The sequence below is a fragment of the Anopheles ziemanni genome, chromosome 3 (assembly GCF_943734765.1).
Source record: "Anopheles ziemanni chromosome 3, idAnoZiCoDA_A2_x.2, whole genome shotgun sequence".
NCBI classification, from domain to species: Eukaryota; Metazoa; Arthropoda; class Insecta; order Diptera; family Culicidae; genus Anopheles; species Anopheles ziemanni.
This window is the reverse complement of record NC_080706.1, coordinates 95875021-96402339: the sequence shown is the minus strand read 5'-3', so window position 1 is coordinate 96402339 and position 527319 is coordinate 95875021. Positions and strand designations below refer to the sequence as shown.

General features: G+C 45.4%; 52 protein-coding genes and 5 non-coding genes across 63 annotated transcripts; 31 read left to right on the top strand and 26 right to left on the bottom strand.

Annotated features, from left to right (window-relative positions):
- The first annotated feature begins 7335 nt into the window (after positions 1 to 7335).
- LOC131288101 (uncharacterized) lies at positions 7336 to 45639 on the top strand. Its single transcript, XM_058317211.1, has 4 exons — positions 7336 to 7630; positions 7709 to 8293; positions 44998 to 45158; positions 45508 to 45639. The coding sequence occupies exons 1-4, from the start codon at positions 7336 to 7338 to the stop codon at positions 45565 to 45567; spliced, it is 1101 nt and encodes a 366-aa protein (XP_058173194.1). The 3' UTR covers positions 45568 to 45639.
- Positions 45640 to 91519: 45880 nt separating this feature from the next.
- LOC131285953 (uncharacterized) lies at positions 91520 to 92335 on the top strand. The gene has a single exon (XM_058314807.1). It carries the CDS (start codon positions 91520 to 91522, stop codon positions 92333 to 92335), a length of 816 nt encoding a protein of 271 aa, XP_058170790.1.
- A 1163-nt stretch (positions 92336 to 93498) lies between these two features.
- Positions 93499 to 94687, top strand: LOC131287622 (guanine nucleotide-binding protein subunit beta-like protein 1). The gene is made up of 2 exons (XM_058316686.1): positions 93499 to 93718; positions 93783 to 94687. Exons 1-2 carry the CDS (start codon positions 93581 to 93583, stop codon positions 94611 to 94613), a joined length of 969 nt encoding a protein of 322 aa, XP_058172669.1. The 5' UTR covers positions 93499 to 93580; the 3' UTR covers positions 94614 to 94687.
- Positions 94688 to 95073: 386 nt separating this feature from the next.
- Positions 95074 to 114313, bottom strand: LOC131285952 (sine oculis-binding protein homolog A). Its single transcript, XM_058314805.1, has 5 exons — positions 114230 to 114313; positions 98697 to 99297; positions 96789 to 97106; positions 95698 to 96722; positions 95074 to 95634 (listed from the first exon to the last, which is right to left on the bottom strand). The coding sequence occupies exons 1-5, from the start codon at positions 114311 to 114313 to the stop codon at positions 95074 to 95076; spliced, it is 2589 nt and encodes an 862-aa protein (XP_058170788.1).
- Positions 114314 to 115826: 1513 nt separating this feature from the next.
- On the top strand, positions 115827 to 116317 carry LOC131286560 (LYR motif-containing protein 2). Its single transcript, XM_058315526.1, has 2 exons — positions 115827 to 115930; positions 115999 to 116317. The coding sequence occupies exons 1-2, from the start codon at positions 115892 to 115894 to the stop codon at positions 116248 to 116250; spliced, it is 291 nt and encodes a 96-aa protein (XP_058171509.1). The 5' UTR covers positions 115827 to 115891; the 3' UTR covers positions 116251 to 116317.
- On the bottom strand, positions 116272 to 118072 carry LOC131286559 (transmembrane protein 39A-B). The gene is made up of 3 exons (XM_058315525.1): positions 117518 to 118072; positions 116661 to 117446; positions 116272 to 116585 (listed from the first exon to the last, which is right to left on the bottom strand). The coding sequence occupies exons 1-3, from the start codon at positions 117839 to 117841 to the stop codon at positions 116349 to 116351; spliced, it is 1347 nt and encodes a 448-aa protein (XP_058171508.1). The 5' UTR covers positions 117842 to 118072; the 3' UTR covers positions 116272 to 116348.
- A 150-nt stretch (positions 118073 to 118222) lies between these two features.
- Positions 118223 to 119624, top strand: LOC131288857 (E3 ubiquitin-protein ligase TM129). The gene is made up of 3 exons (XM_058318036.1): positions 118223 to 118784; positions 118856 to 118985; positions 119061 to 119624. The coding sequence occupies exons 1-3, from the start codon at positions 118327 to 118329 to the stop codon at positions 119616 to 119618; spliced, it is 1146 nt and encodes a 381-aa protein (XP_058174019.1). The 5' UTR covers positions 118223 to 118326; the 3' UTR covers positions 119619 to 119624.
- On the bottom strand, positions 118814 to 122070 carry LOC131288856 (uncharacterized). The gene has a single exon (XM_058318035.1). The coding sequence runs from the start codon at positions 121745 to 121747 to the stop codon at positions 119786 to 119788; it is 1962 nt and encodes a 653-aa protein (XP_058174018.1). The 5' UTR covers positions 121748 to 122070; the 3' UTR covers positions 118814 to 119785.
- Positions 122071 to 122605: 535 nt separating this feature from the next.
- LOC131286940 (membrane-bound transcription factor site-2 protease) lies at positions 122606 to 124507 on the top strand. Its single transcript, XM_058315951.1, has 2 exons — positions 122606 to 122716; positions 122781 to 124507. The coding sequence occupies exons 1-2, from the start codon at positions 122642 to 122644 to the stop codon at positions 124239 to 124241; spliced, it is 1536 nt and encodes a 511-aa protein (XP_058171934.1). The 5' UTR covers positions 122606 to 122641; the 3' UTR covers positions 124242 to 124507.
- A 2468-nt stretch (positions 124508 to 126975) lies between these two features.
- On the top strand, positions 126976 to 169720 carry LOC131287851 (uncharacterized). The gene is made up of 7 exons (XM_058316937.1): positions 126976 to 127137; positions 162703 to 162721; positions 166261 to 166397; positions 166677 to 166926; positions 167014 to 167270; positions 169379 to 169452; positions 169522 to 169720. Exons 1-7 carry the CDS (start codon positions 126976 to 126978, stop codon positions 169718 to 169720), a joined length of 1098 nt encoding a protein of 365 aa, XP_058172920.1.
- A 3470-nt stretch (positions 169721 to 173190) lies between these two features.
- Positions 173191 to 175743, top strand: LOC131288096 (restin homolog). The gene is made up of 2 exons (XM_058317196.1): positions 173191 to 173350; positions 173435 to 175743. Exons 1-2 carry the CDS (start codon positions 173191 to 173193, stop codon positions 175741 to 175743), a joined length of 2469 nt encoding a protein of 822 aa, XP_058173179.1.
- A 13-nt stretch (positions 175744 to 175756) lies between these two features.
- LOC131288094 (cytochrome c oxidase assembly factor 5) lies at positions 175757 to 176358 on the bottom strand. The gene is made up of 3 exons (XM_058317194.1): positions 176161 to 176358; positions 175983 to 176078; positions 175757 to 175907 (listed from the first exon to the last, which is right to left on the bottom strand). The coding sequence occupies exons 1-3, from the start codon at positions 176263 to 176265 to the stop codon at positions 175866 to 175868; spliced, it is 243 nt and encodes an 80-aa protein (XP_058173177.1). The 5' UTR covers positions 176266 to 176358; the 3' UTR covers positions 175757 to 175865.
- A 153-nt stretch (positions 176359 to 176511) lies between these two features.
- Positions 176512 to 178125, top strand: LOC131287496 (probable cysteine--tRNA ligase, mitochondrial). Its single transcript, XM_058316549.1, has one exon. It carries the CDS (start codon positions 176512 to 176514, stop codon positions 178081 to 178083), a length of 1572 nt encoding a protein of 523 aa, XP_058172532.1. The 3' UTR covers positions 178084 to 178125.
- A 37-nt stretch (positions 178126 to 178162) lies between these two features.
- LOC131290007 (proteasome-associated protein ECM29 homolog) lies at positions 178163 to 187182 on the bottom strand. Of its 2 annotated transcripts, XM_058319383.1 has the most exons (10): positions 187155 to 187182; positions 186889 to 187019; positions 186700 to 186813; positions 186507 to 186625; positions 185791 to 186438; positions 183735 to 185710; positions 183470 to 183653; positions 181137 to 183394; positions 178559 to 178675; positions 178163 to 178490 (listed from the first exon to the last, which is right to left on the bottom strand). In XM_058319383.1, the coding sequence occupies exons 1-10, from the start codon at positions 187180 to 187182 to the stop codon at positions 178285 to 178287; spliced, it is 5781 nt and encodes a 1926-aa protein (XP_058175366.1). In that variant the 3' UTR covers positions 178163 to 178284. The 2 variants fall into 2 exon arrangements, with proteins under 2 accessions (XP_058175366.1, XP_058175367.1); XM_058319384.1 differs by lacking the exons at positions 178163 to 178490; positions 178559 to 178675 and adding an exon at positions 180711 to 180978 and having other exon boundaries at positions 181047 to 183394.
- LOC131288871 (probable cysteine--tRNA ligase, mitochondrial) lies at positions 178918 to 180619 on the top strand. The gene is made up of 2 exons (XM_058318051.1): positions 178918 to 179008; positions 179067 to 180619. The coding sequence occupies exons 1-2, from the start codon at positions 178918 to 178920 to the stop codon at positions 180569 to 180571; spliced, it is 1596 nt and encodes a 531-aa protein (XP_058174034.1). The 3' UTR covers positions 180572 to 180619.
- A 1235-nt stretch (positions 187183 to 188417) lies between the features above and the next one.
- Positions 188418 to 205455, top strand: LOC131285951 (probable E3 ubiquitin-protein ligase HERC2). Its single transcript, XM_058314804.1, has 11 exons — positions 188418 to 188922; positions 189136 to 189362; positions 189444 to 194918; positions 194988 to 195139; positions 195211 to 199915; positions 199979 to 200173; positions 200305 to 200617; positions 200687 to 203669; positions 203738 to 203932; positions 204006 to 204474; positions 204549 to 205455. The coding sequence occupies exons 1-11, from the start codon at positions 188418 to 188420 to the stop codon at positions 204690 to 204692; spliced, it is 15363 nt and encodes a 5120-aa protein (XP_058170787.1). The 3' UTR covers positions 204693 to 205455.
- A 2242-nt stretch (positions 205456 to 207697) lies between these two features.
- On the top strand, positions 207698 to 210715 carry LOC131289035 (ADP-ribosylation factor-like protein 6). The gene is made up of 3 exons (XM_058318231.1): positions 207698 to 207875; positions 210231 to 210377; positions 210444 to 210715. Exons 1-3 carry the CDS (start codon positions 207698 to 207700, stop codon positions 210713 to 210715), a joined length of 597 nt encoding a protein of 198 aa, XP_058174214.1.
- On the bottom strand, positions 208667 to 209963 carry LOC131289034 (peroxiredoxin-6-like). Its single transcript, XM_058318230.1, has 5 exons — positions 209822 to 209963; positions 209603 to 209759; positions 209107 to 209324; positions 208956 to 209031; positions 208667 to 208894 (listed from the first exon to the last, which is right to left on the bottom strand). The coding sequence occupies exons 1-5, from the start codon at positions 209902 to 209904 to the stop codon at positions 208763 to 208765; spliced, it is 666 nt and encodes a 221-aa protein (XP_058174213.1). The 5' UTR covers positions 209905 to 209963; the 3' UTR covers positions 208667 to 208762.
- Positions 210716 to 211063: 348 nt separating the features above from the next.
- Positions 211064 to 211435, top strand: LOC131285950 (small integral membrane protein 20). Its single transcript, XM_058314803.1, has 3 exons — positions 211064 to 211184; positions 211253 to 211309; positions 211386 to 211435. The coding sequence occupies exons 1-3, from the start codon at positions 211064 to 211066 to the stop codon at positions 211433 to 211435; spliced, it is 228 nt and encodes a 75-aa protein (XP_058170786.1).
- Positions 211436 to 211852: 417 nt separating this feature from the next.
- LOC131289276 (trifunctional enzyme subunit beta, mitochondrial) lies at positions 211853 to 214555 on the top strand. The gene is made up of 5 exons (XM_058318493.1): positions 211853 to 211919; positions 212497 to 212662; positions 212735 to 213632; positions 213699 to 213872; positions 213942 to 214555. The coding sequence occupies exons 1-5, from the start codon at positions 211853 to 211855 to the stop codon at positions 214053 to 214055; spliced, it is 1419 nt and encodes a 472-aa protein (XP_058174476.1). The 3' UTR covers positions 214056 to 214555.
- A 42-nt stretch (positions 214556 to 214597) lies between these two features.
- Positions 214598 to 216505, bottom strand: LOC131285948 (zinc finger protein 556-like). The gene is made up of 3 exons (XM_058314802.1): positions 216468 to 216505; positions 216293 to 216401; positions 214598 to 216225 (listed from the first exon to the last, which is right to left on the bottom strand). Exons 1-3 carry the CDS (start codon positions 216503 to 216505, stop codon positions 214675 to 214677), a joined length of 1698 nt encoding a protein of 565 aa, XP_058170785.1. The 3' UTR covers positions 214598 to 214674.
- A 1697-nt stretch (positions 216506 to 218202) lies between these two features.
- Positions 218203 to 223453, top strand: LOC131287481 (cathepsin L-like). 4 transcript variants are annotated; one of them, XM_058316534.1, is made up of 4 exons: positions 218203 to 218337; positions 221988 to 222202; positions 222290 to 222417; positions 222505 to 223453. In XM_058316534.1, exons 1-4 carry the CDS (start codon positions 218245 to 218247, stop codon positions 223101 to 223103), a joined length of 1035 nt encoding a protein of 344 aa, XP_058172517.1. In that variant the 5' UTR covers positions 218203 to 218244; the 3' UTR covers positions 223104 to 223453. The 4 variants fall into 4 exon arrangements, with proteins under 4 accessions (XP_058172517.1, XP_058172516.1, XP_058172514.1 ...); XM_058316533.1 differs by having other exon boundaries at positions 221988 to 222206; positions 222324 to 222417; XM_058316531.1 differs by having other exon boundaries at positions 221988 to 222206; positions 222315 to 222417.
- Positions 223454 to 223703: 250 nt separating this feature from the next.
- Positions 223704 to 224282, bottom strand: LOC131287979 (uncharacterized). The gene is made up of 2 exons (XM_058317073.1): positions 224085 to 224282; positions 223704 to 224006 (listed from the first exon to the last, which is right to left on the bottom strand). The coding sequence occupies exons 1-2, from the start codon at positions 224199 to 224201 to the stop codon at positions 223794 to 223796; spliced, it is 330 nt and encodes a 109-aa protein (XP_058173056.1). The 5' UTR covers positions 224202 to 224282; the 3' UTR covers positions 223704 to 223793.
- Positions 224283 to 224619: 337 nt separating this feature from the next.
- LOC131286317 (inositol-3-phosphate synthase) lies at positions 224620 to 229395 on the bottom strand. Its single transcript, XM_058315254.1, has 4 exons — positions 229320 to 229395; positions 228854 to 228997; positions 226007 to 226705; positions 224620 to 225935 (listed from the first exon to the last, which is right to left on the bottom strand). The coding sequence occupies exons 2-4, from the start codon at positions 228968 to 228970 to the stop codon at positions 225063 to 225065; spliced, it is 1689 nt and encodes a 562-aa protein (XP_058171237.1). The 5' UTR covers positions 228971 to 228997; positions 229320 to 229395; the 3' UTR covers positions 224620 to 225062.
- A 689-nt stretch (positions 229396 to 230084) lies between these two features.
- LOC131285947 (H/ACA ribonucleoprotein complex non-core subunit NAF1-like) lies at positions 230085 to 232580 on the bottom strand. The gene is made up of 2 exons (XM_058314801.1): positions 231451 to 232580; positions 230085 to 231390 (listed from the first exon to the last, which is right to left on the bottom strand). The coding sequence occupies exons 1-2, from the start codon at positions 232578 to 232580 to the stop codon at positions 230274 to 230276; spliced, it is 2247 nt and encodes a 748-aa protein (XP_058170784.1). The 3' UTR covers positions 230085 to 230273.
- A 489-nt stretch (positions 232581 to 233069) lies between these two features.
- Positions 233070 to 233837, top strand: LOC131287621 (death-associated protein 1). The gene is made up of 3 exons (XM_058316684.1): positions 233070 to 233365; positions 233435 to 233523; positions 233599 to 233837. The coding sequence occupies exons 1-3, from the start codon at positions 233320 to 233322 to the stop codon at positions 233758 to 233760; spliced, it is 297 nt and encodes a 98-aa protein (XP_058172667.1). The 5' UTR covers positions 233070 to 233319; the 3' UTR covers positions 233761 to 233837.
- A 664-nt stretch (positions 233838 to 234501) lies between these two features.
- On the top strand, positions 234502 to 235909 carry LOC131286233 (probable enoyl-CoA hydratase, mitochondrial). Its single transcript, XM_058315160.1, has 2 exons — positions 234502 to 234814; positions 234951 to 235909. The coding sequence occupies exons 1-2, from the start codon at positions 234703 to 234705 to the stop codon at positions 235736 to 235738; spliced, it is 900 nt and encodes a 299-aa protein (XP_058171143.1). The 5' UTR covers positions 234502 to 234702; the 3' UTR covers positions 235739 to 235909.
- A 382-nt stretch (positions 235910 to 236291) lies between these two features.
- LOC131287571 (enoyl-[acyl-carrier-protein] reductase, mitochondrial-like) lies at positions 236292 to 237516 on the top strand. The gene is made up of 2 exons (XM_058316632.1): positions 236292 to 236529; positions 236589 to 237516. Exons 1-2 carry the CDS (start codon positions 236298 to 236300, stop codon positions 237446 to 237448), a joined length of 1092 nt encoding a protein of 363 aa, XP_058172615.1. The 5' UTR covers positions 236292 to 236297; the 3' UTR covers positions 237449 to 237516.
- Positions 237517 to 239097: 1581 nt separating this feature from the next.
- On the bottom strand, positions 239098 to 240477 carry LOC131285946 (SET and MYND domain-containing protein 4-like). The gene has a single exon (XM_058314800.1). The coding sequence runs from the start codon at positions 240475 to 240477 to the stop codon at positions 239098 to 239100; it is 1380 nt and encodes a 459-aa protein (XP_058170783.1).
- A 1455-nt stretch (positions 240478 to 241932) lies between these two features.
- Positions 241933 to 242376, top strand: LOC131285945 (enoyl-[acyl-carrier-protein] reductase, mitochondrial-like). The gene has a single exon (XM_058314799.1). It carries the CDS (start codon positions 241933 to 241935, stop codon positions 242374 to 242376), a length of 444 nt encoding a protein of 147 aa, XP_058170782.1.
- A 1649-nt stretch (positions 242377 to 244025) lies between these two features.
- Positions 244026 to 245405, bottom strand: LOC131285944 (SET and MYND domain-containing protein 4-like). The gene has a single exon (XM_058314798.1). The coding sequence runs from the start codon at positions 245403 to 245405 to the stop codon at positions 244026 to 244028; it is 1380 nt and encodes a 459-aa protein (XP_058170781.1).
- A 1380-nt stretch (positions 245406 to 246785) lies between these two features.
- On the bottom strand, positions 246786 to 248923 carry LOC131287014 (SET and MYND domain-containing protein 4). The gene is made up of 2 exons (XM_058316027.1): positions 247346 to 248923; positions 246786 to 247264 (listed from the first exon to the last, which is right to left on the bottom strand). Exons 1-2 carry the CDS (start codon positions 248797 to 248799, stop codon positions 246904 to 246906), a joined length of 1815 nt encoding a protein of 604 aa, XP_058172010.1. The 5' UTR covers positions 248800 to 248923; the 3' UTR covers positions 246786 to 246903.
- A 569-nt stretch (positions 248924 to 249492) lies between these two features.
- Positions 249493 to 251530, top strand: LOC131285943 (protein OSCP1). The gene is made up of 2 exons (XM_058314797.1): positions 249493 to 249601; positions 250548 to 251530. The coding sequence occupies exons 1-2, from the start codon at positions 249493 to 249495 to the stop codon at positions 251528 to 251530; spliced, it is 1092 nt and encodes a 363-aa protein (XP_058170780.1).
- On the bottom strand, positions 249903 to 250370 carry LOC131287821 (U6 snRNA-associated Sm-like protein LSm8). The gene is made up of 2 exons (XM_058316906.1): positions 250318 to 250370; positions 249903 to 250251 (listed from the first exon to the last, which is right to left on the bottom strand). The coding sequence occupies exon 2, from the start codon at positions 250229 to 250231 to the stop codon at positions 249944 to 249946; it is 288 nt and encodes a 95-aa protein (XP_058172889.1). The 5' UTR covers positions 250232 to 250251; positions 250318 to 250370; the 3' UTR covers positions 249903 to 249943.
- Positions 251531 to 252174: 644 nt separating the features above from the next.
- Positions 252175 to 254356, top strand: LOC131286257 (myeloid leukemia factor). Its single transcript, XM_058315189.1, has 4 exons — positions 252175 to 252294; positions 252491 to 253054; positions 253394 to 253717; positions 253969 to 254356. Exons 1-4 carry the CDS (start codon positions 252245 to 252247, stop codon positions 254054 to 254056), a joined length of 1026 nt encoding a protein of 341 aa, XP_058171172.1. The 5' UTR covers positions 252175 to 252244; the 3' UTR covers positions 254057 to 254356.
- A 787-nt stretch (positions 254357 to 255143) lies between these two features.
- Positions 255144 to 257112, bottom strand: LOC131287109 (mitochondrial uncoupling protein Bmcp). Its single transcript, XM_058316128.1, has 5 exons — positions 256703 to 257112; positions 256405 to 256552; positions 255919 to 256335; positions 255787 to 255847; positions 255144 to 255708 (listed from the first exon to the last, which is right to left on the bottom strand). Exons 1-5 carry the CDS (start codon positions 256767 to 256769, stop codon positions 255469 to 255471), a joined length of 933 nt encoding a protein of 310 aa, XP_058172111.1. The 5' UTR covers positions 256770 to 257112; the 3' UTR covers positions 255144 to 255468.
- Positions 257113 to 258404: 1292 nt separating this feature from the next.
- LOC131289728 (cAMP-dependent protein kinase catalytic subunit PRKX) lies at positions 258405 to 289642 on the bottom strand. Its single transcript, XM_058319031.1, has 7 exons — positions 289359 to 289642; positions 288822 to 289276; positions 259644 to 259812; positions 259220 to 259575; positions 258783 to 258964; positions 258624 to 258701; positions 258405 to 258539 (listed from the first exon to the last, which is right to left on the bottom strand). The coding sequence occupies exons 1-7, from the start codon at positions 289640 to 289642 to the stop codon at positions 258405 to 258407; spliced, it is 1659 nt and encodes a 552-aa protein (XP_058175014.1).
- Positions 289643 to 291624: 1982 nt separating this feature from the next.
- On the top strand, positions 291625 to 292574 carry LOC131289736 (signal peptidase complex subunit 2). The gene is made up of 2 exons (XM_058319043.1): positions 291625 to 291800; positions 291925 to 292574. Exons 1-2 carry the CDS (start codon positions 291747 to 291749, stop codon positions 292459 to 292461), a joined length of 591 nt encoding a protein of 196 aa, XP_058175026.1. The 5' UTR covers positions 291625 to 291746; the 3' UTR covers positions 292462 to 292574.
- Positions 292575 to 292724: 150 nt separating this feature from the next.
- On the bottom strand, positions 292725 to 294469 carry LOC131289727 (uncharacterized). The gene is made up of 2 exons (XM_058319030.1): positions 293084 to 294469; positions 292725 to 293019 (listed from the first exon to the last, which is right to left on the bottom strand). The coding sequence occupies exons 1-2, from the start codon at positions 294415 to 294417 to the stop codon at positions 292725 to 292727; spliced, it is 1629 nt and encodes a 542-aa protein (XP_058175013.1). The 5' UTR covers positions 294418 to 294469.
- A 2275-nt stretch (positions 294470 to 296744) lies between these two features.
- On the top strand, positions 296745 to 298056 carry LOC131289733 (uncharacterized). The gene is made up of 3 exons (XM_058319039.1): positions 296745 to 296814; positions 296926 to 297371; positions 297453 to 298056. The coding sequence occupies exons 1-3, from the start codon at positions 296745 to 296747 to the stop codon at positions 297969 to 297971; spliced, it is 1035 nt and encodes a 344-aa protein (XP_058175022.1). The 3' UTR covers positions 297972 to 298056.
- Positions 297886 to 300609, bottom strand: LOC131289738 (transmembrane protein 42). Its single transcript, XM_058319045.1, has 3 exons — positions 300438 to 300609; positions 298279 to 298428; positions 297886 to 298216 (listed from the first exon to the last, which is right to left on the bottom strand). Exons 1-3 carry the CDS (start codon positions 300555 to 300557, stop codon positions 298061 to 298063), a joined length of 426 nt encoding a protein of 141 aa, XP_058175028.1. The 5' UTR covers positions 300558 to 300609; the 3' UTR covers positions 297886 to 298060.
- Positions 298454 to 300216, bottom strand: LOC131289732 (uncharacterized). Its single transcript, XM_058319038.1, has one exon. It carries the CDS (start codon positions 300103 to 300105, stop codon positions 299035 to 299037), a length of 1071 nt encoding a protein of 356 aa, XP_058175021.1. The 5' UTR covers positions 300106 to 300216; the 3' UTR covers positions 298454 to 299034.
- A 584-nt stretch (positions 300610 to 301193) lies between the features above and the next one.
- On the top strand, positions 301194 to 335330 carry LOC131289731 (lissencephaly-1 homolog). Of its 2 annotated transcripts, none has more exons than XM_058319036.1 (7): positions 301194 to 301342; positions 320908 to 321327; positions 333484 to 333941; positions 334029 to 334342; positions 334418 to 334573; positions 334647 to 334842; positions 334911 to 335330. In XM_058319036.1, exons 2-7 carry the CDS (start codon positions 321290 to 321292, stop codon positions 334982 to 334984), a joined length of 1236 nt encoding a protein of 411 aa, XP_058175019.1. In that variant the 5' UTR covers positions 301194 to 301342; positions 320908 to 321289; the 3' UTR covers positions 334985 to 335330. The 2 variants fall into 2 exon arrangements, with proteins under 2 accessions (XP_058175019.1, XP_058175020.1); XM_058319037.1 differs by lacking the exon at positions 301194 to 301342 and adding an exon at positions 320542 to 320601.
- Positions 324672 to 327475, bottom strand: LOC131288859 (elongation of very long chain fatty acids protein AAEL008004-like). The gene is made up of 6 exons (XM_058318039.1): positions 327334 to 327475; positions 325678 to 325868; positions 325524 to 325604; positions 325284 to 325446; positions 325026 to 325162; positions 324672 to 324935 (listed from the first exon to the last, which is right to left on the bottom strand). The coding sequence occupies exons 1-6, from the start codon at positions 327473 to 327475 to the stop codon at positions 324672 to 324674; spliced, it is 978 nt and encodes a 325-aa protein (XP_058174022.1).
- Positions 335331 to 338752: 3422 nt separating the features above from the next.
- LOC131285942 (PRKR-interacting protein 1 homolog) lies at positions 338753 to 339592 on the bottom strand. Its single transcript, XM_058314796.1, has 2 exons — positions 339379 to 339592; positions 338753 to 339307 (listed from the first exon to the last, which is right to left on the bottom strand). The coding sequence occupies exons 1-2, from the start codon at positions 339493 to 339495 to the stop codon at positions 338753 to 338755; spliced, it is 672 nt and encodes a 223-aa protein (XP_058170779.1). The 5' UTR covers positions 339496 to 339592.
- Positions 339593 to 339770: 178 nt separating this feature from the next.
- LOC131289726 (clustered mitochondria protein homolog) lies at positions 339771 to 349271 on the top strand. Its single transcript, XM_058319029.1, has 6 exons — positions 339771 to 340106; positions 343490 to 347013; positions 347086 to 347211; positions 347284 to 347499; positions 347567 to 347775; positions 347850 to 349271. Exons 1-6 carry the CDS (start codon positions 339983 to 339985, stop codon positions 348097 to 348099), a joined length of 4449 nt encoding a protein of 1482 aa, XP_058175012.1. The 5' UTR covers positions 339771 to 339982; the 3' UTR covers positions 348100 to 349271.
- Positions 349272 to 350369: 1098 nt separating this feature from the next.
- On the top strand, positions 350370 to 352093 carry LOC131289729 (ubiquitin carboxyl-terminal hydrolase calypso). 2 transcript variants are annotated; one of them, XM_058319034.1, is made up of 2 exons: positions 350370 to 351321; positions 351568 to 352093. In XM_058319034.1, exons 1-2 carry the CDS (start codon positions 350487 to 350489, stop codon positions 351978 to 351980), a joined length of 1248 nt encoding a protein of 415 aa, XP_058175017.1. In that variant the 5' UTR covers positions 350370 to 350486; the 3' UTR covers positions 351981 to 352093. The 2 variants fall into 2 exon arrangements, with proteins under 2 accessions (XP_058175017.1, XP_058175016.1); XM_058319033.1 differs by having other exon boundaries at positions 350370 to 352093.
- A 434-nt stretch (positions 352094 to 352527) lies between these two features.
- Positions 352528 to 353572, top strand: LOC131289739 (alpha-ketoglutarate dehydrogenase component 4). Its single transcript, XM_058319046.1, has 2 exons — positions 352528 to 352791; positions 353012 to 353572. The coding sequence occupies exons 1-2, from the start codon at positions 352654 to 352656 to the stop codon at positions 353132 to 353134; spliced, it is 261 nt and encodes an 86-aa protein (XP_058175029.1). The 5' UTR covers positions 352528 to 352653; the 3' UTR covers positions 353135 to 353572.
- Positions 353573 to 371270: 17698 nt separating this feature from the next.
- On the bottom strand, positions 371271 to 372237 carry LOC131285941 (uncharacterized oxidoreductase TM_0325-like). Its single transcript, XM_058314794.1, has 2 exons — positions 371685 to 372237; positions 371271 to 371491 (listed from the first exon to the last, which is right to left on the bottom strand). The coding sequence occupies exons 1-2, from the start codon at positions 372235 to 372237 to the stop codon at positions 371271 to 371273; spliced, it is 774 nt and encodes a 257-aa protein (XP_058170777.1).
- Positions 372238 to 373123: 886 nt separating this feature from the next.
- On the bottom strand, positions 373124 to 374177 carry LOC131289734 (uncharacterized oxidoreductase TM_0325-like). The gene is made up of 2 exons (XM_058319041.1): positions 373625 to 374177; positions 373124 to 373373 (listed from the first exon to the last, which is right to left on the bottom strand). Exons 1-2 carry the CDS (start codon positions 374175 to 374177, stop codon positions 373153 to 373155), a joined length of 774 nt encoding a protein of 257 aa, XP_058175024.1. The 3' UTR covers positions 373124 to 373152.
- Positions 374178 to 465453: 91276 nt separating this feature from the next.
- Positions 465454 to 465526, top strand: Trnar-ucg (transfer RNA arginine (anticodon UCG)). Its single transcript has one exon. It is a non-coding gene; the product is annotated as a tRNA-Arg (tRNA).
- Positions 465527 to 477912: 12386 nt separating this feature from the next.
- On the bottom strand, positions 477913 to 477984 carry Trnap-cgg (transfer RNA proline (anticodon CGG)). The gene has a single exon. It is a non-coding gene; the product is annotated as a tRNA-Pro (tRNA).
- A 1389-nt stretch (positions 477985 to 479373) lies between these two features.
- LOC131289735 (mitotic spindle assembly checkpoint protein MAD2A) lies at positions 479374 to 480417 on the top strand. The gene is made up of 3 exons (XM_058319042.1): positions 479374 to 479560; positions 479632 to 479778; positions 479843 to 480417. The coding sequence occupies exons 1-3, from the start codon at positions 479497 to 479499 to the stop codon at positions 480271 to 480273; spliced, it is 642 nt and encodes a 213-aa protein (XP_058175025.1). The 5' UTR covers positions 479374 to 479496; the 3' UTR covers positions 480274 to 480417.
- An 841-nt stretch (positions 480418 to 481258) lies between these two features.
- Positions 481259 to 481331, bottom strand: Trnar-ccu (transfer RNA arginine (anticodon CCU)). The gene has a single exon. It is a non-coding gene; the product is annotated as a tRNA-Arg (tRNA).
- Positions 481332 to 481788: 457 nt separating this feature from the next.
- On the top strand, positions 481789 to 482491 carry LOC131289737 (zinc finger HIT domain-containing protein 3). Its single transcript, XM_058319044.1, has 3 exons — positions 481789 to 481876; positions 481943 to 482103; positions 482174 to 482491. Exons 1-3 carry the CDS (start codon positions 481806 to 481808, stop codon positions 482401 to 482403), a joined length of 462 nt encoding a protein of 153 aa, XP_058175027.1. The 5' UTR covers positions 481789 to 481805; the 3' UTR covers positions 482404 to 482491.
- Positions 482492 to 483303: 812 nt separating this feature from the next.
- On the top strand, positions 483304 to 483385 carry Trnas-cga (transfer RNA serine (anticodon CGA)). The gene has a single exon. It is a non-coding gene; the product is annotated as a tRNA-Ser (tRNA).
- Positions 483386 to 515103: 31718 nt separating this feature from the next.
- Trnas-cga (transfer RNA serine (anticodon CGA)) lies at positions 515104 to 515185 on the bottom strand. The gene has a single exon. It is a non-coding gene; the product is annotated as a tRNA-Ser (tRNA).
- Positions 515186 to 527319: the final 12134 nt, after the last annotated feature.

Below are 527319 nucleotides of genomic sequence, written 5' to 3'. Positions count from 1 at the left end.
GCGGACGGATTATGGGAAATGTGTAATTTCATTAAAAGCCCGTGTTTGCTCACGACCTGCGCCACAATGTAGACACAAGCGCGATCCGCAGGCGGAAACACACACACACGCAGCGTCGTTATCCGTTTCCAGCCCCGAACACGCGACCGATTCGGGCGTAATCTCCCGCCCCGTTTCTTTACTTTTGAATCATATTTCGGCTCGCGTAGGCCGCACTCTGGTTGGGAGGTGTGGGCCACTTTTTTACTACCCTCCGAGCCACCGTTCATCGGTTAACGCTAATTACATTGCCCGGAATGTCCAACCCTAGGCCGTGGTGTGGCCGCAAGCGACCTTTCCGGCGCGGAGTTCCGCGTAACTGGATGGCGCTGAAAGTCCACTGCAGAGCCTATCGAGTACACTCGCGACGTTGTCGTGCTGGGGACACCAACTCCAAACCAAGGATTGGAGAACACATCGCTTCCAAATCGACCTCTGGTAGTTGGCGTGGGTTGGATATCGTTGACTGGGAAGCTTTCAACAAATAGTTTGCTCTTCAAAGCCATTTATCATTTGCGGTCACCTTATTGCAAACGACATGATTAAGTGAACCACTCATCTGATTCCGATCTGATTGGTAAGTGGCTTAATAGTAAAGGTATTTAAGGCAGATATTTCATTCTTAGTGAATAATATGTCAAACAAACGAGAATAAAGCGATTATCATACAATTGTTTTGAACTACTTTCCTATTCTATCAAATATCTTATTCTCATTTATTCTTTTTGGCACTTTTTCGGAGCAAATTTAAATTGAAAATCGAAAACCAATGCGGTGAACAATATTTTTAATTAAATCTAACTTCTGTTTATCATTATTGTTATTTGAACTCTTTGATTGTTTTAGATAGTTTTACGAATAAACATTAAATACAGCTTAAGTATGATATTTGATTTGAAACTTTTGAATTTGTTCATCTGTTCTTTTAAAATTTTAGTTCTTTATATATTTTTTCCATATCTTTAGTATTCTTTCTAAATATACTGAATTTTCCAGGAGTTTACGCCACTCTTAAACCTAGGTCAACAGCAAAATTCAATAGCAAAGCGTTTTTCCACCTGCGAGCTGCAAACGCAGCAAGGCGCACATCATTTCACCATCCCTTCTAAACGCAACGTTCAATTTGCGCTAAAATTGATACCTGTAAGGTGGAAAATATAGCTCCCACACGTGACCTTGCCACGATGGCCACGCCTCGCCACACCGAGGCACTTTCATGATGGAAAAAAAACGGCGTACGAAAGGATTGAATATTCTTCCCCTGCGGAACCTGGACGAGGTGTCCTCTATGCATGTTGTCGTAGTTTGGCGGGTGGAGACCAACAAAAAAAAGGTACGTTTTCTTCAGCACCTGTGTGCGATGTCTAAAACAAAAGCGTTCGCATTGAAGTAATGCGATTCCGGGTAGCTCTCTATCCTCTGTAATCGAATTCAACACCAACAGATGTTCTAGGACTTGACAGCACCATCGAGCAAGTTTGCAAAAGCTGGGAGAATTCTTGCACAAATCGTTCCCCAAACAGCTAGTGCAGCTGGGTGTTGAAGTTGCAACAATATCTGAAGTTTCACAATGATTATTTACACAGAATCCTGCACGTGACTTGGATATCACTTAGTCTCATCTTTACTCGGAAAATCATTCTTTACGACATACTCAATACATCAAACATTTAAGTGCTGTTCCTACGAGTAGAAAGTAAACTCGCGTATAGAAAAAGGAAAACTAAAAATGAAACTATAGTTTAGTGACTACATTAAGAAACTGAAACTGCAAATGCCACAATAGTAATTGTTAGAGGTAGTCTGGATCTGTGAGTCCGAGAAACATGTTGGAAGAAAAGTAAGTAAGTAAAAAAAAGTAAGAAAAGAGTAGAAATAGGTAACAACTTTTCTGTAACAAGTAAATATTGTGAAATAAAGTGTAAAACTTTGGTTGGTCCACTAACCATAGTTGACACAACTTCCGAAGAACCGTGTGTAAGAGTAATAAAAGAAATCGCCAAAATACTGGAATGTTCTCTTGCGTTTTCGAGACTTCGGCTCAGAGTGGTGGAAAAATTGGTGTAGCAACAAAACACCACGCGTATGAATGGTTGAAGTTCGTGTGCCTGTTTGCCAATTTACTTTTCAATGAATGAGAAACATCCACACACAACTGCACACACACACACGCCCGCACACAAACCCATGTATCACACGAATCAAAACAAGCCCAAAACACAAATGTAAACCTTCGCAAGGCAAGTGGAGTTCGGAAAAAGTTGGTGTAGGCTTTCCGGTGCCGCCGGTGCTGTGAAGGAAAAGCCATAATGAAAAGCCGTTCCCTCCCCGAATGGAAACGCTCGTCGGCCACTCGTCGAATGGAAAATGGGTAGCCATTCGATTCCAAAAAAGGTACACGATGTGTCGATGTGTTCGGGCAACAATTCCTCCGAGAATTGTCGGCTTTTCGGCTGCGACGCTGCGTGCAACCAGTGTGAAAGTCAAAGCTTTTCCGGAGCGCAAAGCAGAGGGCAAAGTGTGGGAAATGTTTTTTTCCACTCATAAACACATACACACACACACACACACACACATACTAGCAGACAATAATGTTCTCGTCAATTGAGAGGAGCAGGACGAGGAGTGGAAAGGTAATAACAATACCGAGCTTTTGCTTACGTCAAACGAAGGAAACGAAGTCGAGCGATACCTCCAAAGCTTTCTTCCGTTCTTCCTCGCACCGCTCGGTTCATTCTAACCCTCCCTTCCCCTTTCCCATGGGGTTTTTTTTCACCGGTTCTATTGTCTTCCCCTAAATCGCATCAAAGACTCTCACCGACCCGCGACTGTATCACTCATATTTATTACTTGGCTGGTTTTTCCATTTTTCCTTGTTTTTCTTGCGTGAGCGAGAGGAAAGCTTCTGGCTGCCCGTGGGCAAGGAGGGGGAGGAAAATGGTGGGTTTTCAGAACGTACGTCACTTGATGACTCGCGCTGGCGGAAAACAGTCCGAAGGCTTGCGTGGGTGTCAAAATGAAGCAAGCAAGAGCAGAGAACAACATGTTCGAAAAACCCGCTCACCCTGTTAGGTGTTGATTCATGTTTTACGATAGCTGGAAGGGGCAGCTTGCAGCGAGTGAGTGGACGATTTTCCCTAACCGAGGGAACATGGGGAAAAGCTGTAAGCTCATTTCGTAAACGTTGAACCCATTTGGTGGAGTTGAGTTACTCCCTCCTGTATCGATGTGTGGCTTTCTGTGTGGTAAGTACACGCTTCTAATCCAACTCCTTCACAGCTCCCTGTTTTCCCTCCGTTCCCTTACCTGGGTTTTCTCTCTCCCATTTTCTCGCCATTTGTTCGGTCAAGGAATGAAAAAGGTTGAATGGAGCGGAATCGAGCTTCTTCTTCTTCGGTCGCGGAACTCACGGGCAACGCGCCTTAATTTCCTTCTTTTCCTTTCACCGAAGCTTTCACCCATCTCTCTACAAGTACGGTTTCATTTTCCTTAAATCACTCCATCTCCCTTCTGCCAGCATGTTATGCCTCGAATATCCCATCATCGCCGAAGAAAACAAAAACATCGGAACAATGGACAATGTAAATTGTGCAAAACAAAGGCCAACGCGTGGTATGGATGCGATAGGTGTGGAACATAGAATGGATCAACCGGAGGCCAGCATTATCCCCTCGCAGTAACAAAACAAAAACACGCCCGCCAACAGCGCCAAAGAATATTCAAATGAAAATGGTATTTTTGGCTGGCTACAGCGAATTTTCACTTCGTTGTCCGAGGTTCACTCACATGTCCGTCTTTGTCAAATTTGCTACGAAAATATTCTTGTCAATTTGCTACGAACCTTTTCATCAGGTTGCAATGTGTTTTAATTTAAGCCGCTAAGTAGCTTACCAGAAAAAGAGAAATAGAAAAATGTAACAATTACATTTCTCAATTCCAGTAAGAAGCAGCAAAATGGGGTGTGTTTTACTTAGCATGACGCAGTAATATAAACACGTTAACAGTAAATGTTTGGAACGTAGAAAATGCGTCCTTTCAAATTCATCCGTGTCTTGTAGGACGCATCATAAATTGAATAATTGAATAAGAAGCTAATTTACGGCACTATATCGAGATGATACAAATTGTTGTCCCACATGGAGGGAGGAAGCACTGTTTGCGTACGCAATATCAGTCCGCAGTTTACGTCATTCAGTTTTATCACTCCGGCCACAAAATGGCTAATGAGTTTGTGCCAAACGACACTAAACCGGAGATAGTGACCATAAATTGGTAAACGCTATTTATATGATGCGCTACGGTGCGCTCCACGGCTCCTTTTCTCCCTTTACGATATAAAAATGTCTATTTTTACTTTTACTTTGCACATCCATTCTTTCGTTCGCTTTTCCTCAAGCAATTGCAACGATTGGGATCTATTTTTAAGTGCGTAAATATTCAAACACTGTTTTGTTTGCCCCTTTGATTGAGCAACGAAGCGCGGTTTCATCTTCTTTAAATGTTAATGAAGTGTTGTTGCGGGAGACGATCCTTTAGTTTTTTCGACACAAAAACCCGGCCCCTGATGGAGGCGCCTGGTGTTTTTCTCCTCTTGCTGGTAAATATATTCTCAACTAAGAGTTGGTCATTCTTGGAGTTGGTTCTCACCTTTGTCACACGAGGAGGAGGAGGAGGAGGAGGAGGAGAGGGGGAGAAAGGGAAGGAGGAAAGCGCGGAAAAACAAACCACCGTACAAACACATCCAGCGGCAGCGGTGAGCAAACATCATCGTTGAGTGTACACGAATGAATTCGAAGGGATGGAAAATTCCATGGCATCGACGATGAAGAAGGGAGGGGAGGTGGGTATAGAGAGGAGGGTAGAGGGAGAGAGGGAGAGAGAGTAGGAGAGGGATGAAACCTGCTGGTCCGGGTCTGGGCCCGTCGGAAGACAGGAAGCCCGCTTGGTGCTGCTGAGAACAGCCGATGACGATGACGACACGACATAACGTCGCGAAAAACACGCCACACCCCAGCCCACCGTTCCACCCGCCAAGCCCACCCTCGGCGGAGCACGTGCAAAAAGAACCGTTGCCCAGCGGGCGAGACCTTCCTGAATGGACCTGTCCCTCGCGGGTTTTGCGCAGGCGCGTACCACCGAGAACATCGTATGCGCTTTTGCTTCTGCCTACGCTCGGAGTCCACTCCGGGTCTTTACCCACCCTCACCCTCACCCATTCCTGGCCGCGTGCGAGGGGGAAAAAGCTCCCGAGCCCGAACGCAACGGGCGCTCATGTTTCGTTCGTTTTTTTTCCCCTGGGGGTTCGTCGTCGGGTGAGTGTTGAAAGCCGAAAACAACGACCACGCGTTTGGTTCCCTCCGACTCGGATGGCTATACGGCCCTGGCTGTGAGTGCCTCGGTGCCCGAGCTGGAAGTCGCCGCCAATCGCGCGAGCCGCCGGACGATGAGAGCTGCTAAAAACCGAACGGAGCTACGTTCGCGTCCGTTCATTCGCGTTCCATCCCTTGACGAGGCTAGTAGCGTGTTCACGGTTCCGGCAAGCGCGCGTCATGGCCAAAGCGGCCTCCAAGGGTGGTCACACTTACCCCCTACTCCGTAGTACCGCCAGCAGCGGTGAGCGCAGAGTGGAAGCACCAGCGACGACCGCCACTCCAGCAGCAGTCCAGCAGTGAGGGAGCCACCTCTCAAGCGCAAGCCAAGGATAAACTACAAACCCGTGAAGTGTGCGAAGTGTGCTGGTTTGTTACAGTTGTTCCCGTTCGTTGTTGTTGTTATTGGGTAGGAAAAGTCCCAAAATCCCTAGCTGGTGACCCGCTTCTCCGGCTGCCAGCAGAACAGACAGACCGACAGACAGCTACAGTTCCCCCCAACAAACGGTAGTGCAGGAATTCACAAGCGATTCACAACTAACAGAGTGTCGGACTGGTGGATCGATTCCGTAAATAAAAGGAAAAAAACGAGCACACAAACACACAAATACCGCAAGGATACGCTGCCACGACTTGGCAGCTTACACATAATCTGTAATTATCTGGTCCCGTGCTCCCGTGGTTGGTGCCTGTGTTCCGTTCCTTTCCGTGACAATTCCGCGTGTGTCTGTGTGTGTACGTGTGCGTGTTGTGTGTGTGTGTGTGTCGGTCGGTGGGAGTGTGTGCGGGATGTTCGCAGCGGTGGCAGTGAACAACGGCGTGCAGTTCGTGTGCGATGTTGGGCAGAGGCTCGCAGTTGCGACATCAGACGAAATCCCATAAAAACGGAAGGTGAAAGTCCTCGCGCAGGATAGCGCCGGGCCATCGTCTCGCGGTGTGGGTACAAAACTACATTGTACGTGCTGGTGCGAAAGCCAATCGACGAAAGGTGTCCACCAGCCTGTTTGAGCTCGGGAACGGAAAGCAAACAAGTAGACAAGTGTCTTCTTCCAAGCGGAGTTGCTAAAGTTTGTTCGTAGAACCTCCCGGACCTGTGACTAGAGGAACTTGTGCTGGGAAGGGGTGTCCGTGTTGCGTGATGTACGAACCTGCCCGGGTCAGGATAGTCGTTGCCTACCGACGGCCGAGAAGCGGTGAGCGCTGAGCGTGAACGTGTTCAATTAGTTAGACAAGTTGGCGTTGCTATTTCCGGAGACCGACCGACTGACTACCGTTGTTTGACTCAGCAAAAGCGTCCGGAGTACTTGAGCGCGTGTCGAGATCCCACAAATGGGATGCATCCCATACGAACCGAGTCACCACCAGTGTAGCGTTCCTCCTTTCTTACCTAGAAACCCGCAACCCCGGCGGAAGCAGTGAAAGTTTTTGGAAAGAAAGCGTGTAGTACTTACCTTGTCGAAATTAGATCCACTCCCTAGGAACCTTCCCGCGGTGTTGACCTTCGAGCGTACCGAACGTCCGTGCAAAGTCGGAACCGCTTCATTCCTACGCCTATTCCAGGGCTCAAGGTTGAAGGCCCATCTTCGTCAATCCCGAAGGAGACGGGTCACGAACCCGGGAACTTGTAGTCTCGGCCGGAGCCGGAGAACCTGTTGAATTCGGACGGACGGACGCGACCGACAGGAGGACAGGGGACAGGGTCGGTTTGGGCTTCTGGAGTCCGGAGTTCGCCCACGCGCAGATACACGCCAGAGGTCCGCAGAAGTCCCAGAGGGAGCGTCAAAGCGATTTGCCCGACAGCGCGCGCGTGTGTGCGAGTGTAAGTCGGTGTGTGCTCGTGTGTGTGTGTGTGTGTGTAGTACGGGTTGCGTGCGTACGTTCGTTGGTGCGTGCGTGCGTGCGTGCGTGCGAGTGGCAGAGGTGAAAAATGATGCGAGAAATTCTACCGATCCTGGCGTACATGAGCGTGCTCTCGAGTACGTACTCGCTGCATATGGCACGCGATGCCTACATCAAGCCACCGCCCCCGCCGCCGCCCGCACAGCTCCTGGACGACCTGGACGACATGTCGGAGCTGCTGGCCGCCGAGAACAGCGTCGACCTGATGCGACCCGGGGCGGGCGGTGGCGTGCGCGCCATGATGGGTTCGGTCCACCAGAAGCTGGGCGCTCATCTGGCGCACGGAGGAGGAGGAGGAGGCACAGCAGGTGGCAGCAGTAGCGGTAGCAACGGCATCGGAGGCAACGCCGTCCTGACCTCCGCCGACAGCGTCCGAGAGGGGATGCTCCGTCACTCCGGAGGCGGTGGAGTCGAAGCGGCGGGCATCATCCACGGAATGACAAGCAATGAGCTGCCAGAGCTGAGTCCTCCGCCGGCGCACCTGTCGTCGGCGGGGATGCGCCACGGTCCGATCGGTCCCCTCGTCGGCCAGCCGCCCCGGGGTCTTCAGGAGCTATTCGGGGTCCAAACCAACTTCGACATCCGCGCGGCGCAGCAGCAACTCTCGCGTGAAGGTGCCCACGTCAGTGCGCCCTCGTACGGCATCGCCAGCCAATCGGCCGCCTCCGGCAGCGGCACGTCCAGTGGCGGCTCATCCAGCATGGACGACCGGGACGACGACGACAACGGGGGCGAGGTGGACGACGGCCTGAGTGGCGCCGCGGGAGACGGCAGCCAGCAGCAACAGCAGCAGCAGCAGCAGCAGCAGCGGTCGGCGACGAGCAGCAAGCGCGCGTCACCTACCGGCGCCCGCAACAAGATGATGGCCGACTCGGCGCAGGACTCCGGCGCCGGCAGCAGTCTGCCCTCGATCCCACACGGCATCGCCAACCAGCTGATGCTGCGCAGTACCCGCGGCCAGCGGCAGTACGACGTTCCACAGATCGGTAAGTACCTGATACCTGATGAGTTCTAAGCCATTCGCTTGGTATATTGGGAGGAACTCCAATGCCTCTGATTTTCAATTGTAGAGCTTCTGAAACTGTAAGTGTATAGTTCTGAACCTGTAAATATATAAATCCCAGCCTAATACCAAAGACTGTTGGTAGTCAGAATATCTGACATTAACTTTTGAGAATTTCGCTTTGAACTGTTAAAACATAGCATCAAGTTTTCATTGCTCTCGGTTTACCTTGTCTAAGTAGCTTCTGACGATGTGAGTGATCCACTTTGCGTTGCAAATCGAATTTTTTGGCACTCCTACTTGGATCCCCGGGTGGGTTTTTCCATGAGGCCATCTTCATCAAAGCAGGTAAAGTTCTTATGTGCAGAGACTGTGGGTGAAATGCCAAGTTCTTGTCGCTAAGCAAATTCTGGGGAACGCTGCCATTTGGGGACTGTGGAAATTATTTGCTAAAGGAAGAACTTTCCGGAAAAGTCTGCTGTCGGCACGATTCTTTCTATACGACGGAACGCTTTGGGGGAAGACGAACCAGTGATCACTTCAGAGCAGGGATAAGTTTCTGGTAATTCAGATAAAGACATCTGCTCTTGGTTCTGGTTCCGGAAAGCCAAATTTGAAAAGCGTGTGCAGTTACCCAACAAGTTTATGAAAAGCCCTCCCTCATTCGCCATTCCGTTTGTGCAGGAGTTGGGAATTAAATCAAATTACGTACTAAAAATGGTTACGACAATCAAATCAAAATGGATGCCATCGTTCATGGTGACCGTTTGTTGCACCGACGCTTCCTTCCGGAGGGATGTCACATCACACGGTCGTGCCACAAATCCGTGGCTAATCCCAAACTCAGGGTCCCGATCCTCGTCGACGTCGACGGATGTCGGTGGAACTGACAAAAAAGAAAGGGTACGGCAAGTCGTCTCCCTCTCGTTTACCGACGACTTCTATGATGATGGATGGATAAAGTGCCCGATGAGGAATGCCAAGCGTTTGCCGCGAATCCGACGATTTTTCTTTACGACGGGACGACGAATGTCACGTCGCAAGTGCGGAGTCGGACACAAACGAGAAAAAAGAGAACTTTGTGAAAAGCAAACATGTGGAAAACGGTTCCGTCAGCTATGTACCGATCAGCTGGAGATCATTATACATGCACACACACACACACACAGCCCCGAAGGGCGATCGTGGAAAAGGCAAAGAAAGACGTGTGCTCAACGTCAAAGGCAGCCGTGGTCGGCATCGTAAATTGGCATGCTCGTTTGTCGCCCGCACACAGTCAAATAAAAGGGAAAACCGAAAATACCCCAAAGAGCATCCGGCCCGTTCCACGACGACGGATGGCGGCGCGTGGGTGTGTGCGCGCGCGCTCGGTGGACGAGGTGATATTTTATTTCCACATTTAATGATCTGCCGGAGGCTTTCGTTTGCCAATTTTTCTCGCGCTGCGTTTCTTTTTTCTGTTTCGTCGTCGTGCTAGCGAAAATTCACCAGATCCACTCGACGTCGCGAACGTTCCCGGCCCGGTGCCTTTTTCCAACAATTTAATGCCACACTGCCTAGGGTTCGGCGCTCTTTCTTGGTCTGGATCGGGTGAATGTATGGACGGGTATTTTTGACAACATGGATAATAAAGATTCTCGGTTCGGTGCAATGAGAAGCGGTGGGGTTGTTTCGCTATTCCACGCCGTTTGCGTCGCGGATAATGTCGGGCTTACCTGTACCTGCAATAATGGTGTTCAGTTTAGCCATCCCGCAACTACGGGAGCCTCAGATCTCGGTCGGTACACGATCCAGGCTTATCGGCGACATGCCGGGAGCAATGAGACGCCGTTATGGTTTCTGCATTCCGATGAACTGGCGGGGCGTTTTTGTGTCCGCTGTACAACCGGTTGGACGTACGTGACGGGATTCATGTTCGATGGAAAATCTCCCACCGCGTAAGCCGGTGGAAAAAGCATGCTCCACCTGTGTGTTTTAGGATAAACGGTTGTGGTTGAACAAAGTTGATTGTGGTGGCGGCTTTTTCTGAGACAATGCAAGGAATACTTATTGGACTTTGCTGTCTTTCTAGTTCGTTCTTCTGTGACTGGAGTAAAGTTACTTTACATTGTCATTTTCTTAATGATAAATTATTGAAAGTCTGTCAAGCATTGATTGTAGTTGTCAATGTTGGAAAACAACGTAGAGTAAATAAATAGATGAGCAGATTTCATAAAACCTAGTTTATGCTTAGAGAAATTACTCAAGTCAAAAGACTTCGCTATCTTTCTAGTTACTTTTCCTGTGGATGGAGTGAAGTTACTTTACATTGTCGTTTTCTTCAAAATAAATTATTGAAAGTCTGTCAAGCATTGATTGAACTTGTCAATGTTGGAAAATAATTAAGAATAAAAGCATAGATGAGCAGATTTCGTACAAAAAAGTTTAAGCTTAGAGAAGCTACTCAAGTTTTCAACTAAATCGATCGATACCTTCACCATAATACCTCTGTGTTTAAGCCAAGTTAGTTTTATTGATGTGCCATTTATGATCATACATATTTGTGTATGTTTTTGCTGATATTAGTGAAAGTTCTTGGGTTGTCTATATATAATATACCGTCTTTCGGTCTCAATTCATGGGGAAAATGATTTACAAAGGTTAAGGAAATGGCAAAAGAAATGTGAATCGATATTTTGATAACAATATTTTTCTGAGTTAAACACTTAACCATTCCACGGAAATAGTTAAGCGTTCCTTTTTATTTGTGTGCTCTCTGAAGGAAACGAAAACATTAGGAGGAACCAAGCTGTGCGTCTTTACGCTCCAAATTGTCAATTTTCCCTAATGGCGTACCTGTGATGCCTTTCACATATCATTTTCCGATAATCTTCGTCACGATAGCATCGCTCACCAGGAGGGTTAGCCCGTGGAATGAGTGAGAAGGAGAGAGAGAGAGAGAACTAGATCTAGATAATTCCTACATTTCTAGGAGGAATTACTTCCCGCTGCTCGTCCCGTGGTTTAGCGCTCATCATTTTATTCCTCGTTCATTGTTTGGTGTGGTGAGCATAACCTAACCTTTGGTGCGAGTCGTCGTCGAACCTTCGAGGCAGCATCGTTTCGGCAAATTCACACACATTCCCAGCAGGAGCAGGATGATTTGCATTATTTGGCCTTGCCGAATTCACCAATTCCCGGTGCGATAGCCCTTAGCGCACGCATACCATCGCACAAAACCGGGGAGCAGCAACCGGGAGTGCCCATAAAGCGAGTGGCAGCTACGCCGGGGAAAAGCGGAAAACGCTCACCTGTTGCGCAATTTCCTTCTATCTGTCGGTGATGCTTGTCACACGGCCGAAACAAAGGAAAACATCGGGAAAACGCCTACTGGTGGGGATGGTAGCGGATGGGGGGGAGGGTGCGGAAATGCGGAACTCTCTGATGGGAATTGCTTCCTCTTTCCTTGGTCCACCTCGCCAACCCGAGGGCCATTCTCTATTGTCCAGGGTCGGCCGGTTTTCCGGGGGGTTTTCTTCCCGTGAAAAATGAGAGACGGGACTGTGCTAATGCGGGTGGGTAACAATATTCATAAAACGCCTCATCTAGCAGCAACTGTAACGGAGAGGTGGAAAAAAAAGATCGGCACGAGCGATTCTGAGAAGCCCACAGATACACACACACTAACAGATCGGCACATTTGTGGGAGGTTTTATCGAACACCTGTAAAAGCGGGCGCTTTTTTATGCTTTTTCCCCGCTACGCAAGATAAAAGCAACGTCTTGCGTTTGCATGAGATACATATCCGGCATACACTGACATGACCTGTCATTTTTTTCTCCATTCTATTATCGTTGTGTGCGTGTGATCCCGCTTCCTTCCTGTTTATGGTTCCGACGTATTCGATTTCATGGCAGGAGAAATAAAGTATCATTTGATTCCGAGTAGTTTACCGGGAAAATGATGTCTATTTCTTCTTGCGATACGAATTTTCCTCGATTCCGGAAATGGAGCATCAAACAAATTATATGCACAATGAATAGGTTTTCCGATGACGACAAATGTTTAAAGCAGTCTTTTCTCAGAAGCTGCAGAATGCCGTTATTTAAGCCATTTTCCAAATTACATCACGTGCGCGCGATAAGGCAGCGGGAAAACCCCCCACGATAATGTGCCAACGCTTCACATTCCGACACGTTAAACTTTCCCAGAGTTCGGCAAATTATTAGCTCATCCAACCAGCTTTGTCAGAAACTGTGGGGGGAAAACTTTGTGGCCTTGTCCGGAATCTCGCAAAATGTGGAGTGCATTTTCTCGGGCACTAGTTTCCCCCAACCGGGACCGAAATTAGTAAGAGTATCCGAAACTCGCGCCCAAGGAAATTCCTGCCCAGGGTCGGCTGCGCTAGCGTTCGCCCGCACATGTTGAGGGACAACTTTTCCCGGGGGGGAAAGTTTCCACCAGCGTACGGTGCGATAAAAGGTCGCACGTCAAACGCGCCGAGAGTACGACACTGTCAAGTTTTTCCATACCGCGAAAGCGAGAACCGCTGTTTTCCACTTATGCACAAGTTCGTCGAGGAAACGGGAGTTGCCACATTCGGGTAACTGTTGGAAACTGAAAGCCGTAGTAGAACTAGCCTGTGTAGAAACGCTTAAGTAACTTCATCTGGCTGAAGGAATTTATAACTTTCCCGTTTGAGATAATGAAACTGAAGGATTACCCGAAACAATGTTCATGATATCACCAATTGTCTAATCAAATTATGAGGTGGACCAAAATTAAACCGGGAGACTAATCTCTGTGGTTTTCCATAAATTTCCGTTCGGTAATAAAAATATCATGGTGTGATTTGAAAATCCTACCGTATTGTAATTTTTCTGTGTGTACAGATTATTACGATAATTGTTTTCATTAAACGTTGTCCAGCTTAAACCTGCTAGTCAGCCGGGGCTATTTCGGGAAACGCTCGACTCGACCGAATCCCTTGATTTCCATTCTCGAGCCACTAAGGGGGGAAAACTTCACCGTATTTTCCACGTGCTCGCCTTCGCGCGGTTAACATTTTAGAATGCGATCGAAAGCTGGAAACATATCAATCTTGATTAAAATATTAATTCCATAATCCTTCCCCATGGGCTTAGCAGCCAAAACCCTTGCGGCATCCACCCCGGCTTCCCGGCAGTTTCCCGAGCAGCGCCATCTGGCGAGGCCAACCCCAGGGGAGGCGGGGACTGAGATTAGCAAACGACGACCACGAAGACGACGACGACGACGGTTAATTAAGGATAATGGGGTAGATGAGTTAGGAAGCTGCTGCTGCTGTGGTGGTAGTGAGAGAGAAAAAGGTTTCCCGTTTTCCACGAGCCTAACAACGGACCCGGGGCTGGTATGAATTTATTGCAAAGACTTACCACCGATCTGCCGGGGATTTTCCACCTGGCTTTGGCTAATGTAATTGAAGATGATTGATTGAAGCCGAAGGAAAGTCGGTCGGTTCCGTGGCGATTGTTTTGCGATTTTCTGTCACAAAGATGCGCTTTCCTCGATTTTGTTTGTAATGTCTAGGCAATTATTGCTCCAAGGATACGTTACAAGAAAAAAAAACAAGAGGCCAAAACATTCAAGTTTCTTTCAACTCCGCAGACAGAAGGTAAACAATAAAGCCTACCAGTCTCTACCTCAAACCCTTGCTCCAGGAACGCTTTCCCGCCTTGCTCTATCTTTTTCTTGTCATTAGGGAAAGGTTCACGAAAATTGGGTCCACACACATACACATCTGGTCCCGGTATCCTCCGCTTGATATCATATGTGGGTGGCTTCCGTCCGGTTCATTTGTTTACCCCCACGTGTGTGTGTGTGTGTGTGTGTGTGTTTGTGCCAGGCGCCGGTTGACAGGACGATAAAAATTCGGACAAGTGGCAGAGGCCTTTCCCGGACGTGGCTAGAAAACTACTGCGTGTCCCGTCCCGGGGCTTTTTCTGCTATCGGTGAAAATTTATGGCCCACGCCAACTTTCATTACATTCCACACACACACACACACACACACAGACACATTCGCACACACCAATATGGTTTGTCGCTAGAAAAGGATAACGCCGGAGAAAATACGGTATGCCGAAGCCGAATGGATATATATATATATATTGCCGGTTTCACGAAAATGCCACGCGAGAAAGTTACGTCAAATGGTTTCTGTTACAAGGGAGTCAGGCTGGAGAGAAGGAAGAAAGTGGGGAGGAGAAGGTGATAAGTGAACAGGTCACTTTTCATGATGCCAGCCCATCATGGGCATTCGAACGAGGGAAGGAAAACGGAGGATGCTGCCTAATGCCGTCGATGACTGGAAACGATGGTAATGAAAGCGATCCGAGCACAGTGAAGGGGGTAGACGGTCTGTATGTGTGTGCGTGTGTGTGTGTATGGTTAGGGAAAAGCCATCTGATCGCGTTGACAGTGAAGGTAACCTTAATCTCACGTCTTGGACTTAACTCGAGTCGTTTGAAACAATGTTCCCAAACCTGCTCGTGGACAAACGCTGTTGACCTGTTCGGCTGAGATGAACACATAAGCGTCGGATCGGATATTTCACACGTGTCCAAGTGTGTTCACTATCAACAACAACACTCGAACATGCGATCCGTAAAATGTCGACAGTAAGATAAAACGATTTTTATGGAGTGCGTTTCCAAAACGGCTTTCAATTTATTTTCCACTCAAGTTGGCTCTCATTTCTCTCTTCTCGTTTTATTGCAAAGTCGTCTGCCATAAATCATCCCTTAGAAATGACGTCCAAAAAAAAACGGCCCTATGCTTACCAACATCATGACGTGAAGTGTTCGGAGGAAAATGTTGCAATAAATATTATTGCTCGAATGAATTCGGTGTCCACCCCGCAACGACTAATGTGCAGGAGTCGAAATAAAAATGGTACTTAAAATCCGCCCACTCGAAATTATAAATCTCAGCCATATGACCCCCCCCCCCCTTCCAACCCCCCTCTCACCCACCAACTCACTTACAAGACGTTCCTTTCACCGAATGATGCACATTTTCTTAGGCCGTTATTCATCAGCTTCCGATCGGGCACTATAGGCATATGTGTGTGTGTGCCTTTGCAGGTCAAGTTTCCGCGGGGAAAGTGGGTGGCAGAACCGGCACTCCCCCGTCCATCCACGGCTGTGGGTGGCATAATGTGTCTGTGTTTGCTTTTCCGTTCGCCTCGCGAACCGGAAGCGGTCTGTCATAAAAATGACTTGCCACTGAATGGCTACACACACACACACATGCACTCGCCTACTGGAAGATGATGGGCGCAACTCGACGAAAACTGTACGAAGGGCTGGCCTCGGGCAAAGGCAGGCAGTTTGTCAACTTCAGTGCACTTTCGTCCACCCACGCCGGTAGTGGGTCGAGGGGGATGCAATTTGTCGCAAACAAGCAGCTGTGCACATGCTTTCCATCTCCGCCCACACCCGCCCCGTTCGAGCCGACCATTTTGTATAAAATACCAATAACTCCGTCTGCGCGCAATAAAATAGCGTTCGCCAATTCGCAATGTGCAATTCGTTTTAGCAACCGGTTTTAGCACTTGGTGCTCGCGACTGTTGATGCATTGATTTGCACCCCTCCCCCCGCTTGGGAAAATGCGAGAAAAACCCCCTCGGTCGCGCCGGGTAGTTTAGCGCACGTTCCCGATTTCGTCGCGTTCCAGATTTGTTCGTCGACATTGGCTTACGGTTCGCTTCCACTTCAACAATAATCTGGACGGTGCCCAGATTTTCCGCCTGCTCGCGGCCGGGAAATGTGTTGAGCTCCAGCCGTCGAAACCATGCCAACTTTAGCCTCTGCGTGTGAGTGTGTGTGTGTGCGTTTGTTATCGCAATCTGTCTGGAGCCACCCTCGCATGCGACTAGGAAGGAAAAGCGTAAAGGTACGCGGTTCGAGGGGGAACAATGGGGTGGGGGGGGGATGGAGTTCGCGAGGGTTCGCAGGGTTTCCAGTCCATTCATACGCGCTTGCCAAAAACGATCAATCGTGTGCGAGTGCGAGTCCGGGGAAAGTTTTCCAACAACGCTTCCCGAGGACTTCCGAGGCCCGGAAAAACAACTTGCCGGAGCCTGCTTGGTTAGGTGGACTGGTTTCGAGAGGCAGGTATATGCCGGGGTTTTTGCTTATTCACCCCGAGCTCGGATTTGTCGGTAGCTGTTTTTCTTCCACGGTGGAAAGCGAACGGAGGAAAACACCTTTCGGGCGAGTTTCGCGTTCGAGCTCGAGCTCAACCCACATACCACACTCGGACCTGGAGCGTGTGCATATGTATAGGAGTCACTCGACGGAAAAAAGGAAAATCCCTTTCTCCCCCCTCCTCCCTTTGCTTTTCATTGGGTCTCGCGGTTGTGTGGGGTTCGCTTTATCGTCCATTGCCCCGAGGGAAAGACATCGACATTTATCGATTGTAAGCACGAGACCTAGCACGAGTCCCAACACACACACACACACACGTAGCAGGGAAACGCGTTTCAATTTGCTTCTGCCAGCAAGTGCTCGGGATTGTGTCCGGAGGTGCACGATGCAACTCGCGGGGGCATGAACCTGCGCGAAGGTAATCCGTCGCTTGAATAAAACATGCAACGCTTTTCCTTGCCACAATGGCATTAATTTTTATCGTTGCAGATTTCCTTTCCTTCTGTACGAGCCGTTTCTATTTCCACCATGACATTTAAATATGTTGACGGCACAATTTAACAGCATTTTGTCTGTTCTGGTAAACTCTTAGGTGAGAATAGTGTTAATCGTTAGGCCTGTTTATTTTTATAAGAATTTGAAATTTGAAACTGATTTCGTTATGTCATAATTTTAATGAAACAAACGGTTTAGTTTTTATTCATAAAATCCATTTTCACATGTACATAAATACATTTGAATCTTACTTTGTAAAACATCACAAACACCCTTATTAGACGAGGACTTTATCTGTCATATTTTCCCAGAAGTTTTCTGCCATACGCGACTGACAGATACATTCCTTCCTCAAAATCGGAATCGGGCACGACCGATTTATGTGTCAAAGTGGCGATTTGTTTACTTTTTGCTCTGATGTTTGCAACAGATTTTGTTCATTACTCTAGGATGAACAATACGCTAAATTCAAACAAGAAAATGATCAAATAACTGCAAACCCCATTTTGTAGAACTTTTCGTTAGTACTCGAGCGGACTTCATTTTTATGTCAAACGACCTGTCAAAGCCTACTTTGATAGTAAAAGTTGACAGATAAAATCCTTGTCTAATAAGGGCAAAAAGCTGAGGAAAATTGTCCTCATTTTTGTCTGCCTTTGAGAGAGTTCCCGGAATTTCAATAAAAATCGCGATCCTTAACAAAATAAAGACATCCTGACATACATGGAAAAACTGACCTCAAGGTAAAATGATTTCATTATATGGTAAAAAACACTCCTTTCATTGTTATACTTTTGTCATGTAACGGTATTTTTGAGTTTCCTGCTAGAGCGTCCTATTTTTTTTATTACATTTCGATGCCAAAAGGCGTTACGCATAGTCATGGTTGGCGCGTGGTTATTGCAGCTTCTTTGTGTACCTTCCCCGGTACCGGTCAAGGCCACCATGAAAATTCGTGAAAATCGCTCACTAACGACCGGGGGAAAAAAAGAACTCACCGATTCAAAGGATCTCCTTTTCTCTTTTCATATCGACACATGCATAACATGCGGTTGGTTTGGTATTGATTGGCTCGAACCGGTATTCATCAACGGTATAATTCAGTGATTGTGCAAACGGACGGATGGATGTCGATAACTATTGGCCAACGTGATTGAACAGGAACGCCTCACTTTTTTTTTAATTACACACCGATGAATATGAACATCGGGAATATGAAGCGAATAAAAAAACGGACACTCACCGGCTTTTATCTTTTCATACCCCACGGGACGTCGGTGTGGGTTTTTGTTTTTGCGCCGTTGAGTGTAATTATTGCGAAATGCAACGATCGGTGTTGCACTTCATTTGACACTTTTATTGAAATCCGGCTTGATTGCAGAAACGCGAGGCGCAAAGGCTTTCCAATTTCCACTGATTTAATGACATAGTACGGGGGGGAAAAGGAAATGATGTGCTCCATCCGGTAGAGTTGATACAAACGTAGGGTGCATATGATAATTACGAAAAGTTAGCATCCTTCTTTATTGTGCTTCGGTTCTCGTCTCTGCCCCTTTCAACCGGTTGCGGTGAAAAGCGTACGGGAAGGTCAGGTTGGCAACTACTGACGTTTCGAAAAGTGACAACTACACCGGAAACTCCAACCACCAATCATTCTTTGTAAGCGAACCTGGTATTGTATATAACCTGGTATTGTATATATATGGAGTGAGCGAATGATGCTGGGTATCGCACCGGGTTTCTCGCAACACAGCTGTCAAAACGACTCAAACAAAATCCCTGGAAGAGGGAGACGGGTGCCGAAAAAGCGAAGTGTGCCAGTTCTCGATTTCACAGGAACTCCAACCAACACCCGCATCGAGCGACTCCGATGATGAAATACATATTTATAGATGAGCGCACGTGTGCACACATTTGCCCATCGCCACTTCCAGTTTCGGCAATGTTAAATATGTTACTTCATCCATTTTTATCACCTCAACCGACCCGAACGCTCGGCGTGTGTTACCTTTTTTTCAAGGATGCAGACATCCTGAGGAAACATTTATCTTGAACCGCAAACCCTTGAACACGAGTTTCAAAGTGGCTTCTCGGAACTTTGGGGTACCTCGCGTTCGGTAAGGATCGTTTATCGTAATTAAAATCATTGGAACGACTCGAGCAGTCATACTTACTCCACTTCGCAAGTTGGTTGTGGAGTAGATACTTCACAATTTAATTATAATCTGATTAGTGTACCCCGCTCTTAGCGTCTAAGATGTGGTCGACTTGAATGGGGTTAAGTATGCACAACCTTTAAATTATCTAATGAAATGTGCAGTCGAGGGCTTGCACAAAGCCATCCTTTGTTGTGTTATGTACAAAAATCTATCAGATGCTTGAAACTAGTGTTGAAAATAACAACTCTTTTTAAAGATTTTCATCAGAGCGAACAATCAGCATGATGATTCGACTCTTTAAGCCACTCTTTTGTGATTTAAAATGAGGAAAATGATTTATTAATCTTCGAGGAGACTTGAATCCCTAAACTGGGATTCGAATCCCAAAAGAATGAACGAGTGGGTAAAAGAGTTGCTAGTCGCCATAGAGATCCCAAGAGTGATTCGAATCCCAAGAGTGATTAAAAGAGTTGCTAGTCGCCATAGAGAGTCGAATCCCAAATTGGGATTCGAATCACAAAATCAAGTTGATTCGAATCCTAATTTGTTATTCTATGGTGACTGGCAGCTCTTTTACTCACTTTTGGGATTCAAATCGCTACTTGAGATTCGAATCTCTATGACGACTAGCAACACTTTTACCCACTCGTTCATTCTTTTGGGATTCGAATCCCAGTTAAGGATTCAAATAAAAATTAGTAACAAAAACTATCCTTTAGGATTTCAATCAATCATTCATTAGTAAGATTTAACTCAATCATTCATTTTCACTAATTTCGCACATCACTACTTTATTAGTGTTGTGTTTCATGAATCTTTTTGCGAGATTGAATCATATGAATCTTTCACCTAAGATTCATTCAGATGGATTCATGAATCTTTGCGGATTCGAATCTACAAAGCTTAATGAATCTTTCGAAACCATAATGAATCTTCTTGAATCTTTCATGGATCTGTCACGAATCTCCCCGATTCTTGCATAGGCGTTGGTGTGTCTTCAGGATTCACGCAAATCTCTCGACGAAATCAGAGATTCATTCCGATTCATGAATCTGAGTCAGATTTACACAACTCTATACTTTATACATCTCTATTCCAACATTATGTAAGACTCATTACTTTGTTTCATTCCTGGATTCGAATCTGTGAAACTCGAGCCCATAAAACACCGAGACATCGAGAGAAGAAGCTGCATCAATTCCTCGCGGTCACGTTGTTCCCTTGAAGCTTGTTCCGCTCGAATAGCCTGCTGCAGTCCCGGATGGCTGGACATAATTTTCCAAGGAAACACCATCCCACCCCAGGTGCCCAGGGTTGATTTTACACTTGCATCCGAACCGGTTGCGGTTTGTGCGACATACAATGTCCGGTGGTGGAACATTGTCTGCCTCCGATGGGAGGCGATCCGATTGATTGGTCGCTCACGCTTTCCACCTCCCACAGGTGGCCTCCGGTGGTTTGCGGTTTGGTGCCATCGTCCTCGTGTCCGTAACCGGACATGGTCGTTTCGGGTCGCTGAACCGGACGTTCGGTGATTGATTCGCTGTGGCCGGCTTCGGTGGCGTCCGCAACCGGTTCTCTCCTCTCGGGGGAATTGGACGACCATTGATTGTCCATCCCCTGATTCGCCGGTTACGATCTGATTATGGTGGCGATACATCCGATTGAGGACGATAGAAAGGCAGGTTGTTCAAGAGAAACGCGGAAGCAAAAACTCACGCAATTCTTGATCGTTTCGGAAGCAAGAATTCAAGAAAACATAACCCTCCACGGTCGTAAACCGTGCACAATCTCTGCTCAAACCATCTCCGGCCGAAATGAGTCTACGTCAATCGGATACCGAAAATGCGGCGCTAAATATTCAGGAACGAAGTGGGGAGGGCAGAGGAGGAAACCACTCGAACAGGGGGGGCCAAGACACAACATGTCATTCGTACCGAAAATAGTATCCACCCCAAAGCGAAGCACGGAAAAAGAAAGAAAAAAACGCTGGACCGACGACATTGCGACACACTTTCGTCATTAATCCTATATTTAGTGCGAACAGCGTCGGGTGTGTGTGTGTGTGTTTTCAGAACGCTCCACCTATTTGTTGGCCCTTTTCTTTCCTTTCCTTTTGTGGGTTCGGTGTCGAATTGCAAAAATCACGCCCGAGCTCGAGGAACTTACCCACGATAAATTTTCGTTCACCACCCCCCAGGGTGGCGGAGCGGAATTTTCCTCGGGTGGGAAATGGGTGCGCCGAAACATTTCCTTCCCATTTGTGGTCAATCGCAAATGTCTTGTGTGATATGGCCACACGACACCGAACTCCCACGACCGGTTTCGAGGTTGGCGGTGGCATAATTTCCCATTTAGATTCGGTTCGCGACGCGAAGTGAAAGAAACGGCAAAGAAAAAAGCCGAGCGGTTCTTTTGGGAGACGGGGGGGGAGGGAAACTAGCGCTCGCTCTCCAGCCGCACTCGAGCATAATCGCATCGACAACAGGCCGAGCATAAAATCTAATCTCCCGACCAGATATTAATAAGATTAAGCATTATTATTTAGCTGTATTACGGTGTGCGTGTGGAAAAGCGTGCTCCTTCGAGCGCTGGAAATAAATCGCCTTTCAAAAGTGGTACGCTCTCCGGCTAGCGGGTGGTTGGTTTTCCTTAGTACGTCGTACGCTTTTCCGTTTGCCTTTTTTTTCTTTTCTTCTATGTCCTTCCGTCGGAATCGAGCTTGCGGTTACGGTTTCCGGCTCGCGTATGATTTCCACCGGTGGTCGGCAAAATGACGCAAATCCACCGACCGGCGGAGGCCACCGAACTTGCCCTCCAGCAAGGGTGAGCTTTTCTTTTTTTCCCCCCATCCCCAAATTAAGGTGAAACACATCGGGGGTTGTCACGTTTTTTGCCACGCTCCGGCGAAAGGGGCGGGAAAATGGGGTCTCGCTTGAGATGGTCGCAGATAATTTAACAACAAATTTCCCTTATAATTTACCCCGCGCCGATTCACGCCCACGGACCAGGCCAGGGGGGTCGGCTGCAGAAAGTGCAGAAGCAGGTTTGTGCTTGTGACGTCGGCGAAACGGAGGAGCTAATTTTGGAGTTAAATGGCGTCGGCAAGGCACCGGGTAAATTCGTGTCGTTTCGTGTCAGCCTCAGTTATAATGTATTTTCTTTCTTCGTACAACGAGCGAGTTGATCGTATCAGTGAAGCAGAAAGCAGTTCCCAGCATTTAAAACGGCTCTCCGACGGAAACTTGATGATTGTTGGAAAGGGTTTTCCAATTTGAGAGGTTTCTTTGAGACGTTCGCATTAAAGCTTTATTGGAACATTGACATGGATTCCGTGGAAAGCGGCAAGAAAAACACACACTCTCCCAGCCATGAGCATCCATTTCCCAAGCAGATGCGCGCGATTCACGGCTCAATTACTCCCGAACTTTCCTCGCTTTTCGGATAAATGATAAAATAAACCTCCGCTTCTGCGGATCCTGGTGACTTTCAAAAATACGACAATACCAACGACCAATCGAGCTACCTTGCTGTAAACCTCAAGTTGCCCCCGCTTTTACACACCCCTTCTCTCGCTGGATGGAAAAACCCGACCAGTATCAAAAACTTTTCCAATCCTACGAAGCCGGTAATTTGCCAAAGTTCACCCGCCCTTTATCTGCCGGGGCTGTGCCACAATAATAGCAATATCGGCCTCGCACTACCCCCCCCCCTCCCTCCTATCCTCCCCCCCACCGGCCCACTCCATCGCCGTGGAAAATGTGCCGTTTAAATGTCGCCACACGCAATCCCGTTACCGTTTTTTCGGAAACGGGGTTTCTTATTTCGTAATTTAATATCTCCCACTACAGCTTCCCTCCACATTCCCACCCTCCCCACTTTTGACTCACCTTCCTCGGATGAACGGACGAACGAACGGATGTCACTTGTTGTACCCTTTTTTAATTTCACCGAAAGCCTGCAACGGAAAGGCAACATCGATGTGCTTTCGTAGATATTACACCTTAACGGGAAAAGTTGGCCAGCTTCGACGACGACGACGACGGCGCAAGGCAATTCATCACCACGGGGATGCAAGACGGGCTTGGGAATATCCGGTCGAAGTGGGGTATGCAATTTCCCTTAAACTACTGAGCCTCATGGAAAGGCTTTCGAAAAGTTTGTTCTACTCGCTCACAGCTTTCCTAACATAATCAAACTTTAGTTGACATAGTCTGCTTCAGAAGGATTTGAACACAACACACACACGCCTTCAAACACAAAAAGTCTGTTGTGATATGGTGCAAGTTTTCAAGGTTATTCTTTTAAGAGTAGTCAAAAAGGAAAGGAGTATGACTGCATACTAAACCCAATAATACAAGACACCAAAGTAAGGTGGTTTGTAAGTCGGAAAAACTGATACGTGTTTGTCCGAAAGGGGGAAACAAATTGCAAAAAAAGCCCCCCCGCCGTTCGGAGGCATGCATGCGGTGGCGAGGATAATGGGGTATTATCATACACTAATCGTATTAATGTGCCCTTTTCCCGAAGATGCCCATGCCCAGCGAACATACGTGCTGCATTCGCGTCGGAACCAACACCTCCAAACGTGGCGTCGTCCGGGTGGATCGTCATCCGTTTGGTTCATCCGTTTGGTTGGTGGGCGATGATATGGTCACGAACCTCGAACGCTCGGCCCTTTTTCCAGCAGCAGCACGTACACACTGGATGTCAGTCAATCCCGGTGAGGGGGCGGGGTGGAGGGGGGAGGGGAAGGGAAAATACTGGACTAGATTAGAACATTTTCACTGCGTGTATGTCAGTCAATCATGCTGGCGTGTCAGCTCGGCCTGGTCAGCGAGTGATAAATGAGCAACTTGATGAATAATTTATTACCCTGCGTGCATTTTCGCCCTACCCCTCCCCCCTTCCCCACCCACTCCCCCTCACATGAAATGATGTTTTTACTTGCGTTTCCATCCCCAGTGCGAAACAACTCTCGGTCGTCCTTCGAATGACGTTAGTTCGTTCCCAACTGTGTGTATGATATTCCCGGGCGAAACTGATACACCACGGAAACTCACCACGATGAAAATTCGACCGAAAGTAGTTCTACCTCCCCCTTCCCCTACTCCCACTTAGTTTCGACGGTGATTGTTAATGAAATTTTGCAAAAGTGTGGCTAAATAAGGGCTGGACGTAGCCACCACTAATTAGTTCATTAGCGCAGAGGGTTTATCCACAGTTTGACATTTTGTTAAAACCAAACTTCGTTTTGCAGACCGTGGAATATATGAATGGTCAACTACGATGGGTCCGTTTTCAATTATTCGTCGGAAGTAGTGATGAGTTCTCGGAACCGCACCCACCGCCCGGAACCGCTTCCGATCGGAATCGCTTAGTAAAACCTACGATTCCGTCCAGAGCCGTCCGGAGTCATCCGGAATCCTCCGACAGCTCCGGCTCCGGACGGCTCCGAGCCCGAAGTATTTTTTTTTTTTATATGATCGACCTCTAAGGCGACCTCTCTGACCCTTTGTCCCCATCCCGCATGTGCACCAATAAGGTAGAGCTAGGATGGGAGGGTTTCGGAAGGACAAAAATCTCCTTTTACGGACGTTGTGGCACGCGACGATCCCCTGAAGGGGGAAAGCGAATGTCGCCGAGAGGCTTCTAGACAACCTTTGGATCAACAGACCAAAGTTATCCTGCTCTCGACGATGGACTCAAACGGGATACAATTGACATGGTTGCCCACCAATTGAATTACTCCCGTTTACTACCCCCTAAAAACCTTCCCGAAGCACTCGCTGGAAGCTCCCAGCATTTTCCCTCCCGACTTATCTCGGAGTTGGAGGAAGGACCTGTTCAGGTTGACGCCTCACATGGTTGCGTCGTCGCGAGCGGTTCCTCTGCGCCGGTTGTGGTGGCACTAGCTGAGCATTTGCAGTAGCGAGGTCGCGTCTGGCATCCTCCAGCTCCTGCTCATTGACCGCCTCGAGCACGCGTAGCATCGCCTCGTTTCTACGCTCGAGCACTTCATGGTTTCTTCGTCGGACCGTCCTGTTCCGCAGCCGCCTCATACGTTGGAGTAGATTCCGATGTTCTCTGTTCCAGGCTACTCTTGCATTAGGCGCCATTGCATGAAGCCGGGCAGCCAGAGCCGGTCGATGTCTCGGGATGCCCCCAATCCGCCTGGGCCGACTCTGTCCCCGTCTCCCCGCCGCTTCCGCTGCGTCTCCTCTTGTCGCTGCTGCTGCTGCAGTAGCTCGTTGTTGCTGCTCGACTCGCCATTCGTGCTGTAGCACCCTGGTTATTTCCGAAGCTGCTGTTGCGACACGATTCCACGACTCGCGACTATGAAGCATATACGCTTGCAGGTTGTCCGCTGAGACGGGGATCAACCCGAACCCACACAGCAAACGGTTGCGAACCTCGTCAAACCTTGGGCATTCGAATAGCACGTGCTCTGCCGATTCGACGACCCCTGTACACCTGATGCAGTCCGGGGATTGAGCAAACCCCTTCACGAACAAAAATTCGTGAAAGAATCCGTGACCCGTGAGTACCTGGGACAGGTGAAAGTTAACCAGCCCATGACTCCGGGTTGCCCATGGCTCTATTTCGGGTAGAAGACGATGCGCCCACTTTACGAACCGGCTAGCTGACGTCTGCATGGCGATGTCATCCCACTCAAGTTGCCACCTCGAGTATGTGACAGTTCGTTGCTCCTTTCGTATATCTTTTGCCGCTCTTCCTGTTTGACTTCTGGCTTCGTAGCACCGGTGGTCCTCGTCGATCAACAAGCATATAGGTGGCATGCTTGCTACAACGCTGGCAACCTCATACCTCACACTCCGGAAACAGCTAGCGACCATCTTAGTTGACATGCGGTCCACACGGTTTAATAATCTGCGGTTACTTTGGATATTCAGCGCTGAGTACCAAGCTGGCGCCGCATACCGCATTATGGAGGAAGCAACGCTCGCCAATGTTCGCCTTCGGGTACTAGATGGGCCTCCGTGGTTTTTCAGTAGATACTGAAGAACCCTGTTCACTTTGGTGGCTTTCTCCGTGACGTGTATAATATGCGGTGTCCACAGGAGATGGTCCTCGATCTTGACTCCCAGGTATCGAATACTGCGCTGCGAACTGATGACGACGTCCCCGACACGAACAGGAATGCGCGGATGTCCACGCCGCAGGCTACTCACCATCACAATCTCGGTCTTGTCAACCGCCAGTGATAACGAGTGATCCTGTATCCACCGCTGCACCGAGGTGATAGCACGACTAGCTTCATTGGCTGCTTCCTCTGGTGTGCGACCAGCGACGGTCAGCACAAGGTCGTCGGCAAATCCCACGATGGATGATCCCGCTGGCAGCTCCACGTCCAGCACACCGTCGTACATTGCGTTCCACAGCGTCGGACCCAATATCGAGCCCTGTGGCACCCCAGCTGTGACTGCGCGCGATCTGGTCCCCGTATCAGTGGCGTAATGGAGCACTCTGTTTTCGAAGTAACTTCGGAGGATCCGCATCAAGAAGTCGGGTGTCTGCTTGTTGTGAAGAGCCTCTCCGATCACGCTCCAACTAGCCGAGTTGAATGCACCGAGCCCGAAGTATTGCACCTACCTTACGGACCCGCTTCCGAAATTGGTGGAGTCATTCGGAAGCGGTTCCGGTTTTCTGTCAAATTTACCCATCACTAGTTTTGCAAAGCGTATGTTTGCACAAACACTGCACTTTGGTTACACTCCGACATTCTGGAAGGGAAATCTCCGAGAGAAATAGTTTTCGATGCGCAAACTTCATCTAATAATAAATCCTTTGGCAAATCGCTTGTTTGAAGTCTACACATGATACGGACAGCTTGAAGAGTTCTACCCCTTTCCGGTGCAGCCAGTGCATGCAAAGTGTGCCGATGCCCAAAGTAAACAGACATCACTACCGACTCTCCTAACCGCTCCTGAAGTCCTGGCGCCATGAGCTTTCACACGCACTGAAAACATGCGACGATCCTAGCTTCCCGGCCTCAGCCTGGGTTGACAAAATGTCATAAGTAAACCGGCCAACCACGCGCCGAAGGTCGAGTGTGTGTGTGTGTGTGTGTGTGTTTGTCCTGGTACCGGATGCACGTACACTCACACTCCAGAGTGTTTGCATTCCGTTGCAGGGAAATTTTTCCTTCCGTAAAATGCGACCGGATTGCATCGAGCGAGTCCTTTAAATTGAATCTGAACCGAGTCAGCTCGTCACCCTCCTGACTGCTGGCTTCTTTTCATCGGCTTAGTGGGCTTTATTGGCTTACTCGGGATGCTGGTACCGACGCTCGTGCTCGTGAGCTGAGGTTTCACCGAAGACTGTTTCATAAAGGTCACACTCCACTCGGAAACACTGAACACTGAACACGAACACTGCTAACCCAATTCCGGGGTGGGTTTAAAATTTAATTCAAAACTAGAACGACTTATCTGTCACCCCACTCCCGTACGTTGGTGACGTTCCCCTCCCCACCAAAGCTGCAATCTCTATATGCAAACCATTCGTAAACGAACTCTTCCCTTTGCGAAACCACTTCTCGTTCGTTGAAGGATACGTGCAGGATGCACCTCGCCGGCATCCCGTGGTCCCTAAATGGCACTCTAGGAGTCTCCTCAGGGACCGTAAAACCTGCATGTTTCTCTTCTGAAGAGGTCTCTTTCCACGGGATAATGTTCAGTACTTAAGCCAGCTTTCAGTATCGCAAACATGAACAGAGGGGATTCGAATACACATTCTTCCAACGGATTGGTGCCCTATCCATACTTTACTTTTTACTAAATCACAACTGAAGCCAGAGGCGGATTAAAGTTGGTACAGCTGTATTTTGATATTGCTTAACCATTGTTAGTTTTCACCCAAAACCTTGCCAGAATATGTTTTCATGAATATTTTTTCTCATCTAATCATGTCCGTTTGACTTAAAATGCTCCCAATTTATGGTCCATTTTTTGTTACCTTTTTACATTATTTTAGTCATCGCTTTTAAAATTGATAAAAAACATTTTACATTTCAAGAACGATTTAAAAACCCCTATTGCGATTTAGCACACTTTAAAAACATCTGTGAGCAGTAATCTACATTTGCATTTATTTAAAAAAAGAAAAACATTACATTTATTGTAGAAAAGGATTAGTAAGGAGAAAAGATTAGTTTTCAATAGATCTGGTCGGTTTTGGATGTGGAGGTCATAATTAAGATGAACGAAAGGAATTTTATTAACTTGTTCAGATTGCTTAATTCAGCGTACTTATTTTCAAATAATTAAGATCAAATATCTGATTCCATAAAATAAGGAAATGTAAGTTACCTACCACATTATATTGTTGAGTTTATTAACTTCTTTTCGATTCTTTGAATTAATATTTACTATAAGATAATGTGGTGAAGTTATGGATAGTAACGAAAAGATGCGTAGAATTTACACCTATCAAAAATCATGGAGACTATATGCTGAAAATATGTATAAAGGATTGCAAGCTGTTGTAAAAACTAAGTCCAATTTTGCCCATAGGTATAGAAATATTTAGAGCAATGGAAATGTCTGGAGGGCCCCGTTTATCCCGTGGTTCTTATAGCACACTTTGGGTCTAACAGCTATTCCATCCTTACAACACACAAATTAAACATTTAGCTCTTACTACATTGTGTTAAATAATTTTGTTCGGTTAAACCCACCGTGTATCGTGTTTTACTCTACTGGCTCCGTAAATTATAAACAAATCTTGTTTGTGAAATTTCCCGGCTCCTCGAACAGAGAGAGAGAGAGAGAGAGTGCTCCATTTCACGAAGTGTTGAGTATTGTTCGAAAGGAACGCGACGGAACGCCGGTTGCGTTTTGCGCGAAATACAATAAACCTCTCGATAATGTCCAGCCCATAAATCAGTGCATTTTGTGAAGGTTTGGGCTGGGTGTGTGTGTGTGTGTGGGCCAAACCTGCACTCCTCGTGCACCACTCCCCTCGATTCCCACCGTACGCATCCTTTTTTTTTATTTTTTGGTCGTGGTCAGGAAGCTACGGTTCGGTCTGTTGGGCGCCGTTCGTTTTATCGCACCGGAGTTTCTCACGCCCGACCGCGCCCCCCCCCCCCCCCCTCCTAACCCACTACCTCCCCCCTCTATCGAAGGGGGTGTTCCGTTACTTTCGGAGCGTGCAGTTTGACCCCCGCGGACGGATTGGGGTGGGTGGGTGGAAAATTGTTTGAACTAAAAATAACTTCGACGTTCGGCGCTCGTTAAGCCAGACCGACGACGACGACCGACGACGACGCTGGTGACGGGAAACAACGTCACCGGGACACAAGTGCGCCACAGCGGGACGCCGGTCCGTTCGGGTTATTTACCGGAGTTTGCTCGAAATTGTGCCACAGCACATATATTGGTGTGGTGGGGAGAGAAAAACCCTAGTATTGATCTCAAAGACCGATTCATCGTCGATTGTTTTCCTCCCTTTTCTGTTGTGGAGGAATTGATTGCGATGAACCCGCTCGGGTTTTACTACGCTCCCACAAAGTTATTACCGAACGCGATAAAAATCGGTATCGATATGCAAAAGGCAGTCGATTGAACACTTCCCTTACTGAAACTACCTTTTTGTTACCTCTTTTCTGCTGGATTTTCCATCGATTGAATTGTCTTTGCGACGGCGATGCATCCGCTTCCACCCGCCAGAAAGTGATTATGAAACGTGAAAATGCATTTTCTTGCTTTACAACGGTTCCATTTTATCGCTCATTATAGAGTTTTTGCATAACATTTTCCACAAACCCGTTTGCGCAATCTCTCATGAGTAGATGAACAAGATAATAAAAATTCCACGCAAATGCCATCGCTAACGCCATTAACTGAGTTCATCAGAGAGGAAATAATAAGAGATGATGGCAGCTATTTATGATCCGCGCGGCACAATGGGCTATTTATGTCGCTTCGTTTCCTATTTCCCGGAAGCATTCGGTGTGTGGCAACCACTGGGGCATTATTTATGCATAACTATTGTATGAATGATATTAGTTTGGATAACAAAAAAAAAACTGAAGGTGAAAATGGAAAGGGTCATGTTTGTTTGAATTTCATTTGATCCAGTTTACGTTGATTAAAAGATTTTTTGAAAATGCATTTATGTTTCATGGCCAAGATTGCACCAAACGTCCTGTCAGGCGACGGCATCCTCGCGTGATACAATGCACGCCCTTGCACGTTCACCTCTTTGCCATTTGTTTTTCGCCCATTCCTACTCTCCACGCCGCGAACAACTAGTTCAAAATTTAATTAAAAATACATTAACAGTTTCCAAAACCGTGTTTTCACTTTCCCCCGGCCCAAGGGTTGGGAAATCGTTTCACACGCTTGCCTCCGCGTTCCGGTGTGAAATGTTTCCGTTGGCGAAACTTTCCCCTCTCTCCGCGCGGAAACTTTTAGTTTCATTCAGCAGCAAACAGAGAGTGCACTGCTGATTGCATTCGGTGCATTGCAGGGAGGGGGAGGGTGGAAAGAGAAAAAACGATCCTTCACAATTCGACACCAAAGTTGTCGATCCATTAGCCGAAGGTTGGAACGGTTTTTGGGGCGGGAGGTGTTCTCGATTTAAATGATGCACGGTCCAACACCAGACACCATGGCGTTCTCGTGGGAAAATGGGTGCATATATACCGCAATGCACACACCGAAACCCGTTCTTCTTCTCGTCGTGTCTCTACTGGTCAGCTTTTAATGTTTGTTTATCGAATTTGTCGGTAAAAGCTTTTGCAACTTAGCTTAGAAGTGCTTAGAAGGATGAACCACTATTCGGCAGAAGTATTTTGATAGGAGTAATTAAGGTAGCTGGCAGCCACTTGCAGTTTTCTAAAAAAGAGTGAATTTATTTCAGGAATGGAAAAAAAACCCGGAGCGAAAAGAAATCCTAATTAAAGCAACAATAAAAACCACTTTTAGGAAAAAACAAAGTACCCTTTAAACAACGTCGTCCACAATCTTTACGAGCCGGCTTAAACGGTGTGTCGCAACGGCAACACAACAATGGACGGGCATAAACCTTCGGCACTTTGTGCACTGGACGTCGGGCTTTTCCCTCCCTCCCATCCCTCCGGTCAAATCTTATCGTTCGGTTTTATGGTAATTTGAAAATGAGCGAAAAGCTGACCGAACAACTCCAACTCGCAAACCGCCGATTGCTCTTATCCTTTCCGTAATGTTATTTTCCACTCCCACCCCTTTCGTTGGGAAAATATGCTAAACTAGAGTAGCATGAAAGAGGGCGGGGGGGGGGAGAGGAGAAAAGGAAAAACCACCCTACCGTGTGAGCGTATGACGTAAAGCGCGGAAAAACGGCCCCGGACTTCTTAACACGTTTCGCCGGGCCACGGGACACGCGAGCTTTCGGAAAAGGTTGGAAAAGCAGTTCACGCCGCACTGGGGGGAGCGGAAAGGGAGGAAAGAGTTAACGGAAATGAAGGGTGGAGTGGAAAGAAAACTTTCCCCACGAAACACTTGTTGCCCGTGAACGTTGGGGGGTGGGAAGGGTGGCGTTGTGCCGCGAAGCAACTCTCGTGACCTTGCCGCACTCTAATTAAACTTTACCGTCAGCATTTTCCGCCCAACCGCGCTCGGGACGAAGATATATTTAGCACACGCTGCACACACATTAAGCGCCGAAGAAAAACGGTGGCGCTGGTGAAGATGTGTTCAATCTCTTCCGACCCGATCCGTCCAACCGCGACGACCCGGGGAAGGGCTTGGACTTGGGCGCTCCAAATTAATCCCATGCGGAAAATTGGCCTCCCCCCCAAGCGGAGGGTTTCACGCGAGCCAAGACATTCGGATGGAAAGCTTTCGCTCCGTTTTGTTCGGCCCTGCGAGAAAACCCCGTTCACTTTTTCTTTGTTTTCCCAAGACTTTTCCAACCCCCCTTCCCGCGGCGGGCCGGCACCGGGGGGTGCTGTAAATTTCGAAACACAGACGAACGGAATCGTTTTTCCGTTGCCTTTTGCGAAAATGTGAGACTTTTTTTGTTCGCTCTAGCACACTTGAGTGAGGAGTCTGCCTTTTGCTGACGTCAGCAGCCAAGGGTTCGCTTGGGAGGGCACGACGTGGGAAAGAACCAAACCCGAACCACGGGCTCGGCACAAACGCACACCCCCTCCTCCCCCTTTCCTTCAGCCCGCATGATTATTTATTCATTCTTGTTTCTTAAGCTCCGCCGGGTTCGGAAGAAGCGCCGGCCTGTTTTTTTGTGCTATAAAAAGGAAATCCGAATCCACAGTCATCACCCGTCGACACCAATCGACGTCGCACCCGGAGTCCTTAACCTAGAGCGTAAGTGCGAACGCGGAATGCGAGCCTCTGCCTCGCTTGGGTCGCGTTTTGTGCGGTGGATAATAAATGCAACTCACCTTTGGCGTCCAAACCCAAAAGGAACGCAGAAGGCAACGTTAAATCGTTAAGAAAAAGTAGTCAATGCCACTCGGGACGCTAGTAAGAATGATACATGTAGCACCTTCTCTCTGTGAGGGTGTAAATGTGCAAAACAAACGAAACATTTGGAGAACAGACTCGTATAGCAAATAAAAACAAACCCTCCCGGGGAAAACCATTGGATTATTGAGAATGGAAAACAGCGTCAGGATCGCTGATGATTTCCAATAACTGTGGCTACCCAATTCCCTTCTCTAACAAGCTATTTTTAACTTACAGTGTTACAACATCGATCGAAACCTATCTCCTCCTTTCATTTGAATTTTTGTTTTACATTTTGAATCCCTTTTCAATGGAACAGTGTTTCGAATTGTAATCCCTCAGGACTAATAAATGCACGCGGAACCGATAAACTATCTAAGAAAACTTATACTAAAACTAAAACAGAAAAAGTTCAAAGATTTAAAATTAGAAACTCATGTTATAAATGGTGTTAATGAAGTTTGGAACAACTTGAACTGTTTTAGCCTCTCAAGCTCGTGGTTTCCTTTTGGTTTCATGAAAACCATAAATTGTTAGTGTTGGGGTATAGTTTCTACTGGCAACATGGCCACGGTCAACTAGCGTTTAGCTTGGTTCGACTTCGAGTAGCGTTCGAGGGTTAAGACATTAAATTATGAACGAAGTGAATTTCACCGAACGGGCCTTCGTTCGAGCGGGAGAGAGAGAGAGAGTGGAAAAAGAAAACCAACATCGAGGGCAGCAAAATGGTGGTAAAAATAACCATCGACCATTTCCCACAAAAACGCCACCCTCCTCCTTTCCCCACTTATCTCCACCCGGCGGTTCGTTCTTCTTTCCTACGATTTTCCCGATAGAGAATCAAAATCGAAACCGTTCGCGTTCCAACCGGTAAACAACGCGAACGCGATGCAGGCACGACCAAAACAAGCCAATAATTTTCCCGACAACTGCGCCGCGAGCTTCGGGGGCCTGGTGTGCTACACACCAACCGGGCACACACACACAGCGAAACAGAGGGTAATGCGAATTATGGCCGCAAAGTGGCCCGAGAAATCGTTCCGTTTCGTAGTGTGTTTGTTGCTTTGAGAGCCGGAACAATCAATGCTTTCGCTTTTACAGTTTAATGCTTTATTCAGCGGGACCGGGCCGAAAATAGAATCATATACAAACGAGATCCCACCACCCTTCCGCCGACACCGCCTCCCTGGACTTCAGCAAGAATTAAAGAGGGCCGCGAGTCCTTCCGTTCGGTTTTTCCCTTTCCCTTCGGTACAAAGTGAGTTTATATCCGTTTGTGTTTAGTTTTATGTTCTCTAACTTTCAGGAAGGGAAGGGAACGTTTTTTATCATCACACACAAATACACGCGTAAAATGTTTAATTGTTTGGTGGAGTGAGCAAAGAGACAATATTTCCATTCCGAGTTTGAAACAACCAAGCTTGGAGAAGGAATTTATTCGAGACGAAAACATTCTAGAAAGGCAAAGAAAATCATCTTCATAAATTCAGGTGGGAAATCTACAAAATAGTTGTTACCTTTATGGTGTTTATTTTAAGACTTAACATGTATACGTGTCCGAAGTAATACAATTGCAGTTCAGATATATGTTTTTTCGGTTTCAAAAGCTTTTTGGTTACGTATTTCATGTTGCAAAATTCTGTTTAAATACTTTTCTTAGCAAGCAAAAGTTTATTTAGTTTAGTCCTAAGTTATGAATAAAATCCGACAGTTTTCTTCAGACTTATTATTGCAATATGGCCTTTCCTCTTCGTGTTTGTAAATGATGAAGCACCTCGTTAGAGAAAATTGTAAACGATAAAATTATTTCAACCCTTCGAACCCCACCCATCTTCTTCTTCTTTTGTAACCGAAAACGAACGAAATTCGTACAACAGAAGACAACCCGAACCTGCAAAACCCCATTACAATCTTGGGCCGGGAAAGTTCCCGGAATTTAAGCTCAATTGATTTCCTTTCGGTCGACGAGAGATTGTTGGTTTTGCCGGTTAAATGAAAATCACGCACACCGACACACACACACACAAGAAAAACCCCGGGACCTTCTTCGACGCCATCCCTCATTGAGTTTGAGAACGCCCCGAAAAAGGTAGTTCGCGCTTCGAGCGGAGATTGCAGGCACTTGCCAAAAGCGGGGTTTTGCTTCGGTTCGGAAAAAGTCAACTTTACATTGTGCAAATACTACATCGCTACCCCCCCCCCTCCTTCCTTCCCTTCCTTCTCCACTGTTTAGAGCGCAATGGGATTCCCTGGGGGGGGGAGACCGCCTATTTTAATCCCATCCCAACGCCGTGCGAGCTTAGCGTTGGGACACAAAGGGATCGACGGAAAACCGTGGAAAAAGGGACCTTTGCACAATACTTCGGGGGGGCTCCGGCGCTCGCCGGGATGAGAGGGGAAATGTCTTTGAGATTTTACGCAAATTTGACCCCGATCCAATGGGTGTTGTTAGAAAAAAAAAACGGCGACCACGATTCGGTCGATTAACTCCAAAGTTCGGCACTTGGGAACCGGCACTGTCTAGCGTTTTTCCGCCGTCCGCGTGTGGGTGTTGCATTCCGGTTGACAACCTTCTTTCTCGAAAGAAAAAAAAAACGAAGTAGAAGAACGAAAAATACTCCCCCGACGCTAGGAGTACCGCTGTGGGACTCCGAGCGACTTTTCCGACCGGGCTGGCTAATGGCCCGAAGAGAGTGGGACGTCCCTCTGTTTACCGGAGACCCGGTGGCCCGAAGTCTGCTGCCTGCCTCGGAGGAAAGTTAATGAGGCACCCGACGGTTAATGGACTCCCACTGAGCCATCGGCTAAAATGTTCCTCTGATGATGCTCCACCGCACCCTCCCGGATTTTCCTTTTCCATGAGGGCTTTCTTAAGAAAAACATCCCTTCGAACAACAGGAGCTGTTTTGTGGAAAACATCCATGCTCGGGAAAGCGCACATAACAGTTTGCGTGTAGGAAAACAAACCTAAATGCTCCACAAATTGCAAGCATTTTGCTGCAAATATGGATCGTCTTGCAAGATACGCTTCCCTTTGCGAACGCTGGATCAATATGCTCCACAAAGAATTATCCCCTAACCTCTTACTTGTCCCCCCTTGTGGGAGGGAAAAGTAGTATCAGAAATCAATTTGTCTGGATGGCAACCCTTTATGCAAATCGTTCCATTGATCCCGTTTTATCCTTCCTATAAGAGGAGTCTTGAAGCTTGGGCCCGGAAAACCGTGTCGTTCCATTTGAAAACCACCCCCCATCACTTCGATCGATCCAATAAGTGCATCCCGAAAGGTCCTTGGAGTTCGCCCTAAGCTCAGCATGGTGAAGCTTCGTTTCCTTCACGTTTCGAGTTGAGAAAAACGGAACACACCTATTCCTTGGCTGTCGGAGAGTTTCCACTTTTCCTTCGTCCAAGGGAACGAAAGTGGTCCATTCCTTCTTCAGCTGAGACACGATCGAACGACACCTGGGTTGAAACGTCCGTTTATTCTACCACTTCGGGTTGAGAGGGCGCTTTTCCGTCGAACGATATTAATTTTCATTTGCGCTGAACAAAAACGCATCACGATGCACAAGTAAAACATAAATCAAATCGCATTCCGAAACCCATCTCCAAACCCGCACACCACGGGACATCGAAATGTCCAACTGGGAAAGTGGGGAAAACTCCAACTCCGGTGGTGGTCCTCCGTGCAAAAATGTCGTTAGCTTTTGCTTCATTCCGGACGATCCATCGTTTCACGGAGTGACACTTGACCTTCGGTGTGGGATGAAAATTTATCGGCAGAACAAATATATGGACCGGGGGCACCGGATCGTTGTGGTGTACGTACCTGCCTATTTTCCTCCCGAGAGCCACGTGTCGCACGGTTTTTTTTTCCCCTAAACCGGGGGGGAAATTAGGTGGGAGAGGAGGGTGCGTGTGAGGCTGAGCATATCCAGGGCTGTTACGCCATCCTTCCATCGCGGTGCGCATCGGTGCGCCTCGAGTGGCGAATGGTGCGAGAGCATGGCAGGAAAATCGTTTCATCAAACGGAAAAATTGTTACTACGGTTCGGGTTCGGAAAAAAGGCGACAACCGACGAACCGAACGAGATCAGGGCATCCTCACGCTCTGGCGATGACGCGTGCTAGGAAGCCGTTTGCGGACGACACGAGCATCCCAAAATCCAACGACACACGCACACAAATAAACACACACACATACGCCGGTCGGAAAAGCTCCTGCATGGGGGAAATGGTGATGAAGCTCGTGACGCCGTTTGTCACGGAATTGCGTGTGGGAGGCGAAAATTGGCAAACCCCGGAATGGCTTTTGGGTGCCCCCTCCCCGGATCGGTATCGAGTTCCACTTCCGGGAAGGATTTCCCACCGAGCTTTTCTCCTCCGGTTCCGGGTGGACCGGGGTTTTCCTTTTTCTTCTTTTCTCGCCAGGTGTACGTTGCTTCACATTTTTGCTCTAGGCTGGATGTGGGAAAATTGGGCGTAGTTACCATGCGAACGGCGAAGTACGCAGACATTTTCCACCTTTCCACCGTACATGATTTACGAGCGCAAATGCATCACACAACTGCATCCTGTTGAAACGTGCTGACCAAACCGGACCGCGCGGTTGTTTGTTCGGTTGGGAAAACTTTCTCCCACAGAGGGGGGGGACACAACCAAACAGGATGCGCTCGTTGCGTTTGAAGCGCAGGAAGCGGGAAAAACAAGTCCACCACGCGATGCAGTAACAAAACTCGAACCGATAAATTCTTGCACGCAGACAAACAACAACAACAACATCGATTCATCCCACTCAAAGTAAACACATTGTTGTCTCGGGGTTTAGATGTGGAGGGTGGGGAAATATGAGTATTCTATTTTCCCACAAAAATGGTCCATAGTCGGCTGGCGTGTTTTTTGTTCTACACAAAATACACAGGAAAAACTAGTGAAAATTCACAGTCTTTACAAACTTGTCAATTGTTTGAATAAATCTTGATTAGATTACAACTGTCCTTGCGTCATGTTAAAAATCAGTAAGTGTGGTGCCTAAAACATATAACGAAGAATTTCTTCAGAGAAGCGTTGAAGTTTTTCTTACATTTTATGGTAAAAAGTTTGTTAATATTATTAAAACAAACTAACTAATCATTAAATCTTTAAAATGATTCAGAGAAGTTGTTATCTCTGGTTCAATTTTCAAACCACAACAATCAATACACTAACAAACTAAACGCGTAATTCGTCCCATTCTTCGTACGGAGACGTATTTTCATGCTTCTTCCGTAAAATAGAACAAAACGTCATACGCAACGCTATCATCTTTTGCCCGTCTTTCCTATTGTAAACTCTTCTGACGTGCTGCGCATTCGTTCGAACATGTGAAACAACAACTTTCCAATCCGCCACACTCGTGGGTGGTTGTTTTCCTCGTTCTTTGTCCACCCGTCGAACGTATTTTCGCAAACCTTTAAGCGGGTACGTTCTGGCGAGGGATGATTCATAATTGTTGATTTGCGGAAAAGATGTTAAACATTTGGAATCTATTGGAGGAATTTTCTTATCTGAATTATTTTGTTAGAAGATGAACTCAACATGTGGAAATAGAGTACAGCTCAAGCAGAGACCAACTACAAAAGTACTTTCCCAGAAAGGGTTCTTATCTTTTAGACTCCACTTTGTCATTTTTCTTTCTCTCTTCGATTACTAAACCTAGCAAATCATAGCAATCTATTGCTGCTCTGCTAGTTTTGCTACTCCAGAAAAATTCTCACGAGGTCTTTGACTTCCCAACAAAAAAAAAAATCATGTGCAAAAGTTGTGGGTGGCTTTTCCACCCAGTGGAGTTCGGTGGAGTTTTCCACAAAATGGAACAAATCTTCTCGATGCAGCCTCCCGAAACGCCCGGAAAAGCACCTGACATCGTGGCCACTACTTTACGACACATCTTTACGACGCCGGCGACGGTGCGAAAAGGTAACTAACCGATGGCGACAACGAGGCAACTAGGGGGGAAGGGGGGGGGGGGGGAGAAGTGGAGTGGAAAAAAGAAAAACTTCAAACATCTCACTTGAGGCGCCACGATGGTTCGAGTCGTTGGGACGGACCGGCTCACCTTCGTCACCTGCCGCGTCGCTTCTGGCTTCGCTGCCACAACTAATGCCAAAGAAAAACAACCTTCACTCACACACACACGCGCGTGCACACTCGTGTGATGCGTTTTCCCAAGCAAGGATGCAACGAAACGATGACGAAACGATGCAGCAATAGAATGGCATAAAAATCGCGGCAGCACACCGAACGGCAGCGACGGGTTACGTAAACATAAAAACACACTACCACAAGCACACGCACACACACACACGTAGTGGCGTTGTCGCGATGGTTGAGATTTTATGAAAATCCCGGCCCACCGCACGAAAAACCCGAAAACCCGAAAACCCATCCGCCATCCAGAATCGAACGGAATAATCGTGTGACGAGAGGGGAGGGGGAGGGAGGCAAGGAAAGAAAGAGCCAGGAATCGAATATCTTCCACCACGACGACAAACGGTGACGACAAACGACCGCGATGATGACGACAACCAAACGCCAACCGAATCCGGCGAGGAAATAGCGGAGGGAGGAAAAGCGGAAAACGCGAACCACGACGATCCCTTTCGCACAAATCCCGGATGCAATGCCAATGCGAACGATATTTGAAGGAGCTCCAACAACACATACACACAGACACGGCTATCAGAACCCGAAGAAGCAGAGATCAACTCCGACTCTTCGTCGTGGCGCCACACGGTCCAGACAAATTGGGGTGGTTGGTGTATCATTTGATTTGTTTTTTTTTTGCTTCTCGCCCTTTTTGCGCCACCCCCACCCCGCCCGAAAGTCCCACGCTGCGTTCCACCCCCTTCCTCACCCTCACACTGGGCAGTGAAAAAGTGCGGACGCTTGGCACCGATATATATTTTGCGAACCGCACACTTTGGTGCTTTGAAGTCCGCCCCCTCCCCTTGAGTTTTCCCACCCTTCCTCGCTCCCCAGTGAGGGCGAAGAGTGTGGGTGAGACACAACCAAAACGGGATCGTGAGTGCACGTTTCTGGTACGTGTTTTCTAGCGTTTCTTATTGATTCAAAATCCTATCGCCTACACAAACATCGTCGCAAAGACGATCCTTTCAAGAGGAAGGGGAGGACAGGGAAAACCAAACCAGTGTGTAGGAAAGGGAGGGGTGTAGCCGCCTGTTTTTCCTTGTATTGTTTTGAAAGAAGCAATAGAAGGGAAGTTCACATGAGAAAGTAAGCTATACGCTACGATTGGTGACTCACGATATTTCCACCGGAGTGTTCCGACGAGGGGACGAGACGTAGGAGGGGATGGGGGAACGAGGTACCACTTCCTGGATTTCGGAATTGCACGCGGAAAATTCTTCCCAGATTTATAATCCCCATCGCCCAGCTTCCTGCCATCGGAGTCCGTACTCCTACGCTCGGTGTGCTTTTCTGTCTCTATTTTCTCACGCCGTTTCACCAGCACCCCCCCCCCCCTCTCCCCACCAACCCAATGTGTGGGTAGTACGAGGCGGTATATTTAAAGAACATTCCCAGTGCAATTTTATCATCGTTGTTTGTGAGCCAAACTTTTCCGAAAGAAGCAGCAAGACCCCACGCCCGCACCCGAGTCATTCCTCTTCCCATCACCATCGGACCCTTTGGGAAAGGTCCGTTCGTTGCAAATGTTTGCTCCTTGCGTCTCGGAGATTTTTTATTCACACATAAATATTGCAAAATATCGCTGCTTCACACCCGTGAACGATAGCGTTGGACAACTGGGCGCAGTGGAGTTTCCATCACGACGGTTTAAGTTTTCGGGGTAACGGAGCTGATAAATCGAACGTTCGGAGTCCGCTCTCGGGAGTGAGAAAGAGAGAGAGATATTAAGAGCTGCCGTGCGTGGGAAAAGAATTTCAGTGACGCGTTCGAGTTTTTTTTACGGGAAAAAAAAGGTCCGTGGGAGTCTGCCGGATTCGGAACGGGTATCGTTTATCCATCCCGCTCGTTTTGTGAGAAGAAGCGATGGTACGAAAAGAACTCTTGTCCCGAATTTCCAACTCTCATCCTCCGGCAGCTGTAAGTTGAGGTAGTTCCACTTCACTCCACCGTCCTTCGTGTGCAACGCTTCGATGCAACGAGCAAACACGGCTGACATGGCAACAGGGAAGTGTGCACCCACAGAGTTATGTTTCCTGGCAACCACAAATCATAATACCATTGACATAGTTTTGATAAAAGTGCTTATTGAAGCTCAGCGTTTTTTCATCCGCCGCTAAACAATTTAGTTCGTTCAAGTGACACGATGGTTTTTCCGTCCGCAAGTTTGAGGTGAGATTATTTATCAGATTTGAGAAATCCGAAAACGGTTTGTCAAGTTGTATTTTATCAGCAGTTTTCCACACGACCAATCACCGGATTGCTTGAAACACCAGGCGCCTCCATCGGAATTTAATTTGAAGCCGGCCACCGGGCGCCTCCACCGCCAATTGAATAGATGATCCTATTTATGTATCAATGTGTATCGAAATCCAAAATCAATGTTTTTATGACGTTATGATGGAGCACAATCTCTGCCTACTCATCCCAATTAATATTACTGCCGAGCGCAAAAAGAACTCATCATAACCGAATAGATCAATCATGACTGAGTGGTTAGCAACAAATGGGAAATTTGAATCTTTCCCGACGGCCTCCAAAAGCTACGTTGGTCATTCGAGAAAGTTTCCTCGGCGAATGTTCACTTCAAACAAAGAAACCCCGCAAGTGATTTTATTGGATTTGACAAGCAAACACGCACACAAACGCATACTGGTGGCGATCGAAAAGAAATTACGCTCAGACGCATCGAATTAGATGACGTATCAGTTTCATTAGCAGCCCACGTCCTGCTGGGAAAGGCCTAAAAATACGCTCGACGTCATTCGCCCGTCGCTTGACGAACAATCGACACACCTTTCTTCGTTCTTTACCTCGCAAAACAGGGCACTTTTACTTCGGGGGGGATGCAAAAGCATACACACGCGACCCTCGTCACACAAACGGTCTGGGGCGACTTGTGTCCGGTATCAGGTTTCGGGTGACATGAACCTATGTCACAAATATGTGGTCCGATCCCGTTGATTTATGGCATTAAGCTCCTAAATCATCCAAATTATGTGACGTCATTATCCAACGCCTGCTTTTGATGGAATGTTTGCACAAAAAACCCACTTGTCTCGTATTTAACTGATCCAAGCAATCATACAAATGCACATCTTCAACCGAAGACACTAAACACTTCGGAGAAAACGCAAAAATCCCTTCTAAGGTTCTGGCGATTAATTAAACTGACGTGAGAAAATGTGTTACGCGAAAAACTCCGGTGTAAGTTAATATGGTGGTTTTATGGGAAATTTTCTCAACCACTCCTATACACACATACACACTCTAATTTCAGCACGTGGCTGATTAGCGCCAACACCACACGCTAATTAATGTATGATGCGGTTTTCCACAGAATCCCCTCGATTCCTCGAAGGTAGAATTCAACAACCCCCCGTCGAAGGGTCTATAGGGTCGACGAGTGCAGCTAAGCGAACTTTAAACGCTACACTCACTCTCGAATGTCACCCGACCTCGACCTCCCGCTTTCCAACCCGTCGCTTCATAGAAAATGATGCAATTAGTTTGCTTTCTTTGTGTTGGACACGATGTGGTGCAACGGTGCTTTTAATAGACGAAGAGAAATTACATCGGGATAAAAAAATTAAACATCTCGAATGGGGGGGAAAAAAGAGTCTTAAAGCTCACCATGCGAGCTCTCATCAAGCCCGCATGAATTTCGAAACTGTCGCAGGCGGTGTACATTTCCTGGAAGTGAAGAGGAAAAGTGCTTCTCCACGAAAAAAAAACCACGCAGTACCAGGAAAGCAGGCAGGTGACGGTTTCCCCGAAGAAACGAGTCACTTGCCAGCCAGCCCCCTATTCATTAGAATGCAGGGGAAAATCCGTGGGGCGCATCTGAAAAAAGGTGCGGTTTAATTGGTAATTGTTGCAACTTTTGTTCTTCGCTCCTTCCTTGTTCTGCTCCGGTTTGTTGCTGTCCGACATCGACTGACTTTTAATTGCCCCGGTTCCAAACGACGGTGACGCCTAGCGTCAGGCACTTTATGGCGGTAATCGTCCCCCCTGGCTTCGGGGACTGCAAATGAATTCGTTTTCTCCGAAACTATCAACGGTGCCAGCTTAATACATTTAATGGACGCTCGCCGGTCCGTCGATCGGAGTTCGTGGGAGTTCCGGAAAAACCGTGCAGAACGAAGGACGCAACGATGGCCGGCCTCGGCGAGCTGACCGATATATACACACACACGCTGGTGGGAAAAATGGCGTCCCAAATGGCCCTCAACCCAGGGGCGACGTACACCGGAGCGAACATTGCTGACATAATGGCGAAAAGTGAAATGGACTGCGAAGATGGATGCATCGTAGACGACGCCACGCTGCTCGGCGCTGCCACCCGGAACTGGGACATGCACCACACTAGTGTGTGTGAGTGTGTGTTAAGAAAATATGTGCCAAACCGGGGAGAGCAACACATGGAAAAGAGTTGTCATTGCAATCCATCGACGAGTTTCTTGTTCAGGAAGTGTTCCATTTTTTCGAGGTTCGCAACTTTTGAGCATTTAATTCCCGCCTGCTCGGCCAAACCCTCCCCCCTATCTGGGAGCCTCCTGGCTTGGAAAACCATATTGCAGACAGTCTGTTTTCCTTGGAGGGGATGGGAAGATCATGCGAAGATACTTCCACTGATGGGGGACAAAGTTTCCTCTCGAGGACGATAAATTAGAAACTATCGCCGTATCGCCCTCGCAATGTGACAACCGGGATAGTCCACTAAGACCATTGCGGCCGGCAGGGATATATGCTGTTTGTCACTGTAAATGTTTCTCACCATAAATCGCCCTTTGACCGGTCGGTTTCCCCCCACCTCCCCAGACCGTATGGGGAAGCTTTTAATCTGATTTACGACGAAGGCGGAGGTCTACGTGGAGTCGACCGATTTGATGACATCGGTCCCGATGCTGTCTCTTCGGTTCATTTAAGACGATCGGAAGCAAATTGAAAAGCACACGAACACCCGGGCAAGTAAACAACCACAACGCCAGCAACCGATACGTCCAATGGAACCGAGGGAAAATCGTAGGATCCAAAGTGAAAACTGACGCCGTAGGCCATCGATTATGCAAACACTCAAAATCAAGCCTCGCCCTGAAGGAGTGGATCATTTCAGCACAACCCAGTACCACCTACAAGGAAGCTTGGCGGTATTCATTACTTTCATATTTAAATATCAATAAAATATGCAAATAAATTTTCCACGTGCGGCGAGCCTCGGGGAAAGCGGCTGGCCTGCGGACGTCCAATCGTTTTGTGCCGATCGGCTGGATATTGCTGAATCGGAAAACTCGCCCAAGGCTTTTGGCGAAAAGTCGAATTAATATGTATAGCCATGTGTAGGCTTCACTGATGTTGATTATAGTCAAACACACCGTAAGATGAGTTGTTTCATTTTCCCTTCTTTTTAGTACGATGACAACCTCTGTCTACTGTCTGATTAGTTTTCCACCGGTTTCCAACATAAATCAAGCCACTTGCAACAGTCTCCTTGCAATTCAATCAGACGACGGGGAATATTGCTTTCTTTTTCCCAGTGTCCACCAACCACCTTTCCACACGGAAAAGTCCCTTGCTTGGTAGCAAAACTCTTGTTGTTTTTTGTGAGAATAAAAATGGAATTTTGCCAACGGAAAAATCGTCGCGTCGTGGCATAAATACTGGTTCGGTTTTTCGGTTGGCATCATTCAGCAACGACGGCCAAATGAATGAACCGTCTCGGAGAACCCTCGGCCTCACCGGCTCACCTTCTTCCGGTTCTCACCCCCAGGGCCTGGGTTCGGTGCCCCTTTCGAGGCCGCCCACAGTCGGTTTGCTTATCTTGCGCGTCTGATCGGGCACATTTAGAGGCACAATTGAATCCGAGCACCCGCCTCGGGCTCGCCCGGGTTTTGCACGGAGCGTCTTTTACGGCGTTCGAAACAATTTGCATAATAATCAACCCATTCGTGCCGAATGCTCGTGGTTGTCTTCGAAGATATTTTTTTATTGCTTCTTGCTACAATTCTGATTTGTAATACGTGTTGTCTGGTTGCATCGAGAAATCATTTAAAAAAATAAACAGATTGAGTAGCGTTGTTCAAAAATATCCTTTGAGTAAAGTTCTTAAAATAATTCTTTGAAATTAATTCTACCAAAAATATTCACTTTAATTCTGAAACATATACCAAAGCTAAACCATTTACTTCTCTCTTTCACTTCCAGAGTGTCCACCGGCCATGGATGGGATGGAGCGTTTCGCTTGTCCCACGCCGGACCGACAGGGACGGTATCGATGTATAGACGACCACGTGCTGTGCGACGGGTTTATCGACTGTCCCGAGGGTGAGGACGAGGACAGGCAAGCGTGTATGTTCTACAAGACGGTGAGTAGAGCCAGCTCAAGCCCAAATCATTAGTAGTAGTGTCTTAGAGCGTTGTTCACTATTATTGTATCGTGATCGATGGAGACGCCTGGTGGTTTACCATTAGGTACAGTTTGAGTTTGATCTCGTGTGCACCATGAATCCCTTAATCATATCGATCCATCACCTTGTATGAAAAATATGACACCGATAAGCTCTTCAAATTAGGTGTATATAAATTTTGTCAAACCATACTGAAAAGAGTAAAGCATTAAAAAAAAAGCGGTTCTTCCTCATCATATTCAATATTATTACTTGCTAACTCTTGCTCGCATCTAATCGAGAAAATATTTCTGCTTCCCTTTTACAGACAAAAGCTCATCTCGATGTCTTAGCGGACGCCTTGTTGAGATGGGCTCGCGGCCGTTAAGTTGTACAGTTCAGTCAAATGCCGGCGCAAACGGTGATGTAGTTCTAAATCTAGGGCAAAAGCAAAGACAACAACAAGTGCAAAAACAACAACACAGCGACAGGAAGAAAATCGAAATCCATCGGATCCAAGTGAAAAATTGTTACACTTTCACCACACGAACAAACAAACACCCAACATTCCACCAGAAATGAAACGAAAAAACCCGAATCGGTCGAGAAACAAAACTAGCGAAATATGACAAGTAAGTAAGCAAAAAGAGAGAGAAAGAGAGAGAGAGAGAGAATGAGAACGCGAAAAAGAGGGATAGATGAGAATTGAAAATAAAATAATAAGAGTAACAACAGCAGAGAAAACGAATAAATGCAATTCACTATTGAAAGTCCTCAGAACACAAACAATGTTGGCGAGAAATGGAAGAAGAAAGTAAGATGTAAAAATAGGCACGAGAAACTCTGTACATATAAACTGATGGAGATGGAACCATTCCGAAGGGAAAGGCAAAGTGGCTCTCAGCCGATGAAGCGACATCAGCAGCGTCGCTCTGAAGAATCGAATGGGTCAAAACTAACAAAAGAAAAAACCATAGAGAAGTCTAGCTATGTCTCTGTACACATCCATGTTTGCGTTACCAAATGCATGCATCCGTGTGTACAGGCATGCAAAGATATATATACAAACTTATATATTTACCTACTAAGCACTAGGTGTAAACAAAGAAAGGAAGCGGAAGCGCACGTGGCACATTGGAAAACCGACGGAACCGAGCGAATCTAATTCGAAATGGACTGTTGATCTGCCTGAGAATGAATCAGCTGACACCCATGCCCATTGCCACGATTCAGGGGGAAAAGCAGGCATGTAGTCAATAGGAAAGAAAGATACTTACTAGGACGAAACAAAAAGTACAGCGATGAGGCGAGAAAAGTGTTAGCTGTTGAAGAGTATACAAGGGATCTTGGACGAGGAGACTGGGAGACGGGGAAAAATGTCCAAATGCATAAGAAAAAGGTACTCTACAGCACATCGTTAATCTCTAAGATGAAAGCATTGCATTCCTCACGAAATAACATGCACCATGAACACAAGACACACGAACGAACAAGACGCTACACGAACCAACCAACCAACCCATCTGTAAGTAACCATGTGTATGAAATCAATGTGAATTGTTTATCACTCATTGTAACCAGCATGTTTTGATGCGTTGGCGATTCAGTCCTTATTTTGTCTCAGAAAACAAGTACTACACCATTTTATTTCATACCAAAATTGTTTATCACATTCCCGAGCAATATGTAAATGTGGAGCTAATAGAAATTAGCAAACAAATCTTACCAACAACTGATCTAGCGACGCAGAATGAAATTCTGTAAACAGCCGTGAGGCTGGCGGGAAGGCATGAATGCCATCGCGCAGAGACATTCCAACACACATCCCGCACACTAACATCTTCTACACTAACAAATCAACTCAACACCTAGACACGAGCATTGAGGAGGAAAACTATTCTCATGGAAATGGCAGCTATATTGTATAGATAAGTCACAGTATAAGAAAAAAAAACAAAACAAACCAAAGTCTTTAACGAAATCTCAAAAGATTGATGCAAAACAAAACATCAACAAAACTGAAATGCCCACGTGGCTTGAGGCAGCTAGCGGCTCGTGCAAGAAGCCATTTAAAGTCAACTAGAGAGCGTAGGAAATAAATAAAAACGACTGATGTTATCAACGCCTCACTTGCGACCATCCACAGCAAACAAGAAAAGAAAAATAACGGCGAGTTACGAAGACAAAACATGAATGCCTATGATGATATGTGGCAGAAAACAAAGGGGTATTATTTAGCCTAGTCGTGCTTGAAGTGTTTCGTTAAGTTACCTACCGAATAAGAAGAAAACCCCCTTTATTTGTGATACCTGTACATAGTGTGAATCAGTAATTATTTGGTCTCAACAGTCGATCGCTCGTAGCATGATGGTGCGTTCTGTTTGTCAAAGTCCCAGAAACGTGCGGTTGGATGCGAGAAAACCTATTCGCTCCTCATTTCACATTATGCTACGAGATACTCAGTGTCATTGAGCCTTGTTGATTTACAAATCATAAAGCTGTGTAAACTCGCTAGTCAGCTCATTTGATTATGCTCGAATTCCAATTGTAAATGTGAAGCATGGTGTAGAATGCAATGAGGTAGTGAGGTAAAGAAGTTTAGCGGATATACAGAAACAAAACAAATCCATCATACACACGCAAGCCCATCGTTATTAGATTTTGTTTCAGATCGTAGTGAAAAACCTTTATTTTTCCTGCACGAAAACCATTCCAAACAGCATGTACATGAGCGCTATTAACACATATACACACCCACACACACACACATACACACACGCATTTTCATCTTAACCCACAACAGATCATGTCAAAATGAGTAGAAGATGGAAGAGGAAACACAAGTGCACGATGAAAATCTTGGAAGTAATAAATAATGAATCAAATCAAACGTCAAAAGCACATAAAAGACATCAGAGATATTTTCTTACGTTTCTACAAAACTCAAACGAAAACAACAAACACGCCAATACACACAATTTGATACATCCCAGCAACAAAACCAAACCAGTACCGCGAACCATAAAAAAAAGCATAGAAATGAAACCTACGGACACAGTAACACTAACGCTAGTTTCCAAGGCAAGGCAAACGAAAATAAAAAACTCAAACACACACAACATACTTATAAATGTCTATTTGCACAATATTATCTACAAAAAAAATTAAACAAAAGCATGATAAAGAGACAGCAGAGATTAAATTCGAGGAGAAATGAAGAGAAAAAGGCCATTCAATGGCAATCCAAGAAACTTACCGCCTGAGAAGCAAATGAGGAAAGTAGGCGTGCGACAAGGCAATGACATAAAACATCTTTCTCTCTCTCTTACTAGAAGATTCAAACAAAAGGACTGAGAAGGTAGTTAACGTTTCCGAGGCAAACCCAGCCTACTGTTCTGTAAACGACAAGCGCACAAGCTAACATCGCCCCATGCCGAAGAGACAAGATTAAGCAAATGGCGGCAGTGTATCTCAACGACCAAGGCCTTGCAGCGAATACCGCGACGAAAGTTGCTAGCAATCAGCTACTAATGCGTCAGATACACCTGCAAAGGTAATAATGACACGTTCAGTATTTCGTTCTTTTTGTTTCGTTTCAAAACTTAATGAGTAAAAAGCTGCCAGAACGAAGATGAAACGTCAAATGTAACGAGTTGATATATGCAATACGAAAACAAACTACATCTGAACAAAGATGGAGTTATAAATTATTTTAAATTACCAGACAGATTTTCATTGAACAAAAGCTGACACGTTGGGTCACACAAACACACATCTCCGTGCAAGATCCAAAGTTTGAAGTTGCTTGTAATACCAAAGCATCCCCATTCATTCAGAATCACAGCTCGAACCATGTCATCCAACACCTCTCATCTGTTTGTGAGGAACTTCTTAGCTTTTCTGATTTGATTTTCCGATTTATTTGATTCTTTTCTTCCTCTTGTTTTGCAACAAATACCCCCTTTTCTACCCTTACTTTCATCCGCGCACTCGATGTACACATTTATTTCACCATCAACGCATCTTTCTTCGGTGTTCTGCAGCTCGTCTTCTTTGCTGTTATCGATGTTGTTACTGTTGGTTGCATGGTGGGTAGGAATGAATAGTTTAGCGAATTAATGAGCGACATCTCCGTCATAGTGATAGTTGTGCGAATCTATTTCAAGCAAAAAAAGGGCTCTATTCACAACTTTGCGATTAGGTTTTACTATTTTGTGATCAATTAGTCACCCTAAGATGTCCTCCAGTCAATTATCTGTTGTATCGTTGCCGACATGGATGATGTTTAATGTTTCCTCCAGTGGTCCCTTGCTTGAATCCAATTGTTTTACTCAGCTAAACGGGTAATGGTTTTATCTGAGTACAACTCAACCAGCATAAGGTATGTGCATTGTTTCTTGTCCCTCTTAAAAAGCAGTGTGAGAGAGAGAAAGATATTTTCATCGTTTGGGAGCCCATTTTTTGCCGGTCACAAGTGACTTTTGGTGTTTCAAGTTCGGGCGGCTGTACGTAGTACATATTTTAAGGAATACAATGGCCATACATGCGCTTGATTCTATTGTTTCGAGCCACGAACTAACAGCACACCCGTAGTTCATATGCTGTGTATGTGCTCCGTCGCCCAGATAAATGTTTAAAAATAAATTATAATGAAAAGACTGACTTAGTAGACCGAAGTTGAAACTAAACAAACCAAAAAAAAACTATGAGCAAACAAAGTCACACAAACAAATTGTAGCTAGCCAGTGAATACGAATTAAGCTTGGATTAAGGAGTTGGTTATTTTAGGTTTATCACATGTCAGCGTACAAAATGCCGGTCGAACAAATGCGTCGACGTCGGTTATTTCCGCACGGCCTTTGGCACAATACCGGATATTTTTTCTTTTACGCTTGAGAGCCCGCCGCCTACGTTGATTGACGTGGCGTGCAAATGGCGAATCATCAATCGAATCTCTTGCATCCCACAGCGTTTAGCAATACATTTTGATGCTTTTTATTTCGTTTAGTGTAATGGATATATTTTACTTTTCCACCGTCAGTGGAGAAGTGATCGTAAGATCATTTTCCTTCTCTGACACAAACTCTGCCGATTTAACACTCTTGGAAGAAGAAGCGAATCGTATTGTTTCAAGGCACCGAAGCTCTAACCATGATGGGACGTTAGAGCTTCATCTGAACCTTGCTAAACAAAGGAAATCAATTACTCGCGATTAAACTGCACTGGGAACGCCCAAGGACGTTGTGCGCTAGAAGATCTAGACATTTTCTCCGAAAACAGAAAGGAGAAAGTAAAGCATTGACGGACACGTTTCGCTCTCGTGGGTTTTTCACGGTGGGCTCCCAAACAATGAAACGGAGTAGGAAGCAAACATGGCAACAGAACTAGCAAATAAAACACGGGAAATATATAAATTCGCTAGAGAAGAAAAAAAAACGTTGCAGAAATGAAAACTCGATGCAAAACCGTAACAGGTGAAAACATTGCTAAAGGTGTCGTGGGAGAAGCGTCGTTACTATTTGTCATCATCGAATGGAAATATTTGTTATGTATATTGGCGTACGAAGAAGCACCGATACGGCAAAGACATGCATTGAGGTAAACCAAGCATTAGAGACAATGTCTGCGCGAGGCAACCAACAATCATCGGTTCAAAAGTAGCTCTCAAAGACGACACAAGAGGAGGTCAACATCGAAAAACTCACACGTAACGCGTAAATCCATAATACGGAACATGCATAAACACGCAATTAATTAGCAGACATCTTAAACATGAGAGGGAGTCACGTTTTCAATGTCCAACACAAAAAGATGTGCAAAGTGCAGCACAAGGAGAGGCCTAAGCGGACATGCATTGCACATTGTACACTCAAAGCTTTTACAACAGAGAGCTCCCCTTGCGAAAGGTGAAAGAAAAACAATGGCTACAATCATTTCAAAGGCCATTTCCAGTTCAGTTGTGGAGAGCGTGAGGAGCGTAGCTACGAAATCGAATGAGCCAGGGAAAGTAAAAAAACATTTGAAACGGTAGGAGTACGTGCAACAAGTGCATAAAACAGTGATGGAAAAGAAAGCCCAACTGGAAAACATAAATTAATTTAGATATAATAAATATATTAAAATAAAAATACAAAAAAAAACATTACTTTCGATGGTTTAATTATGTCTTTCGTTTTCGTTTGGTTTGCTGGGCGGGAAATAATTTCATGAGAACTGGAGAACGGGAATGTGTTGAGTTTTCCCATTCCTGGGGACGCAACCTTTTCATGCCGAGAAGGAGGGTGGGGACGATGATTATTCGAGCTGGTTTTTCCATTTGCTTTCCTTATGTTTCCGTTTCGAACAACGAACCAAGGCCAATAGTAGCAACGCATACAGTATGCACCTCTTCCTCCATGTATTCATAATGCACCGCACCGCATGCCCAAAGACAATCGCACGCATAAGCATATGTTTACTGTCACATTTTTTGCATTTTCACCACCATCTACGGTTGCACCGCATTTTCGCACTGAAACGAGCCATCTGCAGAGTATCCTTTTACGAGCAAAAGACAAAGCAAGGTATCCTTTTTTCCGAACTGAGAAGAGTACGATCGAAATGCGAGAAGACCGATACGTTGAGCAATGAGAACAGAAGTACGGGTTAGCTGTAACTTTTCCCAATTCCTAGTACCTCGATGTATTTCCCAAGCGCACACACACGCTCTTTGCTACACGCGTAGGAACGAAAACATGCAATAGTTTACACCACAACCCAATTCGAATAAAATCTCTCGAGTAGTGGGAGCGAAAGTACGGCGGGTTTAGAGGAAAAACTTTACCCGAATCCCAAAACACGATAGTGGCAAAAATGCACAAGAGTGGCACGCGGGAAGAGGAGCATGCATAACAGTGTAAACATAGCAACATAACTGGCCAGTGCACGACACAACATGCCTTCAACATCCTTTGGGGCTGGTGGTTGACAGCGTTCCGGACTTCTTAGGAAGGTAAGTCATACATACAAACACTTATAATATATAATACTTTATTGACAGCTACGGTATTCTGTTTATAAATGAGGAATATTTCACGTCCTTAGTATTGTGTGTAAGGGGCATATGTAAAGGACACCCGCCTCGAAGGAGTTCTAAGAAACACAAAAATATGCTACGACTTTTCTGTTTACTGTGTTGCTCGGAATTGTGTGTTCGTTTTTCCTTCAGCTGACGCGCAGCTCATAGCAAACTTTCTCTATTTTGGGAAGGACCTGTGTTCCCTAACGAATGCTTTTCATCCTCTACTTCTCGAATGTAATTGATATCTACAATGTTTGGGTAAAGTTTTCTTTTCGCTGATGTTTTCCCTTTTTTCCCCCATTTGTCTAAGATATCGACCATGTGCAATGCTCGAGGGACACGTGTTTCTCGTGTGAATAGTTTGTTTTATATTGTTCCTGCTTTTCCTAGCAGATTAAGGAGAGGAGGGGGAAGGTATTTTTGGCTGACTCTGTACGTACGTGCGTGCGTACGAATTTCCCCGAGCTTCGTAAGCATAAAACGAAATAGGAATGCGAAACAAATGTTTGGGGCATTTAAGGATGCAAAGAAAGCAACTTTAACTGAAAGATATGAAGAAATATTTTCCATTCGAGTCCTTGGGCCAACCCTCCAGGTCACTTGATGTATGTTTAAACCCAGCCCGTAGTGGAAAATGTACAAAAATGGTACATAATTTTACAGGAGACTTACGCCAAACTAAAGGGATCCTTTATTTTCCTAGCCCAACTCAACCTCAATCGAGGCCCTTACTGTTCTACCATGACGTCAACAGGTTTAATTGATTCAATTAGTTTTCCACCCCACACCCTCCACCACACCTTCCGCTTCCTTGCCGGGGCGGGTTAGAACATTCCTTTCGCCGTTTTCCGCCTCTACCGTCTTCCTTTTTCTTTCGTCAGATTTCGCGTCAAACAAATTGCTCCATCAAGCTCGGCTCAGGCACGTTCGGAGACCCGAAGATTCGCCCTCCCTAGGTCCTCATCAAGCACTCATCCCTCCTCCTCCCCATCCCCTCCCCCACGCTCCTTCCCGTATGATGGTGTGTGGTATTTTTACTGGCGCTTTTTGCGTTGCAAGTAATTCCGCAAACTTGGCATATTCCATCAGGCGGAGGGTCACGAAAACATTCTCTGCCCTATCTCTCACACTCACTACCCATACACCTACCGCTTATTTTTCTGATTGTGAGTTCAGCGAAAACCCAGTGGCCGGCGCAAGGAGCCGCTTGAAAGACGAAAAACTTTTACCCTGGGAAGAAAAAAGCGGGAAAGGTAAGCCAGGGAAGAAAAGCCACCCTCAAAAGGGTCCCCGGCCGTCCGGGGCGCTGGAGGCGCGGGACCACGGTTTGTGGTCTAAAAATAACTCCAACTCACCTCACATTTTCATGCCGCAAGCTGCCCCGCCCACCGTCCCTTCCCCGTGGGTGGATTTTCCCACCCCAAAAACCCCCGTCGAACGGGAGGATGGTCTCGATTCTCGTTTACCGCACGGTGGATTGCCCTTTTTTCATGTATTCATTTGAGCATTTTTAAGGAGAGTGAGAGAAATAGAGAGAAGAAGAGAGAGAAAAGGGAGAAAGAGAAATCGTAGGCCTGCAGAACGGTCGGTGGAATTGTTTGTTGATTCGGTTGCTCGGGAAAGCCCGTTCGAGATTTCACACAACCTTTTCACTGGAGCGCCGGCACTATCCTTTCCTCCCACCCACCCCCACCTACTCCTTTATGCTCGCCCCCACCTACTCCTTTATGAAGCAAAAAAGCACAAAGAGGGCAACCATTTCGATTAATCTTTAACTAAGCCCTCAGTCCGTGGCGTGTCCTTTCCCCGCGTCCGCGGGCCGGGAATTGCGCTTTTTCTTTCCGTTCCTTTTATTTTCCTTTTCCCAAAACCAAGGAGGGTAAGGTAAAGTTGTCCCTCGGTACGATTGACTCCCGGTTGAATGGCGTGTCTTGGTCGGCGTGATGGCAAAAGCGGGACCACTTCCTTCCATTCGGCAAGACCGATTCGGGTACGCAGATAATCGCGGGCCACACTGCTTTGTTATGTTAGTGCTCGTGCATATTTGAGAAGGCAAACCTCCATCCCGATGTCAAGGAGCAGGAAGAGTCGGACGGTACCGACTGTTGACTTGATAAAATATTTGAGTGTTTGCCCCTCGCATCCGCCAAAGCGGGGGTGCTAAAAATATCCCGGAGCTATTTCTGGCCCCCGGGGGCCATAAGCGATCAAACCCGCACCGTCCGTGCGCATCCATCGATCGATCATACCCTTTTTTTCTCGTCCCACTGAAGGGGGGTTTTCCGGGACATAATGAATTCGACACGCCGCCAAGCGAGCGCAACTCGATGACGAGCCACTATAAAACTAAAACACACACTCGCGCCACGACACAATTTGCGCAGTATCCGAAAAAGCTCCGGCCCGTTGCGTCAATCCGAGTGGCTACCGTTTAAAAACTGTTTAGGAGAACGGGAGGGAGGGTAGAAGGGGGCGATGCCAAAATGGCCACCGGACACGCGATGCCATGACGGAGCGCGGTTCGTCTTGCAGCGGGTGAAAATAGTGTGCCGGTCGAAGATAATCGCATTTACCCCTCGAAAGGCACGCACTCGTCAGGTTTCCACCGATCCGATTCCCGGGAACCGATCTTGATCTTGAGACGCCAGAGTCGTCAAGCACGAAATAAAAATATAGGAACCAAATCGTCTGGTTTGCCAAGAAGGTCTTCCAAAAAAAATGGTGGTATTTTACTCTTTTTGTCAGCTATCGGAAGGATAAAAATAATTCCTTTATATCGCAAGGATGATCAAATCATTTGAAAACCTTCAACAGTCCAACATCCAAAACCGATAGCCGTTTTCTCCTTCAAATGTTACATATTGATTGGGGCGAAATTTCACCTCAACCAAGGTAAATAATTAGATGATTAATATAGTGTGATTACCTTTGGCTACTTGTCATCATTGTTTACGTTTGGCTACTAAGTTTGTTTACAATTAAACGCAGCGTGATCCGGCGGATAGTGCGCTTTGAAATAGAGCTGAAAAAGACGATGTGACGAAGTAATCGACTCCGAAGGCATTAAAACTGGCCAACACTACCAAGCATATTACCCACCGGTGCGTTCGCAATTTTCATTAACACATCCGCACGTCAGCTAATGGATTAACTTTGAGTGGCGGAAAACGCACACTGCGTTGTGTGTTTTTCTTTCTTCATCTCACTTGTGGAATATCTTTTCCCGACACGTTGACCCTTCCTCCCCCCACGGTGGAGGTTAGAACATGTCTGCCGAAAATGTACTACATCATCATTGCCGTTGTTTAATACGTCCCCGGTGGCTCATTTGGCGGAGTGGGAAAAATGCCATGAACCCGCTTTCCCCCCACGCTCCGCTTGTATGTCGCTTGTTTCGTACGCACGTGGAACAACGGCCCGGAAAAAGGCAAGCCTTCCCGAGCCAGCAACACTGTCCTTCCCCCACGCCGGACGAAATGGAACAAAAGTGAAATTTTGGCAGAAATTTACGACCCTTGCGGCGCGGCTAAGACGAACAAGTTGTAAGAGAACGTGCGGCTCACGAAACAATCCGTGGGATGCTGCTCCGGAGGGCCCTCAACCATCCCTAGAAAAAGCAAGCGGGACACGTCCGACAGCAAGGTTGTTGGCGACGTTCGAAAGATATACGGTCGTGAAAACCCGATGCCCCAAAGCCAACGAGCAGCGTCTTCTTTGCTTCACGTGTTTCGAATTACTTTCCAACATTAGCTAACCTATTGTTGCGAGCCTCAAAAGAAAGTTTTCTAAACCGGGGATTTCAAGACAGATCCATCCCATCCAACAATGGCGGCTTCTTCGCTGCGAGTCAAAGCTTAATGATAAGACATGTCACAAATCGTATAATATACTCTGGTTGTATCGAACTCGGTTTATTCAATCCACTCGCACGCCGACTCCCAGCGAGCCGTGGACGAGGTGAGAATTTCAAACGGTTTCATGGATGCTCGCAGACAATTTTCTTTTCCTTCTCACCCGCCCCACCCCGCTGGTCGTTTGCACGTGCTCGGAAACTTTGCACGGCGATAAAAGCAAAACTTGCAGCAAATTTTCCAACAACCACCATACATAATGAACGCAACGGGTATATTTTTATCCCTAACGTTCGGTTGGGTGGATGAAACACACCACCGAGCTGTATGTTTCCCTTTCTGCTAGGACGCTTCCTTCTTTGTTTTCATGTTGAACGACAAAAAAGCGAGCTGGAAAATAAACGAAAGTACGAGCAAGACTCTTTGAGGTTTCAATGGACGTGAGATGAATGCAGCGCATTTGGCTGGTGAAAATTCACCAGTTTACTTATCGTTGAAGAAATTAATTATTTAGGAAAGTCGAAGTATTATTTACACACTTGGGTGGTAAGTTATGTAAGAACATTCACAAAAAAGCGAGCAACCTTGAGATTGAGACGTATTCTAGTGGTGACGCTTCAGCCGGAAAAATCCTTCAGACGCAGACGAAAAGAAACTTTTTAACCGGTTCAGGGTTAAATTTCCCTCGACGGTGGATATAAATCTTGCGGTCAAACACAACGAAAATCAAACACGGTGCTCGAAAGTCGCATCCATCCATTGTGAGATCTCTATAAGTGCAAGGCGTCAAGTTGATCGGATTTCCCGTTCGCCGGTGTGGTGATATTTTCCAGCAACAAACTCAAGCGAGAATCTTTCCTCTTATCGCACCGGAGATGATGGCGAGAAGAGAGTTGGGCCCTCAAGGAAAATCCCCGTAGGACGAAGCGATCAAAGACAGTCTAATCTTCCTTCCACGAAAGAAGGATGGAAAAGCTTCAGACAAGGGAAAGAGAATGACAAACGATGGGGGGCGGTGCGCGGATGCCGGGAGTCGGAAAGTCTGCTCATTCGTATCGCACCCACACATTCACACACACGTGAGACGGAGACGTACCGGAAATGAGGATCTGAAAATCACAATGAATAACACAAACGTCTCCATTCGCAGGCTTTTCCTTTTCCCGGCAGCGAGTTTTCCACCGGTGCCGCGTGCACATGGCCTTGGGTTGACTCGGTGGAAAGCTCGAAACACTCACTGCCAATGCCAGGATGGTTTTCCCTCCCCCAACTCCGCTCGTTTTCCCTCCTCCCGCTCCCCTTAAACCCAAGGACGGAGCGAGTAATTTTCGCGAGTCAGACGAACGGTCGCGAAAAAAGGTGGACAAACTAGCCAGGATCCAGCTGCCCCTGCAAGGCAGAGTTACCACACAGCTACAGACACACGCACACAGACACGAGATGAGAGAACTGTGTGTGCTTTTCAGGGGGAAAGGGCCCGGGTATCCTTCTCCTGTTCGGCTTTTTCACTGCTCGTGCTTTCGCAGTTTATACTCGTTCACCGGGTTCACCTTCCCCCCTTTCCCATCCCTCAAGCAGCATGAAATAATTTACATGACGTCATATTGACGTCATAGCACAACAAACTCCGCAAAGATCGGGACGGTGGCGCTGGTACTGATATAAATTTATGGCCGTAATGGGCTGTCTCCGCTCCGCATTTCCTCTCTCAACACTCTGCGTTTCGTTTCTCGCTCGCTCTCACACTCATTTCCACGCGTTCGTTCCTTTTCCCTCCGAAAAGGATTGCGTGGAAAACTTTCCGCTGTCGCTCGCTGTTTTCCCACTCGCTCGCACTCGGTCGCATATTGTTGACCGGTTTTTACGGTTACCGCTCAGCGTAGGCTTCTCGAGTCTGGGGCCGCGCAAATACAAAAAAAGAAAACCAACCCCGGGCCAGGTGAAGCTGAAGGAAAAGCGAACCCGAAAGCGATAAAAACATGCCGGATACACACCGGGCCAGGTTGGCGTACAAGAAGGAAAGAGCGCGACTTTATCGTTTCCGAATTCGTGCAACACTAAATAATGTGTTTCCACGCTTATCAACAGATAAATTGTTCATTCAATCAAAATTAATGGGTTTCTCGCACATTTTCACGCGAGCGTTCGAGAATTTAGAGCTGTAAATAGTTGCGAGTGGGTATGCTTTTGACCCGAAACAAAGAACCAATGTTCCTTTGCACCTGGGATGCATGAGAAAAACATGTTAGTAAAATAATTGTAAGCAGCTAAGGTTAACAGTAGATGCCTAAAATAGACATGCAAAGTGCTCAAACCCTCCATGCGAATTTCATGCCTTCCAAAGTGACAACTCGATGACATTTTAGATCGAAAAGGGAAGGACGCGCATTTGAGGGAAGCTTTTCCGCTTCGGGCCCACGGAGAATATATAACTTTACACTCAACTCGAAGGAAACAACACATCCTTTACCGCAACAGGGAAATGGAACCAACCATGGAGGGACGGGTTTCATTCATCGCAATCGGGAAACTCTTGTGAATGTAAAAAGGGGGGAAAACCTCCCACAACCCTTTCTTGAGCTCGCAGAACCCCCCAATCATGGATACGAGGGTTTGTCTGAAATACAAATATATGTGTGTCTGTATGTGCGTCGAACGATTGTGGTAGGAACACATTCCTCCGGTGTCGAGGATATCGTTTTTCCTCGTTTCGTGCACGATCGATGAAACCACTCGCTTCCCCAACGCCCCTCTTTTCGACGTTTCGCGACGTTTCGCGTTCGTTTCGGCAGCGACGACACCGCCGGGATTTGTTTGCTTTCATTTTTGTCGCCTCCCACACTCTTGTTGATGTTAATGTGGATGTCATTTGATTTTATGAACATTGTTTTGCCCTTCTGCCCCCTGCCCCGCTCCGAGCCGATCCACTTCGTTACCGCAAATGTGTTTTCTTTGGTGAATCGCTCACTTACGGACGCGTAACATCCCTCCGAACGTAAGGACCAAATTTGTCCTACTTCCATCCAAGAGGAAAGTGCACCGTTTTCTTATTTGACGTAAGGAAAACAACACGCAAACAAATCTACAAATCTAGTTTAGCTTTCCTTTCTCAGTTTGCTAACATACAAAACTATCTCTCTTAAAGGCACTTTTGAAGAGACATTTCAAAGCTGGTTGATAAATACATAAAAATAAACCAACAAATCATTATTTCAACGTTTGAAACATTGACAACAAAAAATGGGAAATCTCCAATCAATCCAAATGCGAATGAAAATGACTGCTACTTGATTGCGATTCCATTTGTTTTTCATCGAGCATTCGGAACGGCTTGTCTCTAGTGTATTACCATCATGCCATCACTCAACTTTCCCTCCCAACCATCGATGCTGTCGATAAATTGATGCTCTATGCAATAACCAACCCCACACTGACCCGCGCGACCGGAAGTAGGTTGCAAACTTCAAAAGCGCACCTTGAAAGGCGCAAAAACAGTTGTGGAAAACCTCCCCCCACGCCGAAATGGCGCAAAACGATGTGGTGCGTTTTTCGATTTTCCCAAGTTTTTCTCTTTCCGTGTGCATAATTTATTCATTTATCACTTCCAACGACCTGGTGTTTTAGCAGTCATGAAAGAAAGGAGATAAGGAAAGGAAGAGAAGGCGTTCGAAAGAAAGAGCGATGTGAAAAGTGGGCTTACATAACGACAGGTGTTGAGTGGAAAATTGTGCTACCGCTTGCAGGTTTTCCGATGAGCAATCTTTTCCGAACCGCCTCCATTTTTCCCACGCATCCACGGTTCGGTTGACTTCGTTCGATGGGGAGGGAAGAAAAGCAAACAGCAAAAGAGAAATTTTTCACAGTAAGAAAAGTTTTCGGCATGGCGATGAGTTCCCGTCAAGATATGTCAAAGTTATTTGTCGTATGCCTACGTTTATTTTGATATTTAACGGCAGAATAACAAATGGATCTTTTTTATTAGCTACCTTCAATTTTGTAAGGTGTAAAAACATAAACCTGAAAGATCAACGGTTGTTTCTTGTGAAAAACACCAATCATTTCCTTCAATTGAACACTAAAGTAAATTTAAAAATAAAACTAGTTAGTAGTAAAATTAAAAAAATAAATACTATTAAAGCTCAAACCCTTTACAAGGCACATTTTCAAAGCTAAAAAAGAAAGCTTGAAAGAGGAACAAAACTTCTTGGAATATGGAAACAATGATTTCCCAACGCCACCATAAACCATCCCGACATTATACACCAGACTAGCAAGCCCATTTCCATTGCCTAACCGACGGAGAACTTCATTCAATTTCAGATACATTTCACACGAATGATCGATCAATACCCACCACAATTTATCTTTACCGTACGGGTCGCATGTTGATTCAGTTTGTCCCTGAACCCGCCCTTCAAAGATTGCGCTTCCCTTTGAGCCACGTGATCGTGTTCCGGGGGGCCGCCCCGTGGATCGCGAAACTAACGAGCAATCTTTCAATCAAACGCGACTCGGGAAGATGGAGGAGCGAATCCGGTTCAATAAATTCGTTGTTCGTTGTTTCATCTTTCGCGTTCGCGTTTCCTGCGGCCCAAGGAAAGCGTTTCCCCGAAACCAAACATCAATCATTTCCTTTGATTTCATCCATTCGTGATTTCTGCCCTCCGGCCCCCTGCCAGGCGCGCAAAGACGAACAACGCCTCGCAGACATACCTCCGGCTCTAAACTCAAGCTCGACGGTTCAAGTAAATAAGAACCGCGATTCTACCGGTACCGGGCGTCTCCAGAGTCTACTGCAGAGTTTATTTTGCCGATGGCTCCAATTTACACCAGTCTCTCGAGTCTGCCTACAATACCGGTTTGCCAGCACACAGATATTTTTAGAGCCGAGCCTGCCGAAGCAGACACGACCGAAGCCGACGCCTACTACCAAGTGGCTGCAGTTCGCGAAACTTTTATTATTATTTTCGCGGCAATTTGCGAGATCGAAAAACTTTTCCCGAGCCTCAGCGCTAGCCCATAATTAATCATTACGCGGGCCTTCCCACCTTTGCGAAGCACCGAGGGCGCACTTCAAACGTGCGGCAAAATTGAAGTGAAAGCAATTTGAACGGAGGACCTCGAGTAATACGACGCTTCGACGCTTTGAACTTATTTCCACAAAGTTCCGCTAAACAGATGCACGGTAAGAATTCGCAACGAAAATGAAAATTATACCGAACGGGCAGAGAGATGATTCTTCTACAGGTAACGCGCAACCAAGATTATTAGAGTCAGGATGGGGGGAAAAAAGAAGATTGCGTCCGTGAATTATAGCGCCATCACAAATCATAAAGGTCGTTGAGTGAGGTTCGGCCGAAGACACTCGAACAAATCGACCATAAACATAATCCTTAGCGTAACAAGATTTGCGTGTCCGACCGATAACAATATCCTTCTCCCTCAGGGTCGAAAACACACACACACACACACACATTCAACACACACTTCTTCAAGTACAAGTTGAGGAAGTCAGCAACAGTGATGGGTTACATGTTGAGTCGCTTGCTGACAAACTCCGGGTCGAATAATGAAAAGGTCAACAGTTTTCCCAGGTCAGTTAGGAAAAGGGGGGAGGGGGAAAGGAGAAAGGAAAACCCGGGTTGATAGCTTTTGGCCGAACACACGGTTTTGGGGCTGACAGGCCGGCGCGCAACCTTCATCATCGGCCAAGCAGGTTACTTCCTGTCCGAGGAACCGAACGGCTTCCCACCGTCTTCCCAGACATCATACACTTCCCTGGCAGTAACTTTTCCCCTTCGAAGCAGAAGAAGCAGAAAATTGTGGGACGCGTAACGGCGAGGATGTTCTATTTCTTTCTTTATCTCTCCCCGGCAGACATCGCAAAGGGAGTGGGGCGGCTCGGGAACGCAAACATCCCCCGGCTAGACTTTGAGAAATGATGGGAGGGAAAATCATCACAACAACAGCATGTGAGGAACCCACGGCGGGGGGGTTGACAAGAGTTAAGAAGACGGACGAAAAAGACTACGAGCAACAACCCTGGGACGAAAGTGCCACCGATAAGGGAAAGCGAACAAACCTTCACTCAATTTTCTCGCCCCGCTTTCCCGAAGCCTGATGAACTCGAAAGGACACGCTTTCGGGATGGCCAAAGAAAACACAATTGGAAGAGTGGAACGGCTTCTTTTTTTCCTTCCCGCTTCAGACATCGTTTTCGATCAATAAAAATTGGTGGAAGCGGTTATGCCTTTTTCTCCCCAATATCGATCGGGAAAAAGTTGATGCCGATTTGTACCACACCACGCACACATCGATTCGTCGGACACTTGCCAAAGGACACTTTCGACGGCACGAAACCTTTCGCGTTCGGAATAAACTCATTACCGCATCGGAAGGAAAAAATAATCACCTTCGTTTTGGGAAAGTTTCCACCAGCGATCGTCTGCAATTGGCAGCGCCTTTTCTTTGGCCGCAAGTCGCAAAAGATTATTAACTTGGCGTTAACTTGTTGACAAGTTTGTCGGACAATTTCTGCCCAAAAACTATAAGTAGATAAATGTCCTCGGTGCTTCGTCAAAGTGTGGTGATTATTTTGGCAGACTTTGGCCAGTGTTTCCGATTACGAGGTAAGAATTTCCCGGGTAATCAGACAGACTCGTATAATTTCATAACCTCGCAGCGAAACGAACCAAATCAACATTATATTCCTACGAGTCGGGCGGACGCCAGGGAACGCCAGACGGACGGGGGACTTGATTACCCTTACGGCCAGGGAAAACCTGCCCCCCAATCGTTGCCCCCGTGTTTTTCTCAGCCTTGTTTGTCACATCTTAACCGGAGGTCCAAAAGGCGAATGGAAGAAGGTGACAAAGGTTGAAAGTTTTCTGACAACTCTTCTCCACCCAAGGGTAACGAATTGTTCGTGCACTCCGTGTCGAGTTTTCCGAGCACGAGGAAGGTCCTCGAGCGAGTATCAAAATGGCGAACTTCGTGTTGTGGGAGTTGAAATTGGGGTTTGGGAGAACAACAAGAGTCGTTTCCCATCAGGCATGCAGATGCGCACCGTCTTTGTTTCCCCGTGTGCCGGCTAGTAGCTTTCCATTATCTTCGTTAACTATTGACTCACAATTTCCCTACCCGAAACCCCGCGTTCGGTTCAAGTGAACTGGAAAGCTCCCGGTCGCTTCCACCAATCACCGATTATTCCGGTGATTTTACGGTCAATTACGGAGAAAGAATATTACCCACCTTCTTTGTCGGAGGGAAAACTCGCGCTCTACACGCGCCCTTCAAGAAACTGACGGTTTGACCCAGTTCCCAAGCAAGCACTCAAGGAAAATGTGGCACACATCGCAACGCTCCAAAAATAGACCTCTTAGTGGTGCCCTTTGTAGTTGTGCGATACGTCACGACTAACCCTCCACCCCGCTTCCCGACCCAAGGCCCGCAAGGGTTCGAGAGATTATTTATAAATCGATGATGATGATGGATTAGGAAGACAGCTGGAAAATACAAGCACTGTGATAAAAGACACCACCGAAAGGTAGTAAAACTTCCCGCTCGTCGCATTGAGAAAGCCTTCTGGGAAACCTTCGGAGGGAAACTCCTTTACCTTTTCGTGAGTAAAAGCCCCCTTTTCCCAAAAAAGAGAAAGAGAATGAAAGTGAGAGCGATTTTACTGCACATTCCCAAACCGAAAGCTGATGCGATTAAATTTTAATGGACAGCTCAAAGCATAAAACTAACATCGGCGCATGATGGCGGGCAGGGAGATAGTTGCGCTAGGTGTATATTTTCGGTGAGTTCCCCCCCGTTGTTGAGCTCACCGGAAACCACCGTCCTTTGCGCTCCCCTGCCCCCCCTGTGTCGTGCTTCCAATTAGTGCCGATAGTGTGGCGCTTGCACAGGAAGTGCTATACAATGGTGTTGGCAGCCGGAAAACGGTAGCGGAAACGCGCGTTCAAGCTGTTGCGCGCCCTATTCCTGCAAGTGTTCCTCCGTGTTTCCCGACCCCCAAAGGGCACGGCCATAAATGCCGAGGTGGTTAGTCTACCTTGCGCAGCAGGCGGCAAGGACGACAGGAAAGGCAGGGATCGTAGGAAGTCGTTCAATATATTTTCATTCCCCAGCATTACGCGCGCACGGAAAGCATTCTCATCCCCGGGCTTTTGTGACCGGGTCTAAAGTGGTCGATGGCACGAGAGGACATTTGTTTAATTGTTTCTAATGGCAAATAAATTATTCTACCACGAAGGATGGTGTTCTATGAGAAAATTTACTTTTGATTGTTATTTAAGTTTCGAAGAAAAGCAAACCGAATGAAACAACGTTACGTTAATGTATCTTCCACTTTTAAAAACGTTTCTAAAACAAATATTGTGTTGAACTTTCGCTTTGAAAAGATCCCAAGGAGAACCGTGCTGCACTTTCCTACCAAAGGTGTTCATGTCTACCAAAAAAACACCTTACTAAATGTATTTTTGGTCGGCTGTTTTGCCATGTACACCTGATAACCTACCGAAGGTGTATTTTTGGTAGGCTGTGGTGACATGGACATATTTTTGATAAATCAAAATAATAAAACAACAAAAAATATTTTCCTGCATAATAATTATTATTTTGGAATGAAAAGATATCCTGAACCCAGCTCATACAAACTACTGCGAATTGGCACAGTCATGTTTTCAAAAGAGTCCGTTTTTGAGGTGTACCTCAAGGGTAAACATATTTTTTTACACTTCTTTTAAGAATTCTGTTTACACCTAGGAAATCTGCTGCGAAAGAAGTGTAAAAAGAATTCTGAAAAGAAGAGCGCGCAGTTCTGAAGAGAAGTCTTTTACACCTTTACTCAAGAGAATTTTAATAACAAAATTTCTCGTTGGGATGTTTAAAACGATTTACAACGTTGTCTAAAAACACTTCAGAAAAAACACTTAGGAAAGTTACGGGACACTGTTTCCCCGGAAGTGATTTTTGTAGCGTTGCAAGAAAAACACACACTGGACAATAAACGTGTGGTATGACAAGCATGAACTAGAACGAGCGCCAACCAAAAAAGGCTGTGGGCAAATGTAAGCCATGGTGGGACGCCCACGTTGCCAATCGCTCTGTCAACATGTGAGTTGTGGCAACCCGAAAAACTTCGCCAAATGATTTGCAGTCGTTTCGGCGTGGCATGTTGCTGCGGAAAATTATTAGAGGTCGGGGGTGGATCGGTTGACAGGCTGTTCGCCGCTTGTGAACCATGAGTTTACCTCGCGTGCTGCCCACATGTGGATAAACAAATCATCGCAGGCGTTGTATTATGAAAATTACCACTGGGAAAACCTAGCCCACTTTAAACAGTTCCTCGGACAACAATTTCCAAAACAAACAAGTGCATGAATGTTGCAGCTGTGACGTTTCTGACAGTCCGATGCAGTTGGATCGAGAGTAGTTGGTGTTGAAACAAAGCGTCCCGAACATGATTCCGACACACCTTGACTCCAATACAAATATTTTTATTCCATTCGAATAAAATGTCATGAAAAATATGATGTTAACATCCCTTTCACACTCGATGAATGTTGTTGAAGATGAACTTAAAGTGTGTAACATCGCACCAAATGCTTGTCGGTAATATATTTCCACGGTGAAGAAACTAATGCGAAGGCAACGCAAATTGTCGGAAGCGTGCTCATTAAAACTTTTACCTCCCACCCCCTCTCTTTCGTCGTTAACCTCTACCGCACAATTGCCAATGAATGTCAGTAATAATTACAATATTACCAAACCACCGACAGTATGCGTCGGCGGACGCACAAAAGCGGGGGTTCTTTTCCACTGATCGGAAGTGGTGGTTCCTTTTTTCCTATCGTACACCAAGGAAAATCGTTCATTTTGGTGGGTTGGTATTGTTTCTGACTTGCTACGTGCTGTTTTTCGGGAAACGGATACCATAACCTGCAGCGAGTATTTACACCATTTTTGTGTATTCTCCAAACCGTGTATTCATGCGGTTGCGTTTTACGAGAAATTGATTGTTCGGTTAAACAATCGAACGCACCTGTTGTCGGAATGCGTGACAAACAGTTCTGGACGCTGGCTAGGGAGTTTTCATTCTATAAATTCACGTTCGGTCCACGCAATATTACTTCCGTCGGGTGGAAAAACAATGCCAGTAATCATTAATTTGAAGCACGGTTGCGTTTTCCACCATCGATTTCCCAATCGTACTGCTTGTTTTACGATCCCTATCGTGATCGTGCGCGATAGGAACTCGTGTTCGTGTTGCGATTGGGGTAACTCTCCAAAGACTCGCCGTCCCGAAGATGGACCGATGGAGTTTAAATACAATCGGAGCCCTCTGGCATGCGGGTAAACAATAATCACCCGTCCGTCAGACAATCCCTCCCATCCCGGGTTGGACGTGAAGGCACGAGGAAAATTCATCATAGCCAAAGGTCACGACACTCACCCATCCATCGTGGACGCTCGACGATGCGGCATTTATCGCACCTGTTGCTACCACACCAACACCACCAAGTGACACGGAACCTTGATGTTTTTCTTTTTCCTTAAACACAACAAACCAAGCGATTCTAATAGCACAACAAGGCAGTCGGAAAATCGTTCTGTCTCTCTGCGGAACCCTTTTGCTAGGACGAAACCAACAACGTGTCTCTAAACCTGTGTGTGTGTGTGTGTGTGTGTGTGTGTATGTGCGACTTCAGTCGTTCACCTCCTTTCTCGAACCAGTTATCCTGATGGTCCCGTTTCGTGCTGGAAAGTCGTAAAACCGAAAGGCAAACAGAAAGCCACAGGTAGGGGGCATAAAGTACAATAGCCCCCCCCCCCAGCGGCGCAGTAACCATGGTGTGCGGCCACGAAAAGACAATCACAGCCCAACGACCGAGTCTGAAGGGCGGAACGGTCGGTGGAAAAATTCGACATCCTTTCTCGAAATAGAAGACGAGTGTGGCGAGCAAGGAAAAAGGCGTTCAAGGTTATGTCTATTCATGGAAGATAGTAGCGATCCTATTTTCAAAATTTCCATCCATCAGCTCCTCCCCCCCTCACCTCCCCCTAGAAGCACCCCACTTAAGATTGACCGGTAGTGGGTGTTAATTTATTGAATCGTGCACTCGATCAGAAATCACTTGTAATTATAAGCGAATCAATCTCGTCCTCGCGATCGGACGCCAGGGCCGGTGTTTGCTGTCGATATCCTGTCACTTTTTCATTTCCGTCCCGTCCGCCCTCGCTCCCCCTTCCGGCCCCTTGGCCGAGTGACCAGGCCGGAGCACAAGGCTTCAGTGCGGGCTCGGTGCTTGAGCGATAAATCATTTCTTTTCCCAGCAAGCTTTCCACGCTCCGTCCGTCCGGCCGACGATTGATTAGGAGTTGCCTGTCCTTCCCGTTCTCGCGTACGTAGCTATGGGCCCTTCGCGGGTTATAAATGAGCAATGAAATTCAGCAAGTCAACTGTCGTCAAGTGGTCTAAAAATAGGTGACGCTTTGGGGAAGAATCGTAAATGGAAATTGTTACTTTTTACCTCCCAAATAATGGTGCCTGAAGCTTGTTTAACACATGGGTGACAGGTTTTTTTCGTAGCGCTTAAAGCAAAATAACTTTAAAGGCAAACTTCACCAAAATCAAAATGTTCCACAAATAAGACTTTGTTACAAATGTAAGAAATGATGAACCTATTAAATATTTCTAGCCAATGAAACAATGGATGGATAAACACATCAGTTGAGAGAAAAGACAGGTGTAAATAAACTTAATGCTTATGTTTTGTTTGTAAAGATGCTCCACTCAACGAGAAAGTAATTGAAAGTTGAACAATTTGGACTAATATTCTTTTATCTTTCTCTATGGCATTCGTTTCACAAATCTTTGGAAAAGATTCTTTGCGTACAAAACATTCTTCCCCAAAAATCTGATCAATCCAGCAACAAAAAAGGAAATCTAATTAGTAAATCTTCCCTCTAGTACATCTTTTCACATCCCATCGGTACACAATCGGTAGTCCAGACCATCCTTCGAGCCCTAATTTTTGCATCTGGCTATTTTTCTTTCGGGAAAAAATGGTGGAAAATTCTCTATCGTCATCCTCCTCCATACTGGACGCGCAACATCAATCACCCCCTAATGATTTATTTATTCGTACTGATTCAATGAGCTGAGACAAACCGGGTACACATGTCCTAAATAAACAATCCACCGTCGGGCCACCCTGTGCCGCCTTTCCACCTGAAACCAAAAACGAATGGAATCTTGTTGCTCGACCAAGCGTAAAAACTGCCCCGAGGAAGACCCCGAAAAAACCCGAACACCCACCGTCTTTGCCTTGAGTAACCATTCGGGGGTCCTTTCGGGGTTTTCCATCTTCCATCATCCTAGCTAGCCGAGAGTGTCAACTGAGAGATCAGGACCGTTTTGTGATTCCCCTTTCCCGGTTGATTCGATGACGGGGCGCCTTTTACGTCACTTGCACCGTGGCTAAATCAAATTGTCATATCTTCTCACTGGGACAGAGCTCGAAGAAAACCTCCTACGCGCACCTTTTCCGTTTCCTTTTCGTCTCCTTTCCACCCCACACCCACACAAACACACACCAAAAAGGGTTTCGATGTAAATGAACAAAAAAAACACTGGGCCGATGAAAATGAAACGCCATTGGAGCGAAAGACAATTTCCCAATCAAACAGAAGTGTATGTTTTCCCTCGGCCATTTTTTCTGCTCCGAAGCGTATGGTTTCCTTCGTAGTTACCATTCGGTGCGTCAACCTTTTTGCACGTGCAGGTGGTTTTATTTTGACGCTCGATCCTTTCTAGAATGCCTGTCTCCTCTATTGGATCAAGTTGTGATGCCCCAACATTCAGTTGGAAGCCCCCTAGAAATTAACCAATTGCCGAACGAAGGAAGGAGTTATTGCCCTTTTGTTGGGCGATGGAAAAATAGGAAAATCTATATTCAATATTTTTGCACCGAATTTCCAGGAAAATCCTCCAGCCCACGCAATCCACGTTCCCAGGAAAACACAAGATGAATTTCATTATTCAATCCATCCCCACACTCACCTGTTTGGTTTCTCTCATTCGACGTTCATTAAAGTTTTATTCGAAAAATACCCAACCCAATTGTAATTACCTTCTTTCGCCATTCTATCTCCTGGAATTGCTCATTTAAATTCCTGCCAACAAACTCTCCCACTGGCCAATGATATGTTCACATTCATTGTTTCATTGTTTCGGGGCGGCATAATCGCTTCAAGTGCAATGTTCATTACACGCTACGATAGCGATACAAAATGGCCACGACGCACGGTGACCAAATGAGGGGTGCGCATTTGACGGCGTAATGGATGGAAACAATTGAGTCTCGCCCACACACACATTGGGGACATGCAGCTGCCCACGGCTGAGGAGGCCTTTTCATTGCAAGTAAATTTCACCACGGTTGGATTTATGCACAGAAGGGAATTTTCCGTAGCCGTTGTCATATTAATTGAATTCAACATTACTCCTTTGATGGAACGTATAAAACAAAACCTTTTTAATTAACATTTGAAACGCTTCTCGTTTTGCGATGAGAAATTCTTTTTAAAACCCACCTTTGAAGCGTGTTCAGCTTTTTTAATCACATTGATTACTTGCCGCTTCTTTATTATGTCCTTCATTATTTCTCGTGAAAGGATTTTTGTTTCTGCTAAAAAGAATCGAGCTGCTCCCATTTCCTTTTCATCGTTAATGCAATTCAGTGAATCGGCTGCTACTGCTGCGAACAAGTTCTGCCTTCCTCTTTGATAATGGCTTGGGCCAAGAAAATTATCGAACAGTGGTGCATCCCACACCAATAACGCCAAAAACCCATCAAACGAAAGCGTCCACCGAGAGCGACCGCAAACACTTCAGACGGTGCGGTTTTTCCGCACTACGGCGAAGGGAAGAAGAAGTGAAGGTGGGTGCGAAGAGGTCATCAAACAGCCCGCTCGATTTTATGGTCACATCAATAAATCGACACCCATTTGCCGGTCTCTCGTCGGCGGATGTTAATGTCCAGTTTCCCAAGCTCTCTTGGAAACTTCCTACACAAACTTTTCGGTTATCTTTGCTTTTCCTTTCCGTTTCCGAGAGTCGTTGTGTGGCCGAAAAAAGACGGGGGCCCCTTACCGAGAGGTCATTAAAGGCTGTGAACATGTCGTTCTGGGGGTTTGTTTTTCTTTTGACTTTATTTTTTTCTCTGGCCTTCACATACGCGCCACGAACTAACCTCACGGTCCCGTTCCGTCCGAAAATCGGTTATCGTCCCCAACTTAATTTGTGTCCCCACACAAATAGCCGGCCGGCAGGACTCGGCTCGCCGTTCGAGCTGTTTGGCCCCAAAATAGTACCTCGGTTCGGTCGTAACCGGTTTGTAAAACGTTGGGATTTAATTAAATCCGTACGTACGGACACGGTGTGCCCCTTTCCGGGGCGACATACTAACGCCACATTCATCGCGTAATGATTGTTTACACAACCTTTGCCACGCTCGGAAATGTCCCCGGGAGCACGGGAGACGGGAAAAGAAACGGGAAGGAAAATTCACCCCCAAAAACCGGTTTACCATCATTAGCTGTTTGCGGGCAGCTTCAGGCCTTCGTGCGCCCCGAGTTTGGACCGAGAACTAATTTTGGACTTCTAAATGGAGACCCCCGTACACCCCGCCCGCCAAACGCCGCGTGGAAATACAGTAATTTTGTTACACCGACGCGGTTGCGTGAAAAACCTAGCCATTTCCCACGCCCCATTGCGTTCCCGTTCGGATTGTATTCCATCAAATTTGATAATTAATGGCGTTTTCACGCTGCATGCACACAATTGTCGGTGTTGTTTTCACTCATGGAAAATGTCATTCTATAAATGACACTGACCAATACTACGAAAGGATGCAAAACGCTCCGGCAAAGGCCAAACAAATGGAGTGATGTTTCATCTATCGAAAATGACATACTTTTTATACGATAAATTAACCTTTTAGTGACAATTCGTTCAGAAGTAATACTATTCTCATGGTAAAATGTTGATTTCCACCAATTTGATGATATTTAACATTTACTGAACCGCCCATTATCATTCCACGATACAATTCGTACAATACATTCCACGATGAAACCTAATCGCATAATCATGGTGGATCAATCGTGCAATTTCGCAATTAAAATTGCACACAAATTAGTTCATTTAAATTGAACACCCCCTCCCACACCCCAAAATATAAGTTTGAATAGCTTCAAAGCACAACAATGATGCAAATAAAACGAGTTGACAATTGTAAAATAATTAGTTTAAGCTCAGTGCTCTTGCACGCCCACGTTCCTTTCCGCTAGCTTTTCCCAACCCGGACTACAAGGGCCCACTAGGAAATGCAATACCACTCCATCGTGAGTTCACGGCGCGCTTCGGAATGCAAATTACAGTCAAATAATTAATCGCGGCTAATAAATGCATAAATCAACTCGCTTACGAGCTCGTTCACTGAATGCGCGATGATGAGATGGGTTTTCCACAACAGCAGAAGCAGAACAACCAATGAACAGGGGCTCGGAATTATCGTGCTCTGTCTCAGTAACCTCGGAAGTATTACGTCCTACAATTTTTTAATTAATTTTTCTCCGAAATCCTTTTCCACCCCGACCTGGATGGCATTTTTCAAATACATTAACTAGCTTAACATAATACATAAACAGGCCGGCAAATTTGTACATTCTACACGCTTTGTGACGGTGATAAAATAATGAGAAGTGTCTCCCCCACCTGGTACCACTTTTACCACGCCGGGAGTGGAAAATGGGGTGGTTGATCCCGCCCAAAAGTAACGTCGTGCGCGGTTTATTTAATTAAGGAACCTCCGGCCACAACTAATTCGCGGTATTGACTTTCGAAGCGCTGGCTGGAAACGGAACACTCTGAAAAGAGTTCACCACCCCTTTGGCAGGAGAAAGAGGGGGTAGATTAGGTGGAAAATAGAACCGTGATTCGGCTTCGGTGTAAATACTTCGGTTACGGCACTTTGTAACTGTCACCTGGATACTGCCCACCCTAACGCTTCCTTTCTCCCCTCGATGGAGAGAAAGAGAGAGTTTTCCACCGCCGGAATCATTTGGCGACCTGATTGACGTCATCGAAATTTTGCCAAGCGTTCACCGCAAAAGTTTCTGATTACACGCCACCACATTTTCCGCCATTCCGCCCCGCAACGCACAAGAGCAGCTGATCTTTGACATCCCATCGCTAATTGCGATCGTGGTGGTGGTGTCTGTGTCGGAATGGAAATGATCCGCTAGCGATTGAGGGTATCATTCGGATGCGAGCGAGCGTGCTATGGTTTTGCTTCGATTCATGATTCATTTCATGCATATGAATGCCAAGCGTTGTCAATTGTGTATTCATCAGTTCGGGTTTCGCCGGCATTGGACATCAACGTTGGAAAATCGGTAGGGGATTGTGGAAAATGGATGGCTTGATATTCCAAAACTCCCACGCTAACTGTAACCAATACAGGATGAAATCACGCTGTGTTACGAACATTACTAATGAGCAGCAGAAATTTAGAGTTGATGGAGACGCCTGGTTGCTTTCAGATGGTAAATTTACCTGTGAGTTCTAATGAAGACTGCTTGTGAAATGAATATGAAATGTTAAACAAACAATTGATAAATCTATTAATCTATCTAATAATAAAACACCAATTGTAAGCACAAATCAAACTCGATTATTATTAAAACGTTTTTTTCATTCTTTACTTTCAGATCGAAAAGCCGTTGCTAGAGCCACCTAGATCGAGTGAAAACAAAGGATAGGCACGCTTGACAACTAAATTTTACCTTTCGGAAAACCTCGAAACCATACCGAGCGAGGGCGGTGAACGAACCATAGCATTATTGTGTCAGGTGAGCACGGTCAGAGTTTAAGCGAGTAGTGAAATCCTTCCAAACATTCATCGGTGACGACATGTTTTAAAGTTCAACCCTTTTCCCTCAGAGCCAACCCAAACGATAAAGAGTTCTTACAACGTTTTGCTTCGCTTAACCTCGCGGGCATCTGGGGGGAAAATCGTTTCCACAAACTCTAGGAAAAACTCGGTTTTGTTTGCCAAAAAAGGACCTAGTTTGTATAGACTCTTACGACTGTCTTGACTATTTTTTCACTCTTCTCGTTTGATGCGGTTGAATGAGCTTTCCTTCTTTATACTTACAAAATCTTTTTTCGCATCGAATTGCCTTTCTTTATTGTTACATAGAAATGCATAAATGCCAAGCACTGGAAATCAGTAACTCAATGAAAGTTGTATTTTTTTTTTAATCGATCAGTTTTGTCTAGGTGTCTTTATAAATTTCTAAACAAATCATGGCTTGCTGCCTACTCTTTTAAGTATTTTGAGAAAAGATCTTACAGCAGTTTATCAAAACCACGGTTCCGACAAAATGTTGGAAATGGAAGCTCACTTCTGTTCTGAAAAACCTCCCCTTCACAAGACGAGTTTCACTTTCCGCAACTGACTCCCAACGCCTCCCACCTTCAGCGAATGCTTAAGGGCTTTAAAATAATTTGATCGCACAACAAGGAAAAAAAATACAAGGGTCCTCGAGGAAGGACGGATAAAAGTTGAGATTTATCTCGTCCCCAAAACAAAGCGCTATTAATTTGCGATAAGTCGCGTGGGGTGCCTGCGAACTTTGCAGCGGTTCTTTTTTTTGTTTTGTCGAAGGCATGCGAAGAGCGAGGCAGCCAATCAGATTTGGGGTTTAATTTTTCGTACGAAACGATCACCTTCCGACCCAAGCTGCGGTACCGGAAGAACGATAAAGGGTGTTTTTTTATTGTTTCGGTTCCCAGCATTCATGAAAAAGCTCCAACAAGTCCCTTTTAAACACTTTCCAGAATGGGCTGTAAACGCGCTAAACTCTCGTCTAAAGTAATTAGCTGACCGACGCCGGGGTAGATGAAGAAATATATGTCCTTCCAGTGGTTGGCGTGGTGAAAAACAATCCCCCCGCACAACCACGAACCGTTTCATTCCGTGATTCAAAAGCGAGAGGCTTCAGCTGGTTGCTCATGTGCTTCCGAATGAAACGTGCGAGTCCGCACAATTTGCAACAATGCCTCAGTTTTAGTACCTTTTCAGTAAACAGAAAAAAAAGAAACGAAACTTAAGATAATCTTGACTTCAGCACCTCAACAACAAAAGATGATTCAGTAGAAAAGAAACAAAGCAACTGCCGTACAACAACTTGAAGTTGAACAAGCGGACGGAGAAGCGAAGCCAGCGTCAGAACTTCTCCGGGTCGATGTCGTCCCGCAGCTTTGCTTATGATTGCCCTGCAACGCGTACCGGGGACCAAGAGGGGGGGGGGGGGGGGGGGCAACAAACGAAAGGGCTGAAAACGCCGAAGAAACAATACAAATGCGAGCGCGATGGTGATTCGACGCGCACTAAACCATAACGAGAAAACTTTCTACCCTCGTTGGCCATTTGCTTGGCGGAAGCCAAACAAGCTTCCCTCCCCCTCCCATCTCAACCCTCCCACAATTCTTCCTTACCGAGTGGTGTACCTGGTCGCTTTTCTTTGATGGAAAGCAGAGGTGGGATGATCTATGTCAAATAATGTTGGTGGAAGAAAAACAAAAACAAATACACCTTCCCGAAACGCACTTGCGGGAAATTCTGACTTTAACCAGCCGAACAAAATATGAGTTCACTTATGTGGGTGGAATGATTTTCGCCAACATTTCTCTGTCCCTCTCCAGTTCTCTCTTTCTCTCGTCGTCGAACTTTCTCTTTGCCTACTCTTGTTCATAATCAATTGTGAGCAAAGGGTTCTACATCAAGGTCAAGTTGAATTCCTAGGAAACTTGCAATATAATTTAAGCGGTTTTAGTTGATCATTTTCGAATTTACTCATTTCTTGGGAAAGCTATCAGAAAATGTCGCCTCCTAAATCCTTATCAAATATGATGAAACAACCCAATCTGCAAGAACAAATCACTTGTATGGATTATATCCAAATATCTGCGGGCTCACATTATTCATTCATTTTGTTATTAAAGTAAATTTCAAAAGCATTCGTAAAAGTTTATGAGTAAATATTATATTGCATTTCTATTTGATTTGATAAAAAAAAGGTCGTGTTGTAATTGGATGCTTAATCAGACATGGTATAAACAAAGAACATAGAAAATGTAAACACTGACGGTAATGTTTTCAGGGTATTATCAATTGGATGACCATAACGATATGATTTACTGTCAACGTAGAAGCTAGCAAGATTAGTTAACAAAAAAAACAAAAAACAACAAAAAAAATGATATATGTAAAACGCTAATCCTTTAACCTATGTGCATTGCAATGAAGGGGAGTTTGAAAAGAAGTCAATTGTATCGAACGCTCGTAGAAGACGCTTGCGAAAAACATTTCGCAAACAGGATTGCGACAGTTTGTTTAGCTTAATATGACTCGCATTTGCAAAAACCGACGCTACGCAAGCAACGGTTGGCAAAGGATCTTTTGGCAAAACGGATTCAGAAACAAACTGTCATGTCGGGCCGTTTTCTTTTGGCGATTTTGCGTTGGCAGTGTGTAAGAGCGATTTTGAGCTTTTGAAGGAGCTGTGGGCTTCAGCTTTCAGCTTGCATTTGGGCTCTGTGGGCGGTTTTTGCAGGGCACAGGTTTACAATTGACGTACTATACACGCACTTTGCATACGAATATGTAGCTGATATTTGACGTCTAGTGAGTAGTTTTGTCACTGAATGATGAGGAGAGTGTTTTGTAGAATATCGTGGGAGTTGTACCAGAAAGGATAACCATTTGTAGCATGTAATTTAAAGTAAGGTATATTCAAAGAACCTTGTTTGCCGATAGGGTTTTCGGCCGTTTGTCATCATTTTTTCAAGCATTCGAAAAGTTTGTAACTTGTAAACTTGTTGTAGCATGTGTTGTTTTACAAATCAATTTGTTTTTTGTCAATAAAACTGAAACCTGAAAGCTTACCGTTAGAGAACTTTTAGAAATGTGAAAGTACCTGTTCGGTCGGAGCCATACAAGATCGAGTTGGTATAGGAATGTGCATTTTGTTTGACCATCTTTGATTAAAGCCTCCACACTTCTAACCTCCTTCGTATATTTAATCTTTACCACATCCAAAGAGACAACCTTCGAGAGTCGCCGCTCAAAATGATTGTTCAAACATCGTGTCACAATTTTTTGGCGAAACGGGCCGAACGTCCTATCAAATTCGCACCGGTGACGGTAGCTTTGTCTCCCAACACCGCACGATCAGTGTTATGTGATATGTTAGTTCAATTTGCAAAACCCCCCGCCTTGCTTGACCATGCCAGGGAAGACAGCAAGGCATCCAAACATCCCATACCATCGGGAAGCACAACACAGCCTCGATGCCGTCGCTCGAACCATATCCAACATCCAGGTGGAATTTTCACCGCTTGGTTATGGTTCGACTCGAGGTGTCAGAAATTGGGAAAACATATCTGGAGCCACGAAAAATGCTGATCATGCAACCGTGGAGAAAAGCAACCAGATGGAAGCAACATGCGTTGAGGGTGATTTTGGAAAAAAAATGTCTCTCTAGAAGTGGTAAGATATTATTAAAATACTTTAAATATCTTACTTTCACTTGGTCTATAAATAAATTAGGTATTACATATGCAATTATTATTCGTAAATTTAGCAATAAAATTCTATAAATGTGAGTCCGTAAAACACAGATATAACCAAATCAATTCACTTACTACGAAAATGAAAAAACAGCAAAAACTAAGTTTTCTTGTAAATCAAACATCTACTTTTCAACTGTGAAGGTCTCTTCTAAACCGATAAACGCTTGATGAATGTTTTTCAAAGCGTTTTCCCAGTTTTACGCTAGCCCATTCATGGTTTCCCCTAACCTACAACGCTTTGAACGTACTGAAAAGGGTGGAAAAGTCCCCTATAAAGACTCTTCCCTAAGTTCCCTTAGCCAATCACTCAGAGCTGGTGTGTAATTGTTTCCTTTCTGCTACAGGCGACGCTCCGGGTCGCTGCGGCACACGAGAGCCAATCAAGTGTCGCAACGTGGGCGAGTATCGCATCCGGGAAAGGATCCACCACACACGCCTCGCTCTTTGGCAGGGAATTGGCTTCACCGAAAACCACCTGATCATGGTGTGTTCCTACCAGCCAACGGCTTACTCTCTAACTCCTACGCCAATGAAACGTTTTCTATCAATTCCGAAACCGACACTCTTCCAACACACACACACACACACACACACACACACACGATCCTTTCCCACTCCCGGCCTGGATAACTTTCATAAACTTATCGTTCATAAATGATTCATGATCTGCTTATGCAAACTGTCCACGAAGACAACTTTGCTCACACGCTGGGGAAAGCGTTGCAGGTTTTCTTCTCTGGTCCCTACCACTCTGTCCTCCCACTAGACAAGGCGTGTCTACCAAGCTGTCTATTAAACCCCCTTTACCGAGAGTCTGCTAGACCCAGTCCAACCCCCCAACTTCCTTGCTTCCTCACGCGCTCGCCCTTGACGTCGGCCATCAGACTGCACTGGCATCTTGTTGTTTCCACCTTCCCACCTCACAGCACGGTGTTCTCGAGGAAGTGAAGAGTCCCGGAACCCCCGGGTCGGTCAACCCCGGCTAGAAGCTAATCCCTGTGTTTGCCTTCGGAGAAAGACGGTTCTACCAAGAAGTGGGCTTCTCTTCTCCTCTCTCGCCAACCTGTCCCACGGACAACACAGTTCTGGTTGTTGGCGTTCTTGCATTTGAAACGAAGAGAAACTTTTCCTACTAAGCAGAAACTAACGAAACAAGAAAGCTAGGGATTACGAGTTCCATGACGAAACGTTTCTACTCCAATGTGACTTTCAATTCCAACCCACTCAAAAACCCCTTAATTGAGCGTAAACATTTTCGCAAAGTGACTGCCGGTGGAAGCAACACAAACACATGGAATTTCAAAGTGTCGGTAACCACAGCCGAAAGGTTAGTTCTACGAATCTACCCAAAACTGATGAGCTTGCTAACAATTGAAGCAACAAAGTTATTTCATATTAAAAGCTTCATTCGGGTTTTTGAAATTTGATATGTTTTCTTTTTCCAAGAATGCGTACCGAAATCTTTCACGTTCCACGCTGTTCACTGAGATACTCTGACGCGCGTCATCACCGACTCTTCCCCGACCTTGACTTTACTCCGTCAGCTTCCTTTTGGAAACACCTCCGCTGTCAGCAACAGCCATTTTCGGCTTCTCCAGCAGCCCGAAACCTAAATGGTTCCAATAGACTAATCCCACTAAGCTCTTAATTTTCTGCATGTTATCAGATATTGCTTACTTTACCTTGCCACGCGTACTACCCACACACACAAACACACAAACACACATACACAGCACCGTATCAGGTTGTCTTCGCCGCATGGTTTGCGTCCGTGCAAGTGAACAGGGATTTAATTTCTCATCCAAATAATCTCATTATCGTTATTGTTCTCGCTACCATCTAAAATGCCATTAAACATAAACACCGCCGCATTCGAGCGATCCCATTTCGGCCGTGAAAATGGTCCTCTCCTGTTTTACAACCCACATTTGCTGAAAATGTGAAAAAGAAAGAGTATCGCAGGGTTGAAAGAAAAAGAGAGAGTGAGAGAAAGAGAGAGAGAGAGAGGGAGTGGCATGTTGATATTCGAACAAGTTCCTTGAGGAAAAACCCCCGAACAGTATATGAAAGCGTTCGAAGCTGGCGGGAAAAGAAGATAAATCCTTCCCCCAGCCCACAGATAAAGGGCGATAAAAGCACCTTTCTTCATGCGAGGGAAACTTACCCCGGGGGCGGGAGGGAGGGAAGAGGTGAATGCGAAGCCCTCTCGTGTTGCTATTTTTAGATTTCATTCATCAAATTTCCACCCGAAGAGTCTTCCATCATCATGCCAAAGGGGACATTCTGACAGCACCGACTCCGGGGAGGTGATGGTGTTTTCGGTGCTACCGGCAACTTTATCCGGCAACAACACACACACACACACAGCGCCAGGTGACTAAAACAGGGCCATCGAAAGGGCCATCAAAAGGCGTAGCCTGCTCGGGTTTCGTCTCCGTATGGTGACAGAAAACCTTGGCGCAACTCGCACACATGACGAGACAGAGGGGAGAAGAAATTTGATTCCCCCCGAAGTGTGGGTTCGCATAAAGGATTGACAGTGTTCGACAGAGAGATCAAGAGCCTACCACCTGATGTGGGTGTTGATGCTTGTTTTGCTTGCATTTGGTTATATTACGACACAATATTTTCGGTTCAACCCCTTCGGTTTTTTGGGAGTTTTCTCTTAACAACTGCGACGAAATTTCGAATTTCAATCAAGCATAAGTTTCGATGCAAAGACCTACCACATCACAAAAAATAAAAGTTCTATTTTTAACTCTATCGGTAAGCCTGTATGGAAAAATGACCAAGGCAAGGCACTCTTTAGAGTCGTCTGACAAAAGGTTGTCACAACACAATTGTCCTCATTGCTCGTAGGAATGGAACGGTAAAACCCGTTACGCCGGGAAATGTTAATTCGACACAATCACCCCCTCTTCCCTTCTCACTTTGGGACCATCCCGCCGGAAGGGTTAGACTCGGGAGGCGCATTGACTCATGTCCCTCCTTCGGATGGAGGCGCCTGGTGGTTCGTGCAACTTTCATGATGGCTACGTACTTTCACAGCTACGTGCGGACCATGTTTAACGGACTTGCCTGGCCAGGCTACCGGAATAAAAAGGACCATCCTCACTTCTGAAACGACGGTTCAGATCGCTTCGAAAACGTTCCAATTATATGCTCCATAGTATTGGCTTTCCGTTTTTTTTTTCCACGCCGGGTACGGAAACGTGCAGGATAAGCTCAATGAAATGAACTTCCCAGCTGTCCGTGGCTGTATTTGGCACGATCGTTTCCCTTTCCTTTCCGAGCACAAGCCCACGCCGGCGTCCTTTCCGACGTGTGTGTGTGTGCATTGTTGGCATGTACAGTTGACTGGGAACTGCTTGCTGCATGAATGATTAAACAAAGCCTTTCTTGATTTCGCCCGGAACCTTCCAACGAATCGGCAACGACACCTCGTCGGAAAATCTCTCGCTTTTCAAGCCGAACCGTCAACTTCCCGGAAACAATGTGGAGCAACCCGGTCGTGTGCGGTCGTAAGCGTAGCAACCAGCACTCACCAGGAATGGGGAAAATGGCGCGATGACTCGACGGATATAGCGCATGGTATTCAGATGAAGGTTGACATGTTACATATCATTTCGGTTCTTAAAATAATCACAAACAATCTGAAGCTCCCGAGGATTATTTCCACAGGCTGCAACAATGACGTGGCGGGAAAAAGCTTCTCATAATTACCGTGGGGCGGTTCATAAGCCTCGTCAACTTCAACGTTTCAGTGAAGAAAGTATTAAAGTATCAACACAAAACACTTTGAGAAAGCAAAAGCAAAAAATGAACACCCTCACCTGAGTCGGATTTTCTCCCGGCCTGTTGATTGGCGATGAGTGGTTGCAAGACCACCTAAAACTTGGACCTTTGTGTTATGACCACACAAACCCCCGGCCCGCGCCAACTTTTACCTCACCAAACGTGCCTGGTTACACAATTGGGGCGATGGGGAAGAAAACCACACGGTCGGCGAAAAACTCGAGCCCGTTGCTCGACAAGACGATTGCGTCTGACAGCTTTGGTTAACTTTCAGCAGCATTTTTCCTTCCCCCTCCACTTCCTTTCCACTGCCTCCGTCGGCCCACGGGTTGGTGGAAGAAACTTTGGCCGTTGGCATTGTTTCTTAATTGCTTGCACGGTTTCGGTCAGCTCGTGTACCCTAGAAAGCGGTGCATTTCTGGAAACTCTGTCTCAAAAGTTGGCACGGCTTTTCTTCCGGTGACAACAAACGCAAAAAAATTTAACAATACTGAACAAATCAAAAGTGGCCCCGTCTGGGGTCAATTATATTTGAAACCGTTCGTCAAAGGAGGTATAAATAAAACAGAAAGAACGACATGCTTTACTGCCAGAGTCAATCTTGCGATTCCTAGAGAATGCGTAGACGCTCTTCCGTTGCGATTTTATTATCAAATCGGAAGTGCAAATCGGTGCCATCTGCCCAGCATGTCAGTAAAATCACCCAGAGGTTATAAATTCAACGACAAAAACACATGAAAAGCTACGAATGGAATCGTTTCGCTTTTTGTTCCCATATCAATAAAAAATACCATACGTGGTGGCCAAAAGTAACATGATTTACAGAAGATTACAATTATTCCGTAGGCTAAGTACGAACCATAGTAATTCGCCTAAGTATTAAAACTCCGCAAATGCAACATTCATGTTTCATGCCAGTTTTGTACTAAACAAGATTTATCAACGATTCAAAGCATTTAGAGTAGTTTATCTAAAACGCTACCAATAAACACCTTTAAACCTATTTCAATCATCGAGAAAGTTAGTTAAACATTAAACAAATGATTGTCACAGAGAGAGTTATGATACCTGAGAACAAAGAAATGGAATCACAGCTCAATTCCATTATAAAAAATGCAAACTACGTTCCACGACTGGTTTTCATATTTCATCAAGCAATTAAAAGTAGAGCATTTGTATTTTTGAGTTCTATTCTGTGAAATACATGATGTAGAAAGGGTACAGACTGCATACTAATTAACCCTCGCGGGAGGATACAGATTATCAGGTTCAACCATTATGCAAAGTGAGTCTTTTCCACCTCTGGATTATTTGCGCTTGCATTTTTCCGTTGAACTTTGTTGAGTAGAAAATAGTAGAAAAAAAGGCTCCGAAAAAGAGTTGCATCAGTCCTTCTTCTGGAGCTGAGCTTTTCTAGCTTCCAGAGTACAGAAAACGGACTACAACGACCACGACAAAAGAATAACAAATAATTGCACAACCAATTAGATAAACTCTACATTTCCGTTCGCTTGAACAATGCCCCGAGCCCGCGTAAAATGTATTTACGCGCACGAAAGAATAACTCATCTAGGATAGTTTAAGGTGCCACCAATGATGGTAACAATGGATAAATTCACATTAAAACACCCCCCACCGTGCACTATTCCGTCGTGGTCATCATTCATACGTTCGTTCTTGTATTAATGATTCCGGGAGGTCGATCGAAATGGTGACAATTTTCTTTCACCTCAACCGTGGGCTACACCGAACGTTCGTTTCGTTTGTGGTGGCAAGGTAAATAGAGGAGCAGTAGAACTTACTACGGGTAATTGGTTTCCGGGGAATGTTGATTAAATTAATTTATTTATTCTTCCCACTCGTTCGTCCTCATCGTCTGCCAACGCAAGGAAGCTTGTTTGAACTTGTTCCTACATATTGAATGACAGATAAATTGAATTCTGTGATCAAAACCTTTGAAACATATTCTAAAACCCTTCTAAACATGTGTTTATAGTTTCCGGTTAAATTAATTCCGGTATCAAAAACAAAGGTTTTATGTTAAAAATCAAGTTCAACCTTCCCGGGTGGAGTTTCAATCAAACCACCTGACAGTTTTTCCCTTTCATCTCGTCACGTGTCCCGTGTTCCGGTTCAACGCCGGAGATCGCCAATGAAGGATCAAATTTGTAAAAAGGATTAATCCCCTTCAACCCTTTTGCTCGCTTCGCAAACTTTCTCTCTCGAGCTGAGAAAAGCGAGGGGAGGGAAAAGTTTGAGCAGATTGGCTGTCGGTGGAGTGTCAGTTGATGTTTGCCAGCCATTCACTCGGAATCATCCCCGCACAGGCTGACGTTTTCCAGAACCGGAGACATTCGAATTCAATCTGGACTATTTTTTTCTCTCCCTTCGATCATTTCTTGCGATTCGAAAGGAAATGGCACACCTCGAATGCTCGATGGCCGGAAAACACAATAATCAACCAGATACCAACAGCTATCGGGACACGAACATTACATCGATAGCACTCAGGGGAATGAGATTTCTTTTAAATTTGGTTTTTCCTTCCAAAGGTAACACGTTTTCCGTTTGTTGATCTGTACCAAGAACCTATGGAAAAGCCCCAAGGCTGAATTGTTTAAAAAAAAGGAAGAAAAACAAACATTTCCGGAAGATTTTCCACCCCCAAAGCTCGCATACAATTTCATGCTAAATTTCTCCCCAAAGCTGGCGCGTTTAGAAAGGCAAATTTGTTTGAATACTGGCTGTTTACTTGTTCAAAGAGAATCTCCAATTCAACAGCGATGTTATAACATTCTATGACGTACAGTGTTGTTGTTTTTCTCGATCAAATATTTAATTTAATTAAAATCAAACAATAAGCGAGCGTGGGAAAATGGTTCATTTTAGGGAACTCTTGCCAGGAAGATGGTTCCAAGTGGTGTTTTCTTAATCTAAAAATAACCAAGACTCTATCGGGACTCGCATATAATGAAAACATAGTCTCAAAAACGATAGAAAGGAGAGAGCATAGATGTTCCACACGTAAGCACTTTAATGCGCTGCTGTCAATCATGCAAACATTTTCGTCCCACTCGTCATCAACAATCAACCGAACCGCAAACGGGTTTCCACGCAGAAAATGGCATCAGTTAGTGGTGGAAACTTTCCCAATGTCTCCACCATCTTCGGCTAGTTGAGAACGAAAGCACGAGCGGAAACTGGAACGGTTGCAAAACGCGACCAAAACCACTAACTTTGTCACCTGCTCGGAACCACGATGGCGACATGGGCATGTATCGGTGTCGTATCGGGTGACATTTCATCGTAATTTATGCTCACGCCTACATTCGCCTTTCCCCCCGGCCCCCCCGGATCGTGGCTGGAGGGAGTTTTCCACCGTTTCAGACTCGACGATGCGGGGCCAAAGTTTTCCTCATCCTTTTGTTTTCGCCTGAACTGAAAGTGGAAACTTCTCATTAGTGGAAGTGGAAATGGTTTCCGCACGTATCGAGTTTCCACACCGTCCGTTACCATTCCGAAATAGTTCCATGACAGCTGCCAACGTGTGAAAATGCCGTTCAATGACCGGCCAAGCATGACATTCAATCATTTCGAACAATCTTTTGACTTACGTCGGTTTACCGGGACGAAAATAACGACTTTGTCCGAATCTTTCACCGAACGCCGTAATAATTGCACACTTGGAGCTTTTTCCTCGAACTTCCTCTCGATTACCGAAGTTTGTACTCACTTTTGCTGAACTGTCGAAAACAAACATTTTTCCTTCCCAAAGGTATAACTTCTTCGGGTGAAATTAAACCGATCCTATCCCACGATTATCAGCACTTCCGCTCTAAACAAAGCGATTTAATTTCGCGCAGAGTTTTCACCCTCGCGTTTGGCTCAAAAAAAAGGCTGACGTGGAACTTTCTACAAACCAAAACATGGCTAACCTTTATTATTACTATTATTATTATTTTCCCGAATCCCGGTTTGCCCGGGCGTCCTTGCGCTCCTGTTGGTCAAGATGGTGTAAATGGAGTTGATTTATGACTCGACGACTTCCCATTCGCCGCGGAAGCACCTTTTTCCTGGTGTCAAAGTTTTAGCTTTCACCTGTTGCTGTTGACTCTGAGCGCCACGAAATCATCTGGAGTTATTTCCTGGATCCATGCTGAATGCGGCAACAAACGTGAGAATAACACTGTCGTATCTTTCCATTCGTGAGTCTCTTTGTTATCGCAAACAAACGTCATAAAGTCGTCTCGAGGGCGTCGCTTAACACGTTTTATCTATCGATTGCATGAAAGCAAGCTGACTTCTTGTCCAAAACATAACCAAACGGGCGACCGTTCGCCGTTGAAAAATGTTTCAACATTACGGTATCGTATTGCAGCGTCCCTTTCGCCTTGACGATACTAACGTTCCATCGAGGGAAGTATTTTTAGCCCGCACCCCAAAACGGACACCTCGGTAATTGATTTAGCTGACTTTAGATTCGTAACAAGCAACCGCAACGTGGACAATATTTCTTGCCCGTACTTTGCAACGGTCCTTCGCTTCAGGTTCATTTTTCACTTGCACAGAGGGTCTTGGTGGACAATGGCATTTCACTTTCAGCATAACGAATTTTGCCTCTTCAGGGAGACAATAATGAAATCAAAAGCAGGTAATTGATTTTTATGATCCATGCCATTTGATGAATTGCCCGATAGAGGGACACTTTTCTTACATTTAGCAAAAGGGAAATGGTTATAGAGTCATTTGATATAAATAATTCGAGGAAAGCGATGAACCAATTTGAAAGATATCGGAACACTTCCTCCTCTTTGAACCACTTAAGCCGGCACTGTTTCACCGAAATAGCCCAACGAAACCGTTTAGCTTCGTAATCCACGCAAGTTACGACACTATTGCTCCGGAAATGGGAACAAAACATCCACCAACGACGGGCGCGCGCGCTAAAAAGTAACAAGTAAACACCCACGGAATAGGAATGGGAACGACCGGCAATTGGTGGATCCAATCGGAAAAATACCAATCCAGACACTTTTACGATATGGGATATGGGGATACGAAATTTACAGATTTAATAAATTTACGACTCACGGTTACATCCGCCATCGGCGTCCGGCACAAACGAAAAAAAATCACGACCAGCACGAGAGGGGAAGAATTAGTTTCCAATCGGATAAGCTACTTAAAAGAAACGAGGCAAGAAAATCTGTTCTCCAAGTAAAACAAAAAATGTTCAACATCCTTTGACCGCCGACAGCCCAAAACAAAACACCACACCACACGGTATCACTCGTTGGTAGGAAAAATGTTCAGGAAAAAAGGGAAAACATGACAAAAACAGACCGAGCCTTCGTAAAAGGCTCATCGTAAAAATCAAACGCATTATCCAAAAGATATCCGGTAGGAAGGATTCCCTTCCCGACTAGGGAAAGGTCACTCCACGACCACCCTCCTCGTTCGGGCCTTCCCCGGATGGGCTTCGGGGACTTTTATTAGACTATTTTAGCGCCACAACCACGGGCCTGCGTGATGTTTCCGATCGTGTTTTCCCCCCGGAAACGAAGCGGCAGACACCGGGATGAAAATATTAAACCATTTTACAGCGAAATGAAATTAAACCTATCCCACCCCGGTTGCCTTCCTTGGGTTCTCGTGTACTTCCCGGGGATGGAAAATTGTCTGGAAATGGCCAGACAATGCCTGCCGGGTTTTGGATTCCAAGAGCCGGGATTTGGAACATCCCAGAGTGCGATGACCAGTGTAATTACTGATCAAACTAAAGCTGCTTCTTTGAACAACTAAAACTAGAAAATATTTACACATCATACCGTTTTGTTATGGACGCTGCGAGAGAACATTTGACGCACATTTTACCGAGAACAACATGGCGGAAAAGTATACTACCTGTTTTACAGCTCTTTCGAAGCTATATAAATATACTTCACATTAAATTCATAACGATTCCTAGGATTCGGTGAGGCGTAAATATTCTTTACCGGAAGTTATGGCAACAGAAAGCTGCTTCTCGTCTTCTGCTCAAGGACGGTTGGGGACGGTAAATTTGAAATGGCTCTCGCGGCTTTTCCGCGGGACCAGGACAAAAAAAAGTTCACCACAAATTCTCGAAAGATAGCCGAGACCAAGAGACGCGCGGATAATATTCAAGGATCATCGGATTGTCTTCGCTCAAGATTTCGCGCGCAAAAGGTGATCGTATACATAAAATTCAATTTGTTGCACCTAATTAGGATCCGAAGCCCGGGTAAGCACTTTTGAGACGTGAGGGGAGGGGCGGGGTGGGAGGTGATGGTTTGGCAAAAGGTTAGATTTGCTTTTAGGGGTAGATTAAATCACAAAATATTACAACATCCAACCGACCCGTGTCCTGCCCCCGCACAGCCCATGGATTAACCTTTCGGGAAACGGCCGGCACGACGGAGCGTCCGGAAAAGTACAAGCTCGTGGAAAGTGGTGCGACCTCTGACGTGCGCGCGAGCCCCGGGAAAACGCATCCACCCATCGGTTGGTCGTAAACCGGCGAAAAACCCCCCCTTTGAATTTTTTATAGCTCATGATAAATCGCCTGGCCCGTGTTGGGGTTTTTCCTTTGCCGCGGCCTGGGGGGGAAAACGGCTTCGCCACAGGCGCTCGCCTGCATCTCGCCCAAGGTCACGACCGGTAGCAGCATTCACCCCGATGCTCGGTTTCCCCGAGGTTATGATCGCCGGCTTTATGAGATGACATCCCGGATGAGCTTCACGTCGAGCGATAGCTGGGTTTTATCCGCCTTTATATCGGTGCCAGCTTCCGGCCGACCTGCTTCACTTCGGTCGGTAAAGTTCTGGTGCGATTTACAGATTTGCAGAAGTCCATTAGGCAGTAATCCACTTCCGGGTACGTGGCCGATTTCAGAACTACCAGAAGTAAAAGGCTCGAAGCCAACGAAAAACGTTTATTGGGAAACCAATTAGGTTTTGAATGAATTAGGCGATTCAAATAAAATACACTTGACAAGGGGAGAACCAGGACATCTCTTAACAATCTTTAAATTTCTTCTTCCTTGGGACCTCCAGATATTATAGTACACAATTCAAACAGAGTCAACAATAAACAAGGCAACTATAATATAACTACATTTCATGCTCTTTTTTTCAAATGTTTGGAAGGATTTACAGCTCGCTTGAACTCATCGTCACGTGCCTGGTTCAAGAATAAGTTGAACTTTTCGTGAAGAAACATAACGTAACATAAGAAAAACTCTCTTCATAACTACACCGCCCAAAAAGAAAATAAAAAACAAGATACCTAATGGCTATAACTGCCAATGACGCCATCAGGGGGATACAAAGTTTGTGTCCTTCCAGGTACAACCCGTTGACGTCATCGGCGTCAACAAGACAACTGGCCACCGGGTTCTCGCCGGTCGCACACCGTTTATTTATCGCCCGATCACGAAGGACCGTCCCAAACTTCCCAGTTTCGGAAGCGGGACACCGAAAACCGACGACGAACGACATGGTGGAATACAAATTCCCAGTACACACACAGACCTACTAATGTGCCGATGACTCCCACCACTGTCGAATTGGAACCATTAGAGCCCCCATAACCTGAATGCGGCACGAACACGGAGGCATGCGCATCTTCTTTACCAGACCAGAAGAACTCCGGGGAGTATTTTTCTCATCCCCGCTAGGTTACGTGTCTTTCTGTTACTTTGAGAACAGTTTCTTTTCGTGACGTCACTCGTGTGACGCCTGCAGTGAGCAGTCTATTCTGGGCGAACGAAATGAAGGCGTTCCCACCAGACCATCCTTTTTCCTTGTGTGTGGTATGGTTTTTCGAGGATCTTACAGAATTGATCTGACGATCAAGTTTAGAAAGCCGTAAAGTGAACTATGTTCTTAAAAATCGAGGAAATGCGATCAGACTATGAAGTGCATGCTATGCCTTTTTATTCAAATTCAAAATAATTACTTTTGAAACAAGGAGAAACGAAATAAACCGTTTTTGAGTAACTATCTAATTGGCCAAAAACTGCTAAGATCTATCTGTGTTTCAGTACTTCGTAAAAGATACGTTTTGATTTCTCCCACCGTACATCGCTAGTTGTCCGTGCGTCTTTTTTTTTAACTTATACCTTATTTTGTTTCTTATTACATCTACAATTTTGTATATTTTTTATGGATGTAGCTTCATAAGGCTATGTAACGGATCATTGCAAAAACAGAAACCCGAATGGTGTGTTTGTGTGTATATCAACCTCAAAATAATAATTCCATCAATCCAAATCACGAACCCATCCGGAGCTGATTTTTCACGAAGAACGCAAACAAAAATCAACGGGCAAAGAAAAGTGATAAATTTGTACTTACTTTACGATACCAACGAAGAGAAGATCAAACTGGAAATTGAAAACAAAACAAAACCACTCAGCAACGTTCGACGGAACCGAGCGAAGAAAAACGACGTGAAACAAAGCTTACTATAACGCACTTTTTCCTAAGTGTTGTGATGCACCAACAGAAAGCACCATTAACAAATGCACTTAACTATTTAGCCAGTAAGAGAACATAAAACTGATATTATGCACTTTACCAAAAAGGAAAAAAAACATTAGATGTAAGGACTGTCGACCGAAGTGGTGGCAACCGGAGAATCAAGCATGTTCCAAAGATCAGCGCGTAGGAAGGATGGTCTGAGCACACGAGGCAAGGTCCAGGTTTGGTTGCAAACGAACTAACAATGATACAGTTATTTGCCATGCGTATTTGCCAACTTTAAGATGTATTTTTATTCTTGTTATCAGAGGCGTGTCAGCTACATAGAATCGAATTAAAACCCCGGTCAAGATGATGATGAACATGGAGGGATTTAAAAAGAAACACAAAAAAAACATTACAGTATTGCAAAAAAAATTTCAAAACAGCAACAAAACACAAAACCTTGCATTCTGGCATTCATTTGTACGAGATATCCAAAGTTAGCGTTTGTTTGAAGAAAAACTTGCACTTGGCACTTCTTCGATTCAAAAGGCGTGATAAAACGATAAAAGACTCGTTGTAAATAGTCGTTAGTCGCTAAGCATACACCACATTCGGAATCAAAACTAGCACGAAAGTCACACGTATTTCCTTGAGCAAATCTATCGGAAAACGTTAGAAAACAAACCTCTGGTGGGAATAAAAAGGGTAACAGCGATATCAAACTGGGCAACCTTCAAGACAGAAAACCAAACAAATTGAAAGAGTTAAACATGAAACTGAATAGAACAACTCACTAATTACCATAATCGAATGCACCAAGCCAAAAGAGGTAGAACAAAAGGTTCATTCGTTCCGAAAAAGCCGTGAACAAGTCACGTAATGTACAGAAGCTGCTGCTTTCATGCTACTTCCCCTTTTTAACGCAACCAACGAGCTATGAAGCATTGCGCAAAGCAAATAATTTCTTCGACAAACACGAAGCGGCCTGATGTCCCTCCCACATACTTTCTGCAGAGCACAAATGAAACTAAGCTATCTTTTTAAAAGACATATAAATCGAGAACAAAACAAAATGGTAACATGACAATCGACACTGGCCAACCAAGAGCTGAGGAGTATCCGACGACGATACCTTCCATACCACAAAAAGCAAACGAACAACCAAATGCACTACATTGAAACAAAAAAATGGACCGTTGTTCGGTCACCGGAAGCATAAACACACAAACATAGCAACAGCAAACATATACATTACCCACCAATTTCATGGGTCAAAAAGTTCACAAAGATGAAATTAAAATGTATGCATAAACCCCTGCAACAGTACACTTGAGCTGAATTCCTATCCCGTGTCGTGAAACTCACACGCAACGTGAAAAGAACGGGGATAGCATTCATACCTGTGTGTTACAAATTATGAAATTAACATTTTAAAAATACCCGCAAAGCAAACATTACAAGTAACACTCGAGCTGACAAATACTCCACAATACCCACTGAAATCTCAATCTCAGATATCTTAAAAAAAGGATGTCAAAAAAAACGTACACCGGAGATAAATATTTCATATGATGTAATAGAGAAATAGTTTTGTTGTGGCAATTACTCGCACCGTTTCGTTAAGTTTTCATTTTGGGTCGAACGGGAGCTAAAAACCAACGCAACATCAACTACCAAAACAGCAACAGAAAAGTTATCTATTTTTTACTAAACTGCACACTAATTGAACATAAACTATCATCGTCTTTAATTTTAGAGAAAAAAAATTATCTGCATGATTGGATGAACAGATGTATAGAAAAAAAAGAATACACAAGTCAAACTATTAGCATACCGGCCAACAAACCGCATGCAGTAATGAGTATTTGACTCATCGGGAGGTAAAATACGTGAAACAAAATTATACAACGTATGCATGAGCAAGCAATGCGTTCGCAACGGGATAGCAAAAGAGCGCTAAGAAAAAGACTAGCGAACAGCTAGAGGAGAGAACTTATAGGAATGAAGAAAGCAACAATGAAACTAGCATACAAAACGATAAATCCGGAAAACAAAAGCTCTTATTATACTTGATATTGAAAATAAAAAAAAAAAGATTATATACATCATAAAATATATTATATATATAAACTTAAAACATATAATGTATGTGAAATAAATGCCTCAGTCAGTATGAAAAAGATTTTTTTCTGTTCTTTGATCCGAAAAACGTACAACCAATTATATACTAATTATACAAATGCGATCAATACCCATCGATTGGGCATTGTGCAAATGAAAGAAAAAAATATTTCTACCGCTTGGCAACGTCAATTATGCAATTAACGTGCAAAAACTATTCTTAAAATACATAATTTAAAATCGCTAATACCATGCTCTTCGATCCATCACTTGACGACTTTTCGTTTCATTGGTAGGAAAACCAGCGACGGTGAAAGATGTTAATTTTTGTTGATCGATTGAGAATTCATCTGAGGCGCCGTCTCGAACAGCGGGCTGCAAGTGTCCGTGAACAGTACCTGTACATTGCTCAAATTCTCAACTTTATGGGTGGTATGGCCGGTGCAGATATCTTCACGCCTAACTACACGCCAAGGACTTGGTACTTTAAGTTCGTCTTGTTTAACTTAGCGTTGGTGTTCTGTATCAACTTGTACAGCCTATACAACGTGTTTGGCAGCCTGGTGGATTTCATGTACTGTTTGGAGACCATTTTGTACGTTGGCATTTGCTGTGTTAAGCTATACACGTTCGTTTGGCACAAGGACCTTATCGTGAAGCCGCACCAGTTCATCATTACCTTCATAGACAACTTTGGTGGCAGCAAGGAGGAAGACGAGCAGATCTCGCAAACTGTCCACAACATCTACGCACTACTCATCCTATTTGCTGGCTGTTCGTGTGGTGCAGCCGGGCTGATTTTCGTGTACTCGTTGCTCTGGTCCGCACTGGTTGAATATGTGGTTCCATTTGGTTTCGTCATTCCATCGGTGTCGATAGACAACCTTCGAGGATTTTCTGTGAATTATGTCTTGCAACTGTTCGAAACTTTCCTAACCGTGAGCGGAATTGTTGGCAGCGAATGTGTCTTTTTCATGTTCTTACTGAACGCTTGTCTTCAGATGGATATGTTATGTCTGGAGTTGGATAGGCTATCTGCTCTTTGCGTCTTGAATGACCAAGGGCAGCGCACGGGCGAAATACGAAACCGCATTCGTACGATTATTGAGCACTACATTGAGCATCTAGAGTGAGTATTTCTGTGCTACATAATGTAATAATGTGCCCCTATAAATAATTACAATTCCAAATGATGATTCTAGATTCACGAAGACCATGTGCAATCTCTTTGTTTTACACTTTTTGGTTGTTTTTGGATGCATTTTCCTACAGTTGATCAGCATTGTCGTGGTAGTTGTGTCGGTGAGCATCTTCATACGATCGAGGTTTCAGTGAATATCTATCTAAGTTTAATGGTTACATTTCAGATTCCTGACTGGTATCCCGGATATTTTCTCTTCACAATGCTCACATTTCAACTGTTCTTTAGCTGTGCGTTGGGTCAACTGCTTGATTTGAAGGTAGGTTGCTATTGGGTCTGAAGGCTAACCTGAGTTAACATTCCATTCATGTGCTCGTTTCAAGTGTGATGAACTCACGGTAGCCATTTACACGGTTCCCTGGTACAATATGGAAGTGCAAGACCAAAACGCCATGCGATTGCTGCTCACGGCGTCGCAGCAGCCCATTCTCATATCGTACGGTTTCGGCCCCGTAAACATACGGACGTTCTTTGAGGTAATTTGACGCGTGAATTAAGCTTCTAGTTGTGGTAAATGGCTATATTATTCCTTTTAGATCTACCGGAAAACATACTCGATAGGAATGATGATGATCAGTGTTAATGAAGAAAACTGAAGAACAACACGGAAATTACAATGTATCTCACAAGGAGTTAAAATGCACCACGCACTATTCACATTATCTACAGCATGCTTCATTTAAATATATAACAATATTTTGCACCAAATGTATGTGTTTATTTATACCATCAACTTAATACCGCCATCCCTTTCGAAAAACGAACTCTTTTAAAATTGTACATATTAAGTACACAGCGCCATCTATGGGGTATCATCAAAAGCTCCGGAGTCATAACGACTGCTCCTGAATCCGAATAAGGTCTAGTGAAAAAAACCCCTTTTTTATATTTTATCATGAACATTGTACAAAATTTACCGTTCTTTCAAGAACTTTGCCACAAAATCTTAAACGATACCTAATCGATACTCAATTGATTTACTCCGGCAAGGAATCAAACTTCACAGTCCGCAAATCCGATTCCGATGTGCCAACACTTAACACTTAAAAATATCAAAACAATCCCGAACAGCTGTTTTTGATGTCAAAGATTACACCAGCATTTCAAGCAGCTCCGGTTAGTCAAAGAAACTACGCATAAATTAGATCGCAATTGTGTTATTTCGACGGATGCAAGCATGGCACTTCTACCTCCGGATCCAGTGATTTGTTTGAGGTCGCCGGAACAAAGCTCCTACCATTCACTTTGCTTCCGAACGCCAGAACACCTGTACGCCGGAACGCTTAAAGGCACCGTTCAGCTTTGGGACCTCCAGGTAATCAATTTTCTCTACTTTTCAATTTGTTCCCCCCTTGGTGAATAACTTAAATTCTTTTTAGACCAACCGTGTCTCGTATCAGCTGACCGTGGGTTCCAGTTCCATTCTAAACCTTGCTCACACCGAAGATGCCTTGATAACTCAGGAAAAGTGCGGCACGGTGAAGCTTTGGAATCTCACCGATGCCGGTTACGTGCTCCAACACGAACTGTCCAACGATCACGCCGGGTACTGCCGGATGGCGTGTGACGTACAAGCGAACGCTGTGATAATGCCTCGCGACAAATCGACTGTAAGTGTGCTCTGCTCTAAAACGATGACTGAAACCATACGCTTTTCCCCAACGGCCGACGAAGAACAGCCGGTCCCATTCGGTTCTGTGATGTGTGTACTGCCCGTAACACTAGATGGCCAACGATATCTGATGGCTGGCTACGAATCCGGTTTGATCGCGATGTGGGATTATCGCACTGGCCGAGTGATTGGCACCCCGACCTTATTCGCCAGCGATGGCGACTGCCTGTTTACCGTCGATTATGACCCAGTCACCAACCGAGGAATATGCGGCGGTTCCTCGAACAATCTCTCCGTCTTCTCGGTGGACCGAAAGGCACTCCAGCTGGTGCCAAAGTCAAAGATCCCCATCAAAAACGCCGGCGTCCACCGGGTGCGCATCCGGAAGGATCTAAAGGTGTTCTCCAGTGCCGGCTGGGATGGTCGACTTCGGATATTTTCCTGGAAAAGCCTTCGGCCCCTCGCCGTGCTTACCGAGCACAAAGGGGAACTGCTCGATATTGCCTACTCAGAGGGCAGGGTCACGATGTGGAAGGCTCCGGTGATGGCGGCTGCCGGGAGTGACGGACAAATTTCGCTGTGGGATTTGTACAAATGATGCCGATCGAGCCGGATGCGAACAAAACTCACCATCAATTCACCCTGGCCTCTGATCACACAAAAACGATCGTTTTTTTTTTGCACTTTATATGTTAACCGAATTGTTAAATTAAATCTGTTTTTTTATTTTATACATATATACAGCTTATACAGGCAGAGATTCGTACATGATTACTTATGAAATAATCTACACGAATAATAAAAAAAACCTATACAATGATACAGAACATACCAGAAGAAGTTGCTTCTTTAATTAGAAAACTAGTTTTATGTCTCAAATTAACAAACAATCATATTTTCAAATACATTATATTTCACGTCAGTAGGGAATTGTATTCCTATCGTTGTAACAAATGGATCAATCTATGCATAATTAGGTTAGCCTTATACATCAAGAAATACTAGACAATTACATGTAAAGATCATGTTGATCATGCATGAACAGCACCACGAACGTCTCATGTCTCCTGAGGTGTGCCCAGTCCACCTGTGGAGCCTTTTTCTACATGCTCATCCACCATTCCTTCGCTGGCCGTTTCACTCACACTCGGTTTTGCCTCTAAATGTTGTTGCCCCACGACCCTCTTCCGCTTCCGTAAAGGACGACTGCGATCAACCATTTCCTTTCGCTCGCGTTCGATATCCTCCTCATCGATGTCCATTGGCTGACGTATATTGCCTGCCAAGGAGGTCGTCTCATTACTTTCATTCCCGACGCACGTTGTTTCCTGACGAAAAATCTTAATTTTAGGTATCAGCTGCTTTGAGGACTCTCCTCCCCCCTTCACACTCGATAATCCGTTCTCTTCCTCGTTCGGATCCGATCTGACCGAGGAGAGTTTGTATGCCAAAGTTTCATCGCTGGGGCAAGGGTAGTTAATTATTTTCACACCCTGTTCGTATGCCCGTTCGATGTTTGAGCGCTCCAGCGAATCTCTTTCGTGTAGCTTGCCAGCGCTGGTTAGGGTAAAATCTAGTGGAGTGTCTAAATCGAGTTGTTCTTGCCCGCTGAGATCATCCTGAGTACTTTCATCGCCGGCGATCATGGTTGTCACAGGATCCTCCCTTTTCCCATCGCTTGCGATCTTTGATCCTCCATCTTCGGCTGGTTGGGTTGCCTCTTTAGGTTCCTTTGGAAGGGCCGCGCGCAGGAAATCTATCACAGGAATCGGTACCGGAATGGGCAAGGGCAGTGGGACGATTATTGGATACGGGACTAGAATTGTCACTGGTGGTGGTGACCCCATTCCGAGTAGGTTCGGCAGCGGTGGAGGCCGATTTGTGTGGCCCAGTGGTACACCAGGAAGAGGGCTGGGTGGTGGTCCCATCTGTGCAGATGCCTGTGGGGGTGGTGGTTGGGGCTGTGGTTGGACGAGATTTGGTGCATTTGCAAGTCCACTGTTGAAGCGCAAATGAGCTGGATTCATGTGGAAAAAGGGTGGACGCAGTAGATTGAGCGGTGGTGGTAAAAATTGTGGTGGGATGTTCAAGGGCGGTGGAGGTGGAGGCGGTGGTACCAGTGACCCTATAACGTTAGCATCCCGTCCATCGAATCCCCCCGGGGAAATGTGTTTTTTCTGTAACATTCTTAGATCCTGCACGTTGGACGATGTCACAGTGCACGGTTTTGATTGTATCGCAGCGGAACTGCTGACGGATAGATTGTTGTTCGGGATTGTGACGTTATTGTTGTTAAGATTACTACCGGAACTACTGCCTCCACCCAGGTTATTTGTTCCAGATCCACTTGTCAGTGTATAGTCCGCTTGATGTTGACTCGATAAGGATCGTTTCGAGCTGACACTTCCGCTTTGCTGTCCCGCTGATGGCCTGTGGATCGTTGAACGACGTTTCCGAGCACTCTTCGAACTGGGACGATTCAGGGCGCTCTGCAATGACTTCGACAAAAGTTTGGAAGGTGGAGCAACAGAAATAAGCGGCTTCTTTGCCGGTGTCGGTGATTGTAGCATTATCCCTGGCGATGGTTCCGGAGAGGATCGAATTGCCACCGATGGCACGGGCGAAACAGATTCCGACCGATCGGACACTGGTGACATCGAGCAGCTTTTGCAGTTTTTCATCCACAGCTCCGGAGTGATGAGACTTCCTAAAAGGCAAACAAACAAAGTAGGTGAGTCTTGTTGAATGCTCGCGAAAACTGCGATCTAGTTACCCGCCGATGAACTCTTTTCCTTCAGATGCGGATTCAGCTCCAGGTGGGCTTGCGTTTCGTTGCAGAAGATCTGCATCTTGTACTGATTGAGACACTTATCCGAGCAGAACTGCAGCTGACTGGCGCCGTCCTGGAAGTCAACGTAGCTCACGGCGTGTCGCACGTGCCGGCACCAGTCGCAAGTTTTCGCCCGCTTAAAGGACGCCCGACGTGACTGGGAGAAGCAGGCCTCGGTGCAGAAAATCATGCCCTCGGTGGTGCCCAGGATGCCAGGCTGATGCGATGGTATCACTTTTCGGCACCACTGGCACGTCTGTTCTGTGGAAGAGAAGCCCAACGTGGAATTGGAGAACAGGGAGAACATTATTTAACAATCATCGCCGACCGACAACGCTCATCAAATTATTTCAAGGAACAGTAAATTATATTATTTAACCTTTTCGCTCGAAAAAAAAAGTGATCCAGGTCGAAAGATCATTACCATTGCTTATCCCAAATGCAATACTATCCCTTTTGAATAAATGCATAAGGTTTCCCCCTGCAGCTATTCTACCAGTAATAAGTTATCGTTAAAAACATCCAATTCGCTTTCGGAAATCATTACATTTGCCAATGATTCTCAGTTTTAGCTTCATTAGTATTTTCCTGGCCGCGTGTGTGTTTTAATTAATCCAGGGAGCGAACCCTTACGGGACGAATTTCAATCATTTATCCAAGTGCACAACAAGGCAGCACCAGTTGCATCGAATCCGGCATTTGTTAATGCACGGCCATTACGCAGATTATTCTGCAAAAGTCATTATGCGGTACGGTGGGCATATTATTATCTCTAAACAACATTTTCCATCCCTCCGAAGATGGCATGATGCGTCCTGGTGAACGAATCGAGCTTCGACGGTAATTTCCAAAATCATCCTGTATCCTCCTGCATGCAGAAAGGATGTTCTAGTATCGCAATTCGGCTCCCATAGCTACGCCATGCACGTTTACCGATGGCGCTACCGATGCAGACTTTTGAATTTTGCCATGAGGTGAGTACACATTTTCCGATACTGGCGGTTCGAATTTCTGTGCGAATGTTCTTCCCGTGAACCCGCGGGCGAGATTGAATGTTTGATATCCTGCCTTGAGGCCGAATGCACCACGGGAACGATAATGATGATGGGGGAAGTTTTCCCGGTGCATTTAAAAGGTTGCAAAAAAAAACCCCCCGAACGGACCAAGCTTGACGAGGGTTCTCGCGGGAGATCATGCACGTCATCGATATTGCACAACCGAATTTTGGAAACACATGTGGAAAATGTGGAAATCTTACACCCATGAAACCGTGATGGTATTCCGCGATTTTAATGAACCCCCTCAGAGTACGCTGGACCACGTTCCATCAGCTATGTCCGTATCAATCAATAGAAAGGCGTCTTCCAGAGAAATTTTATGTATGATGCAATAAAAAATAATATAAAATAAGAAAATTAGAAACATATTCAGTATCTCCAAATAACTAAACTGTTAAAAAAAATCAGGCACGGTATAAAACCAGCATTGAATCTTTATTGAAATCAGTTTAGTTCCATAAAAAATTCACTTAAATGCACCTGCAAATCATGGCTGGATGTACTTTTGTGAAAAATGCATGCCTCGTTCACCAACAGGCATAAGGAAACGGAGAGAAAAGAATATGATAACATCGTCTCCGAAGGGCTATCAATTATATTAATTATGAAATATCAGATTGTCCCTTCGGAACCACGGAAACCCACCCCCACGCTTCCTGGCTGGCCGATGTGGAAAAATCTAATTAAGTATCCGATAGCCCTGGACGAACTCGATACGAACGGTCGGGGCGTAGAGAAAACCTTCCTCCCGGACCCGGAGTTGTGACTGATCGATGCATCTTGCGATGCTTACCTTGCTTGTCGAGCATTTTCATCAGCATCGGGCTCTTGGAGCTTTCCCTCGAGCTGTCCTTCTCGGAGGTGGAGCTTTCACCACCACCACCTCCACCACCTCCCTGTGCGCCCAGCCCAAGATGGTGCTGCTGGGGATGCGCCTGATGATGTAAGACGATACCGTTCCGTGTCGCCGTAGCGTCGTTCGGTGGGGAACCGGGTTGACCAATGGTGGCGGTAGCCGATGCTGCATCCCGGCCGGTTCTACGTTCCGTGCTGGACGAAGCTGAAGCGACCGGCGGATGGTCGGGATCGTCCTGTGTGAGGAAGTGATCACCGATGGCGCGCGAATGAAGATGAATAACTTGTTGTTGGGAGACGGCCGTTTGCGGGCAGGTTGCTTTGGATTCGATTCGTTTGGTGTTCGACACAACGACGGACGATGACGAGGAGGTGCCGGATGGTAAGGAGTTGTGGTCGTTGTCGGGCCGGAGGCGACCGGTCACCCCTTCGGAGGTTTCGATCGTCGACGAAGCCGAACCGGAGGCTACCTCAAGACGATCGACGCTGTCGTAGCCGTACCAGCCGAGGATGTCATTCATTGCCGTTTCGGCGAGCTCCTGAAAACGAAAGAAAAATCGGAAAACTCGTTACTTTTTTATCAATCACAGTTTGCTGGAGAAAAATTGTACGAATAGAATCAAGGTACGGTATCAGTCAACGCGTCCTCGTCCGAAAACTGGCGTGAACACAAACAAACGTAAGTACTGACACGACTCGGCTTGCTTCTCGATACTTCACCACTATCGCCTATCCGGTCCGGCTTTCCCGGGAGCATGCGGGAAAAACGGTGGATTTAAATTTCACCAGAGAAAAGTCTCCAATTTCTTGTGCCCGCGCGACCGAAACGGGATACCGGGAGCCGGTGGAAAAGGTGGATAAGAGGTGGGAGTAAGTTGTTGTCGGCCTGCCTAGTTTCCCGCTTTCTCTCTCTGGAGCCTCTCTGGTGCCAAAGCGTTGCCGAGCTACGCGAACCGGATCCTAGCATCCTTTCCATCGGTGGCCAGGAAAAAAAAATGGGGACCCCAGGACTCCCGATCGGCTGAGCGGCTAGAGAACACGAGTACACGGATGCATGAAATTTTAAACTGAAACACGAAACAGACACACACACATATACCTCTCAGTAGGACGAGTCGAGAGCGTTGAAATAAACGAGGGAAGCATCCAGTTTTCCCCCGGACAATAAAGGACACCTAACGACCATCAGCATAATGAACTCGCACACCCACACGGACACCGAATGCCGCAGGTTGGTTTTCCACGTGGGCCATCCGGAACCCCGGAACTCTAGCCCGGCCGGTGCCGTTCATCAAGGCTTGCAATTTGAGCTCGTTGAGGAGATATTGAAAAATTTGATACCGTACTTCTCCGGTGCAAGTGTCGCAGAAGTCTAAAAGAGCCTTTGAAGCACGGTTTTTTTGGCGGTTCACCTACACAACACTTTTAAAATTCAAGTGATCTCTCTACAGATACCCTAAAGTTAGGAATCAATAACAATCACTTACGAGATCATTTGATTGTTTTACAATCGTTCGGTGGTTCGCTTCGATCGATCACAAACCGATGATGGATGGGTTTGTTTGCACAAACCGAAGATAAGCTGATCTGAAATTTCCCTGTCGACCGTAAAACGCGCTGGGGAGTTGGGAAATGTGGGTCGTGAAAATGGGTACCAACCAGCAAAAAGTGTGATCACACGAAATAAAAACACGAATCGAACAACAGCGTGCGCCCGTCGATAGATAATACCTCTAAATTTCAGCAATTAATTCTCCACGGGTTTTAGGACGGGGAAAGATGATACCCGTCGCTGCCGAACGACCAACCATACCGTCATCCGATCTCCCCCGGGGCCCTGAACGCCGGAGAAGTCCACGGTGTTTTGATTTAATTCCGTGTTTGCGTGTTTCTCCCAGTTTGGCTTTGCATTTGCGATGATTGGACTGTCCGATGCGACAGTCCAAACCTACCGCAGGCACCTTCTGTAGCCGCCCCGGAGGCGGCCACGTGATGCTGAACCCGTCGCCCCGAGGGGATCGATGGTCCCGGGACGGCAGAAATCGCTCAGTCCGATAATCGAGTGTAAACCAATAAATTAGTATTAATAAAAACACAAGTATTAGCTAACGAAACCGGTCATTTGGTGGCGCGAACGGGGCCGCGTTCGGGAAAACTGATACTTCGGGGTATTTCATTGACGCACACACACACACATGCAAAAGGTTTATAAGAAAAAGGCTATATCGATATCGTTCGGCGGATATTTGTCTATCGCAGAAAATCAGTCCCACGCCTGGATTTATTATCGATTTATTTAATTTTTGGAGTATAATTAAGCCTACTAAGGATGCGAACAAAAATGTCTATGCCAACCTTGTTAAAGCAATACTTCTTCAAGTAACATTTAGTTAATAATAAAAATTCTACAACCCAACTTAAAAACAATTAGGTTAGAAATTAATTTAATTTTAAACCTTGTACACCAAATCTCAAACAAGTGTTTTTTCGTCTTTAACGTTGTGCTTAATTTATTTAAAATAAAGTTGAAGTTTAACATAGTTAACTAAACGACATCGAATGAGAAAAAGCAACACACTCGGTTCTCATCTGACCCAACCGGTGCGCGCCAAGAAACAAATCCTTCACCGGAGCGGTCATGTTTCAAACCGTCGTATAACAAATCCATTAAATAATTTATCACACTCAGCCGAGATCGGATCAGGCACCAGGTAGGGGGAGCTTGGGGGAGACGCTCAACTCGGCTACTCGGTAACCAAATATCTTTCCTACCCTTGCTTGCTCGATCGGCCAATCGGTGGTCGCGATATAGGATTGAATTAGTGAAAGCCTTGAAGCCGTTTCGATTTCCCAGGATCTCCGGCCGGATCGCGCGCATTCGAGCGGCCATCCATCAATTTGTCGCGAACATGGTACCCACGAGCGATGGCAAATGGCTCGACACCGGGACCGCGGAGACGGGTTTACGATCTTGTGCCCCCAGGAGTGTCACCCCGAGTGTGTCTCGGCATCTGGTTTCGCACCTACTCCGTGTGTGCCATTTCCAGTAGCGTTTCCCGGTACGCCGGTCTCGGGTTTAGGGACACCAAAACTCACCCCCCGAGCATCGATTTGATTGATCTGTATCGATCAGATGGCAATGAAGGAGTCGTATTCGCACGATGAACTACTTTCCCAACCACGGAAACACCCGTACGCACTCGGGACTTTGGGAAGCTCGCCAGCTTAACTCGACAACCCCGTTCCGCCGACCTTTAGCCCTCCTAAATATTCCGCGAACTTGCCTAGATTCTTGGACTAGACGGATTGTTATATTTTCTCAGAATGTTGCTGTTAGTTATTTAGTTCGCTTATTACACTCCGCTTTTATTCTACGTACAGAACAGACCACAGACTAGACTTGCTAGGCTAACAGACTACAGATTTAGAATATTTCTTGCTGCATCTTCATCACAGTCTACTAGATACAATGTAACTATAGACTACTAGATTGTTGAAGTTGTAATCGATAACTCAACAGTTGCAACAACCCATTTTGTTAGAAAATGTGACTATTCCATACCCTACAACCGAGCTGGTACGAAGAAAACATATACCGCGAGTTCTCCGAGGATTAATTAGCGTCCAGTGGGTGGCTTGGTCTTCCGTCCTTTAAAGACTGCCAGCGTCCTTGAACCGTAGGGTTATTAGAATATTAAGTTTCCACCGCGCGGGGACAGTGGGTGTATTTATTACTTTTTAATGTGTGTACATTCTACTCGACACTGCACTACAGTCGAGGCGAGGCGTGGGCATAGTTCTTACCAAAGTTTCGAATCTTTCACATCGGTTTAATTTGCTCACGCTTCCGTGAAGGTGTTGAAGGGTGGAAGTGTCGCTTACACAAAGTAAATGAGATTTTTTCTTACATCTCTCGCCTTGGTGCGCTGAGAGGTCGGATCGGGTTTCTTCACATGGCGTTAATCGATCGTTTAAACCGGTGACTAACAAGAGTGTTGTGAGTGATGACGAGTCCCAAAAAAAAAAACCGAAAGTCGAACCAAAACTAACCACGAGCCGGACCCGGTAGGCACACGTGACCAGGTAATAGGAGACAAGTGAAGGATCAGTTTTAAACGCAAAACATAATCCAACCCATGTTCTGTCAACACCTCAATGAGAAATTTTGAGGGACTCGTTTCAAAGAACACAATGTCGTAAAAGATAGTCCCATTAGCTGCAGATCATAAAATATTGATAACAAACTACCCTTTTTTGAACCTAACATTTGATTCTTTATAGTCACGATAAACCAGTTTCATGTATACTCTGGAACTTAACAAAATGAAAACTGTTCAAAGAAGTTCCTCAGAATACAGAATCATATAATTCTTAGACATAGACTACATAAACATTAGTGCTCGATAGTAGAATCATATAATTCTCTAGTTTCAGGGAGTTTCTGTATTTTCTTGTAATGAATCCTGAAGCCTGAAATGGTATTAACCAACGTTGTGCTGAAACAACCAACAGAAAGAAGTTCCAGCAATCACTTACGCCAAAGAGGCGACGAAAGTTGCTTCGTCCGGAAGTTGTCCGCATCGCTCGGGTTTAAGCTGCGTGTAATTTGAAGCAAAGGGGCGCCATCAACCGATAGGAATCGTGCTCATCGTGCTGGCTTCCTTTGGCAGATCTTAGATAGGCCACCCGCTTGCTCCTTGCCACTCCCCTCCTCCCCTCATATTGTCGTCAACGTGCGCAACTCTGGTAGCAGCATCAACACTGCTCGTTCACTAAACGATGCGTAATCGAAGAAGTGAAACCTAACGAAAAATGTCTGTATTTCATTAGACGCCACACTCGCTGACAAAGGCGATGGCGGCCGCCGATCCCGCACACTGCAAGCACACGGATGGGCATATGATTCAGCTTGGTGGTGGAGGGGATCGAAACGGAAGTGTTTCATGGAAACTCCGTACCCGGTCCGGTTCGGCTCTGGCCTCCAAGATGGGAGATGATGCCAGAGCGACCAAAGTGTAAATGTGATACTCATTTACCTCAGTTCGCCCGCATGCCGCAGGATTCGTCTCTCATCCGACACTGGGCCGCTGGTTTGCTGCAAATGTCAAACCGCCGGCGAGCCGGCTCAGATTGCTCCAGCAGGACGAAAGATTAACGTTGAAAATCGATAAGACACTGGGATGCACACAGCAGCAGCAACAGGAGACGGTGGAGAGTTGACAAACATTACCCCCTCACCGTCGCAAACGAAGAACCGAAGACATCGAAGTCGGCGTCTCCCGTTGCAAAAGGAACCAAAGCAGGCAGGGATAGAGAGAGAGGGAGACAGCGTGAGAGACAGTGAGCGAGAGAAATAAACAAGTATTGTAATACGATGATGACGAAAGTTAATTAATTGAATAAGAAAACGTACAGTGTCATATTGCCGCCGGATCGGATCGTTCATTGCTGGGACCACGGGAAGGGAAAAGGGAGGGAGAGACCAGCGAAGAATGACGCCGGTTGGATGAGGCAGCGTGGCAGTGATTGGCCTCGGTATGGTTCGCAATTGGCCAAACACGGGGAAAGACCACACGACACGCCACACGATCTACGATCAAGTGCCAGGATTTATTGTCACCATCACCCCCTCCGTCTCGTCCGAAATGCATCGTGGCCGCTGCCAAATCGAGCGTTCGGTGCAGATGTGCATGTCCCGGCAAGGTTTCATGAGCAGTCGATGACAGGAGGGCGCAGCCGGGGCGGCTCGCTTGCTACTTTGTAGCGCTCGCTTGGGGTTTTCTTGGCTCGGGGTCAGAGTCGCAGGAAAAACAAGCCGTCGCCACCGCCGAACGTGAAACGGAAGCCCGTGATCGTGCCCGGGTTCGGCTCATCTATCGCGTGTGCGTGACAGGTCCTGCCGATTGGTTCCAATTAGACATGGTGCAATAAAATCGTACCCCAATCAAAGGGTGAACGTCAACCAAGCTGAACGTAAATGAATCGGCGGACTTAAAATGTTGCAGTATTCCAAATTGACTAACCACCCTTAGTAAGAGCCTTACTGGCGTTAGTAGAACCCCTAGACGTTGTCAAGGCAACGCTTACAGGATTCTATGATCAGTGAACGGTTAACGGAAAAATGCGTTACGATCGTACATTAACGATGTAACGCAAATAACGCTATGACCTTTTTGGAAGCGAGGGAACATTTTTGAGAGACATTCCAATGCCTTAACGCTACTTCAAAGAAGCGACAAACTCTCGTCGGCCGCTGACCAGTGTTCTAAAATTACGGTTGATATTCAATGTTGCCACCGTTCGCCATTTTGCATCCATTACGTGTTCTTGATCACGATTGCGCAACACGTCTACCGAACGGCAAGGCAAAGATCATCGGCAGCCCGCTCCCTCAACTGGCCACCAGTATTTCATGCAAGCCCTTTCCAATCTTTTCCTCACACACACACACAACGAAGAGTGATTCGTTCGAAGGGCGGCGACCAAATTAACCCAAAAGACGTAAGAATATTTAATATGCCGTATGATCCATGTGCCGTTTGCAAGAATGTATGCTGTAGGAAAGCTGAGCATTTAATTATATCCAAACCGTGGGGCACGGCACGCCTCCCCGATGTTCCCTCCCTCGGTAGAAATAGAACGGTCTCGGGGCGGAATGGAAAAGGGCTTCGGTTTGACACCGGCGAAAAGTGCATCCCTAGGCAGATATTCCCGTTACACTGTTGCATTGGACCCCTATTTAAAGTTCGTTTGACGCACGTAAGCGATGACATATTATCCAACAATAATACACACCCTGTTTTTTTTTTTACTGCAACCTGCAAGGTACCTTGCGCACGCCTTGCGGACGCCTTGCGGACGCGGGGCAGAAGTGTTGTACTTAATGCACGTAAGTAATCGCCCCATATGCTCGATCGTGCGGTCGTTCGCCCCGCAATGCGTATCGGTATTTATTGCGCCTGTGACACAAAATATGGACCTAATTAAAACCGTCCGTTCGAGTTGCTGTCGTCGTCCGTCTCCAGGCGTGTTCATTAGCGTGCACTTCCTCCAGGGCGACGCGAATCACATTCAGGCTGATTTCTTCCCCAAAGCCAAGGGACTTCCGAGAAGATCGTTCGAAGCCGAAATGGGAATGTTGCGATTGAAAGTCATCGGAATGCTTCAAACCTCTAGGGCACAACGATAAAAAAAAAGAACTAGAAAATCCCAGCAACACACGCACACGCCGAAACCTTGAAACGGAACGATTCGTGGCGATTTCGCGGGAAATCATGGGAACTTCTGCCACACATATGACCCGGAAAGGGAAACCAGCCTGTCGCGGAGAAGAAGAAAAAAAAACAACAAACAAGCCAAGTTGGTAAGCCCGTAAAACGAACCGTACACCTCTGGCTACGTCGCCAGTGAGGGTACCATACGGCCCAAGAACCGCGAACGACGCTCACAGCCACAATGCCGAAGATGTTTCGCATTGACGGAACGGATCGAGTTTCACGCGCGATATCAAATTACGCTCCGGCTACGAAGAACCGAGGAACCAACGTTGGCGCGCGCGCGCGCGCATGATCTCAGGCCAAGCGACGACTATGGACGACTGCACGATGCAGTCCTCTTCAGCATTTGCCGTTCCTGACACCGGTCGGGAACGGGGAACAGGAATGGGAACGTCACGAGGCATGATAAACGGATGGCCTAAGTAGGTGCGAATGGAGTTCCGAGGCAGAGCCGGTAAATTAAGAGTTTTACAAACGCTACAATATCGTAACGTCAAAGATATTTGCAACTTAAGTATAATTCTGAGATAACGGCGCCTTTTTCGGCGTGATGAAATCCGTTACAAAAATAAAAAGATCCTTAGAAGAACTTAAACAAATGTTATCTTAGAGATCGACAAGCTCTCGGCCATTTTATCGGTTGGGACTTTGACGAGCCGGTTTATGAATGAATCAAAACAGCGATAGCATCGCTGATGGAAATTAGCTATTTGGAATGAGTTTATGAAAAGTATTGGACATCTTTAAAACTTCTTTAAACACACATAAGGCATCCATAAACTTCCTGTTGGATTACGGTGGTGATCGACTAAATGAACCCCTTCCATTTAATTCAAACCAAAGCCGTTATAGAAAAAAATTCTGGCGTTATCATGGGTTCCCTCCAAAACAATTTCGAACAGTTCCGCTAGTCCGCCCGGAATCAGCGGAATCCATGACTGAAACTACCCCGATCATCCATAGTCCACCCAAAAACACACATATACACAAGTTCCCATCCGTTCCCCCCGTTTACGCCTGGGTTTCCGGGGGACGCGCTCGGAGATCTTCCCTTTTGCAAACCTTCCCAGACGACGACGACGAGGACGACAACAACAACAACCACGGAGACGGCGACGATGGTGGCGGCGTTGGTTTCAAATTCGATACTCGAACGATGGTTTCGAGTTGCTTAATAATGTTTTAACGTTTGAAAATTATGTGTTATTTTAGCGTACGAATTCGCCCTCGGCTCCAATAGCATCCTCAAACTCAGCCCCCCTCCTTCTGGGCACCCTCCCACCCACGGACGGGAGAGATGGTATCATCGTTTCCCATCATTGACGTTCGGGTACGCGGTAACCGGAACCAAAAACCCCCTCGGTTCGGATCGTCTTCGGACAAGCAACGTCGGGCCTGTGAAAGGCGAGAACTTTTCGAAACTGAAACCCACCACCCAACAGGGCCAGGAACGGAAGGAGATGGACGATGATGAGCAGCGAAAGAGAGAAAGAGAGGGGCTTAAAAAAACCCGTGATAAAATCGTTGTAACCGGATCTCCCCCCCAAGACGCGAACTGGGACGGTTCCGACGCAGAAGAGGGAATGTTGTTTCTCCAAGCTTGTTGTACCGTGTTTTGCTCATTGAGCATTCCCTGATTCCTTGAGATCACCGGTTTGACGCCTTTTCCGACGACGCACTTTTCGGAAGCCGAGCGCCACCCGGCGTGTTCGAGGACAGAAGAACCGAAGAAGGAGATGGAGTGGAAGAAACGGTATCGCACATGGGAATCTCTAAATTTTTGTCTGGCAGACAACCAAAAAAACCAGAATGTATCCGTTTCCTCCCGCCAGAAATATGGAAGAGGAGTAATCCAGTAGGCGACGTCCATAGTAACGTTTCTTGATGGAGCACGCGTTACTCTAGTAGGCCGATGATGTAACGCTAATCCCATCGATTAAAGTAACCTTTGCAATACCCGGAACAATACAGTTCTTTGATGAGAACATAACTTTTATCCTTCAGCGTGTGTTTCCTTTTCGTTTCCACCTTTCAATTCACAACATCCCTGTATTTACGAGCCGGCGTGCAGCTGTACTCCATCTGCAATTTCCATATCGTTGGCAGTCCCCGCGTAAGAGCCCGGACGAATGCAAACGATCCGCGGTGTTCAGGGACATCTTATTACTTGCAGCCGGCCCCGGCCGAGTTGGATGAATGGCTTTGGTAATTTAAAACCCCGTACGTTACGTTCCCCCAGCTCGCAGCTTCGGAGTTTTTGGTTGACGTGACGGAATCGGATTTGGCCCCGCGCGTATTGACTAAGATATACGATCGAAAGCGGTGGTGCTGCGATTCGTGAAGGATCCACACCACTCCGGTTACATTTTTGGCGAATCCCAGCTTTTTCGGGATGGGTTCTTTGTTCTTGCGCGAACCGTGAATCTTCCGGAGTGGCTTCAATCAACAACGTCAGAAGGAAAGTGAACCGATTTCACCAAATCCTTCGTAGAAATATTACAATTTAAAAATGAGTCATCGGTCAGTAACGGCGTTTTGTACGAAAACCAGCTGTTACTTTTTCATTTCAGCAACATTTCAACAAGAGTTATTCTATGCAAACCCTTCAGAAAAGTCAGGAGCTTTAATGACTGTCCAGATCCATTAATCACATTCCAGTACGGCACGGTGAAGATGTTGTTGTGCTCGAAGGAATACGAGATCACGGAGCTCCGAAACCGCCCGAGCGCTGCAAAGGTAACTCTAAACCTTAAAATGTCTCATTTATCGAAACGAGCGACGGAACCACCCCAAAACCACCCGCTCCTCGGCGCTCATTATTTGATCCTGGGAAGTTCCACTTTTCCACTACTGCCGGAATGCGATACCTGCTCTCCCACCCCAACACCCAAACATCTCCCATTCTCTCCCTCCCTACCGCTTGCCGAAGGGAAAACTGAAATGGAAACCGACCCTTTTGGACGCGGAACAGCGTGTGCCTTTTTCCACACACTTCGATATTCCTGGGTGCTTCCGACAGGGTGCGTGTGTGTGTGTGTGTATGACTTGCTTGTGCATGAAATAGATCCCAGAGTGTGCGTCGTGTCTGAGCTGCATCCGAAACACACGTGCATTAGCACGAAGCCGGGCTAAATGTTGCATGCAAAAACCCGATGAAGCCCCCGGCCCGTCGAACCGCACCGTCGATGGTGTGGAAAATATGTTTTCAATTTATTCCCTCCCCCCCCCCTCCCCCATTTCCCCCCAACCCCACAGCAACACACAACAAAGGGCCCTTTTAGCTGCACGGATAGTCACAGCCCCGGTATTGGATAGAAAATCTAAACCGCCGGGTTTTCCACCGGAGCGTGTTGCGGAGAAATTCGATCGGATATGTTTGCATCGGGTGGATGATCCGGACACGTCCCACCGTACGGTATGGCCATCGTCGTCGTCGTCGTCGTCGTCATCATCATCGTCAACCGAACTAAATACCAACCCCATCTAGCCGTGCTCTAACAGGTAAGGAATCTGATCCTGTTCGCCTTTGGTTCCGGCTGCTCCGATGATCCCAGAAGAAATCTTCCAAATACTTCGTAGACAACATAGAAAGGAGCCTACCTTTGCAATAATGTTCTTCAAAACTACCATAAAATATCGATTGAAATGTAATAAATTATAGAACAATTTAAAATAAACATGATAAATAAGTACTCCATAAAAAAGCAAATAGGCGAAATCGAACCCAACCGAGAGGCCAGTTGTAATCTACCCCCCCATGGAAACCACGCCAAATTAACTCTGGCCACCGGCGTCATCAACGTCACCGTGGAACCGAACCCCCGGTACCGGTGGTCAAGACCGGGCTGGTGGTTCATGAAGTAGTGCATTTACGGCCTCGGCTCGGTGCGGAGATCAAATTATAACTGCAGCAACTTCATTTTCACTGGATCGCATTTCAATTAGCAAATCACTCACTCTCCGTCCTGTTGTCGTCGTTACCGTCGCACCGTTGGTTTGGCGCTGCTAACGTATCCTGTTTCGTGCAGTAGGGTTTACCAAGTCCAATAGCATTTTGCAGTACAGTTGCATGGGAACACAATAATCTCCCCCGATCAATATATTCTCCATTCTTTTCATGGAATGGAATGGAGCTACTTGGAGTTACTTCTTGGTTCAAATCTCTATTCGTTGTTGAATCTCTTAACTTTCATAAATCTTTATGGTTCACCAAATATTCTTGAATCTGAACTAACCATCTCCATTCCTTTTCTTGAGGGATCCTTTAAAAACATAAGCGAAACAGTTGCACTACGAATGTCGCCATGACACTGTCGTTGTCATGACGATCGTAATGGCATCAAGTTATCACTTCTCTCACCGTCATTCGCTCGCGGATAGCATAACAACCATGAATAATTATAATTTTTTAAACATATCAAATTGCCAGGGTCAGGACCCGTTTTACTGAAGAAAAAAAAACCAACTAACCTTTTCATACGTTTGTGACAAACGAGAAAAGCGCGGTGGTCTCTTCTGATTGCTTGTAATAAGTTCAATTACATGTCCAGTATTTTCTTCCCCTCTCTCTCTCTCTTTCTCTCCATCCGTCTCATATATTTTCCAGTAATAATTTTATGAAACCACATTTTTTAACGACCCATTCCTCACCACACCCTCCGTTGCCCCCCCCATCGGCACGAACACAATCGTTTTGTGTCATTCGATATTTTCCAACTTTCATCTCCATTTCAGTTGCTTTATGATTTCTTCGGTTTCTGTGGGTTTTTATGCTTGCCGCTACCCTCCTCCATCACCCCACCGCGCTCAGTGCAGGCAGAAATTAATGTAACTGGCACAACAATAATTTCACGGGGTTCTCCTTCTTTTTGCAAGCCTTTTTTTTAGCGCAAAACACGAGGATACGATTTCAGCCGGTTTCAAACTGCCTTCGGTTGGGGGGTTTTCGTTTGTTGCCACCCTGTTCGTTCCCAATTGGATTTGCATCGCATGGTTCGATGTTTTCGAGTGCTGCGCACTGCAAAATGCAATTGTGCTCAAATTCCCTTGCTCCGATTGATTGAACTTCGATGTGCGCGGTGAAATGGAGATGGTGAGAAGAGGGTGAGACACGGTTGAATTCGTTGACCCGGGCTGAAGGAATCCTAGGGAATGCTTTCGCAACGGCTGGCTTGAATTTCCATCTTATTTATCTCCTCAATTTGGGATTAAATTAAATTCAATGAGAATTATTTCTTAAATTTGCAATCTCGAATCAATCATGAAGTAAACTACTTTTACTACTGCCAAATTATCAACAAAGCAGTGCCATTGAGGTACGTATTGCTCAGGGAATCCGACACCCGGAGTAAAACCTCCAAAACCGTCACGTCACCAGCTTTACCAGGACGCCGGATCATAAATCACGGGAAACGAAAACCAACGGGCACAGCAAAATGACGGCGGAAAGATTTCACGAATATTTTCCATTAAATATTGTTCAACCATGTTTCCCATATGGCCTTTGAATATATTTTTCACGCCCAACGTGATCTCTAAAACTCAAAATCCTTCCCTTCCCACGAAATCTCCCCTTCGGGAGATCTCAACGTCGAATGAGTGAAAGTTTTAAATTTCCATCGCGATGTCATGCATGCGCGTGAGGTGAGGAAAATGTCTTTGAAATAGAAACCGATATCGAAGCGAACGGTTCGAGGAGGAGACGCCAGGGAGGGGGCCGGCGCTCACGTTCGGGTTTGCAAAACGTATATTAAATTGTGTCCCAAGGCAACTCAAAGGGTGAATTTATCCTCACCAGAAAATTGTAAAACTGTTTAAATTCGATTCCATATTTCGACAATTCAATATTTCAACAATGTAACTACAATAGTCGGTTTTCCACTATTGTTGGTCCATTTCTATCCTAGCAAATATCATTTTTCCTATTTTACAAACTCGGCGTGCTCACTGCAAGCGACATTTAAAGTCCATGCCTCGATGAGCAGGAGGCGAAAGGAGGAAAACTGTAATAGATCTCCTACATCCCCACGTCAGACATGGCTGTTTAATTTTTCCGACACTCCACCCCGATCCCCCAGGCCACGCTTTCCACGGGAGAGATTCGGAAAAACTGACAACGGCAGGTGTATGGACCGTTTGAAATCGTAGAGGACTTCACAGGTACCGTTCTGCAGCTACTCGCGACGCCACGATGTGGCATAATGTATATTAAAACCCCGGGGCGGAAGATAAACCCGATCCGTGCCACTTCCTCTCCTGGCCGTTCCACCCCGTTTTTTCCGGCACAACGGGTTTCCTCGCGATGCCATGCAGCACATTTTCGCGGTTCAGTTTTCGGCCCAACGGCCGTTTGCTTTTTTTCAGGTGGCGACTAAATATAAGTTGCGACAAACTGCATCAAATGTAGACTCGCTGGTGATAATTTTGTTTCTTGGCATTCCCGTCCTACCACTTGTTGCTCGAATGATTTGTTGCAGTCGAGCAGTTCTTGCTTTGACTCGCGACCAACTCTTATCAACATGGTTTGTGAACTTTACACACATGTTTTTACAATGCAACAACAAAAAATCATAGACGAGGGACAAATCCTATGCAGCCAGGCACCAACGGCAAACCCCGAGTGCATTCTACTTTTCAACCCCCCTCCCCATCCCCCTTTCTTTTACCCCCAACAAAGCTACAAGAGCAGCATTAAAATTGCACATTTGCGGTAGCCACACTGAAAGCTGATCTCGCTCGTTCGTCGGTCGGTCGCGACGCGAAGGCCCAGACACTGAAACGGAACGGCATTACCGAAATGTGACACTTCAAAGGACCGACCGTTCGTGGTGATCACGGGCCCCAAACGAACCGAAACAACGATCGTGCGGGGAGCATAGTATGAACATTCCTGTCCCCGCAAAGGGAGTACGAATCAGAGCACGTGAAATAAATTAGGCAACAGTTGGCCAAACGACTTACACACGAGGACAAATATTTATCATAATTTTTCTACCAACCAAGATATAGTTAGTATAGGTTGTTATAATAAAAACACTAAAATAGATTACACCTAATCATGCCAATTTATCGAGGCAAATTTACCGTAACAGTTCTTAAGGCATGAGATAAGGCTATTGAGGAAACATTCTTGGGTTCCTATTACGCTTTTTAGCTTCGGCCGGGATATATGATACCAGCAGCCATAGACCAACATTGTCCACATTGGTCATTCCCAGCACGGGTCGTGCAGAAACGGCGATGACACCCAACACTGCAGACCGTACGCGTTTGCACACTTACAGACGCTGCTGCAAACTCCAATTACCTCCGAGTTCTTCATCGGACACCGAACGACTCACGTTGCACGAGGGCCGCCGCAAGGACGCCGCCGGATCATCCGGTTCCGTGCCTGGATCTCACACGAATGTCCTGCCTCCACTCCGTGGGTCAAACATAGCAACCCGACAATTCGAATTCGGAAATTGTTTGGGGTTTACCCGGGCTTGTAACCGAATATCCTTCCGAAGAACGTTCGCTTTTCGACGTTCATCCATTTTGTCCCGGTCCCGGATAGGTTGGTATAACTCGAATTTTGCTGGCCGTAGTCAAAGGGTAACGACCAGTTTTACAAATAAAGTGCGCCGAAACAAAAACCGACGCGAACGGTTTCACTTCGAAACATTGTTGAAAAATGAATTATTGAATGAATAGGAAAAGCAGGCTTCGAACGGGGAACTTGAAACTAAGGCAAATCGTCACCAAAATGATTCTTTTTATCCGTTTTCAAATGGTGGCTGCAGTTTTCTTATGCACCATAGTATCTTCTTGTTCTACACGCGTTACTCAACAGCGTCGTTGCACGGAGGAGAAGGACGTGGGAACTAATTTTCTTTTTTTATTTTTGTTTGTTTTTCCGAGGGATCGGCCGGGAGTGCAACACCGTGAAATCGATCGCTCGATATCGATGGCCATTACGGGGCCACACCAACTCGTGCCGTGCGTAATACGATACGTCCGACAAAAGGCTGTCGGATTATTCGTGCCTGTCGTTGCACATGCACCGGGCCAGCTGTAAACGACCTGTAAACGACGATCGATTTGATTTCTGCGCAATAAAATGGGGTTTTATTTGTGCACCACACTTCAGTAAGAAACCAATGCTGGATTGAAGATTTTCAACAAAACAGTATAGTTAAACATTTAATTTACTAACCTTGATTGTTTCGTTGTCGGTGCAGAGCTCTTTCTTGACCTTTATCCGCGGCGGAGACGTGCTCGTTGAAGATGCTGTTGCCATAGTTACGAGAGCTTCCGCTGGCATTGCACAACGTTCTGGGAAAGACGGTGTCGCTCACCTCCTTTTAGAGGGTGGTCGTATTAAAACACGCACAACAGATCCGTTTTTCCGCTATAGAAGTCCGCGAATTCGTCTCCTTTGTTCCGGTGTGCGATAAGGATTTGCTTCTGGTTCATTCTCGATCCGACACTCGTTTCGACCTCAACAGTGGCGTACCGCTGTTGGTGTGCTTGACTGGCGTTAGTAGTACGAATGGGTGTCCGAAAGAGCGAAATATGATCCCTTTCACATGCCACCAAATTCCACCCATGTCATTTGATACACGCCAGCGCCAAACAGCAACCGGGACAAAATTTACGATTAGTTTCTTCCACTTCTTCTCCTCGGTTGTGTACCACTGTGGTCAAAGTAACATTGATCTACCGGAACAAGCTTTCCTTTTTCACATTGCTAATTACACACAACATTTTTCTTCACAGCATGCACATTTGTTTCCTATACAAACCAAATCCTTTCGTCAATCACCAATTTTAATGGACCTTTGATCCGGCTGTAGATGCTTTCAGTTATGTTTTCCTTTTTTATTCCTCATAAACGATTCTCCAAATAAATGTACCAGAAATAGCAACATTGTCGCTGCATAATCTGAATGGATTCGACTTCATCTTTTTTTAGATTAAATATTTTTAGCATTCTATCTCGATCGTTGGCGTTAGTTTTACTCGTATCAATCGTGCATAAACACGACCTGCGAGGCGATATGGAGTGAAAAATTGAGAAAACGTAAACAACACCAAACAGCGAACGATGCCGCACGTTTCTTCCCATAAATCCAACCGCCTGCCTCAGGTATTGTTGAGATTATTTTCATTGCGCCTACGATTTGCCTAAATCAGCACTATGCTGAGATTTTTGTTTACTCTTGATTTTCCTATGTTAATGATTGAAACTGATCTATCAACGGTTGTGGTTTCGTGATTCACGATCTCGCAATTTCTTCAGACTCCCGCCTCAAGCTATTGAGAGAAATAATTTCCAAATAGTCTAACATTTTCATTGATTGCCCAATGACGTACATTTGGTGACGATATTATTTACTTTCCACAAACTACCGTATTCTAAATTTCTTCACTTTTTATACACGCTTGCTTGACAATGTTACTTTTTTGTAGACAACAACACTATTCAAAACATGTTAGAAAATTACCGATAGCACTGTTTCATTAACCGGGGCACAACACGTGCATTTAATGCAAATTCGCGCGATTCAAAACTTGGATGAAACCGTCGTCTTCGAACACCAAAATTTGCTGCGTCCGCTCGTGCTGCTGTTTGAATTCCATCTGACGAAAGATCTTGTAAAGTCTCCGGTCCGTTCCTTGCATCCAATATGAGTCCCTTTAGCGGATCTTACTCCGGAGTGTTGTGTTCAAAACGAAGTGGATCTGATCCGAATACGTCAAGCGGGATTCAACTCCCTAACTATCCCAACACTAGTCAAAGGTAAACATAATCAAATGTGTTTACATCTGTATCCCCTCATCAACACTCTTTTTTCACGATATCATCTGTTGGACAATGTCGAAAATTCCAAAAGCAGCACTTAGCTTGAAGCAAGTAAGTTGTGTTAACAGTCACTGACACATTTGATTAATTTTTCGGTTGGTTTCTATTCCCAATCCTAGTTCATGCTGAGACAGGAGGTGCTCAAGCTATACAGGACAATATTTCGTACCATTCGACAAGTGCCCGACGAAAGCAGCCGGCATGAGCTACGGGAATGGGCAAGATCCGACTTTCGTAATAACATGAATCAAACAGACGAGCTGGCGATTAAAATGTTGCTCCAGCACGGCAATAGAAACCTTAAACAGTTGCAGACAAGTTTAGAACTTAGTGGAACGGGCTCTAGCACAAAAACAGATTCGCGAAGCTAATTGCAACACATTGTTGGTAGTAGTTTGCTTTAGATTATATTTGAATCTTTAAATATAAAACTTAGTTTCTCAAGTACTGAGTTTCGCAATACAAAACACTAGTGTGCTTTTAGCTTTGAGTGTGATATCATCTCGCTAGCGTACACCCTGCGAGCGATGAAATAATCCCGAGCAATCCGGAACAATGTGAAGAGGTTTGTCAGCAGCACGAAGCCTATTGATAGACCATTTTGCCATTCTCGGGACATGACAAGCATAGCCAACTGTACGACAATCATGAACATTTGCACTACAAACAGCACTAAGTATATGATTATGGGATTGCGGAATATTGCCTACAAAAAAGAAAAAAACATTACGTTGGGACTGGCTCCGTATAGCGATCGTGTGTTTTCAAGGGAATTACTTACGTAAAATCTATAATGGCTGTTGTTGGCCGGTATGGCTGAAGTACAACTACCAACCGCTCGGTACACTTCTCCAAGATGACGCACGTAAGTTCCGTACGGGAATATGCCCGTTTTCGACCAAGTTACTGTGGCAAAACTGGTCGCTCGGCTGTTCACTCGATTCCACTGGCCAAGGTGCAGGGCAGCGCGATGGAAAACGTCACAGTATCGCATCGGAAAGCAGTACGTTATGCACATGGTAAATCCTCCGATAAACACGCACACGAGATGCTGCGTTGTCCAAAATTTGTTGTAGTACAAATGCTTCGATGCCAACACGCACGGCACCAGTCCAGCGTAGTATGCATTCAGCAGTGACGTGAAGATGGCCTGCTTGAAGCGATTATTCAAATCCGCTTTCAAGGCTTCTATTTCCGTCCGAATAGATGCCGCATTCGAAGAGCAGCTGTGCAGCGGCATACCGTTGATACAGTTCGGCTCCGTGTCGACGATTGTGCGAAGAAATTGCTCCAAGTTGACTCCAAATATCACAAGGTACAGCACCAACGGGTAACAGAGCACCAGCAGATGAAAATAACTGGTTTTTTGGTAAATTTGTGTCCCGTAAAAAACAGAGGAAATCACCAGGAAAGTCAAAAAGGTGTACTTGGCAACCTTTTTGCTAATGCCCACGTATAGCTCGGGACAGTTGGCGTCGATGAATTTCAGTATTAAACAGTACATCAGCCGTCTACTGACCATTATGTCTATGAAAATAGCCAGATCACTGTCGATCAAATAGAAATTCTAAAAGAAGCAGTAAAAGTTGCATTGTTTAGTAAGCGTCTTCAAACATCGTGGGCCTGTGAGTAACTTACCATGGACTTTCTGTTGTAGGAATTTGGAAGCCACCAAACAGTTCGGTACAGATGCATAAACTGAGTCATGGTCGCTATGATTGTGGAGAAGAAAATGACGAATTCATGCAGCAGCTCGGAACTGTGGTCCACGTTCGGATAGGGCACATGTTTCGGAAACGGTGCGTAAAGGGAATCGGCATCGTCCTCGCCAGTACCGCCACTGCCGGTTGGTCCATTGTTTGTATCATTGTTAGTGGCACTCCCACCGTAAGACCCCTGGAGGGTATTCGATGCGGTAGTTGCAAAATTTGTCCGTTGGTACTTTCTGCTTGCGATGGTCATTGTAGAACCACTAATTTAAACTTCTATGTACCAACACTTTTGAATTGTTCTCCATCACCTCCTTTTCACGTTGCGATGATTTGTAAAAGCTGCGTTTGACAGACTTTCTCAAAAACACGAGTTGCTATGTTTATAAAAAGCCAGGAAATAGAACGTCACTGTTTTGTAAATAAGAGAAAACAAGCGATCGGCAAAATGAAAATCTAACCATTTGTTTTACACCACACGAATGTTAATTGGTAGATATTTTCTTCATCGGTTCTTTCAACGCAAGTCTTCGCTGAGCTAAAACAGTTTGTCTTTCAATCTGCTCGGTTGAGATTGAGATGTTGTCTGCGAGGAAATGTCAAACCACGTCAAAATACAAATGCGGCTCAACGCAGGAACCACAATAGCAGACGAAATAAAGGTTTTACATCCCGTCCAGTCGAAAAGGTAATCCAGTCCAGTCGAATAGGGTTTAGAAATCGTTTGAACCAAACGCCATGATAGATGTAATCTACTTTTTTGTGTTTGTGGTGCTTTGCTTTTTCACCATATTCCCAACGACGGAGATCGAATCTGTTGGGTTGACCGTCGATCAGTGGTGCTCCCGGTATGTTACCGATGGATTTGTACAGTACCATATCAAGCTTACCAGCTTCAAACTCTTGCTACACACGTCGATGCCGCTGTGCTATTTCCTCGTACTTTGGCTCCTGGCTTGGATAAACCCGGCCGAATTTGGAACGGCCGTCCAATTCACCGTCAGCGGGCAGTATTTGTGGAATATTAGCATCTCGCTCGCGATAGCACTATTTATCGTAACTAACGTAAACGTCCTATACTGGGCGATGGATGCGTGGAGCAATCATCCGATCGCTAAAAAGTTACAACGTTTTACCACCCCAATGATGCCGGACTGGCGATCAGTAGCGACCAACATCAATGACGAATACCGCAGGTAAGATTGATCTTTAATAAGTCATGATTTATTAGCTCAAAATATCGGTTTGGTTTTATACAACATTTCAGGGATACGAAAATGGTGATACGATCAAATGCTATTTCGACGCTAGTCGTTACGGAAAGTTGGATTATTAAGACTAATCTCTATGGGATAAGCGTAGCACGTCAAAACGAATCGTCACTGGTGGCGTATAAGGTATTCTTTACACTGTTTTTTCAATAAATTAAACAAAACGAGTAAGATATTTATCTTCCGTTGTCCCGTCCACAGGTCGACTTCCAGGATGTGCTAACGGACACGGTTGATGCGACACAGTTTATCAACATTGCCGTGAAACCCCCGCAAGAGCGATTACAATTCACCATACGGGTGAATGGAGACCACTTTAAGGATTTCCAGGATCATGTAAATCGTCCGATCGTGTTGTTGCCTTCGGTTCAATTCCGCAGTGTTATCGATCGATTCGTTGATGTGTTCAAGGAACAGGTGGCTCTCAACCCGATCGTCCCGAGTACAGCCATCGCTTCCATCGAGGGCGATAACTGTTTGGCTTGCCTGCAGGTAATACCAGACGTTAAAATTCAAAAACACTGCCTAGATGTTGGCGCAGATGGTTTACTGTTGCCAGATGATCAACGCTGCCAGCCGTGCCACTGTCGTCCACTCTGGTGCGTCAGCTGTCTAGCACTATGGTTTGCGTCGAGGCAGCAGAAATCGGAACGCGACACGTGGTTGAGCAAGAAAGCCACCTGCCCGATGTGTCGGGCCCGGTTTTGTGTGCTGGATGTGTGCATGATAGAGGAGAATGTTGGGCGAATTCAAGAATAAATATCTGCGACGAAATAAGTTCGGGTTCGAGAGCATTATTTTTATATTTTTTTTTTCTTTGAGATGATCGATAGCAATTACAGGAACAAGCCTTGCGCAGTCAGTCAGTTTCACCAGTGACCCGAGCATCCGACCCGAACGAGACAGGAATGTGCGTGGACGCAGGATTACGTGAGCAGCTGACCCGCCACGATTTCCACCGTCATCTTCTGCCGGAAGTACTGCATTTTCGACTGATCGAAGGTGATCGGATGTTCGCGAGAAAGAAATTCAGCAAACATACAGCTAAACACACCACAATCGCTACCGTTTTCCTGGCGAGGGCAGTCGCGAATGTTTTCCTTCGTGAACCCACTCGTGTCGAAGGGGGCTTTACGCTTATCGAGCGACTCCTCTCGCAAGTAATTTTCCAACGCGTTCAGCACGGCATTGTTCGGCGATCCCATCGAATCGTAGTAATGGATCGTTTTTTGCCGTAGATCGATGATGGACATGCACCAGTGAATGCCGTTTACGTGTACCGGAGCCACGATCATATCGTAGGCCAACAGATCCACCTTACGCGTCCAACGGCGCACCCCGGAATGGCCCGCTTGTAGAAGCCGAGGGATGAAGAAGGTGTTCATCGTGTAAAGCTTCGGAAGGCCCTGGTCGGCCTTCAGCTCGCTTCGCTCCCGCAAAAGCTCCATATAGAAATTGATCACTTCGTCGTTCAGCCAGTTTGATCCCTGGAGCGTCACGAGATCGTTGCCCCGTATCTTTAGGTTAAATTTATCCGCCACCACCTCGTTACCGCTACGCACCTTCCGGTGGATCAGATCCACCTGGGCTTGCGTGAGCGCCGGGAGTGGAACCTCTTTCGGGGCTTTGGCTGCCTCCTCGATCTCCACTTCGTCGAGTACCTCGAACTTGTAGAAGTTACAAACATAGTTGAGCATTTTGTTACGCATCTGGCCCTCCTGTTCTGAAGTGTGCTTCGAAAATCGGCTGAGCCGTTCCTTCTCCTGTTCGATCAATGACTTGCGGCTGGTAAATAGGGAACCATAGCGCTTCTGTACGTCCTGTATGATGTTGTCCCGGAATACAGGCTTCGCTTCAAACTTTTCCTTGATGCTGTTGACCATTTTCGTTGGGGATTGTTGGCTCTCTTGACCGCTTCTCTCGTCCATCGAAGTTAACTGCAGCGCATCGACCGTGGTAAACAGCTGTCCAACCTTGTTGTTTTCGGCCCCCCTGCCCTCTTCATCATCAATATCGTCATCATCCTCGTCATCGGTAAGTTCGATAGTTTCGATTGAAACTGTTTTCCGCATCGATGGTCGCTGGATGTTGCCATTCAGACTCCTCCGGTTCAGATTTCCCGAGGCCAGCGGATCGTTGTTCACCACGACAAACTTTTTCATCAGCTCTTCGTACTTTCTTCTCGCCTCACGCTGGATGTTTATCTCCCGGTCGAGTTCTGAAAGATAGTTGCTTGACGATTGGTCCGGAGTTCTGCGCGGAGTGATGCTGTACTTTGTCCGCAGCAGATTTCTGAAGTCGTTGGTCAACTCGGGGACGGTGTTCGCCACCCTGCTACCCTGGCCACCGAGGGGACGCAATGTAGGCACATCGCCGTTTTGTTGCCCCAACAAACTTTGCGTATAGCGTAGATATTCACTCTCCACACTCGAGCCGGCTGACGATGTCGTTGTTTTTATTGGGATCAGCATCGGCGGACCGTTGTTACTTCGTTTGGCCATCGGACGCGAGCTGCTCGCCTGCTGCCGGACTGGATCTGCACGGGGCAAACTGAACGATCCGGTAGTTTCGTTAATCCCGTAAGCATTGCTCAGCTGGGAGATATCGGTGAGTTCACTCAGACGCCGAACGTTACTGCCTGAAGATGTTGCCATCGCGGTCGAGCTTGCGTACGGATGTGCACCATTTTGCTTTACCCCGCTTGCCATTGACCTGTAGTGACCGGCTTCCTCCGCCGGCCCTGGAATCGAAGACAGATTCGTCATTCGAGACTTTTTCGCGTCGAAGTTGTCCAGCGGCACCACTGATTTACGCTTACGATCTTTCCCCTCACCGCCGCCGCCAGTAAGAAACTGTCTCAAGCGCGATATTATCGTCCCGGGAAACATTGTTTGCTTGCCTGCTTGAAGAACATCTATTCAGGCAACAGAGAAACGGTGCTGGTGTACTGTACTGATGTAAACTGGCTCTGACATTAGTGAGGTGCGCGCAAGATGGATCTCAATGCGAGGCCTCAGACAGACGTTCGCTGAATAAATAACGTTGACCACGTTCACAATTGGCCGAACGGCCATTTACACAATAGAATGATGTGGGGAACCGTTTCAATGATAGTCATAATAGGGAAATTTTTAATTAGCAACACTATTCTTGAAAATAGACAACGATTAACCGAGCGCACTTGTGAAGACGAAGCATCAAGCGGCGTTGTTTCCCTCCGCTTTGTCTAGTGTTGGCAGAATCCGGATTCAATCCCTAGACGGACTCTAAAGATTCAATTCCCATTTGACGGAAGCGAAATAGCGGAAAGCGATAGCGGTCCTGGGGACCATTTACAGAACCGAAATCGCCTTTGGACCAAATTAACAATTGATTGCCTGATTGTTACTTTGACAAATGATATAACAAATCGGCAAATTAGGTAAGCACGCAGGAAATGATGGATTGGGATCCGGATTCGAAGATCCGAATCTCATACTGGGTTTGAATCGAAAGATTCGATTCCCTTAAGGAGTTTGATTTTCCCATCACTAGCTTACTCACATAACTGACAGCAGGTTCAAGCAGCATGTTCGCACAGCACACTTGTCAGAATCGCCAAAATGTGCTGTGCGACTTTTTCATCAAAACAGCACAATTTGCCGACCAAAACAAAGTTCATCAACAAACCATCTCACTTACCGGCGGGTGCTGTACTACTGGTGAAAAATTACTTTTTATCTAAAAAATATGTACTAGTTTCCGCTTCGGGCCAATCAGACAGGGCAACCGCTTCCAGCAGGATGGAGCTGATTGTGATTTTGGCCATTGTGGTTGCTATTTACGTAGTGCTGCTGTTTTTCGATGGATTTTTCAAAGTAAGCATAAACTTGCATATTTCGCGCTACGGCAGTATACGAGCAATTTTTAAATTAATTTCAGAGCTGCATGCATTACCCTTATGATGCCTTCCTGAGAGGCACCGGACTGACGGTTAAATTCCTACGCCTACAGTGGCACACGACGGCTCTAAATCGATCTATCGTCAAGTGGAGCACCAAGTATCCAAAGATCCTCGAGTGCAGCTTCAACATCGGAGTCTACTGCAGCCTAGTACTGATGCCTTTTGCCGTCGTGATGATCGTCATATCTTCTTTCCACACAAACGCTCACCGCCATTCGGCACGTGTTACCGCACCCGCTGCTGGCAGTGCCGGAGCGGACGCCCATCACGACCGGCGAACGGTGGAAATTGACTTGCTAGTGCCGGGAGTCAATCTTCCACTGAATGAAATCGGCTACTACATAGCTGCCCTAGCCATAAACAGTGTTGTGCACGAGCTTGGCCATGGTTTGGCAGCGGTGCTGGAGGATGTCCAAATAAAGGGATTCGGAATACACGTGCTATTGATCATCCCGATGGCCTACACACAGCTCGACTCGGACCAGCTGAATACGCTTAAAGTGTGGAAGAAGTTACGTGTCATGTGCGCCGGCATTTGGCATAATTTGATCCTGGGACTGATCGCGTACCTGCTTTTTATTGCAACGCCCGCACTCTTTTCCGCCATTTATCGCACCAACGATGCCGTCATAGTGACGTCGATGAAGGATAATTCTCCGTTAGGAGGGACTCGCGGCTTAGAGCATGGTGATATCATCAAATCGATCAATAGCTGCGAGATCCATCACGAGGATAGCTGGTTCGGTTGTTTGCTAAAAACGATTCACTTTCCACCGGCTTATTGTGTTTCGACGGATTTCGTACACCTCAACGACGAGTCCGTACCGATGTCGCACAAGAACGATGGTTTGATCGAGTGCTGCGATAGCGATAATACCGCGTCCAGCTGCTTCGAGTATATGGTCGATGCAAACGAGGACGACGTTGCGTTACCACAGCACATGTGCCTCAACATACGAAAAACGATCGAGAACAGCTTCGGCTACTGCCAGAACAATGGCCAGTGTTCGGAGGGGCATTGCTTTAAGCCGAGCATCAACAACTACACCACTATCATGCAGATTCGGCGCGAATCGAAACCGGACGTGATCTACATTGGCCACCCAGCGGACATCACGCGCACGGTGACGGTCTCACGGTTCGTACCCAAGACGCGCCTTTTTGCACCCCGGTTTGCCGACTCAATCCAGCTGCTGCTCAAGTATGTGACCGTGTTTGCGCTCGGCCTGGCGTTCATCAATGTGATGCCGTGCTATGGCTTCGATGGGCAGCACATCGTCAACACGCTGCTCACGGACGGCACGATTCAACAGCGCATCCCCCAGAAAAGCAAACGTGACATGATTTCGCTGGTCGTCAACGTCATCGGCACGTTGTTCGTTTTTATACTGCTCATCAAAGTGTTTTGGCTATCGCTCCATCGGGTCATGTCGGTTTGAAGTGGAGCACAATGGCAACACCTACGCCATATGACATCGAATTCCATTTATGTAGGAAATTCATTTTGCTAAACTAGCTGTAGGTACCATATATTAGAATGTATGTCGATAGTTTTGTAGGCAAACAAGTTTAACAAAGTAACTTTAGTCACACACACACACACACAGTGGTATTTGCATGCTAGAAGAAAGCTAACACTGACTACAATCATTTATGAATGGAAAATAGTGTATTAAAAGTAATCCTATAATAAACGCGATCACAGATCACCATAATCGAACGGTTTATCCATTCACTTTCTATGTTTGTGAAAAGAAATCCGATCAGCTGTTGGGGAGCTCCGTTCAGAATACGATGTTTTCTGTCCCAGGGCATCGATAGACGAACCCATACAGTTTTCCCTTGCAATACATAGGCCTTCTCTCGCAGCTGATGCTCAACTGCTTCCGTTTTGATCCTAGCGCCTAGGCGCCTTTAAGGGCTCGACTATCTACCGTTTTCGTGTTTACCGCATCGTACAAACAGAAGCGTCGATCTCTCGCATGCCGACCCGAACCCTAACCATCTCTCGATTTCCGTTTTTGTTGACTACTTTTTTTTTGCCCAGACCCACTCTCCCATCGTGTGGTTCCGGTACCTAGTGCTCTCGCGTTCCTGGAAAAGGATCTTTCTGGTTTTGAAAGACAAATCGTTCATTGATACCGTAGCGTGGTGCAGCACCAGGTTTTTCCGTAATCCGTGAGCCAAAAAGGCTACTTCCAACTGGTTGCTGCAAAACCATGTTCATTCTCTCCCGCTCTTGGGGAGGACCGCTCTCGGCGCTACTATGCGCCGCAGCAGCAGCACCAGCTAACAACGTGGAAACCCCTCGTAGACGGATGGTTCGGAGCCACTACCAGTAGTAGTCGGTTGGTCGCCTTCGAGCTGGGTGGAAGTCCTGTCCCGGTAGTGTACGCTAGGTGCGCGTCTTGCGAGTGCATAATAAACAGCCGGCGCGCGCTGTGGTGGCCAGTCCCCCGCTGGTGTCGGTTGTGTGTGTTTTCCTCTTCGAACGTCTTTTCCTTTTTCCTCTTCCGCTCGCTGCGGCTCTCGAGAAACATACCGGGATTCCTCGGTTCGGCTCGGATGCGCCACGCAGTGCCCGAGCACGCGGCCCGTTTTTATTACGAGTGTGTGTGCGTGTGTGTGTGGGGGTGTAGTAGGTGTGAATGAGTGCGTCACGGTTCTGTGTGGCATTTTCACGTAGTGAATTTTCTCACGACAAAAAAACAACCCCCCACATGTAGCCGCAGCTAGCAACAAGACGTCATCGTTTCGTCCCGATAAACGAATGCCTACATCATCTCTCTTGATCCGCCTACTATAATCCGCCTACTATTGCAGGAAATATCAAATGAACCCTTAATCCACCAGCATTTCCGATTGGTGAAAAATGTAAAATTTCCCAGCAAGAGGAGTTATTACTATTGTTTTCATTCCCCCTACATTGAATGTGAAATTGTACTAAACTAAATGTAAAGTGCTTGAGCATTTTCTCCTGTTTAAAAAAATCATGTTTCCAATCAAGCTCAATCGATATCAAGTAGAATTGAATACAGTTTTCTACCATTTGCTGGAAAATTATGCCACGAGCCTCCCGAGGCTACGAAGTAAGAGGCTTAAAAGATCATGTTTGGCGCTTCGTTATCGTTGCTACAGTTTGAAGAAACAGGAACACCACACACGGGAAGGACACGCACATGAGGGAGAAGAGTGGCCGGGGATGATTGGGTGATGCTACTTACTCTCCGTCTCTTGGTTGCCAGCTAATTTTAGCGGAATAAAAGTAAAATTTCTTTGCTCGAAAAAGAAACCTCGCTATCGTTCCGTCGAACGAGAAAGGTTTTGTTCTGGCCGGTTTGTCGTGCCGTAGGAAGCGAGCGATAAAATTAAGATGGAAAGGCATTGGGTGTTGGGGGGGGAGGAGAGTGTTTTCATCGCATGGGAACCTTCGCGGTGGAAGGAGGGCTACAGTAATTGCAATTGAGACACAAACATGAGGTGGATTGTTTGCATGAGGCTCGGCTTGGGGGTTGTGCCGGAAGGGAAGGCGATGGAAAGTGTAATGAAACAACGGATGAGATAAATCCAATTGAAAAAGTGGAAAAATCCCTTTCATGAAGCGCAAACAAAGTAATCAAAATAGCAGTTGGGTTGTTTCTTCTAGTTTTCGTGCCGGGCACATTGTTTTCCTCGTTTGAACGAAAGGGCTAACCAAATTGGTGGAAAGTGAAAAAGCTAACGAGTGAAAAGCTGCCAGCGACACTCGTTTGACGATGCACGACTTCTTCTTCGTTTGCTCTCGCAGGATTCACAGCTTGGCGATGCAGAATGTGTAGTGCTTGTGACCTTGGCAACAAAGTGTTCGGGTTTGTCGTGGTTTCGCCGTCGATTCCGTGTCCGTGCCGCCGAGTGTAACGAACCGATTGGCCAGCCCTGTTGCGACCCGCTAGAACTAGAACTCAACCGACGACCGGAACGGAACGGAGGATGCGGCTAAAGATCTCTGGCGACGACTCCTAAAGCAAAAGGAACCCCTAGGATGGTCAGTGCGGATCACGCCGCGGATCTGTCAGTGACCACCAGCCGGATCCCAGCATCTCGACGACCGCTCCTACCCGTGTGCCGTCGCCCCTGCCACCGTCCATCCAACACCACCACCACCACCACTAGCAGCGCCACCGGAGCACCGAGATGAGTGACAAGCTAACCGGTGGACGGTACAACCGTATCAGTCCATCATCGGGCCGGGGGTCCATCATCGCCTACTCGCCACTGCCGAAATCCGAGCAGGACTGTCTGCAGGCTCCAGGGAACAACTGTCTCGCCATCCCGCTGTCCGCCATCCAGACTACGGCGGACCACAACAGCGTCCACCATGGGCCCCATCCGGCCAATCACCTGGGGCACGCCAACTCGTTGCCAGTGGTCGCCGGAGGAGTCGGAGGGCCGGGGGGGATGGTGGGAGGCAAGCTGCCCAATGCGGCCCACGGCATGCTGGCCCACGGTGATGGGCAGAAACATGCCGCGAATCAACACCACGGGAATGGGAACAATGGGAACAACAACGGAAACCACAACTCTAGCGGTAAGTTTTCTACTCTCCTGAGTGGGATTGATAATAGTGTGTACAGTAGTTTGCGTGTGTGTTTGTGTGTAATTTGGTGTGATGGAATGCGAATGATCCTTAGACTTTTAATTCGTCGGTTAAAGGTTTCCTTAAACCAAGAGTGTCGAATGGCATTGATGTTGTTTGAGATTGTTAGTTATGTTTATGTTTGTAGTGGTTTATAATCAAGCTTTAAGCTATATATTTTGCTGCATGATGTTGATTTAGATTAATAAGCATTTTCACATTCAAGTATGAAGCTATTTTCCTACATTTTGTTGTACAAAGTTCAGCCAGCTTTAGCTCTTTTCCTTTCACACCCTTATCAGTTCTCGGCTCATTAGTCCGTTTAGGTAATGGTATTCTTATCGAGACAACTACCGTCAATAAAACAAAATACGCCCATTTGTTTTCAGATCATTTACTGATGATGAGACAATCGTTTACCTTCCAATCGTCCTAACTTTCTGGGGTGTGTTATGAACAAAAAATAAACACTTGAATGATTTTGACGTTAGCAAGTTTCTGTTTTTCCTCTAAATCAAGATATATTAATTTAGTTTTGATATTCGGTGGGACAGAATGTTTGCCATCAGCAACCTTTGCCAGTTGCGCTAGGCTTCAGAAGTAATCTTTATGTGCCTCCTTTGATCCAGTTTTCGAACCAGTTAACCTAACGGCAATATTGGAGCAGCGTTCGTTCGTGCTTGAAAAGTGCTTGTTAAAAATATAACCCAATCTCATTAGCGACCCAATTCGAGAGCCATGGGAACGAGCTCGGTTATTTCAAGCGTTAATTACGCAAGTGATCTTACGATAACGCCAAATAGGAACGATATTTACTGCTACACTTTCGCTCGGAGGGGAAAGGATAAACACACCCGTTCGTTAACGATTCGTTCAAATGAAAACATAAATGTCATCCCTAGGAGCATTAGAACTACGGCCATGTTGTTCGCACCGTCTTAAACTCGGTAAATGTGAATTGTTCTAAGCAGCTTTCGCTTTGGCATACGTTTGATTGCCCAGTCCGATTGGCAAACAGCTGCATTGCGGTTCGGTCGCTTCGACTGGGAAAGCTGATGCAGTTCTTTTACTCTGCCTCATCCCAAAACCCAAGCCCGATTCCGATCGGGAAAGCATGAGTAACGGGCATGCGATTCGATTTGAGTCGGAGATCAAATGATTGGCCAACTGGCGCAATCATCGTTCGACATCTTTTCACTTTGCCTGTCCTGTCTGCAACTTCGTGCAATTCGTTCTATAGATTGCAATCGCAAAAGGGAAAATCGATGCGATGTTTTGTAGTCGTTATCAAAATCAATTTCCCACTCTTGTTGCCCTATTTTTTATCCTCTTAGAAAGTGTTTCCCTCCATACGTATGGGAAACCCCTAGAAATCCTGGAAAAGCGCAACTTGATCAAATGTTGAAAAGATATGCATTTCCATTTTTTTCCTTTAGCATAATTTCGTGGCTCTTTTTTCTTCCTTTCGAGAAGACGAAGATATATTGAGGAATCGAAATGAGATTTTACGCACGTCGAAATACCAAGGACGTGTAAATCATGATGCCTTGTAACGGGACGAATGGGCAATTGGTTTTGGGGGGGGGGGGCAGAACTGGCATCCACTTCATATGATAGCCCAGCATCACGTCCCGGCCGTTAAGAATGAGTGAGTTTATTATTTCACTGTAGCAACAGAAGCGTCGGCATGCGTTTCAGCATAACAGGCATGTTTTTCTTCCACATTTCTTCCCATCTCAAATTTCCCGGCAGCGTTTGGGAGTGAAGATTGTTGGCCATTGCCGTAAAATACTTTCTAAACAACATCATTCCCAAAAACATCCCTTGGATATCGATATCTCCCTCCAGGAAATTATACTTTAACCGGTTCAACCTTACGCAACCAAAGGGATGCTTTTATTCCTGTGCAGTTTTATCGCCCTTTCCTTAAACATAATGACTTTCGTCATTTACGATAGCGAAGATACCTCCGGCGAAGATGCTCTTTGGCAAAGTTGTTTGCGTGTTATAAACGGAAGCTCACATAACCCTTCCATGATCCTTAGATGAATGGATAATCTGATGCGATGGAAAAGCCTTTTTTCTCCCATTTCCATCGAAAGCGAGGAGCGCATCTTCGGGGCGATTAAACACCATTTCAATGTTTACACACACCACTAACCCCGTGAGACCATTTTCCTGGGTCGATTCCTGCTTAACGGTACTTTTCGTTGTGACGTTGTAAATATTGGCCAACGGCTAATAAATCACCACCATCGTTCCCTTCGAACGAAATGCATCGAAAAGCGTACACGATGTGTGAAGTTCCATGTTCCTACTGCGAACGTCCGGTAATTAATCATTGTCGCCTTAAAATTGGAAAACTCTCACTCCCGTTGCCCGGAAGGAAAGGAAAAAGTTGTAGGGGTTTCCTTTTCCAGATGCCTTCCGTTCCGCTTCGGTAACAAATGGAAATCATTACGAAACGAAGACAGCGACACAACAGGTTGAAGGAAACTTTTCCCTCGGTTAGTTTGCTACCAAAGCTCGACGTGAAAATAATCGCTCAACCAAAACCGAACCAACACAAACGGGACCCCGAGCTCGACTGCGGGAAAACGCACAGCACAATCCGTTTGTGGAACGGATAATTTCGGTTTTCGGATGCGATTATCGTTTCCCTTGTTGCAGCAAGGGGGCAGGCCTCAGGTCAGTTGACGCAGCGGTCGCATTGCAGTATGCTAGATAAGTGGCCAGTTCAAGGAGAAAGACATGGCAGCGTGGTGTGGTGATTTCCTTGCTATTGGAGGAGCAGGAGCACCTACGTCTGAAGCGTTGAGCGCTATTTAACAAGTTGTAGACGGGAGAAAATTAGCATTTCCGGCACAAGTTTGTCGATGGCTGTGCGGGACGGAATCTTCTCAACTTTCGATTCCTCAACTGCAACCAGGTTTTGATTGTTTCACTGATTATAATCTTCTGCTGTTTATTCTACAGAGCGTTGTTAGCCTACTTTTTACTTACTTCTTTCAAACAGTTCATTTAAGCCATTTCTTCATATTTTTTAATATTTATTACGCTCCTACAACTCTTTGTTTACCGAGGAAGCCTTATGTAAACCGTTGAAAACATTTCACCAAATAAAAACGATAAGACGCTGCAGGGGAAAGAATGTCCAGAAAATTAAACGACCAACGACCAACCCGTTGCGTTGCATCAAGGCGCAAAGTTTCTTCTGGTCCGTGCATGCGGCACATTTGGTAGCAAACTTAACTACGGTCGCCCGAAAGTTTCCTCCGGGAATGGCGATTTCCACACCGCCGGAGCGCACAGCCGGGCGCCCGGAATGGAGGTGAAAATAAACTTTTATGTAAATCGTTTATGCCATATTCTTTTCGCTTTCTTTTTTTTCTAAGTAATGCTTGTTCCAAAGCGAAGTATGAAAACATCGTCGAAAAAAATCGTGGACTATCGGTGAGGTCCCAAAATTGCGTCAATGTTGTGGATTGTTGAGTGTTGCCCCTACCGGCATCGGTTTTACCAAAAAGTGGGAGACTTTACACACGAATGTGTCATTTACACGATGATCCTCCTGCCAGAGGGCGTCACGGTCAAATAACGTAAAATTAAAGGAGAACACATTCGGTTGGACTTTTTCAGCGAGAAGAAAAAAAGAAAAACCTTGCTTTCGAGGTGGTGATGGAGGCGCCTGGTAGTTCACTTTCCGAGCAGCGAACACGTGGTCGGTTTGTAAATGTGTGCCCCCCCGACCGAGCCCGACTACATCGGCTTCTTTGCAACAGTTTTTCCCCATCGGGCCGGTCAACGCGAGCGGCCAAATTTACCTCTGACATGGAATCGTAAATTTTCCCACGGAGGTTACACTCCAAGTACAATCACAAAACGTGATCCGAACCGGGTTGGCAAACTGGTGTGAATGACCTCGGCGGTGCCCTTTGCTTTAAGTGCGTTACTTTTCAAGCGATATTGTGTGTGGTGTAGATTTTTTTTATAACATTTCCTTCTGATATTCAAATCAAGGGTTTGGCTATCGAATATTTAATTTGCCGAGAACTCGTTGGCAAATTTAATTGCGGTCTCAAACCGGGACTCATACGACGTTCTGATGAAGGTAAATTTGACTTCCAAATAAATCTTCATCCTTGCTACAAAACACGCAGTCATGTGAACATTCGTAACAAACGTAATGCAATCGTTAGCAAGCGAAGCCAGACTAACGATGATTCGAACCGATGTACACAAAAGGAGCACAAAAAAAAGGATGTTCAACAATCATGATGATGCTTTGAATGGCACAAGAAAAATCCACTCAACAAGATGGCTGGCGGTAAATGGCCGGAGAAGCGGAGATTTCTCCTCGTTTCGTCCGATATGCAAATTTTCCTATAACAGTGTTTCGTTTCTCTTCTTTTTGCACTCGGATTGCTATCACATCCTGCATCCGATGTTGATCTGATCTGATTGCGCTTCGATGAATCAAAATGAATCAAGAAAGGCCTGGGAGGCAATATAAATTGGGTTCTTAAAGAAACACGCCAAAATGGAGGGTTATAAAACGCGCTCCATAATCTATCCATCGCAAGATCGTTTGAAAAGCACCAAAAGTGGATCATTCTCTTCGCTTGAGACAACAATTTTAAACGTTGATTCGTTTGGAAAACTGAATTATCGGATTACTGTTTTGGTCCTGTTCCTGATTTCATTTTGTTTTGCGATAGTTTATCCCATTTTGATTTCCCAGCCACGGGCACGAAAACTTGTTAGATAAGATATCGAAAGTATATTCCACGAGTTTTGGTGACAGCTCTAGCTCAAGATGCCACTCGATGATTACTCTGATACGTCCTTGTTCTTCCAGTCAACTGTGCTGTCTTGAACTTCGTCAGGGTTAAACAACATCGTCCAGCGAACGTCAGGGTAACTGCAGTCTCCATCGTGCATCTTAGTGAAAGCTAAATAAACCATTCGCAAAGATTCGATCGCCTTCAACGCAATCAGAAGTTTACGGACGCTGCCTGGGGGTGAAGATACCGAAACGGTGGTTGTTAGTTTGCTCATTTTATTATGGAAATGCTGACTAACGCCGTTTCGCAGCAAACGATGCAGAACTATAATACGATCGTTTCGGATGGCGGATAGTGTAACTGGTTTGCTTTCCCTGACCCTTTTTCGACCCCCACCCCCCTCCCTCAAACTTACTTTGGAGATGAAATCGGTGAACCAAACTTTCCCAAACAAACCATCATCGATACGAGGCGTCGAGGTGTCTGGAGATGGTAAAGTTCGAACGGCGAACCAACTTTCTGGTCGTAGGTTACTTTAAATATTTTGACAAGAAACACCTACAACTGGTGGGTGAAAATGGAAAGTTGTCTACAGCGTACAAATTCAAAAGCAAACACAGTTACTCGATCCTACACCAAGGTCTGCTCCATTTTCGAGTCATATGTTTCCAATTGGCAGCTTGGTGAGAGTCACGTGTGTTGCACTGCAAGTACGATATTCAAATATTCATTGCACACTGCTCGCGTCCATTGCATTCCAATTTCAAGGAGATGCACTTGCAGATGCAATGCGTTCACAATAATGCACGCAATGGTCGGCGTTTAACGATTACTAATTAACGGAAGCGTTAGTTTTTATTTGTATAACTAACTAAACGCATTTGATTAATTTTCTCTATACATTAAATTTATTGTACAAACATTTATAATTTTCTGTATTTTGTTCCATAGAAACTCTCATTCAAAGCAATGTTTTTTTAACGAAAGGAAACTTTATGTTTTCTTGCTTTGCATTCGTATGAAATAATATTTTATTATACACTCTTTTAGTCATCGAGCAATGAAGAGGAACTGTCTTTATTATTTCTAACCGTGAAACTGCACAAAAGATAAGTATCATCTACTGTCACCCTTATCTATGCAGTTCACTTTTATCGCGTTGGTATTGTTGCTACAATCCAGTCAATATTGCCCCCAACCATGAGCCAACAGTTTTTCCCGAGCTTTTTCACCTCCTCGACGTAAGCTACCTAGATGGCATGTATAGTATTATCTCGATATCTTTACTATGCTTACATACTGCTCAATGTTGTTCTCGTTCACTTTCCCTTGCAACACGGGCACTTGTAATTCACTGGGAACACTGCGGCGGTGGGTGGTGGCACACTGTTCCTTTTTTTTCGTGCTACGTACTTTTCCACCCGCTTTTGTTTGCCAAAACAATATATGAGAAGACAATGCAGCGACTAACACCGACTCCAGCATTCCGACACCTGCTGTGCGACGCTTCATCGATGGAGGCGCCTGGTGGTGGAGAGAACCGTTTTCCCATCCCTCGCTGGCATCGGATCGGTGGAAATAAGTGAGCAATAAAGAAACGTGACGGAGGGCACGAGGAAAGCAAAACAATGTGTCATATAAAACCGTACACCGCCTGTGGATTGCATGACTGTTCGTTGCTAAGCGGGAAGCACCGGCGGTGCACGAAGCGAACTGTTATTGACTTTATTTTATGCACATTTTTTCTCACCTTCACCGGGAGTTTTCCGAACGCTAAACGATAACTTCAATAGCCTTTGGCATTGCCCGACAAAATCACATTAAAGAATGTACCTGCTTGTTACTGTTTTACTCATTGGTTATCCTGGGAAACTCATCCGTTTGCTCCAATGTCTGTGGCTCCAAAGGAACACTGAAACCACTCGATAATGTCCTTTGGCGGCTCTCTACTCCCCATTTAATAGCAGCGCGCATATTGTCTCCATTGTACGGGTAATAACAAAAACCCCATTGCTCGCCATTCAATGCAAATGTAATGAAATATTCATTTAAGACATTTTACGAGCGCTTCCATCGTGACACATCCTTTTTGGGAGTTTCTTTTTATCCCATACCTGCAGCGGTTTTCCTCCATTTTGTGACAACCCGGTGCTGGTGCTGGTAATGATAAAACGATTGACCGAAAGTCTTTCTTTGCGGGGATGTTTCGCACGCTAATGGTTGCTTCGATGCAATTCATGGAGGGAATAAAAGCAAACAGTATTAATTAATTAGCCCTGTCAGACACGCAGACACACAAAGGCTCAGTAGGCTGGTCAGGGCGGAGCAAGCGGTCGTGATTTTTAGGATCACCTAAGCAGGAAAAATCGGCCAACTCGATTCTGGCAGACGGCAGAAAAGGCAGACTTCATTAATCTTCATCCAGCGGCGTAAGATTCTCCGGTGAAGCCCAAAAATGTCCGTCGCGTAATTTGGGCTAGCCGATCGAGGGAATGCCACACCTGATAGCGGGAAATTTTTGCCCTGCCTGGTGAACCGTTTCTGGGAAATTTCAGTGAACGACAGAAGCGCGATGTAAGAGAGTAGATCGTTCGGTGGACGATGAGACGAGAATTAAAGCATAATTTATCACACCACTTCACGTCCGTGTGTCCGAAGATTCATCTTTCTGTTGGTTCATTACTGACTCGTTTTCGCAGTGGAAGTTCATAAGGGCAAGGCTATTTCTCGGATTGAGAAGAAAGAAAAGGAGGAACATACAGGCTGGCCCCGGTTTTCGTCACCAAACGGGACTTTGACAGCGACGAAAACCGAGGACAGCGGACTACAGTTCTTACGTTTATAATACCTACTCAAGACTTGACTGGCACAAAACAAACTTTGGTTGTATACATTCTTCTCGTCTGAGTTTTCAGTGGTTGATATGAAGGTGTTCTTCAAACTAACATATAACAAAGTTTGTATGTTTTATTATCAAATTAATGGCCATCAACCGTTTCATGTTCCGATTTACTTCTTTGGTTTCTATGCCGTGTAGGTTTACAATAATGCATTCAGTGCTTCAATTGGAAGATATTTTTGATTGAGCAAAGTAGTCTGAAGCAGAAAACCTGTACCACTTGTTTATGAGTCCATGTTCGGATCTTCTGTCATACAAAATGCATTGAATCACATGAGTAAAGAACAAAGCACGCTACTATAAACCAGCTTCGAACGATTTGTCAAACGACGAAAACAGAGGCTGACGAAAATCGGTGCCAGCCTGTATATTACGCTGAATAAAAAGAGATAATCATTATCTCAGTGTTCTGTAGTTCTTATATTTAGATAAATGAAACCACTTTTTTAGAACTCTAGTCTAGAACTTTCAATATATTAATAAAGTCCAACATTGAAGTATCGTTAGGAAAAATCGACGGAAGTCTCAGACACTAAGTGACAAAAGCTTATTATCATTCCCTATCGCGAAATCGTATGGCCCGTTTTATTGACTCAACGATGAACGATGGCTTTAATTATGGTTATATGCTGGCAAAGAGCTCGATGGCGTCCAAACGACGCTTTTCCCAGTCGCACTTCCTCATTACTCTTCCCTAATGCTCATTTATGTGGGCGCAATCAAAAAGAAACATCAACCACGGGAACGGCTCCGAAGGAAGGCAAATGAAAATGGAGCTCGGTAATAACCATTGCGTTGTTCGGTAGACTTTGCTTCCCTCCCCCCCGGCAGGCGCTTGGGATATCTTTCAATTAGTGTGTGCTAGCGTGTGCGTCATAAACGAGGCACTATCTCATCTCTCTCCCGATAGGCATCGCCGGGAGCCTTTTCCATCAATCAAGCGCCGGCAAAAGTCGGAAGTGAATATAGTGATCGTCTTTGCCCCTCGTAAGCATTTGCCTATGAGCGATGAATTATTTATCCTGCACCAACAGAGAGGGGTTGTTTTTTTTCGTTCAAGAAGTGAGCTTTCCTTAAATGTGTGAACAGAATGTCGTTTGCGATTTTCCCTTACTCAGAACGATGGTCTTACTAAGTCTCGTTTGACCCGAGTTGAACCGAAGCCCACATGAACCCACGAGAGGTGTCTGTTTCGTGTAGCAATTTTGTTTGTTTCACACTTTCTGCGTTGGCTTTCTTTCTCCCTTTTTCCCGGTCTCATGGGTTGGCTTGGGACTGCGTGTACCAATTAATTACACGACCATTGCGACCTTCCAAACATCGCAAGGAGGCAAACGTGAACGCGAGCGAGCAACCAAGAACCTGCTAATTCAATTTTCCATACCCACCTTCATATTTTTTCCTTTGCTCGGCTCTTCTATCTCACGATGGGGCACATTTTTCCGCTTCTCGGCTGACTTCTTGGGGCATGGAAAAGTGCTTAAAGAAGCGCCTTCCTCTTGAACAACCCACACGATGTTCGCTTTTTTCTCATCGCAAAAGGTTGAACGAACGAACGGCGAGAACCAAGCGGTTTTCCTTGCTTTTGGTCGGGGGGAAAACCTCCACCGAGTGGGAAGGGTGTACTACGGAATTTAGTAGTAATAACAATTACTTCCTCCCCACTAACGATGGGAAACCTCTACTCGAGCTCTAGTTGACCAGAGTTCAAAGTGTTTAAGCAAAAACCTACCAGGACGGTTTTCCGGGAGGGAACTGAAAAAAAAATTTATCATTTAGCGATACCGAGTAGGCCGGAAAGGGTCTTCCACTAACAAGAGCATCTTCGGTACGGTACTAGCGTCCGGAAGTATCAAGTGCACATTATCATTCCTTTCCCAAAGCGAACAAAGCTCGCGTTGTTAGGTATTCCGTCCCGTTTGGGTTCAATTACGGAAACAACTACCGGTTAACCCCTTAACGCCCTCCCCTGGGTGGCCATCCACGTTCCATGGGGTGGATGTAAGTAAGTGAGCGTTCTGTGCACTCACACACACACATCGGAACGTAGCCTTTTGGTCTTGCCGGAAGTTGAATGACACGAACCGGAGGGGCAATGCTTTGTAAGAAAACTAAGTAATGGAAACTCTGCTCCACGGAGATTGCCTGCACGTATGCAGGGCCCTTAGTTCCCCGTGAGGCAAATCGGTCAAATTGCCGAAGGAAATTGTTTTCCTCGCCCGGCATTTCCGGGCTGCGAGCGAACGTGGGTTCTTCCACGTGGGAAAACGGTAGATTATGCTGCGGCAAAAACGAGCCGATGAAGAATGGTTCGCTTGGGAATGAGTGAACGCCCGCCCGAAAGTGTTTTATTTTCCTTCATTTGGTGGTCGAAGCTTCCCATCGTGTTTGTGAACCGTCGTTTGTGGTGACTGTTTGTTTGTGAGGTTTTGTCCCTTTGAGGCATGTGTCCGGAAAATGGTAATGTACCGATGCTAAGCTGTTGGGAAGTACCACAATGTGCCGTTTGCCCTCGTGTAGGTTTGTTTTTATGTTCGACGTGATTTTGTTTAAGCTTTCCACGCAGAAAGACAAATCTTTTGCCATTTGTCTTTATTAGTCTCGGTCGTGCTTAACCCGCAGGATGTTGCTACTATTTAAACCATTGAAGTGAAATTGAATCATACCAGAAATCCCAAAAACTGGATACCAATATAACTTTCCACATTCCACTTTTGAGTTCCCGAAAACCCAAGAAACAACATGATTAAAAACATACAATGTCTCTTAGAGTTCTGTTAAAATATAATTGAAAACTTTATGTAGGCTATCGACTCCAAATTGCAGAACAGAATTTAGCGTTGTTAGAACAAATTCTAACAAAACATCCTATCCAAAAATTGTTTCCTTTTTCATCCAAAAAAGAAATTTATTCCACAACAAACGAACCGATCCTAAGCTTTTCAACTTCGTACTCTTTTATCCGTTGTTCGATTGGATTTTCCAAAAGTTAACACCACTCAATCGCTGTTGATCCGAACGGAACCGAACGGGCCAAATCAGGGTTGGAGAAAATTCTTCGCCGTTCGATAAGGAAGCTTTCAGTGCGGGATTCTCCAATACGAGCAACAAATTGGAAGCTTTATAAACTGTCATGCGGTTTGATTGATGTGTTTTCGTTTCGTGTGTTTCGTTCGAAACACAAAACAACAATGAAGTGGAAATTCTGAAGCATGCTGGTGTTTGTTTGATTGAACAAAAATATAATCCATCCGTGGTGGAAAAGAAATGTTGCACACATTTTCCTCTAGATTTGAATGAAAAATTACTCTCCATGAAATATTTTGCAACAGAAAACTTCTACCAGTCCTGAAAAAAGGACTTCATTTACTTTAACCATGCAAGTCGTTAGAACGTAATTTGAAGAAAACCGAAACTTTGCAAAACAAATGAATAAATATAAACCTTTCAGCAGAAAACTGTCTCTCAATAGCCCATTCCTTAAAGAAAAGGACCTTCACCATCGAACCCTTTTTCTGGGATACCTTTGCAAGACCGTTTTCCATCTCCAGACAAATGAGAAAATTATTTAAAACACCCCGAGTTCGGCCGAAGGTTGCGCTGCAGCAGATAAGACAGTGAGCGATCGTTTCTCCAGGGGGAAACTGTGTTTTCCACAACTTTCCAAAGGACTTTCATTCGCCTGGGGCTGATTCGAAGTCTGTCAATTTTCGTATCCAGGTTTTCCGACCCGAAAATTCAATTCATTGACAAAAGTGAACTCTTTTACACCGAGGAAAATGTGCCAATCTTTAGAACTTGCTCGATCCATCGTTTATAATCGATTTAAAATTTGATTACTTGCGTTCCTCATCGTCTCTTTAACGGTTTAAGACTTCTTTGTTAAATTTTAAAGCTCAACTGAGTGGAGAAAAGGCTCAAAATTGCCGCTATCGGCGTTCACGGTGTTCGAATGAAATCCTACGCCGATATCGTTTGATAAAGAGATTTGTTTCACATTCAACTTGCGCTGGAAAATTGCGTTCAACGAGCGGAAAATAAGAAGCTTGCGGTTCGTGTGCGTTGAATCATAACCGTGAGGTGAACTGAAAGAGGGAAACATCAAACGAACTGGTTGAATAAAGAGTGGCTTTTCTGCCCACAAGTGCGCTCTTTCTTTCTACCATTCCGGTACTAGGAATACGTTATGGTTTCTAGTTTCGTAGGGAAAAAACAAAATGAACCCACCGGGGTTGGCAAAAGAAAAACCTGCTGACCAGGCGAACAGGAAAAACGCCCAAGCGATCGGTAATGATGTTTCGTTCGGACGCATTATCGTCTGCTTTCGGGACGGATGAAGTATCCGTCGACCTTTTCCACTGCCAGACGTCCAATCTTGAGCATCATAAATTTTCCCAAATTGTTAGCACGAACCGATGAGGAAGACAAGATTTTTCCTCCAGAGGAAAGCCTCATCAAACATTTGTCATGACTAAGAACTGAAATGGATTGTGTGAGAAAAATGATTCTAATCGAACAGTTTCCTATGGCTTTGAATGGAAAATTATAATCTTCTTGGATTTGAAAACACACACAATGTGGTTAGTTTGCCACGTCTCGCATCCGATCCATTTTGCAAACGATAATCATCTTAGACTCCCAATATTGTGACACAAAGCAAAACCTTAAAATTTATACGGAAACGAAGTTTTGTAGAACGATCCCGTTTCGTGCACTCGGCGCAAACCGCTTTACTGCCATTGTTGTGCTTTCGTACATCACTATTAATCACGATAATTGCTTTCTCTGCCGCACACTTCACCCCCACTGCCACCAATGAAAGCCAGAAGAAAGACCTCACCACAGAATCGGCGTTTTGTCCCGTCCGGAGCTCAGTTCCGTTTGCTTGCCAAAATCAGACATTATTCCTTTACCCGCGGGACCCGGATTTTCGTCCGTGGGTGGCCTTTTCCGGTTGGGTTGACTCCAACTGAACCAATTTTCTAAGGCGTTATTCTTATCCTCTCTCTTTTTCCCTCACTTCCCACATACCGACATACATACACACATTTCTTTTCTTTATTATTGTGCTAACTCTGTGCTGTGCGAAAATCCGCTGGTGTTGGTCCACAGGGAAAGTTCCCGTTAATGCGCCACCCCCGGGGCTGTGTTTGTGCCTCTTTTTGGCAACAACATGACGGGGAGGTTCGCCGCCCCGCCTCGACCTTGGCTGTGGTTGGATGATGAATGTTACGGGCGCGCTTGAATTATAGACTTTAATGAAGATATTCGCCGCCAGCCCTTCCAATGTACGAACGATTATGGGTTTTCCTTTGGGGGAAGGGAAGAAAACAGGTCAGACCATGTTTCCAATTGGAAGGAAAAGTTTGTTCAAAATATTATTTCATCTAATCCAGAGTGGCTGGATTGAATCTGTTGATTCTTTCGAACGCACCTCAGGGGGGAGATGTTGTCATTGCATCATTATCGGGGAATGTATTTCCCAAGCTCGTTCCCTTCATTTTCGGCTTCGAGAGAACAAAAGATTGAAAACTTCACCGCCCATTTCCCTAATCTCAGATTTATGACGGCAAATCAAAAAGGAGTTCGCTTTTCTGGCATACATAATTCATTATGGAAATGAAATGCCTTATTCGCGGGCGTCGAGGTGACAATCTACGGCTCTACGCTTGATGGCCCTGACCTTGCGGGGTGGAATCCATTTCCCACCTTATCATGCTTGCCAAAATTAGCTTGCCATGACTCGGCGATCCACTTTGAAATCCGAAGCAACATGGTTTTTAATACAAATTTCCATTTTTTTTTTCGCTTTCGCACAAATCGCTTTTCCGCTTGGAACTGTTTCTAGTTTCCAGTCATCCGCAAATGGATAAGCGCCTCCCCCTGGGTTGAAACGTTCTCATTTCCTACGACATTCGCGCATTCGTTCACGACTGCGACTGGACATTTGCTAATTACTTCTTTTTGCACACGTCCAAATGCCATCAAGAAAAAAGGCACATTTGAAACATCTTTTAACAAAGTGGAATGCAAAAAAGGTGGAAATAAAATAAACGCCTCAAATGACACGCAAGCAAAAGGTCATAATTGGAGGCAAAATGCCTTTAGCCATGAATTCATTAGCGCACTATTTGCGTGCGTGGTGGTGAAATGAAAACACAAGCAAATAGTCGGGGGTCAGTTAAATGTGGGACAAGGAAAAACAGTTACTAGCGCCAGACCCGAGAGTAGATTAATATCACTTTTTTAGAGCTTCAACAGGGTGGTTTCTTTGAGGTTGACACGATAACATCTCCGGCAGAGATTCGTGCCAAAGCAAACGAGCTTTAAATGAGAGTTATTGCTCCGTACATCAAAAAGCAATCTCGCCCACTTGGATGCTTGGAAAGTGGATGCTTTGAGCAAAATTGAACGGCTTTATTACATAAAAGTGAAACGAAAATTTTATATCACAAATGGGTTGATTCCGGCCATGTGTTATCCAGCCCGAAATGAATCATATTCCAGCGAAGCAACTTGTACGAAGCCACCGTTCATCGTAAAAATCGTCATTTTTCCCCCATTTGAACTTGTCGCACAACGGAGGCTCGCCCTTGGGATGATGTTTTCCGAAGAGAATCCCCGTACGAATCAACTCACCCGGGCGTTGAAAAAGGGACCATGTTTAAAGTGTGTTTTACAGATTTGAAACAGAACTCACGTATATGCAACGGTGGGGTGGGAAAAAGCGGGTGGTGAAATTGGCCGGAAACCCATCCGCTCGTTCATCCATCATAAAGCCTTCACAACAACGCTCGAAGATCCACGCGCTTTCCGTCCAGACGAGCGTTCCTTGCTCGCTGATGAGATAAACATCTTCCCCTGCTTCCGTTGGTGTGTTGGTGTCATCATGGTGCGTCGGGGAAAAGCTTGACAGCATGATCCCCACAGTGGTCCCGCAGCTGTCGAAAGCCGCCCGACCACACACAACAGCTGTGCTTGAGGCTTTTCCTTTGCTTCTTTTCTTCCACGACGAGAAGGCGAAGGCACCGTCTATGCATATTTATAATCAAATTTATATACAACCCTTCCCTTCTTTTAGCCTCGCCTCCATCGCTGTTTGCTTCTTAAGGACCGTTTACACACAACAAAACCTTTTTCGTGATAAGAATAACAACTTTTTTTTAAAGATTTGAATCATAGTAAACAATCATCACGATGATTCGAATCTTTAAGTCACTCTTTTGTGATTTATTAGTCGTCGAGGCGATTTAAATCCTTTACAGGGATTCGAATCCAAAAAGAGTGAATAAATGGGTAAAAGAGTTGCTAGTCGTCATAGAGATTCGAATCCCAAGTGAAGATCCGAATACCAAGAGTGAGTAAAAGAGTTGTTAGTGACTATAGAGAGTCGAATCCCAATTTAAGATTCTCAAATTGGGATTCGAATCCAAACATGTACGTGCATTCATAGATAGTTCGTATATTAAGTGCCAGTTTGGGATTCGAATCCCAATTTGTGATTCGAATCCCAATATGGGATTTTATGGCGGCCAGCAACTCTTTTACTCACTCTTGGGATTCAAATCTCTTTGGCGAAGAGCTTGAGAATCCCAGTCAAGGATTCAAATCAAAAAGAAGTAACTAAAACTCTCCGTCAGGATTTAAATCAATCATTCAATTAGCAAGATTCAACTCACTCATTCCTTCTTACTCAGTTCGCACATCATTAATACAGAAGTGTGTAATTTGAAATACTGTTGCAAATCAGTTAAACTTCACTGTTTGTTTTCTTTTCTTAACAAAAATTTATATTTTTGTGATCACTTTTCTCAATCGATCTCGTGTAAACGATCCTTAACAGTCGTTTCCTCTATCAGTCGTTTACTAAACAACATGCCGAACAATGACAACGACGGGTCTTTTGTCGTGCCACTGTTGTGTTGATGCATTCCTATTGCTCTTTTTGTCGCCACTCTTCATTTTATCCAACGCAAAACCACACACACTCCAACCAACCGGCCCCTACTACGTTCGCCGTGCGAAAGTTCGTTCGCTTTTCCCCTCATGCTGACCACCCACTTTCGCCTACTCCCCCTAGCGGTTCCGTTCCATCTTCTCACACCTTTTGCCAGCGAGGAGTTGCCATTTTAACCGCCAAAAAAGTGTGCGTGTTTTGCGCTCGCACTACTCGCTCACACGTTTTCGCTCCGGGTCCGATGCCCTCGGCCCAGCAGCTCCGACGGTCGGGTCGGGTCGGGCGGTCGGCCGGTCGGCAGCTCGCGTCTGACGCATTGCAGATATTTAGGCTCGGCGGAGGAAGCATCACGGCCCGTGTTCCGTCCGCTGCGCTCAGATTGGGAAAACCCCGCCGCACTCGTGCTGGGCACCCGGAATCGGAAAACCACTCGAGCGGTGAATGCCAGTTATGGCCGGGCTATTTGAATCCCCCCCACCCACCCACTAACTTTCACTCGCCCCCTCGAGGCGGCCAGTTGTTCAACGAACCTTGAGCGTTAGGAAGAACTTGGGTTATCGTTTTGTCATCATCGGAAAAAAGTCTAAGAGGCAAAGGAAAACCTTCTCACATCCGGACAGAACGGACAGGATATCACTGGAACCTAATAATAATAATAATGATTGCTCGATTGGTTGACTACTTGAATGGATTTCAAATTGAATTGCCTCCGATCCTTCCCTGATCCGATCCTCTTAGTCAAAGGAAAGTGGGGGTGATTTTAAAATAAATAAAAACATGTACTAAATTAATTTGAACAACAATGGCAAAGGAATCTCTTTTAGATCTTTTTTCCCCCCGATTGATGCTAACGGTTGGATAAAAATTCATTCTATCGACTAACTGCGGCAAAACAAAAAACAACTTAACTTCTATTCGTTCTCATCGAGAGAAAAAACACAAAATAAAAACAACGTTCACCCCTTTTTTTGTTTTTATTGCCGTGGAAAAACCACTCCGAAAGTTGCACAAAACTTTGGCCTGACGTGGGCCTCGTAAAAAATGGGACGCCCAAAATGGAATTTAACATTCGCCAACCCGCCCGTTTGGAAGAGTCACACTCCGCTGCTGCTCTCTTCATCTCTTCGTTGCATCTCGTCCTGTGTCCTCCTTTAGATGACATTTTTGTTTTGTTTTTATGTTGTTTTCTACTGAATAAACTTTGCAAGCTGGGCCCCCGGAGTTGGCCATCTGGGGGTCGAGGCAATAATCCATCAGAGCCCCGGGAAGTGAAAGGCCGTTGGAGGGAATTTGTTTTGATGTGTCTTTGGGAATGTCACACCAACTTACGGGGTGGAAAACAGCACTCCGGTGCACCGTTTTTTCTTTTCATTTTAGTTTTTAGTTCGGATGATAGGCAGCTTCTGTGACAGGCTCGAATGGAAGGTGAAATTTTAACGAATTTGTTCCGAACACTATCAAACTTTTGAGTGCTCGCTGTTTCATATATACTCGGCCATAAATGGTAGACCTTATTTCGACATTGGACCAAGCGGCATTCCTCAGGGAAGTACCTTCATTCAGTACCTTTCCTCCCTCCGAATGCATTCGAATCCAAGGTAGTTCAAGTGCTAATGTTGGATCGATAAGGGTACAAAAAATATGTCATCATGATACTCGTGGCGGTATCGGAAAACTATCTACGTCGTATGCGGAAAGCGTTTCCAAAGGCCCCCCTTTGCACATTTTCCACCATTTCCCCCTCCCCCCACCTTCCCTTCCCTCCTACGCCGATGGCTTAGAACGGATTTGTCGATTCATAATCGAATAAAGTATTTATGTTCCCACGCTTCCCGGGCAGTTTCTTTCCGTTAGTGTCACGTTTTTCGTCATCCGAAGGGACCGCTTCGTACCACGCTTCGTCCCATGCGTTTTTTATGTTTGGGTGCGTTTTTTTTCTCATTTCGTTTTGCCTTCGATTTCCGAGCACACCTCGGTAAAGTGTTTTTCCTTTATCCCGGCGTCGCCCGAAGCCCATGGCGTGCCTGGCATGCGTTCGCCTCCAACCGATTTTTGGGGGGAGCCTTTTATTCGTGAGTCACTCGCTTTTCCCACGGTCCAGCAACCAGGGAAGCCATCGGAAGGACGAAAACGAAAAAAAAATGAATCACTCCGCCAGGGGGGCTCAAATTTATAGGCGTCCATAAAATATCAGTTTTAATGATTTTCGCTACCCCGCCTCACCGACTAACCGAAATGGATGGCACGGAGATGCGGGGAACGACATCTGCGACAACGTGCGGACTAAAGCTTCGTCTCCAGCGTCCCCAGGGCAAAAGTAGGCAACCCGCGAAAAGATGAGCTATATTTTCGAGTTCAAAGACACCGAAAAGGAAGGAACCACGGCCAAAAGTTACCAACGCTCGGCATACGCTTGTCCGAGAACAACGGGAAAATCGGTGTGCGTCGCACGGAGCGAATTCCTTTTCCCTTTTGTCTTCGCTTGTCCTTCTCATTTTATGGAAAATTGGAAAATAAATTATTCCTTGCGCCGATCTAGCCGAACCTGCCGCTGGTTCGGTCGAAGCAGAAAAGCTGCAACCGAGCAGCAAAAAAAAAAAGGAGACTGAAGTGGAGAGTATTAAATGAAGTGTTTACAGGCAAGTAAATTAAATCAGTTTCACCAGTTGGTCTGCTTCAATCGGGGAGTAAAAAAGGATGGCCGGGTTGGATCAAATCAGTCGACAGCATTACGATGGGGGGCTTTGAGTATCCTCTCGTGCCAAAACATGTTTTTTTCCTACGCCGCTCCATTTATCCTGTTTTGCGTGATGGAAACAAATTGTAATTTCCATTGCGACCCTGCCCGTCATCATTATGTTTTGTGTATTTGAACATAACGAGCCTCGGCGGGGGTGGGGGGTCTTACAGCAACATATTATTGGGTTACATTTACTGCCGCCAGTGACATGTCTGTGTTATATGGGTTTTTGTAACGAGAGAGGGCTGTATTTTAGTACGACTGCTATTCCGATGGAGACGCCTGGCCTCTTGTAGTACGACTGCTATTCCGATGGAGACGCCTGGTCGTTTGTAGGTTCCGAAGGGAAACCAGTTAAATATGTAATTCAATAACAATGGACAGCTTGCTGATTGTGTTAAAAGAGAAAAGGATCGAAAGACGAAAATTATGTCAACAAAATTGCAACGAGGAAACAAGTTGTTTCTAAGTCAATTATTCGATCAACAAACGTTTTAACACTTTGTTGACAGGCGCTTTCTGGGAGAAATATGATGCAGTCACCGCGGTCAAAGTATGCGTACATCGTGTTGCTCTAATCTCTGCCTACTGTGTGCGCTTGGTACGAACATGTTCGTCTTGCCGTCACAACGTAAAGCCAAGCTAGCCCGAGTATACTCGGGATCTGTCAATAAAGTGTTAATACATAATATTAAAACTGAAAGCACCATTTTCATTTTACCACCATCTCGAATTTTTCATAGGAACTCACAAATCAACTAGCTAGTTTCTCATTACGTAACATTTTGGCACAAAAGCGCCTCGTTGCGTGTCTTTCTTTAGCTGAGAAACAGGCCGAAATCGTTAGTACAAAGCAATTTGTTCCTTCAAGATCGTTTTTCCGGGTGTACCCGGCAATAAAAAGGATACAGAAATCCTGCCTTCGAAGACTACTCGGATCGCTGCACATCACCGGAAGGGAAACTCATTACATTTTTATGGTTTATTATGGTGTCCATAGTTGGTAGCTGTAAAACTACTAAATAGTATAGGAAACAACGACACTGTACGCTCGAGCCCGAGCTGCGGTACGGTGTCACGATTTGCTCACAAAGAGTAAACTCCATCCAAGTAGGCGGGAAGCAGCATGACGAAGGGCTCTAAGCCCTGTAGAGTCGGAACTAGGTTTGTTGTTCCTCTAGAGGCCATTTATTTACCCAAACCCTCCCGCCCCGAAATGCCTGTCAAGTTAGACCTTAGAACGAAACGTTTTACTGACTTGCTCTACATATTCCTCTCTCTCTGTCGTAGTTCATTCCCTTCTTCCCTACCAAGTTGGTTCCTCTAGTTGGTTGCGCCCGAACGATAATCAATCGGTTTCCGGTTTCCGTAGATGTTAGAGAGTATGCCGTTCATGTTCCTTTCCTCCGATAGATGTCGCTGTCGTAGCTGCCGCTCAATAACCTTTACGCCATAAATTAATGAATCTGTATTTCTTTCTCTTTTTTCTCCTTTTTCTATCTCGCTTTTTATACGGCCACTAACGGTTCCGGATCCGGATGCTCTACACACACGCACGTTGTGACGGCGGAAACGGACATGAAATCAATATATATTCCGTCACTCCCTCGCTTCTTCTTCTCACTTCCCATTGCTCTCTGTGCTTCACCCTCTCTATGTTTCGTCACTCCGGTGCATTAACATTTTCTCCCTCGACGGTGCATTATAAATGCCAAACTATAAACAACACGCAATAAAACTTGATGATCATGACCCTAACCCTTAATGTCACCACCGTGCATCTAAAAACTAACTGCCAATGCCGATGTGCACTTTTGCCTCGCCCCCTGCACACTCACGCCATAATGCACATGACAATGAAATTACTCCCCACACACAAACACATGGCCCCGACCGTTGGATCGCCACACGACCGTGGGTCGGCCATTTGACGAACAATTTGTTCGAAATATGTAACGTAACCTTCCGCCAAACAAAACAAAACACACAAACCCCCCCCCCCCCCCCCCCACACACACACACGCTCACCTCGGGGTGCATTCTCTGCCGCTTCTTCTATCGCATGATTATGTTGTTGGTGCCTCTCGGCGGGAAATTAAAAATAATTAGGAAAGCGTTTTATTATCGTCAGTGACATCAAGAAAACAGGTACAAAGTTGTCGTTGTCTTCTTCAAGATAGCTTCCTTTTTTTTGTTTGAAATTGAATTTTTGTTGTGACATTTTGAGCGCCCGTCTGTGTTTGCGGAAAGGAACCATTTCTAATGAGAGCCCGAGAGTTGGTCTGGCCGGGCCGCATCGGGCTGTAATGGCCCGCGAAATGTCGACCGAGAAAAGAAAATGCATGTTGCGTTCGCTCGTTTGTGACGCTCGGTTGTGTGAAGAAATGTGGTTAGTTCCGAGTGTTGGCATTTCTAATGACGTAGGTTCGTTAGTTCTCTTTGTTGGACATAGAAGCGATAGTTATTTTCTATTTTATTTTTAGCTAACCTTTAAATTGTTGAAAGTTTCTTATCCATCACGTGCTGAAATGATTTTGAGATTAAAATATTTGTAAACAAATTTCACAAGATTCATTTCAGGTCGTTAATGGGAAAGTGTTCTGCAAACTTCGTGATCACGATCAAGAATGTAATTCTATTCCGTTGGGAAATTCCATATTGACCAACCCCTCAATAGAGACCCGACCCAATGCTCATTTATCACTAGAAATCCAAACATGCCTGAGAATCTGTTGATTCGGATATGGTTTTGGCCCGGCCCAGAACCATCCATTCTCCATTCCAATTCGTTACGACGCGGGCATCTGTCCGATGCTGGCGAAACTTCGAACCCTCCAGGGAATGATTCAGCTTCCAGCGTTGAAGATGCCGTGGGTTGTCGGATCTGTCCAGCCCTCATTTGAAAGTCGAGTCGATGAATGCGAACGTGAACAGCTTCGAAGAACGCGCCCGCCGTTTTGCTGTTTCACTTTATTTTCGTTTTTCTTTTCGCAGCCTCATCGGTTTGCAAATCCGGCACTCGGTTTGGGGATGTTTTTATCCGCCCGAGAGCTTCGAGCACGGTCGGTGAATACTAATTGGCCCCGGATCTTACCTACCTCCGAGGATGGGGGATGTTCACGGAGTCGGTAAAAGCGCTCCGTAATGAGAAGCGACTGATACTGGTCGCTTCCCATCTTCGAGACCGTCAAACGATGGGTCCCTTTATCCCTTCAAGGCCGGGCGCTCTCGTCTTGGCTTGACTATCGGCACCTTCTAACGAGCTCATTTGAATGGACGCCCGGCGATTGAGGTGGCGAGGGATTAATTTGTGATCTTGACACTCTCACGAAGCACGCACGCACGGGTTGAGCAATTCGTTTTCGAGCCTTCGTGTAACGGCTGTCATATCGCACTTTGGATTTTTTACTTTACTATTTTCTACTTTCAATTCATTCCAATGCCAACGCTTCGTGACGCAAATGTTAACGACAGCTCGAGCAAAGAAATTATGTCGTAATATTGCAAGCACAAGTTTTTTTCTTCAATAGAGCTTAGAACGATGCAAACATGAGCTGGTAAGTGTAGTGAAATGGCGCGCAGCGAAACATCGCCGAACGAATTGTTGAATGCAACACAAGAATCTAGCGTCATTGCACGAAGACCTCGTGTGTGTGCTTGTAACAATCTGGCAAACATCCAATGAGAAAGTCCTTTTCCAGTTTCCAGATTCCTAACAAACCCTCGGGCTAACATGGAGAGAGAGAGAGGCTGAAAAGGATTATTCTTTCAGTTCCTTCGCTTCTTTTTTCCTCGACAAAAATCCATTCCTTCAGGGTGTGCAGCGGGATTGTGCAAGCGTTGCAATCAACATGCACGAACTGGCAACAATCTGCGCTGCAAGTGGCAGCTGCCGGCTATTCGGGGATAGGCCTCACAGGAAGTAAATCACTTTCCGCTTTTCCGCCGTCGGCCAACGTCGGCCAAATAATTAAGTCCGCAATACACATCGGCCCATTCGGGGAGCCGGTTCGCATATCCTTTCTCGCAGGTCAGCAGGCGCATGTTCTGCTTTGGCCTCACGTAGGCCACAGACCGGGGGCCTCAGCTGGAGCTCGATTACGAGACAATTTATGGTTTATTTGGGTCAAATTATATCCTCGAAACAGATGTAATTGCTTACGGATGCTCATTTGTTTTCCCGTTTCAAGCTTGGCTAACTTTAATGAATAATTTCTCACAAACAAATTCTACTCAATTTTATTGGTTTATCATCAACTCAAAATAACCCCTAACTCTAAAAGCATTTGTAAAAACAATCAAACCTGATTGCCGGGGAATTGGTTAAGTGTCCCTGAACAATAAATACGATTGTGAACATCAAAATCACACCATCCCTAGACCGACCCAAGCCGGCTTTCAATTTCCTAAGGATCAGGCTATCGTTTACCGATTCTCGAGGGAGATTAGTTGAGAATTTAATCACCCATTGCGTCTCCCTTTAAATGTTTTGCTCTCAGCAGCTTAATGTCACCGGTAAGCATGAGAACTGCCGACGCCAAAGCCTGCACGTCATTTCTATTTGGCACTAAAAAGAAAAACAAAACATGGAGCACAGCACTACACTCTAATGAAGCCATTACCTAGGGGAAATGTCACGATCTGACACAATGTGACTAATCACCACTAATACGCGAACGCCTTTGCGGTACACAATGCCACCGGGAGGAAATGCATCTGGGGTTCACAACCCACTGGATTACATTGGCGAAGAAAAATGGACGAGTTGTAAACAGCGTCCCAGGGTGCTCTGCAATCCCTGGCCACCTTCCCCGTTCTCGGTTGGAAAATTCATGTTTTATGGTAAACCTGGTGTGGTTTTTGCCCCCTCCATGGTTCGTTTGAAAACAATTTAAACCAACACCCGCCCGCTTCTCGGTCTCGGGGGGAGGGCAAGTGTTACAGGGTACCGTTTCCATCGCAAATACACACAGCACGACCAAAACACACTCCTCTTCAGATGCTCCCATCCCGCCCACCAGTCTCCCGGCACTCGTGCGTGTTTATTTATAGCGAACTGGTTTCTAATTTCGTCGCACGCCGGCTTAAGTTCCGGTGGGGGCCCCCACCCGATTCGCTATGCTCAAACCAATGACCACCTCCAACACCCCATGCCCGAAGGAAGCCCTCCGTTGCATTTCTGCTCCGAACCGAAAGGAAAAGTCTCTAACGGAAAAAGGCAAAGGGAACGGTTTATTGTTTTTCCCGGTGGAAGCGGTCCCGTTATCGCCATTTTGGCTAAAACGATCGTGCCCTTGTCTTGAGGCGCGCTGCAAAGGTTACGGCTCAAGCTGTCTGCGAGCTGTCTCAAGACAAATGGTGTCTTTTTTTGTTTTTGTTTGCCTCCCCCGATCGTTCGGGGATCCGGCCGAAGGCGATGATCTTGGATCCGAACGCCACATGTTTGCTTTCGGATGTACCCCAGGTGGGCGGCTGTATTGGTGTGTTTTCGGGCTACTACTAAAGTTTTATTTACTACACCGAGGGTCACGCACTATGGGATTTCGTGAGGGGACCTATGATTAAAATAACTTCACATTTAATTTGAAAGAATATTTTCTTTAAATTGTACAACTTTTAAACAAGAAACAATTAAACACCTCAATACTATGGAACGAGTCTAGAAGCAATTCTAATACGAAGAAAAATTTAAAAGCAGAGGAAATAGTTGAGCATTTGTCAAAGTCGAATATGAAAAGCAGACCAACATATTGAGAAAAATAAACATGAAACAAAAGCAGCAGCTAATTTGAGGTGAAAGAGCTCACATAAATATACCTTGGTAAGCCTTCTTTGATACTTTCAATGTTTCATCAAAAGTATTAAAATTACGACACAAATCGGAATGACTTCATATATTTTATTCGAAACGATATTATTTTTCAAATCAAAACGAATCTGGTTGACACAAATTGGCTTTTCGCATCGGCTTTTCACTCTTTCCGCCTAAAACCAACACAAACACAGCTACTTTACGACGAGCGTTATACACGTTTACGCCGCCGTACGCCGCTTCTCACCTGCCGTTGCCAACCGAGCGGGGAAAATTACCTTCCCTCAACGCACCGGGAAAACTCTCGCACGCCAACCAAGATCCAACCACTTGCGGCCGAACGCGAAACGGCGCGATCAGATCTCGGCCAGTCAGTCAGTCAGTTGAGATTGCGGCCGCGTTCGCGTAAGATCAACCCGCGCGTGTGGCGATCGAACGGCTTTTCCCCGTGGTGCCGGAGTGACATTTTCTTTTTTCCACCCCAAACGCGCTTCAAGTGGACAAACGAGACGACGAAGTGACGTCGTGTCGTGCCGATCGTGGCCTTTTTGTCTGCCTGTGTGATTTCACAACCCCCGTCCCTTGGTGACGTCCGTTCAATTATGTTTATGGGAATCGGATAACCTTTTGCCTGATCTGAAGTGCCGCGCTCTCCAAACGCGTGCTCGTTTGCCAACAAACGGTTACCATTCGTGTTCATCGTCGGGAAAATTGTGGCGCGATAAGTGGAGCGATCGCGGTTTCGAAGAGTGAAAAAAGTCCTTCGTTAGTCGATCCCACCGATGGTGTGGCATTTCTTTGTGCATTTTATGAGCCCGTGTCTCGCCAGTGAAAGCGAAAGATCGTGAAAAGCCGACGTTGAAAGGTGTTTGAAAAAGTGCCGTAGTTAAAAATTGATTTTCGAAGCGGCTTAAGCGGCAAGCAATAATTCATTCGTAACCAACGCAGCATTTTCCCGAGCAGGAAGTCATTCCACCCTTCTGAGAAAAAGGATCAACTTCCATCAACCGCGAAGGCTCCCGGTTTTCCCCCCTTTAGAGTAACGGCCCAAAATCGTCCAGGATGAATTTAATGTTTCGGAAAAATATGCGCGAAGGAGGTGGACGCGCCGGTGGCGGCGGGGCGAAGAGCAAAATGACCGGCCGACATCAGCGGAAAACGCGCGACAGCTACGGCGGAACCGGCTCGGACGAGTACCACTACCGGACGCACATTTTCTTCTCCCCGGCGCGCCTCCAGCAGGACAATGAAGGTTGTTATTGCCATTAAAGGGTTTTTCCGTGTAGTCGTCGTAGTAGGGTCGAACAGAACTCACTTTTCCCCCTCTCCCATTTTCCATCCTTAATAAATGATCGTCCCTACACCCTTCCAGTACCTCGGACAAAACCATCAGCGTGCGGCAATTTTAAATATTACTCATCATAAAGTTAATTGACATTCGTTCCAATTTGTGTAAGCGTGTGAATGGAAATTCCCGCAGTGCAGCCAAGGATTATTTTCGAAATTTCCAATTTTAAACTGCAACTCGAACCCCGTTTTATGGCCACCACACTCAAAAATCGCAACACGGATCATTCATTTCCCCCGCCAAACGGAATGGAAAAGGTGAAGAAAATCCGACACGACGGGCTTGTTAAGAACCGTTGAAAATCGAATCCCCGAAACATTCCGTTTCTCACCATTGACGCGATTGGTTTTGACCTCCCCGTCCCCCCTCACCCCATACCATTCTCCCCCTCCCAATCAACGATTTGATCCCCCGATACCTAACCACCACTGCCACTTGGTGTTTTTTTCTTCTCCTTTCCTCCTTTTTCATTCCAACATATATTCCCTCAATATGACTTTTAAAAATAAATGTAATTTTGTGCGCTCTCTCTGGCATTTTGTCAAAACGAAAAATCGAAACAACAAACAAAAAAAAAGATCTATATCACCAACCACCACACTCATAGAGCCGCGTAAAACTCCGCGACTTTTTTGCGCTCTCTTTCTTTTTTTTTCTCTTGCCTTCCCAATTTCCTCCTCCGTTTGTTTTCCACCTGGTACCACCCGTTTTTTTTTTTTTGATACCCTTCGTTCATCGATATTCAATTTACCTACCCTACACCGCCCTGGTCCTGTCCTCCCCGTAACCCGCCTTTGGTTATGTTTGCTCATGGATGGATCGATTTTTATCCGTAATTTGTTTCATAAATCTCTTTAATAAGTTTCGAAACTGTAACGTTATGCAAAAGGACATCATGTTATTTTAATGACGTTGTTTTTTTTTGACAAGCTGGATTGTTTTGTGGAATTTATGTTCAGTCTTTGACCATTTTTTTTTTTGTATTTTACAACCCTCTCTAAAGTATTGCATTTCACATCGAAAAAAAACACACATTTCCCATTTTTCCACCGTCATGTGAAGCATTTTCAATCAAGATCGAAACCGTACGATAAATCTTTGATCTACCGTTCGAAAAACCGACCGCTTCGAGTCGCACACACCTGCACTTCATCAACCCAAGCCGGATTGTTGTCGCATTGGAAATCCAACGAACGAACGCCTCTCGACGAAATGTAAAACATCTGTTCACAGCTGATTCCGGTTTTTCCAAGCTGTCGAACGGGATGAACTTCGACCCCCTTTCAGGGCAATATGCTTCAAAGGAAAAACGTGGTTTTCCCATTCTCCAATGGTCGTGTGTGTGTTTTTCCCCCCACACAACACCGGATTGGATTTATTATCAAACCACAACCACAAATGGATCACATTTCCTCTAGATGTCATGTTCAGGACAACCCACACACACACACTGTCCATTTCCTGAACGTTTGTATCGCCGGATGTGTTTCCGGGCGGACCCTACTCTCGTTTTCTGGGTTATATAAACAAACGACTTCGATTAGCATCATTTATTCTCTACCATTTGCTCCTTCACACAAAAAACCCGGCGTACAATGAAGAAAAACCTCAAAGGTTGCCTACTGGGATGGGGCGAAAGCAGTTCGAAATTGCAAAAAAATGGCCACCACTACATCGAAAATTCGTTCGGCTACACTGGCTTGCCACATACATACACACACATCGTTCCCTGGTGTCGGTTTCGTAAGGAGGACCGATATTTTACGTACTATTTATAATCTCTATCATTCATAAAAGTACGCCTACCTGCCGCGGTGGGAAAGAAGGAAAGCCAAATGATATTTTCCTTCGCGCCCGAAATCCCTCCGTTTTTGGGGGACGAGGATTGTGAATCAAACCACGGGTCCCAGGTTTTTTTTTGTGGCTTACAGGATGGGACGGATGTGAACAGGAAATCATTTGCAGGTCATTACCGCCAAACGACAGCCAGCCTGTTCATATGTGTGAATGTGTCCACTATCAAGTGCAAGAAGAGAAGGAAGAAATTAATCTTTCTGCGACCATGCGACGAGCTTGTACGATTGAGTGGCAAATAATCTACCAGCCGGCTTGAGGTGACTGTTGTTAATGGTTCGTTTTATTCGGTGCAATTCGTTGGACATTGACCGTTAACAAATGGAGGACCTTCGTAACTAATGTTGTGTGTTAAATTAGTTGAACTCGAATGTGAAATAGGATTCCCAACCATCCCCCGAATGAAGTGGACGTTTGAATCAATCCTTTCCCCGGTGCAAATCAATTATTTGTTGTTGGAATCAATTCATGTATTTGGTCGTCGGGTTTCTTGCAACATTAAACTCACCCTCGAGACGAACCAAACGATGCGAGCAGAGTTCAAGAAGGGTAACTTTCCCATGAAAACTCCATCACTAGCCGACATGAGTCCCTGGAGTACGAACCCTTGCGTCGTTCAACGAGCCTCGACCGACTACTCGAAGGTATCCCACCGTCGTTCCCTTCCACTCCCGGGGCGTAAATGGTGCGGGAAAACATTGTCACGTCGGGCAACTTCATCGTCACAGGGAAAACGGCGCTTTCGCGATCCTGGCGGGCATTTTCTTTCCGTACCGGCGTCTGCTGGAAGTTCGAGAAGTGTTTGAATTTATGTTCATTACCTCTGAGCTCTTCTCCGCTTCGGGCAAAGGGAAAATCCCCTTTGAGCCAGCGCCCACGGGAAGTCGTTGGTGTTGGATGAAGTTTGTCAACGCCACCAAAAAAAGCGCCGAACGAGGGAACTACCTGTGAGGGTTTACGAAAGTGAAGATGCTGGGAATTTTCCGCACCTCACGCTTACCTTCGACGGAGAGCAAAGATCTCAGCAACACTCAACCGTCACGTGCAGGCAGAGACGTCGGAAAATTAGTGCTATCGCTGCGCCGTTACGATAAAGAGTGATTTGAAAAGAAAGTACCCACCCGTACTCCACGAAGTTCTCGTAACACACCTTCTGTTCTTCGTGTTTTCTACCCCCCTTTAACGGCCTTAGCTTTTTTGTTCCATCGGCAAATAAAGCTCACCATGCCTCCATGCTTGAGTGAATATCTTTGCCTTCGGACACATTCACAGCCTCTGCTTCTGAATGGCGTGGCATGCGGCATAACGAAAAGATAACCAGAATTTCTCCCTTAAGAAACAAGCGAACCGAGTACGTACGTATTCCTTTCGAGCAAAAAACGGCAGAAAAGACACAGCGGCTTTTTGTCACGAAATATGCGACAACGGCGTGTCCTTGGCGTGGTGTAGTGCGTCTTCTCGCACCAACTCACCCCCCCACCAATCGGTGCTGTTTATGTTTTTCGCTTTCGCATCCCTAAACCCCACCAACCAGCCTGTCGCGCAGGGAAAATACTTTGTTTGTTGTTTTATTCGTGAGAATGATTATTAAATGCAAACAACTTTTCCCGCGTCCCTGGGCGACGTTTCCGGCCCTTCGGAACGGAAGGCTTTTCCTGCCGTTGGTCGCCGCCTACTTGGTTCGCGATTCGGCAAGGTTTTAACGAAACGAAAGAGGAAAAACAAAATGTTTATCATTCACACTCGGCCCCTTCAGTGCCACTATTATCATTTCGGAAGACTTCTCCAACGTGGCGTGTAAGTTTTGGCAAACGTTTTTATATGTGTCGCTTGGAACACACAAAAGCAACCACCGAAGCACCAAACAACGAAATCCCCATTTCCCATTCCCGGAAGCATGTGTGATGCCTTTGAAGAGAAATCATTTTGATAAGAGGATTATTTTAGGAAAAAAATGTTTACGAATTGTTAAAGAACTGTCTCGTGGGGAAACATTACGGTTAATGTTGAGGTGGTTTATGTTGGAGACCTATCCACCCTCGGAAAAAAAGCCAATCAAATTTCCTCCTCGCGATTGGAAGGAAATTCAACGTTTTGTGAGAAGAAAAACAAATAAAACCAGCGTGAGACAGCCTGGGTTACGTGAACCCTGTCAAAGCCGACGCACGGAAAACTGTGAAGCTGAACGTTGTTGTATCACCTGTCAATCGCCATTGCAACGTAATGGATCGGCACAGATTTGGTTTTTGTGTGTGTTGTGTCTATTTTGTGAAATACTTCGGTAGGACATCAACCACTTGCCAGGGTACGGGGGGGTGGTGTTGGGTTTCCATCGCCAATCGGACCCGAACCATTCGGTTTGGTTTTTCCTACCGTGAAATACCAGCTTGTCATCCAATCTCCAATAGACTGCGGACAGCTGTCATTTCCATTGTGATTCGCGCGTTGCGTTCGAACCGATCGTTCAATGGACGATAAACCTGTCTCCATCTGGTCGCCCGTGGGCATCTAAGCGCCGTGATGTTCTGCAAAAAAAGTAGGCCCAGAAAGGACCCACAAACCCCCGGGAATGTGCCTTCACCGGACGATCATTGTTCAGCGAAGCGTTACGCAGTAACGTAACGCCATTGAACTGTCCCGCGCACTCGTTGGAACTGAAATGGAAAGCGAAGGCGATAGTGAGCCGGAGCATAATTTCCCTTCCCACAGCGCTAATGTCCTTTTTGTCTTCGAATTTAGCTACGCCCGCGCAGTTTGCACGCTTCATTGCTTTCAGTTTTCATTTCCATCCGTTCGGGAAAAGCGAAGCACGATAAACGAACCGTGGGAGCTCGATAAGCCTCAAATTATCAGATGATATTTTTTTGTAGATTTAAACATGCTTTAAAATACATTGCTTTTAAACCAATTCCCGTCAGAAGGTGTTACTGAGATTATTGAGATTTGTTGGTTAAGCGAAAATTAAAACCATACTGTGAACTGAATCATTTGTTGTGAGAACACTTGAATACTTCAAGTGAGCTTTTGGAAAATGAATAATATATTTGGCAAATACAAGAAACGAGCAAAAAACGTTGGTTGCGAAAAGAAAGTCTTTAGAAGGAGATAATTTATTTGCTTCGTGTCAAAAATCGAAGGAGGATTTCCGCCCACTGACAAATTGTTGTTTTGATAGAACGGATAATGGGTGATGATTAACCTTTTCCCTGAGGAGTCCCACCGAGCACGCGTGCATTTCGCACCAATTTCTCACGAACGATGCTATGAAAATTATGTTACCACTCACTTCGGAACGGAGCGGAACGATATTTTTTCAAAGCCGCGCTCGTTAGGCGGTCGCTTCAATGGCCGCCGAGTCTGGATGTCAGACATTTCAGCCTAATCGCTTTACAACCCCCAAAACGCAACGGAGGCCAATGCCTCTGTGGCCGACCGTCGACAATCGGCAAACCCTGATCTTTCGCACCGCGCGATTATCATGGCGTAACAAACGATTGTCACCCATCAGCTGTCACAATAAATCTTGCCCTGACAGCAGTCCGCAAACCCTTCCGTTTTGAAACGGTGGCAAAAGGTGGAGCAGGGTGACGGAAGACCAAACCAAACTGTGATGCCGAGAAAGAGAGAGAGAGGGATAGATATCCCGTTCTTTGGATGTTGCTCGACCTCCCGGTACTTCCGGATAGCGGCAGTTCCGCTTCTTCCGCTTTCATATATCTGACCGGTTTTGACAAATCCTTTGAATGGTATCGCACAACTTGCCGAAGACCTTTTGTCATAATTTGTCAACAGGATCGGACTTTCAATCCTATTCATGACCCAAAGGATAGTCCATGTATGGCAGTTAACAAGCCAACAAATTATACCACCACCATAAATTAATACCTTTTAGAGATCAAATATTACAACTTTTGATAAGACCTTGCATCCAAACAGAAATGCTCTAGCCTACGGAAAGCTATAAATAACTGGAGCTGCATATTCCAATTTAATCTGATGGTTCGTGCGTCGAATGGAACCGACACCATCCCGAAGGGGTTCTAAAGTAAACACACCACCTGTCGTTTGAAGTACACGATGTCATGGAGTGTGTAAACACGCACGTCATCAGCTGACGAAACTCACATCCACACCGAGAGGAGATGATGTTTTCCGTTTGACACATATTTGACCACACAGCATCGAGGCGACCGTGGGGGATGGAGGGATTTGTCCGCTTTTCCAGCTGCTTCACATCCATCGCGTTTCCACCACCTAACGCGCCACCCCAAGAGATCCGAAGAGATGTGTTTCATTTTCCGTTTCTACAAATTGGTTTGGGCGCTTTCCAATAGCGAACATGATGCTTTCGGAGGATTAGAAGACCAACGGGTCGGGTTTTCCCTCATCGGCGAATGTTCAAACGGCAAAGTGTTCGGCAAGCAGTCGATTGTTTTCACCACGTCTCGTTTTGGCTCGCGCCAAACCCGATGACAGTTCGATTTTATAAATGAACTGCTCGGTGGCGTGGTGCCGGAGTGGCATGTTTAGTGGCCTTCAAGTGAGCTCAACGATGCTCGTTTAATTATCGGAACAACGTCCCACCGGGAGGAACGCCCCGGCAGGGAGGTCCTCTCGGTTTCGTGTAACTTTGCTTCAAAGAAATGCCTTGTCCTTTAGCGAGTTTGCAATCGATCGATCGCGTTATGAATGTTTCAATGACATATCTCGTTCTCACGGTCACCGTTCCGATTGGATCCAAGTAGGTGCAGGTGGTGAAACGGTTTCGTTCGTCGTACTGTTGTTTGTCGTGCATTTTACGATTTATTTTCGAAGAACAATTTTGTTTTGAACATGGACAACCGATTCGATATCAATAAAGCGGTTGCAAGGTCAAGGAAATGTTTTTCTTTTATTCGAAAAACATTTTCAAAGTTTTATCTAATAAGTAGAATGTTTTATTATCATCTTTTCAAAACTAAGGCACGTAGAAAATAATACTTTAATCACAGAGCGAATGAATAAAAACGACATACGTGTTAAAAGATTTAATGCAGAGATTTGATAGGCAACAACCACGAACGACTATCGATAAAATTCATCTTATCGTATCGGTAAAAGAATGAAACTTTTCCAACCACTAACCCCACGCAACAAGGCGAGCGGTTTGTCGGAAAAATCGAGCGTAGGAAGCGCATTCCGTAAAATCACGCCGAGGAAAAATAACCTCCCCACACAAGAATACTTTGAGTTTCTTCTACTCGAGTGAAGTTTTATTATCAAACCCGTCAAAAATTTTATGAGGTTTCCTGCCTTTTGTTTTCAGCGTATTTTTCAGTCTTTTTTCCTCTACAAATTTTCTACTTTCGCTCGAGCGAAACTCACGCGCTGCCGAAGCACGTGGCGGGCTTTCCATATTTATGGACGTTAACGATTGATTTACGACTCGCTCTCTTTCGTTTTTTTCCCCCTTTGTCGGTGACCACATGCCGGTTTCGCGCTCTTCGCTGCTAAAATGTGGTCCTTCTGGTCGTTTTCTGTTTCGCTTTCTCTTTTTCGTACTCCCGTTTCACGTGCTGACAGTAGTAAAATAAGCCCAAATTAATGACTTCATACCCTCGTTTTGTCCACGCTCGCAGTTGGACATAAAGAACGGATTTGGAAGGTGGCGTAGCATTAGCCAAACCCTGTGTAAATACGACCCTTCTAACTCGCTCAAAGAGCGTGGTTTTATCGTATAATTTTTTTCATTTCTACTCGTGGTCACAAACTGAAATCATGGACACTGTCAAAATTGTTTCGCGCTCTCAGCGAATTTGCCGTGTCGGCCACGAATGAGGTATGATTGATCAGCCCAGGGCGACTTTCGTGCCACCGGCCGGCATTCCTCATTCGGGAAGGAAAAACTTTTGTTACAAATTCGACCTGCCGCGGCGGGCGACATTTTATCCAGATCCCACAAGGGATTTGTGTTCGGATTGTTGACCACTCCTGGGATTCATTTCGCGTCACGAACACTGTTTGCTTTCAAAGTTACCTGGGAGGGTTGAACTCTTTCCCGGTTTTTTATCATACTTTTATTTAATTTTTGAATCAAACGGTCTCTTAGATGAACACATTTCAGTTTGAGAATTTTCTATTGAAGTAAATTTAAGTTTTAATGATCCTTAACCTATGTCAAAGTTTTACTTCTTATAAATACTATTGACCTACTTTAGTTCGTCGACTATAGTTCGTTCTTACATTCCAATTGAGTACTTTTTCTCTTCCATGAGCATCCATCACCTGAAAGAATAAATCCATTCCACTCCCCCTGCCCACTTTTTCTTCCTTTCTACACTCGACTAAATCCTCCTTTGCTCCTTCTTACACTTCTTAATCATACCATGCAAAATGAAGAAAGCATAAAGAAAAAGCCTGCTAACGGAAATGTTGTGTTGAAGCACGCAGGGTTTTTTTTCTGGCCGATGCAACCTTTTGTGGCATGAACTGCATAATACCATGGCACGTTTATCCCCTCTCACAAGCACCACGGTGCACCATGAGCAATAAAGTAGGGTAGATAATACGAAATGCAAATCGAACGCGAGAATTTAAAAAGAAAATCCTGCGATTCATCGTCGTTTACGTGATCGTCAGTTTTAGCCACCGTTGTTGCACTTGTTGCGTTTGTTGCGACCGGCATGCCCACGTAGTGTTTAGCCGGATCGGAAGGAGTAAGAATGCAGGAAGAATGTGTCTGCCGTTTGCTGCTATTTGCTGGATTGTCTCTACAGAGCCGCGTTTGCCGAGTCATTGCTGGAGAGGAATTCACAAAGCATCGCCTCAAGATTGTGCACGCTGGAGATGGACGCATCGGAAATGCCAATGCTTTGACAGCTTTTCAGGCATCTTCGTGGTTTTCTGTTTTTTGTGTAATGTGCTCTTACCGGCAATGGAACTATGCTCTCCACGCATCCATCCCATTTTCCCCTTCCCAATTTACCCCCATTAGGAGTTTGAATCGTTAGGATTAGATTTAAAAACAAAACGAGAAGATCACTTCAGAGACATTTTGTTGACTTACTGATAGTGCTAGGAGAGAATCACAAGCTTTCTATAGGTCTAAACGGTATAATTTTCCATCAAGCGTAAAACACCAGGCGTCTCCATTGTGTAGCATTGCGCGAATAGAACAAAGATAGACTCGATTGATTTATTTCTGATTTGTAATCAGGGAAAATCCCATTAAAAAGAAATCAAAAGTTAATCATAGCAGCAATTAATCAACGTCCAATTTGTTCCGCCCTGTATACAAATGAATTACAAATTTAAATCTTCTTAGTAAAGCGCATAATGACCTACGGCAGGATGGTTTCAATTAACAAAATGACGTAATGAAGTTCATTTTTGTGTTAAAGCTAAGACTCTGATAAAAGACTTAGATTGTTCCGTAGCACCGGAAAATGATTTAATTATTGTAATTGCCATTTCTTAGCATAGAGTTGCACCGATGCACTCGTCATGAAAGCCTCCATAAGCGTCACGCAAAACCAGATCAACTAAACGAGTTGGACGAACCGATTATGGCTAAATGCATGATTTCAAGCAGTTGAGCAGTAGCTGGCCAAACGCGTGAACAAACTAATGGAATGGGTTGCTCGTAGATTCCTAGCGCCATCACGTAGAGGTGAAATACAAAATTCCAGAGAGAGAAAGCATCAAAATGCAGCTTAAATGTATTCATCATAGCATTGGAAAAAAAAACTCAAAAAACGAGAACGAAAAAAGAAATTTCTAAAAATTCCCTCCCGCAGTGTAGTTTACGGAAATTAACGGAGCGTGAAGTGTAATTAAATGTTCCTTCTCCCAAGTACCACGGAACGAGCTAGAAGTCTTTCGCATCGGTGAAAGCCATCGGAACCATCATTAGTCGGCACAAGGTACAAAATGTACCCGTTCGCCTAATGAAGGTGTAACTTACACGAAGCCCGCACCCCGGAGGTCGGATATCCGGCGGAAAAAGGCACTTTGATATTACGTGCCTATCGCACATCCTCCCCTCACCCTCGAGGCTCATGCATCCCGCGCGTTCCATCCAAATTAGAGGACGTGAACTCCAGAACGACTCGGTTTTCCCGCGGCACGCAACACAACAGGTGCCTTCGGCTGCACTTGCGAACATGCGGAAATGGCAATCAAGAGTAATGATGTTAGTAATAGGGGCGTGGACCCGATAGGAAATCAAACCCGTTGCTGTGCCATTCACGACGAGCTGTACATACGAATTTCGGCTTTCAAGGACTTCAACTCCAACTCCTGCCCTTGTACAGATAAATCTTTATTGAGAAATAAATCTTCCCAACCGGTAGAAGCACGATCAAAGCGAGATGAAATTAAACATGTTAAGAAAATAAATACAAAAAAAAGCAATACACCACCAAAACCCCCACAACTACCGTTTATGTTCTTCCAGAGCTTCGCTGCACGCCCATTTCGGGCTTTTCCCTCCCCCCACAAACGCCACCCACCACCACGTACTCTGATATGGAAGCACCCATGCAACCGCTAGTAGACCGTAGACCCTCCGCGTCTATGATGAAATGGGGCCCGATTGCCGCTAACCGCCGGGCGGTGCCCGAGGTGCCCACTGCCAGGCAAGGTTTGAACCGATTTCAACCGATCTGCCCCCCCTTTTTTCCTCCCTCCCATCTGAGTGATAACTGCCCACCGCAACTTGCAGCGAGCAAAACCAACCACAACCACAAACATACACACATACACAACAAAGAGAAAAATGTAAAACACATGCAATCCAAGCATCACAAGTAACAAACAACACACGGCCAGAGGTTCCAGGGTTTTTGCACAAGCAAACACAAATATGCACTTCGCAATGCACACAACAGCAACACTTGCCCACTGAGGAAACAGTACTCGCACCAAACCCATTCGCAACCCGAAAGCTCGTCTGAAAATATCCAAATTCCTACCTCTCTAAGCTATTTGCCAACTGCTTTACATGAGTGGTCTATAAAACTATCGCTTTTGAGGAATGCAATAAAGCTTTAATAAATTGATGCCATATATTTGTGCAAGCTGCGTATGAAGTTCGTGAGAATTGTAAAGATATATTAACGCTTCTGTCGTTCGCCTTTACAGCTTAATTAACAAACCCATTTGTCGGAATATGTCAGGTTTAGAAGAAAACATTAAATTTCAGAGATGTTAATTGAGAAGTTTTCAGAGATGAAAAAGTATACATAACAAAGTATTTTTATATTCTTGTTTACACAATTCAAAAAGGAAATATCAGTAACCTTATTTGCGGAAGCATGTCTTAAATTATAAAACACGCCACTACTATTAGAGACTTAAACTATAGGAGAGCGTGTCCCGGTTCTGCTTAGACCAGCTTACCTACCAAATTTCTGACCCAATGTCAGCCTTTCTCGGGTGATAGATTAATGATATCCATTATCCGAAACGGGGTTGTGGCGTGATGCGTGCTGCCATGCCATCGGTCTATTGTTTTGCTACGGTCCATTTATTTACACGAGACACGGCAGAATGCCTCAAACTGAATGTACCTGTATGCAAGCGAACGTGAACCTAGAATGGATCCTTTCTTAATCCATGCCAAACTGCCATGTATAAAGAAATGTTCTGGAATTCTATCAAAATTTTATAAACCTTGAGTTGGGAAATTTAAACTCTACACAATGAAGAGAAAAACAAAGGATCACAATATAAGTGCCAGCCCAGCTTAGCTGATACGACAATCGAATCAAACGAAACAACAAATCACCCTCAAGAGTAAAAAATGGAGGCGCATGGTGTCTGGTGTTTCTTCCGATGAAAAAACGAACGCCAGGTGTGGCCGCACCGACCCTCCCGGAGCCGAACGCGAAACCGTGTGCAATAATGCAACAAACAACTATGCCGCAATCACGGTGCCTAGCTCACTAACAAGGACATTAAAAATTTAACTCTTCAGCAAACCCGCTTCGAAGCGAAACCGGTCCATTTTCTCTTTCACCCGCAATGTTGTTTGTCTGTGCTTTTTTTAAGTTTTTTTTAATTTTATTTTTCCATTTCCACTGCTGTCTCTTTTATCTGCTATCAATGTGCCCGGCACGGGCCGTAAAATGTTCGGAATCACGTTAGCTTGAACTTGAGCCACTTTTCCCATCCCCGTGTCACGTGTATTTATTTTGAGGCCATTCTCGTTTTTTCCTTTCCTGTTTTTCACGTGTTTTTTTTCCACCATTCCACACACTTCATTGTCTCCCATGGGGGGAAGGGATGTGTACGGTCCATGTACAACACGAAACCTGCCCTGAACTTTAAAGCAATTGTTACACACGCGAGTTTCGTCGCAATGAAACCGGGCGCTGGACTAGTTCCGTCGTTTGTTTGCCATTTTGGTTTGGTGTCGTTCAACAGAATCGGTCCGGATGCGCATAAGTAGATCATCAGTAGAGACTTTAAACGCTTTGTTGCTGCTACTGCTGCTGCTTTATTTTTCCCTTTTGTGGTGTTCGTTTTCCAATATTTAGGTTTCTTTGTTGCTGCAAGGCAACAAACGAGGGTTTTCTTTCAACCGGAAAACGCCATCTCGTGACCGGAACACGAGAATGGTTTTCCGAGGTCACTTCAGCTGAATAGGACAGGTGCATCGTTGGGTATCGGCTTCGACAAAAAAAAAACACATTTGGTCATGTGTCGAAACCTGCCACGAAAGATAGCGCCTACTTCGCTTACCATAAAAGGGGTTTTTAGGTCATCGAGTTTCTGAAAACTGAGCCCCCCATTAATATTTCACTTTTAGATCAAAGGCACCGGTCGACTCGTTGTATGTTTTATCTTGCCGACAGCTTTCGATTAGCAGGCGACGGAATAGTTTCTAGGGAACGGGTTTAAATAGGCCATTCGCTTCGTCGCACGATATTTCTAGGCATTGGACTCGATAGTTGACATCCTTCCGAGTTTGCCGTGCTAACACGTTTTTCAACACTATCAAGGGTGTACTCGCTTTAAAATATTCGCTTTTCCGATCGTTTTTGCACAAACTATTACCAATTGCGCTTTTGCGTATTCTACTCGAACAAGTTTCCAATGAGTTGTTTGTTTCCTTTTCCTTTTTGTTTTGAATAATTTTACACTAACGCTTTTCGTGTTTTGCTTTCCCGTTTTTGTGGGCTTTTCGTTTCACGTACACTTTTTTTGGCAAGCGCTTTTTGTTTGCGGCGCGACAAAGCTCGTATGATATAACAACATGCAGCAGGAGAATATGATAAACAAGTGTGCTTGTTTGTCTGTTTGTTTCGTTTTTGTGTTTTGTTTGTTTTTTGTTCCTTGCGTTTCTCTTCGAGTTTCGAGAAGGGTTTCATAAGAAATATCCAATCACATTCTAACATCTCATTTCTTATATTCCATTTTCTTCGTTCCATCTAACCTCTTTCGTCACACTACCACTACGCACGTACAGTAAGCTTCGGAGGACAACCGGGTACCGGAGGCTTCGTCAGCTCGCGGAGTGAACCGATCTCGCTGGCCACCTTGGACAAGGACTGCTTCATCATTCCGGTGCACAGCCTGGACCGCTTTCTGCCGGCAGGAATTCCGGTAAGTGTGCAATTTGTACATTTTGCTGCGGTGTCGTAAACACGACGAGCAGAATGTCTTAAATTTTTCACACCATTAAGCAATGTTTGTGCTTGCGGAAAATAATAATGGAAACGTGTAAATTATGACCGTTGTGGTGCATGTGTTAAATCCTCGAGGGACAATTAAACGTTTCTCTGCGCCGTGTGCGAAGTTAATTATTCCCTTTTGCAGAGCTCCACAACCTGTTTGGACTAAATACCGTTTTTCAATCTCTCTCTCGCGCTCTCTCTCTAGCAGCTTCCAACGCCAGAGACCGCCGATCCATCGCAGGTTGGACCACTGAGTGTGCTCGAGGTGTCCGATCCGAAGATCTGCATCCTGGCCCACCTGATGAGCCCGCTGGAACCGATCGATCCGCTGCTCGAGTCGCCCCTAGCTCATCCCCTAATGAAGCAGCGTGCCGTCGCGTCCGAGCTGCTAAACGAAGTCCAGCAGGGCAACAATGCCGTCGGAGGAATGCTGCTGGCCAACATGGAGCGCAGTTCCGGTGAGTCTCCTCCCAGGAGGAAACGTCGAACGAAGGCAGCTGCGTGGTAACCCATAAACCTGTTTTTTCCTTTCGCCCACATTCCAGCCGAGTTTCCCTTCATCGCGTACTATGTGATAAACACGACCCAGACCGATCCGGCCATGTTCTACACCGGCGTCCGGGGTGCCTCGCTGTCCAAGTTCGAGCCGAAGAACACGCGCTACACGGCGGCCCACACGCTCGACCTGTACAGTGAGGTGGCGTCCATCTGTCGGCCTCCGCTGGCACTCGCCCCGAACGAGATCGGCAGCGTTAAAAAGGGTCAGACGCCTTCGACCGGATACATCATTAGTGTCTACAAAGTACGTCTATCTGGCCGCAGCTGGCGAAAACCACCCACTAACCGCCAAGGTTAGGGTCAGGATTCCCACACACACACATACACATACAGAATACTTACGCCGACGCCTACGGGGCGTGAACACCCTATCTCTTAATCCTTTGTCTGGTGGAGTTGTTGGCCGCTTTCCACCTAGAGTGGTATTCGGAATTGCATTACAGACAACCAATCACGTCCGGCAATCACGTTCCGGTTCGGGTTCCCACAGCGTCCAAAGAGCTTAATGGATTCATCTTCCCTCATCCAAAACGGACACTACATCCACTTCAACTTGGGGTTTTCCATTTTTTTGTTACGGAAACTTTTTCGTCCCTTTTTATCACCGAGACTCAGATATGACTATGGAAAACGCACGTGTTAGAATGCACTCGGACCTCGGTGGTGTCCTCTAAGGAGCTAAATAAAGCTAGCCTATCCTTTTTGGCACATGTTTTGGATCGAATGGAAACCACGTAGAAGTTAATTTTGTGTGGTTGAAAAGGATTTGTTTGGAGTAAAAACTGACTCTAAACACTTAGAAAGAATTTCATAAATCAACGTCTCTTTTATAGCTCTTAATGAAGTCTCGAAAGAACTTTCAAAACCAGGAAACGTTCTTGTTTCTTATTTTTATTTCATCTCACAAATAGTCGGCATTGCCAATTTTGGAAAGAATTCAATATTATCCTCAAATTTATAAAATGCTAGCCCATGCAAAATGTTTACTTTGAACCCTGGTGTTGGCTGGTTCTGAAGCATTCAATCGTCGTGACTCGATTCGAAAGTAAAAAACTTCATTTTACTGCCAAGCTGCGATCCGTAGGGTGTATGCTGGTCTTTTACGAGTTTATTGGCTTTCTCCTCCTCCGGAAAAATGCGCTGGAAACAAATTTGCGCCACTCTTGGAAAAAGCCGAGATCCGAGTTTTAGATTGAAAAGTCATAAAAATAATAACTCTACAAGAAAGAACGCAAGCGTATCGATTAACTTGGATGGTCGATGATGATGCTGCGTGATTTAAAATTTATCACATCCCACTGTTTACAATAATAAGCAATAAAAAACTTTTTTATGGGACCAATCAATGGATCTATAAAAATTCACGAGAAAAACAAAAAAAAAGCTTATGATGCAATAAGTTCATCAATTTTCGATCACAACTAGAAACCGTATGCTCTAATCTGATCGTTAAAAAAATCCCTAAGGAATGGAACTTCATTTTCCTTTCCTTTACCTTTCTTTTTTCTGGCAGAATGGAAAGTCAATGTGTTTAACCAATATCAATAGTAAAATGAAAAAAATATAAAAGATCACTGAAATCTGAAAGAAAACCATTTCCCAAACAAATCACTGCGTGAAACCTTTTGGAAAATGGCATCTGCCTTATTTCAAAAACCAAGTGGCTCTATTATCACACCGAAAATCCGTCATACAGCGGTAAATTGTTCCTCAGAGAGTGAATTATCAACCGAGCGTAGACCAGCAACGGTACTAACCGAGTCGGCCACAAACCAAACGGCTCATTAAACCAAGAGTGTAATAAACACACGTACACTCTCCTACTGGATGCCGACTTATAACTTCATCAGTCAGGGACATGAACAGCATGAAACCCCTCTCCAAACAAGTGTATGTGAGTGTGGGAGACCACAGTTCATAAAATGTTCTTTCTCAACCATCAAACAAGTTTGTAAATCACACCAAACTACAAACTTTCCCCGTGCATGCCAGATGCAGGCGGCATTCGAGTTTTTCCTTCCGTTCCGCATTCCACGCCTGGCCTCGACCTCATCACTCACCACGTTCAATTGGGGGAGGAGGAGTTTTGCAGGGGGATGAAAAGTGAGAAAAAAATGGCTGCACAGGTTGCGCCAAATCATCATCCATCAGAGCTACCCCGACCGGCCGAAGAGTGTTCGCGAGGAAATAAACAATTCACAAGGGTGTTGAAACAAGGGTTGTGGAACGTTTTGCACGTCACACCGTTGCTTGAGGGAATTCAATTAACAGATTTAGAAAAACTTTGTCCAGTGATTATCGTTTGGTTCGTAGGCGAAAGTTAACGCTACGCTATGTTTTCGCTTCTTTCAGGTGTACGAAGGTGACGATGGAGAACGTTTCGAACGGAACTGGCTCTACTGGACCGGTGCCAGAATGATTTACAGGTAGGAATCGAATGATAGACCCGCACGTTAAACCTTACGCACTATTTCCTCCTTCCTCCACCACCACAGGTACCTCCCAAAGACGGCCGGCTTGCGGCGAATAACGCTTCACAAAAGTGTCTCCTCACGGGGCGACAAGATGTACTTACTCCTGTGCGAGTGTGCCGACCTGCTGAAGGACCTCTCGGCCGCGGCCCTTCTCATCCCGGCGTTGCGGGCCAGGTTATGCGGCTACACCGGTCTGTACCGGCCAATTCAAACCTTCTAGGGGCTCGAACCGGAAACACACTTCATTACCATTTTGCGACTCTATGCTCAATGAAAAAAAATCCATCCGGCGTGTGGCGAAACGAGATGGTGGCCACCAACACCAAAAACACAAAACACAAAAACAAACACGGTTGTGCAAACATAAGCAAACAAACGGTAAGTAGAAACCCCGACGAGGGCTCGATTTCACTTCTTCTGAGCTAAGTAACTTCAAAACCTAGAGGCCAGGTGTAGTGAACGTAGCCCGCGAACGTGTAGACCCCGCAACCGGAGAAGTTAATAAAAATATGGCTTTACTTTTCGATCCACTCCGAAGCATGATAGATAGTCGCCCCATCGGTGGCGATTTGTAGTGATTCCGATTTTGCTAATATTAAACACATTTCAAACCACCCCGCAATGTCGCTGGGGTAGAGTTGGGCACATTCGAAAAAGTGCATTGCGGGGAAGGAGCGATATGGTTAGGGATGGTAGGAACTTGTACAAATGGGTATAGAATTCAAAGCAATCGATTCGCTTTACCAAAAACCAAACACTTGCCTACTCTATGGCTTTAAATAAAGCATCTGTGAAACGATTATTTCCGACACACCACTCGAAATGGGAATACAATGGAATGTAAAGCGAGGAGTTTACTAGTACACAACAACAACAACAAAGGGACAACCTAGGTGTCCGAGCCCCGAAAATGGTCAGCAGTAGAGCAAACTTCCTCGTCGCAACATTTCAAAGCAACAAACTATAATAAAACAAACTGCCATAAAGGTAGATATCAATATCAAATAAATAACAATTCAGGTAGGGCAGGGAGAAGCAATGCCTACCTTGTTACAATAAATTACCACATCAAACTCACCAAAGCAAACCGACAAGGAATGAGATGGTTTCACAATGGTCGAAATGGAATACAATCATTGTTGATGAGTTCATATTTACAAAAACACAAAACACAGCCCCTTCAAACATACGCCCCTTTCCACGTACAATGTTGCAAACCAGTGTGATACAATTAAGTACAGACATTTGAACCGGCTTGGGTTATAGTGGAGTATCAATATACTCCACGAATAAATATTGCTTACATTTAAGAGGGATTCATTAGATACGGATAAAGGTAAACCGTGAAGAACGTGAGCGTTATTTCTCTAATCTAATTTTTACAATCCAACCCTAACTCGAAAAAAAAGTACTACGCATAAACGGTTGCTTTTTAATTTTTAAATCAATTTTACCTATACCCGCGGAACGGAATGTAACTTTCCCACTTATTTAGTGGCCAGAGAAAATATATTGGTCCAGTTGTATGCAAAAATGAGTTACTCACATGTGGTCAAATGTTGAACTGGACGAAACTACGGTCAAATAAAGTGCCACCATAAGATAGGTTTAATGGAAATGGTTTAAAACGCATGTTAGTCGGTTAAGGCGATGTCGGTGGAAAAGATTTAAAATCAAACTTCATAGATAAATACGTCTCATTTAACGGAAACAAGAAACCAATGGTATAGGAATATTATTGCATGAGCTTGTGGCTTCGGACGGAAACAAAAAAAAAACATTAAAACTTCTGCGCAAACCTATCGCAAACATTGATACAAACATTTTCAAGGAATAACATGTAAACACATTCAAATAAAACGAATCCTTGACAAATTTAACATAGAAAATGAATTGAAGCAGAATAGATAAACTTCTTGTTTTAAAAATCGATACTAGATACTATAGAAGTGGATAAACGATTAAAAGCCAGAAGCGAATGCAAGTGACAAAGTGGTACACGTTGAATATGGAAAAAACAATGCCGCTGTACAGACATCAAGCAGTTTGATGATTTTATACAACCGATTTCAATTTTCGAATTTTAGTAGTGTAGAAAATAACGTGCGAGAGCAAGCGTAGCGTCGAAAAATACCCTAGCATGGCGTATTATAGCATCTGGACCTCCACTATGAAGCTAACGCTAAAAGAAAAGATGCTCGATTTGAAAATAGTCAAATACGCTTACAAATATACCTTCTTACGCTATATTTTGGGGTCCTTGAAAAATAATACATCTGCTTGGAGATTCTTAGTGAAGAAGAAAGAATAATCGGTCATCGGTATCTTGAATTAAACTACTGAACGTTAAAAGTGATTCATTTAGATTAAGTTTGTTTTTACTGTTTTGCAATAGGTCGATCCCGATTAATGCAACATATAAGTTTATTCAATCTTCTTCACCCCCTGCTCATATATAGTGTATTAGTTATGTTCTCCATATCATCAAACTTTGAGGGCTAGTTTTTGACTAGGAACGCTGAAAAGCTGTTCGATTCGATATTGATTCACCCACAGAAAATGTACAACAGATCAACCAAACGGTAGAAAGAGGATCAAATCATCAACCCTCGTCCAGGAATGACGTTAAACAAAAACATAATAAACGCAATTGAACATAATTGAATACTTTTTACTATTCGCTTAAGCATTGAAATAAAGGCAAGAAACAAAGAAGGTAAAGAATTGGACAAAAAAGGGATAAAAGGTTGAAAGATATAAACACTCGGTCGATGATGAAAAAAACGGTGGACAAAAAATATACACACACACAAACACACACCTTAAAAACTTGCAATGCTGTGATACTGATAAATTTTAATGAACTTAATTAAATCTAAGCGCCAGCATTCGCCCTGGCCCCGCCGCGGCCGCTGCTGCTACGTTCCTACGATGCCAGGACACGGACACGGCAATGTGAGATGGGATTTTGTGTGTGAATTGTGTTAGATTTAATCGCGTGGCGATTCGGAAAAGCTTTTTTGAACTCCATTTTCTTTTTTAAAACAAATACGCACCCACCAGTAGAGAGATTTGTTTCAATCAACAGTTGTATAATGCTTTAGTTTACGTCCTTTCAAACCTATGGCCCAAAAGCACCGCGCGGCGCAATATTATTCAGCTATTTTGTTTACGGCATTTGTTTCAAACACCATTCAATATGTCAATCCATTTGCAAGACATCAGAAAAGAGACAAAAATGTTGAGGAAAACACGAAAGTCCAGCTAACGAGTGGTAAATGAGCTCCAATGAACACTGGAACAGTTGACCGAATGGAATAAAGCAGCATAAAAATTAATAAACTAATCAAAGTCGTTTATTATTTGATTGTTCGGAAATCCTTTCTATTGATCGATATCACAATTCCTGAAAAACTAAATACGATTACGAATCATAAGGGGTTCATAGTGTTCGAAACCTAACCGTCATTATTACGAAGTCGACCCTCGGATGCATATCCACAGCATCAACAAGACGACAACAAATGCACCGGTGCGGTTGCCCTTCGATGCGCGTCGCCATAGCAACGGTTCCGTTGGAAGGATGTAAACAAACCAAACAAACCCGGTGCAACGTTCGTCAAAGGACAAACAAAACGAGTCTTCGGATGCAGACAGTGGATTGTGAAATGTGTCGATTGAATTAACAAAATGCCCGATTCTTCACGTACCCTGGGTGATATCGAGGATATCGATAATGCGGAGCTGAAGACACAGCTTAAGAAATGGATCGAAGAGGAAGGTATCGAGACTAATATTCAGCTACAAATGAAGCGCAATTTAATCGAAAAAATGAGCCGCACAGCACTGGGTAAGCAAGCGAAGAACGGAGTGTTTCGGCTTCTCGGTTAGCTCCGCTTAACTTACCCCTTCCTTTTGTTGCACATTGTTGCAGGCAAGAAAATTGCACTCAAACTACAAACCCAGCAGGGCATCGTCCTTTCGCCGCTCGTGCTCGTCCTGAATACACTAGTGGCCGAGTTTCTTTACACACAAAATTGCCACTTTTCACTATCGATTTTCACCAACGAGGTTCCGTTCAAGAACACACTGCCGGACTTTACGCGGTCCCCAAAGTTTCGGCTCAATCACACCGAATTGGGCGAAATTTTCGAAGCCCTCGGCATTGAACACCACACCGGGCTGGTGGAAAAGTACGAAAAGTTCGGCACTGACCAAGGCAGCCGGTCGCTGCTGTACATCGTGTTCAAATCGATCCTAACCTCGGTCAAGGTGCAGGAGACGAAACTGCGCCAGCTAGAACGAGCGGACCGGCGAACCACGAACGCTCGAAACTTGGTGAAACAGCTGGAGGTAAAGAAGCTGCACCGCAATGTGGAGAAACTTTTGCACCGTTTAAAGACGGTCGGCAAAGCGATCACACATCTGGACGAAACCCAGCGAAAGCATCAGGAACAGAGTGTACCGATGGATGCCAACGGAAACCAGTGTAAGGAAGGACGGGACGAAACGCCATCATTGCGGATGTGTTCGGAAAATGTTTCCCGGCTTGTCGAACGGCTCGAATCGTGTACGAAGATGTTCGAGCAGCTCATCGAAGCAATTCAACAACAGCGGAATGAGGATGGACAGCCGGCAAAGGCAGCTACGAACAACGAACACGAAGGAGAAGTCGGTGAAACAAAACGCCCCCGGCGAGAAAAGAAAACTTACACGGAGTTTCTGCACGAGCTGAAAGCGACCGAACATGGCAAAAAGTATGTAGCAAAGTTGCAAAAACAAGTTTCCCAGCTACTCGATAAGGAAAAGTCACAACTAGAGGCAAGGTACGCCAAACGGGTGCAGCAACTTGAAAAAGAGTATCAGGAAAAGATGGAAAAAGCTGCTAGCAGCGTCAAGTTAACGGACACGGCTGTACTACCGGATTCGCGAAGGCAACGTTCCTTATCCCCGGAGCGGCACAAAAAAGAAATTGAGAGTCAACATTTTATGCGAAAAATTGATGAAAAACTTGACCAGCTGTACAGGCAGGAGCGCAAAGTGGATAATAAGCTGGCCACATTACGACACGATCTGCAAAAACAGGAGCAACGCCAAAGCAGTTATTTTGAGTCATTGAAGGCAGCCAAAACGAAGGAAGGTAAGCTAAACGTGCTGCACAGCGTGGAACGTGAGTTGATGGCAACGTTTGAGGACGAAACGAATGCAATCATTCAAAATGCAAAGCAAACGATCGAACAACTCGAAAGGGAGAGTGATAAGATAAACCACTCGTTCCAACGATACCTGCAAAAGCAACGAGAGGACAAGCGAAAACTCATCAATGAAAAGGTTCAAATATGGACACGATACAACGACGAAAAGCTAGAGCTTAATCAGAAGGAACTTTTGGATAGCGTTCCCGATGAAGCAAACGTTGAGCATTTCAGACCGATCTCAACGACGATTGTTCCGGACGTGACGATACCGATTAAGCTACCAGACGATGCGTCCCAGTTTGAGAATCCTTTTCGATCCTTTAATCCACTGAAATATCTTAGACGTGCTCGTCCTATGGAAAGGGCGACAATTGATGTTGCTATCGCTACTAGCACCGATATTGCACAACAAACTTCACCCGAAGATTTGCCTATATTGGAACAAAGCCGGCCAGTTCCCCCCGCAAGGACGAAAGATCAAACAGAACAACTTTCCGAGACGCTAGCAAAAGATACAAGAGATTTGCGACGGAGTATTGAGGAAAACCTACAAAAACTTGACCAAATGACCCGATCGAAATCGAACAGTTTATCGGGAAAGCATCCGGTCATGGGACTGTCGTATGAAATTGAACAACCGGCCGATATGGGTTTAAAAACTCCCGCCAAACCACTCCCAACTGTAGAACCATCATCCAACCGCAGCTTGGACGATTGTTCCAGTGCAGAGCTAGGTTTATCTGACGGTGAAATCGTTGTACCTACGGCTAACAATTACCAATTAGGTGGGGTTTTGCCGGTACCGGGCACTTCTCAAGATATATTGGATTACGCGTCACAAAATAACATCAACGAACGAACCGATGGGAAGCTGCTGAAAGTACTCCAACCACAACCAACGGGTATAACTGCCAGCTTGAGTGATCTATCCTTTAGCAGCGTGACAAGCAAACTTTCCTTCGAGAAAAGCCAAAGTCTAGATGGAGAGATGGACCGCATTTCTACCGGCGCTCGTTCAAACATTTCCGAAAATAGTTGGACATAACGTGAGCTTGGATTGGGATTAAGCTATATTTTAAGCACAAGGTTTCACACTAACATTATTATGGGTTGTTCTAACTGATCCAAAACAAAATGTAATCACCTCCTAGAATTCGTTTATAACTTTTAGTAACCTTTCCTGCCACGAAACCTCTGCCGATTATCGAGCTGTTGAGTAGAATAAGAATAAAACATTTTTTCATCAAAACTCAATCGTGAATATCGTTTGCTGTTAAAACATACCATGGATCTTTTGCACTCGAAGAACGTATTCCGCAAAACAAAGCATTCGTTAGGAACGGATCCATCGGTGCGATTGAGACACTCTCGGGGAGTTTTCTTTTCCTATAAGACGAGAGGACAATATTATAAATGTGTGACGGGATGTGAAGTTCATTTTGATGGTGACTATTCCACTTACCTTTTTGCAGCAATCACTTTGTAGTAAACACATTTTCAGGTCCGCCCGGACGCCGGCACATGCGGATTTGTCCGCAAGCTCTTCGTTTCCTTCGTAGCGCATCATTTTGAAAAAGGTGTCTGAATGTAAAGCACTGATGAAGTAAAAACTGTAGAAAGTACACCGCAACGCACAAAAATCCGGAAGAATTGTTTTGGTTCACAATTTCACAATCACTCGTTTGACAGCCAAGCCGGGCAGTGTTGCGCGGAGATGTTTATGAAATCATTTTGTTTGCCCGGCAGCATTGACAAATCAGCTGTTTATTTATTTTGTAAACTGTCTGTGCACTGTGATTTCCTCGATTCCACCATGTTTCAGCGTTCTTATACGATTCGGAAATACTGTACTCGGAAACTCGGTTTGCGGCTGTACGATGGGCGTGAGAAGGAAAAAATACCACTGCGTGTGGCGGATAATCTCAAACCCTTCCTATCGTTCTACACCTGCGGCCCAACCGTGTACGATTCCGCTCACATTGGCCACGCAAGCTGCTACGTGCGGTTGGATATTCTTCAGCGAATTATGCGACACAACTTTCGCCTGCCGCTTCTCACAGCCATGAACATTACAGACATCGATGATAAAATCATAACTCGAGCCAACGAGCGGGGTATCCCGTGGCAACAGCTAGCACGTCGGTATGAGGATGAGTTTTGGAGCGATCTCAACAGGCTAAACGTAAGGTCGCCGGACATCAAACTACGCGTTACCGAGCACATTCCAGCTATTGCTCGCTTTGTGAAGACTCTTATCGATAAAGGATTCGCTTACCATACTTCCGACGGATCAATCTACTTCGAAACTAGTAAATACGAACGCTATGGGAAATTGCAGAAAGTTATCATGGAACAAGCGAGTGCTGCTGCCAACTCCCAAGGAGGGAAACGCCATCCGTCCGATTTTGCTCTATGGAAAGCTTCAAAGCCCGGGGAACCATTCTGGGCGACAAATTTTGGCAACGGACGACCTGGTTGGCATATAGAGTGTTCGACGATGGCAAGTCACGTGTTCGGCAGCCGGTTGGATTTCCATGCCGGTGGACTAGACCTGCGCTTTCCGCATCACGAAAACGAGGAAACACAAAGCTGTTGCTATCACGACGTTCCAGATTGGGTGACTCATTGGATACATACGGGTCAACTGCATCTAGAAGGACAAACGCATAAAATGTCCAAATCCTTGAAAAACACTATCAGTGTAGCGGAGCTGCTAGAAAAGTATGAACCGGATGAATTTCGAATGCTTTGTCTACTTTCTCACTACAGAAGTGCGATAGAATTTGGTCCGGAATCCATGACGACTGCAACAAACGTTCTACGAAAATTTTCTAGTTTCTTCGGCGATAGCAAAGCCTACATCGATGGGCTGAAACCTGCGTCGTTCGATGCTAGTTCGGAAAGCTTGCTGGCAAAATTGGTCGAAACTCGAGCTACCATTGACGGTCTTTTAGAAAATGATTTCAACACTGCAAGTTCTATACTTGCCCTCGGTGACCTGGTCTCAGCCGTACAAAAATCTATCAATGGCCCCGCACATCAAAGCAACACGTTTGAGGTGTCCCCACTGATCGGAGCTTCCAACGTCGGTGCGGTTCTAGCAGTAACTGAATACATCCGGGAACAGCTACTCTCATACGGGTTGTGTTCGATTGGGAATAGCCAGCAAAACAAATCGATAGGAGACACCGTCAATATTTCTCTTGAACGTGTAGTTGACGCTGTAGTGAAAACACGCAGTGAAATCCGTCAACGAGCCATCGATACCAAAGATCAGCAACTTTTCCACATCTGCGATCAATTACGGGACTCACTGAAGCATTCGTCGATTGAAGTGAAAGATCATGGGAAAACATCTTCATGGACTTTTCTCCGTAAAGTGTGACTATAAGTCCTGATAGCTTCAAAGAAAATAAATTGAAGAATAGTGTATGCTCGCACATACCTGTTTAATGTGTTAATTATGTTTGAATGTCTTTACAGCGACATTTCCATCACACCGTTTGAAAACTAAATGATGCAATCTTTAAGTATCCACAAAGTCCAATGATCCAACCTATCTCTCGCCCTCAAAGTTCATATACGTTTACTTCAGCTTGTCCTCCAGGTCCTTTAGGCGGCACTTTACTTCAGGCGCTGTGTCCTTCTGCAGCTGGGTCAGTATTTGAGCAAACGTTTGCTGCACTAAAGCCATCTCCGTATCAACCGTTCCCCTTTCTTTAGCCTTCAATTTCTTCGCCAATATGAGCATTATGTTCAGGGCTTCCTTTTTGAGACCAGTGTGTGGAATTGCTTTAAAAGAAACAAATTAAACCATCATTAAAAGGCGATCCTTCGCGCTGTCGCTATGTCTGTCTTACCCGATAGTTCAACAATCGCCGCTAGCACGATACGACAAATTGATTCCAAAACGCCATTTTGGTCATGGTCGACTTTAGCTTTCTTTTCACGATTTCCCCCTTGTCCACTGGCATCGGCTGCTTCATCTACTTCCATCGTGTTCACGGTCATGTCTTCCTCCTTGCGAAGCAACGCCAAACGTTCCAGGAACCGGCCGAGAGCCTGCAGCAAACTCAACTGCACCTGGCGCGTGTTGGATTTCAAACACTGGACACACTTTTCAACAAACATTTTCTGATAGCGACGCTGGGTTTCGATCGAATTCTCTGGCCATGCTTTACCCAGAGTTTCACAGACCGTTTCTTTGAGCTGCACAAGAATGAGCATCTGCTTGCTGCGCTCTTCCGTGGTCACGTATTCGCCCGACGCATTGTCGTTCGAGCTACCGGCCTTATCGCTAGAGTCCTGCTGTTTGTCCAGCAAATGCCAAACCATATTGTAAACCTCCTCGAAACGATCTACCTTCAGCTCGTCGAGAATGTTACCACCATGAATGTGTGGCGGATAATCTCAAACCCTTCCTATCGTTCTACACCTGCGGCCCAACCGTGTACGATTCCGCTCACATTGGCCACGCAAGCTGCTACGTGCGGTTGGATATTCTTCAGCGAATTATGCGACACAACTTTCGCCTGCCGCTTCTCACAGCCATGAACATTACAGACATCGATGATAAAATCATAACTCGAGCCAACGAGCGGGGTATCCCGTGGCAACAGCTAGCACGTCGGTATGAGGATGAGTTTTGGAGCGATCTCAACAGGCTAAACGTAAGGTCGCCGGACATCAAACTACGCGTTACCGAGCACATTCCAGCTATTGCTCGCTTTGTGAAGACTCTTATCGATAAAGGATTCGCTTACCATACTTCCGACGGATCAATCTACTTCGAAACTAGTAAATACGAACGCTATGGGAAATTGCAGAAAGTTATCATGGAACAAGCGAGTGCTGCTGCCAACTCCCAAGGAGGGAAACGCCATCCGTCCGATTTTGCTCTATGGAAAGCTTCAAAGCCCGGGGAACCATTCTGGGCGACAAATTTTGGCAACGGACGACCTGGTTGGCATATAGAGTGTTCGACGATGGCAAGTCACGTGTTCGGCAGCCGGTTGGATTTCCATGCCGGTGGACTAGACCTGCGCTTTCCGCATCACGAAAACGAGGAAACACAAAGCTGTTGCTATCACGACGTTCCAGATTGGGTGACTCATTGGATACATACGGGTCAACTGCATCTAGAAGGACAAACGCATAAAATGTCCAAATCCTTGAAAAACACTATCAGTGTAGCGGAGCTGCTAGAAAAGTATGAACCGGATGAATTTCGAATGCTTTGTCTACTTTCTCACTACAGAAGTGCGATAGAATTTGGTCCGGAATCCATGACGACTGCAACAAACGTTCTACGAAAATTTTCTAGTTTCTTCGTCGATAGCAAAGCCTACATCGATGGGCTGAAACCTGCGTCGTTCGATGCTAGTTCGGAAAGCTTGCTGGCAAAATTGGTCGAAACTCGAGCTACCATTGACGGTCTTTTAGAAAATGATTTCAACACTGCAAGTTCTATACTTGCCCTCGGTGACCTGGTCTCAGCCGTACAAAAATCTATCAATGGCCCCGCACATCAAAGCAACACGTTTGAGGTGTCCCCACTGATCGGAGCTTCCAACGTCGGTGCGGTTCTAGCAGTAACTGAATACATCCGGGAACAGCTACTCTCATACGGGTTGTGTTCGATTGGGAATAGCCAGCAAAACAAATCGATAGGAGACACCGACAATAATTCTCTTGAACGTGTAGTTGACGCTGTAGTGAAAACACGCAGTGAAATCCGTCAACGAGCCATCGATACCAAAGATCAGCAACTTTTCCACATCTGCGATCAATTACGGGACTCACTGAAGCATTCGTCGATTGAAGTGAAAGATCATGGGAAAACATCTTCATGGACTTTTCTCCGTAAAGTGTGACTATAAGTCCTGATAGCTTCAAAGAAAATAAATTGAAGAATAGTGTATGCTCGCACATACCTGTTTAATGTGTTAATTATGTTTGAATGTCTTTACAGCGACATTTCCATCACACCGTTTGAAAACTAAATGATGCAATCTTTAAGTATCCACAAAGTCCAATGATCCAACCTATCTCTCGCCCTCAAAGTTCATATACGTTTACTTCAGCTTGTCCTCGAGGTCCTTTAGGCGGCACTTTACTTCAGGCGCTGTGTCCTTCTGCAGCTGGGTCAGTATTTGAGCAAACGTTTGCTGCACTAAAGCCATCTCCGTATCAACCGTTCCCCTTTCTTTAGCCTTCAATTTCTTCGCCAATATGAGCATTATGTTCAGGGCTTCCTTTTTGAGACCAGTGTGTGGAATTGCTTTAAAAGAAACAAATTAAACCATCATTAAAAGGCGATCCTTCGCGCTGTCGCTATGTCTGTCTTACCCGATAGTTCAACAATCGCCGCTAGCACGATACGACAAATTGATTCCAAAACGCCATTTTGGTCATGGTCGACTTTAGCTTTCTTTTCACGATTTCCCCCTTGTCCACTGGCATCGGCTGCTTCATCTACTTCCATCGTGTTCACGGTCATGTCTTCCTCCTTGCGAAGCAACGCCAAACGTTCCAGGAACCGGCCGAGAGCCTGCAGCAAACTCAACTGCACCTGGCGCGTGTTGGATTTCAAACACTGGACACACTTTTCAACAAACATTTTCTGATAGCGACGCTGGGTTTCGATCGAATTCTCTGGCCATGCTTTACCCAGAGTTTCACAGACCGTTTCTTTGAGCTGCACAAGAATGAGCATCTGCTTGCTGCGCTCTTCCGTGGTCACGTATTCGCCCGACGCATTGTCGTTCGAGCTACCGGCCTTATCGCTAGAGTCCTGCTGTTTGTCCAGCAAATGCCAAACCATATTGTAAACCTCCTCGAAACGATCTACCTTCAGCTCGTCGAGAATGTTACCAAGGGAGCGCAGGGCGTGGGTTCGATAAACGGCTTCCTCCTTGCGACATTCCTTCATTACCGCGTCCACTATTCGCTGGCCATGGTTGCTCGCCTCTTGGTTCAATTTCTTGCACAGACCTGCCAACGCCTGCAGCAACTTTTCTTTACCCAGAAAGGTCCGGCCTGTGACATTGTTGAGAATCAGATCGATCAACCGAAGGCGCACCGGTTCGTCCAATGAGGCGCTCATTTTTGACGCAAGCGTATTGGTAGCAGCCCCTGCCTGTGCCTTTAGCAACCAAGAAGGATTGTTCAGATTCGTTTCCAGGATCGTCACGATCGCATCCAAATTCATCCGCAACCCAGCATCACCGGTATTGATTTCGTGCCACAGCTCCTGCCACAGCTCAACGGTCGATTTGCTCTCCTCCGTTACCTCCTCGTGCATGGCGAAAAACACCAGCGGCAGCACGTGCCCGCTGTAGTCCTTCAGCACCTCCTGGTGCCACTTGTTGATGGCCTGTATTGTCAGCGGAACCGCTTTCGATCGGGAAACCTGCTGTTCGAAGTACAACTCTTCGAGCTTCTTGAACAGTCGCTCAATCGATTGCTCCTTGGCCGTACCGATCAAGTGGCCGATGGCTGAGGCGTAGTATTTTCGCACGGTGGCATTACGATCGGACAGGCTGGAGAAGCAAGCGCCCAGGTATTTGCTCGTCAGTGGCTGCATTTCCGCACCGAGATGAACGCAAACGAGACAGATAAAGTGTGCGCAAGCCACTTTGGTACCGAGACTGACACTCGTCTTCAGTAAATCCAGCACGGCAGGTGTCATGCGCTCCATGGTCACGTAATCAATGTGGCGAATGCACTTGGTAAGTGTTTCCATCGTGTAATGTTGCTTGGCTGCTTCCGCACGCAGTGAATCGATTGCTTCCTGCGTTCCACTGCTCGATTGTCCCGAAAGCATCGTCGAAAGGGTGGCGAGCTTCGTTGAGTCCAGCTCGCCCGTTGCCTGCAGCAAACACGGTACCAAACTGGTCAGATGGGGCAGTATAAGCGCCCCGGCCGAATCAATCAACTCCGACAGAGTGCGAATGCTGAGGCGTCGTATTTCCAAGACGGTGTTCGTGACACCTTTCTCCAAAAACAGTGGAATGATGGAGCTTGCCACGTTTAAACCGGACTTGCTGTGATCACTGGATGCGGCCACAACGCATACCTTACTCAGCACATTCGCGGTTCCTTCGGCGGCAAGACGAGTTCCCTCGTGAATGTCGTCCATCACGCGAAACAGCTGACTCCACAAGTACTGCAGCTCCGGTTCCGGAACGGGGTTCAAATCCGTATCCATCGCTTTGCTTGTATCTTCTTCCTGCGCCTCATTACCCGAGGCTTTACGCTTTAGGACCGTATCCGAACGTAGTTTCAACCCATTGCTGCGCTTGATCAAGTCCCGTACGGCAAGACAACAAGCGATTCGCGTACGCCACTCGTTGCAGGTTAGGTTTTGCGAAACATCATCCAGTATCTCCCAATAGTACTGCTCTATGGTGGCCTTCGAGTCCGACACGACCGTATCCCAGATGGTAATCATCTGGTTCTGTATCTTCGGCGTCGGATCGTACTTGTAGCGGAACAGGCGCGGCACAATCTTACCCAGGTGGGGTTCCATCTTCTGCTTGGCCGACTTCGAAATCGACTGCAGTCCAAAAGCCGCTCCGAGTTTGCTGTTCCACGTCGCGTTGTGGTTGGCGAGCTGCATGAACTGATAGATCATTTCCGGTTGGTTGAGATCCGAAGCTAGGCTGCACAATTCTTTGTAGGTTGAAAGGTTGCCTCTACAAGAAACAAAACGAATGAAAACGACGAGCGGTGACGACAATTTTCCACTTTCCTGGGAAGCCAGGCCTTACCCGGTCGGTGCCTTGCCGAGAACGCCTTCCTCGAACAACTTCGTATCGGCGGCAACTTTCTGCACCTGTCGTCGACCACCAATTAGCTGATCGATCAGTAGATTCGACATTTCCTCCTGGCTTTCATTGTCGGAGAGTGAGAAAATAATACCCATCGCTCGTGACGCTACGTCCTGAATGAGTTCTACGAAGTCGAGAAAGAGAACAACCACGAAGCAAATGTAATTGATGCGCAAGGAAAAGGAATATCTCCATGAGATCTTACCATTGTCCTCCCACAGCAGGTCGGTAAGTGCAAGTTGCAATATTTGCCGATGCTCCTGAACTGGACGACGTTGGGTGCAGTTTTTCACTATCGCCAGCAACCAGATGGCACACGCCTGCTTTAGATAGGCATGTGTTTCATTCACCTGCTTCACTAACTCGATCAGGAACCATGACAACGTATCGTCGTCCACATTGCCTACTGTTCCGTCTGCCGTTTCGCACTTGGGAAGACCCTGCAACGTGTACGCAAGCGCCTGACCCATGGCAATATGCAACGCGGGATCTTTGGTCATCTTGAGTAATCCCAGAAAGCGAGACAGCACCTTCCGGGCATAGTACTCCCGATCGCCGACGGCCAGATAACCGAGGCAGTGAGCAGCATCCTCGCGAATCTTTGCCTTCGTGTGCGCACTCTGCAGCAGCGTCATCAGCGTTTCCATCAGCAGAGCTTTTGTCATTTTGACCGGTTTGACCTTTTCGTCGCCATCCGTTTCCATCTTAGGGTCCTCCTCCGGAAGCGGTAGAACCGAGCACGATCCGACTAAGCAGAGACTTCTTATACCCGCTGATTGAAGCAATGACTGCTGTTCGTTCAACAACGAAGCCAGTAGTTCGATCAAATCCTTTAGAGTGTTCCAGCCTTCACCCGGCAACTCACGAGCATTCTTTTTCAGCAACAATTTTCTGTAGACGGCGTTCGATGCCGCCAGTATGGAACCATGACGGGTTTCAAGCGATTTCGTACCCAAAGTTTGCAGTTCCTTCACCTGTCGGTCAAACTCTTCATCGTTGCTTACGTAGGCCAGCAGAATCCCGTACACTTTCGCAATGAGGATTCGTGTCGGTTCGGAAATTTCCTTCAGCGAGGCTTCCAGCGTTAGCAGCAGATCACGGTTCTCCTCCACCAGTTCATCCGGGATCGCATTTACCAGGTCGTACAAGCATGTCAGTTCGGTGATACCCTTCCGGGCGATAACCAAACGGCGCACGAGATCGTGGTACTTCACAATCGTGTCCCGATGCCCGTCGGCCACTAGCTTCCGTAGGAAAGCGGTGAGCTTGAACGTATCCTCATCATCGACCGAGGGGTGTTTATTAACGCCCGCATTGAAAAGCATACAAATACGCAGATAATCCAGTATCTCGAGATACGTGTCGAATCCGTAGGGAAGCTTTACCTTACCGTAACCCATTCTATCGACGATGGTGGCCACCTTCCGCTCCGACTTTGTTGACACATACTCCACCATATCGCAAAACGATGGTAAGACAATGCGCTTCGGTTCATTCGTTGGTGCTAAGGGATTTTTCTTTCCCTCCTCTTCCGCTAACAACAAGCTCGTCGACTGTTGCTTTGCACAATCCTCCACCGAGAAAATGGCACCGTAATTTACGTGATCTTTCTTTGATACACCGTACAGGTACGTTGTCATCATTTCACGCAACTGTGGGCTCTCGCCGCAGATGATGAGCAAAAGATAGCGCGAGGGAACGTAGAAGTCTGGGAAACATGTGATCAGAAACACCGAAGCCACATTCTGCACGATGCTAAGCTTCGATTCCGCGTTCTCCGCGAGCAACGCCAGCAACAGATGTTGGTTGGCATTCGGGACGAATACTGGTTTCGGGGCACCCTTTTTAGAACCGCTGGCAACTTGTTGGTCAGTGGTTTCCGTATCTACCTGTGACCCCGGAGGCATTTGCTTTCGCCAATCAAACGCTTGAGCCAATGCAACCAACGCCTCACGGATGGATGAATGCAGCTCGACCGGAGCCTGTTTCAAATGATTGAAATACTGTCCAACGAGATGGAGGTCCTCGTTGACAGCAGTAGGACAAACGGTGGCAAGTTGCGCAATGGCACTGTATGCTGCATTCTGTACCTCGTTCGGTTCCTCTGATGTCGTGCCGATAAGTTTGGCCAGTCCCGTTAGCAAAACCTTTGCTATTTTATTCAACAAGTCCGTTTCTCCACTGAAAAAACGACAATGAGACATTAGTAAGACTGAACCTTAAAGCATTACATGTTTACCTTGTATTATGTATGTACGTACTTGTTAATCAGCTTATAAGCAAACTGTAATGCCAATACCTTGCACTTTTGATTGGTGTTTACTCCAAACAGCGACTCGAAGATCACCTGTATGCCGTTTGCAACGATAATCCCCTTGCCACGGCATTTCAGCAAATGCTGGAGCAACTTTTGCCGTACCCTAGCGCTGACGCCACTCGTCTTACGATCGGGCAGTTTCGATCCGTTGCCCGTAAAGAGCGTGTACAACGGTGTCGACAGCTTCGGATCGGTCCATTCTAGCGAGCTGCAGATCTTGTTTAGCTCACCAATGGCCGGCGTGGCAACGGAAAACCTTGTGTCAGCCGACGCCACCACGAGATGTGCCAAAATGTCTGGCTCGGGAAAAATACCACCGCAAAGAAACCGCACGATACCCTTCTTTAGCTGCTCCAATTCCTCAGCCTTCGGAGGTTTCGCAGTAACACGCTTGAACGAATACACGCTCATGCCGGGTGGAACGTCACTGTCCGGAAGCGTTCCGTACGGCAGCAGCAGCACATCCATCAGTATCGAAAGAAGCTGCTGCTTAGTGTGCGGTTTGTTAGACAACCCTAGCAGTTCCGCACGGCTTTCCGGATCTTCCGGTATCTTGATCTCGCCAAGCAGGGGCAATACCAACATCAGTATTCTGCAATCATACGAAGAAAGCAAAGTGTATTAAACCATGCTACACACTCGGCCTAGCTCCTCACTTACCTGTCCTGATGTGATTCCGGTTTCCCCTCTAAGCAGTTCAATAGTACCGGTGCGAATTCCGTTTGTTCCGCGATCGTTAATCGCGGGAAGCCCATCGTTATGTAGATGATTGCAAAGTTCTAAAAAAAGACATGATCATTTGTTTCAGTTCTTTTCTTAGATTTGAGATCTTTTTGATTTGAGAGCAACTTACAATGAGAAATAATGAATCAGCCTGTTGATACTGCGCCAGGAGTGGTGTCAGAGGTATCTGGATTTGATTCCTCGATTTAAGCCGCTTATTGATATGCGTTAAAATCTCCATGACCTAAGCACGGAAGAAAAAAATTTAACATTCTTTGGACTCGAGAGATGGCACTTAAAGGAGATTTTTTAACCTTACCTTCTTGCGGACATTTTCGTTCGGCGAAGTTATCTTAATCAAAACCGGAGTGAGAAACTTGTTCACGGTGGTTTGCAGCTGCTCGTCCGTATCTGCATATCCCAGTCGAAGGAGCACACGTTCCAGCAGCTCTGTAAATATTCAAAATCACAAAATTGATGCATTCGTTGTAGATGCGAAAATGCACAGTCATCAAATTCGCTCTTTAGCATAAAACGAACTATAAATCCCTGCTAATCCGGGACCGTTGCGTCAGTTCTACATACCCAATTCCTCCGTCGGATTACCAGCCATTCTTGCAGCAGTATTGTATAAACAATTCCACTAAAATATCACAATAATTATGAACTTTAAGCAGAATGTAAACAGAACGAAACGGATTCTTTTCGACTACACAGAACCGATGCAATCACAAAGATGGTCTGTCAAAGCAGATGCTAAATAACGAGCCCTGTTTATAATGCATAGTGCACACCCGGCTATTTCAAATCGATTTGAACTAAGCCTACCGTTTCCATCGCATATTTTTCTTCACTCAACTTTCTACTGGCTCAGAACATTTCAGTAGATTCTCGTCTGATTTTCTCAAGAGCTTTTACACACTTTCTTTACAATGATATTCTAGTTACATGTTTTTCATTGAATAACCGGCTTTTTTGACAACTAATCGATAAAAACCAGCAACAGGTGATCGTAATGTAAACGTAAACAAACGCTCTTTTCTGTTATTTTTTTATAGTTTACGTTTTTATATGCAGCCTGAATACTTGATTCGAGATTATCATTCTTATTGAACGCACTGGCATGTGTTGTTATGTAGTTGGTAACGCAAAAGGAGGATGATTTGAGGTAGGTTTTGTAAAATACTCTTCATATTTTCTTCAACCATGAAGACGCTTGCGTCCAAAAGCCTTTCTATGATCGTATCGCTGCAAAACGATATGTTCCCACACCATTCTTCAGAATGCTGAAAACTTCAACTCGTGGATATCCACAGCAAAGCAACACTGCTTCTGCGCTAAACTGTCTATCACAAATGTCAGACGACTGTGGAAGTTGTGAAAATTTGGTCGGAGAAAGTAAATCGTCCGACTAGTGGAAAATTTATTGTTTTCCAACAGAAAAAGGTGTGCTTTTGTAACTCAGTTCGGTCCAATCGGTTCGTCTAGCGCAGCTTCTACTCTTTTCGGAGAAGAATCCGAATAGAATGGGACCGAAGCAGGCAGAAACGTACAGCTTTCCATCCATACCCTCGCGAAGTGCATTTAATAATTGATCGGTCGGAAGGTGCGGAGTGTGGGAAAGAGTTTTTCTTTTGCATCAGGCGTGAATAAATGTTCCCGGAGGGTATGTACAGGCGTATATGCGCGCGCGTGTGTGTATAGCTCTTATGTATGCCAGCAATAGTTTTATAGCTATGCGAAGCGACTGCAGCACATAGCTTCTGCGTTTAGTGTTTATCCACGTAAACACATCCGCGTACATCACTTCCGAGTAGTGAAAACGAAACTAAAAGTTTTCAGATGGAAATGATGAACGGCTCCGCCAACGGTTCGTCGCCGCCCGCAGGCATCAGCGGTGAAGTATACTTCCGCCCGCTGCCCTATTTGGACGAGAAGTGGGTTAAGGCGGATGTGGGCAGTGCGCTGCGAAATGCGGAAGACTTGGCCAACCTCTGGAACCACCTCATCCAGGATGAAGAAATTAGCACGGAACGAGCGCATACGGCTGTGAACGCGAATGGGGATGTTGCCTATTCGCGTTCCGATGGACGATACTACTGTGGAGTGGAAAATCTAAGCTGCTCCTGCTGCAAAGGGATTTGCGGGGCAAACACGCACTGCATCTGCTCCGGTTGCCAATCGTTGGATGTTGAAGGGGAGTCACCTGGAGGAGGAGGAGGAGGAGCTGCAGGCAACGGATATGGACAATCGAGGAAAGGTCAAGCACAGAACCACACACAATCAACCGAACCGTCATCGGGCAGCGCAAGTTCGGTCCAGCTAGACTCTTGGCTTTGGAGCCCCGTCCCTGGTAAGTGCAGACAGTCCTCAAACCAACCGTCGTAAAGGTCATTGTCATGGACTTGGTGATACCGTGTGCATTCCTTGCAATGGTGCAGTACACCACTGCGCACGAACGACGGACAAACAAAGCAAGCTTCGTCGTCCGTCTTCACTTATTTCACGCTTTGTTTGGTTTATTTCTCCATGTCTACCACCGCACGCCACCCATAACCGTATGTAGGAACGGAGGAGAAAAAAGGATGCATTAAGAAGCTGATAGCCGAACAAAGGGAAATTTGTCTGCAAGCAGCCGGTAACTGCCTCTCTGCGAATCGCACGCGGCAAATACTTTACGTGTACAGACGATACTTCATCGCGCTGCAGCGCTGCACACCGGAGGAACGATCCGAGGAGAAGCAACATTCCACCGACCTGATCACTAGCGAGTGCGATGCCGGAAAGCTTAGTGTAAATACCATTTTTAAGTGGAAAATATTATCGTGGTTGAGTTCATAAAACTCAATCAATTTTGCTTTCTTCCTTTTGCAGAAAAATTCAAGCCTCGATCGGACGGTCGGTGGTTCAACGAAAGACTCGGATAAGGCCACGTTCGGTTTGGCACGTGTTGGAACACGTGCAGCGTTGAATTTTTCCTTCGCCTTTCTTCGACGTGCTTGGCGTTCGGGAGAAGATATTGAACTCTGCAGCGAGCTGCTCTCGGAGGCGCTGGAGGCATTACAAAGCCTACCGGAAGCGTCCCTTTTCGATACCTCCCACATGTCAACCCTGTGGATTGAGGTGGTTGAAAAATCGATCAAATTTCTGCGCCAGGTGGTTTTGGGCGATGTTATGGGAGGTCGCTGTCTCGTTCCCAAGGCCGATCGGCATATCGCCCTCAATTTGCTACTGGAACTGGGTGCCCAGAAAGGTACGCTCGGAGGATCACTCGAGGGTGTTTCACTGCTGCTCACCCTGCACGAAAAAGACCAACAATCGGATGACAATCGAAGTCCACCGCAAAATACGGGAGCCCCGCTAGTCCCGCTGCTGCACCGGTATGAGCAGATCGAAAGCTTCGGGTCCTTCAGTGGGTCCGACTCGTTCCACTTCGGGCCGACGGAATCTTTCCTTCGCTTTCTGACGCTGCCCGAGAATGAAACCACCTGCGTCGACCTGAAACAAGCGGCCGTCATCATCATAAGCCACCTGGATCGGCTCGCCAAGCCCCACCTGCCGGCCGGGAACTACTCCACCAAGGTGATCCCAAGCAAGTCCAACTCGCAGAAAATATTCACCCTCGGCTGGAGCGCCTGTTCGCCGGAGGTGTACGGCTTTACCGCTACCGAGGCAGCAAACAACTCCGCCGTCGATGGGTTTGCGGGCTCGGCCGGACAGTTTCCCCGCTACTCCTCTGCCACGATCGAACTCCCGGGTGGTGTGCAGGTCCGGCAGGTTGTTTGCGCCGAGCATACCGTTTATCTACTCGCCACCACGGGGCAGGTGTTCTCGGTGCCTCACCTGATGACGAACTGCACAGTGACGGAGAACAGTGCCCCCAAGCCGGTTGAAGCGCTGGACGCGTTCAACATAATTCAACTGGCGGCACACTGCGAAGGAAGGCACGTCCTAGCACTCTCCGCTAGTGGTGATGTCTTCTCGTGGGGCAATGGAGAAGGTGGTCGCCTTGGGCACGGAGATACGATCGCGAAAGAACAACCCACTCGAGTAACGGCACTCGCCGAGCGCCAGGTGACTGGAGTTTTTTGTGGTGCATCCTATAGCGCGGCCATAACCGCTAACGGCGAACTGTTCACTTGGGGCCGCGGAACATACGGACGCCTCGGACATGGCAATTCGGAAGATAAACACGTTCCCACGCAGGTGACAGCGTTAAAGTCCCACCGTGTGGTTCATGTGGCACTCGGGTGTGGAGACGCGCATTCTCTCTGCGTCACGGATACGGGGGACGTGTTCGCGTGGGGAGATGGTGACTTCGGAAAGCTCGGAAATAGTTCCTGCAACGGATCATCGATTCCGATCCAAATTGAGCTGCCCCAAGCGGCTGCCGTGAAGGTATTTTCCGGGTCTCAGTTCAGCATCGCTCTCAGTCGAGACGGAACGGTGTACAGCTGGGGAAAGGGCCACGGTGGAAGGCTCGGTCATGGGCACTCCGAACACTGTCCGTCGCCCAAGATGGTACAGGCACTCGAGGGAAAGAAGGTGGTCGATCTTGCCGTTGGACTGGCGCACTGCTTGGCCCTAACCGCTTCCGGAGAACTCTACGGTTGGGGCCGCAACGACTTCCAGCAGATCTGCCCTGGCTGTGTCTCGAGAGATCCCATCATCCTGACGCCGATATTAACGACGCCACCAACACTACGCATCGCAGGGATCGCGGCCGGTGCAGCCCAAACCATCGTCTGGTGTCACTCTTCGACGCTGGGCATCCCCACCAAGATCCCGTTCGTGGTAGATCTCAGCGAGCACACGTTCCGGCTGCTTGATCAGCTACTCTGCATGGTATGCGCATCGCAGAGCGTTTCCGGCGCAGACGCATCCCGCCATCCACCGAGCCAGGAAGCGGAATGTATTGCAGTGGCTTCGTTGAATCTGCTGCGACTCCAACTGCACGCGATGATCATGAACAACGTTCACCCTCGGCAGGTTGGGCTGGTAGAAGGGTCGCGATTGCTCGCCAGCCTGAAAACACGCATCCTCAACCTGGCCGGAGGTCCTGTGGTGCTTAAAACGATGCAAGAAGCCGCCCAATGGACGCTGCAGGTTGGCTGGAGTATAATACTTCCCACGGCATCGGAGCGGGCCCAAACGCTCACCTCACTGCTTCCGTCGGGACATGATGGCGGAGGACCCGGGGTCGCCTCATCGGCTGGACACCGTTTCATGACGGATCTGCTCGTTGGCTCGCTGATGGCCGAAGGTGGTCTTCAGACGGCGCTCAATCAGGCCATCAATCACCACCAGCATCAGCAACGGTTGCAGGACTCCGGAAGTGGGACGCATCTATCTTTGCTGCACCTTCTCAAACAACTGCTTCGCAACAATTCCAGCCTCACCCAGGCCCGGCTCGGTCAGCTGATGCTGGGACCGTACCTGAAACCGGATGAAGGTTTTTCCTCCCCTGAACCACCGTCCCCGAGTTTGGATTTGCTGCACAAGTTCCAACGGTTGCTCCTTTCGTACCTTTGCACCTCCAAAGCGGGGGACGAGCTGGGCGGTGGGGGCGCGGAAGCACTGCTGTACACCTACATTGGACAGCTGGTCGGGCCGTGCGTGACCACCCTCAACAAAGCGTACGAAACGATCATCCAAGGCAAGGACGGGGTGGCGGAAATCATCAGCAACGACATTTCCGACACGCTGCTACACGAACTGATCGTCGGGATGGTGTTGATCCAGCAGGAAAAACCACTCCTGCTGTCGAACTTCGATTGGAACCGGCACTTTATTCCGCTGCTGAACGCGCTGGACAACTTCAACCGGCTGACGCAGGAGGGTGAACTGCAGGACACGGACGATATGGGCTGGCCGGGTATTATCTGTCGCGGCACGGCCAAAGCGATGCCCGTGCAGGAGGAAGCGGTACTCATACGGCGCAGTGACATCGACAACCACATTCGCGACGGTGGCAACTGGGCCATCATCAACGGGAACGTGTACGACGTGAAGGACTACCAGCCCGAAAATCCGCTCACGCAAGAGCTGCTGCAGACGAACGCCGGTCGGGACATTTCGCTGGAGATCGGAAATCCGCAGCATCGGGCGGCGTTTGAGTTCATTACATCGTACCTGCGCGTCGGTCGGTACGCGGTCAGCGAGATGACCGAAAGTGGAGCGAACCCTCGACCAATGGTCACGCTGACACACTTTCACTCGGAGTGCGTGTTGGGCTACCTGTTGGGTTTGCGGGCAAGTATTCTGCAGGTCGGATCTCCCTTGCAACCGGCGGAACTGCAGTGTCTCAATCTGCTGAACTCACACGTCCTCAGCGGAGGCCTGCAGGTGCTGCAACCATCGAATCCGTTCGACGAAGAAAAAGGAGAAGCTCGAAGCAGTGGTTCAACGGCGGGAAGTACACCGACTGACGCCTCCTCGCACCACCGACCCATCGTCGACGGTTTGCCCTCGTTGGTAAGCTGGCCGCTAGCACTGATTTCTCAGCGCGTGGACACCCTGTTGGCGAACTTGGGTGACGGTAAAATCACCGATCCGCTCGTTTCCTCGTGGATTGCCATTTGCGAGCGCTACTGCAAGGAACATCATCTCATCTGGCATCAGGAGTTCCCGCCGGAGCACCCGGTGGTCGAACTGGAACGGCTGCTCATGGCCGTACTAATTCGCCATCAAGCCCTGGGACCACTGGCACTAGCCGTCGTGGACCGGGAGTTGAACGGGATCGGTTCGAAACCGCCCCAACCGATCGTAACCATCATCCGCACGGTGCACCAGACCAAGTGGGCGATCGTGAAAATGCGCCAGCAGCTAAACCGCAGCTACAAGGAAGTGTGCGCATCCATGATCGACAAATGTCGCTTTCTGCTGTACGAAATCCGACCGGCGATCAGTCTGGAGCAGCACGGACTGGCACGGCTACACATTTTACATCGCATGCCCCGCTTCCAGTCGCTCGTACGACGCATCATCGCTGACATGCGGGCAGCCAAACGGCAGCTACAGCTCCCGTGCGCCAAACCGGAAGACATCGTGAACGTCACCATCCAAAGTCAGTTCACGCACACCGGAAAAATTCAATCCCAAGAGAGTCTGCTGACGAGCAGCATGAAACACAACCTCCAACAGCAGCAAGGAGTTGGGGCACTATCTTCGGAAAATCTAGTCAACGAAAGTATTATCAAGGTGGGCAGCCTGGAGAGCCTCACCTCGGGGAATGTGCAAAGGGATCGACCGTGCGATCGATCCGCCTCGCCAGTGATTCTTCTCGGTAACGTTTCCGTGGTGAAGGTTGTCAGCTCTTCAAACGAAAACCTTCTCGAAAGTGGCACCATTGATGGAGGAGGAGGAGGAGTACCCATGATCCATACCAACTCGCAACTCGGCGCCGGAGATAATGCCGCCGAGCCGAACACAAAGAAGCAAATCACCTTCAACAACAACAACAACAACAATGACGACCAAAGCAAAACCCCAACAAACGAAATGATCGAGTTTGTCGAGGGTGGCGGTGGAGGAGGAGGTGGAGCAAAGACGGCCAAGACCGCGGCACATGATGGGGACGACTTCATCAACAATGTCATCGCGAACTTGAGTGAAAAGTGCCTCCTGGAATCGTACCCGGAGTTCAAGAACGGCATCAGCCAGCAGATTGTCGATTTCATCCTGCACGACCAGTGCGACGTGGAAACGCTCCGCAGGGCGATGTACTGCCAGATACAGCGCTACCAGATACGCCGCCAGGGTTTGGAAATGTTCTACGAGCTGCTCCGTACGCCGGGCCTTTTCGATGCGGTGCAGTACAGTCTGTTCAACGGGTTTCTCGGGTTACACGTCCGGCAAGCAGCAAGTGTTACGATGGATCATCTAGCGGCGGCGGCGGCTGGTGGCGCAGATGGCAGTATCCCGATGCAGCACCAACAACAACGGCAACAGCGTGGTGCCGAACATGTCCTGGACAATCTGAACATGATAACCGCCTACCAAAAGGCGGATCTACTGATCGCGCAAGCGAAGATCCTCGAGTGGACCGTCGGCGAGCTGCAGAAGTACGTGAATCAGGACAAAATCAACGGACGCCACCGTACGCACGGCGAAAAGGACAACTCGAACTTGGGCACCTACGTGTTCCTGAAGAAGCTACCGAGGGCCCGCTTTTTGCTGAGCATTTTCGGCATCCTTTCGCGAACGTACGAGGCGAATGAGCTAAGTTTGCTGATAAATTCCGGAATTCTCGGTAGTATCATGGGCTTGCTGCGTCAAACCGGTGCCGATATGCCGAGCAGTAAGAACACATCCGACACGTCCGTTATTTATGAGGATGTCGTAACAAATGTAGGTACACCTCAGATGCTCCCATAAATACCGCGTGGAAAGCTGACTATCTGAATTCTTTGTTTTTAGTTAAAATCGTCCAAAGAAGGCTTCTCGGGTCCAGAACTATCGAAGTTTATGAAAATAGGCACACGAATTGCACGCGGTGCCGATTGGAAATGGGGTGAGCAAGATGGACCGGGTGGAGAGGGACGAATCATAAGTGAAATTGGGGAGGATGGGTAAGTTCGTTACAATGGAGAGGTGGACACATTTTGTTTCGTACAATTCACAATGCATTCTCCCCTTGCAGATGGGTTCGTGTGGAATGGGATAATGGGTCCACCAATTCGTACCGTATGGGCAAAGAGGGAAAGTACGATCTCCGGCTTGCGGACAGCGCCTTGAAAGCCCTCTCGCCGGACAAAGATAGCGAGCGGGACGACTTTATCGATCACTCGCTGGCGAACGAGTCACATCCGACCAAACTGCTCCGGAATGTGTGCATCAAAACGCTACAGATGCTGTTCGCCTCGGTTGGCCTACACGCGGAACGGATGGAACAGAATGCGCTCCGTGCCGTTGCTTCCATGTTCCGCACGATGCTACAGCAGAACGAAGCCCTTCCGCGCGTGACCTCCTCCTCTGCCGCCGCCAGCTCCAACCATTACAACAGCTTTGGCCTGGAGCAGTGGACCGTGCTTGGGTTTCTTCGTGCCATCTCATCGTCACCCGCCCTCTCCCGGCAGCTTACCACTCCGAATTGGATTACGCTGGCATTCGAAATCCTCAACTCACCGATCGCGAGCAAAAAGGATGTCTACAAGAAGCTGCACTGTCTGCGGTTGCTGCAATCGACGCTCGTGAATTGGGGTCAGGAGGAGCGCCCACGCGTGGATGGCATCGTGAGTCGACTGTTCGATGTGCTGGGACGCATCTCGTTGACCTGCCCGAACGATTCGTCACTCCTGTCCGGGTCGATCGACACAAAGTCGCGCGTTCTGTATAGCGCGTCCCACAGTGGAACGGTAGCGGAGGAGATGGTCGTTCTGATACGGAAGCTGCACACACTGCCGCTGTGGAACGAGAGTATCAATTCGTTCATCCAGCAGAAGCTGTGCCTCACGGCGGACATTTTCCTCGTGAACGAACTGGACGGCATCACGGAGGGTGACAAGCGGGCCATCATAGGCACGCTTGGGACGATCGGTGGTTGCGATTCGAGGCCTCGCATCGGCCTAAATCTCACGCTCGATGGTGTACGGGGAACGATTTCGCGCATGACCAAAAAAGGCAAAGTAGTGATGAACGTACACGGTGCGGCGGAGACCAAGAAAATTCCCATCTTCAAGGTGGCCGAGTGTGCCGACGTCGGAGCGTTCAGCCTGTCGAAGGTAACGATCAGCGAGATGCTACTCAATTCCTGGTCCGTGATGTTTTACGGCGTCGGCCAGACGGTGCCCCTTAACGGTGCCGGTGGCCCCGGTGGTGCGGCAATTTGCGCAGCATTGCTTCAGGGTCAACAGATCAACTTTGCCACCCTGAAGGCAACCAAAGTGTTGTTCCGCAATCAGAGTCTTTTGCGGCGCATCCTCCGCCAGCGTTCGCCCGGCTTGGCGAAGAGCGCATCGAGGGAGAGTGTATCGTTCGAACGGGATGACACGAGTCCGGAGATGGAAGATGGAAAACCTCGCAGTGAATCGAACGCATCGGATGAGTCGCAAGCATACAGCACGGCTGCGGAGTTGCTAATACAGACGATTCTGCTGAGAGCCACCCAGCCGAGCCCACTGAAAGCGTGCTACACCTATCAGGAGATGGAACTGGCCGCGCTGAACATATCGCAAATGCTGGCCAGTCACGTCCACTGCACCGCTGTAGCGGATGGCCCGAGACACCCGCGTCCGTTGCCACTGGGACAACCGACCATGATCCACGGGGTTCCGATCTACAACAACGAAGCTTCATCGCTGGCAAGTGAACTGCCCGGAACGCCCGCCGGTACCGCTGCTGGGACGGACACCGCTGGCACGAGTCGTAGTGGACGCAGCCGGGGCTTACCAGCACCCACTCCACTCGTTTCTCAGATCATGGAAATGGGATTCACCCGTAAATCGGTCGAGTTGGCCTTCAAGAGCCTAATGCATCAGAACGAGCACGCCTGCCCCACGGCCGAGCAAATCATCCAGTGGATCCTGGAACATCCGGACGTCACAGCTGGCCTTGGTGGAGGTAAATCGGGAGGTGATCACCTAGAGCACGATCTAGTGGATCATCGCGGGCAGAGCGACACGGAGAGCGTGAGTTCGGATACGATGGAAGGTTCGTCGCAGCACGACTACCATCACCAGCAAGGCACGGCTTATAAGTCGCGGGAAGATTTCAAATCGGCTGACCAGTACGCCATGTACGTGCGGGGAATTATAGCGCCGGGGATGCTCGTACGCTGCTGTCAGGATTTCGAGGAAATTCGCAAAGGTGACATTGGCACGGTACAGAAGGTGGAACCGGAAGGACTGCACGATTTGAACGTGCGCGTCAACTGGCAGATTCACGATCGGCCGTACTGGATGTGCTTCGTGCATCTGGAGATGCTCGAACCGCCGACGGCAACGGAAGCATCCGGAGGAATTATATTGGGTTCGCAGGTACGTCTGCTGCAAAGCTACCACCATCCGTTTCCATCGTTTGCGGTGTCTCGCGAGAGCACGGGCATTGTGACCACGCTGAACGGCACCGATGTGACGGTGGAGTTCCCCGAGCAAACGCTCTGGGAAGGAAGCATTAGCGAGCTGGAGTTAATTTCGAACCCCGATGGTTACGGTACGTCGGCGGGCGGCCCAGGTGCTGGTTCCTCATCCGGTGGTGGTCCCGGTGTGTTCGACATCATCGACGATTGGTCACGCTGTATTCGCTCGCTGTCGGTGTCCTCGAACGAAGCGTCCGCCAAGTATCTGCTCGATCGTAGTGCCAACAACTACTGGCAGAGTACGAGCACGGCGGCATCGCAGGGAAAGCATTGGATTCGGTTGAAGCTGCACGAACAGGTGCTGGTGCAATCGCTAGCGATCGTCGTCGATCCGGACGATTACTCCCACATGCCCTCGCTGGTGGTGGTGCGCGTTGGATGCTCGCAGGTGACACTGAAGGACCTCTGCTGGGTTTCGATCAGCCCGACCGACGTGACCGTCCCGCTGCTCACCGACTGCAAGCAGTACTATCGGTGGATCGAGATTCGCATCAAACAGTGTCGCAACAATGGCATTCAGTGCAAGGTGCACGGGCTGTCGATTGTCGGTAAACGCAAGCAGACCGACCTGGACGCGATGCTGCAAGGGGCGGGTTTTCTCGCTTCCGAAAACGAGACGATTGCCGAACCGAGCTATTCCACCTCGTCGAATTACGTGGACGAACCGGCCTCGTTGAACGACGAGGCCTCCTCGAAGGTGCTCGTGTGGGGTTTGAACGACAAAGAGCAGCTCGGTGGGCTGAAAGGGTCGAAGGTGAAGCTACCGACGTACTCGTCGGTGTTGAGCCAGCTGAAACCGATACACATAGCGGGCGGCTCGAAGTCGCTGTTCATCGTATCGCAGGACGGAAAGCTGTACGCGTGCGGCGAAGGCACGAATGGACGGCTCGGCCTGGGGCACAACAATAACGTGCCCACACCGAAGCAAGTACCGATACTCAGCCAGTACGTGGTGAAGAAGGTGGCCGTACATTCGGGCGGCAAGCACGCGATGGCCCTTACGCTCGATGGGAAGGTATTTTCCTGGGGCGAGGGTGAAGATGGAAAGCTGGGCCACGGCAATCGGCTCACGCTCGAGAAACCGAAGCTCATCGAGACGTTGCGAACAAAGCGCATCCGCGATATCGCGTGCGGATCGAGCCACAGTGCGGCCATTACGAGCTCGGGCGAGCTGTACACCTGGGGCTTGGGAGAGTACGGACGGCTGGGACACGGGGACAACTGTACGCAGCTGAAACCGAAGCACGTGACCGCGCTGCAGGAGCATCGGGTCGTACAGGTTGCTTGCGGAAGTCGGGACGCTCAGACACTCTGCCTGACCGAGGAGGGGCTCGTGTTTTCCTGGGGTGACGGTGATTTTGGCAAACTGGGTCGCGGTGGCTCGGAAGGATGCTCCATCCCGCATCAGGTGGACCGTTTGAACGGCGTGGGAGTGATGCAGATCGAATGCGGTGCGCAGTTCAGCCTTGCGCTCACGAAATCCGGCGAAGTGTGGACCTGGGGCAAAGGGGACTACTATCGCCTCGGACACGGTACGGATCAGCACGTGCGCAAACCAACCCCTATCGGGGGTCTGCGTGGGAAGAAGGTGATTCACGTAGCCGTAGGGGCGCTGCATTGCCTCGCCGTGACGGACAGTGGGCAAGTGTACGCCTGGGGTGACAACGACCACGGCCAGCAGGGATCCGGCAATACGATCGTGAACAAAAAGCCGAGCCTCGTCCTCGGGCTAGATGGTATCTTTGTGAACCGTGTTGCCTGTGGCAGTTCCCACTCGGTGGCTTGGAGTTTACCACAGAACCAATCGGAAAAGGATAAAAAGGAACCGGTCCCGTTCGCTGTGGCCAAGGACCCACTCGGAAGCCACAGTCTAGGGATTTACGCGTCCGATACGGAGGCGACTACTTCGTCACCCCTCCCGGCGGCAAGCAGTAGCAAACAGCAGCGTCCCTCCCTGTCCGAGATTGTGCTCTCGCTGGAAACGGCCAGCGCTAGACAGGCGGCACTGTCGCACATCCTCAACGCCATGAGCATCCTCCATGCACGCGCCTGCATCATCGCCGCCCTCACGTGCCACTCGCTAGTCAACACGGCTGATAAGTTAGGGCCAGACGGCGCGAGCGTCGGCCTGCAGCCCGTCTCACCCATCTCGGAAGCGGACGAAGCGGGAGCGAAAACGGTCGCCGAGAGTACGTTGGCGCAGCAAAACGAAACCATCGCCCAGGGCGGTGGCGAAGGGCCAGCCGATATGGCCGGTTTAACGGTGGCGGTAAGGATCGATGGTTGGGAAGCAGATGTTTTTATTTTATTAAATCTTCCCGTTCTCTTTTAGACGGCCGATTTCATTGATTCCGCGGACATTCCAATAATCTCCGGCATGAACAATACCCTCGGAGCATACCGCAGCCTGACCGGCTCGCTGTCACTATCTGCATCACTATCCAGCTGCAATGCGACCCAGCGACACTCGAAAATGTCTGCTAGTGCGATGTCGGTTATGGCGGCCACCATGACCCATCACGATGAGGTAAGTTAAGGGGTGAAAATACAGTATCGGGTTAAACAACCACTTCATTGCTGGCGTCTTGGAAAGCCAGCAAATGAAAGTAGGTAAAATGATCATTACGCCATTTTGTACCCTTTTTCATCCTATTTAAGATTATGAACGAAGCGAATGCAAGCAATTTGGATGACTTTACCTCACTGCTTGGGGAACCGGAAGCGAAACATCTGATTGAGCTGCTCAAATTGAGTGTTTTCGGTCGTACCGGACCATCCAGCACGTCCGAAACGATAGCCACCACGTTGATCGCGTTGGCCAAGTCGAACACAAACATCGCGAACATGCTGATTGAAACGTGCATCACGGAGCTGGAAGATTTGTGCACGTCACGGCATTCGTTGGGAAAGCTTCCGAAGCCGGTCGTGCAGGAGACGAGCCATCCTTACATCGATGATATAATACTTGTCGGTAAGTGGTTGTCAGAGTGAGAGGTAGAAAGAAAGGGTAAGGATACAGTTAATTGTTTCTTTATTGTAGGACACGTGAAAATTCCCGGCGCCGAATCGCTTCGCATCGAGTTCGACAGTCAATGTTCGACCGAACGCCGTAACGACCCGTTAATCATCATTGACGACTCGGGTAACGTGGTAGCGACGCGCTCGGGACGCGAATACGCTCAATGGGCTCAAGAAATACGGGTTCCGGGTGACGAGATACGTTGGAAGTTTACGAGCGACAATTCGGTCAACGGGTGGGGATGGCGCTTCTACGTGCATGCCATTATGCCCGAATCGTACCTCCAGGAGCTCGGATCCGATCGTACCGTCCTATCGCAACCTTCGATTGCCCTCGTGATGGCCCTGCTCGATTCCCTACCCGTCCCAAGTGCAAACACAAGTGTACTGATCCGTCTAACATCGGCCTTGTCGCAGTGTGCACAGCTAAGTTCGCTTACCGTGGCACAAAGAATTTGGTCACTGAAAAAAATGCACCAACTGCTGTGCAATAGTGGAGCTGCCCTTTCGAAGGACGGTTCGAGGGCCACGGATGCGGCCGTAGTGGAGATATTGACCCCGCTGGTGCCGATAATTTTGCGTCAGTACGAGTACGAAGAGCCGCAGGTACGCAGTGGCATTCATCTGATGCACTCGGAGTACTTTAAAACGTTGGTTGCGTTGGCGTGTGATATGCACATGGATACGCTGCTGCTGCCACAGGCCGATCCGCACCGATGGGCTTGGTTCCGGCGGTACTGTGCAGCGGTACGCGTCGCACAGGCGCTCATCCGTCGCACGAACCTTCCTCCATCGTTCTGCTTCGAGGTGCGGAAAAAGCTGGCCGAAATCGCCTCACCAGCGGCACCGGCAACTACCGCCTCCATCGTCAGCAGCAGCAACAGCACCAGTCAAGGGGACTACATGTCGCTAATACAACACACATCCAGCCACTCGAGTTTGCTAAGCCAGCATCCGTTGGTGTTTGAGTTGAGCAGCACCGTGGGAAGCTCGAGTGGGAGCACCAGCAGTAGCAGCACCACCGGAACGACCACAATCACCGCTGGAAGCAGCGGAAGCAGCGGGCTGGCAATCGATTCTTCCGTCCCCGCAAGCGTCGTCCCTGAAGTGCTGAAGTATCTGCACGAAGATCACGGATATTTTACGCCCCAATACGACTCGCAGCTGCTGCAATGGTTCAACCGACGGCCGGAAGATTGGGCCTTTTCGTGGGGTGGTGCAAGTACCATCTTCGGCTGGGGACACAATCACCGGGGCCAGCTGGGTGGCTTGGATGGGAGTCGCATCAAGATACCGACACCCTGCGAGGCGTTGAGTTTGCTGCGACCGGTTCAGATCGCCGGTGGAGAACAGACACTGTACGCCGTCACACCGGATGGGAAGCTGTACGCCACAGGATACGGTGCCGGTGGACGGCTTGGAGTTGGGGGAACCGATTCCGTCACGACGCCAACGCTCGTTGAATCGCTTCAGCACGTCATGATCAAGAAGGTGGCGGTTAACTCAGGGGGCAAGCACTGCCTAGCGCTGTCCTCCGATGGGGAAGTGTTCTCGTGGGGCGAAGGAGAGGATGGCAAGCTGGGCCACGGCAATCGCGATAGCTACGACCGGCCCAAGCTGATCGAAGCCCTCTCCGGGATCGGTGTGATCGATATCGCGTGTGGAAGTGCCCATTCGGCTTGCATCACCTCGCAAGGGCATGTGCTGACGTGGGGCAAGGGACGCTACGGGCGACTGGGTCACGGTGATTCGGAGGATCAGCTGCAGCCCAAGTTGGTGGAAGCGTTGCTCGGCTATCGGGCGATCGATATCGCTTGCGGATCGGGTGACGCTCAGACGCTCTGCATCACCGACGACGATAACGTGTGGAGCTGGGGCGACGGAGACTATGGCAAGCTGGGTCGGGGCGGCTCCGATGGGTGCAAGGCGCCGATGAAGATCGAAAGCCTCGCCGGACTGGGTGTAACGAAGGTGGAATGTGGATCACAGTTTTCGGTGGCCCTAACGCGGTCCGGCGCCGTGTATACGTGGGGAAAAGGTGACTACCATCGGCTGGGACACGGCAACACCGACCACGTGAGGCGTCCGAAAAAGGTAGCGGCACTGCAGGGCAAGAAGATCATCTCGATCGCGACCGGGTCGCTGCACTGTGTCGCTTGCAGTGACGGTGGAGAGGTGTTCACGTGGGGCGACAACGACGAAGGGCAGCTTGGTGATGGGACGGTGAGTGCCATCCAGCGCCCTCGGTTGGTACAATCACTGCAGGGCAAGCACATCGTGAAGGTAATATGTGGATCCGCTCACACGCTCGCCCTCTCGACGTACCAGCTTAGCGAAGCGGTACGTCCACCTCCTTCGCCACCGCTCGAGTACGATCTCGTGCGTGACATCGCGCCGGAAGTGCTACACGCCCGGCTCGTCCTATTGCATCATTTCTCCGAGCTTCTTTGCCCATGCCTGGCGATGCTTCCCATCGCGGGCAGCCTTTCGCTGGCGTCGCTAAAGGATGTGCTCGTGTACTCGATCAAGGAGACCGGCTTCCGGAAGGTAATCCAGACGACAATGGTTCGCGACAAACCGCATGGCCCCGTCATCGAGCTGAACCGAATTCAGGTGAAGCGATCGCGAATGCGCTCCGGCAACGGACTCGCCGGAGTGGATGGGATGAAGAGTGTGTTCGGTCAAATGGTTCAAAAGTTGCCGCTGCTAACGCAGGAAGCGCTTTCGATGCCGCACCGCATCTGGAAGGTGAAGTTTGTCGGTGAAAGTGTGGACGACTGTGGTGGAGGTTTCAGTGAGTCGATCGCGGAAATGTGCGACGAGCTGCAGAATGGCAGTGTTCCGCTGCTGATCCAGACACCGAATGGTCGCGGGGAGGCGGGTGCGAATAGAGATTGTTTCTTGCTCGATCCGATGCTAACGTCCGTGCTGCATATGAACATGTTCCGGTTTTTGGGTGTTCTGATGGGAATTGCCGTAAGGACTGGATCACCATTGAGTCTTAAGTAAGAACACCAACATATTTACGACTGCAAAACATATCTATATTTATCATCCCCTTTTTTTCGTAAAGCCTTGCCGAACCAGTGTGGCGTCAATTATGCGGTGAAACTCTACGCCCGTCCGATTTGACAGAGGTCGACCGAGACTACATTACTGGCCTGCTGTATATTCGCGATGTAGAAAGTGACCCGAAGGTGTTCGCTTCGATTGAGCTGCCTTTCTCCACTCCTTCCGCCAAGGGTCACGAAGTTCCACTGTCCACTAAGTACGAATCTCGCAGCCCTTTGCAAAACAAACATGTTTTTAATACCACCCTTTTCTTCACCTCACCACCCCAGGTACACCAAAATAACGCCCGAAAATCGCAACGAATATGTTAAGCTAGCGCTCAACTATCGCATCCACGAGTTTGACGAGCAGGTCAAGGCGGTACGCGACGGCATGTCGAAGGTGATACCGGTACCGCTGCTATCGCTCTTTTCCGCCTCGGAGCTGCAGGCGATGGTGTGCGGTTCACCGGACATTCCACTCTGCCTGCTAAAGACGGTGGCCACGTACAAGGGTGTCGAATCGACCGCCCCGCTCGTGCAGTGGTTCTGGGAGGTGATGGAAGAGTTCACCAACCAGGAGCGCTCGCTGTTCCTTCGCTTCGTGTGGGGCCGCACGAGGCTCCCGCGTACGATCGCCGACTTTCGAGGGCGCGACTTCGTGCTCCAGGTGCTAGACAAGTACAACCCGCCCGATCACTTCCTGCCGGAGAGCTATACCTGCTTTTTCCTACTGAAGATGCCGCGTTACTCCTGCAAGGTGAGATTACCCTCGGGGAAAAGTAATCCCGTGCCCTGAACCCCGCGTGTTTTTTTTTTTCTTTCAACTTTCAGTCCGTTCTACAAGAGAAACTCAAGTATGCAATCTACTTCTGCAAAAGCATCGACACGGATGAGTACGCCCGGGTGGCGATGGGCGACCCGACGGAAGCGACCGGCAGTGAGGATAATAGTGATATCGAATCGGTGCTGTTTTAAGCCGGATGTACTATTCCAACCGGTACACCGCAACCTTATGGTAATATATATATATGAAGTACGTGCAGCGTGTCGTGAGCACACACACACACCGTGCCTCACTCATCTCCTAGGAGCTTAATTGACTGACTCTCTACATTGTTGACTGAATGATGCGCATTTTTTGAAGCGGAAAACTGTTTCTTATTTTTCCTCCCATTTTCATCATCTAATTTTCACGAAATTGCATACTATTCTATTCTCAAGTGGTGCAAAAAAGAGAATGCTTTTTGAATCTACGATCAATGGTTCCAAACTTTGCAAACACCCTACGTAACACACCCTTTCTTGCGTAAATAATAATGCGCGTGTATTAACATTCCCAAAATTATGCTTGTTTGAGGCAGATAAAATAAAAGGATCATTAAATGGAGAAAATTGAAGATCCGAGTAACCGGCGAGCATATAAATACGCTGTAGTGGGGGAAAATGGAGAGATATAATTGGTAAGAGAAAGGGTAATGCGATTGAGCGCGGTTAGATTTGTTAATGCAATTGAGAATTTATCGGAAGCCGGTAGGAGATGATAAAAAGAGTCGATGATAAAATAGGGGGAAGAGACAAGTAGGCGTACATATTTTGGTTTTGCAAATAGCAAAAAGTTGCTAAACAAATGTAGACACTTAGATGGAAGAAATAGTACTAGAGATAGCGAATATAGCTGCCAGTAAGTTCCTTTTCTACTGTGAAAGCAAAGCTCTGATTATGATTGAAGTTGCAGATTAGACGTAATTAGAGCGCAAGTTTCGCTTTGTATGCATCTGTAAGCATCTGTCCCTGTATGTTCATGTTTCATTTTTTTCATTCAGTCTAACAATTGTGTTTCATTTTTATCTTTTCTTAATTAAAGCCTATAGTGTGTTTTTTTTTCGGTGTCTTAACTCAAGTAAAAGGTTTCCTTAGTTTCTCTTATTCAATTTGATTTTATAGTATGGTTCAAACTTTCTCGTCAGTTGAGTATTGGAGCTTGCTTTCATGCAATCCGTTCCAGGTTGGTAAAGTAGAATTGTTGTTCGGGAAGGGTGTCACTCGCGAGACCATCTGAACTACAGACCCGTCCGCTCTATGTTCACTGGATAGTGTTAATGCGTAAAATAGTTATGCTCCCGTGCGCGTCTCGGCACCGTATCAGTTCTACAAGGTTGCAAGCGTAGTACACAGCACAGTAATAACATATTAACATGGGGCGCTCAGCAAACATAGGTTGCACCCAATTAAAATTAACAAGCTTAACCAAATGAAATCAATAACATTAGAAACATCAGTGCGACATCAATGAATTATTGGCAGCAAAACGATTGTTCAACTAGGCAGACACTTGCTTACTGGAAATGGAACTAGCCACGCAAAGAAAACTAGCACGTATTAGAGGAACCAACCAAAACTGCCGATGGATAAAATTGATAAAAGGTTATTGTCGAAGAAAAGGCATCTTAGCACGTATTTTTGGTGTAGGCGTTCATCAGCGGGTTGGAATTATTTATTTTATTTATTTATTACCATCCATCCCCCCCCGGTGTGTTGTAGTCATTGATGAGCGTAGCAGCACTTCCTCTTCCCATAGTATTCATTCAGATTAGAAAGTTAGGAAAGACGAGAAGATAGAAATGATCTTATCCAACTGCTTAAATATCTCTTGTGGCTGCGAAAATGCGATCTTTGTCGTCTATTTGTCCAGAGCAGCCTGTAACAAAGATGTATTATTTGGCAGTAGCGGCGGCTTGTTCGCTCTTTATGCTCTGGAAAAGAGAAACTAATATAAAACAACGTTTGCGCATCTGCCTCTAATATGGTACGTTTCTTCCCACTGCACAGCACTGTGATTGATGTTATTTTTATGTTCGTGTGTATTTGTTTTACTTTAAGACCACTTTTACTTCCGATCCTAACCTGCCGATTTATACTAAGGGAAGTAATGGGCCAGACATTGATTGGATACTAAAGCTTATACCGACAGTTGAAGGATAACAAATCCAAATAAACTAAAACGAAATCTCAGAATAAACAATCACTTCAGACATAGTCATACACATTCGCGTATTCAATGAAAAGCGTGTTCTTACACAATGGGTGGGGAAAAATGAACTGGGTTTGAAAAAATAATACAAATCAATAGCATTCCGGGGTGTTACACACGCAGCCCCCTAGCAACGGTTACCACAACAGTCGACTACTATGATGGAACGTGTGCATCCTTTTGGACAACTTTTTCGATCACGATTGCACCGACACCCTTTTTGCTGCAGCACAGTACAAAGTGTTTTTACACGTGAAAGTGGATGAAATCAGTGCAGGTTAGTTTTTGTTTATGAGTAACATAAGTTTCACTGCGGATCCTGTTCATATTTATGCTGCAGAAATTTTGGTTCAGATCTTGAGGAAGGCATCCATTATGTTCTGTGCCACGTATCCTTGAAATTTATTCTAAATCAGTGCAATGTTACGTATCGTTGGTAGCGAATTTTCATGAGGCCATGCTCAAGCACCAACTATGTCAATATGCAATTGAGGGACATACATATATTCCACTGTGAGACCTGTGTTGTTCATAAAATTTCGATCAGTCCCGTGATTTTTAACGTTTGAAAACTATATCGGTTGTCCCGTTTCTGTTGATGATGGTTGTGTGATATAAAATTCAAGGCAATGCTGACCTTTCAAACTGGCCCTTCGGTGAATCGAGCTTCAAAACGTACTGAAATAACCGTGACCGCAAACAGTTACACTGGTCTGTTCTTCTTCGGCGCCACGGGTCAACCAGATTATACTGAAAAACCTACACTTTCTCAGCGTGTTGCTCCGCCATGTGTGTGATCAATATCTACCTCTCCTGTAACCTGAGCCGGTTAATGAATAAGTGCGGGTGTCAAAAGCAGTAGTAAGTCTGAAAAACTACTGTAAATAGTACTATAACTGCGGTGGTAGACTCTCAAAGGTGCGAGTCGCTCGGAAAACCATCGATCATCATGGGGCTGTTCGACAAGCTGGCGAACATGTTGAAGATGAAAAAGGAGCAGATCAACATTCTGGTCGTGGGGTTGAATAACAGCGGAAAATCAACGATTGTGAACCACTTCAAAAACCCCAACGAACGTACCTCGATCATCGTCCCGACGGTGGGATTCAGCGTGGAGCGTTTCGAGAGTAAGTATTGAACAGATTAAAACGTTTCACCAAAACAGGGCATTAAACAATACCAGTATTATAAAAACTTACCATGATCCACAGAAAATTAAAAATAAATCTGCCCTGTTTTGGCCGAAGGAGTAGCAACAGCAAGTTTCTGTTTCAACGTATTTTTTTTCGAAAGCTAACAGTTCGACGATGGAAGAAAAAAATTCAATCTAGTCACCAAGGACGTATCGATTTTACGAATTGCTCGTACTGTAATGAAACAAACACAAATCAAAGCAAACGGTGTAAGATCTCTGCGCGGATAACGAAATGGAATGTGCTTGAAATATTCAAATATTGTCCCATCTTCATTATATAGCAGCTAGAATTGTCTACTAAGAGATAAACAAATAGGGAGAGAATTCACTATCACATGCGGCGTACAGCTAGAAAACGTGATTTGAAGTTGCAAATCAGGAGTAACACAAATAACAATTGTGTAATCATCATATTCAATCTGGCCGTGCCCTTATCGTTGAAGAATATGCTATGCAGCGGCATCTGGCTGAAATGTAAATATGAATATTCATAACACACCTACGGTACGGAATGTCTTCTCTACGTAAAGAAACAAACAACACGTGAATGCATTGCTTGTTCCATTAGGCTTCTTAAGTCGGGACAACCTTGATCATAACGTGCTTGATTGCAATAGCGGAAGTGTTGTGACGAACGATCCCCTGCCTAGACTTGCGTAACAAAAATGGATCGATAAGTAAATGTGATACTGATCATCAAAGAAGGTTTCAGTTCCGTTGCGGTTTGAGTAGCAATGCATGCAAAAACAAGTTTATTGTTGTTCGTACGAACTTGAACAAAAAAGTCAACAGTCACGCAATTAACTGTATCAAAGAAACCTACTTATAATCGGTTGTGGTGCGGACATAGACATTACCGGACGGCATTGAGACGCGTTCGATCCCATTGGGGAACAATTTGTCCGCTTCCGCCTCGCTGACACTCGGCAGAATCATCACCTTCGTTCCAGGCTAGAAGGCAAGCAAGTTGAATGTCGAATGTCGAACAGTTGATTACCTTTAAAGTACTTACCGTCCAGTTGGCCGGAGTCGCTATCACCTTTACCCGATCGGTCAATTGAAGCGAATCGATAACACGCAAAATTTCACTGCAAGCAATCGAATCAGAGGAGTCAAGCCGTTTTTTGTTCGATAACATATACATTGGGGAAGGGACTACTTACTCCACGTTACGCCCCGTCGATGTCGGGTAGTGCATTGTGAGACGAACCTTTATATCGGGACTGATGATGAACAACGCCCGCACCGTTTGCGCCAGTTCCGGGTTGTCCTTGTCCTTCTCATCGAGCATACCGAACTTGACGGCTAAGTCGCGGCTCGGATCCGCAATGATGGGATAGGGAAAGTTTCCAATAATATCCGGACAGTACGATTTAATGTCCTAAGGAGGAACAAGGTACGAAAAAACCATGAAACAAACTATTCCCCGTTCCTAACACCAGTCTTCGATTAGACTCAAAACAGCTAACCCGATATAAGACGATTAGAGAGAAAAAAGAACACTTCAGCGATCAGCTGACAAATCCTCCGATCGCCAGGATCGATGACCCTAGGACGTGGGCTTGCGGGCATCGGATTGACGGCTATAAATAGGGTCCGTTTGGGTGCCGCTCCCAAATTGTGCCAAATACAAAAGCAAAGGAATGAGGGTATACTCACATTAACCCAGTCCACATGGCACTTGAGATCATCGACAGAATGTGCCAGCACTTTCACATTACGTTTGGAGAAATGCTCCTGATGGACCGCAATCCTTCCAAGCTCGGTTGTGCACACGGGCGTAAAGTCGGCCGGATGCGAAAAAAGGACGCACCAACTATCAAAGTACAAGACATTTAAGTTTCTTGTTCTAAGCAAACACGCGTCCAATTCACTTACGAATCACCGAGCCAATTGTAAAAATCAATCGGCCCCTTGGTCGAGTCGGCCTGGAAGTTGGGAATGGTTGCACCGATACGCATCGTGTCGCGAATTTCACTTTTACTTTTTCAAACCAGATGTGTTCCGCTCGGTCTCCGCGCTAGCACTGACCTGTTTTCCGAAGTGAGATTACATTTTACTCGTCCGTATCTTGTTTCGCGTAGGGAGACGAACTGTTACGCGCAGCCGATAATAAATGCGCGCAGGAAGTTTTTATGTAGCAAGTTCGCCAGCACTATCCCGGACGGAATAGGATTATTATTAAGTATTTATAAGCAGGGTATCAGGCTACAAAACGTATTGTGGCTGAGTTTTTGCAGTCTAATTTTTAATTGACTTCTTCTCTCTTCTATTTGTACTGAAACAGTTTGTCTTTTGATTCCAGATCAGGGAGTATTTTTCACTGCATTCGACATGTCCGGTGCTACGAGATACCGCAGCCTCTGGGAACATCACTTCAAAGCATGCAAAGGAATTGTGTTTGTAATTGATTCAAGTGATCGTATGCGCTTAGGTAAGAGCAGTTGGTTGTGTCACTGGCAAGATCATATTTCTTTAATTAACGCATTGTGTTTTTCAGTGGTCGTAAAAGACGAGTTGGAAATACTTCTACAACATCCAGATATTGCGAACCGGCGGGTGCCTATTCTTTTCTTTGCTAATAAAATGGACTGCACGGAGGCGTTGTCAAGCGTGAAAATTGCGGCTGGATTGGGTTTGGAGAAAATCAAGGATAAACCCTGGCACATCAGTTCGAGCAACGCACTTACAGGCGAAGGCTTACAGGATGGCGTGCAATGGATGGTGCATCAGATCAGAGAGTGTGTAGCGAATAGTAAAGAACATAGGTAAAAAATGAAATATACATTAAATCCAGCTTTCTCCTGAATAAATACCCGACTCCGTTGAAACACATAATTTCTTTTTGATGGAGCACATCAGCATAAATCGGTCACGTGCTTGGGAACCGTTGAGCAAACAATAAATTATTTAAATTCGTTCCTTTTGCATTCGAACCTAGGATGTTCCGGACTACAGTGACTCACTGACAGTAGCTCAGGTTTAGCCGTCAAAATCAGCTGTTTATAGACAAATGTGTTTTGGTTTTTGCATAACATCTCTCAATACCAGAGCTTTGTGCACCGGCAGTTTTGTGATTGTGGTCCAAGTAAATTTGTGGATAAAACAAAGCCGAACTAAATGGCGCCAACGGTATTAAGAGGACGTAACTATGCCCTACTTATTGGTGGTATCGTAGGAATCATTGGATTGGCCTGTTATCCGATCATCGTACATCCAATGATGAATCCAGAACAATACAGTAAACATTACCAGGCGTCAATTGGACCATTCCACTCCTGCAGCTAATGATTTCCTTTCCATTTACAGAAAAAGTGCAACAAATCAATAGGGCAGGCATCAAGCAAGAAGAAATTCAGCCCGGAAGTAAGCTAACCTTTCCTCTCCAAGAGGGTACAACTAGAACTCGATTAAAACAACCGTATTTTTTGTGTTCTTATAGATATGCGAGTGTGGAGTGATCCTTTCAAACCCAGAACGGATGAAAAATGATAAATTATCGTGCAGAATACCTGTTTTGATGCCCAATCTCCAAAGGATCCTATTAGAAAAACATACAGCAACTTGGTTGATTAAACCTAAATTTTTAGCCCTTCAAAAGATAATATGTAATAGATTTAATTCGATGTTATCCGTGTTTTCTTTTATCCGAAGTTAAGCAATTTCTCGGTTACTACAAAAAAAAAAAAATTAATTATCAGTTTTTATTAAAACTTGAGAACTGGCAACACGTCGTCACCGTTTCTCTAACTGTCAAAAGTGTGATGCTGATCCCACCTTGATTGATATACGAACCTGTTGTGTCGAACAGTCGACCGTAGCCTTTCGTGTGGAACACAGTGTAATTGGTGGTTTTCATATACAATTGTTACAATTTTGTTATCTTAAATAATTCATTTACTTTTCACAATGGCGTACAACCTGGTAAAGATTGCCAAAACTACCTCTTCATATTCTGGAAACCTTGCTAAAACCGGTAAGTGCCGCCATCATTGTAATCGGTTGAACAGATACGTCCCAGTTGGACTTCGTAATCATTCAGACATGAAATTTAATTCATTTTTCCACCACAAGTTAATCTTCCCCAATTTTACAAGACCTTAACATTCTTTCAAAAATGCTTAATTACGTATTGTATGTAAAACCACTTCCCTTTGGCACTTTCCATTTAGGAAGCCTGTCCACACTTGATCCATACCTCTCCCCTTCAGTAGAAAGTACAAAGTCCAACTCATCATCAAAGTCCACACCGTGTCATCGCGGTTGGATTTTGTTTTGAAATCCGCGTCACTACCACTGAGCAAGGTAAAAGATTTGCTTTATCAGCAACCCGGACATTTCTGATGCCTTTCCGAATGCCGGGGGTGGTACTTTCCTTCTTTTGGTAGATTATTTATCTCCTTGTGTAATCACCGGCTGCATCAGTTTTATACACCAACGTGATCACTGTACTTTTTAAAAACACGTTATCAATAAGGTCCGCGAAGTTGTACCCGGAACATAAATATTATTTTTTTAATAATGTTATTTTTTACCTTTACATGCCGTTTCAGCCCTTCGTAGTATCAGCACAACGAGCACCGTCTTTGAGCCTCGCCGTTTGCCGGATAAAACAGGAAAAAATGTAGTCCTCGTAGATGGCGTTCGTACGCCGTTCCTGACATCCGGCTCGGACTACTCCAAACTGATGCCACACGAACTCGCCCGCCATTCGCTCCTGTGAGAATGATTACAATTATTTCCTTTTTCTTTGCTGAACCAATTGCACTGACTTTGTGTATCGAATTTTAGGAGCCTTTTGCGCAAGACAAAAGTCGACAAGGAAGTGATTGACTACATTGTGTACGGAACGGTCATCCAAGAGGTGAAAACGTCGAACATTGCACGCGAGGCAGCGCTTAGCGCCGGATTCAGCAATAAAACTCCGGCCCACACCGTTACGATGGCGTGCATCAGCTCGAATCAAGCCATAACTACCGGGATGGGGCTGATCGCTACCGGAACATACGATGCAATCGTGGCCGGTGGTGTCGAGTTCATGTCCGATGTACCTATTCGCCACAGCCGCAAGATGCGCTCGTTAATGCTGCGTGCGAACAAGGCGAAAACGATGGGCCAACGTCTGCAGCTGCTGTCTACGATTCGACCAGACTTCTTCGCTCCCGAGCTTCCAGCTGTGGCCGAGTTTTCATCCGGCGAGACGATGGGACATTCGGCCGACCGGCTGGCATCGGCTTTCAACGCTTCGCGCCAGGAGCAGGACGATTATGCCCTACGTTCCCACACGCTTGCCAAGGAGGCACAGGATAAAGGCTATTTCACCGATTTAGTTCCCTTCAAAGTGTCCGGCGTAGACAAGACGATCGAGAAGGACAATGGAATCCGTGTGTCGTCCAAGGAAGCTCTGGCCAAGCTTAAGCCTGCCTTCGTAAAGCCTTACGGTACCGTGACGGCTGCCAACGCGTCCTTCCTGACGGACGGCGCTTCAGCATGTCTGATCATGACCGAGGAGAAGGCCAAAGCTCTCGGTCTGCGCCCGAAGGCATACCTGCGCGACTTCTTGTACGTGTCGCAGGATCCAATTGATCAGCTGCTGCTTGGACCGGCCTATGGTATTCCGAAATTGCTGAAAAAGGCCGGCCTTACGATGAAAGACATTGACTCGTGGGAAATTCACGAAGCTTTCGCTGTAAGTTTCCATTCCAAAACAAACGTTTTCTGTGGACTAACGTAAAAAAATGTGTGAATATTCCAGGGACAAATTATTGCCAACCTCAAAGCACTCGATTCGGACTACTTCTGCAAGAACTATCTGGGACTTAACGAGAAGTTCGGCAACCCCGATATGACCAAGTGGAACAACTGGGGGGGATCGCTCTCAATTGGACATCCGTTCGCCGCCACCGGAGTTCGTTTGTGTATGCATACGGTAAGTTGCTGCATGAGTTGCATCCATCGATTACACAATGTAAAAACTAAATACCTTTTCTTGTTTTAGGCAAACCGTTTGGTGCGTGAAAATGGACAACTCGGTCTCGTGGCGGCCTGTGCTGCTGGTGGACAAGGTGTTGCTATGCTTCTGGAACGACACCCCGAAGCCAATGCAGAGTAAAACACAGCGCCTTCCGAACTAGTTTAAACAGGAGATCATTGGAGCAAGCGAAAATTGTGGTCGAGAAATTACGTTTTTTTTTCTTCTCCTGCTTTTTGTGTTTCATGTACTCTTCCCTCTGTTACATGTACATCTTGTCGATTAGAACAGATCCTAGAAAGTAAGTTAGCACACCAGAGTAAGAAAACCAACGCTTTCTTTTGTATGTACTACTATTTAGTTTTTTTTCCCATCGTGCAAATGGGCTAAAAAAGTGAATCGCGATGGTGCCGAAGAATATCCCCTTTTATAACTGGAGACTTCCATTTCATTTCAATCGAGTACACTCTCGGATAGAAGGGAGGATGAGTTAATCTATGATTTTCCATTTTATGTTTTACTACGGCTAGCTCAATATAGCGAGCAACGGGCATCACTAGGATGTAGTATATATTATACTTACTTTCTATATATTTTTGTTTTCCGTTAGCTTTAAAATTAATCCATCATGATGTTAAGTTGAGGTCCAAATATATACCAATTTTGATACACGAACAAAAGAGTACTAATTTCAAGGTACAATATATTACGGGTATAATTTTCTTATAGAAAATTGCTCTAACAGGAATGCCATAGTGTTCTAAACTAACATAGGATGATTACTATTCATTGCGGGGTGATTATTTCGGTGATTTTCCTCCAAGGTGTTATTTAAATGGTGCGAAGAGGAATGTGAAGAGTCTTGAGCTTGATAGGAGGAACTCCTCCCGAACGACAATTCACCACCTCTGTTCGATTCCACTGTTTGCATCGTCACTGTATTTTCCGGTACCGTATGTGTGTAGCTCTCACTGCTTTGCCCTTCGTTCGGTCGCGTATCACCAAATGGAACTTGTTTCCGTCTACAATGCTTTTTACTATGCACGTGCAGATTGCTTGGTTGCGCAAACCCTTTGCCGCAGTTCTTGCAAACGTATGGCTTTTGACCGGTGTGCGTATTAATGTGAATTTTCAGCTGAAAGGCTAACGCAAAATTAGTTTGACAATAAGGACATTGAAACCTTTTCTCCGGTTGTGGAGAAGGGCCGGACTTTTCACCATTATCCTTCAGAGTGCTACGATACAGCCCCTCGACCCCGGCTTGTTGGTTGCTATGCAGCTTCATATGCACACTAAGATTGCTTGGATGGGCGAAGGATTTGTTGCAAACTGTACAAAGGTATGGTTTCTCGCCGGTGTGCGTATTCGTATGTAATTTCAAGTTTATGGCCGCTTTAAATCGTGCACTGCAATATTGGCAGCGGAAGCGGTACTCTGCTCGATCCTCATTCGGACAGCCACCCTCGCGCGGCGGTCGACCACGACTCCGTTTGACGCCTGTTTGCACGAAAGGAGCTTGTATTCGAGAATCAGTTGGACTAGCCAACACTTGATTCAGCTGCGTAGAAGGCGCACAATCTGCCTGTGCCCGGCTAGCATCCATGTGGTGAGTGTTATGACTCATCGGTGGCATGTGTTGCAGCTGGTCGCTTCCCAAAGGATACGTTTGTTGGTCAATCTGCTCAACCTTCACCTTAAACCACTCTTGTTCTTCTTGGTTTTCACTTGAACTTCCCGATGTATCTTGATCCATTTGCGAGACGTTGCCGGTGGCGACTGGTACATTATTCCATCTGTTTTCTGGAACTCGTTGCAAGCTTTGTGACTGCTCCCCTATCATCGGCGTCTGCCCTTTGCTGATGACATTTGGTCCGAAATCATATTGTTGTTTCGGTGGCCTTCCTCGCTTTCTTCGAAAGTTTACGGCAGTTTCAGAGACAGGTGGACAAGCCTGTGCTGGATCTGTGTATTTTGAACCGAATGGAGAGTACGCATCATTCGCTGGCATACCTACTGAATGTACTCCGTGATGATGGGACTTAGCTTCCGTGTGGTGCACCAGCCCAGCTGCTCTCGAATGGTTGGTCGAATAAATGGACGCAGACTCTTGTAATCGTTTGTTACAATCGACAGAATTATCCGACTGTATGCGGCCTTCACCAGACTCAAGCGGTTTATTACTTCCACCAGCGGCTATGCGGTGGAGGATTTCATCATTCTTAATACACTGCCAACGGAACTGATAAAAGTCTTCGAGACGAGCTCTGCAGATCGTACACAACGCTGAGGAAACACCTGCCAACGGTGTTATCTGTGGGGAGCGTGAAGAAATTCAAATTTCATTACAAACTCCTTAATTACCCAATAGCAATAAGTACCTGGATGGATGTGCATTCGTATATTTTCTGCAACAGGAATTGATCACCATACCCTATAGGCTCAGTGACGCCATTGGTAGATAAACAAAGTCGACACATGTTTCTATTGCTAAAATAGATTCGAAAGGAGATCACGTTTTTACACGACAGGATCAGCTTATTTATTCAACCCTACCTCAAGGAAATTGTTTCTTTCAGCAGCGAGTTGTCCATCGTCGTTTGGAGGAGGTGCTTCCAACAGAACTTTTGAAAAATCAAAGTAGGTCAATCAAGTTTCTGAGCTCGCCTCTAAATTGGTCGCTTTCCATTTTTATTCCAATGTCGCAACATTGGTTTTAGCTCATTCTGTGAATGTATCTAAAAGAAGGAATATCGGTTTCTTCTGAATCCACCTGCCACGTTTTTAATGACCGATAAACATTTTCTCTACACCACACTTCCATTGAATAAAAGAAAACTTTATATTCACAGTTTTTACTTTCCCCCGACGACGACGATGGTTTCCGTGGTGATGATACTAAATGTAAATAAACATAGGCGAAGTGTCAAAATCGACAAACCGTTTCCGAAGGTGTTGGTTTTTTGATAAGGATGACAAAAAAATAGCATATCGTAAGGATCAAAGTAGATCAGAGAAGATAGCTTATTGCGTCATAAAAAAAAATCCCAATGCCCTGCGGGTCCTGTCCCTTTGCACCATGAAACTGGAGCATCGTTTTAAGTATGACGAAAGCAAGCACCGCATCATCGATGGTCAGGGAGTTCAATAGCATCAACAGTAGATAAGGTGTCCTCTCTGAATGGTGCTAACGATGCACACGATTTATGCCTTGCCCCCGTGCTGCATGTGCTCCCCGAAGCGTCGAAGCATGAACTTTTACCTACTGCCAGCTACTTCGTTCCGTCTGTCCTGGATACTAGCCGCTTGCGCATGGCGAGCAAACTTTGAATGACAGCGTAGTAAACATCCTCAGAATCTGGAACAACGCATTTCCTTTGGTGGGTTACCCCTCCAATGGTAATTCTTTGCAAGCCAGACATTGATTGAAGTTCGCGTCTAGACCTACAGTATTGTTGGGGCAAAGATCCTTTTGCGCGCTGGTAATTCATAATTGGCGCAACGGCTTAAAACAATCCAAATCAAACGGATGGGATGTTCTTGTACTTGGATGAGTAATACACATTCGAATCCTTGTGTCTTTCATTATTTAACTTTTCTTACATTCCGTTACCAATATCAGAGCACATTCATGTCTGGAATATCGGCTGGAGGAATGGAACCGGCCAGTTTTGTTGTCTTTGAATCATTTGCTGCTCGCATTGAACGCTTATGAAAAATATCTGTAAATTTGAGCGCAGTTATGCCGTTTCTACACAGCACATGATTCATACTCATTGTTTACGACTTTTTAAAAAAGGAAAATGCTTCAGCTTGTCTTCAATGTGATAAGCTCGTTGAAACCCCAATCAAACTCCTCAGCTACGACTTGTAAACATCGAAGTAGCTCTCTCGCTCTCGCTCACGGGCCAATTTGATAAACAAAAGAAGCCTCAGCTGATATAATGGACAGTTATATACCGCGTCCGGACATTCCGATTCCAAACGCGGACGCGTTAAACAGTTGCTCAGAAATCTTCGTGAAGCGTAACTTCCTTATTGTCTCTTGTGAGTAGTACTAGTGCTTGTAATTACTGACAAAAAAACGTGGAAGTTTTTCGCGAAAAACTAATCAATTACCAAGTGAAGTTCTGGTGTACTAAGTGGCTTTTACCCTTCCTGATATAACTTTAGGTTAGTGTTGTAAAAACGTTAATGCGTATTGAAGAAGGGGCGTATAGCAGAAAATGACGTAAAAATGTTATCTTTAACGTAATGGCGTCGCATCCGCAACCTGTATTCTTTTTTCAGATCTCCATCGTAGTGGGCGTCATTGTGAAAGTCTCAAAACAAAATGAAGTTTCTCATACTCATCGTCGCATTCGTTGCGGCGGCAAATGCGATCTCCATCTTTGATCTGGTGAAGGAAGAATGGACTGCTTTCAAGGTAAGAATTAAGAGAAGTTTCTTCATTCGCTCCTCCTGCATCTAGTCATCCACCATGGTGTGATATCAGAAAAACAAAATGGCATTGCTCACATCCTACTTTTGTGATGCGGAAAAACCACAAAAATACACGCTACTTTCAATTCGATGACGCCATAAATAATCCATGGAGCATCAACTCACTCTACCGCCACGCAATTTGATTATCATCGGTCAAGCGGTTGTAGATTTTGTTTTTCTAGGTCATCGACGGGAGCCAGGACCGTAACAAAGCGCAATAGCTTCCACAAAATGGCTTGTTGATAACAAACATGTCCGACCCAACATCACACATACACCTCGTTAAGTCTAAATTTTTTACCAAAATCGTAGTCGATGGTCACCAGAAATCATGTCCTTCATGTTGCCACAATGAAGTTCTTCGTTAACATATAACAAAGAACACACAAATAGTCACGAATGGATTTCGCGGTCACATCTGCTGTTACCTGTTGTCGTCGTCGTGTCGTTCAACTGCTTGAAATCTTCGCTGGCAAAAGTGTGTTTGTGGAAACGCGCTCAGCTGGTGTTTACGGGTTTCGTGCAAATCACCACCCTTGCATTCGACATCATCCTACCCTTGTTTGTTGTCTCAATTCCGGATTTTTTACCCTCCCTACCTAAGTTACAAGATCATTCGCATTCTTATTTTATTTTCCCAACCTACTCACCTGCCTTTCCCGGGGTAAATGGCAGGCAAGTATCTGATTTCATTCGACACTTATTTCTCCTCCATCTTTCTGCGTTCTCGTCGTTTTGCTTAGTTTTGATAAAGTATTCCATTTGCACATTGCTTTTCTCAGAACCCCCAATATTTTACTCACCATGCCCATTAAAAATGCGGCCCGGAAATAGATGTCGATCTTTGATATTCTGCGGGCATTTGATTGCTGTGCTACGACCAGCACAGGAAACATCGAGAGTACATACAGTCTGCTGCAAGTAAAATCGGACGCTCGAAAAATGAGACGGTCTGCTGTCTTTCCGCAAGCCTACAGCATTCCCGGAACCGAATATTGACCTTTAACGTATGCATTTCTATTCATTAACTCTTTCACTATGTAAGTAAATTGAAAACGAAATCAAAATCGATTGTTTTACTGAGATACGGCTCAAAATATGCGCGAAGACCCGAAAAGCGGACACGCAAGTAAAATCGGACAGGTAGGTTTCTTTGCCGTTTGGTGCACTTCAAGTGGTCGCATGTCGTTGTACCTGCACATTTATTAGTTGGCCACTATTGTTCTTTGTACTTGATTATCAAATCCCAAATTATCATACAAAAAACCCATAAAAAATAACGATTAGCTGACGAGAATGCAAACAAAGATTTTTACTATTTTACTGTGGATTATTTGTAATGTTTTAGTTAAAATTTAGCTAAAAATGATTTTTTATCATAAGTTTCTAACACAATTCACTTTATGTAATGCAAATAATCAAAACAGGTGTTTGAAATTCAGCATTTTCTCAAGTTTTCACTTGTAGCTAAAAAAACTTGTAGCCGTTTTGGCGTGCTTCCAACTTATTTTTTGTAATTTTCTTTACATCAACTCTTTAGTTTACGTCTTTCAATTATCACAAGAAGTTTTAAATTGGTTTGTAGTCGTACAACCACCACCATAAGTTCATACAAGTGCTTTATTACCCACAAGTGTATTGTTATTGGATGGCGGTAGTGAGCAGTTTGGGCAGTTGAATAATACCCATAATCTAGTATCCCGCAATGTGTGTTTTGGATTATAATCTTAATAGAATACAAAATATTACTTCAAATGTTAGTTATTAGGTGCTAGGTTTTGACTTAACTTTGAAAATATTGATGTGATACACCTTGTTCATGATGCCGTGTATGACATGCAGCTTCCCAGGAACTTCGACGGAGTTACGATACCATATGATTGATCAATCATGTCCAAACTTCAAGATTTTTTTAACTGATATGAAAGCTAATGGTTAATACCTTTGACTATGTTAATATATATGATGAATTTTCTTCATTAAATCATTGTTTTCTTACTTTAAGAACTCTTCTTCCCACGTTTCCAAGTGGGTTACTGGGTTATGCTTCATTGATCTCGTTAAACTCAGGGCTTCAGTAATGAAATTAACAAACTTTCATTTCACAAGATTATCCAATCCTATTCTGATTTCCTTGTAAGTAGTTTCCCTTCATGTTTGGACCATCTTACTGATCATAATCTGGGCAAAAGCCCATCTGATACTAGCAAGTTTAAGTTTGTTGCTTCTGTGTAAAATTTGAGTATTTTTGTTTCTTTATTTTGCTGTCTACCTTGCAACTACAAAGAACAATAGTGGCCAACTCATAAATGTGGTACTAGAATGACCTAAAGTCACTTGCAGTGCGCCAAACGGCAAAGAAACCTACCTGTCCGATTTTACTTGCGTGTCCGCTTTTCGGGTCTTTGCGCACATTTTGTGCCGTATCTCAGTAAAACAATCGATTTTGATTTCGTTTTCATTTTTCTTACGTAGTGAAAGAGTTAATGAAAAGAATTGTATACGTTAAAGGTCAATATTCGGTTCCGGGAATGCTGTAGGCTTGCGGAAAGACGGCAGACCGGCTCATTTTTCGAGCGTCCGATTTTACTTGCAGCGGACTGTAGCGTATATTGAGCCGGGCAATGATTCATAAATCCTAACATTGCGACCATTCATTCAGTTTTGTGATAGGACCCTTTACAAGCAATCCTAATGCGGGTAACATTGAAACTACATAACCCTCAGATTGCAAAATGCTGGCGCATAAAGCATTTATATCCTTCCCTTTGTACTGCGAATTACATAGTATATAATTTTTCTCGCTCTTCTGTGATTATTTTGTGCCACGTTGACGATGTGTGCCCACTTATTCTTACCACCCTTTCAACTGAAAAATCCTGATCTGATTTGGTTAAAAAACAAGGCCATATAAGATGTGGTTTTCTCGTCTTTGTTCTCATTTGTTCCTTTTTACCACGACTTTGTTTTCGGATGCGCAATCAAGAAAAGGGTGACTTTTGGAAGCACGAGCACATGAGCACATTCTTTGATAACCCTACGTTCCGCCCCTACTGGGTTAGGAGTCGGCGTGAGCCTAGAATCACATGTTTTCCGATTATCGCACATGCTTGCGTCTTTTATTTTATGTTTTTGCCTCGCACGGTCTACAGCCGATTATAACGCGGACACAGTTCAGAGAAAGCAAAATAAGCTGACGCTAACGATTGGCCTCATGTTTTGACTCCACCGACCCAACCGGTTTATTATGGTGACCTCGGATTGCGTTGTTATGCGAGGCGAGTTGGGAAAAAAATCGCTCGCTTGGATGGATCGATTGGAGAAGTGATTAACATGTTTTTCTTTTTAATATAAAATCAGTGCTTACTGTTTCAAACTCATCAAAACTCCCTGTATCCATACATTGTCAGATTTAAGCTTACGTTTTGCGACAATGTCGATGACTCAAAGAAATTCACTGAACACATTTCCTTCCACGAAGCAAAGCCTCCCTTGTTGTTTATTTTATTTCCCCCCTACGTTTAGGTTTTAAGAATCGCGAACAGGAAGTGCATATTATTTACAGTATCCCTTTGTTAACACTCGTTCTAGCTGCAACACCGCAAGAAGTATGAAAGCGAGACGGAAGAACGCATCCGCATGAAGATCTATGTGCAAAACAAGCACAAAATTGCCAAGCATAATCAGCGGTTCGATCTCGGGCAGGAAAAGTTCCGACTACGCGTGAACAAGTACGCCGATCTGCTGCACGAGGAGTTTGTGCACACGCTCAACGGGTTCAACCGTTCGGCCATCTCTGGAAAGGGGTACGTGGGGCGGGGTGGGGGTGAAGGGTAGCTGCTGATTGATGTAATAACTGACCGCTGTTCTTTGTTATCTCGTTCGTCTTGCAGTCGTCTGCTGCGCGGTGACCTACAGCGCATCGAGGAACCGATCACGTGGATCGAACCGGCCAATGTCGAGGTACCGAAGACGATCGACTGGCGTCAGAAGGGCGCAGTTACCACAGTGAAGGATCAAGGTAATGGCACCTGCCTGTTGGATAGCCCTATTTTCCTCCTAGGATTGGTCAGTTTTATAGACCACACTTTGGCGTTTTTTCTTTTAGGACACTGTGGATCTTGCTGGTCGTTCTCGGCTACCGGTGCGCTGGAGGGACAGCATTTCCGCAAGACGGGTAAACTGGTGTCGCTGTCGGAGCAGAACCTGATCGACTGCTCGCAGAAGTACGGTAACAATGGGTGCAACGGTGGCATGATGGACTTTGCCTTCCAGTACATCAAGGACAACAAGGGTATCGACACGGAGAAGGCGTACCCGTACGAGGCGATCGACGACGAATGTCACTACAACCCGAAGAGCGTCGGTGCTGTCGACAAGGGCTTCGTCGACATTCCGCAGGGTGATGAGAATGCGCTCAAGAAGGCCGTCGGTACGGTCGGTCCAGTGTCGGTCGCCATCGACGCTTCGCACGAATCGTTCCAGTTTTACTCGGAGGGCGTATACTACGAGGCGCAGTGCGATTCTGAGCAGCTCGACCATGGCGTGTTGGCGGTCGGATACGGTACGACTGAGGAAGGCGAGGACTACTGGCTGGTGAAGAACTCTTGGGGTACAACCTGGGGCGATCAGGGATATGTGAAGATGGCCCGTAACCGCGACAACCACTGTGGTATCGCCACCTCAGCCAGCTACCCGCTGGTGTAACGAACTGGTTTCGAAGAATTCGTTTCTACTGTGTGATATAATACAGCTGGGTAATATCTATCCGTGGAAGATGTGATCCGATACCGATCAAAGAGAAACGATGATAGCTATGCCATAGAAAAGAAAGGATCGGACAACATTTTAATTTTCATTCCTTCCCCTCCAACACATCTCCAAGGAGGCCACATATAGTTGGTAGCCGGAATCAAATTTTACATCTTTTACGAGGGAGGAAAAGTTCATCAATGTTTCAACACGAATGTTGTGTGGGGTGAAAACATTCATCTTTTAATGTAATTTTTAAATGTAAGTTGGGGAGAAGAATTAAAAAAATAAATAAGAGTACAATATTTTGTTTGTTGCTGATTTATGTTGAGTAGCGAACTAAACGGATGCATTCTATGTAGTCCAATGAAATGGATAAACATTTGTTCACGTGTTGCTGGCAAACTTAACTTCAAAATTGAAGAACTATTGTTTCAAATAATCACATTTATAACAATAAAAATACTTCATTCCGTTAGCTTCTCAGCCTATGTACAATAGTTCCCCTAAGCATCCATCCCGTCGTTCAGAAAATTAAGAAACGTGACGTGATTTTAGCATATCACATTGAAGTGTAAAGACATTTTATTTTGCAATGCGCTTTTTGCTACCGGAACAGAAACGACCACTTAGTGGGTAATTGATTTAGATAAACTTGAAACGGCGATCCTTATACGCCACCTGACCGGTGCGGTACTGCTGTTCCCGCTGGTCCCGCTCGTACTTCATCATTTTCGCGTAAACAATGATGGGAAGGACAACGGTGAGCATTCCAATTTTGAACGAGCGTCCGGTCGGCTTGAAGTGCTCAAAGTGATTTACGCGCATCGCTTGGAATCGCGCTAATCCAGTATCAAACTAAAATACACACGATTAAAGAAGTTCACTTAGAAACATCCCAACGTTTGATGACATAACCAGCACGATTGTACTTACCACTCCACCGGACTCTCCACGCAGATGGTTGTGCGGGTTGGTCATCGTGCGCCAGTACTCATTGCGAAGGGCCGCCCGGCGGGCAGCCTTTTCCTGTGGGGCTCCGTCCTGGCCCATTGGATTGCTTTCCGATTTTGGCTTATTCCGACTGAAGAATCGCTTCTGAGCACCGATCGCTTGATGAAGAAGACAGCTCGCAATATTTTGCAGAACTGTCATAACACTCGATGTGAAGTACCAAGGTGTATTCAAAACAAGGTGCGCTCGTCGAACAGTCATCGTAACCATAATGAATTTGAATTTTACAAATGACGGTTACTGTTTATAAATTCATTGAAATTGTATCGTACAAAAAATATTTTCGTAATCGAAAACATTTAAGAAACATGTTTCGTGGTGGTTCAACATCTCCTTAAGGCTAATCATCATCATCATCAGGATTGTTTAGCAATCTGGTGAAACCTCATATATTTGTCCATCTCATAAACCTAACTACAATTGGTAGCACACTAGAACAAGTTGCTGTTGCTTTTTTCGTTTAGTTTATTTATTTTTTTCCAATAGATTCTTACACAATACAGTTTGCATCCTTAGCATCTAGATTGGGTAAACAGTGAAATGTGTACTATAAGAAATAAGAACCGTTCTGTCCACACATAACTTCGTTTGTTCTTTTTTGTTCAAATTTCAGTTCAAATTCTTCTTGGCACGCGTTGTATGTCGATTTAATATTCCTACAAAAAGGAATATGCTTGTCGTGTCTATTTCATGACCCTCGATGGATCTAATTGTCTTTTTTTTGTGGTGGGCTTAGAATGAAATCGGTATATAGATAGTGTAGCTTATTTAAAAAAAGAGGCCGGTATATTATTGTGCACCTGACAATACTCGGCACACCAATCAACATGGAAATAACGAGATTGGAAATTGGGACTGGTAAAACGAATAATATCGTCGTAACGTTGTTGATCGCTGAAGCTAATGACTCACAGCAACTTTCTCCGACGAGTGAGCATCGCCATTGTGTACACCGTTTAGTTTTTCACCAGTTCCGTTCGTGAGCGTGGCCGTTCCGTTCACCCGCGCCTTCTTAGCGCAAGGTTGCACCGGCGATGCGGTGACTTCGCCGACGCGAAGATCAAAACGATGCTCCAGAGACATGTGGCTTAGGGGTGGTAATCCAACGCACGCACGTAGGATATTCTCGATCGCCGTTCGCTGCCGGAAGAGAGAGTTAACGACGGGGGTACCTTGCGGCACCAGCGGCGCCTTGCACAGATAGCTCAAAATAGATAGAACCGAACGGAAGGGAACAAACTCGGCCGAGGACTCGTTACGTCGGACCTGAATACGCGAGCAAAGCTCTCCGAGGATGGCCAGATCCAGAATCAGCGGAGTGGCCAGCAGCGAGTCCTCGCAGGTGTTGTGTATGACCAATGTGTTATGTCCTCCGAGCATGATCTGGCTCGTGTACTCGTCCATCGCTCGCTTGCTGTCCCCTACATAGGGCACATACTTAATGACCACGCAGTGATCCGGATGCTCATCGGCTCCATACAGGATGCGGTTGGATGCAACCATGTCGTCCACGACGTTGCTCTTGGAGATCTCCTTCGAGCGGAACTGCTGCGGGGCGGAGAGATTCTTGCCGTCGTTGTTTCCCAAATGGTTGTAGCTGACAATCGACACTGGTTTGATGCCCGCCGACACCAGGAAGTCCACCAGCACCGACTTGAGCTTTGTCTGGCCCGATTTGAAGTCGTCTCCGGCGATAAACGCACCATGGTGGTCGGCCATTTCAATTACTCCCGGCACGAAGGTGTTTTGCGGCGAACCGTTGATATAGATGCACTGTGGGTTGGAAGATCAACATTACTGACCGGGAACTGGTGAAATACCTCTGGGACTTTTGCAATACTTACATTCTCATTGATTGCAGCCATAGCAAAAATGGTCGAAGGAGAAATCTCCGAATGATTCTGCTTCAACGATCGCTCCAGATCCGCCATGGTGGTATTGACCCCTTCCTTCACCTCGGCGAACCGCTCAGTGTTTGCCGTCCACAGGATAACGACCTTCTCGACACCGGATTTCTGCTTGAAATCGCGAATATCTTTCACGATCTGCTGATACTGCTCGTAGCGCGTGCCACCGATCGTGTTGTCCGCCCGTTCGGCCTGATTGGCCGCAATAAAATCCGCATCGTAGATCGAGGCACGTGGGCGCAACTGTGCCAGCTGCTTGTACACCTGATCCTGCAGGTCAACTTCCAGCACCTGGGCACGTTTCATCGCATCGCCAATGTTCAGCGAGCTGATATCCCACCCGTCCACGACGATTTCGTCCGGGTTAACCATCGGTACCAGCTTGTTCATCGGTATGTACACATCCTGGCCGGCCGCATCGGTTCCGAGCAGCACGGTTGACGATTGCGTGATCGAACCGTACCAGTTGGCCTTTTGCACTCCCTGCCGGGTGCGCCACTCGAGTCCACGTTTGTTTGCCTCCAGCGCGGCGGTCAAGGTGGATCCATTATTGCCTCCCCAACCGACGAGCATCAGTCCCAGACGCGGAACATGCCGTTGCGTACGGATGTTCAATCCCGTCGTTTCGGGTTTCACCTGTACCAAAAAAAAAAACGAGACGTTTAAAAACGAACTTATATTCCAAAAATTTAAATAATCATCCGACCTTGGATTTGACCACACACACGCACGTAGACAGAACCAAAAGGAACAAAGAATCATCAAATTCCCAACTGTAACCACCCTCCCCGGAGGCTCCCCGGAGGCTCCCCGGAGAGAGGATGATTTTGAAATTTTTCGTTTATCACGAACGTATCGTAGCGTCATTAGTGGGATATCGATAATATATTCCAATCACGGTCGTTCCCAACCCATCTTCCGGTACCCAGGTAGCAATAATTTTGCATAATTTGGTTCCTCCTATCGATCGCGCGATCGTTCTCCCCTGATCTCGTAGTAGTGTATAGAACAGGTTTAGCGATAATATTAATGACAATCATTTGTTCCTTCTTTTTTTTTTGCTACATGTTGTGCAATATTTAGAGATATATAAATACAGGACATAAATTGGCACCGGTAGAGCTGGAATTGAATTTCCGATCACAATCTAACCGGCGTCATCGTCGGTCATTCCGCGCGTCACATAAAAGCGCCCAGTGACTGGGCGGTTTCGTTCATTGCCAGCTATTTCGTAACTGTTGCTAACTTTGCATAGGCCCCGGAAAGGCAAATGAGATGATACCTTTATCTGGCGTTCCTTCTTCATAAGGCGACCGCGCCTTCGACAATGCAAGTACTACTCCGTAATCAATCACGCGCCCACCCCTACGCGAAAGGGACCGAAAGTTGATTGTTTCGTGTGGCAACCAACACACGGGGCGACACGTGTTCTCGGGAGGTGGATGATGCGCCACTAATGCGTTATCGGGAAGAGATCGGATAGTCAATTCAAATTCATTTATATACTGTCATCCGATGTGTGTGCTTATCAACAGCATGACGACAGCAATAAATAAATCTTCCCCAGGAAAATGACCCGAAGAGGAATATGATGTGTGTGCATACCCGGAAGGGTATTGACATGATTCAAATATTTATTTTCTGAACCAGAAGACAACTCGTCAGCCCATCATAGGAGCCTGCTCTTAGGACTTTGTCCCTTGGTCGGGGATGCTTATGGATGTTACAAGCGCGTTTAAGGTAAAATCGACCTCACTCGTGTTTAATGTTTGGTGGCGTACGTTATCATGATTTTTATGTACGCACCAGGTGTAATGTTGGGTAACATGGAGGCCGCATTTACCGGCACCAAAAAATGTGTTTTATCATAATCCATCCCAACACCGAACGCCACAAGCCGGGCCGGCATAATGTGGCTTCATGTGAAATTAAATTATGTAACTTTTAAAGCTCACTTATCGATTGAACGCCAGGACATCACCAATTCTGTCCCGCGTTGATACGGTCTGGTTGAAAAAATAGAAACGTTAAAAGAAACTCACTGTTCAAATGCACAATCTTTACATAGGGGCGATCGTTTCGTGTACATTTTTTTTATATCGTGTATCCATACTTCGTTTACTTTATCGGAACCGGTGAATAAATATCCAGAATGGATCGAAATGTTTTTTTTTCACACACACAACAGCTCGCTATCTCAAATATTGTACCATCATCGGACTAACGTCGGCAAGCCGTTGTTAGTTTGATGGCTGAAGAAGATTGCGCCTGGTACGAGGTTTGTTGTACCGTTTAGCGACTTCAAACGTGGACAATTTTTTTAACTGTGCAATTAACACAAAATTTATTGTGGAACACATGCAAGTTGGTACTCATATGACCATTAGAGGGGGTGTGGATGTTGGGATAAAATTTTTGAATAGAATATTCATCATGCATGGTTTTCCATGCAGTTTACTTGGATGCATGGCGAGGAAAATTCAGTTGCCTCCCACACACAAAACAAGAAAATCGATAATTTCCCTTCATGCGTTCTATTTTTAGCACCACTCATTGGAACCATCCAGTTGCTTCGCTTTTGCCATAATTTGCGCAGTCTTACGGAAGATGTATGCATGTGTGTAAGCATGCACCTTGCATTACTGCATCCTACTGGATCGATAGGGTGACCATGACCATGACCGGAAACCTGCCCAGGAGGGGTGTGTAGTGAAATGCACTTGTTTTGGTTCTTGCTTCCCCGCCCGCCAATCTACCTCCTTCGCGAAGACGAACCGAACTTACCGTGTACCCTCCCGGGCCGCTGGCAACCACGGTGGTAGTTTGATACTGGTAGTCCACCTCGATGTACTCCTCATCGTAGTGCACGTTCGGCGAAAGAACTTTCAGGTCGGATGACATGTCGAACGAATATGTTTGTCGAACAAGCTGCAAATTTATCACAAACACTGGGTGAGAAACACCACTTCAAATCACTTACGTTTTAACATGATTATTTTGTGGGACAAGCACTATAAGGCAATCGAAGCAGTAGAATAAACAGAATGTACCAATGAAGAGTATCATTTAACAAATAATTAAAAGTGACAAAAGATGCAAAAGCGAATGGCACAAGCCTGCAGATCTACTGCACTGAACTGCTACAGGATAGCAACCACAGGAGACTCTTCTAAATCAAAGCAACACGTGAATGAATGTTCACCCCTCGGGTTTCTTTTAGCGCTTAAAACTGTTAAAACTTTGAGCTTGCCTTTCTCGAACAGAAGTGCCCAGGTAAACGAGGATAAAGATGGTGAAAACGGGCCACGCCGGTGTTATCCTGTCGATGGTCGAAACACGAGTGTTTTGATGAGTCGAACTGACCGGCAAATATACCTGTCCGGCGTGTCGTGTCTATCAACAGTTGTGTGCGTTTGACTATGCGCAGTTGCACCAACTTTCATGGAAAGCTTTCAGTGCTTATCAGTTTGATAAGAATCACGCGTGTTCGGGTGATTATTAACAATTTTTACAAACTTACATGTTTGTGCTTTCTGAGGTAAATTTAAATTTTACTAGTTTTTCTTTAGGATTAAAAAAAAACTTGCATTTCAGTAGGTCAAAGCTCATGAAACGAGCTTCCACACGTTGTCGGCGCCGTTACCCATAGCAACGGATAAATGCTTGATGGACAGGAAGTACTGATGCCGAGCCATAGAAATGGCCTGACATGTCAGAAAACAATGTGATCGTACGGCCAAGGCATGTGCTATCAGTTCGGTGATCCTATCGCCTTAATTGTGCCAGTTACCGATCAAAAATCTGTCGCGCGTGTCTGGGATCTTCAAGAATTCCGCGAAGTAGAGACTGGACGTGTCATGCATAAACTAAGGGCAGATTTACTTTAACGTTACCATATTACTTCTAGATCTTGTTGATCGTAAACCAGATCGTATACTGGCTCTACCTCAAAATAGGAAAATTCAGTTCAGTCTTATTTTACCCAATTCGTCTCTTCCTAAATAAAAACATTGAATCAAATTCAAAAGAACAGCGACTTTTATTTCATATTGAATAAAATTAGCTTTGCTTCTATACACTGATGCTTGAATAAAATGTGTAATTCTGGTATTAATTCATTTCTAAAACTAATCATGTTCGTTGAAACGTTCAATTTGCCGATGTCACGATGTCTTTAGCTGGGTAAAATCGTTTTGCATATTTACTATTGGTTTGGTGGCTGGTGCGGACCAAACATCGCAAATGGATTAGGAAGATAGGCTGGACCTGTACCGGGTTGCGCATTCGGAAATTGTTGCATTTGCTGCTGAGGAGGATGCTGTTGCTGCTGCTGGTGTGGCAAGAACTGTTGTTGATGCTGCTGGTGCGGCTGCGGGTACTGCTGTTGATGCTGTGGGTGTTGTTGCTGATGCTGCGGGTATTGTTGCTGATGCTGCGGGTACTGTTGTTGATGCTGCGGGAACTGCTGTTGCTGATGCTGCGGGAACTGCTGTTGTTGATGCTGCGGGAACTGCTGTTGTTGGTGGTGCTGTTGAGGATTTTGATACCGCGGATTGTTAACATTGTGATGCCAGCTATATCCGGAACGCTGTTGTGGATTAAAATGTCCTCTATTGTTAGGTGGAGGTCGTCGAAACTGTGGCCTCGGTCCCATATGAGGGCGTTGGAATTGTTGTTGTTGCTGTTGCTGTTGCTGATGATGATGGTGCTGCTGCTGTTGATGATATTGTTGCTGGTGATGATATTGCGGAGATTGCTGGCTGTTCTCTCCATCGCGTTCTCCATTGGCGTTCGCCTTTTTCTTGCGATTGCGTTTTGCCGTTTTCTCAGCTTCATCATCGGAATATTCTACCATATGAGGAGGAGGTTCGTTATCGTTCATCCAACTAGCGTCTGATCCCTTGTATCGCATCAATTCGGAAAGTATAATGAATGAGGTGTGCTCCGTTCTGGGAGCACAGTACACCTGCATGCCGACGGTTATGTTCTTCGACACGACCTCCTGGTTCGTGTTGAACAGTACACAGTAAATAGGGCAGTTCACCTGGCCGATAACGTCGAAGATTTTTCCCAGTGGTCTTTTACCGCGATCCAAAAATAGAACAGTTTCAAGATTTAGCAGCTCCACTCCGGGAATGGACTGAACGAGCACGATCTGAGCTACAATAGAATCGATGAGCCCTATTGGCTTACATTCCGTCTCCGGGACGGTGATTGTTAATTCTTCGATGGGAGGTAGCTCATCAACAAGGATTTCACCTTTCGTGCGGATTGGAGCTTGATTTTGTAAATCTTCATCATCATCATCCGAGGAAACGGCACTATAGAAAGAAACGAAACTCGATTATCGTTTAATAAGAAAACTTACTCTTTGTACTCACTTTGTATCCATCGTTTCGGCATCGCTAATCAATATCGTATCGGTACATTTTCGATAGCTGCTGGATAATCCCGTATCCGCAGCTTCATCCTCACTTTCATCCGAGGAAGAGGAAGAAGGAGAACTTTGCTTTCTGTTGTCCACCGCCTTAGATCCATCGGTATCCTCGGATTCGGATTCCGAGCTTCCGGAGTATTGGCACAAAAGTGACAATGAGTTTTTATTGATATTCTTTACTGCTTCCGTTTCAAGCTGCTGTTGCTCTGCGATTTCATCTTGAATGCTTACACTGCTAGCAACATTTTCAGCTGGCCCTTCTACTTCCATCAAGTTCGCTGATGCCACTTCTGAAGTTTCGGTAGCACCAGTAGCTGGATTTGAAGCAGTTTCACTGCTACTTCCGGCTAGTGGTGGATGAACCTTTTCACCGTCCAGTGTTTTGCCTTCCGTTTCCTTGACCGGTTCGTTTACGGTTTCTGTAGAGGCATTTTTTTCTTGAATTGCAATAGTAGAAACATCGTTTCCAGCCGACTCCTCGACTTCCATTGTGCTTGTAGCAGCGTCTGCAGCTACAACGATATTTTCGCTACCAGGATCTTTTGACAAATTTTCATCGCCGCTATCTTTTATCGGTTGTGGAGGTACATCAGACGCAGTTACAGATGTTGCACCTTCCATTTCTTGGACCACTGTTGCGGCTTCAGTAGTAGGAACGCTTTCGGCAGGTTCTCCTACATCCATGGCCGTTTTCGATACCTCTGTAGAAGCTGCAGGAGTTTCTTTAGCAGTAGAATCAACTACCGTCTGCCTTTCTTCCACTGGTGGACACGCGGGCTCAGCCTCTACAGAAGTACTTTCCTGTTCTCCACGTGGTTGTTCGATGGGTTCCGAAATGTCCGATTTCTTTAGCTCCGCAGCTAATTCGGTATGTCCAGCTTTAGCCTCGCTTGTATCTGGTGCAGTAGAATCTTTTTGGAAGGTTTCGCTTGGAGAATCGTTAATGGAACTCTCCGCCACGCTTTCCTCTTTTGTATCGACTCCCTTGCTGCAAGCTACACTTTCTCCATGAGGAACGCTAATGGAGGCATTTGGATCTCCATTTGCAATATCCTCGGGTTTAGTATCCTCCATTTTCTTTAGATTTACAATAGCACGGGGTTTTGCTTCACGATTACGCGGTGGAAAACGAATTACATGTGCGCTAAAACACGTGTGTTTGTTTATACCGACTTTGACAACTTGAACTTGTTTGTTGTCAAACAGGAGAGACAGTGAAATATTTCACATGAGAAATATTTCAATAGGCGTAATATTTACGCGGCGTGGTTTATTTTATTCTTTTAATTAATCGTGGCATAGTAAAAATATTGATTTGGTGGACTTTTGTAATATGTTGAGCATCATTGCATGTAATACCAGCGGTATAAAATCCGAAAACCGAACCTTCTACGCAGTACTTTGCAACTGCGGAAAGAGAGAGAAAGAGAGATAGAGAGTGGGAAATAGAGACAGAGTGAGAAAAAGAAACGCGAACCGCTGTAGGGGGAAAGAGAAGCGTGACACAAAGAGACTCCAAAGGTGCTTTATTTATTTTGATTCCGAACTGCAGCACTGCTTGCCTTCGTGGAGCATCTTGTCACAAGCGTATATCGGCCATTGGTACTTCCACCGAATTGAGTAGATCTGTAAAACGTGTTTTCTTTTTGTATTCCTACTTTGTGATTATTTCATTTCGTCCTACGATAAGAGATAAGCGGCACCGTTTCTGAGCGAAGATCGTGGAAGGTAGGTGCATTAGAAACATTGGTACAAGTGAACCAACGCGTAGTTTGTCGAGGGACACGTAGCAACAGTTAAGCTAAACAGGAAGATGGCTGATGATGACAAGGGATTGGTCGCTGGACATCCTCCAGCAGGTAAGTTTATTTCGATTTGGTTTTCCAGATTTTTGGTAAAGTGCAAATTGGTTGTGCATTTGATTTTAGTGAAAGCTGGTGGAATGCGCATTGTGCAACATAAAACCCCAGCCACGGACAGACCAGCCAAGGATCCGGTGGAGGTCATTGGGCTTTCGGTAAGCGGATGTTGAAAGGAGACTATCAACTGCTTTTATGGCGAATGATTTTCTTATTTCGTTTTAACAATGTAGAATCCACCACCGAATGTGAACACGGGGGAAGTGGCTCAGGCTGCATCGAGCACGAAGCATTCGGATCATTCGGTTGAGGCTTCGCAGGTTGCCCATGCCCAGAAGCCGCCGGCAGTCGTACACAACAAGCCAGTGAACCATATTCAACAGCCTCGAAAGTAGATGCTAAGCTTTTGCTTATCGATTACCGGAAGCGGCATCACAACACTATTTTGTTACTATTTACATTCAGCGCTGATTACACATCTCCTTACGAGATCCGATTCTGTCAATTTCACGAATTCTTTTGCGTACAAACAAGAGCGCGGTTTATTTTTATAAAGATGTTCTGTAAACGGTGCTATCTTTCCGGCTTTTCCGGCCTACAAATGCCCGGTCTTTGAAAGTAATTGTTTTAATGATTTGATTTTAAAAGATGTACGAAACCCCGATAACTGTTAGAGACTGCAGAAGACAGCTGGATGTTTTATGTCAATCATTATCACTTATTGAAATCAGAAATGTTTCCTTACCGTAACATATGTGCAAGACAGAACAAGAAGTGCAAAGTGCTAAGAAAAGTTGTATCGAATTAGAAACAATAAAGAACGCTTTGAATTGTGTACAAAGGGTTGCTACTTTATGCCTAAACATACCGATTCAGTTGAGTGAAAAATTGCTAGTTCTCCACGCCAGAGATTCATTCATTTGCGTATTATGTAAATTTTATAAACAATTTACGAATAATTTAACATGTTTTTCCGTAAACTGCATACTTCATCGGCAAATTGACACCAGAGGGTTGTCTTTGTCATGCTTATTACCCTTATCAACCCTGTGGAGCATGTCATTTCATGTGAGGAGCGATCGCCAAAATCTGCTTGTGTCTACGTGTGGCATTTTGCCGGTGGGGAGCTCGGGCAACATTGTAGATTCGAGTCAGACATAGTGAAAAACGTGTAATTCCTCCTTCCGGCGCGAAGGTGTATGGGTTTTGCAGGTCTCCAGAGCTTAGCGTGCGCGTACCGGTCGATTAGTTGCTAGCTGTTGGTGCGTTGATTCGGTTGTAAACCTGCTGATAGTGCTGATTTTCCTTCGCGAGGTTATAATTTGTAACATCACAACATGGCAAACATTGGACGACTGCTTGCATCCCGCGTCGGTGGCCAGCTGGTGCGCAATGCGACCATCAACCAGCAGCAGCAGCAATCGAATCTGCTACGATTCTACAGTGCTGGTAAGTTGACGGGTTTTCTAATTGAAAGAATGTGCGCTTTCGTCTTGCGTCGTTATGTAATTGAAGGTCATATACATTTAGGGGATCCATGTTTTCGCTGTTTTTTTAATGCACGCATTTTTCCCCTTACCGCCAGCTCCCAAATCGTACGAATTCATCAAAGCTGAACTGAAGGGAGAGAAGAATAATGTCGCCCTCATTACGTTGAACCGCCCGAAGGCACTGAATGCCCTGTGCAATGGACTGGTGGCCGAAATCAGCGATGCCTTGGACCGCTATGAGGCGGACGATTCGATCGGAGCGATCGTCATCACGGGAAGCGAGAAGGCGTTTGCTGCCGGTGCCGACATCAAGGAGATGCAACCTAACACGTACGCTAAGTGCATCAATACCGACTTCCTGGCCAACTGGACGCGTGTGGCAAAGGCCCAGAAGCCCATCATTGCTGCCGTGAATGGATACGCCCTCGGCGGTGGATGCGAGCTGGCCATGATGTGCGATATTATCTACGCCGGTGAGAAGGCACGCTTTGGTCAGCCGGAAATCGCCCTCGGCACTATTCCCGGTGCCGGTGGCACCCAGCGCACGACTCGGGCGATGGGTAAATCGAAGGCCATGGAAATGTGTCTTACCGGAAACATGATTACGGCCGAGGAAGCGGAGCGATCGGGACTCGTAAGCAAGGTCTTCCCGGCCGATAAACTTGTGGATGAAGCCGTGAAGCTCGGTGAGAAGATCTCCACCTTCTCGCCGCTGATCGTGCGGCTTTGCAAGGAAGCAGTCAACACGTCGTACGAGATGTCGCTGAACGAGGGATTGCGATTCGAACGTCGCCATTTCCATGCAACATTCTCCACCAAGGATCGGATGGAGGGCATGACTGCTTTTGTTGAGAAGCGCGCTCCTAAGTTCTCCAACGAATAAGTTGCCAATGCACCGAATGGCGGCATGATAGACACCAGTTGCATTTACCATGGCTGGGAAGAGGAAGCCTCGAAATAATGTTTCCTCCTAGCTATGGGCCATTTTACAATGTTCTTCTAATCTTTATATTTTGCGATACCATTAAATCGAATAAAATTCGCATTGCAAATGTTGTTTATGGTTTTTCTTGCGTACTTGCGTAAATAACAACATGTTATTCTTTGATCCGATTTTCACGATTGACCCCTCAAATGAAAGGTCTTTTGCAGACCAACAACTTGGTGGAAGTGAAGATCTATCCATTATTTCAATTAATAACAATTCAAGTCAATTGATGGTCTAATTGTTACTTTAACAAGTTATATGAAAAAATCGGCAAATTAATCGTCGTTTCGGATAACAGCACCAGCTACCGTAGCTGGTGAAGAGTTTGCCGAACTGTCAACAAAACATCAGCTGTTTGTAGAACTTTGACAATAGATTAGAAAAGATTGTTGTCTTTATTTTTGTTGTTGCTAAAATCATCTGGTAAAAAACACAAACGTTTTGAAGCATAAAAATGTCGTTTTTCGCTAAACAAATGGTTCCAATTACCAAGCAAATGTACTTAGTGCCCTCAGCTACACGAAACATGTCCGTTATGGCCAAAGTTCTGCGGTACGGTGAATACGGTGAACCGGCAAAAGTGTTGAGACTGCAAGAGGAAACCATTTCCGATCCGAAAGATGATGAGGTGCTGATAAAAACACTCGGTGCACCGATTAACCCAGCGGACATAAACACTATTCAAGGTATGCATAGCAGAATGTCCTTTTAATACATCTATAAGTTTGACTTTATTGTTTCACAGGAAAATACCCGGTTAAACCCGTGTTTCCCGCCGTGGGTGGTAACGAATGCGTTGGCGAAGTTGTGGCCATCGGACGGGGCTGTGGAGCCAGTCAGCTGAAAGTAGGAGATCGCGTCGTACCATTTGCCACTGGTCTGGGCACATGGCGCTCACATGCAATCTATAGCGCAAACCAATTGATGAAAGTGCCCGCCAACATCGGTGTTGCGGAAGCGGCCACCATTACTGTCAACCCCTGTACCGGCTATCGGATGCTGAAGGATTTCGTTTCGCTCAAACCAGGCGACACAGTTATCCAGAACGGGGCAAACTCAGCCTGTGGTCAAGCAATCATTCAGCTGTGCAGGGCATGGAAAATCGAGTGCATTGGCATCGTGCGTGATCGTCCAGAGTTTTCTCAGTTGAAGGACTATTTGAAAGGGCTCGGTGCAGCCGAGATCCTAACGGAGGAAGAGCTGCGCACAACCAAACTGTTTAAGGACGGCATCTTCCGCAAACCAAAGCTTGCCCTGAACTGTGTCGGGGGCAAGAACGCGTTGGAAATGTCTCGTCAACTTGATCAGGCTGGCGTGATGGTCACTTACGGTGGAATGTCTAGAGAGCCTGTGACCGTTCCGACAGCATCGCTTATTTTCAAAGATCTACGATTCGTCGGGTTCTGGATGACCCGGTGGACGAAAGAGAACGTCGACAACCCTCAGCGCAGTGAAATGTTTAACGAATTGTTTGGTCTTATCGATCGGGGAGCATTGAAAGCCCCAGCTCACGAAATGATCGCGTTCGAAGACTACGAGATGGCAGTCACCAATGCGTTGAACATACAAGGGTTTGTAGGGAAGAAGTATATTTTTAATTTTTAATCTAAATGTTGTGATGAATAGATAGAGAGACCATATAATGGTTAATCTAGTGAATTAATTTTTAATAAATTGATTAGAACTAAAAATTTTCAAACATTATCATTTTGAACTGCAAATAACTTATGTTGTGTAAGCGACATTTTTATACGACCGACCTGCTTCCATCTTGTCACGACATTGGGTGGTGGAAAAAATGGCGCCGCGTGACCTTAAGATCACCAGCGGCTTCCGGTTTCTGTCGGCCTGGTTCATATACCAACAAGACCAGCATATACATATTTCGTCTGCATCGTAAGGATTATAGCCCATTTTTTTAAAAGATCACCAAAACCTAAGTGTTCCGTCCGATGATGTCCATGTCATACTTATAACGAAAATTTTTGAAAAGATCTCTCAGACATGACGATGCGAAATACGAACGGGCTCGACAACATGTTGGATACAGTCGAACGGAAGCGTCAATTTGATGCCATCTCCGTTCTTGCGGAAGTATCAACAGCATGATGAGGGTAGGCGAGGCTTCTTTTAGTTTCCCCATTCCTGGAGGATCTAAGAGATATCGTCTTTTTTCGGGGCAGAATGTCACCCGAAACTGTTTTCCGGTGAAATCTGTAGACACGTTTGTTTAAAACAGACCATCAGGATTCAAAAATGCAACATCGGATCCTCCGCATAAATGATAACAATAACATTTTATTGTTTCAGACGCAATAGGCTTCAGTCAAGCTGTCTCGACAGGAACCAATCCGCAGACGAAAATAAACACGATGACTCAACCATAGCCCCCCCTAACGTCTGCGTGTTTTTATAAATCTTGCTAGAATCCTCCACGTGGTAAATGCTTGTATCGTCGTCTCAAGGTTCAAAGATCTTCACTCAAGGTATTGTAGTTTTCCATTCGATCGATCCAAGAAATACATATATTATATACTGTTGTTCTCGTTATGTCTCATGTTGCCCCATGCCCGAAGGTTTGCAATAAAATTCGCGAGCCGGCTGCAGCTGCGGAGCGAAAATTCGTTACGGGCATCGGTGCAGTTGGAGATGAAGTCATTCTTCGCGGGGCGGAGAATGTGCAGCGCAGTGTAGGGAGTGTGACGGCAGGGTACGAAAGGATGATTCCAGGGATGGTGGGGTGAGGGGGGCGGGGGGTCGATTGAGGACACGGCTTTCCAGTACCTTACAGAAAGAAATGTACTGTGAGATGCTTCTGTGATTTAGATATAGGAAGTGAAGGGCCAGAAAGGCCTCTGGAAAAGTTGGTAGATTTGAAAAAATACAATTCGTATGATCGTTCATTGAATAATTTCTTTATTGTCACAAAATACCGTTTGAACCGGAATGTCTCTTAACCTAACTGTACAATACCAATATGGAAGAAAATGATGAACCACTCGTGTTCAATTTTTATCGTTTCGTAAATGTATAGTTATGGAACAAAATGGATTGTAATTATGATGTTTAAATATTTTAAAATAAATTACTAACTTAGTAGTTGTTGCGCGACACCAAGCGACCTCATCAAGCACTTGTGGCAAGTGCAACGGAACCGATACCGGACCCAAGGAAAGTTGACGCTGTGAGACGGTAATAAAAATCGAAACAACAATTTCAACGGTTATATCGTTAGAAGCTGAACCTAGCACAACCTACCAATAGTTGATGTTAAGCATCGTATTCCGTGGAATGTCGTTGTTAGCCGCAAAAAGTATGGCCCCGGTCGATGGCTCGAGAGTGTAGTGAACATTTGGAACGCAGGAATGATTGAACAGACTCCCGTTGGCCAGCAGAACCGCCGCAAAAGGCTTCGAGTTGGTGCGACAGTTGGTTGCTTGTTCCGGATCTTCCACCGAGCGCCACAGGTACAGCGTGTTGACGCGCGCAATTTGCAAATGATGTACGAGGTGCTCGGCCACGACCATCTGCAACGTGTAGTCGTTCTTCGTTTGGTAGATGCGCTCTATTTCCGGACCGAGAAGTTTGGCCAATCCAATTGCTTTGGCGCCATCGCGAAACAATCCGCGCGCTTTCAAGCGATTCCGATTGGTTGACAGATTGTTGATCATGCCGTAAGCCATGCGTGGGTCCGAATTGAATCCTAGTGGCACGTTGTAGTTGTAGCCTCCACGGTTCGCGGACAAAACGCCCAACTGCTCCATGCTTCCATTGCACAGTCGAATGGCGCGGAGGGTAAGACGAGCGCCAAGCTGTTCCAGAAAGGTATAGTGTGAACGCAGGATACCAATGAACGAACATTCGAGTGCGTGATATTCTTCGAAGGCGCGCATGCAGCATGTGAGGGTACAGTAGAGGGCTTGTGAACAGCCGCCGCACGGTATCAGCGCGAACGGTAGGTAGACGAGACAGTAGTCGCAGCGCAAGAGATTGTCCGCAGTGAGCAGGCGAACGAATGGCCACTCTCGGGTTACGAGCTCCCCCCTCGAAAGGGACCGTCTAGCAAGAAGATGTCGTCCGCTAAGAGGATTCTCAGCCATATAGGCCTCAGAGTAGCACAACGGTGGGTTAATTCGATTTCCTATTGACGGATAAAACATTCCTTTGGCTCGACCGTACGCCTCCAGATACAGTTCTTTCACACTATCCACCAGCGTCACCGGGATACAGTCTATCGTAATAGCCAACTTCAGGTTAAACATTGCTATCCAATCTTCGCCAAAAGTATACGAAAGTAGCGCCCGTTCGATGAAAGCCTCGACGAGTTGCTCCGTGCCGGGTTCTGTGTACGCAATCTTTTGGTTCAGGCGCTCCAAGTGGCGCATCATAAGCCGGTAGCGATCATCAAGATTCACTGGATCGTCAGTCGTTGACGGAACTGGGTAAGGATAGTTCTCGACTTCCATGTGCTCATAGGAAATCTGAGCCCATACGTTATTCTTCAAACGGCAGAACAAAAAGTTGACTATTGGTGTGATAAACCCATAGGAGTCCAGAACATGGGGCGCAAATCGGTGCACGTGTTTCACCAAACTTTCATCACTGTAGTAAAAACTGTTAGCACTTTGCTCCATTTTCACACTGAACTATTCGTTTAAATTATTCTCAAAAACCGTCACACTTTTGGCAAAAAAAATCTCAACAGGAGCCACGCTCGAAAAACACTTCAAAACCGTTGACGGTATGCAACTGTTTTTTTTGCGTATAAAACTGCCTCTTCCCGAAACACCGGAAACAAGAACTCGACGTTTATGATCGCGATCGCCCCACTGGGCACGTGATGCTGTCCCTGCAAGAGTTTCGCTAATACTGCGGGACATTCTCCACCGCGGTTGTTTCAAGATGCCAATAATACATAAACTTTCTTAGCAATGTGAGAAAGCAGTTGTGTCGTCTCCAGCAAGACAGAGTGAAACGGCCTTATGTAAAAATGATGCAACTAACGATCTTCACCAGAAGCATCAAACTTGAATTTGCAGCGCTTTCAAAATATATCTTCTTGGCCGAGCGTGCATCGTCTATGGGGCTGCTCGTACTGTTGGAAGGGTCGTGTGTTCGAATCCCTTTGCTTTGATCATTCATTCTTAGAATTATCAACCGCGGTCTAGTAATAAATAAGGGAATGGAATAGTAAGTAGTGTTAAGTACAGTGCCTCCAGTATTTATGAATTTTGAAAGATTCCAACCAACACGCCACACACAAAAGCGAACAAAAACGTGTGTGTTTAAGACAAATTTACTTTTGCTTCGAAGGAAAAAGGGTATCCGAATATTAACGGTCCGCACAACGTTTCAAATACTCGGAGGTCCCAATTTAACGAATTAATGTGTATCACCTATTGCATACATTCAGGTATACCGTAGCACAAGATCTGTAGCCACGACATAGAAAAACGAAGGCCGGTTTAGTTTGAATCTTTGATTTTATACAATTTCAACATGAAAATCATACTACTGATGATGGTAGAAGGGTAAATGGAGCCCCCCGATGATCGGCGATTGATCGAGTTTGTTATACAAAAATACATCAATTGAATGATATTCTATGCTAGAAGCATCAAACTGCAAGTTGCACTATTTTCAAAATATGCTTTCTTAGCCTTGCGTGAAACGCATTTTCTGCAACTGCTCAGGTCGTGTGTTCAAATCGGACCATGGCCGTTTTTTTCTCACCCTGTAACTCTAAACAATGTGACCGAATAGTGTAATAATGTAGTGTAGAGAGGATGAATGCTTCCGATACTGCTTTCTTTCTTTACAACAAATTCTTGATTGTTTAGATATTTCAATAACTTTATTGGCTACTTGGCTACTTCACAAGAATAACAACGATAAAGTTAAATTCAACTTCATGAGATAGTAAAAAATAAACTATTGAATATATTCAACGCATTGCAGTAGCATCATCACATAAACGCAATATCAACAGATACTTTTCACTCGCTTTCCAAAATCCAGTTCGATTGATTTTAGATATCTTTGCCGTTTAATAATGCTAGAAAGTAAATTGTAAGATAAATAAAAAAAAAATGTTGTCCGCCGTTACAAAGATCAGTACGGAGGAAGAGCTGCGCACAACCAAACTGTTTAAGGACGGCATCTTCCGCAAACCAAAGCTTGCCCTGAACTGTGTCGGGGGCAAGAACGCGTTGGAAATGTCTCGTCAACTTGATCAGGCTGGCGTGATGGTCACTTACGGTGGAATGTCTAGAGAGCCTGTGACCGTTCCGACAGCATCGCTTATTTTCAAAGATCTACGATTCGTCGGGTTCTGGATGACCCGGTGGACGAAAGAGAACGTCGACAACCCTCAGCGCAGTGAAATGTTTAACGAATTGTTTGGTCTTATCGATCGGGGAGCATTGAAAGCCCCAGCTCACGAAATGATCGCGTTCGAAGACTACGAGATGGCAGTCACCAATGCGTTGAACATACAAGGGTTTGTAGGGAAGAAGTATATTTTTAATTTTTAATCTAAATGTTGTGATGAATAGATAGAGAGACCATATAATGGTTAATCTAGTGAATTAATTTTTAATAAATTGATTAGAACTAAAAATTTTCAAACATTATCATTTTGAACTGCAAATAACTTATGTTGTGTAAGCGACATTTTTATACGACCGACCTGCTTCCATCTTGTCACGACATTGGGTGGTGGAAAAAATGGCGCCGCGTGACCTTAAGATCACCAGCGGCTTCCGGTTTCTGTCGGCCTGGTTCATATACCAACAAGACCAGCATATACATATTTCGTCTGCATCGTAAGGATTATAGCCCATTTTTTTAAAAGATCACCAAAACCTAAGTGTTCCGTCCGATGATGTCCATGTCATACTTATAACGAAAATTTTTGAAAAGATCTCTCAGACATGACGATGCGAAATACGAACGGGCTCGACAACATGTTGGATACAGTCGAACGGAAGCGTCAATTTGATGCCATCTCCGTTCTTGCGGAAGTATCAACAGCATGATGAGGGTAGGCGAGGCTTCTTTTAGTTTCCCCATTCCTGGAGGATCTAAGAGATATCGTCTTTTTTCGGGGCAGAATGTCACCCGAAACTGTTTTCCGGTGAAATCTGTAGACACGTTTGTTTAAAACAGACCATCAGGATTCAAAAATGCAACATCGGATCCTCCGCATAAATGATAACAATAACATTTTATTGTTTCAGACGCAATAGGCTTCAGTCAAGCTGTCTCGACAGGAACCAATCCGCAGACGAAAATAAACACGATGACTCAACCATAGCCCCCCCTAACGTCTGCGTGTTTTTATAAATCTTGCTAGAATCCTCCACGTGGTAAATGCTTGTATCGTCGTCTCAAGGTTCAAAGATCTTCACTCAAGGTATTGTAGTTTTCCATTCGATCGATCCAAGAAATACATATATTATATACTGTTGTTCTCGTTATGTCTCATGTTGCCCCATGCCCGAAGGTTTGCAATAAAATTCGCGAGCCGGCTGCAGCTGCGGAGCGAAAATTCGTTACGGGCATCGGTGCAGTTGGAGATGAAGTCATTCTTCGCGGGGCGGAGAATGTGCAGCGCAGTGTAGGGAGTGTGACGGCAGGGTACGAAAGGATGATTCCAGGGATGGTGGGGTGAGGGGGGCGGGGGGTCGATTGAGGACACGGCTTTCCAGTACCTTACAGAAAGAAATGTACTGTGAGATGCTTCTGTGATTTAGATATAGGAAGTGAAGGGCCAGAAAGGCCTCTGGAAAAGTTGGTAGATTTGAAAAAATACAATTCGTATGATCGTTCATTGAATAATTTCTTTATTGTCACAAAATACCGTTTGAACCGGAATGTCTCTTAACCTAACTGTACAATACCAATATGGAAGAAAATGATGAACCACTCGTGTTCAATTTTTATCGTTTCGTAAATGTATAGTTATGGAACAAAATGGATTGTAATTATGATGTTTAAATATTTTAAAATAAATTACTAACTTAGTAGTTGTTGCGCGACACCAAGCGACCTCATCAAGCACTTGTGGCAAGTGCAACGGAACCGATACCGGACCCAAGGAAAGTTGACGCTGTGAGACGGTAATAAAAATCGAAACAACAATTTCAACGGTTATATCGTTAGAAGCTGAACCTAGCACAACCTACCAATAGTTGATGTTAAGCATCGTATTCCGTGGAATGTCGTTGTTAGCCGCAAAAAGTATGGCCCCGGTCGATGGCTCGAGAGTGTAGTGAACATTTGGAACGCAGGAATGATTGAACAGACTCCCGTTGGCCAGCAGAACCGCCGCAAAAGGCTTCGAGTTGGTGCGACAGTTGGTTGCTTGTTCCGGATCTTCCACCGAGCGCCACAGGTACAGCGTGTTGACGCGCGCAATTTGCAAATGATGTACGAGGTGCTCGGCCACGACCATCTGCAACGTGTAGTCGTTCTTCGTTTGGTAGATGCGCTCTATTTCCGGACCGAGAAGTTTGGCCAATCCAATTGCTTTGGCGCCATCGCGAAACAATCCGCGCGCTTTCAAGCGATTCCGATTGGTTGACAGATTGTTGATCATGCCGTAAGCCATGCGTGGGTCCGAATTGAATCCTAGTGGCACGTTGTAGTTGTAGCCTCCACGGTTCGCGGACAAAACGCCCAACTGCTCCATGCTTCCATTGCACAGTCGAATGGCGCGGAGGGTAAGACGAGCGCCAAGCTGTTCCAGAAAGGTATAGTGTGAACGCAGGATACCAATGAACGAACATTCGAGTGCGTGATATTCTTCGAAGGCGCGCATGCAGCATGTGAGGGTACAGTAGAGGGCTTGTGAACAGCCGCCGCACGGTATCAGCGCGAACGGTAGGTAGACGAGACAGTAGTCGCAGCGCAAGAGATTGTCCGCAGTGAGCAGGCGAACGAATGGCCACTCTCGGGTTACGAGCTCCCCCCTCGAAAGGGACCGTCTAGCAAGAAGATGTCGTCCGCTAAGAGGATTCTCAGCCATATAGGCCTCAGAGTAGCACAACGGTGGGTTAATTCGATTTCCTATTGACGGATAAAACATTCCTTTGGCTCGACCGTACGCCTCCAGATACAGTTCTTTCACACTATCCACCAGCGTCACCGGGATACAGTCTATCGTAATAGCCAACTTCAGGTTAAACATTGCTATCCAATCTTCGCCAAAAGTATACGAAAGTAGCGCCCGTTCGATGAAAGCCTCGACGAGTTGCTCCGTGCCGGGTTCTGTGTACGCAATCTTTTGGTTCAGGCGCTCCAAGTGGCGCATCATAAGCCGGTAGCGATCATCAAGATTCACTGGATCGTCAGTCGTTGACGGAACTGGGTAAGGATAGTTCTCGACTTCCATGTGCTCATAGGAAATCTGAGCCCATACGTTATTCTTCAAACGGCAGAACAAAAAGTTGACTATTGGTGTGATAAACCCATAGGAGTCCAGAACATGGGGCGCAAATCGGTGCACGTGTTTCACCAAACTTTCATCACTGTAGTAAAAACTGTTAGCACTTTGCTCCATTTTCACACTGAACTATTCGTTTAAATTATTCTCAAAAACCGTCACACTTTTGGCAAAAAAAATCTCAACAGGAGCCACGCTCGAAAAACACTTCAAAACCGTTGACGGTATGCAACTGTTTTTTTTGCGTATAAAACTGCCTCTTCCCGAAACACCGGAAACAAGAACTCGACGTTTATGATCGCGATCGCCCCACTGGGCACGTGATGCTGTCCCTGCAAGAGTTTCGCTAATACTGCGGGACATTCTCCACCGCGGTTGTTTCAAGATGCCAATAATACATAAACTTTCTTAGCAATGTGAGAAAGCAGTTGTGTCGTCTCCAGCAAGACAGAGTGAAACGGCCTTATGTAAAAATGATGCAACTAACGATCTTCACCAGAAGCATCAAACTTGAATTTGCAGCGCTTTCAAAATATATCTTCTTGGCCGAGCGTGCATCGTCTATGGGGCTGCTCGTACTGTTGGAAGGGTCGTGTGTTCGAATCCCTTTGCTTTGATCATTCATTCTTAGAATTATCAACCGCGGTCTAGTAATAAATAAGGGAATGGAATAGTAAGTAGTGTTAAGTACAGTGCCTCCAGTATTTATGAATTTTGAAAGATTCCAACCAACACGCCACACACAAAAGCGAACAAAAACGTGTGTGTTTAAGACAAATTTACTTTTGCTTCGAAGGAAAAAGGGTATCCGAATATTAACGGTCCGCACAACGTTTCAAATACTCGGAGGTCCCAATTTAACGAATTAATGTGTATCACCTATTGCATACATTCAGGTATACCGTAGCACAAGATCTGTAGCCACGACATAGAAAAACGAAGGCCGGTTTAGTTTGAATCTTTGATTTTATACAATTTCAACATGAAAATCATACTACTGATGATGGTAGAAGGGTAAATGGAGCCCCCCGATGATCGGCGATTGATCGAGTTTGTTATACAAAAATACATCAATTGAATGATATTCTATGCTAGAAGCATCAAACTGCAAGTTGCACTATTTTCAAAATATGCTTTCTTAGCCTTGCGTGAAACGCATTTTCTGCAACTGCTCAGGTCGTGTGTTCAAATCGGACCATGGCCGTTTTTTTCTCACCCTGTAACTCTAAACAATGTGACCGAATAGTGTAATAATGTAGTGTAGAGAGGATGAATGCTTCCGATACTGCTTTCTTTCTTTACAACAAATTCTTGATTGTTTAGATATTTCAATAACTTTATTGGCTACTTGGCTACTTCACAAGAATAACAACGATAAAGTTAAATTCAACTTCATGAGATAGTAAAAAATAAACTATTGAATATATTCAACGCATTGCAGTAGCATCATCACATAAACGCAATATCAACAGATACTTTTCACTCGCTTTCCAAAATCCAGTTCGATTGATTTTAGATATCTTTGCCGTTTAATAATGCTAGAAAGTAAATTGTAAGATAAATAAAAAAAAAATGTTGTCCGCCGTTACAAAGATCAGTACGTAGGCGATAAGGTTCAGGGATTGCAATATTTCCAATACTGGGCACTATTGGAAGTTTCCATGAACAATATTTGAAACGAACGCAAAAAAAGTTCCTGGCAAGAGCTTACTTCGTACCGCGGATACTGATGGCCGATATTGTTTAAGTACTGACTTAGCTTTGGCAAAAGTTCGGCAGCTATCTTCGGCTGATGCAGCACTAGTTGAGCGTGTATATCAGCAGCGTCAATCAGACCATGTCGAAAATCACTTATTGAAGGTAGTTCGTTATACAAGGGGTAATTGTTAACACATGCTTCACAGTTGCAGAGAAATTTATACTGCGTCAACAGTTTGGCACGTCTTTCCCGAACTGGCATCAGGCTGTGATGTTGTCTGGAATGAGGAAATTGTGAAAAGTAAGTGTTAAAATCAGGGAAAACCCTATCATGACATGTTAGATGGAACATGTCTTACCCGTAGTTATCGTAGAGCTGTCCTCCTTTACTAATTGGGCGAGAGATAACAACAGCGCAGCGTCCATCGTGCAATGTTACACGTGTTAGGTTTGGCGCACAAGAATGGTTAATCATACTTAACAGAGGAAAGCAGGCGGAAGCATAATTCATGATTTCGTACAACTTTTCTTCCGGTTGATAATCCATGTAGTACTGAGAATGCATATTCATCGGCGTCGTTTGCAGGTGCTTCAGAAGAAGCTCCATTATGAGAGATGAAATATCCGGATCACTATTGCACTCCGGCCCCAACTTGGAACGTTCAACTAACAGATCATAGATGATAATCGCGAAAAATGTCCTGTGTGCGAGATCTTTAGGATCGCGTTTTTCGTAATTGGTTATCAACACATGGACAGTCTCGTATACCTCCCTCGGGGTGGCTTTTGTCCAGTCCATTGTAAACCCATCTACTTTCGATTCGTCCATATCTTGCAGGTGTTTTCTCATGTCACGCAAATTGTGGTTGAACGATGCGATCCCTGTGGTTACCGTGCGCATGGCCATCATGGGAATTTTCGTGAAAATACGCCACATATCGCGTATTACTCCACACTCGTACAGATGATAGCGCTGATAGGCTTGCGTCATGCATTCCTCCGAACAGTACATGGCCACCGTGCACCCTTCGCACGGGATGAGATTGAATATTCTTTCCTGATGGCAAAAATCGCAACGTATCAGCCGATACACATCAAGCAGTAAGGTGCAGTAGGGTTTTTCTATAATAACTACATCACCAGCCTTCAGATCTCTGGTAGTGGCAACAAATCGCCCAAATTCATCACTGGTCTGCAGTTCTAAGCAGTTAGCAGCATGTGGCACCAAATGGCTCCCCTCATAGCTTAAGGATAACTTTTTAGGCGCATCTACGTTGGCCTTAGAACCCCCTGTGTTCTTTTTGCCTCTAGCGACATCTTCCAACGCATCCTCGGCAGCCGTTTCCCGTTTGTTCAGCTTCTCTATTAATCGGGCAGGATAGTTTGATTCGCGAGCCAGGCGTATGTTGTCCAGACATTCTTGATATTGATGAAGCTCGTAGCAAACAGCTGACCGGTTAGCATACGCTAGAGCTCTAGCTTCAGATCCCTTTGCGGAGAATGAAATGCTTTCATTGTATCGTTTTACGGCCTCGATGTATCTCTTCACTTTCGGATGGAACAAAGCGTTCCCCATGGCACGTGCATGATCCGCCTTAACGTTGTCTTTCACATCTGGGCTTAATTTGAGTTTAAGGCGGCACTCGGTTAAATGTGTGGTTGTAATTTCTTCTCGGAACAGCTTTAGTGCCTCGCAAAGTATGTTGGGTAGATTTTTGGTAGCTTCCTTCTCCGTTGCGGTATCGACAACCCTTTCCCATACTTCCTCGAACAGTTCCCAGGCGCCAAACTTTTCTTCTAGCGAATCACACATGACGAATACAACTGTATTTGCGTTCCAGAGTCAATTAAATACACTATAAAGTTGAGCACGTGCAAAATTTAACTACAACTGAATCTGAACCCTGAAGACAGGCAAAATATTTGACCATTTACGGTAATCCTCGATCGTCGGCGAAGAATTTGGACTGGTGATCGAATGACAGCACGTTGTTTTGGTCGCACTTCCCATTGGCTGGCCGAGCTGAAACTAACCAAAACGACCGTTGCAACGGAATCGAACATCATATTGTGGACGGGGAAATTATGCTTCGAATGTTTCGCGGAGTGCATAAAAATTAAAACCGATCGCTTAAGTCATACATGAAACTTAAACTTTTAAACTGTTGCCCGTACCGATACAGCTGAATAAAAGTAAACATGTCCCTTGATTCCAATACACCATTCGATACCAACTTTACCTTTTTTCAACCTACCATCAACAACACTGTGTACTAGATACTGTACGCTCGTAACCATGGAGACACGGTTGCCAACAAAACGTACAGCAACCGATGCAAAAACAGAAATATCATAGCGGCTGGCAAGCAATTTTAACCTGGTTTCTCGAATACTACGGAAACATTCGGTATCAGTACAGTACTGACCTTTGCTATCTGTACAGGTTATTTTGTGGATATAGGTTGTGCATGCGTGCCTCTTTCGTTGAGCGTTTACCCCTAGCATAATGTCTGTGACTAACATTTTAATCATTTTAAACTTGGGTTGTGAGATGTTGTATGTGATTGATCAACGACTTAAGGCGCAGTCCATTCCGCTGGATAAATCCGCACAAGGTAAGTTGGGTATAACATGCGGAATCTCCCTCATTTGCAGTTTTTCGATTGATTGGCGGGTGCTACGTTTGCGACACGGCCCGCTCTAGCGTTCCATCACGAGAATAAGGACAATCGATATAATGTTTAGCGTATTTTTTTTATTTTACACTTCAAGAAAAGAGCCCCATTTCGTATTTTGCGCTGAGAGTATCTTGCATTTCTTTGCGGTAAACCGGTACCATACATTTTTTGTCGTATTAAAATAAGCTTAATTTCTTCATACTTCCCTTTTTGTTCACACAACCATGTTAATCGCATGAACTAGAGCTAAGTTCAACATGGTATGTGCAATCCTTTTTGTTAGTGCACTACAGGTTCTAGAGGCATACCGCGTATGGTGGTAAAATCTAGTTTGCTGTCTATGCTTTCGTCTAACTGTCCAATTATGGCAACATTATCACCGCGGATGATATGCAATCCAAGGACAACTTGCTCGATGCCAGCAGTCATAGAATAAACGCGCTCGTGAGACTCATCCAGGATTATATTCACGGTCTGATCGAAGCCTTTGAGCGTGCCGACAAAGTTGCGGCCATCGGCGGTAATAATGGATACCGTATTGTTAACATACGATTCAAGTCCGGACATCGTTGACGATCTGTGCAAGGCTAAAGAATAGAAAAGAGTACCAACATAATGCCACATTCACACGCTAAGAACTAATTATTATTTACCAAATAACCACCGGTGCTTCGGATAAAGTATGTTGCGAGTTGTGTTTGTTTGGTTTTTAAGACTGGCAGGTATCAAAGATAACTAGTTTTTTCAGGTCGATCCATTTGACCAATATGACGTTTGCTTACTGTTTGTCACTAGTACAGTGTTTGACATTCGAATTCGTTATTTAAAATATTTTAAAATAGAAATAACAAATACGGTTAAATTTGTCTGACTTTTATTTTAGTTCTCCGTGAAATCACCGAGGTACTGTTGGACCCCAAGTTTCTACATTACATTTCAACGGCTTATCAACAAAGTATGTTGACGGTTCAACAAACACGAATCCTACTGACAGACATTGCCTGCTGCTCGCTAATGCGTTTGGATGTGAGCTCCATGGACAAGCTGTGGGATCTCATGGTGATGATATTCAAGTGGCAGATGTTTTTGACCAACAAAAATGCTCAAATGCTACTGGATCTAACATTTCGCCATCTGGACGGGATTGGGCGTTTGATTCCGGAGATGCGTAAGCAAATTTTGATTGATAACGTGAAAAAAACTCTCATTGAACTGTGGGAACCCTTATGCGAAGATGAGCAAATAATCGTGCATCGCAAAGTATGTAAATGGTTAAAGCCATATAACACGAAAATATCTATACTTATCCGCATGGGCCTGCAGAAATCAAACGGAGAATTCGAGCCCGAACCGAAAAACAATATTTTTTATAACTACTACATAAACAACATTGGAGAAAATGTCTATTCTAAAACAGCCAACCTTACCGCGCTACGAACTACTAGTGAATTGAACAATTCGCCCGGTAACTCAGGCACGGATATGATAACTGCTGGACATGAAATTGACACACTGGTCCAACAGTTAAACATTCATCATGATCCGACAAGTACTTCTATTAACCCAATACAGTCTACTCAAGTTTCTCAGTCCTCTTCACTCCATGGAGCTTTGAACGAGATAGTGATCGCAGAAGGAAACAATCACAGTGAATCGTCCCACTCTAGTGTAGAGACCCAAAAATACAAGCATACATCCAATGACGATGAATCGTTGTGCCTAGGTAATGTACAAAACATCCCCCAAGAAAGCAATTTGACAAAATTGATGAAAAAAATTAACTTGGACAAGGAAGATTTCAAGGCAGTTGAGGAAGATACTACTGATACCAATGAACAGCTCCTACAAATGTTTGATCAGAAATAGTACGTTCTACGATAGTTCTAGCAAAATACTTCTCTTAGAAAATTCTTATTTAGTCAGCCCGATTTTTCGATAGTCGGTAGTCTAGTCGATTTCATGTAACTTACCAACGAAACTTATTCAAATAAAATAATGTTTTGCTTTACATACGTGTAATTAAAAACAAAACATCAATAATAATGTTGTGGAAATTCGCATTGCTAAACCTTACAAATCTACATTATCCGTGAAGTGAAGGAATCGTTTCACAGGTTCCAGATATTTCGAGTACATTCGAGTACCTGCGAGTGCTCGAAATCGAGAAATCAATATGGATAGTGGTGGGCAAATCTGCAGCGATTCGAGTCCATTCCACCATTCGGAGATCCAAATCCGAACCTCAATCCATCAAACGCGAGATGATGTAAAATAATTTAAACTGGTCTGAAAATCATTTATCCAATCATTAAACCATACATTTCCGATGTGATTATCACCATTGTATGTAGTTTGTTGATCATGAAAATCAACTAACCTACAAATCGAGTCCTAAACAAATCAAATCCGATTCGAATCCGTCTAGCAATCGAGTGTTCTGGTCTTCCTAATCCCGATTCTGCCAACACTAGGTTCGCTTCGACGTAGACACGAAAATCATACGCTCGTAAAGTTTTTCTCACAAATCGTAGAAAAAATCGCGTTTGTTTGTTGCAAAGGTCGTGTTTATCGTTGGTGAATATGTCTCTTTTCGGAATGATGAATGATCTGGAGGAGGATCCAATTTTCGGGTAAGTAAAATGTGTGTAAATCATTCTGTGGCGCGAGTGCGTAGCAGGAAAAAAAGAGGGCCACTTGGAGCATTTGACAGAGGGACAGCAAATTAAAGCTAAATTTCTCATCATCGTCGAATGATGCACAGTGAGCCTCAAATGACCATGAACCAATGGAGTACATTTCTCGTTCGTTTTCTGCCACATTCAACAGCCATCACATGCGTTCGATGCGCCAGATGAACAACATGCTGAACTCATTATTCTCCGACCCGTTCGGAATGCTCGGTGGTGGAATGGAGGCAATAGCCGCTGGTCCTGCCTTCGGAATGCGCCACAATGCGCTGATGCCAACTATGTTCACACCGCCACCAATGAATCGTTTGCTTAGTATGGGCCCCGTCGATGGTGCATCGTTCTGCAGCAGCAGCGTCATTTCCATGACATCCGGACCGAATGGACCGCAGGTCTATCAGGCTACCTCGAGCACACGCACGGGTCCGGGAGGCATCAAGGAGACGCGCAAAACGGTACAGGACAGCCGCACGGGCACGAAGAAAATGGCCATCGGGCATCACATCGGTGAGCGAGCACACATCATCGAGCGTGAGCAAAATTTGAATACGGGCGTGCAGGAAGAACGCCAAGATTACATCAACCTGGATGACGAGGAAGCGGAAGACTTTGATCGCGAGTTCCAAAATAAGGCGCGTACCGTTTTGAACGGATCCGGTGGTCGCCGTACGGAGCAGTTGGCGCTGCCTTCTAATCAACCGAGGTAAGTATTTCCAACATTCGTAGTATGCCGTAAAATATTGCAATTATACACACGGCTCAGAACACCGAAATCCCGTTTGCAATGCGTGAGGATCAAGTGAAATGCTATCAATCATTACTTTCTTTCAAAAGGCTGGCCATTTCCTATTGGAATCGAATGTATAATAATTTGTTTTCTACACCTTGCTTGGCCAAATGAATCAATGATTTCACCCATTTGATTGTATTAGAGCGTAGTAGACGTAGAATCAAAGGATGCATTGTAAAAAGTATCAAACGGCTATAATGGCACATCGTACAACGCGGTTCCCATACGCGTTGGTTTCTGTCCACCCCGCAGCCAATCGCAGCGAATCCTTTCGATTACCGAAGTGCCGGATAACGGTTGCGAGACATGTGGTAATCCCAGCGACACCCCCACGTGCACAGCCTGCAGCGAAAGGGCCAGTTCCAAACACAACTCTCAGTTGCAACCATCAAAGCAGACGCAACAGAACTCATCAACGCCGGCTGGCGGTCGCAGCGGTGGTAAGCATAGTACCGCAGCCATGGGGTATGCTGACGGAGCCCCAGTCACATCTCGACGGTCCATCCGCTCGCCGGCCTCGTCCCCGTTGAGCATGTCATCGCCATTGAGTGGCCCCAATCATCACATGGCAACAAGGTACTGGAACACATGCAGATTCAAAAGCATCATCTGCCTGTTCAAGCTTCTACGAATTTGCTTTTTTCACCTACTAATAAAGCTTAGCACTTCCGGGCATTATTTTGATAAGAAAATTGCCAACAAGCCATCGATGGAACGAAAACTAACTTCAATAACATTTAGTAGCAGAAGGCTTTCAATTGATAACAATTGGTACAAATTCTATTCCTTCCGAGAAGGTAATGTTATGAATGTTTCCTTCTTTTCAGCGTGCACCTGCACCCGTACTACGCGACCACCAGGAAGTCCCGACCGCTGAAGGGTCCTTCTTCTTCGTCCACTGGGCACCATCAATAATCACCCTCGCTGGGAAATAGCTGAAGCTAGAATGGAGGTTTATTAATATTATTATTCAATCTTAGATTAACATTTGCAACCGATAACTTGGTGCAAAACAGGGACTCAAGGTCGCATCCTAGACCGTTTCCCGCCATTGAAGAATTCTTTTAGCACAAATACTGTACTTTTTCGAGGGAAATCAGGATCGATTCTCTGTTCCACACCGACATACATATTTCCTAGCAGAGTAGGTTGTACCCGTTATCAGCTAATAGAGAAATAGTAAACGATAAAACAAGTTGCTTTGTATATGTTGGGTAAACTCAGATGAAGTCAGATGAAGCTGATAATTGTTTTTTGAATTTTGGTTTTCGATAACGCGCGTCAACCGCAATCACCAAGAAAGACACACATGATGTGTTTATCACAACTCGACCCTGAATCACATCAAATTCGTAAGCGCTACAGACGAAAAATATAAGAGAACTATTATAAGATGGGCAAGAAGGGGAGGATCGTGTACCATTTCAATTTTCTTTCGTAAGATATACTATGTGTGCGTTCTTTTTAAATTTTCTTCAACGTTAGTTAAGTTGTGGTTCAACATAGAAAACCAAATTTTTAAAATATTATATGTACTTTTAAGCGAAAGATAAACAAATAAGATGGCGTGCGTGTGGAAACAAAAATGGAGCCAGAAATGGGTAAAACCAAACATACCCAGAAGGCTCTTAAATGAAAAGCTCCACGAAGAACTAAAGATGCAGTTTATATGTACGATTGCAGTAGAAGACACGATTTGTCTGTGGGCTTGATAAGTTATGAAGTAAATGTTTGAAAGGCTATCGAGACACAGACTACGGGACGGAACGCAGGACCTTAAACAGAGCGTCAACATCATACAGCAGAGAACGATGGGGGTTTCTTCGATGGTTACGGCCAATAAAATGTTGGTTCCGTTGGGGGCGTTGGGCTGTACATCCGACCTGTAGGATGTGATCAACTTAAGAGGATACAAAAATTCGGAAGGAAATTAAAATTGAATAAAATTTGCCAATCACAAGTATGATATCATTTTGTTTCTATTTGCCATTCGTTATTTTATCAATCAAAATTCTGTATTTAGACTACAACAAGTAAGTCACTAGTAGTTGACAAACGGAACGATAGAGTCGATTATTTGTTTTGTGGTGGGTGCTTTATTATACTTTGCCTACTAGTTGTGTAGGCAGGTTAAACTGATTTTAACATAACCTGTTTGATTTACGTGGTCATTTCTTACAAATGCATCACAAATGCCATTTAAATCTCTGGTTCATTGAAGATCATTAAATGTAATCCAAGCTTTGGTTTTGAAGCATGACAATGCATTACCTAAAAGGAGGGAAGGGGGAGAGGGATCGGGGGGTTTGGTGGAGGACCGACTGCACCTAGTAGAACTGCTTCAGTTGTTCGTAGGTTATAAAGAAAATGATGTTCCATGGTCCCATACGCACCCAGGTCGGAATGAAACCTTTGTATAAGGCACGGAAGCCTTCATTCCGGACGGTTTGTACGGCGCAGTCGACGCTTCCCGTGTAAAAGAGCCGATGTGGCGGACTTGTGCCCGTTGTGGCCGGCGAAATGCTATGTTGCAGCTGATGTACGTGACGTTGGTTCATCAAACGGGTCTGAAAAAAACAAAAGTGGGGATATAATGGTTGCTCAGCAGATTCGAGGAACCGAAGATCGACAATCAAAACACCTACTCTTATCACATCGATTGGAGTTGAAGCTACCGCACTTCCTAAGCTAGCAATAAAACTAGATCTGAAATACAAAAACAGAGCGATAGGTCACACTGCTTTCCGCCTCTGCTTCCTCAGTTGCTCGGAACTTACATGAAATGATTCGCTACCTGATCGCCGAACGTTTCCATCAGATGCAGCTTGCAAAAATCGTACACCGGAAGTTCGACGGCCGCTATCACTGCGGCTCGCTGCGCCGTCGGTCCAACGCCACGCCAGAGCCCGCGGACCCCTTCGTGGATGTAGATTTCCCGGAAGCATCGCATGAGTCCAACGTCGCTCGTGCCCTTGCCGTGCACCTGCATGCGCACCTTCAGCACGTCCGTGGGGTTGGCAATGGCGCTGGAGATGGCACCGGCCATCGTGGCACAGGCGGCATTACACCACACACTCTCGTTGCCCGCCTTATCGAGCAGCAAACCCCGGTCCGTGGCCACCTTTTTCAGTGTGTAGTACGTTCCGAATTTGATGGTGCCATAAGTGGCTTGCCTAAGCACTGCAGGCCATATTCTAAAAACAAACGGTCGACGTATATTTCGATTTCAAAGCAGAAAATTCACTTTATGCTGAAATACTTACCCCGAGTACAGAGCTTTTACCCCTTCTTGGCGGGAAATTTTCACGAAGGCATCCACCATGCCCCGGTATCGCAGCTCGGCGTGCGATCGATCAATCTTTTGACCTTGAATTTGCAGCCGAGTTTTTGTTGTATCGATAGGAAACGTTCCTGGAACGGGAAAGGCACGGAAAACTAGATGAAAAATCTATTCCGTTCCAGCGCAGCACGGAATTGTTACATAATGCCATAATGAATGCGTTTGTTTTTGCTCTTCCTTAATCTCTATCTCGTTGCCCACAGCTTCAGCTCATTTCTTACCGAATTCTGCCATTATCGATGCCATCCCGCCGTAAACAAACGGCCGCCAGTCACGTAATTCTCCCATCGTCGGCACGTGTCGGCTTTAGAGCCTCCTTAGCTACAGACGGTGTGTCTTGGCGCAAGACCGCGTGTGGAAAATCGTCAACAACTCCTATTGGCACGGCAAATTTGCACGTGAACTCCTTCAATCAGTGTCCTGTACCGTGTGTGGCACGGCGAGAAAACAGACGGGCAACCGGTGGGTGTTTGGCACACGGTAATGCGGCGCGCCTAGTGCTGCGGATGAAGTTTCCGACGGATTTTCCGAATGTACACTGAGCGAAACATTGTGACTACACTTTTCCGGAGATTCCTTCACGCGATGGACCGTGGAATAACCACCAAGTTGCAACTAATTTGCGGACCAATAGCACAACAAAACAAACTAGTGTTGGCAGATTCAGGATTCGGAAGATTCGAACACTCGACCCCTTGACGGATTCGAATCGGATTTAACACCGGAAGACATTCGCACGATTTTCCGTTATTGTGCTTCAGCGAGGGTTAATTTTGTTGGAACCTCAAATTAATATACTTAATGAATGTTTAAAATTATAAAAAATATAGAATATTTTGACAAACACCCTCAACTATCTTCACTGAAAACTTCAAATCGATCCGACATCTCAATTAAAAGATATTTGGTCTGAAGTACAGAAAAACGGAATCTCCCATACAAAATGTATGGACTACTTGGGTAGTCCGGTTGAACGAATAAGGAGTATCAATCGAAAAAGGGGAAAACAAATTATTTAAATTCCTCTGAAAAATTTCTTTCTTTGGCAAGACGATAAGTAATGAGTTTTTCTAAAAAAAAGTGTCAAAAGTGGTAATAAGATTTTTATTTCAGAAAACACTTCATCAGCAAATGGTGTAGTATATTCAAGGAGTGTAGCATAATGTTCAGGCCTAACGGTATATTTGGATAAGCTATGATGTATCGTGAAAGTTGAACATGCAACTTTTAGTTTAAACACTCTACCATTCTCTACAGCTCTCGAATGGACAAATTTAGGAAATTGAGGTTATACCTTGACTGGTAGGATGGTTTTTTTTGTTGAAATAGACACACATACTTCGGTAGCGTAACATATTGAAAGTTTCCGAGCAATTAGACACTGATTTTCTGAATTTTTACAAAACGGGAACTGCACAATTATGTTTGCATCATTTTTTTGTTTTCTCCTATCACAGTACCATTATGGATTAAAACTTATGCTATAGACTGCAAGCACAAATCATATCCTATCCCTAATCTACTGACCTCCTCCGGCACCATTCAGGGCTCTAGTCTATTTGAAAGCTTTGTTCTTTTTTTTCGCCCACTTCTCGACGAAATAACGGCCACACGAAATATACTATATCATGTTACGTCCTACACGGCAATAGGCTGGTTGCCGTTTTTTAAGAACTAGTTTTATGTACACAATGACTAACGTTTTTTCTTGTGACTCACTGCAAAAACATGAGCATTATTCAGATTTCTAAACTAAATTTAGACTGCACTCTCCAGCGGATTGTTGTTGGATCTTTCCAATAAATACAGTGTATGTCTGACGGGAGGATCGCGTTCGTGGCGGGATGCTTATTATCTACAAAATGGCGGAACGACGACGACGACGACGACGTACGGTTTGAAGATGAATCCAGTCAGAGACCTTCAAAAGTCTTCAAACAGTTGCATCTCGATTTTGTCCAGCGATCGCACCGATTTCCAATCCGTCTCCGGGTAGTCGTCAAAGTTGCTGGTATCGTCCTCTTTTGAATTAAACACGTACGTAGGAACGATGGGAGGCTAAAGCATGGTCAGGGGAGGGGAGAACAATACAATATCATTGAAGTGCAAGATAAAATAATGTGCATAACGTCTTCGTCTTACTTTCAGCTGCTTTCTTATCACAACGTTCCAGTCCAGCTGCTTAAACCAACGGTGTCTTTTGACGTCTTCTGCTCCATTCTAGATAGATATTTCGTAAAAAAAAGAATAATGCGATAAGAATGCCACACCAGGACAGAAAGGGGGGCGTATGAGACAAACCTTCATGTTACCCAGTCGCTTGGTGCGATCCAGTACCAGCAGCTTCTTGACCAGATCCTTGGCAATGGGATCGACGTGTCTAGACCATTCGATCTTTCCGCTGAGAATTTTTTCGTAAATTCCGAACGGATTGTCGTCGTAGAATGGTGGATAGCCGACGACCATCTCGTAGATGAGTACTCCTGCGAGGGAAAAGAGATTGCAGATGGAACGGATTCATTATTCCACGCTCGAAGACAAATAAACAGTCGTATATGATGGACCACAAACGATGGTCATAACATGGCTGTGAGCGCGCGTCTGTGCAGCAACGGATCGAAATACCCGTTGCAAACAAATCCTTGGCCCAACTTGGGAGCCAGAACAACGCCACAATGTTTACAGTTTTCCCCGGTTTTACGATCGCGGGGGGGGGAACGGTCCCCTTCCACACTCACCCAATGCCCACCAGTCTACAGCTTTGTTGTGACCCTTGGACTGGATGATTTCCGGTGCCAGATACTCGGGCGTACCGCACAGCGTCCAGGTGCGGTCCTTGAGCTTCTTGGCGAACCCAAAGTCGGTGATCTTTAGGTGTCCGTCCCGATCGAGCAGCAGGTTTTCCGGTTTCAGATCGCGGTACACGATCGACAGCGAGTGTAGGTACTCCAGCGCCAGGACGATCTCGCAGGCGTAGAAGTTGGCGGTCGCACTGTCGAAACGGCCCGCGTTCCGCAGATAGGAAAACAGTTCGCCACCACTCACGAACTCGAACAGCATGTACAGGCAACAGTCATCTTTGGAGTTCCATCGCCTGCAAGCACAGGAAAAAGAAGGGGTATAAGGACACGATCATCGGAGGATCATTCGAGGGATACTTACATGTTCACAATGAACGGATGGTCGATTTCCTTCAAAATGTTTTTCTCATTCTTTACATGCTCGATTTGCTTCAATCGGATGACGTCGGCCATGGCGAGTATCTTCATGGCCCAGTACTTGTTGGTGATCTTATCCCGGCATAGGCAAACTCGGCCAAACGTTCCCGTTCCTGTGAGTGGTAAAGTTGTTTAGGTGATTTTGAATGACTTTACAATCAAATGAAAATATGTGTTTTGTTCGAAACGGCCTCGAAACTATCGCTACTTCTTCTTCTTCTTCTTCTTGGCGTAACGACCTTGTTGGTCATGCCTGCTCCGTTAAGGGCTTACAAGACTTGTTTCCCTGTTGTACGTGGATAGTCAATCCTCTCGTACAGGGGAGGGTCCGGTCTCGGTTGGGATTCGAACCCACGCCGTCGAGGTGGTGAGCCCCGGCGCTCATGGGCCGATTTTCTAACCGGCGCTACCGCTCGGCTGTCGCGGACCCCCTATCGCTACTAGTTTCCTCTAATTCTTACGCTGTGTTTTATCTCAAAATGGTAAACGCATCCTTGTCGTGCCACTATCCAATCGCAAGAGAGGAAAAAACTTAACCTAGCCTGCTGCGTTGGTCAAAAATTGCACCCTTAAAACGCAGTCAAGAAACGCCTACTCTAACCTACCCGTTACATGTTTAAGAGCCGGAGGAAAATAATGGTTTTCTTACAGTGAAACAAAGTGGATAACAAAATTTTAAACACTTCTTTCTTGAGACGATCGCTAGAATGCTTTGAGTTCATCAGCCCGGAAAATCGACCCCGTTGAACCAGACGGAGAATGAGGATAATCTGACAGAGTCTTCCCATCACAAACCAATCCACCACCACCCCCTCCCCTCACCAGTTCTCCGTACCAGATTGGATTGACAGATGGATTGATAGATTAATGGGTTATTTGTGTGCTCCCCCGCCCTGGTGTGACGCCTTCCATTGCTCCCAGTTTGGATGATGGATATTGTGCACGGTTCGATCTTTCGATGTACACCGATAGAATTTCTCTAGTACATCTTTTCCATTCCCCGAACGACGATCCTTGGGACCTTGGGCACGGATTTCAGCCACGACCAAATGTCGCCAGACCGGCCAGCCCCACCAAAAACAAGGTTGGGGTGGACGAACGCGCGTGAAAGAACATTCGGGGCGGCGTGGAAAGGAGTGTGTTAAATTTCCAATTAGGTACTAATTAAAACACCACACGTTGCCCACGCCGCCCGGCAAATCGACGGCGCGGGGTTTAATTACGGCATCCAACAAGGAGGGGGGGAGGGGGGGCATGTGCGGCTGATTTTAAACATAACCTTGAAAGTGCATCCATCGGCCAGCCAGCATCGGCCGGGATGTGGGACGGTCAAGTATGTATGTTTCGGGGTACATGCCGGCTTGGACCGGGGGGTTTGTTTTGGAAATCCGTATCCCTTACCGATTGGCTGACGCAAACGTGTATGCCACGGTATCGGAGGGGAGGTGGGGGGGGGGGGGGGGAACGGGAACAGAATCTGGCATCCATTTAACGCCAATTCGCCACTGTTTACGTTCCATTTGTCACCAGGGGAAAAAAAGGGGAGCAGAAGAAAAAACCCCAAAGCACCTTGACGAGGATAGTTGCACAACGAGAAATTAAAATGTGGACCAGACAGGCCAGACCGTTGCTTTCCTTTCCCTTCCTTTCCGTGTGTGTGTGGCAGTTTCGGTAAGTTGCAGAATTGCTTTTCGCTTTTTCAACCCATTTTACAGACAGGTGGCGTTAAGTCACCGTTAAGTTTTTTTTCTTCAAACGAGTAGGCCATTTTCCGATAGCAGACCGACACAAAGTCTAACGAGAAACCCCTGACGATGGCTTGTGGATAGATATTTGTTCGTTTGTTCGAACGTGCCTTCACATAAGGTGGGCCACCGAAAAAGCTTCCGTATTTTGCGCCACCCTGGCATGCACGATGCATTAGCTAATGCCTGAAACTACCAAAGGTGCACGTCTTCAAGCATCAAGTCTAGAACATGCGGTCTCCTTCTGAAACAAAAAATAAACCCAAAGCACATTTGAAGGTGAACAGGAACGCCGCCCTACGCCGAGGGCAGGTGCGACTTTGACACTCTTTGCTCGTGCACGCCGGTTGCGTAGGACTGACCGCCCCTGGTCATGTTTCGAAAATCGGCTTCAAGCAAGTCAAAACGCGACGGCTAGTTGCAGCCCAACCTGGCAGGCGGCCTTTCTCCTCGTACTCCGGGCACAACTTTCGCTTTCGGTGATTAGGTTCGTTGTTTTGAAACAGAATTTGCAAAAAGATCACAGACGACAGATGGTTGGAGGGCTTTAGGATCGAACATGTGCGTTCGGCTGAACAGCGTGCTTCCGTTCACATTTGTGTGCGTTAAAGAAACTATCACTCCGGGAGTGATTAATCACTCCACCGGACGACATCTTATTTTCATTTGTCTATGATGAATTGTATTTTTGAGATGACTATCAATGATGAAAGAGTTGTTTTAATTATCTTCCAAACAAACAAATGTAACCAGTCACCAGGCTTTGGCGTTAAGTGGAAAGGTTTAATTATAAATTGATGGATCTGCTTCTCTACTATCTGTTTAACACGAGCGTGATCGCACTGGAGACATTTTCATCCACAAACTTTTTTTTCAGTATTATATACTTCTTCTACATAGTGAGTCTTCTAAAGCCAACAAGTAAATACACTCTTATGTCCTTTACATTTCAATATTCTTCTTCTAACGACCCTCTTGGTCATGCCTGCCCGTTAAAGGCTTACTGGACTGTTTCAACGTACACGAACGTTCGGTTGGAATTTGAACCCACGCCGTCGAGGTGGTGAGCCCCAAGGGATCATGGGCCAATTTGCTATTTTCGATTGGCTTCGATGTTTTAAATATTTTATACCGAGTTGCAATGACTTTTTCGTTCCTTTTTCTTTCAGCCGAATTAGTTAGACTAATAATAGGGGTTATCATGAAATCGTCGTTTCGTTTTAGCGGTCGCTAAAGGCGCTCATTCGTCGCTAAGGGTGCTCATTTGTTCATTATAATGAACTTTTAGCGACTGAAATGAACAAATGAGCACCTTTAGCGACCGCTAAAACGAAACGACGATTTCATGATAACCCCTAATAATTGACAAATTGACCAAAATGAATAATGAGTAATCAAATGCTGGCGATGCAATGAAACGTCGAATTGGAACGTATTTAAAAAAAATTAAGGCATTCGTAAGCTAGTTGGCAATGAAAATTGAACGAGCTATAGCCTACTAGAAACGAAATAATTCTGCGCAATTAAAAAGTATGGAAAAGTATACATTGAAGTGAGAGCCATGGCGACAAGCTAGAAAAGATGAAGTAAATTCGGGAAAAAAAATACTTTCAATTTGGAAATTGAGATATATAAAGAAAAGATTCGTGGAGACATCGACGTATGTTATTTTTCACTCCAGCAAGTCTATAGCCGTGGGATAACCCGACAGTGACATCGTTCGTTTGTCGGACGAGCTAAGTGGCGCATAAATGACGGTTAATAGTTCTTCATTCGCTTCGGTAACGAACCTACCACAACCTGCAGCTTCATGCCATGTGCATCGTCTTCAAAGAAGAGGCCGCAAACATGGAAAAGCATTGAGCTTCAAAGAAAATAACAGCGGAGATAAAATTTCCACGAGGCTATCGGAGCCACGGACAGCTCCATCGCGACCGGGAGAAGAATTTCTCCTCTGGACGCTAATTGTGTGTAACAGCGACGTTCAATGGACCACCGAAAAGCCTTCCACCACCCATCCTAAAGGGGTTTTTCGTGTTTTCTCCATTTATTTTTCTACTTGTGCCATCGCGTTTGGCTGCCACCGTCCAATCGATCGATGTCGTCCGCTGACGCTGATGAGAATTGATGGAACGGGACCGGGAGTTTTCTAGCCGCCACCCGACCGGATGGGGAAGTTTTTCCTTTCCCGCTTCCATTCCTCCTCCACTACATCCCTTCCCAAACGATCCAGGGAATCTGGAAACCGGACGTGTGCTAGTATCGGCGGAAACGTAACGTTATCGTACATTACGTATCGTCGCCATATTGCTGCTCATGATTGATCTAATTATTGTACGACGGGCCCGGTAATGGACCACCACAAAGATCGGGTGTTCCCAGACAGTGCGTGTGCCTTGCTGGACACGTTCGGCGGTTTAGGGTTGCGAGAAAAGTAGATTGGAAAAGCACACAGCACCTGTTGCATATATAACACGTTTCCATCGGCCTGGGGGTTGAAAGGGCTTCTCGTAACATGTCATTAATATGTCAATCACGCGTCAGAAAACGATGACCGGGCTTGAGTTTATTTTTTTCTAACTCGATCATTGCTGCGACCATGGGGTGGAGTTAGGCGATGGGGTGACGTTTATGAGGGTAACAACCTTAAACCGTTCAGTTGACAACATTGAAAGCCGGCACGAAGCACAGGACCGATCCCACGAGAAGGAGGAAAAAGTAAAAGCAAAAAAGGTCTCTAACGATAAACTTTATTTTGTACAACTTGATGATTCAATAGTAATAAATCCAAAAATAAAAATATTGAGCCTAATCAATTTTGCTAACAAAACACCGAAACCAGTAAAGTGACCAGTTTAGCGGCATTTAAGACTCGTGCGGATTCGGCTAACCTTGCAGACACGTCTGCACGCCGGGCACAAGCGCCACAAGCTGCATAAAAGCGAAGTGCAAAGATGCCCCATGAATCATTCATGCTTCTTTTCAGGCCGATGAACGAATGGCGGTTGTTTGGCTTTTTTTTTTTGAATCCGATCGGTAGGTTGTTTGGTCAAGTTTTGTGTTTGACCGTGAGCCAATCGATGACCACGACCACGACGATCGTCGGCACACAATGGGAGGAAGTTGTCGAAGAGTTGGGAACGATGCGTTTAGTGCTGCACACACAGCAGTCCCCCCCTCCCCACAGGTCGTCTTGAGCGTGGACAAACAAATAGAAGAAAAGTAAAAGCTCATTTTTCAACGCCATTGCAGCGCGGGGAAGGGAAAACTATGCAATTGTCGGGGATGCGCGCGTCTTGGGCATGCTGCAGGTGCAACTGGGAGAGTAGCTTTCTTTTGATGACTTTCGTTCGTCGAGGGGTCGAACAAAAAAAAAACAACTAACCAACAACAAATGGCACTTCGCTAAAGATGTTAGCGTCATTTTGAACAGTCGTATGCGAAGGAAGCAGTGTCTTGTCGGAACCTCACACGCAGCTCTGAGTTAGCATTACTATTTGCAGAAGTTTTTCTTCGGTCTTCGATCTTCAGATGAACGTCCCTTCCGCGACTTGTAAACACATAAATATTGCGCTGGAGGTTCCTGTACCAGTTCGCGACCGTTTTCCCAAAGCAAATGCATTTCGAGTTTCACTTCTTCAATGCCATTTCGATTTCCCCCTTCCTCTATCGTTCGGTCATTTGTCATCGGAACCGTGTTCGATTGGAAAAGGGAAAATAAACAGCGTTTCATGGTTGCTATTACCGATGGTTGTGCCAAATCAAATCAATCAAGATTTTATGGTCATTACAAAATGCGTAAAATAAGGTTAATAATCTGCCGTTAGCGACCACTTCCTGGTCTGATAGGCGGGTGGGCAATAATCTGGGAGGTCTGTAGCAGCGGGGTGTTACACACTCACACACGATTTATTGCCCACAATGTGTGAGCCATGGGGCCTTAAAAAGCTATATTCTGTCGGATTGATGCACTTAGTTTCGCTAACACGGTTTGCCATATTCCCCGTTTTCGTAGCCCTCGAGTAATATACGCTATGTTCGACACGGTTGGCAAATTATGACCTCCTGGGAGGTGTAGTGGCAAAGTAGCGTAAGAGCTAATAAAGCCACTCAATATGGTGAAAAAGAAAACGAGCTAGACTTTTTGGGTTAGTTGGAAGAGTCACCGGTAAAAACGCAACAACGAGAAGTGGGAGAATTCCTTGAGGAACCGAAGCAGATTTGATTCCAAGTTAACTGAATATGATTTTTATTGGAAGTGTTAATAAGTTTGTGTTTTTGAGTCTAATAAATTTGATAAAATTATTTTTGCACAACATATAAAAGTCCGTAATAAAAGAAACATAAGTACGTATAATAAAAAAGTTATGTTATGTACAAGAAAATATTAATTTGATCTTCAACAGAATGAAACAAAAACTATTCTTAAAATATCTGCAAAATGCGGGAAAGTGTAGAGCGACCGTCAACCAATGGAAACCGGACGAAAATATCCGGTTAGGTAGGAGGCAAACAATAATTTCCAGTAAGTCATCCGATTTGTAATAATCAATGATGGTCTGGGGGCAAGGAAAGCCAAAAGGGTTCCTTTTACAGTTCCAAGGAATATGAAATTGGTCATTCGAAGAATGATTGACAGCCCTTCCGTTCTTCTTGGCGTCACGAAAAGCACGTACAGGGAAATGTTGGTGACAGTTTGGATGTCTGATCAACGAGGAGTTAAGGACGACCAAACAGCATATTATTGTCAGTGTGAAACCTCATCATCGTATCACCGATGTTATTATCCCGAGACGAATGATAAGGGTTTGAGTATTATCGAAAGGATCATGATAAGGGTTTGAATATTATTATAGGGTTGCATGTGAAAGGTGTCACCATCAACAACAGGTAAGGAACAAAGCCAGGCGAATCCCTATCCTGCTTAAAGGATATTAGAAAGCGTCCTATTTTGGATGTTGTTAGTGTCCACTGTTCCAAACCACGTGGTTGTATTACTTTTTATAAATAAACATATCATGTTATGTTGACGCTTATGTTGACGCCCGATTTGTAAGAGGCACACATTTGCATTTCGGCAGGAATATAGATGATGATACCAATACACAATTGCCCGCTAAAAATAATAATACAGAGAATGACATCCCCCAGTTTCCGATGATGATGATGATGAAGATTAGTGCCGCCGGAAAACGAGCATCGAAACGATCGCCACGCAGAAAACTAAAGATGCACGGCACGAAAACACGGCCCGCCAAAGCGCCAAAGAATATTCGTATTGCATAGACCCGAGGAGGGGTGGTTTCCGCCGGGGCGAACCGAATGAGACAAGCGTCGCCGCCGACTCGATTCCGAAATGTTCGCGTGAAAATTGTTACCCGGATGAAGTGGATATAGTGGAAAGTAAGGCGTGAATTTGGAAAAAAGCGGAAAAATTATTTTTGGAACCGTGAGACACATGGATGATTTTGGATGGCGGGTTTCTTGAATCAAACACACCGAGACAGCCACACACCCAAGTGAAATTGCACGTCGGAAAGAAGGTTAGTTGGCTCATCGTTGGTGCATATTTGTTCGGAAGTCATTTGCAAGCCTTTTCCAAAGGGTGGAAACGATGTGTTCATTCCCAAACTATCTGAACAAGTACAAAGTACAGTACGACAATATAATTTTAATTTTAATCAGGTTCTAGTACTTCAAACGACTTAGAAGTAACAAGTACTACGAGATACTCTACTGCACCAAGACTCTTCCCCAAAATTTACCATTAATGAGACATTGAAAACGGATTCATTTCGGGGCCAGATGCTGCGGTTCGCAAGACGCTTCTCGACACGAACTAGCTCGGGTTAAAAAGAAAAGAAAAATGAAACTGTTTCGCCCTTTTTCGAAGCTTTGCTTTGAACGATGATGATGTTTGCCCAGCGGCTACCGTAATTATCTCCGCTCGAATGAAAAGCTACAGCCCGCTTGTTGTTCCGTTGCTCCGGGCAACGCCGGGTCGCATCTTCCGTCAGAGGAGTTTGTTGTTTGACGAAGCATCTGCGACTCTGCGGTGGGCTTTTTAAAGCGTGTTTGCGTACCCATAAAAAGGGTCTTCATACTTTTACTTCCAGTTTCTTTCTTTTTCTTGCCAGGTTTGAATCTACTGCGGAGTAAAGTAACACGTGGGCAAGTATTCATCAGTTTTTAGTTTTGTCCTTTTCAATTATGATTTACTTTGACTTGACTATGGCCCTATCTCTTCCAGATGAAGTCACAGCTTACTATGTTTTCTTGTACGATTAAACACCCCGTGCCAGAAGCGTTGTTTTATTTTTTTTTATTGGACCTTTTCCGTTCGCGTTGTGGCTTTGTTTCCCCCAAAACGGTTAATGTTTGGCAAAAATACGAATCGAATCAAGTCGAGTTGAAACATCGACATAATCGGCCGCCGGTCGATCGAATTTCACTTGCCTTCAGGCTTGCCGGGACTTTTGCGGTCGGTGGTATCGGCAGGGTCGGAAGGAAGCAAGAGAAAGATGAGGGTAATCACTTTCGGTTTCTTTGATTACCCGTCGTCCCGTTTACGCAGCGGCAGTTCCCGCAGCAGGTGACTACCCTCCCTCACGCCGGTTGGCCCACCGGCCCAGCATCGGATCGAGTGCGTCATCGTAAACCGGCCGCAGACACACACACACTTCGGGAGGCTCACAAGCCGAGACCGCGTGGCCGTCTGGAGAGAGCTGGAAACGGAAAAGCCGGTTCGCGCTCCCATGTCCGATTGCGTGCAGTTCCCCCCCCCCCCCCCCCCCCAACCCCCGTCTTCTTCCCCCCGGGCTCGATCCTGAGTGTGCGACATCACGCCCAACCCCTCCAATGGCCGTTCACATGCATCTGCACACGCACCATGTGGTTCGTAATAGCCGGGCCTTTTTTTGTAATCCATTTTTCGCCGGAGTTCCATTTCTCATCTCACCGGACTCACTCACCTGGAGGATGGCTTTGCATGGGATCACTCCGATGTTCGACTTCGTTTTTTGGCACCACTTGTTTACGATTGTGAAAGTGCCCGCCGTGCCACGACGCCGTCAAGCACTCCCTCCTGTACGGTTTCTCATATCTCATTGAAGTTCGCTCGCTTGGTGCACATTTTCGTACCACAAAAAACTGGAAGAACAACAAACGCGAACGGGAGAGGAACTAAAGCAATAACAACAACGCGAACCTTGAAAAGATGATACCGCCCCGATCGTCGTCGTCGTCGTAATCGCAAATGAAAGGAAAATCATGTTGCCCAGCGATGCTCGGCTACCGGATTGAAGCCGCCCTTTCTTTTATGTGGTTGCATCAAAGCATGCTTTGGATTATCGTTAAGCCATTTACCGACGCTTTTGTTGAATACATCGTATCATATCAAAGAGAGATTGTACACTTTTAATATTTGTTTAGGAAAGTGTCTTACAGCTCGTGGAAATCACTTCTCTCGGAAGTGTAATAACTCGTTCGCCATTGTTGAAAACACATAAAGAAACACTTTGATAAGCTTTTCCCGAAACAAACACAGTGTGTGACCTTTGACTGGATGGATGAATTTCATTTGGAAAACGGAGGGGGTTTTTTAAGGTCAAAAAACGGAACCTGGTCATGCTCTCCGTAAACTTGTTGATGTTCGAGTCGTCGAATGCCATCGAATGATTGGCAACGCCCTTCGGCTTTCCTCCACCCTTTTGCGCGTCGATGTGCTTTCCGCTTGTCCTGCCCTTGTAAGGTGGAAACGGTATGTCACATTGTTTCTTCAAAGTGATTTACCTTTTAGGGCTTATCGATGACAATTTCCCCTCGAGAAAAACAAACACGTCCACGCGGCCACGAACGCCCTGGCATGCCACGTGCATTTTATGCGCTTCGAACACCGACTAACTCGTGCAGCTGCACGAGAAGAAAAATAATACCGTGCTCTCGATCGGTTCGTGTTGCTTGGCTGGCACGCTGCAAAAATAGTCTTTATCAATTATCAATAATGATGCGTAAATGACATTTTGCCTTGACGGTAGCTCAAGACACACACGCACATACCTGCCACATGTGTGGTTTATGCTGTCCATGGTAAAGTGGGAGCAATTCGGACAGCGACACTTTCCACCGACGCCATGCCATGCAGCAACACGAAGGCGGGGTGACGAATTCTGTATGGGGATGGTGTTGGCATAGCAAATATTTTCCCTTTTTCGGTAAGATGAAAATTCGCTCAGTTCAAATAAATATGTAACTGCAAAGGAAAATATATCTATGCTTTCTCTATTGGATACGTGAAAGTTAATGCTTCTTTCTTTTGCTGTCTCCCTATAGTAGAAAGCAGATAAAAGTTTAGATAACTATCGTGAATGTTCAATCAAGATAGAACAGAAAAATAAAGGTCGAAGAAGAAATATGGTTTAAATAAAGCAGGAAATTATATTCTCTTATTCTTAAAAAAAACCCCCGAAGCTAACACACGTGTAACAACCTTTGATGCAACGGTGTGTTTTTGGGTAGCTTGGCTAGCATTTCCCATCGCCTCTCCTCACGCGGGCTTTCCATAACCTGCTTTCTCTGCACCCACATTTTCTGGGTGGCCAGTTACTAGCGCTCTGATCGACATGGGAACCCCAGCGTTCGCTCTTCACGCACGGTGGTTATCGTTTCATCGGCGTTTGATCCGATCCTATCGTATCCGAACTCTGATCCACCGGAACCGCTTCGGAGAAAACAAGCAAACCCAATGGGGAGGAAGATTAATTAGAGCCGCTAGAAGGGGGGTTTTTCCAATTTGGGATTTTCTTTTTGTGAATACCATTCAGCCCCATTAACACCCTGCAGCATGAGATTATCGTATTTGTACATCATCATGTTGGGGTCAAATGAGGGATGCAAAGAGAGTTTCCATGATGAGATAAAACCAAAAACATGATTTGTTTTCGTCTCATCAGACCAAGGTTAACCGGAGTGAGAACAAAACATGATCCGAACTCAACTGGGTAATAGTGACCTCACGAGATAGCTAACGAATCATACCTTGTGTGTGGGTGCGAAAAGAAATACGAAACGGTAAAAAGGAATCTTAAGTTATCTCCTGCTGATCTCATCTAAGGGAAGGAGGAAAAGTTAAAAGTGCGTAACAAAAGGGAACAGATAAATGTTAATGGCTCATTAAAATTTCGACCTAATGAAATCGTTGCGATCCACGTTTGCGCCGGCACACAGTTTTTCTTCCCCAGGGTTTTCGTTCATCCTAACGCTGCGTAAATTGCTCCTTCCTCCGGTTGAATCGCCAGATAAGATGCACTTTCCTCTTTAGGAATGCAAACAAGCCAAATCCCAACCCCCGTGGTATGATGAGTCATTACGTCGGGCGGAGAAATGGGAGAGAGAATATCGCAAAAAATACCATCACCAACCGTAGTTCAATGCCTTGAACTCGTGGTATGGTATTTTTTTTCTTTGTTAAAGGAACCACTAGGAAAAACTCTTCGATCGATGACGAAAGGCAGTAATTGGAGCGGAACTCGATCCGGTTTTTCGGCGCACGAAGCGAAGCTATCTATATGACAAGCTTAAACAACAACAACAACAGCTGCTTCCAGGAAGGATGACTCCATCGGAGGGTGGTTGGAATTCTGGGAAATTCACCCCCAAATGCTCTCCGCTATTGCGCACTTCTTTTCGCCCAGCTGCAAACTGGCTTCCCTTGCTTGCCAGATTATGCTACGTGAATTTGAGGGACGGATCGGCCTTGAATAGAATGTAGCCTCTTTGACGAAGCACGTGGCCAAAGTAAAAGCAGTTTGTTTGTAAAAAGACGGAAAACATCGATTCAAACTTTCCCTCTGCACGTGGAACTGTGCCTTGAATAGAAGAAAAAAACAAGCTTCTTTGGAATTGCTCAAAACAACCTGTTTCTCTCGAAACCTACTCTAAAAGGGATAAGCTATGGAAGAACAACTTCAGAAACCCACGCACCCAGCATCCGATGGAAAATCTTTTTCCAGAAAGTATGTACACAACAGGGAGTTCTGCAATCGCACAGGTTTCTTCTTTTCCCACCGCTTTCGTAGGAAAAAAGTTGATGGGGCCCTTACCATCTTTTATCTTTGCTCCACCGCTTCCGACGAAGGTGTGGAAGAACGGAACAATTTACCAGCGTGGCGAGCATTCGGTGGAAAACGGTACCGCCAACGCACGTGAGTTTCGATTTCATTCGCTTTCGTTCGAAGAGCACACAATCCACAACATTGTGCCGCGTCTGGGAAGTGGAGTAAGCGGATTCGGGGAAAGGGAAATTGTTCGCACCGGCTGAGGCCGGTTTGGGAAAACCCAACGCTGGGTCAGTAGTTATGCTTTTTGTGTATGTGCGTTGTGCGGCCGCCCTCTCCATGATGCTCGAGAATCCGTTGAGCGTGCGATGCGTGTGTTGTTGGCCCAACAAACCCCCGCAAAAGCAACCTGCAACCTCCTCTTCTACACTTCTAAAAATACGGCACACCCTTTTTCCACTCCCCGGGAGTTCGAATAAAACTCCCTTCGGCCCTTCATGCCGCCTTCGCCATCGTTGAGCCGGGAGATCGCGGGGGCCTTGACCCGGTATCGTTTTCTAAATTACTTTTTGATTCCTCGCGTTTTATTTCACGGACGTTCGAAAATCACTTCTATCAATAAACAGAACCAAATCGAACGAGGTTCAGTGAACGATCGTGCAAATATTCGAAACATGTGTGTAACTGGTAATTGGCATTTTAAAACCAGTATAAAGAAATAATGCTGGCACATTTAAGTATTGTTATGTAAAATAAAGTCACCTAAAAGAAAGTGTTGTTACTGAGTATAAGTAGTTACCTTTTAATAAGAACTAATATCACACACCTTTATAGAGAAGTAAAGCATTCGATTCTTCGATCGATTGATGTAAAATGATTACAAGTTCTCGTTTACGGACGATAAAACATGATACCGCTTAGTTCTCCTTAGTATCTTCAACAACGCCGCAGGCCACTACACCTGACAGCTTGTCTACCAACATTACACTCCGATGCTCCCGAAGGACCAGAGCGACCAATCAATCTTAATTTGACAACAGTTTCTTTCGCCGCCTGTCACATGTTCACTCGTCCATCGAAAGGGACATTAACCGTACCTCCTCTTCTTCTGCCTGATGTCTAACATAGGTATAGGTGCGAGAATGATGACTGTTTCCCCCGAGGGAAAAGAGGTTCATTTAGCAAAAAAAAAAAACCTACCGTCGCCATCAATCGATAAAAACGATCAAACACATATGTGGCTCGTCCCCATGTTCCAGAACGTTCGCCTCGGTATCCTCATTAACATCCATATTCAGCACACAAAATGCACCCACGAGGCGTCAAGTGAATGGGAAAATCAAATTACCTTTCCTTCCTGCACCGCCCCTTTTGTCGGGCGCTCATCACGCCGCTCAATTGTTAGGGAAAACTCATCACATTTCCACTGCTTGTAGAAGGAAGGATGGAACCTCCTTGCTACCTCCTTGCAGGCACGTTTTGATAGCATTAATTTGAGCTCGATTTCTTTCTACTTCTACACACGAAACGGAACTCTCTTGATATCCCGCGTCTCGATATTGGAAACACCTGCCGATAAATTTGATTTTCGCACCTGAAATATGATGAGGTTTACTGCAGAGAACTCAAATGGGAACGTTGAAAGGCAGCGCAATACTAGACAAATGAACGCACGTCCTATGTAGAATTAGTTTAGCGTTTGTGAGATTCCCAGCAACACACACACACACCACGTTTCTCCCTTACATTTATGCTCCCCATGCTTTGTTTAGATGCCCAACATGCGATCGCAAACAACCTCCCTCCCCCCAGTGGGGTGTGGCAAGGTGGGCTTTCAAAAGTGAGATAAAAAAAGGGCAGGCTATGAGAAAAAGAACGCCTGCTTTTGCGTTTCAAATTATGCAAAATGTTGCCACCCCTATCGTGGCTTGCTTTGCCGGCGTCAGTTTTGTTTCCCAGAAATTTGCTAATCGAATTTCGTTTCGATGAAAAAACCATTTTCATCATGATCTGGCAAAAGAGGGAAACAGTTTTCTCTCTCGAATAACAAAAAAAACCCGTAAACTCGAATTTGAATGAATCGTTCCATCGAAGCGGGGTTTGGTTCCGGAAAACCATAAATGCTTTGAAATCGGAAGATCCGACACGTGTTTTGCTGACATCGAGAGCACCAAGTTTGTCTACAAAGGAAAAACAAAAACACACACAATTTCAAACACCCGACGAAAAGTTCGGCGGAAAATGAAAAGCTTCCACAAGAGCGTAGGATTAAAGTACGAACAAGTGCGAACTATTTCTCACCCAAACTTTTCCGGACGTCATCTAAATGAATGTTTGAACGCTTCTCTAGTGGAACCCTTTATGCTAATAACGTGACTAAAAGTTAAGTGTCTTGTGTTCGCTTCCTCCCGAAAGTCTCAGTGCAAGTTTGTAGAAATAGATTTATGAATGGTATGACTTTTCACTCCTCCGCGTCCTGGAAAAGTTGGCACACTCCGAAAGGGTCACATGCTACAAATGTTTGCGTCATAAACGGCGTCATGGTGGTTTTTGTTTTTGGGTGCAAAGTGGAGCTGTTTAAACATGTATCGCTTCCTTTTGTGAAATTGGAGATACTATTTTAAAACAGAAAAGAACATATATCAATTGTAGCACAAAGCTAAGTGTAGAAAGAAGTTGATAATTTGAATATTGTCCAAAAATACTAAATTAGAGATACTTGTATTTTAAAACAGAAAAGATCATATATTAATGTTGGACAAAGCTAAGTGTAGAAAGAAGTTGATAACTTGAATATTGAGGATGCGAAAAACACTGAGAAAGGGTAATGAACCAAAACTTGACCCACATTTGCTGAGGATGGAGGGTGAAATGACAGAGTGACGAAAAGACTCTGCATCACAACACATTCTGGCGAACATTTTTCACCCCATGTAGTGTTTTTATTCCCGCGGGGGTCCGCGACAGCCGAGCGGTAGCGCCGGTTAGAACATCGGCCCATGAGCGCCGGGGCTCACCACCTCGACGGCGTGGGTTCGAATCCCAACCGAGACCGGACCCTCCCCTGTACGAGAGGACTGACTATCCACGTACAAAAGGGAAACAAGTCTCGTAAGCCCTTAACGGGCAGGCATGACCAAGAGGTCGTTACGCCAAGAAGAAGAAGAAGAAGTGTTTTTATTTTGCTTATAATTTAATAAAAATAATTTCCAAACCTGCAGTCCGAGAAACGGAACAGGAAACATTGGATGATTCCGGTTCGATCCAACGCCCGTTAAAAGCAATATTATGACGGATGCTGTTAGCGATTTATTCGCATATTTTTTCCCTCCCCCTCGGGTGGAGAAAGAAAAGCTGCACCCTCGAGCCAGCCAACGGTGCAAGGATGCGCTCGCGAAAGAGAAAGAGAAGGAAGCAAGACGAGCGTGCGAAGAAAATGCTAAATGCAGCTAAAAGTGCAGTTCGGCGAGCGTGCGGTGGCGAGCCAAGTGCGAAACATGACATTAACTTTCATCGCTCATTGCCACATTGCTCATTGGTCGTGTTATTTCCTCCCTTCTCCGCCGCCCGTTGGCCCTTCTAGCCCTAGCCCCAAGTTCGGCTTGTTTGCCATCGTTCGTGAATTCGTTGGGGGTTGGGGGGGTTGTTTCGGTGGATGGTAAGGGGTTGTCCGTGAAAGAGTGTTTCTAAATTTAAATCTTTCACTCAAAATCGTCCACCGCTTCTTCCCACTCGATTTTATCCGCCGCTCTCTTAAGGACGGACCCTTAACAGATGATTGGGCCGAAATAAACTCCCCCGCACCAATCCCAAACACACACACACACACACATACGTAGGGCTATTATTTAAAGCGCCTGTGTCTTTCTTCGAGATGCATACATCCTGCCCACCTGTGCAATTGCACTTCCCTTTCCACCCTTCCACCCACTGACTCCCACCACCTTTCTTAGAACACTTTGTAATCAACAGAACACAGAGACCACACTCTAGCTTAATAGTGTCCGGCACGAGATCATTTCCCTCTTTATGCACCAGTGACCATCGGACCAACATCGGTAGACACAACCCTCCCCCCCACCCCCCACATACCCCGGGACATCTCGACCGTCAATTCATTTCCGCCTGCGCCAAAAGTGCGGCCCGTGTTTTGCCGCGTGCGATAAGACGCGAAACCCCGCGCCGGGGAAGGTCAGCCGGAGGCGAATGACATTTTCTGCCAGGTGCACCGTTCCGGAAAGTGCGGAACCGTTCCGCCAGCCGGCCGTCGCCTGTCGAGCCAAACCAATTAACACCGCTCCTAGAGTGCGCTCTGTTTAAATTTGGTGGCGCTGTTTTTCTTTTTTTTTTTTGGTGAATGCAATCACCAAAGGTACAAAGGTGGAAAAACCCAATGTGGAAAGTTCTGCAAACCCGAAAGGGCTCTAGGGATTAAACTATTAATAATTACCGGTGGTTTGCCGGTGCGCACTTTCTTTGCCGCCATGTTCGTTTCCGTGCGCAAAAGTTTAAACTTTGTATAAAATCGCGCCAAATTACAACCTGTTCTTGCGCTTCCGATCCAATTTACGACATTTACCAACCGTATCGTGGTCATTAAAACCGCGGCCTAAGCGAACCTCACGCCCGAAATCATGATGAATCGGGCAGGGGATTCTAAACCGAACGAGTTTAAATAAGGATGGTTTCTGCCTGCCTACGGAGGAACCACAAATCGTTTCAATATGTTTAATAGTTTTTGGCACGGGATCAAGTAAGGAAAATTTACTGCATCATTTACAAAATCCGATGCACTTTTTCCCAAAACGTGAACAACACCGTCCATCTCATCGATTGATTACAAATTGGGAGGGCACAACAATGGCCTTGATACCGTCGGTTTGGCAAGAACGTGATCGTCTTAAACTCAAAGCGATGCATCAAATTCATAAACAATTTTTCGCAACGCAACGAAATAAATTATTAGCAGACATAACACCGTTATAAGTTTCCGCACGGTTACGTTAGTTTAGTTGCATAAAATTTAGGTCAGCGCCGCTCATCGGTATTTTTTCTTCGGAACGTTTTCTCACGATAAGCAGGAAGGCGGATGCTTTTTGATGTCGAGGAAATATAAATGGCCTCCCGGCCTGGCCAAGTTCGATAAGATAAGACAATTATTTTCGGACCCGAAAAGACCATTCACGAAGCCTAATGAATGAACGTCCCAAAAAAGGTGGTGTAGATTATTATGTGTTGGAGGTATTGGAGGTGGTTTTTTGCTTACACGTGACTAATATCCCCACGTGCGTCTCATTAAAAGACAGTAATAACAAGTACGGAGCCAAAAAGCTCTAAAAAGAAATACTTAAATGGTAAACATCGATGTTCAATGTATCGTTGCGTAATATAACAACAAACCCGCTGTGTTGTTTGCGTTAGTTTTCACTCACGAAAATAAAAGAAAAAGCTAGCTAGCGAATGGAAAATGCATACAACTCCACCGTAGATCATAAAGTGTATCATGCAAACAAATGGCGAGACGTGGACTCTTTGACGTCAATGCGCATGAACGACACTCACGAAAACAACTTGATGAAGTGATCGATCGGTGATAAATCGATCGACCAGCAATGCCACTCTCTAATTGACCGATCAAATGTTCTCATGCATGTCCTTCCGTGTGGTTAAAGTAAAACTACGCGTAAACATTCGTTTGGCACCAAACGGGGGAGTATGTTGGGAACTTTTGGAACCTGAACTCTGCTCCTTTTGGTTGTCAAATTACGCGCTTCTTTCATTTTCCTACCGTCAACAACTATCGCAGTCAAGCCCTCTGCAATTGAGGCAACAACGTTTGACGACGTTCCACAACAGTTTCATTAGCGGTTCATTGTAAATTTGCATATTTTCGGTGTTTGAAGTGGACACACCTTCGCCATCAGCATCATCGTTATTTTCCATTGGTCCCCTTCTTCTGGACTGGAGCGACATTTGTTTTCTCGAAACAGGCTCACACGCGTGACAGTTGTGTGTTCCGTTTGCTTTCATTTGAAGTCCTTGACATTGGAAGGGACGAAAGGGGGATCAAAGGACGCTTTCCCTCCTGTTTGGCCGGACTGCATAACTGCCCACTTTTCTCCGAAAGACGTCCTCCAGCTGCCGGTTCGAACGCGCAACGCGAACTCCGACACGGTCCGTTTTGGTCATGCGGTTTGACATGTGTTTACCGCCAGTCGCACGAATCGTTGTGCGTCAGTTTGCGCTATTTTCGCACCAACCACCCCCTGCCCTCCCTGTGCTCCATGCTCCCTACCCTATTTTCATGTTTTTTCCCGCAACCCCGTGGTTTCGTTCATTTCGCGGTGATACTTTTCGCTCGCTCGATTGCACGCGGCTATTTTCCCTTTTCCCCCGCCGCTGCCGATTTTATTGACCATTCTCTATCGTTTCCTGCTTCCTTTCGGCCCACTTGCCCACCACTTGCACGATGGCAACAACAATCAGGATCAATGTTTTACCACTTGCAGATCGGAAATTAATCCAAACAAAAAAAGGCCTCCCCCCTCTCTTCTTTTTGGCTGTTATTGGAGCCTGCTTTCATCTTGCCCTCCTCGTCGTCGATCATGCTTGGTGTGGTTGCCAGTTGTTTGCATTTGGCTTTGCATTACTTTTATTTATTTTTTCCAAAATTCTCCTCCGCCCCTCGACTCTCTCCGGTGTTGAAGCGCGAACCATTTGCGACATGTGATTTCATATTGCCGATCGAAGCGTCAAAGGAAATAAGAGAAAAAGGGAGCCGGCTCTCATACTCCCCCCGAGGGTGATTTCTTCTTATTGCGGTACAATGCTAAAATTAGCAATGCACGGGCCGGCGCGCGAAAACACATCCAGAAGGTGAAGCAAAACGCGGGGAGCGAACATATTAAACACTATCAAACACTTATGCCACCCGGACGACCGCCATCGGCAGCACGAAGGTTCGAATTGGTTCACCGTAGGCTAATGGAAAACGTAATCATGTCGTGTGGACTAACTGGCGGGTATGGGAGGAAGCGGCCCACATCGAGCAAGATGAAAATGCACAAGTGTTATAATGTTCTGGTGTTGAAAGGTGTTATTGTTCCGTAATGAACAAATAAACAACACCGTTGTTGTTTGAGCGCACGACGAAGGAAATAAAAATTAGAGAACGTAGCGTACGGAATACGTTCAGTTCAAAAGGTTCGTTATAAATAAATTTGCAAGCAATAAATTTGCCAGCAGCAAGCAAGCAAGTCAAACACAAAAAACCCTTACAAATAGAAGAGACTGCTCCGTCTCGCAATCTACATTCATGCTGCTGTCCTGAAAGTTCGGTAATCTAATTACTGAAGCTCAAAACACCGGACACTGGCCCCGGCAACGGCGTTGGCAGAGTTAATACATTAGATAAAACCCGCCTCAAACCCGCTGAGACCGACGACTAACGAACGCACCATGGAAAAGGTGGCCTGGCTTTATGGAATCGAATTTAATGCTATCACTCAGAAGATAAATACATCCTTGTCTCCTTAAGAAGATTTAAAAAAGAAGAATATAAGGGACTTTTTTATCTAGTGATAATCTGTTATGCGAAGGGATTTGCTTGAGCATAAGGAAGTTTTGTTCGAACCTTATCGAACCTTTTCTTCTTTACCTAAACGCGCGGAGATAATATTCATGACTGTTTAAAATAGACACACAATTCATCCCAATCTGTACCTTCGAACGAAATCTTAAAACACCCCGACACGCTGCTTTTAGAAAAGTCTTAAAACAAATTTCCCACAAACTTTCACTCCTAATTTGACGCTTTTTCGCTCTTTTTCCTTATGCTCGAAGAAAGGGTGAGGAAATCTGGGTACCTTCGAGAAATTATTATAAAGCTTCTGGCGCGTCCTTTTTCCTCTCACACTTTTGCCCCGCCCGGAGGTCGATGCCGATGTCGATGTCTCCGGAAGGACAACAACCCTTTTTCCCTGGAACAGCACAACACAACACAGCTCAAACGTTCGAAATCAAATTTACCCATTATTTTGCAAGAGCCCACTTTTAATTAGTTTGCCGCTTTCTTGGAGCACCCCGACGGAAGAGTTCGCCAAACTGGCTTAGAATGGTGGTCGGAAACGCTGCTTTGAATAGATTCGTCTATTTTCTTCTAGGTTCGAGCGGAATTGTATTGAGCGAATGAAGAAACATGCTTCAATCGATCGCAATTCCGCATGGAACAAGATTTATGAAAGACAGCTGTGGATTGAAAACAGAATGGATAAGAGATCGTACAACCCAATGTAAACTACAAAATAAACGACAGTTCTGTATTGAAACATCTTTCAACAACAAAAAGTAACGATACACATCTTACTGGTGATTTCTAACACTAACAAGTGGAGGAAAAAGGGGTAACAAAAGGGGTGAACAGCTAGGGACATTTATCAAACGCGGCCATTTATTTATTACCCTATCACCCTTTCTGAAGTGCCGGGCATAAACAAAACCAAAAATTAACGGCAAAGACGTCCGATGATCATGTTGAAATGTGAGCAGGTTCGCAGACAGCCATTAATCCTGCTTAAATCTGCTGGCACGGTACCATCGTCCGCGCAGAAATCCCTTCATGCCAAGGAGGACAGGACAACAACAAAAGGAACATTCGTGGGTTTTCCATTTTCCCGAACGAGCGTGATATCATCGGAGCACATCACAACAAAATGGCAATGTAATTCAAACTGAAGCGGAAAAATCACCGCTACTAAACCGTGGGTTTAAAATTCCTAGATCCTTCACTAGTTTTTCCCCAATTGAAAGAACAAACCATTGGCAACAGTTACAGGATAGAGTAACGATTTTTCAAACCTCGGTTTCCGCAGTAGAGGTAGAGCATTGCGTGTGCAATATTTCCACACGACACACCGGTTGGAAGGAAAAACGAAGGTAAACCTTACCACCAACGGCAGAGAGTTTATGAAAAAGAGCATCGCACAATTCATTAGCCGGCCGTTCCCTATCTAGCATGATATGTAAAATAAACATATCGTCGTATGAACGTGACACCATGCCATTCTTCTCCCACGACAACACAAACACACGAACGACCCACGTGAGTACCGTGCGTTTGTGTGTTTGGCTATGCTACGGGTTTTAAATGCGCGGTAGACAGAATAAATTTGATAGCGGTGGAAATTACTAACCGAACATAAATTATGGAAAGCGTAGACAACGGCTCAATGAACCTTTGGGATGAACAAGATCGCGCCCGAACAAGAAACGCTTTCGGCTGTTACTACCTGTTTGAAGTTTATTAAACCGACGGCCGAAATGTCTGATCAACACAACATCAACTGTACATTGCAACATGGCCAAACAAAAATCCGAAACATCTAGAGAGAGGAAAAAAAACCCACCACTCAGTCACATAAAACATTGTCGTCGGTATTAAAATCAATCTCTGCCAACCGGTACACATTTGTTGGCACACACACTGAAACCCCCGAACGACTTCCGTCCACTACGAGCGCGGCTTTACGATGCCCCATTACGATGGGGTGTATTAAAATGAATTAAATTTCTCATGTCAAACCACCAACGTTCCACCAGGACACCCGACCACCGGATGGATTTTCCCTCCGCCCGCCCGGTGTGGTTTACCGATGAATGCGAATTATTCTGGCCATGGTGTGCCCGGTACTGATTTTCTGTTTGTTTTGAGAAGGAAATGCTCTCCCCGCCCGACCGATGGAGGCGCCTAGTGGCGCTTGGCATTCATCCTTTTGGCTTCGTCCGGTGCGTTTATTAGGTCTATGCAAATGGACCAGACTGTGTTGAGTGCGTTGTCGAGCATGCCCTCCTGCTATGCCCCATGTATGTGTCATCCCTTACCAACCCCTCCTTATCATAATAACCTTCCAGCACCATCGTACCATTATTATTATTATCATTATATATAGTCGCGAAACAGCGCATCCTGTGTTCCGGAGCGGAAGCAACTTCACCGAAACCGAAACCCATACGCGGTTTATGCGGTGGCGTCGGTTTCGTTGGTGGCCACAGGACGGAGGTTGGAGTGCATAATATTGCCAACCTCTCGGCTTAAAACAACAAACACACGCACGCACGCATTCGCCAGCTGCGAATCCGTCCTTCGGATGGCTACGAGGACACCGGGTTAGAAACAGATTCTCGGTCCCAGACCAGACGCAAATGTGTGGCCTTGAAAATTGGCGGCTGTTCTGATCAGGACGATTTAAAAAGTGACATCAGTGAAGAACTGCTTCGGCTTACGGAAAGAAAGTATCAACGGCTGCGGTTTTCATGGTTATCCTTATGGAGTTCATCGTCTTTCGAAAAAACCAAAGCGATGTACCGAAGAAACGACAAAGTCCACAGAGTGTTTCATAGTTAGCAAAGCCCCTACCGACGATATTATTTCGCACTAAAAAAGTAATAATAAAACCATAAAGTAATACCGACGACAAATTGTACAACATCAAAACGACCTCCCGAAAACGGGTCCAATCTTTTTTCGGTTGCAGTTTCGCAACACGACTACGCGCGGCAATAAACAAGTGCCGTCCCAGACTAGATTTTCATGCCGTCGCTGCCTTTTATCAAGCTGCCGGGAACGAAGAAATCCCTCTGCCCCCCCTCGTAATCCCAAGAAATAGGTTAACGCGAGCAAATAACCAGGATTATGATCGGCGAGCGGGTGCCAGGTTCGAAATCCGAATAACGAGTGTCCGATCCGTAATCCTGGGCGACCAGCACGCGTGTGACATTTAGTATGACGGATCCGCTGCTCCACCGTCGGCGAAGATCACCCGAATATTGGCGGCGGCGGCGCGCGCGGTGAAGGATGGAGTGACAAAATGTCTATTAATACAGGCCTGAGGCGAGGGCTGAGGGGGCGACGGCGACAACCGAGAGCGGCCGAGGGTAGGATTCGAGGGCGGAAGGTTTCAGGGTGTCCGTCCGTGTGAGAATGATAAATATGCTCCAACTGCATACGCATGAATGCACACGGAACGCCACCATCGCGGGGGATTCAACCACACGGGATGGGTTGGACGTTGTCCAAAATGTTCCGCCCACGAAGGCGCCCTTCCCTCCGTGTAACTTCTGTGCATGTGATTACGTGGATGGTCATGGATAATCTTCTTCACATGTAGTTATAATCATTTGTTTATCCTGTTACCTTCTAACAACATCACTAAAATAATAAAATCCAACATAATCTGATGATATCATAGTTTTACACCGTTTAAATAACGTTAAAGAAATAGTCCACCAGACTATTTGTGAAGAAACGAATCGTCCCATCGATCAATCCGACATTTTTCGAACTAGTATCAAGCCGTCTTTTCCCATTCACAAGTAGCTGATTGGTTTGTTTATGTAAAATAAATTGAAAAAAAAGAGCTGTAGCTGTAACGAGCCAAACAACCAGCAGAAGAAGAGTGCAATTGAAACCTCGAATCGAAAAGTAAACTATCGCCCATGCCCGGGACGTTTGGGGATGCAATCACGCAAATTAACTTTCGGCTTTATTGATAGGCAGAGGTATGACACAGTCGGTCGATTTGATGGACGCACTGATGATGATAGTACGATTGATTGATTGGAATAAAATTAACCCCACCCGAGTTACACGAGCGGAAAGGAGAAGTTGACACTTTAAAGTGGTTCGTTTACATGCAATGTTGTTTTGCGGCGCGTGGCTTCAATAAGTCAAATTTCAGTTCCTCCTGAAGACGACAACATCAGGAAACTCTCGGACTGCTAAATGGCTCAAGAATTAGAACAACACTACACTAAGTTTGATACACTGTAAAAAGGAAATCTAATTCCCCTGACATCTTCCACCGTCGTCAACTTGTTCCGTTGATTGAATACTTACACTATGGAGACCGATTTTTTTTTCCCCCAAGCCGGAAATGATGGAGACCATTTTTTCCTAATCAATCATTTGACCATCCATTATCCCGGCAGAAAAAGGGGGAAAACCAAACGACCCATCATTATTTCGCTTACTCCATTGACCCACCTTTTTCTGTTCCGGTGGGGAAATTTTGTGTGATGTGGAAAGGTAAATAATTGCTGAACATAATGCAATCCTAATGGAGAGTAAATAAGCATGGAAAGTGGTACACATTCGTGCTCTGGCTCTCGAGAAACTAGGCTCTTTCTAGCCGTACAGTGTTTGGATATATCGTTGATCCTTATTTCCCGCAAGCCAGAGCAGGTCCTAGTCCTTTTGGTGCTTGATGACCAAAAAATCGAGGAACAACTACGAAACACGATACATTTGACGCAGAAAATGTAAGAAAATGTAACGTCATTGTTGCATGCCACTATCATATATTTTGCACAGTGACATCAATCTAAATGCACTCCAGCGGCATCTGCAATGGGCGCAATAAAGATTCGTTTAGAAATTAAGCAAATAGCACCAAGTGGCAATAAATTTGCACATCCAACCACTCGGGAGCATGTCCTCTCGCATGAACGTCATCTCTTTCGGGCTGGTGTAAGGCGACGTGCGATCACCAGCCGTCTTATGAATGATTCTGAAATAGACCTGTGTGGTGGAAAAATCAACCCTTCCCTACGTCAATGACCGGGGCGGCGGCGGCGAACGACGCGCGTGTCTCGAGTTGGGTGGTTTTAGATCCGGTGCACTATTTTTCCTTTTTCATTTTGCTAATAATTTTTCCACGTAGATTATTATGTGGTGTTTTTAAGCGTTCCCGACGTATTGCAATCGGGAGAAACCAAGCGCCCGAGTTAAATTGGAAATGTATGAAATAAACCAGCAAAAAACGAATGAAAACGATACGAGGAAAACAACCCAATAGCGTAAATAGTGAAACGATAACACACCCAGCTAAGCACGCAGTGATAAACAAAAAAGGACAAACCGACCGAGAGTGGACAGGAAAAGTGCAGGAAAAACAATAACCACAAATAAATGGCAGCTTGAATTAGCATAACAACGATGGAGAGACGACGACAGCGTGGATGTTGAACTATATCCGTCGCGGAAGTGGACGTAAATAGTCTGGCAGTACGAATGTGCAAGCGACTGCCTCTGGTTCGTTCCGGTTTTTCCCTCGAGCAGCGTACATACCTGGAGTAGTATGAGAAGCGTAGAAATACACTTTTCGTTACGGCACAAGGAAAACGTGATGAAGTGCATCAAGCGAAAGCCGGGGCCAATTTCGACGACGCGCGCTTGTGTAAAAAAGAGGATCCTATAATATCCTTCAACGGGTGTGCAAATGTGTGTGTATCGAGCAAGTAATAGCAAGACCATGTTCTTACACTCGCAGCGCCCCCCAAGGCAGCGATCGTTTATATGCCGACGTCAGCAAAAAAGGGGTTCGATGGTCGATAGACTTCCATTTCGGAGACCATTTAGTCTTTTGCAACAGGAAACGCAAAAAAGGCATTACGTGCACCACCGTCGCATCTTTCAACGCGCCCACCGACCAGCGCACCGCACCTCGGCGGAAATACAGATTCTCGAGCCGATCGGACGATCGATGACTAACCGTCGGCGAAACAGACAAGTAGCAGACATGACCATCCATCCGACGCGTCGGTTACATAATCGCCCGGGAGGGCGAGAAACGGCCGCCACCAAGGAGATGCGACTTTGGCACGTCGTTGCCATTTGCATGGAATCGGATTCGATTCGTCGATCGCCCCGTGAAGTGCCCTCGAAGTAGTGCAATTGAGCGCCCTGGAAACGCGCAAGCGAACCGGCGATTTGGCCATGCTCGTGAAGTGGCCACGTTTGATACTTTGTTTGTTTATACAATCGTAACGATACGATTAGCAACCGCTTGGGCGGGGAGGAAAAGATTACCTTTCCCTCCCGACGAGGTCGACTAAAACCCGGGTTTCCCGAACAGGTAAGTAGCCGACCATGACTCTTGGGGTCTTGGTGCTTTCTCCAGGGCGAAGCCAGAACAGCTGGATGTCGATCTGGAAGTGGCAATAAAACATCATCAAACTGCGGAAACTCGGTTGACTAGACCTCCCTCCCCGGCTGACGCGAGAGCGAAAGATTTTTCCCCAAGGAAACACTTACAAACGCCTGCCATAAAGCTTTCATCTCCGACGGCGATCGATGGAGTGCACACGATGGATCGATGCGATTAACACGGCCGTCGTCGATCGTCTGCGTGCGCAAACGCGTTATACCGGACAGTTCGTCGATCATTCTACCGTTCGATATTCCAATGAGGTCTTGCAGTAATCTTCCTTCGATCAAGTGAAAACAAAAAAACTGCACGGTCTTCTAAGGAGCGAGTTGAAAAACATCGCCAAACTCTTTGCAGATATTTTCGGTGCAGCGCCATCGCGTGGTTGGACTGTTGGATCAAAACACATAAAATCACGTATCTAATGCGGTCCAGCTGCGTACGATGAGTGAAAGTAGCAAATAAAACACGCGGGAACGAGTCAACCTCAAGTAAATAATGTTTATGGGTGATCCCTCAAGCGCGCCTTTTGCCACGATCTGTCCATACGCTCGTCATATTTCCCGGCGAATCGTGTCCCCACACACAGCTGCCAACAGCGGTTGGAAACTTATGCCAACAGGTGTTTCCGGGGACATTTCCATGTATCTCTCCTGTCTGCCATGCCATGCCTGGCGCATGGACGTAGATTTATTTTTTCCCCGCAACGACATCAACATCAACGGCCGGTGACCGCTCGGAAGGACAAGTCCAACCATGAAGACGGCGGGGTCTCCATCCAGTTCATCTTCCAGGGCTTAAGCCGGGGCACATACGTCAGTCCACCGAATGACACACCGTTTCAGTATGAAACATCCTCGAGGAAAACAACATCGCCCGGCCGATGGGAGGGAAACATGCTTCTTCTTCACCATCAAACTCGATTGTCTTCCCAGGTCCCTCAAGAGAAAAATTCACCCGCAAAGCAAAGTAGTGGCGCACCTGATTTGTGATATGTGGCGGACTATTTTGCTGCCCAGTGCTTTGCTTGAGTGAGCCGCCGGATTGGCTGTTTACAAACGGCAACAGTATTATTTTTAGCTCCACAATGGGTTCGAGATGAGCTCACGATATTTGATTAACAAAAACGAACTGAGAAAAACAATCGCCGCCAATGAAATATTAAGCGGTCATTGTAAGAATAAATGCAACAACTGTGTCCATCCCACACGCGAGTTGAGTTTTCCACAGCAGTTTCATAGACGTACAATTAGTTTGTATACTTTTGTGTATCATTTATATTGAATTTCAAATATCCGTAGAACGATGAGGAACTTTCTTAAGCTATTTTTTTTACTCAGTCCTGTTGACACAAATCGCATGAATTTCAAGGGTTTAATTTCATAAAATTGTATGTACAATATGAAACACTTTTTACACATCCTTCATTGAGACGCACAAAAAATTGCTGATCTACAAATACAAGGAAAAGGAAACCCGTTCTGAAATGGATGTTGATCAGTCAACGTATTGATGCGAAGAAAAACCACCGACATAACAAAAACATATACCATCTACGAGGAAACCCAAACCTTCGTGGGAAGGATGGTGAAAATGAATTCATTTCTCATTAGCGCCGTAATTAATTGGATATAATTGTAGAACAGCATCGGTGATGGTTGCGTTGAAGGTGGGACGGCTTAAAAACGCTTCGTTCCGCACAGCACCAACAAACAAGTGCAAGTGCTATTATCAGCCTCAAGTGCTATCTGTGCACTATGTTGACAACAAGAGAAGCGAGAGATACGCGGCAAATGGCACACGGGGAAGATGAGATTACGTGGGCATGTCATCTAGTGGATTCCCCTTTAGCCAGTAGCATCGCGCGGGGTGTCACACGCAGAATAGATGGATAGGCAATATGCGACGAGTTTTGACATACATTCTCTCCTTCCTTCGGCGCCGCCTCTTGATACACCAAACGCGGGTCCTGACACACGTCAACGCAATGCAAAACCCGTTCAGCTCATCCGAAGAGTTTTTTTTTTCTCGCACTGCTAGTCAGATTACTTCCCGTCACTCAGGACTCCGATGGATGACACTTGCGTTCAACGGTGATGGACGTGCATGCCAGTGGGCCCGGGGCCAGATTGTGCCGGTTAAAAGCTTTTTGGATTTTCGGTGCCGCCCGGAAAACTATCGACGGTAGTTACATTTTCTTGGCACCGTGTAGCGAACATGGGGTGGTGGCGTTATAATGTATACGAGATTCATGGGTGGTCTCTCCTCAAATAGGATCGATATAACAAAACTCAGGAAACACACAGACAGACGCTGAATAAAAAACGATATTCTCATCCTGGAAATTCACTGTTCCGGTCAATTTTCGCCTTCAACGTACAACGGTTGCTTTGATCCTTCTAATCTTACCGGTTCGTTCAGATTAATTAATTTTATGGAAATTGCATGGCCTGGCTTACATTAACGTGAAAGTTTACAATCTGTCTTTAGTTCCCAGCGTCCAGAGCTCGGTTCATTCCTTCATGGACTCTAGCAAAACCAGACCTTCAAAGTTCCCTTCTGTAGTGTACTCGCAACCCTTTGGTCCATTGCCCGGCCAGCCAACGCCTTGGTTACCCTTGGATTAAAACTCATGGTAAAAAAAAAGACCAGAAGTCGCAGCGACTGCCAAGTCCACGCCAGAGAACAAACCTTCCTCGATATCATCATCATCATTCGCAAACGACGAGGAAAAGCAAGGGTGGCAAGGACAACAGCCGCGGCCCGTGATCCCGCAGACTGATCAGCGTCATAATAAATAAAAATGTTTTACGATCCCACCGGCGGCGTACACATCTGTGTACATATACTTGGATGGTAGTCGTTGTGGTGTGGTGGGCGAACACGCGCCAGTACGTGGACAACAGCCGCCGTCGGTAGGTAGTGCAGAGGGAAAACCTGTTGCGGCGGTCCGGAAAATTGGTCCACACTTCCGTGCCATCGTTTCCTTCACGATCTTCACTACAACACGATCGTGTTTTGCTTTATGATCTTCTCCATTCCATCGTTTTGACAATTTGTTATTGAGACAGTCGTGCTCCATTTTTCTCCCCCTCTACCAAAATGAAAATAAAATTTTAGCAACAGCAAAAACAGATACATGAGAAATGGATGATGATACAGAAACAGCGTCTTTTCCAAGAGAAAACGTTGGACAAACACTACGGTGAATTGTTGTTTGATCGCCACTTCACTTTAAAATTCCCCAAAAATGGTCAAATTTTTTACTGTTTGGTTTCCAAAATGGGCTTGAGATAAAAATTATAAGTAAATAACATCATATTTCCTGAACTGAACTTACCTATCGTTTTCAGTATTTGAAAATCATCCAAAGCATAGTCCTCCGGTTGTTTCCGGCGAACAGCTCCGCCGATATTATTATTCTTATCAGATAGATCGCCACCGTCGTCATCGCTATCGCCACCGCACCGACTATCATCACCATCGTCAGCGTCAGCAGAAGGAGTCCGTGGCTGCTGCCGACTTCCGGGAACATTTCGATGCACTTGCTGCCCTTGGTTTCGCTGTTCCGGTTCGTCCTCGTCCTCGTCCTCTTCGTTGTCGTCTTCGTCGTCGTCGTCGTCAGCCGAAGAAGCAGACTTTTGCCTTCGATTACTGACGAGCTTTGCTGCGGTACTGTGGCGAATATCCTGCTCGTTATCCGAGTTACTCTCCGCTTCTTCCTCTTCCTCCTCTTCTTCTTCGTCCTTTTCTTCGGCTTTCGCCTTTGTGTTTTTGTTATGGCCTGTAGCTAATCTGTGTAGATGAGCAATAAACATGGCAAACAAAAAGTCGTGAGTCGTTTTGGGTGGAGTTTGGATAATGATTTTAATCTCACCTGGAACGCACACTTTCACCCTTCCGGCGATCCTTCCGTGCACTGTCCTCGTCTTCCTCCTCGTCCGCTTCCTCCTCACCACTTACTTCCTGCTCTTCCTCTTCTTCGCCACTAAAATCTGACTCCAGCGGATCGGTCGACTCCCCACCCGAGTTTGTGCTTCCGGCGGACTTGATGCTGAGCTTCTTGATTCCCGTTCCGCAGCTATTGAGTGTGATCGATACCGTGGTAGACGTCTCCGATGGACGCAGCGTATAACCGGTGAGCCGCGGAGACGAGGACATTTTCCTACGGTTTCAGTCGATCTTTTACAACAAATATGTGACAATTGGCGTTGTGCTGCTTTGTCGTTTGAAAGATTATGTCGGGATTCCACGAATTGGAGAAGAACTTTGTACGTTCGTTGCTTGATTTTGGCTACGGGTTGAGGAAGTGGTTGGTGAAGTACTTGACGATGAGATGCAAATCTTCAAATAGAAATTCAAAAAAGAAAGCATCACTGGCATACCTCGACCAAGACGTTGCACAAGGCTCGCGATCAAAAAAGGACAACAAACAGAACAGAAAAGAAAGCGAAAAAACCTAAAATAATCAATTTAATAAATCACTACAAGCAAGACGTTTATTGCTCTTAACTCGGTCTAAATTTACACCGTACTAAAAGAATACTTGCTGCTCATTGAAGCGGCTCGGCAAGCATTGCCAACTTTGTTACGATGTTGGATAAATTTGGTTAAAAACTAAATTGTACCATTAAGGAATACAATCCTTTTCCTGAACATCTTCTTAAGCACCGTCTGGCGCATCTCTGATGAACCTGCCCTGTTGGTCAATTTCTTCCCTTGAATCGAGCTAGCAGTTTGTTCTTCTTCCCCGCGTAGTACCGCAGATTTATGAGCTGTCAGCGAAAATATTCAGATAAAAGCGCAAAGCCGCGAGCTACAATGGACAATGGTACGCAAACATCGTTGTCACATCTGAAGCGCCTGATTGAGACGTGATTTTTTCTTCTCGTCCGCGATGGCTCTAGTGTGCCGGTGCACGTACGTATATCACCTTTTACGGGGGATCAATTACACGAAGTGCTATTAGGAGGGTATGAAAACTGTACTTACATTAGCCGCTGTCGCACATAAATTATGTTAATTAATTGTTTGATATGGTATATCAATTTTCTAACATTGAACATTTAAAGGAAATTGATTCTTTCAGTAACGAAGTATTTTCCTCGAAAGCAAAAGTCATTTCAGATTTCAAATCAACATTGCAAAGCATCACTTTGTCTTACCTTAAGTTTTATTCAATCGGTCGGTGCCTCAACTGCTAGCTTTCTCAGCTTCCTTATTGATTGTTTTTGTTTGCACAACAACTTTGCACTCCGAACGGCCCCCAGATTTCCTTGATTACTCAAATCTCAGACCTCTTCGATTTCACTTTAAAAACTATACGAGCACTTGCACTTGCAATTTCCACAGCGGCACAATTACAGTGATATGGCACACTCTTGTTTGTTTTCATTCAAACACAAAATGATACTGGTTTAATTTCTCTTTGGCTTTCCTCGCGCGGATCGTTGCCAAATTTTCACATACAACGGATTTTATCTATTACTCTCTACGCTTTGCGATTAGGTCACGGAACCTACCCTTGCCGTCGCGGATCTTAAAATGATCTGCTGCAAAGATCCAAAAACGATTTCTTGCAGCAATCAGAAAACACGTGGGACTAGGCGCTTATTTAGAAATCAACACGGCCACGCAGTTTTGTACACGCTTTACAAACACTTCCAATCAATTAAGATTAAGAATACTAACAATTCCACGCATTGAGGTGTTTTCCCTCAATTATTTGGGGGTTTAGTTTTGCCGGGCATTCAAGCCAATCTCGCTGTAGGTTGGTATCCACTTTCCCCAACGAGAACGATGAAAATCAAATTTGATTACTACTTCGGTACCAATCGTGGTAAACGCTATCCAAAAGTAGCTTTAAATAACTTTTAGCCAAATAGAACACCTTAACATTGATGCACCCCGTTATGGCTCGGTAGTATAAAGTTTGGACACCACGAAATAAACTTTGCTAACAACCGGCGTTCGCCGTTTTCGATCAAGAGCGGACGCGGTCAAACAACCTCACTCGACGAACTTTCACGATCAACTGAATTCAAAACGAGCTGCAAAAGAAGGGTATACTGGATCAGGTGAAACCATGAAGTTTGTTGACATACAAAGCAACTGTCAAATGGTGTCAAATCGATTGACAGTAGCATCCACATCAACTTTGGCTAGTCCAGCAGCAGCATCGTCGAGGAAAATCTGCTTCTCCTGTGCCGATTTCCTTGAAAATTGTCCGTTCCATTGGTTTTACGAGTTCCGAAGATATCTTATTATGTCGACCAAGACCAAGAAATCATCTGATAGTGCGCAGAACAAGGAAGATGAGGTAAGCATAGTGGCAAACAGCGTTATGCCGGTCAGCAAACCGACACGTCACAGTTTTGCTCAGCTTCCGAGAGAAATTGTGGATCTGATGATGTTTCCCTTTATCGTAAATGCAATGAAAACAGGTGGTGCAGATCAACAAATGGGATGGAACTGCGGTCAAGCACGCGTTGGATGATTCGGTTAAAAGTGCGCTGATGAACCATAACAATATGAAGGAGCTTTTTGGCATCATCGATGGACGTTTGTTTATTTGTGCACTGGCCGTCGGAATCGCGCTGGTGGCGCTGGGCTATGATTATGAGTACACGTTTCCTGCTTCCAAGCCCGTCCTTATTGTCTGCGTTTGCTGCTACTTTTTCCTGATGGGTGTCCTTACCGTCTACACGACGTACGTTGAAAAAGGAATTTTTGTGCTGAGCGAACAGAAGGACACTTCTGGCAGCGTGAAGCGATGGAAAGCTAGTTCCGACATGAAGAAGTACGACGACAAATATGAACTAACCGTGCAGCTTAAGGATTCGCGCGGCATTCGAGAGGCCACGGTCACCAAGTCAGTGGCTAACTTTATCGACACGAATGGCGTAGTTCTGGACGATTTGGTTGCCAGCGAAGTGAATCGTATTGTGAATTCGTTAAACGCAGATCGCAAAGATAAGTAAAGCAGTGAGAGGAGCATAAAGAGTCTCACTTTAGAGCATGTATTTTTTTTTGAATGACTTCAGCACATAGGTCTGGCATAGATCGAAGTATAATAAAATAACAATTCTCCCTCCTTTAATTCAATTCTATTTCAGTTCTTTATAAAGTTTCAGAGAAATTGCTATTAAATAGTATGAAAATGAAATGGCTGACGATATCTTCAACATCCTGTAATCCTGTGATTGGTGATTAGATATTATATAAATGGCATTGCTCAGTTTGCTCACAATTCCTTAAGGATAAACTCCCTGTACATGTTCCAAGCTTCGGCTAATTCTTGTTTCGGATACAAGTCATCGTATCGATCCAAAAATTCGGCAAGCTTCTTTCGTTGGTTAACTCCATTCGCTTCAGCTCTTATCGTCTCCAATTCTTTCGACAAGTCCTCGTCCTTTTCTATATCCTTCAGCAGTGGATAATCTGCCTTACATCCTTCACAGTTGCAGTTTTTAAGATTATACCTCTCAGTCTTTTCCAAGCGTTTCTCTTTAGTAGCACGATCGGTGGTAAGTTTTTCACTGTGAAATAAAAATCATATATTTACATGCCACTACTCGACTAGGAGGTATTTTCAAAACTTACTCATATGCTATAGTGATTTCCCGCCCCATTTGAACGGGGCGCTTAAGCACAACCATAGTCTGGAAATTATGCAAAAACCGTTCAGCAGTCGGGGCACAGGAGTGTCGAATAAGACGTGAAAATGGATAAAAACATGTCGTTTCTTCCGTTCGGTAGTCAGCCAAACTAGCCATTTGACGCACCAGTGCGTACAGCGATTTTCGCAATATTTCTCCAGCTACTTTTCCTTCAAAGCGTTGAACCAAGGATGAGTTTTCTTCGACAGCTATGTAGTAAATAAGGACGGTGACGAACTGCGTAACACACATCCCGGTTAAATATGTCTCCTCGGTGCTACCTTCAATAGAAAACATTTTTTCGGAGCCCTTCAGATATAGATAGAAGAAGTAATCCGATGGCTCCAATGTGAATGGGTTGCGGAACTGCTCGAGTTCTGAACGATTTTCGCACCGTTGCGGAAATGTTTGCGGATCTTCTTGGTATAGAAGCATGCCATGCCAAAACAATCTCAGCGAAAGATGTAGAAGTCTGTTTGCCTTTGGACCACGAAACATTAGTTTCAACTCATCCACTATTTCGCACTCAAACTGATGATATCTTTGTAATGCCTGTTCTTGGCAATTCTCGCTGCAATACATCACCGCAGTGCAGGACGTACAGGGTCGTAAATTAAAGTTGTTGCTCGCTCCGCAGTAGTCGCATCGCTTGTAGGCTAGCTCGGGTTCTACGACAAGCAGAAAAGGCTTTTCCAGCAGCACTTTCTCGCCGGCGCTCAAGTCGCAACTCGTACGGATGCCTTTGCCATCTTCACCCATTTCCAAGCAGGATTTCAAGGAACAATGTTTCTCCCCTGTTGCAGCTTCCTGAGGATTTTCCGTCGAATCCACTATATTCTCAAGACAGCGTTTTTCGCGTTCGTTCAACTTGTTCATCAGTCGTTCAGGGTAATGATGTTGTTTGGCAAGCTGGATGTTCTGCAAGGACTCTCGGTACATTTGTCTATTGAAGTAAACCGCAGATCGATTGGCATAACCAATACCCAGCTCTTCTGAATCTTCTTCCGCCATGCAAATACTTTTATTATAATACTCCATGGCCAGATCAGGATCTTTGGGAGTTGTTTTGTATGCCAAATTCCCCTGTTCTCGCAGTCTGATAGCCTTCGCATTGTTCTTTGCAACCTTGTTCTTCTCGAACGGCCAATACTTTCGCTTAAAGGCATCCCGCACCTCTTCCAAATTACTACATGGCACACTTCGGCGTGAAATGGCCCACGAAGTAGCCAGCCCCATTGCTGGGCTCTCCAATTGTTTAACCACCTCAGGGCGTAACATTTTTCTGTTTATTCTGTCCGGAGATTCCGGAAAACCACTAATTATGCGTATGTTTTGATCACAACAATGTGACAACCGGCATTCCCAGTTCAAGGTAATTGTAGTATACCAGAAATTCACAATAATTTGACATTCGTATTTTTTTTTGGTTTCATATTTCATTATTTTGTAAAAATCGCCTTTAATTCTCATTAAAAGAATACGCGAATAATCTGCAGTTTCAAATGTTCCCCAGTAACATCTATTTTTCAATAATTCAAGAATTCATTACTGGTTTCCCACGTTTGAGTTACCACGATTATACTTGAACAGTAGAACAGTCTTCCAAGCGTCGAACACATTTATTTCAAAACGAACGTTATTTGAGAAATTGTTTTCAACAGGTTTGTTAACATCCACTTTGCCAATCAGCTTCGGCAAGAATTGTTGCCAAATGTTTCTCTTTGCTTGTTTTAGTTCATGTTTTACTTAATTCCAGATCCTTTTCTAATTAGATATTCTATGTCAAAAGCAACAATGATCTCATTGCAACCATTTCTTGTTCTAAGAGAGGACCTACTTCTCATTTGGTCTCATCTTACCCAACAGCATTGCAAACTCAATTTTTGATACCCTTCATGGTTCCCACGCAACATTGGCAATGATAAGAAATAGCAGTACAGTTTTTGTCGCAATTTATTGGCCTGATAAGGATGGCACAATTACAATCTTCGCATTATTGCATTACAATGGTGGCACGCGTCTCAAGCCGTTCTAAGCGATTACATTTGACCAAAAATCGACGTTTAAGCTACCCAGCAGCAGCGCTTTCGCTTGTGTGACAGGAAAGGTCATCCCCATCCATCCCAATATTTCTTATCTGAGAACAATTTGTACCAAACCAACACACTCTATGAAGAAGGGAGCGTTAGAAAATAAGAGTAGAACCATTTCAATTAACACTCAATAACCGTAATCGCATTAGACTTGTTGCATTCCGCGATTGCTGGAGCTCGAAGGTGCTTTCACTTAGTGACGTGTTCTTCAAATTTCTTTTTCTGTAACCAACGCGATTCACATAAACGGCGAAGGGATGACTATTTACGGAAGCTTGGATATAGCTTTTAACATATATAATGAAAAAGGTAAGTAAAAGTGAACTGGTGCTCTCTTGTTTCTGTATCGCATAACTTTAAAAAAGTTAAAATAACATTTTACGAGTAAAAAATAAGCAGATACGCGCCTAATATTCCTGACTTGGTGCAGAATTCGAAGTGCTACTTTTCTGTCCAGTTTTTCTCGGCAAAAGGACGTTATGAATGTTCGGCAGAACACCTCCTTGTGCGATAGTTATGTCTTGCAACAACTTACTCAATTCTTCATCATTGCGAATGGCAAGTTGGATGTGCCGAGGAGCGAGTCGCGACTTGTGGTTATCCCTGGCCGCATTTCCGGATAGTTCCAGCACTTCTGCCGTAAGGTACTCCAGTACCGCCGCAAAGTAAACGGAAGCACCTGTTCCAATACGATTGGCATACTGGCCCTTGCGAAGATATGAAGAAACACGACTGACGGGAAAAGTCAGGCCAGCTCGGGATGATTTCGCTAAAGTTAATTGGTAACGTTGGTAAGAACATCATTAAACTGTGAATGCAAACAATTTAAAACATGATCAACTTCACTTACATCGTGACTTCATTTTCGAAGCTTAATTGAACAGAGGAATATATTAACACGGTATCCTGGCACGAATAGACTGCAAAATGGCTTACTACGACTGGTTTGGAATGGCGAACTACGGCTAGTTTAGAATGGCGTACTGCGAATGATTTAGAATGGCGTTAACGATAGAAATGCGCGCCAAAGCAAATGCAAGACAAACTACAAGCCGAAATGTCGGTTTGACAGCAAGAACTGTCAGCATTTTGATATGGCAGGTTTTTTGGTAATTTGCGGCCCTTTCGGTGTCGAAAAAAAAGGAAGTTGAAATTGTTGAGTACGGGCAGAACAATTAACAAGAAATCTTTTGAAATAACACTTTTAAAATCGGTATAGTAAAACATGTTTCTGCTCATCATTCCTTCTCGCATGTGTACCGCTGTTTCAGCATGCACCAAGAATACATACCGAAAAGATAAGACGGTGTTCGTTGCGCAAACAAATTATTTGCTTAATCCTGCTCTTGAACGTTGCTGCACTTGACCAGGGTTTGGAGGTGATAATGAACAAATTACTTCACAGTTCGCTCACCTGCACAGGCGGCGAGGTGATTTTGAGCATTCAGTGTCCTGTTTGCCAGAAGCATTCGAACAGTTCAGTCGCGAAAATTTTGCATCATCACAAAGACCATGGGAAAAAAAGATGCTGAAGCACAGACAGCTGTTCCCTACGATCGTCTTGCGGACGATGAATCAACAGGTATTACGAATCGATGAGAAGTGAGCGACTCTAGCAATAAAGAATTCAATATCATATCATAAACACTACTAACAATGTTGTTATGATCCTCCCAACCACCCCCGCTTGCAGCAGCTGATTCGTTGGAAAGGCACGAAACAGGAACCACGAAACTCAAACTATCAGACGAGATAAGGCGAGATCTTCCCGTGAACGGTTATCAGCACAGTGCTCCTGCTTCCACCGGAATGGGTGGTGGAGAACCACAAGCAACCAGCGCAGAACACGAAGAGCTGTTTGCGCAGTATCGCGAGGAGGAGGGCAAACTTGGCACGTCCAACGAGTCCGAAGAGCAAACGGATCATCAAATGAATGGCAATCGTAGCAAGCGCAGCGGAGCAAATGCGCGGGTGAATAATAGAACCGGAGATACGGGAGCTACGTTTAGTCGAAAGCTATTGCTAGCAAATGCACTGGTCAACGTTTTGATGTTCGCTGTTGCCGGCTACATAACGTACCATTGCTTCAACAAAGCGATGGTACTGTTTTCGTGGCACCCAACATTCATGTCGATAGGGGTAAGGAAACAGCATCAACAAAACTTTTCAAAAATGTTACCAGCAAAATGTATGTGTTATTTTCTATTGATGTCATTCTAGTACCTGATTCTGATGTCCCAGGCAGTGCTGACAATGTCCGGGACAAACTACTTCACGCACCGTTGCCATCACCGAACGAAAGTGTTTCTCCACTGGCTACTGCAGGCGGTAGCTGGCATACTGATTACGATCGCTGCAGTGTGCATATTTCTCAACAAAATTCGACTGCAAAAGTCGCATTTTCAAACTCTGCACGGTATTTTCGGATTGGTGACCGTTTGCTTTACGTTGGCTTCAATCGCTGGTGGAGTGACCACTAAATACGCATTTCAATTACGCCAGTATATGCGCCCTATCTACAGCAAACTGATCCATGGGATTGCAGGCACCGTGACGTATCTGCTTGGCGTAATTACTATCGGCTTGGGAGTGTATTCCCATTGGTTCCAGGAGGACAACGACGCAAACGTGCGATTAACATTGGTGATTGCAATTGGAGTTATTGCTGTGTACGTTATTATTGCACCGATGCTAAATACGATACAACGAATGAAAACAGCCGTTCGTTCCACGTTGTAACACAATTTGAACGTTGGGCTACAAGCTAACAACTGTCCGCTACACTTTTTCGCTTGATTGCAATAAAACATAACACACGCTAAACGATCTCAGTCAGTTTTCTCATTTAATTTCGTCGATGGCATCGAACTTTCTTGTTCTTCTGTTCCGCTGATTATTAAAAGCAGTCCTGACAGAACCAAAGCAGTTCCGGCCCACCAGAACACCGTGGTATTTTCTTTAAAAATTAACCATCCTAGAACCGCCTGCAAAGATAAAATTCAATATAACTATACGTGTTTTATCAAAAGGGGTGCAGATTTCTTACCGAGGTAATGTAGTTCGTAACAGCACTAACCAATGATGCAACTAACGTTGATCCTGATCCCGTGTGAAGAGCCTTGACGAAAAATCTCCAAACACAGGCGTTCAGAGCAATCATAATTCCAATGCAAAGTAGTTGAGTTAATGCAGGCCACTAGGGAAATATTCCATTAAAAGAGAAGTATTTAACATTCGAAACCAATACTCTCGTGCACCGATGCATTAAATACGGTTTTGTACATGTTTATTGAACGAGAATACGAAAAATAATTTTATAATATAGTACTTAAGCGGTGAACTTAAATTTACAATTCAATTTAGAAGTATTCTATCAGGGTGAAAACTAAACACGAATGTTCATTTTGAATAGAAATGGTTCGTCAGGAATATTGATGTTTTTCTAGACACACAGTACAAACAAATATATTGTACTTAAAAATGGACAAACAAAATTTACAATTTATGTTTAAATAACTAATCCATCAGTTTGTGTACTGGGTAATATTGCGATTTAAGAGATAAAATTTAAATTGTGTAAACACCGAGACCATCCTATTCTGCCTGTTTGTTAAAACTTATTTCTACTAATTAATGAAATGTTTTCGATCAAAAGATTAATGCTTTATCGTGCAGCTAAAAAATGTGTATTGTTTTTCGACTGAGAACCAAACTGTTATCCTTCGCTGGCCTATTGACCCGAAACAAAGGTCTGATTTAGTTTCCTTTCACTTTACGATGGCCATTTTCCATGTCATGAGCATTACGAACTGAGTACTTCATCAATAAGTCGCAAAATACCAATCCTGAATTTGCGCTTTTGCTCGAGCGTCATCGATTGAATGTCCGGAGCGATACTCTGAAAGAAGTTGTGATCAGCATCGCTCACTATCGTCGGAGCACTCGGAATAAGCGCAAAGTGTTGCGCGGTTTGCGGTTGCAGTTGAGTCTGCTGGGCAAAGGTGGGCATTTGCTGCTGGTGTGTCAAGGTGCTGGTAGAGAAACAGGGCATCGAATGGGTTGAGTTTCCCGTGATTGCGAAGAACTGCCGTTGGCCCAAAAGGTCCTTCTTGGTGTCAGGCGTATGTACTGGACTGGAGACGGAAGGGCCAGCCGTGTCAATGGTATTGATGGGATTCGAGAGGCGTGCCTGTTTTGTGGGGGTCGCTGTTATTATTTCATAGGTGGTAGTAGTTTCTCCTGCCTCCGAAACAGAGAGGGGTTCATGTTGTTCATGGTTCTCGTGTGATTGCGCTTCTTGACTCATTGGAAGGATTTTGATGGACTGTATTATGCTCTCTTTGAGCTGCTGCTGCTGGTGGTCTTCCTCCTGCACATCCAGCGTTTCCATTTCCTGGGGCTCGTCTTCACACTCCTCGTCCTCTGTCCGGTTTAAATCCTCAGTAGTTGTCGAATTCTGTTTTATCCAGGTGCTTTCGTCTGGTTCATAGTTGGCTCCCTCATCACGCATCTTCAAGTACGGCAAGACAAACTGCATGTGCGCGTAAAGATAGTACGGTTTGCGCCGTAGATTCGAGTGAACATCGCCATTGTCCCGGACCGATTTGAGGTAGCGTGTCATGCAACAGCGCAAATTTCGCCACCTTTTCTTGCAGGTGTCCACCGATTCATCCACTGCCCCAGAGACAGCTTGCCAAGCTCTTTCCTGGACCGCGGCTTGCTTGTATTCGGCACTGTTGCTATCAAACAGACACGGATGCTTTTTTACTTCCCCCACGAAGTTTATGTTGAACTGCTGGTCTTCTTGAGTGATCTTTGTTGGGCCCATTTTGCCAGACTCTTTTATTGCCTTTCGTTTTTGAACCTCGGTCATCAAGCAAAACACCACTATCACTGATCGTTTTCTTTTCGCAAACAACTCGACAACAAGCTTTCGTGTGCTCTATTTTCTTTTGGATTTCCGAGGGAATCTTTTTGTCTTCTTGTTCTTAGTTTTCAACACATAGCTGTCAAAGCGTAAATGACAGCTCAAACTCCACCGAATTCTATGAAAATAACGAGCAGTTTTTATGTTTCCCGATTTAAAGAAATATCACAAGGATTTAACTAATTTTTTGCGTTTTATATATATATTTTGGAACAACACAATACTTTTCGGTTGCAGCTAAGATCCTCGGAAACGGTAGCCGGCTATTGTTTACTCACTTCTGGTAGACCAATTCTTGCTGCCACAACATCACTGTTGGAGGTTAATTTTCCGAACAAACTTGCGGAAGATGCGCATATTCCTGCCACCATCGCATAGTAGGGCTTTTGCCCATCCATTATTTTCGCGAAGTTAAGCGATTAGAATCTTTGTTAGTTTAGAAAAAAATACAGTTTGCCAGACAATTCTGCAGAAGTGAACCAGCTGTCATTTTACTGATGCGACATTGGAGACGGTACCTACCATGTAATCGAGAACCTGGATTTTTAAAAACTTTTGTCGGAAAAAATTGATGTTTACTTCATTTTGAGACATACTAAATCATCATCTAGTTTTGCGTGTAACATTTGTGAGGAAATAATAAGTTTTTGAATAAATAACAACTTTACCGGTGAATCAAGTTTTAATACCCGAATTTATTTTCAAGAAAGCAACATCAACCACCGAACCGGTTCACTTGCTCAAAAGTTTAAGATAATTTTTAACGAAGAATGTAAACTTTCCTTATTTGTAATCTACATGTTATTATGCATAAGATTTAACATAAACCATATGTTCATATGTTCACACTGCGGAGATCATCAAATCGGTAATTCAATTGTTCTGTGATAACGGTCTGTTTTGTGACACTCACAACGTCCGTTCACAAAAATGACTTTTCTCACTTCGCGTGAGCCGAATCTTTAGAATCCGTCTAGGATCGAAGCTTTGGATCTTCCGAACCCCGATTCTGCCAACACTAAATGGCAGGTTTAGTTGAAAATCATCGAGAAGTTCAAAAAGAAGTATCGCGAAAAGACGTCGTCGTCGTCGATTTCGCTTAAAAATTTTTCTTCTTTCCCGAAACGGGTGTGTGACGTGTTGATCGATTGTGCATGTTTTTTCCCACTATACTACGCGTGCGGTGAGTGTGGAGTGCATTTGTGCATCCAGTTTTTAGGAAGCGTTGTTTGTGCAACTCAAAAGGCACAACTATCCTTTTTCTCTACTGCGAGGTGAAGCTGCCTATCACCATTTCTCGAGCGCTTCGCTCGCTGGTGCAAATTTACGGTATCTCTGTTGGCCCTACATATTGTGCGCGTGTGAAGCGTCGGAGGGCGACGATCCATAGGTGAATCAGCTCCGTCGAAGGGCTGCTAAAGCGAGCATTACGAAAACGGCCCTGTTTGATTGTGTATTTTTTTGTGCTGTGTTGGCCTCTTTGTGGTCGGTGCAAAATTAGTGAAAAATTATCGCTCAATCGTCGCGTTACACACGCATTCACTCGTACGTCTCGTGACGAGGACCAGCATAAACATCCCGCATCCGCACGGAAACCCGGGACTGGAACTTGAAACAGGACACTTCGTCCCATTGAAGCGTACACATTCCAACCGTTGTGCCACCCGAGGTTCGCCTTTGGGCCGTGCAGGAAAGAAGAAAAAAACATCGAAAGCAGCGCAGCAACGCCCGGAGGAGGATTTTTCGGGACATCAGTTGTGTAAGTTGTACTGTATTTTCTTAAATGGTCGCCAAACCGTCTAACCTGTTCCCTACCGTATAGTCGTCGATTGATCGAGTAGGCAAGGAAAAAGAAGAAACATATTGGTGGAGGAAGAAATCGATTGATGGCCGCCGCAGTTTGCCGTGAAAAGAAAATGAAGTTTCGACGACCATATCTCCGCCGTTTCTATTGAGGGTCCATTGCGGAAAAAGATCCGAAGTAAGACGAAAGGTAGGCGAAGACTTCAAAGCTTCTACCAGCAGTCAGCATCAAGATGGCTCCGAATACGACTAGTGTAATGCGATGTTGTTTATTGGGTTTTCTGTGTTGATAACTAATGTTGGAGTATCACCACCATGGACAAACTAAATTGCAACTTGGAAATTTGGGTGTCTGATGCAGATAATTTTCGATTTCGCAACAATTGTTGTGCTTATGTTGTTTGGAGTGTGTAGCTCCATCAAGCAGGCAGCGATTAGGTCTTCGGTTTTAAGTGTGCGTTAGTCACTTCATTGTGTGCACTACACCACCCTGCTAGTGTTTTCGCGTCGACGACGCGAGCGTTTTCTTTCTCCCCGATGGACCTTCAGTACGCCTACGCCACACGCAAACAATAGTAGTGTACTAGTAGTGGTACAGAGTTGGCTGTCAATTTATGGAATCGCTAGGGGGAGGAGAAGGAGGTGAAAAAGGTCAAACGATCGATTTTTCTTGACTAAGAAAAGCACCTTCAGTTTGTCAAGTGTCCTTCAGGACCAATATATTACCTGCATCCATTAGCAATCGAGCGCAAGAGTAACTCTGTCACATCGAGAGTACGCTTGGCGTGTAAACTACAACTAGAAGGTTGCATAATTACACCCGTGTTATGGGGTGTGTAAATTCGATCATCTTTAAATGTTTCGTTGGATCGTGGATTGTAGTAAAAGCTGGCTGCCAAACATAGAAAAAGATGCGACCGTGCAGCTGATGGAAAGGACACTAAAGTAATTGAGGAAATCTGTAACGAGCTCCGTGTGGGGTAGAGGGAGAGGAGACGAGGGTGACGTTATTACATCGCCGATGACACATCGCTGTGAGGGGAAACATTCACGAAAGAGTTTTTAGCAGCAGCGATCCGCAGTAGTCACAGCTGTTTGCACACAACGGTCGTCGTGTTGGTCGTGGGGTAATGAAGGATTTTCCTCTACTAGTTTTTGAAAATTGAAAATGAAAAAAATGTAAGCCTCATTGTAGGCCAAAGTAAACCTTTTTACCAGTTCACTTCATGCTTCCAGGATTTCAAGACCAAACCGTCTCATCGCGCATCATCGTTGTCGTCGTCATCGTACGGCTTCTGAAAATGGGTGTTCGGTGTGTGTGTATGCTACGAACCCAATTTGCTACTAATCCTCCAGCAGGAGCATGCGTATTCGTAAAGGACCCTCTAGCAAAAAAAGGCTAAGGAATTTTTTGGTTGTTGCGATGACGCAATTAAGTAACCGATGCAAAGACCAAACCTGCTGGTTAAGGCGGAAATCCACTGCACAATAACTTTGGAGGTTATCTCTCTAGGCCGGTTTGTGCAGCTCTGGCTACCCGCTGGCTGATAATGAACCCGTTTCGGAAACGGAATTCCGATGGCTGCTCTGACCTTGTGCGGGAGTTGTGCGTATGCTGACGCGTTTGTACAGCCTTGGTTAGGCAGCATCTGTCGCTGAGGAGTCGTCGTCGTATCATAAGGCATTCAATCGAGCGTTTCATAGTCGTCCCACGCACTTTCAGACGCCGTCATCGGCCGTTTTTGTCTTTGTTTCTCGCTTGATCTTGGCCGAACAGTTTGCTTGGGATCGAGGAATGAAGTCATCTGTTTCAATTGCCTACTGATTCAGCAGGTGTTTACCTCATTATGCAGTACAACGATGCTTGTGGTGATATATCGTTGAAGAACGTATTGGTTTTTGTCTGGGACTGTAAGAATATTGGATGTTTTGTTAAATATTCAACACACTTACATGAAGAAAAAACGAACCAGCAACGATAGACCGTAACCATTGCCCGGTTGCCAATGGGACCTCTTCATCTTTCAAATACGTTTCTGCTGGGAGATTTTTTCTCAAGACAAGGACAAGACAGTATCTTAAGCGATGTTGAAAAGGTGAGCGAATTGTCGCTTTAGCCTTTTCATACCTGATAGGGTTAGTATATCTTTGGAATATCGCAAAGTTGGTATTTTAACCCAACTCTGATTGTTTGGTTCTGCAACAACATAAGATACACAGTGTACTTTAAACAGCGTAAAGTCTTATTGTTGCCAAGGAGAGAACCATGTGGTTGTGCGGCGAGAGAAAACCTGGTCCATGGGCCCATTCATCTCCCCACCGGTGGCTGCCGGCGTTCGTGAGGAAAATCGTGAGCTTTCTTTTCGGGGGTATTTCTCATAACGTTTCCACCCGTCGTTGAGTGCAGAAGACGAAAAAAGTCTATCGCGCGCGCGGACAACAACACAACATCGACGCACACACCGACGACGGACGCCAACGACCACGACGACGACCAAAGACGACGACGACGACGACGGGTTACGTACGCGCCGCACCGTCTTTGCCAATAGGCTGACCTCCCGCATCACGCATTGTGGACCTCTCCGGTGCGTTGTTCGAAGTCGAAAGTTTTCCGGCACGCTTTTTTTTTTTGCCCCGGTACCCTGAACTGCAACTAATTTTCCGTTGTGCTTTTAGTGGATGTTTTTCGTGCCGTCGAGCTGCTGCCTATCGGTTGTGTCACCCCGGTTCTAAATTTTCCACTAATAAAGTGGTCTGGAAACATACGAATGGTTTCGTTATAAAAGTTTTGCTCCAAATCACGGTACTGATAGTGGCAAAGTTTGGTATGGCCTCCAATACAGATTGGTTTGAAGTTGTGAAAAGTTTTTGTATTTTAAAACGGTAAAGAGCGATCATTTAGGCGAGTGTAATATCATCTGGGAAACGTAGACCGTCTATAGATTTCCAAGTGGAAAGTTTGTTGCCAGTCTGCTTGTGGAAAAAACACGAAGTGAAGTTTCGGCCCAATTGTAGGCTTTGTCCAGAAAGGAAAGACGCAAATCATTGATTTTTTCCTTCAGCAGTCTCTCTGGCGAGAGAAGTGACGAGGTCCTTCGTGCGCATGTTTGCCAGCAGCCTGGACTGGACGTGAATGTGTCCCGCGTGGATGTGTGGGTTCTGCCAGTTGTTAAAACAGGCTCCACGGGAAGTGAGTACGCTATCGGGTTGATGAGTCATGGTGAAGTCTAGAGTGCACGGAAATCGATTCGTCAGAACCGGCTGCAAATGCTGTTGTGAACGTAGCTGTTTCTAAAGAAACATGCCTTGTACATTTCGTGTTAAAGGTCTTGCCTTCCATCTGATGTAAGTCTAATGTGAGGTAACATATTGTGTTGCATATTCGTATGAACAAATATTGATATTGAAGGTGGCTCTAGTAGCAAAGATTGCTAGAATGTATGGGCGGCTACCAATCCAAGTAGACTACAGTGTTGTCAAACATGGTTTGACGAATAATCCATTTTCTTAACTTGCACAAAATATTTTCATCGACAGTTTACAGATGTCGTGAAAACCATGGTCGATGCAAAAAATACGAGAGAAAGAAAATCTATTTTCCATTAATTTTTCTCACCATGTCTCTCTCGGTCTCTTTGCGTCTCAAACATTTTCATCAGCACCATAAACCGGCCGGTGTCGGTCGGTTTCGAATTTGAATCCTTTCGCACTTGGTTGAACTTTATTTGCTTCATGCTTTTAATCCAATTTACTGGCTTAACTGTTTGTCGCCTGCGACATGCCAGAATGTAATGCAAAATCGCGATCGATCAACCAACCCGACGGAGGAGACGGAGGAGATGGAGAAGACGGAGCTAGACACGCCGATTTGGGCTTTCGCTAATAGAACTCTCGACGCGAAACAACGGAACCAAAAAGAACATTTTGCCGTTCGCTTCTCGTCATCATCATCATCATCATCATCATCACCATCTACTTCTATTTGGAAAAGAATGGAAATTTCTTGGCGCACCAGGAGAACCAGCAATTCTGCTGGTGCGTACACCTTTGTGCCATGAGTCGTACGGTTTGCCGAAGCGCCAGAGGACGTGTGTAGGAACCACGTTTCAGTTATGTATATCTAGGGGAGCAGGTGCAAAGCCCTCCCCGCCTACCCCACTCCACCGTCTCCGGTAGGTTAATGACCGACTCGGAAGAGAACCGTTTCCGAATGAAGTAATATGCTATATGCCTACTCCTCCGGCTTCTTGTGCGTTACGCATTAATGTTGTGACTCGTTCCATGGCTTTGCGTTCGCTTCCATTGGCAAAGAAATGCTCCCAGAGTGGCAGGCGAGGTAAAGTAGCCCAAATGGTTTGTTTATTCCTTGGATATGTTAATATTTGATGACTATCTTCTGGTCTTTTCTTTGTTCAAGACTTTGCCCAAGTGAGTTAAAACCCAACAAGTGTCAGTAGGAGTCTACTTTAAAACCCAAATGCTTTGTGGATGAACAAATAGGTGGCTTTTGCGTAGCTGACAGGTTGAACAATTACTGGAAACAAAATGTAATCTAGAGTCTCGTTTACTCTATGTGGAGTCTCTTGAAAAGTAAATTGACTTCTGTCTAACAACTTGCACCAATTTAAGACCTTTCGTTCATCTTTTCAGCCAGTCGGTCTCCACAGGTCACGGTCTTAATGTGCTATTTCGAGGTACCTTTTGTCGGCTTTTGGGCAGTTTTGTTCCGTTTGCGGTCCACGGCCTACTAAAAGTTTACCTTATTTACGCCTGGAAATTAGTGGAAGAAAGGTGATTTGTGAGTGTGGCCGACGGGGGGAGGTTTTCTCACACCCTTCCCTCGCCAGTTTGTCGCCAGTTTCGGGAGCTCGGGCCGATGGCGTCCATCCTGGTCTTAATCGGAATCGTGACCGTGCGGTTGTGATCCCGGGGCGGGAAGCCAGCAAAAACAGTGTTGACCCACAGCTGGTACTAGTGACCTCCAATTTAGGTCGCGGCCCCATTGTTGCGGGAGGAAAGGGGGGTGGGTGTAACAGCATGAGTCGCATGTTTCAAACCCCCCGTCGGCGCGTGAAACAATTGCAAAAGGTGACGGATGGCGCTGCGGGAAGGTTCGTTCGGGAAGGTGTTCAACAAAATCAAGATCATAATAATGATCGCGAAACACGGCCGAGGAAAGCACGCTAGGTCCCTTTCTTCTTCGGCTTTCGGGGAAGCTGATGCTGTGATGATGGTTTTGTTTTAGCTTTAGTTCGCACATTCCTGCGTTCCAGGGGCGATGACTGTCATTATTTTATCGCTCTCCCTCAATTGGTGGCGGCCCCCCCATCCAATCGTCTCCGACAGCATCGTTTGTTTTGGGGCCAAACCGAAAGCCCCTCCAAACGATGTACGTTTATTTGTGTGCGTTCTGTCTAGTTTTGTTTACCAATAGTAATCGTGTACACGATGCGAAGGATGCGTTAATTTGCGACGAGTAGCAAAGAGTTCTGGTAGCAATGAGTATACACGTTACAACCTTCTTCACTCACATCTGATCTCCCATCCCATTTACATCTGGCAACATCGGCAAAACAAACGCGCCGTAAAAGCGACAGCAGATTGTGTTATATTTTTAGTTTTCACCTCCACGCGTTACAGGCGTCTGTTTTAGTCTGTTTAGTTGTGTGCCAATATGTCGGTACGACGCGAAACATAGAATGGTTCAAGATGCACTGGTGTCTAAGGGCGCCTGCTGAGATGAGAAGATACTTTTCTTTCCTCGGCAGGAATTTCTCCCATTGCTACAGCACAAGGTTGCATATTTTATTTGCATTTCAAAGCCTCCCCCAAAGGGCCGGAGACACGACGGCACATGCTCGCGCAGGATGATTGCACTTTGGTCGCGTTGTTGAACTTGACTGACTGACTTGGTGGAGAATGTGGGGGCACACGCATACCAACAGTCGGTTGTGCGACGGGTGTACACTCCTCTGGCACGTGTTGGGAGAAGCTGATAACGACAATCGCGCATCCAATAGCAGCATGCTGCTGGGGGTTTTAATCGTAAGAGCAACTTAAATCCTCTGCGTGCTAGCTCAAACGAACCTCGTCGGGTGATCCTCGAGAAGGGCGTTGCAGGAAAATTCTCCTACTTCAGCCGGGACTATGTTGAACATGATCGGTCTCTTAGATCGTGGGGAGGGTGCTCTGGGTGAAGAAAGGAACACTGAGTCGCGTGCGCAACTTGAGCAAGCCAAGACGACGGTGGTGTGTACGCATGCATGCGAAGAATTTTCCTATTCTCACCCAACTATTGTGCTGTCGTCGACGTAGTCGTGAGATATTAATCGTTGGACAGGTAACAAGAACATGGAATGTTGCGTTCCTTCAACACACCCTGGCATCGGTCGGAGGGTGGAGGGTTTGGGGTTTGGGGTTTGGGGTTTGGGTTTTCGAATCCATATTCATCGTTGGTAAGATTTCTTACCTTGCATTTTCTTCTCCCCGGCAAAGGTTTAGCAGATGATAATGGCCCTGAGGAATGTAAAGCTTTTTCACAGTTTCTCTCCGTGACAAGAAAGAAAAGGCTTTGAAGAGAGAAAATTGGCTGGTTCAGGTCATCGGTATTTGAACCCACGACGTGCGGTTTCTTAAGCTTGTAGCTTGGAAAAGCTATGGTTGGTTAAGCAGCTAATCCGTTATATCACACACAGAAGAAGTCCCTGGGGGGGAGAAAAGTCGTGAGTGTCATTATAAAATTATCACCTTCGTAAGATCACACCGTGATGTGATCAATTTGCGAATCAACCGTGATGAATGCCCCTTTCGCTTGTGCTTCCGATAGAAGAAATCCAAGCAGGACCAGGACGTCAGCTATGCGCCAGTCTCTAAAAAAAAACTTCCCGTAACATTTCAGGTGGCGTCACGGAGATCTAACGCTCTTTTGGTTGAAGAGGACGCGGGGTCACAATCATCATGCCATGAAGATTGTATCAAGATTTATTCGTCTCCCAGCCTGCCACTGTCTCTCCCTCCCTCTCTCTTTGGTGTGGAAATGGCTTTCACCCGAGAGGGGATTGTCTGGAAGAAGCGCACGGGGTCGAAAGGTGCCAACTGTGAATGGAAATACAAAGTATGTCAAAGTCTTACACCAACGGACGAGGAACTTTACGTTGCAAACAGGCTGATGCAGCGTTCGATAGATGGTTTATTGGAAGATATTAAATTCTCTCGTGGTGGGTTGCGTCTGGGTGGAAAGTTTTCTTCTTACAAGACGTCTACCCCATCCACAGTTGTGTTTGAGTTCTCTTTTCCGTTTGTATACCACTATAACGTCTCCCTTCTTTTATTAATTTTGTCTTTTGTCTTGCTACTTTTAGGGTAAACTTGAACCTTCCCTTGGGGATGCTACGCTAATGCATACATGCAACATGAGGCCACCTACCGTCGTACGGCTCCCACCCCCCCCTGGTGCACCGTCGTCAGTCATGATGCTATGATTTGCATTGCGTTTACGTACGTGCGCTGAGCGCGTTAGTGCGATTGCGCATGAAACGGTCCAACCGCGTTTATCAACCGCGTTGTTCCAGGCATTCCACTTTTGGTTGCATTTTCTCTGCGGCCATCAGGGAGAACCCTCCCAGGGGAGGTCCCCCCCCCCCCCCTCCGGAAGGTGACTATCGTTATGAAATGCATACCGTTTGGCCGCCGCGTGGCTGCGTGTGTATTCCATCACGAGCTCAAACGTACGTCAGATTACTGGACCATATCGTGACGTTTTGCCTGTTTCTTCGAGCAGCGGACAGTGACGTTTAGTAGGAGGTGGGTGGACAGGAACAACTGATGCTTTGCAAGGCAGCGCTCATAATCGTGTTAACGGTATGCTTGACATTGTAGCCAAGCGTTCTTTACTGGCTTCTTGTAGGAAATATGATATGATGAGGATTTTAACTTAACATAGCGTGTTCTGAAATAATGTTCAGATATTTTCAACATTATTTAACCGTCCTGATTTATATATCCATCCGACGAAGAAAACTTCCTTCCCTTCTTTTAAGGTCTCATCGCTTGGGATTTGAAATCAGATTCACGCTACCGACTAAATACTCCATTAGGCCATGTGAGATTAATCGCATTGCTTACGGTACAAATAACACATAAATTGTCTGGTGCTTGGGAGTTATGCAACCACCTTCTCCCAGTGTGTGTGCTCGCTCCGGTTCGTTCATTCCTGTCTGCTCCTAAAGTACGCGTTTCATTGGGTTGATGTCTAACGATGTGGAGAATGTTCCAGGCTTTATTCAAAGACAAAATGGCATGTTCTTCAGCCGCCTCAATCATGCCCTTCTTTCTTGTACCCACGACCACGCTAAGCTTCTACATTGTTTAACAAACTATAGGTCACCAGTGTCGTGACTGTTCCTTAATTGCAAGTGCTGCCTGTATGTGCGTTCCTTTCAAGAAAAAAAAAATGAACTAAATCATGCGTCATATTTCAAATAGTTTTCCTTCCGCCGGCCTGACTTCGTTTCCAGCCACGTTTCGTTTTTGTTTTTGAGCGAAGGTGAACCGCCGGTGAGTTCATTTTAAACTATGCTGCGGGTATATGTTTCTCGCAGCGATTCCCAGCCAGCCCGTTGGGAAATCCTGGGAATTGAGCTTTGTTGGTGCCCGCCGGTGACATTTGTGGAGCAATTAGAGTCGGGCCGCATTTCCCACGGTGTGAATGCATTGCTCCAACGTGTGGTCGGTTCGTTGGCACACAACATAACCGGAAAGTGTTGAGCAATTTGACGGAACCGTATAGGCAAGAAGATGATCTTCAAGTTGCATTTAACACATATTTTTAAAAGCGTCCATCGTATTCTCGGTTCAGTTTGGTTGGCCCCTCTTGAAGATACTTCACATTTTTTCGTTCGACAGCTTTCTTCTTCCAACACAACGAAGTAGTGTATAACTGCCTGAAAATCAAAGATCAAAATCTCCGGAGCGCGAATTAATTTACTACCACTACGGTACTCTCACTTTCCTCCTCGGATTGCCGCTGCAACGTCGCGGTTTGGAGATGGAAGGAATGTAAGATATGCTCCTGATGGAAAACCCACTAATTTCCACTTTGCTGCTGCAGAAAATGGGTTGCAAAAACCGACCCTCGTCGTCCACTGAAGTGTAGAGTGTTATATGGTGGAGGACGAGTGGATTATTATTTTAAAATAACCCGGACTCGCCGGCTCGTTAATCGAGGCGCAAAATTGACGACTTAATCGTCATTAACATCATCATCATCGTCGATGGCGGCCCATCTCGTTTTGAAGAAGCACACGCCCCCTCCCCCGCCCCTTTTCGTGCGTTTCGCAATGTCTTTCCCTTCCATTGGTGATGCAATTGTGGAACCTCTTTCACGTGTTGGGCCGGAAATGGACGAAAAGTGAGAAGCCAGGTTGTGTCTGTTAATGGTTTCTTAAATGAAAACTGTTCGCGTTTCGGACTGTACTAAAAATAAGTCGATCCGTCCCGCCATACACTCGATGTGAATGATGTGTCTGGTTGGTGTTTTGATAAGTAATTTAACGACTAGAGCCCGGTGCCGGGGTGAGCTGGTCTTAATTATGACAGCCGTGTGAGGGACGTGCTTGTTGTGATCCCCGAAAGGTCATCTCATGCATAATCTAATGGAATGGGCCCCTGAGTACTTCGGAACTCTCTTGCACTCTTTGGGTGGCCAATCGTTACACGATGCTTTGAATAATTCCTTCTTCCTCATGGACGTCTCCTACCGTAATCACAAACCTTCCCAAGGGTGCCTTTTCGCCGATGGCATGCGCTTCCTTTGGAAAACCACTCTTACCGGCAAATCCCACGTATCTTTAGATGTGATAATGGCATTGCGCACATACCGGTTTAATACCGGCCGCAAGGTCTTTGGTGCTTTCGCGTGGCTGTTGTTGAACCCGCACAAATCACACACACACCCTTCGCCTTTAGGCAACACGACCCCAGTTCCCACCACCCGATGGCTTGTGGCCCAATCTGGTTGCATCGTCGATCAAACCAGTCTCTCTCGCCTCGATTCCTTCGGATGAATGGAATGAATTAATTATGTTGCGGTATTATTGCTACCGGCAATGCACGCAGTCGGTGCAGTTCATAAAACCCCTCCGGGCTGGTTGGGTGGTGGGAGTGACGCCACCACAATCACACATATGGATGCAGTTGGAACCAACTAATCGTGTGCCACCCAGAACTGGAGGAAGAGTGGAAGACGGTAGGGACGCGATGGTTTGGTTGTTTGGATTTATGTAAATGATCGCATCTCAACAGCAGCCCCCCCTTCGGCTGCCGTTTGGAAGTGGAGTAGTTTGTCCCTTCCTTTGCAGCACCCTATTATTGCCACTCTGGCGAGAAATTGGAGCTACGGTACTCGCGAATGAACGATCACTTGAGGCTTTTACGGTGGTACTGTGCAAGCCCAGTATTGCATGTCTATTTGCCGGCGATAGGTTTGCTGGCGGCGTTTTATTCGTCATGGCATGGCATGGCAGTCGTCGTGTTCGGGAAGGAAACGCCACTCCAACTCACTCCGGGAGCCCCGGGAGCTAGCTGCTGGTTGGTTGCCAGCAAAAAGGGTGGGCTTTGATTAATGATCCCTAATTGGCGGGAGAGGCCCGGATTGCGGATTTGCGGCAAATTCATACTTTGTTACCGATTTCCCAGAGGTGGTGGTGGCTGGCCGACCGTGCGCCGGAGGATGAGCTTTACGCGATCGATCTTGCCACGAAGGGAGAGTTTTCCCCATCTGCGCAATTTCACCCCAGCCGTAAGCCGAAAGCGCTTTTCCTACCGAGGAAGGAAGTGAATGAATGTTTTGGAAAAGCCGAAAACATTTGCAAACTGTTCAATTGCGCTAACGTGTTGAGTGCATGAGGTGATTGCGCAGACATTATATCAAGGTGGAGTAATATATATGATTTTTCCTTTATGACTACCGGTTGGTTGGCTGAGAGTGATGGAAGGTTATTATTCACCAATGCAAGTTTATTAATTAGACCCAATCAAACAAAACACTTTTCGCTAAATTTAAAAGCCTTATGCCTTCTATTGTGTGTGTGTGTGTGTGCCTTCAGGGGTGGTGTTTATCCAATCTTGGTGGTGTAACACGTTGGAAATAGATTATCGAAAATGGAAATCGTTGAAGTCAACGTAAACATCCGATTAATCCGACAACCCGGAGCAAGAAGGTATTCATTTAGTTCCGGCAGGTCGGAAATCAAACGGCTTGGCTCCATTGGGGAGTGCATTCGAATTATGTCCTCTGTATATGTATCTCTCTCTTTCCCTTGAAGGGATCTTTGATATGATATATTTACATCATTACTGTCAGCATTTTACTGTGCAGAAGGAGAAAATGAAATCCCATTTCCACCACCGGTGTCTCCACAACCCACCACCCAGCCTAGCCTGTACATCATCTTAGCCCTCACGAGTCCTCTTTCCCTCCCATTCATTGGGCACTTTCACGTGTTGCTTTGTCAACCGGGGTTGATTGCGATTGGGAGGGAGAAGGAGTTGTTGAAAAATCTAACGTTTACCTCCATGTGGGGGAGGAGGGTAGGGAGGGGAGGGTATTTTACCGTTGGTAAGTGGGCACTTAGCCGTCACGACGCGGGTTGGATGGCGACATCATTTGTCTTGCGCTAATCGTGAAAATTTATCACAAATTTTCCCCTTTACGTCCTCTTGCAAACGATCTTTGATCTCGCGAGGGAGCTCTCGGATGGAGTGGAAATCTGGCGGCTTTCGCGAACATGACATTTTCCTTCCGACGTTCGTTTTTTTTTTTTGCACGGTGACCGATCAGTGACCGAATGCCAGATTGGAGCTCGAAGTCTGGTAAAGACATCATCTGGCGAAGGAGACTTAGGGGAGAGTACGGAGGAGGGTAAGCATTGCACATCCGACGTTCGATTTCTACAGCTTGCACTTGCACAGACTTGCCTACATCGTTTGTCAGGATCTTCGAAGAAAAGGAAATCTCACGATAGTCATTTGACTTGTCTTTCTTGTGATATCCGGCCCTTTTGTGCTGTGCAAGTGCAAAATCGTGTGCAAAAGCTTTATTCACGAAAAAAAAATCTCGCAAAATCTTACGTAACGTAAGTTGAACAACGTTCAAACGAAGAAAGAGTTGATCGGATGATGGTCGGGCTAGCAGTGGGGTGGCCTTTCATTTTCGTTTTAGCACAAAAGAGTTGCTTTTCGGCTTTTATTCTTCAAGTAAAAGCAAAATCTGCGTACGATAATGGTCTCCCGTGGCGGGCCATTTTTAAAAAGAAAGGGAAGACAAGCTAGCGAACGTCTTGAAAGCATCTCCAAACACGTTAACTTTCCCCAGCACGGGCGCCTCACTGTGGCCGAGTTCGATGGACACAAGGAAACTTCTGTTTGGGGTTAATCTTAAGGGTGCTTATTATGATGTACCGCTTCCATTCAGGGGCCCATTTTTGCAGATGGCTGGTTCGTTCGTCTCGAGACAAACGTATGGCCCACCGTCGACAGCATTATTTTGTTCGGAACTAATCGGGGCAACATATTTGGGCAAATGGCAAAGCAGGTTTCGACGTAACCAAATACGAATCTGGATCTGTCAATCAAACAGGGACCAGGATTAGTTATGCTCCCTGGGGCCGTTTCTGCCACAATTGTCGTTTGTTTGGATTCCTGTTTTGGTGGAGCTGGCTGCTGGTTATATAGTCCAGTTCCTGCCCTATACTCCGTTGCATGTCTGGCGTCGTAATTTTGACGTCGACGTGCTGTGGAGTTATTTAACCGGCTTGTCTACTACTAGCCGGTCCACCTACTCCAGTACACGAAGCCCCATCGAACGAGAAAGCAAACTAGGAACACATTTCAACTCATTCTTTCCTTCTGGGGGTGGACTATGGTCAGCCAGGCTGAAGTCACCCCACGACCGGTGTGTGTAGTGCAAATATTGATTCGTTTTGCTAGAGCCACAAAAAAAAGGTTATGAGCGTACCTTTTTCGTACGCCACGTCGCTAACGTGGTAAATATATCGATCTGCAAATACGATGTGACCTCGTCGGTGGGAGGTGTACGGGCCTGGTGGGCAAAGCTGCCGTCACCTTGCAAATGGCGTACCAGGTGTAGCCAGGCCAGCTCGTAGAACATCGCCAGTTTCTCACGTTTGCCGTTACTCCTCAGTTGTCTGCGCCGCTGTCTGCATGTCGTTGGCTCAACGATGGCTCGATGGTCCAGAGAGTCGTGTCCTGTCCCCTACACACTCCCAGCTCTGGGTTCTTCTAATAATATCGGATGATTGATGAGGTCATTGTTGGGTAATTGGGCTGGTGGCGGTGTGGTGATGGGGAGAGACTTTAGGCCCGAGCTAGGGCTTTTGCACGGAACATCCCCGTACATCGAAAGGTCACAACCTCGTCTGTCAAGTTCGACGCAATGGAGAAGCAACCATCCAGGAGGTTTGTGGGAATATTTGCACCAGGATTGTAGGAAACGGTTTTCGATTCATTGGAATTATGTAACTTTCCAATGTGTCCAGCTTTTCGTGGTGTTATTTAAGATTCGTCTTTATTTTTCTTGAAAGTTTAATGGCCTACCGTAGCATTATTGATGGCGTGATGTTTCTGAACTCTTGAATACCATTTCAAAGGCGTGGTACTCAGCTTATTTATCAAATTTTCATACTAACGCACCTAGTTTCCTTAATTTCTCCAATAGTTCAATTAATTTATGTTTCTTTCTTCAAGCTAACTTTTTTCTTCTTTCCTTTATCCACTGCTGGCCCGGTGGTACTACTATTTATTGATATCGTGTTCGAGAAACAACATGAGAACGTCCGGCGGCTTATTGCATTAGCAACTCGACATGCAATTTGGTGCTTAAGTCGTAAACTTCGGGCCCGCTAAGTGTTTGTGCGGTCATTGACATTGCCGTTCCAGCTCATCGCAGCCAGGATTCTCATGAAATCAATTAGAAACTGGACAAATTGATCGTGGTCTCTACACTGTGTGTTGTGCGTTAGCTGTTCTTGCCAACCGCAAACGGAATCGGTAGCCCGAGTTACGAGAAAATGTCTTACGTTTTGTGGTTTACGTCTAGCGCTCGCATAAATAGGGCTTCCTCCGATGGAAATAAATACCCACTTGCAGTACTGAACCGTACAACCATCCCCCGAGACACAGTGACGAGAGACCGCCGACGGGTGATTAGATCGATAAATCTTGCTTCCTCGAGTCTTGCAGAAGAGCCGCAGCGCCGGGGGTCATTGTGACTGGCAGGCAGCCAGCCAGCCCCGCATCGATTGCGATCGATTTGCAAAGCATTCCGACAACTTCCGTTCGTCCCTTAGGGGGAGGGAAGCCGGTTTCTGTTTTGTCGCCGTGCAAAATCATTCCTTCGCCGCAAAATGCTTGCTGCATTCCGCCGTTGTTAATAATATATCAGCCATGTCCGGCCAATCGGAAGGGCTTTAAAAAAAACAGAAGGAATTTCCGCCACAATACGCTGTTTTATTCGATTTGTTACTGCAAGGTTTCGCTATGAAATCGAACGATGAACAAGAATGCTAGACTTTCATCGGTCTCTACAATTGATGTTTGTTTTTCCTTCATAAAAATAAGGTGTCAGAAGTGTGCGGATGAAAATACCTCAAGTTTTACTCTCTTTAAAAAAAGAGAGGACAGGTTTTATCACTGCCACATTTATCATCGAACAGTTCTTTTTTTTTGTTGCTAAAAGGTGGTAAAAGGTGTAATGACGGGATCAAGCCGACCCTTTAGGCTGTTCCTTAATAATTATTGTCCTTTGGAATATGGAAGCAAAAAAAAAACGGTTGGAAAAAGAAAATAATTTTTCATTGGCCTTTTTTTCCCGTTGAATCATTACTCCTTCGGATGGCTTTTGCATCGTTGGAACGGTTTTTCCCGCGTAAAAACGAGTCGGTAATCACTCGGGGATAGTGGGGGTTAGCTCATAAGAAACCCAATTTGCTTGCAGGCCGGACTAAGGTCGGTTAATGACAAAAAGCGTTGGCTTCAAATGGTTGGAATGTTTCATTAAACGGCCCCCCGGGCGAGATGCATTAGAAATGGAGCAGGGCGAAAACAATCATTTCGCATTGGTGGTTCGATTAGTCTTCGGATTCCGGGTTTCGGGATTTTCGGTGGTACTTTTGCTTGAACAATTTGACCACAGAGAAAGTTTTGTCATTACATTCGTGGGAAGTGGTTCGGTACTACCATGATGTGTATGCTGCATTGAGGAAAAACTAGGGTAAACAATTCACAAAATGGGAAAATAATTGGGTAAACTTCAACTCATTCGTCGTTTGACCGTTAAACGTTTTGATTGTATGTTTTTTTTCAGGTCGACTTTTTGGTTCTGATCCCAGCGCAAATGCACCTCGCTCGATCGATGTTGATTAAACTTTAAGTCACCTTTCGTTCACACCGAACGTGTCACACCCACCGTGTTTTGACAAATGGCTGACAGATTGGAGGTAACACCTACATTATGCCACGAAACTTCCTCCGATCTGCAATTCACCAACGGAATGCTACTGAATGCTCTTTCGGGTTGGCTTACACACACACACACCCCATCCACTTCTCGAAGGTAGCAATCACGTGACTACCGCGAGTCGGTTCGGGATCGTGACTCAATTAATATTAATTTTCCCGTCCAGGTCGTGAGAAAGCGCTGGTAGATGAATGAACCGGAAGGAGTACTGGTGGTGGTACTCTCGACCCAGCAGACAAACGGCAAAAGACTATTGCTTCTATCCGACATTAGATTTGATCCCCTCGACTTTTTGGTGGAAGCAAGACGCGGGGGAGGGATTTTTATTTTCGGAGCTGCGGAGGTGATCTCTTTTTTCCAGTGCTCTTTTTCATTAACCTGCCGGCGCGCGATATAGGTGATCCATTACTTTTTTGATCGCCAACCTCTCGGTCTCGACGAGGCGTGGCGTTGGATGCACGACCGGAACCACCTACTTTGAATGGGTGGAACTCACGGAATTTGTTTGGAAAACTGCGCCAGCTCACGAACTTCTCTTCCGGTCTAGACAGGAGTCGCTACCAAGGAAGAAGCTGCTGAAAGCGAGGGAAGACGAAAGCAGTAACATCATCGGGTTGTTTATTCTTTGTTGTAATTTTCGAAGGGTTGCCGGTTGGTTTTTGTCTGTTCCTTTTGAAGTGAAAGTAAAATAACTTGTAGCCACCCAGATGGAATAGGAACTCTGGTATTTAAAAATGAAAGAGAACTCCCCAAGTGTCCTTGAGGTGCAAGTAATTATGATGAAGATATCATCACCAACCTTCGACTGTTGTTCATGCTTGGTTTGGAATGTTTGGTTCTCTTGAGAAATGTTTTACACTGCTATACTTACTCTACTCTACTTTTGGGAACTACTCCATTGCGATAAATTCGTGATGAAATGCATTGAAACCAACGTTGTGCAACGTTTCGTTTATCATCGGAAAAGGTATGCGGAATGTTGCCAAAACACTATTGGCATCTCGTGCTGCTGCTGCATCCACTCGGAAAAACGTGCCACGAGCAGCAAACCCCTTTGATTGTACTTCTGTACCTTTTTGTGTCTCTTCGTGTTTGATAGCTGAAGCGAAAAGTGGCGTTGACCTATCTCTTGACTCACCCAGAAGTTGCAGACGAACTCGGTCACGAAAAGAGACCGCCCTGCTTGGCATCGAATGCTGGTATAGGGGTGGGTAAAAACTGTTCCCCGCCGTTGCTGGTCTTGATAGACAGTGGACGTAAACCTATTGAACCAAATCATGAAAAGAGGCCTCGACTCGTTTGTGATGAAGTTGTCTTGGATGATGTAATACTAGTGTTCGATTCGTTTGATTCGTTTGATGAACAGAGTAGGCCAGGAAAACAAACCGAAGCTCACTAGATTTCGGTAGCAAAGACTAATAGAAGGAAAGGGATTGAAAGACAATTCCATAATGATCTAAATATCTTTTCAACCCATGTTCTGCAGCTGTCGTGACCCGTTAAGGGGTCGTATTCAAATGCTCATTTTATCGACAGCCAAAACACCCACGGGGTAGCCGTCCGTAGATGCAGTCGCTGCAGTTGTGTGCATCATTATTTAGCTGGAGCATGCGCGCCGACTGCCCTGACCCATGCTCGATATAGACCGAGAGAGAGAGTGACGTGGACGTTCGCTGAAAATAGCATAAGGAAAAACGGCGGAACAAAAAAAGCAACCACCTCCGGCAGGATGAAAATAAAATGAGTTTTCCATCACCATCATTCCAATTTCTCCCGCTTGCGTTTTGTGTTTGGGAGGACAATATGTTCCTCCATCCGACAGAGGAGGATTACACCGTGATAGTAGACCCCGAAGCGAGATGCAAGTATATACACGTCATCAGCTTCCTCAAACCGAGATCAGGACGCTGATAAATTACCGATTGTTGACAAAACCTGCAGCGGCTATAATTGGAAGCCCATTTGTGTCGCTCACGCCTTGTCGGTGCCTTGTCATTATGCAGTGTTTTGCTAATGCGCTTAGAAAAGAGGAACATACGCTGCATAGGTATGTAAATGTGATCCTGATGCTCATGCTTTGAGCTAAATTGATTCCGAAAGAAGCCAACTGCACGATACCGAGATGTATGGTGCGGTATCGATCGAGCACCGTGATTAGACGTCGTTCGAATAAATAATTCTTTGTGCGGACGTCGGCTTCTGGTTCCGCCATACAATGGTTCCTTAAACCGCCCATTTCTTAAGGTTATTTCCTTTGTTGTGGGTTTTAATTTATTCAACTACCGAATGTTACCTATCGTGCAGCAAAACGTGTGGTCACGAGAGGTTGGATTGATTTAGCTTGGGAGAAAAATTAAACATGCCATTGTGCGGTCAATTTCATGACGTTTAATTTTGATTGATGTCCTTTTCTTACTGGTTTAGCCTTTAAACCTTTTAACATAAATTGGTTGAATTCTATTTTAAAAACAACAATTCTTGAGCGACAGTAACTAATTGTTCCCGTTTTATAGTTTGTTACTTTTTGTGGTAGGAGATGAGATAGTGGTTGAACAAAGAGATATTTTTAAAAATGAAATATGACTCTTATCTTTTTCTTCTCATCAAGCAAAAGTACGTCGTTAAATAAAGCAAACACCAAGCACGTGTCAGTTTCTAATAATAACTTGTTTTGTTAAAAACAAACTATTACAACATATTATTTGTACAATGTTGCTTCCCTAATTTACGGTTAGTTAAGTCATCGACGTGTTCAGATATCATCCCTGAAACTTTCTTGTCTCTTTGTTCGTGAATGTCACGTTGTTGCTGGCATTTTTGGTTGTTGTATTTCGTATACCAACTCAAGGAGGGCCACACAGCTGTAAATAAATGGTATGATTGTCCCAATTCTCATTTCCTCTTTATAAGGTTTCTTTATTCACCGCGGTGCATTTTTCGAGCAAGCGTCTTCGGTGGATTTTACTTTATAAAATGATACTAACCGCTTTTGTATTTCCATCTTCTTCCATTTCATTTTAGATGTTTGCTCTGCGTAGCGTAACCACAAGCGGATCGACAGCGGCGGTATCGTAGTACGGTGGATCAGATTCATCCAAACGGTAGTAGCAGTACCTTTGTTCTACGGGTGAAAACCAGATCCGGCTGCTGCTGCCTTTTTGTGTGTTGCCTCTTCATTGCCCTTCGGTGCTGCGAGCGAGGGAAGTACTACTTGCCTGGAAGAGCTCTGTCCGCTTTGGATAAGCGGGGTGTAGTTGACGGCAATCAATCGAAGGCAGAAAGTGAAGCACCACAATTGAAACGTCTTCATCTGATATAGAAACCGTTCATTCGTGTTTACTTCTTACCGACCGACGACATCATTCAACGACGAAACTAACTTAAAAGGGTTTTAATCATTGTTACAGTTAGTATTTAGCGAACGTAAAGTAGTTTGCATATGCGAGAGTGAATACGAAAGCAGCTCATACGAAACAGTGAAAGTGGTTATCGAAAAGAAAATATAGTGAACGAGAAGAGAATAATAATTTATAAATCGAAAAGAAAGGAGCCTTCATCGTCGTAAGAGGGTAGGAGTGAAAGTGGAATAAGGTTTTCTCTGCCTAGGGATCCTATTTTAACCTGCCTCCCTTGGTCCGGTTGTTGTCTGCTGTTTTCATTCAGCTCGCCACGACGGATCTATCCGTGACGGAAGCAGACCTCCCGGAAACGATACGACCTCGGCAGGAGCGAGAGGACAGCGTAGAACCGCGAGACGTCTATCTTCAATATTCATCAGCAAATCAAAACATGAAAATGGTGTTGTCACAACGGCAGCGCGAGGAGCTGTAAGTATAAGTTGATCGCTTCAAAATAGATTCTTAGGAACTTGCCTGGAAAACAACTAGCCTAGAAACGCACCAACGCCATCATCCGTCATCGTTAACCAACCCAAACGGAAAGTAGGTTTCCTTCCGCTTTCGTCTGCGTAGAGCCGTGGCTAATATTAGTTCTGCTGTCCTCAAAAAATGATATTCCTCCGTTACGGCGTTAGAACTTTGGCGCAGCGAGAAGGGCGAACCTTTTAATGGTTGCGTCGGCAACATGGAAGAGCGTGCACGCGTGGGGAACAAAATTGTGCCATAAAAGCAATCGGAGGCCAGTCGGTCATACGCTTTGGGGGCGATTGATGTGGGAGTTATTTATATTTACGTTTCACTTTCACCTACATTTTAGTCCACACCATCGACGGCTCGAAGCAAAGTCTCCTGGACCGGCGCGGGACATTAGTGCATTAATTTATGGATTGCTTAAGAATAATCCAACATTTCCTATCCTTTGCTGTTTGGCTTAGGAAGTGCGTGATTACTCTGTTTTTTACAGAATTCATTTTGGACTCACTATTTTTATTAGCAATATAACAGGATTATTGCATAGATGCATTCAAAAATGTGGTTTTAGGCTTCCATTACTAGATTTTATGGCTATTTATACAACTTTTATCACCGGAAGTTTGACTTTTGATATTATCAGTCATCGTGGCTTCAGAGATATGGTAAATGCTAAGGGAAAGTTTTATGGTTTCGATTATCGTTTTGAAACCACTTGAAGTTACATCATCCTAATTTAAACGAATGTATCAACCGAATCGTTTTACCATGTGTAACTACCAAGCGGAGGAATTGTTCGGATCATGTTAAGCACGAATCGATCGATTAACGGTCGCTTTTCACACCATTAGTTTTCTTCCATTACCGTCCGCAGCGGGGTACGGGGCGCCGCAAGCGGGGAGGACGGCAGAGAGTTGGAGGTGGAAAAGTAATTTATGTGAAGATAGAGAGTGTTAAAAATACACGTGTGGATTTCCACCGGGTCCAAGCGCGGGGCGTTGGACAACTTGTTGTTGCGCGCTTCCCAAAGTCCGGATTAAAACACTCGCACATCACTATTTCACGTTGGCCCCCGGTGGAGACTCGATCGATGCGACGATCGAACGGCGGTGCAGCACAGAAGCGGCACATCCGGTAATCCCTTGGCCCGCCGAGACTCACTCGCACCGTCCAGCTATATATCGCGTTCGAATAGAAAAGTGTGACACTTCGCGAGTGTGCCTTGCGGCGCGGGGAGGACAGAAGGGGGTGGCCGAAGGAGGAAGCGACTTTTTATGGTTGCTTCGTTTCGGAAGGCGACTGCCTATTGCGTGTTACGAAATGTTGGAATGCTGAGAGTGTGCCTGGGCTCTCTCGATGCACGAAAGTAGCGTGCGTATTGGGACATTACTTTTTTTCCTTCTTACTTTTAGCTACACACTCGACCATCGACCTGACGGCGGCGGCGACGGCGATGATCATGGTGGAAAGTCGGTGATGAACCAGAGGAAGAAGCTACGGACAAATAAAATCGATTCGATGGATAAAAGTCCCAATACGGGGATGGCCCAGCGACGGCATATGGCTTGACGAGGCTTGAAAATAGGTGGGAAGAAGTGCTTGGAAAATGAAACAACACCTCCCGCGGTCTTTTCGGGAGGAGAGAAAAGTGTCATCCGGTCGGAAGAAACGGGCCCTTGATCGTTGGTGATTGGATCGTGTGAGATTGGTGACGATGGTGATAATTGGTAGCGCAGCATCTTTGTCACCACTTGTAGTGCTTCCTCCTGACATTTGCTTCCCTACCAAGTTTTAGGAAAAGTGGTTCATTGTTATGGATAAACTTCCCTAACACTTAGCTTTACATTGACCACAGGTAATGCTGCTTGGTTTGAAAGCTAAACCTTGTGTGCATAAAATACACATGAAAACTGTTCACCATGATGGTTAGTGATAGAAAACGCGACGGAAGATACGAAGGATGCCGCTGGCGTTGAGTGGCATTTTTGGCAATCATATCTTTTGCCCGCGTCCGTTCACCGCACGAGAAGACACTTTCGTGACTAATTCTCAGGTTTCCCCCGTAAGGTGCGCCATTAACAGCAGTAAATGTTTTGTCAACTTGTTGCAGACGGCTCGAAGTTTAGTGTCGAGACTTGTTGAGGAAGTTTTATTGGTTGCTGGAAGTTAGGCGACAGTAACATTTTTGCAAATTTGTATGTTTTGGCTGAGGAGAAACCGTGCCTGTTAGCAATTACGGGAAGTTTGTCCGTATAACGGTGGATTTGCATCTGCGCATGTTTGTCTTTTTTACTTACAAACAAAACGAATCGCAAAAAATACAGCTCAATGGGTATAAATTGTAGATAACATAGACCTTGGCTCACCTTTTTGCGAATGAATGAAATGAGCTAAGGAATGCTCACAACCTGCCGTACGATCTTTAAAAGCGGCCCACCACCACCCCACTGGTACTAACATCGTCGTTGTGCATCGTTAAGCGACATCGCGATGGTTTCATTTTTTTTTTCTTTGTGCCTTCAGCTGATTTCTCGCCGAACAAACCGCAGTCGATGGTGTGTAAATAGAAGCAACAAAACCCCACTGAAAGATGATGTAAATACAGCTACCCCTGTGTGCGTGGAATATCTTTTTATGGTTTGTATACGCAACGTGACATTGATCATGCGCGATCACCACTTGATCTGCTAATAACGACCGTTTCGCGAAATAAACGCGTAGGTTGGAGTAACCAACGAAACACCATCAACTGAAACAGCAGGCTAGGCAATGATGCTAGCGCCATCTAGTAGAGCGACGAAGCACTGCACGCTATGCGTTACAAAGCGTTACTATTGTTGCCGTTGATTCATTTTGAATTTTACGAATGGATTTTCTAATACTGATGTTAGGTTTCTATTTTTTCTAATATTGAAATGATCATATGCTAATATTTCTGACATTATTAGATGCAATACAAAAATAATTCCGGATAGTTATGCAATTTACAATATTATTTCGACCAATGGGAAGAGTCATTTGATATCCTTTATTTTAAAATCACTTAAAACAGTTTGTTATATAGTTGAAAGTTGGTCGGTATGTTTTTGTGGAACGTTATATCCCAACCGAATTAACTTAAATAACATGCTTGTTTTCTTTATTAAGTTTTGTTTTTGGGATAGACAAAATGATGGAAGCTATGAAGTTGTATAAATTTGGTAACACCATCCCTAAAATAGCGCTTATCACAAATGCTGTACAGATTATTTACACTATTATTTCTTATTTAAATCCTCATTCAGTCTATCGAATAGAGAAAGTCAGTGTTCCTTATTTAGAAGCGCTGTCACCTCCTGCTGTTGCTCATGGAATGTGCTAGCAACGGCCATCTCCTGTATCTTTGCTGTTGACTCCGGCTCTGTTTTTACGTCTGTTTGCTTCCGGTAGTTCTCCAGGTAGAAGTTCATGAACAGAACGAAGAAAATGCTCGCGTTTCCCAGCAGCAGCAATGTGATGAATTTCGGGAAGGCACAGTCCGTCAACAAGGCGTTGATAGCGTGCCCGATGCAGATAACAAACTGAGCCTAATGAAAGTGGGAAGACATAGACGAGTAGGAATATAAGTCATAATCATTGTTAATTCAGTTTGAGAGTGCTTTCTTTACTAAACTTACTATCTGAATCTCGGTCATATATTTCTTCCACCACAGATACTTCTGATAGCGTGGTCCCATCGCGGAGAGCATGTAGTAGAAGTACATAAGTGTGTGGACAAGGTTGTTGATTATGTTGGGTAGCGTCGCATTACCACCTGCAAACAGAAATGAAACATAGTTTTCGAGTAGAGTATGCAAATAGATTTCCAACATCAGCACCAACTCTGGATGCCCTTTAACTCGATACTGGTATCACTGATGGTATTGCGTACATACCTGCCAGGAACTTGGTGAGGATCCAGGCTTCGATCGGGGTGAGCGAATGGTGGTATAGATGTAAGTAGGAAATTTGTGACTTTTTCTTACGCAAAACGAAGAAGATGGTGTCCGCAAACTCGGATAGCTTGGAAAGGTAGTAGATGTAGCACAAGTTAAACATCTGTCAGGAATAGAAAACGAACAATAAGAAATAAGTTTATCGCCCGAGGCTACCGTATGGTGGGTTTAGGTTCCTACCCTTCTGGAAAGATGATCGTCACTGTAGTCAACTGGTTGGCATGTTAAGCTGTATCCTCGGGCCCATCCCGCCATTAGGTGCTGGAATGAAGGATAAGCTTAGTAGGTTTACATCCAATGATCGTTGGGAATCATATTTTTTGCCAGTATTTACCTCGTAAAACATATACCCACTGAGGACGACCTGGAAAAGGTTGTAGTAGAAGAGGGTGTTGGTCAGCTGCATCGGTTTCCGGTCACGCATGTACGTCGGACCGATGATAAGCACCCAGACGAGATAGGTCAGTATCATCCCAAGCGTTGGCAGCGGATTGTCCATGAATGGGAGATGCTTCGCCCTCGGATCTAGCGGCAGAGTGGAAAAACGTAGGAAAAAATATTTTTGAATAATTTCGTCTTAAAGCAAGCCAAAATAAAACCTCCCATGGTCATTGCCGTCATAAACTTTTTCCTACCCCGCCAGCAAAAACGAGATTCTAGTCACCTTTCGGCCAGATGCGACCGCTGGTTCTGCGGGCGGCCAACCCAAATTAATATACAGTTTCGGTTGAATATACCGTTGCGAAATCACAACGACGACACACCGTTCGTTCGGTTGTTCGAGTAGTAGAATAACTCAAGTTTTTTGATTGAGTTATGTTTTTGTATGTTTTCAATGTCCAGGTCAGCCCAGGGTTGGCACCTAATTTAAAATTCTGCAAGCCCCCACAGAAGCTCGAATAGGCCTGTTCAAGGATCTAAAGTAGACCGGAGCGGAGACTTAGAAAGGCATGCATTGGCATTGGTTGTTTTTTCTCAGACCATATGATGGTTGACCGATGGTTTGTTTTTGATAATAGATCCATCGTCTTTTCGTTGCCGAATGAACCGTTAATGTCCTACATTTCTCAAATGCTTTTAAGAATGCTTCCAATTGGTGTTATTAAACGATTCTGCGCGGCGATAAGAGAAGCATGTATGTATAGGGACCTCAGTAGTATTTCAGAGGCCAATACTAAACCCGTTGAACACATGAAATTGTATTGCGGAATGAGAATGTAAATTATGAGCATTCCTTTAGTCGTTGCCAAAGGGTTTGGTTTCACGAAAACCTTGGCCTGTAGGGCCGCAGAGTATTTGTTGACTAGATGGAAAAGCAGATGTTGGAACTGAATTCAACAACGGTGCTTCGTTGCTACATGATGAACCCTATGAAGTCAAGTGTAGTGAGACAAACAAGCAAATTCACTAGATGTTGTCACGATCACTACGCTTGTAATTCGGTCTTGAAACAGAACATCGTGATCCGGTGTTGTTCCCTCCAAAAAGGTGTCCGAGTTGATCGACCTGACAACATTTCGCAATCATGCACCATGATAAATCGTTGCCACTTTGGTGTTCTCTTTTTTTCTTGCCGCTATTACTCAAGAGATCGTGAAAGAGGTTGTTAAGTTATGCCTCCTCAAATGACATAAATCTTTTCTTTCAGAGTGACGATTTTAATAGGGTCAAGCTCGAGGTTGACCAAAATTTCAAAGGCCACTCTTAACAGCAGTCGTTTAATGTAATACTTGAACTTGGAAAACCGTCTCCTCGTGTCCGAATGTACTACCGGGCCCTGAGGAGGACGATTAGCGTTCCGGTTGCCGATGCCGAAGGGCAATATGGGTATTATTATAGCTTATAGTGCCTCCTCCTAGTTGTTTAGTCGGGGCAATTACCGAACGGCAACATATCTTGTGTTCACTAAACCACCACCTTGGAAATCCGTTGTCTGGTGCGGCAGACAACGTAAGCGAAAAGCTTACCTTCTTTGTACAGTTTTTCTTACCTCCGATTAACTCCTCCACAAGATTCCAGTATCGGTCGAGCAGTCGTGTCCAGTTGCGATCGGTTTGGTATTCATCGATCGCCAGCTGCATCACATAATTTGATGCAAGTGTGAAATCGGTAAAATTGTCCTTTAAATCCATCCTTAGGAACTTGTTGGGCAAATTTCACTTGCTTGTTTTTGTGTATCACTTGTGTTCAGCTGCAAATTCACTAGATGGTCTAGATGGAGTTTTCTGCCAACGACCTTCTGACACAGTTAAAAATGGCAAACGCACTATGTCTTGTCAACCGCACCAGATCTGGGTCATCGCCATTCAGTTCTTGTTCGGTGAACCACTACCTTCTAAGTTCTCACACGTTCACATAATTCGCGACACCGTGAAACACGTACAGTGCAATTCCGTCACAATTCGAGGTAAATTATCCTAAAAAGAGATGTTTCTCATGGATACTAAAATCTTTTGCAAAGAAGCAGCTTGAAGAATTGATAAACTTAGGTTGGGTTGAGACCTCCCTTTCAGCTTTACCGTAAGTCACTTCTTGAACCGAACGAAGTCACCACCCGAACTGAACTGACCTGTAGCGTAGAATGCGTCGCAGGACAGCATTTTCCGAACGGATCCGCTTCAGTGTCGCGAAAAACCAACCGCACCAAGAGTGGTGTTAATTCCCACCCCTCTCGCAGCAGGGGGTCGCTCGCGCGAATCCGTAAAGTTGCGAACGCGGTCGCTTTTGGTGGTAAGGAACACAGAGGAAACAGCTACTTCCCCCCTTCGCGACAGCGTCGCCGTTCTTTTCCTCCTCCCCCTCTCTACTCCATCTTCTAAAGCGCTCTTGTACAGGACCCCACAATGCGGTGTGAGGTGTGTGAGCGTTTTCCCACTCCTCTCATACCGTTGCGTTGTTGATCTGACGAACGGTCGATCGTTTGATATCCTCCGCGGAAAAATCCCCTCCTTTCGCCTTGTTTTTTATTTGTCTCTTCTGTATGCAAGACCCTTGCTAGTGGAAGGAAGTTTTAACCCCCGTGTAAATCCTTCCCCACTCAAACATTTATTCATGCGAGCGAGAAGATGACGATGCTGTTCGGTAGCATATTTGCCATAGAGACGAATCGTCAACAAACGGTTCCTTGGCCAAATGCGGCACCAAGGAGAGGAGGACGGTATGGACGACGGATTTAAATCCGAACACATAAAGGTGCCCTTGGGTTAAATGGCTTCGTCGGAAAGGAAGCCTACCATCGTAGTACCACTGAAGCGATGCACTTACTTCTTTTAGTTAGAACTCTAGTAGCTTAAACCAGCACTAGCAGTACATTTGGTTGCAAGCAGTAGCACTCAGAAGTGCATCTGGTAGAACGATCTCGCGGAGATCGGGAGATGCAAACCAGGGTGTTGGAGAAGAACCTCCCCCCCGGTGGGCGCAGTATAACCAGTTCCTTTTCGCGGTTAACCACCCAAAGTATCGGAACGGTGGTTTGCGACCAGATGAGAGGTGCATGTGTGTGTTTTTGTAGGTTTTTTTTAAGATTGATGGGGGCGCCAGCCATTTTCTACTCAAGCATTGGGTGAGGTTTTGCAATCAATCCGCTGCAGAAGACACCAAATGGAGAAGGATTATTTTGTGGAAGCCTTTTTCCTACTGCTTCGAATGTGTACTACTTTTGACAGAACATAAATGTAAATAGTATACTAAGGGTTCGTCACTTAGAGTCTTTCGTTTAAGAGTTTTTTTTTATCATTCTGCTGATGAGAAACTTCAATACTCAACGTGTTATTCAGCCCTTTAATTACCGTGAAACGCAAAATAATGATAAATAGATCCAAAGAACGTCCTAAATGAACTCCCAATGGTTTATGTTGGCCAGATGCATCGGGGGGGAGGTCGCCTTCAGAAAAAGGTGGGAGGTTTTCTCAAGAACGATTGCTTCACCAGCCAACTGCCAATTGACACCGAATTCCTCCGCTCAGTGTAAAGTGTGTCCAGTCGTTTGGTTTGGAACTGGTTGCAGCACTTTGGCGCTTGACGACCACTAGACCTCCGAAGAACCACTATGCTACACCCATTCTATGTGCTACCTCAAGTTTCCTTCTTGAGGGCATATATCCCCTCTACAGGTATTTCAAAGATTGTTTCCGCAATAGATACCGAAAAAGGGAACGAGAGCGGGGTTCGGTCGTCGATAAAGTGTATCGATGTTGTACCGATACTACACGCCACCGTTCCGTTTATGTCATTCAAGAAAATGGTTGCTTTTACTCCACTTCCTTTTTCGTGTTTTGGGCGAGTTTTCGTAATCCTTCTGGTTGGTTGGTGCATAGGAAGGAAGCAACCACTTGGGAAGATTAATGAGCCAATGTTTTAGTCACCTCCGACGAGACCGCACACACATGTGGTTTTCACCTAATGGAGTTCAATTGCTCTAAATCCCTTCTTCGTCAAGGTCGCTAGTTACGCGAACCTAAGAAAAAAGAGTCGCAATTACCATGGTGTAAAAGCCAGCAGCAGCAGCACCAGAACCAACCGAGCATTAGTCGCCAGCCGCGTCGCCAATGTCTCTCGGGGTGCCGTCGCCGTTGCACTTTTGTCGGTCAACGGCGGAAAACTTGTTTGATTTTCGCGCGACTTTTAACGTTCAAGTTCTCTGTCTGCCGCGGGTGGGTTTAAACGTAGAAGTTCACCCGGACGAACCGTTTCGTACGGCGACTTCTTTATCTGCTTCTCCGATGGAAGGGGGGAGCGGCCAGCGGCGGCGGAGAAAAGTGGCCGGAGCTCGCTAGGGCTCGTGAGTTTTTCGTGACTGGACCGTACACCAGCAGCATTCCCGCGTTCGTAGGCAGGCTTCTTGTTTGGTGTGGTGTTTTTTTTTCCTTTTCCAGTTTCTGGTTCTTGTGCGAACGCAGAGACACACTGCGCGCGCGCGGTCTAACCTTTGCGCTCGGGATGGAAAACGGTGGAATTGAAATATGGCATGTTGCAACATGTGCGGCGGAACCTCTCTCACTCCCTTTCGGCTCTGGCGGAGAAGAAAACGAGTCTCCAGCGAGTGTTTTTAAACGTGGCCGTTTGTGGCAAGTGGTAGTCCTCGGCGCAATGCACCGATTTGGAACCGTTCACTTAGAGAATTCCCGCGACTCTACTAAGACAAGGCCCAAGCTCTAATCGCTCTGCGTCTGCGGCAACGCAGGCTAGGCAGGTTAGGTCGTTGGTGGTTCTGGTTGGGGTGGAATCCTAGAGGCCCTCCAAGGTCGGACCGATGCAAAACTACCTTCGGTGAGAGGTTCAACGATCCGGTGATAACTCGCTGGTGAATACTCTCCCTGCTGGTATCGGTATGTGATTATGTCGCGATCGCGAATGAATTGGCGGTAGATTGCGTCGCCGTAAACGACGGTTCAATGACTCGAAGATTGAAGACTTGTCCGGAGAACACAAGAAGCGCGCGGCGGGGCCCTTTGGCGTGAAATGGTGGGCGTTCTCGTGCGATCACTTTCGAAACCCGACCCCCTCGTCCAGAGCTGATGATAGTTGGATTGATCTCGATCGTCGATCACGATCCTTAGGTCGGTCGGTCGATTATGATGCTGTTTTAAATAATTTACCCAACTTCAGCCGAAGTGTTCTGACCGGTTGCTTTAGGTGGAAGGTCGTGGCTTGGGTTTAGGTGATTGTTGAAAATCTGTTGGTTAATAATTTAACACGCCATTCAAGTGAACGAACGATCGGAACGCGGAGTGATTTATCAAACTCAAAACCCTAAGGAAACGGCACTGATAATCAAGTGCGCAACACCATTACCACCCCAATCGGGGGTGGTTCCTGGTTCATCGGATCAAGTGCGCTTTAAACACAGTTCATTGAAGTTGGAGGTAGCGGATGGAACCATCCCCCCGCCTTCCGATGGTACTTACAATCCGTTCCGTTCTCGGGGTTCAAATTGGTTCCACTTGTGTTGGCAATCTTGAAGCTTGAACGGATCTGACCGACAGTGGAGCACTTGCTGGGGGGATACTTTTCAGTAATTTTCTACAGCCATTCACAACTGGATCGTTACTGATCGAGATCTGCCTGCGCGCGGAGGTGCAGCGAAGGCGGTGATAAACCGAACCGAACAAATTCGTCTTGGAGAGGAGAGTGGAACCTCCGTTCCGAGAACCCAGAAGCTGGTGGTGTTTTAGTTTCGCCAGTAGAGAACAGTATCTTTGACGCAATGGAAGTGGTCCAGCGGATTCTTTTACACCATCGTTGAATTGCACTGGTTCCTTTCCTCTGGAGCTTTGTCGTTGTTCAAGCCGTGGATTGTTAAGTGACTAATGTGCCATTTTGTTCGATTACCGTTCAGTTTAAGGTGTTTGGTTCGCGGGAGGAGGCGGATCGGTGTATCGCAACTTTTATGATGTATCGGTATCGGAAATTGATGAACAGTAATCGCGATTGAGGTGCAACATGTTTTGAAACTAATCTCTGCTCGATCCCCACGTTCGGGGTCTCATGGTAGAACGATTCTGGGTGGATTGATTGCTGCATCGTGCGAAAAAAGCCAATCTCGTAGACGATCAATCACGTTGGAGAGAGAGGATGTTAGCAACATGGTTTAATGAAAAGCATAACATCCGTTTCGCCATAGAAGACCATCATCACAAGTCGACGAGTGAAGCTAGTGATATTTAATGTATGGCCATTTCCTGAAAATCGAATGCCCCCGTTTCTTCTAGAACTAATGGAACTAAAGGGCGCGGCGGCGTTGGTTGCTAGATATACCACACGACGAACTCGGATTACATTCTGTGCCTACAGTTTCCTTGTCGCTCAATTCATCATGCTCGTCGAAGCGAGGAACGAACACCACGTGGAAATTGAAATCGTAACGGCACCCGCCTTGTGCGGCCTTTTTCTTTGACGCCGATTTTTCCGCCACTGGTTTTACGTTCGCGCGTCCTTCGGCTGTGTGTTAATTCTGAGGACGCAGATTTATACGGAGATAATGAAAATGCATTCATTTCGGCGTAGAATTAGTCCGTCTGCTTCTCGCCGCAGCGGGTTTTCACCTCTGCTCGAATGTTCTGTTCGATTTTAAACGCTTTAGCGGTGGCGCCTTTTTTTCATTGAGCCCCCCGCGACTGTCTGTCTGGCGGGCAGACGAGGAAGGAACGGGCGATTCGATCTTACACGGTCGTGGGTTTTTGCTGAGACACCACCGAAAGCAAATCGACTTCTCTTTTCTATCAACTCTATGATTAAAATTGTTATACAAACTACGACATTGGGCTCGATCGAAAAACATCATCCAGGCTAACGAAGCATGACTATACAAGTCGCTCATTTCGTATTTCGATTAAAGGCGGAAGATTTTAGGATGTCTGGGCTGGCTCGACAGGTGGCAATGGATGCGTGCTTTAGTTACAAATCTATAGCTACAAGTAAAAGGCTCAATAGGAACGGACATGAGTCTCCATAGCAACGAAAAGTCTTTCGGTTTTAAGCAACCCCGTGCCAGGATTACTTTTTCGTTGCTATGGCACTGCATGGTTTTCTAGGGATTTATGAAAGCAGCATGCCATACGAGAAGATCCACATTGTTGATTAATCGAAAGGAAATCATTGTCGATTTGCGAATCACATTGTTAAAGTTTTGTTTTTCATCGTCTTCACTCCGGCTGACCGTGAAACTCCGTGGAACGGGCGCGTTCGCTCTATTTTGTTCCGAATGAGAAAATGATTAATTATTGTTCATGTTTTGTTGAATTTTTTGTCCCCTTTTTTCTGCACCCGACGGCGCTTAGTTTACAGTTACTAGCAGTGTGAAGGAAGCCCACCTTTGTGGTGATGATGATCGGATGCGTGCATGGCCTTCTGTATGAAATGGTGATTTGTATCATACCATGATAGCGCAGAGTTGCTAGAGTACAAAGTTTGCCAGGGTTAACATTCCGTTTGGATGTAGACTTCACGTTTTAAGGCTGCTCGGAAGGTTAGGGACGAAATCAATCTTTGCTTATCCCTGGTGGCCTTTGTGTTGGTTTGCTGCTAAATGTTAATCATAGGTCCATCCATTCAAACCCCTATTTGGAATGTTATCTTTAAACTAAAATATGCTTCAACTGAAACATACTAATATCGTTAATATTATTCATACTTTCGACAGTAACCAAGCGATTGCCGATTATCTTGGAAGCAATGGATACACAGACGCACTGGAAGCATTCCGGAAGGAGGCGGACATGCCGAACGAAATCGAGCGCAAGTATGGTGGGTTGCTTGAGAAAAAGTGGACCTCCGTCATCCGGCTGCAGAAGAAGGTGATGGAGTTGGAGGCGAAGTTGTCCGAGGCGGAGAAGGAAGTGATCGAGGGTGCACCAACGAAGGCAAAGCGCACACCGAGCGACTGGATTCCGCGGCCGCCGGAAAAGTTTGCGCTCGCCGGACACCGGGCCACAGTGACCCGCGTCGTGTTTCATCCCGTATTCAGTATGATGGTGTCGGCGTCCGAGGACGCTACAATAAAGGTGTGGGACTTTGAGACGGGCGAATACGAGCGCACACTGAAGGGTCACACCGACTCGGTACAGGATCTTGCATTTGACTCACAAGGAAAGCTTCTCGGTAAGAAACCATCCATCAACACAGCAAGCCAGCGAAAGCGCAGTGTGTGCGGCATTAATACAACTGACATGTTTTCTTCCCCCACAGCCTCCTGTAGCTCAGATTTATCGATCAAGCTGTGGGATTTCCAGCAGACTTACGAGTGCGTGAAGACAATGCACGGACACGACCACAACGTATCGTCGGTATCGTTCGTGCCGGCAGGTGACTTTTTGCTGTCAGCGTCCCGTGACAAAACGATCAAGATGTGGGAGGTGGCCACCGGGTATTGCGTCAAAACGTTCACCGGCCACCGGGAGTGGGTACGCATGGTGCGAGTTAATGTGGACGGTTCGTTGATGGCATCATGCTCGAACGATCACTCAGTCCGCATTTGGCAGACGAATTCAAAGGAATGCAAGGTATGGACAAATCATTAATGTTGTAATGTTAAGTACTAAAACTATTTGGCTAATGCATGCCTTTTTTCAACGCAGGCGGAGCTAAGAGAACACGAAAATACGGTAGAATGTATCGCCTGGGCTCCGGAATCGGCAGCAGCGGCAATAAATGAGGCAGCCGGAGCAGACAACAAGAAAGGCGCACATCAGGGCCCATTCCTGGCATCGGGATCACGAGATAAAACCATAAGGGTAGGTAAAGTGTAATGCGTAAGAAAAGATTCGTCTGATACTGATCGAATTGTTTCTTTGATGTTTCACTTAGATTTGGGACGTCAGCTCCGGACTGTGCCTATTTACGCTGGCCGGCCACGACAATTGGGTGCGTGGTATCGTGTTCCATCCCGGGGGCAAGTACATGGTTTCAGCAAGCGATGACAAAACGCTACGCATCTGGGATCTACGCAACAAGCGTTGCATGAAAACGCTCTATGCTCACTCACATTTCTGTACATCATTGGGTAGGCTTTTGAATCGATTAATCCTTATCTATGACCTTTTGGCATTCATATGTCTCGTTTCATTGCAGATATGCATAAATCCCATCCTTACGTCATATCCGGCAGTGTGGACACGACGGTCAAAGTGTGGGAATGTCGCTAAGTCAGCCTCAGCGGGCAGTCTCCGGCATCTTGTGGCAGCTTGGTTTGTTGTGGGTGTAGTGCGCACGCGGCCCAATAACGCCCCCTTTTTATGTTCGCTCTTCGACAAAGCAAGGCAAGACAATAGCGCGGGAGATGGCGTGACCACCCTCCTCTCGGTCAATATCAACTATGTTCGATGATGGACAAGTTGGATGAGATTAGGTGAAGGGATGTATGTTGAGAGGATAATGTTGTGTTCTTGCATATAACGGCAGGTGAATAAGAAAAGGATGTTTCAGGAGAGAGGGATCTTTTTAGTTCGATATATTAGTTCATTTTCATTTTCACATTTTACTCAAAATGATCCTACAGAGTTGAAAACAAAAAGTCGACGGAGAGAATCGACAAAGGTGTGTGGAATGTTACTAATTTTCCTATCGGGGGCGCGATATTGAACGTGGAATTTCTGGGTCCGCTGATTGATGAACTTTTGTCCCAATATGTTTGCAGTTTGTTACTCAACCTAAAATTCATACAAAACCTTATGCTAATGGACTCACACGTAGGAGTACACAAAACACACATACACATAAATACAATATAATTATTAGCAACATAGATTTACCATATGCGACGATGGGTTAAAATTTCTGAAAGAGGCAATTGTGAAACGTTAAAAACGAGGAACATCTGAAGGCGAGAAAGTGAGTGAAATGTGAAAGAAGCAGAGCCATTGCAAAAATAGTGCAGATTATATGATAGAATTTACATCTTTTCCACTTTCACTCCTCGTAGGAACAGCATAAGAAAAGCGAGCGAAACGTGATCCACAAGAGCTGAAACAGCCCAGTAACAGAAGAAGGTAGGATGGAAACGAAAAAAAATGATAAGAGGATAGAGTTGTGTTGATAAAACGGAATTTTGTCGATCATTTGGTGTGTGTGTGTGTGGAAAAGGCGAATGGCAGATATTACATAACAATATTCTTACAATTAAAGCTATCGAAAACAGTCTAAATCGATCGAAACTTGTAAATCGTATCGAGGAGTGCAACATCAGATAATGAAGGGAATTTTGTGAAAATGGAATCGATTAGTGAGCGTGCGACACGCTAAGTCAAATTGAAACTGTGCCACCCCGCTAAATAACCGCAAGTGCTCCGCTACCCCAAAAACGAATACCATCTTCGTGAACCGACCACCTCTGGTTTGACCGCTCATCGATTCTTCTCCGTCAATGGTAAAAAGTGCGAGGATATTGTGTACACAGTCAGTCGGTGAAAATGTTCGCGTGTTGTGCATTGTTTTACATGATGGACCTGTACGGATATTTTGAGCCATGAAAATTGTCCCTTTCGGCTGAACAAATCCCCCCTTTCTCCCAGTAAGGCATTACTGATTGCCGCTTGACAAAGATGCGTGGATGGTAGAGTATCATATGCCACGAATAAATTCCTTACAACAGCTTTTGCGTATTGAAATTGTACAAACAATTCGTTGCTTATGCACATAAAGTATAGTTGTCAAAAACTTTAAAGGACAGTGGTTACCGTAATCTAATATTTTGCTTACGTGTTTTGTCCTCAAACGCTTCAGTGAATTTAACGAAACAGAGTAACGTTAGAGAGAAAAAACCAAACACCAAACGTGTAAAGTGTACGTGTTTCATTTCACTTCTGTTTGGTAGACATTTTAGTTTTCGTTTTTTACTGGAAAGAATGCTATTTCTATTTATAAATCAATCCGAATTGTCGAGCCTTAAAGGACCATATAAAACTTCTTGTTCTGTTAACGTGTCCTTAGAAGTCTAGTAATGAAACATGTGAACTAATGACCTAAAAAAAAGATCCCTCCCTCCATGAGCGATTCCCCGGGAGGAGGACTTTGATCATCATCTCGGTGCTCATCTATGAATGAATTGCTTGTTTTGTCAAGATGCTGTTTGTACATAGTGCGAATAGTAGAAATAGTTAGTATGTTTTAATGTGGACATGATCCAATTGGTTAGGATAAGGTAGAATAACGTTGCACCGAGTCCTCTCGTTCCGGGCTTCTACAAAATGTCATCCTTATAGACTAACGGAAGGAGCCTGTTGGAAAGGAACAAATCGACTACGAATATACACAGACAACCAAACAGTCCATAATGTAAATACTTTGTTACAGCACAAGCATAACACTGAACTGCATACACCATCTCCAAAGCGCATCCCCACGGTGAACCTCAAGATCGACAGTAGCTCGTTAGAACATCTTAACGTGGATGCTGCTGCACTATGGATGATTGAGCTAAAACAACGGAGCAAGAACATACAAAAACTTGGCGAAGTTGGATATATCCCCATCTGGTCAAATCTTTGGGACTGGGGCTAGGAATCCCAGGCGCGCTGTTGTGGGAGTAGGATGCATGCGGGAATGTGCGAGTGTGTGCAATTGTTTCATTCTATTTAAATTATTAAACTATTTCTTATGCCCCAATTAACATACCCCTACACCATTACGAAGCAACTGCAAAACAATTAATCGAATGATGGAGATACGCGAACATAGCAGCAAACAAATAACAGTTAAAACTGCTAAAACTACTATTATTATTACCTATTATAACTACTACGAAATATTGCCACCGTTGCAAACTACTTCTAGGAGCAACGACACTCAAGTGTGTTAAATCAGGATGTTGCAAGACCCTGAAAAGATTAGGCAAGAACGCTCAATACCAGCATAAAACAGTGTAATAGATGTGTTCGAAAACACAGTTGTTGCCTGGAATAGAAGAATAAAAAAAAGGCAAATTATCTTCCTCTTACGTGTGGTTAAGATACGACAAAGATCGGTTAACTTTCGGAGGATATTTGCAAAGAATGAAAGTGTTGGTTGGAAGATTAAATGCGTCGGAGTTTGTTGTCTTCTGAAAGCGTAGGCAACGGACATGATTTGGTTTTATTTGCCTGCGGTAAATAGAATTTATAATCACCAACGACGAAACTGGAAAACATCTTTTCTAGCTTTTAAAAGTGAGTTGCTAATGAATTGACTTGAATTCGAGCAAAAGAAGAAAAGCAAGAGAGTAGGGAAAAGAACAGAGGAAAATGATATGTTGGAAATGAAGTGGACAGCAAAGAAAAACAAACTGTGCGTTATGTGAAAGCAAATGAAACGGGATTATAATTTGAAGGAAATATATATTAATACATTGACAGTGAACGTAAGATGAGAGTGCAAATATATTTAAAGTTTTATTATTTTCTTTTTCACACTTTTGGTTTCTTTTTATTTCGTGCAGAATGATGATATTATCAATCGAAAGCGTTTCAAAATAGCGCGTGTACAAGGGAAGAATCAGATCGATACTTTATTTTATTTTCACTCGACTTCAGCGTAGTCTTGACACTGTTTGTTTAGTGGTAAAGGGAGGTTTAGGTTAGCCCTTTAGAGGGAGGAACTAAAAGCAGACAAGGGATAGGATATGCTAATGCTTGTTGCTTAAGTTAAAATATTGGAATAAGAAATACAACAAACTGCTCCTGAAAAACACCGTATCAAGAAACTGTGGAATCCTGATAAGCGTTACAGTTAAAATGTTTTATTTAGAAATCATTTCAATGTTGATGTTCACAGTATTTTCCTACTATTGGGGAAAATTCGTTTTCCCGGCATTAGAACAAGAATCGCCTTTTTCATCCTATCGAAAGAATTTGGCTGTTTCCATACTTTCTCTAGAATGTTTAGGCTTTCACAATGGACTATTTTCTTAAGATCTCAGCATGCCGACTGTTTGTACGAATTCAATTTCGATTTGGAGATTGGTTTGCATCGTCTTTCTTACATACTTCTGGCGTCTTTGATGGGGTTTCAGCATCTTGGTGACTTGGTTCGTCATCGCCACTGTTCTGTTTGGTTTCCTTTACTTGCTCTACTGACTCTTGCCGCGATTCTGCATCGCCCCCTTCATTATCGTCGTTTGTCCCATCCGCCGCATCTTCACTTTCTGATGAAGATGAAGGTTCTTCGGATTGGGTCAGTTTTGGTTTTTTGTTGCCATTTGCCTTTTGCTTAGCTTTCTTTTTCAATCGTTTCGCTCGCTTTTTCGCCGTGCGCTCTTCCGCCAGTTGCTTATTTTGCTCCAGCTTCTCCTGGAATGCATCATCTAGCTGCTCGGCGCGGCTTTTCTCCTGTATTTGCTTCTGGCGAGCATATTCCTTGCGTCGCAGATGGCGGTACACATGAAACTCTCCGGAACCTGCACCGGCACTAGAGCCCATAACATTGCGGACAAACGAGGGAATAGCATTAGAAAAATCACGGTTCTTTGCAGGTCCTGGTATGATCACTGGTTTGTCCTAAAAGTAAAGAAAATAGTTGGTCAACGATCTCGGATTGTTTGGGTCAAGAGGATTGCCGACTTTCTTACCGGGTTCTTCATGAGCTTCTCCAACTTTGCTCTTTGTACATCTGCTGCATTGCGAACAACAAATTTTTTCTTCTCGACTTCTTTGCCCGATGGTTTGACTTCGTTGCGTATCTCCATGGTTTGGGATGGATTATTGATCACCGCGAAAATACTGCAAATATTCTGTTCCGTAGCTGTTTGTTTACATACCGAGGAAAATATCTGCTTATCCAGCGATTGCGTTTGACAGCAGTTTTGAAACAATCGTGTTTTCTCGTTCCCACTATGAGTAACTACCACGGTCTCTTTCTCGTGATGTCATGTGAAGCAGCATGCCGTTGACAGTTCGATTTTCTGTTCCTGAGCGAAAGGGTGTGCTGCTCGTAGTGTGCCTTTGCATCGGTCCGGTACGGAACGTGGACGGTACGTCGGAAAAGCCGGATACTTACTTCCTTAGTGGACTGCAGACTGGACTCTTGTGTTCCTGTGGCCTCGTCGAATGTTAGTAGTGTGCTCTGGTGTGTAGAAAGTACGACGGAGTCCATTAAACCGAACGTGGTGCTCAACGGGAAAATAGTGTGATTTTGCGAAAAACAGGCGGCAGCAGGTGCGGACGAGAGTGCAAATGGCTCTGGAAACCGAAAATGTGCAATCTACTGCCGGGAGTGTAGAAGTTTCAGTAGGCTTAGACGGAAGTGCCTCAACAACATCGACCGGTGCTGGAGCGGAGACCGCTGGGAAAAAGAAAGGTTAGCTTCGACTTTACGCAAGCTGTCGTAACTGGCAATTTTTCAGAAGCCTCAAATAGTTCGAGGACTATTAAACTATGTTTATTATGTTCTTAGTTGAACAGTTCGTCGATGCCGGTAGATAAGTTTCCAAACGCATGGTAAACCGCGTGCACGAAGAAAAACTTAGTTTCACTCAGCGTAGTCATATAATCAGTTACGTAATTACATGGGCTCCATCTGACGGACGGAGAGAAGCAACTCGCGGCCGCCGATTCAACGGCTACAAAGCAGTAGTAGACGGCCGTCTGTCTCTGCCTTTCGAATGCAATATGCTGGAGGAAGTCCTCATGCTCTTCTGGAAGTTTATGTGCTAATCATCTGTCCTTCAAGGCGCCATGCGCCGGAATGACATTCTGTCGTTTTGCAACTAGGATATTGATCGTTCCGGATATAGTTCTATAAGTAAAGAATTGAACAAAATTACTAAAAACTACGCAACGCTCTGAATTATTGGGCAAAGATTAACGGCAGGAGCATACAAACGCGGTTTGCAAGACAAACTAGCATAGAAACGACAATGAGAGAAGATCGCGCATCTCACGGTTCCACAGCAGGAGAGCGCAAACCCCAAAAGTGAGAGAAAACATAAAACAAAACATAAGTTTAAGAATAACGAGTTTATTTTCCTGTAACAGAACTATAACATATTCGCAGCACAGTTTTCTTTTTTAGCAAAAACAGACGAATCTGCTTGATGTACGAAGAATGATGCAATACTTAGTCGTGTCGGAAAAGAGTTCGCGGAGCCGGCAAAGCAAGAGATTTATGAAGAATGCGGAATCAGCATAAACTAGAAAACAACACCTCGTGCAGTGGGGGATGCGATCATAACCATGTGACTGCAGGCAGGATTTTTCACCTTCCGGAGAGCTTCGGTTAATTTCTCTCACGGGGTGGTGTTGTAATGTGCTGGCATGCTGGCCCATGCTGTCAACGGTGCTTGCACCCCACAGGCTGTCGAATTATCTCCCGTGGCAATATTGTCACAAATTTAAACATAGGTTAGACCGGCCTCGTAAACGATGTAGGTCTTTCAAGCGAGGAAGTTGAATCGTTGAAGCTTAGCTAACAGATACATTGCGAAAGGGAAATGTAAATAAAAGTGATAAGTTACGGGCCGGCTTTTAAAAGTTTTGACCGGCTGGAACACTCGTTATCGCTTGATTAAGCTACCATGGGCAACAACTGATTATAGAGGAGCGACGATGAGTTACACATTGATTTAAACGCAAAACACGTATTAATGTTTTATTTTACTTCATAACAACGATTTGTATTCCATTCTTTTTGTAGGCAGGCAAGAAATACAACCAGCCTTTGCCGAAGACGAGTCATTGCGTTGGGAACTTTGACCCTGTTTCTGACGACATTTTTCAAGTGGTAATGATAATTTTATCTACCAACAAACCCGGTTCACGAGAAGTAAGATGAAGGGTCTAACTGTGTCCCCCCAGGAGCAACGGTAGTGTGTTCCTTATCAGCTTTAAACGATCCAGCGTACGATGGGTACGGAAATGAAGTCTAGTAAGATGATGAATGTGTAATGCACGGAACAAATAGAGCAGAAGGCCAAATTGACAACCATCACAGTCCGGTGAGAAGTGGCGTTGTCATGGTGCATGTGCGATAGGCGCTACCCCGCTGGTTGTGTGTGAAGATGGTCCCCATGTGGCAACAGATTCAACTAGGGCACATGTCTGAACGCTATCAACTCAACCGCCACTTGCTTCTTGAGTGGCCACTGTCGGGGGCCTATGCTCAGGTTAAACTCCGCCCCGGAAAGGGTTTGAAGTAGGATGTTATGACATCCAAATCCATCACATCTGCAAACAACTATTTACCCAGACTTGCATTCTTTGCTTTATTTCTTCCAAAGACATAATTTTGTTCGAAAAAGGTACAAAAGTGCATCGGAAGACAGTTCATCCGGACGATGCACTCAGGTCGTTGCATTTGCATTTGCAATCAACCGTCTACATGTCTTAAGATTTCGCCGTCTCGTCTTCTGTTTGTCTTGGAGGCGACATGTCAAGCAAAGATTCCTGTGTGCTGAAAGCGCCGTCAGTACATTAACCATTGTGTACTCTCTTTTCGTGTACTTCCTACCTAGAAAGGGATGCCGATGGTAAACCTTAAAGGTCGCCAACAACTCTTAAAATAAAGACGTTGTCTCACAATTTTGCATGATAATATTTCAAAATTCAGTTGAATATGTTGGAAGCTCTGTTTTGCTATTTTAGCTATTCTACACATAACACAGAACCACAGAAAAAGGGACGTTTTTGTGTGATCTATTTCAAGTGACATGGTGCCAACGAGGATTATTTTTTAAGATAGAAGACTCCCAAGCCGTCAATGCATGTCCCAGAATAGCTTAAAAGGACGGGTATATCCAAAAATAAACTGTCTCTATTCTACCCATACGTACAGTCGTCTTCCTAATATGGGATTCCCGAACTAGTATGGCATAGAAAGTGGCTTTGTCTATCAGACTCTCCAAGCTAGTTTACTAGCAAAATTGTATATTATTCAAAACAATTACCTTTTCGTGGGTTGCACTTATTTGTAGTCCATGTAGCTCCAATTGAGAAAGGCGCCACAAGGTGTGATTGCCATGCAAATGACTTCTATGCTTTGTGAAAGCGTTTATTATGTATAAAAACATTCCTTCTCTAAAGAAAGTTAAAGCGTCAACAGATGAAATATTTGAATTGTGAAGCGGTAAGACAATCAATCTAATTTATGGTTCAGCGAATGCTAAACACGGGTTTGAATTAGATGAAAACTGGCCTATGCTTAAAGTTCAAGGTCTGCTCCCAATGCACGCACCGATGGCAGTATTCACGGATGCAGCTTGGGTTCGGCTGCCCATGAAAGAATTTGAATGAATCCAATGAAACGCGGCACTGCACATGATGCATCTAAACGGCGGTAATGACGGAGATGATAAAATGTTGCCTTTCGTGAGTTGAACGAAGATGGAATGAAAAGTACACTCAGATGGCTTTGCGTTCGTTCATTGTACACCGATTTTCGGTGGACCTATTTTTATCCCATCATCAGCCAAAGCCAACTTTGTTCCTTGGCATCGTGTGACGAAAATCTTGTTGGAACGGTAACTGTCTGCTTTACAGCGCGGCGTCGAATGGTGATCACTACCGTGTTACGTAAGAGTTGTAGTACATTTAAATCTGTTGATCGTTCGATGACTTGGCGGATGATTTGTGAACTGTAACTATAACTGTCATATACAGTTGGAATTTAAAAATAGTAAAATCATTTAAAAAATGATCAAATTTTCAAGATTTTTAATGCTGATTATTTTCGATCTTCTTTTGTAGGAAATTCCAAGAACAGAAAACACAATGGAAAAGCCAAATCGCCACCGGTGGCGAACGGTCATGCAGGAGAGAATGGACTGAATGGTCACATCAGTGCGGACGAATCGGAACCTGCCTCGACCGCGACGAATGGGGTCGACGGAGGTAAAGCAAATGCCGGTGTGGCAGGTGGTGGGGGAGGTTCAAACAGCAACGAAAGTGGTGATGATGGTGGCAAAGGTGCTTCCAGCGCGGAGGACGAAATGTTGAAGTTGATGCAGGAAACCGGCTTTACGGTGCAGATATTGTCCCCGGGCGTGGAATCGCTCTCGATCCAGGTATCGAGTATGGAGCTGGTGCAGGAAATTCATCAGCTGCTGATGGACCGCGAGGACACATGCCACCGAACTTGTTTTTCGCTGCAGCTCGACGGCGTTACGTTGGATAATTTTGCCGAGCTGAAGAACATCGAGGGCCTGAAGGAGGGCTCCGTGATTAGAGTGGTGGAGGAGCCGTACACAATGCGTGAGGCACGCATTCACGTGCGCCACGTGCGCGACCTGTTGAAATCGCTTGATCCGGCCGACGCGTACAATGGAGTCGACTGCAGTTCGTTGACCTTCCTGAACACGATCACCGCCGGGGATATTATGGAGAAGAAGAAGCTGCGCCAGGATAGTGTCGATTGTACGCCGCCGGACTTTATCATGCCCGGTGCGAAGGAACGTCCACTGTTGCCGTTGCAACCGGGGACGGGGAAAAAGGGAACGCCGCAGCCACTAAAGGTGCTCACGACATCGGCCTGGAATCCGCCGCCCGGGCCTCGAAAACTGCACGGAGATTTGATGTACTTGTACGTGGTGACGATGGAGGATACACGATTCCACATTTCCGCGTGCCCTCGCGGGTTCTACGTGAACCAGTCGACGGACGATGCGTTTGATCCGCGGCCGGCCAATCCCTGCTACCTTTCGCACTCACTGATCGACTTGTTGACGCAGATTTCGCCCACCTTCCGGCGTTGCTTCGCGCAGATGCAAAAGAAGCGCACCCAGCGGCATCCGTTCGAGCGCGTAACAACGCCCTACCAGGTGTACACGTGGACGGCTCCGGCCCTAGAGCACACCATCGATGCCATCCGTGCCGAGGACACGTTCTCATCGAAACTCGGCTACGAAGAGCACATCCCTGGGCAGACGCGTGACTGGAACGAGGAGCTGCAGACGACCCGGGAGCTCCCACGGGCGACCCTTCCGGAGCGTTTGTTGCGCGAGCGGGCAATCTTCAAGGTGCACAGTGATTTTGTGACGGCGGCAACGCGCGGCGCCATGGCCGTGATCGATGGCAATGTGATGGCAATCAACCCGGGCGAGGACGCCAAGATGCAGATGTTCATCTGGAACAATATTTTCTTCTCGCTCGGCTTTGACGTGCGTGACCACTACAAGGAGCTAGGCGGGGATGCGGCCGCCTTCGTTGCACCACGCAACGATTTGCACGGTGTGCGCGTGTACAGTGCGGTCGACGTGGAGGGCCTCTACACGCTCGGGACGGTCGTTATCGACTACCGTGGATACCGCGTGACGGCGCAATCGATCATTCCGGGCATCCTCGAGCGCGAGCAGGAACAGTCGGTTGTGTACGGATCGATCGATTTCGGCAAGACGGTGCTATCGCATCCAAAGTATCTCGAGCTGCTAAACAGCGCCGGAAAGCATCTGAAAATTCTGCCCCACAGCGTGCTGAACGACAAGGAAGAACCGATCGAGCTGTGCTCGTCGGTGGAGTGCAAGGGTATCATCGGTAACGATGGCCGGCATTACATCCTCGACCTGTTGCGCACCTTCCCGCCGGATGTAAATTTCCTGCCCCTACCGGACGCTGAGGAAGCGATCGGTAAGGAGAGCCAATCGATGGGTTTCCCGATCGAGCATCGGCACAAGCTGTGCTGCTTGCGCCAGGAATTGCTGGAGGCGTTCGTTGAGAACCGCTACCTGATGTTCATGAAGCATGCGGCGCTACAGTTACAGCAGTGCGTGAAGAAGAAGCAGGATCAAAAGGCACAAGCTGCCCAAGCGGCTGCCGCTGCAGCAGCGGTAAAGTCTTCCGAGGAAAAGAAATCCCCAGAACCGGAGGGTGGTGAGAAAGCGCCACAAACCGCCGAAGCGGCGGATTCGTCAGAGAAAAAGGAGGAACCGGTGAAATCGGGTGAGAAAGCACCCGCGAAACCATCGACTGTGCCTACGGTTATCCCGAAAGCGGACAGTGATGAGGCGAAGAAACTCGTCGAATCGTTGATTTCTAGCGAAGAAAAGAACGAAAGCAAGGAACTGTTGAAGCGCGCTTGCGAAGCAGTCGGTTCGCTGAAGGAGTACGAGTTCGATGTCCGCTTCAATCCCGACGTTTACTCGCCCGGTATCCGGCACGTTGATGAGCCAGCCGGTGCCAATTCGCTGCGCAAGCAGAAGCAGCTGGTGAAGGATGCGGCCGAGTTCCTGGTGAAGCATCAGATTCCGAGCTTCGTGCACGAATGCCTGGACCATTCGTCGGCGCCGATGGATGGAGTGACGCTCACCGAGTCGCTGCACAGTCGCGGCATTAACGTGCGCTATCTGGGCAAGGTGGTTGACTTGCTGGCCAAGATCCGGCAGCTGGAATATTTGCACACGATCGCCGTGTCGGAGCTGATTGTCCGCGCGGCGAAGCATATCTTCATCACGTACTTGCAGCAAACGGACATGATGAGCATGGCGGCCGCCATAAGCCATTTTCTGAACTGTTTCCTCACCGTTTCCACCAACGGATATACCTCCGGATCTGGAAATGGTGCACTGGACGAATTCGGTTCGAAGTACGGCGGCAAGAAGCAGGGCAAGGTGAACAGGCGAGGTGGGAAGGGAGGAATTGGAGTGGGCGGTGGAAGGGCCATTTTCCAGGCGCCCCTGGCCGACAATAACGAGTGGCAATCGCTCACATCGAAGGTGCTGTGGGGTCAGATTCGGCAGGAGTTGAAATCATACTGGGGCTATGACCTGGTGGTCCCCTCGACGGATGGCAAATCCAGTGGCAGCGGACAGCAAGTGATCGAGTCGATTGAACCGCTGATCGGTGCTTTCAAGCTGCAGAAGATCAGTGTTCTGCGTGCGTTCTGCCTCAAGGTAGGCGTCCAGATTATGCTGCAGGAGTACAACTTCGAGCAGAAGAACAAACCGACCTTCACCGATGCGGACATTGTGAACGTGTTCCCGGTGGTGAAGCACATCAACCCGAGGGCCACGGATGCGTACAACTTCTACACGACGGGACAAACGAAGATCCAGCAGGGCTATTTCCAGGACGGGTACGGTTTGATCAGCGAGGCACTGAACTTGCTAAACAACGTGTACGGCGCGATGCATCCGGAGAACGCCCAGTGCCTGCGCATGTTGGCCCGTCTCAGCTACATCATGGGTGACCCTCAGGAGGCTTTGGCCATTCAGCAGCGTGCCGTGTTGATGAGCGAACGAGTAAACGGTATCGATCATCCGTACACAATTTCGGAATATGTAAGAAATTAGCATGGAAAATGGTGTGCTGCAGAGGCGCTTAGAGTAACGAACTTCTTCTTTTTTTCACAGGCTCACCTTGCATTATACTGTTTCGCCAACAGTCAAATCAGTACCGCACTGAAGTTGCTGTATCGTGCCCGATATCTGGCCACGATCGTATGTGGTGAGAATCATCCCGACATCGCTCTGATGGATGTAAGTTAACAACATGATTATTCCGCGATCGAAAAACATTCGTTTGTATTTTCCTGTGTTTCTTGTTTGCAGAGCAACATCAGCTTGATTCTGCACGCTGTCGGTGAATATGAGCTGTCGCTTCGCTTCCTGGAGCATGCCCTCACCCTCAACATCCGCTACTATGGCGAAAAGTCGCTTAAGGTAGCCGTCAGCTACCATCTGGTGGCACGAACACAAAGCTGTATGGGTGACTTCCGGTCAGCACTAGTGAACGAAAAGGAAACATATGCCATATACAAGCAGCAGGTAAGTGGAGAGCATATTTCCTCGCGCAGGATGGGAATCTTATGGTTTTCTGCTTCATTTGTTTCAGCTTGGAGAAACGCACGAAAAGACACAAGAATCGTCCGAATGCCTTCGTCACCTGACGCAGCAGGCCGTCGTGTTGCAGAAGAAGATGATATGTGCCAACGGGAAGCTGCTGAGCACTGGGCTTCCTCCGATTCACATTCAACCACCGTCGATGGGCTCGGTGCTAGATATGCTGAACGCAATTAACGGCATAATTTTCGTACAAATTAGGTAGGTTGGCAGCGTACATAACGCCGTACCACAAGAACGTTCTATTGACACGTGTTTCTCATGTTTGATTTCAGTTCCAAAGAAATTGCCAACTTCAAAAGTGAAATCGAAAAGCGACAAAAGGAGGCAGGCCAAAGCCAGCAGCCAGCTCCTTCATCGCCGTCGACGGTACAGGCAAACCAGGAGGAGGTCGATCAAATGTTGATGGAAACGATGCAGAAAACTGCCGCCGGTATTCCGTTCGAAGAGCAGCAGCTAGGGGAGGAGCAGAATAAGAAGGAACCGGTTGCCTCGAAGGCCACCGAGCCGACATCTTCGAGCTGAAACAACATTCACCTAGCTACCGTTCCCTTGATCATTACGGTTTGTGTAAGCACCACCTAATTGTTGGAAGGATTTTTCAACCGCGTCGGAAAAGTTAGGAGCATCATTTACCATGGTTCAGAATATGCCCTTCCCAATGTTCTACTGCACACTACGTATTTGAACTCTTTTTTGTCCGCTTCCCTTCATTTACCCACCCTGAAAGCATAATCACATTCAACCCTGCCTATCTTACATGAACGAACCGGCCTTCGTTTATCTCATTGACGTGAATAACTGTTTTCGCGGACGAGTTTTCAGCGCAAACATCTATGAATTAATCGTAAATCCTCCTCATTTCCTTAGTTTTTCTCTTTGTCAGGTAGCATTTAGTGAATGTAGAATAGGTTTTTGTTTGTAGTTGCTGTGTGACTCACCGTAATCAGTGCATCATTATCCGGTAGCCACAGCTGCTTTTGCTCTTTACATAGGTATAGGTTTCGTGGTGGTTTCCATACCGCGGTTCACGTTCGTTTCTTCATTCCTTCCTTAGGAAGCACAAGCTGCAATGCTGTTGAAAATTACCACTTGCCACAAGGAATTGAAACAAAAGCACACACAAAACGGTAAATAAAAAACAACCCAGTGGAGCGTAGCTTACATTTCGTTTTGTTTGTTTAGACAAATTTGGTTTATTAAAGTTCCTCACAAATGCCAAGCATGAGCTGCAAACACGTGTCCAAGAATGGGTGGACTAATGCTAATCGAAGCCAAGTAAAACTGATCGAACTTACAAGATACCCCAGGAAGTCAACAGAGAACTCTAAAAACGCGCACCGTTGGTGGCCCAGAAATTTAACAATTAGTTCGTGAGTTTTCGCTCTAGTCAAACCTTGTGACCAAAAATGAACGCAACCAAACCCCTACCATTTTCGCTTGGAATAACCACATGCCACAACCCGACTTAAGGAGAATCAACACCGAGAGTAATGTTGTTCTAAACATCACAAAATGCACCGCAAATCACAACATAATACACCCCACCATAAACCGCATAATAGATCTTAGTTATAAAAGCAATAAGTAGTCAAAAGCGCATAAACTTATCGCAATAAGGGACGTGTTGTGTCACGAAAGTGTTCCGAGGAGTTTAGCTAGGCTTTTTGTGATTAATCGTCGAAATGCATACATTTGGTTGGCGAACCAGGAGTTAAAACAGTGCGGTGGCGTCGAACATGATCCCCTTGGGAGAAGCAATCAATAATATTTTAACTCTCATCTTGACGTTTTCAGTTTTTGGTATATTAGGAATAGGCTTAACCAAAAGGACCGGGAAAGTGGGGGAGAGGGGGCTAGTAGGCAGTCATCTAGTACATAACACAATCCACCATTTTATTCAGTGAACAAACTAGAGACGACAAAACAGGAATAGAATGAAGCGTCCACGAAAAACACTAGAGAGATGCGAAAAAATTAACCATCATTGAATCGTAAATAGCAATAACATCTCGAGCATATGTAACATTTGTTGGCCAAATGGAGAGACGTTCGGGAGGAGTCCTAGAGTAGTAACGGTCTAATCAAGAAAAGATCTTTTCGGAATAATATCAACAAGTGTTGTGACGAATAGTCAACCACACCCCGAGATCTACCTCCATGGGGAGCAGAATGATTAAAGCAAAGCAGGCAGCTTTTCTTCCTAGTGTTTTTTTTTCGGGAAGGAGGACGAATCCTAATCAAGACGAAGAACGATTGAACAAAGCGAATAACAAAAACAATAAACTTATCAAAGTAGAGTACGAAGAGTTTATGACCGAATGGAAACGTAAACCTGATGACAATTTTATTTCATTTGCAGAAACATCCAAGGGAAGAGGTTGGTGTTCAAGTCGAATTTTTATCATGCGAATAAATCTTCAAAACGTGGTAGTAATTTGTTAATTTTCTAGCGGTCATTTTGAAAAGATTGAAGGGAAGATGTAAACAGCGCAACTGTGTTCATCAGCATTGGTGCAACGGTGATACAATTTAGATGGGATCCTCGGATCCGGAACATTCAAATCACATGTTCAAGCAGTTTCTTTGGTGAAAAACTAATTGATCTTTTTAATTGATTGCGATATTTGACTAGCGCCAAACGGCCACTGTTGCGTCGAATTATTTCGATTTCAAATTGGTTGTCAAAGGACGATTTGACATTAATGTGAACGGTTGGTAGACGCAACGGGAAACGAGGGGAACTGTTTGACAGCACGCTGTCTTTGATGGCGAAACAGTAAACACTCGTAAACAAAGGCGACACAAACACGAATTGCAAATAATTTGCGTGAAATTGAAGTCGACGATCGCAAATGGTGCCTGGGAAAAGGTTGCGTTTAAAAAACGACGTAGAAGTGTAGAAAGTAACGATGCCAGTCGATATTAACCGGCTAACGGACGGGTGGCTGGAGTTGGAGAGCGACCCCGGATTGTTTACGTTGCTGTTGGAGGATTTCGGTGTGAAAGGAGTGCAGGTGGAGGAGATCTACGACTTGCAGAAGAACCTCGAGGGCCAAGTGTACGGGTTTATCTTTCTTTTTCGCTGGATCGAAGAAAGACGTGCCCGGCGCAAGATCGTCGAAACGACGGACATTTATGTGAAGGATGAGGATGCGGTGAACAACATATTCTTCGCTCAGCAGGTTGTACCGAACAGCTGCGCGACGCACGCCCTGCTCTCGGTGCTGCTGAACTGTTTCGACATCGATCTCGGAACTACGCTTAGCCGATTGAAGATGCACACCAAAGGAATGAGCCCGGAGAACAAGGGTTGGGCCATCGGGAACACACCCGAGTTGGCATGTGCGCACAACTCACATGCGATGCCTCAGGCGCGACGGAGAATGGATCGTAATTCCGGCGTCAGTACGGGAAGGTTCACCGGAGAAGCATTCCATTTCGTCTCGTTTGTTCCAATCGATGGTCATCTGTTCGAGCTGGATGGACTAAAACCTTTCCCGATGGATCACGGACCATGGGGAGAGAAGGAAGCCTGGACGGACAAGTTTCGACGGGTGATGTCGGATCGGCTTGGCATCACGACCGGCGAGCAGGACATCCGGTTCAATCTGATGGCGGTCGTGCCGGATAGGCGCATTGCTATCACTCACAAACTGAAAATGCTTCGCACGAATCAAACCATCGTTTCGGCCGCGTTGGAAAAGCTGTTGAAATCGGAAAAAAGAGAATCCGCATCGACAAGCCGTGCCCAGGCAGTAGCGTCGGGAAAGGAAACCGGAATCGTCGTCAAAAAGGAACCAGAATCATCTCCTGTTAAGCTATCCTCGGAATACTCCGAGCTGCTTGCGATTAAAGAGGAAAAGCAGCCAGAATTTCAACCGTCTTCGCCTTCAGTTTCCGTTGCGAAGGATCTGGAATCCTTCGTTTCCATGAACAATTCATCCGATTCGGTGGAAATCATTGGCGAGTCGCAGATTAAACAGGAACAAGATCCACCACCCTCACCGCCCTCTTCCTTCATGGGAGCCGGTACTTTCTCGCCGAAGGATCTCCTATCGCTACTGAAGAATCTCGAGTCGGAGATAAAGATAACCGAGCAGCATTTATGCGACGAGAACGAAAAGCGTGAACGTTTCAAATTGGACGATTGCAGACGGACGCACAACTACGACGAGTTTATCTGCACGTTTCTTTCGATGCTGGCTCATCAGGGCGTGCTGGCGGAGCTGGTATCGCAGGATCTCATCGCGAACAGAAAACCCAGTCTGGGTGGAGTGCAGAATAGCGCCAGCAGGGCAATTTCACGTAGCTATAAGAAAAATGCAGCCACTAATGGATCGTCGCCGAAAACACCCGGAGCCAAACGGCGCCGTGGAAGGGCAAAGTGTCGCAAACGGAAATGAGAGATCGCTATGACTTTGTTTTAATTTCATTATCTTTTTACCCATAGACATTTCCATGTATCTTGTTTGCCCTCATAATTTGGGGCATCAGGAATATTTTGAAATCAATAAATTCGTAGTGTAACTCAATGCAAGCAAAGCAGGATAAATGAAGCGTTTTTCATGCGTGTTGGGATTTTTAAAGTTCCGGCTCAAAGAACGACGCTAGGTGCAAGACCTAGTGTTCAACACTTCGTCGCTTAAAGACCAGAGTATCTAGTTATTTTCAGGTACAATCATTCAAAGCTACCTATAATTCCTATTTTCATTTCGTCACACCGAGGCAATCTTTTTATGGACCATGATTGGAATTTTCGGTATGTAAAAATGGTCCACGAATCACCTCTTTTATTGTTTAAAGTGATTTTTTCAACGAAAAATTCAAACAAAAACCGTCGATTGACATATAGGGCATAACTACATACCTTGTTAAATATATGCGCCTTGGCCACGCCTCAGTTGCGACATGTAGATTCCGTCAAATTAATAATAACAGAGCAGAAAAAGTAATTCTGCAGTAGCCCGATATCATTCTCCCACGTTTTGGCCTTCGTGATTTGTTGATATTGAACATACCGCGACCGTACTGGTGTACGACGATATCTTCACTTTTCGCCGGAAGTTTAAGCACGCCATGGTAATGTTGCGATCCGTGCTATCATCTGCCCGACGCATTCCGTTGATCAAGTTCCGCAAGGGAGGCCCCTTTTTGGACACGGTCGGCCAAACTGCCGGTGGAGCAACCGGCTCGGCAGCAGCAGCAGCACCGGCGGTAAGTTTCTTCGCCAGGGAATTTTGGCAAACGCTTCCGGGTGACCCGGGTCTTTACTAGCTCGCACAGGTGACGTCCATTTCAAACGTTTTGTTCATGGTCCCTTTTTCGGTCGATTACATAATTGTTTATACCGTGTTCCGCTGTCGCTGCGTATTGTTCTGGTGCTTATGTTAGGCATTACATTCACTTGCGACCCCATCTGGTGTTCCATTTTTAGCATGCACGGTCCGTGTCGTCCGGAGAAGCGATCGAGGAATGGCAGCTGCCGGCGCGCTACCGTAGGAAACCTATCGATGACGTCGAGATGGAATGGATCAACCGCGGAGGACCGCCAGCTTAAAGTGATCACCACCAAGAACGGCGCTCCCTTCCTTTTTGCACTTCCGGCCAAACGAAGGAGGGATCATGCGTTCTCTAGTCTTGTGAAGCAAGCGCAAACAAAATCATTTATGTGTAGGCGTAGGGACAAAGTCCGTTCCGGGGGAGTACAGCTTACCTTCGATACGAGACCAGTGCTACTTTACAAATCCAACCAACTTTCGTCTCTCATCGGCTTACTTATGTCTCTCATCCCGACGGAAGTAGTCTCACGATATCCTATAAATTTTAACTGAAATATCCTCCACCGGAACCGGTTGGTGAAGGACCTTGTAAATCGATATAAATCGCAGCGCGAATATTATGCATTCGACTGGGGCAGCTTTCTGTGGATGGAGCGATGGCGTGGCGGATGCTGAATAAAAAACAAAAATAAATATTCTATCGATATCAACAATGGTGCTACTGAAAAAAAATACGTTCCATGAATTGTGTGGCGGGATTGGATTAAATCCGAAGATTATAAACCGTGCATGGTTTCAAAATTAGCTGGAACTTCACATAAATGCGATGTTAAAGGGCTGACCACAACAACGGCTTCACGTGCCCGTTATGCGGTTGCCATGGAGTGCATAATGCCTGCTCTTTTGCATGCTTTCAAATGAGCCAGCACGGCTCACGGGCGCTCTATCGGTGTGGTTAATTAATGATCATATTCAATTCAATTAACTATTCATTTAACGACGCCATTATGTGTGGCGCCGCTCGCTGGGCTCCTGGTGACGAAAGCGTGACAGGGACGTTAAGTGCGTTAATTTACTTTGAACGCATGAAAGGCTGGATTTTGTCGTATGCAGAATGCGGATGCGTTTCATTCCGTTTAGTGTTCAGTGGCCGAAGATTCAAGGAAGGAGCAATGGAAAAAACGGAATCAAATACCGTATACTGGGGAGAATGGAGGAAGCTTCGAACTGCACACAGTTTTTCGCTCTTGTGTTTGCCCCAGTCGAAAAACAAGGGACAATTCTAGAAATTGTATATAAAAACTTTGATGAATCGAACGCAAGGACAGAGAGTATTTATCAACTTTGAAATTAAAAAAAAAGCAACTTTGAAATTTAAAAAAAAAACAAGGAAAACGTTGTGAGAAAGATGAAAATATTATGAAAATGTTTCACGGCATTCCTTCGAACGGCAAGCTTGCAAATAGTGATACGGCGTGAGGAATCGAGAGGCCACCAGTAGCATACGCGTGTGATAAAGGCATTTTATTAAAATTTCCCTCCGATCCTCACCGCTTCCCAATCGACCCAACCGATGGACACTTCATCCCTGACATTATAGTCTGATTCCTCTCGGGCGTTGCGTTTTCCCCATCGGCCGAGTCCTTTTATCGCCGCACCGACAAAGTGTGCGTGAGTGTGTGTGTTGTGTACCACCCTTCCCACCCTTCTTCCCTCTGGGGGGGTTTGGCGTGGCGGTGGCCCGTGTTTTCGATAATGACTTTTTGGCACCGAAATTGTTCACCACCTCGTCGTCCCCGTCGTCCCCGTCGTCCCCGTCGCTTTCTTTCGATCCATTTTTAACAGCACACCCTGGACATTCCTCGTTCTCTCACACGCTGGAACGTATGGCTGAAACTGGGTGGATAATACCTCCCCCACCACCCATTGGGGGGAGTGGAGTCGGGTGGAAGATAGTTTTAACACATCCGTTTAATTTTTATCGTTATTTATCGCTTTCGAGCCCGAAGCGGAATTGCATGCAGGCTGTGCATGCCTCCATCCTTTGTGGCCAGTCCCCCAGTCGGGTGGGAGGAGGGTGGAATGGGTATGGGACGTTTTGTTCGTTAAATGAATATTCCGGCCGAAGTGGTGCTTAGGCATTATATTTATTTATTTGGAAGCGTTCCTACAAAATTCGACACGGATTTAAACGGTTGCAGTGTTAGAATATTTAGATAATGATTGCTTCACCGGGGAGATCCATTTTCTCCACTCCGGGGGTTTAATTGGATGCCTTTAAAATGCCCCTTTTCGTGTCCAACGATGATCCAGCGCTTCATTGGAACTGGCTTTAAGTTTATGTGAAACAATCCTGAGCCATGCCGGTAATAACCTGGCTTAATTTAATTAAATATGACTAGATGAAGATAATCACGCCAATCGATAGCTTTCAATGCGACATTCCTAATTTGCGTTATCAACTTGACTTAGGATCTGTAAACTTGTGTAGATGAATAGCAAAATTGTAGGAAATGGATCTTAATCGTAAAAGAACTCCTTTATCCTTTTTACTTTCGCATGCCGAATGTGTACCAGGTAGTGTAAAAGCTTTCCCTTTCCTCAGGAAGAAAATTCTCCAATTTTCCCATTTGTCGTGTGTTTGAGGCGGAAGTTGAGTAGGTCACTACAATTATGTTTCTTCTCTTCCATTTCATATGCCTATGATTTGGTAGGTCATAAGCATAAAAGCGTCCGTGTTAAAGGATCTTGATTTGCAACCGATTCATAATAACAACAACCATTAAAATAATTTATTTACTTTTTCAAGTGAACTGCTTCATGAGTTTAAACAGAAATAAAACACTTTCATTTCAATTGTACAGTTCCTAGTAATCGTGCTGAAAATATTCCTCTTAGAAAAGCTTTCAACCACGTTCAGATAAAAACCTTTAGGTGAGAGAAAAAATGAAATTGAATTCGGAATGCACTGAAGCATTCGTGTCAAAGGATGAAAGATTCTGAAAATATAAAGATAGAACAGCAGAAACCCACCGAGTGCGAGCGGTGGAGATGGATGGGAAGCGAATGGGAATCGCATACGTTCCGGAAACATCCCGCCGCGACCCACCATAGGACCGAATCGCAGGCCGGAAAGAGAAGGGGAAGGAAAGGTCATGTTTATAAATAGTTAATTAATTAATGATATTCGGATAAATGTTGATAATTAAGTAGCATTCTTAATGAAGCGATAATCAAACGTGACGCGAATCGTGAATGGGGAAAACTTCGCTGCGGGAAAAGCGTGTGTCGGATGCGGGTTCGGGTTCGGGGGGCGGTGGTGGCGGTGGTGGCGGTGGGTCTTAGGTTATGGCAGTTTTGATGGATATGAATAATAATAATGATGCTGCGAAAAGCCACCCACCACCACCAGGCAGCAGCATCATCCCCCCGCCAACTAACACCCAATGGCTATATTGATAACGTGTTACGCGGCGGGGTGGGTGGGATGAGGGGTGGGAAAAATCACTCCCCCTTTCCCCATTAACACCTACCTTTTCTGCTCCTCCAATAGTAGTAATCTAAAACTGAATGGCCGACCGGTATTGGTGGCATTCGGTGGAAATGTTGGCTCATTGGGTGGATTTTGCGCCATATGCGACACACGAGAGCCCATTCCCGGGAAGGGATATTCAATTCCGAGCATCGGGAATCGATTGCATTTATTACGCTCAAGGGATAGGAAAGAGGAAGAGGGGGGGATGATAGCAGGGAAGGGTGAGAATGGGATACAAAGAATTGAAATGTATTCGACAGAGGCCAAGTGCCAAAGCAGCGGCATCCCAGAATCGGAGCATACTGCGGTGCAAATGCAATTCCGGCCAAATGCACAATCCCTCCCTACCCTGCACCTCCTTTCAGTTGTGAGAGTTGAGGTGGGGGGGACGTCAGGAGGGTGAAACTTGGGACGCCAGGGATGCAGCAGTCGTGTCGAGGATCGTTGCATCGTTTCCACATCCACAAATCGAATTGTTATTTTTCCAACCCCCCGGATTTTCTTTTCATTGGTGGCCAGCGGCCAACTAGCACACACATACACACATGAACACAGCTATATTCACACGTACGTACGCAATGAAAACAAAAAGGGCTTGCCGTCGTTGTCGTCCGTTTATTCGTGAGTCCAAGTGTCGGCCAAAAGGGAAAACCCGCCATCTTTTGGGATAAAAATCCGGATTTGCCAATCTTCCTACAGTTCCCTTCTCGGGGTTTCAGGAACGATGGTTAGAGATGTTTATTTTTGCTACCCCCGAGGTAGTTCTTCAGGGGCTTTCGGTTTAATGGCGACTCACCGAAACGACTGACCACAAAAGGCCAGATGAAAGGTGAAGAAGTTGCACGAACGATGGAGAAAAAACTCACACACACCCAAGTCGAAGAGAAAAAACCGGATCGGAAATGAATCACGGTATGATTTCGATGAACATGTTATCTAACCTATAAAGCTGTTTTGTGTTCTCTGTATTGCTTCAGGTTTCGGGAACTTGGAACGCCCCGGCCGGGGAAAACCTACTAGCTGTATGGATTTGTGGCAAAGAAAAATATTATACCTTCCGTCGCACAACTCCACTAGCTTACCGCCTTTAGAAATGTGTGTGTCTGTGTGTGTGTTTCTAATGCACACGGAATGCGTTTCTTGCTGCATCGAAATCACTTTTCTATGCACAGTCGACCATTTCGGCTTCATGTTGGACCGGATTTCTACTTTATGCTCGTCTGGCCTGAAAGAAGAAAAACGTGAACAGTTCAGCCCGGAATCCGGGGTGAATTGCGATACATTCAACGATCAATTGGTTTCCGTTTCGGTTGTCCTTGCACTCGTCCTGTGTCGATCGCCGATGGGTTCTTCTTCCCGTAATCGTCCGTCTTGGAGGAAGAAAAAACAAGGTACGTACAAAAACACGCCCCACACAGACTAAAACATACCATTGGGGGGGGTATAATGGTAGCAAGGTGTTTTGTTTCGGTTTTGATACAACGTAATAGTTTTCGCAAATGGCGCATACGCTATTTATCAGCGGCGCGCTTTATGGAGCAAAACAGGTTGCAAAACAAACGAATAAATTATGCGACAATTCTAGGAATTTGCAGCAATTTGGGTTGCGATGGAGCTGTAGTAGACATGTTTTGCGGCCTTTTAGTGTTCAATTTGTGTTTCGTAAATATTCTACCAATATTTGTATTAATTTGGAATTTGATAGCGACTTCAATTATGTTTGCAACGTGACAATTTCGATAGCAACGAATGCAGCTCCATAGCAACGAAAGTGTATCCCTTGGAAACGAAAGCCGATCTATAGCAACGAGAAAATTTCCAAAGGAACGAAAGGATCTCCATATAAAAAGGATTAGACTCTGCTCTAAAGTTATAGTTTAGTACTGGTTAGGACAAATTAATAGTTCCTGATGAAAGCGTACATGCTGAAGTAAGAATGTTTACAAACTAACTGAAAATCTGTGCAAATAACACTTAATGGTTCTCGTTTGTTGCTTCGTGTCTCAACAGGAATAGAGAAGTTTAATACAACTTTTTTTTGTGGAAAACATTCACTATTTGTATTTCTTTTTAGAATGATGCTTCCCATAATGTTTTCTCTTTCAAGCAAGTTCGACGTAGGTTCAATACAACGGCCCTTTTGGCTTCTTAGGTGGCACTTGACCGCAGTCCTTTGCTGTCAGATACTACCGCTCCACCTCCTCTCCTCCTCTCCAGCGGTTCGGCACGTACCAGGAGGGCGCATCCATTGAGTATCCGTTTAATCTCTCCCAAAAGAAAACGGTCGCTCGAAGTCACCGACAACTGAGCTGGGCTGGTGGAAAGCGGGAAGGTTCCGAGGCAGGCCGAGGCGGCCGGACTTTGGCGACATGACAGCCGGGAGGACCGCAACATGAATAACTTAGTGGAATTTTATTGAGATTTATTGCAGTGGAAGTTGTTATTTTGTCTTGCGGCGTCTTGCGCTTTCTTCGGAGTATCCTTCATCATCGGTCCTCTCCCGTACTTCTCCCTTTCTCCTTGCCGGCAGGGATCGGTGGTCGATTGAATTCCATCTTCCGGCCACTCCCTCCAAATCGAACGTTCGCATTTTTCGCCCGGCGGTGACCATCTTCGGGAGGAGGACGGCGTGATTGTGTCGCATTAAAATGGGCGTAAAGCTACACAACATCGACCGTAGGACAAACTTTAACGCTTTTCACCTTTACCAAGGGGCTTTTACCTTTTGCTTTTTCCCCCGGATAGGGGAGAGATATATTTAAGTTTGTCATAAAAATTGATTCATTCCGACAAATGTTTTGCCCACCGCTTCGCTTTTCCGGGTTTGGATTAAATCGAACAAAAGTTTTATTTGTTCACTTTGGTGGTTTTATTTACTTACGCGCTTCGGTACATTGTTCCGGCCCCGAGGTACATTGTTCAAGACAGGGTGTTGGGTGTTTTCCATTAGATTTCATTCGTTCCCCGTTCGAACGAACATTTCCAAAACATTTATGACACTTTCGGGCTAAATTAAGGATGACCGTTTTCCCAATCCGGTTTGGAATGCGCATTTTACGCTGCGAGTCTCCTTCTCCTTCGTGCCGGAGGTTTCTGCTTTGTGGAGCTCATTAAATTTATTGACACCATCTCGTTGGTGGAGGTGGAGTCGGCCTCCGGGCCTCTTGCTCCATGCTGCGACAAAATTGTCTCTACCTCCAATTCATTCCTCTCTCTCCCCGCTCCTCCCCCATCGTTTTTTACCAACGTGGGAGATGTTTTGAATTTTTAATTTAATCCCGCGCACTTGCTATTAGGAACCGAACCGGGTGGAAGCGGGGTACTGCGGTGTGGTAGCTTTATTTTTCCACCCCAACTCGAGGTAGGCGTTTCAATGAAAAGTTTGCAACCGGAAGCATCGGGTGGGAGGTTGATTTTTCGTTCAACAGAATACACAGTAGGCTCTAATTTTGACGATTTTTTTTCTCTAGGAGTCGTTAGCTATACGCTTTTTAATCGAACTTTAGTTTATTGTACTTACAAACTGCCTGGTTTGTTTGGTCTTCTACTCCCCTAACACAGCTTCCCTTTCAAATAGTTCCACACAAGCATCGCCATTTTTGTTTTCTTCCTCATAAAGTAGATAAAAAAGATCATAATCTTATCTTTTCAATCAATTTATTGCTATCTAATTTTGTCAACGTTTCGCAAATTGGCGGCTGTTTTAAAACGTCATGTTTTGTTGTCTTATCTTGTATAAGTTTAAGCTGCGCGTCTCCATCACCATTACCGAATTCAAGAATAAATGTAAGGACTTTAAACAATAATAAATTAACTCCCAAAGACGAAGTATTACTACACATCACCCGAAAAAATTTTAAAATGTTTTTTTTCACTGTTTTCAAAAGTGGAATTTTTCGTGGAAAATGGTGTTTTCATACTCAATTTGTATATTATCGTTTACTCTTTTATATTTTAGAGCCGTGACAAATTCACTTAGGATTTATGAAACGATTTAACGAAAACATTCCATTGCTTTTTTGTAAAATTGTATAATTCTGCTGACAGCATGCCGTTGCATTTTACCCCATCCGGGTAATCGTGCTCCTCCCTTCCACCTTCTTCCCGATTCCATGCACTTCGATGTGACGTTCGAAAAGGGAGGAAAACCTTGAAGGAATCCACATTGAATACTCATTTAATTGAGACGAAAATATAATAAGGAAATAATGGAGAGAATGTTGTTGGAGGTACACACACAATACACAATTCCTTTGCCATCGGAAGGTCTTTCCCTTCTCCGGGACACCCTCCACACCACAGGGGGATGGAAAGGAAATTTAATCTAGTGCATTATTTTCCCGTCAGTTCCAGCGTTCGTTCCTTCGCTTTTCCCGAGCGGATGCTGCTGCAGTTCGCGTTTGTAATGAAAACCGAGCTCACGGCCCGGCTTTTCCACGATGATAAAAGCGGCACAATTACATCGGCCAGGTAACCTGTTAGCGAACACATAAACACACAAACACACACACGGGGGGGAAGTGAAACCGCAAGCAATCAACATCTGCACCGCGGGCAATTGTTGGGCGATGGAAATGTGGCAGGAAAAATCCGATTGTTGACGCGGAAAAAAAAGGACAGACAAGGGGGGGCACGAAGTGAATGCTGATGAAGTTCCCTTTGGGTTGGGCGTATGCACCGTTGCACCCAAAAGGTAAACCGTGTGTGTGTGTGTGTGGTGTAATGGTGCATAGTGAATGACTTGTCGCGCGAAGGCTTAAGCCTCGGTTGAGTGCAAGCAGTTAAAAGAAATGCCTTCGGTTTCGGAGGAAAAAAGCGTACGGTGGGGCCAGCGGATGATGTTGGCCGTAATGAAACAACATACCACGTTGTCCTGCGATGCGATGCAGTCCGTGGCTTCCATTGCTCATTTCGTGTCCGTGTGGGCTTCGTCCCGTCCGTCGGAGATGCCATTGTTGGGCTTTTGTAGGCCTCTGGGCCTTACTTTAATATTCATTAGATGGCAAGGCGGCGTGCGGGTGGCTGTGGGGGGAAAGCCACTCCAGGTAGCGAGCAAGCGAGATTCTCAAACATCCATCCACCGCAAGTACATACAAGCACACACAGTTCCTGTATGAAGCCATCGTAGCAAGCGGACGTTTTAGTTCTTCGAAGTCCTGAACCCAAGAACCATACGAGTTGGAAATCACGGCACACACACACACACATAGAGGTCGGTGTACTTCACCATTCACCAGCGAAAGTGTTGTAACAGGTCGCAACAAATTTAACAATCCGAAAGCCTTTTTCCGCAGTGTTCGCCAACCCCGGGTGTGGAAACTCGCGTTGTCGCAAGTAAGTCTTAAATTTTCCATTGCGGTCCCGCGGCATGTTTTTTTGCACATTTGTCACCGAGAAAGCGAGTGAGAGAGGGTTTTTACCTCGTGCGTCAGAGTCAGTGGTCCACTTATCCTCGGGAAGGCCGCCGGAAATGACCACTTTCAGCTTCGGCCGGAAACAGAAATTCATTATGCATCCGATGTTGGTACGAGGCCACCACCGGTGACGGAGGTTTGCCCGTTTTTCGCACGACGATAACGACATTCTTAGGACTTAGGACCACCCCCTCCCACTCCTCCCCCAGCATACGGGTGAAGTATCGTCGTGTGACACTTATGGCGAACTCGGTGAGGTTCTTCTCCTTTCTTTCCTGTTGTTGTTAGCGAACATGTCAGTGGGGGGTTCGCGTTCGACTTTCCCGAATTTTCTTACCGGAGCTTTCCCGGGTGATGGATGGGGCGGGATTTTTCCCTCGCTTTCGTGTCTCTATTTTACATGATGAGCGATGGCCACAGCTAAACATTTGTGTCGCCTGGTGCAATACAAATAATTTATGGCAAACTTTGACAGCCTCTCGTAGTTTTCCAGCGAAACACATCCTAAACAATGTCCCCCCCCCCTTTTTGGGTGAACTTTTCCACGCGTGGCACGAAACGGCTAGGTGGTCCGGATTTCGGAGAATCTGTTCGGAGCAAAAGTTGGGCGGAAAAATGATTTTGCGGAATGCGATTGCTTCAACTTTCGATAACCGGCGTCGCTAATGACGTCATGCTGTGAGGTTTCGGAAGCTGCGATTTCGTGGTAAATTGTAGTATTTTCGTTCGATTCTATCGAGTCCAGATGTTCTGTGAATCTCGGGTGTGGGATGAGGGAGGCGAAAGGGAGATGTACTCTGTCGAAGACAGCTGAAACTTCGTTCGGCTTGGATGCTTGGGGCTTTGGGGTGGGAAGGTTGAGTAATGATAGTCATCAATAATGGACCGCTGGATTCCACTAATGATCCATGTGCGATTGGGATTTTCCTCTTTTCTCCGCGCTGTCAGATGAATTGTTGCTACGTCGCGTGATGAATAAAGCGGCCGCCCAAGAAAGAGGTTACCTACATTTGAGAAAAGGAATGCTGAAACAATATATTTTTACAGCGATTGTATGTGTTGGAAATGACAATGTCTTTCATGAACATTTGACAATGACCGTAGCTTTGTTTGAAATGGAATCCTCTGAAGGATGGCAAGAAATTAACCTCGGGCCAATGCTTCAGTTTCAACTGTCAATATATATCAGTTGAAGAACATTGGTTTAGAAATCAATAAAAGTTGCGGAAAGTAAAATTCAACTACCAATAATATAAGAGAGAATTCTAGTTCCAGAGCTCCAACGAAAATAAATTCTTCACTCATTCTAATGTAATTGTACCGAAACTAAACTAATGTTAACCAATCATGAGTAAATTATAGCACCTGAATAATATCTGAATCGAAAGTGCGCCTAGGAATTTCTTTGTGTTTCACATTTTTAAGCGAAGCGTTTCTCGTAGATTTTACCAAAGTTGTCGATTTCTAATTTTTTAATTGAAGTAGTTAACCCTTTCACGACCAAGGGAAATATTTTTCCCATCTACAAAACTCGTTACTGTTTGTTCAACTATTATCAAAACGATACTTTTGAAACGAAACATCAAAGAAAACATTATGTCAAAGGCGGCAAATGTCTTTCTGAACAAATAAACAAAAAAGAACGATCAAAATTAATTGCTCCAACCAAATCATTCGTGCGTTCAACCAACAATAATTGGAAAGTTTATTAGACTTGAAGAATTTATTATTTTTTTATAGAAAAAAAGAAAGGCTTAGATCTTTTTTTTTTTAATTTTTAATTTTTAATATGTAATATGTATTGGAATATTTGATTTTTTGATGATTAATTTTTTGAAAAAGAAAACCGACATCATAACTATACTCGTCATTTATTTACTTTTATCATATTCATAGGGAAACATATTTATTATGAAATTATAAAAAAATCTACACAGACTGCTAGGTTTGTCTGGTGATATTCTCTTATTTTACAACCCAAATAGCCAAAATATTGTGTTGTATTGCCAATTTTAGTCTTGAATAGCTTATGGTCCTGAAAGGGTTATACCAGCAGTTGCAAGAAAAGCTCGCGAAGAAATTTAAAAAAATGTATCGTTTTTCCCCACTAATGTTAATACGGAAATAATGACACTGAAAACTGTTAAAGAAAAACGGAGGCATGTTGAGAAAATGGTCTCACGAGAAACACCAATCAATATTTCTTTTCCTTGAGAACAACGAAGCATTGGAAGACAGAGAGAGAGTGATCTTCCACGGTACGGTACAAACCACCAGGCGTCTCCATCGGCTTGGGTAGAATGTCTATTAACCTGCCTTCAGTTTCGTGTCGGTCATTTTCTTTGCGCTAACCACAATGGCATAGAAGAAAATGCCATGTTTTTTACTGCCAACTTCATCGGCGGACGCGAATCATGCGATGACGTGATGTCGAGACCCTTTTCCTCCCGATTCGTTATCCGATTTTCCATTATCGTGTTTAATATTAAATCTTTGAATTTGTAGCAATTGATGAGCGAGATTGTAAAAGCGCAATTTAATCACCGATTTTCGGTTCAATAATCTGCTCCTTTAGGAAGGGCCATCTCTCTGGCCATCGAAAGGTTAATGAACACCTTTTCCCCGAGGTCCGACGGAGGGAGGGGGGGTTTTGCGCCACATTCGCCACCGACGAACCCGCTGTTCGCCCGCTTTTTCGCTTTCAATTACCATCGGTTTTATTGATTTTAATAATTATCCATAATGTATGGATCCAATTATGGCCCGGGCTGCCAAGGGTCGACCGGGAAATGTCTGTCTGGTTCAGGGGGCAGCAGGGGAGGGGGGGCATGCAAGATTTCCAATATGACGCTCAGACCGACCCCTGTCGGACGGGAGTACGGATGCTTCCGTTTTCGCATCCCCGCCGTGCGAACGAATCGGGTGAATATCGAATTCGATCCAAACCCGTCGAACGTTCGTCGTTCGGTTTCGGTTTGTAGGTGTTTTCCGAAAGCCCCCCCCAATGTGGGACGGAATGGCATGGAAATGAGTTTATAAAATCCGTCCATTATACGCCATTGAGAAGACCGGCGGAGCCACAATGCCCGCTCGCCTTTCTTTCTTTTTTTTTAAAGACGAACTCGGAAAAGGGTGCACCAACTAGACGTCGTTTCCGTTTATTGGCCTGCGTGCGTGTGTGGGTGTGTGTTTTGCCCAACCAAAGGGTTCAAAAGGACGATTGCTTTGAAATCCGTACACCAGGAGAACTCCTGTTCGGTTGTGTCCGTTCGGATGCTTATCGCTTCCGCCGGGGTTCGATCGGTCGGAATTTTCTCCGAGGGCAAAATCAACATTTCGTGCGCTGTGGAAAACTCCTACCAAGAGTGCTCCTAGAGACACAAACGCCCGGCACAATAATCCCAAGCCGTGGAACAATGGAGTCGAGATCGAAAAGGGGGGAGGAAAAACTTTTGTGGCCCCCTTTCGCGTCGATACTTAATCGATTAAGGATTATTTTCCAACTGCTGCTTTGGCCCACAATGCGTCCGTTTGTGGGGGGAGGAAAATGGCGTTTGGGAAAATACGACGTGTTAAGAGTGTGTGGAACATTCGCAATAGTGTTGCAGAAAGACGACAGCGTTCCAATTCGGTGTTCATTTTCATTTTAAACTCAGGAAACTCATCTGCCTTTATGGGAAGTTTTGTCGGGAAGCAGTTTTAAAATGAGCTTTAAATTTATCCCCACAGAAGAAGTGAACGCTGAACTAATAGAGTTGCACTTTATGGCGTTTGGCTTCCGTCTGGCTTGAATCGTGGCCATTTTGGCCAAGGTTCGGCTTAACTTCTCATCAAGATTCCACTTCCTTAGGCTCGTAAATACCTATTAAATTGTAAAGTCCACCGAAGGTTTACGAGCGACACTTCTTTCTCTTTCTCTCTCTCTCTTGCACCAAAGTTAAAGTGCATTTTAAATGAGCCTAATCTGGCCTGATGGCCTCGTGACGTACGTGGAAACTGGTCGCTAATAAATTCTGCCCGCCAACTTCTTCTTATAGCCTCGCGCGAGTAAACACATTTTCACGAGCTGCAGTTCGATTAAACCCCGGTCTGGCCACCCCTCTCCCCTTTCCCAGTCCAGTTCATGGCGTTGCGTGCACCGAAGCAAGAGAGAGAGCGGCAATTAGCGGGTTCGATGGCGTCGCTGCCGGAGGAGAAAATGGGGGCCTACATTTAAAGTTAAATCATAATTAAATAACTCGAACAGGAACTACTACCGGCTACTGGGGCTCGTGTTTTTCCACCCGGCGCGGCATTTCCCCCCACCCTCCAATCGAGTACTGGGTCGGTTATTTCGCCTTCCACGCTGCATTATTAGCATATGGTGTTGTAGCCGCAACCCTTTCCAGCTGGACTCGGACTTCAGAGGGGAACTCCGCTTAGCATAGAGTGTCACGCAAGTCACGGGGCTGCCGAAAGCTGGCGCCAGCCGAAAAAAGGGATAAATCTTGTGCGCCATGACCAAATTATAGGGCACGGCTTCCGCTCCGTAGTTCCGCTTGAACCTCCGATGGAGTTGGAGTTGGAGCATTTTGCCCCGCGGAACACTCATCAGCTCCCTAAACTCACGGCCACGCGGTGTTGCGTTAATTAGGCTTTAATTTAAGATTAAATTTATCGACCTTTTCCCCAGAACCCCAGAGGCCGGAACTTCCCTTTTTTTTCCCCTCCGGGAAACCCACCGTCCCGTGATAACAATGCGACACGGCTTCGGGAATCATCGCGCAGTTGAGGACTTCCGTTTCTAATCGGTGCGGGATTTGCAACAATCAACAATCAACTCCCGGCGCCCCGCGTTTTTTGTCGTTGTAATGGAATGTGGAGATAAATGTGTGCGATAATCACCGTTCTGGATGGATTCTCCGGTACATTAATTTTCGAATCGGAAAACTCAACGCTTCCGTCGCGCGCGGCGTGTTTTTGATTCGCGGACCCCGCTCTTGTAAGCAATTAATTTAAGGACAGTTTTTTCACATATGTGTGTGTGTGTGTGTGTTACCACCCGTGCTCTCACTAATCATTTTCCCCGCAAACCGGGACGAACACACCCCGAAAAACAAAACATGAGCCATCATGCACGATTGAATCACCATCTCGGTCGCTTATTGGGAGAGGCCGTCGAGGTCGTAACATCCCCGGGAATGACAAAGTACGACCGCTTGTGCGTGTTTTTGTGTGCGTGTGTGTGAATTAGTTTCCGGAATGAGTTTCGGTAAAGGAAGCGAGGCTAAAAGGTGGAACCGTAAAACGACGAAGGGCTTTTTCTGCAGGACGCGATGACGAGCCTTTCGAAGAACAAGCCGATCGTCTCGGAGGTCGACAGAAACGACACGTCACCATGCACTCACGCACGCACGCACGCACGCACGTGGGGCCCTTATCTTTACTGGTGGACCGGGTTTTCGCACGCAAGGACCAAAATTAAAAGGTGGTTAGTTCCCAAAAATATGAGGGATTGTGAAGGAAGGAAGGAAAAAAAAAACGTTGGTCGACCGAAACCCACATCCCCCCCCCCTCCCAAAGGTGAGGAAGCATGTATCACACACACATAAACACACATACACGCAGGTACACGTACACACTTTCCGATCAGTCTCGCCGATAACAACGCCGGCCCCGTAACAAGCAAAGGATGTTTGGGACGTTTCGTTTCGTGCACAGGTAGCACACCACTTTACAAGCGACCCTGGCCAACATGCGATGTTTACTCGTCCAACATACACCCCCCCCCCCCCCCCCCCACACCCCCGTCGGGTCGTGTGTACCCTTTTCAACACGTGCGGAACGAGGCAAGAATGCGGCAGTTTGTCGAGCCTAGTGTAGGTTCGAACTTCAGGAAACGAATCAGGTGATGACAACGAGAAGGCAGTCAAACGTCACGGCACTTAGGGTATTTTGGGGTTGTAGAAGAAGAAGGGAACTTGAGTGAATCCATCAATTTCCACGGGTAGCACCCGGTCCAAGGGTCCATCCTGTTAGGACACGTTTTGCCGATCGGTCAGTTTTTTTTCCGGGATCCCTAAATATGATGCCCATTAATCGGTTACCGGAGAGATAAAGTTATAAACGTAGGCGAGTGTGGGGTAATACGGGTTTTCTCCCAAAATATGTTATTACGAGGTCTTCAAGTGGGACTCTTTCGACTTGTATTGAATTATTAATGCTCGTAAACTTCTCCTGAAAGCTCCTAAGAGAGGTGAGCTCAAAGGACTGGTCGTGGCAGCCATATTGAAATTGGTTTCTGACAATCGTTCCCTGTTTTGTTTACCAATAACAATGCGTAAAAAAGTTACTGGAAGTAGTTTAAACGATCACTCTTGCTGTTAAGTTAACTTAAGTAAGGTCGCAGAATTGTCGCCTACAACAAACGGATGGCCATCGCGAGGCAACCTGGATAGAAATCACTTTGGAGACAACGTTCACTTTTTATATGGAGCTTTGAAAATCCGCGCCGAAAATGGCATCCTTTGGTTGGAATGACAACACTGGAGTTCCCTCAAATAGAAACGATTGAAATGAAGTTAAATACTACCCTATTTTCCCCATGCTCTTTTATTACCCCGCTCTCCCATTGCTTTTAGTGATAAAACCCAGGGACGACTCCAATAACCCATTTTGAGGAAGAATGTTTGAATGTTTCCGTGTCCCAAAACCGGATAATCGGAGAATGCGAGGTCAACTGTGAGTTGTAATTCTAATGCTTTTATCCGTCGTATGAATTGCTCACACACACACAACAGTCCGCGGAGGATTTATGTACCGATTTCATCTCCTCCTCCTCCCAGTTATTGATGCATAATTGATAATAAGTATTTTGAATCGCTAATGAACAGGAACGGAGCCCCGGCCGTTGCGGACATCGTTCCTGTTTTCGCCAACATTTGCATTCTCATACACTAATTAACATGCCGTTCCGTCCCCCCCACCCCCCATGACGTTGGCCACATCCGGTACCGGTTTCCTTTCAACTTTGCCGGTGTGGTTATAAATCAATTTGTCCATTGGTGTGCCAGTGTGTTTGTAGTTCCTTTTTTTACTTGTACTTGCTTCATTACAATTGATTGTGGAACTAATCTTTTATATGGCGTTGCAAAATGTAGTGCGCATTCATTCACAGTCGGGATGGTTTTTCTTTCGCTTTCCATAATCCTTTCCTGATCCCTTTCGAACGGCGAACAACTTGTTCTGGTATGTTTCATGTCTTTCCAACCGTTCTTGCTCCGTTTAAAGCTGCACCGAAATGATGGATTGGCTCGCGGATCGTTGTGAAGGCACCTTGTTCACTTTATCGCGAATGTGTTGTTATCCTTGGCGCGTTCCATTAAATGACGTGAAGTGAATCAAGGAGGAGGACACACACACACCAACTATTCGCGGTCGATTTCGTTCGTGTTCATCACCCAAAAGCCTTCCGGGCTGTTCACAAATCGTTCCGGCCGATCGTTCCGCAAGTGGTGGAAAATTGTGTGCAATGCCCGCAGAAATGTCGTCCGCCATGTCCGGGTGGCTAAAATACGACCCGGAAAAACGGAACACACGCAGAAGGGTGGCGCCCCATTCGGAAAATGAACGGACCGATGGAGGATGGGGGGGAAACTTTCGCACGGTGGGAAAGGCGTCCCAGACTTCCCAGGTTCGGTGAGTGTTTCTCTCCGGCATGTTTCTCTCGACTCCCCGATACGATCTTCCGGATCCTGGTGCTTCGAGCCAAGATGGACTCTTCAGATCGAGTTCCGCCAAAGAGTTGTAGCCAGCGGATTATTGATGAGCGACGATAAATTCCTACCGATACCGACCGGCCGGAATGCGCGAATGTTAAAGGGAAAAACGGGAGAATTGAACCAGTCTGTCCATTACCCGTACCAAAGGGGAGGGGTTTTCCAAGGGGACTGTAGGGAAAATGGGAAAAGGGAAACGTTCGTTCGTTCGTTCGTTCGTCCCGTCGCCGTTTGTCTTTATATCGCTGCAATGAATCGCGGAAAGCCTGGCCACGAACGTCGCTTTTTGGTCCGACTCCAAAAGCATGCTACCACCTGGGCTTGTGTGTGTGTGTAAAGGGAGCGGGTAAGAAGAGGAGGGAGAGGGGATTATGGTTTTCGGCAGTGTTGGTGCAAAGTGCAGCAGTTGGAGTTTACGCTGGAGCAGCACTGCAGCAAGTTGCATTTCACGCCTGCAGTTTTGCTTTCGGTTTGCCAAAAGCCGGAGATAAACATCGCAGCCCTTTGCCGTTGTCCTGACCATCCTCTGCCCCTCCTTCCCCTTTGGCGTCCCTTCTCTCTGGTCCGGACCGGTTCGTCCATTCGCTTAAATGGAGGATACGGTTAAAAGGATAAAGTGTTATTTATTCGCTGCCTTCTGTTTATGTTTGCTTAAGATGCATCTCGTGCATGATGTTGCCATTGCCGACCGAACCTCGGCAACTGTCCTGTTCCGAACATCCGGCACCGAACCAGTAAGTGAGTTCGGGACTCGGCGCCCTCCGGGGATCCTTTCATGGCACACGGGTTCTATGTACACCAGAGCGCGCGAAAGACGCTTTCCGCCGTCGAGCAGCGGAAATTAATGTCCTCCTGAAGCGGACTCTGAAGTGGTGGTGGATCGGCCACTCTGGAATAAATGAGACGAGCAAGACATAAAGCTCCCTTCCTGCCTTTGGTCCGTGCATCCCTGTCCTTGGCCTCGAATGGTCGTCGTCGTCGTTGTCGTCGTGAGATTGCAATTTACCGTAAGACAAACAGCTTCCTTGGGTGAAGAAGGTCGCCGCTCACAAGATGGACCCTCCCGGAACCGTATCGGCAGACAAATGGCGCTCCACCACCAACCATTGTGTGTGTGTCTGAAGGCCGTCAGGTCCGATGATTATTACCACCGTGTTCCGAAATGTCCACACACCGGTCGGACGGTGTTCAAGCGTGGCCACAAACACATCACGCATCTTCTGGCGGAACGAACTCCGAACTTCCCCGAAAGCGGCCGGAGAGTGCAGCGAGTGCATAATATATTCGTGCCAATTTGCTGAGTGATCTTTCCTTTCGCACCGCCAACTGTGACGGTGGTGTGGTGCCGGTTAATGAAGTGTTCCGCCGGTGTTTCCGGTGGACGTCGCAGGTAATTTCGCACCTTTGGGCGTCAGGATGTTTAATCTTGCGAGTTTCATAACGTCGTGTAGGTTGAACGCCGAACGCCCAAAAGGAGGGACAGGGTTTGACAAACAACGTCATCATCAACTCGTTACCGACCGAGTGATTCGTTTCAGGTTCAGGACACTCTGCTGTATCGAGAAATGTGAGAGGCTTACCAAAAGAGGTCAATCATTTCCGAACGGAAACATGAAACACACATCACTGAGGTTTTACTCAAATTCAAAACTTGTTTTGACACTTTCAGTAATTTTCACTTCTCTAAAAAAATATACTTTTCTTCGTTTTATGCGACTATCTTGATGTGCTTCCCACCATCGATATGCAGACAGGTGCCGGTGGTGAAGCTGGTCGTGTTGTCGCACGCCAGGAAGGCGATGGAGGCTGCCACTTCCTCGGGTTTTCCGACGCGTCCAAGGGGATGACTTTTTTCGCAGTTCTTAAGGTAGGTGGCGTACGTGGCTTCGTCCATTCCGAGCGTCTTATGGAACTCGGTCACAATGACCGCTGCATGAGGGAGCGATAAGAACAATGGAAACAATGACACATCAGTATTTGGGTTGAGGTTATTTCAGTACGTTATCTAACGTCTGATGTTAGACTTCCAGATGTTGACGTCTCAATGACAGCTGAGCGACAACAGCTGATGTCTTATCTTTGCCACTCGTAATCGAACTCTCCCTACCACGATTCTACTCACCCGGGTTGACGGAGTTAACGCGGACACCCTTCGAGGCCAAGTCGAGGGCGGTGCAGCGTGTGAACTGATCCAAAGCCGCCTTGGATACGCAGTACGAAAGTACATTCGCATACGAATTCGTTCCAGCTACGCTGGACACGTTAACGATATTCCCTTTGCTTGAAAGGAGATGTGGCAAGGCCAACTTTGTCAGTGTAAACACTGCCTTTAGATTCGTGTTGAGAATGTCTTCGAACTGCTCCATGTCGGCCTCTTCGATGCTACCGTAGAAACCTTTGCCAGCATTATTAACCAGCACATCGATGCGCCCGAATTTGGCCACTGTATCTTTAACCAGTCGCTCGTTGTCTGCCGGCTTCGACACATCCGTGACCACGATGAGAGGTTCCACCTTGCCTAGAGCCTTGCAGGCTGCCTGGACCTCGGCCAACTTGGATTCATTTCGAGCCGCGAGAACACAGCTTGCGCCGAGGTTTGTGAGGTACTTGGCCGTAGCCGCGCCGATACCAGAGCTTGCGCCAGTAATTATAACCACTTTGCCACTGAAATCCATGTCTGATGCCGGTTCACTTCACTCTACCTCGACGATACTACTCGAAATAGCACCTTTGACGGGTTGTGAGAGCGTTTTAAGAGAATTTCACCTAACGGTGTTCACAATACACAGCATAATGTTATCTTATCAACCTATTCATTACCTTAAACATTAACCCAGTGTGTAACACACTGATAACCTACCCGAGCGAAGTGGTGTTTGGGCAGATAGGTCATATCGAACATGGTTCCTTATCATTTTCGCAGCTCTTGTGCATCCTGAGTCTACTCAGAGTAGGTCAGTGTAGGTCCTCGAACGGATAATTCTGGTAGAAAGCAATTTGCCCCAGCAAATACTATAAGAAGTACAAATTTGTACTCTAGAAGTCTCCACTTCTGGGCAAGATACCTTTAACGTGAACTACCATTCGATAAAAGCGTCTTCCAAAGATTTTCCTCTCGTTCTCGATAAGCCGCTGGAAGTCCTAGACCTTCGTATCTTAGATGCGACCCATGAAGTCTTGGATATTACTGGACAAAATATTCTGTAGAGTCGTAGACACTGCTTGATGCCAAGCACGGAATGGCGAAGGTTTTGTTTACGTTCAGCCTTCCGGAATCTACATTGGTGTTTGCTTAGGAGGCTGCTAGTCTTGGTGAAAATTTCATTCAGAACTCTCGCCGTTACTCGCTCACTATAAACAACTCCTCGTAATGTATCATGTCCTCGATAAAACTTGACACGATAAATGTCCCGGTATTGAGGACAACATAAGGAATCTGCGGTCCCATTTTAAGAAAATGTAATATAAAGTCCTCCAAGCGCTCTTTGACTGGGCATATAGACATTTCGGATAAACTAATAGAGAAGACCTTTGTTTAACTAACGCACTTTTATTTCGCTTAGTTCATCACGCGCGATGGTTTGATCGTTTTATCGGGGCGTTAGGATGTGCTTGCCGCCATCCACGAACAGACAGGTTCCGGTAGTGAAGCTAGCAGTTTTGTCGCACGCCAGGAAGGCGATCGAGGCCGCCACCTCTTCACCGGTTCCGACGCGGCCAAGAGGGTGGGTCGATTCACAGTTCTTAAGGTAGGTGGCGTACGCGTCTTTGTCCATACCCATGGTCAGCTGGAAGTCTGTTATAATGACCGCTGGGTAGAAGAATAGCCAGAGATAAAAACAATGACACATCAGTTATTGGCCTATGTGCAAAGTAAAGATGATAATTCGGTTGTCAATCTTTGAGATGAAGCTATCTCTAGCTGGAAGTATGATTTTCCTTATAATAGCCCTTATCTAAGGTGTGATAAAAGACATTTAGGGATTTTCGTCGTTCACAACTCAAAACTTGTTTCTTTAAAAACAGGTGTTTGCAAAGGGTACCTGTATCCGTTCTACTCACCCGGGTTGACAGAGTTGACACGGACACCCTTCGGAGCCAAGTCGAGGGCGGTGCAGCGCGTGAACTGATCCAACGCCGCTTTAGACACGCAGTACGAAAGAGCATTTGCGAAGGAGTTCGTTCCGGCAACGCTGGACACGTTAACGATATTCCCTTTGCTCGCGAGCAGATGCGGCAAGGCCAACTTTGTCAGGGTGAATACCGACTTGAGGTTCGTGTTGAGGATGTCTTCGAACTGCTCGATGTCGGCCGTCTCTATAGTACCAAAAGCACCTTTCCCTGCGTTATTCACCAGCACATCGATGCGTCCGAATTTGGCAACGGTCAACTTCACCAACCGCTCGTTGTCTGCCGGCTTCGTCACGTCCGTCACGACGATGAGAGGGTCTACTTTACCGAGAGCCTTGCAAGCTGCCTGGACCTCGGCCAACTTGGATTCATTTCGAGCCGCGAGAACACAGCTTGCGCCGAGGTTTGTGAGGTACTTGGCCGTAGCCGCGCCGATACCAGAACTTGCGCCGGTGATTATAACCACTTTGCCACTGAAATCCATGCTGAGACCGGTTCACTTCACTCTACTTCGACGATAATACCCGAAATAGCCACCTGCGTTGGTTTGTGACAGCGTTTTTATAGAACCTCATCGGAGCATCGCTGAAACGTCAGCGTTATCTTATCAACTTATTCACACCAGTGTGCAAAACACTGATAACTGCTCGCGGGAAATAGTATTGGGGTAAATATCGCGTTTCTTATCAAACATTGTTCGCGTGTGAGTGAAGTTCTTTCACCTCGGTTAGGTATGTAACATTTTGTTGCATCATCTTCAAGAGATACACTTCCGTATCGTTGTTGAAGGGAATTGTTTGATCAATTTTTGATCTGTTTGAGTTGCTCTTTATCTTATCGAAGGATACTACAGTATATTCTATGCCAATAACATCTGATTCTTCATGCATTTTCCTCCCTAAAACTGTTCTAAATCATTATCCACAATATGAAAAGATTTACGATTTATTTATCTTCACCACTATTAATTTACACCATTCGAACAAGCGTTGATAAATCATCAAATGCAAATAAATAATCAACTGACCTCGCAATTCTACACACAAAAATGACATAAATATGAATGTATCATTACGGTGAAAGGCCACTGTTTTTTTGTTCGTTTGTATGATGGTAATTTAATTTCTCCACCATCACCGGGTTTTTTTCCCCGCGTCGAGCATAATGTTTTCTTCATCAACATTAATCTTTCCGATAGCGCGCGAACCTTCCATACTAGCTTTCATTAAAACTCATTATTTTGTGACTAACAGGCCCGTACGATCTCCACACCTCCCTTCCCATCGCATTTCCCGATTCCTGTCACGCTGCTTATCGGTGTGTTAATATCTTTTTAATATTGATAAAATATAAAATGAATCGTCTGCGAGTTTTCCACCGGCCCCGCGTGGAGGAGGTGGGGGTGCGGAAAACAAATGCCGTTTGGAATGGAATTTAAAATTTTATCTGTTGCTGACAACGAATTAAAATGCAATATTTGCATTCCCGAAAAATGGCATAATAATTACGGGAAGCGCTAGCTATCGTTCGCCGTCTGACGATTGTGGTGGCGTGCGAGGATAATATGGTTAAATGTAATTTGCATACATGAACGAATGTTTTCATCACCAACGGGCGTCATCATCATCGTCGAGCTCGGAGGCTTCAGTAGGGTCTTGTTTTGGTATGTCCTACTGAAGGATCCGTTTTGAGGGAAGCTGATGGCATAATATTACTGCTGGCTTCTCATTTCGATTTCGTTGACGTACCGGAGGGGAAGCTGACGCTCATGTCCAGGGGAGTGTTGTGGAAAATGGTACAAAATATATTCGTCCCTAAATTTACCCCAAGGTAAGTTTCGAGGCCGGACTTTGCTCAGGATGCACCAGAATGATGCACCACGGGGATTAGATTCCTCTTGCCCGTTTTTCTCGTGTTCTTCATTCTAAATCGTCCAGTTTGGTGGAAACTGCTCGAAAGCTGGCTACTACCACCGCTTGGACAGACAGTTTTGGTTGACCGACTGACCAAAACAAAGCGCCGCCGAACGAACGAAACTTGGATGGGACGCGGTGCGATAATGCAATTATAAAATTTATGCTGCATTATGTAATTTGCAGGATGTTTTCACGGGCGACTAAACGACTCCAAGGGGTCCAAGCGCCAATCGGAAACGATAACATCCCCGTTTGTGATGGCAGGAAAGTTTAATCGTCCACTTGCCATATTGCCTGGAAGCGGAAAATGTTTGTTTAGCTGCAGCTTTAGAAACAAAGACGCAAGGGAGAAGGAAGGAGCTTTTATTTGTTAAACACTACGAGAGTTGGAGTTCTTGTGGTTTTATTTCAACATAGAAGTGTATAATAATTTAACTGAAGGTGGATTATTTTGTTAAAAGATCTTCAAGAACCATTTTAATCGGATTTCTTCATGGAAAATCTTATCACATAGCGAATAGAACCGGATAAAAGCGAATGAACTACCGTTTTCGACGAAGAACGCTTTCTCGGTGTTAACAACGTGATGACGAGCGATGAAAAGAATGTGTCAATGATCCCTCGGGGAGTGCAAAACAGAGATTTTCACCCTCCCGTACCGTGGAAATTCCGGTTGAAAGGAAAAAAAAATTCGGATAGATCTGTGCCGAGGGAAAATAGCATGAAAAAAGGGCCCAAAGACTGTTTGTTGTTGGGAAACAAACACAAAAATACCGTTTGATCCTTTTCGTACCATTCTCCCGGAAGAGGAAGGTTCGTGTGGATGGTTGAAAAACATGAATTATGTTTCCTCGTAAATACACCCTGCTTCCAATTTTCGCATCGGTGCGATACAAATAAATACAAAAATATATCACCCAGCATCGTCTCTCATCCGGGGAGGGTGGAAATGATCCCGGTTTCTAATGCAGACGTACATAATATTTACGTACACCGACACGGACGACACCTGGCCTAACTCCCTCCCTCCCTCCTGGCCTCCTCTCTTCGACAACCAACCCTAAACCAAAGGCACGAGAGCTTTTCCCACCGTGCTATTTATTTGTTCGCCCACTCAATCCGATTTCCGTTTTTCACCACCACCAGGATGTGTGTGTGTGTGTGTGTTTTCAAGATTGTCGTCAACCGTTTTTCCGCAAACATTTTCACAAACACACACACACACACAACATTCGTACACATGGCAGGGGAAATCCAGGTCTTCGCGGACCTGAGAACGTGATACAAATTGCGCCACGATTTGTCGGAAATTTCCTTCCTCGGTAGTCGTTCCCCCTCTTATGTCCCCCTCACCCGAATGCTTTGATTTTTGAATGAAAAACGTTGCCGGGAAAACCACATAGACATCGGGCTAAGCGTTTCGAGAGGTTCGTTGTTTGCGGGAAAATGATGCCTGTTGACGAGGAAAGGAAAAAGATGGATTTATTTAGAAAATATATTTTCGAAAGAACATAGACACACTTTTTAATGTCTTGCTCGTGGGAACGATCGTTAGAAATACTTTTATTCGCTTCTCTTTGCACATGTAGAACGATCTTCGAGTGATCTGGAAGGGATGAAATGAATAGAAAGCCATCCGGATCTCTTTTCCTTTCGTGATACCCCGGCTTAATTTAAACCTCGCAAGGGAGGAAAAGCCAGACAACAATTTGCGGTAACCGTCCAGAGCCGTCCGACAGCGTATTTAAATATAAATTTTCCAGACTTCCAGACTCGGGCCGGGGATTGTAAACACCAGGTATTAAAGTGATGATGGAGCCACACACACACAATGGCAACGGGAAGCTCAACGAGGATATAAATTTCACCGCACGAAAAACACTCTGTAAAATAAAGGGAAATCTAAAACGGGGCCACCACAAGGCGAACGGGAAGGTAGTGCCCGATGGTTTATGTTCATACGTGTGTGTGTGTGTGTTTGTGCCTGCATCGAGCACCGTTTTCCTAAAACATTTTCTCACTCCGGCGAACTCCGGTTTATAAAAGTGACCGAGGGATATTGCACCGCTCCATAAATGCTGTTATGTTAGGGGATATTATTATTATTGTTTTCACTGTATGTGTGTTTTACCAGGCGTGGGAAAAGTGGCCTCCCCCTTTCCAAAGGGCGCAATGCAAATGGCCACGGCCTTCGGATGGAAAATGAGGCGAGGAGTTGAGCGTGAGCGAAAAGGGTTGGTTCGTGTCTAAACACAACTCCGGGCAGGTTGCACCGCATGGTCCGAAATTCTGCACTCCACTCCAGCAGGTACTACCCCCCAAAAAAACCCGGTGCATACACATTCATGGAGCCTCTGCCTGTCCATTTCCATTCCCTTTTGAATGTGGGACGGTACATTTATATATTGTTTTATATGAACTGCAATAAATCAACAATTCGCAAGACGATGGAAAATTTATATCCTCCGAAATCGTGCTGTCGCTGAAGGCTTCCTCCTCCCCTTGGGCGGTGTATCCTGCTGGGTGGAGTGAGAAAGAAAATACAACCCGAACCCGAGTTTGGAAATGATGAAAGAAATTAAATTTTCCATTTCATGCTCTCCACATTTTGCGAACGCATTGGCTGGGAATTATTTCGAATACGACGTGGAACCTCAGACAATAAGGGGGCGGGGGCCATGGGATTCTAGAAAGAGTGGATGAAGGAGGGGGTGGGAGGAAGGGAATTCCTGGTCCTCGGCCAAATGGCTGTGGAATGATTTAATTTCAATCTGAACCGAAAGGGTCATGCATAGGGAAGTGTTACATTTAAATATGAACCAAACCCCCCGGTGGTTCCCTTTACCTCAATGTCACCTCTCCACCCTTCCTCACCCACAAGACCCTCACAGCTGGGAGGGAGACAAATTTGCATATATATAAACACAGATGAAAGAGTTAAAGGGAGGGTTCGTCGTCTGTAGGTCAAAGCGATGCGAAAGGGAAGGGAAACCCGGGGGGCGGAGGTCTCGGATGATAACTCGAGATGGTGTTGACGGAGGTGGATAACAAACTCGCCGCCCCGGGGGGGAATGAGTCGAGAATCATTTCCATATATCCTGCGCATGGGAAAATGTGATAATTTAAACAAAACCCAATGTTTTTCGGTGAAGGTGTATGTTTTTCACCCAAACAAATGTTATATGCCCCCCCCCCCCCCCCCCATCGGGGTGTGGGGACGAGTCGGGGGGGAGAGCACAGGAGTCATTTGGGAAAGCGAAACAGTATGCAAGCAGCTGTATTGATTCGTGGTGCGTTCTGTGAAAGGAGCCGACGCCCTGATACCCGACATCATGAATAATATGAAAATAATTAAATTTAATATGTTGTACCTAGCCTTTCATGAACCGGTGCGGAAAACATCTGCTCCTTTGCGGTGGGGAGGTACATCCACTGGGTGGAGAACGGCAATGCCTGTTCGTGTTTTGCTATTTGTCCGACACTGAATGAATATGTCCTTTAGATTGCGAAGCATGTACGTTTGATTGCACTCGTTGAAGTTTTATGCGTACAAAGTAGGCTGCACCTTCGGTGTGTTGCCTACTCTTTTGCTGATTCTTCGATGTAGCTGGCCTTACAAACGGACGAAAGTCCCACCGACCTCGTGTTAAACGGAACGGTCGTTGAAGACTATCGTCCGTCCGTACCGTACCGTATAGGAAAGGAACCTTTTTGTTTTTGGGTAATTTTTCGCGGAAAACACACTCACCGACACACAAAAACACGATCGCGTGGGTAGTAACACGTAGACTCCACTCTCGGGGGGACGGGGATCCTTCGGAATCATTAGCGGCACCAAGTGGTGGAAAACTAATTACACAAGTTTTCGCTTTCCGCATCGAAGAAGGTTCTGGCGATAGATTGATGGTGTTGGTCGAGAGTTGTAGTAGCCCTCCACTACCACATACACGCATACACGCACACTCGTTGACTGCAGGTAGGATGGAATCGTAGTTGGAAAACAGCGCCTACTTTTCCACCAAGCTCGTGGAGGGGGATTGCATGATGTCTGGGAATTAATTACCTAAAGTCTTCCCTTTCCAAAGATCCTCTCTCATACCTCGTTGGGGGTTTTCCCCTTGTTTTTTTCACCGGCGTTGGCCTGACCCGCTTTTCCCGTAGCAATAATTCTAGAAACACACACACACGCACGCGCGACATATACACACTCTTCAACATCACGCAACCACGTGAGACCACGCGAAATGTGGAAACAGGCGATACAATATTTCATAATCTCATTAAAAGCTTTGGCCGTGCCGGCCATTATGTCCCCGCGGGTTTTTGCATTTTCGCCGATCATCTGCGGGAAGAAGAAGAGGTAAGGAAGGAGGAAGTAAAGGAAGTATCCTAGGGAAGAACACAATAAACACAACCGCGCGAAAGGGGTTGGGGCTGGGAAAGCGCAGCACAAGCATGTCGTTAATGTTGGTGGAAATACACTCCTTCTGCTCTCATCTGACGGAAACCGCTTCCGCTTCTTTGTCGTTGTGGCGGCCTCCTCCTTCATCAGCACAAAAGTAGTGCCAATTAGAGGAGATGCAAATGAAAATGGGACGGGGGGGACGGAATGCGAATCCGCTCACTTGACTTCGGTGAAAGGAAGAAGGGCCACAAAAGTGTGGAGCGAATAAGCGTTGCGATAATGCGATACAATAAGAGAACGTTTGCGTGCTGCTGGTGGTGGTAGTTTCTGCATGTCTTCTTTTTCCTGCATTTGGTACGAGATTTGGAAAATGGAGGATTACTTTCTGCGGCGAAGTCCGGCTAAATAACAGCAGATTAATTATGGCGCGTGAAGAGACCTAATGCTTACACAGATGAAAGTGCTCGTTCTTTGCATTATCTGCATTTTCTTAAGCTGGCAAATATGACTGAAACCATTTGGGGAGTTCCTGTGGGAAGAAAAATATTGTTAAAAGACTTTGTAACTGAGTCATAAGATCAGGAAAAAGAAAATTTAAATTTTCAACAAAGAATCGCGTAATCGTTTTACTTCTGTTTTATTTTCCAAATTAAAGTTAGCTTTAAATAAAATTAGCTTTAACAAAGCTTCAAACAAAACAGACCGGGGTTCCGCCCTTCGGCGGGGATTTTCCGGAATCCACCATCCGCACGAACGGTTTTTCGCAAAAGTGTCGGATATATTCCGCTGAGTGATAAATTTAAACGCAAACAACGCTCACGCAGAAGGAAACGTGCAAAGCGAAGAAAAAAACCGAAATATATGTGCGGAATCCGAAGAATGACAAAACCTGGGCGAGGAGCTTTTCCGCTGCGCTCCGTTGGAAAAGCGAGAAAAGAAAACGCAGTGCTGCCTCCGAAAAGCGTGGCGAAATGTAGGTTTTGAATGATGATAAAAATAAAAAAGGAGAACTGAGGTCTTGGTATTTCGTTGCCACGGGGAAAGCCAGAGTTAACAATAACAACTGCAGGATGAGGCATAATAAAAAAAAAAAAGAGGAAGCCTCTATTCATCCGTCCCCACAGCCGTCGGTGCGAAGGCTCATAAAAAGCGAGCAGGGTAAATTTAAAATACACAAGTGGTTTAAAAAAGTAGGCTACCGTACACGGTGGAAAGGAAACCCGGTACTTCCCGGGGAAAAACATAATGATGCACCACGTGCGGTACGTTAAAACAAGAGCGGACGAGCGGACACACGGACCGGAAGGCGTTCAACAGGGGATGATGAGGGATGTGGTTATTTTTTCACCCACGAATGCCTTCAGGCAATGATAAGAGCAGTCTTGAGACTGTGTGTGTGAAAGGGAACGATAAAGTCAAGAACGAAGAGAGAGAGAGAAAGAGAGAGTGACTTCTACATCGGCTACAAAAGAAGAACAGTTGAAAAGTGCCTACTTTAATGGTATCCTTCCGTGTCGTGCTTCCCCCGCTTGCTACGATAATATTTCCTTCCTCGGGAGAGTTGTTTATCATTCTAAAAACAAAACAAGAAAATATGCGCATGAAACCTCAACGTCGATTTTTTTATTTTGCGCTTCCCTTTAATCGCGTGCGAAAGGATTTCCTGGGAAAAGTAACAAATGCAATAAACTTCCTAAAATTGTTACCACTCGTCTCCCCTGTTGCCTTTAAGTTTTCCTGTCGATTTCCGGTGGAAGCAATAGAGTATTTCTACTCCCCGCCATTTCCTGTAACTAAATTTTTCTATTTATTTTTTTGTTTCTGCTCACTTCTGATTCTGATATCCCGCAACATAACCTCACTCCGGAAGTTGTACAACCCTTGGGGTGCAGTGATAATGATAAGGGTTTATTTGGCAACTGCTGAAGAGGAGTGCCAGCTAAGAAGTCTTTGAAGTCTGGGCCCGTCCAAGAAACCAAGCTGAAAAGAAACGGAGTGAAAACTTCTTCGTGTGACAGTTTGATGGATTTTTTCCCACCCGTCCGGGTAATCGTTTCCAGGGGGTTTAGTCTGCTGCTGCTGCTGTGGTTTTTTTTTCTTTCCGTTTTCAAAACAATGAAAAATCTGTTTCGGCTTTAGTTTTTGCTTTCGCGTTGAACCTAACTCAAAAAAAAAAAAAAACGAAGCCGCTTACGATGATTTCGGGAGGTCACAAAAAGAAAAGGAAAAAAGAATCTCACGGCGATGGGGAGGGAAAAAAAACAAGCGTTCAAGAAAATTTGCATACCCATTTTCGGGGTGGAATTTCTTTCCCATCGTTGACCGTTTTTCCACCCAGATTACCCAAGTAGGTGAAAGGGGGGGCGAGGGGATGAGGGAGAAAGGGGGTGTGTCATGGCTTTTCGTAACGGCAATTTTGTGCAACCTAAGCCTGGTTGTTGGTGGAGGAAAATGTTCCCGTTTCTTTCGACTTTTCCTTCGCGAGCCTAAAAGCGTAGGTCAAATTCTTTGGAGACGTGCAATTTGTTCGCTTACTTTATGCTCCGCTCCACCGTTTCATCCCCTCCTTTCACTCCTCCTCACCCCCATCTTCCTTGCTTCCATACATCGACACTCCTTTTGCGTGTGGCGCCTTAACGAAGCGAGCGATTAGAAGGCCGTTCATTGTACCGTCCCTCCCTCTTCTTCCTGCCCACTGCTTCACCACCTCCCTCCTCAGTTGGTCACGCAGGAGCATTTCTGGTGGCATAAATTATGCTGCCCCTAATTACCGAACGATGTCACGCTGTCGAAAGAGTGGCTCGTTTTCGCAGTTCTATTGATCCCTTTCCTTTACCTCAGCAGTTCCGGGGTTCGGGTTAGAAAAAATAAAAACACACGCACACACACAATAAACACAGGATGTTGCACAAAGGGCGGGAAGTCGTGTTGAACCATTTTGCACCAAACTTTGATTAGGTTCGGAAAACAAATCGAACTTCCTGCCTTCGAGGTAGGTGGAGTTCTGCAAGTGACCATTCTTGATGAGGCAGAAACAAGTCACAGTAAAAGCGTGTTTTTTATGTTTTGTTTTCTTTGGAATCAATATGAACGACGTTGCTGAAGAAACGAACTGACTGTTTTTTTATTTAATGATTATACACACGAAAATGTCTTGAAACAACCTCGTGCATGTTATTCGTTATTAGTAAACGTTTCTTGTTTGGTTTGAAAGTCCTTGGATGGTCGTTTAGTTTAAAATATTTACCTCCCAACATTTTTGTTAAATCACAATAACAATAACGGCTAGGAATGCTAGCAAGATAGATGTTAAATTAAGCAGAAAATTTGTTCTGAGATTCAAGGGCAAAGTGAGTAAAGTTATGACATTTAATGACGATTACTTGCGGTTGTGTTTTCCCCACCAAGAAACTCGCAACATTTCGAACACACGGACCATGTTTATACAAGAAAAAGAAACCATGTGAAATTGGAAAAAATCTACATAAAAACGCCATCCACACCACACCACGTCGGTGGAAAACATGTTGCAGCAATAGCAGCTGAAAGTTTATAAAAAAAATTGACAAAGCGATTAACTTTGTAAGCTTCCTCACCTAGTACTCCATTTTTCCACCTCCATTCACAAAATCCCTTGCTCTCTAGAACTACAGTGCAGCCCTTTTGTAGCCACAGTTTGTAACGGTTGCCGTCAGCAGAAGAGAAAATGAACCATATTTAAACATTCCCAAGAAAAAAAGGGGAGGAAAAAACTCCACCCACTCCAACGTATGCTTTCCTTGGTGGTCCTTTGATCGAAGTCGTTTCGCATGGAGCGCCACTTCGTGCTCGAGGTTTTTTGGCCAAAGTTTAGTGAAGTAAGCTAAAACTGCAGCATAATTCACATTCTACAGCAGTCCACAAACGAGCGCCCATCTCTCTTTCTTTGGGCTCTGGCGTTCTGGAGTGGGTAAGTTTTCTCCAAGTGGAAAAAGTGGAATGCAACCGAAACGAAGTCGAGTCTGGACGGAGTCTTTGTGTGTTCTCTTTACGAAGAATTTAAAAATGGAAGGGAAAAACCATGGAAAGTAATTTCTATCGCTTCGTGCAGAACTTCGCAGCTGAAGTCGGAGCCCTTCTCACATGTGGGAGCATAAATTATTTTCCTTCGTGCGTTCGTGTGCTGCAAAAATGTCCCAAAAGCACGATTGTTCCGTTGAGGAAGGGCATTTGATACAATAGCCTTTTGCTTCTAGCGTTTAGTTGATACTAGGGGGGTTGATTCCTGCCTTTTTCAACTTGCCGATGGACTTAACTCACTCCTTTGTGATTATTTTTGTTCATTTTTCAATCGTTTTCCATTTTTGCTTTACACCTTTCTTGGTCCAGGTGGAACGAACGGTCAGCTTTACGCAATTTGACATATTGTCTAATAACAAGAAAACAAAAACGACGCTTTTGGAACTCGCTTAGTATTCTAAGGGACGATGTTGTGTGTGTGTGTGCATAGGACAGAGCAATAACTAACCGGATGCACTTAAGATAGCGCTTGGGGAATTGCGAAAAAGTCAGCAGAAAAAGCTCTTCGAATTGAATCAACAAGAGCTGTTTTGTATTGACGGTTCAGGAAAAACGGTCTCCTGTACTAAAACTAACTCTTTAGATACCGTAAATCCATTACGATAATTTCTTTGTCATGTGTATAATCTAAGACCTAATGTTTATAACCTCTTTAGGGTAGGTTCTGACACAAATGGTGTTATTTCTATATCTTTCTGCCACTCATTTCTTGTTTTAAATAATTCATTCCTACATCCTTCTTCATAGAGGTCGAGAGTAATTTTTCTAAAAGGTAAATTACGACCATTAATAGCAGCGCCATAATCACGAGATGGCTCCACAGGGAATTATCTTTTAAGACGGGAGAAAAGCTGAAGCTAGTGTTTCCCGTTGGCTCACACGCCATGCCGAGTTCCAGGAATGAAACGAAATCTCCCATTCCTATGCTCCCAGGAGACTCCCGGGTTTGATGATTCCGAGGCCGATTTACGTCCGATTCCCGTTCCCACGGGAGAAATTATACCGTTTAGTAGTTGTGTTTGCAGGCGGGATATATCTTCCTGGGTGTTTCAGAAACTACAACAAGAAAATGGATTTAAAAATAGAATGATAAACTGGAACTCAATAAAATACGGGGTGGTTGACCCGTCGACATTTTCACAAAAAAAACTGGTAAAAGTACGTGGAACGTGCGTTCAGGGTTGGGAACTGTTTGCACTTTTCCCTTTCCTCATACTCACCAGAGTCGGGTGTTACCTTTTTCTACTGATGACTTTTTGTCCGTCCACCGGGGGGGCCGGGGAGTTGACGAACGCGTCCGCATTCACGACTTTCTTCTCCACTAACGAGCACTTAAATTTTACGACTGTTTGCGTCTTCCAATTCTGCACGAGTCAGGCAGAAATGGTAATCGTGCCCCGGATCCACACGAGCGCGACAGGAAAAACCTTTTTCCGGGAAGTGTTGTCCTAGCAGGCAGCCATCGATCTCCCCCTCCCCTCGTTCTTCGACCGTGTTGCCTTCCTTTACCGGCATGCTTGGGAAGCGCCAATGATGTGATTCTGTTAAATAGAGGAAAAAGGTAGAGAGTCAATTTTAGAGAAGACCTGCCTCTGTTCGTAAATGGAGACGTCCTGTTTGCGTGCTCGGGCGAGATAATACTAACATAAGGTGTGTGTGTAGGAGGGGCGGCAAAACGGATCAACAACTATTTGCCACATCAGCATCTTTAATGCAGGCTTGCCACGAGAGGGGGGAAGTTTTCCATCTCCAGAAGTACATAAAATTGGACCAACTTCCATTGCGTCGCAAACAAACACGCGTAAACGTCTTACGAGACGATATTAGACTAGTTCAAAGCCCCTTTTCCCAGCCGAAATACATCATTTGCTTGAGCAAATCTTTTGAGGGACGACGTGCGAAACCAAAGAGAGACATCCCTGCTTCGTTTTTCCTAGCTTCAAACACAAAAAACAACCGTTGAGAGGGAAGGAAAACCTCCCCCCCGTAGATTGTGGTGACAAATTTTGGCTTGAAATCCTTCAATTATTCATCGTCAATGGAGGCACCGTTTTTCGGGCGAAAAAGGTCTCAGCTGTAAATAGCATCGCCCTCCAACAAGCTGTGGATCCGTTTCATGCCAAGGGTCTTTCATTTCTCGCGCGTCGGCGTCCAATAAATGCAAAATGGGGCCGGCAAACATCCATCAAAATAAACAGACTTTCTTCTTTTCCCTAGCATCCCTAGGCGCGCTCGCACGTAACGAAATTAATCGCACCGAAAATATGGAAGCTTTTCCGCCTCGAACGTCGCGTTTTTCTCCAATGAAAGGGACGATCGTAAACAGAAAAAAAAGAGAGGAATAAACACATGGCAAACTTTTTCCCTCCGAAAGGTGTGTGTGTGAGGGTGGAGGGGGGGATGTGTTCCAGTGCGTCGTTGCATCATTACAGCTCCGAAATGACCGGAATGCTTTGGAGACCCGAGGAGCGCTCCGAATGAAGGCATTTACGCTCGAGCCCCTGGGAAATTCTCTCGTTAGTTGGCGTGTGTGTTTGGGGTTGGATGGTCCACACGCACACCTGTGTGTGTGTGTTTGTCTGACCGCCAGTGCTCGCGGGGTCCCTCGGGGGTGATTATCCCCGCGCTCGATGGACACGCCAAGTTGTGGCCGCGTGAGTTATATTTATACGCCACCGGACACCCTTAGACACAGGAGGACTGACTGGACGGAGGGGCAGAGAATGACGCAGGAGGGTGGGCAGAAATTAATCAAATTTATGCTTCGGCAGATGGTGTTGTTGGAATTATTTTCCACCGAGCCGTGGTGGAAACACCACTACTCCGCGCAAAGAAGAAGGTCAATGGATGGCAAATCTCTTTTCAAAGGTGAATGTATAAAAGGGAAGGTTAGTGTCCGTCGGTGGTGAAAAGTCCACCCCGAAAGGGCAACGGTCTTCTGCCCTTGTGTTCTAGTCCTCCTTTGGGGGAAAAGCGATGCTTTCACTGAACAGTCAATCTTTTTCCCGCTAAGCAATAGGGATCACGACGCGACGTCGGCTTTTCACCTTTCATAAATGGGAATTGTTTTAGAATGTTTAGCTAATGGTATCGGAAGCTATTCAAGGAAGGACAAAAGCGGAAAAGGACAGGATGCTCATGTTTTTTGGTCGTATATTTCCATCTAGTGTTTCGTTCTTATACTTTCCTCTCTTGAGACGGATTACGTACATTTGGAAGGGCCCCGAACTTCCAAAGACCAAGTTCGTAAGATTTATACTTAAACAAATATTCTATAGAATTCAATAACTAATTATAAAAGAATAAAAAATAATGCTAAGATCCATAACGAAATAATTAAAAGACGGTCCGGTATATAACTAGAGTTTGAAGAGTAATAGCAAAACATTATTCATAGTTAATCAACTGAAAACAAGCATGTTTTTGCATCAAAACAGCAAGATTTTGGAGAATATCAAGCGTAGTGCTAAAATAATGCGTTGAAACACATAAACAGTTTCATCGAACTGATATCGAACAAGGCGATTGTAATTTCTTCTTAAACGAAGTTGGTGTTAAAATGAATAATTTATGCGGAGTGTAGTGGAGGACGTAAAATTGTATAATTTTTCTTCTCTAATTCCTTTATAAAATTCTCCTCTAATTATTGAATAACAATGGTTAGACAAAATTGATAAAATTAAACTTCCAGGAGTTCGCCAGAAAACTTATTAATTGTAGGATAAAAGTAATATCTAACGTTGATTTGGTTGCAAAGCATACGAAGCATAGATAGATACGAATTATATAGAGAATATATAGAGAAGACGAATGACGAGTGTAAATCCGCCAAATCCATGAAAATCAGCTTCTCATGCTAGGAAAAATATAAAAAAAGGCTTCGAGAAAGATATATGAGACCGTCGGACTTTGCAACAGTTTGAGGGTGTTTCAGTCTATCATCAACTCTTTTGTCGTTCGAGGCGGAAAGAAGAAATTCGCTTCAATTCCAAACTGCGATTTTAATATGCTCAACTTCATCTGCATTAGAAGGATCTTCCTTCTCGAGCCCTCGAGTGAAAGTTTAATATCTTTTTAGAAAGAGCTGGGAGCTTGGCTTTCGTTGATGAGACTCTCCACAGTCAACTTTATTGGATCATTTTTTTTTTTTGAGTATCCCCCCCAAGTCCTCATCCCCTAAGCCCTTAGCTCGGAAAGTCGCGCCGAATGTCTCTTTTAAAAGTATGTTGAACTCTTTGGGAAAGCTTTTCACTGCTTCCAGGCAACTTCTCTCCCGTTTCACGAGTATCACCCCCCCCAAAAACCCACGATTAACGAGTTCAACTGATTTTCATTAACCCCCCCCCCCCCTCCCTTCCTTTCACTCCCATCGCAAAGGGGGGGATGGGTAATTGTTTTATGGAAAGGAATTACGATCGTTTTGCCTTTGCTTACGACGTTCTTCTCGTGTAACTGTCAACAGGGAGGACACGTCAGTAGGCGACGTACACTTCGGTCGAATTTCATTAAAAATTTAACGATAAAGCTTGAAAAATATCGTCCGAGCAAGGATAATCGCTCTGTTATGTGACACCGGCTAAGGAATCGATAGGGACTTACTTAAAATTTCCACCAGTTGAAAGTGGTGGAGGATCTCAATGGGTTTTATTTTCATTGCTTTATTTTTTTTTTGATTTCCAATAGTAAAACACGATTTTTGAAAATTCTGTTAAAAAACAAATTGGATTCGTTACGTTAACATTAAATTAGATTTGTGTACATAGATTTAAAGTGTTCACCACTTCATCAGTTTCCACCGTGTTAAAAGTGCCACAAAATTTCCCATAAAACCCACCACCTCTCTCGCACCTCCCCCAAAAACATTAGCCACAAGCAATTGGTTGGGAAATGTGGTTTAGAGGAAAATTAATATTTCCCCCTCGCAACGACGCGAAACGACAAATGGAATAACCAATTTAACTACTCCATATACGTACCGTTCTCTGATGGGGGGAGGCACTTTATTCAACTCCCCCTCCTCCCCCTGCCCCTTCCCACCCCTTCTCGATGGTTACACTAAACGGGGGAGGGAAATTTTCCCTATCAAATAAGCTACGAGGAGCCAGTGCACGATTGTTTAATCAACTTCCAAATAACATGTCGACGACATGTTTCCTCCTCCACATCCTCCACACGTTTTCTTAATTCAAATTATTTTCCCGTCCCGTGACGTGTCCATGGGGTGGGTGGGTGTGTGAATTGCTTTGCCGGTGCAAATTTTCACCGAATTGAAACACGACACTCTCCACGAGAGCGTGCAATCTAAATAAAAACAAAGGAATACGAGATGGATTCGGAGAAAGTAGAGAAAACCGGGCACACAGTGCCAGTTTCATCACCTACAACACGACATCCTTTGCTTTACCCCTTTGCCGCCCCGCAAAACGAGGGGTTCCTCCTTGAGAGTTCTAAATCCGATCTGTTCACTTGCCTTTTTTTTGGCATGCGATGCCATCTTGCTTCCTTTCCCGCCCCCGCAAAATCTCCACACATTCTGAGGCGAATGAAGTGGTTTGTTGAAATCACACACACACACACACACACACACACACACACACAAATATCACCCAAGCGACAGCTCAAACGACTGGCGAATAAAGGAAAAGAAATCGTTGCAAGCCGAAATGGTGCATGAAAAACCTCCGGAACAATTCACTAGCAAACGGAAAAGAATGGAAAACATACCCAACCACCCACCACCCACCCACCCACATACATGTCCGTTCGTACAAAAACTCAATTTGTAAAGGCAAAATTGAATCGTCACGAATTCAACAACGGTGACATTGTTCCGAGAGCGGGAAAACCCCGGATTGTTCGTTCGGTCCAAATAGTTTTCCAAATTATTCTACGAATGGCACTATTTTACTCCGTGTGTCCGAAAAGGCAATGCGCTTTGTGTGAGTCCCGATCCATTTTCCGGGTAAAGTGTGGATGGATTTTGATGAGAAGGAAAGATAGAATGGCGATATTTGTAGGGTTGAAAAACGCGATTCATCGCTTGAGCTTTCGTTTCAGCAATCTCGCCTCGCGCCGTGTTGGAGAGTCGTGTGTTTGTTTACCGGAAGTGTCGTACCCCTTTTTCCAACAGGAACGACGACACGCTGCAGTGTCGTAAAAATTCAAAACAATTCTTTCCCATCTCCAATCCGGCATCGACATATTGAATCCGACCGAAGTTACCATTATATTTGATAGATTCCAAAATTCAAGGCATCCATTTTACGTTCAGGGGTGGGCTTGAAATCTGCATAGCCAAGAGCTGTGACAACATTCGGAACGCTTTTACCGTACAGCTTTTCAAAGGCGCAGATCGATTTCCGGAGTGAACGGAAGCATCAATCATGGGTAAATTTTATTCAAAAACGAAACGATCCGGCTGGCGGCGGACACACGCCTTTTGAGATGGGAATGTCGATACCCAACCGGGCACCCGGGGAAATCCGTCACTCGCAAGCCTTCCGCAACGGCATGCCGACAACAAGCGTCAATTTAGTCCAGCTCGGGGTTTGTTGAAAGTCGGTTCGGTAGTCGTTGTTTGTGGTTTTTCGAACGGAAGAAAAGCCAAACCGGGTGGAGAACCTCTCCTGTGGGTCGTCGAACTGGAAACATTCGATTTGAGATCTTGTCGAGTTGGAATTGTTTTTCCGAAGCATCCCCCGCGCGGTGTGCTTCGTTTCGTTTCGATCGGTATACTTCAACCGAATCGAATCCCATTTCGTTGACTTCCTTCCGAATGGGAAGCAGAAGCCGACGCGGTTGGGTTTTTCGGCGGCGGATACAATTCCAATCAACATCTGGGAAATGGGACCAATGGGAAAGCAACATCGGCTCCGCAGGTTCATCCAGGCGAAATGCGACCGATGTAAACTCGGACAACTCGGGCCCCGCACTATGACGTTGTCCGAGGTGTGGAGGTGATGACGAATTTGGAGATTTATTGGAGCATCGCAAGGATAGGATTTCTGTGTTCTGTTCTGTTCCAAACGTCGCAGGGTTCTGCAATATTTTGAACTCCACGCCAGTCTCGGTGCAGACATAAAGGATCGACGGTATGGTGGTGTGTTTCATTTTTCATTTCCGATTTCAGATGTCTGCCCGGAAAAAGGCTTATCGATTATTCAGCTGAAAGGCTGCACAGGTTTACTTCCAGTGGCGCCACAAGCCTTCCTTCGGTCAGCTGGCGATCGAGAAATAACACTCCCCCTCAATCAGTGCTCCCACGGGAGAAAACTCCGGTCGGTGGAGGTATTGATTTTGCTATATTTGGTTCCCGAAGTCGAAGAACCCTGAAAGAGAAGCGAACGTGAGGGGTCCTTCCGAAAGGATTCCACTTTCCAGCCGGGTCGAGGTCAAACTACACGCGCCTCCGATGACCGATGACTTGAAAATCTTTTGGCGTAATCTCCGCCTAATGCTGACCGTCCGCTTCCCTTTCTGCTTTCGTTTCTTATGAAATCAAAATAAATGGTTTGTTCGCTTGCTCGCGAAGGAAAAGTTAGGAAGGAAAATGGAAGCCATAGCTGTCCGCGCGGCGCCCGTCGATGGGATGATTGATTGCGTCGGGCTTTAAAAAGATAGAGTGTTTATAATAAATTTCCTCTTTATCATCATTGCCTTTTCTCATCCGCCCACCTTTCCCCCTCGTTTAGGAGTTGGAAAAACGATTTTATCATATTTTCCAAACGCTAATACACGCCACTGGCACACACCAATAAGCCATCCACCAGTCCACCGAAACCAGTCGCGGACAGAATCACCTTTTTAGATGTCGGCTCTCCCACCTCAACCCCCTTCCCTTACCCCTCTCGTCATGCTTTTTAAACCGAGAGGTGGTTTATGAAAAATTTATCCCTCGATTAGATTTATCAAATTCTGTCTCGCTGCGATCGACATCAAACAGCATTTAGTAACACCCGTCCATTTTCTTTCCCTGACGGTTCCTTCGGGTGGGCGGCAGGCAGGAATGAGGGTGGGAAATTTTCGGGAACGGACCTTGGACAAGGAAAATGTGAAACTTTGAATGAACATAACCTAAGTTTGTATGTAGCAAAAGACATTGCGAAGAATTGCGGGGGAGATTGGACGGTGTGGGACGACGGTGGAAAATGTTTCGACCAGCTCCTTTTATCCCGCCCACTACTCTCTTCCCGTTTTCCTTCGGGTTAGCCCCCCAAAACCCGCTTGGCGCGTCCCACAGTTAGCCGATGTAAATTGCCTCATTAATTTTGATTGTTGGTGAAAGATTGGCAAGGCAAATTGGGTTTTGTGCCGCATCCCGGCGCGTCCTCGAGGAGGGGTGCGGGGAAGGGAAGAGAAGGGGGGGGGGGGGCTGCGCATACGAAAACATGCCACCGACCGTTTATCCTCCCCCTCGCCATGTTTAGCATGCATTTTGTCAAGCCGCGTCGTCCTCCTCTTCGAGGCACGTGATGCGACTTGATGATGACGATGATGGTGATGAAGATGATGGAGGGCTTTTTTGACATTGTAATATATGATGAAAAATGCACGTTGCGCTCTCAATTAGGGCGTAATAGATCGGTGTGTGTATGTGTTTGTTTGCCACTTCATCTAGCCGCCTGCTTCCTCCAAAAGAAAGGGGGGTTTTGGTTCGATTCGAAAAATATAGGACGCTAACAACCGTGCGTGTCGGTCTTACTTCCTGCACAAAACGAACGATACAAAAACAATGCTACAAAGTAGTAGTTCACTCGTGCACTAAAGGGAAAGAGGTGGTTGTTTGCGGTGAGTATATAATTATACCCTCATATATTGTGCAACCGTCCGTTCGGAAAGAAGTGAGTTCCTTGTGTGATGAAATAAATTTACGTGATCTATTTGTTTGCATAATCAGCTCAACACTGTGTGATCGGTAAACACTAGAAAGATATATCCCTCTTGAACACCTGCATATTATTGCCGGAGGGCAGGAGACCACACGAGCGAATCCGGGTAACGTGTCGAAAGGATTAGAAACCAAAATGGAGGGCATCCTTTCATGCGAATGCAAACAAATATTTACGGTTCCCTTTCTTCTCCTCGCTTTTCCTCTTACAGTTTTTCAAATTTCCCTCCAAAGTAGAGCTACCAAAGTGTAAAGTCGTGCGGTGTTTAAATATTTTAGTCTCCTTCAATCCAAACTCAGTAGTTGAACAAATATTTCATGCAACGGGCGTCTTGTCTATTAAATAGATGTAAAATAGAGCGAAAAAATGTTCTCTATTTCGTTTTACATCGAAGTTTTAACCCTTTCAAGACCATAAGCTATTGAAGACTAAAATTAACAATACAACACAATATTTTGGCTGGGATGTTTTTTACTAATTCAGCAGCAGAATACCGATTGCATAGAAAACTTGCATGCAAATTGAGCTTGTACAATCTTACACCTTACAATTTGCTAAATTTTATATATTAGATAGATAGAAGATATAGATAAAGATTCAATGTTAGTTGTTGAATAAATAGTTTACGCTATGGCCTTTTTGTCTATTAAATAGATGAAAGAATGTTCGTTATACTTCGTTTGAAAATTCTTAGTTGTGTTAATCTAACACAAGAAACGAGAAAATATTGTAAGCATTACCTTCACATTTGGTTTTACATGGAAGTCTAAAACCTAACAGCTTAAAATCTTTAACAAACCAACGTCGAAAAGGTATACACTATAATCGTGCTTATCTAATCATCTATCACGAACTCAACCGACAAACTCAGGCCATGCAGTGTGTCTCATACGTCATGCAGCAAACTTAAACTAATTAGCACTGGAACGAAGCTGCTAGGCAAAGGGCTGAGGAAAGAAACCTTCAATTATGCGGTAAATGTGAGTTTCGTTTTCCTTCCCCCATCGCAAATGTCCTCCTCGATGTTCCTTCCTCTCGCCCTTAGGCAAAAAGGAGGGAGTCGTCTTTCTGGTTGATACCGAAAATAGTTCTTCTAGCATTCGTTCGCCTCCCTCCCTCCTCCCAACAGGCAGAAGATATTTTGTTTTAATTTTTCTGCTATGCGTCCTTTTATTTTCGGCTTGGTTGCACACCCGAAACTATTTAATGTTTCACTTTTTTATTCCACTCGGTTTCAATGTTTGGCGTCGTCGTTTTCATGAAGACAAACCACGGGACCAAACGAGAAAACCCCGCAAACGAGTTGCGCTCTTTTAACTTAATTTAAGCTCAAAAAGTGTTTAAAACTTTGTGGAGAAATTTATCACCATCTCCCCCCCACCGCCACCGCCGGAGTTCCCGGGAGTTCGTCGTTCGGGAAAAAGTATTGTCGCTATGCCTGCCATTTCCACCGTGTGTTCCGAGAGACGGATAATGTCAGACGCAGTGTAGTGCGGTTGTTCATTTCGACGTGATTTTACCACGAACCATCATGCTCCGAGCAATGAACCACTCCCGTGCAATGTGTTCTTAGGTCTCATTGCTATCTGTCTTTTTTGCCTACGACTCTTTTTCTTGATTGCCCGGCTCCGATTTCGTGCCCGTCTTTCCCTCTTTCGGTCGCTTAAATGCGGTCCCCTTTTCTTATCGGAACACCTCTCCTACGAGAAGTTGGCATTTTGTCATTCCTCGTAACATCGTCGGAGGCGGTATGTATTTCTTTCCGTACCACTCGCACATACACGCACACATACACACACGTGCATAGGTGGAGGAAATCACCACAAGACCAGGTAAGATAGGTAGCTTGCAGCCCACATCCTCTTTTGTTCGCCCACCACGTGTTGTTATCGTGGAAAGTTTAAGCAACTGAACGTACGATAACAAAATGCAGTTCGGCGAACTTTTGCCGTTTATCCGGCCGAAAAGGATTTTCCACCTTTCGCTAGACTCTCTGCTGGAAATCTCTGCGTCCTCCTTCTCTCCCTCCTCACTTGCTTGAGGAAAGCGTACATCCTTTCCCTAATGCTACCGGCCACTTAGCAGGTTTTCGTGATAACAAGCAGGGGACTAGCAGCGGGGCAGGAGGAGGAAGAGGAGTGCTGATAAGGGGAAGAACTGGAAGCACAATTTAGAGCGAGTTAGGAATGGAATTAACGACACGGTAGAGAGCGGAAGTTAGGAGTCGCCCGCCACCGAAGCCCGGTTGAATTCAAATTAAATTTTCAAATTTCATCCCACAACTTTTCCCACCCGACGTTCACATTTAGCGAGCACGTGTGTGTGTGTGTGTGCTTTAGCTTCCGGCGAGTTTTCTTCCCCCCCTACTCAGCAAGACAAACTTTGTCCGACTCGTTGGCTCGCTCAAAATGTCCACCAAATGTCCTACGGAGTGTTCTTCTTGGAGTGTTCGTTCGAGATGAGATTGATACTAGTGTCTAGGGTCTAAGCCTTCAACTCTTCCTAGCGTAGAACACACACACACACACATACGTTGTCTTTAAGTGAAATGTTTATCCAACCCATCCTTGTGTTCCGCACATTTTTTTCCGCTTCAACTCCGTACGTCCGTCAAAGGAAGCGCACATTTCAGAGCGAACAACTTCCCAAGGCATGTGAATTGATAATCACGAGATAGCATAGCAGATGAATGTGACTAGTTTGATAATCATGCGAGGGTCGGAAAAATGAACCTCGGGCGCCAATGGATGCTTGGTCGTCCTCGAGGAAAAGCCTGGCCCGGAGGAAAAGCTAAGGGTCCGGACGCCAAACTGCTTTCGATTAGCATTGTGTGCAGCTTATAACTCTACGCTACGTACGCTATCGAGTGGAGTAGTTTAAACAAAAGGCACCCGTACCACCGCCTAATTTATTCAGCCTTCTTCATAGTTATGCACATGTCTTAAGGGGGGAAAAAGGGGGCTTTATTAAAGAAAAGCGGCAAGGCTGAGGCTCGGCCTTAGCTTGACCAAGAGGTTGTTTCTTCGCTTTCTTATCAACCTGTGCTCGCTAGGGGGGGATTTCGCCAGTCCATTACCGGAAGGGTAGGGTGGAGATGGAAATCTTTGCACTCACGTCGTCTTTACCTCGACTACCGAAGCGCGCTGGGTATTTGCGCAAGCTAAGGCCGCTGATGAAGTATGTTCTAGATTTTGCTTCCAAGATTTCATAGCTCCTAGGAGCTGCGGGAACACTTTCGGTCGGAATGGTACATACTTTCAGGTGGAAAGACTCCACACACACACACACCTGGCATCATCCACTGGAAGGAACTGTTATTTCTGCGATCTGCACCGGAGTTGCAGAGGCTCGTAAGGATTATCTGAGCGGGTCTATCTTTTCTATCCTTTCCTGCCAATAGCTTGGGGTTTGCGAGAATTCCTTTCATCGTTCGGACGTTGAACACGTTAAAGAATTAATGGTTTTCCTCTCTTCTCCCCTCCACTACGCGGCGAGGTTCCGGTTGTTTCAGTGAGTTACGCGCTGTTAAGCTCCGTTCGCTATCTCCATTTCCTACAAGCACAAGGCCAGGGTAGGAGAGGAGAAAGTAGTACAGCTTGAAGGAGAACTCTTGTAGATAATCTCGCTTTATTTCCAAAAAGGTCGCTGCCATTATGGAAGCTCCTCGGTACGGTTTGAATTACACAATTTCCCTCCCTCCCTGGCGGGGTTGAACCACCCAGGTTTTCGCACGCACACTGCGCCCCGTTTCAATGTGCAGCAGTGACAGATAATGGCCGGGCGTGAATAATGTGGCTCGAAAGCAGCAGCATATCGGAAATTTATGACATTGCCTCGTGCGAGGGGGGGCTTTATTTCCACTGCAATGAGACCTAATCGCCATCAAAGCGCGATAACCGATTCGATGCTTTTCCGTGCGAACTCTAGCGGGAAAATTTTATCTGGTGCTAATGATAACGGATAGCGAGAAGTTTTAATGCACCCAATCAAACACATTATTACAGCCGTTGAAATATAAATGCCCGTTCAGTGTGAAGCTGATAATTACACGCTTTGGCAATGAATCAATGCGTAACTCATAAAACAGTCTAAAAACAAACAAATTCCCATGGTCCTATATTCAATTTCAATTTAATTTATAAACCATGAAGAAGAAAATTAAAGGATCGCCCTACGTCGAGCCTTAGCCTTTAAAATAGTAGAAAATGTTGGAAGATAAAACTTCCTCCAAAGGTGTCATTTTCTGGTCCATTGAGAAATCAAAACCATTCCCGTTTCCCTTGTGCTTCTCGAACGGTTTTAAACTGTGTCAAACTGATAAAAAAAGATAACAAACACCACGTGGCACGTGGTACGATTCGTATCTTCAGGATGGTAGGACACAGAGTAAAGCAAATAAAAGAAAAGGGGAAAAAAAACATTTTCACACGCAACCGTGGTGGTGTAAGCCGTTCCGGTCTATATTTTATTTTTCGGGATGGAAAAATGGAAAAAGATTCTTTCTTTCCATGGAAACGGCTCTTATTTGAGTTACGCCTTCGACATGAACAAGGGGAAAGGGAAGAAAAGGAAGGGGAAAAACTAAAACGAGCATGAAAACCCATCAACCAAGGAACAGATTCGGCACATCCGGGAGGAAAACGACATCCTTGCGCCGAACACGGGTGCAAAATAGACACATCCAACCCAGGGGGGGCTCCATGCCATATCCCGATCCGAATTGGGTGCTGCTTGGGAGCAAAAAGAGTAAACTATTTAAGTATTTACATTTCAATTTGCCTTTTTTCTCCCCCGTTCGAGGTTCGACAGAGCCCGGAATCGGCCGCTTCCGGTTGCTCCCTCGGGAGGAACGGGCCACGCGCTCCCATTGTTTGCTTCGGCATCCTTTTGGACACACACACGTTTGGCAGGTATTTCCCCAGACGCTTTCCGGTCGTTTTGTTGGAAAAGAAATGTTCCTCGGTCGGTTTTTTTTACTCTGGGGACGACGATCTGTTGATGTTGTTTTTGCTCGAGAATTTTGTATTTTTTGCTTGCGGAAACTATGTCGGAATATTTCAACTCGTTTCGGGGGAGGCAAAAAGGGGTCACCGTTAGAGCAGCTGAAACATTTCCTCGATTTTGACAACCGTTCTTCTGACCCGAGACACGCGTGTGTTTGTGTGTCGGCACACGACCGTAGCAGGGGGCGTATGTAGATTTCCTATTTGTCCTTTGGAATTTTTATTTTATTCCATTTTCTTCAATCCTCCCAATACCCCATCGGGGCGGAAAACGAACAGAACGAAATGTTTGAAGGAACCACCACATTTCCGAACCTCCGAAGAAGCGGGCACAGGAAAAATAAAAACCATCGACATGCGTTGGCAGCTTTCCACGCAGCGAGTGAAAGGATGTAAATGTGGCACATGATAACGACGTGATGTGCTCTCGAGAGCTTGTACACGGAGGAGGCCTGGAAAAAAGTCCCAGGTTTTCCTCCCCCAATTTGTTCTTTCTTCTTTCGATGTCGGTGGATTGTTTGCGGTTGAGCAGGGAAAGGAAATGAGGTTGCAAGAGGTAGGGGGAGGCAATCGGATACGATACTTCCTCCGTGGGAACAAATTGAGAGAAAAATGCCACCACTTCGTTACGCAGACAGAGGGGTAAAAAAAAGGACACGCCACGAGCAGAGTTTTCTTCTCAGCAAAATGGAGTACGGTCCTTTTGGGAATGCTATAATAAAATGTGAAACTTTCTTCCCACCCAAATGCGATGTGAGTCTTTTAAGCTTTGGTTCCCAACAAAAAAAAGGGTACCCGTTTTTCTTAGTTTATCTATAGACACGACATTTCCACACAGCCACACGCTGGCCGCAAGGAAAAATATGCAAGACAAATTGAGCATTTAATTGATGCATTTTGTGCTCGCTTTACCAAACGAAATCATGTAAATGGGTTTTGCAACACAAATTTAATGCGCTGCTTCCGCACAGATCAAAAACATTAAGAATCGCATATTAGCGTACAAATGTCAAATTACGGTCAATGGAGACGCCTGGTGCCCTGTGAGGTCGATGGAGGCGCCTGGTGCTCTGTGAGGTCGATGGAGGCGCATGGTTGTTTTTGCCAGCACATAATGCCAGGATGCATTTATACACAGAAAGTAGAAAATGAACCACAAAAATGTGCCTTTACAAGTCAAATAACAGTTTAATACTAATGAAATTGCCACTGAGCGAGTAAAGGGTTATATTCCTTTCGACTGATTAAACGATTATGCATCTCTTTGTAGATACTTACCACGTCGTTGCAATAGTTTCCAGTCATCGGGATCTTTAGTCATCTGCAAATGAAAGGAAAAAATGGAATCGTTAGAAAATAAATTTGACAATTGGTGCATTTATCTTCTACGAAGGCGAAGCTGTAAACAAATGCTTTGCCGGAAAGTTATAATTGTTGGAATCGTTTACACCCCGGAGATATTGAGCTCGATGATTAATTTCGATGCTGTTCTGTTTTTGGCATGCCTGGCTTTAACTCTCTTTACAACCTTAACTTGCTATCAATTCCATAGAAAATTGAACAGTAAAATCGCTGGACATGGAATCAGGAATGTGCCACACCCTCGTTAGTCGGAGCGCTTAGGCAAAGGGAATTGCTGCTGCTGCAGGTCATCGGTCGGTTCCGTCGGGTTTTACGCTATCATTCATCTTTCACTAATTATTTCCGCACTGCAGCAAGTGGAGTGTAAAATTTAACACCTCCTAATGCCGTCCTGGATCTCTCCATGCAAGTGGCCTCCGGGTGGAATTTCCCCATGTCCAACGCACATACATTGCACTTTTCCACTGCAATGCCCACGCACATACACTCACATGCTGACCAGGAAACGCGGTGGACTGGCGGCATTCGAGAATGAATTGCAGAATGCAGAAATGTTAGCCCCGGGCGGAATATGTGTTCAGTTCAAACTACACCAGCCACTCCCTTCCAATCGTGCATGTGTGTGCATGTGTCGGTGGGAAACTTTACTGGCGCAGTTGGGAAAAGTAAAGCCTAGAGTGCACGGGACCATGAAATGAGCCGTACGGAGCTAGATTCTCGCCGGCAGAAATGTGTCCGTAATTTAGCCCGTTTCTTGCGTCACACAAGACGAGCGCAACAGAGCCCACACTCCTGCGAGCGTACGACGCAACGAACGACGGAGAGTACACCACATAAACATCAGTTTTTCGCTTGTAAACAAACATTAGCCTTCGCAGCACGTGGCGGCGCGTAGCAAAGTGGACACGAACCGATGGCAATTCAGCTGATGTTCTCCACGATGGTTATTACGGTGATGTGGATGATAATAATTATGATGATGATGGTGCTGACACTGACAGCTTGCTGCTGATGGCGACACACGAACGAGACCGATCCGTACATTAATGGTCATTTCGATGGATGGTGCCGGAGTGCGGGAGGAGGACGAGGTTCCGAGTTCAATAGGCCGCTCCGATTGCGGAGTGATTCGATCGCAATCATTACAATAATCACAATAATGATAATGATAATAAAATCTACATAATTTATCTCTCCTCGGGATCGGGATGGGACAGAAACAGATTGACAAACGCTTCGCCAAAATTCGATCACAGCCTCCCCCCCCTCCCGCCGTTCCCGCTGGGTCGCGCCTTTTATCTCCGATTGTTCCCTGTGTTCAGCGCCAAATTCCCACGCCAGAAACCGTAACGAAACACGGTCCTTCTGGCGGGCCTCAAGGGTTGGAAACACAGGCGGGGAAAACGGGAAAAGGATCGCATCTATATTCCGGTTTGCTCGTTAATAAATTTTCATTTGGAATGTTATTGAATTGCTTGGTAAAACATAAACAACAACAGGAGGCTCGTGGTGAGGAAAATAAGAAATGGAAATAAAATTGGGAGTGAGGAAATGGAAAGACCAGACCAACAGAAATGGCCAGTCAAGTCCTGGCCCTATCAATCCACTGCTCCGAACGACGACGACGAGATACTCTGTGCTCCAAGATACGATATGAAATTGTACCGCAACATTCACAATCAAAACTGTCATCGAAACCGGTTTGGCCGTTTTGCTCGCATTTCATCCTTGTGTTTGTTTTCGTAGTACCACGTTCCGGAAATAAAATGTTGCCCATCGGGGAGTGGGGGGAGGTGGGGTTAAAGGGAACGTCTGTGGAAATGGTCAACCAAATTGCAGTTGAATTTCGACCCTACTGAAGAGAGAAAGAGGTTTTTGCTCGATGACTTTTTTGAGGAGGAGGTGTGTTTTTTTTCGTCCATGAAGAAAAGCCTTTTTTTATTGTCATGTTTCGTGTGGTAACCCCAATCATATTGTACACTTTTATTCTTTTTATTTAGATTTTTAATTCCTTTCTGTTTGTTCCCGTTGTGTTTCCAACATCCATGAAGAGGAATGTAGACCATCCTTATTGAATTTTGAAACCTTCCAAGTTAGGGAAAAGCTGTGAGAAACGAATCGAAGCTTTTTCCCCCCCAAAACGGGGACCTTTACCTTCGAGAAAGTTCATTTTCAGGTAGACTGTTGAAAAACCCCTTTACTGTCGGCGAAGACAGTTTTCTTGTGGTTGAAATTATGAGCTTTACTGATGGTCATTTTCCATTCATACCGCATACCAGATCAATGGTGGATATGATGCGGGTCTTTTTGACTGTGTGTATGTGTGTGTTTGTGTGAGCCAGGCGTTAAGAATGTTATGGTGGCGTTGGGATGGATTCGTTTCCTACCCGCTTCCGGCACGCCGAGATGAAAGGGTTACGGAACCGGTCCGTGGGAAAAGTCGAACCCCTTTGGAAACTTTTCCGTAGGACGTTGTTTTCCTTTTTTGCGGGTCAACCCCTTTTGTCATCAAAAACCCACATCATCAGCCCTCTCATCTGGCATGCACGGGTGTGTTTGTATTTGTGTGCGTGATGTGGTGGTGCATCGAGAAGAAGAAGGATGAAAATTTATATGTATTTTCCGCCCGTACGAAACGGCCGCCATAAATTCTGAGCATCTTTGAGACCCCTCGCTGCGTTCGGCGACTTTTCTGCCACTCGAAGCAAAGGGCGCTTGTTTACCGATGTACGGATATGTGGACGTGACGCTGCCCTGACGAAAACAGGCCCCCTTCTTATCGGCTGGTGATAGGAAAACTTCCATTCGAGGCCGTCCGTATTAAACCCGATAGAATTCGTCTTTACGACACGGTAAAAGCATATTTTCATTCGGAATGTTGTAAATTTGAAAGCCAACCACAGAACAAGCACCCTAACATACACGAGAACTGAGAGAAGGAATCCTTTTCTTGTGCTTTTCTCATCGATACACATTGGTTGGGAAAAAAGTGCATTGCCGATAGATTGGTTCCCATAGCGTTTCCCTTACGTTCCTCTTTCGCCTCACAGGATCAAATGAAAATTCCTCATTTTCCAACGCACAATATAATGGCCGCCCCCTGTGCTACCCACATTCATTCCACACATTGCTATTTTCCGACAGGATACGCATCCACACCGGATCATCGAATGAACGCACACCGGAGCGCACAAGGTAATCAATTATTAAACGTCAATAAAAGTGGATTTTCGTTTCAGGCTCATATACGCACACGGCGATAAATTTATCACACATCCGGTCGATTGGGTGGGTGGCGGGAAAAGGGGGGATTGTTATGAAAAAGAGATGGATTTTTATGACACAGAGTCAAGGGGGACGACGACCGACATTCTCGAGCGGCAAAAGATGGCAATCTAAAAAGTTTATGAGCGTGAAAGGAAGCCCGGAAGGTGGAAAAAAGGGGGGAGAAAAATAAAACCAACAAACTACGTCCTGTGGCTTAATGCGATGGTATTGACGTGTGTTATTATTGAGCCAGTTTAAAGGACGCTTCACCAGCTATGCTTTCAATCATCCAGCATTGGGACGTGTAAAGTATTTCAATTTGTTTATAGTACTAGTGTTTGCTGGTAGGAAAATCTATTCTCCTTAACATATTGTTGCTACCTTTTTACGTACATTTGTTTAAATTAGTTAAGCGATCGATAGAGCGATTTCACCCCGCGCTTCATTTCGTTTCGGAGCGAAGGATCTGCACCGAGCATTTTCCATTGTTGGACAGATTGAAAAACGGCATCAATTTACGTTTCAATGGCAGCCAATCTCTGTGTTGTTCTTTCTAACCGTTTTCCCTTTTTGCCCTCGTCGAGAGCTACCTTCATTAACACTTTCAGTTCTCACTGCTCTGCCGGGCGGACGGAGAACATTAGATTTCAATCAGTGGAACCGGGGATAAGACTACCCCGTTGGGTCGATAGTTGATGGTGATTGAAAGAAGGGAAAAACAAATGGTTTTGATGATTAGTCTAGGTCGGTTTTTTATCCTCGGTTTTTGTTCTAATCTCCGAAGGATTCCTTTCGATGGTCGGGGAGAAGCATCTGATCTGACGTCCTTCGAAAGGATGTAGAGTGAAGCAGAATCCAAATTAATCTCTTTTCGGTTTTCCATTAGGGGTTTTCCGTTTTATCAATCATTTGATTTTGATTCTGGGTAAAACATTTGAATGCTGTGATTTGCTTTTCTAATAAATGCCAAACCTGAAACTGCTTATCTTTCAGCTTACAGTTTCCATTTCTAAATACTCTCCCTCGTTACAAACGCAACGTCCATCATCGAGACCAGAAGTCGATAAAAGGCTCCCCTCGGTTCGGTAATAATTTTAAAGCCAACCCCAAAAACAAACCCGAAGGAAGTGCTAAAAAGGAAATAAATTCTCGTTAACGATGGTTCGAGGCGTCGCTAAGCTAAACCTGGAGGCTCCCAAAACCCGATATGAATACGATTAAAGGTGAACCGCACCCGAAGCCAGGGGGGGTTTTCGAGCGACCCTACCTGAAAAGCCCTACAGACATCCACAAAACGTGATGTAAATCGGGAAAATCTGTTGATCCAATCCCTCCTCTCTTTCTCTCACCCCGGGGGGGGGGGGGGGAACAAAAGCCCGGGTGGAGGTGGAGTCGTACGTCAAGTAAATTCATAGCTTTTAGCATAGGACTTGGGAAACATTCAACACCACCCCAACCTTCACCCTCCTCTTCTCTTTCCCTCCGTTCGGTGCGGATTTGCTTTCGGTTAGCGTTTTTGCGTCTCTGCATATATGAAATTACGTAGTTAGAACGAGAAACGGGAGGGAGATCTCTTATGAAATATCGTACCACTCTCACCCTCGCAAGGATCAGCTTCGTAAAGTCATCCATCTAAAGAGACGGAGGATTCGGCGCCTTCCCAAACTTCCGAGACCTTTGCCCACTTCCCTTTCCTCGAACAATCCCTTGCGACGAAGGAGGGAAAATTGATTCTGATGATAAATTAATGAAATCAGCCTTACCACACCGACAGTTTGACGTAGGTTTGAATATTGTCGTGACGAATAAAATCCTGCTCGGGATACGCACACTCACCCACAGATACACGTGTGCTTGGCCTTTTCGATCGAACGTGTGGCGACGAAGGGTTAAGAAGGAGGAGAGAGCGGTGAGGGAAAATCACAGTTTTCGAAGCTGCTTTTCATCATACCTGATTGCTAACACTTACAAAGGTGATGTGATCAGCAAAACTTCTCACACAAAAAAAAGAGGATTAAAGAAACAGTTGCGTACATTTTTTGAAGAATAAATGAAACAGAGAAGGAAATTACTCTAAGCTAAAGTAAGTTTCCCTTTTGTATCTTGGTAGTAAACACGAGGGGGTTCCAGGAAGAAAACCCAGTTAAATTTGCTGACTTGAAGAATTTTATTTCCCACCGTTCCACGCTTCGCCGGGGCCAGACGCTTTCCTTTTTCTGCCAAATGCACACAACAATCCCGCGCGCGGAAGCATTTAGATCCAGCCGAAGCCTTCAAGCAAAAGCAAGGGAAATGAAAAGTAAAAACCGATGTGAAAAATGATGCAACTGTGAAGCGAACGGTAATATAAATAATGATGTTGAAAATGTCTTACCTCGAACGGGACGGAAAAGAAACTTTGTGGCGTCCACAACCCCCACCATCAACAATGTGGAAGCTTGTGACGACAAAACGAAAGGATACGCCAGCGCAGCAACTTTTTGCCAAGTGGAAGGCGTGAGTGTGAGTGTGTGTGTTTGAACCAAGTGATGATAAATCTGTCCGAAAGGCAAACAGCCGGGCGTTGTCAAGGTGTGTAAACAAGACGATATAAATGGCAACAGCAGTTTCGCGGATTGAAAAGTTGTCAGGCTGAAGGCGAAGAATGTTGGAAAATGTGTGTTTGCAAAGTGCAGGTGGAAAAGTTTCCCTTTGAAAAACAGTTACTGCGTTCGCGAAGTTTCCTCTTTGATATCAGGCACAATGAAACAAAGTTTGAAAGAAGAGAGATAAATTTGAAATTAGTTTACAATTAAAGTTGTCAATTAAAGAGGCGAACTATTTAAAATGTAAGTAGGTTGGGATTGTGAGAAGCAACATTCGTAAATAATATCTAAATGATACTTAAATATTTCGTCTCCCTGAACTCTCGAGAACTTTAAAGTCGGAATGCCAAATTAAATCGTAATGCTTGTTACTTCACTTTGACTTCACTTCACAAGGATCCTTCGTTTTGGCTGAATGTTCTTGTTGAACTAGTTTAACGACCTTATGCATAGAATTTATGACGATCCAAAGTCATACCGAAGTTGTTTCAACTTCCGTTTCTTGTACTTTATGCGAGAATCCTTCCCCCCCCCCGCAGTTGTTTCTTATCGCAGCATCTTTGCCATCGAAGGGCTGCTCCTTAAAGCGTGACCTTGGCGTCACAAACTGTCGACTTAGAACCTTTTTCCACCATGGTTCGTTTCAGTTTGTATTATCCGAGGTTGTTTACCATCCTGCATCTACGGCTTACGCATGAAATTTGTTTTATTCTTTTGGTTATGTCGTTTGACCATGCAATGTTTTTGGCTCTTTTTCTTTCGAGAGAGCGTGTCTTCGGTAATATTGGTGCAATGTATCCTTCGCGGCACTGTGCCAAGCAAAAGGGAAACAAGTTGTACACTCAAATAGCAACAACGGTATAGCAGCGAGGGCGTGAAAAATGACTAAAGAAACCGAGCTTGAGACTTCCTTCTCGGCCTTCCTTCTCGGCCCGACGACTCCGAGACGCGACCCGGAAGGTTTTACGATAATATCTTGGTGCCAGCGGCCAGCGCGCCTCGAGAGTCCGGCACTGCTGGCGTAGACTAATAAATAAAATCTAATTCCGTGATTTGTTGTGATAATGAATGCCGAAAGCCCGACTCAAGAGTCTCCTCCCGCCCGGTCGTGGAAATGGCTACGGGTAAGGTGAGTCCTTCATCATCATTAAACGGTGATTGTTAGCTACTGCTGCCTGCTTCCACCCCTCGGAATGCTTTCCCGACCATCCACAACCACTGCGGAAAGCCATTCATCAGGACCGTCTCTCTGTCGCTCCCGATGGCGAACGAACGGGACGAGGCCGGGGCTTCGGTTTCGAGGGCTGATGAATTTCCCAGCCTTGTGCGACACGTATTTCCCGTCACGACGCACTGCGACGCGACCTCTTTTCCTTCACCTCTTTCCCTCGTCCATCGCGCGTTTCTAGCGACTTGTGCCAACTGATTGCAATTGGCAAACACAGTGGAAAATCACCCCTCCAGGGTCTTTCCCGCCGCTTATTTCGTCATTCTTGAAGGCATATTTTTGAGTCGAGTCGAGTGTAGATCACGGCCCGCAACCGAAACAGCAAACCGGCAGGAAATTAGGATTCATTGACGTGCGAGTAGTCGGTAGATGAAATTTGCAACATGACGGAAAACCATCGTCACCGCGAACCGGGATTGACGTCGTCCCGGCGCCGAAGTTCGTCACCGTCAGAAGTCACTCGGGCTGATGTCCGATGGTTGATTGCTTGATGGAAGGATAATTTGCTGTTTTGCAGCTAATTATTTTCAATTGATAATGCAATCAAACCGCTACCGGGAATGCTCGAGAGCGTTGGATGGAAATGTTGAGCCCGGTGGTTATGTGGTTTTGGGTTACGGTTCGTGATTTGTGAGACGGGTTGGAGCTAAACTTTCCCTACTAAGCCATGCTCTGGTTGATCCATCAAGTCCTCGGATGACGTTATCCATTATCATGTTTTGTTTTCCAGCTGCTAATGTAAATAAATCTTTTCCTCCTTTCCGTCTAAAATAAAGTGTAATTAGAAAAAAACATGCATTAGTTAAATGTCTTGCAAAAGGGTCGAACACAGCAGCAGAGGGACGGAACACGAGAACCGCTTGCTTTATCGACAGATAACGAGCTAGACAACAACAAAAAACACACAAAGATAGACGCGTTTGGGTTTGTTATTGTTGGCGCGCTTTTACGCTCGTTTTAATTTTAATTAAAACCTTCGCGCTAAACGGCCAAACATCTGTTATCCTGGCGAACGAATCCCTGCCGAACCTGCCGAAGAAGATGTCAAAAAACAATGGGGAAAAAAGGGACATCTCCCCCCAGCCGGGAACAGAGCGACACCAGACCAGCAGAAATTAAATGGAGAAACATTGCTCCAACAGATTAAAAATCAACGAACGCCATGTTGCACGATGACCGCCTTGCCTTTTCCCGGGGCAGGCAGAAGGAAAATAAAACGAAAAGTGGGATGTAATTTCTATGCAGCTCAAGTTTTTCTCCACTTTTACAATGTCCCGGCAAAACAAAGGAATATGCTGGCTGAAGTTTCCACAAGCAGCTGCTCCTCGGTGGGAAGGCGATCCAGGATTTTCCCCGGTTTTTCCCCGGTTTTTCCTCGGTGTTGTCCGATGCCATGCTTCACTTCGTGGTGTTTTGCAGTGAGTCTCGGGGATCGGGTTGGAACCAGATGCACTCACATTTCTGTTATTCGATGACTTTTCGAAAGCTTTTTTCTTCACGACTCGGATGCGAAGGAAGGTAGTTTTCCACCCGAAACATTGGGGTGGTACTAAAGGCGCCTTCGAACATGTTTTCCATCTTCAAACGAATGCTCTACTTTTCATCAAACTGCATGAGATTCTATTTTTCCCGAGTGTCACCATCGTTTTTCCGGTGATAATCGATGCTTAGCAACGGCCAGAAAGCCGAGAGGAAAACCCCCAACCGGATCTGCTGTCACTCCGGTCGAAACATCAGAAAATCAGTTTTTTCCCTGGCAAAAACCACCATCCATCCATCTTTTCCAATGACAACCTACACACGTACACACGCGTACCGCCGGATCATTCATTCCTCTCATGTCTCCATTATCTCATCGGAGCGAGAAAAAGGTTCATGTTGACGGTTGTCCAAAGTTTACGCCATCCTTCGTCAGAGAAGCCAAATGAAGAAGGGTGCGGGAGGGAGAGGAAATCAGAGATACCCTAAGGCCGCACACACAGCAACGTCAAGCAAACCGTCGACGGGCAGTGAAGTGAAGCCACTCAAGGATGGCAAACAACAGAGCCTTAAGGAACCTGCTGAGAGGTTCGTCTTGTCCCGAGACTCAACTTTACGTCAAAATTCATCAGATTCTTCGTTGGAAGCCCGCGTCCTTTGGGTGTTTTACAAGTTTCGAGGACGGGGTAAACCTCAGTTTCAATTTTCCCGCTCGAGTTTTGATGGGGAAACCCTGATAAAAAGCCATCGATGATGGTCAGAAGCAGAAGATGAAATAACAATCGGCAAGGAGGCTGAGAGTGACGAAGGCAAGACACTTTTTTTTCTTCTTTGCCCCTCGAAAGGCCCAAAAGACTTCTTCTTTGCCTTGCGCTTAACGGGGCGCCAACATGTCGAAGGAGAATTTGGGTGAAAGCAGTCGTTTTTTTTCCCAACAATCGTTCTAGTTTTCCTCCTCAATGGTAAGCTTTAAAAATAGTTCACTTTTCCATTCCGTTTTCAGAAATGCTTCCCTTACTTTTATCACGCGAACCAGACCAGCAAGACAGCCTCTATTGGAAAACAAATTTGAAAGGTACATGGTGAATTCCAAAGAAGGAACTAACGACATGAGAACCATTTCGGTTTTATTAGCATCTCTTCTCTTTCGCCGTCGGATCTTAAAACCATTAAGCTTTCGCTGATCGTTTCATCGTTATTCGTTGGCGAATGGTCGTTCCTCGTGCAATCTTCACGCTGGTGTTGTGAGTCGTTGCCACTTCCAATTGGCCGCCATTTTTCATCGAACTTGATGCTGCTCCTTTGGCGTTTCTCGTTCGATTGACGGTGGTGGTGTGCTAGGAAAAACCGTTCTTCCGGCCAGTCCTTTCCGTGCAGGAGAAAGTTGAATGGAATGAAAATGAAACGGCCGTCTCACCCCCAGCCCGCGGGAAAGAAAAACCGTTGGAAAAACTGTAAAACTCAACATGCCTCAGGACGATTCCGATACCCGCGCCTTGGCCACTTTTGCTGCGACCGTCGGCTCGTAAATAGCTGCCTAGAGCGGCAACCGGAACGAGGGAGGCGGAAAAGTGAGGAGTGAAACGAGATCGCAAATAACGAATGAATTAAACATCCGAGCGCGCTTCTCAAGCCGTTCCAGGCGAAGGAAAACGCGCCATTTCGGTGGAGGCGCACGCTGTCGTGCCTTGCCCTCCCTCTCTCTGATTTTCCATCCTCCGAGGAGGAAAACGATCCTCGGGCCAAAATTCGAAGACCTGCCGCCCTTTCTGTGCGATGGTTTCCCGATGGCGATCCAATAAGTTTTCGCTTTCGAAACGTTTTCCCGCCGACGACCGAATGGCGCAGAGCCGACGGCAACGAAAGTACGGTTTTATTAGAACGAAACGATTGGCAGATGGGCTTTCTTGGGCTTGGGGTTGGTGAGCGGGAAGAGGGGGGGATGGGGGAAAACAAATTCGAAGTCATCTCCAATCATCGACAGAGTTTGCACGCTCCGTCTCGCAGCATCCACGCGCTGTTCGCTTCTGCATTGTTGGAAGGGGGGTTCTTGGCTTTCTTGGAATTAATCAGAACATCGAAAAGGAAACTTTAAGATGCGAAAGAGTGGGAAAACGAGCCTGGTGATGTAGCTTGGGCCCCGCCATTTACAACCGTCATGATCGCACAGTAAAAGATAACGAGTGCCATAATTTTTCGGTAACGCTCCACTCCGTATGTACTTCGGTTGCAGCTTTTTTAGTCGAAGTTTATTACCTCATTTAAATACGATGAGGCCGAACATTCTCCCAAGCACACACACATATCTTTTACGCCCAAGTGCAGGCTGTAAACTATTTCGAATGAATTTTTATCAGGATCTATCCTATACGCGCGCTTTGGAAGAGACGAACACTCGACATATAAAAATGCAATAGAATCCCCGAGCGAAGGAAAAGCAAAATTCCCGGGTCGGTAACCTTTCCCAAGCACTTTTTGTTTTCCCATCGATTGGGCACAAATTGCGATTCAATTGACCGCTAAGGGGTAGCTTTTTTTTTGCTACAAACGTAATGGTTGTAGGTCCTCCCCACGGCAGGAATGTAGAAATAAATTACTGCCACACAAATAATACGCTGCGATTGTTTTTAATCGTTTATTACATCAGCGCAAGTGAAGGGAGGAATGGTGAGCAACAAACAAAAAAATGCAACCCCAGATTTTTCCGCGAGGAAAACCAGCACAGCAAAGCGTGGCGCAAGCAGGACGACACCGGGCCGTAAAAATGGGTAATATTTTCACATTCCCTGCATTAATTTGCCATTTCACCGAGACGCAAACGGGCCATCCGTAACAAATTCGCTTTTTATTGCATCGGAACACCGTGGCCGTGTGCCGGGGTCCTGTTTTTTTTGTGCCAGGAGTACTCCTCTCCGGGTTTGTTGCAGTCATGAAGCCGCACCCGGTCCCTTTTCGGAATTGTCAACCTTTCGTTCGTTGGGAGAAGTGAGTACAACATGGACAAATATTGTTATATGTTGTTCAAGTTTCTTGAATGTTCCGTTGCCAACCCCTGGCCACACGCGCGTGCTAAGGATTATCCTTATCAAGCTGGTCCGGCGGGGTGGTTTAGGGGTGAGAACGGTGTTCCGGTGTAGAAGCCCGTAAGTACGTCTGGTTCTCGTTCATGGGTTGTAATATTTTATCATGTTTTGCACGCTCATTTCCACACAATCCCACTTAAGCCGAGGTGCCATAATCCGGGGGGCCGTGAGTGGCTGAGGCGGGCCCTGGCGTTGGGTTGTGTGTCTCGTGATGCTGCAGACGCCGTACGGCCGAAGCAAACACTTGCACATGTCGGAAGCACCTGAGTATGCATCGGATGCGGAAAGTGTTTACGTCGAACCAAGACTACGATGATGATGATTATGATTTTACTGCCCAACGAAACGACGAAGCTCTCAAGATAGAGTTTATACTTCTGGATGCACTTACACTCCCTGGTTTTTCCCGATAGTTGAATGTCAAACCTTGGACGGTTTGTTTTTGTGTTTAACAAAGTTATCGTTCTTGCATTTGCATCGCATTTCAAACAAAGTGTCCCATAAATCCAAGTAGGGTCTTCCGAAACAAATCTCATCAAGATCAGTAAAAAGAAAGTTCGGGTCAAAACTATTTTCTACTCCGCCATTGTTGTGACAGTTGGTTGAAAAAGTGTTTACAAACATACTTGCAGTATGTGGGAGACAAAGTCAATCAACAGACAGGTCGCAGCATACCATGTAACGTGCCGAAAACCGTGGGAAATTTTTGACAGTTGGTTGAAATTTTGTTTACTTCTCACGAACAACAAAGAAACAAGGGTAAGTTGCAAATTTGGTATGTTTTATCAAAAGAAAAAAGAGTTGAGGCGTTCGAAATATGTTCTGGAGGAAGACTGGGTATAAGGCAGACCAACACACTTAATTTCGGCAATCACAGCGAGCAAAAGGATCCATATCCCATGATTTTACACAGAAGAGCAGTTTCTATCCGCAAGACCATGGATAATGTGATCTAGAATTACCAATTACCTATTTCGCGAAGATTTTGGTGGAGATCTCCCACAAGTATGCTAGAAACTTTTGTAAACACTTTTTCAACCAACTGTCACAACCATGGCGGAGCAAAAAACAGCTTTGACCCGACCTGTCTGTTGATTGTCTTTGGGATAGAAACTGTTCTTCTGAGTGAAATCACGGGATATGGATTCTCTTGGTCGCCATGGTTGGTGAAATTAAGTGTGATGGTGTTTCTCACGCACAAGCCGCTCCAGATCATATTCCGAACGCCTAAATTGCCGCTCTGTCGATGAAACATACGAAATTTGTAGTTGTGCTCTGGCTGCTCGTGAGAGGTAAACAAAATGTCAACCAACTGTCAAAAAACTTTCTCACGGTTTTTGAATCGTTACATGGTATGCTGCGACCTCTTTTCCATTGATCTTGAATCTAATCGAACGTTCCAAACTTATCCGAAATCCTGTCGCAAATCCTTCCAATCCCGAACAAACGGTTTCTCCAATCAATCAACCTCCACGACCATCGTCTGATGCGTTCAGTATTTCGTTCTTCTTTTCCGAATGATGTCACACATCCGCTGGGGAGGTTCAGCAGCAATAAACTCACATCGTGTACGAACGCACCGAGATCGAAGTTCGACCACGTCAGGATGGTGGAGATGTTAATATCAATAACGACCACTAGAAGGGATCAGCTTCGAATCGGTCGAAGATTCGAAGGAACGGTCTTCTTGTCGTTACCGCAACGCGATAGGAAAAAAAGCACGGAAAGGGCTTATTGGAGAGGCTTTGCTGAGCCGGAAATGAACAGACGGAACAAATCACTCCGGTTACCCCGTTTGTTGATGGATGAGTATCCGAATATTGCGATTTTCGTCGATGGAAGAAGGGGTTCGATTTCTTCTAATCATCTCTGCACTTCCACAGATTGGTAGCTTCGGCTTTCGATTGTACCCTCGAGAGATATCGAACTACTGCGTGCACTACCACAAATGCCACGTTTGCAGCACTCGGTCCACCACTGGGGAGGGAATTGAACTATTGATCCCGGCGTGTTTTTCGCCATGCTTGACAAATGGAAAAGTTAAACCATTACATAACGCTGCCGCCAACAGGAAGAGGAAATCCGGAAATAGCTTCGCTGCCGGAAATGCCGGCGATCTGTCACGTAATCCTCATTAATCGCATAACACTCTCGTCAATGCATTCGTTCCGTCCTTTCCGTTCTCAGTATTTTTACCTTTTTCTCGTCCGATAAACCCATTTGGCGTACCGATATCGATAACATCATCACCATTAACTACCATCAACCGGCGGCACGCGTCCGGGACCATCCTCTTTAAGCTGCAGCAAATCCTGGGTTCTATGGTTTTTTATTGTATCTGAAGTAAAAGAGGAAAATAGTGACGCAATACATTTTTCCGGTAGTTCTTCCTTTTTGTTCGGAAGGAAGACCGAAGTGTGGTTTGACTTGGAGTTTATAATAATTAAAGCAGCAACTTGCTTCACCAACTTCCACCCCAATGGAGGACAATTTCGCTCTCCACTCTGCCATAGGAGTTTCCATGTCGATGCTTTGTGTACGACAAACCCATTCTGAGGTTGCGGTTTCGGTTGGCAAGTGGTGGTGGAGGTCTGCATGAAAGCAACATTCCGTTTGGATGCTTGTGTCCAGAGTGACAGCATTTCTTCTGCAGCACTCTCCTTTTTCACACCCTCGCCTCTTCCTTCCGACCAACCTGGGATGCTGGGAAGAAGTTTCGTCCGGAAAAATAACACACACACAAAACACAAAAGGATCATGCGAAAGCATCAACCCGGAAAGGCTTTCGTTGGGGGGCGGGCGGTAGTAAAAACGAAACTTACTGCGAAACTTCATCCAACAACCATAACGGCGGCAACACACCAAAAGGCCGTGGCCAGCGAGAAGGCGGCGAGAAAGAGAGCGAGAGCGAAAGCGACCGTTTCCGGTGTGTTTAGTTTCCGTCCGATTTCCGTTTATGAATATTCATCGTCACCGCAACACACCGACGACACCATGAACTCGGGTGACACAAACGGAGGGCGGACGAAATGGTAATGGTGGTCGAAGGGTGGATCCATTTTCCTCCGTCGCAGGATTTCATTCATTTGATCCTTTCCCATTCTTCCCTTTTCTGGAGCATTTTCGCAAAGTGCACAGACACGAGCGAAAGTTGATTGAAGCGGGTGAGTAAAGTGTGTGAGTGGGGGTGGGAGGGGCTGAATCTTGTGGGCGGAATGCCAATAGCAAATGATAATGGTAATTGATATGGTATTTCCGCTCGCACTTTGCTTGCGAAGGTGGGTTCCGATTGGACTAAGGACCCGAGATGCTTTTCCAGCGCCTTTGGGGGCTTTGGGGGCTTTGGGGGCTTTGGGGGGGGGTTTGATGAGATGGCTCCCGTGTCCTTGGAGAGTCGTCGACCGAACGCAAACACTTCCCACGTGTGTCACACACACGCCGGACGGGTGGTGGCGTGGAAAAACGGCTCAATCCTCCGGAGCCTCCGGAGCAGCGCTCTCCAGCGCTTCCACTATAGATTGGCTTTTCCGAGTCAAAGATTTGCTTAGTGAATGGGAAATTAATTCCACGCTTCACGCTCCCTCTCCTGCTGAAGATGCCCCGATGGGATCGGGTCTTAGGGCTGGCTTTCCATCCGATCCGAGTGGGAATCCCCCATTTCGGGCAAGGATTTGCTTCAAATGACGCACAAGATCCTTGCTGTTTTAACTAATCATCTTCGACACCAGGCGCTTTTGTGTGTGTGAAGGCGAAAGATTAAGTAATTCCGGCAATTATTAGGATTAACTTTTCCCTTAATCACATTCTATCGTCCTGCAGCTCTAGGATAGACGACAAACACAATAGTGACATCAGTTAAAATGGATATTAAATAAAGCAAATCCAATTTTTGCTTTCGAATCAGAAGTCGAAACAAGATTAGTTAAATATCGATTCTGATTTTATCATATTTTCACAACTTCACTCGCATCATAATGTGCTGCATTAAAGCGTATTGCAAAGCTTTCAATAGCTTTAGGACTCACACTAGTCTCTATCACATTTCCAATTGATCAATCGGAAATGAAAATGAATACGACAATCGCCATCCTCATGGCAATTTCATGACGTGTCGGTAATGCTGGAGTTAACAAAACGCTTCGTCCACGCACGATGGAGCCAATAACATTTGCACCCGTCGCTCCTCACACCCGCCCACCCCCGGGGATTCTGTTGGTTCTGCTCGTCTCAGCAGTAATATGCCAAATTAAATTATGCCATCCAAATGAATAGGAGCGAATGATCGGTTATAAATGGGTTTCCAGGGCTCGACGATAATATCATTAACGATGCGCCATTGCCGCACACTGGCTCGCAAGCGCGCTATCGCTCTGCTCAGACTATTAGCAATTTATTTTACAAACTTCCCACCATTTCCCCCTCGTCCGTTCCCTTTGGTAGATGGAAGGGAAGCACTGTTAACTAGGCTTAACATAATTACGAACAACACATTTATTCGTATGAATGTGGCATAATTATCGCTCCAAGGGAAACGATACCCACTCATAGTGTGAATGGGTGTCTGCGTGTGTGTGTGTTATATCTGTTTTGAAAATTGTGGGAAAGCTCTACGCATGCAAAATCCCCACTTGAAACACGCTGGAGGTATTCCCTCCCTTTTTAATGGTGAGGAAAAGGTTCATAAAAAAATGAAATTTTTAAGTCGAAAGATTCTAAATTTCTAGTCTCCCACACGAAATCATTTCACGGCCTTCCATCCCCCCCTTTCAAAGGAGCTCGAGGAAACCGGAAATGATTATTCGTCTCACGTAACGGGAGGGACACATTTTTCCAAGACCTTTCTGCTCTTTGGCATTCAAACTGGAAAGGAAAAATCCCGCTTGTAAGCCACAGTAGTAGGCTGTTTTACCCGGTGCGTGTTATTACGTGAAAGTGTTGTGTTAACACGGGAGCTGAGAAAAATAGGAAAAACCTCGCCCGTGCGAGCCACTTGATAACACAACAACTCATTGGGGATTTTCCCCCCCAACTGGCGTCTTCGGGGGCCGTGAGTGGGCCGTTAATGAAGAAACCCCTAGCGCGTTCGTTCGCTCACCGTCGCTTACCGGAAGTGGTGAGAAAAGCCCTCGCTCTAGCACAACCTCTTTGACACATGTGCGAGGAGGCAGCAAATGCCGCATAAAAACAAAAAAGAGCGGAGGATTACACGGGTAAAACGGCTCGTAATCTTGTAATTCCCCGACATCCGGGCGTGTTCTACGGTTGGCGTCCCTTTTTTCTCCCCTTTCCCTTAAATCCAACCCTCTCCTCTCCAGCAACCAGGCGCCTCCATTGTTGGCCAGGTTAACTTTTCAAGCGAAAGCAATCGCGCTACCCGGAATGTAAATAGATGTTTGTATTATTGTTGCTAGTGGCTAAAATGTTCACTAACCGATACATAGTTCGCACAATGCTGACATCATGGTTCACTTTATCATAACGCTCCATTTGATTCATTCTCGTTTCCATTTTTCAAGCTGTCAGCGGCGTTAACGAGAAAAACTTTTATACTACCACCATACCCATACACACAGAAGAGAGCAGCTTCATGTCGAGAATGGTGGATATTTTTTTCGTCAACATAAAAAGCCACCCGAATTAATGGATGCAAACAGTGCGAAAGGTTTATGCAACCCAAAGCGATCGCTCTTCAAATTCATAGAATAACATTTGCGCTTTGCGCGTTATGTTGTGCCGAACGGTATATGTGATTTTAATTTCAGATAAACCCACCCGTTCCCTATCTACCATAACGCGCTGGCGACTAGAAAAGGATATTAGATTTTTCGTTTTCCTTACTCCTTTTGTACCTTCATTGTATGGAGAGGATGATTTGAGCGTTTTGACATTGACTCCTCTCGCGAATGGTATTTGTCGAATAGTATCGATTCAAGGAAACGATATCGTGTCCATTTTTCCTCACTCATGTCACTTTTGTACGATTCGTTTTATTACATTTCAAACCTTGAGGTTATGTTATCGTTCGGGAATATCGGCTTTGAAGGTTTATTCTTCCTCAAAGTATATAAGAGAATGATATGTAGGATTATTCAGCATGGGTTGGTCGATTGTGTTGCTTTTACATGTATCTAATATTATTTAAGCTTTTTATATTATGCGAAGAACTCCCTCGATCACGGTTTCATAATCAGCATGTGCTCTTTTCTTCATTTCTTCCTTTTTCCACTCGGTCCACTCGGTTACGAAAGTGATTTCCATGGTCCATGGTTGAATGGAGTGCAACGGACAAGTAAAATCCCAACAGGATGAACGCAGCATGACTCCAGTGTATACTGTATACTGTGTCTTTGTGTTGCAAGAAGAAACACCGCCACTCGTCGCAGTCTTATGGTATGGTTTTATTCCAGTTATAAAAAAAACTGCATATCTAGCTGCTCGAAAACAGAACGGCAAAAGGTCCACCTAGTCGCAAATGCAAGGCATGTTCCTGTTTATCTTGCACACAGCCAGCTGTAACACCTCCTTGGTTCCTTGGTCTTTGGTGGGGCGGGGGGTTGGAAGCTTCCGTTCCATGGGAGCTCTTGTGGTGAAAACTGCAAAAAGCCTGGCACAAAACACATTCACCAGCACTCGTGTGTTTCTCTCCCTCCCCCAGCCCGGAAAAGCATGGTAAGCTTATTTTCCCATTTAAACCACACCAAAATGCCACCACTGGCCACCACTACCTACTACCGCCACCGAGGTATTGGTCGGGGGCACCATCCTCTGCGTGTTGTAACGACGCGGTGGAAAATAAGCGAACATCGTAGCCGCCGTTTCCGGCTCCCCCGGGGTCGGGCCATGATGAGCAATCCATGATGGTGCCAGCACGACGACGACGACAACGACGACGACGACGTCAGGCGAAATTGCCTCCTTTAAAAGCGAGCCATCCTTCAGCGCGCTGCAGCCGTTTGCAAAATCGTCCCCGGATAACGAAGGTGAAAATGTCACGTAGAATAGTGCGCACACATACAGGGTGGCTAATGTCCGTTCATCGGCACCGAACGATGCAGGCAATGCAGTTGGCCGACGCAGCGAAACTTACAGGAAAGTGCACCGACACAGGCCTTCCTAAAACCCGGGCCGGCTCCTGATTTGCATTTGTGTGTGCTTAAGCTCGCGTTTTCGCGACCGGACTTTTCCACAACCTTTGATTTACATATCAATGGATCTCGATTCTTCTCTCGCCCGGCCGGAGGCTTCGCTAACTCTAATCAGATCACAAGCTCATCTACACACACACAGGGCAGGGCATTAGCGAGTCCAGACCTCAGCCATCATGGGACGAAACGTCGGAACTTTTCGGAAGCAATTAACTGCCTAGACTCTCATGCTTCTCTCCCGCATAATCCTTGCCCGCGTCCACGTTAACTTTCCCGAATCGCTTGTTGTTAAGCCCTATCGGGACTTTTACATCAGCAGCAACGGTTGTTGAGTCCCGGGGTTCTACAAATGGAACGAATGGGTGTAAACCACCTCTCGGTCAGCATAAAATGGTAGGCTAAGTGACAATTATACCTTCGTTTTGGAGCAGGCACACAGCTCAATCGGGGTCTGCATCGCTGGACTGCCTCTGCCTGATGGATTAACGAATGCCGTCGAGGGCTGGCGCTCGCTCCGGTGCACACTGCATTTCCTTCACCGACCTGCAGGGGGAAGGGGATTCTGCCCTAAATTACAACCCGGTGGTTTGGCTGAAAACGAAACGAAAAAATGAGGTGAAAATTCAAATTGCAACCTGTCGCCGAACCGACCGAACACAACACGAAAGCTAAACGATCGATGGATAGGGAAACCCCTTTGGTCGGAAAAGCCGAATGTGCTCCTCACCTAACGGGGTTAACTTTCGACCTGACCACCCGAAATGATTTGGACGCCACTTAATTGCAACCGTGCGGTTTTATCGAGTGTTTCAACGAGCCATGTAATTAACTGGTAACTGAAACGTAAGACGTAACTAGTGTGTTGTTACCCCGTTTCCAACCTCCACTTGTGTGGAGGTAAACGTTCAACAGCCGAAGTTGAACAGTGAACAACTTCTAGCCACACTCAGAAGCGGATCAATCCGTTCGGGGGCGTCAAGTGGTTGGATGAACAGGGCTCCAGACATTTCCATTGCTCTAAATGTTTCTTATGGCCAAAATTGGACTTATTTTTTACAACAGCTTGCTATCCTTTATACATATTTTCAGCATTTAGTCTCCATGATTTTTGATAGATTTAAATTCTACACATCTTTTCGTTATTATCCATAACTTCGTCACATATCTCAGAGTAAATATTAATTCAAAGAATCTAAAAGAAATTAATAAATTCAACAATATAATGTGGTAGATAACTTACTTTTCCTTTCGCACAATTTACTTATTTCATGAAATCAGATATTAGATCTTCTTTATCTGAAAATAATCACTCTTGAATTAAGCAATCTGAACAAGTTAATAAAATTCCTTTCGTTCTGTTAATTATGACCTCCACATTTTAAACCAACCAGACCTATTGATCATTTTAATATTTTTCTCATGTTTTTTTACGTAAATGCAAATGTAGATAACTGTTCACAGATGTTTTTTTATGTGTGCTAAATCGAAATAGGGATTTTTAAATCGCTCTCATTTAAATTATCAAATCTTTTTATCAATTTTAACAGCTATGACGAAAACAATTTAAAAGTGTAACAATCCAGACTTTTGCTGGAGGAAGAGCGGAAAGTGTGAGTGAGAGTGGAAATTGAGAGCCCTTTAAGTCAAACGGACATTATTAGATGAGAAAGAAGATTCATGAAAACATGTTCTAGCATGGTTTTAGGTGAAAATTAACAATGGTTAAGCTATTTGTGGCAACACTTGGATGAAATAAAGGATGAAAACGGATTTTTTGGTTGGTTGGAAAAAATAGGTTCGTGTCTTAAAGCAAAGTTGAATAAATTTTTCATTCCACTTGCACTTGAAAAAAAAAACAAAAACCAAACTTCGTCAAATTATGCTGGTAATTAAAACTTGCATAATTAATCAAGCCAAGTTCGTTTTGTTTTCCAACGGGAAAAAAAATGCCACTCCTCCCTCCTTATTGGCCAGCGGGGGAAAAAAAAAGTTTGCTAAAAGCTAAAACTAGGAGGAGGAAATATGATTGAAAAACGTATCCTTCGCTCCTACCTCCTTCTTATCTCGTTATCACACGTTTGTCGCAGTGACAAATTGAAAAATATTCCCGCAAACCCGCAATGCAGCAGCACACAACCCAACTCCGCGCGTTCGGTTCGTTTCTGTTTGAATTCGCAAATGAATGTGGCAGACGCGCGTCGTCGTCCCCTCTGCAGCAATGGGACACTCGCCTTTCCTCTAATCTCTAATTTGAATGCCTTAAAAACAAACTTCGCCAATGCAAATGCAAACAACGAACTGGCTGCATGCGAAAAGCCAGAACGAGGGGGAAAAAAATGCCGATTTGCGAGAAGAAAAGGTGGTCGAGTCAGGAAAAAAGGAGCGTGTCCAAACGCAGACAGATTTGCTTCTTCGTTTTATTATTTTAAGCTCAATGTCTTTCCGCTCGATGTGTGCCATTTTGTTTTCGTTTCCTACTCCCCAAAAACCCGGGGAGACATCGTTTCGTGACTATTTACGTGCAATGACTACCGAAGCGCGCGCCTGTGATGGTGACGATTTTTCCTTTTCCTCCCATTTCCCTTACATTTATTTGGCCTAGTCAGTTGGTGGTGCTGAGTTTTTCCAGAGCCTTAGCCCAAAAACGCGACGCTTCGAAGTGGAAAATGAAGACAACTATGGTCGGGGTCGGGGGGCGGTAGGGCTTTCCCGGCTAGCGCGAATATCCGCACGAAGGAAGAACGTGGGTCTCTTTTATTTTCCCTCGAGCGTCAGTCACGCAGAACATTATATTCTGCGCCCGAACTTCCTTCCTTTTCCCCTGGCTGCGTATAGTGTTTGTGTTCTCTCCCGGTTATTTCATTTTTGTCATAATGGCAATTTTTATTTCATTTCTTTTTTTTCGGTGACTACTTCTAGTTCAGTTCTCGTCTCCCCCCTTCCTCTGGGATGGTTTCACTTGCTCCCGTGGGGGTTGGTTTTCCGCAAAAGCCACTCGAGCTGCTGCTCTCTAATTTGGAGCATGATTTTCCAGTTCGGTTTGACCGCCAGCCAGCCAGTTTGGTCGAGGCGTTTGGCGACTCGTGCCATGTTTGCTACATAATCACGTAATTCCTTCCGCTCGGCGCAGTAAACAACATTAACGTAATGAGAATTGTTAGGAGGACCGACGAAGCAACGAGGGCGTTCGGTATAATTTGCGCGCTCTTTCTCGTGCTCGCTCTTTGTCGGCCACACTTTCCCCACAAATAATTTGGGGTTTCTAGGCGGAAAATTGACTTTCTCCAGCCAACGGAACCAGTCCTATATTCTCCGTCGGGAACCCGTTTCCGAGCAACCCCGAAAAGAGAAATTAGAACTGGAAATGTTTTTATCCCACCGAGGAGCAAGGAAAGGAAAAAGCATTGCATTTTAGTGACAAATAACAAATTAAAAAAAGGAAAGTAATATCCTTGGGGATGTCTTTCAAAAGAATCGCCATCATCGTCACTTCAAGTCGGCACACCACGAACAAGTGAACACGTTTTCACTACTTCTTAGGCAAGTCCGTAGTTTCCTCGAGTGCCTATCGTCTAGCTTGCTCTCTCTCTGTGGCTTTGGATGTTTAATTAATTGCTCGTCAATTAAATTTAATTTCACACCGGGCCTTCTCTCTGACCCTATGGAGAAAATATACTGCACGTCCCTTCGGTCTCCCCATGGAAAGCTAACACGCCGGGTGAGAACGTGAAAGTGAAATTATACGGTTATTTGGAGCCCCAAAGTTCAACGTGGCTGGGGAAAAGCCGACGGCATGGACGGCGGAGCTGAGTGAAAAGCCAATGGCAGAATATGGCATTCCGACACGTACCCGACAAACACGAACGAACATAATAATACTGTCGAATGGCGTTCTGCGCGAGCTGAAGCAGGCTAATGGGAAGATGCCGAAGTATGAAAAAATCGGAAAACTGCATGTCCTCCTTCCTTCGCGCCCTGTCATTCTTCCCGGCGGGGTCGGAAAATGCAGGTGACGGGAAAACACCCCGTTCCGGGAAGCACTTTCAATTGCATCTGGCACGAGAACTATGCGGACGATATTTTGAGGACGAGATGGCGCAGAAAATTGGCAGAGAATGTTCTGCGCCTCACAGAAACATTGAGGCGGAATCTGTCGATTGCTTCTCCCGGTGGAACACTTCCTCCCCTATATAGCCTAGGGCAGCCTTTTGGAATCTTATATCCACACCAGGCCGGCCCGTGAGTGGCCCGAAATTCCTTCTTTTCCACCTGAGCGCTGCTGCTGCCGGCGTCGAAAGTCATGCCAAAAGACGAGCCAACGAGTTTCTGGCGAACGAGCGCAGAGGATAAAGCCGCAGTGTATATCGCTAAATCAACAATCGAGATCTTGCACCACCACCACACACTTTTGTGATCGGTGCAAATTTGCACTCCGATCTCTCGCTTTTCGGGAAAATGCTTCGACACGGGTTTTAAAATGAACTAATGGCCACGGAGTGCACCAGACTTCAGGATGCTGCAGCTGCAGACTTCAGGTCAAACGACGAGCGGGAAAATGACATTAGGAGTACTCCAAAGGTGCCCTCGGTTTTCCACTAAATGATTGTGAACAGCCAGCAAGCAAAGGTGGTTGATTTCCAGCTTCCGACAAGGATGCTGCTTCTCGATTCACAAACGACAACGACGACGTCGATGCGGACACGATAGCTGGGTTCTTCCGAACGAACCTCACTGTCAATATGCCAAACTCTCCGAGTAGGGTTTGGTTCGCTACAGCAGACAAATAACAGCTTCCGAACCAGACCTGTACCTGCTGCTGCTGCCGGTGTCGGTGTCAGTGATTAATCATTTATTCAGTGAATGATCACTTCCGAAAATTATCTCCCTTTAAACCGCCTCTCACTCGCTCCGACGACGTAAATATTGTGGCCTGAACTTCTCTGCACGGCAGGTCAAAGCTAATAACGAAATGGAAGAACGATTCGTCAAAAAGAGAAGCGCTTTTCCATTTCGAATTGAAAATGGTGACCATTGACCTGATCTGTTATTCCTCTTCGGGTTGTTTGTCATTCATTTCGACACCCGGGAACCTTGTCCCGTGTTTTGCAATCGTTTCGCATTCGTCAACGTGACTTGTCACACGCTGAAGTTCACTTAAATTAATGAAAATTAAGTTTCGTGGCAATGTGGAATCCTTTAGTGGAACAATGGAATCCTTTAGTGGAAAAATGTAGATGCTCTATTTTCTAAGTTAAACATTTTAAATCTGCAACCTCTAAACAATATTAACAGCCTGGAACTGATGAGCTATTTTGAATTCGATGATTCGCCCCGAGAACTCTCGGTTCACAATCTCACACACACACAAAAAAAAACACTAGATGAAAAATAGGTTTCCTTCCGTTGCACAAAAGGACTGAACAACGAGTGACAGGACAGTGTACCATGCCGGACTGGCAGCTTTCGGACTGGCAGCAGTTTCATTTTCACGTGTCACCGAACAAACTCATCAAGGCGCTAGTTTTCCACCGGCGGAGAACCCGCCGGACGCGACGATAGTTTGTGTTTTCGCGTTCCATTAATTTCGACTCAAATGAAAGACAAATTACGGAGGCTCACTACTACTTCCACTCACGCTGGCAGTGACAGTTTAGTGCCAGGAGCGGCCCGTTTTCCCCTTTTGACGACGAGCCAAAAACCACAGCAGTATCAAAAACACCCCTCTTTTGTTTTCCTCCTGCTCCCCGGGGCGAGAGGACGATGGCGATGATGATGTGAACCGTTCTCGGTAGGACAGTTCTAACGCACACTGCATCTCTCCGCTTTTTGAATCTCCCTAAAAAGAGGAATCATTTGGCAAAGAAACTAAGCTTCAGACGGAAAGTTCAAGTGCTTTCTAAGAATGCTAACCTTAAAGGAAAAGTTTCGATGACTTTTCCTGGGATTTTTTGAGCCGGTCACAAAGTGGACGAAGGAAATAAATGCCGATGCGGAACGCTTTCGATTTCCAATTCAAAAACCTACTCCGAGAATGAGGTTCTCTTCTTTCTTCCGAGGATACTTGCATAGCTAAGCACTTCTTTTTGGCTGTAGGTGGCTTTCGGTGAAGAACAATTCTCCCATTCCGAACACCGGACACACTGGACTAGCAAAAGAACGATAATGCGTAGCAGGCCTAGGTTTTCGATCAACTCGTGCCGGAACGCCGAGTGTGCGTGAAAGAAGTTGCTTTCGCCCGGCTGTTTGTGCGTGCTCAAGATGTTTCTAACAAGATTTCGTTGCTTTCAGGCACAACACCAGAGCCGGCTATGGGAGTGGTCGAGGTGAGGCGAAGCACTCCTTGTCTTGGATTTAGTTAGAGACATGATTGCCCGGATCAGATTAAGGAGGAGATGCTTCTGAGTGCCGGTATCGCTCGTGTCGACGAGCCCAGCAAGGATGGTTGGAAACCCGGAGTATAATTGTGTTTGTTTTAGTTGATTCGAAGATTAATGTGCACACACACGGGTCTCGACTTGACTTGCTTAGAGACTCTTCTTTGCCACTGCCAACAGGTCGCTCGGTGGGAATGATGTCGGAAATGATAGTTTTGGGTGTGTTTAAAGGGGTGGTTTGTTTTCATCAATTTACTCAAGCAAACGTGGGAGTTTCTATTAGATTGAACATTTGTAATCCTCCAGAGAACAGCAAGTGTCAGTTGCTGATTAAAATAATTTGCATGTGCTTGTATTATTGTGTACAACTTAGGTAGCGGTTCATCGATTCATACAGGGTTTCGATCCATATAATGGAATGGTTCAATAGGTAGAGTGAACATTTTGAAAGCATAGAGGATATTTCCAACTAGTTGAGAGAACTTTGCAACCATATAGGGGAATGTGTCGCTTGCTTCCCTACCCGGTTGCAAAGCTCTCCGGTGGATTTGCACGATTCCCCAAGCTGTCTGAAACATTCCCCTATATGATTGCAAAGTTCTCTCAACCAATTAATAATATCCATTACACTTTTGAAATGTTCTCTATACCTATTGAAACATCCCATTATATGGATCGAAACCCTCGAAATCATTGTTTGAAGAAGAACGTTAATGCGTAGTCCAGGAACAACCCACAATGACAAAATATATGCAATATTTGTTTATCATTGTCGATAGAAATCAATTTCGATAAGATTATAGCATTTTTATAACGTTGTCCTGTCCTAAAAGACAAGCAGCCTCAATTCAATGCAATTGAAGTTTCATTCTATTTCCAGTTTTTTCTGCTTCGTTGACTCCATATTCCGGAGAGATTGAAAACAAAATTCGCACAAATCTAAACCCCGATAGAATGCGTTTCTCTTTCGAATTTTCCACCCTTATCATCCCCGGATCGGCACAGATTTAGGTCGTGATTTGTATTCTGGACACACATTTCCCGGCCGACGCGGGCTCGAAATCATTATCATCCTCTTCAAAAATCAACATCACCCCCGGTTAGGGTGAGGCGCAATCCGTTTGGCACAAATCCCGACTGTTGTTTGACGATGATGATGTTGTTGTCGGTACGGTGCTGGTACCTTTTTTCCCATCTCGCCTTGTATAGGGGTGAGTTCGTGAGATAAATATCCTCTTTCATACGCGGAACAACTAACGATACGTGATGAATACAATATAGAAAAAAAAAATAGATAGAACACAATGCGCCACCGATTTGCTTTGGAGGAGGAAACTGATTCGATGCGTGAATGTCAATCAGGAACGGGTTTAGTTCAGTTGAACTTTCATTGGAATCAAACATAAAAATCGTGGCCTTCTGCTCTGAAAATTAATTGCAAATAGCGAAACGTATTGTTGATTCTAAAACTGATTGCATTTCACAGTTAACCATAAAGACGATTTCCTGTTATTCGAGAACAAAGGGAACCACATTCCAGCGCATAAATTCCATTTAGCACCTGATTATTTAAACCAATTTCGAACAGTGTAATGAAGCCTAAAATTCAAAAGATTCCTTTCGTAGTTGTCACCCCAAAAATCAAACAGAGCTCAAACCGACAGCTATTGGTTTTCCCGGGACAAAATTCGGGACGGAATAATGAAATACACTTTGTTCTCGCTCAAGCGCACGGAAAACTTATTTCCCTCACCCCATATCTCTTCCTCCAAAAGCACAACATCAACGCGATGACAAAATCAGAATGGGGAAAATAAACAATCCCTCCCCCCGCTCGTCTAATTTTCCCGAGCGGGAAATCTGGAATGTAGAACACCCGCCGCCTGACACAGACACTAGGTCCACAAAATATATACATTTGATAATTGAATCCAAATAAACGAATTCCAGGCCCGGGGAAGGATGGATGGGAAGCCGAAAATTAGGCTACGGCCATTTTACGGCCACGGATTTGGTTGGGAAAACTTTATGCCTGGGAGGTAAGGGATTGAGCAAATAACCTCGTAAACTTTTCGTTTTTCTGCGTTCATTTCTATTTAACTCCTCTTTGCTTGACAAACGGGAGTTACAATCTGGTTTGGTTAATTTCATATCATTAAACTGTGTTTTTCAGACCGTTTCAAGCGACTCCTTTGGGAACATTGTAAAAATGGTAAAAGGTTCTTGTTGTTGTTTCTTTTCACAAGATCATACTTTGTACTTGTGTCTAAGTATTTTTTTCACTTGTTCAGGGACTTCTTCGGATCGTAAATTTTAAATCTTGGATATTTTTTCACGCGTTCCTCCTTCAAGTAGTTGTTAACACCGTTTGAGAGCATCACTTTCGCTGGAAATTGTTCTTATCGTAACCGGAACACGAGAGACCACGGGGTTCGCCAAAGATAGGCGTTGACAGAAAAGAACAGAAAACCCAGCAGCAACTTCTCAACAGAACTGTTTTTGTACTTTAGAAGCATTGATTTCCTCCGCCATTGCTCGTTAAGCATCCCGGGTTTGCCTCCCTTTTTCCCCATCAACAAAAGTGTGTGAGTACATGCGGGGGACGTGCTCAACCATCCGACCATGCACAACGCACTCGACGAAAGAAGAGTGAAGCTTATTATAAAGGCCGAAACTCCCGAAGGCTGAGATAAATGTTACGCTCTTCACTTTTACCCGTGATGGTTGAAAAACAGGTCTGAGGAAAATGGTGCGAGATCGGCAACATCGACGCTGTTATATTTCATGACTTGTTGTTTAGTTTTTCGAACCTTTTTTTCCAGTGGAAAGTCTAACACATTTTTATCCCGAAACGATTGCCGAAAGCTGCGTTCACCGCAGGCTTTTGCAGATTGGGTGAACGGTGTTAAACTTTAATACGACCTTCTCCAACCCTCGTCCGTCGGGGAGAAGACGATTCGCCAAACGGGTCACGAAGAAGCGCTTCCCAAGGTGTTAGTGTTGGTGTAGAATCAATTCTGATGAAATGTGAAAAACCGCGCCGCTAAGAAACGTTCGAAAGAGGTGGCCGCCTCTGTTTCAAGCCCATCCGCTTCACCGGGCACTGGGCCAACTAGGGGAAAACGGACTACCGTGAAGTTTTCCCTTCCGCGTCGGCGAAGAATTTCCTTTCATCTCGGAGTGCCCGCCCCTCGGCTAAGGGCTCGTTTTCTCAAGCACAGCCACTCAATCTTTAAATTCTACCTTGAAATGAAAACGGTACCGAGTGGAAGCTTCCATCGCGAGGGTGGGAAAGATAACCCCCCGGGCGGGTGGGTCGGTGGGTGGCATAATGCGGCACCCGGCTCCGTTCAACGCGCTTATCAAGTTTCCGGCTCGCCTCCGGGGGGAAAGAAAAGCGCGCGCGAGTTGTGTCGATAAATTCATTAAACCGACGCTACTAAAGGGATCATGATGGAGATAGGCCGTCGCCTAAACACGATGAAGTTTCCACTTCCGCTCGAAAGGTATGACCCTTGGAGGGTGCTGCTGCTGTTGCTTTCCGCCCGGCTGAAAAATGGTTTTAAATTTACGATTTTCAATTTACGCGCCTCTCTTGGGTGAGGCGTAGTTTTCCTTTTCATCGCGAAATAACCACCAACCGGCAGTTGTTGTCGTTAAGCGTGTTGATTTAAATCTCCAACGCCCTCAAGTAGTTGTTGATCCGAGCCCAGATTTTCCGGGTGAAAAACCCGACAGGTGGATGATGGGAGATGAAAAATGTGCATCCGCAGCTTGTCATACTCTCTTGCTTTGAAGGATCCTCCAATCGGGCTATTAATAATAAAAGGCACCAGAAGGCGCACACTCTCCTACTAGGTATGAGATAAATTTTAAATAATTTATTCCCCTTTTTTCCCCACCGTCCACCCCCGCCCCCCCATTGTTTGTCATCTATCCGAACCGGCAATCGATTAAATCCGATCGTTGGCTATCATCAAATCGCTACCCGTTTGGGGGTTTCGCAAAATCGCTCTACCATACTCTCCGGGTGGTGTCCTCTTGTGGCTCTGCGACGGACAGCACATACTCGCCGACAGTGCCGATAACAGGCACCAGCACCAGCAGCTTGTCGACAGCATAATGCGGTAAATATGTGACCACAGTGTCCCATAAGTTTTCGCCCGATGCTGCCCAAAAACCCAGCCGGACGGACATGCCGGACAAAAGCTCTCTTCTCGTGTGTCGCATCGCACCGGGGAACACAGGATGTTCGCTTTCGCAAAAACCAGGGGGAGGGAAAACACTTGGAGCACTTGGGAGGACCGAACACAACCGAACCGACGAAACGAAAACTCCGATGTCAAAACACATGCTGACTGACCAAAATCGAACGAACATCGAACGGGGAAAGAAAAGGGGGATGGAGACCACCGATCGTCGGTGTGTGTGGTCAGGTGGTCAAAGTGATCCACACTAGGAAAAAAAAAAAATGGGAAACATAAAACATTCCACACCGAAAAACCCCCGGAAAGCCGCATATCGGAAGCGCGTCGGAAGAGGAAAAAACATCAACTAATTTATTGCCAAAAATTTTGACCACCAATTTCCTAACAGATTGCCCCAACAGACCACGGAATCGCTTCTTTTTCCTCGGTTGTCGAGAGTGTGTTCCGTGTGGCACAAACCTATCTCCATGATAGGGCATCTATCTTTCGATATTTATCGATAGCCTTTTTCCTTTTGTTCCCGTCATGTTTGCATCCTTTCCGAGAATGTGATGTATTTGCGTTCGCCAGTTTGCTAAAAGTGTCCCCCGACCGGTGCGGGAAAACTCATCGAAGTACGTATAAATCATTCTATCACCTCGAAACTCGACTTTCTCAATAAAAGGGACACAACTTGGCAAACAGTTCCGTTTTTTGTGTGTGCAAACTTTTCCCCAAAACCGGAGGCGATAGGCAAAGAATAGCAAATCGAAAAGTTCTGCAATCTCATCGGAGGTAAGATAGAACACATCGTGCTCTGCCGAAAACAAGGGATGCACCTGGCTGCTGTGCAAACACACATACATAGCAGAGGTGTCCTTTTTCGTCCGTTCGACCTTTCGCAAAGATCAACTGTGTCTGGTTTGCTCTTTATTTGCCCTTTATTTTCGGTTTGGAAAAGCAAACGTCCCCCAGGGCGTCAATGATTGACGAAGAGAAGAAACTAGATTATGATTGGTTTCGTGGTACGAAGGTAGATCTAGCGCCATTTCGAACTCTAGTTTTCTTTCCTAATGTTCTACCAATATCGTTTAGAGATAAGAAAATGCTTTTACAACGCTTAAATGATTAAAGTATTCTAAGAACAATCATTTGAATGAGGATATTTTAAGTGGCCGATCAAACAAATCGTGGAAACCCCGGGGGAAAATGGGAAGGAGTGGAGCTTTAAATAGCCTTATACCTACATCAAACAAAACGTCCGCCGGAGCCATAGCTAACAAGAATGTGCGGAAACTTTTCCCGGCACAGGGGGGGGGGGGGGGGGGGGGGGAGAAGAAAATTTCTCTCCGGAAAATAATTTAAATTGATCGTAATTTCCTCCCCACGTACGGCATTACCGAGTGGCAAGTGGCTTAAAAGTTTTTCCCATCCCATCCTAGAAGGGAAAACTCACTCGGCGAGGATGCGCCACCCCTCCCTCCCCTCCCGGAAGGAACTGCGGGAAAAGTTACAACCACAGACCATAGGGATAGGGTTTTCCCTCGGAGTTGCCTGGTTTTGTTGGACAATTCTGGCATGTTTGTCTTCCATTTGTGATAATTAAAGACACTTTACGGTCCACGCAGATAAAACACGTTCCACATGCCGTCTTCGACCCCTTTTTCTTGGCTCCCTCCCTCCTTTTTCCACCCCGCTTGTCTGCGAAACGTGCGAGCGGCACACGTGGCTATCAAATGGAGTGCACTCGCAAGGATCCTACCGAGTGGCTCCGATCGCTTTCCACGGGGAGGCCTTTCCCGGTCGCAGCACACCAACAACTTTAAACTTTTCCGTCCTTTGAGAGATGTCGAGTAGCGGCGACGGAAAAGAGAAGGAAATCAAATCCTTAAGCCACTCGGAATGGTTGGGAAAGCAATGTTTTCGGTAAGGCTCGAACGATAATAATGAAGGGTGTACTACGTATGAAGCGTAGGAATTCTGGGAGGCCTTCGCCTCTCTTCAGGCTATCCCTAACGATTCCTAGGAAATCATTTGTTTTGATAAGAAGTGCTGACGTCTTGAAACACAACCGGCCAGGATAAGTTAAGCCTTGCATTGACGTTTGCCTTAATAATAAATTTCTGGAGGAGCTGCTTCTGTAACATAATTCTCCAATTTTCTTCCATAGAAAAACACTCTTCCACCTTATCTGCTGACTTTCGTGTTGCATAAAACCCTTGTGAGTACCAGGAATAGTTCGTCCTCACACACACACTTTGCAAGGAAAATTTTCCCTTACGAATTAATCCACTTCTATGACAACTCCACCGAAGGCAACGCTTGGTAATACAACCTTAATCCAGCTGACAATGCCAGTGATTCCCTGAGGACCTTTTTCTCACTTACTTCGTTTTCTTCCCCCCAACAACACCTCGCCTGTGGATTGTGTTTACAAAACAATCCATCTCTCTGTCGATTGCAGGTGTCCTTTGCCTCTCGAGACGCTTCAAACTCTTGCCATTCGAACGGCAAAAGGTAGAAAATTCCATCATTCTTCAATTTCATTGATGGCTTCCGATTGCAGGTATCCCCGAGGACATCACATGTATCACGATGCCGTCGTCGTGTTCCCGGGAGGCTTTTCCAACATTTTCGGTTTCTTCTGAAAAGTGTCATCATTAGAGTTGTTAGTAGAAAACGAGATAAGCAACATCATATAGAGGGAGTAAGCCAAACTAAAGTCCCTCAGGATGTTACTTTTTAATTTGTGTTTTGGTAAAGTTTGTTAGAAAACTTGGCTGCTTCCATAAAAATAGATCACGTTTGATGTATTGCATTGGTAGGATGTAACTCATGTTTTCAACAGAGATATAACTTAGACTTATCCCTGAGCTTATCTACCAACGTGTGTTCTCTGCAACAAACACACACCCAGGAAAGAAGTTTATCATAATATTTCATTTATTCATTGAATGGTAAATAACCTTCGGTAAACAACACCAAAAAACGTTGCATGCAAAAGTAAACGCATGTGCTGGGTGAGGGAAATGGCTGCAGGAAAATGTGACTACACCAATTTCCACCTCACGACGCAATTTGAACTTCCTTCACTCACGTCTTTTTCGATCCATCAGAAATTCACACTTTCTCATCCTCATTCGAAGGCAGCAAAGGCAGTAGAGCGCACACACATCTCTCGTACGTGCGTGATGTTTCATAAAACTCCATACCGTCTCCTTCCCATTCCAACTCTCCCTCTGCTCCCCCCTTGCTTCGTGTGCTAATACCGAGAAGATAACTTATGCCATGTGCCAACCCGGAATTCGTTTCAAGAAATTGGGTTAGCCCCAGGCTCCCAGCTTCTCCTGTTTCACTTCCCGCCCACTGCCAAGGTATCAGGAGTCTTTGCTCCTGGAAAGATGCCTGGGAACCTGTTTACCCAGTGCTGGTGACCGAGAGCGAAGGCAAACTCTGGGGGGCGAAAAATAACGAGTCGCCCCTTGCGAACAACAAACAGCTTGGCAATCATTTCAATACTCTCCCCTTCCCCCTCCCCTGGCGAGTGGAGCGGGTTGGTAAAAGTTTTTCAATAGAGAAAATAGTTCAACATATGTTTTTCGTGTTTTTACCATTCATTCCCCGGCACAAATTGTACAATCTTTCTTCACAGCAGAAGGCGTCGGCGGCATGTGGACAAAAGTTCTGGACCGTAAGTAGCATATCTCGAAGGAATTCACCAAGCTCTGGGATTAGGAACGGAAGGAAGTAAAAAAAATCAACGATTTCCTGTTTTTCAAAACCAAATAAAAACAATGCAGAACACCTTATCAAAGAAACACAACTAATTGGAAGTTAGTTTCTCATTAGCTAAGGAATTGTCAATTCATGATGAATTAAAGCCAAAAAACTTGTTTCAACTGCAAACACTGACACTAAATGCAAAAACGCTGATGATAAGAGCTCACGTAAGAAGATTATTCCAGGCAACTCTCTGTCGAGGCTAATTGTGTGTTCGTCACGCAGTTAAAACTGTTCCAAAAAAGAACCTACACGTTTCAATCGTGAACTGACTTTTGTTAGTCGATGTTCGTGAAAGAAATGCTACTGATAAGCGAAAGAGGTTGAACTTTGACTTGCAAAGTCGCTAAAAGGTGCTGTACAATTATAATGTTGTTTGTAACGCGTTCTAATGTGTATGTGTTTTGCTTCCAGCAGTGAATACAAACAGAAAAACACAAAATGTTAAATGTTTTTTTGATGTTAAAAAGGTTTGTTTTGAAATACATTTTTCAAAATCAAAAGTTGACCAAACGTTCCATCGACGTCAAAATGGAATTTATTGTGTAAAAGTCAAGTAAAATCTGAATATTTATTTTTCAAACGAAGCAAAAAGATGCTTTGTCCGCGTTGTTAGCACTGCAGTATGGATAGGTATTTTTCCTAAAAAACTGTCGAAAAAACATACCAAACCGAAACAAGAACCCGGCACTGTCGTCCTATTTCATTTCCGTAGGAACTGCAGCGTTAAATGCAATTTTATTTACAGCCGAAAACAAACGCACCATAAATCTCTCGATGGGAGAAAACTCAATGGCTCTGCGAGCGTACCCCGATTTGTGGCGATAATTTAATATCATAACGTGAAAGTCAACGAATATGCCCCAGGCAGCTAAAAGGGAGTAGAAAACAGCTCAGCTGCAAACACAGCGAATATGCATGCCATGTTGCGATGCGCCGCAAAACTACAACCGCTTCTTGCCAAAAGGAAAAACAAGTTCTAACTCGGTACCAGCACATCGTCAGGTGGTGGTCGCGCACTATCGAAAACTAAATTTCCACCATTGTTCCATAGCTATGCGCGCAATGAAGCAAATACGCTGAATACAATTTTCGCAATCGTCGCACCGTTTGTCGGAGACGCTCCACGCAACTGCTCGGTAAGGGGGGGGGAGGGAAGAAGGGTTCAGGACAAACATACACACCACGGATCCCTTTGAATATCGTTTCCCGGCACGCATCGATCGCATTTCTTTCCCCTTTCTTTCCACTGGATGGGGATCGGAAAATGCTGGAGTGAGTTGGAGTGCTACACTTGAGGGTATTTTCCGAATTTTCCGTGGGCTTTCCCGTAGGCCGAAGAGAGTGCTACTCCACCATCAGGAAGTGGCAAACAGTACCAGGTTCGGAGGCACATGTTTTACATTTCTGCAGTTCAGTGTTGCAGGCAGTTGCATTTTCCTCCGTTTCCCCAACCGCCGAGGCATACATGAAACACCGCGGGAAATATAGGAGAAGTCTTTTTTTTCTGCAATTCACTCTGGCACAAACAGAGGCACTTGAAACCCGTTTTTCCCGTGGATGAGACAAGAAAAGAGAATGTGAGATAACGGAGTGCCCACAAGTTGGTCAACAGGAAATATAATAGAACCATTTGTACCGGAGCGGTTTGGGAAATGCAGTCACATCCGAAGGGAAAGAGCGAATGAAGGGAGAGCCACCACCACCTGGCAGGCAGTAAAGTGGAAAAATTCGAGTGCATTTTCTATTTTCTCGCCACCCTCGTGTGGATGTTCAGCGTAAAACAAAACCAAAGAATATAAAACAACACAGAATTGCAGGGAGTAAACACTCGTGCAATATTTTCCAGTGGTTTATATCGGGAAGGAAAATCGATGAGGGAGTTGTTCTTGTTTTCCTAAAACAAAATAAGGAGAAGAGAACTTACAATAAAATTTCCATATCAAGGCAAATACGCACGGCGCTCAAAAGAGGTTCGTTAAAATACACATTTTGGAGTATTTTTGAACGTTCAACTGTATAAAATATCCTTCATTTTTTTTGTACTTTCAAACCTGAATGGTACAAATTGTCCCTTTACGGATTCTTTTCTGCCTATTTCCCCAGCACCCAGACATTGGGGCTTACCGCAAACGTGTGTATTTTATTTCTAAAGCTTTCCGAATGAGCCCGAAATCTTCACGCATAAAATATCCGGAAATCTGTTCGGCCCTTCCACAACTCGGACAAACAAACGACTTGTACTTTACGGCAAAGTTCCCGTACGAAGGGAAAACATTGTCAATTGCAATAAATAAACAATTACAGGCTCTTTGCTCTTCGGCCGTTCTAAGCGTACGCCCCGACATCGATAGAGATCATGGCGGAACAATGGAGCCCTCAGATAGCTCTTGATACGATCTGCAGCGACGACATTCGCTTGTACAATTGTAGGAAACACAATAAAATAAAATAAATACGATCAATTGGTATCTCACAGACTCCCTCTCCCAACGGCCGATGGCGGAGACTAAAAGATCTCGGAAGCCATTGCATATTTCGAAGGGAAAAAGTGGTCACTTCTGGAGGGGAAACTCGAAAGAAAGACGACGCGGTAAGAACCTTTTTCCAAGCAGACACATTTGCTTAAGGTTCTTTTTTTCGTTTGCCTGGTCTTGGACTGTTCCAACTGAAGCGAGAAAAGAAAATCAACCCACCTAAGGATGGGAAAATGCGATCTAAACCATCACAAACGAAGGCCTACGTCACGAATGGAGGTAGACAACGAAATTGTATCTGTCTATTGAAACGTAACGATTCGATTCTGGTTATGGGATATTATTATTGTAGGAGTATTATGAATGAAACCGAGGAGAGTGAGAGTGGAACATGGAAAGCGGGCCAGTAATGTCAGCTCCGGTAAAGGTAAAAGGATAGTGGTGAATGATTGTGGGAAAATTATGGAGTCGTTCGTTTCGGAAAAGCCCAACGGTCCTCAGCTGTGGGAGATTTTATACGTGTTTGTTTCCTTCCGCTGACCCGGCGTAAACAAATTTCCTTCTGGCTGCGCGTGTAGTAAAAAAGGTTTTTCCAAAGGGAAAAAAATTTCCTCCCTTTTACAATAAAGCCTTCATATCATCAAGAAAATACCTTCCTACTCCTTTTTTTCGAGGGGTCAAACGGTGAGACTCGCCAAAAGGATTCGCCGTACGTGGGAAATAGGTGGGCGTTCGTAGCATGATTTGCTTCCTACCTACTACCGCCCCCTCCCGCGCTCCACCTTATCCACCTCCTTCCCCGTCGTAAGAAAATGCCCAAAGGAAAAGTGCTAATGTTCGATTGACTGGCGCTTCGATGCTTCTTCGTGCAAGGTTCCCTTTCCTTTTTTTTCCCCAAATTCGAACACACAAACGCCCATTTTCACCCACTACTATCTAGTGGAAGGTGGAAATAAAAGAAAGGATCCGGTACACGGTGTTAAAGGCAGCCGAAATTTCGACAAGGAAAATCGAACGAGCTGAGCTGCGTGGGATTTCCAATCAGTAGCCGAACGAAGTATTTCCACGCCAAACTATCTCACGCGGAACACGTGAGGTGGAAAGGGGCGTTTTCCCCGCAATCAACGTGAAAGGAGTTTTGTGGGTATTTTTTACACTACTTTTATGAATTCCCGGAAGCAACTCGCTGTGGAAGGAAGGACGAATCTTTGCTTCATTTATTCACGACCGGCCGAGTCGAGAGGCATAAAACTGCACTATAAGAAAGAAGGGGAAACGGAAGGCATATGCACGGGAAAGAGGGGGAAGTTTTGTTGTCCCAGGATAAAATAATAAAATCAGAACAAGTGGCTTTTATGTGTTTTATGGCGCATTATCGGGGCACGCTTCTGCGTGAAAGTATCGCACGTTTTCCCTTTCGGCACCATAAGGCACACAGGGCTCTTCCTCCCTCCCCCCACCACCGGGAAAAGATACTCAAAGTATTCCTCCGTGTTCCAAGCCACACACGCAAACGATTGGATGTGAAAATGTTTCGACTGGTAAAGGTCCCGAAATTGGGCCGAACGAAGAAGATCCATTTCGATGGGATAGGAAAGGAAATAGATCTTAGAATGCACCCATTTCCCCATTTTACGGTCGTCTAGTAGCAAGAAAATACTCGTCCACCCTTCGGAGGCCCATTTCTTCGCCAGTCTGACGACGCAAGGTGCGAGATGGAGGGTTTTGATTTACGGTCAGCTCTCTCGGAGGTGAAAAATGGGATCGCTGCAGACCATCGGGCTCGTGATCGGCATCGAAATGGGTCGGCAGCGAACCTTTCCTGCTAGTCGATAATATTTATGATACTCGTAAAACGCAAATACGACAAAAAGAAACTTACCTAACACGGTGCATTCGGTGTGCGGAAACATATAGTGAAGATGTTCGCCTGAAAGAAGTAATGAAAAACACACACACACTAAAATCAATGCAAAGCGAAGTTGATATATTGGTTGAAACTAGTGTTGTGCTTAATGAATCTTTCACCTAAGATTCGTTCCGATGGATTCATGAATTTTTGCGGATTCGAATCTTCAAAGCTTAATGAATATTTCAAAACCTTAATGAATCTGTCATGGATCTGTCACAAATCTCCCCGATTCTTTCATAGGCGTGGACAATGCGACAAAAAAAGGAGTCCTTCAACCCATTTTTGGCTGATGACTTTTTATCAGTTGGTGTGTCTTCAGGATTCATGAATCTTTCGTCGAGAGATTCATAAGGCAGGCATAAGGCCTTATAAGGCAGAGATTCATTCAAGTTCATGAATCTGAATCAGATTTACACAACTCTAGTTGAAACATTGAGATTGAAGAAATATTTTTAATTACTTCATCCTGTCCCTAAAAATACTTCTCTAAATTAGTTTGATGGTTTTACTTTTATTCCTCCCAACATTCGAAATACAACAGTCAAACCAAAGAGCTGTGGTGCAATCGCAATCGCAAGCAAACATTCCATAACTTCATCGTGTTATTACACTCCCTTACGATACACATTGGCTTGCCAATCGGATAACACTCTCGTATCCCATCTTCGGCCGGGCCAATCGTTTCGCTCGAATGAGTCCTTCTCGCCGTTAAGCCGGCGGAGGTCCCACCGAGTAAGCTCGCTTCACCAATTTGAGCCATAAAATTCATTGCAACGCTTGACCGAACCTACAATACACCCGCCGGGTTCGGACCCGAAGCCCACGGGGTTAGGTTGAACCTTGACCATCTTTTCGAGACCAAGATAAAACCCGTACCATAAACAGAGGGGTTAGACACAAAAAGAAAACCCAACCGAAAAGCCTAGGAGCTCCACAGCGCAAATAGAAACCGGTGAATGTGTCTCTAGCTATATTCTTTTCTTTTCCGTTCCTAAACCTATTTCAACGTCAACTTCAATATGATGCCCAGTGATGCCTAACTGTAATCAACATTATAGTTGCGTCTAATTGGGGGTCGTTTCATTTTCTGCGCCTGGATCTATATCCCAAATACGATCGGGGGATTCCACTGTTGCCAGGCAATCAATGGCTCGCTCGCAGCGTTTGGTGCAATTTTCCACCACACTTTACTTTGTCGATGTCGATTAAGCGCGGCGTTAAAACTCAGCGGCGCGAGATTCTGAGCCCACAAATCATCAACTTTCCTCGAAACGGGCAGCCGAGCGGAAAGTGTTAATTAAAAAGCCATGTGAACACTCATCGGCGCGAAAACTTCCTTTTTCGAGCACACACACAACGGAACACGCTGACACTACTAACAGCGCGTGTTCATGAAGCGACGCCCAAAAACACGGCCGAGCGGTCGTATCATGTACAACCAAATTGAAACATCCTGCGCCACACAACAACAGGACAAACGATTAGACCCCGTGTGTGTGTGTGTGTGTATGTGTGCGTTGGCCAGTGGGTTTTCCGATTCCAAACCCACAACAAACAACAAAAAACAACCCATGGTGAATATATGTATACGAAAACACTGGTACTGTTTCATTGAAAATTCAAACCAAACCCCCGCCCAACGCCACCCCCTCCCCCACTTGGGCAGGACCATTTGTTGCTCTGCCAGAAGCCACCAGTAGCTTTTCCCAATTTTTTTCCCCCCTCGGTGGTACGGGGACCAAGCGACGGAGGGGGAATCAATCCGAACAACTGCTCATAAATTAATTTCCCAAAGTTGCTCCCCTTCAGCAGCTCGTGTTCTCCCACCAAACGCTCGCCTTCATGGACGACTGATTTTCCGGGTGGCCCGGTTTCAAATAACCCCAAATTGGTTCAATTTTTACGCGCACATGGATTAAATAGATTGGTGGGTTGAGTGAATGAGTCCCAAACTCCAAGCGCAGGCGGGGTCCGAAATGGTTTATGCGAGAGCTTTTAGTTTTATTTTGTAATGTATTCTGGGGTGTCCGAATTCAAGGAGGTTTTTCATGAGGCAGTTTTTGCAATGAATTGGCTATCATTTTGACAATATTTTATTGCCAACCTTAATAGACCTCCACTGTTTATTTTTTCTGTTCACTTGGAATTTTTTATAGTTCTTGTTGTGTTGTTATGTGTTACCTAGAAATTATTACTATATAATTTTAAATCAAGGTTCCGATCCTATATGGTCTATCAAAATAAACACTCGATCGAAAGTTAATGATTGATACAATCATGTATACCAAAAACAAGATGTATACAAAAATTAATGAAGAATGCATAACCGATGAGTTTTCCATACAAAAGGAGAATGATACAGGAAAACCAAGAAGAATTCTTACTAGAAACTACGAAGATTCGTTTGCAAATCCCTCAAGAAACCCAAACGATTTGCCATTAGCGTATGATTATTGCTCTTTTGCGCGTTTAGTTAGTTTTCAAATACTCTCTCGTCATCCTTTCCCATATCCTGATATGATTACTCAGTCAGGCGGCCTATTTTCTGTGCCCTCTAGATATGGACATATGGCTTTCTTTCGTTTTCATGCCGTTCTAGCTTTTCTAATCGACAAAAATACCCAACGGGTTCTCATCTTCATTCCGTCAGGACATACTCGGTTCGTTCATTTGTTCCGCTCACGGTTAATAAAGCAGACAAAATTTGTGCTAGCATATTGCAAATAATAAAAAAAAAGATATCCTAGGGCTATTGCTCGTTTATTCTAGGTCGACTTCTGTTTATTTCCCCAAAATTTTACTCGCTGTTCGCCCCCACGTGTTCTCACGGTTTCCTTTTTGGGAAAATTTGTGTTTGGATTATTTCGGGACTAAATACACTGGCCCAAGGCTAAGCGTCATCGAGAGCATAGCTTTTTTCATCGGTTTCAAGCCTGACGTACAAGGAAACTGAAATATTTATTTTGTGGTCGAAACAAATTATGAACTTATTCCACTGTTCTTTTTACTAACACTATAAACAAAGATCAAGCAAAGTGAAACCCAAAATAAAACATACTTAACCGATCGGAAACAAAGAAAATATCTGCAACCGATCTAAAGTCAATTTCCTTCCAACATTGATTGATTTTCAAATTACCATTTCAATTTTCGGGTATCTGTATTGATAATATACCACATACCTACTTTAGGTTGTTGGAACGAAAAAAAAAGACTACCGCTGCGGAATCCGCATTTCGATTTAATGTTTTACAGCAACAACAGTAATCCATAAATCCGGCACCACCCCCAAAGGGAGGGGGATGAGTTCCAAGTGAATGCAACAAAACCAATGGCGCCATTTATAAATAGCTTCACAGTTTACACATGCAACGAAATTGTTGCCAACTTCCTACACTATTTCTGGTGGTTTATTTTGTATTTTTTGTACCCCTCAGGGAGCATTTGCGTGTAGGAATTCGATTATATCCGAAGTGATATTTCTGAACAATGGCTATTACCGAAGAGCAAAAACAAAAAGAAAACCAACGAAAAGCGAGCAACTCGCGACACCAATTTTTCCTTGCCAGCCGTCTAATAAAGATGTCCAATGGAAAAACCCGGTCCCGAAACAAAGCTTCGATACACGAAAACCTTAGTTGCTTGTGTAGGGGGGTCCTTTCTTGCTGGGAAGCCACGCAAGTTTGTAAATTCAATCGTGCAGGAGGCACATGAGGTGGGGGCTGAGGGTCGAAGTCGGAAAAGTTTGCCTCTGACTTGGTGGTCGATGTTGAGGTCTAAAGCTTGTTGGTACGAAGCAGGCTAATAATTTCCAAACTTTTACCGAAAATGCACACATTTCGTAAAGTAATTTGAAAATACTCCAGCCGGTGCTGCGGAAGCTTGAACTTTTGTTTTTCTTTTCCCGATCTCTTTTCCGTAAATGTTTATGCTCACCTTCGCGTTTCACCTGGTGCTCAGTCAGCTTTCTACACGCCATCTCTAGTAGGACCGAACACACCAAACAAATAACAATTCTGGCTGAACTATTCTTAGTGCAACTTGTAAAACCGAAAGAGAAGGAAAGAGGCTGAACACCAAGAGGAGGAGCTACTAACTTCACGTCAACAACAACCACTGCAACTACTACTGCAGCATGATTATAATGTTCATGTTCTCCCTTGGCAGAGCAAGCGAAAATGGCACTTTCTCCGTTTATGGCAACGAGCAAACATCTAAAACTATTATTTGCTTCGTCTCATGCTGCTTACGCTCTTCGATGAATTCCAAACGTAACCAACCAGTAACGAGAGGAAAGCGTTACAATTTGAACGGTATTCGCAAAAGAAAATATCAAAATTAAAACAACCGAACGGAGAATTTATGCTCGTAACGAGCGACCTGCACGCGTGTGCAAATCCTCGTGCTTGGACAAAATCAACATAAACAGAACCGTTCCACAAAGTTTAGAACAAACACAGAGTAAACGTTCTGGGGAGAAAAATACACAGGAAAAATAAAATTTCCGACAATATTTTCCCAAGTATCAACAGCGAAACGCACGTGTGCGTACGGAGCAAAAAACAAGAGCGGAGTTTGAGGGCTCTGGAAAATCTATGAAATGTCTTTTTTAAGCTAAATATCCGGAAAGAAACTCTTCGCAGACGTCAAAGAAGAAAACACACTCATAAGTATCCTTGGCCCGGCCAATCTACAAGACTGGGCAAATTAATAATGTTAGCGAACCCTCTACAAAATCTTAGGAGGTTCTCTTGGTAGACATTATGAGCTACAAAAAAAGCGCAAACATAAAGGAGGGCCAGGATAAAAAAAAAAGCTAGCACACCTACGTACCTTCGACGCTTGAAGAAGTGAGTAAAAATATTATGCTTTTCATTAAAGTTTTTTTTTCAGAAGGAAGAAGTGACAGAAGAAAACGAAGAAAGTAGTGAAAGTGAGTCGAAACAGGGGGCTAACATTTCCTCGCCCGCCTAACAAACTTTACAAGAAGCAGTTTTAGATTTGTCCGCCGACTCTTACAAGTTCTTTCCGTCCTCGTCCCGGATGGGCGATGAAGCTTTCATTTTCATTTCGACATGGCTCCACGATGACGATGTCGGCTCTCGCGTTTCACGTTTCACGGCATGAATTCCGTGGGCAAGTCTCTGTGGTGGTGGGAAAAAGCCCTGTAGGGCCCGCCTCCCCCCCACGAACGGATGGGGCGAAAAATACTCGTAACCATCAACATGATCCTCGCGATAATCAGCGTCCGCCGCTCGACAAGGACTTTTGGGACAAAGTTTTCCTTCTCTATCGCGTGTCATAATCGGGCTGGATCGTTGAATTTAATTTGCACGGGTTTCTCCCGCTCGAGGTACAAGCTACCGACTATTGTTTTCTTTGTTTTCCGGCGACCTGTGGTGGTGAGTCTTTTTTAAATTACACCTATTGACATAAAAAAACATTTGAAACCTTCGTAGATTAAACTGGTCAAACATGTCCCAAAGGAAATCTCTAGGAACAAGGGAACATACCATTCATGCCAGGATAATAACCAGCATCTAAATGCTAATTTTCATCTCTCATCTTAGGTCTATCAAAAGCGACCGATTCCTCGAAATGAAACAATTTTATTGGTTTCTCGGTGGATTGGGTTGCATGCGAAAAGAATGCAAATTACGTTTACAATTAGACGGGCTGGCTTTGGATACGTCCAGGTCCTCTGGAGGGATTTAACTATTGCCTTTTGATAGAAGACCAGGCTCACTTTGCGAAACGTGACACAATAGTCCATTAATGTCGGAGGTTTGGTACGTCGTTCATCAAAAGTAGCGCTCGTACTCGACTGTTGATAAAACCATTTAAAATTCACACCCACCAGACCTACTACACCCACACCTACCAATGAAACGAAGATCCAAACATCATCAAACAAACGGGGAATGAAAAGCAATAATGGTTCCTTACTGCAGAACCCGCGCGCCCGTTGTTTCATTCGCGTCGATTGCCTTCATTTTGTGGGAGTGTAAAATTTGGGGGCCATTTTTCCTTATCGCTGCCTCCAAATTACATCATCATCACGGGAATGTGCTTTAGGGAGCGGATCTTTATCTTTATTCCGCTAAATTTGTCGACCGAGGTTTCGGAGGACGCTGCTTTGAAGACTGGCCCAACAGTAAGCTCTCGTACATTCCGGGATTACGAGAAGCATCCGGGATTCGCCAACACCGATGGAAGGTGCGCAAATAGAAACTCGCGCACAACGAAAAGTCTTCCCCGTGCGCAAGCCGGAACAAACGGAATGGAGCAAAATGAAGGAAGAACATATTAGCCTCGGATCAGCTCGACTCGGTTCTACATTTTGGAACCATTTTGAGGAGAAGAGGCATTTGGTGTAGCAACCCCCCTCCCAGCTACAATGATAGAGTGTGTTTGTTCTGGTTGCAACAAAGCAGACGCGAAACTACCACCATCAACATCATCATCGCCGCGGTGTTGCTACAAATCATCCCTTACAAGCTGCGGCAAGATAGAGTGAGTGAAACGGATGTTCCTAAAAAAACAGACCAGCTAGAAGGAGACGGTGGGTTGCGAAAAAAATGGCACGTTTGGGGTTTCTTCTTCCATCGTCTTAGCTGCGCGATGGGAAGTCGACATTCGCAAATAGAAGCCCGCTGTGTTTGTGGTCGAGACGAGAGTCACAGGAAAGGGGGAGGGAAAGGGGGAAGCAGGGGCCATCGGACGCAGTGGCAAAGAACTAGAAACTTCCTTCGCGCTGCGCGTTTTGTCCAAGGTCAGATTCGCTAAACTTTGCGCGAGCCGAAAACCAACGTTTGTCATAGGCGTTGCGCAAAAAAGAAGTAAAGACGCACATGTACACACACACACACACACGTGCAAGCCTTCTGTAATCTTCTGCTGCGCGCAGCGCCTGCTTGGACCTTCCTCTCCTCATCGGGGACGCACCAGACAGGAGCAACCCATACTAAGAACCCTCGTTTCGCGAAGAACTACACAATTCGACGCTTTGTACGCGAGCGAACGTCTGGGTTTTTGGCAGCGTCGGCCCGCGGAAACTCGAAAAAGAATAGCCTCTTTTTTCTTCTTGGCTGCCTGGGAAGTGCGAAAGAGAGAGAGGGGATCGAGTAGGAACGTCTTGCGTTAGATTAGGCGATACGCAACCACCGGCAAGGCAGCGACAACGACGACAGCCATGCGCGAATGACATCAGCCAAGTCGTGTACGTCGTGGCTCCTCTCTCGTCCCCCTTCCTGGGCTGGACAAGGGAAGGAGAGGGGAGTGGGGGGCAAAGGGGTTGTTTCTACTTTCACCACTTGTCCCACTCTCCTCGCGATTGGAGAAGATTTTTGATTCCCAAAAGGCACGGGGTTTTAAATGTAGCTCTACTTGTTTGCCGACTTGTCTTGACTAACAGGATCTGTTGTGCCTTTGTGTAAGTGTGTGTGTTTTTAAGGGTGTGATTAATCACGGTCGGGCGTAACACTATCTCGCAATCTGCGCTGATAATGTGACGATCATGGATTTCACGAATGTCCCACCAAAATCAATCTCGAACGACCAGAAATCGTGTTCTTCTTGCAGAGAAATGAGAGACTACCTTCAGATGTGTCCTTACTTTTCAAGCTGATCGAAAATGTATCTTCGCAAAGCCTTCTAGGACACATTCATCCAACAACGAGTCGACATATTCAGGGTTTAAAAGGAAAAGTCAGTCGAGAAAAATAGGCTCGTAGCAAACGCGTGCAAAGCATGCCTAACGAACGGAAATACGGACCGGAAATGAATCAAACCGAAACGGAATCGATGGCGTACCGACGACTCGCGGCAGAGACACCGAAACGGAAGAAAGGCATCGGAAGCGAAAGAACAAATGTTTGTTCTTCCGCTTTGCGATTGCGTTGCGATGACCGAGTCGTCGTCGCTGCCAGGGTGGTCTGAAGGGGGAGGGAAGACGACTTCCTGCCCGTGTGCGATATGGCGTTTTTCGATGTCCTTTAATAGAGCTAGTTACGGCCATCAGTGGCACCCGGTACGAAATCAGGAAAGCAGGTAGAAGGAAAGCTCCCACGCCAGACGTGATTCCGCGTGCGTGAAGTTGATTGATGCTTGCCTGACGAGAACCATTTTGGTTTTGGTCATTTTGGTTTGCGTTTTCTGCTTTTCAACCAAAAAGTAGGCTGTGGAAAATGGTTTTCACCATAACGAGGAGCAAATGGGGCCACAACATCTTTGGAATCGGAATGTTCCCAACCAAGCGAATCTCGATCTGGTCGATCCCTTTCGGAAGGAAATTGCGAAATTGGCCAATGATTCAAAGAAAGTCGGGAGGGAGAGAGTGTTCGAAATGATCTCGACGAAATGGCTTCCAGCTGACGGTCGCCCAGACCGAACATGTGTCTTGCGATTATTTGGCTGCCGATTCCGCAGTGCAGATTAAACCGTGCCGCAGGAGGAATGAATGAATAAAATGGAATCGTTTCCCACCCTGCCTCTCGTTCGATTCCGTTTGCATCTTTTTGCAACTTCAAAGTAAGCAAACAGTAAAACAGGGTTTGTAGGCAGAACGGCAGAAAATACTTGACTGACACCACTCAACATCTCCACCACCATCCGCTTTGCCATCATCATCATCATCATCCGGTGGTTGCTTTCGATTAGCATGGCTTCACTTATCTCGTGAACATGTTGATTTTGCCTTCACACTGACGTCCATCATACTAAGTGCTTGCGTACGTGTGTTAATTATTCGCCGGGTTCGACAGGAAGCGTCAGAAGAGCGAATTGCTTCACTTTGTATACGGGTTATCAGAATATTCGTGATGCAATGAAGTAAAATAGCTGTATCTGTGTAAGAAATTAGTATTAAATTAACAATTTACCTTAAACACAACCTGAAGATGCTGTATTCAATCACTAAACACATACTTTTTGTAAAGGTTTTTCAGCACAGCATTTGAGCATGGATGCAGTTTCCTACCAACGATCACAATCTTCAGTAAGTTTCGTAAATTGCACGAAAAGTAGCACAATACACCATCTAAAACACTGGAAGCAGACACTTTGATACTTTGAGTTTTCACACATTCTTTTCACTAATAGTACAGTCGTTTTTTTGTCACAGTTACACTTCCTTTAGATTTTCTAAAACACTTCACAGGCACTGCCATTAGAAAGGATGTGTAAGGAATGCGATGGCAACTGCAGAGTCTTCTCCTCGGAACGATGGCAGCGACTGTTGAGGCACAGGACAGGTTAACGGCTGACTGCGCTGTGAATCGTACTCGACACCAGACAACGAAGGATCCTGGTTGATCCTAGCAGGCGTGGAAAGATGGCTACCCGGCGAACTGAACACTGTGCTGGTCTAACTGAAACTGACAGCCGACGGCGGACATCAAATAAGCCGAACCTTTCCAAATGAAAATGCGGCGCTGCTCCTTTTCAGTCTCTCACGTGAATCTCTCTTTCTCTCTCGCGTGTTCGTCTCTCTTTCTCTCTCTTCCTCTCTTGCTCTCTCTCCGGCAACGGTCTTCAACACCTCCAAGCCCACGGTGTTCCTCGCAAGAAGCAATCCGCACCGGAAAGAAGGGAGCTCCAGATCGCAGGACGTCGAATGAAAGGGTCGAAAACGTCCGACTCGCCGACGACCCTTTGAGGAACTGCACACACAAAAAAAAACGTGCGTGTGTGCGGTACCCAAGGTCTGCAATCCCTTCATCTTTGCAACCAAACTTTTTCGGTGTTGGCGCTCTGCGGCGGCATACTTCCGGGTTTCTTTGCTCGTTACGCTCTTCCGTATCCGTGGGCTTTCGCTCTCCGCTTCTGGTGTTCGTGGCCCGAAGAGTCAGTGGCGGTCATGGGGGAAAAAAACCAACCATACCGAGATTCGTACAATTTTTCGCGAACCGCGAACCATTTGAGCAGGTTAGTTCAGGTTTCCCCTCGCTCGCCGTTCTGCACATTGTTTCTGCAAAGAAAAGGAGAACACAGCAGGCGTTGAGATCGTTAAATCATGCGAAGGGCAGCGAAGGACTCGACTCGACTTGCTCGATCATGTTTCGTCCTGCTTTCCTTGCATTGTCAGATTCATGCTAATCTAGCGACACCGGCACACAACTTGGTTATTGTTCGTGCAAGGAGTAAATTTTATACTCGGAATCACCGTGAAATAAAAGCTCCAGGAAATAAAAGCCAGGACTCCGCAAAGCACGCAACGTCAAGCAGGATCCAAATCGGACAAATCGAAAGGCACACGCGACGGTGAACAAAGGGTGACACATACTAGCTTAGCAACACTGGGGAACACAATGGCCACAGTGGCTGCCGTAAGCGAGGAAACAAAAGAACAATCAATCCTACAACGTGCTTACCAACTTTGGCTTCTGCAGCCGGCATTGCGTTTCGATTCGTTTCAGCCCTTTTGACACTTTCACACAATTTCAACGCAGAAAGGGCTATCACGAATCATCGGTTCACTAAAACTTCCCAGACCACCGTTAGAGGACCGTAGCGATTCGAACGGAGGCTGACGCTGGGAAGCAACGCAGGACTTCGACCTTACCGTTTCACCGACGGAATGCGACTATCCATGCAGTGCCGGCCGCAGTTCGTTGGAAGAGAAGCTGAAGCGATGAACACACACGTGTGCGCGATGAACAGCAGCCGCGCGCAACCGCGCGTCGTGTGGACCCCGAAGCCGATGGCGGCGCGAACGAGCTTCACCTGTGGGCGACACACACCGCACACACCGAGACGCTGCTCGAGAGCAGCATCGTCGCGACGATGTCCGAAATTCGGCGAACTCTCGCGGCGTGCTCCGCGTCGGCGACCTCTCGCACAATGGTGCGTGCGTTCGAAATCGGCTGGAACATGCGATTCGGTTGCGTTTGAGGGGCCTTTTTTTGCGTGCGTCTCCACCGGATAACGGGAACGAGAAACTCGGTCTGTGCGGCAGACGAAAGCGAGCGCCCAGATGGAAGGATAGAACGACCGCGCAGGAAGGAAAGAAATCATGCTAACGGGATTTTGCCATTTCCTCCGCCGAAGCCTCCGTCGTGCGTGGAATGCGACGCTCGGTGTCCCGGTCGCACGCATCGGGGGTTGATCAGATTTGCAAACTCTTGCCTCTCGCTTGGTCACTCTCTTTCATTCCTACACACGATCCACCGAAAGCCCACGTAGGAAGAAAGCCTCCGAAAGGGTTGAGGATATAACCGAAAGCTTTGAAGCTTTTCCGTGTGTGTTCGATCTCCTGATGCAGCGAGTCTATTCAACCTACCGGTAGGAATGGAATGATCGAGCGGCAAAGCTCTCCAGACCGGCGAATCACGGCGATGACCTGTCGCTTTGAAAGTTTCGTTCAGGAATTTCAGGAATCCGTTCAACTTTCTTTCGCTCCCGAAACGCTCCGAGAGCCTGTTTTGCTTCCCGCGCCACGGGACCCGTTTGTCGGGAACACGTTTCGACGGGATTCGCAAAATAACACACACACACACACATTTTTCGGAATGATTTTCGGCTGGAATGGAATTGCAAACTTTTCGCCAAACGGTAGGGAAAAAACCAAAGGAAGCTATGGAGTGTATGTAGAGCAGAACATCTATAAATTCATGTTATCCTTGTTTTAAAGAAAATCTGAAGAAAAGTATTCGAAGTAAAGTAAAGCCCTCGTACAAACACTCTATCCCATCAAGGACGAACTGCGGTACCGTTTGCTCATTAATTGAGTCAAATGTGGCCGGTTCAGCTTCATTCTTACTGCAGTCACGATCGCGTTTGCCGTTTAGCGTTCCGATTTGTGTTTCTTCCTCCAATTGGCCCCAAATTGGTCCGTGGTATGGGTTGTTGGTTCATCGTAGTCCTTCTTCCGAAGCCCCCCGTCTGCCTCCTTGGTACTCCATGCGGTCGTTATATTTTATTACTATCGCGTGAATGTGCCTGCACTCTTCCTTCCCCCCGCAAATGCCTCCATCAAGAAAACGGGCTCGGGTTGGTTGGTCCTTTCTTTAAAAGAAATGTTTTGCCGAGGAGCCTCTGACATTGCTTTTCCATCGGCACCTGCCATTACTACCGCGTTATCGGCCCGCTAGCATGCAGATGAATGATAAATGATAATTAATGTGAAACAGTTCTGGTCCTGTTGTTTTGTTTGGCATTCACTTTACGCTGCGCACTGTTAGCGTCCATTAAAAATATGTTTGTGCTTCGTTTTTTAATCGTTTTTTATATGTTTCCTTCCCTCTGCACTGAAGTCATTCTTCTTTTGATTTTACATCATGTAAAATACCACGCTTTTTTGTAAGTGATTGGCATCAGCTTCGCTTTCAGTTCCATAGGGATATCCTTGCTTTAAATTATCATTTTTCATTAATCGTTTGGTTGATCTTGGTTTATGTGTTTCGTGCTAGTGAAGTTGTGTTGAAAATAATTAGCAATGAACCTTACATTTCATTTAAACATAAATTTTGAATTGCACTAATTAACTGGAGTTGGCAATACTATTTCCACATCTTTAATTGGATCTAGTTGTACTTTAGATTCTCTCTTATACTTTTCATGCAACAGTGTCCATAATAAATTCTATAGAAAACATCGTTGTGGTCTATGCTCTCCCTTGATAATTTTGTTCCCGATGTACGATCTATTAAGTAACAGAAAAAGTCTTTTACCCATGACATGAATACTTTCCTGTCTGTCAAGAAAATGAGCACTAGGAAGCTTCAAAATGTAAGTGTAAACTTCATTTTCTTTACTTCCCTAAGCGCCTCAACGTTGACTGCTAATGAACCAGCAAAACGTCATACATTCCTTTTCCACTTTCGGAACCTGCCAACCGCCAACAGTCCCAAAGAGGAAGCTACGGGAAAGGAGCTGCTGAGGCCCTTTTATTGGTGGCGGTAAATACCGTTCGCGTCGTCTGCGGTGACACGGTTCCGGTAAAGGCTTTTTCTTTCTTCCGTGCGCCGTGCCAAACAGGACGCTCGCTTTACTTGACTCTTTTATTTTCGTTAAACAGAAAATCGTTTTTCTTTCCCCAACAACTGCATTGCCGCGGCCGCTTACGCGGAATAGACTCGTCCGCACGACGCGGACGCTCAACTTTGTGTTGAGAAGTTAGACTTTTATGAATGATTTATGCTGCGGTATGCGATAAAGTTTTTTTTCTGCAACTCCCTGTCCCCTTCCTCGTCCACCCCATCCGGCACGGGGGCCCTTCGCCAGCGCCCGGTGTTTAAATTATTTTCCTTGCCCACTTTCTTCGCTCCGCAAATTGCTACTCGCAGATGTGCCTCCCTCGAGGGTGCAAAATGGGTGAAAAGATATGATTGCAACGGGAATAAAATGCTTTAGCATAATGGAGCAGTGTCAGCATGTCGGGCCGCCTCTAGCAACCGTTTTTTCAATTCGCCTTTAATCGGTCTCTCTCTCTCTCTCCATGCGGTGGAAGGATGCGCTCAGACCGGGACGGTGGCCAGGACCAGGACCTCACCGAACATTGCCCACACCTTCAGCAGCGCAAGGAGGTAACGCATGCAAAATGTCGGTCGTTTATCTTTATCTTTTTCTTTTGCTTTTTGCTGCCACCAAACTTGTTGACAAAAAAGTGACAGCTTTCATCGTGTCGTACAGCGCTCGAAATCATCCTGCAAGGAGGAACTGGGGAGAGGAATTATGATCGAATACAGATAATTAGGTTCCGGCTGGGGACCTGAGCAATGGCCGACAAAGTACTTCAATTCACAACTTGCGGCTGGTTGGGTAATCGGTTTGATGGTAATTTGGTTAGCAATTAGCACCGAATGATGAAACGTGAAGGATGATTATTCTTTGAAATATGTTTCTATGAATTGTTTGGTGTGTTTGACAAAACACTGTCACATTCTTTTAATTGAAATAACGTTGTGAAATAAGTAAAGTTCGAAAACTATAAGCACATCTTCCTCAACGTTTCTTGTGCTCTTTCACTTTGTATCATAATTGTGAATCATTCCACTTCCGGGTGTATTGTAAACGGCGAAGATTTTATTTATAAATTCATTCCAGACCCACCGCGGACGGCCTTTACCGAAACTAGAGCAGAAGTCCGGGACGGTTGCCATCCCCGTTTTCGTCTTTGTTCACCAGCCTGGCGATACTTTCGCGAAAACCCACCCCGCCTAATCACCACCGCCATATATCAATTCGATCGCGAAATCTGCAAGCATTAAGACACCAAAAACTGGAACGGGCAGAGGAGGGATGCGAAACGAAACCCAAACCGTTCGCCCAAAACCGAATCGGCATTTCTTAAAGATAGTCCCAAACGATCTCATAAGGGAATGATCGAATCGAGGAAGTGTATGGGGGGCGCGGGATGGTGCGAGGGGTGATCATGTCGCGAATTCGAAATCTGCGGATAGACCGTGTGCGAAAATAAAACGAGATTTGCCAAATCCACCTCAACGCGTTGGCCGCAAACAGAGAAAAAATAAAATGAGGCCATCTGGTTTCGTTTTTTCGGGAGGGGGGTAGTATTCGGTTTCCTCCGGGTAAATCCCTTTTTCTGATCGGTTTTCTAGTTACGTTCCACGTTGTTGAATTTGTCTCCTTTGTTTGGCCGGGATCGAGTGGATCGTATCCCTGGGAAACCCTTACCACCTTCTCGAATTCACTTTCTTACTCTTCTCGTTTGCCTTTTCTGTCTTTGTTCCTACTTCGTGCTTTACTTTGTGGATCACACAAATCATTAGTTGTCTAACAAGCGGGTTAGATTTAAGGGAGGCTTTGTAATATTCGTGTTATTTTTCGTTCAAATTGGTTTAGATGAGTTAAAACACAAAGTTTTATAATTTGCTACATTCTTTCAACCTAACTTCTATTTCACTTTGGATAATTTATGAGGTTTTGAAAATACTAGAACGAACCCAACATCGAGCATTCATATGCATCGACTGGCCGCATCGCAATGTCAACTAAAGACAATCAAAACATGAAATTAAATCAAACCTCAACCGCGCACCCCACCCTTACGCTTCCCCGCAAGAGGGTGGATCTTACGCCACATTCCGGGTGAAAAAAGTGGCTGCCGGGTTGAGGTAGAGTTGTTTTGCATTTTCAATAGATTCGTGGCGCCAGAAGCGTTCGATTCGGAAACCAGGCCCGTCGCTCTCCTCCGGGGTTGGTTTTGCAGAATGAATGGCCCAGACGCGGCTAAAGCGCGGATCCTCCTCTCGGGTGGGGGACTATCGTGGGGCTGGCAACCCTTTGAAGTGCGAGAAGTACGGGCCGAACCCCGGGGGGCTGATCTTTCGCGCAATCACCGCGCAACCGTCGACATCAAGGGCAACGGTGATTTGATTGAACTTTGTGAAGTGTGTTTTTGTAATCGGGAGCTCGGTGAAGGTTTTCATTAGCCGGGCGCTAGAACCGTCATCCCCATCCCCTGGGGATCGAAGTGATCCCCCCCCCCTCCATTCACCTACCAAATTAGTTTGAGCGACAACCAATTCGAAGAACACTTATGCGGGAGAAAGTTTCGCCCGGCGCGAACAGTAACACCGTTTTCGATTGAAACCCAATCGAGCAGTCACTAAAAGCATCACGCAAAACTTTCTGCACCCGAGTACTTTAGCCACATTATCCGAAGATGCAGAGGGAGAGACAGGTCGGAAAATCGGGGAAAACCCGCCGAACACGGAAGCAAAATAGAGCAAAAGAACCACTCACACACACGCTCGTGTCAAAATGAAACTCGCGCAAAACTTGGCGGACAGCAGGCGGAAAATTAATTTACCACCAGCGGCGAGTGGAAAACCCAGAAAAACAATAGCACAACACAACAGAAGCTGCGAAATGGTCGGACCAAAACTAAGACCCAAAATAAAAAGAAGGTGAAAGGGAGAACTTTCCTCGAAAGGAACGATTTCACTCCGAACCGAAAAGTCACACAAGTCGCTCGCCTTTGGTCACAACCTCAATTTCTTTCGGGTTCAGCGGCATCCCCCGGCACGACCTGCGTGCCAAAAAGTGCACGTCCTCTTGTGGCCCGGGCCACAGTCGCTGTAGGTTGCCGGGAGATAAATGGAAACGGTTTCACTTGGCCCACGTTCAAACGCCATCAGTCCTTCGAGTTCGAGGCTGGCCGTGGGGATGGGCTTGCCCTACGAGCGGATAAGATTTACATCACACCAATGGAAAGGACAGGGCGGGGAGATGGAAGGCACTATGTGATCGTGGTTTTTAGGATGGTGGTCAGAACTGGCGCAATAAAATGGTGAGAACGATGAGCAAACATGCTAACCATTTTTATCTATCCCCGATATTGCAACACTTGCACATAAATACCGAAACATACATAGATGATTCAATATTTGTCTTATTTTTGTCAGATAAACTCATTCCACCGGAGCTAGTCCTTCTTCTGAAAAGTCGTAGAAGAAGTGATCCTTCGTCTGCCACGCAAGGTCTCATTTTAAGGCTTAATTCTTTTCTAACTCGATTTGGATGTCCTAAGATTTTCAGAACCCGATGCAAGAACTTGGACGGAGGCGTTGTTGGGCCGTAGGATGGAGAACCGGAGAGATATCAGCGCAATCCTGCCAAAAGCTTCTGGACGTAAGCACGACGGGCTAAGGCCTCCCGAAATGGTGCGCCCTGTCCAGCGTCTAGGAGCGGACCAAGATGCTTCTTCTTCCGCCGAGGTAACAAACAAAGCCCAAGAATAGAAGAGGAAAAGCGCACAACGCACACGAAACTACAAAAAGCTACAAAAAGCACCCATAAATCATGTTTCTTTCGACTGGTTCGAGGTCCTCCGGTGGCGTTGTTTGTAGGTTTTGCGCCTTTCGCCTCATGAACGTTTAATGGCTTTCTGCTTCGTTTGGTGGGGTGAAGCGAAGTTTTCCGTCTCGGTCCACTGCCCAGGGCCTGGGTGGCTTTCTGTACGAAAGGATGCTTTCTGGAGTCCCCTATCCTTGCAAGTTCGCTTGGGCCAGGAATCACTTGAAAGAGCCTGCCTCAAGGATGCGAAATCCTGGCCAAAAACGCGCGAAACTTGAACTGCCCAGAGCTTATAAACATCCCTCGTGTTGGCTCGGAGGTCCTTTCGATCGGGTGCTTTATTAATTGTTACGGTTGCGAAAGGTTGCGTTTTTCCCGCAGCTTCCACGGGCGACTTCGTGTGAGCATAATCGAGTTGTTTTCTGCCGCGGTCACGGTTTTTCGTCAGCCCCTTTGACAGGTGATTCATTGAGCATGTCGGTTGTCACGTTTGTCATTTGCACTTCGTTTTGTCCGCCGGTATAGTGTCTGCAATCCCCGCTGTGTGTGGTTTTCCGTCACATTGAAGATACGGCCAACGAACAGGCTCCGTTTAGATTTGTTTTTAAAGAATATTTTCTTATGATCAGTAAAATATTAGTTCCGTTTTAGATTTCTAACCTTGAATGATTTACAAGGATCATTTGCGTCGTTCAATTACGACCTTCCTGCTTGAGTTTGTACTTTAATTTTTTTTCTATTAAATTAGATTCGCAAGCTCGAGAACCAACGACTTCGAACGTCAAACTTGTCGATGAAGTCAAGCATCGCATTAGCCGGATCGAAACTAATTTGGCCTTGAAAGGCAATGGTTTTTTAAATGTCCACGACACATAGCAATACACAAACACACAGCTACCTTAGTGCTTAGAACACACCTCTGCAAACTACTCACTAGAGGGGATGGAATCGATCGACAGGAAGTGTTAGTGCTTCAGTAAAGATCTACTTCAAGACGCTCATATAGCGAAGATCAAGATCAATTATTCGCTTCTGGTAGTGTGTTGGTGGCCTATGGTTGATGGGGAGTGGGGTGCCGAAATGGCAAAGGGGGTTCTAGTTCGATTTGCAAAAAAATCGCCAACGAAACATGGGTCTTTGATCACGTTCCTATTGCAGGAGGAATTTATGGTGATGTGTGGTATATTCTGCTCGCGCCGAACGGATGTTCTATTTGGTCAGATGTTTTCTATCGAAAAGCAACCTTGGGACCGCGGGCTGATCTCACCATTTCAAGATTGGGAGAGAAGTTAAGACATTTTTATTTCTATTTTACTGATGTTTGTACACCGTTTTCGTTCTCGATAGCATTTTTATACATTTTTTCCTTCCCAATTTTATCATACCAGAAAGTATGCTAATTTTAACACTGTTTAAAAGTAAGGGAAAGAAAATGTGGTCCAAATATCGCCCCCATTGTAACACCCGATCGACTAGTCCATGTTATGGGTTTCCAGAACATCCACCGACATAAAAAGAGAATAAAAATGGCCAACTTAAGAATTGTCAAAGGAAAAACTGGTCCTCCCTGGGAAACCAATGGTAATGGTAGCCAAATCGCAACAAAGCGGCAAACAGAAGGGTAAGCAAAACGGGCGGAACTGCATCCAAATGCTGACTTTTCGCTTCGCTGAGCGTTCGGAAAAAAGAGGGGTGGTTGAAGAAAGACAAAGAAGCAAATCAGAAGCTCGATCCAACCAAATACACACCTTCAACCCGGCGAAATTCGCTTCCGTTGGAGCACTTTGGATTTTTTTTCTGTGCGTACCCCTAAACACACACTCACACACACTTACAAAAACCAAAAAAGTCATCGATGACGATGCGCGATGCTAACGAAATGCGGTCAAACGCGTCCAAACTAAGTCATGTGCCGGTGCGTGCGAAAACGTGCCAAATAAATTTACGCAGACCAGCGCGAAATAGAACGGATCGGTTCTTTTGAGGGAGGAGAGAAGGAGGGGGGGGGGGGGGGGGGTCAGGTGATTGGTGGAACGCACAGCAACATACGCGAGACGGTCCACAAACGGTTTAGTTCAATGTCCGTCCTTGAACGAATCTACGCGTCTAATTTTTTCGGTCGTTTTAGAAGGGGATGGGGTAGATGGGGGGGAGAGTGGGGTCGGGCAGGTTTGCGTATCACCATTTTTATTTCTTCTTCCCTTTATTCTTGCGCGTCCCCTCCCCCTCCATTTGGGGTGGTTTTGTGGGGTTGTTGTTGTTGAGGGGGTTGAATTTGCGTCGTTCGTTCCATCTCGCTCACTCGCGCGCAACGGTACATATCGCCAGATCGTCGCCTTCCGCCCTTCCTCCCCCCTCCCCCACCCACTCCATCTAAGCAAACTCACGCACACGCACAACGCGTCTCTCCTCCTCACGCACGCTCAACATTAAACATCTGTGAAACCTTGAAATTTCGCACTGACACTGAAACGGACAAAAAAAGAACTAATTGGGTTAGCCTCTGCAAACCCTCCACTTTTCCCCCCTACTCCCTTCCAGTGGGTTCAAGAGGAAACATATGCTCCACAACGACCGAAGGGCGCACGCAACGTTCTTTTCGGTTTGGTTTTTTGCCAGGCGGATGTTCTTTGTGCCATTTTTTGGCGATTTCCGTCGGGTAATTTTGGGGTCTTTCGAACACAAGCCAACGTTGTTGCTGTGGGTCTTTTTATAAGGGGCGGTTCGGGGCTTCCAAACGGGTGTTCATTCCATCCGAATTTGTTAGAACGCGCGAAATCTAACTCACGATCGAAATGAACTCCCTCTCTCGATCACGAGAGAGAGCGCGATCTCTCTCGCGATCGCATTTTCACCACCCCCCGAAAACACACCCCTGCATGGGAAAGGGGTTGATGTGGTGAGACGGAGGGGTCCGTGCCAAAATTTAGATCATTGCCAGCTAACTAAACACACCACACCATCACGCCAGAACCAAACAACCTCCGCCAACGTACCGCACACAAATACACCGACACTGTGCGAGCCAAAAGGAAAGAAACCAACATACGTTTCGCACCGGCCAGGTCAATGACCGGCGAATGGAGGGATGACGCTATAGCGTTTGAGTTGCGTGGGGTGCGATAGAGCGAGGCCGAAGAAACGAATCGGAATCGTTGTTGTAACAAACCGTGGTGAAGTTATTTCGCGAAATATCTCGAAGCGAGGAGGTGTGCGGGAGGGGGGAGCACCGATGGAGACATTTCGCTGTGGTGCTCTAATTTTTCTATGATGCCCCCCATCCACCCCTTTTCGCCAGCCCTTGAGCCGTCTGCTCTTTGGACCTCCTGCGAAGAGTGTGTTATCTTGAACACGACCACCAGCATCAACGCACCGACCTCGAACCTCTCGCTGATGTTTCTATTTCAATTACGCACGAATTCAACCACCATTCCCCCCTCCTCCTGTTGCCACGTTCCGCACCACCTGTCGATCATCGATGGGCCATTCGTTAAGGTTGTTTTATGTCGAAGGTGTCCAACGCCCCGCGAGCATAAGAGAAGCAACCCACGGCAGGTGAGCAGCAACATTAACAAACCTCACTTTCCACTTTTTTTTATGGGTACTAATCACCAGTGTCGTCCCCAACCGCACACACACACGCACTCGAACAATCGTACCCTTATCAGCAAGCAATGTCCAACATGGCAATGAAATGGAATTGCCTTACCGGGAAAAGGCGGCCCCGCGAATCGGTTTTTGAAAAATTGTAATTAGAATCGAAATTTATGACCCACGAAGATGGCGCAGAGGCCCCGTTTTAAAATTCGAGCAGTTGCTACGCGGCCGGACGGGCCATTTTGTATCGTTTTGTACGCTTTTCTCAGAAACTATTTGCTCGCCGTTTTTTTTTACGGAAAAACAATTTGGCCCACCGCGTGCGGGATTCGCGTTTTTCACGGTATTTAGATTGATTACCTAGCTTTTCATGCGTTTTGTTTTTACAAATGCGTATTTTTTGTATTGAGGAAAAGAGTGGATTATCTTTTCGGTTTGAAAAGAAAGTCGACAGTTTACATTTTATTTTTCTTCATGTACGTAACGAAAGCTTACGTATATCATTCTAATATTATCATATTTCAAATAACGATCTGCCTCTCCTTTATAGTTCAATTAAACACAACATTATCAATACAAAATAATAAAATAAGTAAAAATGATTAAAAAATAACTACTTTGATTGGTCAGAAAAGAACGGCAGTTTGTTTTAAAGTGATTTAAAGTTTTCAATAAGAACAAACAGTTCAATTACTTGTTTTTGCTTTGAAATCCGACCTGAAAGGAAAGCTGAAACCAGACCAATCTCCAGCCAGGTGCAAATAATCGCATCTTTTGCCCTTCCTCGTAACACCTAGGCGGACATAAATCAGCAAATCCCGCTCTAAACGACGACGGAATGGATGTCATAATACCTTAATCCACTTCAACGTTCAACGCAAAACCGAACTCCGACGTGCTTTTCCGACAGGAGAGCTTTTCCCCCTCGAAACTTTCTCCTGATTTCTCTCCCCGGTTTGAGCTTGAGCTCTAATGTTCTGTCGCTAGTGGCGAACCCTTTCCTCCTAAAAATGCATCCGGGAAGAAAGGTCGCCCTTTCAGTGTGTTTTTATCACAAGTTTCCAAAAAATATCACCCAATCCTCTTGCTTTCTGTGCTTTTTCACTTCCTCCACGATGCTCGAGTTGCGACGAGTCGATGATGAATGTGTGTTGGAATGCAGTTTGCACACATTTTGCCAATTACGGCACGGGTCGAGCGTTGCCTTCAGTGTATGTGTCATCCCGGCCGGCATCGGAGCATGTTGCATTGCTGCATTGTATGCAAAATTGTCATTTTTCAATGTCTGTGGCTCGTTCTTTCTCCCATTCTGGTTGGTTGCTCGCTCGCTTGCCTTATTTCCATTGCAGTGTGATTGCGGTGTTCGAAACGTCGCTGATCGAATCGCCTTTGGGACTCCGTATTTTTACTCCCTTAATGATTTGGAACGATAGAAAAGAAGCCAGTTGACGGAAAAAGAGAGCGAGAGAGAGAGGTTATAAAAAAACGGGAAAGCATGATTTGCGGCTGGCCACAGTTACACAGCATCAATAAATATGCATGAACCGGCGACAGGACCCGCTGACACAAATGCTGATGGGCCGCGAAACAATGACTAAACACTACCGCTCCGGCGCAGATTCGATGAATCATCATCAACAGTAAGTAGTCCTGCAAAAGCGGACCCTGGCCCTGTAAGGATGCGCCGGTTGAAACGTTCTCATTACCAGCGAAAAGTAGCGAACGAACGGCTGTCAGTTACAATATTCCATCGCTGGACCCGCGGGAATGCCGACGTTCTAATCACCGCGCCCATTTTCAGCCGAGCACCATAATGGCGCACATCCCTCCTGATCCTTCCTCCCAGGGGTCCAGGGGAGCCCAGACCGGGCGAGAAATAAGTAAATCATCCTATCAAGCATCCCGAATGGCAGGTGCGAACCTTCAACCGGCATTGCCGCTTCCGGTCCGGGCCGGGCTTTCAGCGGGCTAGATGGTATAAAGATATCCACCGCTAGACCAGGTGAAAAGGACTATTATTCTGCGCAACGAACTCCCCTGGGGCTGGTGTTACGAAGGGAAAGTGTTATCCTTTTAGCGGTGAAAGTAAATTAGCCTCGTTTCGTTTCTCTAAAGATCGTAGGATCGAACGTTTAAGAAGATTTAATTCAAAAAGTTAATTTTTTTTGTTGTATTGAAATATGCTGGTTAGTTTTTTGGTCTCCAAAATATTATAAAACAAAAGAAGAAAATGTTGGTTAAAGCAGTTTACAAATGTAAGATGACAAATGCTTAACTTTTTTACCCTTTCTACTTTGAAACGCAATGGTCTTTTCGTTAATGGCTTTGAGCAAAGGAAAAAAAGTATGAAGAATATTAAAATTAAGATAAACCACAGATAACAAAAGGTTTCGTAGGTTGGTTTAAGTTTCCTCCCAACATAAATGGAATCGGAAACAAAAAAGCGCCTTTTTTTCTCTAAAATCAGATGCGTCCTGCGTACATATGATAAGTGCCACGATGACTGTGACGCTTTTGGTAGACGCGGTAGATTTTCCGAGCACCGCGTTGCACGAAAGGAATGGAAGAAGAGCACATACATTTGAAAATTTGGCCACCGACCGAAACCCATGTGCGCTTACGGGTGGTGGGCAAAGAATGGGGCGGTGTAATGAAAAGTGAAAATGATGTGCGAAATCACGCAACTTTTTGGATGGATGTTGACGCAGCAGGATTCAAGTGACGTGCCCAGCGATAAAAGAACAATGCACAATGACTTCAAAAGCTAAGCCATATTTAAATCAAAAGTATCAAACCGAAGAACATCAACAAACGGGGAAAGTTCCTAAAATAAAGATTATATGTATGCTACTGATATTATGTTAGTGAAACCGAAAACTCTGATGACAGTATGGAGAGTACAAAAAAGGACATTTGAATCACCATCAAACGTTAGTGGCGAGAGAGTGGAAAATTAAATCGTTCCCTTGTGCCGGTTTTGAAGGCGGAAAGCCAACACGGGTTGAACTCGTCGAAGCTCGTACGCACGCACTGCTTTTTCGCGTTTACGCATTCGACACTCTGGCCGGGACGCACCAGTGTGAATTTTTCATGACGCCAAATGTGCTCCAATGTGGTGCCACCCGGATTCGAGGCAAGCGAGAATCGTGCAATGAGTCGGAAGCAACCGAAAATCCGTACACTGCTGCGGAAAAGGGCTGCGCCACAAGAAGCCAACATTACACACACATGCGTCGTGCACAATCACCGGCAGTCACGTACATTAGAACGGGAAAAACGGAGGGTAGTGGGGGTGGCAGAGGGATATTTTCTTTCTACATTAGCTTTCGGCCTTTCGGATGCGGTTGATTATTGCGATCATGCAAATCACGATAAAGCGTGTTAAAAGTTTCACAAAAGGGATAAAATTTTACTACTCATTTCTACCGATGGAAGAGGGGGAAAGGGAGTGGGGGGAGGGGGAGTGCGAAGGTATTAGAAGAAATCCACCCTTCGACCGGGCCTAAGATCGTCCTCGTTTTGTTCGTGGTAAAGTTCGATTCAATCCTTTACGGTGGCATTGGTGTATTTTCCACATTTCCTCACAAGAAAAACCTGCACACGCGGGAGGAAAAACAGGCGGCTAGCAGATGGGACCGCCACCATCACCGTTTGTCCTCCTCCCCCTTCCATGGCGCAATCGAGTAATGTACGTGAACGGAACGCACCGAGAAGAAGTTGTCTTTGCTCGTCGGCCTAAAGTTTTCCACCATTTTCGGCTTTTCCTCCACCCGCCGCGCCTTGGCTTTCGGGCTCGCCTCTAATTCGCCAACTATTTCGAACGATGCGGTAAAACGATTTTATTATACGATTATGATCCTTTCGCTTGCATCCCTCAGCCCTCCTCGATCAGAAGTCACCGGTTCCCATTCCCTCCAACCCCGAAACGGCAAAATTCCCTCAATAAATTCCCAATCAGGCACACGGCTTAAGCCTGTGCCGCAAAGGCAACACAGTGTGGCGCGCGTGTGTGTTTTTCCTCCACCAGACGCCAATCGACGGAACGCAACATCTGCAGCAACTTTTCTCTCCGTTCGTGCGTATGTGTGCCGTCCGTGTTGGGGACATAAATTCATAAACGATTTTCTAACCCCGGACCCCCATTCGGGCCAATTGCTTCCGACTTGTCCCCCCCCCCCCCCCCCCCCCCTACCCCCAGCCATCCGACCGCAAACAGCAAAAGGTGCACGTGCTGCGAAAAGAATGCTTCCCGACCGGAAGGGCTTCCTAGCTCGGCATGAGATGATGGGGCGGATCAAGAACGACCAATTTCGATATCGGAAAAATGGCTAATCAAAGCCTATAAACGATACGGAATGGCATGTTGGTCCTCCGACCGGCTGCGTGCTCCTGTTGATCCTCTCGGAAAGGGACGAAAGCCGACACGCAGACAGTCCGGTTCTACGGTTCGTGCCATCTCGGGTGATTTTATTTATCGCCTTTCGGTTGCATCTTGATCAAGACGATGGTCAGCGTGTGTGCGTGTATGTGTGTGTGCCTGGCGTAAACCACATCATATTTTCTCCGATCATTTGGCTTCTTACAAAAATGAAACATTTCACCATTCCCGAACCCTTGGCGTAAGCGATAATTCAAAATAATTTGTTTGGGGTCTGAAAAATAGCCCACGGTGCCATTTGTTACTAATTGATTGGTCTTGGTGAGGTGAGATCATAAATCGTAAACCACATTGGCATTGTGTACTGTTCACCAAACATAAAACTTGACCTTTTTTACCAAATAATGAACGCTACTAAACCCAAAAGAGTGAAAAAATTATACAAAACGAATTGGAAAACATTCATTTCAAAAAGAAAACTATAAAAAACGAATACAAAACAAAAAGGGAAAAGATTCATTTCAAAAAGAAAACTAATACCACGGTCGGCAATGAGCTCCTGCATGTTAGAGGATTCGTGACCGCAACATTCGTGCAGGGATGCAAAATGCGATTTCCTCGATGCCATTCTGGCGGCCATTTCTTTTCAGAAACTTTGGACGTTATTTAAATTCCTCAAACATGCAATTCAAAATTTGATAACAAACTGCTAATGACGGTAAAACTGTAAATTGCAGGAGAGAGTTTCTGTGTTTCTTTTTTATTCATACCTCTCTTTCATGCACGATTCTCTCTATACGTTTCATGTTTTGTTTCCTTGATGCGTTTTGTAGGTTGCATGTTGAAATGCAGCTGTGTTAAGAAAATACAATAATCATTAAATTGAATTTATTATATCACTTTGCAAAAATGAGGTTTAATGAAGGAACGATTCTATAAATAAAAAAAAGCTCCTTATTGTAAACACATTTCAACAAAATTGCATGCTATGATCATAACGTATTAAAAATGTTAATTAAAATAATAAGTCAAAAGAAAACTTGACTGTATTTTCCACTTTGATGGTTTGTTATAGTTCCTTCTTCGTTCTTTTTAATTCCCTTGTTCCCTCCGTAATCTTTACTCGTTGTTGATTCCACACCAAAAGCCATCAACATGGTACCGCGTGTTGTTGGAAAATGTAACCCGTGAGACTTCTTTGCGTGATTCATAATTCATAAATTATTACTTTGCGCTATCGAGCGCCGGGAAGAGTGGATAAAAAGACCACCAAGCTGCTGCCGCTGGCCCCGGCCGCCGGGGAAAAACCACGTTACACTGGCGCTAAAGCTGTGGCGACGTACTCCATGTGACGAAAACAATACAGATAGCAAAACGAAAAAAAAGAGGGAAAACCATTACGCTCACCATAAACGACCGAGACCGGTCAAGCGTGGTCACCCCGAAGCTAACCAAAAACCACTTCGAACGGGTCGAAGGAGAAATAAAACAATTCATCCCGGGGCCAACTAACTTTGGTGGCAATTGACCAACAACCGGGAGTTCCGTGCCGCAAATGAACCCAATTTCCGACACTCGCTCTCTCTCTCTCTGCCTGTGCACGGGTTGGATAGGGATCAGCTGAAGGATCGTAGAACTTTAGCGGTGGAGTGGCCAACCGGGCATACATGTGCCAATTTCTCGCGAGACTCCTTCGTGCCGGCTTTTCCGTTTTCCCAGCGGAACGGGGCAACGTTTGGTTGAATAAATAGTTTATGTACTCACAGGAATGCACCCGAGACCTGACCAAATAAGTCAAGTCATGGACCGATCCTAGTCCTCGGCTATAAAACTGCGATCAAACAGCGTGCGGACTTAAGCACCGATTCCCTGCAGACTTTGAAGGCAACATATAGCGAGTGCCGGGAAAAACATCATCCCGGCTCAAATCCCCAAGTCCCTCGCGACGATTGGAGCTTGTTTACGGTATTCGGGGGAACCTGCTAGGATCGACAGGAGGAAAAGCGCCCAAAGGTACCAGGAGGAACATCTCAGTATCTCATCTGATTTACATTATACGTTTATGACGACACATCATCGAACCGCAATTTGTGTCGCAATCTGTCCACCGATGTTGTACCGAACTTAGCGCAGATGTTGCAAAGGCACCTCCCTCCACCCAAACCCTCCGCCAGCTTCCCTTTGAGGAAGGACGAGAGGCAGCATCTTACTGCAGGAAAGGCTCTCTCTCTCGCTTCGCCGTAGGAAGGAGTTAACCCGCGATTTGGCGCAACATTGCAACGACGTGGTTTTGCCGCAAAGTGGCCGAGCATGCAGTAGTCCTCCCTTTTCCGGGCGGTGGCCGATGTTTATGGTTGGGATGTGGACAGGGCGGGGTGACGTTACTTCGACATGATGCGCCACTGATGCCCCCGAGTGGCCTCACTCGAACTCTAGCACGTTCTTCTCTTCGTCTTCAACCAAACGGGAGTACTATTCTGGTCAACCGGAACCACAATCCCTCCCTCGAATTCCTGAACGGTTGGGGGGAACAGCTCTAGAACCCTTGTACTGTAGCAGACATTCGGAGCCAACTTTGATAAATTTCACTAAACGCATTTGAACCCGGTAGGAACAGAGTTCCACACATAAAGTCATCATAAAGAAGCACCAACTCACCACCTCGGTTACTTCAACAGCCACATCCGGTTGTTACTGTCGGGACCAGGCGTTGGATAAATATGGACTACTCCGACACGTTCCTGCCGCTAGGTGGCGCCTCGGTTTTGGGGTGTGTTTGTCTGATCAAATATTTATGCACTTGGACATTTTATTATTTTGCACATATGTGTCAAAACCTCCCCACCACCACCGGGGTGAGGTTCGAAATCTGTTGAATCTGGTGACGGTGCCAGAGTACTGTTTCTTTTCACCAACCGCGAACAAGATCTACATCTTAGGCCAGCACGAGAAAGGAGTAGGACTGCGGCATATTACTGCCGCGTGATGCAGTATTCCGAAACGAACCGGAACCGAACTCGAAAGGGGTCTCCCTTCTGTCGTATATTTTCAATTCCATCTCGACTGAGGCAAAGTGTGCCCCGGCAACTCCCTTGGGGAACCTCCCGGGGAAAAAGTGTAGAATTTATGAAGATGTCGCCATCGGGAAGGAAAGTCTTCGTTTCTTTTTGTTTGTTCCTCCGGTATTCCCAAAGCAGAGGGCATGCAAATGGAAACAAATGGTCGAAAGTGCATTCGGTGGGACGGATGCATTCCGATGCATCCTTTCCTGCCGGAAGCGGCTTTCCCGGAGTGGCTCTGGCGTTTTTGGGACGCGGCTGGAGCGAATGGGTCTCTTGAACTCACCCGAACTTTACCGATACGCCTCGGTAAGGCAAGCGGCTGATTTATAGGTTCATAAGGTCGCGAGTGTAAACACACATGAAATGCATCTGGCACAAAAGAGATTTGTTTTAGGAAAGTTGTCCGTTTCGCTGGCATCTTTTTCTACAGTCTTTCGTAGTTTTGTTTGAATGGATTTAGGAAGTGAGTTGTTTTATTAGTACACAAACATAATTTTCTTTCTATTTCTACTTTCAATTTTAAATCCTTCTAATAAGTTCAATGTTTTACAATTTTAATTACTCACTAATGTGATGAACGTTAATTGACTCGTGAATGAACTCCGTCTCGGAGGCATGAAACCATCCCCTTCGGCACATCCTTCCCCGATCCTTCCGCCCTTTTCACCTCGCACGAGGGTTCATGAGTTCAGGCACCCTTCCGGGGAGGGTTGAACGGTGCGCCTGCGCACCCCCTGGCGCGTTGTGGGAAATTCGCTGGAAAAGAGGGCATGCCAGCGACGACAAAAAGGACACCTGGGATCCTTAGTATCGTGGGCCGTGTGGCCTAATGGAGAAGGCGTCGGACTTCGAATCCGAAGATTGCAGGTTCGAGTCCTGTCACGGTCGCAAGCCACTGGGTTTTCTTTTTGTCAATTTTCCCTCCAATTAGGGTGGGGAAATGTAGGACGAAACAGTAGCATAAAGAGAAGCAGAGGGAAATATAAAATTCTTTTATTTTCTTAGGCATTTCAAACCTCTCTCTTTATATTTCGCCAACAACTATTCGGCCCAAAACGAACAAATAAAATGTTGACCAAGAAAAACCCGGGGCCTGGAGAAAAGCGTTGCGAAAATGGCAATTCATCTTTTCTGATTTAATAAAGAAAATTAATATTCATTGAATCCATCCGATCGCTGGCATCAGATAGAGACGCAAAGCGTCACCGAAACGCAGCCTATTTTCCATAATGAGCTGTCTGTGGCGACCTGGTGCTTGCTGTGTCCATTTTCCTTTTTCGTCCCTTTTCCCGGCTCCGTCCGTGGTTTCGTTGAATAAAAGCGCGACAAAGCGCGTCGGTCGGAAATGAAACCAGAGCGGGACTTATTATCGTCCAAATGTCCGCTAAGCTTCCGGAAAGTCGAGCCACGCGGCTGCAGGCTTATCGAAAATCGGTTTCTTTTTCATTTTCCGTATCAAAAGGGGTTTCGAGTTGAGTTCGCCAGCGAACGCAAAGGACCAAAGAACCTGGTTTCAATTACATTTCAGACCCAATTAGCTCGTCGCGGTCGAGATCGGTAAGTGATGTGAGGTGGATTCTAATGAGAGCGAATGTGTGCTTAGTATTAACGAAGGACATTTCAAGCCCGAATGTGTAGTAATTACCACAAAGGTACCGTTATGTACCCCTCTTATCCCCTCACCCTGCCATTCTCACCCCGTTTTTCCGATACATAAACCGATTAGTGGCGCACTGAAGTCGTTACTTTGCGCATTACTCGCCGTTGTCGATGTAAGCTCCGCGATTTCGCACTGCCGGAAGTTTACGATTTTGGCGCACAATTTTTTATGATATCCCCTTCCATCCTCTTCTCCCCTCCTTCATTTCTTTCCTCCCCGAATGAGAGTCCTTGCCGCTTCATCACTCGATCATTCGATCCACCGACCGCATGTTTATCGATGGGCTAAAGCATCATGTCACACATAATTTCATGTTCCCCCCCGTCGTGTGGAAAGGAGTGTGTGTGTGTGCGTGCGTGTGTGCGGGGTTTCGATGTCAATGTAACACAGAATTCGGGTGGGGAGGGAACACTCCGCGCGAACCATGGGAAAGGGATGCCGTGGGCTCGTGGCGGAAAATTATCGGTTCACTTTCCACGTGCTGCTGGTACTAATGTTGTGTGTACCGTGGCCAAGCACAAGGTATAATCTCACACACATACACACATACACACACACTTACACCCGGGATGCGTGCAACGGCCGGTTTACCCAGTGCGGATTACGGTGGTTATGGTTTTGGTCATAAATTCCCCACCACCAGTTTTCTCCATCCCGAGTCGCGTACCTTTCAGAGGCCTCCCTGTTCTGTTCTCTCTGTCACACACAGGTACTCCCCCCCCCCCCTCCCACCGAAAGAAGTGATTCCCTTCCTGTTGTTCATGCGCCACAAACCCCAAGCCGAAATCCACCATGCGCCTCCATTTCGTGTTAGAATCGGGCACGGCGTAAATAAACGGGGATTATTATTCATTGATCCTCCGGAGTTCTCGCACAAACACACACACACACGGGCGCACACAAGCGCTCACAATTAGCTCACACGGGTAACGGTACGGAACTGATAGAGCTTTGCAGTTACCGCTAGAGAACATTCAAATTACGACCGGTAAAGGCATAAAACAGTTCTTGTAGACATAGGGTTTGAATGGGAAATTATGCTGCGGTCGCCCACTTTTCCCTCCCCCTTTTCCTACCTTCTTCCCAGTGCTGCCAATCCTAATAGACTGCGACAGACCGTACCACTCTCGTCCGTGTGTCGTCAGTCAAAAAGGAGCTGAGGTAGGCGAACCCCAGCAATGTACTGGCAATTTGTATGATTGACTTCTGGGCTGGGCGTTACTGAACGGATTAATCACCCATAATCTTAACCAACTCGATTACGGACTTTTCATCTGGAGCAAACGTGTGCAGGATTGAAAGTCGTTGCTGAAGTAAGCTTAGAGTTGAACCCTAAAAAGGGAGACAAGAACGTGAGACTCTAAGTATTGAAATAGTTGGAACAGAAAAGTTTAGGCAAATAAATACTATACATGGTTTCGATCCATATGATGGAATGCTTCAATTCGTAGACAGAACACTTTTAAAGCATAGGGGATATTTTCAACCGGTTGAGAGAATTTTGCAACCATTTAGGGGAATGTTTCAGACAGCTAGGGGAATCGTGCAAACCCACCGGGGAACTTTGCAAAACTCATCGTTTTTATACCAAGGAATGATATTACATTCGATAATTAAATATTTGAAAATCGTATAAGTTGTTTTCAGCTAATATACAACAATGCTCTCCGGTTTTTCAGCTCAACTTCTTACGAACGATTCGATTAAACAATCGATTCGCTGAGGTAAACGCAAAGTGACAAGTCAATGAGTGATATTCGATGTAAGGTTCTCCTGGTTTATCGTACCAAATTCGTTACTTGACAAACGATTGTAAAATAGTTGATGCATAAATCGAAGACAAACATTTTAATTAAATTAATAGACGAATAAAAATACACAGTAATTAATTTACTTTTGTTGCGTGAACGTACAGGGCTGGATCAAAGTAAACAAACAAATTACAACAAGCGAGGACTTTTGTGAGGTTGGCACTTACTCCCCTAACCGTTTGCAAAGCTTTCCCCTATATGATTGCAGAGTTCTTCAAACCGATTGATAATATCCCCTATCCTTTTGAATTGTTCTCTTTACCTATTGAAACATTCCATTATATGGATCGAAACCCTGTAAAAGAATTAAGAATTAGAAAGAATTTTTTACGAATTCGCCTGAAGTATTGTTATCCTACTTACATCAAAACAAAATATATTATTCAACTGAAGTACGGCCTCTTTTCCAAACCGTTTATGCGTTTACAATCTTTCTTTCTATCTTTTGGCGAATGCGACACGAGTGCATTTCTGCACAATGTCACGAAAAGTGCCGCAAGTTACAACGGGCGTTTACGAGGACATTATTTATGAACTGCAGTCATTTGTTTGGTTGCAATCTTTTTTTCCCACCATATCTTTCTCAAGGCAATAAGCACAATTCAACCGATGCGAAAAGTTTTTGTGTAGAGAACGGGACGACATCCATCCATCGTGGAAAGTGGCGTGTGTTTTGTAATTTTCCCAACGTTACATCGCCTTGACAGGGGTGACCGGATGCTTGTCGTTGCTGGCACTAATCCGAGACTAACGTGCAACCAATTAGGTCACAGGGCGGGACCGAAAAACCGGACGCCCAAAAATCGTGCAAGTGCATCGAAGCCGGTAAGGATGTAAATTAAAGTCTCTTTGACTTCTCGGGCACCTGTTTTCTTGTCACGCATCGTAACCGCAGGTAAACAACACGGTTAATCCAATGCACGTTCCTCTCTTTTCCCACGGATTGTTTAATTTCCCGTCACCCGAAAAGGCTCCGGTGCTGAGTTTGGGTTTGTTTTGTCTTCGCCGGAATATAATAAATAAAATGCACAATCCTCGTGCGGCAAGCGCTAGACAGCCGTGGTCCATCTTCGCCTCTGCAGAGGCCTTATATTTTATTTGTTACATTTTAACTTCCGGCGCATGTAGAAGCGAGGTATTTGCGTGTGTGTGTGTGTGTGTGTCTGTGTTTGGGGACGTTGCCGAAATTGCTGCATTTCGCGCTGCGACGCGCACGTTTTTCGTGAATTAAGGACTATATGTGTCGGCATCAAACACTCGAGAGGGGAAAGCGTGCACTAAAATTCCACTTGTTTGGTTTGTTACTTACACACATACACACACAAAATGTGGTACAACAAAATAAATACACGCTCACACTTGCGAATCCACGGCGCGACAGCAACAGCAGCAGTTTGTCGGCGAAACAACAACCGCAGAGGATTCTTTCACATTTTTACAGCATTACCATAAATGCAATCATAAATTTTCGCCCCATGCCATGCCACTCCGTCCCACAACAAACGAAGTTGAGGCAGGAGGGGGAAGGACGCTCGCGTGTTGCACATCATTTCCCGGAATAGAAAAAGGAACATTCCTTCCTCGACCCTTACAAAAACGTGTGTTGAGTCTCTTAGCGTGAGCTTTTTTCTACACGCGCCCCCCATTCCCTTTTGGGTTCCGCAGGGGGGAGGAAAAAAAAGTGCATGGAAAAACCACAGAAGTGCTGCCGTGGTCGCGGCTGGAAAATCTGTGATGTTTAAGCTGTGTGACAAATTATGACAAGGACGTGATTTTTATTCCTTCTAATAAATTTCAAACAATCTGTGTCCTGGGAGGTTCCACATCGGTTTGCTTTCCTTGTGGATTTATCTTTCGTGGTTTTTCTCCCCACTTCCCCGCCCTCACTCCTCGGTGTGTGTACCGGGGCGGGCTATTACTGTGTGACCCAGAAGTCTTCCCCGCGGTAAGAGATCTGTTTTACGTTCCACTTACCATCTTTACCGAGGAAAGTAATATTCTCGACGAAACCGAAATTCTATCCCGGGCGTGAGGTAAAGCGCGATTGCTGCAGAAAAGCTGACAGTAACGTGGTGAACTTTTCATGAATTTCCCAACCCAACACTGCTCGCCGTGGGCTGGCGATGTGATACTTGTTTTTTATGTTGAATCGTTGAACGCCCCGCGAAAATAAGACTGTTGCACACGTGTGCACACATTGTCTGGCGTTGGTGGGTGGTGGTGGAGAGGTGGCTGAAAGGGTGGTTAGTATGTGTGAATTGGCACGCGTGTGTTCCACCATGCGTGGCTCGGGAAAGCGGCGACCCGGCGTGCGTGGGTTTCAGTTTTGTGGTTTTTAATTCCATTTGGCTGTTTTTTGTCATTGGCCGGGTTTTTTTTTATGATTCGTCTCTTTGTGTGAATATTTGTTTAACTCAAGTTTGATCAATACATACATTTCCGCGCTCAAATGCATTACGCGTTCCCCCTACGTGCATTATTTAACAGCCTCCGTCTGCCGGGGTGGGGCGGGGGCTTATGGTTTTCCAACGCGATAAATCGAAGTAATTCAATATGTTGCTGCCGATTTGTGGTTCGCGTGGCGGAGACGAAATCATTTGCAGGCGCAAAGAGATATTTTTCCGGGGAGGGCGCCATCTTTTTTGTTCGTCCCAGCCTCGCAACTGTCCCTTTGAAAAGCTTTCCTGTGCACGCACACTGATTGATTGTGGTGATTTTTATTGGATTAACGAACTGCAATCATGAAAAAATTTCTGTCTTCGATTTCGGAGGAATTTAAATTTCCTTCAAATTAAATCGAAACATTTTCCACAATTGTTCTCATCATATAAATCTGCTGCGTGCACTTTGAATACTTTTACTTAAGTGTGTGCTGGGTAGAAGGTCGTAAAGTAGTGTTAAATGAGTGACTACAAACTCCTCTTTCTCCCTTTTCACCCCAGGCAGCGGTTAGGAAAAGCCTGAAGAAAAGCAATCGACTTACGGTAGTAAAATAAAAAGGACTAAATTGTGGCGTCAGTCTCCTCCTTCTCCTACTTTCCCCGCAGCTGCTTCAAACAGCGTATTGAAAGTTTCCTCTCGTTTGTTTTCGATGTCCATTCCCCTTCTTCAGCGTCTCCGGTAGTGGCGATTTTCCGATTCAACTCACTGTCTCACAAAGTTGTCGGTAAATCGAGTCAAGTGGAGGAAAAGAACGGCGAACAAAATTGTGGCGTTGAAAACTAATTTCGACAAAATTGTCATAAAATCCGCTCCGCCTCAGAGATGTCAGTGGGAAGGTTGTTTCAAGCCGTTGGAAAATTCTTGCCGATCGTCCCCGTTTTCCCTTCCTCTCAGCAAAGAGACGTCACTTTGATGAGTCGGTTTCTTGCCGATGGGGGGGCTTTTGGGCCGTTGGACGTGATACTTGCCGCACGTCAAAACTTGCGCATCCGATCCGTAGTTCCGGTCAGCGATTGAGAGTGGAGGAATGGGTGGAGGGAGGAAGGAAAAAATGTAGCACCCCTCGGAGGACACTCGAAGGGCTGTTGGGGAAATTGTGCGAGCCACCGAAAATCGCGCGCCCATAAATTATTTCGGTCATTCCGGGTGAAAAGTTCGGCTTTTTATGTCGATACCTCACACCGGAAGGTTTTCCACTGTCTCTTCCTTTGGCCCGGGAAGAGTACAGCATGGTTCACAGTAAAAAAAAAGCATTGCATCCGTTCGTTTCGGATGCTGGAGAGTTCAGTAGGTTTTTGTGTTATTAAAAATTCGTTCGCACTGAAGTCATTTCCACGATCCGGTGGACCCCCCCACGGGCACGCGTTTCGATTTTCCGGGTAGCAATTTGCTTTGTCTTTGTCAGCCCGGTCGGGGTCATTTTTGTCATTTCTTTCTTGTTCTTCCGATTCAAATCCGACGACAGCTAGTCTGTGAAATATAACCGTTTTTCAGCGAGGACGTGGAAAGGGAAGGGACCCCGAGGAGCACATGGGGTCGCTGTTCGGCTTTACAACAATCAATTTATCCCCTTCCCCCTCGAAAAAAAAAATTGATGCAAAACTCTCCAACTGGCAAGAGACTGGTTTCCCAAGAAACGCCGATGGAAATAGAACGAACACATTGCAGTTCCGATAAAGGATTCGTGAGAGATGGCTCGCTGGATACTGTCGCCACCGGGCCGGCTACGTGCTCTGTTTTCGGGTGTCCTTTTCTTGGACGCTTTATGTTTTCGAGTGAAAAACCATAAGAAAGCCTACGGCCTTTGGTCGCTAGGAAAATTCAAAGACAAACGGCCTTACACAAAAATCCAACAAGAAAAATTTGCAAGCATTCCACTTCCGAGCTCGCGTGAAGAGAGGATAAACATTCCAACCAATCCTGCAAAGAAGAATAAAATCTCTTGAAGCTTCCTTTTTTCATTTGTTTGTGATTGCGGGTTTGCTTTCATCCTAGACATGTAAGTCACACATCAGATTTCATGCCGAAACTGTTGCCCAAAGTAAGCATTCGATGCTCTAGAGTTTCTAGAAGAAGATGAAGATGGAGAAAATTTGCTTATCACTTACCACTACCCGCTTTTCCACTCCTGTTCCTCTCTGCACATAACATTCGACGTTTTATTTCCACCGGGCAATGGATATTGTTCCACGCCAATCCAAGGAAAGCCTTCAAGGAAACGCGTGCAGAATTCAGGACATTCGAAATGTTCCTAAAAGCGCACTTCACACAGCAACGAAATATCTACGCTAGCCACGTACGCCAGCACTACTTAATATGTCTACTTGAGCGACAAATTCAGGGCAAACTCTTCCACCAGAAAGCCACTCCACATCAATCTCCGTTCGCGTGTCTCTCCGTCCACCGTGCAGGGAAATTCTAACGACAAGACATCACGCTCAGAATTTCTAATGCCATCAAAATCAAACCATCGGCGGTTCCTCGTCTGATTTAGCTCGTGAACGCCACCGAACGAGAGCAATAAAAAAAAAACAGGGGGCTGCTCTAAAATTTGCGGAAAATGGAATGTTAGTTTTACCAATCAAAGGAAAGCGTTTGTACGCAGCGCATAAGTTGCTGGTAAGTGATGGGACAGAGAGCCGAGGAAATCTATATCCAAATCGCATAAAAATGCGCCTAGAATATGTCGCCCATTTATCATCCAACAGGAAGGTCATAAAACAGGGCATGACATAACTACAAAATCGGTTTAATCTTCACGCAATGCTGGGTTTTATTTTCCAGCAAACATGTTTAATATTTACCGTTCTTATATCTTAAATGTCTATAACACTATAGCTACGTTTCCTCCTTAATAGCAATTGATATAGATATTAATGAATTCAAATCATAAAACCTTTTTATTTTACACCCTTATACAAATGTATGACAATCCTTTCAAGAATTAATTCGTTTGATGGATCGCACGATATCAGTACACGAGAATCGAAGGCTTAGCTCCAAACGTCCATTCGCCCGTAAATAAAACCATTCGCGTGTGGATTCGTGTGCAAAATGTCAGCGATAAGTCCGGGGGCATAATCTAACTGGTCATTTATCAAATTGTGTGTCCATCCCATTTCGGAAATCTCTCATCTCGCCACGATGGCGATCATTTCGTTTTAATGCCACCGAATATAACGGCTCGTGACGTTCTGTTGGCAGTCGGACTGGATCCAGTGTTGGATCCGCTTGCCGTTGTAGTAGTACCAGTAGTCAGAGCAGACCGCAAACAGTGGCCGCAACTGAACTGTCCTCCCGTTGACAGGCAGGAGCATTTTTAAATGCCTTCCGCAAGTGTGGCCGCAAAAGCGGATCACTTCCAAAGTTCACTGAGCGCCCTCTGTGTGTGTATCATCCGGTATCAATTCGTTGAACCTCTGCAACCCCTCCCTGGACGCCACCTCTGCGGTCCATAACTATCGTCTGGTGCATCATTTTATAATTTATTTGCTAACGCAGCCCGAATCTCCTGCCGACAGCACATGGAAAGGGCCACGATGGAGCGATTGAAATGCGGCATTACAATGCTCGTGTATGTGTGTGTGTGCCTGTGAGCCACACGTGAGGACATCCCAGTCGATAACGGGAAAACGGCCGGCGGTAAAAATAAAACAGGTGTCATGTGTGAACGACCAGCAACACAGGAGTGGAAAGGAAAAACGCATGGGAAAGTCATGGGAAAACAAATCTCTCTGGGGCGATGGGAGGGGCGGGGAACTGAAGGACACCATGCATACTTTGTCATGCCAACCACACGGCTGTGGTTATCATTTTTTCCCAATATTTCATAGCGAAAGTCCTTCCCGTGCTCTGCTGTTGATAGATCCTACGAGTCCTGAAGAGCTGAAGAGGGGAAAGGGAGTGGAACGCCACGGTATCGTTTATCTAGCACGCCCACAAAAACGCCCACTCATGGCCACTGGTCACCTTTTTTTCCACGATCGCGATGGTCAACCCCATGGAAGGTCACCAAGGTTGCATTTTGCGACCGAACCGAACGTCAAACTTCTATTTTTCTGTTTTTTTGGGGCGAAAAAAAAGGTGGAATATCGTAAAAAAAGCTACATGAAACCCCAAACCCAGATAACACTGCAACATTAGCGAGGATGAAGGCGAAATCAATGTCCGTAAGCCGTGGCCGAAGTGTTGCTGCAGAAAATAAAACCCATCAAAGCTTGTTGTTGGGTGTCGAAGTTGGAGGGGGATCAGATTATTTACACCGGCAGACAAATAAATTTATGACCCCTTCGAGGTGGAGTGGATAGCAGCCGGAGCCCGGGAGCCCAAATTGTACCCGCGGGCAACACGAAGGACACGAAAATAAAACAATCCGTTTGCGAATTTCGCGAACCGCTTCCATAAGCGCCATAACCTCTAAGAGGAAAACGGTAGATGGAAACATCAGATAGAGAAAAGGCAAATAAAAATGAAAAAACGCCATGTACGAACACCCAAACGACCCATAACCTCACCGATTGGTGGTCAACCTCGGGGAGACTGATCGGATGATGGGCTGCTCATAGCGATATAGGTCAATATTTACTCCACATTTATTCCCCTCGTCTTTCCTGTTGCTCGTCGGGTGGCGTTTTTTTCCCCCCGAATGGCCACCGATGGAACAGAGTCCTTCCATCTGATGCCCGAAACATAAGCTCCTTTTAGCCGATGGGATAAACAAAAAGACAAACACAAACAAGGCGGGCACTCTCTCAACCGTGGAGTTGGTCCGAGCCTCGCCTTATCTGCATTGGGAAAATTGAAAATCTGCAGTGAAAAATACACACACACACACACAGGGTGAAACGACACGCACTTCATCCACAAAGGGGAAGCACACTTTGTCGCGTGTTAGTGCAAACAAAAGCGTGCTGCTTTTGGGATGAGGATTTTGGTCGGATTTTGGATTGGTCAAAGAAAAACGCTGCAGTAAGTCGTAAACAGGGCCGGGGTTCGTGCAGTTTTTCGGGAAAACCTGAGGGCAGGGCGTCGGGAAAAGGGTGGAAAACCTCCCTTATGCTTCCGCCGTCGTGTAAGCACGTAAACTTCCCCGCTCCGTGCGCTTCTCCGGAGCGGTGGAAAAGCCACAGAAATACTTTAGAGCACAACGCAGAAGACAAACACAATCAACTTAGCATAAAGAAGCAACTTGTGTGTGCAACGGAACGATGCAGTTCGGTGCAACGGAAACAAAATACACACCGTCAACATGCGTCGTTACTCTTGTGTGTCCGTGTGTGTTTGTCCGGGCCAAATCTGCAACTTACGACCAAAATACACTAACGAAGAGCCGCTCGATTTTCCCAGCGGCGATCCGGAGGGAATTCTTCCCGGTTGGCGATAATATGCGATAAATTTCCCCGCATCGTCGGCCCGCACCCCCCGAAAGTGTTCTGACAATCTTTTTGCGTACGAGAGAAGGAGGGAGCCCCATCGGGAAAACCGTGTCAAACTCGTGTCCCCTGCCGCGTCCCAGAGCATAAACGAGATGTTCCTTGTTCGTGGAGATAGAGGATAACAGCACTCGGCCCGGCATTGCATTTTTCCTATCAAACAAAAGCCAAAAGCTAACCGTGGAACCGAGCCAACATCCGTCCCCGAATTTTCCCTAAGATTAAAACCTGCTCCACCAGAAGCGGGAAAAGGGGAGCTTTGCACCCGTCGGAGGCTCGACACCGGAAGCCGTAGATTTTGTGCAAGTTACGCATTCACAAATCAAATTGTGCAGCTTGCCTACACACAAAAACACACACACACGCACATACGCACACCAATTCCCCAAAGGGTGCAGATTTACTGCAATTTTATCTCCAACCGATCGCCGGAGGAAGGGGTTGATCAGAAAGTCAAAAGCTCCCCATCGGATGCCACCCATTTTGTTTTCTGTTTTATATATTCCTTTCCCTCCGTTTTTATCTAAAGATGGCCATCCAAGGGGATCTGATATGTTTGGGTTTGCGTCTTTCGGTGTAAGTTTATGGCATGAATTTAAATAATTACAACGAATGGCCTGAAAAGGACCTTCAAGAGGACGCTGGAGTTGGATGCATTACAACAAGAGGATGTAAGCTTCCGTTTGGAATTTGAAGAACGAAATAAAAAAGTAGAGAAAGACGTTCGAAAACATTACCATAATCTGACCTGGGAGAGCTCCACTTACATCTATTCCATCGGGTGATTTAAGGTGGACTACCAAAATACAACCATTTATTATGATAGCTCGTAAAAAAATGTCTTGCGAATCTGTTTCGTAGAAAATCGTTTTGGGAAACAAGCTAATGACAAGGCAAACATTTACCATTCTCGCCGTAAAGAAATATCATAAACACTCCGTACTTCAAACGCCTGGACATCGTCTTCGTTTGTCTAACGGTCGTTTATTTTTCACACACACGCACATGTCCAAGCAGGGGTGCATTCTTCGGTGGCCAAGGTATGTGAAGTGCCTTCTTGAGCGCGTGCCATAACACCAGTCGTGCCTCCGCAGTTTGTCGCGCGAAAGGCCACATCCGGGAAGCCGATCACCTTACCACCTACTCGCAAAACCGCGAAGTAAACACGCCGACGTGAGACACGCCAAACAAAAGAAGAGTTTACGTGTGCAGAATTCGCTTTAACACTGAAGAAAATGTTAACGTTTAATTTCTAAAAATTAATTTGATGTTTTAACTATCATCTTTGCTGAGTAAGAACGCTATACTTTTCTAAGATTTATTTTTTGTAGATACAAATATCCTTTTTGTTTTCCAAAACATTGCTTCATTTTACATACATGAAATGTACTGTGAGAAAGGTATTTGTTGTCCCTACGATCGATTCACATGCGAGTCCATAAATCTTTTCTTTCTTCCAAGTACTAAAATCCAACCACGAATCAGGTATTCAGTTTCGCAAGACCTGATATGAATGGAGCCATTTCGTCATCGTAGTCGGCCGCCAAGACGTACGCACGAAGAAAGTAAGCAAAGCAAATATGCAAAGTATGTTGGGGGATGCCGGATTAGTCGCCACGACGATGGGAATGCGTGTGTGTCTAGGATTGAGGTCGACGCTCTTCTAGCCGGGCAAGGTGCTTTGGTGGGCTAACGGAAAGGCACGAAAGTGCGTGCGACGACCTTGTAACGACCGTTGACAGTGAAGGGAGAAGCGAAAGTAGCGAAAAGGAGTAGGAGAAGAATTGTGTCATAGAGTTTGTTTTTTTTGGTTATGATGAAGGCACGCACCGGCAAGCAAACCGGATATATGTAAAAGAAAAGTAAAAGTGGGAGTAGTGGGAGAGAAAGGAAAACGTTCCGTCGGGCAAAAAATATCTCTGCAACTTGGGGCTCGTCCGGGATTTGAACCCGGGACCTCTCGCACCCGAAGCGAGAATCATACCCCTAGACCAACGAGCCTCTTGTATGACCGCGCGTTACAATGCGTACTGGTGTTACATATGATTACAGAGATGTAGGTTGCTAAAGTTCCTCTTGTGATAAACCATCAACACAATTTTTTTACATTTTCCACCACTCAATCTTTGAGGTTTTCTTTTTGCGATATACTCTAATCGGATCATGAAACTTCCACACGAATTGCGAAAAGCTTCAATAGGCCGCTAGCGGTCGGTGAATCAAAATAACCCAGTCAACCTAAAAGGTTGATGGAATCGTTTAAAATGTAAGCTTCGAAGCTGACGACAGTGGCCACCGAGGGGCTCGTTTGATGTGCGCTTTTCCATGGCGGAGTAGCTGCTGATGACACGTTTTTACCCCGTGTCATGTTTTCTAACTAGCCCGAATCCATTGGACCGAAAATCACACAAAAAGATGTGCTCCACGTGGACGATGGAACCGAGCGCAGCGTAGCATTCTTTCCGGATGCACTTTTCCCTCGAGTTTCTAAATATATTCACCTACTAGCACTGCTACTACCGACGAGGTTGGTTGGATGGAAAAATGTCCCTTGGGGATAGACCAGTTTTTGCTCCGCTAATCCGATGATGGATTAGAGATGGGCCACTTTTTATCTACAACAATGTGGGCGGTGGGGAAAAAAGGCATCGCAACATGGACCATGTATTTGATCGATGGCTATTAGCATACAAAGGCAGATGTATTTTGACAAAGCCTTGGAGATTTAAAACCACTCGGCAGCCCTCGGGGAAAGTCCGGGACATTATGGGAGCCTCACATCAAACGAAGCACGTTATCCAGCAAACGAGCTGCAAACCACTTTAAAGTCGGAATTAAAGTTAGTTTGATTTATTTATTTATTTTGATTTCAGTCAAAAGAAAAGCAAGCAATTATTTTCACGCTCGATTGATCTTTCGCATTCGTAGAGTGGCTAGTTTGCCATGGCTTGCCACTAAAATTAATTGCTCCCCAGTGGCATAGATTCGACGAAAAACATTGCACAAACTGTACCCAATAGTAAATAATTTTGCATTTTCTTTGCTCATCCCTGGGGGGCCTCAACGGTCAAATTTGTCCAGCTTCTCTATTGACAAGAAAAAAGTTTCGCAAGTTCTGTTCAGGAAATTAGGTCTTGTAACGAGTTCCTCCGTAGATACATTTAAAATATTATCGATATCTTTCTTGATTGCAACAGTTTTTAAAGTAGCTATTTGCATAACTATGCTTACAAAAAGTACTTGCCCACATAAAATAGTACAATTTTCGTTATGCTTACCAGTTTGACGTTTAAAGAGGTGTCAAACGTCGTTTTATTCTTGGCAGACATCGTGTACAGGCAGCTTAAGAAGGTTGTCAGACTGAAGTTTGACGTTTTTGAAAGTGGCGCCGGTTTTGTTGATTTGTTGTTACTATCCTTGGGTTCAATCTTTCGTCCTTGCTTAGAATTTTGTGTTTTCTGGTATTTTAAGTGTTTCATTGGGTGTTGCACTTGGCATACGTTGGCTAGAGGCATGACTACTCAAGCAAATTGCATCACCATTAAGGGATCGGCGAAAACTGTAGCACAATACTTAAGTAAGTAAAGTCGTAAACCGCCAACAAAGAAAGAACCTGTGAAATGGCGTTTCATTGAATGTTCTTTTCAGATTATGGAATCAACTCGATCCTTTTCCAGCGAGGAATTTACCCACAAACAGAATTTAAGTTCCAGGATGAATATGGGATTCAGTTACTTGTTACAAAAAATGCACGCGTGCAGGAATTCTTGAATAAAGTGCTCAAAACGGTAGAAGGTAAGATACGATACCGGCAAAAACTTACTTTCCTCTGTTCATCATATCGTTGTTAACATTTCAGAGTGGTTGCCGCAGGAGAAATTGGAACGTATAAGTATGGTTCTGTTCGATATACCGACGCGGAAGGTTATCGAACGCTGGGACTTTAGCATTAAACATGAAGACGACTATACCTGTAACGAGAACTCAGAACCAATCTCACACAAGGATGTGAAAGTAGTCCAATCCGAGATACGCAATGTTATGCGACAGATCATATCGTCGATCAGTTTTTTGCCAGCCATTGATAACCCAACGACATTCGACGTGTATCTGCACCCTAAAGAGGTCGCGTGCAAAAAGGGTGTTCCAGAGCTATGGGAATGGAAATCGACGTGTGATATCGACATACCAAACAGCCAAGCGGTGAAGCTGCGCTCATTCTCCACCGGTTTTGATTTAGTAGAGACGGAAGTAGTTTACAAAATCGTCGAAAGCGGAAAAAAAGAATAGTAGTTAGCTCACTACCTCGTGGAGGATCTTATCGAAACAAACTGGTCACTCAACATTTCCAACAACGGCGTTGCATGTCTCGCTACGAACCAAACTCATTATCCATTCTTATCATTATTTTTGAATATAATCAACTGTTTTTTTTTTAACAAACCAAGATTTATTTGTTTTTCCTATACTAATTAAGAAAACATGTTAATATTTCAATTACCGCGCGCTACAGTTCCATTGTTTGAATACTAGACAGTACAATTTCAACTGTGGATTGTACTTGTCTCACTTACTGTTCGACACCCATACGCGTTACCTTCCTTGGCGGCTCATTGTTAACTCTCTCCAAATATCTTAATTTACCAACGGTTTGCGACATGGTGGCGAAAAACGGTGTGACACCCGTATCGCCTACATAACACTAAGCTCTATAAACGAAAGGCAGTTCGTTGCGCTTTGTCTCATTGCGTACCGATCATGATCGCCTGGATCAATTCCGGTTGAATGTCGATTACGCAATGCAAGCACGCAGACGACTACCGGATCCACGACACTAAAATGTCATCAACCGCGGCGCAAACTGGAAGGGATAGGTACCTAGCGAAGCGGATGTGAATATAGGAGACCGGGAATTTTAAGCATATCGGCGCTAACTGACCCCGTGCTGCACGAAAACATTTCCCCACCAACACTCGACTGGGGGGAGAAGTGTTTGGATGATAACCTTTTTGGAAACCTGTTTCGTGGCTCCCATGACATCCGTGAACGTGCTTGGCTCATTTGCGCACGCTTGTGGCCCATTCATATGTTTCGCACGGCTTTGATCTCAACCCGCACGTTTTTTGGTGGGTCCTCCACGACCGGGTGACTGAAATCACGGGACTTTGCTAATATTTCCGTAATTTCGTGATAGGTTCCATGAAAAAAGATTGTTAGAAGCTGGTTGGGCCAGCTGTGGTATAAATAGCAACAAAAAAGAGCGTCGTACGCTGGTTACCCCAGATGGGACTCGAACCCACAATCCCCGGCTTAGGAGGCCGGTGCCTTGTCCATTAGGCCACTGGGGCTGTGTGGAAGGCAGTGGTTATTGCAGCATTTGAACGCTTCGTCATTTTGATCAATCGAACAATGCGTTTTTCTCATTCAAGTGGATATTTTCTGGGATTTTGAACTTTACACATTTTCAATTCGTAATGGGAAGTAGAAATTGTTAAAAGTAAAGTGGTTAAATATTCATTTGAATCCAATATAATCGTTTTTTTAACCGTCACGATTTCGTTAAACGTCAAACGGAGCATCGTTCGTTTACATTGGCTGGATCGAAACTTGTACTGATCATTCCATTATTTTCTTATAAAAACTCCATCAATACGATTTCATGTAGACTCAAAAAATTAACTTCTATCACAGTAAACATAAGGGCAACTTTATTTAATTTTTTTCGTAGCTTCTAGCAGAAATTATTCGAATAACTGACTACCCGTTTGACGTTTACAAAGCATCTGAGCGATTGTTTTGATTCATTTGTTTGTGGTGAAAGCATGGATGGAACGTGTGGAATTTGTAAGCAAAATGATCGGAAATATAAATGCAAAACCTGCAATATTCCCTAGTAAGTACCATCGTTACATAAAGGCCCACTGCTGTGAAGTGTAACAACGAATATTTTCTCTTGTAGCTGTTCTGTAATATGCTACAAAACACATCAGGAACAACCATGTGAACCAGCAGCCCTTCCAGGTGAGGTACAGGCAACATTCCGAGAAGATCGTGTCCCAAAAAAAACGATCCTTTTCCCAACCGTTGACACCGTGCCACAAGGAAAACTTGAGCTACTCGGTAAGTCGGTAACCATACCAACAAAGAGTAAAGCCCGTTCAACTAATATTGACTTTCCTTACCTCCTTAGGACAAAGCGAACAACTGAAAAATCTGCTGCAAAATCCTCATCTGAGGCGTTTACTGAAAGAAGTTGATAACGGTCGCGATGGTATGAACGCCATACGCGTGGCAATGATGGAACCGCTTTTCGTGGAGTTTGCCGACGAGTGTCTGCGAATAGTTGAACCGCCTGAAAACGAAACTCAGCCAGTAGATCTTAACGAACTGGTGTTCACAAATCTTCAACACCGAAGATAGTTGTTGCCTCGATCAAGAAGTACCTCATAAGAAATATTACATAAGGCATAAACAATATACAAACACAAGAGGTTGTATTACAAAGGTATATTTAATCAATTCGTAAATGGAAGAAAACGTCAAAAAACATTCTCGAATACTCCGCAATGTCTAAGGTAGGTTTCGATTTACAGCTCAGTACGCTCTTTGGCCATCGTGTCGTCTGGAACGGTGTACAGGAACAGGTCATCCGGCAAGTGGCTTTTACCAAGCTCACCAAGGGCATGGTAGCGTTGCCGTAGGAGATAGGCGGCCGCCTTCGGTTGGCGGTTCCTGGTGAAGATACCCTTCTTGTTACCCCCGACGCGGGTGTACGCTGTAAGATAGGGAAAATCGTTAGCTTCATCGTCGGGGCCATCCGGTCCGTCCGTGGCGTGAAATTTATCTTTACTTTGGGCCGTTTTGAAGTCGGCAAAGTTCCACACAAACTCGCCGATGAAGAATTGCTGCTTCCGCAGTGCGTCGAACGCCTTAAAGTGCTGGCTGAAGACGCGTGTTTGATAGTCTTCTGACCAGATGTACGCAGGAAGCTGAAAGTATCAAATCACTGTGTGCAATTCATGTTTCTTTCGATTGTACTTGTCGCGGTCCACTTACCATGTGGAGGCCTTCCATCGTATCGGCACCGTACTCGGACATTAGCACCGGCTTGTTGTGCTTTTTGTTCCACGCTTGCGCTTCTTCCACCACTCGGTTGGTGATCATGTTGAGCCGGCCGGCATTGGAGTACCACGCATTGTACCGGTTAAAACTGACGATATCCAAATGTTGTGCCTTGAAGTTGGAAATGTGAAAAATGAACATGAATATGTGTATTAAATACCGTTTTATATTAGCAGTTTGGCACCCGGCCTTCATGAAGCAGTCGTGGCCGAGTGGTTAAGGCGTCTGACTCGAAATCAGATTCCCTCTGGGAGCGTAGGTTCGAATCCTACCGGCTGCGAATCGAGAAAACTTTTTTTTCACACCCATTTTTTTGCGAGACAACTCACCGCTAGATCGTCGTTAACGTGGACCGCAATGGCGGCTGTTATTGGCCGCGTGGGGTCCAACTTTTTCGTATACTCAGCTACTGCGGCAAAGTACGCGTTGGCTTTGCTTTGACTAGTGCGTGGTTCGTTGGCGATTGACCACATCACCACACTGGGATGGTTTCGATCTCGGTGGATAAGTTGCTCGATGCTGGATTTATGCTTTTGCAATAGAATCTGCGAATAGTTCCTGAAACATGGAGATAGGCAGGCGTTTTTTAAAATAGTTGGAAAGGACCCTATTTGAATGACTTACTCAGTGTCCACGCTTGGACATTCGTCGATGATCATGATTCCGTGCTCGTCCGCGAACTGCATGCTTTCCTCAGAGTAGGGATAGTGAGATGTCCGGTACGCATTGGCACCGACCCATTTGAGCAAATTAAAGTCTTTGGTTAGTAACGCATAATCTAATCCCTTGCCACGTATCTGAAGGAGAAGGAGCAAGAAAGGAGGATCAATATCTCTTCAAAGAACGAACCCCTCGCTCATTCATACATCTGAATCCTCGTGGCGTCCAAAACCTCTGAAATAGATCGGTTTCTCGTTGATCAGGAACGAAGTGTTATTCCACGCCAACATCCGAATGCCAACCTTCGTCCGGTAGACATCCAACACCCTCTTCTCAGCAGCTCCTTCTTTACCTTTGGGAGATTTGTTTGACTTTGATGTTGAAAGTGTGATCTCCATCGTGTAAAGGTAACCCGGTTCGGGATCCATCAGATACGGCCACCAAAGTTTCACCTCCGGGATAACGACCGTCCCCTGCAGTGTCCCCTCGGAGCTATCGTTCCCGACGACCGTTCCGTTACGATCGTACAACTGCACCAACACCTGCAAATCATCCGTTTCGTTTGTGCTTGCCACAATCTGGTAGTCTACGTGACCCTCGTTGCCTTTGTAATCGGTGTGGACCACGACGTCTCGGATGTGAATTTGAGGTACCGTGTAGAGGAAGACCGATCGATGAATTCCGGCGTAATTGAAGAAATCGAACGTGTACGATTGGACCAACTCCACTCCATTGTCACTGTGGGGAGGATTAAAAAAAGGATATTTATTTCTGTTTGTATGGAGACGAGTTAGAAGCATTCTCTTTACATGGCCTGGTTGTCCACCTTCCCCTGGGGGATGGTCACTTGAAGCAGCACATTATCGCACAGCACTGTGATACGGTTCTCTGCACCATACTTCAGCACCTTCGTGACCTCCGCTTCGAACGGCAGGTGACCTATTTCGTGCTTCGCAACCTGCACTCCGTTAATCCACTACAAGGCAACAAAAAAACAATGTTACTATATATGACTTGGAACAGCTCAAATGGTCGTCTTCTGTCTTACCACAATCGCATCGTAGTGGACGGATCCGAAACGTATAAAAACCCGATCACCACTCTTCTCCCACGCCCGGGGGACGAAGAACTTCCGATCGTACCAGACCGTTCCAACGTGATCGCGCAGTGCCGCGTCTTCCGTGATGTCGTTGTAACTCCCCGGGACGGGCATATCGATCGTCTTCCGGAACCGTGCCAGATCGTCACTAAACCACTTCTCCCGAATGCCCTGCGATGGGTGGTTGCTATCCGAGCGCACAAAGTTCCACATCCCGTCCAGCGACTTCCGTTCGCGTGTTTCCGATTCGCTGCAAAAGAGAATGGAGGAATTTAAAACAAACCAAAGCAACAACCAGCTGTACTTACATCGGATAGAGGAGACCCTCCGTCGTAGATTCGTTGCCTGAGGTGAACATGGCTCCGTAGACTGCGTTTACCATGTAGCCAATAACGCCCATAACCATGAACGTCACCACTGCAGAGTCGTTCATGTAAAGAAAAAGATAGAGAAATAAAGGAATCAATAATACTCATGTTCTGAATGTGATTAGATCTCGATTTAGCTCATTCGAACTTCGAGAAACCTTCCACGTGGGGACTCGATTACGAATTAGATCAGAATAGGATTTACTGAAATTACACTTCCGTTCACCAATCTGTTTTAATTTGTGCCGGTGACGGTGTAAACGGTTCATAAACGTTCGGAAATCGTGCTAATTGCGGTATACGTTAAAGCTGACGGTTCCGACCCGCGGGGCGCGGGTTAAAATTAGCCTACATGGGGCCTACGCCGCACGTTGTGGACGCTTTTCCGAAACAAACGTTTGCCGTTCAAATGAAACCATTATTATATTAAACATTTTGCCAACCCAAGGACACGTGCATTATCGCATTACCGGGGATTTTAAAACTAACGCCACTCCTTTCGCGCCAACAGCGAGCGAAAGGTGTGGAGTTGCCAAACTAGGTGCGGTCTTAGGGTTTTTATTTGGTGGCAATTTTAGGTGGAGGCTTTTTAGTGTGTTTTTTTATGTATTACCGGTATCTTCATACCAAACACGCATCATCCCTTGTCGTGAGGGAAAATGTGTTCTTTAAGGCATGTGGCCTTCATGATTTTTAGGTTAGGATATTTACCAAGAATAACGCGTGAATCGTGTTCATAAATTGTGTAATAACTTGACTTGATCGTTTGCGGGAGAATATCCAATCATGCACCTTGCAATATACCCATTTTATTCCGCGCCGGCCAGGAATTCGCTATCCCGAAACAGTTGGACCACTTGAGTCGACTCGGACTGGCCGGTAGGGACTCCAGATATAGACCAGTGTAGCAGTTTATTGCCGAGTTCTCGAGTGCACATGGTGGATCGCAAGGTTGACTGAGAACGTCATACCCGTTTCTCCATGTATCTCGACGTGGTAATCTCCACATTCCCAACTCCCCCCCCCCCCCCCCCCCCCACCCCTCTCATCTCACCCCTAGCCTCCTATTGTTACCCGGCAGATTGCATCATGGGGGCTGGCGTGCGAGATCCGATGCTGGCGTCTTATGCTGTTTACTCGCGTCGACGATCGTTTCATTTTCCGGCGTTAACTAAACATTTTCTCGCCTCGGGAGTGTGCGGAAAAATGCCTGCGATCACTCGTTCAACAAGTCGGTCAGTATATTGATTGAAACGTGAGAAATAATCGCCTGCCGCTCCACTCCGGTTCCTCCCGTTGGCCAACGATTTTACCATTACATCACGTCAGTGGAGCGCCACCGTCGTTATGTTTGTTTTTAAATCTAAATGAATCAGAATGATGAATCCACAAATATTCAAGGTCTCTCTCTCTCAGATAAAAGTCTCCAAGTTCCGCTTGTCGATGGTTCGGTGTAGAAGACGTATCGGTAGATTCAAATTATCCAAGTGAAACTTCAGCGGCCCTTTTTCGGTAACATGAAGGGTTCAAGTAGTAGGTCAATTGGCTGTACCGGCTAAAAATCTTATCATATAAGAATATGACCGCAACATTCTATCGGTCTCCACTTTTCCCTTTGTTGAAGTTTATATCTAGTTTATATTCTTAGAAAAGAAATGCGTGCAATATCATGGTTATCACACCAACCAACGCTATTTGCGGTAACTGGAATTTGGAATGGATTGCGCCGAAGCTTATCACAAATGGCGAAACAGTCGCCTGGCAGATCATTTTGCATTTTTGCGGAAACTGTTATCGTTTTCCGGTCCTGGGATGTTTGAGTTGTTGTTGTGTTGAGTGGCGGAAACGGTCCATATAAGAAGATTTGTTGAATGAACAACTTTACCACTTTAACAACGCACTTTACTTGCTTAGACGAGTCTTAGTGACGTAGAAAAAAATAAAATTACCTGCAACCATTAGTGAACGGTGCTTCTTCCTTGAACGCTCTCTATTCCCCGGATTGCTTCCTTCGCTTCCCACATCCACATGTGACGACGAACCGCCACTGCCTCTGCCAGTATCACTGCTATCACGCGATATGCACGTACCCGTTAGTCCTTCGACTACTGACATGGCTTTCGTTGCTTCGCACTAAACTATCCAAAACCTTTTGCTTCGAGGATGCAATATTGCGTGCGCCATTTTGAAGTATGATGACAGCATGGTTGGTACGATCGGCTCATCCGCGAAATGCAACAACAAAGTCAAAGGGTGATGATTGCATTCTATGGTTTTCCCTAACCCAACGACCAGTTCGGTTAAATCCAGGCTATTGATAATTCCGCTTCAATACTTCAATACGGGAATACTTTTCGCATTAGAACTTCACACTCTGCACTTTCCCAACGCCAACTGAGAAAAGGCAAGCCTTCTATGGCTTCGCTAGGAATCGGCTTATGCACCTCCGGTTACACTTTTCCCATTTGGGGGAAATTTACTTTTCCTTTCGTTTGCAAGCGCGAACGCTATCCTCACGCCGACTAATACAAAATAGAGGCGCTTCTTCGATCGACTGCCCTAGACAAGCACTGAGCTACTACTGACATATCAATAACCGACATGCTGGCGTTTCGAATTGGTCACGAACAGGTCGCTATCGCCGGGTGGTAAGTTGATATTCGAGTGTGCTGTCTAGAAGTTAGTTAGCATATGGTAAACGTTCCTTTGGTTTCCGTTTGATTTGCATTCGATGCTTTGGGAGTTTCGTGCTGCAAGACAAGTAGGCCGTGTAAGTTATCATCTAGAGCCCCGGTTTAATAAAAAAAAAGGGAAACCACTCGATGTTAGTTCGACATGATAATCGGCAACTAATTGAACATTAATGTTTCTTTAACAACATTTGAAAACCTAAGGCATGATCGTGAAGTCCATGATCGGGAATTATAAACAAAGATTTAGCGTAAGTTATTTTTTCTCTTTGTTTTTAAAGCAACCATTTCGTTTGCTTATTTTCTTTATGTTTTCCCTGGATAAATCCCACATTTCTATATTTCAATTCAAATCCGATTCCACAGTTCAATTTAAATCCATTTTACTGATCACGTGGCGCTGAAGACCTGACTTTTGCTTCCACCAGTTTACCGCAAATCATTGTATGCTTCTTTTTTCAAATTGATTGTATCTATCATCCAATAGCAACGTTTATTTTATTGCCTGACGATAAGCTTGTTTTTGGCATTTAATTTCTACGCTTGATTTGTCTCTTATCGCTCGTGAGTTCGATAGACGAAAATGAGGCGCCTGTGAAATCCTCACACGATTCCCCAGGCTCTTACCGATGAGGACGATCACGATCAGGCGCATTCGATGGTCGTGCTGGATGCGGCGTAGCTTCTCGAGCCGTCTCCGGCGTTTCTGCTGCTCGATTGGAGTCCGCAAAAACTTTCCTTCCGTACCTCCATTAGACAAAGCCAACATATTTCTCGCTAGATCGTTTAAGGTTCACTAATTGCAGCCGGCTTGGCTTGCAGCATCAAAACTACCGACACGGAAACACTCTTATCGTTATCGTTGCAATCGGTGCAACTTGGTACACATATTTTAAGTGCGATTTATTTGGTCACCCTGCGAACATCGCGTGATATCGTTTTCGGAAGGAAGAGATAGTCACATGGTCAATGGGGAATACACTTTCCCACGTTGGAGACCTGTTGGCTCCAAGAACTAGGCTGGTGAAGGATAATGAGATGGAGTTTTCAGAACGGACTACCGGAAGCCCCTTCCTACCTGGGACCGCTCCATCGTATGACTGATCGTACGAATTGCTTAACCCTTCCCATTGGGTAAGGTTCCCTTTGATTAAACGTTTGTGACACCACTAACACTCTTTCGGTATTATCGGACAGACTTTTGGATAGAAGTGATAGCCTCACCCAGTGATTCTCAATCGATGGAGTGTTCGGTGTTTAAATTCAATTACTTTTGAGCAGCGTGTTTTAAACGTACACAATTCAAATAATTAACTCAAGGTTCTGTTAGTATTTTCAATTACTAAAATTCTATCGTGCTGTTAAAGGTGGTTGACAAACTCTGGTCTATCCTGACATTAAACACAACATTCGAGCAGCAGTATTTGTGGTTTTCATAGTATTTCTTATCGACACTTTGGTCACGTCCCTGCAAATACGAATGTATGATGATAAGAACACTAAGGTTGATCGATAGCATGGTGTTACGAGAGTATTACCAACACCCGATAACAGCAGGCGAAACAATACGTTTTGGAGTGCGGCAGTTTTGGTGGCATGTGATGTGTGCGCAATTCGCATCTCTTTAAACATTAAACAAAATCATGTTTAGCCTCTTCTAGATGGCATGGATAAACTCTTGTGCAATTTTGGATGCACAGGAACGCTGAAAGGAAAACATTACTTCATGCGGTGTTCTTATCTTGACCATGTTGGTACTCAACATCGTTTAACCTACTTTTATTCTACATGCTGGTTTGCATTGCACAAGCCACGCTTCAAATGCAGGTCAAAATATATTGCAACGACACCTGCTGGTGTTCTGATAAAAACTTGGTGGCATTTGCCATACTGGGCTAGGAACAGGTAACCATCCTTTATATCACAACCATACAACAGGCGGCATGTTTTTATCTAACGTTGCCGGGGAGGGTTTAAAACTGTGCACATAAAGGTGAAATGCCGACCGCTTTGTTCTTCCTCACGATTGGACACGCACGATCGATACTTTCCGACGTGAAGTTTTCTTGTGTGCTTGTAGAAACTAACTTTTTTTTACTAAATATGGTTTATTTATTTGCATCTCGACTAGGGCTTGAATATGACTTAAATTATACGGACGAAATTCCTGATCTTCATATATAATCCAAACACACCGATCGCATCAGGTGTAGATTAACTTGGACTTGCATTATTCATTAGGTCCGGTTAAGGAAAATTAAATTAGATACCAATTACAGCGCATTATGGTGATCGATACGTTGGGACGCTGTTGATCCTGCCCTTCGTGCGATGCGATTCATCGATCAAGATCATGGCAAGTGAGCTTTCAAATCGCGCTGCAACTGCACACGACTGCATTCACAGTAAGTTCAGCAATGAGGTAAGCAATAAATTACGATCAGCATCACCCAAAAGAACTCGCATCTTGGAATGCTGTCACATTCATTTTGCGATTTTATACAATCGCTTTGATGTTGCATGGGGTTCACATAGGGCACCAAAAAAGAATTGTAAGAATTACCAAACCGGTTTTGACGGTGATGATGAGACTTTATCAGGAGTTCTCAACCGCTTTGTTAATGGAACCTTGCAATTAAGTCAGTGGTTAAAGCAAAAGGAAATAAGCACTATGTGGTAAAGCAAAAAAAAATAATGCTGACGGATACGAACATATCTCCTTCAGTTAACCTTTAGAATTTTTCGTCAGCTAATTATCCAAACTAAACATACTTAATCTGTATTTGAGCCTCGACAGAATAGTTAATTTTTGTAAAGGTGAATGTTTAAACTTTTAAATACGACACAGTTAAATTGAAAATTCTTTATGTTTACATATTTACCAGTTGAACGGCTTAAAGTACGTGCACTGCGAAAACGACGAATCCCCGTCTTGCGCTCCATCGTTCCAGCATCCCGCCGCTTCATCTGGATACACTCCAAAAATCCGAACAGAACGCAATCGGTGGTCAGTGGTCCGAATTGTTCCAACGCACACACGAACGGAGACACCGTAATCAAATTAATCGGTACGGTTGTAAAAACACTGGATAAATAAACTGACCGGAGAAAAACCTGGGGGACTGAACTACCAAAACGTCGCACCAGTTCCCGCCAGCTTAAACCGCCCAAAAGGCGAATGGCCGCAAGCCCAATCAACTCCGATAAACGCGCCCCTTCTCGATAATAAATTGCGTGGACACCACACGCGTGGGATCAAGCTTCAAGAGAACGATCCTCGTTTTTCCCAGTTTGGGCTCCGATCCGATCAACGTTCCGAATGGTACTGGTGCACAGTGTTGGCAAGGACCGCGTACTTGTACGGCCGGGTTGGTCTCAGTTGCGAAGTGGTTTTATGCTTGACTGGGACGGTGGGGACCCGCACCTCCCTTTCCTGTCCCCATGGGATGGATACATATCGTACGCATTAGTTGCGATTGCTGCGGTCTTCTGGCGGTTCTTGCCCTGTGATCGTTGGGGGCATTTTTCATGATCCTCTGTTTCGTTTATTGCCTAAATGCTTTGGTTGTAGAGTGAAGGAAAAGAATGCGGTGTAAACATTTAATCGTGGGCTGCACATGAACGACCCATGTTGGGGCGACGTCACACGCCAGATAAATCAAATTAAATAAACCGCCATCAAATTGAGTGCAAGGAACATCAGGAGCGCGTAGGAAAAGGTGAATTCCCTGTTTTCTGTAGTTGTGATCTCTCGTTCATTGTTCCGAATGTAGATAACGGTGATAACAGCGGCTCATTAGGATGAGGTGATAGATTAAAGGTAAATAAATTGAAACCATGAAAGGCACGTGGTATAGCATTAGCTTATCGGATTCTTCGTGGTCTTCCAGATCTGTTTATCATGGAGAAGGTCTTGTTTGTTTATGTTTTGCTACCGGCTATTAAAAACCTGTTTTACGAACATAAACATGTTGGATATGTTATATTGATTTTCTTGAACTTACCTTCAAAAAAGGCCCGAATTCTGGCTCGAATCGGTTCCGGCAGACGCCATTGAGATGATAATGCGGCTACCGGTGCAAACGAAGTTGTAGTTAACATTCACAGCTGGAAAAACCGAACGAAATTATGCGCGGAACAAAATGTTTTCCACAACAACACAAAAAAGCGACTGCATCACAGAAAAACAAAGTTACTTCTGATTTGACTAGAGTTGGCAGAATCAGGATTCGGAAGACTCAAGATTCGAATCCCATTTGACGGATTCTAAAGATTCGATCCGTCTCTGTCTTGATCCGAATTTATCCAAATCCGAATTTGACTCGGGTCCACACTACAGCGCGACGTCGCCTGACAGGCGCTGAACTTCATGCAAAAAAAATCTAGCGCGATTCGCGCGACATCGCGCAAGGTTTTTTTTATATGGAGTTCAGCTCCTGTCAGGCGACGTCGCGCTGCAGTGTGGACCCCGAGTGATGTGAGTCGAATTAGTCACGTAAGGCTGGTGTCATTGCTTTACCGCACGATGTTTTGTCGGACGACAGGTCCGCCAATTTTTCTGTAATTTTTTAAATTCGAAGACGATTAAATGAATTTTATTATTTTTCTTAGATGAAAGGCACAACTCCGAGTTTATAAAGTCCAACTTTGTTGACAGATAAAATCGGATGCGTCCATCCGATAAAATCAAATGATTTTGATTTTGTCGTGCGGAGAAATCGTACGAACCTTGCAGCTGTCAAATCCCATACATTTTCGCCTGTCAAAAGATCGTGCGGTAAAGCACTGACACCAGTCTAAGGAGTCGATCTAGAGACTATGTTGAGATTGATTTTAGTTAACTCAAATCTAACGCTGAGTAGAATGGATTAGAAAAAGATTTAGTTTTTTGCGCGATTATGCTTAACTTCGAGAAAAGTTTTGAAACTATTTTCTACCATTACTGTGAGAATGCTTTTTTTACGGCAAAAGCAATTTATCAGTTTTGATTTAGTGGGAATCTGATAAGGATGAACGATTTCCAGACATTGATTGATTTACATCATCTCACGACTTTTTGTTGGATTGGGATTCGATGTACCCACCACTAGGACGAAGCTGCAGCCCGCCCAAGATCGATTGAAAGATAGGTCGGGTCAAAGCTATTTTCTGCTCCGCCATTATTATGACAGTTGTATTGCAATGTGTTTACAAACATACTTACGATCAACGACCGGATGTGCAGGTTAGTATAATAAATGTGCACAGCCTTCTATACACAGCTCGGGAGGGAGTACGACCGCTGACCACAACACGATGAAGATCGTCATCGGAGATCTAAATGCTCAGGGCGGGCAAGAGAAGGGCTATAAACGATTATATAGTTAACGATATAAACGGGCCAACGATTGGAAGCTTTAGTGTCCACCACCATGAACTTCGCATCCTCGAGGCACACGAACATCCGTAGCACCTTCTTCCAGCACAAACCTCGTTTCAGCTACACCTGGGGATCACCAAAACAGCCACCACCATTCCCAAATAGACCACGTTGTAATAGACGGAATGCACTTCTCGGACATCATCGACGTACGTACGTACAGGGGCGCAAACGTCGACTCGGACCACTTCCTGGCTATGGTGAAGCTACGGCAGAAGCTCTGCGCTGTCAACACACTGCGTCACCGGCCAACTCCACGCCTAAACACGGATCGGTACCGAACACCTGTTGTTACGCGACAGCACTTGGGGGAGCGCTAGTGGACAACAACGCGACCACCACGATGTCCCTCGATGACCACTGGCGCAGAAGCAGAACAGCCGAGCAGACGCAATCTGCTAAGCCACCAGTTCCGGAGGAAGTAATTTGATCGCCAATACAAGTTCTTTCTCTTCATGTCAGAAAAAACATCAAACGAAAGGACGTGTGGGCCATCTGCTGGACGAGGGACAACCCGCAGCTGCTGGCCATCATGGAGAAGACGCAACTGTACTGTGCTGGGCCGACCCGGAGGAACCGATCACCTGCTCCACTACATCTGACACTTTAAGGAACTGGAAATCACGGTGGAGGCATCGCTGAAGAAGCTGAACCTCGAGACGGCTTTACGGTTTGGAGCAGTACGGCCAGCTGGTCGGCTGCTTGAAAAAGCTCCCCGAGAACAGCCCGCAGTACCCAGATCAACATGGTGCTGCAGGAGAGCAATCTACCGGAAGCGTTGGAGCTGCAGCAGAAGGAGGGCCGCTAACTGGACTCGTCCTGGCTGCTGGTGAAGATGCACATTTAGCAGCCGTATGTGATGTCGGGCCTTCTCGCGGAGGGGTACATCGAAAAACAGATACTGGCCCAGCTCAATCCGAACGATTCGGTGCTGATCGAGCAGATTTAGCGGAGGCGGCAACTGCGCTCCGGCTGCGCGAGTACGAGCCAGCTGCTCGGTGGCATTCATTAAGCTGGAGGCGATCGAGACGATCTCCGAGTCACGAAAAACGTGACCCCCCCGCTGCCATCGGTTGATAGGGCAACGTATCTGCGTTCAAGTTCAACAAACACTCCATTTATCATGATCTTTTCTTAAGGTCGGTACACATTCTTCAAATCTATTAATTCTCAACAGGTGAAATCGTTAACTTATAGTTACAATAACTGAGAAGTTATGTTCCATTATATTATTTTCACTTATAACATTACTTTTAACACCAACACTTTTACATTTTCGGGAAGGTACATTCGAATAAGTTTTAAAAAAAATTAGTATAAGGTATGACAGTTTTTAAATTATTACGAATCTGAAAAGACGATGTTCTAAAGGTCGTTGGGAAACAAAGCATCCGGAAGTACGAAATGTCAACTACAACTCAACAAAATTACAATAAATGTAATGCACCAAAATAAACTCAGATGCTTTCCGTGGAAAAATGGCTCAAATAAGTGGTAACGAATTAACGTGATTAAGCAGACAACTTTTGATTTAATTACTCCTAGTGGAATGAAAATAAGACGTAAAAAAAGTAAACAGGTTAATAAGACATTGGAAAACTACTACTAACTATACTTACTCTGCCTGCCTAGAGCGCAAGAACCGATAGAAGGGCTCACAAACTAGAACCACACTTCACCGTCCTTAGGGCGGATAATAAAAATTGTCATTTTGATTTATATATTTTGATTCTTGAAGTGCTCTACCAAAGCCCTGTGAGCGAAAGAACTCACCACAAATGCAGCAACACCCCTTTCGGATATTTTGATCAAATACTATCAAGCATGTTGTTTATTTGAGGTAGTATATAAATGCGAGTTTATTATCCAATAACTTGTTTATCCATACATTAACAATGCTTTTGTACAAGTTTGCAATGATTAGGTTTTTTTGTAACCACAGTTGTACTATTAATATTGTATCCACTATACAAGACTTCTATTTTAAAGCGAACAACTCGATTTTATTGAAAACATCTGACTTCGCGGTTTTATATATTTATCTCGACTGATTAACACATCGTTTGGGTTTGTTGTTAATTCTCCATCAACTCATCCTTCCCAAATTCGATTTAATTTCTACATAAATTTCATGTTTTGAATCCAAAGTGGAATATTCCATCCATTCTGTTAAAAATCTATCAATATTCGTCCTCGTTAGATTAGATTCACTTAAGCGTTTTGAAAACATCGAAGCCCATTCTTTAACCGAAACAGAATTGCCTGCAGTCAACTCATTTCGTATAATATGATCCGCAACGAGAACATTATTCAACAACGCATAATAAAACACACTATGATTTTCGAAATCCAGTTGACCGAAACAGTCGAAAGCGTCTTTCTTCATCAAATAAGTGAATATTTTCAGTTTGTTAGAGGTATTTTCACTGTTGCACACGCAGTAGAAGAAAGTGTTCCAGTTATCGTCTTTTTCATTGATTTTCTTCGCATCAAAACCATAATGTTCAATGAGACATTTCGTCAAAGTAAACCAACCCTGCATGCAAGCGATATGCAGAAGATTCCTGCTCCATTTATTGCATTTCCAGTTCAGTTCTCCAGTTGTTTTCAAGTAATCGCAAATTATCTTAACCGACTTTTCATCAACCAAATGATTTTGCTCAAATATAAGAATCTTGCCATAGCTATTGAGGCTAGAATGTTTTAACTTGTCCATCAACACAGGGATTCGCTCTTCGATAGTAAGATGTTCTTGTAATTAGTGAAACTGGTTTATTATATGTATCCTTCAGATTGACTGGTTGCTCAAAGACTCACTAATATGTTCGAGGAGTGCTTCTTTTATATACAGCTTTCTAGACTGCTTCGATATCAGATGTTCCTGCAAATTACACTCTCGTTTGAAAATATCCCCACCATCACCAAAAGCTATTTCAACGAATCCGCATCTAATAATTAGTTACGCATACAAAATTTTAAGCAAATTCTTTGCATCCCAAATGTGGCCAGGGACGAAAATAGAGGGCCATACGCATCGTAACGCACAAAATAAATCGTATCTCCTATCCGGACGAATATATTATCATGAAATTTTCTGTAAAACTCAAGAACACATATAGCAACAATAAAAAAATAATAATCCCCCAATACCTTTGACGTGCCCAGTTTGAGCACCGAAGCCTCCATATTGAAGTCACATACGAAAAGACGCTCTTTCCCTTCGAATCCAGTTGACCGAAGCAGTCGAAGGGGTCTTTCTGCATCAAATAAGTGAATATTTCCAGTTTGTTTGCAGCATTTTCACTGTTCAACACGCAATAGAAAAAAGCGTTCCAGTTGTTTTCTTTTTCATTGATTTCCTTCGCATCAAAACCATAATGTTCAATGAGACATTTCGCCAAAGTCAACCAACCCTGCCAGCAAGCGATATGCAGAAGATTCGAGCCCCTTTGTTTGTCTCTGTAGTCCAGTTCTCCAGTTGTTTCCAAGTGAAACGAAAGTCGAGCGGCCAGGCAGAATGGCTCCTAACAACTTTCACCTTAATTTCGCGAAAACTTAAACGACGAACTAGCGGACTCGGTAAAATCCCAAATGAAGCCCCCCCAGCCGAAATCGCTGTTGTGGCTACACCATTTGTGAGCGGATGCACCTTAAAGGTATGCAATTGGTGAAACAAATGCCGTTGTGTGAACCGTTTGAATTGAATTGGCGTTAAATTAAAGATGATGATGATACTGGAAAGGATGTACAACATAAACTCCCTCATGCATTACTTACATGAGTGTATCAAAATTCGGCTACGCCATCAACCTAGGGGTGCGGTATGAGGGGGGCCCACGGGCCCCCCTTATTTCACAAATTTATAACAAACTCCCTTTTTCGGTAGACCTAGCGCAGTCCGCTCGCTGCGCTCGCTGCGGGCGCGCCGCCGTTTCAAACTCATTTCTTCAGTCCAACTCATTGGTTTATGATCTCCATCTTGCTCAGTTTAACCGATTAGTTCCAGTCATTACAGCTTCTAACGGAAATTCAACTGTTCAAATATTCAAACTGAATTGATGTGCCACCTATTGCATACTTTCAGGCGCACATGTGGAAAAAATGACGACGATGCGGCGACGGGGGGGCTTCATTTGGGATTATACCGCGGACTCAAAAGACCTAAAAATGAACGCGACGCGTGAGTTGATCTTACTCCTGGCACCTCCAGGTCAAAATTGCGAACCTTTATTAAATATTTGATTGGTCTTATATACTAAAGCCAACCCTGTCGTCCCTTCAGCTCTCCGCCCTCTTCCCTTAGTCATCACCTCGCCTAAGCCTCAACTTCGCCGCTTCGTCATCCGCATTCCAGAATGGAAAACATTCCTCGGTTTCCGCGATGCTTCTGTGATGTTTTGTCATCAGCTGTGCTTGGGTTGAACAACATCTTAACTTCCGCGATCAACATTTCTTCTTCCGCTGTACACAACTCATAACAGGTCAAGCTCGTTGGCATTGTTACGCGATCCTACCGTTCGGTGACTGTGTGTCGTAGGTGCGGCGCTGAATTCTGCTGACAATGGGTTTTCGGCAACGCCGAGCCATGCGAGCTGTGCGGGTTCCGACGTTGGCTGTGTTCTGCTGACGCGATGTTTGCGCTTTCGCCGCGCGCGTTCGTGATGTGTCATGCCCAGCGAGCTTCCGTGGTTGCGGAGTGTTCTCTCTGCTGACGTCGATGTTTGTTGGCGATCTTGGCTGGCGGTTGGTGGCTTGAGGTGGAAGACGGTTGGGGCTAGCTGTTGGACAAGCTGGGTCGCTTCACAAGTAATCGCAAATGAACTTAACCGACTTTTCATCAACCAAATGATTTTGCTCCAATTTAAGAATCTTGCCGAAGCTATTGAGGTCAGAATCTTTTAACTTGTCCATCAACACAGGGATTCGCTCTTCGATAGGAAGATGTTCCTGAAATTTACACTCTCGTTTGAAAATATCCTCACAAATTTCTTTATTATTAGCACTCGCATACCAAAAGACGCTCTTTCCGTTCGAATCCAGTGAACCGAAGCAGTCGAAAGGGTCTTTCTCCATCAAATAAGTGAATATGTCCAGTTTGTTTGTAGCATTTCCACTGTTGGACACGCAGTAGAAGAAAGCATTCCAGTTGTCGTCTTTTTCATTGCTTTCCTTCGCATCAAAACCATAATGTTCAATGAGACATTTCGCCAAAGTAAACCAACCCTTCATGCAAGCGATATACAGAAGATTCCTGCCCCATTCATTGCATTTCCAGTTCAGTTCTTCAGTTGTTTTCAAGTAATCGCAAATGATCTTAACCGACTTTTCATCAACCAAATGATTTTGCTCCAATTTAAGAATCTTGCCGTAGCTATTGAGGTCAGCATCGTTTAACTTGTCCATCAACACAGGGATTCGCTCTTCGATAGGAAGATGTTCCTGCAATTTACACTCTCGTTTGAAAATATCCTCACCAATTTCATCATTATTATCCGTCGCATAAAAAAAGACGCTCTTTCCTTTCGAATCCAGTTGACCGAAGCAGTCGAAAGGGTATTTGTTCATCAAATAAGTGAACATTTTCAGTTTGTTTGCAGCATTTACACTGTTGCACACGCAGTAGAAGAAAGCATTCCAGTTGTCGTCTTTTTCATTGATTTCCTTCGCATCAAAACCATAATGTTCAATGAGACATTTCGCCAAAGTTAACCAACCCTCCATGCAAGCGATATGCAGAAGATTCCTGCCCCATTCATTGTATTTCCAGTTCAGTTCTTCAGTTGTTTTCAAGTAATCGCAAATGATCTTTACCGACTTTTCATCAACTAAATGATGTTGCTCCAATTTAAGAATCTTGCCGTAGCTATTGAGGTCAGAATCTGTTAACTTGTCCATCAACAAAGGGATTCGCTCTTCGATAGGAAGATGATCCTGCAATTTACACTCTCGTTTGAAAATATTCAAACCAATTTCATCATTATTAGCCATCGCATACCAAAAGACGCTCTTTCCCTTCGAATCCAGTTGACCGAAGCAGTCGAAAGGGTATTTGTTCATCAAATAAGTGAACATTTTCAGTTTGTTTGCAGCATTTACACTGTTGCACACGCAGTAGAAGAAAGCATTCCAGTTGTCGTCTTTTTCATTGCTTTCCTTCGCATCAAAACCATAATGTTCAATGAGACATTTCGCCAAAGTTAACCAACCCTCCATGCAAGCGATATGCAGAAGATTATTGCCCCATTCATTGTATTTCCAGTTCAGTTCTTCAGTTGTTTTCAAGTAATCGCAAATGATCTTTACCGACTTTTCATCAACTAAATGATGTTGCTCCAATTTAAGAATCTTGCCGTAGCTATTGAGGTCAGAATCTGTTAACTTGTCCATCAACAAAGGGATTCGCTCTTCGATAGGAAGATGATCCTGCAATTTACACTCTCGTTTGAAAATATTCAAACCAATTTCATCATTATTAGCCATCGCATAAAAAAAGACGCTCTTTCCCTTCGAATCCAGTTGACCGAAGCAGTCGAAAGGGTATTTGTTCATCAAATAAGTGAACATTTTCAGTTTGTTTGCAGCATTTACACTGTTGCACACGCAGTAGAAGAAAGCGTTCCAGTTTTCGTCTTTTTCATTGATTTCCTTTGCATCAAAACTATAATGTTCAATGAGATATTTCGCCAAAATTAACCAACCCTCCCCGCAAGCGATATGGAGAAGATTCCTACCCGTTTCATTGTATTTCCAGTTCAGTTCTTCAGTTGTTTTCAAGTAATCGCAAATGATCTTTACCGACTTTTCATCAACCAAATGATTTTGCTCAAATTTAAGAATCTTGCCGTAGCTATTGAGGTCAGCATCGTTTAACTTGTCCATCAACACAGGGATTCGCTCTTCGATAGGAAGATGTTCCTGCAATTTACACTCTCGTTTGAAAATATCCTTACCAATTTCATCATTATTATCCGTCGCATAAAAAAAGACGCTCTTTCCTTTCGAATCCAGTTGACCGAAGCAGTCGAAAGGGTCTTTCTCCATCAAATAAGTGAATATTTCCTGTTTGTTTGTAGCATTTCCACTGTTGGACACGCAGTAGAAGAAAGCGTTCCAGTTGTCTTCTTTTTCATTGATTTCCTTCGCATCGTAACCATGATGTTCAATGAGACATTTCGCCAAAGTTAACCAACCCTCCATGCAAGCGATATGCAGAAGATTCCTGCCCCATTCATTGTATTTCCAGTTCAGTTCTTCAGTTGTTTTCAAGTAATCGCAAATGATCTTAACCGACTTTTCATCAACCAAATGATTTTGCTCAAATTGAAAAATCTTGCCGCAGCTATTGAGGTTAGAATCTTTTAACTTGTTCATCAACACAGGGATTCGCTCTTCTATAGGAAGATGTTCCTGAAATTTACACTCTCGTTTGAAAATATCCTCACAAATTTCTTTATTATTAGCACTCGCATACCAAAAGACGCTCTTTCCGTTCGAATCCAGTGAACCGAAGCAGTCGAAAGGGTCTTTCTCCATCAAATAAGTGAATATGTCCAGTTTGTTTGTAGCATTTCCACTGTTGGACACGCAGTAGAAGAATGCGTTCCAGTTGGTTTCTTTTTCATTGATTTCCTTCGCATCAAAACCATAATGTTCAATGAGACATTTCGCCAAAGTTAACCAACCCTCCCAGCAAGCGATATACAGAAGATTCCTACCCAATACGTTTCTGTAGTCCAGTTCACCAGTTGTTTTCAAGTAATCGCAAATGATCTTTACCGACATTTCATCAACCAAATGATTTTGCTCAAATTTAAGAATCTTGCCGTAGCTATTGAGGTCAGAATCTGTTAACTTGTCCATCAACACAGGGATTCGCTCTTCGATAGGAAGATGTTCCTGCAATTTACACTCTCGTTTGAAAATATACTTAGCGATTTCTTTGTTATTAACCGTCGCATACCAAAAGACGCTCTTTGCCTTCGAATCCAGTTGACCGAAGCAGTCGAAAGGGTCTTTCTCCATCAAATAAGTGAATATGTCCAGTTTGTTTGTAGCATTTCCACTGTTGGACACGCAGTAGAAGAATGCGTTCCAGTTGGTTTCTTTTTCATTGATTTCCTTCGCATCAAAACCATAATGTTCAATGAGACATTTCACCAAAGTAAACCAACCCGCCATGCAAGCGAAATGCAGAAGATTCCTGCCCCATTCATTGCTTTTCCAGTCCAGTTCTCCAGTTGTTTTCAAGTAATCGCAAATGATCTTAACCGACTTTTCATCAACCAAATGATTTTGCTCAAATTGAAGAATCTTGCCGTAGCTATTGAGGTCAGAAATTTTTAATTTGTCCATCAACACAGGGATTCGCTCTTCGATAGGAAGATGTTCCTGCAATTTACACTCTCGTTTGAAAATATCCTTACCAATTTCATCATTATTATCCGTCGCATACCAAAAGACGCTCTTTCCGTTCGAATCCAGTGAACCGAAGCAGTCGAAAGGGTCTTTCTCCATCAAATAAGTTAATATTTCCTGTTTGTTTGTAGCATTTTCACTGTTGCACACGCAGTAGAAGAATGCGTTCCAGTTGGTTTCTTTTTCATTGATTTCCTTCGCATCAAAACCATAATGTTCAATGAGACATTTCACCAAAGTAAACCAACCCGCCATGCAAGCGAAATGCAGAAGATTCCTGCCCCATTCATTGCTTTTCCAGTCCAGTTCTCCAGTTGTTTTCAAGTAATCGCAAATGATCTTAACCGACTTTTCATCAACCAAATGATTTTGCTCCAATTTAAGAATCTTGCCGTAGCTATTGAGGTCAGCATCGTTTAACTTGTCCATCAACACAGGGATTCGCTCTTCGATAGGAAGATGTTCCTGCAATTTACACTCTCGTTTGAAAATATCCTTACCAATTTCATCATTATTATCCGTCGCATACCAACAGACGTTCTTTCCCATCGAATCCAGTTGACCGAAACAGTCGAAAGGGTCTTTCTCCATCAAATAAGTGAATATTTCTAGTTTGTTTGCAGCATTTTCACTGTTGCTCACGCAGTAGAAGAAAGCGTTCCACTTGTTTTCTTCTTCATTGAATTCCTTCGCATCAAAACCATAATATTCAATGAGACATTTCGCCAAAATTAACCAACCCTTCATGCAAGCGATGTGCAGAAGATTCCTACCCGTTTCATTGCTTTTCCATTCCAGTTCTTCAGTTCTTTTCAAGTAATCGCAAATGATCTTTACCGACTTTTCATCAACCAAATGATTTTGCTCAAAGTAAAAAACCTTGCCTTTGCTATTGAGGCAAGAATCTTTTAACTTGTCTATCAACACAGGGATTCGCTCTTCGATAGGGAGATGTTCCTGCAATTTACACTCTCGTTTGAAAATATCCTCACCAATTTCATCATTATTACCCGTCGCATACCAAAAGACACTCTTTCCTTCCGAATCCAGTTGACCGAAGCAGTCGAAAGGGTCTTTCTCCATCAAATAAGTAAATATTTCCAGTTTATGTAAAGAATTTTCACTTTTCCTCACGCAGTAGAAGAAAGCGTTCCAGTTGTCTTCTTTTTCATTGATTTCTTTCGCATCAAAACCATAATGCTCAATGAGACATTTCGTCAAAATTAACCAACCCTCCATGCAAGCGATATGCAGAAGATTCCGACTTGTTTTAATGTCTTTGTAGTCCAGTTCTTCAGTTCTTTTCAAGTAATCACAAATGATCTTTACCGACTTTTCATCAACCAAATGAGCTTGCTCGAAGTAAAAAATTTGCTCGTAGCTATTGAGGTCAGAAATTTTGAATTTGTCCATCAACACAGGGATTCGCTCTTCGATAGGAAGATGTTCCTGCAATTTACACTCTCGTTTGAAAATATCCTTACCAATTTCTTCATTATTAAACGTTGCATACCAAAAGACGTTCTTTCCCTTCGAATCCAGTTGACCGAAGCAGTCGAAAGGGTCTTTCTCCATCAAATAAGTAAATATTTCTTGTTTATGTGAAGAATTTTCACTGTTGCACACGCAGTAGAAGAAAGCGTTCCATTTGTTTTCCTTTGTATTTATTTCCTTCGCTTGGAAATTGTAATGTTCCATGAGACATTTTACGAAATTTGAATCACCGTAACCTGCCGCAAATTGTAACAAATTTCTACCTTTTTCATCAATATCAGTAAGATTTATGCTGTTATTGAGCAAAAAATGAAAGGAGCTTAGGCAATACCACTTAATTTTACAGTTTGAGTATGTTTGTCTAATAAAACGATTGTCTAGATTTGCGTTTGATTTGTGCAATAAATATTCGATTGCGGATGCATTGTCAAGGTGCAATGCTCGTGCAATCAAAAACTCTGTACCACTATCAATACCGGTATCGTCTCTTATTTCAAACTTTGTGGGAATAATTTCTACAAGATTTTTGTACGATGAGAATCCTCTATGCCATTCCTTAGATTGACGTGGAGTATCTTCGCGGCAAGTGATGTTATGCCTAGTGCAATATTCGTGAAAAAGAGATTTAAACTCATGTTCATCATTTTGCAAGTATGAAAGCAATTCCCACAATTCCCGATCAAAATTGTCTTCTATCACTTCCAAATACTGTCGATGATCTGTGATCAAATACTGTAGAACATTAATCGAACGACATTTTAATGCCAACTTGAAATAGTATTCAATGGGTTGCTCGAGTTTAAAATCATTTGAATTTTCTATGATAACTTTAGGCATTACAGAATCAATCATGATGCAAAATTCTAAAACGGGTATATCACTGGAGAAGTTTGCCGCCTGGTTTAGTTGCTCTAGTTTTTCAATCAACTTAAAACTCGCTCCTCCGCAAAAGCGTCGTATCGCATCAATCGGTATCTTTAAATTGAGTATTTTGTCTAATCCTAATTTGTTTAGTAATTTCGTGAAAAACTTTTCAAAGTTCGGTGTGTAGTTTCTTTCTGTGAAGAGTTCAATGATCAAAACGTCTACGACCATCATGAAATGTTCTTTTGTAGAGAATCTAGATAACATTTCGGGAGTATCGATGGAAGCTCCTTTGTTTAATAATGTCACTACGCAGTGCCAGTCTGGACAGTCGTAGTTGTACAAGGTTTTCCTTTTGAAACGCCGAGCTACGGTATCAGCGCAATATGCATAATCCAATGGAAACCATTCGAAATATGTGTCTTGTATATTCGTGTTAGTTTCATCAACCCGGTGCAATAGGAATTCAATCATTTTTCTATGACCTTCAGATGGAGGAAGTAAAAATGACAATTGCAACGGAGTTCTTCCCCAATCGTCAGTTTCTGTAATAAGGTTTGGTTTTTCAGTTAGAATTCTCTTCATTTTACCTTTTGAACCATCAAGAACTGCTATATGAATTGAACTTTTCCAACAAATCATTCTGTCTAAAAATTGCCTTATTTCTATACTCTCCTCGGACTCATAAATTTCACGTTTCAGGAAGTCTTTAACACCGGTAACATCTCGATTCCTATAAAACCATAGTGCAGAAAAATATTCTGCGAACAGCCTATGATTGAAGATCGGTGTATTTCTTACAACTGCTTCGATAAGACCAAATTTCTCTGAACCATTCTTAACATTTTCCATGTACCGGTGAGCTTTTTTTTGCGTTTCAAGGGTCAATAATTTCTCTACACCATGTTTGTTCATAGCTGCATACAAGGCCAAGAGTGAGTGGGTTTCTTCGACCTTTTCTAGATATTGTACTGCATCGTTCATTGCCTTGGCCGTTTTAGAACTAGCAATAGTTGAACCGGTTTTTTCAATGTTCACGATGTAAAGCTTCTTTTTAACAAAACTCTCCACCATGCCAAGAAGTTCAAAACTATTCTCACAATCTTTTATAATTTGCTTGGAAATTGTTTCTCCTTCTACACTTATATGCTTTTGCACCATAGGCATCAACAGGTCTATTCCTATCGATAAAAACAGAGGGATTTCCATAAGGTTTCCCAGGATCTCGCTTAAAATTGCAAAAACAACACGACATGTCCCTGTTTGTTTTGCATCGTCTGATGATTTGTACTCGGCAAAGTGCTTTAAAAGATATCGACCAATAAAATTATATAGCTCTACTCTGTCAAATCTCACTAAACGATAGCATGCGCAATTTTTCAATGCGGTTTTCACTTCCTTTCTCAAACCATACGGACGACTAGATAGGTACAGCTTGCAAATTCCATCATAGGTTTTAAGCGTGGATAAAAAATTAAGCACCACCGCCTTGTAATGTGGCGCAATTTCGTCAAACCCATCCATCAAAATAACGATTTGTTTGCTGTTGAATTTATGTACAAATATTCTAAGCAGTATCAATTCCACAGAAGATACGGTTTTCAATTTCTTTTTATCCAGCTCCAAACAACCGCTCGTAAAAACAAGTGCTTCCGTAATTGCCTGAGCATTATTGGATTTCTCATTGGAATCTATTAGAAACATATTATCGACAATCCGAGCTAAGCAGATAAGCCGAAAAAGGAATCTGATCGCGATTAGTTTATCTAGGGTCTCACATTGATCCCTTTTTTGCAAGTGATCGAATTCCATAGAATATTCGTTTAGATTGAACTTAATAACCCACCGAGACGGTCTCACATCCTGCAGATACTTAGCTAACCAAGTCAGGTAGAATGATTTCCCCGATCCGGCTTTGTTGAAAATTACATGCACTTTAAGATCGGTTTGATTGGACTGTACTTGGTCCTGAGTTTTCCCGTCAACACCGGGTGGATGTGTGTGTTCACTATGTTTATCCAATATACCGTCAAACTTTTTTTTGTTATAATCCAAAAATGTGTTATAACTGATTTTATTCTCATCTTCACTACCAGGAAATAGTTTGGAAAGAGATGTACCTTCTTTTCTAGTAGACCAAAAGCTCTGACTCGGAGTTTCCCGTAATTCGTTTTTATCACATCGCTCCCATTCTCTGTGAATGAATACGTCTTCAATTTTCTCAAAGCTTTCCTTCAATTTGTTACATGTCATTCGTGGTTCACTGGAAAGGTGTACGATATCGAAAACAAAATTAAGTTTATCTTCATCGGTAATAAGCTCACTGGTTGATATTTCGGTTCCAAAGAAATTTAAGATCTTGGTTTGATTGATTACTTTTTCTCTACTTTCGTCTGTTAGATCTCGGAAAAGCAAATTCCTTTCATTTTCTGTAGCATCATTTGTTTGGTCGATAAGTATAATCTTTTTTATAGTTTTTGTTGGCATCCCTCCTCCAATGCGTCCTTCTATATACCCTTTAATATTGGACAAACTTTTGCATTCAATCACCAAAATAAGCGAACTTTCCTTTGCACCAAAAGCATCCATTATCTGCATTTTACGTGGTTCAAACTCTGTGTCTTTAAAAAATAAAAATGCTAGTTCGGAATCGATGGACTGTATAATTTGAGATACAACCCACGAGGGGTAGTTGTACTCATCAACATCCACTTTGAATTCCTCATTTTTATTATTTTTCACTTTTTCAAGCATCGAATGGAGGTTTTTGTATAATTCAAAATCTTTCAAAGCTTCCGGCTTGCATTGGAATCCCAAATCAAGCAATTTGGTACAATTGGAGTTTGAAAAGGTGCTTAACTGTGAAAAAACTAACAATGACTCAACATTCTTAAACAGCTCATCTACATCCGGTTTTTGAATAGGTGTCCTATTTTTGTCTTTCATCCTATTCAAAATCCACATACCGACTTTGTTAAAAGTTAGCGCGGCAGAGGATTGCTCTCTTATGTTTTTGGGCAACAGTTCGTCTTCGAGAATGCTGGCAACGAGTTGGTCTTCCTCGTGTTTTGTATTGCAAACTATCATAAATGATTCGAAAAACTTCGCGATTTGACCCCTTTCTATTTGTTTCTTCTTTGATTTGTCTTCTTGTTTTGATAATTCGATTGGATCCTCTCCTACTTGTTTTTTTTCAATTTGAACGTCTTTGTTTTTTCCGTTTTTAACAGATTGTTTTTTCTTCTTTAGACGTATGCCTTTGTTTTCAATATCTTTCCAAATGTCTGCAGGCTCTGGTTTAAGCAGCTTGTCATACTCTCTATCAAACAACTTTTTAAAACGCGTAAAGCCAGCTTGGTTGAAAATTTTCTCATCGACAACGGGAACTACTTCTACTTCTTTTTGATCATCGATTTCAAAGTCTTTGTCAACGAACTTTTTTATGATATCTAGATTTTTTTCGAATAGAGGAGTCTTTAAATTAATAACTTTCCTCCAAAAAATATGTTGGGCTAACTGTTTGGCAAATTCAGCTAATTGGTTTTGATTGTTCTGATCCTTTAATTCTGTGGGTTTTGATTGTACAAGGATGCCTTTCTTTTTTATATCAACCCAAACGAGTTGTGTTTTTTGTTGAAGTTTGTACTCGTTTTCAAAAAATATATTCTCTTTGAAAAATTCTTTATTTACTTCATAACATTCGTGTTTTTTAGTTTTCTCTGCGGCAATCTCATTTTCTATGATAGACCGGTATTTTTTTAGAACCGAATCATTACGAAAATCAACAGTTTTTTCCTGGAAAATATGCTGTGCTATCAACTTTGCGAGAGTTCCTGATTCTGAGTGTTCTTTTAAGTAGTCCAATAATTTGTTATGACTGTCGTCTTTCAAGATGTTCAAATCAATGGAATAGGCATCATCAGTGATGGACTTTAGAATGGAATTAACGATATTTTCATTTGTGTTAAAATCGTATTTTTTAACAAACTTTTTGACATCTTCGTGTAGGCCAATGTTTGTGCAAAGTACGAATACGGGTGGCTTTTTTTCGTTATCCCACTCGTTATTTAAAAAAGAGTTCAAGTACTTACTAATCGAAAACGGCGCTTTTTTATCCGTCGATGTAAGGTCGTCCCATGTGATGGCATAGTTCTTCTTTTCCTTGTACTTAGCTTGGATGAAAAGCTCTTCATGACCGGTTTTAAATATGATGTCGTCAAACAGTCCACCTTTTTCTTTATCTTCGTTGGTTATTGTGAAGTTTAACTGCTCATCTTTTCGAATCAGCATAGCAACTCGACACAGTATTCGTATGGACAGCTTTATGTGATAGTCGGCACCAACAAGAGCGCGTCTCGATCCATCATTGTTTTGGTTTGCAGAAGCACCATCATTGGAGCCTGTTGATGCATCATTCGTTGGCGAAGCTTGATTGATAGGGTTTTGCTGGAATGGATGCACTACTTGATTTGGTTTGATCCCGTCTCGTTGATTTGCTTGATTAAAATTTCCGAGATCCGATGCTGCTTTCGTTTCAAAATAAGCGTCAAGTATGCTTGTTTCTGATAAGGATGCGTTTTCTCCCGAGACTGATTCAATATCTTCCTTGTAACGGTTATTTCTTTCGAAACTTGTCATCTCTATAGTTTTTGAAACCTGTAGCTTATTGTATTTCTATCCTGTAAAGAGATGTTTGAGAATTTTAGATTAGCGTCTACTATCATATTTTACGACTCATACTGGATAGCATGTAGAATAATATAAGCTTTTACATTAAATAAAATAGCCTTTTTCAAATGACTTCAAAACAAATACTTTTTACAGCTATCAAACCCTTACACATTTGAATAATTTAATTATGTTAAAAAACAAACTACAACAAAGAATGAAACACAATTGGCCTACACAACAAATGGTAAATTACAATACTCAGCTTTGCCTCAATATCCAGTATGTCTTCATTTCGTGTTAAGATGTTTTCGATTTCCATATCAAATTTGTACACTCCCTCAATCATATTTGTTCCGTTCAAATTTAAAAGATGAACGTTCATGTCACGAGTCAAATTAAAAATTTAAGTAGCACGTTTCGTATAACGAAATTCTTTTTTGGGCAAGCTTCAAAAAAGATTATTGTTTGAGTTCGATAGGAGCCGTAGCGACAACGGAATCATCGGAATCCGAAGACTGGCGCTTGGTGAAGCAAACCTAAAGGAACTGACAGCAAGGGACTAAACGGACCAAAGAGGCTAAAGGAGCCAAAGCCTACGGGAGGTGCAAAACGCACATCATCTCCGCCGAATCGAACCATCCAGCATATGGAGGGAAAAGAAAAGATGAGGCACCATAAAGCGACCGACAAACCCGACCCGGGAAACAGGTGCACAAACGCCGGCCAAGTTATTGTCATTTCGCCACTAACATTCAAACGTTAGTGATGAGAGTGCGAACGGTCATGCTGACACGAATTCAACCGTCAGTTGTTCAAAACTACCAAATTTACCCGACTTGGACATCGTAAACGTAAAGCTCAAGTGTATTAAACTCTCGTGCATCCGTTGGATGGATTATCCGCGGTCGTAACAAGTTTAATTGTACTATTTTTGAGGTCGGAGAAAGTTGTGCAAATAAAAGCAATATAAATAAGGGAAAGGTAGCGCTGGAGTCGTTTCGGATTCGTCTGACGGCGACACAATTCTTCTGCGCCATCTACAACCTACCCAAGCAAAGAAGATCGTGAATCTCCGGATCCCATAGGGGTTATGAAGCCGAAGTTCTAATTGGCACGATGATTAAATTCAAATGAGGCACAAGAGACAACCCGTTCTCAAGCCTCTTAGAATATATTTGGTATCTCAATCAATTAAAACCGATCAGCGAAAGGACAAACTAGAGCGAGTTTTCCTGTCTCCAACTTTCGTTGCTCTAATAGGCCTCAATATTTTAACTATCCCATGTTTTCAAATTACATTATTTGACTAGAATAATTCTTCCTGAAAAGTATCTGCAAAGATCATACTGAGTTTGCATTTGCTTTACTTACGTTGAAATTTAAACAATTTACGATGCTCTCGATCTTCCTGATCGATCCTGAGTATGTTGTGGGAAAGTGGTGTGTCCCACTATCTTTTTCTTTAGAACTATCTGCACTCAACGTTGCTGCTTTCGTTGATGGATGGATCGTTGATTCATGGACAAATTACATCAGATTCTGAAATATAGCCAACAGTACGTTACAAATCATATAAGCTAAGAAGCACCGTTGTGCTCTGAGATTGCGCCGTGCTTCGTTAACCGCTGTTTAAACATGCCTGGAATTCCCGGTGGCGGGAACGGGAAAAAGTAGTCCGGTTTCGACAAAATATCCAGCGGGAACGAGCTTATTCGTCCGATCTGTCAAAGTGAAGCTTTGTTTACGTTTTAGTTTGTTTAAGTGATCTAAATTGGCGGCAGGTAAAAGTGGAATTGTGAATCATTATCAAATATAAAGTTTATGAATGGTGTTGTTGAGTTCCTCCTCCAAATTTTGCGTAGAAGACTACACGCATTTTGGTTTCTTTCCAACAACATCGGCCGCATCATACATTGCCCATACCGACGTTGTTGTAGCAAGCGAATGAAACTTTTCATGAAACGTTTTAATTAAGCAAATGCGACCGTTCCCGCCAGGTCGTAGTTTCGCATTTTCTAAGCATAGCGGGAACGAAATCCGTTTTTTTCATATGGAGTTTCCCGTCGTCCAGCGGGATTCCCGCTGGAAGGCGGGAATATTCGTGCGATTCCCGCTGTGTCTAGCCGTCGCTTTACGCTTACCAGAAAATGACCTCCAGAATTTAGCTCGCTGATACAATCGATGCTTTCTTTGCAAGCACTTCTTATCTCTTCTTTGCCGGATCCACCGAATCCCCAGTCTAATTATTGCTATAACACTTTGTTGCCAATGGTTCAAAGATAACAGTTTCCGGTTGATTTCGATTTCTACATGCGCATAAGGATTTTCTCGATATCACTTGCGGACTACCTTAGGGAGTGGCTTTCAAAGTCACGTACACTATGGGGTGTGGTCGAACTTGGAGTTCGTCATACTTTTCGTTTATTCTCCTTTCGTCACGATCGCAGTAAGAACACTTTGAAAACGGTAAGGAAACACTTAAAAACACTTTTTGCAGCAAATAAGACCAAATCAGTTCAAACCAACCAAAAACGAATGGAATCTGTACAATAGCGCATTTAACTTCTATTTTACTTTAGTCTTTTCCGTGCGGATTCGTATAATTTTGTATTATTAGGGTATTTTACTTTTGAGTTCACTGAAGAACAGCTCACCGAGCCAACTCGAATGGAAAAGAATCTGGATGAGGATGGTTCGTACCAAGGCACACTCCGTTTCCTTGTTGTAAATACTGTTTCTCGCGCAGAAACGGTGTGATCTGGTGATTCTTTTGCTAAAAATGAAGCGTTGGGTTCCTTCAAGGTCCACACGTCGACTGCCCAAAACGCCTTGCTACGGATCTGTTCAAGGTACCCAACCTGGCTTTACATACGTCTGGCTCAGGATTCAGTAGCTAATCCAGCTGCAGTGTTATCTGTTATGCATTGGTCCTGGGTTGGATCAGAAGCTTATCTATCTGCAGTTTTATCTTGTTATCACTAAATATTGGCACATTGGGTGTGGTTTCACGCACTCCACTAAGTTCAGTCGAACACGAATTTCGTCACTCTTTTCGTTTTGCCTTCTGTGTCACATGGTAAGAACACTTTGAAAATACTATGGAATTCCTTTCAACAACTTTTCACAGGAAATTTTCGCAGGATTACATTCACAATCACGAGTGGAAAATGTACAAATGCGCATCCAAATTCCACAAGTTGTATAGTTCCCCTTTTTGCGGCCACCAGCAACGTGTACCGCAAACGCGCACACGTAAAACGGTTACGCCTGAAGATGTTTAAGCTGATGTTGAAGATTTTACTTCAGTATTTGCCATGCGGATTCTTATAATTTTGTAATTTTCAGAAACTTTACTTTTATGTTCACGATACAACTGTACACCGTGTCGGCCCAAATTTTATGAGTCTCAAGGCTTGAATTCTAATCGCTTAAATATAGATTGAATGCTGATAACACTTTTATCTAACTTTGAATCGATTACTTGCTCTTTTTTTGCTGTAGTTATCTCGAAAGTATTTCAGTTGGTGCCAGCAATTTGATGAACAATTGCATCCATTTTGGATGCAAGCTTTTAACGTTTGCACTAAAAAAAAATAGACAATTTTTCTTCGGTGATAAGAAAAATAGTTAATTTTATTGTAAAGTTACATCTTTTCAATACTTTAAAAAAATATTCCAAAATTTTAGCCATAGCCAACCGACAAAACCAGTCGTGTGAGGATGTTTTTCAGTTGTTGTGAGGCATTCTATGACCAAATGCTACTCCGTTTGGACTGTTGGATGTTGGAATAGGTCCTACCTTTAAGTGTTGTAAATTTCGATTGGTTGGAGTTTAAATGCATAAGGAAGGTTAGCAGTGTGAGGTATATCAATTATATTTAACCCGTTCAACTCCTACGATGCTCGTTGCGCATGATTTACTGTGGCCAGGTATGACCAATCCACTGGATTGTACTTTTTATGATGTTTTCTGATAAAGTTGAACAATTCCGGCAGGCACTGCACATTTATACACTTCTCCATACACCGGAGATCTTGACAGGAAGAACAGCGACTTTGTGCAAATCCTACGATATGGCGTTCTATGGGAGTTAAGGGATCCCAAAAAATTTTAAATATACTGCCCCGGCGGCAAAATCAGCATGCTTTCTCGTTCTGTCGGTATCAATTGTCAATTGGACAGAACGAGAAAGCATGCTGATTTTGCCACTAGGGTGTAACAAGCTTTAAAAGCAAGCTTTGGTCACGTGGTCCGTGGTAATGCTGGATGCATTAACATATAATTAAACATAGTTGGTTTATGTTTTAGCCACGGATTCAACTTAAATGATACAGTTGTAAAACTTGTTCTAAATATAAAATAAATGCTAATCTTTGTTTGGCTTTCAACAGAAAGTTGCTAGCGTTTCCGGTTTTGCATGAAAAGTCGTTGAAATTTGTCTATTGTTTTTCGCGACAACCATCAGGTTATCGTGGGGGGCCTCCCAGCACCGTATTGAAGCTGAGACTAACATTGGCAGATCTTTAGCGCACACCGGGACGATTTTTAGCCCTAATGACCACCATGTGTACCTTTTTATATGGAACTCTCGGACCTCTGCTCGAGCTTTTGGCCACCTGGGTCGGTGCATCCGGACGGGGTTCGTCCGCAATGGGGTCTTCTGCCAGCACAGTATACTGTTTTGCAGGATCAGCAGACTTCTTCATGCCACTCGTCCTTGCAATGCGAGCATTTTCCCATATATTTTTAGCATATACTTACTTTTATTGTAATATATTCGGTACGGTACCAGCAATTTTTTTTTTTTTTTTTTTTTTGATGAGGAGGAAATCTTCGATAGACAACCGGTCCCCGCCTGTCAAGGGTCCACGGTTAGTGCCGGATTTTTACCGGCCAAAACCCCCCACGTCTATTGGCCCCTGATTCCTCGCCTGGATCTAACCGGATGGCATTACTACAGGACGAAGGGGATTGCCCAAAGTCAGTTCGACCTGACTGTGCCTGCACTCTGGTGATTATAGCCTTCACCCAGCATATTTGTTTAACGACAGACTATTGGGTACATGGTGTTATGCTCATGCCCCGTAATATGCGCTCCAGCGACTTTTTACAGCCTGCAACCTACCCCGCTCTGGATCTGCGGCCTACTGCCCTCTCTGCAGCTTCTTCACGCGCAGCGATTTCCTGCTCGCGTTTCCATGAGCGACCAAGCTCCCTGGTGATCTCCCCTGCCGCGATCTTGATGCCGGCCCATGTCTCGCTGTCCCGCAACATCGCTGGCACCACGTCCTCCGGTGCGAGCACTAGTCCTCGGTTATCCCTCAGATAACGGTGGCGTGTGGCGTGAAACATTCGGCATTGGAACAACGCATGCTTCGTAGTGCCTCGTCGCCGATAGCAGGAGTGGCACCACGGGGTCGGTCGAAGCTCCTTCAAGTGGAGATACTCCCGGATAAAACCATGACCGGTCAGCACTTGGGTCAGGCTGAAGTCGATCTCCCCTTGCCTACGGTTGTACCAGGGCTCACGGTACCAGTAATTCTGGTTTGATTCTGTAAGAATGAATCAGAAAAGGAGTCAATTTTAAGGTGTTTTTGTTTCGATCAAAAGAAAAGGCTGACGAATAATAAAACAGCGTATTTGTTAATAATTTTCTATTCTTTGAACCAATTTTTATGGCAGACCTCTGGGAGCAAATAGTGATAGCGATCCAGATGGTCCTTAGGACCATTTTGTGAATCGAAATAGCCTTTGAGTCAATTCAACAGTTGATTGTCTAATTGTAGCTTTGTCAAATGATATGAAAAATCGCAAATTTGGTCAGGATGTAACGGATTCTATCAGATTCGAATTTCTGCAGCTTTACCTCTTAACCAAGGTTTCTATCAATTTTACAGCTTTGTCTCTAGCAACCGTGTTTTCAACGCCATCTGTCTACACCTCGGTCGGTGGCACATCTTTTGCAGCCACCTTGTTCAATAGCAACAACGGTTTTTTTTCAAATCAACGGTTTAACATCTAATCGAAACGCAATGTAATTAGTGGTTTTAGTTGTTCTAGTGTATTTTCAAGGTAGAATTTGCAAAACGTTAGCAAATGCAGTTGTGTTTCGTTGGTTTTGAGTAGCAAAAGTGAGCTGCATTCCCCCGTGTACACCAAAACCCATCTTCCATACTAACTACCCGAATGATCTTCGTGCCGGACCGTGCTGATGGTGATCGAAACGATCGGTGTGCATCTGAACCTTAAATTTCTCGATCTGTTCATGTAAGTAATCAATAAAAACATTTACAAAAAGTAAAAAAAGTTTCAACTTTCGCAGCCGGTAGGATTCGAACCTACGCTCCCAGAGGGAATCTGATTTCGAGTCAGACGCCTTAACCACTCGGCCACGACTGCTAGTTGAGCGAGGGGGACTCTTTGACGTATAAATACCTTTCTCCTTGCCAACTCGGGTAATTTGAAACAGCCCCGAGTACCGGGTTTTTTACTTTTTGTAAATTTTGTTTTTATTGTTGTAAATTCCATTTCATTTAAGTCGATATAACACTTCACGTAGCCTATATCGAGCGGAGTAAAGATCAGGAAAGTAAAGGAAACCAGTTGATGTCGGCAACCGTGTCCTACTCAGGTGAGTTGGAACGTAAACTACGTTTAGGAAATCCCACACCAAAAGTTTTGTTGGGAAAATTTCTGCAACTTCCTTTGATATGATGTTGAGTCGAGATGAATCAATGCAATTCAAGAGAAGAACAGAAGGGTGGTGTAAAAATATACGTTAATTTGTCACGTTATTCTTTTCTGTGGATAGTTGTTCATGCTTTCCTTTCATATCATGTCCATTCTTAATAAAGGAATAAAATTTCACAATAAATCAAAGGCGCCTCTATGTGTCATCGATTTGTAAAATATCCGTTACAAAAAAGGTGTTTCAAAAGTGTGCTAAAAAACTTCCCTGCTCTTCCAATCTCCTCCATTGTTCGGATGCATTCCCGGGGTGGGTGGTCGTTTTGTTTTTTGTTTACTCGCAGGACACGGGATGCAGTGCATCGCGTGGCGCGTAAATGTCTTTGTTAGGAACAGCGAAGGCTAGCAAGTATCGGTGGGGGGTTGCATTACATATGGCGGTCAGTGTCAACAATGGCTGCCCATTGCCTGTTCCCGGCACGATCGGGGGGAAGAAAAGTGTGGATTTGTGTCGAAGGACATTCCGGCTTTATAAGGTAACGTGCCTTCGAGGTGTTACGCTCCACCGACCCGCTACTCGGCAGGTCGTGCGACACGCGCTATATACTTCATAGTTTGAGCCGCCGGACTTGAATTCTGACATCTGCTTGCGATAAGAGGAGGAAGCTGTATAATCTATGCTGCATTCAGATCCGCAGCGCAGCTGGACGAGGAGAATTTTATCAACAACTGGCAAACGACTGGTTAAATGCTCGGCCTACGCTATGCAGTAAAGGTCTACTGCTCGTTCAGCAAAGCAGTTAGTTGCTTCCCATTAGGGCAACTGATAAAAACATCCAATGCATTGCAAGTTTAGTTCCATGTTGGGATGATAGAAGAAACAAGTTATTTTTTTTTAATTTTTGGAAAAAAAATTAAATTTAACTTTTTTCACATCACGTTTATGACACTTCCTTTGTATGTATTGTAACACCAATATTTTTGACCAGAGCTACTTTAAACAATTTTTTTTTATAAAATAATCGAACTAATTAGTTGGTTCGATTTAGTTTTTGAATTTTTCACTCCTTTCGCTCACTATTACTTACTTTTACTGTAATTTTTTAGCTTTTGATTGAACTTTTTACACATATTTTTGTAATTATTATTAACTGTTTGATACTTTTTCTGATGAATAATTAAAAAAAAAGTCAATTAAAACCAACAGGCGTGTATAAAACTATCCTTCTTTCAGCATAACTAAGCTGAAAGATGTTTCTTCTTAATGTTCTCCTTTCTTCCATCTTTATTTCTTCTTCACGCTCTCCTCTCTTATGTTATTCTCTTCCGATCGCTCTCTCAGCAAATCATCGCGATCGCTTGGTGGTAAAAGGAACGATCCGTTGAGAACAAGTCTTTAGTCGATCGCGCATTGCTTAAGCGCACGGTTGCGCAGCGCCGGGAGCATAAAAAACGCATGAACTTTTGGTGGGCATAACATTAAACGATCGTAACCAATATCCGGTTTTCACGATTTAAAATCCCGCGCTCCACCGTGCAAGTCTGCGTGAGTCTTGAGAGGTGTCCCCTACCTACATTGCGTTGATAGTCTTCGTCGGTTCGTTCGTTCTGATCGATTAATTCTTAGTCCCGTTCGGTCACAAATCCTAGGAAAAATAAAATAAATTAAAATAAAAACCCTGCGAAGAAATAATATTCTACGCAGGCGCACATACACCCCGCACACACATCTGGGGGTTCCCCGCTTCTCCGGCCATCGATTGACCACCTTTCGCTCCAGAGTTGACCGGCGTGCTGTCCGGCGTCGGAGTCCTTCGGTCTTCGTCTCGTCCTCGTGATACTCCGTTTTCAGTGTTGTCCAACAAAAAAGGGCCTCAATTGTGTCTTCAAACGTGCAATATTTAAACAAATCGTTTGCGTGTATCAAAGTGTCGTTGCAAGTGGTGAAGCAAGTGACGGAAGAAAAGTTTCAATTTTCCTTGCCAAGGAAAACCCCCCGTGAGTGTCAGAGCAAAGCACGAGTGAGTCATCGGTGGCTTCGTCCTTGCGGCGCTGTTGCATATCCTTTCGGGTGCGCTCTCTTCGTGTGTATTGTTTGTTTGGAAAGAGTTTCACCGTTGTTTGGTAGTGGTGTGTTAGCATTGTTGCGCCGTGATACGCACACAGCCGTAGTGTATTCGTTTCAAATCAGCTGTTCGTTCCATCGGGTGCGGAAGAAAAAAGTCACCAGTAAAGTGAAGTATAAGAAATCATTGAAAGTTATCAATCGCAAGATCAAAAGGATTCTCAAAAGTGTGCTTATTAAGCGGAGTGAATTCAAAGTTCGTTGAGCATCCTGCCCACCAGTGATACCACCCCTCTTCGTTATCCCGTGCTTCGATTCCGTACCGTTTCGTTCACACCGATGGAGTTGAGTTCGCGGAACGTCACCTGCTGCAGAGCTCTAAGGACGAGAAGAAACAAACCGAAAGGCCTTCTTCCGACCCTGCGGATCTTTCTGCTATACTGTAGCCTCTGTCTATGGACGATGGAGGCGATAGCCAAACCAGTCGGCGATAACAAACTTTTGGATTATGATGATCGAATGGTACGCATCCTTTCCTCCGACACACGTTGGAGTCTCTTGCTCCCCGCCGAGAAGGCGAAGGTCTGCCGACCTGTTGATAGCAGCTGGGCAGCGATTGTAGAATCTTACTCTCAAACACTCGAGCGAAGCATTGTGATTGTGTTTCCTTGCTTACTATAAAAATGTAAATGAAATCATGCTCTGGTTGATAACAGTTCACAAGCACCTTATGTCGTCTTATTAGCCATTTGTTGCGAGTCTCTAGCAGTAGAAGGACTATTCGTTTCATATTACACGCGTTTATTTCTATAATCTTTTGCTTTCTTTTCGAGAATTGTTGTTCGCGGCTGTTTGATTTAAATCTGCTGTTGTTGCAAACACATCGTTTGCAAGTTTTTCTCATTTATGTTTTATTACGGTATTTTATTACTTGCTAATCCATAACTAGGGCCTGTTTTGCCTTCGGGTTGGATGATGCTTCTATCAGCATTAACCTTGCCGTAACCTAGCTTAGGAGCTAAGCCTTTAAGCCGATGTTAGTAGTGTTATATAAAGGGGGCATTTGAATGAGCTGATCCCTCTCCAAGATCTCTCCCACCGCGTCTTAGAACAGAGATCAATGTTTCTACCTCATAAATTCACTTGGGATGTGAAGGAGGATATAATTTCTTTTCGAAATGGGATATGATTACCTCTACAATAAATTAGCATTGGAGGCTGTGCTTGTCCCAGTCGCAACCGTTTAAAAGAGCCGCCGCCATAACTCAACATCAACAGCATGAACGTGAGATGTTGTGCAAGCTTTCCCTTCGAGGTGCCATATGGGAAACAACGACCATTCCACTCTCATCGATCACCTTTTTGTGAAATCACATCCACTCGATAATTTATCGTCGGCACTAATTAGACCATTCCAATCCATCGATAAACGATGACCCATCCTCACGTTTGTTGCTGCTCGGTGAGTAAGTGGGTGTAGATTCGGAGAAGACCTGCTCGTGCCTCCCACGGCCCTTGCAAAGTATTGTCAATCATTGGCATTCCGATGTGTTAAGTCAATCTTCCATCTCAAGCAAAGTTGCACAAAGTGCAGCTGCATCACGTACGGGTAGTTCGGAATCACCGGAAGTGGTCACTGCCTCCGATTACAGAAGCCCTTACGAGAGTGAGTGTCGTCTACCCGTGCGTGAAAGAAGGTTGAGTTTATTTGCATGAATTCCCTTTTTCCTAACCCTCCTCATGTTTTTTTCTTGCTTCATAAATCAAATCGACCTCCCAGAGCTTGTAGAGAACTTTTGCATAACAATCAAGTGAGTCGTTCTAATTGAATTGAACCGCGAGGTCTACGCCGGGTTTCTGAGTCTGAGACATTGAACGTTGGACGTTCTTTTAAATGTCACCAATTCTGGTCTTTGGAGGCAAGATTATCAAACGCTGGAAGTGCAGTTGGAGTCTTACTGCTCGAGTCATATCAGCACAGAACATGCACCTTACGCACACTACCCTGGGAAGACACAGAGTGTGTCACTGACACACTAGAATAAGAAAGATTTTATTCTGTTCTTCGTTCTGTTCTCGAGTAAGATGCGACTCGTTTCGTTCATCCATCTGCAACATCTTCCTCAACATAAATGCCCTCCCTTTCTCTTCATTGCTGCTTGCTCTTTCTCCCTTCAAGTTTTCATTACTCATGTTGTGCTGGCTTTTTTTTTTCTTTCCAAACCCAGGCCAGCATACATCCGCCGGCATCGTTTATGCTACATGTGTTTGCGCCTTCCGATTCCATCTGTTTCGATTCCAACAGTTTTTTTCCCTCTTGCGTTCGTTTTCCGGCCACTGCTGCGAGATAAACCGAGTGAGAGTGATAGTGTTTTATGTTGGTTTGTTTTGCTGCAGCAGTATGCGCTTCGGCTGATGCACTTTTCTCTTCTGGGTCGGTTTTATCAACCCCGTGCCGTTGTATCTCCCTGTGTACTGCAAGAAGAATCGAGTTGCGCTTCCTACATTCGCTTCCTCGCTGTAGCATGTTGTTTTATTGGAATAAACCAAGGAAACCGTCTGGGCATGCTGGCCATGTCTGCCTCTATTAGCTCAGCTGGGTTCTAACCCCTTTCTTTGGTGTAGGTGAGTTACCGATCACCGACTCCCATCGATTGATGTTTTGGAGGAAACGAAATAGATTGTTATGCCGCACGTGCAACGGAAGACCGATACGAACATTTTGAAAATATCAACGCGGGAAAGAAGGGGGTAAAGAAAAGCAGCAGAAGCCAACCACAAAAACCACACGCTGGAAAGGGTAATGAAGCGATGAATTTCCGATCGTATTTTGGGGGTCGCCTCGGAAGAGCTTCCGGTCATGAAGGGGCGCATCCCAAAGGATCCCGGAAACACCAGAATGAAACCGGCTTTTCGATAAAAATCAATCAATTGCTTTCGAACGCAAAGCGAAAGGAGTGGAATATAGTCGGGGATGATCTTTAACTTACAATGAAGCCAAGGGGACGGAAGGAAGGAAGCGATAGGCAACGAGCCAGCGGGAGGATGTGAACACAATTAATGAATTCAAATGCCATCGTTATCGGAGTTGATTGACGAGCTCTACGCATAACATCGTTAGCGCGATGTCCATCGGTGAATATATTTAAAGTTTGTAGTTTAGAACCAAGCGAGAAAGTTACTTTTATTTTCCTCTGGCAAAGCGTTGACGTTAGTTTCACTTTTCATCCTTGGAATATGTCCGAGATTTTTGTTGCCGTTTTATTTTCCAACCAGACATGCGATTTCCATCGTTCGGCACGCAATTCCCTAATTAACCGGCGGGCCAAGGTCGAAGGCGACAAAGGGCCCTGAAGGGCCACTCAAATGTCATCCAGTCCCGCAGGCACGTCACTGTTGGGAGAGTTCGGTTGAGGTCTGTATGCAAATTGTGGACACTGGTAAAATGAGCGTCATGAATAAATAAACGTCTTCGACACCGAACGCCAAACAAACAAATGGTTTTAAGGGCTTCCCAGTACAAACACAACACTAACACGTGATGGACACAGTTCTTCAGCTTAACGATCGTAGCGTAGAATCGATTCCAAGGCACACTTTTCCGAGGCAAGCGAAAGTGAGTTTTGGCAAACCGGGTAAGGGGAGGGGACCCCCGGGCACCCCGACCTGTCAAAGTCAATCAAAATTGATCAACCCCCAGCTGGACTGTTTCATTTTCGCTACCAAGTGGCCGCACCCTGGTCGTTTTCCTCCCCCTTTCGTTCTCGGAAGGAAGAAGCCCCACTTGAGAGGTCACAAGACTTCATCAATTCGGTTTGCCGTTTTCTGTGACGCGAGCCAACCGTCAATCTTGTCGAAAGGGAAAGCTGTGGTGGTGGTGGAGGGGGCATCGTTTTTGGCTTTAATTTAATAACTTTTCCACTCGAGTTGGCTTCCGCAGGAGGTTGGCGGCCTTTTCCTCCTGCATTCGTTTGACTCTTCGCTTTGTGAACATTATGTTGCGTGTAGTCAGGGTCGTGTCATGCTCGACTTTCCTTTCCAGGGGTGTTCTACGGCGAGGAGTAAAAAAGAGTACCTCACAGTACGCCCTATGTGTGCCGTGAAGAAAAACGAAAACGGCTTCCTATGCCAAAGAACTAGTGATGGGTAAATTCGACAAAAAACCGGAACCGCTTCCGAATGACTCCACCAATATCGGAAGCGGCTCCGTGAGGTAGGTGGAATACTCCGAGCTTGGAACCGTCCGGAGCCGTCCGAAACCGTGCTTAACCGCTAGTCGGCAGCCGGAGCCGTCCGGAGTCGTTTGGAGCCGTCCGGAGTCGTCCGGAGCCGCCCAGAGTCGTTCAGAGTCATCCGGAGCCATCCAGAGCCTTCCGGAGCCATCCAGAGCCATTCGGAGCCGTCCGGAGCCGTCTGGAGCCATCCGGAGCCGTCCAGAGCCATCCGGAGCCATCCGGAGTCGTCCGGAGCCGTCCGGAGCCGGCTCTGGCTGCCGACTAGCGGAACATACATATTAGATGAGACTAGCGACTCTGGAATGCTCCGCAAGGCTCCGGACGTTTCCGGACGGCTTCGAAATGCTCCGGACGGCTCCGGAATGCTTTGGACGGCTCCGGAATGCTCCAGATGGCTTCGGACGGCTCCGGATGGCTCCGGACGGCTCCGGAATGCTCTGGACGACTCCAAATGGCTCCAAACGACTCCGGACGGCTCCGGCTGCCGACTAGCGGTTCCGGACGGTTCTGGACGGCTCCGAACGGCTCCAGACGGAATCGTGCATTTTACTAAGCCGGAATCGGAGCCGGTTTAAAGATGCTCTAGTGGGTGCGGTTCCGAGAACCCATCACTACAAAGAACCCACGAGTCGCTTCGGTAGGCATGAAAAATCAACCTCATTCTTAATGCGCACTGTTGACGGGAGTTTTCCCAACGCTTTCCCGTCGTGTGACGTGAGCCAGAACAAACCCCCTGCCCTCCTCCCAGCAGCAGGGTGCAGCAGGGGCTCGTGTTACAACTGTTTTACGTTTCTTTATTTCTTCATTCAAATCACCGCATCCGGAGGAGACTCCGCTTCGTGTAGGCCGTCCGTAGCGTTCGTGACATTATGCCTAGCATTAACCTACCTACACTCTGACCACCGATTTTCTGTGTCCGGTTTCCGCCCCCTAGGACCGGGGAGTGTCTAGAATACGGTCTCCTAAAGGTTCTGGCGGTTTCTGGGTGGAAAATGTAACTCTATCGATGTTGACATTGTTTCGAAACGATTGCGACGTGCCCAAGCATTTCCTTGGACTGCGTGGAATGACATCAGTCTCTTTTCTACCTGGACGATTAATTTCACCGATCGGAAAGGAGAAAGGGAGATGTCGCGAAACCCCGCGAGTGGTTGACACATTTGAATTACGTACGTGCGATGTGTTTTAATTAATTTCGGTTAATTTCTTTTCCTCCCAAACTCCATTCAGAAACAATAGTCTTTGTGTGTGTGTGTGTGTGTTCTGTCGTCTATCTCCGATCGGTTGGGTTGTCTTAAGGTTGGAAACTTCATTCACCAGACACCAAGCAGGCGAGTCAATCACCTCACCGTCCGTATCAGCTAATCAAAAGGGAGAATGAAGGGTTCACCAGTTTAGGGATGATGTTGACTATGGCTTAAACCACTGGCGCAACACACGACACGAAGTGTGCAGCATAACAGGGAGTCAATAGTCCCATAAATCAGCTCACGAGACACAGCTCGGCACCAGCCTCGGCCTGACTCGGTGTCCACCCCGTCCAATTGGAAAGGGAGTCTCTTCTCCGCAAGATCCAATATTGATTTATGATGCTGGCGTCGAGACAGAGCGCCACCGTCGACGAACCGAAGACGTTAAAATGACAATGTGTGCAGGGTTGAAATTAAGGTCAACTGGGACCTGGAACGAAGAGCACTCCGTGTCTTGGCTATGTTGAAAACGTTTTCTTAGGTCAAGATATTTCAACGCTTCAGGATCTTGTTCGTTTTTAATTAAACACTCCATGCTGTTGAATAAACCAAAGGGTCATTCGGAAAATTACCATAAGTTTTGGGAATCGACCATACGGCTTTAAGTGTTTACTCATCTAATATGTATGCTTATTAAAAAGTGCACTCCCACGAGTCGATGACAAACACCTTTGCAATTACAATTGCATTGCACTTTGATTCACCGGCAAATGACAAATGTCATCTTCCCAGGAACTCGTTCCTCGTGGAAAATTTTACGCCGTGGGTAAATTATCCTGCCGTGAGAAATCCCTTTGCGATCTGGCTGGGATCCGGTACAACCTTTTTCAGGTGCTTTACCCGCATCGGATATTCATACCTGTCCCGCGAGGTGAGTCATTCGGTTCCGGTGGACTTACCGGACTTCCGAAAGGCGACTCAGAGCCTCCGATTCAATAAAGTTTGTCTTATGAATCGTCCCCCCCCTCTTCCGGTGCAATCTTCCGGCAGGGAGTTTTGTGCTTCGTTTTTTTTTTGTTATTTTGCGAGCGGAAATGGATCACCTTGGGCGTTTGTGGTGATATTGAAAATTGCAAGTGCATCGCAGGCTCGCGTCGTCTCGAAACGTTACGCTTTGCTTCAGTCGCATGCTAAACAGATGCAAATATCCACCCATGCCCTGCCTGCCAGTCTGGGTCCTGGGAATGGGTAGCCGGACCGCTTTTATTTGCCTGCACCACGAAAATGCAAGCCACCATCGTCGGGACCTTATCGGGGCCGATGCAGTCGAGGGCGAAGAAAATCGCTAAAGAAGCAAAAGGTTAGCAAACAGAGGGTGTGCAGGATGGCGCCCGGCGTTTTTCTGGCCTCTTTGGGGTGCGAGGCACGTTTGAAGGGCCGGAGGAGGGAAGGGGCAGGGTTTGGGGCGATCACTTGCGCATATTTATTTAAATTATTATGATTCTTCGGCCATAATCTTTGACCGTATCCAAGCGGACGCTTTATAAATGCCGGCGGCCGCCATTCCGTTCGCTTCGCCACTCATTCGCAAGTTCTCGTTGCATTGTTGCATATTTAATTGTCCAAGGGAGGGGGAGGGATGGGGTGTGTATTTGGCGCGATAAATGTACACGACACGAATCCACTACTTGTGTCGGAATCCTTTTATTTCATTTGCCCATCCACCCAACCCCGAACGTCCAGCGAACTCCGAGAGATCGACGTCCCCCGATGGGACGTCCCATTCTTCGACGGTTCGCATCCTTCCACCGCACTCTTTTTCCTTTTTTCCTAATACCTCCCAAGCACCCCCCCAGGAGCCACGTTCCGCAGACTTTTAATTATTCTAGTGTGTAGTTTAATTAATTTCTGGTCCCTTCCCGGTGGAATCGCTCCTCATTTGGACATTGGCTCAGACACTGGTTCAGTGGGAGGGGTCCGGGGTGGGGGTTGGGGTGGAACGAGCTGGAGTCACTGACCAATCGGATTTTTCTTTCTTGCCTCGGGGACTTCTGGGACGCGTCTGAGCAAGCAAATTGTTTTCCTTCTTCAGCGCGAGCCTGTTGCTCCCGGGAACGGAAAACAGTATGGAAATCGGGCGCCCTCGGCTACCTCTCGTTTCCCTCAGCTATCTCACGGTGGGGGATCGGCGGTAGGGGGAGTCCAAGGGAGTGCATTTAAGCTTCGAACATACCAAATAGTCCACGAGCGAACCGAACTCGACCGAATTGCACACACTCTGCATGCAGGACACGATCTTCGGAGGATCCGAGGTGAGGGTAAGACCCCCCCTACACCCTCCCCAGCATCTCCATTACTGTTAATTGTTATTACCACCCCCCTCGGGGCTGAAGACGTCGCTAGCCGTCGAAGGGACGTTATCAGTTGATTTTTATTAATTTAAGCAGTCGCAGCAGTTGGCGGAGTAAGTTGTTTCCAGCGCCTGAGGATTTCCCCGTGGAAACACCCTGACCCCGGGTAGTGTGGCTTCCCACCGTTCCAACACGCTGCACTTTTTGGGGACCTTATTCGGCAAACCATTCTCGATGGGGATGACTGCCTCGGTAACTACCTTATAAAGCTGTTTCAATTTTGTCCATGTTTGCTGACCGGGGACAGAACATTATGGAACTAATTTGGATGCCGAGCTCCATCCGGACGATTTGGCTTCGGGGGAAAAGTTGTCCTACGGTGGGTGATTCTAGTCTCTACTTATCGCCAGCTTAATGCAATTGAGGGACATTTAGATCAACGGGGATAAGACACCTAGGAGGGAAAATGGAAACAGTGTGTTGCTATTATTGGAAGGATATTATCGCAATCATTTTGTTCTCAAGTACTCCGAAACCAATTCTTTCGGAAATAGTCCAGTGCGCTCCAAGGTGTATCAATATAGAAGGCGCTTTGGCACGGGTGCCATATTTGAGTAGTGTTATGTCTTAGGCTGGTGTCATTGCTTTACCGCACGATGTTTTGTCGGACGACAGGTCCGTCAATTTTTCTGTAATTTTTTAAATTAGAAGACGATTAAATGAATTTTATTATTTTTCTTAGATGAAAGGCACAACTCCGAGTTTATAAAGTCCAACTTTGTTGACAGATAAAATCGGATGCGTCCATCCGATAAAATCAAATGATTTTGATTTTGTCGTGCGGAAAAATCGTGCGAACCTTGCAGCTGTCAAATCCCATACATTTTTGCCTGTCAAAAGATCGTGCGGTAAAGCAATGACACCAGCCTTAAACCCAATCCTTCTCCGATAACGCCAAAGTCAATCAACAGACAGGTCGCAGCATACTATGTAACGAGCCGAAAACCGTGGGAAAATTTTTGACAGTTGGTTGAGATTTTGTTTACTTCTTACGAATAGCAAAGAAAGTGGAGTAAAACTGCAAATTTGGTATGTTGCCTAAGTAGAACCTGGAATTGAGGCGTTCGTAATATGTTCTGGAGGAAGGCTGCGTATAAGGCAGACCAACACACTTAATTTCGGCAATCAAAGCGAGCAAAAAGATCCATATCCCATGATATCCCACAGAAGAGTAGTTTCTATCCGCAAGATCATGGATACTGTGATCTAGAATTACTAAATACCTACTTCGCGAAGATTTTGGCGGAGATCTCCCACAAGTATGCTGGAAATTTTTGTAAACACTTTTTCAACCAACTGTCACAACAATGGCGGAGCAAAAAACAGCTTTGACCCGACCTGTCTGTTGATTGTCTTTGGATAACACCCTCGAAGTCCCCATGAATACCCCAGTAGTGTTATGTCAAGTCATGAAATGTCATTTTACTCTGGACGACTTCACCTTCTAATCTATCTTTGGGCTGGAATATTGGAAGGATATTATCGCAATCATTTTGTTCTCAAGCAATCCGATACCAATCCTTTCGAAAATAGTCCGATGTGCTGTAGTACTAATAGCTCTCTAATACTCTGATGCAACGAACGTCCATTGTGCAGAACTCACAAATCGAACGAACGTTCATCAAAACGAACGTGACCAACGATGGATAATAATTTCTAATTCAATTTTATCGAAACGCTTTTCCCGTCGATGCCCATCGATGTTATCTTCGTCCGTCCATCAACCCTAGCTCCGGTGAGGGTGTTGAAGTTTATGAGACCCCGTCCCAGCACTTCAGCAGATGTTTATCGAACTTCATGGAGCCGTTGTATAAATTATCATTTTAAAAACGAGCGTTTCATTAAATTATTTCTTACCGACTTCTGGGGCGTGTGACGAATGACGCTTGAATGGTGCATATTGTGATGTATTTGTGGCACCGTTAGAGACTCGGTACGAGGGTGG

Excerpts from the sequence above, each read along its gene's own strand:
- LOC131287481 (XM_058316534.1), top strand. The coding sequence starts at position 218,245 with ATGAAGTTTCTCATACTCATCGTCGCATTCGTTGCGGCGGCAAATGCG. Across the intron at positions 218,338-221,987 it reads AAGAATGGACTGCTTTCAAG|CTGCAACACCGCAAGAAGTA; the intron begins GTAAGAATTAAG and ends CACTCGTTCTAG. Across the intron at positions 222,203-222,289 it reads TCGGCCATCTCTGGAAAGGG|TCGTCTGCTGCGCGGTGACC; the intron begins GTACGTGGGGCG and ends TTCGTCTTGCAG.
- LOC131287821 (XM_058316906.1), bottom strand. The coding sequence starts at position 250,231 with ATGTCCGGACTTGAATCGTATGTTAACAATACGGTATCCATTATTACC.
- LOC131286317 (XM_058315254.1), bottom strand. The coding sequence starts at position 228,970 with ATGTCATCCGACCTGAAAGTTCTTTCGCCGAACGTGCACTACGATGAG. Across the intron at positions 226,706-228,853 it reads GCGGCCCGGGAGGGTACACG|GTGAAACCCGAAACGACGGG; the intron begins GTAAGTTCGGTT and ends TTTTTGGTACAG. Across the intron at positions 225,936-226,006 it reads TGGCTGCAATCAATGAGAAT|TGCATCTATATCAACGGTTC; the intron begins GTAAGTATTGCA and ends TCCAACCCACAG.
- LOC131286940 (XM_058315951.1), top strand. The coding sequence starts at position 122,642 with ATGGAGCTGATTGTGATTTTGGCCATTGTGGTTGCTATTTACGTAGTG. Across the intron at positions 122,717-122,780 it reads TTTTCGATGGATTTTTCAAA|AGCTGCATGCATTACCCTTA; the intron begins GTAAGCATAAAC and ends AATTAATTTCAG.
- LOC131287979 (XM_058317073.1), bottom strand. The coding sequence starts at position 224,201 with ATGGGCCAGGACGGAGCCCCACAGGAAAAGGCTGCCCGCCGGGCGGCC. Across the intron at positions 224,007-224,084 it reads GTGGAGAGTCCGGTGGAGTG|TTTGATACTGGATTAGCGCG; the intron begins GTAAGTACAATC and ends TGTGTATTTTAG.
- LOC131285951 (XM_058314804.1), top strand. The coding sequence starts at position 188,418 with ATGATGAACGGCTCCGCCAACGGTTCGTCGCCGCCCGCAGGCATCAGC. Across the intron at positions 199,916-199,978 it reads TGGCCGGTTTAACGGTGGCG|ACGGCCGATTTCATTGATTC; the intron begins GTAAGGATCGAT and ends GTTCTCTTTTAG. Across the intron at positions 203,933-204,005 it reads GAAGTTCCACTGTCCACTAA|GTACACCAAAATAACGCCCG; the intron begins GTACGAATCTCG and ends TCACCACCCCAG.
- LOC131285946 (XM_058314800.1), bottom strand. The coding sequence starts at position 240,477 with ATGGAGCAAAGTGCTAACAGTTTTTACTACAGTGATGAAAGTTTGGTG.
- LOC131289034 (XM_058318230.1), bottom strand. The coding sequence starts at position 209,904 with ATGCGTATCGGTGCAACCATTCCCAACTTCCAGGCCGACTCGACCAAG. Across the intron at positions 209,325-209,602 it reads GCCATGTGGACTGGGTTAAT|GACATTAAATCGTACTGTCC; the intron begins GTGAGTATACCC and ends GTTCCTCCTTAG. Across the intron at positions 209,032-209,106 it reads TCGACGGGGCGTAACGTGGA|TGAAATTTTGCGTGTTATCG; the intron begins GTAAGTAGTCCC and ends GATTGCTTGCAG.
- LOC131289728 (XM_058319031.1), bottom strand. The coding sequence starts at position 289,642 with ATGTCCTCGTCTCCGCGGCTCACCGGTTATACGCTGCGTCCATCGGAG. Across the intron at positions 259,576-259,643 it reads CATCCGTTCATTGTGAACAT|GCGATGGAACTCCAAAGATG; the intron begins GTAAGTATCCCT and ends CTGTGCTTGCAG. Across the intron at positions 258,965-259,219 it reads TGTAGACTGGTGGGCATTGG|GAGTACTCATCTACGAGATG; the intron begins GTGAGTGTGGAA and ends TTTCCCTCGCAG.
- LOC131289276 (XM_058318493.1), top strand. The coding sequence starts at position 211,853 with ATGGCGTACAACCTGGTAAAGATTGCCAAAACTACCTCTTCATATTCT. Across the intron at positions 213,633-213,698 it reads AAATTCACGAAGCTTTCGCT|GGACAAATTATTGCCAACCT; the intron begins GTAAGTTTCCAT and ends TGAATATTCCAG. Across the intron at positions 213,873-213,941 it reads TTCGTTTGTGTATGCATACG|GCAAACCGTTTGGTGCGTGA; the intron begins GTAAGTTGCTGC and ends TTCTTGTTTTAG.
- LOC131289738 (XM_058319045.1), bottom strand. The coding sequence starts at position 300,557 with ATGGATGGGCAAAAGCCCTACTATGCGATGGTGGCAGGAATATGCGCA. Across the intron at positions 298,429-300,437 it reads CAAGAATTGGTCTACCAGAA|TGGCCTGCATTAACTCAACT; the intron begins GTGAGTAAACAA and ends ATATTTCCCTAG. Across the intron at positions 298,217-298,278 it reads TTACGAACTACATTACCTCG|GCGGTTCTAGGATGGTTAAT; the intron begins GTAAGAAATCTG and ends TTATCTTTGCAG.
- LOC131289733 (XM_058319039.1), top strand. The coding sequence starts at position 296,745 with ATGGGAAAAAAAGATGCTGAAGCACAGACAGCTGTTCCCTACGATCGT. Across the intron at positions 296,815-296,925 it reads TGCGGACGATGAATCAACAG|CAGCTGATTCGTTGGAAAGG; the intron begins GTATTACGAATC and ends CCCCGCTTGCAG. Across the intron at positions 297,372-297,452 it reads CAACATTCATGTCGATAGGG|TACCTGATTCTGATGTCCCA; the intron begins GTAAGGAAACAG and ends ATGTCATTCTAG.
- LOC131287622 (XM_058316686.1), top strand. The coding sequence starts at position 93,581 with ATGGCACTTCTACCTCCGGATCCAGTGATTTGTTTGAGGTCGCCGGAA. Across the intron at positions 93,719-93,782 it reads TTCAGCTTTGGGACCTCCAG|ACCAACCGTGTCTCGTATCA; the intron begins GTAATCAATTTT and ends AATTCTTTTTAG.
- LOC131285941 (XM_058314794.1), bottom strand. The coding sequence starts at position 372,237 with ATGGATTTCAGTGGCAAAGTGGTTATAATTACTGGCGCAAGCTCTGGT. Across the intron at positions 371,492-371,684 it reads CGTTAACTCCGTCAACCCGG|CGGTCATTGTGACCGAGTTC; the intron begins GTGAGTAGAATC and ends TCCCTCATGCAG.
- LOC131288096 (XM_058317196.1), top strand. The coding sequence starts at position 173,191 with ATGCCCGATTCTTCACGTACCCTGGGTGATATCGAGGATATCGATAAT. Across the intron at positions 173,351-173,434 it reads AATGAGCCGCACAGCACTGG|GCAAGAAAATTGCACTCAAA; the intron begins GTAAGCAAGCGA and ends ACATTGTTGCAG.
- LOC131288101 (XM_058317211.1), top strand. The coding sequence starts at position 7,336 with ATGATGCGAGAAATTCTACCGATCCTGGCGTACATGAGCGTGCTCTCG. Across the intron at positions 7,631-7,708 it reads AGCAGGTGGCAGCAGTAGCG|GCGGTGGAGTCGAAGCGGCG; the intron begins GTAGCAACGGCA and ends GTCACTCCGGAG. Across the intron at positions 45,159-45,507 it reads CGTGTATGTTCTACAAGACG|ACAAAAGCTCATCTCGATGT; the intron begins GTGAGTAGAGCC and ends TCCCTTTTACAG.
- LOC131286233 (XM_058315160.1), top strand. The coding sequence starts at position 234,703 with ATGGCAAACATTGGACGACTGCTTGCATCCCGCGTCGGTGGCCAGCTG. Across the intron at positions 234,815-234,950 it reads GCTACGATTCTACAGTGCTG|CTCCCAAATCGTACGAATTC; the intron begins GTAAGTTGACGG and ends CCTTACCGCCAG.
- LOC131289736 (XM_058319043.1), top strand. The coding sequence starts at position 291,747 with ATGTCGACCAAGACCAAGAAATCATCTGATAGTGCGCAGAACAAGGAA. Across the intron at positions 291,801-291,924 it reads CGCAGAACAAGGAAGATGAG|GTGGTGCAGATCAACAAATG; the intron begins GTAAGCATAGTG and ends CAATGAAAACAG.
- LOC131287014 (XM_058316027.1), bottom strand. The coding sequence starts at position 248,799 with ATGTGTGATTCGCTAGAAGAAAAGTTTGGCGCCTGGGAACTGTTCGAG. Across the intron at positions 247,265-247,345 it reads CAGCTCTACGATAACTACGG|ACAACATCACAGCCTGATGC; the intron begins GTAAGACATGTT and ends TCCTCATTCCAG.
- LOC131286560 (XM_058315526.1), top strand. The coding sequence starts at position 115,892 with ATGTCGAAAATTCCAAAAGCAGCACTTAGCTTGAAGCAA. Across the intron at positions 115,931-115,998 it reads CAGCACTTAGCTTGAAGCAA|TTCATGCTGAGACAGGAGGT; the intron begins GTAAGTTGTGTT and ends TCCCAATCCTAG.
- LOC131289739 (XM_058319046.1), top strand. The coding sequence starts at position 352,654 with ATGGTAATGTTGCGATCCGTGCTATCATCTGCCCGACGCATTCCGTTG. Across the intron at positions 352,792-353,011 it reads CAGCAGCAGCAGCACCGGCG|CATGCACGGTCCGTGTCGTC; the intron begins GTAAGTTTCTTC and ends TTCCATTTTTAG.
- LOC131289737 (XM_058319044.1), top strand. The coding sequence starts at position 481,806 with ATGGATGGAACGTGTGGAATTTGTAAGCAAAATGATCGGAAATATAAA. Across the intron at positions 481,877-481,942 it reads AAAACCTGCAATATTCCCTA|CTGTTCTGTAATATGCTACA; the intron begins GTAAGTACCATC and ends TTTCTCTTGTAG. Across the intron at positions 482,104-482,173 it reads AGGAAAACTTGAGCTACTCG|GACAAAGCGAACAACTGAAA; the intron begins GTAAGTCGGTAA and ends TTACCTCCTTAG.
- LOC131289734 (XM_058319041.1), bottom strand. The coding sequence starts at position 374,177 with ATGGATTTCAGTGGCAAAGTGGTTATAATCACCGGCGCAAGTTCTGGT. Across the intron at positions 373,374-373,624 it reads TGTCAACTCTGTCAACCCGG|CGGTCATTATAACAGACTTC; the intron begins GTGAGTAGAACG and ends TCTTCTACCCAG.
- LOC131285952 (XM_058314805.1), bottom strand. The coding sequence starts at position 114,313 with ATGGCAACAGCATCTTCAACGAGCACGTCTCCGCCGCGGATAAAGGTC. Across the intron at positions 96,723-96,788 it reads GGAAAAGAGTTCATCGGCGG|GAAGTCTCATCACTCCGGAG; the intron begins GTAACTAGATCG and ends TTTGCCTTTTAG. Across the intron at positions 95,635-95,697 it reads AAGATGGAGGATCAAAGATC|GATGATCTCAGCGGGCAAGA; the intron begins GCAAGCGATGGG and ends GAAAGTACTCAG.
- LOC131290007 (XM_058319383.1), bottom strand. The coding sequence starts at position 187,182 with ATGGCTGGTAATCCGACGGAGGAATTGG. Across the intron at positions 186,439-186,506 it reads CCGGAATCACATCAGGACAG|AATACTGATGTTGGTATTGC; the intron begins GTAAGTGAGGAG and ends GTATGATTGCAG. Across the intron at positions 178,676-181,136 it reads CAGTGGACAAGGGGGAAATC|CCGATGCCAGTGGACAAGGG; the intron begins GTGAAAAGAAAG and ends TAGATGAAGCAG.
- LOC131288094 (XM_058317194.1), bottom strand. The coding sequence starts at position 176,265 with ATGATGCGCTACGAAGGAAACGAAGAGCTTGCGGACAAATCCGCATGT. Across the intron at positions 176,079-176,160 it reads AAAGTGATTGCTGCAAAAAG|AAAACTCCCCGAGAGTGTCT; the intron begins GTAAGTGGAATA and ends TTATAGGAAAAG. Across the intron at positions 175,908-175,982 it reads TCGAGTGCAAAAGATCCATG|CTCGATAATCGGCAGAGGTT; the intron begins GTATGTTTTAAC and ends TCTACTCAACAG.
- LOC131285947 (XM_058314801.1), bottom strand. The coding sequence starts at position 232,580 with ATGGAGGATACTAAACCCGAGGATATTGCAAATGGAGATCCAAATGCC. Across the intron at positions 231,391-231,450 it reads GCCGAAACGATGGATACAAA|TGCCGTTTCCTCGGATGATG; the intron begins GTGAGTACAAAG and ends TTCTTTCTATAG.
- LOC131285945 (XM_058314799.1), top strand. The coding sequence starts at position 241,933 with ATGTTGTCCGCCGTTACAAAGATCAGTACGGAGGAAGAGCTGCGCACA.
- LOC131287621 (XM_058316684.1), top strand. The coding sequence starts at position 233,320 with ATGGCTGATGATGACAAGGGATTGGTCGCTGGACATCCTCCAGCAG. Across the intron at positions 233,366-233,434 it reads CGCTGGACATCCTCCAGCAG|TGAAAGCTGGTGGAATGCGC; the intron begins GTAAGTTTATTT and ends ATTTGATTTTAG. Across the intron at positions 233,524-233,598 it reads TGGAGGTCATTGGGCTTTCG|AATCCACCACCGAATGTGAA; the intron begins GTAAGCGGATGT and ends TTAACAATGTAG.
- LOC131289732 (XM_058319038.1), bottom strand. The coding sequence starts at position 300,105 with ATGACCGAGGTTCAAAAACGAAAGGCAATAAAAGAGTCTGGCAAAATG.
- LOC131286559 (XM_058315525.1), bottom strand. The coding sequence starts at position 117,841 with ATGACCATCGCAAGCAGAAAGTACCAACGGACAAATTTTGCAACTACC. Across the intron at positions 117,447-117,517 it reads CCTACAACAGAAAGTCCATG|AATTTCTATTTGATCGACAG; the intron begins GTAAGTTACTCA and ends TGCTTCTTTTAG. Across the intron at positions 116,586-116,660 it reads ACAGCCATTATAGATTTTAC|GCAATATTCCGCAATCCCAT; the intron begins GTAAGTAATTCC and ends TCTTTTTTGTAG.
- LOC131289726 (XM_058319029.1), top strand. The coding sequence starts at position 339,983 with ATGGCTCTGGAAACCGAAAATGTGCAATCTACTGCCGGGAGTGTAGAA. Across the intron at positions 347,212-347,283 it reads CCGACATCGCTCTGATGGAT|AGCAACATCAGCTTGATTCT; the intron begins GTAAGTTAACAA and ends TCTTGTTTGCAG. Across the intron at positions 347,500-347,566 it reads ATGCCATATACAAGCAGCAG|CTTGGAGAAACGCACGAAAA; the intron begins GTAAGTGGAGAG and ends CATTTGTTTCAG.
- LOC131289735 (XM_058319042.1), top strand. The coding sequence starts at position 479,497 with ATGACTACTCAAGCAAATTGCATCACCATTAAGGGATCGGCGAAAACT. Across the intron at positions 479,561-479,631 it reads AACTGTAGCACAATACTTAA|ATTATGGAATCAACTCGATC; the intron begins GTAAGTAAAGTC and ends TGTTCTTTTCAG. Across the intron at positions 479,779-479,842 it reads AGTGCTCAAAACGGTAGAAG|AGTGGTTGCCGCAGGAGAAA; the intron begins GTAAGATACGAT and ends TTAACATTTCAG.
- LOC131286257 (XM_058315189.1), top strand. The coding sequence starts at position 252,245 with ATGTCTCTTTTCGGAATGATGAATGATCTGGAGGAGGATCCAATTTTC. Across the intron at positions 252,295-252,490 it reads GAGGAGGATCCAATTTTCGG|CCATCACATGCGTTCGATGC; the intron begins GTAAGTAAAATG and ends CACATTCAACAG. Across the intron at positions 253,055-253,393 it reads CTGCCTTCTAATCAACCGAG|CCAATCGCAGCGAATCCTTT; the intron begins GTAAGTATTTCC and ends TCCACCCCGCAG.
- LOC131285943 (XM_058314797.1), top strand. The coding sequence starts at position 249,493 with ATGTCTGTGACTAACATTTTAATCATTTTAAACTTGGGTTGTGAGATG. Across the intron at positions 249,602-250,547 it reads GCTGGATAAATCCGCACAAG|TTCTCCGTGAAATCACCGAG; the intron begins GTAAGTTGGGTA and ends CTTTTATTTTAG.
- LOC131285953 (XM_058314807.1), top strand. The coding sequence starts at position 91,520 with ATGTTAATTTTTGTTGATCGATTGAGAATTCATCTGAGGCGCCGTCTC.
- LOC131289729 (XM_058319033.1), top strand. The coding sequence starts at position 350,487 with ATGCCAGTCGATATTAACCGGCTAACGGACGGGTGGCTGGAGTTGGAG.
- LOC131289727 (XM_058319030.1), bottom strand. The coding sequence starts at position 294,417 with ATGTTACGCCCTGAGGTGGTTAAACAATTGGAGAGCCCAGCAATGGGG. Across the intron at positions 293,020-293,083 it reads GAAATCACTATAGCATATGA|TGAAAAACTTACCACCGATC; the intron begins GTAAGTTTTGAA and ends TTTATTTCACAG.
- LOC131287571 (XM_058316632.1), top strand. The coding sequence starts at position 236,298 with ATGTCGTTTTTCGCTAAACAAATGGTTCCAATTACCAAGCAAATGTAC. Across the intron at positions 236,530-236,588 it reads GGACATAAACACTATTCAAG|GAAAATACCCGGTTAAACCC; the intron begins GTATGCATAGCA and ends ATTGTTTCACAG.
- LOC131289035 (XM_058318231.1), top strand. The coding sequence starts at position 207,698 with ATGGGGCTGTTCGACAAGCTGGCGAACATGTTGAAGATGAAAAAGGAG. Across the intron at positions 207,876-210,230 it reads CAGCGTGGAGCGTTTCGAGA|TTTGTCTTTTGATTCCAGAT; the intron begins GTAAGTATTGAA and ends GTACTGAAACAG. Across the intron at positions 210,378-210,443 it reads AAGTGATCGTATGCGCTTAG|TGGTCGTAAAAGACGAGTTG; the intron begins GTAAGAGCAGTT and ends TGTGTTTTTCAG.
- LOC131287851 (XM_058316937.1), top strand. The coding sequence starts at position 126,976 with ATGAGTGACAAGCTAACCGGTGGACGGTACAACCGTATCAGTCCATCA. Across the intron at positions 166,927-167,013 it reads CAACATGGAGCGCAGTTCCG|CCGAGTTTCCCTTCATCGCG; the intron begins GTGAGTCTCCTC and ends CCCACATTCCAG. Across the intron at positions 167,271-169,378 it reads ACATCATTAGTGTCTACAAA|GTGTACGAAGGTGACGATGG; the intron begins GTACGTCTATCT and ends CGCTTCTTTCAG.
- LOC131288856 (XM_058318035.1), bottom strand. The coding sequence starts at position 121,747 with ATGTTTCCCGGGACGATAATATCGCGCTTGAGACAGTTTCTTACTGGC.
- LOC131285950 (XM_058314803.1), top strand. The coding sequence starts at position 211,064 with ATGGCGCCAACGGTATTAAGAGGACGTAACTATGCCCTACTTATTGGT. Across the intron at positions 211,185-211,252 it reads GATGAATCCAGAACAATACA|AAAAAGTGCAACAAATCAAT; the intron begins GTAAACATTACC and ends TTCCATTTACAG. Across the intron at positions 211,310-211,385 it reads AGAAGAAATTCAGCCCGGAA|ATATGCGAGTGTGGAGTGAT; the intron begins GTAAGCTAACCT and ends GTGTTCTTATAG.
- LOC131285948 (XM_058314802.1), bottom strand. The coding sequence starts at position 216,505 with ATGGACAACTCGCTGCTGAAAGAAACAATTTCCTTGAG. Across the intron at positions 216,402-216,467 it reads AAAGAAACAATTTCCTTGAG|CAATAGAAACATGTGTCGAC; the intron begins GTAGGGTTGAAT and ends AATCTATTTTAG. Across the intron at positions 216,226-216,292 it reads ACGAATGCACATCCATCCAG|ATAACACCGTTGGCAGGTGT; the intron begins GTACTTATTGCT and ends CGCTCCCCACAG.
- LOC131285942 (XM_058314796.1), bottom strand. The coding sequence starts at position 339,495 with ATGGAGATACGCAACGAAGTCAAACCATCGGGCAAAGAAGTCGAGAAG. Across the intron at positions 339,308-339,378 it reads AGAAGCTCATGAAGAACCCG|GACAAACCAGTGATCATACC; the intron begins GTAAGAAAGTCG and ends CTTTACTTTTAG.
- LOC131288857 (XM_058318036.1), top strand. The coding sequence starts at position 118,327 with ATGATAGATGTAATCTACTTTTTTGTGTTTGTGGTGCTTTGCTTTTTC. Across the intron at positions 118,785-118,855 it reads ATCAATGACGAATACCGCAG|GGATACGAAAATGGTGATAC; the intron begins GTAAGATTGATC and ends ACAACATTTCAG. Across the intron at positions 118,986-119,060 it reads CGTCACTGGTGGCGTATAAG|GTCGACTTCCAGGATGTGCT; the intron begins GTATTCTTTACA and ends TCCCGTCCACAG.
- LOC131288871 (XM_058318051.1), top strand. The coding sequence starts at position 178,918 with ATGAGCATCTGCTTGCTGCGCTCTTCCGTGGTCACGTATTCGCCCGAC. Across the intron at positions 179,009-179,066 it reads CTTATCGCTAGAGTCCTGCT|CTCGTCGAGAATGTTACCAC; the intron begins GTTTGTCCAGCA and ends ATCTACCTTCAG.
- LOC131288859 (XM_058318039.1), bottom strand. The coding sequence starts at position 327,475 with ATGGATTTAAAGGACAATTTTACCGATTTCACACTTGCATCAAATTAT. Across the intron at positions 325,869-327,333 it reads TGTGGAGGAGTTAATCGGAG|ATCCGAGGGCGAAGCATCTC; the intron begins GTAAGAAAAACT and ends CTCTGCCGCTAG. Across the intron at positions 325,163-325,283 it reads CCTCACCAAGTTCCTGGCAG|GTGGTAATGCGACGCTACCC; the intron begins GTATGTACGCAA and ends TTCTGTTTGCAG.
- LOC131285944 (XM_058314798.1), bottom strand. The coding sequence starts at position 245,405 with ATGGAGCAAAGTGCTAACAGTTTTTACTACAGTGATGAAAGTTTGGTG.
- LOC131287109 (XM_058316128.1), bottom strand. The coding sequence starts at position 256,769 with ATGGGAGAATTACGTGACTGGCGGCCGTTTGTTTACGGCGGGATGGCA. Across the intron at positions 256,553-256,702 it reads ATCGATAATGGCAGAATTCG|GAACGTTTCCTATCGATACA; the intron begins GTAAGAAATGAG and ends TTCCCGTTCCAG. Across the intron at positions 255,709-255,786 it reads CTCCAATCGATGTGATAAGA|ACCCGTTTGATGAACCAACG; the intron begins GTAGGTGTTTTG and ends TGTTTTTTTCAG.
- LOC131287496 (XM_058316549.1), top strand. The coding sequence starts at position 176,512 with ATGTTTCAGCGTTCTTATACGATTCGGAAATACTGTACTCGGAAACTC.
- LOC131289731 (XM_058319036.1), top strand. The coding sequence starts at position 321,290 with ATGAAAATGGTGTTGTCACAACGGCAGCGCGAGGAGCT. Across the intron at positions 333,942-334,028 it reads CTCACAAGGAAAGCTTCTCG|CCTCCTGTAGCTCAGATTTA; the intron begins GTAAGAAACCAT and ends CTTCCCCCACAG. Across the intron at positions 334,343-334,417 it reads CGAATTCAAAGGAATGCAAG|GCGGAGCTAAGAGAACACGA; the intron begins GTATGGACAAAT and ends TTTTCAACGCAG.